This window comes from Apiospora phragmitis (assembly GCF_038363925.1).
Source record: "Apiospora phragmitis strain CBS 135458 chromosome Unknown utg000007l:2111988.0-4706623.0:1.0-2598199.0, whole genome shotgun sequence".
NCBI classification, from domain to species: Eukaryota; Fungi; Ascomycota; class Sordariomycetes; order Amphisphaeriales; family Apiosporaceae; genus Apiospora; species Apiospora phragmitis.
This window is the reverse complement of record NW_027117406.1, coordinates 2,147,066-2,598,149: the sequence shown is the minus strand read 5'-3', so window position 1 is coordinate 2,598,149 and position 451,084 is coordinate 2,147,066. Positions and strand designations below refer to the sequence as shown.

The 451,084-nt window shown below is 50.5% G+C and overlaps 152 protein-coding genes across 152 annotated transcripts; 73 read left to right on the top strand and 79 right to left on the bottom strand.

Annotated features, from left to right (window-relative positions):
- Window positions 1-1,447: 1,447 nt before the first annotated feature.
- Window positions 1,448-1,852, top strand: PG994_008421 (uncharacterized protein; the record flags this gene model as incomplete). The annotated part of the gene is made up of 1 exon (XM_066859830.1): window positions 1,448-1,852. One exon carries the CDS (start codon window positions 1,448-1,450, stop codon window positions 1,850-1,852), a length of 405 nt encoding a protein of 134 aa, XP_066715317.1.
- Window positions 1,853-7,399: 5,547 nt separating this feature from the next.
- PG994_008420 (uncharacterized protein) lies at window positions 7,400-7,807 on the bottom strand (the record flags this gene model as incomplete). The annotated part of the gene is made up of 1 exon (XM_066859829.1): window positions 7,400-7,807. The coding sequence occupies one exon, from the start codon at window positions 7,805-7,807 to the stop codon at window positions 7,400-7,402; it is 408 nt and encodes a 135-aa protein (XP_066715316.1).
- A 1,566-nt stretch (window positions 7,808-9,373) lies between these two features.
- On the bottom strand, window positions 9,374-10,061 carry PG994_008419 (uncharacterized protein; the record flags this gene model as incomplete). The annotated part of the gene is made up of 3 exons (XM_066859828.1): window positions 9,374-9,553; window positions 9,607-9,866; window positions 9,944-10,061. 3 exons carry the CDS (start codon window positions 10,059-10,061, stop codon window positions 9,374-9,376), a joined length of 558 nt encoding a protein of 185 aa, XP_066715315.1.
- A 672-nt stretch (window positions 10,062-10,733) lies between these two features.
- Window positions 10,734-12,206, top strand: PG994_008418 (uncharacterized protein; the record flags this gene model as incomplete). Its single annotated transcript, XM_066859827.1, has 3 exons — window positions 10,734-10,799; window positions 11,071-11,973; window positions 12,039-12,206. 3 exons carry the CDS (start codon window positions 10,734-10,736, stop codon window positions 12,204-12,206), a joined length of 1,137 nt encoding a protein of 378 aa, XP_066715314.1.
- An 859-nt stretch (window positions 12,207-13,065) lies between these two features.
- On the bottom strand, window positions 13,066-14,196 carry PG994_008417 (nipsnap family protein; the record flags this gene model as incomplete). The annotated part of the gene is given in 3 exon segments (XM_066859826.1): window positions 13,066-13,116; window positions 13,131-13,861; window positions 14,004-14,196. The coding sequence occupies 3 exon segments, from the start codon at window positions 14,194-14,196 to the stop codon at window positions 13,066-13,068; spliced, it is 975 nt and encodes a 324-aa protein (XP_066715313.1).
- A 1,028-nt stretch (window positions 14,197-15,224) lies between these two features.
- On the top strand, window positions 15,225-15,722 carry PG994_008416 (ATP synthase subunit J; the record flags this gene model as incomplete). The annotated part of the gene is made up of 4 exons (XM_066859825.1): window positions 15,225-15,273; window positions 15,396-15,476; window positions 15,519-15,569; window positions 15,667-15,722. 4 exons carry the CDS (start codon window positions 15,225-15,227, stop codon window positions 15,720-15,722), a joined length of 237 nt encoding a protein of 78 aa, XP_066715312.1.
- A 797-nt stretch (window positions 15,723-16,519) lies between these two features.
- PG994_008415 (serine hydrolase) lies at window positions 16,520-17,613 on the bottom strand (the record flags this gene model as incomplete). Its single annotated transcript, XM_066859824.1, has 2 exons — window positions 16,520-17,307; window positions 17,499-17,613. The coding sequence occupies 2 exons, from the start codon at window positions 17,611-17,613 to the stop codon at window positions 16,520-16,522; spliced, it is 903 nt and encodes a 300-aa protein (XP_066715311.1).
- A 733-nt stretch (window positions 17,614-18,346) lies between these two features.
- PG994_008414 (26S proteasome non-ATPase regulatory subunit 12) lies at window positions 18,347-20,029 on the bottom strand (the record flags this gene model as incomplete). Its single annotated transcript, XM_066859823.1, has 4 exons — window positions 18,347-18,976; window positions 19,036-19,755; window positions 19,821-19,877; window positions 19,946-20,029. 4 exons carry the CDS (start codon window positions 20,027-20,029, stop codon window positions 18,347-18,349), a joined length of 1,491 nt encoding a protein of 496 aa, XP_066715310.1.
- A 574-nt stretch (window positions 20,030-20,603) lies between these two features.
- On the bottom strand, window positions 20,604-22,655 carry PG994_008413 (uncharacterized protein; the record flags this gene model as incomplete). Its single annotated transcript, XM_066859822.1, has 5 exons — window positions 20,604-20,677; window positions 20,734-20,829; window positions 20,870-21,338; window positions 21,460-22,422; window positions 22,494-22,655. 5 exons carry the CDS (start codon window positions 22,653-22,655, stop codon window positions 20,604-20,606), a joined length of 1,764 nt encoding a protein of 587 aa, XP_066715309.1.
- A 3,733-nt stretch (window positions 22,656-26,388) lies between these two features.
- Window positions 26,389-28,059, top strand: PG994_008412 (uncharacterized protein; the record flags this gene model as incomplete). Its single annotated transcript, XM_066859821.1, has 5 exons — window positions 26,389-26,580; window positions 26,675-27,032; window positions 27,100-27,191; window positions 27,256-27,369; window positions 27,463-28,059. The coding sequence occupies 5 exons, from the start codon at window positions 26,389-26,391 to the stop codon at window positions 28,057-28,059; spliced, it is 1,353 nt and encodes a 450-aa protein (XP_066715308.1).
- A 304-nt stretch (window positions 28,060-28,363) lies between these two features.
- PG994_008411 (Dienelactone hydrolase) lies at window positions 28,364-29,335 on the bottom strand (the record flags this gene model as incomplete). Its single annotated transcript, XM_066859820.1, has 3 exons — window positions 28,364-28,678; window positions 28,790-29,180; window positions 29,286-29,335. 3 exons carry the CDS (start codon window positions 29,333-29,335, stop codon window positions 28,364-28,366), a joined length of 756 nt encoding a protein of 251 aa, XP_066715307.1.
- A 2,587-nt stretch (window positions 29,336-31,922) lies between these two features.
- On the top strand, window positions 31,923-33,935 carry PG994_008410 (uncharacterized protein; the record flags this gene model as incomplete). Its single annotated transcript, XM_066859819.1, has 1 exon — window positions 31,923-33,935. The coding sequence occupies one exon, from the start codon at window positions 31,923-31,925 to the stop codon at window positions 33,933-33,935; it is 2,013 nt and encodes a 670-aa protein (XP_066715306.1).
- Window positions 33,936-35,029: 1,094 nt separating this feature from the next.
- Window positions 35,030-36,872, bottom strand: PG994_008409 (sphingosine n-acyltransferase lac1; the record flags this gene model as incomplete). Its single annotated transcript, XM_066859818.1, has 4 exons — window positions 35,030-35,629; window positions 35,697-35,984; window positions 36,046-36,359; window positions 36,581-36,872. 4 exons carry the CDS (start codon window positions 36,870-36,872, stop codon window positions 35,030-35,032), a joined length of 1,494 nt encoding a protein of 497 aa, XP_066715305.1.
- Window positions 36,873-39,517: 2,645 nt separating this feature from the next.
- On the bottom strand, window positions 39,518-40,079 carry PG994_008408 (hypersensitive response-inducing protein; the record flags this gene model as incomplete). The annotated part of the gene is made up of 2 exons (XM_066859817.1): window positions 39,518-39,836; window positions 39,946-40,079. The coding sequence occupies 2 exons, from the start codon at window positions 40,077-40,079 to the stop codon at window positions 39,518-39,520; spliced, it is 453 nt and encodes a 150-aa protein (XP_066715304.1).
- Window positions 40,080-41,169: 1,090 nt separating this feature from the next.
- On the bottom strand, window positions 41,170-45,401 carry PG994_008407 (uncharacterized protein; the record flags this gene model as incomplete). The annotated part of the gene is made up of 9 exons (XM_066859816.1): window positions 41,170-41,839; window positions 42,176-42,496; window positions 42,676-42,766; window positions 43,080-43,108; window positions 43,162-43,580; window positions 43,628-44,236; window positions 44,321-44,400; window positions 44,479-44,722; window positions 45,189-45,401. The coding sequence occupies 9 exons, from the start codon at window positions 45,399-45,401 to the stop codon at window positions 41,170-41,172; spliced, it is 2,676 nt and encodes an 891-aa protein (XP_066715303.1).
- A 1,504-nt stretch (window positions 45,402-46,905) lies between these two features.
- On the bottom strand, window positions 46,906-47,836 carry PG994_008406 (Bax inhibitor family protein; the record flags this gene model as incomplete). Its single annotated transcript, XM_066859815.1, has 2 exons — window positions 46,906-47,397; window positions 47,483-47,836. 2 exons carry the CDS (start codon window positions 47,834-47,836, stop codon window positions 46,906-46,908), a joined length of 846 nt encoding a protein of 281 aa, XP_066715302.1.
- Window positions 47,837-49,102: 1,266 nt separating this feature from the next.
- On the bottom strand, window positions 49,103-50,662 carry PG994_008405 (septin; the record flags this gene model as incomplete). The annotated part of the gene is made up of 6 exons (XM_066859814.1): window positions 49,103-49,358; window positions 49,414-49,881; window positions 49,944-50,081; window positions 50,155-50,242; window positions 50,313-50,429; window positions 50,572-50,662. 6 exons carry the CDS (start codon window positions 50,660-50,662, stop codon window positions 49,103-49,105), a joined length of 1,158 nt encoding a protein of 385 aa, XP_066715301.1.
- Window positions 50,663-53,116: 2,454 nt separating this feature from the next.
- PG994_008404 (WD40-repeat-containing domain protein) lies at window positions 53,117-54,368 on the top strand (the record flags this gene model as incomplete). Its single annotated transcript, XM_066859813.1, has 4 exons — window positions 53,117-53,225; window positions 53,290-53,696; window positions 53,759-54,142; window positions 54,222-54,368. 4 exons carry the CDS (start codon window positions 53,117-53,119, stop codon window positions 54,366-54,368), a joined length of 1,047 nt encoding a protein of 348 aa, XP_066715300.1.
- Window positions 54,369-54,775: 407 nt separating this feature from the next.
- PG994_008403 (uncharacterized protein) lies at window positions 54,776-55,858 on the bottom strand (the record flags this gene model as incomplete). Its single annotated transcript, XM_066859812.1, has 1 exon — window positions 54,776-55,858. The coding sequence occupies one exon, from the start codon at window positions 55,856-55,858 to the stop codon at window positions 54,776-54,778; it is 1,083 nt and encodes a 360-aa protein (XP_066715299.1).
- A 1,237-nt stretch (window positions 55,859-57,095) lies between these two features.
- PG994_008402 (uncharacterized protein) lies at window positions 57,096-59,013 on the top strand (the record flags this gene model as incomplete). The annotated part of the gene is made up of 6 exons (XM_066859811.1): window positions 57,096-57,255; window positions 57,326-57,481; window positions 57,550-57,932; window positions 58,005-58,086; window positions 58,136-58,782; window positions 58,864-59,013. The coding sequence occupies 6 exons, from the start codon at window positions 57,096-57,098 to the stop codon at window positions 59,011-59,013; spliced, it is 1,578 nt and encodes a 525-aa protein (XP_066715298.1).
- Window positions 59,014-60,188: 1,175 nt separating this feature from the next.
- On the top strand, window positions 60,189-60,934 carry PG994_008401 (uncharacterized protein; the record flags this gene model as incomplete). Its single annotated transcript, XM_066859810.1, has 2 exons — window positions 60,189-60,237; window positions 60,306-60,934. The coding sequence occupies 2 exons, from the start codon at window positions 60,189-60,191 to the stop codon at window positions 60,932-60,934; spliced, it is 678 nt and encodes a 225-aa protein (XP_066715297.1).
- A 754-nt stretch (window positions 60,935-61,688) lies between these two features.
- Window positions 61,689-62,051, bottom strand: PG994_008400 (uncharacterized protein; the record flags this gene model as incomplete). Its single annotated transcript, XM_066859809.1, has 1 exon — window positions 61,689-62,051. One exon carries the CDS (start codon window positions 62,049-62,051, stop codon window positions 61,689-61,691), a length of 363 nt encoding a protein of 120 aa, XP_066715296.1.
- Window positions 62,052-62,106: 55 nt separating this feature from the next.
- PG994_008399 (uncharacterized protein) lies at window positions 62,107-62,382 on the bottom strand (the record flags this gene model as incomplete). The annotated part of the gene is made up of 1 exon (XM_066859808.1): window positions 62,107-62,382. The coding sequence occupies one exon, from the start codon at window positions 62,380-62,382 to the stop codon at window positions 62,107-62,109; it is 276 nt and encodes a 91-aa protein (XP_066715295.1).
- An 8,659-nt stretch (window positions 62,383-71,041) lies between these two features.
- PG994_008398 (uncharacterized protein) lies at window positions 71,042-71,407 on the bottom strand (the record flags this gene model as incomplete). The annotated part of the gene is made up of 1 exon (XM_066859807.1): window positions 71,042-71,407. The coding sequence occupies one exon, from the start codon at window positions 71,405-71,407 to the stop codon at window positions 71,042-71,044; it is 366 nt and encodes a 121-aa protein (XP_066715294.1).
- A 1,064-nt stretch (window positions 71,408-72,471) lies between these two features.
- On the top strand, window positions 72,472-73,485 carry PG994_008397 (uncharacterized protein; the record flags this gene model as incomplete). Its single annotated transcript, XM_066859806.1, has 1 exon — window positions 72,472-73,485. One exon carries the CDS (start codon window positions 72,472-72,474, stop codon window positions 73,483-73,485), a length of 1,014 nt encoding a protein of 337 aa, XP_066715293.1.
- Window positions 73,486-73,963: 478 nt separating this feature from the next.
- PG994_008396 (glycoside hydrolase) lies at window positions 73,964-75,105 on the bottom strand (the record flags this gene model as incomplete). Its single annotated transcript, XM_066859805.1, has 3 exons — window positions 73,964-74,565; window positions 74,660-74,785; window positions 74,871-75,105. The coding sequence occupies 3 exons, from the start codon at window positions 75,103-75,105 to the stop codon at window positions 73,964-73,966; spliced, it is 963 nt and encodes a 320-aa protein (XP_066715292.1).
- A 1,997-nt stretch (window positions 75,106-77,102) lies between these two features.
- On the top strand, window positions 77,103-79,193 carry PG994_008395 (uncharacterized protein; the record flags this gene model as incomplete). Its single annotated transcript, XM_066859804.1, has 6 exons — window positions 77,103-77,306; window positions 77,377-77,501; window positions 77,732-77,911; window positions 77,975-78,041; window positions 78,186-78,469; window positions 78,512-79,193. The coding sequence occupies 6 exons, from the start codon at window positions 77,103-77,105 to the stop codon at window positions 79,191-79,193; spliced, it is 1,542 nt and encodes a 513-aa protein (XP_066715291.1).
- A 420-nt stretch (window positions 79,194-79,613) lies between these two features.
- PG994_008394 (uncharacterized protein) lies at window positions 79,614-80,686 on the bottom strand (the record flags this gene model as incomplete). The annotated part of the gene is made up of 3 exons (XM_066859803.1): window positions 79,614-79,832; window positions 79,904-80,073; window positions 80,644-80,686. The coding sequence occupies 3 exons, from the start codon at window positions 80,684-80,686 to the stop codon at window positions 79,614-79,616; spliced, it is 432 nt and encodes a 143-aa protein (XP_066715290.1).
- A 354-nt stretch (window positions 80,687-81,040) lies between these two features.
- PG994_008393 (Chloroperoxidase) lies at window positions 81,041-81,347 on the top strand (the record flags this gene model as incomplete). The annotated part of the gene is made up of 2 exons (XM_066859802.1): window positions 81,041-81,146; window positions 81,244-81,347. 2 exons carry the CDS (start codon window positions 81,041-81,043, stop codon window positions 81,345-81,347), a joined length of 210 nt encoding a protein of 69 aa, XP_066715289.1.
- A 30-nt stretch (window positions 81,348-81,377) lies between these two features.
- On the top strand, window positions 81,378-82,062 carry PG994_008392 (uncharacterized protein; the record flags this gene model as incomplete). Its single annotated transcript, XM_066859801.1, has 3 exons — window positions 81,378-81,473; window positions 81,553-81,847; window positions 81,953-82,062. The coding sequence occupies 3 exons, from the start codon at window positions 81,378-81,380 to the stop codon at window positions 82,060-82,062; spliced, it is 501 nt and encodes a 166-aa protein (XP_066715288.1).
- A 1,007-nt stretch (window positions 82,063-83,069) lies between these two features.
- Window positions 83,070-84,552, top strand: PG994_008391 (uncharacterized protein; the record flags this gene model as incomplete). The annotated part of the gene is made up of 2 exons (XM_066859800.1): window positions 83,070-83,384; window positions 83,434-84,552. The coding sequence occupies 2 exons, from the start codon at window positions 83,070-83,072 to the stop codon at window positions 84,550-84,552; spliced, it is 1,434 nt and encodes a 477-aa protein (XP_066715287.1).
- Window positions 84,553-85,016: 464 nt separating this feature from the next.
- Window positions 85,017-86,215, top strand: PG994_008390 (Alcohol dehydrogenase 4; the record flags this gene model as incomplete). The annotated part of the gene is made up of 2 exons (XM_066859799.1): window positions 85,017-85,739; window positions 85,793-86,215. The coding sequence occupies 2 exons, from the start codon at window positions 85,017-85,019 to the stop codon at window positions 86,213-86,215; spliced, it is 1,146 nt and encodes a 381-aa protein (XP_066715286.1).
- Window positions 86,216-86,485: 270 nt separating this feature from the next.
- PG994_008389 (uncharacterized protein) lies at window positions 86,486-87,203 on the bottom strand (the record flags this gene model as incomplete). Its single annotated transcript, XM_066859798.1, has 2 exons — window positions 86,486-86,936; window positions 86,986-87,203. 2 exons carry the CDS (start codon window positions 87,201-87,203, stop codon window positions 86,486-86,488), a joined length of 669 nt encoding a protein of 222 aa, XP_066715285.1.
- A 398-nt stretch (window positions 87,204-87,601) lies between these two features.
- Window positions 87,602-87,976, bottom strand: PG994_008388 (uncharacterized protein; the record flags this gene model as incomplete). The annotated part of the gene is made up of 1 exon (XM_066859797.1): window positions 87,602-87,976. The coding sequence occupies one exon, from the start codon at window positions 87,974-87,976 to the stop codon at window positions 87,602-87,604; it is 375 nt and encodes a 124-aa protein (XP_066715284.1).
- An 849-nt stretch (window positions 87,977-88,825) lies between these two features.
- On the bottom strand, window positions 88,826-89,586 carry PG994_008387 (uncharacterized protein; the record flags this gene model as incomplete). The annotated part of the gene is made up of 3 exons (XM_066859796.1): window positions 88,826-89,158; window positions 89,244-89,408; window positions 89,476-89,586. 3 exons carry the CDS (start codon window positions 89,584-89,586, stop codon window positions 88,826-88,828), a joined length of 609 nt encoding a protein of 202 aa, XP_066715283.1.
- A 3,294-nt stretch (window positions 89,587-92,880) lies between these two features.
- Window positions 92,881-93,875, top strand: PG994_008386 (beta xylanase; the record flags this gene model as incomplete). The annotated part of the gene is made up of 3 exons (XM_066859795.1): window positions 92,881-92,985; window positions 93,065-93,532; window positions 93,633-93,875. 3 exons carry the CDS (start codon window positions 92,881-92,883, stop codon window positions 93,873-93,875), a joined length of 816 nt encoding a protein of 271 aa, XP_066715282.1.
- Window positions 93,876-94,498: 623 nt separating this feature from the next.
- Window positions 94,499-97,754, top strand: PG994_008385 (uncharacterized protein; the record flags this gene model as incomplete). Its single annotated transcript, XM_066859794.1, has 4 exons — window positions 94,499-94,690; window positions 94,761-96,617; window positions 96,664-97,487; window positions 97,676-97,754. 4 exons carry the CDS (start codon window positions 94,499-94,501, stop codon window positions 97,752-97,754), a joined length of 2,952 nt encoding a protein of 983 aa, XP_066715281.1.
- A 1,005-nt stretch (window positions 97,755-98,759) lies between these two features.
- PG994_008384 (uncharacterized protein) lies at window positions 98,760-100,174 on the top strand (the record flags this gene model as incomplete). Its single annotated transcript, XM_066859793.1, has 5 exons — window positions 98,760-99,067; window positions 99,154-99,176; window positions 99,218-99,639; window positions 99,701-99,741; window positions 99,835-100,174. 5 exons carry the CDS (start codon window positions 98,760-98,762, stop codon window positions 100,172-100,174), a joined length of 1,134 nt encoding a protein of 377 aa, XP_066715280.1.
- A 626-nt stretch (window positions 100,175-100,800) lies between these two features.
- Window positions 100,801-102,189, top strand: PG994_008383 (uncharacterized protein; the record flags this gene model as incomplete). The annotated part of the gene is made up of 6 exons (XM_066859792.1): window positions 100,801-100,956; window positions 101,025-101,129; window positions 101,179-101,286; window positions 101,350-101,522; window positions 101,628-101,846; window positions 101,958-102,189. The coding sequence occupies 6 exons, from the start codon at window positions 100,801-100,803 to the stop codon at window positions 102,187-102,189; spliced, it is 993 nt and encodes a 330-aa protein (XP_066715279.1).
- Window positions 102,190-103,174: 985 nt separating this feature from the next.
- PG994_008382 (uncharacterized protein) lies at window positions 103,175-103,759 on the bottom strand (the record flags this gene model as incomplete). The annotated part of the gene is made up of 3 exons (XM_066859791.1): window positions 103,175-103,280; window positions 103,441-103,504; window positions 103,594-103,759. The coding sequence occupies 3 exons, from the start codon at window positions 103,757-103,759 to the stop codon at window positions 103,175-103,177; spliced, it is 336 nt and encodes a 111-aa protein (XP_066715278.1).
- A 5,587-nt stretch (window positions 103,760-109,346) lies between these two features.
- Window positions 109,347-110,638, bottom strand: PG994_008381 (uncharacterized protein; the record flags this gene model as incomplete). The annotated part of the gene is made up of 4 exons (XM_066859790.1): window positions 109,347-109,404; window positions 109,608-109,855; window positions 109,977-110,245; window positions 110,341-110,638. The coding sequence occupies 4 exons, from the start codon at window positions 110,636-110,638 to the stop codon at window positions 109,347-109,349; spliced, it is 873 nt and encodes a 290-aa protein (XP_066715277.1).
- A 698-nt stretch (window positions 110,639-111,336) lies between these two features.
- Window positions 111,337-112,013, top strand: PG994_008380 (uncharacterized protein; the record flags this gene model as incomplete). The annotated part of the gene is made up of 2 exons (XM_066859789.1): window positions 111,337-111,801; window positions 111,858-112,013. The coding sequence occupies 2 exons, from the start codon at window positions 111,337-111,339 to the stop codon at window positions 112,011-112,013; spliced, it is 621 nt and encodes a 206-aa protein (XP_066715276.1).
- Window positions 112,014-112,931: 918 nt separating this feature from the next.
- On the top strand, window positions 112,932-113,336 carry PG994_008379 (uncharacterized protein; the record flags this gene model as incomplete). The annotated part of the gene is made up of 1 exon (XM_066859788.1): window positions 112,932-113,336. One exon carries the CDS (start codon window positions 112,932-112,934, stop codon window positions 113,334-113,336), a length of 405 nt encoding a protein of 134 aa, XP_066715275.1.
- A 4,832-nt stretch (window positions 113,337-118,168) lies between these two features.
- PG994_008378 (uncharacterized protein) lies at window positions 118,169-119,281 on the bottom strand (the record flags this gene model as incomplete). Its single annotated transcript, XM_066859787.1, has 3 exons — window positions 118,169-118,568; window positions 118,629-118,959; window positions 119,104-119,281. The coding sequence occupies 3 exons, from the start codon at window positions 119,279-119,281 to the stop codon at window positions 118,169-118,171; spliced, it is 909 nt and encodes a 302-aa protein (XP_066715274.1).
- Window positions 119,282-130,329: 11,048 nt separating this feature from the next.
- Window positions 130,330-131,218, bottom strand: PG994_008377 (uncharacterized protein; the record flags this gene model as incomplete). Its single annotated transcript, XM_066859786.1, has 4 exons — window positions 130,330-130,482; window positions 130,556-130,688; window positions 130,838-131,065; window positions 131,199-131,218. The coding sequence occupies 4 exons, from the start codon at window positions 131,216-131,218 to the stop codon at window positions 130,330-130,332; spliced, it is 534 nt and encodes a 177-aa protein (XP_066715273.1).
- Window positions 131,219-131,841: 623 nt separating this feature from the next.
- PG994_008376 (nucleoporin complex subunit 54-domain-containing protein) lies at window positions 131,842-133,153 on the top strand (the record flags this gene model as incomplete). The annotated part of the gene is made up of 4 exons (XM_066859785.1): window positions 131,842-132,123; window positions 132,190-132,280; window positions 132,340-132,983; window positions 133,040-133,153. 4 exons carry the CDS (start codon window positions 131,842-131,844, stop codon window positions 133,151-133,153), a joined length of 1,131 nt encoding a protein of 376 aa, XP_066715272.1.
- Window positions 133,154-135,274: 2,121 nt separating this feature from the next.
- PG994_008375 (glycine dehydrogenase (decarboxylating)) lies at window positions 135,275-138,573 on the top strand (the record flags this gene model as incomplete). The annotated part of the gene is given in 4 exon segments (XM_066859784.1): window positions 135,275-136,012; window positions 136,030-137,473; window positions 137,491-137,913; window positions 137,990-138,573. 4 exon segments carry the CDS (start codon window positions 135,275-135,277, stop codon window positions 138,571-138,573), a joined length of 3,189 nt encoding a protein of 1,062 aa, XP_066715271.1.
- A 1,729-nt stretch (window positions 138,574-140,302) lies between these two features.
- PG994_008374 (metallophosphoesterase-like protein) lies at window positions 140,303-141,446 on the top strand (the record flags this gene model as incomplete). Its single annotated transcript, XM_066859783.1, has 2 exons — window positions 140,303-141,278; window positions 141,427-141,446. The coding sequence occupies 2 exons, from the start codon at window positions 140,303-140,305 to the stop codon at window positions 141,444-141,446; spliced, it is 996 nt and encodes a 331-aa protein (XP_066715270.1).
- Window positions 141,447-142,591: 1,145 nt separating this feature from the next.
- Window positions 142,592-144,255, top strand: PG994_008373 (Alcohol oxidase; the record flags this gene model as incomplete). Its single annotated transcript, XM_066859782.1, has 6 exons — window positions 142,592-142,652; window positions 142,720-142,826; window positions 142,872-143,063; window positions 143,131-143,541; window positions 143,604-143,923; window positions 144,024-144,255. 6 exons carry the CDS (start codon window positions 142,592-142,594, stop codon window positions 144,253-144,255), a joined length of 1,323 nt encoding a protein of 440 aa, XP_066715269.1.
- Window positions 144,256-144,771: 516 nt separating this feature from the next.
- On the top strand, window positions 144,772-145,918 carry PG994_008372 (uncharacterized protein; the record flags this gene model as incomplete). Its single annotated transcript, XM_066859781.1, has 3 exons — window positions 144,772-145,331; window positions 145,384-145,566; window positions 145,615-145,918. 3 exons carry the CDS (start codon window positions 144,772-144,774, stop codon window positions 145,916-145,918), a joined length of 1,047 nt encoding a protein of 348 aa, XP_066715268.1.
- Window positions 145,919-146,510: 592 nt separating this feature from the next.
- Window positions 146,511-146,870, top strand: PG994_008371 (uncharacterized protein; the record flags this gene model as incomplete). The annotated part of the gene is made up of 1 exon (XM_066859780.1): window positions 146,511-146,870. The coding sequence occupies one exon, from the start codon at window positions 146,511-146,513 to the stop codon at window positions 146,868-146,870; it is 360 nt and encodes a 119-aa protein (XP_066715267.1).
- A 1,261-nt stretch (window positions 146,871-148,131) lies between these two features.
- PG994_008370 (uncharacterized protein) lies at window positions 148,132-149,082 on the bottom strand (the record flags this gene model as incomplete). The annotated part of the gene is made up of 2 exons (XM_066859779.1): window positions 148,132-148,465; window positions 148,673-149,082. 2 exons carry the CDS (start codon window positions 149,080-149,082, stop codon window positions 148,132-148,134), a joined length of 744 nt encoding a protein of 247 aa, XP_066715266.1.
- A 6,646-nt stretch (window positions 149,083-155,728) lies between these two features.
- On the top strand, window positions 155,729-156,794 carry PG994_008369 (uncharacterized protein; the record flags this gene model as incomplete). The annotated part of the gene is made up of 2 exons (XM_066859778.1): window positions 155,729-155,811; window positions 155,891-156,794. The coding sequence occupies 2 exons, from the start codon at window positions 155,729-155,731 to the stop codon at window positions 156,792-156,794; spliced, it is 987 nt and encodes a 328-aa protein (XP_066715265.1).
- Window positions 156,795-157,277: 483 nt separating this feature from the next.
- Window positions 157,278-157,592, top strand: PG994_008368 (uncharacterized protein; the record flags this gene model as incomplete). Its single annotated transcript, XM_066859777.1, has 1 exon — window positions 157,278-157,592. One exon carries the CDS (start codon window positions 157,278-157,280, stop codon window positions 157,590-157,592), a length of 315 nt encoding a protein of 104 aa, XP_066715264.1.
- Window positions 157,593-157,641: 49 nt separating this feature from the next.
- Window positions 157,642-158,779, top strand: PG994_008367 (uncharacterized protein; the record flags this gene model as incomplete). Its single annotated transcript, XM_066859776.1, has 4 exons — window positions 157,642-157,706; window positions 157,771-158,038; window positions 158,172-158,354; window positions 158,483-158,779. 4 exons carry the CDS (start codon window positions 157,642-157,644, stop codon window positions 158,777-158,779), a joined length of 813 nt encoding a protein of 270 aa, XP_066715263.1.
- A 5,044-nt stretch (window positions 158,780-163,823) lies between these two features.
- PG994_008366 (uncharacterized protein) lies at window positions 163,824-164,528 on the bottom strand (the record flags this gene model as incomplete). The annotated part of the gene is made up of 1 exon (XM_066859775.1): window positions 163,824-164,528. The coding sequence occupies one exon, from the start codon at window positions 164,526-164,528 to the stop codon at window positions 163,824-163,826; it is 705 nt and encodes a 234-aa protein (XP_066715262.1).
- A 166-nt stretch (window positions 164,529-164,694) lies between these two features.
- On the top strand, window positions 164,695-165,655 carry PG994_008365 (uncharacterized protein; the record flags this gene model as incomplete). Its single annotated transcript, XM_066859774.1, has 3 exons — window positions 164,695-164,774; window positions 164,892-165,556; window positions 165,585-165,655. The coding sequence occupies 3 exons, from the start codon at window positions 164,695-164,697 to the stop codon at window positions 165,653-165,655; spliced, it is 816 nt and encodes a 271-aa protein (XP_066715261.1).
- A 402-nt stretch (window positions 165,656-166,057) lies between these two features.
- Window positions 166,058-166,651, bottom strand: PG994_008364 (uncharacterized protein; the record flags this gene model as incomplete). Its single annotated transcript, XM_066859773.1, has 2 exons — window positions 166,058-166,443; window positions 166,582-166,651. 2 exons carry the CDS (start codon window positions 166,649-166,651, stop codon window positions 166,058-166,060), a joined length of 456 nt encoding a protein of 151 aa, XP_066715260.1.
- Window positions 166,652-168,460: 1,809 nt separating this feature from the next.
- PG994_008363 (serine/threonine kinase family protein) lies at window positions 168,461-169,589 on the bottom strand (the record flags this gene model as incomplete). Its single annotated transcript, XM_066859772.1, is given in 3 exon segments — window positions 168,461-169,127; window positions 169,172-169,271; window positions 169,289-169,589. 3 exon segments carry the CDS (start codon window positions 169,587-169,589, stop codon window positions 168,461-168,463), a joined length of 1,068 nt encoding a protein of 355 aa, XP_066715259.1.
- Window positions 169,590-170,002: 413 nt separating this feature from the next.
- PG994_008362 (Major facilitator superfamily domain- general substrate transporter) lies at window positions 170,003-171,463 on the bottom strand (the record flags this gene model as incomplete). The annotated part of the gene is made up of 1 exon (XM_066859771.1): window positions 170,003-171,463. The coding sequence occupies one exon, from the start codon at window positions 171,461-171,463 to the stop codon at window positions 170,003-170,005; it is 1,461 nt and encodes a 486-aa protein (XP_066715258.1).
- A 667-nt stretch (window positions 171,464-172,130) lies between these two features.
- On the bottom strand, window positions 172,131-173,680 carry PG994_008361 (uncharacterized protein; the record flags this gene model as incomplete). The annotated part of the gene is made up of 4 exons (XM_066859770.1): window positions 172,131-172,728; window positions 172,790-172,920; window positions 172,994-173,253; window positions 173,314-173,680. 4 exons carry the CDS (start codon window positions 173,678-173,680, stop codon window positions 172,131-172,133), a joined length of 1,356 nt encoding a protein of 451 aa, XP_066715257.1.
- A 671-nt stretch (window positions 173,681-174,351) lies between these two features.
- On the bottom strand, window positions 174,352-175,913 carry PG994_008360 (glutamine synthetase; the record flags this gene model as incomplete). Its single annotated transcript, XM_066859769.1, has 3 exons — window positions 174,352-174,408; window positions 174,464-175,416; window positions 175,487-175,913. The coding sequence occupies 3 exons, from the start codon at window positions 175,911-175,913 to the stop codon at window positions 174,352-174,354; spliced, it is 1,437 nt and encodes a 478-aa protein (XP_066715256.1).
- Window positions 175,914-177,256: 1,343 nt separating this feature from the next.
- PG994_008359 (NAD(P)-binding protein) lies at window positions 177,257-178,381 on the top strand (the record flags this gene model as incomplete). The annotated part of the gene is given in 4 exon segments (XM_066859768.1): window positions 177,257-177,312; window positions 177,488-177,628; window positions 177,699-177,717; window positions 177,731-178,381. The coding sequence occupies 4 exon segments, from the start codon at window positions 177,257-177,259 to the stop codon at window positions 178,379-178,381; spliced, it is 867 nt and encodes a 288-aa protein (XP_066715255.1).
- Window positions 178,382-178,973: 592 nt separating this feature from the next.
- PG994_008358 (isocitrate lyase) lies at window positions 178,974-180,722 on the bottom strand (the record flags this gene model as incomplete). Its single annotated transcript, XM_066859767.1, has 1 exon — window positions 178,974-180,722. The coding sequence occupies one exon, from the start codon at window positions 180,720-180,722 to the stop codon at window positions 178,974-178,976; it is 1,749 nt and encodes a 582-aa protein (XP_066715254.1).
- A 1,096-nt stretch (window positions 180,723-181,818) lies between these two features.
- PG994_008357 (Bccit3) lies at window positions 181,819-183,493 on the top strand (the record flags this gene model as incomplete). Its single annotated transcript, XM_066859766.1, has 4 exons — window positions 181,819-181,866; window positions 181,982-182,163; window positions 182,243-182,941; window positions 183,040-183,493. 4 exons carry the CDS (start codon window positions 181,819-181,821, stop codon window positions 183,491-183,493), a joined length of 1,383 nt encoding a protein of 460 aa, XP_066715253.1.
- A 2,502-nt stretch (window positions 183,494-185,995) lies between these two features.
- Window positions 185,996-186,986, top strand: PG994_008356 (uncharacterized protein; the record flags this gene model as incomplete). Its single annotated transcript, XM_066859765.1, has 3 exons — window positions 185,996-186,169; window positions 186,312-186,533; window positions 186,738-186,986. 3 exons carry the CDS (start codon window positions 185,996-185,998, stop codon window positions 186,984-186,986), a joined length of 645 nt encoding a protein of 214 aa, XP_066715252.1.
- Window positions 186,987-187,702: 716 nt separating this feature from the next.
- PG994_008355 (uncharacterized protein) lies at window positions 187,703-188,517 on the top strand (the record flags this gene model as incomplete). The annotated part of the gene is made up of 3 exons (XM_066859764.1): window positions 187,703-188,074; window positions 188,153-188,349; window positions 188,397-188,517. The coding sequence occupies 3 exons, from the start codon at window positions 187,703-187,705 to the stop codon at window positions 188,515-188,517; spliced, it is 690 nt and encodes a 229-aa protein (XP_066715251.1).
- A 1,893-nt stretch (window positions 188,518-190,410) lies between these two features.
- Window positions 190,411-191,925, bottom strand: PG994_008354 (uncharacterized protein; the record flags this gene model as incomplete). The annotated part of the gene is made up of 2 exons (XM_066859763.1): window positions 190,411-191,050; window positions 191,111-191,925. 2 exons carry the CDS (start codon window positions 191,923-191,925, stop codon window positions 190,411-190,413), a joined length of 1,455 nt encoding a protein of 484 aa, XP_066715250.1.
- Window positions 191,926-193,934: 2,009 nt separating this feature from the next.
- Window positions 193,935-194,674, bottom strand: PG994_008353 (uncharacterized protein; the record flags this gene model as incomplete). The annotated part of the gene is made up of 2 exons (XM_066859762.1): window positions 193,935-194,276; window positions 194,309-194,674. 2 exons carry the CDS (start codon window positions 194,672-194,674, stop codon window positions 193,935-193,937), a joined length of 708 nt encoding a protein of 235 aa, XP_066715249.1.
- A 702-nt stretch (window positions 194,675-195,376) lies between these two features.
- PG994_008352 (oligomycin resistance ATP-dependent permease yor1) lies at window positions 195,377-198,442 on the bottom strand (the record flags this gene model as incomplete). Its single annotated transcript, XM_066859761.1, is given in 8 exon segments — window positions 195,377-195,909; window positions 196,108-196,396; window positions 196,454-196,562; window positions 196,574-196,722; window positions 196,754-197,440; window positions 197,484-197,804; window positions 197,856-198,082; window positions 198,139-198,442. The coding sequence occupies 8 exon segments, from the start codon at window positions 198,440-198,442 to the stop codon at window positions 195,377-195,379; spliced, it is 2,619 nt and encodes an 872-aa protein (XP_066715248.1).
- Window positions 198,443-199,471: 1,029 nt separating this feature from the next.
- Window positions 199,472-199,660, bottom strand: PG994_008351 (uncharacterized protein; the record flags this gene model as incomplete). Its single annotated transcript, XM_066859760.1, has 1 exon — window positions 199,472-199,660. One exon carries the CDS (start codon window positions 199,658-199,660, stop codon window positions 199,472-199,474), a length of 189 nt encoding a protein of 62 aa, XP_066715247.1.
- Window positions 199,661-199,731: 71 nt separating this feature from the next.
- On the top strand, window positions 199,732-200,842 carry PG994_008350 (uncharacterized protein; the record flags this gene model as incomplete). The annotated part of the gene is made up of 3 exons (XM_066859759.1): window positions 199,732-199,988; window positions 200,329-200,372; window positions 200,550-200,842. The coding sequence occupies 3 exons, from the start codon at window positions 199,732-199,734 to the stop codon at window positions 200,840-200,842; spliced, it is 594 nt and encodes a 197-aa protein (XP_066715246.1).
- A 1,914-nt stretch (window positions 200,843-202,756) lies between these two features.
- On the top strand, window positions 202,757-203,322 carry PG994_008349 (uncharacterized protein; the record flags this gene model as incomplete). Its single annotated transcript, XM_066859758.1, has 2 exons — window positions 202,757-203,037; window positions 203,130-203,322. 2 exons carry the CDS (start codon window positions 202,757-202,759, stop codon window positions 203,320-203,322), a joined length of 474 nt encoding a protein of 157 aa, XP_066715245.1.
- A 785-nt stretch (window positions 203,323-204,107) lies between these two features.
- PG994_008348 (uncharacterized protein) lies at window positions 204,108-205,180 on the top strand (the record flags this gene model as incomplete). The annotated part of the gene is made up of 3 exons (XM_066859757.1): window positions 204,108-204,198; window positions 204,294-204,676; window positions 204,743-205,180. The coding sequence occupies 3 exons, from the start codon at window positions 204,108-204,110 to the stop codon at window positions 205,178-205,180; spliced, it is 912 nt and encodes a 303-aa protein (XP_066715244.1).
- A 982-nt stretch (window positions 205,181-206,162) lies between these two features.
- Window positions 206,163-207,020, top strand: PG994_008347 (phosphoglycolate phosphatase; the record flags this gene model as incomplete). The annotated part of the gene is given in 5 exon segments (XM_066859756.1): window positions 206,163-206,171; window positions 206,286-206,459; window positions 206,506-206,537; window positions 206,562-206,814; window positions 206,826-207,020. 5 exon segments carry the CDS (start codon window positions 206,163-206,165, stop codon window positions 207,018-207,020), a joined length of 663 nt encoding a protein of 220 aa, XP_066715243.1.
- Window positions 207,021-207,696: 676 nt separating this feature from the next.
- On the bottom strand, window positions 207,697-209,447 carry PG994_008346 (MFS general substrate transporter; the record flags this gene model as incomplete). The annotated part of the gene is made up of 4 exons (XM_066859755.1): window positions 207,697-207,896; window positions 207,993-208,578; window positions 208,601-209,010; window positions 209,105-209,447. 4 exons carry the CDS (start codon window positions 209,445-209,447, stop codon window positions 207,697-207,699), a joined length of 1,539 nt encoding a protein of 512 aa, XP_066715242.1.
- A 1,691-nt stretch (window positions 209,448-211,138) lies between these two features.
- PG994_008345 (Carboxymethylenebutenolidase) lies at window positions 211,139-212,826 on the top strand (the record flags this gene model as incomplete). Its single annotated transcript, XM_066859754.1, has 5 exons — window positions 211,139-211,370; window positions 211,432-211,488; window positions 211,590-212,030; window positions 212,140-212,326; window positions 212,439-212,826. The coding sequence occupies 5 exons, from the start codon at window positions 211,139-211,141 to the stop codon at window positions 212,824-212,826; spliced, it is 1,305 nt and encodes a 434-aa protein (XP_066715241.1).
- A 658-nt stretch (window positions 212,827-213,484) lies between these two features.
- PG994_008344 (uncharacterized protein) lies at window positions 213,485-213,718 on the top strand (the record flags this gene model as incomplete). Its single annotated transcript, XM_066859753.1, has 1 exon — window positions 213,485-213,718. One exon carries the CDS (start codon window positions 213,485-213,487, stop codon window positions 213,716-213,718), a length of 234 nt encoding a protein of 77 aa, XP_066715240.1.
- A 1,642-nt stretch (window positions 213,719-215,360) lies between these two features.
- On the top strand, window positions 215,361-218,903 carry PG994_008343 (uncharacterized protein; the record flags this gene model as incomplete). The annotated part of the gene is made up of 4 exons (XM_066859752.1): window positions 215,361-215,672; window positions 215,950-216,017; window positions 216,103-216,269; window positions 216,325-218,903. The coding sequence occupies 4 exons, from the start codon at window positions 215,361-215,363 to the stop codon at window positions 218,901-218,903; spliced, it is 3,126 nt and encodes a 1,041-aa protein (XP_066715239.1).
- A 281-nt stretch (window positions 218,904-219,184) lies between these two features.
- Window positions 219,185-220,075, bottom strand: PG994_008342 (Cloroperoxidase; the record flags this gene model as incomplete). Its single annotated transcript, XM_066859751.1, has 3 exons — window positions 219,185-219,504; window positions 219,594-219,826; window positions 219,906-220,075. The coding sequence occupies 3 exons, from the start codon at window positions 220,073-220,075 to the stop codon at window positions 219,185-219,187; spliced, it is 723 nt and encodes a 240-aa protein (XP_066715238.1).
- Window positions 220,076-220,854: 779 nt separating this feature from the next.
- Window positions 220,855-223,017, top strand: PG994_008341 (heme peroxidase; the record flags this gene model as incomplete). Its single annotated transcript, XM_066859750.1, has 5 exons — window positions 220,855-221,140; window positions 221,211-221,377; window positions 221,434-221,831; window positions 221,932-222,221; window positions 222,305-223,017. 5 exons carry the CDS (start codon window positions 220,855-220,857, stop codon window positions 223,015-223,017), a joined length of 1,854 nt encoding a protein of 617 aa, XP_066715237.1.
- A 385-nt stretch (window positions 223,018-223,402) lies between these two features.
- Window positions 223,403-223,648, top strand: PG994_008340 (uncharacterized protein; the record flags this gene model as incomplete). The annotated part of the gene is made up of 1 exon (XM_066859749.1): window positions 223,403-223,648. One exon carries the CDS (start codon window positions 223,403-223,405, stop codon window positions 223,646-223,648), a length of 246 nt encoding a protein of 81 aa, XP_066715236.1.
- Window positions 223,649-233,089: 9,441 nt separating this feature from the next.
- On the bottom strand, window positions 233,090-233,605 carry PG994_008339 (uncharacterized protein; the record flags this gene model as incomplete). Its single annotated transcript, XM_066859748.1, has 3 exons — window positions 233,090-233,282; window positions 233,337-233,413; window positions 233,465-233,605. 3 exons carry the CDS (start codon window positions 233,603-233,605, stop codon window positions 233,090-233,092), a joined length of 411 nt encoding a protein of 136 aa, XP_066715235.1.
- A 276-nt stretch (window positions 233,606-233,881) lies between these two features.
- Window positions 233,882-235,019, top strand: PG994_008338 (ubiquitin-activating enzyme E1 1; the record flags this gene model as incomplete). Its single annotated transcript, XM_066859747.1, has 5 exons — window positions 233,882-233,947; window positions 234,124-234,210; window positions 234,383-234,446; window positions 234,587-234,598; window positions 234,652-235,019. The coding sequence occupies 5 exons, from the start codon at window positions 233,882-233,884 to the stop codon at window positions 235,017-235,019; spliced, it is 597 nt and encodes a 198-aa protein (XP_066715234.1).
- A 23-nt stretch (window positions 235,020-235,042) lies between these two features.
- On the top strand, window positions 235,043-235,852 carry PG994_008337 (Ubiquitin thioesterase OTUB1; the record flags this gene model as incomplete). The annotated part of the gene is made up of 1 exon (XM_066859746.1): window positions 235,043-235,852. The coding sequence occupies one exon, from the start codon at window positions 235,043-235,045 to the stop codon at window positions 235,850-235,852; it is 810 nt and encodes a 269-aa protein (XP_066715233.1).
- A 2,487-nt stretch (window positions 235,853-238,339) lies between these two features.
- Window positions 238,340-239,680, bottom strand: PG994_008336 (uncharacterized protein; the record flags this gene model as incomplete). Its single annotated transcript, XM_066859745.1, has 1 exon — window positions 238,340-239,680. One exon carries the CDS (start codon window positions 239,678-239,680, stop codon window positions 238,340-238,342), a length of 1,341 nt encoding a protein of 446 aa, XP_066715232.1.
- Window positions 239,681-240,434: 754 nt separating this feature from the next.
- Window positions 240,435-241,688, top strand: PG994_008335 (uncharacterized protein; the record flags this gene model as incomplete). The annotated part of the gene is made up of 1 exon (XM_066859744.1): window positions 240,435-241,688. The coding sequence occupies one exon, from the start codon at window positions 240,435-240,437 to the stop codon at window positions 241,686-241,688; it is 1,254 nt and encodes a 417-aa protein (XP_066715231.1).
- Window positions 241,689-242,160: 472 nt separating this feature from the next.
- On the top strand, window positions 242,161-243,585 carry PG994_008334 (efflux pump; the record flags this gene model as incomplete). Its single annotated transcript, XM_066859743.1, has 5 exons — window positions 242,161-242,208; window positions 242,258-242,574; window positions 242,767-242,935; window positions 242,981-243,069; window positions 243,123-243,585. The coding sequence occupies 5 exons, from the start codon at window positions 242,161-242,163 to the stop codon at window positions 243,583-243,585; spliced, it is 1,086 nt and encodes a 361-aa protein (XP_066715230.1).
- Window positions 243,586-245,697: 2,112 nt separating this feature from the next.
- Window positions 245,698-245,994, bottom strand: PG994_008333 (uncharacterized protein; the record flags this gene model as incomplete). Its single annotated transcript, XM_066859742.1, has 1 exon — window positions 245,698-245,994. The coding sequence occupies one exon, from the start codon at window positions 245,992-245,994 to the stop codon at window positions 245,698-245,700; it is 297 nt and encodes a 98-aa protein (XP_066715229.1).
- Window positions 245,995-246,086: 92 nt separating this feature from the next.
- Window positions 246,087-246,608, bottom strand: PG994_008332 (uncharacterized protein; the record flags this gene model as incomplete). The annotated part of the gene is made up of 1 exon (XM_066859741.1): window positions 246,087-246,608. One exon carries the CDS (start codon window positions 246,606-246,608, stop codon window positions 246,087-246,089), a length of 522 nt encoding a protein of 173 aa, XP_066715228.1.
- Window positions 246,609-247,720: 1,112 nt separating this feature from the next.
- PG994_008331 (uncharacterized protein) lies at window positions 247,721-248,095 on the bottom strand (the record flags this gene model as incomplete). Its single annotated transcript, XM_066859740.1, has 1 exon — window positions 247,721-248,095. The coding sequence occupies one exon, from the start codon at window positions 248,093-248,095 to the stop codon at window positions 247,721-247,723; it is 375 nt and encodes a 124-aa protein (XP_066715227.1).
- A 1,575-nt stretch (window positions 248,096-249,670) lies between these two features.
- Window positions 249,671-252,449, bottom strand: PG994_008330 (uncharacterized protein; the record flags this gene model as incomplete). Its single annotated transcript, XM_066859739.1, has 4 exons — window positions 249,671-250,012; window positions 250,132-250,613; window positions 250,964-251,369; window positions 251,787-252,449. The coding sequence occupies 4 exons, from the start codon at window positions 252,447-252,449 to the stop codon at window positions 249,671-249,673; spliced, it is 1,893 nt and encodes a 630-aa protein (XP_066715226.1).
- Window positions 252,450-254,048: 1,599 nt separating this feature from the next.
- PG994_008329 (uncharacterized protein) lies at window positions 254,049-256,330 on the top strand (the record flags this gene model as incomplete). The annotated part of the gene is made up of 6 exons (XM_066859738.1): window positions 254,049-254,192; window positions 254,252-254,356; window positions 254,426-254,814; window positions 254,889-254,956; window positions 255,020-255,465; window positions 255,533-256,330. 6 exons carry the CDS (start codon window positions 254,049-254,051, stop codon window positions 256,328-256,330), a joined length of 1,950 nt encoding a protein of 649 aa, XP_066715225.1.
- A 641-nt stretch (window positions 256,331-256,971) lies between these two features.
- PG994_008328 (uncharacterized protein) lies at window positions 256,972-259,330 on the top strand (the record flags this gene model as incomplete). The annotated part of the gene is made up of 6 exons (XM_066859737.1): window positions 256,972-257,114; window positions 257,178-257,324; window positions 257,389-257,584; window positions 257,614-257,862; window positions 257,900-258,154; window positions 259,127-259,330. 6 exons carry the CDS (start codon window positions 256,972-256,974, stop codon window positions 259,328-259,330), a joined length of 1,194 nt encoding a protein of 397 aa, XP_066715224.1.
- A 3,570-nt stretch (window positions 259,331-262,900) lies between these two features.
- PG994_008327 (dual specificity mitogen-activated protein kinase kinase dSOR1) lies at window positions 262,901-264,868 on the top strand (the record flags this gene model as incomplete). Its single annotated transcript, XM_066859736.1, has 3 exons — window positions 262,901-264,177; window positions 264,231-264,405; window positions 264,461-264,868. 3 exons carry the CDS (start codon window positions 262,901-262,903, stop codon window positions 264,866-264,868), a joined length of 1,860 nt encoding a protein of 619 aa, XP_066715223.1.
- Window positions 264,869-266,551: 1,683 nt separating this feature from the next.
- PG994_008326 (SUR7 protein) lies at window positions 266,552-267,441 on the bottom strand (the record flags this gene model as incomplete). Its single annotated transcript, XM_066859735.1, has 2 exons — window positions 266,552-267,312; window positions 267,429-267,441. 2 exons carry the CDS (start codon window positions 267,439-267,441, stop codon window positions 266,552-266,554), a joined length of 774 nt encoding a protein of 257 aa, XP_066715222.1.
- A 3,423-nt stretch (window positions 267,442-270,864) lies between these two features.
- On the top strand, window positions 270,865-272,109 carry PG994_008325 (uncharacterized protein; the record flags this gene model as incomplete). The annotated part of the gene is made up of 1 exon (XM_066859734.1): window positions 270,865-272,109. The coding sequence occupies one exon, from the start codon at window positions 270,865-270,867 to the stop codon at window positions 272,107-272,109; it is 1,245 nt and encodes a 414-aa protein (XP_066715221.1).
- A 2,956-nt stretch (window positions 272,110-275,065) lies between these two features.
- Window positions 275,066-276,870, top strand: PG994_008324 (Membrane transporter; the record flags this gene model as incomplete). The annotated part of the gene is made up of 2 exons (XM_066859733.1): window positions 275,066-276,744; window positions 276,807-276,870. 2 exons carry the CDS (start codon window positions 275,066-275,068, stop codon window positions 276,868-276,870), a joined length of 1,743 nt encoding a protein of 580 aa, XP_066715220.1.
- Window positions 276,871-278,978: 2,108 nt separating this feature from the next.
- On the top strand, window positions 278,979-280,922 carry PG994_008323 (cytochrome P450; the record flags this gene model as incomplete). Its single annotated transcript, XM_066859732.1, has 4 exons — window positions 278,979-279,145; window positions 279,246-280,585; window positions 280,636-280,680; window positions 280,786-280,922. 4 exons carry the CDS (start codon window positions 278,979-278,981, stop codon window positions 280,920-280,922), a joined length of 1,689 nt encoding a protein of 562 aa, XP_066715219.1.
- Window positions 280,923-284,367: 3,445 nt separating this feature from the next.
- On the bottom strand, window positions 284,368-286,155 carry PG994_008322 (major facilitator superfamily transporter; the record flags this gene model as incomplete). Its single annotated transcript, XM_066859731.1, has 4 exons — window positions 284,368-284,797; window positions 284,970-285,339; window positions 285,374-285,694; window positions 285,828-286,155. 4 exons carry the CDS (start codon window positions 286,153-286,155, stop codon window positions 284,368-284,370), a joined length of 1,449 nt encoding a protein of 482 aa, XP_066715218.1.
- Window positions 286,156-287,567: 1,412 nt separating this feature from the next.
- On the bottom strand, window positions 287,568-288,620 carry PG994_008321 (uncharacterized protein; the record flags this gene model as incomplete). Its single annotated transcript, XM_066859730.1, has 2 exons — window positions 287,568-288,306; window positions 288,454-288,620. The coding sequence occupies 2 exons, from the start codon at window positions 288,618-288,620 to the stop codon at window positions 287,568-287,570; spliced, it is 906 nt and encodes a 301-aa protein (XP_066715217.1).
- Window positions 288,621-289,166: 546 nt separating this feature from the next.
- On the top strand, window positions 289,167-290,888 carry PG994_008320 (uncharacterized protein; the record flags this gene model as incomplete). Its single annotated transcript, XM_066859729.1, has 3 exons — window positions 289,167-289,280; window positions 289,340-289,931; window positions 290,545-290,888. The coding sequence occupies 3 exons, from the start codon at window positions 289,167-289,169 to the stop codon at window positions 290,886-290,888; spliced, it is 1,050 nt and encodes a 349-aa protein (XP_066715216.1).
- PG994_008319 (uncharacterized protein) lies at window positions 290,808-291,905 on the bottom strand (the record flags this gene model as incomplete). Its single annotated transcript, XM_066859728.1, has 2 exons — window positions 290,808-291,600; window positions 291,706-291,905. The coding sequence occupies 2 exons, from the start codon at window positions 291,903-291,905 to the stop codon at window positions 290,808-290,810; spliced, it is 993 nt and encodes a 330-aa protein (XP_066715215.1).
- A 617-nt stretch (window positions 291,906-292,522) lies between these two features.
- Window positions 292,523-292,990, top strand: PG994_008318 (uncharacterized protein; the record flags this gene model as incomplete). The annotated part of the gene is made up of 1 exon (XM_066859727.1): window positions 292,523-292,990. The coding sequence occupies one exon, from the start codon at window positions 292,523-292,525 to the stop codon at window positions 292,988-292,990; it is 468 nt and encodes a 155-aa protein (XP_066715214.1).
- Window positions 292,991-294,112: 1,122 nt separating this feature from the next.
- PG994_008317 (uncharacterized protein) lies at window positions 294,113-294,954 on the bottom strand (the record flags this gene model as incomplete). Its single annotated transcript, XM_066859726.1, has 2 exons — window positions 294,113-294,689; window positions 294,785-294,954. 2 exons carry the CDS (start codon window positions 294,952-294,954, stop codon window positions 294,113-294,115), a joined length of 747 nt encoding a protein of 248 aa, XP_066715213.1.
- Window positions 294,955-295,631: 677 nt separating this feature from the next.
- PG994_008316 (uncharacterized protein) lies at window positions 295,632-296,651 on the bottom strand (the record flags this gene model as incomplete). Its single annotated transcript, XM_066859725.1, has 2 exons — window positions 295,632-296,331; window positions 296,488-296,651. 2 exons carry the CDS (start codon window positions 296,649-296,651, stop codon window positions 295,632-295,634), a joined length of 864 nt encoding a protein of 287 aa, XP_066715212.1.
- Window positions 296,652-299,682: 3,031 nt separating this feature from the next.
- PG994_008315 (uncharacterized protein) lies at window positions 299,683-300,848 on the bottom strand (the record flags this gene model as incomplete). Its single annotated transcript, XM_066859724.1, has 3 exons — window positions 299,683-299,874; window positions 299,926-300,573; window positions 300,678-300,848. 3 exons carry the CDS (start codon window positions 300,846-300,848, stop codon window positions 299,683-299,685), a joined length of 1,011 nt encoding a protein of 336 aa, XP_066715211.1.
- Window positions 300,849-313,897: 13,049 nt separating this feature from the next.
- Window positions 313,898-314,984, bottom strand: PG994_008314 (uncharacterized protein; the record flags this gene model as incomplete). The annotated part of the gene is made up of 2 exons (XM_066859723.1): window positions 313,898-314,541; window positions 314,597-314,984. The coding sequence occupies 2 exons, from the start codon at window positions 314,982-314,984 to the stop codon at window positions 313,898-313,900; spliced, it is 1,032 nt and encodes a 343-aa protein (XP_066715210.1).
- A 613-nt stretch (window positions 314,985-315,597) lies between these two features.
- On the top strand, window positions 315,598-316,990 carry PG994_008313 (uncharacterized protein; the record flags this gene model as incomplete). The annotated part of the gene is made up of 3 exons (XM_066859722.1): window positions 315,598-315,798; window positions 315,842-316,203; window positions 316,675-316,990. 3 exons carry the CDS (start codon window positions 315,598-315,600, stop codon window positions 316,988-316,990), a joined length of 879 nt encoding a protein of 292 aa, XP_066715209.1.
- An 18-nt stretch (window positions 316,991-317,008) lies between these two features.
- On the top strand, window positions 317,009-317,274 carry PG994_008312 (uncharacterized protein; the record flags this gene model as incomplete). Its single annotated transcript, XM_066859721.1, has 2 exons — window positions 317,009-317,043; window positions 317,124-317,274. 2 exons carry the CDS (start codon window positions 317,009-317,011, stop codon window positions 317,272-317,274), a joined length of 186 nt encoding a protein of 61 aa, XP_066715208.1.
- A 763-nt stretch (window positions 317,275-318,037) lies between these two features.
- Window positions 318,038-320,403, top strand: PG994_008311 (uncharacterized protein; the record flags this gene model as incomplete). Its single annotated transcript, XM_066859720.1, has 3 exons — window positions 318,038-318,191; window positions 318,437-319,443; window positions 319,819-320,403. The coding sequence occupies 3 exons, from the start codon at window positions 318,038-318,040 to the stop codon at window positions 320,401-320,403; spliced, it is 1,746 nt and encodes a 581-aa protein (XP_066715207.1).
- A 714-nt stretch (window positions 320,404-321,117) lies between these two features.
- PG994_008310 (Formaldehyde dehydrogenase) lies at window positions 321,118-322,545 on the top strand (the record flags this gene model as incomplete). Its single annotated transcript, XM_066859719.1, has 5 exons — window positions 321,118-321,137; window positions 321,193-321,584; window positions 321,644-322,236; window positions 322,281-322,368; window positions 322,430-322,545. 5 exons carry the CDS (start codon window positions 321,118-321,120, stop codon window positions 322,543-322,545), a joined length of 1,209 nt encoding a protein of 402 aa, XP_066715206.1.
- Window positions 322,546-323,159: 614 nt separating this feature from the next.
- On the bottom strand, window positions 323,160-324,552 carry PG994_008309 (terpenoid synthase; the record flags this gene model as incomplete). Its single annotated transcript, XM_066859718.1, has 4 exons — window positions 323,160-323,540; window positions 323,669-323,939; window positions 324,002-324,170; window positions 324,360-324,552. 4 exons carry the CDS (start codon window positions 324,550-324,552, stop codon window positions 323,160-323,162), a joined length of 1,014 nt encoding a protein of 337 aa, XP_066715205.1.
- Window positions 324,553-324,665: 113 nt separating this feature from the next.
- Window positions 324,666-324,848, bottom strand: PG994_008308 (uncharacterized protein; the record flags this gene model as incomplete). Its single annotated transcript, XM_066859717.1, has 1 exon — window positions 324,666-324,848. The coding sequence occupies one exon, from the start codon at window positions 324,846-324,848 to the stop codon at window positions 324,666-324,668; it is 183 nt and encodes a 60-aa protein (XP_066715204.1).
- A 1,084-nt stretch (window positions 324,849-325,932) lies between these two features.
- PG994_008307 (uncharacterized protein) lies at window positions 325,933-327,660 on the top strand (the record flags this gene model as incomplete). The annotated part of the gene is made up of 4 exons (XM_066859716.1): window positions 325,933-326,302; window positions 326,364-326,927; window positions 327,000-327,143; window positions 327,218-327,660. The coding sequence occupies 4 exons, from the start codon at window positions 325,933-325,935 to the stop codon at window positions 327,658-327,660; spliced, it is 1,521 nt and encodes a 506-aa protein (XP_066715203.1).
- An 895-nt stretch (window positions 327,661-328,555) lies between these two features.
- PG994_008306 (uncharacterized protein) lies at window positions 328,556-329,779 on the bottom strand (the record flags this gene model as incomplete). The annotated part of the gene is made up of 3 exons (XM_066859715.1): window positions 328,556-329,009; window positions 329,069-329,538; window positions 329,576-329,779. The coding sequence occupies 3 exons, from the start codon at window positions 329,777-329,779 to the stop codon at window positions 328,556-328,558; spliced, it is 1,128 nt and encodes a 375-aa protein (XP_066715202.1).
- Window positions 329,780-331,141: 1,362 nt separating this feature from the next.
- PG994_008305 (uncharacterized protein) lies at window positions 331,142-332,858 on the top strand (the record flags this gene model as incomplete). The annotated part of the gene is made up of 2 exons (XM_066859714.1): window positions 331,142-331,881; window positions 331,964-332,858. The coding sequence occupies 2 exons, from the start codon at window positions 331,142-331,144 to the stop codon at window positions 332,856-332,858; spliced, it is 1,635 nt and encodes a 544-aa protein (XP_066715201.1).
- A 615-nt stretch (window positions 332,859-333,473) lies between these two features.
- On the top strand, window positions 333,474-334,319 carry PG994_008304 (uncharacterized protein; the record flags this gene model as incomplete). Its single annotated transcript, XM_066859713.1, has 4 exons — window positions 333,474-333,686; window positions 333,715-333,777; window positions 333,844-334,010; window positions 334,058-334,319. The coding sequence occupies 4 exons, from the start codon at window positions 333,474-333,476 to the stop codon at window positions 334,317-334,319; spliced, it is 705 nt and encodes a 234-aa protein (XP_066715200.1).
- Window positions 334,320-334,637: 318 nt separating this feature from the next.
- PG994_008303 (monooxygenase AgnR1) lies at window positions 334,638-335,435 on the bottom strand (the record flags this gene model as incomplete). The annotated part of the gene is made up of 1 exon (XM_066859712.1): window positions 334,638-335,435. One exon carries the CDS (start codon window positions 335,433-335,435, stop codon window positions 334,638-334,640), a length of 798 nt encoding a protein of 265 aa, XP_066715199.1.
- Window positions 335,436-335,485: 50 nt separating this feature from the next.
- PG994_008302 (uncharacterized protein) lies at window positions 335,486-336,043 on the bottom strand (the record flags this gene model as incomplete). Its single annotated transcript, XM_066859711.1, has 2 exons — window positions 335,486-335,915; window positions 336,006-336,043. 2 exons carry the CDS (start codon window positions 336,041-336,043, stop codon window positions 335,486-335,488), a joined length of 468 nt encoding a protein of 155 aa, XP_066715198.1.
- Window positions 336,044-337,703: 1,660 nt separating this feature from the next.
- On the top strand, window positions 337,704-337,946 carry PG994_008301 (uncharacterized protein; the record flags this gene model as incomplete). Its single annotated transcript, XM_066859710.1, has 1 exon — window positions 337,704-337,946. The coding sequence occupies one exon, from the start codon at window positions 337,704-337,706 to the stop codon at window positions 337,944-337,946; it is 243 nt and encodes an 80-aa protein (XP_066715197.1).
- Window positions 337,947-340,509: 2,563 nt separating this feature from the next.
- PG994_008300 (uncharacterized protein) lies at window positions 340,510-340,870 on the bottom strand (the record flags this gene model as incomplete). Its single annotated transcript, XM_066859709.1, has 2 exons — window positions 340,510-340,599; window positions 340,685-340,870. 2 exons carry the CDS (start codon window positions 340,868-340,870, stop codon window positions 340,510-340,512), a joined length of 276 nt encoding a protein of 91 aa, XP_066715196.1.
- Window positions 340,871-343,453: 2,583 nt separating this feature from the next.
- On the bottom strand, window positions 343,454-344,092 carry PG994_008299 (uncharacterized protein; the record flags this gene model as incomplete). Its single annotated transcript, XM_066859708.1, has 1 exon — window positions 343,454-344,092. The coding sequence occupies one exon, from the start codon at window positions 344,090-344,092 to the stop codon at window positions 343,454-343,456; it is 639 nt and encodes a 212-aa protein (XP_066715195.1).
- A 2,016-nt stretch (window positions 344,093-346,108) lies between these two features.
- Window positions 346,109-347,248, top strand: PG994_008298 (GPI-anchored cell wall beta-1-3-endoglucanase EglC; the record flags this gene model as incomplete). Its single annotated transcript, XM_066859707.1, has 1 exon — window positions 346,109-347,248. One exon carries the CDS (start codon window positions 346,109-346,111, stop codon window positions 347,246-347,248), a length of 1,140 nt encoding a protein of 379 aa, XP_066715194.1.
- A 405-nt stretch (window positions 347,249-347,653) lies between these two features.
- Window positions 347,654-347,983, bottom strand: PG994_008297 (uncharacterized protein; the record flags this gene model as incomplete). The annotated part of the gene is made up of 1 exon (XM_066859706.1): window positions 347,654-347,983. The coding sequence occupies one exon, from the start codon at window positions 347,981-347,983 to the stop codon at window positions 347,654-347,656; it is 330 nt and encodes a 109-aa protein (XP_066715193.1).
- Window positions 347,984-348,159: 176 nt separating this feature from the next.
- On the bottom strand, window positions 348,160-349,520 carry PG994_008296 (uncharacterized protein; the record flags this gene model as incomplete). The annotated part of the gene is made up of 3 exons (XM_066859705.1): window positions 348,160-348,493; window positions 348,585-349,111; window positions 349,281-349,520. The coding sequence occupies 3 exons, from the start codon at window positions 349,518-349,520 to the stop codon at window positions 348,160-348,162; spliced, it is 1,101 nt and encodes a 366-aa protein (XP_066715192.1).
- A 712-nt stretch (window positions 349,521-350,232) lies between these two features.
- On the bottom strand, window positions 350,233-351,009 carry PG994_008295 (uncharacterized protein; the record flags this gene model as incomplete). The annotated part of the gene is made up of 3 exons (XM_066859704.1): window positions 350,233-350,404; window positions 350,546-350,862; window positions 350,953-351,009. 3 exons carry the CDS (start codon window positions 351,007-351,009, stop codon window positions 350,233-350,235), a joined length of 546 nt encoding a protein of 181 aa, XP_066715191.1.
- Window positions 351,010-354,522: 3,513 nt separating this feature from the next.
- PG994_008294 (uncharacterized protein) lies at window positions 354,523-356,373 on the bottom strand (the record flags this gene model as incomplete). Its single annotated transcript, XM_066859703.1, has 1 exon — window positions 354,523-356,373. The coding sequence occupies one exon, from the start codon at window positions 356,371-356,373 to the stop codon at window positions 354,523-354,525; it is 1,851 nt and encodes a 616-aa protein (XP_066715190.1).
- Window positions 356,374-357,661: 1,288 nt separating this feature from the next.
- On the bottom strand, window positions 357,662-360,589 carry PG994_008293 (glycosyl hydrolase family 3 N terminal domain-containing protein; the record flags this gene model as incomplete). Its single annotated transcript, XM_066859702.1, is given in 3 exon segments — window positions 357,662-358,367; window positions 358,385-360,011; window positions 360,040-360,589. The coding sequence occupies 3 exon segments, from the start codon at window positions 360,587-360,589 to the stop codon at window positions 357,662-357,664; spliced, it is 2,883 nt and encodes a 960-aa protein (XP_066715189.1).
- Window positions 360,590-362,786: 2,197 nt separating this feature from the next.
- PG994_008292 (uncharacterized protein) lies at window positions 362,787-364,716 on the top strand (the record flags this gene model as incomplete). The annotated part of the gene is made up of 4 exons (XM_066859701.1): window positions 362,787-363,362; window positions 363,423-363,830; window positions 363,985-364,305; window positions 364,354-364,716. 4 exons carry the CDS (start codon window positions 362,787-362,789, stop codon window positions 364,714-364,716), a joined length of 1,668 nt encoding a protein of 555 aa, XP_066715188.1.
- A 330-nt stretch (window positions 364,717-365,046) lies between these two features.
- Window positions 365,047-366,592, bottom strand: PG994_008291 (uncharacterized protein; the record flags this gene model as incomplete). The annotated part of the gene is made up of 5 exons (XM_066859700.1): window positions 365,047-365,223; window positions 365,300-365,924; window positions 366,018-366,163; window positions 366,233-366,317; window positions 366,381-366,592. 5 exons carry the CDS (start codon window positions 366,590-366,592, stop codon window positions 365,047-365,049), a joined length of 1,245 nt encoding a protein of 414 aa, XP_066715187.1.
- Window positions 366,593-368,949: 2,357 nt separating this feature from the next.
- On the bottom strand, window positions 368,950-370,965 carry PG994_008290 (MFS general substrate transporter; the record flags this gene model as incomplete). Its single annotated transcript, XM_066859699.1, has 3 exons — window positions 368,950-369,316; window positions 369,407-370,676; window positions 370,725-370,965. The coding sequence occupies 3 exons, from the start codon at window positions 370,963-370,965 to the stop codon at window positions 368,950-368,952; spliced, it is 1,878 nt and encodes a 625-aa protein (XP_066715186.1).
- Window positions 370,966-371,884: 919 nt separating this feature from the next.
- On the bottom strand, window positions 371,885-374,096 carry PG994_008289 (Interferon-induced GTP-binding protein Mx; the record flags this gene model as incomplete). Its single annotated transcript, XM_066859698.1, has 2 exons — window positions 371,885-372,109; window positions 372,174-374,096. 2 exons carry the CDS (start codon window positions 374,094-374,096, stop codon window positions 371,885-371,887), a joined length of 2,148 nt encoding a protein of 715 aa, XP_066715185.1.
- Window positions 374,097-376,049: 1,953 nt separating this feature from the next.
- On the top strand, window positions 376,050-376,778 carry PG994_008288 (uncharacterized protein; the record flags this gene model as incomplete). Its single annotated transcript, XM_066859697.1, has 3 exons — window positions 376,050-376,091; window positions 376,193-376,465; window positions 376,536-376,778. 3 exons carry the CDS (start codon window positions 376,050-376,052, stop codon window positions 376,776-376,778), a joined length of 558 nt encoding a protein of 185 aa, XP_066715184.1.
- A 754-nt stretch (window positions 376,779-377,532) lies between these two features.
- Window positions 377,533-378,735, bottom strand: PG994_008287 (uncharacterized protein; the record flags this gene model as incomplete). The annotated part of the gene is made up of 4 exons (XM_066859696.1): window positions 377,533-377,923; window positions 378,001-378,127; window positions 378,154-378,182; window positions 378,266-378,735. The coding sequence occupies 4 exons, from the start codon at window positions 378,733-378,735 to the stop codon at window positions 377,533-377,535; spliced, it is 1,017 nt and encodes a 338-aa protein (XP_066715183.1).
- Window positions 378,736-379,743: 1,008 nt separating this feature from the next.
- Window positions 379,744-381,622, bottom strand: PG994_008286 (glycoside hydrolase family 47; the record flags this gene model as incomplete). Its single annotated transcript, XM_066859695.1, has 3 exons — window positions 379,744-379,860; window positions 379,935-380,835; window positions 380,898-381,622. The coding sequence occupies 3 exons, from the start codon at window positions 381,620-381,622 to the stop codon at window positions 379,744-379,746; spliced, it is 1,743 nt and encodes a 580-aa protein (XP_066715182.1).
- Window positions 381,623-383,544: 1,922 nt separating this feature from the next.
- On the top strand, window positions 383,545-384,597 carry PG994_008285 (trichothecene 3-O-acetyltransferase; the record flags this gene model as incomplete). Its single annotated transcript, XM_066859694.1, has 2 exons — window positions 383,545-383,658; window positions 383,746-384,597. The coding sequence occupies 2 exons, from the start codon at window positions 383,545-383,547 to the stop codon at window positions 384,595-384,597; spliced, it is 966 nt and encodes a 321-aa protein (XP_066715181.1).
- An 831-nt stretch (window positions 384,598-385,428) lies between these two features.
- Window positions 385,429-385,752, top strand: PG994_008284 (uncharacterized protein; the record flags this gene model as incomplete). Its single annotated transcript, XM_066859693.1, has 1 exon — window positions 385,429-385,752. The coding sequence occupies one exon, from the start codon at window positions 385,429-385,431 to the stop codon at window positions 385,750-385,752; it is 324 nt and encodes a 107-aa protein (XP_066715180.1).
- Window positions 385,753-387,712: 1,960 nt separating this feature from the next.
- Window positions 387,713-388,659, top strand: PG994_008283 (interferon-induced GTP-binding protein Mx; the record flags this gene model as incomplete). Its single annotated transcript, XM_066859692.1, has 3 exons — window positions 387,713-388,270; window positions 388,318-388,477; window positions 388,655-388,659. The coding sequence occupies 3 exons, from the start codon at window positions 387,713-387,715 to the stop codon at window positions 388,657-388,659; spliced, it is 723 nt and encodes a 240-aa protein (XP_066715179.1).
- Window positions 388,660-407,573: 18,914 nt separating this feature from the next.
- On the bottom strand, window positions 407,574-408,227 carry PG994_008282 (uncharacterized protein; the record flags this gene model as incomplete). The annotated part of the gene is made up of 2 exons (XM_066859691.1): window positions 407,574-407,990; window positions 408,099-408,227. The coding sequence occupies 2 exons, from the start codon at window positions 408,225-408,227 to the stop codon at window positions 407,574-407,576; spliced, it is 546 nt and encodes a 181-aa protein (XP_066715178.1).
- Window positions 408,228-408,750: 523 nt separating this feature from the next.
- PG994_008281 (uncharacterized protein) lies at window positions 408,751-410,021 on the bottom strand (the record flags this gene model as incomplete). The annotated part of the gene is made up of 3 exons (XM_066859690.1): window positions 408,751-408,970; window positions 409,059-409,552; window positions 409,614-410,021. 3 exons carry the CDS (start codon window positions 410,019-410,021, stop codon window positions 408,751-408,753), a joined length of 1,122 nt encoding a protein of 373 aa, XP_066715177.1.
- Window positions 410,022-410,919: 898 nt separating this feature from the next.
- PG994_008280 (uncharacterized protein) lies at window positions 410,920-411,839 on the top strand (the record flags this gene model as incomplete). The annotated part of the gene is made up of 2 exons (XM_066859689.1): window positions 410,920-411,369; window positions 411,396-411,839. The coding sequence occupies 2 exons, from the start codon at window positions 410,920-410,922 to the stop codon at window positions 411,837-411,839; spliced, it is 894 nt and encodes a 297-aa protein (XP_066715176.1).
- A 5,769-nt stretch (window positions 411,840-417,608) lies between these two features.
- Window positions 417,609-418,031, bottom strand: PG994_008279 (uncharacterized protein; the record flags this gene model as incomplete). Its single annotated transcript, XM_066859688.1, has 1 exon — window positions 417,609-418,031. One exon carries the CDS (start codon window positions 418,029-418,031, stop codon window positions 417,609-417,611), a length of 423 nt encoding a protein of 140 aa, XP_066715175.1.
- Window positions 418,032-418,795: 764 nt separating this feature from the next.
- On the bottom strand, window positions 418,796-419,455 carry PG994_008278 (uncharacterized protein; the record flags this gene model as incomplete). Its single annotated transcript, XM_066859687.1, has 1 exon — window positions 418,796-419,455. The coding sequence occupies one exon, from the start codon at window positions 419,453-419,455 to the stop codon at window positions 418,796-418,798; it is 660 nt and encodes a 219-aa protein (XP_066715174.1).
- A 198-nt stretch (window positions 419,456-419,653) lies between these two features.
- On the top strand, window positions 419,654-421,450 carry PG994_008277 (uncharacterized protein; the record flags this gene model as incomplete). Its single annotated transcript, XM_066859686.1, has 1 exon — window positions 419,654-421,450. The coding sequence occupies one exon, from the start codon at window positions 419,654-419,656 to the stop codon at window positions 421,448-421,450; it is 1,797 nt and encodes a 598-aa protein (XP_066715173.1).
- Window positions 421,451-422,377: 927 nt separating this feature from the next.
- PG994_008276 (ubiquitin 3 binding protein But2 C-terminal domain-containing protein) lies at window positions 422,378-423,584 on the bottom strand (the record flags this gene model as incomplete). The annotated part of the gene is made up of 2 exons (XM_066859685.1): window positions 422,378-423,201; window positions 423,323-423,584. 2 exons carry the CDS (start codon window positions 423,582-423,584, stop codon window positions 422,378-422,380), a joined length of 1,086 nt encoding a protein of 361 aa, XP_066715172.1.
- Window positions 423,585-424,750: 1,166 nt separating this feature from the next.
- PG994_008275 (uncharacterized protein) lies at window positions 424,751-426,976 on the bottom strand (the record flags this gene model as incomplete). The annotated part of the gene is made up of 5 exons (XM_066859684.1): window positions 424,751-425,075; window positions 425,132-425,694; window positions 426,036-426,209; window positions 426,288-426,480; window positions 426,501-426,976. 5 exons carry the CDS (start codon window positions 426,974-426,976, stop codon window positions 424,751-424,753), a joined length of 1,731 nt encoding a protein of 576 aa, XP_066715171.1.
- Window positions 426,977-427,548: 572 nt separating this feature from the next.
- On the top strand, window positions 427,549-428,535 carry PG994_008274 (uncharacterized protein; the record flags this gene model as incomplete). Its single annotated transcript, XM_066859683.1, has 1 exon — window positions 427,549-428,535. One exon carries the CDS (start codon window positions 427,549-427,551, stop codon window positions 428,533-428,535), a length of 987 nt encoding a protein of 328 aa, XP_066715170.1.
- A 671-nt stretch (window positions 428,536-429,206) lies between these two features.
- Window positions 429,207-432,685, bottom strand: PG994_008273 (ABC transporter; the record flags this gene model as incomplete). The annotated part of the gene is made up of 5 exons (XM_066859682.1): window positions 429,207-429,550; window positions 429,573-431,879; window positions 431,944-432,234; window positions 432,307-432,419; window positions 432,522-432,685. The coding sequence occupies 5 exons, from the start codon at window positions 432,683-432,685 to the stop codon at window positions 429,207-429,209; spliced, it is 3,219 nt and encodes a 1,072-aa protein (XP_066715169.1).
- Window positions 432,686-434,106: 1,421 nt separating this feature from the next.
- On the bottom strand, window positions 434,107-434,455 carry PG994_008272 (uncharacterized protein; the record flags this gene model as incomplete). Its single annotated transcript, XM_066859681.1, has 2 exons — window positions 434,107-434,182; window positions 434,262-434,455. 2 exons carry the CDS (start codon window positions 434,453-434,455, stop codon window positions 434,107-434,109), a joined length of 270 nt encoding a protein of 89 aa, XP_066715168.1.
- Window positions 434,456-435,762: 1,307 nt separating this feature from the next.
- PG994_008271 (uncharacterized protein) lies at window positions 435,763-436,685 on the top strand (the record flags this gene model as incomplete). The annotated part of the gene is made up of 2 exons (XM_066859680.1): window positions 435,763-436,218; window positions 436,326-436,685. 2 exons carry the CDS (start codon window positions 435,763-435,765, stop codon window positions 436,683-436,685), a joined length of 816 nt encoding a protein of 271 aa, XP_066715167.1.
- Window positions 436,686-436,895: 210 nt separating this feature from the next.
- Window positions 436,896-438,344, bottom strand: PG994_008270 (uncharacterized protein; the record flags this gene model as incomplete). Its single annotated transcript, XM_066859679.1, has 4 exons — window positions 436,896-437,122; window positions 437,180-437,378; window positions 437,601-438,079; window positions 438,128-438,344. The coding sequence occupies 4 exons, from the start codon at window positions 438,342-438,344 to the stop codon at window positions 436,896-436,898; spliced, it is 1,122 nt and encodes a 373-aa protein (XP_066715166.1).
- Between the last annotated feature and the right edge of the window lie 12,740 nt (window positions 438,345-451,084).

Sequence of the window (451,084 nt, the reverse complement as noted above, 5' to 3'; positions counted from 1 at the left end):
TTGACAGGCCTGCCCTCCTCGGTTTAGCGCCAGACACCCGCTGCATTACTTGTCCACTCTAGCTGCAAGGTACCGCTGCCTTCTGTACTGGGACCTCATTTAGCTGCTGAGACCCAATCAGACGCTGCGCTCTTCGGCGCCCCAGCACTAAAGCGACCAGGCACAGGCCCTGAGATTGTGCAATTTGGTCAGCCGTGCTTTATGAACGATCTCGACCCAAAATGAAGAGAGTCGCACATTTGGATAATGTCAGATTGCCAATAGTCAATCGGGCGGAAGGACGATCTTGCACTGTTCTTGTGCTGGATTGTGTCGGACTTTGATGAGGGTTGGAGAGTCACATCAGATATGCTCCGACATTGGAACCGTACACGGACTCCATTGACTAACAGCAACAGCAAGAACAATCACCCAAGCCAGATCTCGCGATGCAGCAAGTATATCAACCGCCGCCGTTGCGAAGCCTCACCTGCAGCAGCACAGCACAGCACGCATAGGCATAGGCAGGTCTTACTTGTACAACAGTAGGAGAGCAGCAGACAGACAGACCCCCTCCTCCTCCAGTCCAGATCCACCGGCGTTTACTAAGACAAGCGGCATGAATTATAGCAGCCCAGCCTTCCACATCCGGCTAGACCTGGAGGGGCGGCACCTCGACGACCGGTACGTGACCCTCTTTTCCAGCAACTTGCAATTTCCCGCCCTGTACCTGACGGTTTGATTGCCCGGGGTGACAGCCGGGTTTCCAGTACTTTATTAGGAACCAAAGGTTGGTGGCGGTCTAGGTAGACAGTACTCGACAGGCCGTTCCTTTGTCAACAGTCTTCTTTCTTTTCGCATCCTGAACTGTCGCCTTTGTAGCGGGCGCGCAGGGCAGAAGCGCAGAGAGGGAATGGCCAGTCGAGGGTGCACAAGCCACTAACTGGGCCTCCTCCTTCCGTCTCCAGAGTCAACGACCGAAAATCTGCAAGGACCCCCCCGGTCGAATCCACGAGGGAATTGGGTTGACACTTCTGAATACTCCAGAGAGAGGAGGGTCTTTGATTCATTAAATCACCCTCGAGCCGCCCGCTCATTGTTGTGTCTTTAGCCTTTATACCCCCCCAGACACATCGTGGCTTTTCTTCTTCTTCTACCCGGCCCTCACCACCTCTACTCACCTTCACTCTTGCTCTTCCTGCAACCCTTTCGCTCTTCTGCTCCAAGCAACCCTCAATCTCTATTACTACCTCTCATCGGACTTCGTTGGCAGAGTCCATCCCGTGCATACATACGCAACTACCAGACTTCGGTACCGAGTACTCGACAACAACACACTCTTTGGCTAACACGCTTACACCACTTTTCGCGCGTTACGCACATTCGTTGGTCGCATCGACAACTTCAAGAGAGAGAAAAGAGATTCTGGGATATCCATTCTTTCTTCGCGCAACCACCGATTTTCAAGATGCAGCTGTCTTCTGTCCTGAGCGTTGCGCTTCTGCCCCTGCTGGCCGCCGCGGATACCAGCACCGCCACCTCCACCATGACCATGACCAAGACCATTACCATGCAGCGCGTCTCCACCTCGACCGCCTTCAACACCACGACCATGGCCACGCCCACCGCCTCGTCCATCAACTTGCTGGCCGTCTCGAGCAGCAGCAACGGCACCATGACCATGAGCAGCAGCTCCAGCGCCTCTGCCTCCAGCAGCGCCAGCAAGACCAGCAAGAGCAGCAGCGGCGCCTCGGCTACGGGCTCGACCCCCACTCCCAGCCCGACCGACCCGAGCAGCGGATCCGCTGCCCTCAGCGCCGCCAACGTCGTGGTGGCCGGGGCCGCCGGTATCTTCATCGCCGCTCTGATGTAAATCGTGCTATTTCGGCATGACTCTACCCCAGGCGGTTGGAAACTTCGGCGCGGTCGAGATCGGACGAATCCTGTCCTGATCTTGCTAGCCAACCCATGCTCATTCTTTTTCTATGAGTGAGATGAGATCCTCATCCCACTCTTATATCATGCCATCTTTCTTTTGTTCCAAAACCTATCAGCATTGTATCCCGTATTCGATGTTGGCAACGTTTATATATCACATGCGACGAAGACGAAACGACACCTTAAGATACCTCTCCGTTGGGTTTGGTGGTTTGCTCTTTCCACCAACCCCGACAACGAACTTATCTATCACATCCATACCCTCTCATCCGCCCTCTTCTGGATACCCCCCATGGCGCATGCGCCTGAGAAGAAGAAGGCCGGCGAGGGTGACGTTCCCGTCCTCCTTCGAGCAAAAAGCAGCAACAGCTCTACTTCTTACTTATACACATCTTTGGTTGTTGAGCGTTTGGCGTGTTCATTTCTAATGCACATAACATTCTGCTTAATGTTTCAGTGGAACCGGCAACCATACGCGCGCACACACACGTCTGTGACTCCCTGCATGGACTGCACCGATCCGATCCTGTCAAATCGTTGACACAGAAAAAAACAACTGGGCTGTATCGTGTGTGTCGTCGTGTGTCGGTTGCTGGCTGGCCTGTTCCTTATCCCTTTCTACCAACATATCCCACTTGTTTCTACTCGGACCCCTTCCCTTCTTGCGCGGCATCCCAATGTGTCTACACATCGGGGTGCCGCCGGCCGGGACGGGGTTGACCACGGAGGCCCTTTTACCAATCTTATATCTTTTGCTCTCTTGGCGAGACACCCCTTTACACGCGCCCTCGTGTTGTTGAGATACCCACTTCTGCTGTTGTTGTTGTTGCGCATCTGCTCGCGGGCGAGGACGGTTCTTCCGTTGGAGGAGAGAAGAGAGAGAAAGAGAGAGAGAGAGACGCATTGCTATCTGGCGGAGGAGAGAGACGCACTGAGAGAAACGCATCTTGCCTGGTTTTTGGACAAGCATATTCATACATATCTATCTTTCTTGGCGCCCATCCTGGATGCTGCCGCGCATCTGCTTTTTGGCGTATTATTGGTGGTTGATGGGGGTTTTTTTTAGCTTGGTGTTTGGCTAGCGGACGACGTATGTGAGGGGCCGTGGCGATGAAGAAGTAAAGCAGTTTAATTGAAGAAAACCCGTTTGAAGAGCAGTACTTGAGATCATGTCCCTCTCCCGTAATATTATTCAGAACATTTGTGAAACGTACGATGCAACAACTTGGAGGCTTCTGATACCCGCAACCACCTTGCGATCGTAGCTTGATAGACGTTCTCTCCCTTTGATTTCTCTAGATCCTCTTGTACGCCCTCGCGTTCTGGATCCCTAGGTAGCTATTCAGGAAATCGCTTGTCCCGCTCCTCGTCAGCGGCTTGCCTTCCGCGGCGGCGGTCGTTATCGCGAGGATCTGACGACGGCTCCAGCAACAAGCCCCTTTCCCCCCCTCGACACCGGCCCTACCTACCTGCGCCGTCACGCGCTCGCTCGAGGGCCAGGTTCATGCGCGCCGTGATCCGCACGAATCCTGCCACCATCTTTTTGTCGTAGGCGGCTTCGGTCCATTTGAGGTGGTTCTGGCTTGGCGGTTCCAGACACAAAAGAAGGTCAGGGAGAAGTTGAATTAGACAGTATGAGCTGATGAAAGCAGTCGGGTATTATTTCGCGATCTTTGCCTTTGCCTTTCTTTGGTTCACCCTCTTGGCTGTTGGCGGTGATATTGTGGATTTGTGGTCAATGAACTTCTAGATGCTGCAGGGATGATCTCTGATTGCCAGGGTCATAAGGGGCAAGAAGAAGAGGTCGAGAACTCTGTGCCCTTGCACTATTGTGGTCTGCCTCCAGTCACTATTGAAAAAGCATGATCCACAAGCGCCTATCATGATAAGACTGCCTACAAGCGACACACCAATTCTCACCCAATGTCGGGGGATGAGCTACTTCGGCTTGCCTTTGAAGCAAAGCAACGGGGATGTCAAGCTATGGCACGATTCCGAGCGAGCGACCAACATACATGCATACCGCGATGTGTGTCTCTCTCGACTGGATGCGACTCATCGCGAGCCCCCGGCCTCGTTACATCTTCGCGGCTCCTTAATGGGTTTCCTCGACGGCTTTCTTCCGCAACGCCATATCTAAAACCATGCTTGCCGCTGCCTCTAGCTTGCCTTGTTTCCCTCCGCCGTTGAGGTATGTTCTTGGAATCCACATGTGCCGCGGCTTAGGGCATACTCGAACTTCCTCCCGAGGCCCTTATTTGTCTTTCTTGGCAATTGAACAGATCCATCACGTTGTTGCTGCTCTCTATTCATATCACCTAGACAAGAGCAATGCCCTCCGCGCGAGAAACTCCCCCATTTGAAAGCAACATGTCGCAGAAGTCAATCTCGATCCTTTTTCCCGTCTGGCAGCCAGCAGCGCAGCCCCTGGTCCCCGTGGTCGGGTCTTTTGCCAGCCAGCGGTCAAGCCGAGGGTCAAGGGTTCCCCTTTGATGAGGGCTCCAGTTTTCGTGCGGATGCCTTTGGGCCGGTTAGACCGGACAAACATTGAGTAAGTACCCACGGGTTCGTGGCCGGCAGCCGGGCCGGTGGAGGCCCTAGAATTGTCCTCGCCATCCATGTCGTAGTTGTCGAAGCAGCATGGGCCAGCTACTTGGGTGACACCCGCCGCCGCCACCACCAACTGCCTTTCTTCCGAAGAAGCCGTCGGTAGCATCCCAGGGTTCACGTAGACTCTGCCGCCAGCTTCTAGGGAGTCCAACTGCTGTGAAGGTTAACATAGCCCTGCTTCTCGGCGTGCAGGATCTACCCTGCTCCAAGATAAGAACTATGCGCAGCTCAGAACGGGCATCAGCCTTTCGCGCTCCTAGTCAGTAAGGGGGAGTCGCGATCTTTGCTGAGCAAGAGCATGAGGCACCGAACAGTCGACTGGCGAGTCCCCGAAGTGCGCTGCAAGAGGCGAATGTCCGAATGAGCCAGAGACCATGACCGCAAAGATGGCACCCGGGTATATGTTTTGAGCAATGTCCCGCCCGAGAGATGTAAGGGGTCGAGATCTGTCTGGCCTTCTCTTCAATTCACGCAAGATATGCGTCAGCAGATCATTTGTTGAATCCCCAGCGGGCCCAGGGTCGAAACATTCGATGGCCTTGTTCTCGTTCACTCTGAACTCGCCTTGTAACGCCGTGATGGAACCAAACACAAGGCCGTGGACAGCGATACAAGGCTGTGGACAGCGATACAATTACGGTAGCGACCTGCCTCCTCGCCCGCCAAGCAATTGCCCCGCTAGTTTGGAAGAAGTCGGGAATCCAGCTAGGGGATGGCGATGGCTCCCCTCCCCTCTCCTCCTCCCCATCCGCAACTTGCCAAGAAGCCGGCATCCTTGAGCTGGCTTATGTGCTGATCTCAAAACGTCCGAGGTAGACCTGTTGCACACACTCTTGGTACAATCCGGGCGTATGTTCAATCTGCTCGCCCCCGCGCAGTAGGCGAAGAGCCGCGCAGACCCGACCCCCTCGAGTCTTTGCATAAAGTCCTTTCCTGCAATGCTGCTGCTTCAGATTGGATAAGCCGACAGACGTTTTGGCGCGAATAAAGAGCACCTTTCTAAACGGGCCAGACGACGTCTGAGCCCCGCGTGTCCAGAACTTCCTTGCCGCACATTGACCAGCCAATGTTTCTTCAAGCTTGCGCAGAATCACAACCAAGGAATGGATTAAGCCCCTGAGGACGAGAACCATGGACTGACTGGCTGATTGCCCACCAGGCAGGATTTCCCGGCCGATCCAGAGCCTGTCGGACCAAGACCGAGTGGACAAGATGAACAGGGGAAGAAGGAAGGGGAGCGGACCGGGCGGCGAGTGTCAGCTGCATCTTTGCGTTTTCGACGCGGCAACCTCGCCTTAGTCGCTAATCAGAGCCATTGCTCGGTCGTTGCCGTTTCTCTTCGGGGGGCCGATAGCACACCACCATAATACGGGTCGCAAAGCCAGTATATCGTTGCCCATCCGGGGGCCACTTGGGGCGACCCTTCTGGTCTTCGTCGTCGTCGCGATGGTTGTCGCACATGGTGTCGATCCACATGGTACGAAGGGGCGGTGGCGGACCTCAAGTGCCTCAAGGCAACCAACAAGCTTTTGGGTGACAAAGAGTGGAGAGGCAGTAGCAGCTGCATCCTCGACCCATGATGTCCGGTCGGTCTTCCTTCGACCCCAGACATAAAGGAAGAAAGAGCTTGGTATGTGGGCGGCGATGCCTCGACGACGGGGACGGCAGTGATAGGAATGGTATTATTTTGGTCAGAAGTCTGCTGGGTGCGTGGGTGGTGTGACCAGAAGAACCAATTGACCTAGAAAGCGGTTGCTAATATGCCATTGCGAACGCATATGGGATTGGTAAATACGCAGAAGGTGGGCAGACCAACCCGATATCCAGGACAGGCGAAAAGATGACTACTTACTTGAGATGTGCTATACCAATGTGCACAAAACATCGAGGTCAACCGTACGCACAAGTTGATCTTGTCGCACGACGTTTCGCCTACTTTCGGCAGTGAGACGTCATCTCCCATCAAGGTTTCTCGATCCTGGGGTATGAAGTACCTCGAGTTGGTACGCCACATTAGTCAGCAGGTAAGTTCTGGATACCATCACGAACAAAGACGGCACACCACGGAATAAGCAAGTACGGTGTACTAGGGAATCGTTGACTTGAGTGTAGAACATAGAATATATTGATTGATTCATAAACGATTGGTGGGGGGTATATTGCGTCAAGCGTGGTGCGGCTGACACGAACGTCATTCATTGCACACTAGCTGACCGCTGCCCGAACTGACATGATTCATCATATCATGTGGCTCACTGTCTTTGCCAGAAGACTTCCTTCGTAATTCCATTCTCGTGCAATCCGTTATTGCGCGTGGCGCGTGTTGGGGTGCAGCGACGCTGAAAGTGTCCAGACCTCAGAGGGTCTCTCGTCGGAGCACTCACGAGACGCACAGGAAGACTGGTGTCATTTGAGGGCGGACAGCCCTCATATGCGAGAAGTGTTCCAATCCATCGACGCCTGTAGCCAAATTATTGCTTTCCCTGCAACTGTTCAGGGGAAGGGTCGTGGTGGCTGCGCCGGTAAAGAGGATATTCTCGCTGCGACAACATGCCGACTTCTCTTGCGGCGATGGAGAAACATATTATTATCCGTTTCGCTCGTGTAGACGAGTGCCGCAAGTACAGCAGACTCAAGCAGATATTCCAGGACCGTTCGATCAGGCAGTAGGCTAAGTGGATGGATGCCCATCAACGCCATGCCAGCATTGTCGATCGGTTGGTAACGAGGTAAGCGGTAAAAGATGCAGTAGATCGCAAGTTCCCGCCCAGGCAATTACCCCTCGGTGGGATGAAGCATTCAATGGCGCGGGCAGGCGCTTCGGATCACTCAAGGAGGGACCGTCTCGTGCATCGTAACGAGGATCGGGATCTTAGCCTGCATTTGCTATCAGTCCCCTGCCATCGACCGACTTGAAATCCAAATCCAGATCCAGCGTGGACGAGGAGGGAGAAGAACTACTCACGGTCGAGTCCATGCTGCCGTTGCTGCTCAGGCTGCTATGCATCGTCTTGGGGCGGCGGCTCCTGACTGCGGCGGCCGGCGGGGTCTCCGTCATCACCACGGGTCTGGCTGCTGGTGCTAGCCTCAGCCAGGCGTAGATCTCCTGCTCGCGCTCGCTGAAGCCCATGAAGCGGTCCAGCTCTTCCTCAACCTCGATCCGCTTGCTCATGGCAATCATGGGGTTGTCGAGCTTGTTGATGAGGATGGTGCGGTAGTGGGCGGCGAATTCCCGACCATCGGGCCCGCCCAAGGCGCTCTTGGAGTTGAAGCAGCCCATTTTCCCTTATTGGTGTCTTGCGGATTTCGAATTAAGAACCCCAGACTCCACTGTTGCCTGCTATATACCAAATGCAGCGAACATGGGGATGTTTCTCCCTGGTGGCGTAAAGCTGGAGAAAGTAAAACGTCCCGAGTGGCGAAAAGCGAGGGTAGGTGTGTAGGTTTAAAAGTAGTGCGTATTCAATGTTGTTGGGGAACCAAGGAGCTTTGTCCGATTGAATGCTTCGTTCCTGGCAATGGCAGGTATTCAACCCAGTTCGCTTAGATTGGTTCGTAGTAGTGTTCGGCCGGAAACATTCTCAACTGGTATGAACCCGGATGCAGGTGATATACGAGTCAATGTGCAAGTAGGACAACAACGGAAGGCCGAACCAATCACAGTCATCAATCGTACTAGCAAGGCAGGAAAGAGAGAAGAACAACAATAACAACAAACTCTACCAGTGTGGGGATGGCGCTGTATGTGTATATTTATTGACGGGCATCTTTTCTTACCTGGATCCAAGGTCAGCCTCTCGGCTCCCTGGGTTGATCCCTCGATATAGTAGGAGCAAGTTAATGTGGGAAAATGCAAGCCCGTCACCCAGCTTGCCAAGCCAGCTGATGCCTAAGATTACAATATGCGCCCTGGTGTGGCGGCGGTTGACGTTGGAGCCTCGGGACCTGACTGGTCGAGTCTCAGAAACAGCCGGGATGGCGCGAGTTCCGGCAAGGGATCATCATCCTCCAGCCTACCAGCGAGAGCCCAACCCGGAAGGTGACGAAATAGCCAGAGAAAAAAGCGCGTGTGTGGGAGAGCGAGAGCGACACTGCGCCCCCCTCTTGCGCCCGCTGGCGTGGTTTAGGCTCGGGGCTTTTTGGGCTCATGCGACACTGCCCTACCCCGTCTCAGCGGTCGTTTGACTAAGAGAAATGGCTGGGCGCCGGCAGCGAATGCTAGTAAGCGACTGCCTGGCCGGTTAGTGCAGGATCTCATCTCGGTGCTATTTACGAGTCGTATAAAGAGGAAAGAAGAGGGACTGGCACACACACACGACTGGCCGGACGATGAGGGAAAAAAAACTCGAAAGCAGGTTTCCCAATGTTTTGCCCGTGGTTTGGCCCAGGAGTCTTGCGTTTAGATACCACCCTGCCCTGCTTTCGGGCCTGTCGTGAGTAGCATTTTAGGCGGGGATATCAAAATAAAAAGCAAAAGAGCGACAGCCGAGTTGCCGAAACACTTTGAATCCTGATCCCAATCCCAAATCCACACAGCGCACTCGGACAAACAAGTGACAACCTGGACGCATGACGTTGATTGATTGTTTTAGAGCGCGGATACCCTTGGACCGAGCGAGATAGTAAGCACGAGTCGTGACGGTCTCGGAGCCGACGAATGTTGTTTCGACAACGGTAGAATTTTCACGCGATGCGAAAAGACGATCTACATAATTGGGTATAATTGTCATGATATGATGACAAGGGAGGAAAAAATGAACCATCAACCATGTCCGCCTGAGCGCCGTAACCATGCAGATGCTTGCGATGCAAGTTGGCCCTGGAGCAGCCAGAAAAGAAGGACTTATTAGATCAGTCGAATGTGGACTTGAAGACAGCTGACCATCCTGGCCCTCGCTTCCTCCCTCTCGCCCGAGTTGTTATCGTCCCCGCCGACCAGCACCTCGTCGACGGCGGGCACGCTCGTGGTCCGGAGCCTGACCTCGCAGTCCTTCTGGCCCTGGAAGAAGGCGGCGACGGCCAGGACCTTTTCGATGGCGCGCCCGTGCCCAGCACGACGACGTCGCGGCCGCCGCCCACCCCGAGCCCGACGCCGGCGCCGGCGACGTGTCGCTCCAGGGCCTGGATGCGGCGGTCGAGGCCGAAGGAGCGCTTGGCGATCTGGGCCGTCGCGGACTGGTGGGGGTTGGCGGCCGAGGCGGTGCGCAGGATCTTGTCGAGGTGCTTGCGCACGCGCGTGGTGACGGAGCGGAAGGGGGTCTTGGGGGTGATGTAGAGGCGGACGGCCTTGCTGGTTGAGGGCTGGCGGGGGCCGATCAGGTTGCGGTGGACGGTGGCACCTGCGAAGGGGACGCCAGTTAGTTAGATTGATACTACTACTATTACTGTCTGTCTGCCTTGGGAAGCACAGACATACCTTTGGGTATAGGTGGCAGTTTAGTATACGTCGTCGTGGCTGGTGTCGGCAATTTGTCGTCGCCAGGCATCCGAGTAGTTTGAGCTGCGGTAGGCAGCTCTCCGGCATCTTCAGCCATGCTGTCGTCAATTGATGGCGACCAAAAGTTCGAAGTTGCCTAGCAGAGTAGACCGCGACGCTGTTCAGAAATGATGATAAACTTGCAGCAATCAATCATGGGCACGCCTGGCCAAAGAGCTGCCGTCAAATTAATCCTCTATTGGGGTTTGAAATGCCCGCCCGATGCCGATTGAATTGGACTCTGATCTTGGGTATCGCGCACATGCAATCTGAGATGGGTGTGCTTTGAACTTTTTGGGTGGATGGGTGGAGTTTCTGCACTGCACCACCCAAGCAACCCAAGCAACCGAGCCACAAGGGACTCTCCAACAGGGGACCTGACTTGCCCCCCCCCCACAGCGGCTGACCCGCTGAAGCGAAACCTTTTTCAGCCCAAACCCAGGCTCCGACTTTCACTGATTGGGTTCAATCCAGTTGCCTGGTCCCTAAAACCGCCCAGTTGGGGCTCCACTGAGATCCAGCCGCGACAGTGACGTACGCTTTGCTTTTGTTATCCAATGGCCTTATGTTAACATCCATCGTCGAATCGAATCGGCAATAGCTTCAACAACTGATCGACCCCATCAAAGTCGTCGTCGCCTTCGTCGCACTTTGAATTTTGACTGCCTGCCTTGGCTAGTACTACCATGAATACGGAATAGGCACACCACCAAGAGAGGCACGTTGCGAAATGTCCGTCGAGATCTGGCCTCCCATTGCGCCCGACCAGCTTAAAGTCGAGGAGGATGCCGCCCAGGTACGTGATTCCAACGACTGCTCCATAATCTGGTAATGAGATCCGCATGCGTGCACAAGAAAGCAATGGCCCAGTCAATTTATCCTCCCCTGACCCCTCGACGCTGCGAAGATGCCGAGGAAGGGGATGCAGGAAAAGAAGAAGAGGAGGAGGAACACGACGGAGAATGGCTCATCGTCTCACCCTACCTCCCATCCCACCCACGCCAACGTGAATCTACTTCTTCTACTACTACGGATACCCTTATACTAACCCCGCCGCCCTCCCCCAGGCCCGCGAGCTGACCTGGCTCCTCGACGCCCTCCACGAGACGCTCAAGACGCTCAAGAGCTCCCTCGAGGAGACGTACGCGCTGCTGGCGCCTATCGACCCGGGCGCGACCCTGGTCGTGAGCACGCCCAAGCACGAGACGGTCAAGGGCTACGTCACGCGCGTCGGCACCCGCCTCGTCAAGGGCACCATCGCCCTGCGCCTGCGCACCCAGCCGCCAGTCGTCCTCAGCCTCAACCCCGACCGGCCCCTCCACATCCCCGAGCTCACGACGCTCAACACCTTACTTACCCAGTCCGTGGACATCCTGACGTTTATCGTCTCCGAGGCCTTCGCCGCGAAGAAGGGCACCGATAATAAGAACCATGTCGACCCCCGCTTCGTCAGCAGCCAGCTGCGGCTGCTTTCCGAGTACCTCGCCGAAGCCTCGTCGCTGATCAAGGGCCCCGAGCTCCCCATCGCCGACCAAAACACCCCATCCTCCGCGACATCACCCAACCCCCCACAACGCCCGCTATCTTCCTCATCACACGCCTCAACATCAACATCCGCCTCCTCCGCCGCCGCCGGCACAGGAGGGCCGACGATAATCCCGCAACCCCCGGACACGACCTGGACGCACTCGTCGGTCCCGCCGACCTGCTTCGCGCCGGCCCTCGACCCGGCCCACCACAACCTGTCGGTCTACGTGACGATCCAGGACGCCTCGCTGGTGCTGTACGTGCGCGCCCTGGAGCCGGCCGACGCGCCCGTCAACTTCGGCACCAAGCTGGCCCTCGCCATCGGCACGGCGCGGCGCCTCGAGCACGACGAGGCCGACCGCATCTTCGGGTACTGTCCCGAGGGCGCCGACGACCCCATCGCGACCGAGGGGAGCACGATGCAGCACCCGCCGAACCCGCTGGTACGGACAAGGAGTAGCCAGCAGGCCGGCCGAGGGGCGGCATGGGCAAAGGGCGGGGCACCGAGACGCAGGTCTACGTGCGCGAGAAGGTGCGCGTCGTCAGCACCGACCCATGTCTGCTGAGCTTGAGCTCCAAGCTCGGCGCCCTTGGGAACGCGCTCGCGCTGGCGCGGCGGAATTTGACCGTCGTCATGGGCGAGCTGGACGAAGGGGGAGGAGGGGGAGGGGACTAGTGCTGCCCTGATCATTATCATCATGGAGATGCAGGAAGAAGAAAGAAAACTACGCAACACCGTTGCTGATACGAACTCGCTGCGTGGAGAACGAGAAGGTGGTAAAGGAGGCTTAGGTATAGGTCAGGGGCAAAAGCTTCAGAGACCTAGGCTGGTCAGAAGAATGTTCGACGAGACGGCAGTAGTAGGCTCGGTTGACAATGTTGGAAGCATTGGGTCGGATACAGAGAGAAAGATGATTGCGTCAAGGAGTAGCTATGAGGTTTGCTGTGCTTTGTGTCTGGGTTAGTAGTTCACAACCAACCATATCATAGGAGGCATTCTTGCAAATGTCCCAATAGATGGACGCGCAAGGCATGATCGAAACAGTTGCAGTGGCTGTATGAACAATAACTTGAAGCAGCATGTACATATACATGGAACACGTTCGACTTCTTTTGCACCAACATATATACAAGGCAGTCGTTCACGGAAATGCAAGCAAGAGTTATTAACTGGTGAGTGGCAGAACGTTGCCACCCTGCACATTTCAGGCTTGACTACTGAAGACCGCTTCGGCAACTACAATCTCGAAGCAACTTCGCAATTCCCCACCAAAAAGAAGTTTCGGTTTCCCTATCCTGATCCTGGGTCCTGTTCCTGGGCCATGTCAGATACATTGCGTCTGCCCCGAATAGTTCAACAACATTTGAATGCTTCTCCAGATGACGAAGCTTGTAAGCTAGCAGTAAGGCACGTCCGTTTTCATCCACGTGCGGCCATTTCCTTGTAGACGATTCCAAAATTGGGGTTTCTTCTCTCCTTCATAAGTCAATACCTCGTCGACCATGTGTCCGTTAGGTTCAACACAAAAGGCCGCTCAAGCGACGGGAGACCAGGGCATGGGGATGAGGATGCGCGACTTCATGGACTGGATGAGGGGACCGTCTTGTGGACCGTCTCGGCCCAGCCCTCGACGCTCCAGCTCTGCTCGCGGCGAACCTTGCGCTCCTCGAGGTTGGCGAACTGCCAGAGGTGGTGGACCGTGTTGAGGTCTCCTATCTGCACGAACCAGGCGCCGACCCCCTCCATGACCTCGCGGCGGGCCTTGAGGCCGCGGCGCCAGTGCGTCTCCCACTCGAGCAGGTTGCCCGGGTGCAGCGTGTAGGAGCGCAGCTCGAAGACGCCGCCGAGCTGGCGCGGGCTCGTCGTGGGCCAGAAGCTGAACTCCTGCATGATGGACGTCTTCTTGGACTTAATTAAAGTCTTGAGCTTGCGGTCGAACTCGGCGAAGCCCGGGTGGCGCGAGATGGAGTGCAGCGACTGGTGGTAGCCCTGGTAGCGCTGGTACTCCCAGATGTGCACAAAGGTGTCGCAGTCGCCGACCTCGGTGCGCCAGCTGCCGACGAGGTTGACCTTATTCTCCTCGACCGAGGCCATGCGCGGGTACCACTGGCCGACGAGGTCGACGTACTCGTCGACCTTGTCCGGGTGCACCTCGTGGAAGACGATGGAGTGGACGTACTTGCCGCGGGCCAGCACGGCCGAGAAGCTGGCCTCGAGCTGGGCGTCGAGCTCGCGGCCCTCCTTGGTGCCGTAGATGAGGTTCGTCAACAGGCCCTCGGGCCGGTCGGGCTGCTTCTGGGCGGCCTTCTTCTGTGCCTCTTGCCGTTGTCCTGTTTTGATGTCATAGAGAGAGTCAGCTTGGGGTTCAGGCAGCTGGCTGGGGCGGGAAGATGCTGTGTATGTGTAGTAGAAGTCTACGAAAGAAATGCAAAAGAAACCGAGAGATACCAATGCAATGGAGTGTGTGCTTACGCTCTTCCTTGTCCTTCTGCATCTGTACCAAGCGTTCGCGGAACTCCTTCTGCTTGTTGTTGAACTGCTCGACCTGGTCGATGGTTACGTCGGCCATGACAGGAGCGCGCTGCTGGATGGGCGTGGTGCTGATAGCTCGAACGGAGCGGGGAACAGCAGCAGCTGCAGCTGCAGCAACTCGTCGCGTCAACATCTTGGTGTCTTGGTATGGTCGTGGTAGTCGTGTGGTGTTCCAGTCGTTTTGCAACAACGAGGAAAGGGATCAAAACCGTCAAACAAAGGGAGGATTGACGCGATGGCGGCTCGGGGGCGGTAGCCACATAAACGGGCGGAGTTCCTGGGCGGGAGGTGAAACTCGGGCGGAGGTGATGGGGAAGTTGGAGAGGTGGAATGGATATGAATAAGAACCGTTTCTATGATGGAGGTGGTCGATGCCAAAGTGTGTCACGCTGCACCTTGCCAAGCACCTTGTCGATGGGTGTTGGAGATGGCGTACATACAACGTGAACTAGAATGGCAATGGCACGCAAAGGAAGATGGGAATCGGGAGATTGGGAGGAAGAGGTATTTGTTTTCTTCTTCTGTCTTCAGAGCAGAGCTATTGAAATGGGAGGTTACATAAGATATGGATGCTGTAGAATAGGGAGCATAGCAGCTGGGGAACCAATTGGCTGCTGCATTCCCCCGCACTATTAGTAGTCTAGGCCCCCATAGTCAATGGGGAGGCAGTGTAGGGTTCGGGGTCATTCAGTGCAGGTGATAGCTCCCCCTTCTGTGCCACTACAGGCACCAAAGCCCGGGATGAGCTGATGGGGAGCTTAGGTGTTCACGTCCGGTGCTGCGCAACGCACAAGAGGAGGAGGGGTGATGTCATTTCCCCAACTGGTACTCAAGCTCGGCACTAACTAGGACCGTTTTGCCGAGGATCGACTGCTTTAGCTGCATGCATCTCTCTAAGATGATTGGCGCTGGCTAGGTGCATAGGTCACCCACAGTCGCAGCATTACCCTTCTAAAAGACCTTATTCAATTACCTTAGCTCAGCAATTCCGATCCGGCTAGCGGCTGAAGAAGGGAAGGAAGGCTACGAGCTTTGATCGGAACCAAAGCAACTCCATCGAAAAGCGCTCGTCGACTTTCAAGCTTCAATTCAATTCAACCCTCCCTCACTCACCCATCGCAACCAACCACCCTCAACCGACTTCTCTTCAATACCGTCAAAATGGCTTGGTTCGGCATCACCCCCCTCAAGAAGTTCCCGACTCCCGTCCGTAAGTCTTCCCCCAATTGAACCGAGAAGACAAGACAGAGAGACCTCCGACAAGTCCCATCCGCTCGCAACCGAATTCTCCCCAGGACGAATAAGCTACTAACTCGAATTGGTGTCCGACAGTCAAGCCTCTGGCCCCCTTCTTTGCTGCCGGTACGATAATGCGCTCTGCGACGAGAATCACCCCCACCCGCCCAATTGGTCGTATGAAGGAATTGGGTTTTGTCTGACTCGGTACAATAATAGGTGCCATCATTCTCTACGGTGTCAACTCGGCCCAGAACGCCATGATGCGATGTACGTTTCGATCCCCTGAGCATATATGCAACACACATGCTCGTCGCAATCATCTTGAAGTAAGGAACAGATCAATTGACATGCAGCAAAACTATAGCCGACGAGTGGAAGAACGACCCCCGCAACCCCAACGCCAAGTCCGGCGGTCACTAAAATGCTCATATGGACTGGAAGCATAGATGGGAGAGCTAGATGCGCCGAAGTAGGAGGATGTGCGTGTGCCAGGATGGCCACGATGAACGATGCATCATAGACAATTCGGCGGACCCGCGCTGTCCGGAAGCCCAGCAGCATGCGAAGGCGGCGACGGCGAGTGGCGGTTCTTTTGTATCATAGACTTGCGGTTTTCGACGTATTGAATTCAAGCAGTCACAGTTACTTCGGTCTTCCGATTGAGGCCAAGAGCACTTGTGCCAAGACTATATCTGATGTGGTGACTTGACTAGGGAGGATGTTCTCGTTCTTCCCTTATTCATCGCCAGTTCTTCATCTTACCCACTCTCATGATATTCCCATATGAGTTTTGAAGGGGTTACGGTCCCAGTTTCGCCAGTGATGTGCCAATAAGGGGGCATGGAAGACCATGTTGGTTGTAAAGTGGTGTGTGTGTGTGTGTGCGTGTGCGTGTGTGCCACTTGCTCATACGTAGAATATGCCGGTGTAGTTGCCATAGGCTTGTCAAGTGTCACCAGACTACCTGCGAGGAAGATTGATGAAGAATAGAGGGAGTTTGCAGTCTGTAAAGCGGTTGGTCTATTGGTCTATACGCTCTATCTGGGTGTGGTCTTAGTGTATGCATGCCCCTTTTGGAGATGTTCTAGACACTGCAATGTATCGTGACGTAGGCATCTATCTCATCTTCGCCTCCTCCAATTACGAAGGCTTTCTTACCCTCGCAAGTTCTATATATTAGTAGCAAACCCCGTAAGCAGTTGGGCTGAGTCCGTCCTTTACAACTTCTCCTCCGATGATGGCCCCTCCCCCTCCCCCTTCTCCTCCTTCAGCACCTCCATCAACCACCCCGCCACCGGCGTCGTCCACTCCTTCTTGACCGGCACAAAGTGCCCGCCCGGATGCACCATCACCCTCGCCTTGCCGCCCTCCCCCTTCTCCTCAGGTCCGCACGCCTCGACCAGCGCCCGGCTCCGCCCCTCGTCCACGACCGTGTCGAGCCCGCCGATGAAGTGCAGGCTCGGCGTCGCCATGCCGCCCTCGTACAGCCACTGCAGCGCCGGGTCGCGCCCCACGAAGCCGGAGTAGACTAAACAAAACTTTAGGGGCTGGTCGTTGTTCGCGGCCCGCAGCGCGCTCACCCAGTTGTTCTCGCCCTCGGCCTCGAGGGCTGCGGGCAGTTTGGGCCGTCGCTCGCTCTCGAGGGCCGCCGCGACAAGGGCCGCGAGGGCGGCGCCCTGGCTGAAACCCAACGCGCCGTCGACGCCGCCGACCTCGCGGATGGCGTCGGCGATGCGGTGCATGCCGTCGGCAAAACCGCGGTAGGCGCCCGTGCCCTCGTCGTGCTGGAACCAGCCCCAGTTGTCCGTGGGCGCGCCATCGTCCATTCCGTCGTCGCCCTCGGGGGGTTGGTACCCGGGGATGTCCGACGGCCGCAGGTTGTAGGGCCCCGTCGGGCAGACGAGCGAGACGGTGTAGTTGTAGGGGGGCGGGGCGAGCGCCTTGTTCAGCAGCTTGCCCAGCGCGGCCGTCCGGCTCTTGAAGAGGGAGCCGGACTGGGTGTAGCCTATGGGTGCCGGGTGTCAGCAGGTTGCGATTTCTCTTTTCTACGTCCTGATTTACTGAATCTAGGGGATCGCAGGTGACAAGGAGAAAGTCAGGTGATCTAGATGTATGAGAATCCACTCAAGACCCCAAAGCCACACCCCATCAAAAATAACATGTTGGTTTTGTGTCACTCAAAAAAAAAAAACCTACCGTGGAGCATGAGAATCTTCAAATCCCTCTTAACCGGCTCGGGTTTGGCCGCGGGCTTCTTCGTGTTCTTGGCCGGCTTCGAGGAGCTCGGCGGGGCGGCGGTGTTGGCCGACATGACGGCGCTAGTTCTGATGAATGATCTGGGAAGGCGGGGGATGGAAGATGTAGTAGTAAAAGTGGCGGGACGAACAAAGCTGGCTGTACTCAGAGTAGAAACTCGGAATAGCAAATGCATGAGGTTTGAGGGAGTTTTTCCCTTTGCATTTGGGTTGTTGGATGTTGTTCGGGCCGATCTATCAGAGAGCGCCATTCCTTGGTTACGACGGGTTCGCCGTATGGCTCATCGCCGTCGCCTGGCTGGTAAGCGCCGATATTATCTCCACCCTAAACAGCTCACCACCCAATCTACCGTAAACGCCGACAAAGTGATGCGGACATGGCAACCTCCGAGGACTCTTAGAACCACTAGACGCTCTACCTTAGTTTATTCAGGTCTATGCCTTAAACTGATGTAGGTGTCGAGGAAATTATATTGCAGTTAGCTTGTGAAGTGCGAGAGGCAGTCAGTGAAGTGCAAAGACAGTCAACATCAGGAGGCTAAGGCGAGTCAGGACACACGAACATGAGAGCAAATGCAATGTATTCTCTACACAGCAAATCCCGGCCCCTATCTATTCTTATTGTACACTCCGCATCATGCTGAAATGCGGTCCTGTATCATTTTGGGGTCATCAAGTCACCTGGGAACGAACCATGTTCGAACTTCCCGAAACTCCTCGGAGCAGCATCATCATCAAATGCGTCGTCTCCTAACATCAGATCATGTACCTTCACCAAGTGTGTCCCTCTCAAGCCTTGGCCTTCTTGGCCTTCTTCTCCTTGCCGCCCTTACCGCCTTGTGCGCCAGGTTGAATCCTAGCCATCATCTCCTCCTTGGTGATCAGATGGTCGACCCGCTCGAGCAGGCCGAGTAGGCTCTTCATGTTGTGACTCCACTCGTTGAGGACGTCGTCTACGTCTCTCGGCTTGGCAAAGTCGACAACTTGGGCGGGCCGGTCGATGCGGGCGTACACCGTCTTGGTGCAGACCAGCTCCGAGATGTACTTCTCCGTCTCCTCCACCGTCAGGTCCAGCAGCTGCGTCAACCGCTCCATGCCGATGCGCGTGTAGTACTTGGCCACGACCCGGACGTTGTGCTCAATGACACGCTTGCGCAGGTCCTGCCACCTTTGGTGTGCCTTTTCGTCGCCCAACTCGTTGGGCTTGGGTTCAAACACGTCGGTAGAGCACAGATGCGGGCCGAACATCTTAGCTACTTCGGGCCATCGCATCAGCTCGGGGACAGTGAACAGCTTGAGCAGTTGGGCGTCGGTGGGGATTTGGGAGTTTCGCGCATCGCGGAACACGCGCTGCAGCAGGTCGTGCTGCTCGTTGTCGTGAGGGGCCAGAATGACAAAGTAGATGATGCGTTGCAGGACCTGTGAGGGTGTTTAGCTGTGGGCGAATAAATAAAATCTCCCACCAGTAGTAGACTTACGGGTTGAAGTTTGGACGGATCGTTCTCCACTGCCTCCGTGTCCAGAACCTGTCGGTAGTGTTTGCAGACGTCCAGGTACTTGTCATCGTGCTTGGCCAGGATGATCTGTTGCTCGTAGTAGGCGAGCTTGAGATCGGTCGTGTCGTCCTCCTTGATCTCGGGCACATCCTCTCCGCGCTTGATCTTCTCTTCGCGGTCCTTTTTCTCCTTCTCTAGCTGCTCGGGCGTCTTCTTGGGTTTGCGCGACAGGTAGCGGGTGCTGATCTTGCGGCCCAGAATGGAAGCCTGTGTCCAGTCGTTGTTCTCAATGCAGAGGGCCACCTGCGCCAGGATAAACTCGGTCTTTTCCCGTCTCTCCATAGAGCCAAAGGTCTCGACTTGCAGTTCGCAGAGAATGTCCATGGCGGCCTTGAGGTCGCCCTGCTGCTTCTTGATGTCGGAGAGGATCTTGGTCACGCGAGCTCGCTCCACCTCGACGAAGATCTTGCCCTCGGTGACGGTGCGCAGGGTCTCGATGACGGACAGCTTGGTCTCGAGGTTGGGCGTGGAGTCGAGGAAGTCCATGACGGTCTGGACCATGCGGGTGATGGCTTGCTTGAGCTGGCCATGTTTCTTGGAGAGTATGAGGACCTGGTCGTTGAGTAGATTCCAGTTGCCGGCTTCCTTGCAGATGTTGCATATCGTGATCAAGACTCGTGATGTCGAGGCCAAATCTGATGCCTACAGGAGAAGAGGTTAGTGGGCTGCTCTCGGGGCCTTGGGGGAGGTAGGTGGCGGGGACGCACCTGTCGGGTCTGCTTCTCGAATACTGTGAGCTTCTCGATGGCGGAGTTGACATCGTTCTGTGTGTGGTTTCATGTGGTCAGCCAGGTCGCCTCGTAGTTTGTATCTGATTGTGGTTTGTTGGTACCTTGGCCAGCTTCTCAGCCTCGCTGATCTGTTTGTCAGTCTCCTTGCTGAAGTCCTTCTCGGGCTTGAAAGCTGCGTCGGCCATGTTGACTGGATGCGACCACGGGCCGAGGCTTTCTGTGGGAAAGGAAGTCGAAAGAGGGACTTGCAGCGGGCGATGCAGATATGTGAGGAAATGGTCGTCGCAAAGGTCCGAGTTGGCGTGGTGGTTGTTGATGAGGGCGGAGGTGGGATGGGATGGTGGAAGTGGATGGGACTGGCCTCGATTGGATTGGATTATGACGGGCTGGAAGCTGCGCAAGGGCAAGGCGACGAAAGCTCACGCTGCCTGCTGGTCGGCCTGCTGCTCCAAACTGTCCGAGGGACCCACCGCCTTAGGTAAACTAACTGCTGTAGGTGCTAAGCACAAAAGATAAGATAAGCAGCCCAGCTTTGGACCAGCTCAATTCAACGTCACTTCAATCAATCTAACACTCATCACGATACCTTCTGCTGCCAGTGCAGTTGCTAGACATAATCAGGTTCGATTCAGTCCAATTGCTATCGGTTTCTGCTTTGGTTCGACTCGACTCATTTTAATTATCGCACTATCTTGCTAGGTACCTAGGCCATTCTGTATCAAGATCTGCATCATCCTGCTGGATGATGTTTCTCCGTCCTCATCGCTGTTCGCTTCGCATATTCGCATCCAGTGCATTCAGTGCGCCCAGGGGAAAGATGCCATCGCTTCGTGCTATTCATATGTTTTTCTAGTGGAGTGTGTCTCAAAAATGTTTTCGCCTCCTTCACCTGGAGCTGTTGGGTTTCCGGCATGACTGTCGGCCATGGGATAATGGTCGATGATGGGAATAGCTGCCAGTGGCATGGTAGTAGCTACCAATCGCACTGGTGTCGGTGGAGTAACTGGCGCCGGTTTATTTTTCACATGGATCACCGCCGAAAGTCACGTTGACGACCGACCACAGGTACTCTTCGGTACGTGGCAACTCGTCCTTCTTATGCTGAACCTCGTCCATCTTGTGCTGGACCACGTTCATCTTGTGCTGGACCTCGTTCATCTTGTGCCGGACCTCGTCCCACTTGTGCTGGGGTCCATTCAGGACGATATGCCCCCAACGGTCGAAGCTGAGGATCGTCTCCATGTCCTCTTGTATTTCGTCTTTCTCTCTCTGCAATTCTTGTTGCTCTCTGTGCAATTCTTGTTCCTCTCGATTCAGCTCGTGCGTGACTCCGGCGCAGACGGCTTTGTTATCGCTAATCTTCTGCTTGAGGATCGACATCGCATTCTCGGCCTGACAACGGTAGCTGCTGAAGCGCCACACGAGCATACATATTCCTGTTTGCTTCACGTCAGGGTCCACGAAAACGCAGTCATCCTGCCAATCGAATCTACCCTTGAAGACACTATGCCGCAGATCGTGTTCGTTGATGATGCGGCTGTTCCCCCGCAATCACGAGGGCGCGGGACTCAGGTCCTGTCGGCTGTGCTCTCACGAAAGTGCGATTCCTTCTTACTTTCGGAGACGAAGGGCCGACGAGGAACTTGCCCTGCCTCGCTAGCTTTATGAGCCGATCGGCACCCTCGGGTGTCCAGAATACGACTTTGGCCGCCGCCATGGGGTGGTCGGGCAGCTTAGGTGGATTGATATGGGTGGCGAAGACCTTGTCACAATAGGTGATACTCGACAGCAGCATGTTGACTGTACATGCGGGGGGCAGGAACATAATCCAGGTCGAACAGCTCTCTTCTTCGGGGATGGCGTGGGACTGGTTCGCCGGGAGCTTCTTATTGCCTTTGTAGTTATCCGACATGACCGGTGCTGCGCTGGCCGTGGCGCTGGTCGTCGCGCTGGCTGTTGAGCTAACACTTTCACCGCCTCTTCTGCCGCCGGGATTTCCACGTGGCATGCCTTTGGCTACGACCGTCGACGAGCCTGCAGACCCTTGCCCGTTCATAAGCGACGGTGTCGAATGAGCAGACTGCGCATGATGATGCGTCGGGGTCGAGTAAGCAGACTGTCCATGATGTTGACGATGCGGCGGATATGCTCCGGTCTGCTGCGGCGGGTATGCGTGATCAGACTGCACATATGGCTGCTGCGTCTGGTATCCAGCTGCTCCGATCTGCTGCGGCGGGTATGCGTGATTAGACTGCACATATGGCTGCGGCTTCGGGTATCCAGGCGGTGCCCGCTGCGCCCCAAATCCAGGTGGTGGTCTAAACTGTGGTTGATTGATGAAGGAATGCGTTGAGCCCCATGGAGTAGAAGGAGACGCCGCTGATGCAGGGGATACAGAAGATGCAGAGAATGCAGGTACGGAGGACTGCGGACCGAGATATTGAGCATGGTTTCCAGGAAGGTGTTGTTGGTTTGGATTGTAAGGGTGAATCATGTTGCCGATCGGCTGCGCCTTCGGGGTTTCACGATCTTCGGAGATGATGTTGTTGGGAGTTATTGCTGGGCGAGGATTGCGAAACTTGGGGGGAAGCCGACAGTCCGACGATGAGGGAGGGTTATATGCGCCCCCGGAACAAGAGGCCGGCCTACTGTCTCGCTGTTTCGGTTGTTGCCCAAGACAGGCTCTTGTTCAGCTGAGTCGCTGCCATTGTGTTGTTGGGTATGTTGTGGAAGGTTCTGCTCGTGAGAGTCGGCCTTGCCCCAGATAGATGGATCAATGCATAAAGGCGGTGTCTCTTTGGAATCGGCCATGGCGGCGAGAAGAGGAGATATCACTTGAAATAGGTTGTCATTACTGGGCCGTGGTTGCTTGCAATTCGAGGATGATGGAAGCAATAATGAACGATGAAGCGCGTTGCAAATTTGGTTTGAGGATGATGGAAGCAATAATGAGACGATGAAGCGCGTCGCAAATTTGGTTCGAAAACTTCGAGTCGGTTCGAATAACTATCGTTGAGTGAAGGCTGGCTGGCTCCCCAGGAAGAAAACTCCAAGGCCTTTCAAGGTCTCGGTTGCCTGTCGTTGAGGACTGCCCTGGGGTGCGCCAGGCCTTGACCTACAAGACCTGGCAAAGTAGGCACAAGGGGAAATTTTATATGAACTCGGTGAATCCTGGACAATCGAGAAGTTGTGGTGAGCACGGCTGCTCCCCTCGACAATCGGCGTGTTTTCCGGAAAACCAGGGAAACTGCAGGGTTACTGCCGGCAGTATGGGAGAAAACTCACAATGAAATGCGATGTTTGTGCTTGCTAAGAACAAGGGAATTTCGATATCTTGTAGCCAACAGCTCACCAGGCGTACCAGGATCAGGCTGCACGCAACTTCGGCCAGGAAGAAAGGTCAAAAGCTGAATGGGATATCCAAACCCGTGTGATTTTTTCAAATTGGCTTCGCTTTCTTCGAGCTTCTAGTTTTTGAAAAGCAAAATCACCACCCCGAGCAATCAACAAATGCCACCATAAGCCAATATTGAATCTCTCGTACTGGAAAGGTCCCGGTCCACAAGGTCGAAAGTGACAGCCCCGTGAGGTTTGAGTTGCCCTCTGGTGACTGAGAAAGGTAGGCAAGTTTTCCCCGCGACTTTCATGTCTTGACTTCGACTATTTGTTGGCTTTCTTCCAGTCGGTCCACTGGATACTGACAACAAACTTTGGCTGCTCCATGGGAAGGCCCAGGCTGTGCAATTTGTATCAGGTTATGTCTGCCAGCCACCACTTTGGGTTTTCCTTTATCCCAGAGATATGATAGGCTCACTGGGCCATTATTGCATAGTCAATATCCAGCTATAAAGCACGCCATTTTACTATCTCTAATGGCAACCACGAACAAGGTACGCAGTGACTAATCAAGACCCTCTGTAGGAATATCAGACCAGCCTTGAGTATGAATACCTCGATGAGATGCAAGCCACAACTGTCTCATTGCCTGCTACTCCATGCTTTTGGCAGCTGTCCCATGTCGTCGCCAGTAGTCACACCACCCATTACTCCATTGCCAACTGCGAGACTGATGTCTATCAGCTGTCACTGGCATCGAAAGTCCTTGGAATGTGCGCGTTCACTGGGCGTATTCTATTAATATCACGAATAAGGCTCTCCGGTTCAAGGTTTATGATATCAGACCACCCAACCAGACTAACCGAACAGGCAAACTACTTACCAGGCCAGGGGTATCCAGGGTTGCTCCAGACCTGTCGATGTCACGGCACTAACAAACCCATAACGGCATCAGCCATATGGTTGGCATGATCAGCCGGTCTGCCAGACTTGGCCAAAGCCGTGAAAGTAGACCGCCGCAAGAACTCGTTGCTGCTATCATGCCACCTGCCATTCATACATATGCTGTCACCCCTTATGGTGGGCACCTTCCACAATGCTGGCTTGTGGCTCTTGCGCAACCTCATAGCGTACTAAGACAGCTGGCCCCATAGGGCTGCTTACAGTTGACCATGCTTCTCAACATCACTTTCGTACCCCCAAAGTTCTCACAGTATGATAGCATTTCTTGCTCGCCAGTGGACCTCATGCCATGTCCCGTACCAATCGGCAGTACACAATAGACTACACTACGATCTGACCGACATCCATACCTGTCGTAGAAGACAAACGAGAAATCAAGTCGTCGAACTACACTAACCCACCCACTACACGAACTCCTGCCGCCAGGTAGACTAAAGTAGACAAGACCAGTCAATTGGATGCATGCCTCATAAACCTCACAGCGTCTGGAGGGTAGATAAATGACGACAGTGACCGCTTCGTGCGTGTGTGTGTGTGTGTGTGTGTATAAAAAAAAGACAAGGGACGCAGGTGGGTAAGGCACACAAAAAGACGACGAAAGGAAAAATTGAAGGTCCGCCTGGGGCTCGAACCCAGAATCTCCTGATTGACCCACTGTAGAAGTGATCGTAGTCAGACGCCTTACCATTGGGCCAACGGACCTGTGTGCTAATGAAAGTAGTTGTCATTGAAGCTAATCATATTGCGTCAAGAAAGGAGACAGACAGGAAAATGTGACTAAAAGAAAGAAAGTGGGTTAGGGCTCGGGAACGGAAGTGGAGAAGAGAGGAGGGGTTGGAAAAATTGCCAGGATCCCGTTATCTTTAAAATGAATTATTAGGTCAGCATCGGACATTGGGGTTGAGACAGTCAGTTGCCAGTCAGCCAGCGGATCGTGGGCGGGGAGTGTTCCCCATGGCTTTGGCCATGGCTTTGTTTGCCCACTACAGTACGGAGACATGCCCACTGTCCAGCCGCTCTTTGCATCCCTCTCGACTCACGGACTCCCAAGTTCAATTATCCCACGTGGAGCGATCGATTGGCATCGTATGTAACAGAAGCTGCAAGACGATTATCTATCCGTGGCACCGGAGCGGTCATCTCATCGAACCCGAGCTCCCCTAGTGGCTTCCCGTCATAGCGACGCGGGGACGGCATCGGTCGGCTCTCGTTGGCATGCTGCATACCGTAGCGGTCCGGAACTAGCTAAGGAACCGGGCTTGGCTCCAAGTCGATACACTAACGGGCGCGTGCCGATGCGGTGGTACAGTCCCTCGTCGTCGTCTATATATTGCCTTGCTTAACCTACCTATTGATGAGGTCTTTTGATGGTGGCCTGCGACGCGGTAGCTAGGTCAATCTGAGAAGTCATCGGGGGTCTACATAGAATGATTTCCTGCATCACCTACCCTTGCCTAATCCAGCATGGAATTGCCCGACTCGACCTTTTGGTACCCGAGTCATGCACTATCCACCTCGGCAAATTGGCCAATGCAAGCGAGGCCCGGTTGCAGGATCCGACCTCTGCCAAATGAACTCGGTGGGTATTAAGATTTGCAGGGGGGCCGGGGTCTTTATCTGCACCCCCGGCCTGCCTACCGCGGCTGCCCCGATCTAATAGTAGTAAATCGCCGGAAACAGCCATGGATACCACCCAAGCAGCAGAGCAGGTAGCATCTGTCAAACCTTGCTTCAGGCACCACCTCGTACGTTTGACTTAGCAAGGAACCATCAGAACAACCCGTATAGCTCGGCGTCGTACTCTTCAGATCTGCCGCAGATCTGCCGGCGGTTGAACCGATATAGCCATGCAGTAATATGGCCAAAAGCTTCGTGCAAAATTGGCATTTGTGGCATGTTCCTTGGCCTCTCGTAACCAATATGAATTGTATAATGGGACTATACAGACAGGGCTGCGCAGGGCCTCTCAGAGATACGCTTGGGCACCACTGATCATCGCCCCCTGTGAAACCGCATCGTACCCCTGGTGGTGGATCGCTGTCTTGCAGAAAGCGTTACATCTTTCCAGGAAACAAGAATGTTTATTACTTGTATCCGCTGCTACCCACCCCCTCCCCAGGTTCCTCGCCGTTAAGTACTTGAATCATGGGCCAGCCCTTCGTTTCTTTGATACAGGTTCTCGACCGAAGCCAGTATTTCCTACGCCCCGGACAAGGGCAGTTAGTTGTAAGAAAGCACCATCATCATGGACGCGGCAGCTCAGGCCGCGGCAGCCATGCGGGCGGCCATCATGGCTGCCATCCACGCCGCCATCACCGAGATCTGGTGTCTCTACACAGTGGGCACCATTCTCATAGCCTGCCGCCTGTTCGTGCGGATCAAGCTGGTGGGCTTCCGGGGGCTCCAACCAGATGACGTTCTCGTCGTCTTTGCCTGGGTGAGTGAACAGCATCGCTAGATATCTACTTACTCTTGCCACGCCCCTTTTTCCGAATAAGACGGGAGACTTACACACAAGACCCTGTACCTAGATGTGCTACACGTCCGTCTCCGTCGTCGGCCAGGTCTTCATCCTCAACGCCGGCGGCAAGCACACCTCCCAGCTCACCCAGCAGGACCGCCTCGACCTGCCCGTGTCCGAGTACGCCGCCTACGAGTTCGGCACCAAGATGTTCCTGCTGGGCGAGACGCTGTACCTCGGCACCGTCTGGACGCTCAAGCTCTGCATGGCCTTCTTCTACCGCCGCCTCGTGCGCGGGCTGTGGTCCGAGAAGCTGATCCTGCCGCTCATGGCCGGCATCGGCATGACGGGCCTGGCGGGGATCTTGACCATATACACGACGTGCACGCCCGTCTCGAAGCACTGGCAGATCCTGCCGAACCCAGGACGTGCGTTTTCACAAACAAGAACTCTCTCCCCTGGTGTCCATTTCGCTAACACCCAGTGACTATGCAGCCATCTGCGTACCACAGAACCCTTGGGTTTTCATTACCATCATGGGCCTCAACCTGTCGACGGACTTGTGTATCTTGAGCTTGCCCATTCCTGTGAGTTTTGCTCCCAGCCTAGCGGGCTTTCCATCCATCCTATAGAGCTGACATTGGCAACCAGGTCCTGGCCAAGATGCGAACCAACGCTGTCCGTAAAATCGGTCTCGTTTTCCTCTTCAGTCTCGGAGCCTTCACCATGGTGGCCGCCATTGTACGAATCGTCTCCATCTTCGTCGTAAGTGTCTCTCTCTCTCCCTCCCACCCCCATCCAGAAAGGGGCAACGTCAAATAGGCCAATGACTGACACATGTGATTTCAACCAAAACAGCTCAACCAAGAAAGCGCCGGCGCGCTCTGGTCCATCCGCGAAGACTTCATCGCCGTCGTCGTGATCCAAGCCCCCATGGTGTACCCCCTCTTCGGCCGCCAGTTCTGGCGGACGGCCTACGGCACCGGCGACGGCAGCCGGGATGAATCTTCGGCGAAACCCGCAAAGAGCAGCGGCACGGGCGAGAGCCACGAGCTGACCTTCGGCTCGGCGACCATGAACCGCATCAAGCGGCCCAAGGACCCCTACAGCCTGACGCAGCTCGGTATCACCCAGGTCGACGGCTCGGAAAGCCAGGAGGGGATAATCAACTCGCCGACGAACAGCTCGGCCGGGGCGGCTACGGCCGGAAGCGGTGGTAACGGCATGGTTGGCAACGGGGACGTCGCCACTGTCGTTGCTGCTGCTACTGCTGCTGCCGCCGCGGCCACCACCGATATCAGCAACAAGCCGGAGTTCGCCAGGACTCGGTCCTTCTCCCCCGACCCGCATAACGTGGTGGTGGAGCAGACGGTGGAGACGACGGTCAGCGTCTGCCCCGAGGAGCAGAGGCGGCGTGATATCGAAGCCTGGCGCAAGCAGCCCTGGGAGACGTAAAAAAAAAAAAAGTGTGTTAGACTAGTTGGGGGAGTTTGGCTTGTTGACCACGTGGGCGATTGTCGTGGCTTCTTATTTATGGCATGCCCCTGTCTCCCTTGGATAGGAGATGGGTATTACGGATATTCTATGTACAATAACAACATGAACGAGCGTACACGGAAAAGGAGACATGGCATGTACGGATCAAACAGCACGTAGAGTCATCGAAAAGTGCTTTAGCCATTGGTAATACTGAATAAGATCCATGATGACGAGATCATTATCCACCGAAGCACCGCTTGCTTGTCACCCGACCATCAACCTACAGCCAAGCGTTAAACCAAGCGACGGCCTGGAAGAAGGCCTGCTCCTTGGCCCACTTGGCGGCCTTTTGGCTCAGGTCGGCGCGCGTCGCGAAGCCGTGCTGGACGCCGCTGTAGACGCTCATCTGCCAGGGCTGGCCCCGGGTCTTGAGGATCTCCTCGGACTTGTGCCGCAGCTCCGTCGGGAAGATGAAGTCATCCTCGGCCGCCGCGATCGAGAGGGGCGCCTTGAAGGCCTTGAGCTCCTCCTCGCTGACCCACGAGGGGTGGGCCATGTAGCCGCACTGGATGGCGGGGAAGGCGCGGGCGACGTACTATATATAACAAGTGAGTAATAGGGACGGAAGACGGCCAAGGAATGCCGTCGAGAAAAAGAAAGCGGGGTTTTATTTTCTCTTTCTCTTCTTTGGGGACGAGGAACTCACCTTGGCACCGAAGCAGTAGCCGACCGAGCCCAGCTTCTTGACGCCCTTCTCCTCCGTCAGGTACTTGATGCCCGCCTGGACGACCTTGTCGACGGCCTCGGGCGTGTGCGGGTTGTCGCCCTTGGAGCCGCCCGCGAGGAACTTGGGGAAGTCGAAGCCGTCCGGGTTGAAGTCCATGGGCAGGGCGTCGCCGTTCATGACATCCACAATAAGGGTCAGGTAGCCGGCGGCGGCGTACTGGTCCGCGATCAGCTTGGCGTTCGGCGACAAGCTAAAAATGTCGGGCAGATAGAGGATGGCCGCGTTGTCGGACCGGGCCTTGGACGCCTCGGGGACGGCCAGGTAGCCCTCGTAGGAGCCGACCTTGACGGTCTGGCCGGTCGGGGTGCCTCTGGTTGTTTACAATGTCAGGTCAGTACGTTTCGCCTTCTACTTGCTATCCGCTCACAGCGGGGGACAGTCTTAGCGTCGCGGAGATGAAGTCAGTCTAACTTACTCATGCAAGACAATGCGTGCGCAGCATTCTCCGGGGGGAAGCGAAGCCATGATGTTGAATTCCGGGGGATCTCTGTATGGATATGCTCTTGGCTGTCAAGGTGCACGTGGGCATGTCGTCTTAGGGTCGCAGTGAGCACCGTAACGGGTTATATAGGCTGCGGCACGGAAAGCTGTATAGAAATCGATAGCGACACCGCCGCATGACCTCCCCTCCCCCGCCCCCGAATCCCATTTGGATGGATAATGGGTGAGTTGTTCGACTGATCTCTTTCGGGGATCTGCATGCTGCCTAGCTGCGTCTTGAGCTTGCCTCTGATTACACTGGGGGTGCCAGCGGTGCTACTGCAGGAGCTAATGTCATGTAACCCTGGCTATACCGGTTCTCGTAACTGTATGGGGGCCGAATGTGTTTTCGGTCCCGCACTTGCGACGCGTGACTCACGCCAGAAACGGTCACCCGGCAGATCCATGCAAGAAAACGTCCGCAACTGGACTGCTGTCATTTCCATCGCGCCGGGGTCTATTCCGTCTTGAGATGGCAGCCAGGTGCCCGCAGCACTCTCTTCCTTCTTCTTTCTGCACGCAATAAAACGGAGACAGATGTACCAGTACCGGTAAAATAAACGGGCCATTGGTCGCCAGGAGCGGCAAAAGGACAAGTTATGACTCGGCTGGGGCTCGATCCCAGGACCTTCAGTGTGTTAGACTGACGTGATAACCAACTACACCACCAAGCCTGTAACTAACGGAGATGAACTGCGAGGTTACCGTCTGATTGGTGAAAGATTCGGCGCTTATGATAGACTATATTAGTGAAACTCCCTTCCATGAGGACCCGGTATAAGAGGAGATGCCATAAGTCCAGCCTAGTCGACCGATTAAGGGGTAGGGCACGACCCGGGCCTGGTGTCCCCACTATACGCAATGGCTATAGTATAGAATTGTCGCGGCTGTTGTCTTTTATATACTCCGTCTCAGGTCGTTTTATACGGACAATATTTACCCACCTTCAGTGTCGGGGTCCGGCGACGAGATGCTCGGTGCCGAACACGCCGACAGAAATCTATCTGAAATCCACCCAAGACGTTAGGCGGGAAACGGTGTGTGTAGGACAAGAACCCTACATGCAGAAGATGGGTTCGTGGTCGACGCCACGCGTTACACGAATAGATCGGAACAAGCGCAGGTACCCAATCAAATTTGTTCATCATATCTTGCTCTGCCGAAGGATGTGCGCCACACAAGCTCGGCTCCTCCTGGGCCTGTATGGGCAGCTGCTGAAGGTGAGCTGACTCTTTCGGCCCCGAAGACGAGGGAAGAAGACCTTTAGACAGGTACTCAGCAGAGAGCGAGGCCGCAGGGCCAACGTGTATAAGTGGGTGGTCTGGAGGACCAGAAGAAAGGCCAGAGGCAACTCCGACAAGTTGGACGTGTAACAGGCTGATCTAGGCCTTCAAGTCATATATGAACACCAACAGATTACAGAAAGGCCTCCTTACTAATAAGAAATAAAGGGTAGCACGTAGCATAAATCATAGTAATACTGGTGCGGTTTTTAATAACATAGATTAAATAACTAACGATAAGAAAGTTAAACTAAAGCCTTCCTTCAGTCATAACACACTAGCAGTCATAAGAAAATGACATTCGCTAACGCCCGCGTCCGCCCGCTATCCAAATCGCCCGGTGAGAGGTAACGCGCCACACCTCCGTATCAAGAATCGTTCAGCCAGCGATCGCTTAGCTAACGTTCCATAGATTAGGAGGTGACAGGAACGAAACGACTACAGGGTCTCTCGCAGGAGGGCGAGTCATCCACACCACAATAGTGTCTTCCAGCTGCGACACCTTGGTCAAGCAGCTTTCGCCGTCCTCGAGATAGGACCTTCTTATTATTTTTTTTAATGTGCTCTCCTCTGGTTTTTCTGTTTCTTTAATTCATACCAAGTCAGCCTGGTAGAAACAGATAGAACTCACAAAAGAGTAGGATACCCCTCCCCAGGCGGGGATTACGGAGCTCCCAGTCGGGGGTGGCAGCGAAAAAGGACCCCTACTCCTCCCACTCCTCATCGGAAGGGATGGAGCAGACATCATCCTCCGGGTTGCTGACAACGTCGACCTCGTCGTCGTTGTCTTCGTTGTCGTCGCTATCGTTGTTATCATCCTCATCCAGGTCCGCTGCGGCTTTGGCATCGTCCTCCGCCTGCTGAGCTGCACGCGACATCGCGACCATGGCCATTATGTCATCCCGGAGTATATCATTCCGGAGCTGGGCCATAGCATCATCATAGGAGGCACCAACATAATCAGCATATCCTATCGTCCGCCGGCTACTCATATAAGGATGATCGAAGGAGTAGGGCCGCACCAGCGAGGGCATGCTATTGTCGACCCGCCCCAGCGGCGGCATGCTCGCGCCGTTGTCGTAGTCTTCGGGCGCACCTAAAGGGCCGGTGTAAGGCATGGGATACATCTCCCCCTCCAGCGGGGGCATGCTCTCGTTGTCGTCGTCCTGCGCACCTGAACCGCGGGGGAAATAAGTGCAAGACCACTCCCCCTCCAGCGGGGGCAAGCTCTCGTCGTCGCTCTCGCCGTCCTCGTCCTCGTCCTCTTCCTCCACCAACTCGGCATCCTCATGGACGTCGGCAAAAGGATTATTCTCCTTCTCGGCACAGGCGACAAGATACTCAAAATCATCCTCCCACCCGCGGGCAGCAACGGCGTCGAACTCCGCCTGCTCCTGCTTGCCATAAGGCGTGCGCCCGAGCTGCCACTGCAGGTACTCGACGTGCCCCTCGAGCACCTTGACCTCGAACGCCTTGTCGTCCCGCAGCTCCTCGACGGCCCACGCCCACAGCGCCGTGTCGAACTCGGCGCGGCGACGCGCCTGCTGGCCGCGGTCGAACTCGTCCCAGAAGAGCGCATGCGCGTCGTCGCACTCGCGCTCGAGCGCTGCGAGCCGCCGGCGGTGCTGCTCGGCCGCGCCCTCGGCCTGGAACCGCGTCTGGGCGAGCTGCTGCTTCAGCGTGGCGACGATGCCGCGCTCCTGGACGAGCTCGACGTCCCGGAGCTGCGCCAGTGCCTCCGACTGCTTCGCCAACCGCTTCTTGTGCTCCTCGAGCAGGGCCGCCTGCGCCTCCAGCAGGTCGTCGTCGTTCTCGAGCTCAGTCTCCTGCTTCGCGACCCGGGCCTCGCTCGCCGCCAGCTGGGCGCGGCAGTCATGCAGCGCCGCCACGGTCTCGACCATCTGCTTGGCCGTCTCGAGGATCTGCGCCGACTGCTCCGACTGCCGGCTCTTCGACTGCTCCAGCTGGCCCGTGCACCGCTGGAGCTCGGCATCCAGCCGATGCACCACCTGCCGGTGGTCGACTCCCTGCAGCAGACGCTGCTCGTTCGTCATGGCGAGCTCCGACTGAAGGCGCTGCTCCCCGGCCTCGACGGCCTTGACGTGCTGGTTGGCAACGTCGAGCTGGGCCGAGACGTCCTCGAGGCGCCTGTGCGCCGTCGCGAGCGCGGACTCGAGGCGCTGCCGCTCCTGCTGGGCGGCCTCGGCGGCCTGGCGGTGCACGTGCTCCAGGAAGGCCCGGTTCTGCGCCGCGGCCAGGTTGGCCTGCTGCAGCATCTGCGCGTACGAAGCCTGAGTGCCGCACCACCACTCCTGCTCGTGGGCGCGCTCGCGGTCGGCGTCGTCGCGGAACGCGGCGAGCGTGGCGTTCTCCTGGCGAAGGTCGTCGACGGCCTGCTCGAGGCGGCCCTTGAGCGCGGCCCAGTCGTCCTGCGCCTCGACGAAGTTCTCGTTCATCGCGAGGACGTTGTCGTGCTCCTCCTCGAGGCGGCCCTTGTCCTCGCGCAGCTGCCCGAAGTCCTCCATGAGCGTGTCCTGCTTGTCGCTCATCTCGGAGTACAGGCTCTGCCAGTTGGCGAGCTCGTCGGCGAGGGCAGAGTTCTCGAGCTCCAGGGACTCGATGCGCTCCTCGTGGCCGGGCAAGCACAGCTCGAAGACGGTCTTGTATTCGAAGTCGCCGACATCCTCGTCGTCGACCTCGTCTTCATCTTCGTCTTCATCACTGTCCTCATCCTCATCCTCGTCCTCGGCATCTTCATTGTCCTCGTCCTCGTCACTCTCACCGTCTTCGCTATCCTCATCCTCATCATCGCTGTTATCGTCGTCATCCTCATCCTCATCGTCAGCATCAAACTTAGGCCGCGAAAAGTCGATCTCGCGCCGCTCCTGCACCACGACTCCCTCCTTGGCGCAAGCCTCCCGGAGCGCGTCGTGCTTCTGCCGGCTCCGCTCGGCCGCCGCATTGCAGACGAGCCCCATGATGCCGTACTTGTACGGCACCCCCTCGACCTCGACCCGTGGCTCGAGCAGGGGCCCCGTGCCGACGTGGATGTCGTGCTGGGACAGGTGCAGGAGCAGGTCGCCGATGACGCGGTGCTGGTCGGCGTACTCGCGCTGGGTGAGTGTGAGCTCGCGCTTGGTATCAGCGAGCTGGCGCTTGGCCTCCGCGAGCTGCTGGTGGGTTTTGTCCAGCTTCTCCTGGGCGGCGCACACCAGCTGGGCGTCTTTGGCAGCAGCAGCGGCGGCAGCGGCCGCGTTCTCGGCTTCGCGACTGGACTGGCCCAGGAGCCACCCCAGTCGTGACGACGAAGGCGTCTGAGAAGATGTTTCGTCCATGTTGTCGTGTTGGTTGAAACGATTACACCTGCGGTTGGAAGAGTCGCAGGAGTAGAGTCGATTGCAGGAAGGAAGGTGTAGTCCGATCCACAGAGGACTGGCCAGTCCTACAATGTGAAAAATAGGAAAGAGAAAAGGATCTGTCGAGGTAGGGCAAACAGGTATTTATTCAGAGAGAAACAAATACGAAAAATGCGTGGGTTTGAGCTGGTCTTAAAGCGTTTAGACTGGCAACGGAGAAAGGCGCCATTTTTTTGGCTCTCCTGTGAGCTGGTAATGCTAAGGGCGTGCATGGAGAGAGTTTGCGCAAATCCAGGACTGAAAGAATTATCTCAAAGGACTAAATCGGCCGTCGAGGTCCTCAAAACAGAATTGTACACTCTGAACCCTTCTTCGTGCCTCAGTCGTTCTGCAGGGAACGATTTCAGGCTCGTAGGAATACATATAGAACACATTTCAGCTTTCGAACATAAATCCGAATACTGGAGAGTAGTTAGTATATGTAAGCAGAGTAAGTGAGTGTACATACATGTATGCATTCTATTTCGAGGAGCCCCAGATGCTTTCCGAAGACGTGGTTTGAAGGTCCTGCTGATGGGAAAAGGGTTCACGCCGAAGTGGGCTATTTGCAGACCGAGACATCACCAACCAGGTAAGCCAGGGACGGGACCCAGCTTGGGACGAGGTTAACTCAAAAAAGGGGGTATGATACTGAATTCCGAAAATCTATATACCGCAGATTGATGGATGGCCCAACAGTGCTTTTCTTTTTTTGCTGCCGTCGCACGCACACCAGGTGCTAATGCCCAGTTGTACCCAGTCACCTGCTAGACTGACTTTGATATTGCCGCACAAATTTTTTTTCCCCCTACTGCTTGAGAAGCTGAATACTCGAAGCCTCGAGGGTCCCCTGCCTGGGCAGCCATGAACTATGACGGAAAGAGTCGCCGAGGGACAGAGAACTCTCTCCCAACCGATGTGACGAGGCACATCGAGCTGCTGAATCTGTCCCATCAAAAGTGGGTTGGTGGCTTTCGATAGCCTAAGAACGAAGATAAGCCTTATTCCACTTGCTTCTCGCATCCAATGCGGCCGAGCAGCTCTTTCCGGTCGCTGTGCCCGGGTAGGCTGACGCCAGAAGACGACGAGGCCCGCTTGACGCCGGTCCTGCGCTCCCAGTTCTTGAGGTCGATAGCCTCGACACCCACTTCTTCTTCGAGGGGCTGGGCCTCCTCGTACTCATACTCCTCTTCCTCCTCCGCTTCGTCATCGCTTCGGACATCATCCGCAGCACCGCCCTTGAGCACGCGAATCGCGACCTGGATAATGGTGATGAACCAGGCGATGGTGATGACCTGGAGGAACAGGAGGCACCCCAGGAAACCCCACCGGATGTTGTCAGTAAAGCAGACAGTGCCGGAGGGGTTGCGGAAGGGTTCCAGCAGATGCGACCATCCTTCCGGTGCCTGGAACGGCCCAATGAGGTTGTCGTCGGTGCCCTTGAAACAGGGGATGGGGATTTGCTTGGGGATGTCGCTGTAGACACTCCAGCAGGCCATGCCATAGAAGACGTGGCGCGTGAAGAACCATGTTACCATGAAGACGCCGAATAAGACATCCGGTGTCGTAGTGAATCCCAGATACTTGAAGCACTTGGCGAGCTTTTGTCCATGTCGTCAGCAAGTACTTTTTAAAGCAAAACAAACAGCGTAGGGCAATGCAGCTCACCGGCAGGAAAATGTCGACCAAGTCCATTAGGACGAGGATCAGATTGCCGACTCGGGTTTGGTGGTAGTAGTAGGCGCATGAGATTAGGGCGATGGTGACAAAGTGGTGTGTCAGCATCTGCCAGTGGTCCTTTCGGCGCTCTTCAATGTTGATGACCAAGACTTGCTGCAGCCAGAACGCCCACTGAGCCAGGAAGTAGGCCTTGGACACGCCGCTCAGCTCCCGGATGGGCCAGTTGGCGAACAGCTCCTGCATGTTGAGGTAGTAGGGGGAGGTGGAGTAGATGTACTGGTTGTCGCATTAGCAAGTGCCCCGACAGGAGACCCGGGGAACAAAATTTTGGACTCACCCAGCCCAGGGGCCAGAAGACGAAGTAGTAGACTAGCAGCCAAGCCTGTTCGGAGAATCTGGTGATTTCCTTCTTCTTGGATATCCCCCACAGCTTGGCCAAGGGTGCCAGGACGTGCTCCATGACGCCGGCGCGGAGGCCTGTGAACAAAACCATGCAGAAGACGATGAAGTAGTAGTCATTTTCGCCGACTGCGTATCTGCCCGTCGCCTCGTTGTAGTGGGATATGGTGAAGAACTTGGTCGTGAAAGCGCGGGCCTTGGGCATGCAGAAGTGGGTGAGGAAGAGAAGGGCGATGAGGTTGAAGGAGAAGCCTGTGTGGGACAGTTTCAGTTAGCCCAATGTCTCGTTTGCGACGAGTCTGAGGTGAGATCGGAGGGACGAGCTACTGCAGTGCCACACGACACCAAGCCTCTCGATGAGGCTCGAAGCTGAGTCGCAGGGGCTGGATAGCTATCAAATGGGCGGAGGGGTGGGGTAGCTCTGGTTTCCGTCCCTCCCTCTGCCAGAAAAAAAATAAAAATAAAGAACGTACCTGTCTGGTTATCCAGCAGCCAACGGGCAAGATTCTTCATGGGGCCATCGCCTTTCCTCTTGATTCTCCGGATAATGACTTTGTTGTTGGCGGTCTGCATGTAGAGCGGGCCGTTCATGCCGGATTTTCGCGACTGCACATGTGGCCTGGCCGACCCCAGCGCGGGCGAGGCCAGGGCCGGAGAGGGCTTGGGCTTCTCTATGTACTGTGCGGCAGCCAGGGAAGGCACCTCGATCTTCGGGGGCCGGGAGGGTGCATCTTGGGCAGCGACAGGCTCCGTTGGGTCGGTCATGGTGTTTCTGTCAAGCTCGAGGAGTGGTGGACTGGCGGCCGAATGGGCGGTCGGCAGGTCGGGCGGGATCGGATCGAGTACTGATGGGCGGATGGGTGGGTGTGCGTGCGGCGGCGGAGAAATACTCAGTAACGAATGTTCGGTCGTGTCTGCTAGTCGTAAGGGAATAGCGATTGACTAATTGAGAGTGGGCGAGATCATATCATCTGCAGACAGCGCCGGCCAGCAGGATGGGTGGTGGTGGTGTGGTGGTTGGCGATGTCGCAAAGGCAAGCCCGAGAAAAACGAGGGCTCTTCCGGGGCCAGGGTAGGTCAATTAAAGTACAGGTTCACAGGGCAGGGGAGTAGTGGAGGCCACTCGTGGTCGAGTGGTGGACAGGGTTGTTGTAGGGGATTTGTCGCAGCTGCCGGCCGATGGATGCTGTGTTTTTTGTTTGCTGGGCAGAATCTCGAGGGCGGAGGGGGGAAGGGAGATTTAGCCGAATTCGAGTGTGCTTGTACACGACCAAGTCCGAGAAAGTCGGGCGGTAAGAAGATGTATGTAATGTAATGCCTGGTTGTGTGTAAAGTGTGGGATGTTGTTGTTATTCAATTCGAGGCCTACCCGAAGCGAAGCCAAGCAAGCAAAGCAAATCAACCAGAATGCCAATGCTAATGCCAATGCCAATGCCCATGTCCAATTCATTGTTGCCAATTTGAGGGGAACGAACGAGAGAGAGGGGGCCACTTGCGAACTTGGCTATCAATCAATCAAGTCGTCAATCCGGTCTATCCAGTCTGCAGTCTGCCAGCGCCGTCTTGGTCTCGTCCTCTCTTCTTCTTGTGGCCTTCTGCAGCAGCCCATTGCGAATGCAAATCGTTGAATCGCCAAAGTGGGGAACGAACATGGGAATCCAGGCGCCAAGCCCAGACCACCCCACAGGCTCGAGGGTAGAGTAACAGTGGCCGCCAGCAGTGCGAGTGCGACAATTCAAAAATCACTGCGGGCCAGGGGGGAAGAGGGCTGGACACAGGCCATGAGCACTCATTGCACGAGACAAGAGGCTGGAAGCGGCAACTCGCATGCACAAAACCACCCTTTCCCGGCTCCCTGATTCGCTGCAGAGATGCCAAGCCAGCAGCTGTAGTAGAAGTACTGTTACATACATGCTCACACATGGGCAGACGTTCGAAGGCGGTGAACGGGAGGGCTGATCAATTCAATTGACTTCAACAGAGTGGCTGATTGATACCTGTCCAGTGTCCATAGCACACACGTACGTCAAAATGTCTTGTTGAACCCAATGCTCAAAAATCCGATGATCCATTAGATGCCCAATCAAACTACCTCATAACAACCACCCAATAGCCATATCTGACCCATGTCCCATGGACGAGCTATTGCTGGGTCATCGCGCAATTTCCGCCCTGGGCAAGCAGCGAGAGGGAAAAGGAGGGGAATCGACATCAATGCTCGGCGCTTGATGCTAGCTAAATGTACTGCCGACAGGGGTCCTCTCCTTTCCCCTTTCCCTAAAAACTGATAGAGCTAGCGAGAAGGCTAAGCTAAGGTTAGCAGCTTGGGGTACCCGACAGGCCGTTGACTTCTGCCTGTCTGCCCGTACACCTTTGGCCTTTCCATGCAGCGTACATGCAGCCATGACTCCCGTCAACACGGAGGGTCTCATAGTGGTGATCATTGATCACAAGCAAAGGAGGCAGAAGGTCGGCTCTTGTGTGAGCGGGGCCTCGGTTTCTCCAAAGCAAGTTGCCCGTTCGTTGATGGTACATACTGATACTCAGGCCCGGTTGGAGATGAGATAAAGATGGGGGCATAGCACAACTATCATGTTACATTGTCAAGAGTTCTAGAAATGAGAAACAAGTCATAAGGTGCAAGGCTTCCGTCCCATGCAATTCCATTTGGACGAAGACGTAAGAAGGTTTGGGCTAACTGCCAGATCCATCAATCAACTTCGAGAATGTGCTTCTCTGGGACTACACGTGACGGGCAAACATCGGATTCGAAGGTTTCAACCCTGGATAAGGTTTCCCCAGGGTGACTACCCAAGGAACCGTCTGTTTCAGCCGCACGTGCTCTTCCTGATCTTACCTCGACGTCCATCAACTTCCGGTGCAAGAGCTCCGTCGGATATTATCCATTTACACACTACACGCTACACCCATAGAGTAGGTAGACAGGTTCGCAACCGGCAGTCTGCACGTTCCATATCTACGAGCCGGATCTTGGAATCGGCTCCGAGACCAGCTTGTCGTATTGGCGTTCTTTCCTCTTGGAGGCTACGGAACCGAATATGATGCTGTTCGGTATGCAAATCGCATCCATTTCCCAAGTACACATGGACAATGGCGGTGAGACGGTAAAGGGCCATGTAAGGCTGTTTTTAGTCAAAAGCCACATATGTTGTCACCAATGCGACGAGATTCTTTCGGGGGGTTATGTAGCGTTGGGGTAACCGGAAATCAATTGGCATGATCTGTCAAGAACGTCGAAGAACATGGGCTCCTATCCTTCGGCTCCTGATCCCTGTTCTCCTCTTTAATCCCAAGTCCCATACTTTTTCCCTTTCTTCCTCGCTCTCCGATGTTCTAGGAAATCGTGTCCCAAGTGCTGTCCCAGTAAGTCCGGCCCTTCATTGAAGAAATTAGGGAATCGACTGCAGGGGGCTGATGACAAACGACGCCGGGCCGACGTAGCGCTCGGTGACGACGCTGCCGTGGTCCTCGCGCACGACGTCCGCCGGCTGGACGAGGTGGGACCCGGTCTGGTTGAAGCTCGGCGCCGACTCCCAGTTGACGGTGACGGCGTGCGCGCCGCCGTCGCGGGGCTCAAATGACCAGCTGAACCGCGAGTCCTCGCATCCCGTCAGCCCCACCGCGGGCAGAAAGTCCGGCCCCTGCACCGTGATGCTGCAGCTCGTCGCGGACGCCGGCGTCGTCGTCGTGGCTACGTTAAAGCTGAAGCTGGCGATCGAGAGAAAGGGTGTTAGTATAGAAGCTGAACACGGCACGTCTTCTGGATGGGCAAGAAGGTAAAACAGAGAGGTTGATGCGGAAACATGGACTCGCTTACAAACAGAGCACGCTGTGCGGCTGGCAGTTGGCCGAAAAGTTGGTGACATCGAACTCGGGGGTCGGAGTCTGACGTTGTTCGATGACCGCGCCGGAAACGGCGGAGACGAGTGCGAGCGCAGTGGTAGTCTTCATGGTGCTGGCTTGATGCTATAGCTGTTGGGCTGTTGCGGTCTTGCTGTTGCGGAGTAGTAGGTTGTTTCGCTGGAGATGATGTGGTGCTGTCCATCAAAGGTTCCTATCAAACCACCGAGATGCCAGGTCCTTTTATATCACGCCCTTTCGGTTCTTAGCAGCTGTTTCTATCTCCATCGGTCTTAGTCATCCCCCGTTCCGTCGCGCCACTCGTTCCATGACCCCCCTATGTGGTAAGGCCATTGCCACCATGTCGGCATGGACAAACATCGTGGATTGGCAGGTTACATCTCGTATTCGTTCTTCGACGTACGACTTCCCGGAATCTTGATCAAAATCTTGTAATATGTGCACAGCTGACACGCAAGCTGAAGAGAGGGCTCTTTGTCGAATCTGACCTGGCGATTACTCATGGCCATACAGGTATACTGGAGGCGGCCAGCCGCACTAGCGGGGCTGCAGTCGTGCAATACGAATGCCTGTATTTGTCAGGATCAGCTTCATTACGGATGGCTCAGCTAAAAATAATAAGAGCCCATCATCAGGCTCCCATTGGCACGATCTGCTGCTGCTAGTTTAAGGGGCGATCTTTGATGTAACGCAGCATTACGTGTAACAGCATCTTCGGCGATAGTGCACACGAGATCTTAAGTACATCGTGTAACCATCTTACACGTCTCAGTCAAGTCCTGGCACCGCCCACCACTGTCCCGTGGGTCCTGCTTGGACATCGTCCTTTGAATGCTTACTGCTGCTGACTTGCACTCTGGACCACGCGAAAAATAACCAGTATATAAGCTACTGACATCTGCGAATCAACCGAGTGCCAAGCAGCGCCTCGTATTGCAAGCTCCGTGCCTGATATAGTGATGCATATTCAGCTCTATGTCTGACGTTTTTCGGGCTTCATAATAGATGTCAGATGGGAAAGCATCGCGTTGATTCCGCCGCTTTATAGGCTCCTGTAGTGTCTCCCAAGTAATGGAGGAGATAACCTGCTAGTTCTTTGGAATATCCATGTACCGTTATATTTCACAACCCGGACCCAAGACGTTTGTGATAGTCAGCCATTTGGGTACTATCTTGATACTCACTCCATCTCATCAAACCTCCGATATTTCGTCACTTCGGCCTCGTCAACTTGGTCATCCTTCCCTTCGATCTGACGCTTTTTCCCCTTAGGAATAGCTCTTTGGTCTTTGACAATCAGTGCTGGAAAGTGTCTGTCCGGCTCGTCCCGCATATTGTAGAGAGGCCTCGGGTTCTTATTCAGGACGACTTGCAAACGTTCCGTGCTCGTCTCTGGGATTTTGATGCTGGCTCCCAGATATTTCGCGCTTTCCACGGCTGGTAGAGATACGAGTGATTGCGTGGTCGCCTCCCCATCGCCACTCCACTGTGTGACCTCCAGGGTAGTGACAGTGCTTTGGTTAATTTGGAGGCCTTGGACGATCGCCTTCCCCTCGTTGTCGGTGTACTGCTGCATCTGCTGCGAATGCAGAGTACCGCTGCCCAAGCAGATTGATGTGCCATGGCGTAAATCTTGCTCCGTCACTGCTGTTGCGAGTTGCGGATCTCGAGCCTTCCCCTTTTGGAGAGTCTGTCCCAAATTTTTGTATATTTGAAAGTCGGCAATCGAATGGACATACGGATATTCATCGTCGACATTGTCCAGAATGAGGTTTTTCCCACAGCTCGAAAAGCTGAGTCCTCGAAGCTTTCTCCGACCTGGCAATTTGGTCGACTCGGAGTCATCTGTTCTTTGTTAGAACTTTTATTACCATGCGGAAGATTGGAACGGAGAGGCAGGATATTTATTACCGCCGGGAAAGCTCCATAGAGATGTCCTGCAGCTACTAGCCCCGTGTATAGCCAATATGGGAAGCGTCGGATGTGAACTCCAGGCTGCGAAGTAGGCCGAGCCAGCATTGCATAGCAGACTGTTTATGAAACAGACAAGCGGCTTGCTCTCGAAAAACGATAGTTCAAATACCGCGAGAGATTTGGCCACCTTCCCGCCTTTTGGCGTCACATCCAGTGAGGTGGTGTCCCAGTAAAGCAGGTACTGGTCCTAGTATCCAAACTCGAATCCATACTTGTAACCGACGTTAGATGGCATTATATGCCTTGGACCGGAATGTTCGGACGACCATCTTGATGCCAGTTGGTCATTGAAGTCGATAGGGATGACAAAGGAGTCAAACCTGACCTCACCCGGTGAGTCTCCAACCCGAACAAGCTTGTACAGTGTCCGGAGGATCACGAATGTGTTGAAGTCGTGACGCGATACGAGTATTGGAAATGCCAGTTGCAATTTCTCTTCGGCTTCTTCCTCATCATCGAGCCATCCGGACGTGCGCGGCTTCTGCAGAAAGTGTCTTGCCTGCAGCCAGACCTCCTTGTCATCCAACCGAATGCTATATTCGTGGAGAAGCCGCGGGAACTTAGTTGACGTGTCCCTATAGCTGATATCTTGCGGTCCACCCACTGCAGCATTTGCCCATTGCGGCCACCTTCGACCAGGAAAGATCGAACTCTCTGCCAAAAGTTAATGCTTGCCCCTGACTCGTTTTCGGGTGGATGTTTCTACACTCACCTGGAAGGCCAGATGCTTAGTTTGGCTACAAACGACTGCGTCAGATCGGACGTTGAGATGGTAGCCAGAGGCTTGGCACTTTGTGATGAGTCTAACGGATCGTCGAGTCCAATGTGCCTCACAGTCGTCGCTGTCGTCTACTTGGAAAAAAAAACACTGGGGGAAAAGGCTGTGACATCGTTCCAGATCTGATGGGGTTCTTTTCGCAGAGCAACTCCCCATTGTCCTTCGAGTATTTTCAAGTTTTGTGACAGTCTGGTTAGAGACTCAATAAAATCCGATCCGAAGTGGGGGTATCCTTCTTGCCCAGGGGTGTTCGGTATCGACTGTCGGAGGTTCCGGTGTTGGCTATCGTTGGTTGCAGGATCTCCTAGGAGGTACACCAGCTCGATTCAGCTGTTCACCTTGAGCTGTGAGACCAGGAACTGCCGGACTATTTGCATGAAGGTGGCTATGTTGCCCTCAAAACTTGAAAGACCACAGCACCGAAAAACTTTGGCATGTTTGAGGTGAGCTGTCCAAAAAGCGCTAGCATAGGCAGCAAAGCGATACTTCTGGGACACTTCGTCTCGATTTGCGGCCTCTAGGATGTTACCGGATAGGGGTCTCGCCGGCACGAAAGTCAGTAGATACCGCAAGCAGGTGACGCCGAGTTCCATTTCCGTTTCTGACTCGCAAATCTGGAAATACTGCCTCACCGATAGCTGCATGTGGTGTAAGCCCGAGCAGCCCGTAGAATCCAGTCGAAAAAGGAAGAACTCAGACGTGGTGGCATAGATGAAACGGTAATGGTGTTGAGAGCTTATGGTGCTGAGCTCAACAAGACTTGAGCAAGCAAAGAGTATAGTCTCGCTGAAAGCAGTAAACTCGTCAACTATCTCTTGCGATTCATTGCTAACTGACGCCTATGGTCTGGCATCGCCCCAAAAAGGCCGAGTATTCGGCAATAAACCTGGTCAAGCGTTTCTGGATAACGCAGGTTCCTAATTGCTTGTAGTCGTATAGTGACAGCAAGATGCGGAGGGGCCAGTCCCGGAGATCGAAGGTAGGAGAACATAAGACGCACCCAAAGAAACATCCCATCGGCCCCCATAACGAGCGTATTGCAGAGTTCCCTCAAAGATGTAGCGTCCATGGGTGGGAGAAAGCCGTCGCCGCAGAGGTTGTGCAAACCCTTGTGACAGTATCGCTTCAAATTCTCCGAGAGCAATGCTGAAATGATGTGGAGAGATTGAATGAGTGACATGGTAGAGAGGTTCGACAGTCCCCAGACACTGGGACGACTCAGTACAACTAACTTGACGCCGGCGTTGACAATGCCGTCATAGAGTATCTGTAACTCTTCGCGCAATGCCTGTTCGTTTCCCTCATGCTTGTCACCAGGTTCGCATTCATCGATGGCGTCGACGACGACGTAGAAGTTGGGAAAATTCCCGAGAAGAATGAAGAACAGGTCTCGTATGATGAAAGGAGACGCCCGAATCTGGCCCTTTTGACCACTCGAGAGGGCGTACTCAATCGAAGTTTCCGCTTTCTTGGGTTCAAAGCGACTGTCGATTATCTGAGCTAGTAAGGATCTGTACATTTAAACCATGGACTTGAGTCCATGGTTCGAATTATAGAAGAAGTAAAGCGCTTCAAGTACCACTGCACCTCCATTGGTTGATGCACTCAGGTTCTCGACGATGTTGCTGGCCAAGACAGATTTGCCGCAGCCTGGCTTGCCTGGAAAATTCCTAGTAAGCTAAAGCGTCCGGATATACAATTCGTTTAGCTACGCATGAAGTCGTCCATATTACTCACCTTTTATCCAAAGCATTCGCACCTCCGAAGTCCATCTCTGCCAGGTGGAAAACTCGTGAGAGTTGAACAGCCACGCTCCAGATTCCGGATCACACAGTGAATTTGCACGCTCATATTCTTGGCGTGCTAAAGCTTCATTGGTTTTCGTTGTTTTATGAAGTTGAAGAAGCTCCGTCTCCTGGGCCACCATATTCATATGGCACTCGAATCTTTTCTTGATATTCTCGAACTTTACCGAGAACGGCTGCCACATAAGTTGTGCGATCACAACTGGGGTTCGCTTTATAGCTGATAGGAAATCAACAATTCGAAAATCTTTTATGTAATGGAAATATTCGAGAACTCACTTCCATTTTTCTTGGTGAACACCAAAGCGACTGAGCAGAGCAATTGAAAGAGATCCTTGTTACAGTCTATCACAATCGACCGTATCCGATGTGAGACGGGAGCTTTATCCGTAAGTAGACCAACCAAATCCTTGAATCGTGGAAACGTGCGACTGATATCTGCTAACAAGCTGGCTAGCTTCTCGAAGAATGAGGTGAAATTGCCGGCTATCTTTCAACAGACTCATGTCAGCTTCGGCTACTCTCGCAGCTCTTGGAGCTCCATACCTGCAGTACGAGGCGGAATGCGCCCCAAACTATGGCTGTCACTTAAGGATGGGAGGATACAACGATGTTGATGACGTCAAAATAAGGCTTCAGTACTTCAGTGAAGATCTGGATCTTGGAAATCAACTGAGCCCATCGCTTCTTCTCGAAGTGACGAGAGAATGGCGTTATAGAGTCCAGGAGCTGTTCTGGTGAGGTTTGGTCGCAGAGTGCTGAGAACTGGTTCCGTTCGGCCGTAGAAAGGGTGGCAAGGAAGCCTTTTTTGGCAGCCTGGAACTCAGCACTGGGCTGGTCAGGCGGTTGAGCCATTGAATTGCTATAGCATTCGCCAGTATGGTGAGATTCGAAGCTCAGAGTCTCAGCGAAAGCTGTTGGCTTCATTCAGCACTAGATCATGACCATTGCCGATATCTAGTGAAGTCAAGATATTCGACTGAGCGTTCAGGCATGGCAAAGTAAGCCAGCAAGTTCACGTACTGGAGGAACTGGATGGTTTAGACCACAAGAATGCCTAGGCAGCTTCGCATGCCTAATATCAGGCTGTGGCCTCACTGTGAAACAATTCGATGAGGGGTATCAACGAATCACTGTGCCCAATATGCCTACAGATGCATGGGCTATGCTGGACCACGTCAACAAGCTAGGGGGGATGCAGCCCTCACTGAGTAAAGTAGCCTAGCCTTCCCGTCTTCTTCTGGGCTGATTGATCTATTGGTATGTATTTGGTAGCTGCTCATATCTACCGGGCGGCGGCGAAAAACAAAATGGCATACATACCCCATTGCTGGTTCACCATTGCTTGTTTCTAAGTACCCCGTACGCCTCGTTCGTTACCTTTCAACCTTGCACCTTTGCCACACCGACCCCGTGTGCCGCTTGATACTGTTCAAATATCTCGGTATAGGGTCTCGTGGTGCGGTTACTCGAGATAGCCCCGAAAAGTAGGCCGAAGACGACGGAGACAAGGTCGAGAGCTGGGATCACACAGTGGCGACATTGAACTTGAAGTCTATCAACGTCGGAAGCTCAATAAATCCGAAGCTACTACATTAAATGATATAAGCAGCATTGCTTCAACCAAAATGGAATTTTATTATTATTGTATCCAATATTATATCCAAGTCGCCTGCTCCAACGGAAGTAACGGCAGCAACGACAGCAACGGCGGATGCCCTCCCGTTTATGGAATCCCAATAATGGAGATCCTATGGATGATACGAGTACATGATGCGCAGTCGACTGCCCCTTTTCCAGCCTCACATGAATTCCGAAATCGGGACAAAGGGGCGCCGTCGGGTTGTTGAGATATGGCTGATACAATAGGCAACATTGAAAGAAGATGTCTAATTCGGAAAGTAACTCGTGCATCTTGATTATCAAGCTTCCGCAATCTGGTTCGGCATCAAATCACAAGATTGCAAGTCGTATCCTCCGAGGACAGGTCCAGAGCGATGGGTGCAACTTCGATTAGAGTTGAGATGTAAAGCCGGCGAGGGGATAATCTACATACAGGGCCAGTGAGCCAACCAGTAGTGCTAGTCATGGAAACCAGAGCAAGATCTCCTACTCTTTGAATAGGTATGTGTATGTGTACCGAACGCAAGCAAAGCCCAGTCCAACAGCTCGGCATAATGAAACGATCCTCCCAAGAAAAAACGACCTTCCCCTCCCTCAAGGCTCAATTTCCAATCTTATATCGTTAAGGTACCATAATAACCTGGCTGTACGTGCAACTTTTCTTCTTCGCTTCCTGTTGTCTGTCTCTCTCTTCTGTGTCCTCCACTCATCCTTAAGAACATCCAGTCAGCTCATCCTAGTTATTCTGCTGGCTGTTCAGAATGCGCAGGATGGCGAGGAACAGGTTGATGATGTCGAGGTACAAGCTGATAGCAGCCGCGATCTCCTCCTCGACGTGGTGGTGGCGCAGGACGAGCTGGGTGTCGACCAGGATGTAGCCGCTGAAGATGAGGGCCGCGAGCCCGCCATAAATCAACTCGCCCGTGCTGCTGTAGGGGAAGAAGGCGGCCATGAAGCCGAAGAGGATGAGGCCCCAGAGCCCGCCGAACAGGTACGGCATCCACGAGGTGAAGTCGTACTTGGTCTGGCACGCGAACAGCGTCAGGAAGACGAAGATGCCGCCCGTCAGGACCACGGCGTTGAGCACGATCTGCGTCTTGTAGAACGACACGATGACGGAGATGGAGTAGGCTTCGAGGACCGTGAAGCCGGACAGGAACAGCAGGTTTGTGGGGTACGACTTGCGCTTCCAGTAGGTGAGGAACATGAAACCGATGGCACCGAACAGCTAAAAGGAAGGAAGTAGCGTGTTAGCAATCATGTAGAGAGCAGAGCATACATCAAGGACGCCACGCGTATGGAGAAGCACGTACCGACACGAAGACCAGCGCCGGGTGGCTCTGGATCCAAGCCTTGTAGCCCTCGCTGAAGAAGCCCAGCGAGCTCACGATGGCCGTGACGACGAGTTGCGCCGTCAGGATGGTGTAGACCTTGCGGATGAACTGGTTGCGGATGTCGACCGTGGCCTCGGCGACGGAGCCGCCGAACTTGAAGTCGTCGGGGATGTCGTCGTCCTCCACGCCGGCGCCGCGGGGCGCACCGCCGCCGAAGAGGGCGGCATCGTCGCGCGCCGAGTCGGCGGCCTGGTACAAGGGAGGGGCTTGCGACCAGGTACCCTCGTCGGGGTCCTGCGTGGGCGCGGCTTGGTATTTGGCGTTGGCGGCCATCTTGGTGTGCCGAGGTTCGGAGTTGTTATTTGTTAAATATCGTTATCGGAAAGTCAAGAGAGGTGCTGCTCGATTGTCAGTTGATGGAATAAATGGGTACTCGATAAGGGTAAGTGTCCTCGTGGTGGAACAAAGGAAAACAGGATCGATGCAAATGCCAACAGACAGCTTCGATTTGATGGGACGGAGGTTGTACAGAAGGGGAACGTAGGGAAAGCAATTACTCAAGCGCGGGGAGGAAGACAGGCAACCAAGGGAAGCGAAGCGCGATGTGAGGCTGTGTCATGCGCCGTCATACACTCACCTGGGGGCAGTACCATGGGAAACCAGCACCTAACATGATCTATCTAAATCCGGCTTGGTGGCCAACCAGGGGGCCCTGGCGCTTTCTGGAACCACCTGTGGCGTAAAAACTGCCTCACAAGCTCCAACTCTACCGTACGTCTTTAGCTACCAGTGGCGTCAACCCAAAACTGCATGCAGCATGCATCTTGGCCTGGGCTGTTTGGCTGATCTGGAAGAGTCATAGATCCCAAGAGAACAGCATCTATTGCTTCTGGAATCGACGGAGCAAGCGCAACTGCTGATGCTACCATGTCTTTGTGTCGTCTTTTGTGTCGTCTTCTGCTCGCGCATCACACCCTCAAGAAACCATCACACCAGTCTCGACGCAACACCTGGCATCGCCGCATGGACTGTTCTGGGAATATTTGAATATTTGCATTAGAAGGCCACTAGTACTAGGAAAGTTCAAGGCGTGATCTTGAATGAGAAAAGGGGTAGTAAAACGAGAACAAGGTCAACATTTGCGCAAAGGCTACATTAAATAATCGGGGGGACATCCCTCCGCCATGATGACCTTCTCGCGATAGACGGAACTGGCTCAACATCGAGCACTTGGCACATCTTCATAACGTCGGTACCTACGAGAACCAGCATCCATAAACTTGCGGCTCAAAAAACGTCGTATAGGCTATCATCATGTCCCAAGTCTGTCGCGTACATGACAGCGCCAAGGCCGACACGCCAAGTCTACTCTGTTCCTCGTGCGCAAGCCTGACTGCCGAGCCTCGTCGTGTAGAGTCTTCTCCATTCGTGTCTGCTCGGCGTAGGCCGCCCCGTCTTCAACAACAATAAAAACGTGAGAGGTGGGGGATATCACAACATCCAACGCCCGCGGTTCGGTCGATTCTTTTGGTTTGCCTGGCCACCATCGTACCAGCACTAGTAGTAAAGAAAACAGACGTAGGCATAGTAGGTCTGGGCTTAGGCCGCCTCGTGCTCGCCGTTCGCCTCGGGCACCGGCGAGGACTGGGCTTGCGAGGCAGCTTGCTCGCGCTGCATCCGGGCCTCGATCTCGCGCAGTTGGGACTCGCGGGCCAGGAGCTCCTGTCGCTTCTCGTTGATCTCGCGCTGCACCTTGACCTCGATCTCGCGCAGCTTCTCCTCTTCGCGGCGGAGCTGCTCCTCCTTGAGGCGCACCGACTGCGAGGCCAGGTCCTCGGGGTTCATGGAGGAATCGCTGGGAAAATGTTAGCACAGCTGGACTCAGAAACATGGGGAAACAGGCAACATACACTCCAGCACCACCCTCCACGCTCTTGGACAGCTTCTCGGTACGGTAGTTCTCGTACAGGAAGTCGTGGGTGATTTCCTTCAGGTCGGCCAAATGACTGTGCAGCAGGGCCGAGCGGATGGCGAGGAAATCCGAGTGGCGAGGGTTGTCCACCTCGACAACACCCCAGGGGTACTGGCGGGCGCGCACCTTGCGGCCTCCGATCTCGACAATATCCTCGGAGCCGACAATGGCGAACGGCATCAGACCGCGCAGCTCGGCGTTCTCCTCGACGGTGTCCTCGTCATCCTCCTCGATGTCGTAGGGGAAGTTGTATACGGGGATGCGGTAGTGCTCGATGTCCTCCATGACTAGCTTCTTGGACTCGGCCAGCTCGGCGGGGGTCAGCGAGTCGGCCCGGCCGATAACGGGGATAACGTTCGCGCGGGGGGCGAGGCGCTTCATCAGCTCAATGTCGAGCTCACGGAGGCTTTGCGTCTGTCAGTTCTGCATGCTCGGACCACAGGGGAAAAGCACGGTGGGCAAACATACCCATGACCAGTCGGTGTGATGAAGTAAAGCATAGCGTGGACACGGTTGTCCCTGAATCTGGGGTTACGCTTGATACGCGACTCCTCGGCCAGAATATCATCGTATTGTCTCTCGAGATAGCCAACGATCTCTGAGAAGCTGGAGTTGGCATGTTGCGTTAGTGACGAGTCCCCTAGCATGTACGGCGTTGTTAATCCTGGTATCATCATACCTTGCTTCATTATCGATCTGGTCGCCGAAACCAGGAGTATCGACGATGGTCAGGGAGATGCGGGTGCCCTCCTCGTCCAGCTCGAGCTCTGAATCATCCAATGTATTAGCAGGCCGAAGTCATCGCTATGTAAGCTGGCTGCGGGTGATTCGACATACCAACTGTGATGGGCTTGATCTTAACGCCATCCTCGACGTGGGCAGCGCTAGCATCGTCCGAGTCCTTGTGGTTCAGCACGCTCTTGCCGCAGAGGGTGTTGACAAAGGTGGTTCGGCCTGTTCAGTAGCGATATGTCAGTGCCGTGTCTTTTTCTCGCTAAAAGTTGTGATGCATGTGGCGCTTCGTGTTTCGACAAAATCGGTGGCACGAGAGACGGTTGGCGCTGTCAGGCGAGAGAGGGCGGGAAGGGGCAAGTACCTGTTCCTGAGGCACCGCAGACCATCAGGCAGAACTGAATTCCCTTCTTCACATTCTTCTTGCGGCGGATCATCTTCTGTGAGGGAGCCATGATTGCGGGTTAGCGGCGGCGACTAGGTAGGTAGAGACAAGACGCGACACGATAGGTTGGAGGCAGGCGATTGTCAATTGCCAATGGGTGAAGGGATCCGACTTGGGGTTTCAAGTCGGCGGTGAGGGTGACAGCGACGAGGGTTTGGGGAAAGAAGTGTGTATGCGACGTTCCCAAGCGTAAGAGACGAAAATTGGGCTACAGGCTCCTGGGCTATCTTGTTGCAGTCCCAGGCAAGCTCACGTAACGGGTGATTGCTGTGTGAAAGAGGAGAGGAAGAGGGAGAGTCTTGAGAGATACGTACGGCTGGGGACGACATATTGGACTATTCTGTTCCTGGGCGGATCAGAGCTTCGCGGATCGGGCAGCGGACTGTGTGCTGGCTGCGAGTGGATGGATGGGTTCGAAGCAGGACCGTAGGTAGCCCGAGAAGGAGAGCGACGGGTATCAACAACAGAGAACCCGAAATACCGTCAAAAACGAAGGAATGAGAGAATATGGTGGTTGTTGAGCGGTCGTGGTGGTGAAGAGGTGGATGGTTCGGTAGACAACAACTGGAGACGAACCAGAAATTGGTGATGGTCTGCGGTCGGGAGAGAGAGAGAGAGCGGTGGTCTGAATTGACAACACAACACTTGCACGCACTCACTGGCTGGCGCGAAGGGGTATCTTTTGGAAAAAGGGGACTTTTTTTTTGGGCGGGTGGTTGTTGAAGGGACGAGCGAACGGGCCAGGCCAGACAGGGAAGGAAATTGATTGGACTGAACGGGCTTGGACGATTGGCTGCAGCGGGAAAAGTGGGATGGCGGGCGGGCACCTGTGCGTGCAGCGAGTGCAACAGTGCAGAAGGTACTACGGGTGAGTGTACCAGCAAGCCAGCCAACTAGAAGCGAAATGCGCAGAGAGGTACAGAGGGGAGGGCGCTAGAACTGCCCGCCCGCTAGGCAGTTGCACGCCTCCATCCTCTGCTCCTAACACCACATTACAATCAAATGAGAGATATGCACCTACCGCTACTTCTACAGCGGCCAATGATTACAATTATTGGTTTTTGGAATAATTGAACTGTGACTGCATCGAATCCAAAAAGTCAGTACCTAAAAGCTACGTCCTGGCTGAACCCTACAGTCACCAGCTGCATGATGATGAGAAATGCCAAAGCCATTAGCATCACGTACAGGTTGACCTACAGTACCATTAGAAGGAGGGCAGTCATCTCTGTTGGTCGCATAGGGGAAATGGCGATTCGAGGCTTCTCCACAAACAACTTCAGCGAATTCAGGGGCAGCACGGAGCGCTAGAAACGAAACGGGCACATCCCTGGTCGTTGCTATTTCCCGTTCGTCCTCTCTCCTTGTCCTCCCCCCTCCAAAAGTATGCACTCAAACAAACAACACACGAGACACTCCGACCGAAGAGAGAGATTGTCGAGACATGGGATCTTTGCATTAATAGAAGTCTCTCTCTTGGTTAATCAAATGGAACAAACCAAGAAGGATACGCGCCTATTCTCGACCATCCAACGATTCGTTCAGAACGTGTCCGCCGCGTACGAAGCGTCCGTTATCGTCAATGCTGGAGAGAGAGAGGAAACAGGGCGGTGGAGATGGTTAATGTAAAGTTGACTGCTCATGGCATGTGCTTAATATTCAAATGGAGAAACAGCAGGGGTGCTCGTGAGCTTAATCAATTGATTAATCAATAAGAGAGGCTCGGTACGTACCGGTGGTGGTCTCTCCATGCTGGCAGCTGGCAAGACCTCCCCCCATCCTGATGGCTGATCAAGTAAATTGAAATCGCCCGCTTCAAATTTCCGGGGCCCGGGGGTTCATGCAGCACTCCAACTCCCAAGGCAGGCAACGCATGAGCCACAGCTGGGGCCAGCTCCCAAGCTTCCCAGTGCCGTGTGCCAGGTAGACAGCATCACTGGCTCTCAGTACACCTCAGATGTCGTAACCCCATGACCCAGGGTCCGGACTGGACTCGACTCAACACTCGACCGCTCCAGTACGTTCGATGACTGTCTCTATCTTGGTACGACAGTTGATTGTGTAGTATTATTATATTTTGGATTCTCTCTCATTCGCCTAGGAAATTGTCGCTTATGCCGGCATCAAGTGAATGCGATTGTGAGGCCAACAGCTCCCCCCAGGTCTCAGTCAGCTTTGTCGCTCGCTGCTGCCAGGTCCTTCGCTTACAGACGGACGGGGACGACCCTACCTCGAGCAACGCCGGACTACAAGGTAGCCTGTTGTCAGCCTGGAGTGCATATGCAGCAACGCCTGGTTATACGAGTATATCGATATGTTGTTTTGACCAAGCTCATAACCGCATCTCGCCCTATTACTGTCCGACTTACACTAATCCCGTCATTCCCTAATACTATCTCCATTCGCAGCCGGATTTGGACTGCGCCCACCACCACCACCAGAGAGCTTCATACATACTTGCACCATGAATACGCGTCCACCGATAGAGGCGACGCAGGAGCCGTCGGTCCTGTCGGTCTCCTTCAACAACGACGCCTCCCGCTTCAGCGTCGGCCTCAACTCGGGCTTCTGTGGTATGTCGCTGCGTTGACGTCATCGCCTTCACAAAGCAAATCCCACTAACATGCGATATACTAGTATTCAACTCCAATACCTGTCAACTAATGACGACGCGGGACTTCAACGCCGGCCTGGGCCTGGTCCAGATGATGGGCAACGCCAACTACCTCGCCCTCGTCGGCGGCGGCCGCCTGCCCAAGTTCCCCCAGAATAAAGTCATCATCTGGGACGACAGCAAGGACAAAGTGGCGCTCGAGATCACCACGCTGACGGCAGTCCGGGGCGTGCAGATCTCCAAGAGCCGCGTCGTCGTCGTGCTGCAGAACAGCGTGCGCGTGTACGCCTTCGAGAAGCAGCCCAAGCCGCTCGCCAAGTACGAGACGGCCGACAACCTGCAAGGCCTCTGCGCTCTGAGCGACCGCTGGCTCGTCTTCCCCGGCCAGACGGCGGGCCAGGTCCAGGTCGTCGAGCTGGCCACGGACAACGTCAGCATCATCCCGGCCCACACGGGCCGCCTGCAGGCGCTGCAGCTCTCGGCGACGGCGAGCTGCTCGCGACGGCGAGCGAGAAGGGCACGCTCGTGCGCATCTTTGCTACCGCCAGCTGCGCGCGCCTCGCCGAGCGCCGCCGCGGCTCCGAGTTCGCGACCATCTACTCGCTGCGCTTCAGCCCGAGCGGGCGGCGGCTGGCCTGCACGAGCGCCAAGGGCAGCCTGCACATCTTCGACGTGCCGAGTCCGGGGAGTGGCAGAGGAGTGCCGTCGAGCCCGGCCAGGGCGACGTCGCCGCACTCGCCCAGTATAGGGGTAACCGGTGGCGGCAACGGCAGCGGCGGTGGATCGGCCGCGGGAGACGCGACGAACAAATGGGGGATCCTGTCCAGTCTTCCCTTCGGGGCCATTCTCCGATGTCTACTCGTTTGCCTCGGCGCGGTTCGAGGCTGGGGACGAGCCCTCGGGTGGAAGCGGCATACCCGAAGCGGCGGTTTTGGGTACTACAAGACCCCAAAAGGGAGTGATTGGGTGGATCGACGAGGAGAGCCTACTTGTAGTCGGGGCCGGCCGTGATGCCCGCTGGGAGAAGTACATGCTGGCCGAGGGCGAGGAGGGCAAGATGGTCCTCTACCGGGAAGGCTGGAAGCGCTATCTTGGGAACTAGAGCTACCTAGCACGCGGTAACGTACGGGGGGGGGGGAGAAGGACGACGACAAACATCAATAATAACAAGCCATCACATAGAAGAAGAAGAGCTTGCTGTCGACGCAGTCGGACGGGATCAAGTTGCTGTTTAGGAATTTGCTGCATGCATGCGATAGGCGTCAAGGGTCACTAACTGGGGGTTTATCAAGGCGGGACACTTATGGGAAGGGGGGCAAGCAATTGGAGATTACCGGGCTGGCTTTTTACATACTTATTACTGAATTAGCGAACCATCACAGGCACTTGGGGGCGGATTTCAACGGAGAGCGGACACATACACAAACAGCAGCAGCAGCGATTGTCAACGACGAGAAAGTGGTATATCATGATGCGAATCAAGGCTACGTAGCATGGCTAATTATTCATTTATCCTCTCCGCGAACGAGGCGATCTGCTTCTACTCTTGCGTCGTGACTTGTGCTCCTTATCGCGGTCTTCATCTGAATAGTCCCGCCTGCGTTCATAGCGATGTGCGTGAGGCTCGTCCGGATCACGCTCTCCGCGATGCCCATGGCGCTTCTCGTCCACATCCCGGTCCCTCCTCCTTCTGTCGTCTCTGTGGCTACCATGCCTTCTTTCCCGGCGCTCGTCGTCGTCATCACGGGGCTTGCGGTCTCGCTCCCGGTCTCTGTCCCGGTTCCGGTCCCGAGCTTCTGGCGTGTCTGCCCTTTTCCGCTCATCTGCGACAGGCGTCTCGTCTCTCCTAGACCGCTTGCGCCTTTCCCGGTCACGGTCACGGTCGCGGTCTTCGCCTTCACTGTTGTCGTCCCGCTTCGACCGGTGACTTCTGTGGTGGCCGTGGTGATGGTGCCGATGCTTGTGTTTCCTGTCCTTCTTCTCGTATTTCTGCACCGCGAGCTCGACGTCTTTCTTCTTCTCCTCGATCAGGAACGCCTTCATGGGATCGTCGTCGTCGTGCTCCTCGAGCAGCCGCGCCAGTTCGTTCTCTTCCTGCAGCATGGGCCTTTGCACGACTTCCTCTTCCTCCTCCTCGCTCTCGTCCTCATCCGTATCCATGCGGTCCGGATCTCCACCCCGGGCCGCCTTCTCCCGGCGCAGCATGTCCTCCCACCCGACGCGCCCCTCCTCCGGGCCCTCATCGTCGCGCATCTTGTAGCGGGCGTGGTCGACGCGGATCAAGCGCCCGCCCACGTCGGCGCCCGCGAGGTTGTCGACCGCGAGGTCGCAGCTGCGCTGGTCCTCGTACTTGAGCCAGCCGAAGCCGCGCGACTTGCCCGTCTCCGGGTCGCGCGCCAGCTTCAGCCAGACGGGCTCGCCGTACTGCGAGAAGATGGCCAGGACGTCGCCCTCGGACAGGCTGAAGGGCAGGCCGCCGAAGGAGACGAAGGCGGTGTCGCGGTAGTCGGCGTGCCACGAGGCGTTGGGGTTGTGGATGCCGGCCTCGAGCTCGCGCTTGTTGAGCTGCTGGATGCTGCGGATCGAGTTCATGGCGGCGGTGGTGGTATTTGACTAAGCTGGCTCGAGGCTGCGAAGAAGTAGAATATTCGTGGTTGGTGGGAAAAGTATTGGAGGTTAAGTAGACGAAACCATCCTCAAGAACAAGTTGTTTCCGTGGAAGAAAGAAAGAAAGAAAGAAAGAAAAAAAGGAAAAGCAAATCGTTTGGGCGAGTCGGTGTATGGAATTAATCAGCTGCAGAACTTCAGTCGGTCGCAAGTTATTCTTTGAGGCTGTCGCAAGGCTGAAGATTGACAAACAGTTGCAGCAAGGTGACGTCCCATGGAGATTTCCAGGTGCCAATTGTGGCTCATAGCGCAGGGATCAGCAGCCGATGTACTGTACATACGGCTGGGCTGGCCCCGCTAAAGCTTGGAGATTAGGTAGTAGAACCCCAATTCAATCCCATAGCAGGCTAGGCTGGCTTGGATAAACCACTGATTGAACTGTAGTTCAGGACTCTGCTATCGTTCATGGTTCACGTAGGTACGGAATAACGCCTGACAGACCGTCTACTAATACTCCTAAATCGAAATCAACGTTTATATATTCCTCAACTCTTCAGATTCTTGATACAATTCCAAATATTGATTCCCGTACTAAGTGCAAGTTCAAGACGTTGGCAGACGTTTATTCCAGTGTACATGCATGGTTACTTAGTCTTGAGACAGCCTTTGCTCCCAAGGTCACCAATCCAGCAGCTTGTCGGGCCGTCACCTGCCAAATTTCCAAAGGCAGCTTATGTACTCGCTACGCCAGCTACAGAACACATTGAATGCACTAACTCCAGCCGTGGGAAAGCTCCAAAGACAGGAACCAGGGGTCCTGAAAAGGTCGCAGCAGGTCAACCACCCCCTGGCAAATTAATTGAACAAATGAAAGATGTTCGGGGTCGGTCAAGCATTATCACATCACGATCGATAGTGCTAAAAGTTCCTTTGGTTTGGAATGGCATCACATCCTGTACAGCAAAAGCTCTCCTACAACAACTGACAGCACTCTTCTTTGTATACTACGGCACCTTGTTCATCCTCTTTTTGATCGCCTGCCCCACCACTTTCAAGTCCAAGCAAGTCATAGCCGGAAGGGCAACTTTATTCCTCCACCCCGATACGACGCGTTTCTCTGAAGTCTTGACGGCCGCGCTCCGACCAGTCGCAACCCACCACGACAACCTCATAAGGCCGACCAAAATAGTACCCAGATGCAGCCGTCTGGTCCACGGCCATCATGACGGCAAACACCAATCGCTTTTCCACCTACACCTCCACCTCGGTCGGCTCAGGGTCGGACGGCAAGAATGGAGAGCCCAAGAAGGACATGTGGAGCTCCATGCTCGACAATGTCGCCAGCGGCAAGCGCTTACCAGAGAAGAACATGCTCGTCCTCGGTACGGCCGATTGCTGCTCCTCCGACTTACCAAGGTTACAGTCCAGCTAGCTGACACCAGTGATGTACAGGCGGCACGGTAGAATCGCAGCGGGACTTCATCGGGGGGCTCGCCAACAACGACGGCCGCCGCGCTACTGACCGGCAAAGCCACAAGATACCGCCCATCGCCAACAGCTTCGCCCTGGGATACACATACTACGATGTCATGGACGCGGATCAAGATGGTGAGCTCGAGGGACCCTGCCCAGCACACACATTGGCGGGCACCCGTTTGCTAACCCCGGCGCTACAGATGTCCTCGCCCGCGTCTCGATCTATCTGCTTTCCAACCCGTCGCCCTCCTTTACGTCTCTCGTCAAGCCCCTGCTCACGCCGCAAACGATACCCAACACCTTAATAGTAATACTTTTGGACTGGTCACAACCTTGGTTATGGATGCGGCAGCTGCGGGAATGGGTCTGCCTGGTACGCAAGGTCATCGGCTCGCTCAGCCTCGACTGCAAGGACGCCATGGAGGAGGTCATGATCGGCTGGAAGGACCGGGGCCGAGGCGGCACCACGGTCAACCTCGATGGCACCGGCGCTGTCCCGGCCGAAGGCGATATCGCCTTGCCCCTCGGTCCTGGCGAATGGGAGGATGGGCTGGGGCTGCCGCTCTGTGTGGTCTGCCAGGGCGTATGTTGACCTCCCTTCTGCGCAACCGTGACACCTTCGCTAACACCGAGATACCTAGGCCGAAAGGGATAGACTATTTGGAGAAGACCCAGGGTTGGAGAGAAGAGAAAGTTCGACCTGGTGCTCCAATACCTCCGTACTATACTTCTCAAGCGTAAGTGGTCCACCATTACCGAAAGGCTTCAAGTCGCTAACATGACTAGATGGTGCTTCTCTCATCTACACCTCGCCCACCATGGCCTCGCCTCTTCAGACTCTCGTGCATGCCAGCCTGGGGATACACTCCTTGCTGAAGCGACAACCAATCAAGCACAACGTCATCGACCGCGACAAGATTGTCGTGCCGCCCAACTGGGATTCCTGGAGCAAGATCCGCATTCTGCGCGAAGGGTTCGATACCGACGCCGTTAGTCTCGGATGGGCTATCGATCTCGACCACGATCTTTCTCAGCCGCCTGCGACCAACGGGATGAACGGCGCAGCCGACGGCGACGAGGAGGAAACCACGATGATGACCAACGGGCACGCGAACGAGGAAGTGGACGAGCCCGAAGGCTCCGCCGTGGTCCTGTACGAAGAGCAAGTCCAAGACACCAGCCTGGATGCGCTACAGCTCGCCCAAGGGCACCAGGCGACCACCAGGCTCGAGGTGGAACCGGCCGACACCCAGAAGTTCCTGGCCCAGCAGCTGCCCAAGCTCGAAGCTGAGAAGAAGGTGGACGAGCAGAGCGGCAAGGATTATTCGCAGATCGGTGGTGCGGACGAAATTATTAGTGATCACATTGGACCGGTGCAGTTCAACATGGGAGGTATTCAGGTGGACGCTGACGATATGGTGCAGAGGCTTAAGGTATGTTTGCCCCTGTCGATCTACAATGGAGACAACTTGGCAGTTGTATTGGATGAAAGCGTCAACTAACATTCTTTGCAGGACCGACAAGCATATGGCCAGTCTCCCGAGCCAAGCCTCATCGACGAGGTCGAACACGAGCCTGTGGACTCCAAGCCCGACACGGAGCGGCTGGCACAATTCTTTGGCAACCTCATGAACAGGAAACCGGCTGGAGGCGGTGGGAAGTAGTCTCGCATCCCGGTCTACACTGGCAGGCTTCATCTCACGGGTTGATTCGTGGCTAGGGTGGCGAACGAGCATGGTTCTCTTGCGAAACTCGTCCATCCAGCTTGCTGTTGTCATGAATTGGGGTCTGATGATGGATGATGGTATGGAACTCAAGCGCATGTTGTGCGAGGTGACGAAACGGGGCGGCGTGATGGCAGGATACGGCGATTTGGCGAGCTCATTTGTTCGAACCACCGGCGTAACACTTCGCAGATAGTCGAAGTGGTTGTGTATAGCCAAGAGCAGATGTGTAGAATAGATACCCCGGCAATGTCAACTGATTGATTCAATACTGCGGTCTTTGGTGTCCGTGTTAAATGTGCTTTGGCTCTCATGGTGACAGTAGAATTACCAAAATGCGGTGGTACCTGGTGACAATATCATCGACCACCTGCAGAAGGGTTCCTTATCGTGCGAAATCATTTTCGCCCTGACTCCGAAGCCAAAGTAAACTAGGTAGGTAAGAAACCCACCACAGAGGGCAAAAAAAGCAATTGCAGGTTTAAACTACAATCCAGAAACGGATTGACGATAGAAAGCATGACAAAAAGGAAATCGACCATCGGAATGATCTTGGAGCAGCAGGGGATCGAACCCTGGGCTTTACGCAATCACACGTGGTTTGCATAATGCAAAGCGTACACTCTACCACTGAGTTACAGCCCCATGTAGTCAAGTATTTTGATAGAGAACTTGTGCCTATGGTACAATATACACTAGTACTCACTTGCCGTACTACTAACATCCTTGGCCTGACCCCTTTTTCTCTTCCTCAACACCACCCTCAAGTCTAAAAGGTCAGAGATACTGTGAATGTTCTTCCTAGGCTACGGCCTGCCATAGCTATGTAAGCTGACCATCTTGAGAAAACATGTGCGATCATCAATCCGCAAGGGAATTTAGGCTGAAGAGACACAGGCATGTGCATCGAGGTAGCCCAACCACCTACGAGTCCTCCACAGCCTGCTTCAATATTGCAGCCCCCAATAATGCAACAGGGTGCGAATCGGGAATAACATGGGGGCGATGACCCTGATAAAGTGCACTCTTGCCCAATTTGCCATCCGAGGACCGTGTTACACTTCTTGCTTTCACCACCCTCAAATTTCTTTTCTGTACCTTCGCGGAGCATCGCGATGGCGCTTAATCAGACGACAGTTCCCGCCATCTGCTATGTTAACTGCAGTAAGTATAAGAGCAATGGTTATATATGTTCGACTTGTAAGTATAGGAACCCTAACCAAATACACTAGACAATGCCTTGATTGAGGCTCAGAGTACCGAGAAGAGCCAGCTTTGCAGACCTGATTCGACATTCCAAGACTACGTATCAGCATGTAGAGAATGTTTGAAGGCGCACTCCAGATCGACGACTGACGTGGACCGTTCTCTTCAACCATACCTGGATTACTGTAGCGAAACGACGGCCGCGCCGACAGCTATTACTACAACAGAGCGTGCGGCACCGTCGGTCGGATCTGCGTCCAGCCAACTGATCACGACCAACGTGGTGTATTCCACTGAGCTTGGTGGTCACAGCACCATGTTTACCCAGCAGCACATCTATACGTCGTACGCTCCAGTCCCCGCCACTGCCGTCTTTACCGCTGCCGCCACGCTGGCTGACGGACGACTTACCACCTATTCCGACACTATTACATACTCTCTCTTCGGTGGCTCGACTACTACCAGCAGCGGCACCAGCGTTGGAAATACTCCATGTGAGCAAGTTCTACTACTCGAGATATTAAGTTCCAGTCTCGGCTGCTTGGCTAACCCGTTGCATGCCAGCGAGTTCGCCCGACCCAGTCCCAATCTCTCACTCCGCGGCGACGACAACACGGAACATGGCATGGGTGGCAGGTCCAGCCGACGTACATGAGATTGACGGCGGACAGGCTCTTAGACCTGGCATTGCTGAGGACGGTGCGCGGGCCCCCTCATTCCCAAGATTAATGAAATGCATCATGGTTGCTGGGTTGCTTGCAACTCTGTGAAGTATGTGAACCGTACATGCAGATGGCGAATAGCAAGCTCCGGTGAAGATCTGTCTGGATATGATGACCTTATCGTCTTCTAATGACTAACATAGACTCGTGGGATAGAGCTGAATTCCCGTACGGGACGGCATAGTTGCAAAAACCCCCGCAAGTTAAGAGACTATTGTCACAAGAGCTTTTAGCATGATACGTGGCGCTTGGTAAAGAGAGCTGTTCTCGTCAAAAGATGCGATTAGCCAAATGCAAGGGCCACCTTTGTATACCATTTAACAGAATGCTCTAATCCTTTCAAAAAGTTGTCGATATTTTATGCTACCCACATGGCATAGGGAGGGGATTTGTTATGGTCTTATCTTTCCAACGTCTATATATATCGATGCAACCCATAAATGCACAAGTATCCTACTCCCTGTGCCACATGCTTTACGTAAGCCGTGTAGCACCTCGTTTTGTATGCCCCTGAGGACGAAAGGACTACTGTTGGTATATTTCCCGTAAATTACCCCTAATTTTCACAGTACGGTATCATCTGGTGGAAGCAACACGTTTACCCATAAGGGTCTATTACCCAAATACGTCGCCATCGATGTCGGTTCCGTGTTCACATTCTCCGCCGAGTACTTGAGCATGAGAATCTCAAGAAAGGGCACTTTCTTTCACATTGAAAGTAGGCAAAACAGCGTCTGTTTCGCCCTCAGTAGAATTTATCATCGGGAACGTGCTTCCATAGGATAGGGCCCCCCCCCTCTTCTGAAAGCATGGGTAGTAGTCCAGATAGTCAGCCTCCGCCTTCTCGAACTTGGGCCACCGCGAAATTCTCCCGCAGTCGACCAGGTCCTTCAACGAGTCGGCGATACGCGCCATGAGTACCCCATCGAGTTGCGTCTTCGCCCTCTTTTCCGCGTGCCGCCGGTGGTACTCCGAATTGTTGACCACCCAGACCGCGCCGGTAGGACTACCGGCGACCCCCTCCTCCTCGGACTCCTTGATCTCCACCATCAGCTTGAACGGCGTCCGCGAGGCCGCCCAGGGGGAACCTCTTGTCGCTCTCTTCCTAGCGGCGCATCATGACCTCTAGCTGCTGGCCGCACACGCCGCCACCGTTCAAGTCTTGGCAGAGATCCACGGTCTTCAGGGCGGCCACCAGGTTGTGGAGGGTGAGGTAGTCTTCGGGTCTGACCGAGGGCTCTGGGGGTGCCGGGCGTGGCTTGGGCGCCGGCTCGGGCTTGGGCTTGTTCTTGCTTCGCAGCACCAGATTGACCAGCTTTCTGGCTAGGTACTTAGCTATGGTGCCCGAAGGCATGCCTGGTGGCTTGGGGCCATCAAACATGGTGGGCGTGCGGATGGTCCAATGGTCTCAACAAGTAGAGTTGAGGAGTGAGATACGTGGGAGTGTCAGTGCTGGAGCAAGTTTGCCATAATAAATTCCATCATCGACTCGCTTCTCCAAATGGGTGGCCACTTGGTACCCAGTCAAAACCGAACCCCTGATGAAAGTTTGCAATAAACTTGGTATCAACGACTTCAAAAATGGCTGTACCAACCTGATGGCACAGAAGGTTGCTGCAATACCAGGTCGATGCGATGGGCATCCTCATGATAACGCTCCAAGCCATCTCTTGAGAAGAGTCGTGTACACTGTCAATCGCATTTTGACTACTTTTTCGGAAAGCCAAGAGACAAAATAGTTCCGCCAATTGTGATTTGTTATCTCCGTGGCAATTTGCCGTGAATATAAAGTTTTACAGGCCCCTGGGAGGCACCGTGTCTGGGCGCAAATGAGTTTCGGTTTGAAAAATTCCTATAAGCATAAAGTATGTTTCGATTTCTCGAATTATTAGCTCTTTTGTCTTCAAGAGTAAAAACGTGATCCGATAATTTCCCTGGCTGCTGGGAACTGAAGTACAGGCACTTGTCAGAGACGCATTATAGGCGAACGTCAAGGCGAGTAAAAGGCGAAGAGATAGATGCCAATGCAATGGTGCCATAGAAAGGACCCCGACCTCGGCCCCTGAGAGATATAAGGAGGAACAGGCAACATGACTATTTATGACTTAATGTATGGCCATAATGTGAACTGTGGGAATGATGCATATATAACTGGTTGCGAATTCCTCGGACAGCGCGCCTGATATATAGTTAGTTCGTTAGGCGTTGCAAATTGCTATTTACTGTCAACAGCCGCCAGAGCACGTAAATCGTGCCACATTCCATATACATGTGTTGATGTGAGCCGAGCCTTGCCGCCGCAGTCACCTCTCCGACAAGGACTAGGGTGTGAGGTATCAGTTGATAGCAAAGAGGCTTACATGATGCAGGTGACGCGGGCATCAAGGACTTTGTGGCTTGGCTGGGCCTCGCTGGCGCATCGTATCCACTCTCTCGGGTTTGATACGTCAGGTTTCAGACGAGTATAACTCATTACGCCCGGAATACTCGAGCTAGCTCTTGGTATAGAAGGTATCGCTATCTATCTACTCATCCTCACCGAGCCGCAAGTGTGAAGACAATATCCTGCATGAATCTGTCTTTTCCCTGATCCGAGTCTCGAAGTCCCAGGTGGTTCCTTAGACCAGCAGCTAGTCGGTCAACGCCGTCTTCATCGGCTGCAGACAGGGGCTTTTCCCACATGCTTTCCCGTCCGTACCTGCGCGGGAAGGAGGGACAGATGTCGTACTGTTCATTGAGGCATTATCGTCTGATCGAGACACGGTCTGGTGGATACCCGCGATCCCACGATCACGCAGGTAATGCAGAGCGTCGTCAACTACAACATGGGCATTGGCCCATCCAAACCCAAAGCTGTTCACAGAGGCCCGCCTCAGCCTGTCTGGGGGACAGGTTATAGCAGATGTAGGGGAACTAGCATGTCGATCAGAATAATTCAAAATGTAAAGTGGCTATCCGTTATTGACCCAAAGGAGGAAGGGGGGTGTGTTAAAGGGTAAAAGGGTAGTTGTTCTTGTGGCTCACACTAAACTTTCCCGGATCGATATCGATACATGGGTTCAGATGCTTCAGGAGGGCATTCAGGGGAACTTCGCCCTCTTCCAGAATCGTGATGGCCTTAATGAGCCCCGCTATCCCGGCAGCGGCTTCGAGATGCCCTATATTGGCTTTGGCTGAGGATGGCCAGAGAAGGCCTGGGATATTACCGATACCTCTATTGGGTCACCGATGGGGGTGCCTGTCCCATGCGCCTCGAAATATGTAGTTGAGCGCAGATCTAGGCCTGCCACCTTGTAGGCCTGCTCGATGAGTGTGCGCTGCGCCAGCAGGCTGGGCTGGGAAATGGAAGGTGTCCGGCTGTCCTGGTTAGCCGATGTGCCACGAATCACAGCACGGATGGTGTCTCCATTCCCAATTGCTTGGGAAAGCCTCTTAATAACTACGACGCCGACCCCTTCGCCTCGGCTATAGCCGTCTGCTCGGCTGTCAAAGCTGTAGGAATGACTCGACGGGGAAATGAAGTTTAGCCTGGACAGCATCGAGGACGTGCTTGGTGCTGATTGCAACTGAGCGCCGCATACTAGACTATTGATTCAGCCTGTAAATTAGCTTATCTTTGTATCTCGAAACAACTTCCTTCCGTTTCGGTTTGCCATTCCAGACTCCCCACGTAGTAAACTCTGGCAGGCCAGGTGAAGAGTCATGAGGCTGCCTGAGCACGCTGTATCGAGCGTCATGCTTGGACCACGCAAGTCGTAGACCCAACAGAGTCGATTGGATAGCATAGCGGACGAGGTTCCCATTGCTTTGTATTATGGGTTTAGCTCTCCATCATGGTTGTACAAGGTAGAGTAGTCGCACGTTAGCCTCCCCGCGAAGACGGAAGTGTTGCTTTCTAGGACGTCGTCCAAAGATATCCCAGCTAGTATTCTAGGTTAACTCGGAACAACATATAATCTCTGGATTTGAAAGTCGAGGAGTTTACCTGCTTCGAGAGCGTGATAGGTAGTCTCGAGTAAGAGACGTAGCTGAGGGTTCATTGATCTAGCCTCGTTGGCACTCATGGTGAAGAAGGGTGCGTCGAAGGCAGCGATGTCGACTTCTAGGTAATGCCCTCCAGGACCTGCTACCTGAGAACATGGTTTTTTTCCCCCATCAGTATGCAGCGCTCGTGAGAATGCGAGATGGGAAGGGAGAATATACCAAATTATCTCGGAAGCCGTTGTCCTTGTGATGAACATTTAAACTAAAACGGTTTTCGGGCACTTCTGTCATGGTCGAGCGTCCATCACGTATGATGTCCCACAACCCCTCCTTGGACGCAGCATTCTGGAGAAAGCGAAACGAGAACTCGACGACAACTACAGGGTCCTCCAATGCGTGCCAAGTGATAGAAAATGGAACTTGAGTGAGTTATAGCCTCTTGTATTGTATTCACTCGTGTCAGATACTATAAAAGCCTAAACGATCAAGTAACTTTTCACTATCATCCCAAGCACTACAGACACTCTTAAGTAGGTTCACTCCAAGGCCATTTCTATCAAAAGCGACTATCACCCCTCCCTCCTAGAAGCAAGAGACCAGCAAATCTACTTATGCACAGTATCATTGATGATTGGCTTAGCAGCGAGATACTATGATGGAAGTGCCTCTGCGCTCATACAAGATAGCTAAAGGATGCATATCTGTGAGACGAATACCGCAAAACCTCGTCGTCAAGTGCTCATGCACGGATGTGCAGGTCAATCTACCCAGGTGTGCTCTTCACCGGGGGTTGGGGGCCAGCTTACTGCATTGTTATTACAGGCCTCCCCCCCATTCACCCCTCAGTCCCAAATTTAGCCAATTGGTGTGTGTTAATTAATACATAGCCTGGCGGATTCGCCACCCCCAGATTGGAAAGCGCTTTTTTGGATTCAAGGCACTGGGGCAGTCGACACATATTTTAGACATCCGGGCAACGGCTGGCGTGCATATGGCGGTGTGAAATCCAGGCTTGTCCTCCCTCACGCAGCTATTATGACAGCCTTTGGATTTACTAGAAATAGTCTCTCCAAAGTTTGGGATCGTCTGGACGGGAACGGTCTTGGATATATTATCCATGAGCTAGCCATGATTGCAACCGTGGTACGAAGCCTGCTTCGGGATGGATAGATTGTAGCCTGGAGGTGTTGTAACGAGGCGTTCTCTATGTGCTACGTGTTACAGGCGGCAAATATGAAGTAAGTAATAAATATATGCCTCATTCTCGTGCCAAGATGATGGGGATAGCGTTTACATGGAAAGGGGGGCATGAAATGCTGGATCGCGGTATCAATGAAGGACTACCTAGATGACGGGATAGTCTGGTCTCGGGACCGAATGGATATTGTCCCATTGGGCCAGTAAATGTCTAAGTCGACAAGAGCAGTAAGTCAGCAAGTCGGGTTCCCTTTGCAGGACACACGCCAATAGGTCCTTAACGCAACAGATTGATGAGACCTCGAGCGTCCAAGAAGACCAGCCGTATGCATTCGATTGCGATCCGCCCCTATCTCGCTATAATTAATAGTATGCCACCTACCAATATGATGGAATTAATATTTAGCGGGGAGATAGAAAAGCAGTAAAGAAAGACATAGTTTATTATTATTATAATTAATAATCTCTATCTTCGCCTTTAATGTTATAGCACAGCACCATTCCCCTGTCTCCCTGTCTGGTATGCTGAGCCAGTCGACTCCTGGACCCTCCAATATCACCCTCTCAAACGCATGATTTCTTCTAATATCTTGAATTCCCTATACATACCTCAAGATGCCGCTATTGACCTCCAAATATGCAACCATCAACTCGGAGCGCTAAAGAGAACTACGTGGCATGTATCGTCATGGTCACTATGGCGGCGGTGGCCATTATCATGAGAATCCTGGCGCGCCTGGCTCTCCGCCAAAAGCTCATAGGCTCGGACTGGCTGGTTATTTTCGCTTTCTGCGCCTTTGCCGTGTACTGTGGCTTAATCATTGACTGTAGGGTTCCATGGCTCTCCCGCCGCATTCTCCCAGCACCGGGTAATAATGCGCAATAGTTAGCGCTAGTCTAGTCATCCTCAACAAATCTCAGTTTGGAGCGTTTGAAACCGATCCCTCGCTCGGTGTCAAGAGATCTCGAATTTATTGAAGATACAGTATTTCCATCGCCTGAGTCCTCATCACTACTGGACTCGACGCTCGATGTGCTGAATGAATTAATACTGGATATAGGTGGTGTACCTGGTTGAGATATTTCTCGTGATGTTCCAGTGTACACCGGTCTAAGCCCTTTGGGAAAGCTTGACCAAGCTTCCTCGTGTCTGAATACTCCTCGAGGCTTACTCCAATTTGAACTGACCAGCTTCTTCCTCGATATTATCATTCTCAGCATCCCCGTTAATGCCACGCTGAAACTGCAGCTATCACCATTAAAGAAGATATCACTTATCGGGATCTTCCTCCTCGGAGCTTTGTGCGTTATATCTTACATCCAATACTAATGTTTTCCCGGACTTATAGTATGCCATCATAGCGTTTGCGTTGCAAGTATCTTACGTTTGACAGCCATATGGAGACCCCCTAATGTGGGCCAAAACTGTGAGCCAACTACTTCCGATGGTGGTTTGGAGAGTTTCAAGCTAGTTTTCTGACCAAATGTAAAACAACAGATGATCATCCAACTGTCATGTTATGGTTGGCCTTGCAGTTGGGCCTGGCCATTGTTTCTAGCTGCCTACCAACATACGGCCCTCTAGTGACAATAGTCTTCGGGCCGGGGTCCGCTATGAGAAGCTGGTACAGATCGATCCACGCCTTATTCACAGGTTCATCATTATTACCATCATTATTATTACCATCATCATTTCGCGGCCAGCATGGAAACCAAAGCTCGAGTGGAGGTATCGCTGTAGGGAGTAAGGGCGGAGGCGAAGGTAATAACATGTATTCCCAGTCTCGGCCTTTGGGAAAGCCTAGTGGTGAACTAACCTATCCTCTTGAGGTTCTGCCACGTCGGCCTATCCCGGGTACTAGGGATGTAGAGGAAGTCTAACATAACCTTAATTGATGAGGGAGTACCTTCGATTTTAACTCCCGGCCGCATGTATGTGCATATTGCATTTATCCTACTATACCCTTTAATTAGTCATTATGCTATGAAAATTAGTTTCTTTAAGGATAAGTTCATCAGGTAGTTAGTTCGAACGTGGCATTTAATATATAATAATATTTAGAGACCCTTTATATTAAGCTAAGGCACCCTTCCACAGACCACCCCTTTACGGACTACCGCGTTTCGCGTTATAAACGCGTTAGACTTTTAAATAATAATATAAAAATTTTTTATTACTTTTACTTTTTAATTATATATATTATTATTATTTTATTCGGTTTTTTTTAGTTATTTTTTTATATTATCGTTTAATATTTAAAAACGCGCGTAGGCTGCGATACGTGACGTAAAGCTCGGACTAGGTGTTCGCGAGGCCGTCCGTAGATGAGATACCGACCGATCGTACGTTATCCGGCGCCTAGCCGATATACCGACGCGATAAGAGTTAAATAAAGATTAGCAGGTATTATTATTATTTTTAAAGACTTAATTAGCGAATTAAGCTATCGGCTAAGCTAAACTAAGCTTCGCGTTAATGCTCGTTAAGTTTAAATATATAACTTAACGAATATTAAACGTTTTTAAGGCGTTTTATACGCTAAGGTAACGTTAATATATTCGATTTTTAATTAAAAACGAGTTTATTAAAATTATTAAGTTTAAAATAATTAATTATAGCCGCGTTAATAAAGTAACTATTATTAATATTAAGCTAATTAACGGTGCTACGATCACTTTATATAACGGCGACCTTAAAAACTAATAATAATACTATATAATAATAATATAAATAATTTAATTAAAAATTAATATAAAATTCTAAAAATACCGTTTTAGTCTCGAAACGCTTTTATGACACTCTTAATTTTAAATTTAAAGTTAGATTTAATTATAACGGCTTTTAGCGCCGATGATAAAAGAGTAATAGTTTAAGGTTTCAGTATAACGCTATTTAATTCCTTTTTAATTATTATAACATCTCGTATACGCGTAAACTTCTAGTTAGGGTTAGGTATTACTCTTTTCCTCTTTTTATTTCTTTTTTTTTTTAAATTACTTTCTAGAACTGACTTCTCGTGCTCTAATTAGCCGATCTGGCCGTTTAAAGTATTTAGACTTTTTTAGAGCTTCCGGAATAAAACTTAGCGCGTCGCGTTATTGAAAATAATATTATTACTATTAAGCGTATTCGTTAATTCTTTAATTTAGCGGTTAATCGTAGGTGTTAATAACGTTATAAAGGAGAATTATTTATTGAAAACGTTGGGGGGAGGTTTAAATAGTTTTATTTTTATTTAGTTTTTTATTTTCCGGTTCCGGCTATTAAGGGGCTTATTAATATTATAAAAAAGAATATATTAATTACGGCTTAACCGCTAATTATTATATATAATTAAAAGGTAAACTTTTTAATTAGTTTATAATATTAAAGGAAGTTTTTTTTATTTATATTTATATTATTAAACTTTATATAGTATAAGGTTATAATAGGTATAACGAGTATGCCGGAAAGAAGAAAAGCTATATTTTATATTTTAAGCATATTATAATAAAATCTTCGTTTACGTAGCTGGCGTAGTTATTTAGGATAATAAGCCGCTATTAATCCTCGTTTTTAAGTTTTATATAAAGGATAAAGACCTTATTTAGCTATATTAAAGCCAGCTCTTTATTAATTTAACCTTTAGGGGATACCGTAAAGACTTAATTTTTTATAGTATCCATTAGCGAGTCCTCTTTTTCCGGAAACTATTACTACTGGACCTATTAACCTTTAAATATAATAAAAAGAGGCAAGGCTCGGTTTAAAGCGTTATTATATTTAACCGTAAAAGCTTATTTTCGGTTAAAAGAGTTTATAATTAGTATTCTTTTTATTTTAATAAGTTTAATAATTATTATATTCGTTTTATAGCCGAGCTAGTTACCGATCTCGTTGACGTTAAACCGAAACTTTAAAGGGATCGATTTTAAAATAGGATTATTAAGCCGCTTAAAAAACTCTATAATTTTTTTTACGGAAGTTGCGTTAAGCTTTAAGAAATCTATCCTTTTAAAAAGAGTAGTACTAATAAATAGATGGCGAGTAATAAATCTTTTAACCTAATGCTTACCGAGTATTATATTAATCCCGTTAACTTAAAAAATCCGTTAAGCGAATATTCGAAAAATAACGTACGCCGGTAAGCAGCTTAAATTATACTACGTAACGTACTAAGTTATAATCTAAAACTCTTCCGTTATTATTAAAGCTTAGAAGGACTTATTCCGTTATTTTATAGTCTTGCGGCTGTGAATCCGAGCCCTTAGAGTTGTTCTAGAGATATTATACTTCTCGGCGGCTTATTTTATTAACGAGCTATTTATAACATCTTAAATCGCACGTTACAGTACTAACTCGTTAAGTTTACGGCCCATCAGAAAGAGGAAAAGAAAAAGAAGACGATAGTATTATTTAATTAATTATAAATTAAAAGCTAACTGGTTTATATACTAATTTATATGTGGTGCTGTTAGGGGCTATTTAAATTTAGGGGTCGCCGTTGCATGGGGTGACCGTAGCACCGTCAGCTGGCTTACTTGTTGGGCTGACTACAATTCTTCCTGTTTTTATGGAGTTAGTCCATGTGAATGCTTAGGCCGCTTCAATGGTTAAGATGGATATTTCGGGATCATCTTTCACAGGTTTCTGTTGAACGTTCCGATACGCTATCAGAGCCACCAGGGAAGACTCTCTTTGTATTTTTCTCTGCACTGTTGAGAGCCAAACCACAACAAAGTTAGTATCCAAACTACTGTCTAAAATGATTGTCTGTGAACTGCCTAAAATGGCGACTTATGTTCCAACACCGAATGACACCTCAACCCCTATATATCGCCTTCCTCAGATGAGTAGTTCGACGCCCCGTACCCGCCGACTAGTTGCAATAGTCATTATGGCCCAGGCCGCCATCCTTGCACTCACCGGCACCACAGAATTTCTGAAAAGGGACCGTGTCTGGACCTCCGCAGTGAAAGATGGAACAGTTGACATGGTCGGGATCAGTTGGCTGGGTGGCGTTTTGGAGAGCCTGAACGATGTCCTTGTAGTAGTTGCCTAAATTACAGATGGTAACATCAGTCAACAACCCTGGATATCGCCGGGACCAAAGGCTGAATTTCACAGTACCTTTCTGGAGAAGGCCGCTGCCACAGTAGTCGAGACCATTGATACAGTCGTATGCCGCGGTGGAGCCAGAAAGAGCAGCAACGATGGCAGTTGTAAGGAAAGTGATTCGGACCATAGTGAATGCTCGGCTGATTGGTTTCGAAGAAGATGGTGTTCTAGTGAAGGGCAGATTCTAATGTGTTATATTCGCGTTTGATGCTTCTTCGATGATGGAAAACGCTGGAGTGAGAGGTGCCTTATGTATTACCTGGGTATGGCAGAATTGAGTAACGACTCACCAGTCCCGGCTTAACTTCCAAAGATATAACGACGTAAATAGCACCAGAGATCAGTGAGTATCATTCTTACTAATATATAAGCAGAACTTTATAGCCGAAAGTATCTGTATCCATCATATGATCTACATCCTCGACTTACTGAACTAAAGTAGACAGTCTGTTTAAAAGGTATAGGTATACCTTAGCTGAACCTTCACGTTCGAAAGGACAGTGTATCACAGAGATAAGTGAGCTTAACGAGCGGTATGGTATGTCTTAGGGGAATGATAGTTAGCTACTAAACAGAATAAGCAATAGTGGATATCGCATACAATTTCTCGTTACCGTTTTCCTGCCGAACGTGTCAGGCGGGAGGTAAGTGGCTGACCATTCGGGGTTGATCTTGCTTACGTGACACAAAGGATCACTGGTAACACCGAAGTCAAATCGAAGATCCAGCCCGCGCTTTTTATACAGAGCGATTCATGCCGGCATTACAGTGCTACCTCGTGAGCCTTCTGGTCCCAAAGCGAGGCGTTGCTATGATGAGGTAGCTGTCGCTTGTGTCACTGAGAAATTACGGTTCTCGTTTCACTGACTACGCCTCTTGGTTCCGTTGATAGATGGAAACATAAAGGACCTCACCGGAATCAAAGTGTATTGGGTGCGGTGCGATGCCTCACTAGCGTTCGACCTCTGGACCAATTGTAGGCGAAGATACAAGCACTGTGGCTGGACAAATGCAGGTCGCTACACCGATGGGCGCAGCGAGATGGAGGTCTCCTCAATTTAGCCAGACGTAGAATAATGGCCGCCTTGATTGCGTCCATCCTGTGATCGCAGCGTCAGTTCTTCGGGCACGATTTCGGCTAATATTGACGAGTGTGACTTTGAATATGCTGTCGCACGCATCACCAAAACCATGTCAAATTTCGCATACGAACCATTGACAGCCCCCGACGCCTTTCGCCTTCTCGTCCTAGAGCCTGGCGTCGAAGAGGATGCACTGCGATGTCGCCTATTCCACACGACACACTCGAGCCGGCCCGATTACGAAGCTCTGAGTTACACGTGGGGCAGCCCCCATCAGAATGAGGACGAGCCAGCGCCAGCATGCCTCATCAATGGGAACACGGTGCCGATCCGCCGCAACCTGCAAGACGCGCTGCGGCACCTGTGGTGGCGCGACTACGAGCGCGTGCTCTGGATCGACCAGTCGAACGTCCGGGAGCGCAACCACCAGGTCGGCCGCATGCGCGACATCTACCGCAACGCCGAGACGGTGCGCGTGTGGCTCGGACGGGCATCGGAGACGAGCCCCGTCGCCATGCGCTGGATTGACGAGTCGGCGTCGCGCCACCGCAGCCGTTTCGGGGTGCCGGGCTGCCTCGCGGACTACGCTTCGCCCGAGGATGTTCGACGGAGCCAGACGAGGCGGTGGAGGGCCTTGCTGAGCCTCCTGGAGCGCCCCTACTGGCGGCGCGTCTGGATCGTGCAGGAGATCGTGCTGGCGAAGAATTTGCGCCTCCAATGCGGCGGAGACGAGAGCCGGTGGGAGGGCCTCGTCCACCTGCTGGACGGCCAGGGCAGGGATGAGCGCGTCTTTCAGCCACGGGCGGCCAAGGCGACGATTCGTTTGGTCCGCAGTGGTCTACCCGCACAATGGCGGAAACAGCCCATAATAGTTGAGCCGGCTGCCGACCTAACATCCTGCGTTAAGACAAAAACACCAGAGTCGTTTGAAAATGAAGGATTCAGGTCAGAAATCCAAGACTCCTTCGGGTTCTGGACGGGCAAGGCCATAGCGTGGCTTACAGTTCTGAATGTGACCGCCTTCATTGCGAGCAATGGCCAGATGGGCTTGGTCCCGGAAGGGTCGGCGCTGCAGGCGTGCGCGTTGGGGATGAGCTCTGCCAGTTCCGAGACTCCGACGTGACGGCCGTTTTCCGTCGCGTGGCAAGTCGGCCCGACATAGCCAATGCCACTCCCAAAATCAACCACAAGGACCCAAGCGGCAAGCCGGTACTAATAAGCAAAGCTATTCTAGCGAAACGCCTGATAGGCGACGAGGAAGAGGAAGAGGACGAGGACAAAAAGCTTCGACTTCGGTACAGTAGGTTAGACTCCCGGTACGCTCTAGGGGAGGCTGTAACCCATCAAAAAGGCTGGCCGCGAATACTTGGCAATGAGAAAGATACGATGGACGGCACGGTGACATGTTTTGACGTTACGGGTAAGGGGCTCATTTGGTTAACCAGCTGGTAAAAGTGAATTATCAGGGAAAATCTTTCCAGTGTATGTAGCATGAGACGTGTGAAGATACCATCCTTGGAATTAACTAATGCTACGGCCGATGCGGATCGAGACACACAAGATAACAAATTCATGACGCTCCAAACACTCCTTCTCCCTTCTTACATGCACTGGTGGTAGTAATCGTTCTGCGCGTTGCAGGTGGAGCCGCTGGCGCAGACGGTGCAGCCCGAGCACCCCTGTCCGCCGCACTGCTGGTACTTGGCCACGGAGCAGCCACCACCACCATTGCCATTAGTCGGGGCCGGGGCGGCTGTGCTCGTGACGAGGGTCGTGGGCGCGGGTTGGGGCTGGCTGCCACCGCCACCGCCGCCGCCGCCGTTCACGGCGGGGCCAGGGATGGGGTAGCTCGAGAAGGCGCCGTAGAGGCTGAAGAGTATACCCGCGTCGGTCGGGGTGTAGAAGCTGGTGGCGGGCACGCCACTGGAGAGCGCCGAGGAGCCGCCGGAGCCGACCTTGATGTTGAGGCACTGGGGGTAGGCCTGGGCGCCGTTGGGGTTGCCGGCGGCGTGCAGGGCGATGATCTCGTGGCGGAGCACGTAGTTGCCGGCCTTGAGCGAGGTCGGGATCTGCACCTCCGAGGTGAAGTTCTTGCTGATCAGCGTGTCCGTCACCCACGTGCCCGGGTTGCTGCCCGAGATCAGGCCTCCCTGGGAGATCTTGGTGAAGGACAGGCTGTCGGGGGATGCGGAGGTGCACTCGCCTGTTTTTGTTCTTTATGTTAGTATTTATGTTGGTGGATACCGGGAACTGACTAGGTCACACCGATCTAAAGAAAAAGAGAGAGAGAAACGTACCACTGCATGGGGCGAGGTAGTTGATGACCGGGCCCTTGTGGGTGTCGGGCCAGGTGTTCCAGTACACCGTCAGAGTATCTCCGGCATTGGCGTTGATGTAGGTCTCTCCGGCCTTGGCGCTCTTGTCTACAAGTGGATGATCATTGGTCAGTCAACCGTTCCGTCATTGTGACCGGGCTTGTTGGATGGAATGGGAAGGGAAGGTACTCACGGCACGCAATATCACTAGTCTTGAACGCATCGGGCGACACGAAGCCATTGTCCTGGTTCAGTGCCTTCCAGCCGGGGGTGTTGGGCGCAGCGCCCGAGGGCTGGTAGTACCAGTTGGGGTCGCAGCCCTGGACCCAAGCACCGCCGTTCACCTTGACGCCGGCCACGTGGCCGTGGGCAGAAGCGAGTTGGATGAGAGGGGCAGCGAATGCCGCGATCGACAGCGCGGAGTGCATGGTGACAGGTCTAAGCGGCGCTGTGTGTTATGCTATGCCTTGAGAAAGTTCGGTTCGGGTTAGAGGGCACAGAGATAGGAAAGGATCAGAAGCGATCACTGCTGCATTCGACGTCTTCTTATACTCAAAGATCTCCGAGTCATGCATCTGACGGCAATCCCGACCTCAGAGCGAACCTAGCCCAAGTCCACCAACGAGTGCTGCTCTCCAGAGCCCAAGTCTCCATGCCGAGCCACCCAAGGTAATCGGCTGGCTACGGCAACGGGGTAGGCCCTCTCTGTAGGAGGCTGTCGGGTTGCTACGTCAGCAAGCCTGTACAGCCAGGATTTCATGTGCCTCCTGTGACCTTTTCCCCATCCCCTTGGGCGACCATTGACGGAAAATCAAGCGACTCTACGTTGCTTTCCCGCCGACGGCGCCCTGGCATATGCTGCTTGCCCCACAACCGTGTCCACCCTTCCGGAGCCGCGATGGTCCGTATTGCCTAAAACGGACATGTCAGGCCATCGAGTCACATCCCGCATTGTGGGGCGGTTACCGTAAGGGGGACAACGCGGTGGAAAAGCGCCGAAGCTATGCTCCTTGATGCCGTTATCCCAATTGCTTGGTAACGGCTATGGCATGGGCGTCGAAATAAACTCTGGCCGCGAGCCTCCTGCGTTGATGAAAGTGTCAACCTTGATGGGAGGAACGTGCGCCCGTTGATAGGTCGAGATGAGATGATTGGCAACGGTATCAACCGTCCTGTGCGCCATCGGGGCTGGTTACGTAATGCACCTCTAAAGTATGTTCGAAACATGTAGTTAAACCTTCTTTCAACGACCTGGGTGACAGTTAGAGGACCTCGGATCTATTATCTAATGCATTACAAACCTCCTACCACAGTCTCGCCAAGCCATCCCAAAGCCATCCCACCGAGTACGGAAGGCATCGGGGCTGAGAAGGTGTCCAAGTATCATAGCCTGGAAAAGTGGTGGGTGACGCGAGGCCATCTCTGACTATGTAGTGATGTTTGGATCTGACTCACGGAGGAATATACTAGATTTGCAAAAATTGCTTAGCAGTTCAACGCCGCCGAGAAGACGCCGAATAACTACCCAAATACCTCAGAAGTCGTGATGGGAATCGAAATTATGCTTGGTGCAACATCTCGGCACTCGCCAAGGCCAGGAACTTAATTGTGCCCCAGCAAAGACTGAATTTCAAATACTGCAAGTTAGGAGGAGCCTGCACACTTAGGGATAGACTTGCTCTCAGTCCCTCCGGGGCACCTCTTCTCAAACGGGTGGCTTAGATCTCGACCCTACAACAGTATAAATCTTATCGTAATAGGGATCAGGGGTCATAATACCCTAGTAGTTGTGCGCTGCTTAGTTAGATCCTCCTTTGTTTATCAATAGCTCCGTAAGAGAGTTCGTCTTTGTCAGTATTCTTTCCTTTTTTCTTCCCATTCTTGAAAGCGCTTTATTACCTACCACTTGCTTAACATTCTCTTTACACATGCAATATAAGCTCTTAGTGATGCGGCAACTCCCGTACGTATCATTACATACCCGGAAGATATTAATCCAACAGTTTCAACGACCATATCCAGAGAGGTCGGACTAACCTGGTCTTCTAGTAGCCCTTGACATTCACTAAGAGCTGCCAATACAGAAGACAACATCTGTCCAACAATGGTCGGCGAGTATAGTCTACCCTCTCGGGAAATTTCAAAATGAAACTTATCACATGTCCCCATGTGTGTCCCAGCATCAGATATCAGGTCCGATGGGCCTTCATTGGTTCAAAGAGAGCTCGAAATGCGACCCTCCTCGGGGAAAAGAACGAGGCGCGGTTCATAAGATCATACACCTGGCATCTCACGAGTAAATACAAGAAGTTAATTGGCACCGCAGTGCGAATTGTATCAAGCGAGATTTTGACCATGCGCTCTGTGGAAATCTAGTTAGCCCCGCACCTATTGCTGGTAAACTAATTTGTTAATCGGTCCCCTGATGATTCGGCCGATTGGCTGCACGTATAGAAACACCGCCACCGCCCTGTCGGCCGGTTTCACCTTCGGCTCATTTGGTGATATAATCACGACTGCACAGCTGGTATGGCGGCTGGCACGGGCTCTCAGCGACAGCCGTGGCTCGGCCCCGGAGTTCCAGGAGTTGGTGAAGGAACTGAACCACTTCTATGGTGCGCTGAGTGAAGTACTTGGACGATGCTACGCTCTCTAATAAGAAAAATTGAAGGAGATGCTGACTATCAATCTGACGGCAGTTAACCAAGTTCTGGCAGTCCAGAGCGCAGACCGTCGAACTGCAGCGACTAGCTGCCCAACTCCAACACGTCGCCGATGACTGCCGTCGCATGATCGAATCCTTTCTCGAAAATGGTATCAAACGGTATGGCACGAGCTTCCTGAGACCGAGGCTCTTCCACCTCACTTGGCGATCGGCTCAAGCGTATACGATGGGCTACATTGGAGAAAGATGACGTTGCCAAGATGAAGGATCGAATTCGACGCAACAAGGACATTGTCGACGTGTTGCAATCGGTAGCTCGGGGATACGTACACCTCGGCTTTCCAACTTCTATGCTCAAAATCCTGCGCCAGCTGACCCCCTTCCTATAGCTATGCCGAGGAGCAGAATCATGTTATAGTCTCTACAAGGTTGGCGGAAATTGAGAAGACGGAGCGGCTAGTGTTGGCTCGTCTAGAAGAGAATCTCGCCAACCTGGTCGGAGCGCTGAAGGAACAAGAAGCCATACCGTCGCGGATGAATGATAAAACTATCGCAATACAATCTGAGAGGTAAGCCCATCTGCCCATTGCGATTGACTTACTTGCCCTGACGTTCATACATTTATTCAGCAGTTGCGCAGCTATCTACTATAGAGCAAAATACGGCTCTGTTGCCTTGCATACATGTTGGAATAAGCATGTACGCGGAGAATCACGCATTCATTGAAGATGCATTGGGTTACAAGTTTCCTGTCCCCCTACACATCAATCCGTCTTGGGAGGTACGGTATCCAACGCCCTACTACTATCTATATCGCAAGGCAAAGTTGACTCACGTGCTCAGACTTTACACTCGATGATCAAGGATCAGTTCAAGAACCGACCTGGGAACGACATGGTTCTACTACGGGACTATGTTCTGCAAGACCCTGACACAACTAGGGATCTGCAGCCCGCTTTCGAGTTTCACCGCTCAGTACGTCCTGGCCAGAAGCTCATTATGGCCATGGTATTTCGTGGATCCGCACACAATAGGCTTGGAGGGTGCGGTAACAGTTGCCCAAAGTGCGGTCTATCACAGATGTATCCGGGTCCTAATGAGGTGGACAAGCTCTGGGTAGTCAGTCAGTAACTTCATCGTTACGTTATTGTAACTAAACGTTGGACCAGCAAGTTACCCGAATGCGGCCTCTCCTATCGCGAGATCATCGATATGTCTGAGGCTTCTGTCGACGAACTGGAAGATTGGCTACGAAAACATGGCAATACTAAACAACGTGAATATGACGATGCTGATTCATCCCCCGAAACCGAATTGGCCGATGCAGATAACCTTCGCGATATTCTTTCCAAACGCCAAGCAATGGAGGGCCCGGAAATCTTTAAGCGAGTAAGGTTCCTCAGTCGCTGGGAAGACCGAGACGAGTCACGTGGAAGTCTTGCCGCCAGTCTAAATGACATCCACCTTTGGTATCTCAATCAAGGTGAAATAGACTTCCAACTCAAGGCAATGGCTTATACTCGTCTAGTTCCAGAATTCCGGCAATACAAAGGTCATGTATCCTCCTGGGAGGCCGGCAATGTTGTACCGTGCGCTATACTAGTTGGGTTTGTTGGTTACAAGAGGAGCATGTCCATACCAGTGATCACTATACTTTGCGAGAACCCGCTCATCAGCAAAGTAACGGCTACTGTATTGCAAGAGCTTGAAGTTGTCAAGTCCTCGCGGATAAGAATTCCGGTCCTCCATCCTTTGGCCGTATACTCTGAAGAAACTTGGCAGCTGCTACTTCGTACCGCTCGAGCGGATACTGAGTTGTTTTTAGAGCAATTGTGTTCGATAGAAGCTTAAAACCCGGCAATGTGTAGGAAAACTTTACAGTACTTCGATATCAATGGCATTTCAATGCTACATCATTCAAAGACTGTTATTTTGGACGCCACAGGTAATGGTGAATATTAAAAGTTGGACAAAGGGTCCAAGAATCTTTATAAATGATCTTTCGAGGATAACAATGCCGCCTATAGCTTTTGTTTCTATGGCAATGCCTTTGTCTCCCCAGTGGCGCCACAGCGGGATATTGAGTATATAAGTGAGCCTTGACCGCAGTCAGTCCTTTTTGCTTTGGTACAATCAGAAAACCCTTTCCATTCAACTTCAACACGACAGCTGCAGACCACGCACCTAGGATCCAATACCGTTACTAAGATGAGTTCCATCAGCATTCCTCGATGCGCCCTGCATCTGTCCCTCTGGGTTGCCGCCGTGACCCTAGTCGACGCCGGCCTCCGGCCGCTCTTCATGGCCAGAAGCGCCAACACGCAAGCGCGGTACACCACCGTCCTCTTCCTGAGCCTCCTGTTCATCACGATCGTGCAGTGGCTCCGCATCGCCTCGGTCCTGCGCGACCAAGAGCTCTGGGCCCAGGGGTTCGAGGCCGGCTTCTCGTACTGGGCGTTCCTGCTGTACGTCCTGCTCCTCTCGGTCAACCTGTTAAGACTGGGCTGCCCCTGGTTCTTCCCTCTCATCTCCCCCTGCCCGTCACCCCGCTCGCCGAGGACCGCGCACTCGCCCTCAACAAGCCGCGTGAGTTCTGGTCGGCCGCTCGGCCGTGCGTCCGCGTGGGCACGCAGCGGGACGGCGGGCTCCGCTTCGAGGCGACCAACGACCCGCTGGGCGTCGAGATGATGGCGGACCCCGGTCGGGAGCGGGACCCGTCCGAGGAGGCCGACTGGGTCGTTTTAGATTAGCCCGGCTCGCCGTACGCTCTCTCGGAGGCCAGCACGGACGTAGACCCCGAGGGAGTGGTGGACCCGTTGCTGCGACCTTCCTTACGGAAAGGGGTTCCAAAGTTGATTATTTCGCAATGGTCCCGGAGGGTCAGGTTGCATGATAGGGTAAAGAAGAGTTACAGACTTGCTCACGGCTTTGCAAGTGAGAAAGGTAGGTTTTGGCTAGTGAGGCGCAGCGCGTAGTTAAGTTTCTGTTAGTAGTGATTGTTTACTTGGTTTGCCAAGAAATCTATTTGGAATCTTTCTATTTCCCTGGACGCTGTGGTTAATATTTACACTTCCCTTTTAGCGGCGGTATTCAGTAGTTCTGAATTTCAGCCGTGATGGAGTATGCTACGGCTACTATCGTCAGCCCTAGGCAAGTAATAAGAATTCTAAAGCGCCTACCTGTCTATTAAGTGGAACTATTACTGCATGTAACTTGACTAACGGTGTAGTCTCCCTCCTATTTGCACCCGCCCCCCTGCGGTTCTTTGTAGTGGGTTATGCCGGATTAGGCAAACACGTACTTTTCTCCGAGGTTCTGATTGGCGGGCGGCAGGTATTTGTCATGGTGTAAGACGGCGTGGAAATTGGCATCAAGCAGCTCAACGTCACGGCTTACTTGATACCAATAGGCAGAATATCAAATGGCTTTGGAATTACTGCATGGTTGATCGGCCTCTTCGCAGATCATGACTCGTGCGCAGCCCCGTCTCGGCTGACGATCAGATGTGCCTGGTCGATTCAGCATCGACGCGTCGTCATCGGTAGCTGGTCAACTGGATGTCCTGGCCTGGACTTATGGCATATTTAAGTAGCCTCCAATCTCTTAAGTCGGGATAACCTGAAGAACGTTACGATACAATTACTCTTCATCGCGAGCTCTACCTGCATCCTCCCAACTTTTGACCCATCACCAACACAATGAAGCTCAACTTTACCCTGATACTAACAGCCTCCGGCTACGCGGCTGCCCTCCCCGGCCTAAAGGACCCATCGGGCCATGAATGGCAGAGAAGAGCGTCCGACAGTGAGTTTGCTTGATACCAGCCACCCTTGCCATCATCATAAGATTTGGAGGAGAAGAAGAGTAGCTCACACATCCTCTTCCCCCCACCCCGTCGCAGGCCGCTCCCCCTGTCCCGGCCTCAACGTCCTGGCCAACCACGGCTACCACCCGCGCGACGGCCGCAACATCAACAAGACGGTCTTGAGCCAGGCCGCGACCTAGGCCTACGGCTTCCCGGCCGGCTTCAACGACATGGTCGTCGACATCGTGCTCAAGGGGAACCTCCAGACGACCGGCACGAACGACACCTTACACCTGGGCGACCTGAGCCTGCCCGCCAGCCACAACGTGTGCGAGTTCGACGACTCGCTGTCTCGTGGTGATATTGCCACTGGCGACGGCAGCCACTTTGACGTCGGCGTCTAAGTACAAGACGGCTAGCCGGCTCGGGCTCTACGATTTGAACTATGACCATAAACACGTCTTCAACAGCGGCGGCGGCAACGGCACCAACGGTACCAACCCGGGGCCCACAGCGTACGTCAGCGTCGAGACGGCGGCGCGGGCGAGGTCTGCGCACTACGCCAAAGATATGGCGGCCAACACGGATTTCAGCGTCGGCATCGTCAACGGGTCCGTCGGCACCACGGCCTTCTACCTGTTCACACTGTGGGACGATGCTACGCAGTCCGTGCCCAAGTCCTGGGTCAGATCATTCTTTGGTAAGCCTTTTTTTATTCTCCGTTCCGGGCATGAAAAGAAAGAAAACATGTGTTTGTTTATGGGCGTTGCATTTGCTAACAAGAACATCATCGCAACCTGCGTAGAGGAGGAACGTATCCCTTACACTTGGGGCTTCCCATCGCCGGGTGCCCCGAAGAAGGCCGAGCACTTCGGGCAACTCGCCAACCAGGTCTACGCGATTAGGACCGGATGACATTAAGAGATAGGTTCAAGATGGCCGGTTTCGGTTTGTATGTGGAGTCCAGCCCAACGCCCGACGATGTTTCTGAACTGGGAAAGACTTTAAAAGTAAAACGGCGTGCATCGCAGACACAAAATTGGATATATGTTGATCTCAGAGTATCATATAATTAGTTATGAAAACCCATTTGGCTTTTACCGAGGACCCATGTTTTGTTTCGGGGACAACTTGACGCTTCACGCAATCCGCCCCCGGCCGCAGCAGGGAATCTGGCTGTTGTCCAGTCACATGAGGAGGCTAAACAGAAGTGTCACAGGAAAGCTGTACGGTCTCGTTAGAATTAGTGGCCCGTAGTTATCAACCAGACATGTTAGTTACGTGCCTGAACCATGCGAAATGCTAAATTCGCTTCGCATAGACGTCCTTAAGAGAAATGGCTTGACAGTGAGTCGCTTTCCAGGACAATTTTCATGTCGTTCTTGCCCTTGTCAATGCCGATTAATTACGTACATCACGCAGAGGTACCATTCCTCAACCGTCGTCATGCAAAGTCCTGTAATTTTTCCGATAAAATGACTTGAGATTCGGAGCAGTCAAGCCAAGAGAAGGGCACACAGCCATCGAGGACGACATAAAAAAAGGTTGAATCTACCATCATTGATGCTGCTGAGTTCGTAACCTGGCGAGGACTAATACCGAAAAGACCCTGCTGTAGCAATAAACGTCAGTGGTATTCGGTGTCTATCAGATAAGGATAAGCAAGTAAACCCGACGAGCTGGAGGTGGCGGGGTTGTTTCCTACCCCACTGTAAAGTGAGGGCGTCGAAAAAAGTTGCCCATTTTGATTATCAAGCAACGCAACACCACTGCTCGATTTTCCACCGAAATCCATGAGATTGCCTTGTTGTAGAGTCGAAGTGGTGTATCAATACGATATCACACTCTTTGAACTGCAATAGTTCCTTCGTTTGGACCTCTACATTGATCCCCATCCATCACCAAATCAGCGCAAGAACATCATGTCTGCCCCGCCTCCCAGAGACGACGAGATGGACGACTCGCCCGAGCTGCTCGACGCCGACGAGGCGCTCGAAGAGATTGACGATGTGGAAGGCGATGTCGCCATGGAATCCGATGACGGCGAGGAGCCCGAAGAGATCCATATGGTCAACGACAGCATAGCGTATTTCGACGCCCACAAAGATTCCGTCTTCACCATCGCTCAGCACCCCACCCTACCGTCCCTGATTGCGACCGGCGGTTCGGAAGGTGATGCCGACGATGCGCCCGGAATCGGTTACGTCTTCGACACATCCGGCGTCTCCGGTCGCCCTGTCCTCCTCCCCGAGCTATGCGACCGACCCCAGCTCTGCCACGCAAAAGAACACCGAACTGAGCCCCCTCTTCACCCTCGAGGGCCACACAGACTCCATCAACGCCGTCGCCTTCACGTTGCCGCGCGGCGAGTTCCTCGTCTCGGCCGGCCTGGACGGACGACTCCGGGCCTACCAACTGGCGATTGACGGGCACAACAAGGCGAAGCTCAACTTTGTCGGCGAGGCCCAAGAAGTGCCCGAGATCAACTGGGTTGCGCCGTGCCCGTACGCCGCCACCCCTAACACTGTTGCGCTGGGTGGCTCCGATGGCTCGGTCTGGGTCTACACCATCGACGCGTCCGACAAGTCGAACCCGCTGCAGATCGTCCAGACTTACTTCATGCACACGGCCGCCTGCACGGCTGGGGCGTGGTCGCCCGATGGCCTGCTTCTCGCGACCGTCTCCGAAGACAGCTCCTTGTGCGTCTGGGACGTGTGGGGCGAGGCGGCGGCCAAGGGCCTGACCAACGACAACGGCCAGACAGTCGTGTCGCTCAACGGGGAGGACCAGCGGTTCGAGGTCGAGGGCGGTCTCTACTCGGTCGCCATCGACCCCAAGTCGACGCTCGTGGCCGTCGGCGGCGCAGGCGGCGCCATCAAGATCATCGGCCTCCCGCGCCTCAACAACGAGACGGCGCCGCAGGCCCAGCCCCAGTCGAGCCGGCAGAGCAAGGCCAAGGCCAAGGGCGGTGACGCCGGCAGCGCGCAGTCGGGCATGATCCTGGCCAGCCTGCACACGCAGGGCGACGGCATCGAGACGCTCTCCTTCTCGCCCACGCAGAGCCTGCTCGCGGCCGGCAGCGTCGACGGCAGCATCGCGGTGTACGACATGACCAAGAGCTTCGCGGTGCGGCGCCACCTGCGCGAGGCGCACGAGGAGTTCAGCGTGGTCAAGGTCGACTTCGCCCACGGCGACGGCTGGATCCTGACGAGCTGCGGCATGGACGGGGTCGTGCGCCGCTGGGACCTGCGGATAGCCGGGCAGAATACCAGTGGGCTCGTCAAGGAGTGGCGGGGTCACCGGGGCGATGGCGAGGGCGGTGGTGTCCTGGGCTTTGTGCAGGGAACCGGCGACCGGATCGTGACGGCGGGAGATGATGGAATTGTTCTGGTTTTCGAGGCTTAGGGTAGATTAGGTAGATAGAGAGGAACCGGCACGATGCGAGATGATTGACGAATATACCAAAAGTACTTGGCCAAGGTAGAGAAGCCGTAGGCCTTCGGAGTTATGTCAGCGTTTCGACTATTCTAGTGACCCCTTTGAGATGGTTTATTGTGTTGCCAGCCATTTTCTCTCATCTTATCAATTGGCAATACTCGGGCGATCGACGTACCATTGCGGTTCGAGTTGCGCATGACTGATTGATCAATGACGTCAATAATAGCTGCAGCTTGGCGCAGCCATTCGGAATCCCACTCCCAATCAAATTATTCGGGATACCCGGTCTCAGCCAGCTATCTCAATGTGTAAACTTGAGAATCCCTTACGGACTATCCGTACTTAGACCAGAAACACCAATTTCAATCTCCCCATAAGCGCTAGGTTAAATCGGTCTGTCTGATCTAGCTGTTTCTTCATCGCTGCCAATCATGACACAACCCCCACCACCCGTGCCGGACCACATGCAGGCCGTCCAGGTCGTCGAGCACAACGCGCCCTACCAGTTGCGCACCGTGCCCGTACCCACCATCGATGCAGAGGACCTCGGCCCGCACGACCTCCTCGTCAAAGTCGCCGCCGCGTCCTATTGCCACACGGACGGCATGGTCGCGGCGGGCGTCTTCGGCGACCGGCTGCCGGTCACGGCGTCGCACGAGGGGTCCGGGACCGTCGTGCGCGTCGGTGGTGGTGGTGACGCGTCGTCGTCTGGCTTTCGGGTGGGCGATCGCGTCATGTGCGGGTTGCCGTTTCATCCGTGCGGCTCTTGTGGCGATTGCCGTGGTGGACAAGATGGTGAAGGGATTGATGATGAGGGACGACAGCAGTACTGCGCCAGCACCGAAGGTCACGTTGGCGTTCACATCGATGGTTGCTTCGCCGAGTACGTCCGCGTGGGCGCCCGCTTCACCACCAAACTTCCACAGGGCGTCTCGCTGCTCAGAGCGGCGCCCCTCGCGTGCGCGGGCCGGACGGTCTGGCGCGCGGTACTGCAGACGGGCCTCAAGAGAGGCCAGTGGATCGCCATTGTGGGGTCCGGGGGCGGCCTGGGCCATCTGGGCATCCAGTTCGCGAAGAAGGCGCTCGGTCTGCGCGTTATTGGCATTGACGCGCGGGACGAGGCGCTGACGCTCTCGGATAGCATGGGCGCGGACGTAGTGCTGGATGCCGGAAAGAGAAAGCTGAAGTGGTGGCCGCGGCGCAAAAGGCCACAAACGGGCCCGGCGCCGACGCGACTGTCGTCTTGTCGGACGCCCCGGGCGCCGCGGCGCTGGGCTGCGCCGTGACGCGGATGCACGGCACCGTCGTGCAGGTGGCGCAGCCGGACGAGGTCAGCGTGCCGTTCCAGGAGCTCGTGTTCCGCGACATACGCCTAAAGGGTAGTCTGCTGTGCTCGCCCGCGGAGTCGCGGGCCATGCTGGAGGCGGTCGCGGCGCACGGGGTCGAGGTGAGGACGAATCTGTTTCGGGGGCTGGACAGCATCGGGGAGCTGATGGAGAGGGTGAAGGGGGGCAGGGTTCAAGGGAAGGCGGTCATTGTAGTGGATCAGAGGCAGATTGATGTGGAGGAAGTACGAAGCAATCATGCGTTTTCTTGGTGGACATTAGCTGCTGGCTTCCAATCGATGTAAGTAAGAGTTTATTAGAATATTATACATTATTTCTATACTAAAGACCATGTGATGGGGAAGATGTTGTCTTCTTTCCAAATCTTGATTACCGAAAGATCATGTTCATCCAGGCGTACTCATTCGGATACTCGTCCAGTATCCGGCCCACCCAAACATGCCAGTCATCCTTCCACCGGCAACAGAACATCGTCGCGTAGAACTCCCACCAGCCGGGGTACCACCCCGCCGACTCCCAGTCGATCATGACGACTTCCCCGTCGTCTTCCCGAATCATGACGTTCTTGCGCTGCAGATCGCCATGCGTGAACACCGAACTCCCGCTGCGTAGTACCCGGGGCAGCACGTAGCGGTAGTATTCGTGCCTCCGATCGCCCTGGAGCAGGCTGCCCGAGTGGAACTCGTACTGGCCACGAGGGCGTCCAGCAGCTGCTCCTCCGAGTCGAACGGGCCCGAGGTCAGGTTCGGCTGCTGCGCCTCTTCGTCCTCTCTGTGCCAGACGAAGCCGTCGTCGCAGAACGGTCGCTTCCCGAGCGCGCCGAAGTAGCTGGGGGATTCTATATGACGCAGCATCTGGAAGTATTTCCGCAGTTTCTCGGCTAGTGCTGCTTTCGCCGCATCATCCAAGTTGCCCCAGCGCGCATCCAGGGTCTCGCCGCGAATGTATTCCATCACGATGTAGTTGGTCGTCGTCGGGGTGTTTCTCATCACCCCATCCCTCGTGCTTTCCGCACGAGAATATGGCGTACACGGTAGGTACCGCGAGATATGACAGGGTGGATTGCTTGACAAATAGCATGTTCTCGCCTTCGATCATCTGCACGCCCACGCCGTACTTGACGATGTAATGGGTGCCAACCCGGACGACCCGGTGCGACCAGGAGTGTTTGAGGACGTCCTGCGAGGCCTCAATCTCGTCGACGCTAGGGAGAGGTGCAGGGAGGCTCACGGGGGCTGCGAAGTACGGCAGCGCGTAGTAAGGGTGCTCCATCATAACCTAAGCTGCCCTGCTCTGTAAGATATTCCTGCCGGGAAATGCAGCTGCAGCATGGAGAATCTGCATGGACAAAACTTTCATGGAAACGGGTGTGTGTGGAAGGCGAGGCTTGAACCGCGGCTTGTAATTATCGTGTGTATAGAAGCTGCCTACATTACGCGTTCTGCTCGGACTCACATGTACATCTAGGCATCACAGGAAAGGCGGTCAAGATCACGATCAACGGCGACCCAGTTCATCGAAAGCACAGGCCAATCCAGCGGAGTTCGTCATTACATAAAAGGAGTCAATGTTAAGATTGCTAAGTTTGGGTGTAGATCTTCCATTACTATAACTATATTCTCCTCCCACTTCGTATCTCCAACCAGCTTGTGGGGATACGGACCATGCTATTAGTCACCCATCACTCCTGGGACCCTTCTCTCAGTCCCGGCCCATCTCGTGCTGGAAGTGCCGAGCGCCCTGGTCCATTTCCTCCGCAAACTGCTTCCTGTCGGCTCCGGCGGGCCTTCTGCGCATCCTTGTTGCACCAGTACTGCCAGCAGGGGGGTGAGGAGGGGTTCAAACAACTTCTGCCCGGGCCAGAGGTTGGGGCTCTCAACAAGCATCTGCTGGTGGTCCAGCTTTCCGCGGAAGAAATCGACCTCGCGCAAATCGACGGAAAGGTGCTTCTCGCGCAGCTCGCGGCGGCCGACGGGGCGGCCGCGCTTGCGCTTGTGGGTGTCGCGCGTGGCGGAGTAGGTCTTGGTGTATTGGCAGTCACACATGGTGAGGTCTTTTTCGGGATAGACTGGTTGCTGGGTTTGGGGTGTTTAAAAAGGGAGAGATGAGTCTGTTGCTGTGGAAAGAGACGGTGGAGGTGTGTGCCAACTTGACTTCTAGATTAACTGCCATGAGGGCATGCTTTACTTATATGTGTAGACCAGTTGAATCACTTAAGGTTGGATTGCTGTGTGCTGTCACAAGATCATTGTTACGATTCTACAGACAAAGAGAGTGTGTATAGAGTAAGTAAGGCCACGTGCTTCCAATAATACCCTACAAAATGATGAAAGGGAGATAGTGCTGTGTAGTCACTACAAAAAACTCTCTTACCGAACAGACTCACTGAGTGGTGACAAGTGTCAACCACGTATCAAACAGCATGTTACTCACATATAACATGTAACAAAGTCTCAAAAACCGTCTGGTTAGGGTTTGCCAGATTTACCTGCCGAAGACTCAACTGTCCAAAACCCAAATCTCATGAGGAAATCAGATCTTGGACCAGAAATAGATCAAGGATTACTAAAGTGGAGGAGGCAACACTGATCAAGACTGTAACCTGGCTTTGTCATAAAAAAGGTCTATATTTTGCATTACAGTCTATTATCTAAAAAAAAAAAAAAAAAAAAAACTCTCTGTTGTGATAGGCATTCCCGTCTCTAATCCCCACAGCACCCAAGGAAGTCGTACAGTTGGTACTGAATGAGATCGAGCAATGGCGATACCCTCTGGCTTGCTGCGGGCTGACTAAGGAAATCCCCCGTCATCACCACGAAGAACCATCAGCCTCAAGGCGAAACAAAACAAAACAGGCTCTTGAAGAAGAAGCCAAGGCCCAATCACCTAGTCCTTTACAGCTTGGGAGCCTTGGAAGCCTTGGGAGCCTTGGGAGCCTTGGAAGCCTTGGGAGCCTTGGACGCCTTGGCAGCACCAGCGCCCTTGCCGGCCTTGGGCGCCTTGCTGGCCTTCGCAGCCTGAGCACCGCCGGCCTTGCTGGCCTTGGCGCCCTTGCCGGCCTTCGCGGCCTTGCTCGCCTTGGCCTTGCCGTTGCCCTTGGCGGCACCACTGGCCTTAGCGGCGGCACCGTTGCCTGCACCGGCAGCGGCGCCGTCATCGGCACCGCCGGCCTTGGCCTTGGCGCCGTTGGCACCCTTGGCACCCTTGGCAGCAGCACCTTTGGCGTTCTGTGGTTCGTAACAGCATGAGTCAGTCTTTTACTTCTTCTGCGTGGTACGAGGTGTGTTTCTTAGCAAAGCTGCTGTTGAACACGTTACATGCCTTCTTGCCCTTCTTCTTCTTGGGGTCCGGAGAGGGAGAGCGCTTCTCGATATCGGCTGCGTCCTCGTCATCGGCTTCGATGTCGGCCTCGTTGTCAGCCGCGATTTCGGCCGCCGGAGCTGCAGCCGCCGGGATGGCGAACAGAGCCAAGGCACCCTTTCATCAACAGTTAGCGTGATGCTCTTATACTGAATGACTTGAATCAAAAAGGCTGGGGACCTACAGCACCGCGGCGGGACAGAGCACCGTTTCCGTTGTTAAGCTGGAAGCCGGACACGGCGGTCGAGGCGACCAGGCCAGAGGCAATGAGCTGAATGAGAGTTTGTCCGTGCATGGTTGCGGTTTGAGAGAGGAATCTCTATGGGAATGCTGACAACGAAATGCTAGTGTACAGGTTGATCTGGATGCTGTAGAATGAAAATAGAAAAGAAAGACACCGCGCAGCGGATATGCAAACAGAAATTGTAAAAAAGAAGTCGTTGAACGAAGTGAATTGATACTGAACGCAATGAGAATGGTAAAATTCGTTTCGAAATAGGATTTCGGTCATATATATACACTTGGCCCAGCAGGGGGCTATGGGAGGTGTGGATGCCTCTTTCAGCCTCTTCTATCCATCTTGTGGCGCGGCCGCGAATGCAGCCGTCGAGAATACGTGATGCATCTGGCTATATTTGGTGCGCACTGCGGTGAGACCAGGGAGGGTACCATCGAGAACCGGTATTGGTACCCCGGACCAGGTCGATCAGCACCGTCTCATATCGGGCGATCCCTCCTCCGAGCGAAGGGCTTGAGGTGTTCGTCCTGGGGGCGCGTAATGCTGCCCTCGAGTCAAGTCGGCCAAGCTGACAACTGCTGCCCCCCCTTGAGGATGTCGAGACACGTAATGCGGCTCCCAGTGCTGGGCGAGGGTCGTGACAGGCGGAGTTTCAAAGTCTTGGCAATTCCCAGCTTTGGGATGTTTGAAGTTTTGACCACAAAGCTTAGTTCTGTTGGTATGTACTTCGGGCGGCGCACCCTGAAAACGTCAAGTAGGGTCTTCTCGTGTTGCCCGTTTCAGACTTGGCAGGGCCGGCGCCGGCATTTTTGCATACCCATGCTGGTCGGGCGGCCTAGTCTAGACCATTTCTATTAAGCCACCGTTTGAGAGGCTCTGTTAGAGTTTCAACTGCTCTTCAGTTTGATGATGATGATTGGATAACTTCCCGTTGGCGTACATAGATTGGCCAAAGAGTGACAGGTCACGGAACTTTGTCGCTTACCGTAAATGCTCGTCTGCAGCTGCTGCTCTCTGGCAGACTGAATAAGCGACGACCCTCAACGATACTAGTTCAGACCGGAATCGCTGGATGCGGCGAACTTGTAACGCAGACTACGTTAGCTACAGCACGTCACTCGGGAATAATATTATCAAACGAACAAAATATACGCGTCCATCTGACCTCATCTCTCATGCATTCACTGCACAGCGAGATTGATGGCCATTCGGTGTCGGAGCAGAGTAGAAGAAGCGCTTCGAGTCGAGGGGTCCTTCGAGGTCACGACCGCAACCCGGGGACCCCGACCAGGGCCAACAACGCCAAGGCCACGGCATGGTCCGTCCAATCACCATCGCAGATTCCCAATTCACCCTTCTGCTCAATGTTCAATGTCACCTACCCCGGGACGATCAGACGTTTCTGCCTTGGCGTCCGATCTCATCACGCTATTCTCCTTCTCTTGACCACTCCGATAATAGCCCTCCGTATTCTGCTCCGTTCTCCGTACGTTCTCGTTCCACCAGAGGAGCACTCCCAAAAAGGCCGCCATTTGAAACGTCAATTGCGCGGCGCCTCTCTTGTCCCGCGGGTGCGGATTGACCAGCAAAAATGATCGGCGCGCGATGCGAGCTTGGCCAGATCCGATACGCGGCCATCCAAAGGTGATCCAATTCAATCCAATCGTCTATCGTGAAAATCCCCCGTGGGATTGACTACCACTAGTGTCGGGGAGCCAAGATTCCTTTCTACATAGGGACCCAGTCCTAGTCCTGACCCCAAACAGGGTGGTGATGGATGTTTCCGTCCCCGCTTGCATTGGCCAGAAACGGTCCTCGCAAAATGCGCCCCCTTCTTGACCAGGAAACAACTGAGCCGGCTTGAAGAACAACGGATCGAGCCAGTCTTTTCTATCTATATAACCGCCGATCGAATCCCACCAGGCTGTGTCCCATTTTCAATGCCTTTACCGCTTATAATCTCAACGAAGGGCTGAAACGGGACATTGGACCTGCTCGAATCAAGCATCTGCACATCGCGGACGACAACGTGCTGGTATCCAGTGGCTATCAACCCTACACAGCCAGTATGCTATATTTATAATCCATGCATCTTCTCCAGCGTTCGTCAGCGTCCGGCAGAACACCATGGAACTATCCAGAGCCGCAGTAGGACTGGAGATCAGCTCGTGAAGATGTGATGATCGCGACACGCACTGATGGACGGATGCCACTATGCAGCACTTGGTAGTCACATGCCTTTTCTGTGCATACATATTGTCACATCTCAGAGCTGCTCTCCAGAGCACTCTTCTTTTACTCTTCTATCAACCCATTGCTTATATTCCATACGTCCTATGTTGGTACCAACATTTGATAAGATTAAGAGGGCAGTTTGAGCACTAGAACACTACTGAGATAGTATCGTGCGTCTGATAGCATGCTGACATTCTACTTGAATGGGCGAAAATTTCGATACAGATATCAGTCCAGGGCCTCTTGCAGTCTTCCCTCAATTATCCCCAAGGGTGGTGCGCCGACAAGGTAACAGTAGACGTTTCGCGTATCGGTATGGGTCAGAGCATTATAGACAAGAGATGCAGTAGAACGTCGGTAATCGAAGACGGCACATTTGCCCAATTAACATGACGTAGACTCCGGCGGGCCGTTACTACACAGCATGACACCACTAGCACATTTCGATACGTAATTAATAGTAATGCCAACGGGTAGCCACCTGGCACGCACCGGCTGCACTTGGCGGAGGAATCTGGTCCCACGAGTGATGTTCACCAGGGACACAGCGATGCGTTGCAATTCCCCAAGGAAAAGCATAGAGATGCAACCGTAGATCGCGGTCATCAAATCTCCGTTTGGCCCGAATCGCCTTATACCCGTCGCAACTAAGCGGGCCAAGACAAGACAAGACACTAGGGTGGTCACGCCAATCTATACCGTGCACGCTTTGGTTACACATTGGGAATAGTGACGCCTTGGCGCAATTAAGACGGTTGAAAGGGTCGCCGGCGCTCATTGGTGGACATAGCCGTTGGATGCTAGAAATCTGGGGTAATCCATGGAAGATGCGCATGTCGAGCCATCTAACTGCCGATTGCCAAGAGATTTAGGGTTTGGCCAAACCACGATGCGTTCATCTACTGCACCCGCCGGCCCGTCCTCGTAAGCGAGCTCCAGGAGAAGGGGGAAATGCAATATATAACACGGGCGATCGCCGCGATATCGTAGATCTCGTTCGATTAGTGCGAACCATCAACCAGGGTCAACACCATTCTTTATTAACCTTCTTCATTCCACTCGGGACGAACCATCTGATTACTGCTCCTTCTTGCTTCACCCCTTTCTACCTTGACCATGAAGTCCAACGCCATCGTAATCGCTGCCCTCGCAGGTGTGGCTTCGACCTCCCCCGTGGACACGAGACAGAACGGAGGCGGCGATGGCCCCTTCGGCCCCGGTGTATGCATTTTCCCTCCCCCCCTTTGACACTGCAGCAAACTGAGAGCTAACATTGTACCCCCTTCTTCCGCATGCATAGACCTACAAGACCGAGAGCAGCCTGCAGCAGCATACCATCTACATGCCCACCAAGTCCACCGGCGACACCAAGCTGCCCGTCCTGGTCTGGGGCAACGGCGCCTGCAGCGCCGACGGCCGCAGCAACGTCCAGCTGCTGCAGCAGATCGCGTCCTACGGCTACCTGGCCATCTCCTCGGGCGGGCCCGGCCAGCAGGGCAGCACGACGGCCAAGATGATGACCGACTCGATCGACTGGGCCGTCGCCAACGCCGGGAAAGGGGCTTACGCTAATGTGGATGCGACCAAGATCATGGCCGCCGGGTTCAGCTGCGGCGGTACCGAGGCCTATGCCCAGATCTGGGACTCGCGCGTGTCTACGGTGGGCATCTTCAGCTCGGGGCTGCTCGATAACCAGACTGCGGCCAGCCACTTCGACAAGCCGATCCTCTTCGTCCTCGGTGGACAGAGCGATATTGCCTATGCCAACGTACGTGTCATCTCTTTTTACTGTGATTCTTCTTTCATCTTGAGGGAGTCTCTTAGCTATAGTGAGTCCAATCTGACTCTGACATCTCTTGCACACACAGGGCGAGCGAGACTACAAGAACCTCCCCGCCAACACGCCCGCGTGGAAGGGCAACATCAACGTCGGCCACGGCGGCACCCTGGGCGACCAAAACGGCGGCAAGTTCGGCAAGGCCGGCCTGAACTGGCTCCAGTACGTCTTCCGCGGCGACGCGCAGGCCAAGGCCTACCTCGACGGCGGCTACAAGGCCGACGGCTGGGCGGTCGAGACGCACGCCTTCGACCAGCTGAAGCCCAAGGTCTAGAGAGTGACAGTGACAGACTCTATGGAGAGAGTATGGTGCCCTGCTGTGTTGGTTGGATGGTTACTATCGGGCTGGTGGGCATATTCTTATTCATCTTGTATATACCGAGCCGAGAGGTTCTTGTTCATATTAGTGTCGACATTGCACAAATCAAAATCATATCAGGCCTGCACATCATCTGTTTCCAGCACGCCCTCTTTTCGAATTCGCTTCCGTGGACATTTATGAGGGGCGTCATCTCACGAGGGCAGTTTACGTCATATGGCAGGTATTTTCTGAGTGCTGGGTTTAAGAACCACGTAAAAATGTTGTTGGCATTGTAGAAGAGCGATAATTATCCTTTGTCTAGTGGTGACTACCGTTTTAGTCCACAGATGAAAGAGGAAGTAGCCTGCGTGATTGGCTTTGTTCTGCGTTTTGCATGGGTTGAAAGGATAATAACAATAGAGCAATAACCCTTTGGGAAGCCTGGAGCTCGTTCTTTGTCAATCCTGCAACGGTTCGGATATTCCGTTCTCAACCCTGCTTCCGAAGCATGTGGGCACCTGAACTCTGATTACATGTCTGATTTCTAGTTGGCTAATACTTTGGAGTCCCCCCGTCAAGGCTTCCCTACGACCAAGATGCAGGCGGATGATGTGGAAGATATCAGCGGGTACATCTATGATGGCTACGGCTTAGTGTCGATTGGTAACGTGCTAAACCTACGGTATGAGGTGGTCGATAAGCTGGGCCATAGCGACTCCGCCACGACATGGCTATGCTGGGTCGGAGGCACCGCCTTCAGTCAGAAAGTGGCTTGGGTGGCCGTCAAGGTGTTCAAGTCAGGATGCTCTTCGGGACAGTCATTAGGTGTAGCGAAGAGGAAGATACTTGAGTGCAAAGGGGGGGCGGGAGGAAGACTGGGCTGCGGCCCACGTCGGCATGCCCATCGAGGAGTTCAGTTTCGAGGACATGCACGGCACGCACCGGTGCCTTGTCATGCCATTGCTAGGACGCAGGCTCGAGACGCTGGAGTGGATCGATGGGCCACCCTTGAAAAAATACCTGCACGAGACGGCGCTGGCTCTGGAATACCTCCATCGCCATAACGTGGCCCATGGCCAAGTTGCACCACGGAACATACGCTTCCAGCTGGAAATCCAAGATGCCCACGTCCGCAACCCCAAGGAGATGAAACAGGTTCTGGGCACAGAGGAGCGCATACGAAGAACGGCCGTACAAGTGCCGCACCTTCCGCCTTACCGGGTCCGTCCAGCCGACCTTGGGAAGCTCGCCCGCACAGGCCGGATCGTCCTATATCCTCACTCCGGCAAGCCAGCAAAAGCCGTCGGCATACCAGATTGGTATTCCGCTCCCGAAGTCTTACTCCGCCTGACAAGGGACCAACCCGGGGGCGACGTCTGGAGCTTCTGCTGCACCATCCTGGACGTCTACGCCAAGTGCAGCCTAGGGCTCGCGGAGGTGGACTCGGTAGACCACTACTACGACCACGTCAAGATCCTGGAGCGGTTTCTGGGCCCGCTCCGCCCGCCGCTGTGCTACAACATGGACGACGATGGGAACGAGTTGGCGGAAGGTGGTCCGCGCGGCCGCTCGTGCGAGACGGAGGACGAATACGAGATTTGGACACTGGGGCGCATCTTCCCGCCCTGGACGACCCCGCTGAAGGCCCTGTTGGGTTCCGTCCGGTTCCGGGACGAATTGGAGACGCACCGGGCCCTGCCGGAGCCCGAGGCGGAAGCGGTCAGCACGCTACTCGCATCTGCACTCTCCTATGTAGAGTCGGAACGGTCTATCCAAACTGTTTTGGAGTCGGGATGGTTCGCTGACGTAGGCTCGAATAGCTCGGGACACCAGGTAGTGGGGAACGCGGGATCGACAAGTCTAGGAGAGGATGACGCATTCAAGTACGTGAAGAAGAATGCCGAGGAAGTTGACGAGCAAGATCCCGACGTGACATATGATGAAGAGTCCCTGGGGCCGCCGGAGAGCAGCCAGCCACAGATAACGAAATATGCGAACCCTCTGTTGGAACTCATGCCTTTTGAAGAATGTTGCTACGATGATATTCTGGAGCTGTTTCATATCACCCGTCATGTCATGATTCCGGCGTGCGGGGAGTTTATCACGAGAAGACAAGACCCGGAGTGCCCAGATAGACTCCCCGCCTCGATGATCGAACACGAGAAGAAGCGCCTCAAGGAGGCCAGGAAGCGGAGACTGGATACCAAGAGGGGAAGCATCGACCACCTTCTGGATCTTGACCCCGTAAACCACCGCGTCTTGGACCACGACGACATCCTCGCGCTTTGCCAAGCCTACCGAGACCACGGCGAGTGGTCGCTCGTTCGCGTACGACAACACATACTTCGCACCTACACAGAGACCGTCTACTACGACGACAAGTCGGCGCTCGAGATCGCCATGGAGAAGGTGAACAGTGTACTCTTCGAGTACGCGAAGTACAGGGCCGAGAGGGTGGTCTTCTACCGCCGGGAGCTCCCGGACGCCGCGGCGACGCCGCTGGGGCAGGAGATGCTCCGGGAGTTCCCGGATCTGCTAGGCAGCGAGTTGGATCTCGACGAGCTGTTGCCAAGCCCCAAGCCAATGCTAGCGAGCAGCATCCTGACAAACGAGGACGCACGCGTTGCGCGGCCCTCGTATGGCCGAAGCCTTACGGATCGGAGCTTTCCTATCCAGAAGGGACCTCCTTTGGATGAGCTTCCTCCTGTCAAAGATGTCCGAGGGGGGCCCATCTATTGTAGATACTGAAGAGAGCTCTCAGGCATGTGGCTCTGCAGAGGATGACCTTCCCACCGACAGTCCTGATCAGGCAGTTGCATTGAACACTTCATTTTCCCCGAAGTCGTCACCCGGGAAGCTCCAGAAAGCTATTGACATGCTAAAATATCGGCTGCCGCTTGCTGAAACCCAAGCTGAAGCCTACAAGACTCCACTGTCCGCGTCCACGGAAAGTTCACCGACAGATCCGAGTCCAGATATCTTGCGTCTCCTCTTCCCGGAAGCGGGCAACACTAGTCCGGCCAGCGTGGTAGCAACCGAAGAACGTCGCCCAACTGCTCGCGAGATGGAGACCGGCACGGACACGTCGGGACAAGAACAGCTTCTCCCCTCCAGCCACGGTCTCATCGCGCCGCTTCAAGCCGCCTCCGAGACCCCACTGCCTGCGTCCGCAGACATTTCACTGAAGAGTCCGGGTCCAGATATCTCGAAGCTCTTCTTCACGGAAGCGAACTACAAGAAGGTAATGGTGGAGGCGATTCTGGATGATGTCAAGACCTTCCTGTCGACCTTCGAAAGCTGCCTGGGGCGGTATCTGCGGAAGCAGATGGCGAAATTCATAGCAGGCGAATCAACGGTTTTGTATATGGTGGCAGGATTCGCTGCTGTCATCCTCGTCTTTATCGTCGCACTATTTGTCGCTGTACTTCTACGAGTGCGGGGCTCGTCGTTGACGACGGGGGAGTCCGTCGCGAGCGCGGCGGGCGGGTTCGAGACGCTGGAGGGGCGGTTCCGGGCCCGGGTGGTATCGCCCTACTCGGAGCTCTACGAAGGCCTGCGCAAGGCTGGCGGAAATTCCACTGGCCGGTCTTGGAACATGACCGGGACGGAGGGGAGAGCACGATCATGGGCTACTTGGTCACTCACTTTTCGAGGATGCCGTAGTCCTCCGATGGCACGTCATAGTAATGTTCATTGAATCTTCCGGTATTTTATTCCCGCCGCTTGTGGGATCTCTTATCCCATAGTTCCCGTGCGGACTAGTGACCAAATAGGGATATTATCTTCGTTGTTTGCGGTACGACGAGTCGCGGACCCGAAGTTATGGCGCCCGTGGAGCGACGACATGATTGAGAAGGAAAAGCTAGACTCATCCGATATTCATTCATTCATTCTCGCTCCGCAGCGTAGTCCGAGGAGTCTTATTGGTCGGGTGGTAATTAGATTCTAGCGACCCTGATCGAGGGTGCATTAGTGTCACGCAATGATCGAAGCAATAGCAGGACCCTGGACCCTTTGATTCAGTCAACCGTCATGCTATCAGTATCCTTGATTCAATTTTACCCACAATTTGCAAATCAAGCCAGCGGCCAGCATAGATGGAACACTAATAATGAAGTGTTTACCGTCAAACGTGAGGCCAGCTTCCATTCCAGGTAATGACATTGGCATTTCTTCACCTCGCTCTACCGCATGCATTGGTTATTCCTATTACCGAAAATTATATGACCGACCCGGGGATACCCGCAAAAATCCCCGCAAGTGGCGAGGGAAACTCAATTGGCCCTGAGGTTTCAAGGAGTCAATGACAAAGACTTTCTACGTAGTAGCTTTTACTGTACCGCCCGCTTGGCACACCCTTTTCGACGGAGCCGAATATGACCAGGGAGCCCCCTTCCGGTCTTGCTCGTTTCCGATGATGAGCTTTGAATACGGGGTGCTCGATAGGGGACTTTGGTTTTGCGAGACGCATTACAGAGCGGTGCTAACCTTCGAAATGAGACTAGAAGCTTGCAAGCAGCCTTTAGTTTTCATCCGTGCTGGGGGGGATAGTTTAGTACTTCGAACCCCAGCCATATCATTTCTTGCAGCAAGCGAGTCAAGTAGCCACGTTCAGATGAACTTTGGTCCGTGGGTTATGGGGAAGTGCTGACAGGTAGGCCGCTTCCCCTCCCCGAGCTCACTGAAGGGAATATTGCATCGTGCTTTTTTATTACTGAATCACCCCAACCGTCCATCTACATCACTCTGTTTCCCCAACTTCTTCTTACCACTGGCACAGTTTTCGCGTTGGAAAAAACAAACCGATAGGGGCGAAACCACCATGACCCCCGCGGAGCAGCAACCCCTTCCACTGCAATGACCTGTGAGAAGGCGAACGTGTACTTGAATGCGACCGAGTCCCAGGCACGCGGCTTCCTCGTCCCGCCATGGTACCAGAGCGAGCAGCCCAACGAGCTGGGCCTCCGGATCGTCTGGCTCGTCGCCGGCCTCACCATCCCGCTCGCCGGCTTCACCTGCATCAAGGCCACCAAGCACTCGTGGAGCAGCTACAAGTCGAGGCACGTGTGCAACCCCTACATCATCATGGTCTGGGCCGTGTGGATGACGAGCGTGGGCATCAGCATCGCGTCCTTCCTCTTCCTGACGGGGATTGCGCCGCCTAGGTAAGGAAAGACCTTGCAAGGGTGGTCTTCGGAAAACTTATCAGGGGTCGGATGATGTGCTGACATGGCTGTTTTGGTTGTCGCAGCTTTTGGACTTTCTTCGCCATCCGTATGTTGACCCCTCCCCCTGATATATCGCCCTTTTCAAAGTAAACGAACCTCCCGCGATGATGGCCCAAGAACTGACGGTTGGGGTGCGCGCTACAGTGCTCTTCTGGCTCATCCAAATGCAGTGCATCCTCCAGATCGTGGCAAACCGGGTATCGGTGCTCATGGCCTCCCAGAGAGAATCCAGGAACATCAAGCTCGGCATACTCTTGATCATGACCTTCCTGACCTTCTCCGTCGCCTGCACCTGGATGCCGGCCCGGCTGCAGATATCGCCTTACATCATCCACGTCAACGACATCTGGGACCGGGCCAGCAAGGCCCTCTTCCTGTGCACCGACCTGTCCCTCAACGTCTTCTTCCTCAAGACGGTTTCTAAGAAACTCATCTCGGCGGGCCTGACCAAGTACAAAATCCTTTTTCGGTACAACGCCTGCATGATATGCATATCGATGTTGATTGATGTACGTTCATTCCCAGGTCACTCCATTTGCGTTGGGGAATACTGATCATATTTCCATGCAGGCTTCCTACATCGGCGTCATGTCGCTTCAATCGCCCGTGACGTGAGTGTCCTTGTGCCTCAGCCTCTATCTTATGCATTCCCGTCCCGTCTTCTAACCCTCGACTGGCTCTAATCCTGTGTGGTGGCTCATCAGGTACTTCCAATTCAACCCCCTGGTCCTCCTATGGAAGCTTTACATCGAGCTCAACCTGGCCGAGCTCATCGCGAAAGTCGTCCACGCGTCGAAGCCCCGCGAGGTGTCCAGGGCGTTCGAGAACCAATGGGGGAGCAAGATGGAAACCATCGTGTCCGCGAGGCGCATGCCGCTCACGGCGGACTTTGAAGCGGAGAAGGGCAATAGTACTGTGGACTCGGCCAGCGAGAGCCTGCCCCCGGAGAACGGCATCATAAAGACGGTCGAGCTGCAGGTGATAATTGAGAAGCGAACGCACGATATGGTGGGGGATGTGGAAGATGGTCTGGCTTTTATGTGAAGAGACAGGGGGGTCACTGTGTTGAGCCAAAAGTGATATTAATGTGGAAGACTAACGAGAACTGAAATGGAAATGCGAAATGAAAACATGGCTGCACGCTTGAATGCTCGATGGCCCCGGATGCTTCACGGTCGAGAAACCACTGTCGATCTTCACGTGCAGCGGCTTCCTCATCCTAGGACCAACGTGTTCCACGACCACACTGCGGCTATTATCCCCGGTTATATACCAACTGCAGATGGTGGTAGCAATCACCCCCTTGCCGGCTCTTCGATGAACCCCCACCCTAATCGGCGCCTGCTCCGGGGCATATCCATATTAGCCTGGCCACCCCCTCGCGCGCATGGCAGTTGTTTGATAGCAAACATGATAATCTAGGGGTTTAATTTATGTTCTGATGACCCCTCATCGCACGCTTCAATCGGTGGATCTATCTTTTGTTTATCATTTATGTTTCATCATCTTTTCTTACTCCTAGAATAAGTATTTAGGAAAACCCAAGTAGCCATCGCGGTTGGTGGAATACAGCCTTAACCAGCCTCTCTCTAGTATCTGGTCGTCTCGACATCCTTGAGTTGCATTAAACACGACAAGAGAATATTTTCCGTCTTATTCAGCTGCTCACCATGCGACCAACGGCCAGCGCGCTACTCGCGCTTGCCGGGCAGTCCTATGCTGGTCTGATTCGAATGGGTTGCTCACAGCTTAACATCCAGCGAATCGACCCTCTGGTGACACCCGGCGTGGCCCCTTCGCCACACATGCACCAGCTCATCGGAGGCGTACGTATTTTATCCCCGGGCCCCAGACCACTGTGTGTGATAGAAGAGATTGACGTGTTTGTTCGCAGAACTCCCTGAATATCACCATGGACCCTTCCAACCACGACCTCCCCTCCTTGTCTATGTGCACCTCCTGCCAGGCGGTGGATGACTTCTCCAACTACTGGACCGCGGTGCTCTTACTTCCAGGCCCGGAACGGGACCTTCCACCGGGTCTCACAGTTGGCGCCGCTGGGGTTCGAGGGCCAGACGGGAGGCATGACGGTGTACTACATGACGGGCCAGCTCGCCGACCTGAACCAAACGAACAAGGCGACCGCGTTCAAGCCAGTAAGCAATGGTGTGTGTGTGTGTGGCACAGTTTCAGTGACTAATGATTATCTTCATGGTCAGGGGTTTCGCATGTTTGTGGGAGACATTAACGCCAGGACTTTGGAGGAGGCCCTGCCGTATCGCCAACTCACCTTCACCTGTTTGGAGGAGATGTCTACCCGGTGGCCCGAGACCAAGTATCTCCCCACAAAGCCCTGCCCAGCCGGGATCATGGCCAACGTCCGGTTTCCCACGTAAGTCTTGACATCCACTCCCCTTCTCCTCCGCCATGGTGAAAGGATGATGCGGCGCAGGAAGTTCTCGTGGCCACACTATTGATGATACATTCATTTATTCAGTTGCTGGGACGGCGTCAATCTGGATTCCCCAAACCACATGGATCACGTCTCGTACCCCGAAAGCGGCACATTTGAGTCGCAGGGACCGTGCCCCTCGACGCACCCCGTCCGGCTGCCGCAGCTGATGTACGAGGTCGTCTTCGACACGAAGCCGTTCAACGACCCGGCCGACTGGCCCGAAGACGGGTCGCAACCCTTCGTGTGGAGCTTCAGCGACAAGTGAGTCTCCTCTTAACGCTTCTCATGCAGGCTGCAGGCTGCCACCTGGCGAAGGTGAAGTATGGAGGAAGCGCTCAACCCAGAATGTTGACAATGATGGCTCCGGCTTAGGACCGGCTACGGCACCCACGGTGACTACGTCTTCGGCTGGAAGGATGACGCGCTGCAGAAGATCATAGATGAGCGATGCTACGTCGACTGCAAGACGATGAAGACGCAGAGCATCGAGCAGATGAAGGCTTGCACATTGGAACCGCAGGTGGTCGAGGATATCGATGGCTGTAAGTCCAGATCCCAGATTGTCCCGCACCGCGACCCCGTCGTCGTCCCACAGCTCAATTGACATCGCGTGCAGGGGTCAAAGAGATTCCTGGGCAGAATGCGGGTATGCAAAACCCTTGATATCGTAGACTGGATGTGGGTATCTGCTTTTCGGTTCTGAGGGAAGCTCAGTCTATCGTGGCAGGCTAAGTAAGTAAGTAGGCAAGCTGTCTATATGACATGTGTGGTGTTGATCAGTTTGGTGATACGATGCACGGCGGGTGCTACCTCAACTGCAGGCGCGGGACCAGGCACAAGCACTGGCGAAGGTTAACCAATACTCCTAAGCCGTATTTGCCGTAATATCTAAATCATGGTTTACATTGGGTCCCAATCCAATGCGCATTGTGTTTCGGTGCCGTTGCCGTTGCCGCCGCCTCCCCTATGTCGGCCACCAAAGCTGCTTATTTATTAGCAAGCAAAGCTCACTCACCATACCGGATAAGACCCATAAACGATAGCCGCCAGCACCATCGTCGCCCACCAAGTTTTGAACGGGTGGAAAAAAGAAAAAAAGAGAACGACGCGAGCAGGATTCGAACCTGCGCTCCCGAAGGAAATAGATACCTAGAATCAGTGACTCAATTCTAGTCTATCGCATTAGACCACTCTGCCATCGCGCCCTACACCGGTGGCATTTCTTCTTATGAAAAAAATGTCTTGTTATTGTTAGATATGATCATCAAACACTACCACCGAAGAACAAACTGGTAGCAACCTTTTTTTTCATTAACCCTGAGCCCCTGGGCCTCGCCACGCACGCCAATCGTTAGCAAACACAACACAGTGCGCATACTGCGACCAACTAAAATCATCAATTGTCACACTTGAAACGTCATGCAATATGACAGTATTGATTGTAGAGTGTCTTATCTCCTACGCAGGATCGTTCAGGTCGGGAAACATCCCCCCCCCGTCAGTCTACTCTAGCATTGTCGCATGTCTGTCTAAGCTCTTCCTGGTGCTCCCATTGAGATGCACTCGACTGGTATGGCCTCGTTTTCCCTCTAGTAGACCCAGCAGTCGATTGCGCGTGACGCATTCCAAAACCCGTCAATGGTGTTGTAGGTGCCGGCCTTCCAGTTCTTGTGCCCCGAGGGGCTGCATCCGCCGCTCCTGGATACAGTTTGGAGTCAGCAAAGTGATCGTTCATTATAACAGCGACATGCACTGACACTCGTGCCCTGTTTCAGTGGCAGCAGCCGTGATCGTATATCGATTGAAAAGGGGGAGGAAGACAACAGCAGCGGCAGTGGCAGGAGAATGGACTTACAAGTACAAGCTGCACTCGTATCCATCGAAGACCTTGATGGACATGGTGTCATGGGCAGTCAGAACTGGGGAAACGGTCACTGTCAGCGAGAACGCGAAATCATCTTCATAGCTCGATGGTCGTTGCTACTTCTAGTGGTACTCGATCACTTACCACAGTTCTTCACGACGCTATCGTCGAGATAGGTGCAGTTGCCCTCCATGTTGGTGGAAGCGCAGTATTGGATCATCTGGCTGCCAGAAAGGCCAGAGCCAATGCTGGTGGGCAACGCAGTGGCGATAGCCGCGAGAAGGGGGGCGATGAACAATACGGTCTTCATGTTGGCAGATGTGGGCTTTGGTGTCTCGATGGGGATGCTTGGTATGTATGGAAGAAGTGGACCCGGGAGATATTGATGTTGCACTTGTGAAGGGACATTAGGGACAATAGTTGGTATGGACGAGATATATATACCCCTCGAGTTCGATTGAATGTAGCAGGAGTCGATACGATCTTGAATTCACTCCATTGTTTGCTACCTCCAAGTTGACTCATATCTCATAATCAGAGGAAGCAACCTGACATGACAAACGGTAGCTCTTGCTTACTGAAGGTCAGCAATGCACATCAATGCAGCCCGTGGCTAATTTCCATCCACCTTGCACATGTATCCTCTCCAATTATCGTCGATGGTATCATAGGTGCCAGAACTGTAGTTCTTGGAATCCCCGACGCACCCGCCCTCACTGCATACCAATGGAGTCAGCAAATGCGCCCGTAACAACGACAAGCCTCGCTGTAGTTTGGAGTTCCGAGCAGCCATGACCGTGAAGACACCGCAGAGAGCCAGAGAAGGCGGTGGCGGCTAGAGGATGGACTTACGAAACACTGGTGTGCAGACTGCATTGGTATCCATTGAAGACCTGGAGGGACTTGAATTGGCCGTATACATCATCTAGGGACCGGTCTGGTAAGCAATGACGCATTCTTCTTGGAAGATCGGCGGGTTACTTAAGTTTCTGGCAGTGCTCAATTACTTACAACAAGCTCCGGGAAAGTACTTCGTTGACATGTTCTGGCAGTCGCCCTGCATATAACGCGAAGGGCAGTATCTCCCGGGGAAGTCAGGAGTAATAGCGGGGAGGCCGTTGAAGGGAATGGTGACGGCGATCGTCGTGAGAAGAGAAATGCTGATTGACAGGAGCTTCATGTTGAGAGGAGTGAGTCTTGTTGCGTCGGTTGGTGTGCTTGGTGTGCTTGGTATTATTTGGGTTGCAGGGATTGTAGTGGTAGGCAAAACAGTGCATGTTGGTGTTGTACTGGTGAACTTCTATTTGAGTTACAGGTCCGCAGGGACAGGATATTTATGTCCTTGTGGCAATATGTGAATATAAAGGGACTCGGTGTGTTGCCTCTAGCCCTGGCGCACTTAGCGGTCATGGGATAACGCCATGTATTCCTTTATTTCGATAATTCCTAGACGTTTAATTAGAATTCATCACTGGAGTGTATAGATATTATTAAAGCTGACTCGTATAGAAAGAAAAAGAAAGACACTACGGCGAGTCTTTAATAACATAGTGTTGTTAGTCATTAATAGTACACAATACGTTAATAGTGTTAACCACCCGTAAAAATTACACATCTGCAACGAACGCTGACATCAACCATAACCTCATATGTGCGTACGATATATGAAGATGAGTGCATCGAAATTGGATCAGTCTAGATGTGATATCTTCATCCTTCTGATCAAGTTTCCGCCTGAACCATTCACTGAAAATCGAGCTGTCTTCAGATGCATAATTTGCTAGCACGAACACAATGTGCCATGAACTTGAACTTGGAGCCTCTTTTAGAAGCGAGACTGCTGCTCGTATATTGTGGAAGCTTCTGTGTCGCCACCCCCCAGGCAGTGTAATCATCTGCCTTCCGATACATGGTTTCGCGGGCTTCACGGACAAAGTTTGCCTGTGGGAGTGCCTTGGCGAGCTAGTACCCGGACGACGGAGTACTCAACGACAGAAAAGGCGGAGGCGCACCACCATCACGAGCACCGAGGCATCGTACAGCGCTTGCCGATGCATGGTCTAGGACCCGGCTGTGGCCCACGACTTGCCTTTCGGGTGTGGGGTATCTTGGCTGCACCCTTGTTGCCATTCGAGCTCTATGCAAGCACCGATCCGTACACATGAAGGCGGATTCCTGGTATATATTAACATTAAAGATGCCATTGATTTGCTCAGCTTGTATCGAAACCTGTCTCCGATACAACGGCACGCCATCCCCGAAGGACCCCGAAATCCGCTACTGGGACTGCACCTGAGTCCACCATATATGCGTATACAACTGTGAAGATTCATTGCTAAACTCATTACTAGTCATAGGGAATTAATTCGCCAGATGTGTGAGCCTCTGTGTGCGACTGCTTCCATCGCTCGAGGTATCCTTGTCCGAAACTGCGTTGCGCACCCACCAATATGGTTTTCGACTGAGCGGCAGTCCGTTGAGGACAGCGTTGCCACCACGATTTGTCTCCGCCGCAGCAAATGGCGCTCGGTACAGCCGGCTGGGAAGTCTTTGTGTGCAACATTCTGGTGATATTCTACGGCGTCCTGAGAGAGCTCAGATGAGCTGAGGGTATGGCGGGCACGGTGGGTTTGTTGACTGGCTAGAGCCCGTACCCAACATTAACCCGAACCCGAATACTCGTCCCGTGCAGCAAGAAAACCCATGCCCCCCCCCCCAATCAGTTTACATCAACTTGAGGCGGCGCTTGTCGCCTTGGGAAAATACATTCTTGGGGGAGATCGGCGTGCTAAGGTTATACGTATCCTCCACGGCAACGGCGTAGTGCATGACCGAATCCTCATCATACGGTGTGAACCAGGGGCACGGGAATTTGTTGATTTAGTTTTTCTGGATAAAATCGTCGCTGTGTTTATAGCGCCGTTTCAAAGCTTCTCTGTCCCACACGATTCTGGAGCTCGGGTGCTGATGCTGATGGCAATGCTGAAGGCCCAACGCATGGCCAAATTCGTGCAAGATGGTTTGCTGTCACTCGCTGGTTGGTAGTACTGAGGTTCAAGGTCATTGTAGGCTCATGAGCCTTGCGATCCATTGCCCCCAAGCCAACTAGACTCGATGAATAGCCCGAGCCGGCGAATCTGATCCGAATGGTGGAGGACTCGCTGTACCAGTAGGGCATGAAAGTGAACCGGATTGGTAGGTCAAGCGTGTGGACGTGCTCTTCAACAGGGCTTTTCACAAGCTCTTGCTCCTCATTGCTGCCGTTCAGAAAGCGAACTCTGAAGTAAATCCGCATGCGAGGGTCTTGGTGTACATGAGGTGGTTGCTGTATGGCAGGTGCTGTCCACAGACCGTGAAAAATATTTCCTAGAAATAGTATAACCAGTGCTGCTTCTCCTAGCCAATATATTAAAATTAGAAGAGCAGGGCCGTAGGACACGTAGTCTCTCATTTCCTTTCGGCTTAGTATGGTTCCTTTTGATGTGTGTCCCCGAAAAGGACCGTTGAGTTCTTGATCTTTGTGGAGTTGACTGTGATAGCCCACACTGGGATATCAAGACGTGGGCCGTTTGTGTTATTGTGACTCTGTTGTTCAGGTATAATAGAACTTAATTATTATTGCAGTGTAGCTTAGTCTACAGCTATATATAAAATAGTTTCAAACATGAGTAGACTGGCTCTGCGGCCTTCGAAGGCCCCTTGCCGAAACATCTTGGTTTTAATGGATTGCCATAGAATGGGAGAGATGTCTCAGACAATCCAACTATTTTAAGAAGCTACGAGGACTCATTAGCCTGTGGGAACCGGAGCAGCAACTTCCCCTTACAAGACACTCCAAGTCACCAGAAAACAAAGGAAATATTCTCTCGAGGATTCTCGACTTGGTGTGCCGATATTGTCATAAACCTAATTTATGCACCTTATGAACAATGCTACGGTCGTGAGCAGTTTTCCTCTCAGGGGCTCCCTTATATTTGGTGCTCCACACCTATTACGACTTGATAAAAATAAAGAAAAGAAAAGGACAGGAAAGAAAGGATAAAGCATCATTAGCACGCATGTGCTAGTTAGATGGCCAGCATACACCTTTATCTCCCAGTTGCATCAACAAAGTTGGCTGTGAAGCAACTCTAGTGTGGACGTCGCGCCCCCTTTCCCCACGATTTCGCAACACAACACCCCTCCCAAATTCCTCCCCACTGCTTCCATCCGTCACTCCCTCCATGACTGCTGCCAATGCAGTACTCTCCGATTGCCGGGCCTTGTTTTCGACTCTGTCGTACATCTACCCGGCGGGCGAGCGATCATCATTTAGGAAGCAGTCGGCCTGAATCACGGCCCTGCGCCTGACAAGACTTAGCTACCGTGTAAAATTACGAAGCGTAGTAGCAAGCAACGAGACTTACAATACACGAAGCACAGGCGATGCCGTTAACGAATACCATTTCTCCGCAGTCGTAGGTGTACTGGTGTATGCATGAGAACTGGTTCAACACACCTCCTGGCATTTTGGCTCTCTCTTATATTCGAGTTGGTTGACTGGTATTGTGGCGTTCTCTTATGGACGGTCATGTAGATACTGCAACATAGGGCTAATCTTTCCCCAATATGGTTCTTTGGATGGAAAACCACCACATATTTATAACACTGTGAAGACATGCTTGGTTCGAATCAGTCGTTTGTGTGTTTTAACCACCAAGAACCGCCAACTCTCAGGTGATCTGATACACCACCGGATATATATATATATATATATATATACCCATCAGCAATCGCAGGTACGAGAAGGTCTCACGGTTTGTTCCAATACAGACTTAATTCATAAACTCAGTAGCAACAGCACAAAATATATTTGTTTCCCCTGCCTGGTGGGCTGGACCGGAGAAAGCTCCGGACAAACGCATCGTAGTCCAGGGGTCAGAAACGCCCGCAAACGCGTAGGAGTAGGAGAATGACTGGCATGGCATGGCACGCCCAACACAACCTTGATACATTCCACTGCATGCAGTCCTCCTTAGGCCCATGATCCCTACCAATGACCGAGCTGACTTCCCGCCTTCTCATCATGTGGGTGTTGCAAGCTTGTCCACCAAAGGAGCCGGAGCTCGCTGACCTCTCTTCGCCTTCCACCGCCTCAACAAAGAAATATTCGCAATCACGCATATTCCTCCCTATCCAACGAGATTGTTCCGTGAATCTGATCCTATGGGGTCATACCTGCCGTCGTATCAGTGGGTCCCGTTGGCCCTGAGTCCTAGGCTACTTGATAATGGCAGGCATCAGATACAGGGCGCGTAAATCCGAGCACGCAAGGGATAGAACCAAGCAAACTCAGCAAGGGTTTCTTCTAATACAACATGTGGTACGGACTCATTTCTTTCTGAGCAACTCAAGTAAAGATTTATCACGTCTCTCCTCTCCTCTTCCTAGCAATCTCACCGTATGACAAAGACCGCTTATCCATACAAACTGCAGCGTCGTGGCACGACGAATCATTGATACCAATTGCGAAATATACTTCGACGGACCGGAATACTATATGAACCAACTGCATTTCAGTGGTTGAATTCGCAGTTCCAATCCAGACGGAATGCCATTTGGTTTGTTTGTGGTTGAGTACTATCCCTACTGAGCGACATACACGGAAGCATCCACCAAGGGCGAGAACGAGGCCACACACGACAGCTGATCGAGTCCACCGATATTATGTTCGTGCCTACTCTTTCAGTGCAGAAATTTCTAGTGGCTCAAACAAGAGAAGTAGAGTCCTTCCAGAATAGTGCAAAGACCGATTCGCAACCAATGGGGCTCTGGTCTCGGCATTCAGATAACCGCCGTTCCAATGGCAGTACCGAGACACATGAGGTCTCGACCGTTGCTTCGGTCCTAACGGCCACCTAACCTAGTATCTCGACGGCCGTGTTCGTAAGAAATACCACGTTGACGGCAGCATAACTACTCAGATGAGAGATATCAGCAATCTTCTAAAGCCGTAGTTGTTATTATTCACTCCACCGCGAGAAATCCTACACTGATCGGTTTCAGATTAGATACCCTTTCAAGCCTCCCGACATCTCACATTCACCCGAGCAAGAAGGAAGAAAAGGAAGGGTTCAGCGTCAGCAAAATAGAAACTATCAAAGTCAGAATCCACGTACGCGGAAGTAGCCGCAAAGACCTCGACCATGCGCGCGTTGGTCATGACCGCGAGCGCGAGCGCGAAGACGGCCGAGGCGAGCACGACCAGGCCCAGCTTGGCGAGGTCGTCGCGGATGAAGTACTGGAGCACGACGGAGCACGTGGGCAGCAGCGAGGCGATGACGGTGGCGACGACGCGGGCCGCGCCCGCGAGCCAGGCGTCGCTGTACTCGTAGATGCCGTGGCCGATGCCGAGCTCGGTTTGGTCCTGTTCCGAGTGTGGTGTTCCGTCAGTCAACCAGCCAGCACTCTCCATGATCTTAACCCCCCTTTTTTCTTCTGGAAGAAGAGACGAAAGACGAAAAGGGGGTGGGAGTGCTGAAGCTTACCTTGGCGGTCCTCCCGAACCACCCGTGCCACTTGGACACCAGTCCATCGTTGAACCAGCGTGTGAACAGATCTGGGGTAGACCGAGCCTTCACAGCGACGAGATCCCTTTCGTACTGTTCCGTGTACGAGTTGCGATCTGCACCTATGAGTGGGAAGTACCCCATACGCGGACGCTTCCACCACTCGCGCAGGAAGCCGAGGTCCTGAAGAGCAGGAGCGCCCAGTCTGGCGATTTTGGCCTGCTTAAGCAGTGTATCATCTGTTCCCCCTCGAACGTACTTTCGAATTAGTTCTCGGCCTCAGTATGATACACGGCCTCGGAAAGAAATTCTGTGACTGGAGATGGATGCGGAAACTGCTAACTATACTGCTCGAGCTTCTCCCGGATCTCGAGGACCTTTTCCCACTGCTCTGCGGCATCCTCATCCTCTTCATCGTCGTCATTGTGCTGCGACAGCGACCACCAGTCCTTGGCGTGGAAGCGCCGCTCCGGGTCGGCAGCATCTCTCTTCGCGATGCTCTCGAGCTCCTCTTCCAGCTGCGTGAGCTCGGCCTGGAGATACAGCAGGTTCAGGGAGTTGAGCCGCCGGAAGCGTCGGTATATGGCACAGGTGTCCTGGCATCCCATCAATTGGCTGATCTTGGCGTATCCTTCAGTCATGTCGGCTCCTACTGATGCATGCGACAACATAGCATGAGATGAGATGATGCATAGTACAATGTTTTGACGGAAGAACGGCGACGGCATTTTCGGGGGCAAAAGGTTGACTGTCTGCATAGTATCCGAGTGCGTGCATGTATGATTTGACGATGTTGCGTTGGGCCGCAGCAAGGCTTTCTGGCAGGCTCACACGGCTCGGAAGGTTAAGGGTATATCATTGGTAAGATGGGTTATGGCGTGCATTGCGACTTCGTCAGGGTGTTCATGGGCGCAATGGCATTCACCTATGGTAATGCAGGACCACCCCCCCCCCCCACCTCCACCACCATCATGGGCAAAGCGCTGCGGGAGTTGATACGATCTTGGTTTGGGCATCAATCCGTCTCAATCCATACGATCGATCCCCTTCCTCAGGCGTCCAGGCAACTGTCTTCCTTGACACGTCCCAATGAGGCAATCCACTCAAGCTGGCTCCGTATCATAGTCCGCGCCCCAGCGTCAGCCGAAGCCTCACCGGCAGATTTTATAGTGCAGTGTCCCCGGGTTCCTGGGTGGTTAACTCTGTTGAATTGATTTCTTTACGAATATCTAGGGCACCCACTACTCCAGTGTTCCTGCGCATCGTTACTTTGAAGGTCAGATCTTTATCTATAATAGGCGTGTGATACGTGGGGTCCTCCTGATCTTGATCGTCGGCCATGGCTTCGCCACCGAGTAAAACCCGCCCGGCAACAACTCCGAAGGTGGTGGAAACCAAAACCCACCACCAGGCCGACTTGTGGGGCCGCATCCTGTCCAAGGACAACCGGGAACCGCGCGACGCGAGATTCCGAGACGACACGGGCACCCCCGTCAACTGGATCCATCCGAGCCTGGCCAGGCGGTTCAAGTTGGACATTGAGCAGCTGGACAAGAGCGACACCGAAAGCTTCACCGACTTCCAGGGGAAGAAGTACCGGGCGAACCAGGTCGTGTACTTCACCATGGTGGGACGGGATAAGAAGACGTACTGGGACCGATACTACATTGCGCCGGAGAAGTCTGACATCGACGTGATCCTGGGCGAGAAATTCGTCAATGCCAACGGTCGGGCCCGCGATGTGTGTGACGAAGCACCACAAAACGCGACTGCGCGCGTCTTCGTGGTCGAAAGGAAGATGACGGTTCGTAATCTAGTGGCATGTCGTGGTATGCAAATTGGCTAACGTATTATTGACAGAAGAAAGATGAGGATGAGATGGTTGCAGGAGAGGCAAAGAACGAACAGGATGCGCAAGAGATCAAGAGAAAGGTGCGCAAGAGCCAGCGAGATCGGGACGAGAAAGGCAAGACTAAGACGGAAGGATCAAGGTCGCGTAAGAAGGAAAGTCGATAGGTAGTCCGCGCGCTGTAGGCAAAGCAAGGGATAAATCGACTTAGATGCACGTCATAAGTAAAATTGGCGGGGCAAGTCTTGGGGGTTCGTTCGCCTCGGTGGATTTACTTATCGGCTGCTTTCGATCACTACATCAATGTAAGTCAGAAGTATATATACGCCGTACCTTGGGTATAGGAATATAGCAAACATTAGGATGGAATGGCCCAGTTGCCTTGCAGCGGCTTTGGTGCAAAAGATGCAGTGAGTTTGGGCATTCTTCGAACCTCCCTCCGCCTCCCTTGAAGCTGCCCCTCATCCAGCTGATTATCAGGTCTGGTATTAAGGGATGTCAAACCCGTCTGGCCAATCAGACTGTCCTTTACCCCGGACGGGTAGCCTGACAGGGCCATCTGAATCATCGGAGTTCAGTGGTCAGGTGGGATAGCAGCTGAATGTAGTAACCGCCTGGACATTTGAACTATTCCAGCGCAGCACAGTCATTATCCTATCTGCCCCCCCCCCCGCCCGGCCGTCATCTTCCATCGTCTCTCATCGTTCCCTCGCAGTTCGCATCGAATTTCATATCCCACCTACTCCAATTCAATCGAATTCGTCCCCTTTCCCATCTTTTCGCTTTGTTTCTCTTGACATTTCCACCCGCCAAGGCGACGGTCTTTCTCTAGCCATTCGTAGCTGCCGATATCCGATGCAGGTTCATCCTTAATCCTGCCTTGATAGCCCGCGCGCAATCCCTACCCGATTCCCCAGCTACCGGCTATGTCGCATGTCACGACGACGCCCGCCCAACAGCGAAGGCCTCCGTCCTACAAACGCCCATAGTTGCCGTCGGGCATATCCCCCTTTGTCGCTATTAACAAGCAACATAGCCCCTTCCGAGATCCGACCTCTTGCCACTTTCAAGATTGGGTGACGTCGATGCTGCGGTGGTGGACACCCAAGATTGTCGGGGAGGGATGTAAGCCTGGCACGGCGCAGCGCGGGACCGAACTCTTCCTCATCGAACGCGAGATCCGCGAAAGACTCGCTGAGGAGCCCGACTTCGAGGACCTGGAGAAGATGAAGGCCTATGTCGAGGCCATGGACTTTTTGCAAAAAGACGGGACCAAGATCAATGTTTTCTTTGTCGACAGGTGCATGAAACACTGGCGACCTCGTCCTCGGGCGGCGCCCTCCATTGCGTCGGGCGCATCCAGAACCACCGCGAGTGAAATGGGCTCCGTCTCGCCCTCGACCCCACCCACCTCCAGCTCCGTGGCTGATAGTAGCCCTGCTTCCGAGATAGTCAGTCTTCCATTTCACCGTATTGTTCGACGCAAATAGTGTCATCCTCCTCCTTCATTGTCGCATTAATGTTTCCGATCGGCTGACGATTCGCTTGCTGTCTGTTTCAGCAACGGCGTCTCATCCCCTTCAAGATTTGGCTCAAAGAAAGAGCGATCGCGGTACATATTGACATATAAGACGACCCGCGGCACCCGAAATTGCATATCGACCAAGGTCGCAGGACAATGTGGGTTTGCAAATGAGCCGGGTACTCGATTGGAGATCGCATTGGAGCTTCTCGACGAGCAACACGACGCAGTCGTATTCGTCGAGGACATTGAGTACGACATGCATCTGACCGAGACAACTGTACTGCTGTTTGGGACATACAAACCCGACTACCACACGGAAGACTATTTCCACGAGTCAACCGTCAATTCTTGTGAGTCTGATTGATTGGCTTGCCAGCACGGATGTTTCCTCGTTCGAGAGAGCTGACAGTGGAAACCCAGCGACGACCGCGGCGGCTGCGCGCCAGACATCGTCTAGGAGTCAAGCGGCATCGAGTGTGCGAGATCGCGATGATGTCTCTGAAGCAGCGTCAAGCAGGCGGAGCGTTCGTAGTAGCGACGAGGACCTCGACTTGCGCCAACATGGCGTATTGCTCGACATGGCCGAACTTTTCGTCGAAAGGGCAAAGACCAAAAGAAGACCTTTCTAGGGACGCCTTCAGAAACAAGAACCCCTTTCTGGCCGAAACGCGGCCGGTTATATGACCAGCGCACACCCCTGCTCAGGCTTCACAACTCACGAAATGGGAAGGATATCGTCGATGTTCTTGCCGCACCCTTAACCTCGCTATGATTACTACCACCCAAGCCCGGAATTGCATCTGTCGACGAGGTAGCTGGAGACTCCAGGCATTCAACTCGATTTAACGGTATGCAAGCATACCTATCAGCAATACTTTACAGACTCCGCAGGTGGCATGTTGTCGGGATGGTCTGCTTTCTTTCCTGATGTCGGCGTTAAGAAGAACAAGGAGTTCGGGTGTTCAGCGCCGGCGTTCGATGTACATGGGTTCATGGAAAGTATTGCAGCAGGAAACGCCCGTGTTTATATGGATGTTCTCTTTTCTAGAAGGCAGGAGTTTCCAGGGTTCTTTCTTTGATGGCCACGCGATGCTGCCTGGGCCTTCGGGGTTGGACAGCAATGCATTTGGGCATTAGCGACTTGGCTGCTCTGGTGCTGGCGTGCTGTTCCCACATCTTCTTCTACCACTGGTCGGTGCTGGGTTGAAGATTTTGGGTACACCTGGGAAAGCGGATTCACAAGGCATATGATATATGAATGAATGATCAAGGGCACTAGGTGTTGGTATAGATATCTTACTGGCGGCTTGCTGGTGCGGAGTTTGCTTTTATTTGGATTTGGACTGGGGCTACGTCACTTCATGCCACGTCGTGTACGTATTTGTTTTGATGCCGTTGAAAGAAAGGTCAGGCAGGGAGGGCCCTTGCAGATGCGGGGGGGCACGACAGGCCCGCGGCCTACGGCTTGCCGCTGGGTGTACAAACTGCCTACCTTTATTGGGTTGGTTGAAGAAGAGTCATCTGTGACACGAGGATATGCTCGTAAATTACGTTGGTCATGTCCCTACTACTATTACTACAAGCGTATACACTCAACGTGATTTGTGCTGCGCTTCCACGATACCCTACCACGTTGCGTTCCTTGCCAGTCTAGCCCCCAGCATTGACTCCTACAGACATCAGCGCCTGGTTCTCATCTCTATTGGCTTACTTCGCTGGCTCTGGGTTATGGCAACGACCTTTTGATGCTTTAAACCTCCATTGCGGGCGTACGCATGATCAACGGTGGCCCGTCCGTGTCCGTTCCGGGCCGAGCTGCTGGCAGTCTTTTACCGAAACCGTGCCAGGCGCCGGTCCGAAGTATTGCTGTGACTTCGTGCGGGTTTCACGTGCACACGCCATCGATGAGAAAGCCTGCCCGGAAACTGGAGAAATGCGAGGAGGTCGAAGTGTGCTGCCGTCAGCACATCGTTCACTTCCGCCTTCGAGTAGACCCCATCCGCGACACTGGGGTACCTCGTACCACCAACACGACCGACGACCCGAAAGCAGGATTCTGGCCATCTGCCACATCGTATCACGAATCGATTCGATGAGGACTGGTCTTCGATACTCTCGCCAAGACCGAGGCACCGGGGACGCATCTTTCAACACGAGTTGGCAAGAACTCCCTCAAAGCGGCTTTTGCCGGGATGAACTAGGATCGCCTGCATGACAGGTATCCTCAATGAGGAGGCGTGTCTCCTTCCGACGACGAACGATGTATTCCTTCTCTCACTGCCGCCCGAATGAGCGTGGAAGCTTTGTGGAGGGTGTGCATCATGAAGGCACCCGAGAGGAGTCTTGCTCGTATTCAGTACACTGCCCCCCCCTCGCTCGGGTCCGCCCCGCTCTCCAAGGCTCGTGTAAGTGGGTTTCGGAGCGGAGTGGCCATCAGGACCGGATATCGGTATCCAAAAGGAACCCGTCACGTTGCGGCCCTAGTCCCGAGAGATGAAGCTCGCCCAACAAAGATGTCTCTAGCGCATGCCGGACAATAAGGCAAGGCGAGGCGCAGACTGAGCCGGCAGGGTACGACAGTTGAGGGGTTTTGGGGGCCCGCCAGCCAGCCAGCTAACCCGAGGGGCGAAACGATATAACCACCCTGGCCTAAAATGCGAATCGCTAACATAGCCACCACGTGCCGCCGTGTCAAGCAGTTCGGCTTCAGCCCGTCACGAATGACGACGGCGGTCTGATCAACTTTTCCCCATAGCCGACATCCTCTCTATCACTGGCTCGTGGGTTGGGGTAACTGGTTCGGTATCAGATTGCGACATGACTGAAAGCTTACAGCCAGCCACCTAGCCGTACGTATATGAACAACGACCCGGATACACACAAGCCATGACTTGTCCATCCGGCAGTCCCGGCATCATCATCCAGCCCAGCCGGTCCAAGCTAGCCGTCGCAGATAGAGACCAACAGCTGCGCTCCCCAGCTAAGCAGACCCTATACTACAAGCACACCACCTCCTGGTAAAAAGAAAGGCGTTGCAGCGGCCGCATCAAACGTGCACAATAGACATCACGAGTGCCCCGTTGATAGTTTACAGTCGCCACCACCACCACCAGCCAGTCAAACTACCGGTGTTGAGCCTTTTTCCCCCCTGGCTAAGCCCTCCTCCCGGCTTGCCGATAACCATGCGCCTCCACGAAACCGTAGCACGCCCTCGTCCGTCCTCTACCACACAGGGGCGCGAGGCGCGAGGCGCTGCTGCTTATTGAGTGGAAAGAAAGGAGAGAGGAGTGCTTAAGTTAATTGATTGAACTTTATCATCTTGACAGCTCCCTCCCCCTCTCCCGTTGGGGGAGACTACCCAGGCGCCTCAAACGGTTCACCGTCCTTTTTTGCCTTCACATGACAGCCGGCCAGCCGCCACTAGCTGGGCTGCAACAGCTCAAAGAGAGTGTACTCGAAACTGCCGCGTAGACCCTGAACCAAGCATGATGAGCGCCGCTGGCATGGCTGCCTGAGTGGCGGTTAGAGAGAAACTATTGAATCAAGCAATGAAAGAGGAGATCAGTTGAAAGACGGTGCGCATCACTGCCGCTGCCACAATGAATAGCAAAACGTTTTCGCTTCAATAGTGCCCGCACCGATAATAATACACGTACTCGTCAATCTCGTGAAAGCCGGCGAAATACTCTCCATAATACCAATACGAAGGGAGTAGCAAGTTATGCTCACCCTTCTTTTTGAATTGGATGAGGGAGCCACCAGTGACAAAATGAGAGAGAATGAATACGAAGAGACCCTTGGGCCCAGGGTGATTGATGATTGCAGGGACAGTCTCAGGTAGGGCGCATCTTTGTTTGCTACAACGAGGTGATGTAGGATTGGCCACAGGCTAACAAGGGCCAAGGGGCAACAGTGGTCTAGACCTCGCTCCCTGCAACTCGGGTCATTTATGTGACAGATCAGATCTACCCAGGGATGGCCCCAGTTGCTAGATGAGATGCAACGTGGTTGTCTCGGACGGGACCGCTAAAGAAATGCAAACAAACGTACACATTAGACCAACTACAAGCAAGATATCATTTGGGCGCATCACTGTAGTCGCAGATGTTGGAGAAGCAGAAGTGGTTGAAAAATCATGAAGTATTTCCATTGAAACCGTCTAGTAACATAGTGAAAAGACGATTGGAGTCTACATGAAAACATGCGCATGACCACGCTTCGTCATACCTCTCTCCCTGAGGCAAGGCCTCAATCGCCTGATGTCGCACAGCATGGAAAACTCTGCATGGTTGCTTCTTGGCCAATCCAGATTTAAGAGACGCTGTGCGAAAGAAAAAGCCACATCCATCGCCAGGAAAAAAGAATCGAAGAAAAGAATCGTAAAGAAAAACCGAGATCTTGTTGTGCATGGAAATCCTTATTGACCCGAGACCGATGGACAAGGATTGTCCCAAGACTGGTAACGAAAAGAAAGATGATCCGGGTTCCTTTTTTCTGAAATCACCAACCGACCCGCACACGCCGGTATTCTCTATCATTGACTCCCGCGAGTCATCATCGTGATGCAAATGCAAATGTCGCCCGCTATGCACATGTTGTGGTAGTTCGGCCAAACTGTAATGGTGTAGGCGTGCCGCTGAGCTGCGCAGCCAAAATATGGTTGATAAAACAAGGCTGTGTACATGACCCATACACTACAAGAAGGGAAGATAGGGCCGTGTGAATGCCACTGGCCAGCTGCCTCTGCTCCGCAAGGCAATCGTCGATACCTGTCCGTCATGGCTGACGAAAGGCTGCTTAGAGGTTGAGGCTTGCGCTTGCGATGTTGGCCTTGCCGAGGGGCCTCATGACGTTCTTGCCATAGCCGCCACCCATGTTGCCGGCAGGGAAGTAGTTGCAGACCATAAACCAGGTATCCATAGCATCGTTCATGGTTCCCTTGGGGCAGAACTGAGCCTGGCAACCAACACTGGTCGACTCCTTCCAAACGAGCTGGGAGAAGTGGCCCCACTTCTCGAAGTTGCTCATGTCAGGGGAGGCTTCGCCGTAGTACGAGGGGAGGTAGAGGTTCAGCTCGCCGTTATACCACATGTCAGTGATGGCCATGTTGATAGCACCAACGTCTCCCAGCTTCTCGGCACCGCTCGAAAGACCCCACATGGCGATGTTCTGACCGTAGTCAGCGTCACCTTGCTTCCTACAAGAAAACAGTCAGTCCACAAGGTTCGATCATCGCAAAGATTCGGCAAGAACTTACATGTCGTGGGCGTACTTGCAGGTAGCGGCAGTGTTGGCAGCGTATCCAGCGATTCTCTCGTTCCAGCTGGCCTCGGGGGCGGAGTGGTTGGAACGGTGCTGGTTGTGCGAGTTGACGGCCGCGGTCTGCAGGTTGTTGGCTGAAACGGGGCGGTTCGGGGTGGGGTAGTCGCTGGGAGCGGGAGCAACAGAGGCCTGAGTAGAAGGGGAGGGAGCAGGAGCAGGCGCTTGGTATTCAGGCGAAGGCGAAGGCTCGGGCACACCCTCAGAAACCGTGACAATGACAACTTCGGGCTCGGAGGCGGCAGTTGTCGGTGGTGGAGGAGGGGGGCCTGGGCAGTAGGCTGCTGTTCCTCCGCAGTCACGGTGACAATGACGACGTCATCAGAGGGAGCGGGAGCAGGAATGGCAGCCTTCTGCTGAGCAGGGTAGTTCTTCTTGGGCTGGGCTGCGGCCGCGAAGTTCTGCTTGACGACGGCGGGTTGTGTCGTAACGGGGGCAGGGGCCGGAGTCGGGAGTGGCATCACCAGCAGTGACGGTAACGGTATCCCACACTTCAACGACATCGACCTTGGTGACGATATCCCGCTTGTCGACAGGGCTGGCCAGCGCAAAGACGGCAGAGGCGCCGGCGATGAAGATGGAAGACTTCATGTTGATGATTGTAGTTTGGTTCTTGTAAAGAGTGTCTAAAGTTGGGTAGATTAGTATTTGCTATCACGTAGATAGTGACTGAATGGGTATAAAAGAGTGAATGGGCAGTGCAAGGGACAAGAATGAGTTGCTTGTGGGCAACCTCGGAGGTTATATGACCAAGGGACAAGGTTCAGTGGCACAGCAAATTAGAACAATAGAGGCGCGCCCATCGGCAATCTAGAATTGGGATGATGTGCTCCATTGTCCCTTGTTTGCACCGTATCAAGTACCTCCTGTAACTCGGGGTCCTTTATTTGAGTAGGATGAATCGCAAGCAAGACTTCCCGTCTTTGACGATTCGAGAACAAAGCAAGGGACCCGGTCATCATGCAGCCGATGTGGGCATCGGACAAGGAAGAACGGTGTGCAAAGTCTGGGGCAGGGCGGCAGGGCAGGGAAGATATCAGGAAGTGAGCATACCTCGTAAAGTAGATGTGTCTGAAGGTCCGAAATCACGAACGTGTCGAGACGACGAGGGCGATTTATATCCTGAAGCTTGCTGGCGTGGACGCACAGAAAGTTAGAGGACGGTAATATCCAGATGTACTGCTGACTCCGGTATGAGAGAGTGTGGTTGGACAACAGCGAGACCTTGTTCGACTGTGAAGGATTGGAAGACCGGCACAAGGCTAGACTTGTCGGAGGGAACGAATTCGTGAGATGCGAAGTACGTTGTGTTGAGGGAGGGAAGACTTGTGTGAAGCAGATCCTGTGCTTCAAGCGGAACCAGAGTCTTACGGGGGGTTGAAAAAGTTGTCCTGGCGACTGGCGTCCAGTAAGGAATGACTGAGAAGCCGAAAAGAAGGTAAGTGACCGTGTGAGGTGTGGTTGAGGAAAGGCAAGCGTTCAAGACACAGGATATGGGATGGGAATGTGGTGGTTATTTGAATGCGTTCAGGGACACACGCAGCCGATGCCAATGGGCTAGGGTGGGGACAGGGTACGGGACGGGGAACGAGGTCGGGCCTTACTAAAGCAGCCGTGTTTCTTGTTGACGTACGTGCAAGAGTCAAGTAGCCTAGTCGGCAGCGAGTCTCGAACTTCCTTTTGGGAGGCGAACTTAATCAGTCGAATCCGGAGCCGGGGAATGCAGACAGACACGCGCAACGAGTGAGTGTGATATGGAGGGAGCGTGGGATTAGTTTTTTTGGTTTTGCTGGTTTAGCGGGAGTGAGGGTGTGTGGCTTGTAGTGAACGGAAATGTACAGAGAGTACTAAAGGAATGTAATGGTCGAATATCGACCGAGCCTACGAAAAAGGTGGTGAGGTGAGGTGAGGTGGTGAGAGAGGAAGAGGAAGAGAAGGCGAGGCCTGCGATTGTGGTTTATTATTTTTTTACTCAGGCACCTTGGGCACCCCCAGCCTAGTGCAAGCGGAAGTGACGCAGGTACGCAGTTAAGCTAATGTGGGCGTTAGGGGGGGGGGGGTGGCCCATGAATCGCCAGCAGGCAAGCAGGCTAGCCCGGGGGGTTCTGTAGAGGATGGGCCAGCCGGTTCTCGGTAAATGAACGGTGGGGTGTCAATGTAAGCATGCCGACATCCCCATCCTTCTAAAATACGACCATATGATACGATAGAAAGTAGTAGTACAACCGAAAACACGCGGAGATTTGCTGCTCTCCATGTTTTTGCTACATCTCGACCTCAATTTAAGCATGGGGCGTGTGCACTGCTGTTATCCTACTTGCTGAAGGGGTTCTGTTTGCCAAGGAGATCTCTGAGGATCGCCCGCCTATGTACGAGCTACGCAGGGGTGTGAAATTAAGGTCAGCTTTAGTCACCCAGGGTCATCAACGTCGACGAATTGACCACCAACGCTACCTCGAAGAGTCGCAAGGTGGGACGAGTCACGGCAACAAGAGGCGCTCCCTAAAACGCCCTGGGCTCACCGGGGCTTGCAGTAGGTTGCAGTAGGCGCAGTAGGTTGCAACAAGTTCGCAAGACCGGGCGACACTTTGGGGGGAAGAGGATCCTAGATTTTTAGGTCGTCTCATGAGACCTACCCATAGTGCCGTGGCACCACAAGTCTGTCGCAACCACCGCGCCAGATACAGCACATGAGCCTTAAGCATGCCGAAAAAACAAAACCCCCAGAGAAACAGCTGCAAGCAGGCTGCCTAGCTGATACAGAGACGTTACCAGCCATGTCGGTCGCCCGGTCGCTTCAGCCGTAAAACAAAGCTCTCACATGCACATACACATACACGCATATGCAACATGTGTGTGTTGTTTGACGTACATACACATACTCAGCAGGAGGGAAGAGAGGATGGTAGGTAGGAAGGACTCCTATATGTGCTGTAGCAGGCAGTACATAGGGTGTAGGAAGAACCTTGGAAGGGGATCTTCGGGGACGATCGGTGGGTGCATCGACCTGTTAATCCAGTCTGGTTTTCGTTTTCCGGCCAGCGCGCATCGAGAAGCCAAAAAGCTTGCGCTGGAGGTGGGTACTACAGAAAAAGGCCAATCGAAGATGCTTAGAACATGCATGGCAGTCTGGTTACCTGATGATCGGTGTTCTACGGCGACTACACGAACGGAAGTGCGTAATGATGGTGTTTGTGCGCAAGGACGGGCGGGTAACAATGCGCGCCGTAGATCCAAGCAGGAGGTAGGTAGGTAGGCCAACCGGCGGCAGAGCGGCACTGACCTGGGGCTAAGTACATGTATCAAAACAATCATCTATTTTGCACTGCGCTGGAAATAAGGTCATCTCTGCCATTCCAAGATTCGAAATGCTTACCGCCGCTATGGTTATTTTTGATTATGTTTTTTGGAATGTTTAATTCTAGATATGGTTTCCATCAGCAGCATCTTTGCATAGGTAGTGTCCCTCAATTACTGGCAACCCCTTTTCTCCAGTGTCAAAGGGGGGGAGGTTACAATGCAGTCATCTGTCATCCGGAATCATCCCCTGCAAAATGCAAGTGGAGGGATGTCCCTGGTCGTGGTTGATCCCCTTTAATCTGGTACCTTGCATTGCCGTTCGTTTTCACGTTTCGGGCCCAAAAAGCTGAAGAGAGGGGAAAGGGCAAGGGTAGGCGAGTTGAGGCTACGAGCTGTACTGTGGCATTTTTGGGGTCCCGAAGCTTCTGGACGCCCCGATACCACCCCAGCTGCCCGGTCACAATTCAAGAGGGCCAAACAAACGCCATGAAGAGATTCAGCTGCCTCGTCTATCACAGCAAGCAAACAAACATATGCGACATCAGAAGCTGAATGGATGGAATTTGGGGGTTGGACCCCTCCGAGCTGACGACATACACCGTTGTAGAAGCATCTGAGCACGCGGGTGTGGCAACGTAATCGAAATACGGCGCTTCTCTTGCATGTGTTCTAGTCGATTCGTCCCCGCCATCCATGCTCTCTGACTTCAGATACAATCAATGTCTAGGCCCGAAAAACAATCCTGCCCATCGCCATCCAATTGATCTCAACAATCTACGGCTAAACATGACCTGTGCGCGTAGCTGCAGCGGCCCGGTAGGACTGTGGCTGCCCTCCCTGCGAGTGTGTACAGGCCAGCCACGCGCCCGCTGCCGCCGATCGAACAGCTGCCCGAGGAGCAAGTCTGGAGCAAGAAACAAAAAAAAAACGGACGAACATCAGCGTTTCCGTCTCCTTACTGCATGCAGTCTTGGCTGCTTGGCTGCTGCTTGCACCACCTTCTTGGGGGATTGCGTCTGAATTGCGCACGCTCTGAAACGACGCTAATCGGTTAGTGGCGCGTCCATGATCTTGGCCCTGGTTCCCGAGTGGAAGTGGTCTATGGAGGTGCAAGACCTCTGCTGCCCAATCAATCCACCCGCTCGTATTGCGATTCCAGCGCTCCCTCAATCACAAACACCGACAATTTGCATGGCGCCCGTAGCCAATTAGCCCAAGATTTCGTTTCATCTGGAAAGCCCCGGTCGGAGCAACATGGAAAACAAAAACACTCTACATATCACTACACCACCGCAATCACTAATCATCTCGTACACACCGAAGCCCTTTTCCAGCAATCAACGATTGATCAGTTCTCGGCCGGGACAGCGGCTGGGCAAGGGATCCCTGGAGCGAAGAGCTGCCCTTTGATGGCGCTTGCAACGACCATTGCCTCGGTTCACGACACTTGACATCTCGTCTACCCCATGAAAGGGTCATCCCGTTTTAAGCATACTACTAAGCAACACCCCGAGATTCATCCTATCTCCCGTGATGGGCCTTTAGGCATCATCTGTCTATTGGTCTTTTGCCAGGGTGCGGCAGAAAAACGAGATGGATGGCTGACTAAATAATCTACAAACCGGCGCCAAGCAGGCAGTTCGCTTTCGGTAACAAACTCGCTAACCCTTCAATATCAAGGACAGCCTGAGTAACAATAATTGCGCAACACACAGCACCACAGCATTACGGTAGGGATCTCCCGTCAGCAAGCCGCCTGCACACATCCAGCACATAAGATATGTCTCATTCCCAGCGATGACTAGCAGTCGTTGGACCTTCCACTTGAGGTAATGCATTTCCGCTCCAGTCTCGACTTGTTGATTACGCACCCCTCTCGGGCCTTCAAGCTTGGAGAGAAAGCTGCATCCTCGTCGGCGGCTTACTCGGGGCTGGAGGAGTGACTGAATTGATCCATACAACACCCACTTAGTCTGCCCATGATTCAGGAACGCGCCTTGCCTTGGCCCAATTGGAGCGACGGGCTGGCGATGGCTCCTCTCGGCCTCTGGCAGTCTGCTTCCAAGTCAGCAAAGTGAGCATGGAAACTGGCTGGCTGGGCGGCCGAGGTGGCCGTTTTTTCTCTGGCCGTTTAACGGGTCAACTGTTATGTGGGGTGGGCGCGACAGACAGCGTTCGTTCTTTCCCCAGTATTCTGTCCAATTGGTTATTGTGAACGACGACGACAAATCTCTCCGCAAAATGTAACCCTCCTTTGCCGGCCTGATTGGTAGCGTCCTGCCCACTGTCCGCCTGCCTGCAGCCATCCAGCAGCCAGCTTGCCAGCTACTATAGCCTCGAAATCTCTATTCCGACCCAACACATTTATGTTACTAGATCGCCTCAAAAATGACTCGTCACTGGCTGCACAAGTCTAGCAGTAGGCTAGCCCTGCTATCCGATTTCGCCGCCGGGCTTGGGATCACTTCGGATGATCGATCAGCCATCACGAACTTGTATGCAGGCGTGCATTGACAATTCGGCCGGTACTCCGGTGGCTGGAACTCGAAACAATCCCTCGCCATAGCTTGCCAGGTACATACATAAGATATGTATGTATGCTTATGTCTTCCTTCCTTTTTCCAATTGGGCGGTTTTGGCACCCTGTCTGTGTTGCATGTCAAATCAAAAGGCCCCTCCGGCGGTAGACGCGCCGCCTACATAGTGCCAATGCAACACCCCAGGCTTTTAATTTTTCACCCGCTGAAAAAGTCTGGTCCCCGAGCTGCCGGGCGCGCAACCCAAGCGTCACATTATGACAACATGATGGGCTTGTCTTAGCACTGACTACGACCAGAGTTGCGGGTTTAGAGACATAATACTCTTGCCAGCAGAAACGAAATATGCACGGTCGGAGCAGAGCGTCCACGGAGAATGAATGACATCGTCGTTGAGCGGGTTTTCCCCCCGGCGCTGGAATACGCCATTGGTCGACCTCCGGCCTCAAGCTGGGTGAAAGGGCGCTTATCAACCAGATTATTCTAATATCACCCCCATCTCCGCAACCGCCCCGGAAACATCTCCGCCAGCCAGGTAAAGTAACGATTCTTCGCCGGAGGTCTTCTGCCAGTGGATAGGCGGCCGCATGTCTGCTCCCCCAAGCGTCTACTCGGCCGTGTTTCGACGAGTCGAAACACAAGCATACGGCCATTCCAAACCGATCGGGATCCGCCCGGCATTCAGACTTGCGGCTAGCCTAGCCCCTAGTCTACCGCGTCTATAGTAGGTAGTTCATGCCCAAAAGTCATGTTCGTGCTTTTATTCTATATTCTCTTGCCACGCGACGCGATGGCCAGAAAGCGCTACTGTATCCATCGCTGAGGCCGTTGATGCTACTTCCAGAGGCCGGTCCAAGGTTGGTCCCAGTTGAGACCATTCTAGAAGACGACTAATACGGCTATGTGTCAAGGAAGAAACGGGTACGTAACCTCTTGTCCGGCGCCAGATCATGTCATATCTTACGACGCTACGTCTGTCACTGACTGGTGCCAATCGTTGTGTCCTTCTGTCCTTCCATCGAAGAGCTCCGGAGGGACTAATTCACGGGAGATCGACGTTCTATAACGGCCAGGCCTACTCTGATTACGATGTAGAACACCCATCAGTCGCCGGTGCATATGCTTCTAGCTCTCTGCTCTTGCTATCCTCTGAGTCGAAGGATTTGTCCAACGACTCGCAGCACTCTGGTCCATCGGTACCACCTGTGCCCATTCATGGTTGCATAGGAGACCAAGCCTAGCTAACAACTTACTTACTCATGGGTATCCTTTCGCCAGCACAGGGCCAAAAAGTAATTGTGTCTCGTTTCAAACCCCGAACCACAGTAACAGACGTCTCTGCTTGGCCTGCAACCCGCCAATCTTAGGGGGTGCATGCCGGTTAGTGTCAGCTGCTGTGCCCAGAACCTTCCGGCAGCGTCCCGAACTCACGGTAGCTGTCTTGGTCTGTATCCCGAGGTCTCACCTTGCCCAGATATATCGGGTTTAACTCGTTACACCTTGCCAGCCTACTATGCCCGCCCTTGGAAGAGGCATCAAGCCTACAGATGCTCTGCATGTTATCCCTGTGCTGTTAAGCCCGCCGCCACGTTCGTGTTACTACGCCCGAAGGATATCTGAGTAGCCGACCTGTCAGACCTCGGGCGAGGACAGAACCGAACGAACGGGGCTTGCAGTTGCGGGTATTTTACCAGGGTTATCACTGCATAGTATTAGTAGAGTTCCAGGTGTATTGCTTCTTACCACCCCAAAGCACGGACACCAACCTATCATGCTTTGTGGGTGTAAGTCGGGTCGCTAGAATCTGAGCTGTGATACTAGTGCAACCCCACGCATCCACTTGCGGCTCCCTTTCGACAGCCAGCCAGGTCAACCTTGCATCTGGCTGAATGTTCGTACAGGGAGACCGATCACCTGAATACTCCGTGGCCAAATTGGATTACTATGTACACATGAACTGAAGGGGGTGTGTTCATTTCGGGACCTTGTTAAAGGAAGTGGCCTGCTAGCTTGGTTTGGAATATATTGCTCCGGGCGGAGCCCGGAACCACAACACCATATATGGCGCATTACGTACGCCTTCACCCCTCATCTTATCGTATTGCAATATCCGGACGGACATGAGCATGATTATGTGGCAATGTAAACAGCTCTTGGCCGCCTCGGTAAATGCCACTCCTATCAAGTCTCTTGTCAGCGGTCGGTTTGTCTTGTCTTCTTTTATTTCTCGGTATCATCCGCCTTCCGCCCATGCCGACAGAAATGGCATGTAAGATGCCAGGCCGCATGGGAGGAACACAAGACCGTGGGGATGGCGGGTTACACAACAGCTGATTGGACAATAAAGGACTGACTAGAGACCTAACTAGGCGTGGTAACATGTTTTCGTCGAGAGGTCCTTTGCTTCTGGTGCTGAGTCTAGAATTGTTACACTCAAATAGACACTGTTAGGTGTGCAAGACAGTAGCTGGGCCCTTCTGGCTCCATGGCCTAACGAAGGACTGTTTCCAGGCATGTGTGACCCGTCTTGTTTCTGAAGAAACATACGCGAGAGACAGATATCTACATGATACAGACCTGACTAGCCGCTGCTGGAATGTTGATCTCCCGCGGACGGAGAATTTCCGGCCTGGACCCTTCCTTCTTCTGTGTTGAGCTTCAATAATTCGATACTTGCCAACATGGGAATGTCTCATCTACCCACCATCGAGCTACCTAAGATATGGCGGTGCTTACGGGAGCTTTTTGTCGGACTCTCATCCCTTAGCAGTCAGCAGTAAGTTGTCTCGGCACAACCCGTAGATGATTAATGTCGATACGGTAACGCTTGCATATGATAGCTCGGTTTTCTCTAGGTCAGCGTTGCTGCGTTATTCCCCTATATGAAGTCGTGTATATATCATCGTTATACACGCATGGCACCCTAACACATTTTCATCGGATATTGTTGGCGGTTGCAGTCCTGCTCATTATGATATCACTATTTACACTCGCAGACGGGTTCAGGGGTTATGCATAGGTGCCTCACTGCCAACACGGGGCGTAGTGGCGGCATAGTGCTACAGACCTGACATGTCATGGTTACTCGATAGTGATTCACAAGATTCGGGATCAACTAGTTGGGTAAGCCGACTACATACTTCTATAGACTTGTTATTCGGCAACTGGCCTAGGTCGTAGTTTGAACCCTCAAGCTAGCTACACACGTGTGTGTAACACTCAGTTCGGATTGTCCGCCCTGAATACTGCGTACTGCTGCTGTAAGCAAGTTGCCACTCCGCACTGTCTGTCGTACAACCAAAACCCAAAATCCCTATCATGTGATAGGATACAGAAACCACCTTCATGCTGGTCTGATGCTTGTCGGATATCTTATTTCTTGCGTGAACAAGGGGAGCGAGCCGGTATCCGACGATCTGGGGTAAGGGGTCAGATCGACTTGGTGGATTGGTAGGTAATGACGTTAAAGGTAGGATACATATGCACTTGCCCGTGTAGTGTGCTTTTTCTCTTTCTTTTCTTATTCTTCTGTCACTTGCTGTCATTCTCGTCAGACAGAAAACGGGCCACACACAAATGGCCTGTTGTGTAGCCCGGCTAGGTGCTTTCTCATGCATGTGAATGTCCGCAACGCATTTGATGTGGGGAGGGCAGGGGAACCCGAGGGAACTGTACTGAAAATATGGGCTGTTCTTGCCACGGAGCTTGCGATGGTACTACACACAGCAGGAGTGGGATGATAGTAGGAGATTTTCCACTAATGAAGTTCAGATCCACAGGAACATATCACAGGGCAGTACAGTGTGGAAAAGTGTCACTCCTGGAGAGTGGGGTGTTAGTCTCTTTCTCTCTCTCTCTTTCTCTCTTCGGGAGTGCGTTGCATGTGTAACAAACCAATCGATCCATCTGATCTAGATCTGGCTCATGGTATTCGGGTACGACGATAGTAGAAGTTTGCACACGTGGTAAGCTTACATGAACCTCTGATCTGTGTTATGTTAGGCACAAAGAGCAGAGAGCCACTATTTGAACAGCAGAACAGCTAATGATGAATTCGCGATCACACTGACAGGAGACAGATTCGGTCTCGTAACAGTCACCCTCCTCCATCTCTTTGCCGGCTCCCCCGGAACACCAAAACTACGCCAACACCGAACGCCAACACCGTATACCACCCCCTCTGAGAAATATCATACAATGCGGCGTTTCTCCCTCTCGGGCATACTTTACTGGTGGTCGGTTACTAGCGAAGGGTCATCTATTCACGGAAGCTGTGCAATCCAATGGTGAGACATGCATGTGTCGCATTCGACTAATGCAACGTTCCTTGCACTTGCTCGTTGAAGAAACCGAGTACCTGGATATATTTGAAGTAGGGGGGTGATCATTCACAGTATGCCCGGACAAATCAGCTGGATGGATTGCTGCTGCCTATGCATGGCTGGATGTAATTAACCCCAGCATTACGAATGAACAAGTCAGAAACGGCTTCCTGTGATACATGAGCGAATTTTTGACTTGATGCAGTTTCCCGCTGTTTACTTTTGTACGCCATGACAGCGAGCGAAGAGGGGCGGCAAATCGGTGGACATCCATGGACACACCGCAGCACTGGAGAGTGTGGTCTCATATTACCTCCCACGTCGTCGCCCATCGTAACCAAGCTTAGCTGCGCCCGGGTGTGCCGGTGTTGATGGAAAGGGAAGGGGGGGCATCCAGATTTCGGCAGCAAACTTCTGATCCGTTGCCAGTTACACAGACTCGCGTATTTTTCAGCAGAGAATGCTCTCAGGAGTCACGTGTTGTTCCCTGCAATGGTTTCACAGGCCACATTACCGAAAAATAGGGGTAGAGGAGGGGGCTCTACACCTAATGCTAAGTCTGGCTGGATATGACGGAGAAGAGCCAGGCAGAGAGCAATTTACTGTGACGAGATATTTGAGGAGCTCTTGGCATTTGGAACCCGGAGATCTGTAGAGAGAATGGGCTGGGTTGGGATAAGGGTGTCGTCTGAGCTGGCTTCTATCATACTATATATAATGCTTGAAATAGATTTGAGGGCTTCGCAATGGTGACCAAACTTGGTGGAAGCCCTCAATCCTAGAGTAATCACGAAGTTCGTTCTATTTTGGAAGCCTCCGGATCGAGTAGCCGAGCATTGACAGAATGCCGGCTTAATAGCTTTACCGCGAGTGACCATGCACCCTAGATTGTGCTGGGCTGATGATGTACTGCGCTGCCAGCACGATCTTCCTGGATACATCCTTTGCAGTGCTAATGGTTGATGCAAGGGATTAATCGGGGAATCTCCATCTGACACCTATCGTCTTTCACAAAGTAGACGACTAGAACGACCAATATGCATACCTATCCAGAGAGCTACAGCGTCTTCGAATTCTACTTCCACTGAAGACCAACCACACTGCTGATCCCTGAAGATCCCAATGGCTACCGTGATTGCTCATGCGGAACAAATGAACATGCTGGCTAACAGAGTAGTCCTACTGTGGGTTTTTTGACTTGGTGGAAATCAGTAGCAGCCTGAAGACGGCAACTTATGCCAGTAGCTGAAGGCCCAAATTGGCGAGCGTGTGTCGGGACATAATACGCATTAGATGACACTCAACATTCTGTTGCCCAAAATTGCCACTCGGATAGGAGGCACATATTTCGGATCCAGGCGGAAGATTACGTTCACAAAGGAGTCCCATTCCTACAGAGGACAGCTGATATCTCTTGCTCTATGTACACAGACGTTGCCCCGCCTCCCATCATCCTCGTACGATCCCCGCATTCTTCTTTTTATGACGCGGGCGCCTCGACACCAGGAGCATCAACGGCCTTCTTGAACGGTGCTTGGCCGGGGTCTCGCAGGGCGGGGTAGTGGGCGTAGATCTGTTTGGAGCGCAGGTGGACGGGGATGCCCTGGGCATCGGGGATGGTCTTCTCGAGTTTCTGCGCGAGATATAAGTAAGTATGCTCGGGAAATCGCGGGGAATGAACCGCTGCCCTTCTTGAGCGGACGTACCAAGTTGTCGAACACACACTTGTTCAGCTTCCACTCGTCTTTGCGGCACTGCCAGAGCTGGTGGTTGTTGTTGTCGAGGCACTGCCAGTGCTTTCGGAACTCGTCGAGGCAGTGCTTGTTGATATCATCGACACTAATCGGCGGCTCCATGTCAGCGATCACGCACTGTATATACTGTAGCCATGTTGCCCGCGTTGTCTCGTTTCATCATGCTGCGCCCACGACGACTCGGGGAGCACCAGAACTAGGACCAGACCTCCAGCATGAAGGGGGAAGACCTACACGCTGGCAGCGCATCTCGTCACGCGGCGGCCCTCCTTCAGGCATTCGAACTCGCCCTTGCCGGGGTTCTCAGTCTTGCACTGCATGTAGTCATCGTTGTAGGGGCGGCACCGGGCGCCGATGAAGAAGGAGGCCGAGAGGAGGGGCGCGGAGGTGGCGCCGACCTCCTTGACCTTGGGGATGGAGTCAGGGAGGGGGGTGGTGTCCACAAGGACCTGCTGGTTGAAGCTGTGCACCGAGATCATTCATTAGCTTGGGGTTTTCTCCGACCGGGAGCGGCAGTGCAGAGAGCGCAGTTTTCCGGACGCCATTGGCGCCAATTGGCCCTAGTTGACGGGGGTAGAGCAGGGGAGGGACGTACATGGGCTTCCGGGCCGCCATGTCTGCGGTGTTGTCGGCCTCTTCGGGTGGATGTTGGGTCGTCGCTGTGGAGGGAGGTTACAGCTTCCTTTGCGTCGTCTCGTCGTTCGTCGGATCGTTGGCGATGGAAGTGCGGCTCCAAGCCCAGGTTGGAAATTGAGACCACTGATTGGCTCGAGCCACAACGGGGCTTTTCTGACCCGAGCTTGTGTGGCTGTCGAACATCTACATGTATCTGGAGTAACCTAGGCTTTAATCCGCAAAGCAGCTTCCAAGGGAGGAGAAAAGAATGTTTCATTCAGTCAATATTTATCACTTATTTCCCCCATCGACATGATCCCAAAGTGACCTGCACAATGAACAAGCTGATCTTTATCTGCCCGGCTTCCATCCAAGCTTGACAAGGTACTCACTTATCGATAAGAAAGAGCTGGGCCTGGCAGCAGCTTAGCGCCTCCAAAAATCCCAGGCCGCCGAGCAATTGGAGCTGAGGTACCTGCGAGACCAGAGAACGTCAATATTTACGCGACACAGCTCGCGACCTCGAACGACCTTTCTTCCGGCCACACTATTTCCTCCCCACCTCATCGCGATCAATTGTCTCGACCCGTAGTGTCCATACGCGCTGCCAAACCCTCGCCGCCATGTCGTTGTTTGGGGCCAAACCTACCCAGAACACTTCGGGCTTTGGGCAGCCGGCCACCTCCTCCATCTTCGGCCAACCCGCCGCCTCGAGTACGACTCCCGCCGCCGGATCAAGCGTATTTGGCCAAGCACTGGGCCAGCAACAGCAGCAACAACAGCAGCAGCAGCAGTCGACGAACGCATTTGGTACCAGTAGCTTGTTTGGCCAGCCACAACAGCAGCAGCAGCAACAGCAGCAGCAGCAACAGCAGCAGCAGCAACAACAACAACCATCCTTTGGAGTCAGCAGTCCTTTTCAAGCCCTTACCGAACAACACCATCAAGCTTACCATCAATATTTCCAACAGCAACAACAAGCGCAGCAGCAATCTCAGCTTGGGGCCTCAACTCAGCAGAACTTCCGTTCCTCGTTATGGCAACCCGGTCAAGATTCTACCCGTAAGTCACTGAGCCGTCTTCCCTGGACGCACAGAGAGCTCACTCAATTTGGCAAACAGATCAGAAGCCCATAACAGAACAATGTGTGTCCATCTTCCAAAAGTGGAATCCGACTTCGTCCGATACCGTCTTCAAGCACTACTTCTACAACAAAGTCGACGAGGCGCAAGTTCCCTTCTACCAACCCGGCCCAAACGAGGACCCCCGCGAGTGGGAGCAGGCCGTTCGCGATAAGCCTGGCCCTGGCTACGTCCCCGTGCTCGCGACAGGCTTCGTTCATATGGCCGAGCGTCTGAAGAGCCAAAGGTACAACCTTTCCCAACTGAACAATGCGCTCCACCAGATAAACAGCTCCCTGGATGCGATATTGTCCAAGCACGACCTGGAGACGAGTGTGCGGGCCCTGAACGCCAAGCGGAAACATGCGCTCCTGCGCCAGAGATGCATCGCCATCGCCACCAAGGTCCAGGTGCTTCGCAACCGAGGATATGCGCTGGATACGGACGAAGATGAGTTGAAGTCCAAGCTCGAGGCCTTGGATCGTGGTCTGGCCGACCCGTCGTTGAGCGCACGCAACGAAGAGCTGTGGAGCAGACTCATCATGCTACGAAACCATGCCGACACTCTACGGGACGAAATCAACCAACGTGGTGGTCTTAGTGGTGACGGGATCTCGGAGGAGGCCGAGGCCAGGGCCAAGAAGGTAAGCGTTGTCTGGGCACGATGTAGTTATTCGATTTACTAACTGGGACACCCTAGCTTCTCGAGGACTACGACAAGCAGCTGCAGGCCCTGAAGGCCATGGTCGAGAAGGTCAAGGAGGATTATGATGAATGGGAGCAGGAGAGAAACCCTACCGCGGATGCACGATGATACGTTAGAGAAGGGGATGAATCGATGTTGGAATAGGTCGAGATACCATAGAAGCGATGCCGAGGAAAGCTGCAGTGTAACACCAGTGTTCTGACGAGGCGAGGGTCAGACTCAATAATTGCGAATTGGGCAAGGCGATCTACAGCATAAGAGACCAGGGCTCTGGGAGTCGGGCGTAATGGATATGATGAACGTTGCCCGAGCCAGAAACAAAGGCAAAGGGTGAGTCGCAGCCACGCGGCACATCCCCCAGACCAATCGATAGAAGCTATGCAAGAAGTTATGTCCTGTCCATTGCCCTAGTATTTACACGTAGTATACATGACCAATGCGTGCCTGCCTGTCTATTTCCAGCCCAACTCTATGAGGCAAAATCCGTCGATGCCGCGGGATCTGAAGTGGAGAAGTTGCTTCTCCTATGGTACAGTGTAGTGGCACGACGGCACGACGCCATGTTGTTGCGTGTGTCCCCCGTATGCAGCATTATACGTGTGCAAAAACTTGTTTCGCATGGGCGGTGTTCATCATGAAAGTGTGGTTTTCTTTGTCGTCATCTCTCTCTTCTGGTTTTTAGAAGAAGCCCGAGAAGGCATCGATGACGAAAGGAGCTTTCAGGGAGAGAAGAGTCAGTTTTTTTGTCATGCGCGCTGCTGATGTAGCTCTCTATATATACTTACAGATGTACAGAAGCACGGCGGTGCCAACAAACTGCTTCACGGTGAGGTTGGCCTGGGTCTCGAGCTCGCGGATCTCCTCCTTAGAGAACTGGGGCGGTGCGACTGTGCAGAGGCGGAGGTTAGTTCAAGCTGTCTTAGTTTGGGGTCCAGATGAAGATCAAAACGTACATCCTCCGAACATTTTGGGTTATGTATTAATCTCGAGAGTCGGTAGCGAGAGTGTCGTCGTGTATATAGGTACCGAGTTGCTGCAGCTGGGTTGGGTATCTCGAATTGGTGATGATGTCTTCTAGAGCTTGCATGGGCTTGTTATCGAAAAACAGATAACAAATTTTTGGGATGGACCAAGCACTAAACGGGAATGACGGTGCTACGGCTTTTAGCTCCTAAGCCGGATCGGGGGCTAGTGCAATCAACCCCATGTTCTCAAGTTTTGGCCCTACCCAGGCCACTGGGCTAGGTCTGCAACGCCTTTGGCCACTACCAGCCTCCATACTGAGGAGTGTGCATCTGCCACTAACAGCCTCCTACGTGACTGATAAGATGAAGTTTGGAGAGGCCAAGAAAGTGAAGTTCGCAGGTAATAATAACCTAGCTAGCTGGCTACTTTTAGGGAAAAGGCATCCTCAGCTGGCACATCCATTACTAGAGACGGTAGGTGTAGGCGCGACCTTGAGCAGTCTTCCGAAAACAGGTCCTTACTGAGACCAATGAGTCGCTGATTCGACAGTCTGTCGGCTCTCGCCTGGATGGCCGTCCTTCCCCCTGCCCGAGATAAGCTGGCCGCCTATCTCTCTGCACTTTGTCACAGGTACTATCAGCAAAAGCAGCGCAGATTAGAGTTTGGGCCGATGACGGCCGGCATTTTCCTGGCTTCGCCTGCTTCCAGGATAATTCGTGATTCTATGTGTAAGGTGTTTTTTCCCCCTTCTTGTCTCGTCCTGCTGGGCAATCCCTTGCTCCTATGACCCGCCATGTTTGAATAATTATCTCTCCTTTGCATTCAATTCTCACCTCGACCCAACTCAAGTCTTGATTTGTTTGCTGCAATCCAGTAGACTCGGTTACTTCGACACATTCGTGTTCGCATGCTAGCTCTCTTCCGTGCGTCGGCGTTCTTCGGCTTAAGGCCCTCGTCCAGAAACTAGATTTCCATTACGTCTCGTTTCGGCTCATCATCTGTGACCCCTCGATAAGTAATACCAGCCAGCCATTATTAGGAGTCCACTCCTTACAGTTCCGGGGTAAGGGCACGACTACGGGTACGATTCGATAACCAACCTGCTCTCTCCCCGATACCACTTTTCCCTCTTCGACAAACTGATTGGCGGGCAACAGATTTCGTGTCTCTTCATTCTTTTCCATTCTGTTCTATTTTCATTTTTATTTTCTTGCCGTTAGATATACATCCTGTTGCGATCGCATTCGGGAGATTCCTGGAAACATGGCCAGCCCAGCGAGGGCCATCCAGCGGCGCCTGGGCCAATTGGCCACCCAAACCCGGGGTCCATCAGTGTCTCTGCTGTCCGGCACACGTGCCTCATTGGCCAATAACAACGCCTGGATATGTCGCCGGTGCACTGCGCAACTTCCCAAGCTGAGCCGACGTGCCTTCACCCAGAGTGCTGCGCCGGCAGCCGATGTCGATGTCAACCATATCCCGCAATCGAGAAAGGCCATTGTCGCATACGCGGCCCTGGACACTTTCGCCCGTCGCCACATCGGCCCCGATGATGCTGATACCGCCAAGATGCTCAAGGCCCTGTCGCCGGCGCCCGCATCTCTCGACGACTTCATCAAGGAGGTTATCCCCGCCAACATCCTCACTCAGCAGCACATGCAGGTCAAAATTGCTAAGCGACATGACGTTTTTAGCGAGTCGGAGCTGGTGCAGAAGTTTCACACACTCAAGAATTTGAAAGGCTTAAAAACAATAACAAGCTTTATCGGTGCTGGTTACTACGGCACGATTACCCCTGCCGTCATCAAGCGCAACATCTTGGAAAACCCGGCATGGTACACCAGCTACACACCCTACCAGCCCGAGATCAGCCAAGGTCGCTTGGAGTCTCTGGTAAACTTCCAAACCATGGTCTGTGATCTGACAGCCTTGCCTATTTCGAACGCTAGCCTGCTGGACGAGGGCACGGCAGCTGCCGAGGCCATGACCATGTCGATGAACGTTCTGCCGACATCCAGGGCAAAGAGGGAGGGAAGACGTTTGTTGTGTCTGACACTGTCCACGCACACACCGTTCGTGTTCTCCACGGTCGCGCCGAGGGGTTTGGAATCCGCATCTTGAAGGTTCCCAACATCACCAGTGAGGAGGGCATGGCCAAGATCAAGGAACTCGGAGACGACCTGGTTGGAGTTACGGTGCAATACCCCGACACCTTCGGCGACGTGGCAAACTTCAAGGAGCTAGCCGATGTGGTTCACTCTCAAGGCTCTCTGCTGAGCTGTGCTACCGATCTGCTCGCCCTGACTCTGCTGAAGCCACCCGGAGAGTGGGGCGCAGATATCGCCTTCGGCAGCGCCCAGCGATTTGGTGTGCCTATGGGTTTCGGAGGCCCGCATGCTGCCTTCTTCGCCGTGACCGAGAAGAACAAGAGGAAGATCCCGGGAAGACTGGTGGGCCTGTCCAAGGACCGCCTTGGCAACAACGCCTACCGACTTGCCCTGCAGACGCGAGAGCAGCACATCCGAAGAGAAAAGGCGACCAGCAACGTATGCACGTCGCAAGCGTTGCTAGCCAACATGAGTGCACTTTACGCCGTCTACCACGGGCCCGAGGGCCTCAAGGCCATTGCCGAGCGGACTGTTCGTGGTGCACGCGTTATCCAGGAGGCTGCTGAATCATGTGGACTGAAAACAATCAAGAGCGCCGCAAGCAGCAGCGGAGCTGTGCTCTTTGATACTGTCATCATTGACGCGGGATCCGAGGAGAAGCAGCAATCTCTCCACAAATTGGCGGAGAAAAGGGGCTTCCAATTCCGAAATGTTGGAGCTACACAGATTGGTATCAGCATCGACGAAACCACCTCGAGGTCCATGCTCATTTCGCTAGTCGAGATACTCCAGATGGCGCAGGGAGCCAAGGTCAACGGTAGGAGCATTGTTGGCACGGTGCTCACCCAGAGCGGCAACTCAGTGGACATTCCCGAAGCTGTACGCCGAACTTCGAGCTTCCTGACTCACCCGGTCTTCAACACGCATCATTCGGAGACGGAGCTATTGCGTTACATCTACCACTTGCAGTCCAAGGACTTGTCGCTCGTCCACTCCATGATCCCGCTCGGCTCCTGCACCATGAAGCTCAACGGCACGACCGAGATGTCCCTGATCACGGACGAGGCTTTCTCGACGCTGCACCCGCACAGCTCCGCCAACGACTCGAGGCATTATGACAAACTCTTCCAGTTGTTCACGCTCCAGCTGGCCAGCATCACAGGAATGCAAAACGTTTCTCTCCAGCCCAACTCGGGAGCTCAAGGTGAATTTGCTGGTCTGCGAACTATTCGATCCTACCTCAAGAAGCATGGCAAGGGAGACAAGAAGCGAGACATCTGCCTGATCCCGATCTCAGCACACGGCACCAACCCCGCGTCGGCTGCCATGGCGGGCATGCGAGTTGTCCCATCAAGTGTGACACCAAAACAGGCAATCTCGATTTAGAAGATCTCGAGGCCAAATGCCAAGCGCACCAAGATGAACTGGGTGCCATCATGGTTACCTACCCCAGCACGTACGGTGTCTTCGAGCCCGAGATCAAGAGGGTCTGCGAGCTGGTGCATGAGCACGGTGGCCAGGTCTACATGGACGGAGCCAACATGAATGCCCAGATCGGACTGTGCTCACCCGGTGAGATCGGCGCCGATGTCTGCCATCTCAACCTGCACAAGACCTTCTGTATCCCCCACGGTGGAGGTGGTCCCGGTGTCGGCCCTATCTGTGTCAAGAAGCATCTGGCCGAGCACCTTCCGGGTTCGGCACTGGAGGAGAGTGGGCCCTACCCCGTCAGCAGCGCCAACCACGGAAGCGCGAGCATCAACCTCATCAGCTGGGCATACAACACGCTTATGGGTAAGTTACGTCATGATCTTCTCCAAGCACCAATCCACTAGTTCTAGTAATCACGCTTACTGACTGTCCTTGGTAGGCTCTGAGGGTTTAACCCATGCGACCAAGATCGGCTTGCTCAATGCCAACTACCTGCTCTCCCGCCTGAAGCCCCATTACTCCATTTTGTACACTAATAACCATGGTCGCTGCGCCCACGAGTTCATTCTTGACGTCCGTCCTTTCAGTAAGAGCGCCGGAGTGGAGGCCATCGACATCGCCAAGCGTCTGCAGGATTACGGGTTCCATGCACCCACCATGAGTTGGCCGGTCGCCGGTACGCTGATGATCGAGCCCACCGAATCCGAGTCCAAGGAAGAGCTCGACCGCTTCATCGATGCTCTTGTCAGCATTCGCGCGGAGATCAAGGAAGTCGAGGACGGCAAGGTCCCGCGAGAGAACAACGTGCTCAAGAACTCGCCCCATCCCGTACAAGACATTATCGACGGAGATGGCGAGGGCAAGTGGGAACGAAGCTATACCCGAGAGAAGGCGACATATCCTCTACCGTATCTAAGGGAAAAGAAGTTCTGGCCCAGTGTCGGCCGGATCGACGATACGTACGGCGACATGAACCTGTTCTGCACCTGCCCTCCGGTGGAGGATACGACGAGTGAGGACTAAAGAGAGTTGGTCGTCTTTCATGTACAACACGACGAGCCCACCTATGCGATTTTCAGCATTTCTAGACGAAGAAGAAGGGGGCGGAAACACAGCATCCTGATTCGACTAGACCACACCAAGATATACACCAAACACCACGACGCATTTCAACTTACGCGAAGCATACATACCCACCAACCAAAGCGGGCGGGTGAACGGAGTTTCCATCAGTTTCCATCAACTTCCAGGAAAGAAGAAAGAAATACAAGGCGCGGGATGGAGTTCTAAGCAGATATCGGTTTCTCTTTCGTCGTCGTCGTCGTCGTCGTCGTCATTGTTATACGGCGGAAATGTTACATATTCATCTATGTACCACCACATACAGGGGATCGGCTTTAACATGATGAGGAGGGAGGGTTCACATCTACTGCGTCCACTTAACTGGACCGAAGAAGGAAAGCGGCGTTTGGGTTTAGATAAGTAGACCGACAGATAGCAAATTGCTAATGCATGTGCGTTGATATTGCGTTGCTGGTTATGCCCTGTCTTTCCCCGCTATCAGAAGGCCGCCCTGTGTGAGGATATGCATGGAAAGAACGCCTATAAATGGCACTTTACGTGAGCTGGGACGTCAGTAGACTATGTTGATGCACACCATCAATTTGGCATGGGTATTCCCAGACGTTGACATCCCGAGGCTCGTTGGGGGCCGGGCCTAAGCCGGTGTAAGAGGACTCTGTTGCCAGACGAGTTGCGTTTCCGCCCTTTTTCTGAACATGGCGCCCCAGGGGTTGACCCCGAGGCGCAACAGCTTTCATCAAATGCCCCGATCATGACCGTGGCGACGCATGAAGGAAAGGAATGGCGACACCGAACATGCTCCATACTATGCCGATGTGATGGCAGTATATGTCACATTTGGTCAGATGCATCGAAATCACCGAAAGGATAAAGAGCAACAATTACTTATGGTTATCACATCCCCATCATCACACCCATCTCCAGGCGTCAATTGGCATCAGTCGTCGTCTCTCTTCCTGCTATTACCGGTCGCCTTTGGACAATATTTCCGAAGGATTCCAGTCCATGGTTGTCCAATCGCGTCAGGAGATATCCTCGTCACCCTGATAATCTGTTTCCTGGTTATGATAAATAGACTCGGCCAATGCGGGATCATTTAAACTTCGCTGTCAAGTCAGCCCGGCAGAAACGAAAAAGTCGCAATGAGCAGGTTACCCCTGGACATGGAAACTCAAAGACATAACTCTCTCATATGACATTCGCCTAGTCTACATCGTAGCAAAGTACTGGTGTTCCGTGAATGAAGTAGTTCTGGTCTGGCATGGCAATGATTCTGGAATATCACAATAACCTTTATATCACCACTACAGCTGAGACAAACTGTCGAGGAGTGCCCGGAGGAATCCGACCTTGCAAGGATCTCCGGCCCTCCGAGCAGATTACCCAATCAAGGCCAGTATTCTCGACGAGCTCCACCAGCGGCGACCAAGGCTTAGCGCGCCACGGGCGGATTGGGGGCGAAGCCAAGACCTATAAACCCGCTGTCAGCTCCAGCCAAATCGAAAGCCTAATCCAACTCCGAAGCTGACTGAGAGCATTCTCCGACATTCCCGAGCAGAGAAAAAGAAAAAGAAAACATCCGGATAAGATCTATGATTGCTTTTCCAAACCTGGCTGATCAAATACTCTGCATTCCGTCGATCGGCAATTCCATCCGGGTACTGACAGCATGAAGTTATACGCCATCGGGGATCTCCACCTGGGCCACCGGCTGAACAAGGAGGAGCTAGCCAACCTCCGCCCGCACCCCGACGACGGCCTGATCCTGGTGGGGGACATCGGCGAGACCCCGGCCCACCTCGAGCTGGCCTTCGCCGCGGCCACGCGCAACTTCGCCCAGGTCTTCTGGTGCCCCGGCAACCACGAGCTGTACAGCCTGGTGACCCAGACGACGCTGCGCGGGCGCGACAAGTACCAGGAGTGCGTCGACGTGGCGCGGCGGTACGGCGTCAAGACCCCCGAGGACCCCTACACCGTCTGGGAGGCGGGAGACTACGGCGACGGCGACGGCGGGCCCGTGCTGATCGCGCCCGTCTTCGCGCTGTACGACTATAGCTTTCGGCCCGCGCACGTGTCGCGCGAGGGCGCGCTCAAGTGGGCCGAGGAGGCCGACACCGTCGCTTCGGACGAGTTCCTGCTGCACCCGGACCCGTACCCGACGCGCGAGGCGTGGTGCGAGGCCTTGGTGGCCGAGACGGAGCGGCGGCTCGAGGAGGCCATTGCGGCCTACCAGGCCAAGACGACCACAACATCTGAACAACAAGAACAAAAACCGCTGTCCCTGGTCATCGCCAACCACTGGCCCCTGCGCGAAGACCTCATCTACATCCCGCGCGTCCCCCGCTTCACGCTCTGGTGCGGCACGAAGCGGACGGCGAACTGGCACACGCGCTTCCACGCGAAAGTGGTCGTCAGCGGTCACCTGCACGTGCCGCGCACCGACTGGCGCGACGGCACGCGCTTCGAGGAGTGCAGCCTGGGGTACCCGCGCCAGTGGGAGCCCGCGCGCGCGCAGGGGCTCGACATCAACGACTGCCTGCGCGAGATCCTGCCCGGGCCTGCGGGGCCGCCGCCGGCGCCGGTGACGGCGGGGGTGGACTTAGGGGCGGGGGTGGGCTGGCGCCGCCGCAGTGGAGGCGGTATGGGTGAGTGGGAGGGAAGGAGAAGGAAAAGTGTCGTGATGTCGGAGATGTTGATGGAAAAAGGAATGGCTCAATATGATGATGGATGTCAACTGTTGGAATACACATGCTTGGCGTGGGTATTTTCCTATACGTCTGGACTACGGAGCAGGTCTGGATGCATTCACGTAGAACGGACGAGGAACTAGAAGTTTGGAAGGGCTCTTATTAGAGGTGATGAGGTGGATTGTTTTATTCGGGTACATCTGGGAGATCATAACATCCTCCCCTTCAACTTGTCTCTAACTATTGGAACAGCAGGAACACGAACCCCTTTTCTGTTTCATAAAGAGGGGTATACGATGCCCCTCGCAGCTCGTATTGAAGATAGACATGAATAATACGAATACAGCAATATAACCCCGATTGAACCCGGAACCCCCGTACGTACGGACAGCCCATTCAACACTAACCTCAGCACGATAGATTCACCTTGCAGCAGGCATAGGTCTACAATAGATCTGGTAAGAGGGGTACTGAGCCCATGAGGTTCATGAACTGCCGTTCAAGTAGAAGTAGAAAGAATATCTTGTGATGGGGACCTGTAGCCATATAGAACCAAATCTGATTTTCTGTTGGCCAGTTTTGTCTATTCTCTATCCTGGGGCGATCCAACCACCTGATAGAAAGAGGGGAGGCGGGGGAGGAGAACCATGGTCGTTTTCGTCCATGATCTTGCGTTCTTTGTCCAGGCCGTGCTCAATCTGCACTGCAACACGCAAGCATAGCCGTTCTGGGGCCACATGCACCATGTCCCGGTCGACGAGCAAGGACCCGTCCGCCCGCCCGAGACGATAACAAACGATGTTCGGCACTTATGCGAGTTGCCGCGGCAAAGTCACCGGCGGAAGATTCTGCTATTACAAGCAGCTTCAGTGCAACGGCAATATTGAATGAGGGGGTCGTTACACACACCTTTCCCCCTTGCATGGAGTTCAGGTCAGGGGTTAGGGGCGGATACCGAGACAATGGCAATCTCCATAATTCCCAACCGGGGTTTGAGAAAAGGAATCAATGGGAAGCCACGCCGATATAACCGATGAGGAGACTGTCACCCAACATCGGTCCATTCATGCAGTAAGGGGGTGGGGGTAGGTTGTCGATCCGGCCTTAGGCGCATAGACGCTACACGCTGCCTGGCCGGCCCTTCTATTCTGCCCCTCCCCTCAATCATATAAGATTTTCCTCTATAAAAAGCTCATTCCAACTAGTATCTCGGGCGATGGTCGTTCAAACACCTCAGCATCCCCTTGACTATTCGTCCCCCTCCCTCCAAAATGCCACTCTACAGCCAACTACCCGCGGACATCGACGAAGTCGATATTATTATTGCGGGAGGTAAGAATAGGTCTTAATTGTTGTCCATCTTGTCCACCTCGAAATGACTGACCAAAATTTCCCTTAGGTGGTACCGCTGCGTGTATTGTCGCTTCCAGGCTGTCCGATGCGGACCCGTCTCTGTCCATCTTGGTGGTGGAAGCTGGGGCTAACAACTATGGCGATCCCACCATTGTCAAGCCGCTCTTGTTCCTTCTACACTGAATGCCCGGTAGCAAGGCCATGACGCTCCACAAGGGCAACAAATCAGATTTCCTTGCCAACAGGGAAATTGTCGTCCCCGTTGGTCACGTTCTGGGCGGTGGCTCATCTGTCAACTTTCTGATGTACAGCCGGCCACAACGATCCGATTACGATTCTTGGCAAGCACCTGGCTGGAGCGCCGAGGATCTGCTGCCGTATATGAAGAAAGTAAGGCGCCCTTCTCAATTTCGCATCTCACCCTCCCGGGGTCTGTTTGTTTGACCAAGTTCCACAGACGGAAACGTATCACGGGAACGACCCCAAGAATGTTCACGGTCATGACGGGCCCATCGAAATCAGTAGAGGGACGTTTGCTTCGCATCGGGTCGAAGACGCGTTTTTGACAGTCGCAGAGAAGCTCGGCTGGGGCGAGATCGAAGACCTGAGCGATCTCGAATCCAACAACGGGATGCAGCGTGCCAAACGATTCATCTCTCCCGCTGGCAAACGGCAGGACACTGGCCACTGCTATCTACACCCCAGGCTGCAGGATGGCAAGCACTCCAACCTCCACGTGGTCGTCGACTCCCAGGTCATCCGTGTCGTCTTTGAGGGCCAGCGAGCATGCGGCGTCACCTATCAGCCCAGTGGCGAAGGCGCGGCTCCCGCACCGTGCGAGCCAGAAAGAATGTTGTGGTCTCTTGCGGTGCGCTCGGAACTCCGCCCGTTCTGGAGTGGTCCGGGATCGGAAGCCCCGAAGTGCTCCAGCGGGCCGGGATCCCGGTCGTCTCCGACATCCCTGGGGTGGGAGAGGGCTACGAGGATCACCACTCTGTCTCGGTGGCTTTCCGGTCGAACCTGAGGCCGGACGAAACCATTGATGGCATAGCGACGGGAACGATGGACCTGACCAAGATGATACAGGACGGAGACAAGATGGTAGGCTGGAACGTCATGGATGTCAGCTGCAAGCTGCGGCCGAGCCAATCTGACCTGGCTTCTTTTGGTGCCGATTACCAAGAGGTGTGGAACCGGGGTTTCGAATCGGACAAGACCAAGCCTCTGATCATGATGTCCTTTGGCGCCGGGTATGAAACACACCCACCCAAGCACCATCCTTTTCTTCATGAACTGTGCCCAGCTTGTTTCGTTGCTGATAAACTGACCGATCATCTACGAGTCTATTAGCTACCCCAAGGACCCCTCCGAGGTCCCCCGCGGCCAGTACTACATGCTGGCCGGCGTCGGCTGCACCCGCTATCGCGCGGCTCCCTGCACATCACGGGCCCGGCCCCGGGCGACCCGGTCGACTTCGACTCAGGCATCTTCTCGGACCCGGAGGCATTCGACATCCGGACCTGCCGCTGGGGCTACAAGGTCTCGCGCGAGCTGGGCCTGGACTGAGCTTGAGCATGTCTAGAACTATCGAGTTAGGGACACTGCTCTAAGTTGGAAGTGTCGATGACTTAAGAATGTCATTCGTTATTTTTATTTCCCGGCGTATTAGTAGCCCTAATGCCCTACCCCCTATCTTTCTACAATTATCCCTAACTACGCGCTGTCTCCGGGCATCAATAAAGAAATACACCTGTTAGAAGTCCGATATGAATAATAGGCGCGTAACACTTGACAGAAAGAGGAAGAAAACCATTAGCCGTTTCCGTCCATGATCTCGGCTTCTTTGTCCAACTCTCGGCAGACGATATCGGCGCTGCCTGCTCAAAGCGGGATTATAACAAAGCTATATTAAGCGCGCCAAATTAAAATTCTTCATATCTGCTAGAAAAGGTCAAAGACCAGGATCAGATACACTGGTCCTTTACAAACCAACATAACGGTTGCCAATATCTAGCAATAATAATACCGAGCGCTGATTAGGCAGATTGCTGAGTTGTCTTGGCCATGGTATCGGAGAGTCCACTTCGTCGGTTGCTTAATGGCAGGCGGAGGAGTGACACACGTCGCATGCAAACTCAGCGTTACCGTTCTGCTCGGCTGGGCGTGTACGTACACGGTCTTTCAGCAGCACCATGGCATCTGCCACCACAGAAACAGCATAACGGCAGTAGACATCTATCTCGACGCGCAGGCCAACTTTTCTAACATCGCCGTCTATGCTGACGATTATCGGGAGGTATCGTCTATCTTCCGGTTTACGTCATTTAATACAGCGACACTCTCGGGGGCTCTACATGGTGCCGGGCGAAAACGAGACTACATCAAGAAAACGCAAGATTACGCGGAACAGTACGGCGAGGAGCTCACAACAGCGGCGGGCCTGTGGAGCGAACTCAGCTTCGACATAGTGAAAGCGACTACACTACTTGGATTGTTTCTCGGTGAGGTGGACCCTTACTTCCCTCGTGTGACTGGGAAAATGGCCTATATTTGGCAGACCTTGGGATACTTGAACAAGCCCTATCTCCAGAGTTTAGAGACACAGTTCAATCGGACGATTACCGACACTATCAAAGTCCTGGGTGAGATGCAAGAAAGGTCACTTGAAACACAGAAAGCCATCATCAAGCTGAGCAACACCCTCAAACAGTTATGCGGACTGCCAAGGTTGCGGCAGATCTATCCAGCAAGAACAAACAGTAGATGGATATGTTCATGCAGAGGTGACTTGCAAGTGGACCAACTTCTGCGGACTTATCGGGAGGTCCAAGCCCATGGCGGTCCGCGATGTTAAACGTCTCGTGAGCGTCTTGGAAGAAACAAGTAAAAACAGGTTAGATGACCATAAGGTTCAACTAATTATGGGCTCGACTATCCACAGAATCAATCCAGAATATCGTTGGTGCTGTAGTATCGATCCAAAGGACTGTCAACACTTCGAAAGAAGCACTCATAGAGTCCCAAACGACAGCGAATCGGGGGCTTCGGGACTCCGGGAAAGCAGAAAGGAACGTCCTGAGACGACGCCTGAAAGCCTGGAGGAAGAGGTTGAGGAAGCAAATGGCAGTGCTGTCTGGCATCAAAAAGAAGCACAGGGCCTCCGACGACAGACCGTGGACTCCAAATCGATGGCCGACGGTCTTCGTTTCCCACTCCTGAACAAACCGAGAGATTACGGGTTCTAGCGAGACTCCGACTCATATTTATTATAGCAACAACGTGGCGGATACGGTAACCGACAACGGTAATAGTTAATCACTTAAGCGCTCTAAGCTACCGAAGCGTTATCTTCAAAGCTACCTACCTGAGCCATCAAGTCTTATAGAATAAAACGACGCATGCCCTAAACGCCGAGTGAACGTGAGAAGTAATGTGAGTGATCAGTAAAGACCAGCTCAGTAGCATAGAAGAAGATGACCAACCCTTAAGAAATGAGAACTACACTGGAGAGACCTACCATTTTCAAAACAGTACCCAAGCAGTGCACTTACTCCCAAGGGCACTTGCAGGAACCACCCACTCCATACCACTTACCAACTTCACAACAACAGAAAGTTGAGGGAAAATCTCTCAAGACAAAAATCATCCTTGCACCTGAACACCACCAAACAAGCAGCCGCGCTTGGCTACAACTGTACGAACCGCAAAGCCTCCCGCCCACTTTATGGCATCAACCTGTAATCATCAAATTTCAGGCGCCTCTCCATCCAGCCGGGCTTCATCTAATCAACATCGTCCACCCAAGGTAACCACCGACGCTACGCGCCCAAATACAAAATGGGTGACGAGCAACCAGCCAAGAGCGCTGCGCCGCAGATGCCACTTGACCTCTCGGTCTACGACAACGAGAAAGAATACATCAGCGCGGCCAAATGCAACTACTTCCTGCAGCGCGCCTTGAAGAACAAGAACGACGTTGCCCTCAAAGGCAACGGCAACATCCAGAATCTAGTTCTGGACGCGTGTCACCGCATCTTGGAGGACTTGGGCAATATTGGCAAACTGCAGGCCGACGAGATTGCTCAAGCCAAGGCCCCCAAGGCGGCAGCCACTACCGGCAGCACTGCTTTGCCCACCAGTCCCCGCGCGACGTCAATCCGTTTGCGGCACTTTACCCTCCCGCAGATGTTCCTGTAGCAGTTGCTCGCCCCACTCCAGCAACCACAGTCAGCATGAAGAGACCTAGCCCCTCAGAGAAGGCTGACTCTGAGGTGAAGACGGAGAAGAAGCGCCCCCGAACCGAGGTAAGTCCGCGGAAATAGAGCACAGAATTGTGCGTAGAGATATGAGTAAAGATGCAGTGAACTAATCTTGTCTCAGGCAACTCCCAGCAAAACCATCCGTATGACCGACTTGGTCTCCTGAGATTGTCCCACCAAGATCAATGGTATCATCTACGTCTTTCGATGTCCCGATATCTACTTCACGATCGGCAGAAAATGATGAGATCAATCCGATCACGGAATCAAAGAAGATGTGGAAAGATGCTGTTCGCAATGGCAGTGTTTATCTGGGTCGTGTTTAATTTCAACGGAGCCCGGTTCACTCCGAGCACAATGGCCCGATTGACCCTGAGCACAATCATGGAGATTCTGGCCTTCCGAGGTACTTTTCCCCCAAAACTGTTTCGAAAAATTCAACTGACCGATACAAAATAGTCATCGATGAGAACGGAAACAATGTCGATGAAGACCTGATCCGTCACACCAAGTGGGGCCTCTATCGGCCACAAGTGGCTGTTTAGGATTGGAATGAACCCCCTACTTGCGATGCGTCCACTCATGAGCACCCCGTTTACCGAGTACGAGCAAAATTGCAGTGGCATGTCATAATCATGCCTGGATTGAAGGGAAGAGTCTGTACGGATACGAAAGAACATGGGCAGTAGCCATACTCATCAACAAGTTGGAGTATCGATGGTCTTTGTCCATCTCGATTGCCTCTGCAATGGTCCGGATGTGACCACTACAGGCAACGCATGATAGTGGCGGACAGCCAGAGAGTTGGCGACTAGGCACATGGCTACGATAGATAGTAATGGTTAATGAAACACATTGAGTCAATTGGGGCCTTTGCAGACGTGATTCTTTACATCCCACCAACACGCACATCACGAGTACTCGAACACCGGAGCCTCCGTGGTCCCGCATAGATGCGAGTTGCTTCAATAGGTGTTTGCCTCAATAGTATATGAGCTGTGTGTAGTCCCTCATTACCGTTCATGTACACCATCCGTAACCAAAAGAACTGACAGACAGTGGAAGGCGTCAAAGTGACTTGTCCAAGCCGCCCTACCCACGCCAACACGCCAACGCAAACCCGGAAACTCCGAACTCAAACTCCTGTTCTTCATTTCTCTCTTCTTGAACTCTCGTAACCCGACCAACCATTCGCTCTCTCAGTCGGAAGGCTGGGATATCGTAACATTCACGCTCGACAGCACAGCAAACGTCCAGCCCTTGTCGGCGCCGTGGCTCTTGGACAGGTTCGTCTTCATGTAGCACATGTGCGGCTCGTCGACGGCCTCCCCCAAGGTGCCCCACCCAGCGCCCTGGCAGTCGCGCGTCTTGGCGCAGGCGTCCATGCAGTCGGGCATCGACGTCGCGTTCTGCGACTCGAGGTTCTTGGCGCCCTCGTTGTCGCCAAAGTCCATGCCGCAGTACACGGTGAACTTGGTCTCGGACGACGAGGCGTCCGACGTGTACTGCGTGTTGTTGGCCGTGCCGCCGTTGCTGAGGCACGAGTACTTGTCCGCCGGCGCCGGTGGGGTGCGACGAGGTCGACGTCGGCTGGGCGCCCGAGGCGGTGGCGGCGGGCGAGACGGTGACGAAGACGGTGGGGATACGGAGCTGATGAAAATAGCAATACACAGTAAGCATTACTCATTCATTCATTCAATGTTTTCAAGAGTAGAGAGAAGACCGAAGGAGAACACTCACGATTTCGCCGCGGCCAGCTCCGACTCCTTGGCATGGAGGTTGCTCTGGCTGACGCCAAGGCCGGCGCCGAGACCGATGACCAGGCCCAGCAGCAAGAGCAGCAAGAGCAGCAACACCAAGAAGAGGGCGCGCTTCATGCCGCAGATGGTTTTCGACGAAGACCCCTTGGAAAGATGCCCCGCCGCCGGTGCTGCTTGTGTCGCGGCGTAGCCTCCGGAGCCGCCGGGTTGATACTGCTGGTGGCCCGCCGCGTGTGGGTCCCCGCCGGCGTATTGCTGTTGGTGGTGGTACTGCTGCTGCTGCTCATAGCCGCCGTACTGCATCTCGGCGGGCATCTTCTCGGTGGTCGGGCCGTTGCCCATGTGCTGAGGGTGCATCTGGTGATGCTGGTATTGTTGATTAGGGTCCATGGCGGGCGTGTGTGTTCGAATTAATAAGGCTGAATCCCGCGCTGCTGCTGGTGCTGCTGCTGGTGGCTCCTCTCCCCTTCTTATATTTCTTGAGAAATTATACGAAGGCGGCGTCTTAGCGTGTTGGTCCGGCGTGCTCCTTAATTACCTAGCGTCCGCCGCTACGGATCGTGAAAGCCGAAACGGTGAGACAGAGTGACAACTTTGCTGGATGTAGCTGGAACAAGTCGAGGAAACTAAAAACGTGCGAATTTGGTAAGCGAAAGAAGGAACAGAAAGAGAGAACGGCAAATAAGATGAACGACGGCCCCAACTCGATATAATAGCTCATGGTCACAACTCACTTTTCCTTTCTTTTCTTTTTTTGCCTCGACTCGACGAATCTGCCGGCTGCAGGACCCCCCAGTCGCGATAGGGTCAGCATGTTTTCAGCTGGGTGGATAAGTAGCTGCAGTCAGCATTTAGCAGAATGCAGACAAGCTCGCAAGCTTCAATTTCAACAGGCCCCCTTCGTTCCTGAATCAGGGGGGCGGTGCAATTAAACCTAGCCTTCTCGTTGGGGGCATTCGGGCTGTCGATCTCCACTGAGTTTAGTTGGTGTGCGTTAACTACATGTAGAAGAGCCCACAGAGCCTTATGCGCACTGAAGAGCCCGCCCGCAACCAGCAGATCAATTCATTCATTTTTCTGCAAATTACCAACCTCCACCCGCGCGATCGATACAGATTCATCCTCATCAATCGGAGTAGATGCCGCTTCGAGAACAAGCTGCTTACCAATCTGACTGCATGCGACGATTGGTCTTTCCTGCAGCAATCTGGGCGGGCGTTGCTCAGTAATGTCTACCGGGGGCCGCAAGCCTGCGTTGTCTGATTCACTCTGCCACTGGCAGGCCTGGCCATCCACCCTCCCAGCATTTGCGTCGCGATCAGCCACTATACGAAATCTGCGTCGTAGCCGACAGCGTACATCCCATAAATAGCCTACAGTTGCACTTTCATCTGCATACCTACACAGGTGGCGCGCGACGTTCCCCTCGGAGCCAATCGAGAGACTGGTTCGTTTCCTCTGGGGGCCAAGCGATCTCCCAGAATGACAAATGTTCGCCGCATCGATTACCCTTCACAGTGTTGCGCATGCAGATACCTGAGAAGTTCCGCTCCTTTGCATTCCGACCTACCATTCCTAGAAAGTAGGCAAATGCACTTTGTCTGCTTTTTCTCTCATTTTCTTTCTTTGCTTATTGTGCTCCCTGCTTTATTGTGATAGGGCGTACCAGTGGGGACTCCGGATTGTCCACTTTTACCGGCGGAGCAGCCGACCTTAAACGAGTTGTCTACAGACGTAATAGCGACCAAGTATTCGCGTTACCATACAACTATCTAACTCTATAGCTTTTGATATTAGACCTAATTCACCTAGAGGTACTTCTAGGAGTACTAGTACTAAATCACGAAGCACGCGGTTCTCTTCATATAACTTTCATAATACAAGTAAAGCAAGGCCGGAAACACGTGACCTGATTTCGGTGTTATTACGTTAGAGGTGGGATAGCTGACAAGTGTTACTATCGCATTTTGATTTTCAGTTGCCTTACCGCTAGTAGGTGACATCATTATTCGCCGTCTCCTCGAACCGAGACGATGTAAACACATTCTTTAAACTAAACCTTCGCAGTGAAAAAGGACCGACAGGGGAGAGTACATTGACTTTTGGACAGATATCCCCTCTCGTCATTTTCATAGCCTCTGTTTTCATCGTTCTCGACAAATTTGGTGAATACCGGAACAGACCAGGGATCAGTGACAGCCCAAGCCAACGCATAGGTCCCGAGTCAGCCACGAGAGATTCCACCACGTCGGTATACTCGCTAGGTGAATCGGCTTGCGAAACTATGACAGCACCCTGTCAAAAAAAAGGCTGCTCGACGTGGAAAAGCTTTCACGTTAATCGAGCGTACATATGACCATTGACGCCTGCAATAACAGAAACCTATACGGCTGCGATGGTGGAAGTATGGCACTTGCGACAGAAGCAAAGCTGAATTGGGCCTTAAATATACCGATGGAATAGGTGAGTGCTTCATACTTTTAATGTAGGAGTTATATCATACCATGGAACATGAGACTCAACTGAATGCGACGTGGATTAGAAGTTGATCAGTTCCGGGACTGGCACTACACGAAAGGCGAGCTTACCGGTGGCTTTTTATCTTGACCTTTATTCGTCGACACCCCCAAAACCTCAGTTTTGCCGATCGAACATTTTTGCAAGGCAATACACCACAACTGATTACCCTGCGAATAAGATCGCGGCGATTAATGCAAGTGCCTCACTTTGCGCCTCACTTCTCAGAGCCTGGGCTAACTGCTCAAGAGGTCTACAAATGCGAGAGCCTGAAGGCGGGCGGGTGCTTACTCCTACTTAATTAAGTACTATAGGCTTATTCGAGGTATATTTCTTGTTTCGTTCCTTCTTGTTTCTCAGAACTGTCAGCCTTCAAAGCAAGCAAGTTCCAATCGAAGTCGAGCTGCATATGGTCTTCGCAATAACGAATGCAAGTAGCAGCGCAATGTCCTCTCCAAGCTCGTCCCCAATAGCGAGACAAGTCGTCTTGATCTGGCAGCCCGCTCTATCGATCTGATTAGCACTGTTTCAAACGCGTCGTCCAAGTCCAGTCCAATACTTTCGGGCATTCTGGAAATTGGCGAATGGCTTGGGCGAAGAAAACTCAGCCGTTTTGCTCTTCAAGATTGTCTTGAAAAGGCGAAAGGTCTTGCGATAACTAACTCAACTGGAGAGGCTCTCTTTCCGGCTATCCTGAAAAAAAAATAATGAGCTTCCCATTAGCCATCTATTCCTGAGGACTTCTGGCTCGCTTGGCCTGCTCATAGCCAGGGACCCGAATCTTCGATGGATGGTGTCTACTGTCGCCTGCCTATTTCGATTCACCAGTCAAGAAAACTTTGTTTCTGTTGAATGGGCTTTCGTACGTACGTACAAGTGGGGGTTCAAGTGGTGCTGTATTGCTATATTCTGTTGTTCATGTCTATCTTCAGTACGAGCTGCGAGGGGCATCGTATATCCCTCTTTATGAAACAGAAAAGGGGTTCGTGCGCGTAGGCACGAGGCACCCCTTTTGGAGTAGTATGGAAAACCTCAGTTCCTGCTGTTCCAACAGTTTCTGAAGCCATATGTGACTATATCCTGGGCCTTCGAACAGCAAACCAAGTTTCATCTAGGCCTGTCCTGCTGCTGCGCCAGGACCCTAGCGGATCCAGCTGAAGGCAGTTTTGGATAAGATCGTCTCAAGCATATGGCTTAATATTATCAACTCCGGAGGCTAAAACGTCAATCTACCAGACGAGCTCAAGGATGTTTGTTCCCGGGGCATAACCTAGACCCCCATCAATTCCCGGATGTGGCCATTTTTCTCAAGCCTCCACACAATCGCATTGTCATCCGCAGCCAACATCTGCTCCAGAACTTGACCCTTTGGTTACAACATCACTTTCATGGTAGACTGCAAGTCACAGTCGACGAGAAGATTTTATACAATAAGGTCCTGGGCCTGAGGAGCGTGAGATTGACCTCCATGTTGAGACGTCCCGTTCAAAAGGCAGCAGTTGCAAAGGAATAAACTCGAAGGTCGAAGTTCTAGGAGTCATCTCTGGCAGCCTTGAAACACTCATGTCCAGTCAATTTCCGAATAGGGAATGATGAGAGTTGGCACAGTGGATCTGGAGTACGACAACAGTTCTGCATCTTCGCTCAAACCGTGGGTTGGGAGGAAGTGATGCCACAATACAGTTCAGGTTGAGTACGCAGGAGACTGCGTGGTTCATGATCAATTGGATGCTGTCTCAAAGAGTTGTCGGCCTGACCTCGACTCAAGGGATTTGTCTTTTCAAATCCTCCTCGGAGGCGTCAAAGCTTCAAAACGACGAGAGCAAATCTACCTTACTGTTGGCGAGCTACTCTACCACGTTCCAGAATCATCAACTATGGATGGCAATCAGATGAAGGGGGTAAGAAGAGGAGAGAAGAGGAATACAAACTAATTGTGTGGAAGAGAAATCGCAGCATGCCAGAGCATGAACGAAGAGAAAGGCCGAGTCGAGGACCACCGACTAGCAGAAACCGAATAGGGAGCGACCGGAGATACGAACCCATTCTTGAACGTATCAATAAGAATTTCCCCATACTGCAAGATCTCGTTCAAAAGTTTAAAGAGGAAATGTTTTTGCTCGCTTTGTTCGGGATCCAAGAACAGCCACGGCAGCGCAAAGAGCTCCAAGCCTGTGCTGAACGACTCACTCTTCAAATTCAGAGACGGCTGTCTTAGAACTGAAGCGCTGAAGGTGGTGTTCATGCTCATTGACCACTCAATTGCCGATGGATGGGATGCAAAGATGCGTCAGGATCCAAGTCATCTGACGCAATATTTGACGGGGTTTGTTGCCTGCTTGACGAATTTGCCTGCCATCGCCCAAGGATAAGTTGGAAAACCTGTTTTCACTTAGCAGCAACCGTCTCGCTTGGATGCACCTTCAGGCAGCCTGACAACTTGAAGTATGACGAAAGATCAACGACTGTTTCCATACAGTATGGAGCGAGTGCGCTGGTTGCTTCTTGGCTGGACATTTCTAAGGGATTCCGTTTGAAACGATGCTTTGCTTTGACTGAACTTCGCGGTGACAAAATAGGAGTTGAATCAACAAGTGCGGAAGGATCGCCACAGTTCGTGGGAATCCTGAGAAGACTTTGCTATCACACAGCCGAAATCACCCAGGATGTTACTACCTACGACGACACGATGATGGAGAAGGATCCTTTACCGAACGATGACTCGGTTACAATCCCCGACAGATGATTCCACAGCAGAAAGCAGCATGTTCTTGCTATCAGTCACGGATGGGCTCTATAAGGTCTTGCTTCGAGTACAGACCAGTCGATACAGTCGATTTATCAACCCAACAGACGCCGCTATCGGGCATGGGCTTTTCTTGGAACGCGAAGATTGCCAACACGGACAAAGCTCCAGTCCCTCACTTTCAATAGGTCTTCCATGCGGTCCACCATTGTACCTGTATTCATTCGATTAACTTCTAGGACAATGGCTAGGACGTGCTCAAGGAGCGGAGGCTCCCCAGTGCAAGATGACTCTGATTCGTCAATGGCGGAACCATTTGAACTTGAGGAGTTTCCTGAAGGCGGCAAGAACCCACCCAGCAAACCCAAAGTGCTGCATATCACGCAATATCTTGACACCGCACTCAAAATCAACGTAGCGAGAGCTTCACCGTCCGCTGATATGCAGTTTCCCATTCTGCACGGAGTGTTGTAGTGCGATGGGAGCCACACACATTGTCAATGAAGGACAGGCTATGGAGGATTTGCAGAGATCAGGTGGCCATTAGATCATGAGCGATGCTACTACTTTACTAGAAGTAGGCCCTTCAGAAAAGGAGACCGCGAAGAACCCAGTATCAATGGTCAGAATATCCGTCCTTGGCTGTTCCATGAGTGACACGTGAAAGTCTCATAATCCCGATCCGTATGGTTCTCTCTCTCTAATACCTCATTAAACCTGAATTTCGCGCTTACCTTACCACTGAGACAATGCAAGCCCAAATACCTATTCTCATATATATAGTAACTAAGCGACCGATATCGCCAAGACATGAAGGGGGTGAGACTGCGGCGACATCGCTTTTAGACAAGGACAGACGAGAGGTTCTTAGCTGGCTTTAACGCACCAACCCCTTTACCCCTCCAGCACTCATAATTTGTGCTCTTGGTTTACACGAGAATAGCACAGGAGAATGGATACATGACCGTGACATGACCGTGACATTTTCGAAAGATGGGCCAAGCATGATAAAAAGCATAGAGATCTCTGGATACACGGGAGATTTGCTCGCGGAAAGACGAAGGAGGGTTGGAGGGAGATAGGTATGGTCAAGCATGGTGGGGTCAATTTTAGCCTGAGAAGTCCACGTCCCAATTGCCCCGAGCACGCATCCCTTAAGTTACATGTTAGACAGCAATCAGACCACACCAATACGATACAAGCAAACATCATGTCATAGTTAGAACACTCCTGGTACTTAATTGGCAGGTTTGTATGCCAATTTTGACAGTCTGGCCCAAGAGAAATGTGGACAAGGGTTTTTTTTTTGGTCAGTCTGGGGAACCCCTGGAACTTGGTGTCCACCACGATGAAAACCGATGCAGGATTGCGGCACCGAATCCAATTGCCGTCGACTGGTCCTTTCCTATTGGCCAAGCTAGAAGAGCCGACGAGTATTGGCAAGGGTTTGGAGGAAGCAAGGGACGAAAACGTCTGTGCAAACATCAATAGTGTCTCGCAGTGCACAACATCACCGCTATGCACAGGCAGCCAGGCGACCTGGATCTAAAAGCCTGGTTGGTGCAGTGTGTATGGGCTCCGCACCATGCTTTCTCCTTGCTTTATGGCTTTTACTGACGGTGGAATACGACCGATTTCCCAGAGACATGCGATCTTGGATCGTCTAATTTGCTGCCCGGTGTCTCTTAGTGAACGCGCCCATTTGTTCCCTTCGTTCTCGCGTCGCCCATTGATTTCGCCACTAAAGTCTGTCTGGCGGAGTGGGCATTCATTATGGCCCCGAGCGCTCCGGTTGAGCGATATGTGGCTGTGCTACAGGTTCCCGACGCCGGTGCCGATGCTTTCACCAATGAACAGTACGAACTCCCTTACAGAGTGTGATCCCTTCCTCGTCATAAAAATTTGGTTATTAACCCGATATGTGCATCTTCGCAGCCCGTTCACAAGACAGCCCGGTGGGCGGGCCGTTTTTGGCGGGTTGCTGCTTGCACAGTCCATCTCGGCCGCCAGCGCGACCGTACCCACCAACTCGCACGTCTACTCTTCACACGCCACCTTTATCCACCCCGTGACGGCGACCTCCAAGGCAAGACTCGTCTATCGCGTAGATCGCGCTTCGGATGGGCGCTCTTTTGCAACACGCGTAGTTCGCGCCACCCAGGGCGGCGACGGCGACGGCGACCGTCAGGGCCCCTGCGTCTTCATGGCCACCATCTCCTTCCAGAGCGCCGGGGCCGGGGCCAATAAGTCGGCAGCAGCGAACGTACTAGATTACGCGAATCCCCCGCCGACCTCGGACGGGCTCGGGCCCGACGACATCTCCGAGGACCTGAACCGGCAGATCCTGACCGCCTTCTCCGGCTCGGGCGCCCAGCTGCGCCCGCCCCCCAGCTTCTCCGAGGGCGGGGCCTTCGACTGGCGCCCCTTTGATTTCGAACAGGCCACGAACCCGTGGGACTGCCGCGTCCGCGCCTTCGTGCGCTCCCAAGAGCCCCTGGCCGACAGCACTCGTTCCGTGCCATCCCTGAACCTGGCCGCGCTGGCGTACCTGTCCGACGAATCCCTGATCGGCATCGCTATGTACGCCAACCCTAAGCAGATCGGCCAGGGCATGAAGAACATCACCATGGCCGCCACGATGAACCACAAGATTTCGTTCCACGACCCCCTCGTGAGGGCCGACGAGTGGATGGTGCTCGAGCGGAGCACTTCGTGGGGTGGCAACGGGAGGGTGCTCGTGCGCCAGCAGACTTGGGACTTGAAGTCCGGGCGCCTGATCATGACGGTGGAGGCCGAATGTCTGCTCCGGCTCAAAGCCGACGCTGACTCCAAGCTGTGACTTGTGCCTCCATACCAGTGCACGCCTGATTGGGTCGAACCTTTCTGATATATGACGAGCAAATGGAGGTACGATATGATGTTTCCTATGTTCCAGTCTAGTGTAGGTCATTTTCTGATTATCCTTATAACTTGATAATCGGCATTCTGCTGCCACTGTTTTAGGCTATGTACGTGCAATGGAATAATAACAGGATCAATGTTTCCCCAGATGTTAGTCGGTGGTATAACTGATTATGTCACTCGAATGATACAGAGTTTTGGGTTACTTTGTGAACTCGGTAATACTACCATGTAGGAGTGCGGCACAGTCGGGGCAACCGTCCAATGGCCCGCAAGCCAAGAAGAATGTACACAACGCAGATGATGCATGCGATAATGATGCAAATATATTTGGATATTTGATCCATGTTATTCATTCTCTCATATCTTTGAAGTGCTCTTGAGCTAGTCCAATCAACCGAGCCGTTTAGTACTCGCAATTATGGCTTCTTTCACCAGCCTACCCCGCGAGATCCGCGACGATATCCTCCACTGTGTTCTATTGTCAGCGCGCCCTACACCGACGAAGCGAGAGGATGGACCCGACAGAACACCAATCACTGATATCAAGGCGCGATGCCGGCTGCTGCAAGACAGAGTCCTTTACGAACCGCGGACCTTGCAACCCACAGCTACAGCTCTCATGTTGGCCAACCGACAGCTATATGCCGAGACCCAACATGCACTGAAGCAGCTTCCGGACCACGGCAGGCGCTGCAAAGTGGACGTCATGTTTCTGGAGGAGAGGGAGATCTAAGTGACGTTTGCCCACGTCCCGGTCTGTCGCACGACGTTCTCTCAGGTCGATGTCGCGATCCGACCAGTTGGCACGATGCGGGGTTTCGGGGCCGGTTTTTTCTAGCGAGTACACGTAAGTTTCCACCCCTCCTCGCCAAGTAGCAAGCCAAGCTCATCCCCCCCCCCCCGCTCCGCAGTATCTGGGCAGGCAAGGACGGCGGTGGACCTGCCGCCGTTACTTTCCCCTTTTACTACGCGCTAGAGCGGTTCTTGAAAGCCGGGCCGACCGGTCGACCCGCGGCGACCGAGAACCAGCGCACAGAAGTCGACCGCCGCATCGTCGTGGAGCACTTGGTGCTGAACTTCGTCTCGCCCGCGGACGAGAGCCTCCTGGCGGGTCCCGACGAGAAGATGAAATGTCGCCACGCCCGCCAGTACACGGGCCGCGCTGTCGGCCGAGCGCGAGTGCGTCCTCGACGGATACCAGCAGAAACTGGTTCGACCCGAGTGGCTCGCCCGCTACCTCGTGTCCCATCTGCGGATCATGGCCGGCGGTAGTGCGGAGATCACTATTGGGCATGGCGGGCTCTTGTATGAGCGGGTCGGCACCATCTCCGTGTTGGTCGACGGCGAGCTGATAGACAGAATCGACCGAGGGGAGTTGATCGAGGGGATGCCGTGCCGGCACCCGGCAGGGTCCCCGCGCTATGAGCAAGTCAAGACTGCGTTCGAGGCCTGGCATGAGATTGTACTGGAGAATCGGAAGGCTGCCGGGCTGCGGGTAGGCAGCGAGGGATAGAAACACAGAATTACACACATTATTGGGGGGATTAGACAGAATAGTAGTTTGGGACTGTATGTAACCTATATATAAACTCTTGTCGACAGGCCTCTTGCTGATTACTGGAGAGGAACCGTATCTACAAACGAGCCAAATACCGACCCTCGACTGCCACTGACCCCCGCCTCTTCCACCAGCTTTCTCAACTCTCTCTCCTCCTCCTCCGTAATCGGCACCCTGGACGCCCCAAAATTGTCTTCTACGTACGCGATCTTCTTGGTCCCCGGGATGACGAAGAAGTTCCCAGCCTGGGCCGTGAGCCACGCCAGCACCAGCTGGCTCGGGGAGCACCGCTTGCGCCCCGCGACTTCGGCGAACTTATTGGCCAGCGCGAGGCTCTTCGCGAAGTTCTCGCCCTGGAATAATTTTAATTATAACCTCGTTAATATTTCTATTAAAATAATAACGGGTAAGCCAGCTGACGGTGCTACGGTCACCCCATGCAACGGCGACCCCTAAATTTAAATAGCCCCTAATAGTACCACATATAAATTAGTATATAAACTAGTTAGTTTTTAATTTATAGTTAATTAAATAATACTATTGTCTTCTTCTTCTTTTCCTTTTTCTAATAGGCTGTAAACTTAACGAGTTAGCATTATAACGCGCGATTTAAGATATTATAAATAGCTCGTTAATAAAACAAGCCGCCGAGAAGTATAATATCCCTAGAATAACTCTAAGGGCTCGAATTCACGGCCGTAAGACTATAAAATAACGAAATAAATCCTTTTAAGCCTTAATAATAGCGGAAAAGTTTTAAATCGTAACTTAATACCTTACGTAATATAATCTAAGCTATTTACCGGCGTACGTTATTTTTCGAATATTCGCTTAACGAATTTTTTAAATTAACGAGATTAATATAATACTCGGTAAATATTAAGTTAAAAGATTTATTACTTACTATTTATTTATCGGTATTATTTTTTTTAAGAAGATAAATTTCTTAAAGCTTAATATAACTTCCGTAAAAAAAATTATCGAGTTTTTCGAACGGCTTAATAATCTTATTCTAAAATCGATTCTTCTAGAGTTTTAGTTTAACGTTAACGAGATCGGTAATTAGCTCGGTTATAAAATAAATATAATAGTTATTAAACTTATTAAAATAAAAAGAATATTAATTATAAACTCCTTTAATCGAGAATAAGCTTTTACGGTCGAATATAATAACGCTTTAAGCCGAGCTTTACCTCCTCTTATTATATTTAAAAGTTAATAGGTCTAGTAGTAATAGTTTTAAAAAAAGAGGACTCGCTAACGGATACTATAAAAGATTAGGTCTTTACGGCATCCCTTAAAGGCTAGACTAATAAAGAGCTGGCCCTAGTGTAATTAAATAAGGTCTTCATCCTTTATATAAAGCCTAAAAACGAGGACTAGTGGCGGCTTATTATTTTAGATAACTACGCCAGCTACGTAAGCGAGAATTTTATTATAACGTGTGTTACAGTGTATGTGGACTAACCACTGCGCCACAAAGCAAAAGCTTCGGAAATGACTCTTCGGGTCATTTCTGTCCAATTCTACGCCTTAAGTGCTACCCCGCGGGGGACCAACCCGCCGATCGTAACAACGTGCTTAAAGTATAAAATATAGCTTCTTTTCCTTCCGGCATACTCGTTGCACTTATTATAACCCCTGGATCTTAATCCTTTTAATGTATTAAAGAATACTTACTATTAAAAAGTAACCCTATACTATATAGGGCTTAATAATATAAATATAAGTAAAAGGGATTTCTTTTAATATTACGAGCTAGCTAAAAGGTTTACTTTTCGGCCGTATATAATAATTAGCGGCTAAGCTACAACTAATATATTCCCTCGCGATATTAATAAGCCCCTTAATAGCCGGAATCGCAGGATAGAAAACCAGGTAGAGGCAGGACTATTTAAGCCTCCCCTCGACGTTTCCGATAAATAATTCTCCTTTATAATATTATTAATACTTATAACTAGCCGCTAAATTAAAGAGTTAGCGGATACGCTTAGTAATAATAATACTATTTTCGATAGCGCGACGCGCCGGGTTTTATTCCGGAAGCTCTAAAAGAGTCTAGATACTTTAAACGGCTAAATCGGCTAATTAGAGCACGAAAAGTTAGTTCTAAAAAGTAATTTAAAAAAAGAAAGAGGTAAAAAGAGGAAAAAGTAATACTTAACCTTAATTAGAAATTTACGCGTATACGAGATACTATAATAATTAAAAAGGAAATAAATAGCGTTACACCGGAACCCTAGGCTATTACTCTTTTATTATCGGCGCCGGAAGCCGTTGTAATTAAATCTGACTCTAAATTTGAAATTAAAAGTGTTATAAAAGCGTTTCGGGACTAAAACGGTGTTTTTAAGATTTTATATTAATTTTTAATTAAATTATTCGTATTATTATTATGTAGTATTATTATTAGTTTTTAGGGTCGCTGTTATATAGGGTGACCGTAGCACTGTTAGCTAGCTTAACCTTTAAAAGCTTAAAGATAATTTTCTAAGGTTAATTAATTAATACGTTATTAAAGAAATATATAAAACTATATATATTTACTTTATTAATAGCACGTTATTTATCGAAGGTAAAATAAACCTACTTAAACGCGTTGCGTAATACTTAGATAATAGGTTATTAATAATGTTTAAATTTAAAAATAACGCGTGCTCGTATAATACTTCGGCTTATTAAAGCTTAGCGTACTTTAATTTAAAGGTTTAAATATATATAAAAACGTAAAATTCTTTAAGCTCGATTTAATTAAAAAATAAAGAGTTATTAATAATTTATTAAACTAATAATTATTAAAAGTATTATTTATTAAAAGATTAAATTAATTTATAAATTATTATATTCTTATAAAGGTTTTTTTTAATTAAGTTTTATATAAGCGGCTAAATTTTGATAATAATTATTAATATTAATATTATACTTAATTATTTTTCTTAACTTGTTTTTATTAATAAACGCGGTAATATAATACTTTTTAAAAAAATAACCTATTATATTTTATAAGTTATAATTAATAACGGCTTTAAATAACGGCGTTTAATTAATAATATAAATCTTATATATTTAATATCTTTTATTACTAGATTAAAAGTCGAATTTAAACTTTTAAACCTAGGCTTCGCGCGGCTTAATCGTGATCGTCGAGATCTAGCTAAGGTATTTATCGAGGAAGGCTTACGTTTACGATTCGGTAGCGGTCGGAGGTTTAATTTAATCGGCTTAATAATAGCGAGGCATAATATTAATAATAATATTCGTTAAATATAAATAAAATATTATAGCAGGGCTAGGAAATCGCAACCTGAGGCACGGACAGTTAGTTATATAACATAGAGGGGTATAATATTAATTTCGCGATGTTTTTCGATATACGATAAATTAATCAAGAATATGCACTCCTTAATATACACTTAGACGCTCATTTCGTTACTCGCACGATGTTTTCCTCCTAGAAAGAAGGCCGCGTGCAGGCAGCCCAATAAGGGGCTGACCCTGCGAGTGCCGACCGCAGTCTATAGCAGTATAGATTGTGTGTTCTCAATATAAAAGTACGCGCTTATAACGAATAAAGTATTAATATTAATAATAAAAATTATAATATTATATTTTAATAAAGGGCGGCTTTTAGTCCGACTTACTAGTTAGTATAAAATAATAACACTAGAAATTATCACGATACATAACTAAATTTAATAAAAAAAGCCTTACATTAACCTAATACACCTAAACCACCAGGTGGCTTACCAAGGCAATCTCTTAGTTAATTAGTGTGATACACCAAAAGGCTCTTGGTTGGTGGCTCACCAAGGCTGTATGGTTGGTTGGTTGCCAATCATGGTGGTTTCGGTTGGTGCATTGTCAGCCTTGGGGCTAGGCGTGTCTCATTGGAACTGGTACAGATTCGCCAGTTTTCGTTGGCTAGAGCAGATCTTGAAAAGTCACGATGGGACGAGAAAGAAAGAAAAAACACGTACTCGGTGGCTCCATAACCAACGCTGGCTCCCATCAGGCCAAAGCCGGCTGCTGGTATAGATGGACCATCGCGGCCGATCTGACGAGTGAAGACTCTGTCTGCCATCTTAGAGTATTAAGAGGAAGTGGATGTATTTCTTAGAGGAATTTGTTGTTGAGGTGAGTGGTAAGGGCTGACAATGATGGAAACAGATGGGGGTTCGAGACGATATCCGGCAGCCCTTTTGATAGGATGTCATGTAAGTAATTACTAGTGTACTCCGTATAAGTTGTGTAGAGGCGGTCGGTTGAGATCTCCCCCAGCTAAGCGCTTATTAGGCTCTTGCAGATTCTGCAGGAGGCATGGGGATAACGGACTTACTGGAGTTAGGGGTTAGAAAGACAGCTTCGCATCTGGAAATGAGGCTGTATCGGTACCCGGTCGAATGGAAAGTCTAGGCATCCTTTCTACACATACATTGGTTTTGCTTTGTTCAACGACGTGATCACTGATGGCACTGCCATCCAAAACGCCTTGCCAACGAAAACATGTGGGCTCCTAAGCAGTCGGGCCAATAGGTTGCTTCACCTCAAACAAATGGGAATGTCCTAGAAGAGAGTTACCTGACAGCTCGCTGATCAATCAATGGCCGCTGTAACAGGCCGTGCACGTCAAATCAGCGAGCGGGGTATTGTTTTTATTACGGCGAGTACCCTTCTTCGCGCCATTACTCTCTTTTCAAAGCGCCTTTCACCGGAATGTAATCTTTCGACCCCGATATTGAATCGAGAAGACCATGACGACCTCGAAAACTCAAGCTCTGCGCGAATAGTACCACAGCTATATGTCCGACGATGGGAATTCCCCGTCCGAAAAAAGCTCCACCTATCCGAAATGCTGTTGGTGACTCGTGAGGTATTTGCTTGCGCACCCGAGAAGGTCAAAGCAAAGGCAGTGTAGGCAAAAGGTTACACACATCGGAATATTACATATAAGCTAGTAATTATGAGTTCCTTTCTCAATGAAAGCATCATTTACTTAATCGGAGCACCAGTTGCCTGATGGAAGCATCATCGGTCCCTCGAAGAACCAAGTTTAACTGAAACCTAGTTCCCATCTGCTTGTATATCTACTAGACGAGAGCCAGCGATTGACTTCACAGACCCATTCCCAAACAGAATCGCCGGAGCCTGGAAACCTGCTTTGACTTCCCTTCCCAGAACCCGTCTCGCCGCCTCCACCGAAGCCATCGCGGTAAACGTGTACCCGTTCACGGTGTGAAGCACGGCACGTGTGACGCTCCCACCTGCGCCAGTTACAGCCACCGCGGCGTGGTATGGAGCTGCCTCCCCTCTCTTCCGCAGTCGGGGCCGGCAGGGGTCGTCTTGTCCTCCTCGGGAAAGCGAAAGGCCATCGGTTCCGATCCACCTACGCAGGCGAATGTTCGGATGTTAGCCACGCCCGTAGACTTCCAAATGGTGATCAGATCCGGCAGCATGACTGGGAAGCACGAAACAGGGCCCCCCTCCGTCTTCAAAGTCGAACTGCCTGCATGCTTCGTCTGTCGTAAACCATGGAACCAGTCCATTCCCAAGCCGCTGGTGGCACTGAGAGCCCGCCATGGAGCCCTGAGCCGCGCTCACGACAGATCCCCGCGACATGGATCCAGCGACCCGCAGAGCGATGTCGATATGCGTCGGACCTCGGATGCGCTGCGCCGCGTGCCCGGCCAAGCAGCCCAGCATGGCGACGCTGCCGCCGCACCCCGGGAGGAGCATCACCCCCGCCGCCTTCGCGTCGTCAGAACGGTCTGTGGCGAGCTGGTAGCTGCTCAGCTCGGCGGATATGTCCAAGTAGTGCACGCCGGTCTCGATGCACGCGGCGATCAGGGGCGCTGCTGTGCCCAACACGAAGGGGCCGGCGCAGTTGAGCAGGACTTTGATTCGCTCTTCCCTTAAGACCGAGACGATGATGCTGGGGCCTTCGAGGTCGAAGACACGATAGGGGACGTCGAGTAAGATGGCTAGCCCGACGATGCTGGCTCGGGCCCGTCCCACTAGGATGGTGGGAAGGCCGAGGGCTTTGGCGTGTTCGCTTGCGAGGCGGCCGGTATATCCAGCCGCGCCGTATATTATGACACGAGACGTTCCGTCCATGATTTAATATCTGTTGCTGTGTTTGAGCAAGGTGTGTACAGGGAGTTTTGTGTCTTGAGTTAAGAGGTGACACTGGTCATCGAGTCGACGCCGCTACGGCCATTACAATAACAAAACCGTGGGTACAAGCGTATCAAAGCTTTCGGACCTTGCCAGCATCTACACCATGGCTACTCTATTAAGAAGAAGATTCACGAGATGGGATTCGGAAGGGATGGCCCAAGACTCCCAAATCTCACGACGGCCGTCACAGGACCCATGACAAGCGAACAGGTCGAAGCATATACCCCTACTTGTGCGTATCGAAGAGCTCCATCAATTGCTACTAACCGATAATGCCTTGCCTACTGACGCGATCCGCAGGTGCCCGTCGCCGCCCCCACAGTACGACGATTCCGGAGTGCGAACTAACACAAGACACCGCCGCTACCGGGCTGCACTCGAAGACGAATACCACGGCCTGGTTCAGCGAGCATTCCGCACGCTCCCAAACTACCGCCCACCCCAGGGCTACGTTCCTCGCCCTGCGCAGGCCAGCAGCGTCACTGACAAGGTGTACATTTCTACCCGAGAATACCCCTGGGTGAACTTCATCGGTCAGCTCCTAGGCCCCCGCGGGCGCAGCCTGGCCGACATTTGCGCCCAGTCGGGCGCCCACATCGTCATCCGAGGCAAGGGTTCCGTCAAGGAAGGCCGGAGCCGTCGCCCTTTCAGCCGCCGTCACCACGCCGCGGGGGAAACCACGGACGACCCGCACGAGCCTCTCCACTGCCTTATCAACGCGGACACAAGGGACAAGGTGGGCCGAGCCAGAGCGCTCGTGCACGACGTCGTCGAGCGCGCGGCCACCACGCCAGAACACACCAACAAGCGGAAGAGGCAGCAGCTCCGCGACCTCGCCGTGGCGAACGGGACATTCCGAGACGATGAGGCCCGGGGCCACAACGCTGGCCGTCTTCTCACACTGCACACGGATGCTTCTACTGCTGATTCAGCGCCCGCGAGCATTCCCGCCGTGGAGAAGACCTGTCGGTCCAGCCGAATCTCACGGCTCAGGCCAACCCAACGCCTTGGATCTTGCGTACGCGCAATTCGAGGCGGAGATGAAGGGTTGCACAAACTCCTGAGTTCCTTCACGGACCGCGCGGGGCAAGCAAGAAGTGACAAAGCTCCGTCTGCTGAGTCTATGGGATTGCAGAGTTGGTATGAGCATTTAACTGACCTATAAGAATACAGAGCCGCGCGAATCCCAATCGGGAAGAGGGACTAAACCCGAGAGGTGCGACAGGGTGTTCTCCATTACATATCCAGACCATGTGCGGGACATGGTTTACTTTGTGTTGGATACACTAATACAACTGACTTTGTGTAATTAGTTTAGACTGATGAAACTAGCGGTGCGTTGAGCACGCTTGAAATTGAGCAAGCCAGATGAAAGCTTACACACTGAGAGTACTGTAGCGAAGACAAATTCACAGAAACCCGACATGAACAGGTCGAGCCATCTAACTGTGATACTGTCCAACACCCTAGTGAACCCTAGCCCCATAGCGAATCAAGCCTTCTGCGTATTGGCGCTGGCGTCCTTCCTTGTCATGTCCCTCTTTGCCACGACCCATGCAGCTAGTGCCGTGGCCGCCATGAGGATGGGCACCCCCAGTCCTCTTATACTCTTCGTCGTGGCCGAGGTCGTTTTGTGCGCCGAGAAAAATCTTTGTCCACGACGAAGCCACCACAAACTGGTCCGATATGGCGTACGGCATGCCGTCGCGGGTCCAGAGGGAACGCTCCGGGTCGAATACCTCCGGCTGGCTGATTTCGATGGTGTTCATCATGTTGGTGTAGACGCTGTACGCGGTCTCGGCGTGGCTGCTGTTACTGGTGGTGGTGCCGCTGCCACCGCCGGATGGCAGTTCTGGGATGAGGGAGGGCTAATTTTCTGGGGGTTGATTGTGGCCTGTGTCATGGTCGTGTCTATGGTTTGCAAAGCAAATCATCATTAGTTTTAGCCATTGCGAGTGCAAAAGAAGGAGGCGGCCGGGCTGAGGCGGACCCCGCTCTGCGCCAGGGGCGGCAAGGCACCCTGTTGCTTCGAACCACCTCCATCTGGAGGGCCCCGCCATGATCCGTCCCAATAGCAAGCGGAGCGTCCGTATCCCTAGCAAAAGTCTTCACCTGGGGCTGAGTCGAGCGTGGAGGTTAGGGGGTGTTGTCTACATTCATTCAGAGGGCGGTACTATTAGTACACAAATGCCTGAAGTATCATAATGGTTGACAGTAGAGATACTGCAAGCTTTTCTACTTTCACTACTTCTTTTCGAGAAGTTACCTTACGATGTTCTTTCCCAGTGATTTGGGCTGCTAGCGGAGTTCTCATCATGGCCAACCTGAATCGGCCTTACCAGTGAGGCTTCTTAATATGCAGACTGAGCAGATGTAATGCTGCCCATGATGCTTCTCCCCAAAGCGGAATATAGGAAGTTGGTCTCTGTAGCAATACGACTAGCTTGTCTTAGGCTAGCTACGGAGAGGATGACTTGAGCACTGCACCTAGACGCTGTACTGAAAGCTCGACTGTGGCGAATCTAGGAAAATTGATTACCAAGGTCACTCTATACATAATCGCAGAAGGTCTATGGCAAGCAGCTCTAATAAAATGGTAGCATACGATGGCTAAGAATGGGCATATGGAAGAACGCGTTGAGCTAGATTGCTAGAAAATGATCATACGACAGGGTTATATAGGAAAGCTAGGCTACCAAGCAGGACACCCCTGCTGGAATTTGTTATACATGATACCGAGGCGAGATTTTGACTTCATGTGACTCGACTGTCCTTTGATCTTTGCAAGCAAATATTTGCCTGTATTGGACCAAACTCCGAAATGGACCGGTGATCCGTGATCACGCTCCCACAATCCTTTGTTTATGAAACGATTGCTAGCTAAATTAAGGATGCCGTGGAAAACCTCTTTGTAAACAACTAATCATCAATTAAAATTTGAAGATACTCAGTGATTATAAAAGCTTTGAAGCACCCCGTAGAAGCTGAAAATGGATATCGACAGTAACGAATAGCGATTTTCACATTTTTTACAACACACACATCTATCAGGTCCTCAGCTCAACCAACATTAACTCGCTAGCATGGATTCTCCTTCACAGGTCAAGATTATATTCCAACCCGTTTTTAAGACTTGTTGTATGTAGTGAGAGCAATCGTGGTTACGATATGTAGAATGTCTTGGAAGTGCAGATCATGGATATATACCGAATGGTGTAACTTCTCAGTCTTCTACACTCATATTCGGGTAGCCCTGCTGGTTTTATGGGAACTCATAAATACGAGAGACGTTCTATCACTTGGCCATGATGAAAGGTCTTGTTTGCATACTTAGCTAATAATTAGCCAGTCACGCTAGCATGCCCAAAGGCTTAAGCTTCAACCAGGAACTCCAGTTCTGCTAGTCCGAGGAACTCATGGATTGCCCTGTAGTCCCGGGGTGCTGCGATACCAAGGGGCTGATCTGACAGTTCCGGCACGTTGGGGAACTCAGTATGGGATAACGAGATAAGAAAACAACAGTGACTATTGTTCCTCCTCATGGTCATCGGTTTCAGTTAGGGCCATCTGTTTCAAGGCGGATAGCATGTCTCAAGGGCCATAAGTACTTATCACAGATTCAAATGCCGTCCACTCCTGTATTCCTACGGTCCTGGTCTCCTTGACTAGTCCAAAATAGTTGGAGTGAATGCTACGATTAAGGATTTATGATGTCATCAAGGGTTATTTATACAGAGTTGTATTAGTGATTCGTTTCTCTAGTAAAGGGAAGCAAGGATGTTTCCTATCGTGAACACAACAATGGGTTCAGCCTGTTCCAGCTCCTCAGGATATGTGCGTGCTCCGCCGCTCTGGTTGGCAGTCACTGCTCAGTTCTCAGCGTCGTCAGATCGTATAAATGTAGATCGTACAAATATAGACGCTTTCAAGTTGAGCCACTGCTCCAGTAACAGCTCGTCCACCTCCACCCGCGTGTCCATATGTTCGCCCTCCAGCACCGTATTCGGGCCGAGGCGGACCATGTACTCAAAGTCGATCATGACGACCGAGCCATCCTCGCAGCGGAGGAAGTTGCCCGCGTGCACGTCGCCGTGCAGGAAGCCCGCCCGGTGCAGGCGTTTGAGCGCGTCGCGACAGCCCGCGCGGTCCGCCTCGCTCAGGGACCAGTCCGCATCGCCGCGGCGGACCGCGTCGCGGAACAGGTCGAAGAAACTGCGAGAGCCCTCGACGTACTCCGCTAGAAAGCCGACGACGCCGCGGCCCCGCTCTGTCACGACGCCGTAGAAGTCGGGAACCCGTCCCGCCAGCAGTCTCGCATCGGCACCGTGTGCCGCCGTTGCCACTGCGTGGTGCATGACGATCTCGTACGCGATGGCTTCCTCGGCCACGGCGCCGGGGTCGCCCTCCGAGTCGGCGGAGGCGAGGCCGACCGTGGCCGGTGGGCTTGGGGCGCCGGCGGGCCGCAGGCTCGAGGTGACTTGGCTTGGCCACGTGTCGGGGAACTCGGCGAGCTTCATGACCAGGGACGAATTGCCGCTGGGGGCAGGTGGGGACGGGGCGCGCCGAGAGAGGTTAGTAACCGGACGCGGCGTAGGCGGTCCTCGGAGAGGCGGTGGCCGAAGCGAGGGGACGAGATCTTCTGGAACTGGATCAGGTCGTCGTAGTCGAACGTCGGCAGGCCTGCGGGATTCCCACACCCGTCAGCTCGTGAGTCAGCAGTTCGGCTATGGGATAATCCGTGACGTCTTTCGGGTCCATGTTGTCTCGGTGGTCGGGCCGCCGGAGGTGGATGCACTTCAGGTCTGGTGGGTAGTGGCCAGGGGGTATCAAGGGGCCGCTCCCGCCTGCCTTATTCCAGCCTGCCGGGAATCTCGCGGCCGCGTCGTTGGTCACAGAGAAGTACCTAATCAGGCCGTCAAATCTAGCACGGACAATGTAGCCGCCGAGATCACTCACCTCTTTCACGGCCAGGACCTTCATGGTGTTTCTGTTAGCCATCGTGTTTGCGATTTGTTGATTTTGGAAGATGCTGGTTGGCGGTATCAAAAGTCAAGGCTGTACAATGACACAGGATACTAGCCGGTCCCTATCTTTGGTTATATAGGTGAGATCCGCAGATGTCGCATCCAGCATGTTCTACAACAAACATGGACGTATCGTTACACTCTGTCTATCATGCATTATATACATAGAGAAAGTTGGGATATTCTGATTTTGGAATAAAGGCATTCTTTTGATATCCTTGTCGACGTGGCTTGAGACTAAGAACCCCTTTGTTTGACACACAGGGCTTTATTCAACAATGGCCTGCTTTGTTCCAAGAGAAATACACGAATCTCCCAATGAAACAAGTTTTCCACGACGGACCTTTGCGGTCGTTAGAAGTTGGAATACAGGATATCTGATACCCGTCATACATCGACCACAACCCCCAAGTCTCTCTTCCGGTCAATTGTAGCCTCCTTCATGAAAGGGCTACGATCTCTAATCTCCTTACCCCACCTGATGACGACAAAGGGCATCGCGGCAAGCACCGCAGACACCAACCCCAGCAGCGTGCTAGCCCACTGAAAGCCCAGATCGGTGTACAGCACCGACGAAGCCAGCGGGAGAAACGCCACAGCCAGGTTCTCCGCCAGCCCGACGGCGGCAAGCGCGCTCGCCGCGTATTCGCTGTAGGCGTCGATGAGGTAGTTGGCGATGCTGATCAACACGGCCGTCGTCCCGGCGCCCACTAGAGTCAGGCCCACGGTGATCACCATCCAGTGCACCGTGGCCCATGCCGCCCATGCGTAGACCAGCATACCGCCGGTGACGCCGACGAAACCCCCGATGATGGCGGCGTACAGTCTCGCCTCGGGGATCGGGGTGCCCGGCACCTCGGTGTTCCGGGCCGCCGAGGCCTCGTACCAGTGGTTCGTCGCCAGCGAGAGAGCAGTTCCCAAGACTTCGCCCGCGACGATGGCAGTCTGGATGAACCCTGCCTGCACCGGAGTCCACCCATAGAGTTTGCCGTAGACCTGGTCGACCGAGTGCGTGAACAGGTATATCGTGCCGAGGCTAAACGCAGCCCAAATGGCCGAGACGAAGACGACCCACTCCGTGAAGAACATGTCCAATGGCCGGGTCAAGCTGCTGACGAGGCGTTGACGCAACGGCGTGGGGTCGGCCTCGTCAGCCATGTAAGCCAGTGTGCTGCCTTCTCCACTGCGCATCTTCTTGGCCTTAGCTCGTAGGATAGCCCCTCCGCGGCTTTCGGGGAGGCCGACATAGAACAGGGGAAGCAAGGCGCCCGTCACGATCAGTTCGACATGCCCAATCCAGCGCCACGAGAGATGCTGCTGCCGAAGTACGGCGGCGCCCACCACCGGCCCCAGGCTCGTGGCCCCGAGGTAAACCAGAACATACAGCGCGACGGGCACGCTTCGGGCCTTGGCCCCTTGGAAGACGTTCGCGGCCATGCTCGCGACCGCATCGCTCATGAGCGGGACGCAGCCGCCGCTGAAGAAGCGCACCGCGCCGAGCGTGGCGTAGTTGGGGGCGAAGCCGATGGGGACCAGCAGGCAGACGAAGCAGAAGTAGACACCCAGCAGCACGGGCCGGACGCCCCAGTCCTCCAGGGCAGGGAACAGGAGGAGCGGGAACAGGGCGGCGCCCACGCCCCAGGACGTCGTGGTCCAGTAGGAGTGGGGGAACGGCCCGTCGGAGATGCCGAAATCCTCTGCGATGGCTTCGTGGGCGGCGGCGAGGATGCTGCCGTTCATGGAGCAGACGAAGCTGGCCAGGAGGCCGAGTCCGACTGTCCACCACTTCTTCCGGGGCGGCCAGTTGAAGGGGTCTTGCGGATTGTCCGGGCCATCCCATGTTATCATGGTGACCCACGAGGCTGGTTGGCGTGGCGCGCTGGTCGCCGTCGTGACAGATGTAGTCATAGTACAGCTGAAGTTTATCACCGAAGGAGGGGAGATGTGTAAGGATATGATTGAGGCAGTCGCAACCTGACTGTGTTCGTTTGTGTTGACCAATGGGTATTAGAAGTCAGTATCACGGGATACTTGCTGCTCTGAAAGGGTTACAATTGTCATACTCTTATTGCAGTATAAAACAAGGTCTTAACGACAATATATGCCAGCTTTGACCCAGCCTCGTAGTCTTCGAGAGAACATCCCGCTCTCAGTGCCCCATAACATGCCAGTGGGAAAGACCAAAGAGGGAATTGTCCCAATTAGGTAGGAGGCCGAAACCAGTAAGAGACTGGAGCTACGAGGGCCAGATACCTAGATTCATCAAACCAGACACATGAACGAGCTAACTACAGGGCGTATTCATCTCTCGAGAATCACATAATGAGGGTACCTTATCAAGGTTGACGGTGTGAATCCGTGTATTTACTAACCAAAACAGAGCCGCCTCTGCAATGGATAGCCGCCTGACTTATCATTTGCATGCATTCTATCCACGACTTGCCCCCACCACACATTATCAAACCCCATTTGGTCCTGGTTGGCCCAGACCTCCTTCAGCAACGGCACAGTGGTGTTAAACATGTGGTATCTCGTCACATAGTCCCAGCGCGAGCAAAGCCGGAGTATCATCCTGCGCGTGGACTCGTCCCTCAGCTCGCACCCCGCGAAGAAAAGGGGGCAGCAGAGCCTGCTTGGCCACTAGGCTACTGTCCTCGCGACACGCGAAGACGTGGTCGGCCGTGACCCGAGCGCACCGCGCCATGCTCGGCGGGACGCGGTCCCCAGGCTCCCATCGAAACACCCTATGGACGTACAGGAGCAGGCCGTGCCGCCACGCCTCGGCGCAGTGCATGCTGTCCATGTCCTGGTGCACCGAGCTTTCGTCCCGGTCGGCCGTCGGCGGCGACACATGCTGCCAGGAACCGAGTGAGTTCTCGATGTCTGAAATGACGGTGTCGTCGAGCTTGACATACTGCATGGGCGCTGACTTTCTCTTCTCGGCGCTGAGTCTTGCTAGCCGCATCACTATCTCCACGAGAGGGAGCGGGCAGCCACATAGACGAAAGTAGTCCCACTCTTGTTCGCCTTGGTTTGAGGATGCTACAACTTCAAAGTAAGAGTAAGGGAATACGCAGTCCTCTCTGGCGACCAGGCTAGTAATGGCATCCCACCTGGGGAGGTCAGCTTGGTCCGGATGTGATCACCAGGGAGAGGAGGGTAGGTTCCACATACCATACCATCAAGCCCACCTGGACAACTGCTCTGGGCGATTTGATCCACACATGTGTCCCGCCACATGCCTCAAGGAGGGCGAAGACGCCGGTGAGGTGGATGCTCCAATTTCCGAAAGCCGATTGCGTTTCCTATGTAGTGCTCGCTATAAGTTGGAACAGGGATCGGGATCGGCACAAATGGGGCAGAGTGTGGGAAACTCACATCTAGCGAGAATAGAATGGTGATGGTGTCGAGCATGTAAAACGCATCTGCCAAATCACCTGGTGTCCCGAGGCCTTCACGGAGTAGCTGGAGTGCGGTACCCCTATGGTGCTCGGCCGACTGGCTTTCGACATGATGCCCTGCCAAAGCCATCGCCGCATGAACCAGAAAGAGGGGTTCCGAATGGATGCCCTGGCGATACTGAAATGGGTTGATCTGCAAGTCGAATGTCAATGGGATCTTGCAAAACTCTCGATTGTCTGGAGCCGTTAGTTTACATGGTCGATGAGACGGGAAAGGAGATGGCTGGATCACTGTACATTGGTTGAGAATAGGCTCAAAGCGGTGGGCCACACTGTTGTATAATATGCTACATGGTGTCGATATGTTCTGGGTGTTGTTCGCAAGTATCTCGTTGGATGTGGTAAGCTGCCCGAACCTTGGCGAAACAGCCGTGTCGTGGGTGGTAAGGCCTTCTGGATTCGTGACGATGACGCATCTTTCTACGGAACGCCTTGGCCCATGGCCTGATTCCTCCACGAGGTTCTCGCAGACGAACTCATACCGCTGCGGCGCGCCTGTACTCTGTTCCTTCCTCCTCCTCCGCGTTATCGACTTCTTGGCGGGCTTCCGGGCCAGAGAAAACCCCGGTTGCCAATGCAATAGCCGCTGTCTCTTTTCAGGCATTTCTCTGACGGGCGCACCAAGTTGGAAGATTGCCGAATTGGTCAACTGGCACGACAAGTTACATGCAGCAATTGAGGACATCCTATGCTTTCAACCTTCTAGGTCATCATGTTAGACAAGACGACCGGCATGTTAAACGAGACCCACCACATGCGGCATGGTCTGCGGGTAGAGGTAGGTAAGGTTAGCTGCACCCACTGCATCTTGCCCAATTGGGACAGTTACCTCATTGGGACAGTTGCCGTTTCTGGTTGCGATCTCCCTTGAGCGCACGACTACAGCCAACGTGTAAGGGATTACTCTCTCACGTGTGGCCTACGAGCTATATCACTGGAGATGTAGTAACTTGGAGCCTGAGAGACGGAATAGCCTGTGCTCCAAGACTTTACGAGCTACCCTTATTAAGCTTACTTAGCCTAACAACCTCAGAATAGGGGTAGTTCGTGTATCCTAAACACGAGACGCTAGGTATAATGGGGTTTCGCGCAGTCATTCTCGAATGGAAGCCAAAGGTGCAAGTAGAAGTGAGTTGAAGTTTCATTGCTTCAGAAAAATTTCTTGAGATACATCAAATATGATCCGTCCCGCCCGCCCACTGGAACCAATATACCAAATATATATCGATATACGCCTTACTCCTCTTGTGGGGTATCCTAGAAGTACTCCGCCCTTTACACTGTTTCAATGTAGCGCTTGATCTCCCATTCCGTGACAGCCTCATCCCACACCTATGGTCAACAAGTTAGCATTCTGCCGATCCAATGCGACGGAACTGACACTTACCCGAACCTCGTGGCGTCGTGTACCGCCAAAGTGCTCCACAAAGTCGTCCCCGAAGACCTCGCGAGCGATGCTGTCTTTGGACATGAACATGTCCGTCGCCTCCTTCAGGCTGCGCGCAAGTCGGATGCCTTGGTCGGCGCCGCCGCCGACATCTTCGCCCTTGCCCAACGGCGGCGTTGTTAGCTCCAGCTTCTTCTCGATACCCCGCCATCCCAGGCCCATGAGCGCGGCCATGACGAAGTGAGGGTTGGCGTCAGCTCCGGGCACTCGCAACTCAAACCGTGTTGCGCTCGGCTTCGCAGTCGGGGGCGAAATTAACCGGATGGAAGCGGCGCGGTGCTCCAAGCCCCACGAGACTGTCACTGGCGCCCAGAAGTTCTCCACCAGACGCTTGTAGGAGTTGATGGTGGGCGCGAGCATCGGCATGACATAGGGTAAGCCCTCAATCAAGCCGGCCAGGAATTGCCGTCCCATATCACTCAAGTATGCGGCATCGGGATACGGAGCGTTCTCGTCCTTGGTCTCCCGGTAGAAGAGGTTCTTGCCATCCTTGTCCACAATGGAGAAATGGCAGTGGCCACTGTTGCCAGGCAAACCAGATCTCGGCTTGGCCATGAAACACGGCGCAATGTTATACTTGGTCGCCACCGACTTCACGACGTACTTGAACATGCTGACGCGATCCGCCATCTCACTAACCTGGCCAAATTCCAATGCGGCCTCAAACACGCCTGGGCCACTCTCAGTATGCCATCCCTCAATGTCACAGTTGAACTTGGCGCAGGTATCATAGATATCGTAGTAGTAATCTTGGTTGTGTACCGGTCGAGTAATGCTGTATCCAAACATGCCTTCGGTGAGGGAGGGAAGGGCATGAGCAGGGTTATTCTGCAGGAAGGCGGCAGGGCTCGTCTCGTTCGGGGGTAGCTTGAATTGGAAGAACTCGAGTTCGCCTAAGGTGAAGAAGAATAGGTTAGCAAATCCCATAGCATTGGCATACAGCCAAGAGAGGCAGATACGAACCTCCAGCCATGCCATCCAAGCCCTTGGCCTTCAACTTGGCCAATTGGACTTCGAGGAGACCTCTGGGGTCAGCACATATGGGTTCCTGGGTGTCGGGATCCAAGAAGTTGAGCAGGAAGAAGGGCACATTATCCTCCCAAGGGATACGGCGAAAGCTCTGGAGGTCGACTTCGGCGAGGATGTCGTGGTAACCGTTTTCTTTGTTGCTGACCTTGAGCTCCTCGATGTACAGCAGATCATGCATGTCCCAGCCAAAGATGACGGAGCAGAAGCCGAGGCCGGACTTGGCGACGGACAGGAACTTCTTCTTGGAGACGATCTTGCCTCGAAGCTGGCCGTCGACGTCAATGCCAGCCAGTTTCACCTTGTTGTCATCTTTGAGCAGCTCCGACAGCGACTCTAACGTGACTTCTTGTGGGGGAGACATTTCGGCGGTCTTTCGGGGGCGCAGTTCGGAGAGGACGTGCTTGGGGGCGAGGTGAGGTTTCGATCAACTCGAAATTTGGCTGCGATCGAAATAGAAGGACTGTCGCATCAATGCCGAAAGAAGGGAATGCGAAATGGAGTGGCTTTTTTGCGCAGCAAAGCAATCAATAGATCTACGATTCTATAGTTGTATTGGTATTGGTAAGGATGACAAGTGGGAATCAATCGCCAGACAAGGCCAATTACGACGAAATAATGCACAGGACGAAGGTGGGAGACTGGCGGGAATCTGGTTAGTTTGCAGTGTAGCGGTTCAGCCCGCCAGCCTCCAAACCCAGATTGATGACGTGGGGCACCATCGTGATAAGCCAAGCTACCCCGTAAACGGGGATGCGCGCTTTATCGCCAAGGAATCCTGATCATCCTCCCGCGTTTCTTTGTTTTCTCACCGGTCGTTGCTGCTCGAGGGGTCGAGGGGCCGGTTCTGGGGCATGGGCATTGATGGCGGGGTCCTGAGCACAACGTCACTGCCGATTGTCAACTTTGATAGAGTCTTGTCTGGTTCTGTTTCTACTATTCCTTCGTGCTAAGCAGCCCTCAATCCAAGCTGCCATTCCAATCCCTCCATGAGAATATTACTAAGATGTGCCTCTCTATCTCCAAGTCAGAATGACCAAATTGGCTTACACATGTAACTAGACAGCTACAGTCGAGATAGTTGATAGTCTTGGCGATAGCTTATCTATTACCTAAGTGCGGAAAGGAGGTAACGAGTCAAGCTGTCGTTTATCCCTGTACCGCTAGATGCACATTGCCTGCTTCGGGACAGGAAGTTCACGTTGTTGCAAGGTTAAAGTCTGTGTGATGTGATGTTCCAAGACGCCGGGATCGCCGCTACGCAATAAGCTTAGTTGACTGCTTCCTCGCACATGACTGTAAAGAGCTGACGAATCTTGCATAGGTATCCAGGGAGTCAAATTCATACTTGGAGATCACCAACACCAGCCAAACGTGTAACCGGTCAACACGACTCAGCTGGTGCCAATTTCAAGATAAGGACGACCACCAGGCCACGTTATCATGGCCGGTCCAAAAATGTCCCCGCTGTTTCTGGATTTCCGGTAGTCACGGAAAGCAAGCACCCCGCCAAACGAACCTCCTATATCGCAGCGAGGCGAGTCAACGAGCAGCCAAGTGGTCGCATTACCACCCACCACTTAGTTGTGTAGGAACTTAACTTTCCCAACTTATCTTTCCTTCAAACAGCAAGAAGACACTCCTTTTCTCAATCATTTGACGTCGCGTATACCCTCTTTCCCGTTTACCGTGCTCCTCGCAGAAACAATGAGCTCCGCTGGTCGTCTCGCTGGCAAGAATGCCCTGATCACTGGTGCCGCCGGGTAGGTTTCCGTCTCCAATCACAAAAGCCACCAAATCTTTATTTACCTCCGCCTATCGCATGTCCCCAAATACCGATAGCTGTGTCACCTCTGCCGCATGTTGTGTTTCCCTGCAAGAATACGGGAACACATGAAATCATCAGTCAAGCAACAAACATGCTGACGCAACGAGCAGTGGCATTGGTCTCGAGACCTCCATCCTTTTCGCCAAGGAGGGCGCCAGCATCCTGATGACCGATATCTCGGAGCCCGCCCTGGCAAAGGCCAAGGCCAAGGTCACACAGCTTGTGCCCAACGCCCCCCAGTTGAGACAGCGGTAAGTTTACATCCCACAAACCGCATCAGCAGCAGCCCATTGCCTCTTTGCGCCCGCCATGGAATAAAAGTTCTAACGGCTTGCGCAATGTGCTTTCTGCAGGTCTGCGACGTGTCCAAGGAAGCCTCCATCCAAGCCGCCGTCGAGTCGCTCGACACCTGGGGCGGCCTCGACGTCATCTTCAACAACGCGGGCATCATGCACGCCAAGGACGACGACGCGATCGGCACCCCCGAGGCCATCTGGGACCTGACCATGAGCATCAACGTCAAGGGCGTCTGGTTCGGCTGCAAGCACGCCGTGCAGGCCCTGCGCCGCAACAAGAAGACGAAAGGCAGCGTCATCAACACGGCGTCCGTCGTCGCCCTCGCCGGCGCCGCGACCCCGCAGCTCGCCTACACGGCGTCCAAGGGCGCCGTGCTGGCCCTGACGCGCGAGCTCGCCATGGTGCACGCGCGTGAGGGCTTCCGCTTCAACTCGCTCTGTCCCGCGCCCCTCAACACCCCACTGCTGCAGGACTGGCTCGGCGACGACCAGGCCAAGCGCCTGCGCCGCGAGATCCACTTCCCCACGGGCCGCTTCGGCGAGGCCGTCGAGCAGGCCCACGCCGTCGTCTTCCTGGCATCCGACGAGGCCAGCTTCGTCAACGGCCACGACATGGTCGTCGACGGCGGCATGACCAAGGCATACGTCACCCCGGAGGGGCCCCCGGCTCCGGCGCCCGTCAACAACGCCTCCAAGGACTCCCTCTGAAGGTTCGGCCGGTTTAAACCCGCTTTGTAATTAAATGAAGGATCTGTTTAAACCGGCTTTATGATGTCCTGATATCATCTATCCCCTTATATCACGTAGTGGTAAAGGGGGAATAGTGATAGAGGAGGTATCTAATCTGTTTTAGCTCTGCGCGCAATGAATGAAGGACCCTAAGAGGGTATGATGTTTTTCCTTTTACTTGGATGGTCATAGACGCTGGGGATGACGGCGTGGTGGGAACCAGGTGGCTGGTTATCTCTTCGGATGTGGAGCATGGCGTTTGTCGTTTCGATATGGTTCATGTATGAGAGCTTCCTTCAATCTTCCCGATGCGAACGATCTCCGTAGCAAGATGATAGAAAGCCTTAAACACGCACATAGTGCTTGTTCCTAACACTTTTCTGTTGAGTCGTCGCTCGATGTGCCCAGATGAGTTAGAAATGATGGATCATTCATATATAATGATAGTTGACAGATCTATATGCCCTCAGAACGCCGCCCAATGCTGCTATTTCCATTCAAGTAGAATTTTCATGTCTCTGCCACAATATCATTCATAGCCATCATCCGAACCTGACTCTCTATGTTTTTGCTACACCCAATCAGTGAAACTGCCCCCTCCGTATTTCCTTTCGCCCATACTCTTGCTCCCGCTGCTGCCGCTCTGGATGGCGCCGAGGATGCCATCGATGTAGGACGCCCCGCTCCACTTCTGGTGCGTCAGCACCTCGCAGCCAAGCTCCTTCTCGCGCCGCTGCACCAAGTTGACATAGGCCAGCATGCCGTCCTCCTTGTAGGCCTTGGCCAGCTCGTTGGTGATGGTCGCGGTGCTGTGCAAGCCCGCGAGGGAGATGAGCTGTAAGACAAAGCCCTCGCGCGCGATGTCCCAGATAAAGGACTTGAGCGTCTCGCCCGTGAAGTCGTGGCCCATCCAGTTGAACGAGGGCGACAGGTTGTAGACGAGCCCCTTACCCGGCAACACGGCGCGCACGGCGCGGGCGAGGTCCGCCGCGACCTGGACGTTGGGGTCACCCGTCTCGACCCAGAGCAGGTCGGCGTAGGGCCCGAAGGCGATGGCACGCTTCGTGGCGGCCGGCATGCCGGCGCGGAAGTGGTAGAAGCCCTCGCGGGTGCGGGGGATGTCCCAGCCGAAATAGATGGGTTTGTCGTTTCCGCTCAGCAAGGAGTTGGCGAGCTCGCGGCGCTTGTTGATGCCCATGTCGCGCTGGGCCTCGACGACGGCGGTGTAGCTGTTGGCGATCTTGTCCGCCGCGACCCCTTGCTGTCGGAGCTGGGCGACGGCGGCCTCGTCGAAGGACACGAGCTTCGTGCTCTTAACCCACTTGGCCTCGAAGGCGTCGATTTCGGCGCCCGACGCGCCCGCGGCCTCCATCTCCTGCAGGGTCTCGGCGAGCGGCGCGATGCCCTCCTCGGCAACTCCGAGGATGAACTCGTGGTCGCGCACGTCGATGGCGCTGGAGATGAGCCGGCCGCTCTCCGAGTCCGTGCGAGCGAGGACGAGGTTCTCACAGCCCATGACGTCCCACTGGAAGCGGGCGGCGAGCAGCCGGTTGATGTGCTCGCCCGTGGGCACCAACACCTTGCCCGCCAAGTGCCCGCACTTCTTGCCGCCGTGCAGCTGGTCTTCGAAATGCACCGCCGCCGCGCCGTTCTCGGCGAACAGCTTGGCGAGTTTGAGGACCGCGCTCAGTCCGCCGTGGCCCGTGTCGCCGTCCGCGATGATGGGCCGTAGGTAGTCGACGTAGGGCGTGGCGGCGCGCTCCTGCGGCGTCATCTTGCGGCGCAGGTCCCACTGCTTCCGGTCGTGCATCGACTGGGCCTTGGCCATGCGCTGGACCTGGTTGGGCACCGTGTTGTAGGGGTAGTCGCCGAAGTCGGGCGAGACCTCGTTGGTCGAGGTCAGGACAGAGGAGCAGGCCCAGCCCGACAAATACAAAACCTCCTGGTGCGGGGCCTGCTGCGTCATCTGCACGGGGTCGATGGCGCCCATGGTGTGGACGGGCTCGCCCTTGGCCGCGCGTTCTTGGACCAGGTTGAACAGCTTGCGGGCCATGACCGAGCTCGGGTAGGCTTGGGTCTGGGAGCCGCGCTTCGACACGACGTCGGCGGCGGTGTAGGGCCGCCGGATGCCGGCGTAGCGCGGCGACGCCCACCAGGCCTCGACGTCTCGGATCTGCTGCTCGTACAGGGCGTCTTCGGCGGTGCCGGCCTTGGCGGACTCGGGGAGGAGCTGGAAGGCATCGGAGGGGAGGGCCGCGGATAGCGGCGGCTCTACGGGCGGCAGAGACATCTTGCTCGTGGTTATCGAAAAGGCGCGCATGGCGGCCAAGCTTGTCGTGCGTAACGTTGGGGCGACCCGGCGGGGAGCTCTGAAAACTGCTTTTCGAAGCATCGTTGGCGTCTCTAAGTCACGACTTGATCAGGTATGTATGTATGTGGGTGGTAGGATAAAATCAAGACGCTAAAGCAGGACCAAGCAAAAAAGCCAGCATCTGCGGGAATATAGGGACCTGGACTAGGTTGCCACAGAGGTAAAGGAGGAAAGCAGTGACGGTTCGGCCGAGGTTCGGTATTACGACATGGCGGAATGCAAGTTGCTTAACCTTAGGTAAGCTTGAAGAGTAGCATTGCACAGCAGCACGCAGCTGCTCAGTGCCGGCGACAAGCGCTAACCCGAGCCCCCCAAAACCCCCCTACCTTCCCCCATTTGAAGTGGGCAGGCTGGGGTGAAACCCGCTAGATTACCCCGTCTTTCCCACCCAGCTATTGGCCAATTGACTCTGATAAGCCTGGTCTTTCCTCGGCTCACCGCGCACCGCGGGGTAATGCGGGTCTCTCCCGCTCAGGGTTAACGTTGAACTGCTTCAAGTCTGGCCGTGTCACTCTGTCTTCTGAAATGATCCCCCCAGATCAATCAAATGTCAAATGTCCGCTCCCGTTCGCCCTTGAAGCTCCCCCAGACCCGTACAGTACCTCCCTACCCGAATATGGCTGAGCTGGTACTTGGTCTTGACCCCACACCGCTGCATCCAGTACCTACGTCAGGCCAGTCCGGGCCAACCTCGAGGTTCATCCTCCAATTGGATACATGTCCTAATGCAAACAAACCAGCTCGGTAAACTCGATAAATTGCTCTTCCGATGGTTCGATTTGAAATGCAGGTCGATCTTTTTGTTTGTTTGCTGTCTGTCCGAATTTCTGGGCAAGCTGTCCTTCTAAATAATTCTCTCTTCTTAACTCCTACCTGGTCATAGAACTGCTTTCTCGAGACGAGACAGGAGGTTGACAATAAATCCATTTGGTGCTCCTGCCGTCCCGTTCTCCATCAGCCCGTTCCTCGATTGTCTTCGCCCTAGGATAGCCGAGGTCTCCCCAAAAAACCACTTTGACCTGTCGCCGTGTCCCAAGTCAAGAAGATGGCTATGAACATACGAACAACGACGAGAGCTCTGGGCGCTATTCGTGTAAGTTAGACGGGAACATCATTTTTTCCTTTTGTTGTAGAGGGAGACTTTTCATTGCATGGGCCTGCTTGGTGACTGAGTCTGTGTGTTGTAAACTAAAACTGTCTCATTCCAGCCCAGAGCTATCTCTGCTGTCGCGATCCCATCAGCCCGATGCTATTCCACATCCGAACCCGATCTGAAGGCGACGCTCAAGGAGGTCATCCCTGCAAAGCGAGAGCTCCTGAAAAAGGTCAAAGCCAATGGCGATAAGGTTATCGGCCAGGTCAAGATTGAGAACACCATCGGCGGTATGCGGTATGTGCAGACCCGTTCAAAGTCCAAACGCGCCCCGCCTGCCCCAATGTGGCGTCTACTAATGGCGCGTGTCACGCAGAGGCCTGAAGGCTATGGTCTGGGAAGGCTCCGTCCTTGATGCTGACGAAGGCATCCGTTTCCATGGTCGTACCATCAAGGACTGCCAAAAGGAGCTCCCAAAGGGACGCTCGGGCACGGAGATGCTGCCCGAAGCCATGTTTTGGCTGCTCCTGACAGGTCAAGTCCCTTCGGTGAACCAGACCCGACAGTTCTCCAAGGAGCTCGCCGGTCAGGCCGTCCTCCCGGATTTCGTCAATAAGATCCTGGACGGCTTCCCCACGGATCTGCACCCCATGACCCAGTTCGCCATTGCCGTCAGCGCGCTGAACTACACGTCCAAGTTCGCCAAGGCGTACGAGGCGGGCATCAACAAGGCCGACTACTGGGAGCCTACATTCGACGACGTGATAAGTCTATTGGCTAAGCTGCCTACCATTGCCGCCAAGATCTACAACAACTCGTACCGTGGCGGAGGCGCACTGCCCGCCGACGTCGACATTAACGAGGATTGGTCCTACAACTTCGCGGCCATGCTCGGCAAGGGTGGCAAGGAGAACGAGAACTTCCAAGACCTCCTGAGGCTGTACCTCGCTCTCCACGGTGACCATGAGGGCGGAAACGTCTCCGCGCACGCCACTCACCTGGTTGGAAGCGCTCTCAGCGACCCTTTCCTTTCATACAGTGCTGGTCTTCAAGGCCTTGCTGGGCCTCTGCACGGGTAAGTTTATTACTCATAAATCGTTCTTTAGGATATACTGACATGTTTTCGCTAGTCTTGCCGCTCAAGAAGTGCTTCGATGGATCCTCCAGATGAAGGAATCGATACCATCCAGCTATTTGGAAAAGGACGTACACGACTACCTCTGGACCACGCTCAACTCGGGGCCGCGTGGTCCCCGGCTACGGCCACGCCGTGCTGCGCAAGCCCGACCCGCGCTTCGAGGCCCTGATGGACTACGCCTCGTCGCGGCCGGAGATCGCCAAGGACCCGGTCTTCCAGCTCGTCAAGCTGAACAGCGAGGTCGCGCCCGAGGTGCTCAAGAAGCACGGCAAGACCAAGAACCCGTACCCCAACGTCGACTCCAGCTCGGGCGTGCTGTTCCACCACTACGGCTTCCACGAGACCCTGTACTACACCGCGACGTTCGGCGTCAGCCGCGGGCTCGGGCCCCTCGCCCAGCTGATCTGGGACCGCGCCCTGGGGCTGCCCATCGAGCGCCCGAAGAGCATCGACCTGGCGGGCCTGCTCAAGGCGGCGGAGGCTTCTTGAGGGGAGATTACCGGGTGTCGTAATTAGTCATTCTTATAAGATTGTTTGCCGGCGTTTTTGGCCCCTAATGTTGTAATACATTGGATCTCTTAGCTTTAGCCTCTAACAAGACGGTTTCAAATTTCAGCTGTTCAACTTACTTGCTTGTCTCTTCTTCTCCGTTCGTGTCGCAATGGTCTTGGATAATGTTGGACGTTCAAAGCCGCTCAAGCACCTTGCTCTTCATCGAGACCTGAGTACTCATCGAGAGTCCTCATCTGCTCGGCTGCGTAAATGGGGTTGTATCGGCGCGCCCCGCGAGTTTGGTCCATGCGGGGGTGATCCAACATGCCATTCAACGAATCGCATCCTGCAGGGTGCTATCAATTCGGCGCCGTGGACAGAAATGTCACCACCCTTCTCCAGCTGCACTGTTACCATGAAAGGACCCTATGTGCTTCTAATTTTGGACCCGGCCGTCAGCATTGGGTCGCATCGGCTTAATATCTATGGCTCGATGCCAATCTTCGTCTGGTTACATATCCATGGCGCATCGAGCATACCGAATGGGCTAGGGTCTCCGCCTAAGTTGGGAATCATCTATGGTTAGTGGTTCTGGCTCCGAGATGATGTTCTGGGTACGGTTTCATGGCAGGTTACGTTTCGTGCAGTTCGTCAGAACGGTCTGGCCGCATGCACACCATTCAGCCGGGTACTACCGAGGAGCAGCTCTCACGCAGGACTGGGACGCTAGTGGTCCATCATCCTTGCTTATTTCCTGCTCCCTCTGCTTCTTGAAAAGCTGCCGTGGAACACGACGGATGGTTTACCCCAGACCTCCATGCGAGGTGTGATAACTGGCAGCCAGTCATCCATGCAAGCATGTCGTGTAGTTTACCCCTGATCCTCGGCAAAGAGGCTAAAAGGGGCTCTCCGACCAATGATTGGCCAGAGCGGACATTTACCAAATACAGCTTACTTGCTCGCCGTAATATCGCAGGAAACCCAACCATACGCAGGGGCGGTCTAGGCCGAGTTCACCGAGTCTCCGCTACATTTCACTACTTCAACTTTAGGAATGGAGCGTTGGCGTGTCTAGAACTCGATCTCTTTCATGGCTGGGCCGGGCTGTTTTATCGCCGAGGGTGGCCATGACTACAGTAATAATTATCCCTACTAACAATAGTCTTTAGCGAATAACTTCAGCTCGTACGGTTCGTCTGAACTGAGGAGACACGATATTTGACTCAACTCACCTCAGCTCGCTGACAGATCTCCGAGCCGAACCACGTCAGGTGATACGTTGTACGTAGCGAAGGCCGGCCCAGGCCAGACATCCCGAGTATGCCTCACTGCTACCCACCCTTCAGTAGTGACCCTACCGAGTCCAGCTGGGGGTCACATGGCCTATGCAAGAACAATTAAGCTTAATCTATCAGAACCCCTAATTCGAGTCAAAAATAGTGTCAAATACCACCCTCGCACTCACATCTCCGGGCTCGCTCGATGGTCCCCCATGGCTACCTGGGCCCACAGGCCGGACCTAGATCTCGCTCACTCGGGGCGGTGTGATAATACGAACGCATATTACAGTTGTTGTTCTACTGCCCTCTCAGTCAGCGAACGACCAACCACGCACGACCTAACGACATATCTCGCGAGAACCTCTCCCACGTTTAAATGATTCGGTTTGTCAGGCGTTTCCTTGCTTCTATTTAAAGATATAGTTTTCTCCACAGACCAGGTTCGAGCCTGGCTTCGTGGTTCAGCGTCTCTTCTTTTTAATATGTTTTTCATCTAAAAAAGTATCGCTTCCTAATTCAACCGCGAAATCCACGGCAGCTAATGGAACGCCGCTACTGTGCCCGCTGGGTTAGGTTCCTTCAATCAACTTGCCCTTTCTATCCCCTCTTCCTTCCCAGCCGGCCACGAGGAAAAAGCGTTTCCGGTACACGCACTGGCGAGATGCCGAGGTCTGGTGCTATGGCATGGGGAATCAATCTAATCGCTTGCTCTCCTCGGGGTTAGTTGTCCTGGTTCTCCTTCGCGGGCTGGATATGGCGCGCTAGCATCACGACATCTCACCTCGATGATCGCCGAGCAGCCACGCTCTAGACCTTTTCTTCAGGAGCTCTTGTCAGTATCGAACCAAGTGTTTGTCGTACGAGGCAGGGTTCATATGGGTTAGTGCCTTACGAGTGTTGAAGCGAGAAGCGGAAAGGGGTGCGGAGAGACATGAACTTGGCCTTGTAACGTGAATCCACGGATATGGCGGCCTCTTCCGAAGGAAAAGCGAGGAGGGTATAAATACCACTCTGATGTCACCCACGATGGTTGATATTTTCCAATTCAGCAGCTTCAATATCAACATAATCCACGGATCAGCATTGTGACACAGCATCGCCAATTCTTCTGAGACTCCTTTCAGACAAAGACTCACCTCCTTCACAGCAAACTTCCACCCTTAACCTGCTTCCAGTACTGCCACCACCACCGCCGCCTCAGCCCCTTCTTTTCTTCAAAATGAGATCCTACGCCGCTGTCCTTCTCCCCTTCCTCGCGGCCGCCAACCCCATTGGTATCATCGGCGATGGCGACCTGCCCTCGCCCGACAGCATCCAGATCGTCAGCACTTCGTACTCCGGTAACGGCTGCCCCCAAGGATCCGTGACCACCGACATCTCCCCCGATAAAACCGTGAGTCTTTCACCCCCACCCCTATCACCGCCTTTTTCGAATCCTACCAGGCCCCTTTCCGCTCTTCCGTGGGGTGCATCGTCTTGTAGTAGGAATAGTAGTTGCATTGAATACCTGCTCACACAGACACACACACACGCAGGTCATCACGTTCGGCATGGACGCCTTCCAGACCTACATCGGGCCCGACTACAAGCTCGCGGACAAGACCAAGAACTGCCAGCTCCACCTCAACCTCAAGTACCCCGGCGGCTTCCAGTACGCCATGGTCGACTCTACCTACCACGGGTTCGCCCAGCTCGATACGGGCGTGACGGGCATGTTCCTCTCGACCTACTACTTCTCGCAGGATGCCTCTGCCACGGTAAGCTAGAACTTTTTTTTCTCCCTTATTCGCTTTCTCTTCTTTTTATGTATATGAGAATCTCGACCCATGATATTTACTTACTTTCTTCGACCGCCCATCCTCTTATCCCTTCCTCTCATTTTTCTTCCAACTACTACCTCAAGTGCAAAAGCCGAAATATTTTGGAAACATGTACTCATATTCATCATCATCTTATGACAGACCACGACCCGCACGTCCATCTCGGGCGGCGGCGTCTGGAAGGACGGCCAGGTGTACACCAAGGAGGACAAGATCCCGACGACGTCCATCATCTGGTCCCCTTGCGGCCAGACCGGCTTGCTCAACATCAACAACCGCATCGCCCTGACCAGCAACAACGCGACCGCGACCGGCCAGATCTCCGACGACGACGCCACCGTCGCCTTCACGCAGCAGCTGCACGTCAACTGGCAGACTTGCAAGGAGTAACTGAGTCAGCGCGTGGCTGTGCTGTTAGCCCGGAGAAAGGGGGAGGGAGAGAGCTGGGGTAAAGGGGGGCCGGCTCTCCCAGCAGCCACTCCTTCATTTGCCCCCATATTGCATCGTTGCGTAGTGCTTGACAGCGTGTTTGGCTGTGAGCCTACCATCGCTGTTTGGTATGCTATTTCTTGGCCTTGTGCGTTCATCCACTTTGCCCAAAGGGTTTGGGAGTAGTGGAGCGGCAGGCAACTAAGTTGGAGCGCGGTGGAATCAATGATAGGAAGTTTTTTTCTTTTTTTTGGTTTTCATCCCTTCATTCCTATTCAATATCTCTATGATAGGGGTCTTTATAGCATAACTCAATCAAGCCTTTTCCATATATTACACATATGCCAATGAATAGGCAATCTGCGCTGTGCCTCCTCTATATAGCTTCCTTCAGTGGGCAGTATAGAGTAACTATTCCGACGACACATTACTTTATGGGCATAGTAGTACCAATATATGATTAGGAAACTACGACCTAGGTATAATAATAAATACGAATCGGACCATTTCAAAGATACCTTTCATTAGTCGGCTCCGGCGATGATATTACTCAACTCGAGTTAGGTTGCTTTGCCGTAATAAACTCTTGAAACCAACTCACTGACCCGTTAAAGTAAATCCGACTAGACAGCATAGAACTAGGTTAGGTAGTAGATAGGAGTGCTAAACCTTTCTCTATGGACAAAGAATCATTCAAATCTCAGTTACCACCTCCCGAGCCACCTCTCTCGACATCCGGACCCGGCTGCGGGAAGTTACTGGGCTCCGCTACCTCGTCGGTCGACGACTGCACCGTCGGCGACGCGGGCACAGTTATGGTCGTCGTGCGATGTCTCGTGACGGTGATATGTAGTGTTGAACCCGACTCCGCCTGCGTCACCTGCGTCGTCGAAGTCTCCGGCGTCAAAGTCACTTCCGGTAGAGGCGTCTCTTCCGGCGTGGGCTGCGCTCGAGCCGCCTCGGACGACGTTGACGAAGTCTGGGCCGTCGTGGTCGTGGTAGTGGTACTAGGCTGCTGCTCCGAGGATTCTTCAGCGGAGGCCGATGCGGTACTTGGCTCCTCCCCGTGGGTGCTGCTGCTGCCGCACGTGGAGCACTTCTCGGGATGTTCCTTGACGGTACCGTAGACGATCACTGTGGAGGTGGAGGCGGCGGCGGACGAGGACACGAGCGGATACGGATACGGCTCCTGCTCGTACTCGCTGCTTGACGACGAGTATGTCATCTCGAGCTGCTGTGCCGCCGTCGTCATGGTCGTCGTCGTCGTCTTCGAGGGCGTTGGCGCTGGCTTTGGCTTCTTCTTTGACGATGGAGACATCGCCGAGTACGTCTCGGGCTGCTTCGTGGGGGGCTGCTTCTGCGGGTACACAGTGGTGGTAATAGTACTGGCAGTGGGCTGTGCTGCCCCGACGGACGAGGTCTGTTGCTGCTGGTGTTCCTCGTAAGTCTCGCTGCTCTTGGCCTGCGCACTCACCGCGCGCTTCCAGGGTGACCAGGCCCAGCGGCCGCTGGCGCTGGCCGTGGAGGCCAGCAAGGCGAGGTTGAGAAGCTGCGACAGCTGCATTTTTGGGGTAGATTGTCAATGGGCTGTACAGGAAGTTGTTCGCAACTAGATTGGGAGATGTTGTAGGATGTATTTTGTTTTAATAGAGTATTAATGTTAACATGGGTAATACTACATTTGGTTGAAAATGTGTGTGGTAGTACGCGTTCATTTCTATATAGTTTTCGTATTATGAAATACGTGCAGAATATTCCAGTGCCAGTTACAGGAATTAGGTGGTGGATGATGACCTCTTTACCAATTCGTGAAGACCTGATTCCATCATTGTTGTGACAAGACTGCCAAATACGAATCAGTCGCACATATCACCCATCAGTTTCCAAACTAGGCACGCTTCTAGTTTACACACTTGTGAGCATTCTTCCCCAGCTAGCTAGCCGGCTGGCTTCTAAACTAAGAGCTGCCGGCTCGACTAGCCCCAAAGTGACGTATGTCGCTGGCCGGAACCAAAAGCCTCGAATTCAGCCTCAATCAAATATGTACTGATCCCTATGTAGTCCAAAATCTCATGTTGGTTCTGGGGTGGCCCCGGCAGGGTTGCGAGGGATGCCCCCCTACAGTGATGCGACTCCCGATGATGTTGCCGCTTGGGACTGGAACTCAGCTTCACCATCTGGCCCCTTTATACTCCTTTCTTTAACCTGCCTAGATTCCATAGCCAGGCCTTATTGTGCTGAAAGAACTTACATATATGAAATGAGCTGATTGCAATATGCAATATTGGCGCGTCAGGTGAATGGTCAACACCAACGATTTTCATCTCAGGAGCTTAGCAAGTATATCATGTTCTCCACCCACATAGAAACCACTCAACGGACCGGAGGCAGACAAGCGGTGCCGCACCTTTTACCGGATCTCGCACGGCCGTAACAGGGCTGAACATTGCTTGCTGCATGCATGCAGTACGTCAAAATAGACTTCCGCGCCGTGCCTAGTAGTGCCCGTGGGGGCGTCGGGCAGATGCATCAGAGCTCCAGAGCTCCAGCTGGGGCAACTTCCGATCGACACGTAATACACAATGCGGCTGGAGAGAAGGTGGGGGCCGCGCCCGAGTCCCGACTACTTTTTTATCCCATAGTCGGGACGAAGGACCCGTCCGTAGATCAGTCGGCAGCTTCCGTACTTGATCAGTAGACCCTGATATATGTAGATGAGTCATCATGGCATGTCTCGGCCTGATCTGATGACCCAGTTCTCCTACTCAAACATAAGTATATATGTAGGTAGGCACTCTTCACCGAGACGGACGGCCCTGGCGGCCTCTCTTCCACCTTTCTCGTCGACGCGCGCCGAAATTGACAACCATACGCCGATGACGCCAGCGAGGAACAAATACCAGTATGCGAAGAAGATACCTCAAAGAGATGATCCTCGGAAATATATTACAAGGTCACTGATAACTGGACCATCACTTGTAACTTGGCGCGACATCATAGACAAACACTTGGCTGTTTTAAGAAAATCCCAACGCCAAGTCTCAAATCAGGCCGTTCTATATATATAGGGGGCGGGTATATGGCCCAGATTGGTTCGAAATCGTTTTCAAAGAAAAGCTGGGCAAACCCTACCACAGGACATATATATATACAAATACAAGCAATGATGAGCCCGCTCTTCCTCCGGACGCACTGTCTATTACTTGGGAAAAACGGGCGGGACGAGATTTACTCCCCGGGGACAAAGAGAAAACCTTCGTATATCATCGTGACGAGAAAACTTCTTTGCTTTTAATACCAGAAATCAAGCAGCAGAGTATATCCATCACACCGTAGCCTTGGGAAAACCCGCAGGCTCCGCACTGGTCGGTGGGGCCTACGCACCTCAATGGTAGCCACCGTATCCGCCAGGACCGTTGTTGGGCGGCGACGTCATGCTGCGGGGCGGCTGCTCAGCGTTGTACTGGGAAGGGCTCATCGGCGCGTGCCCATCGTACGTGTTGCTACGGGCAGGGCTGTCTTGCGATCCCAGGCTGCCGACACGGTCGTGGGCGAGGAGAGGCACGGCTCCAGTGGGGCCGCCGCTCGCGCTGGTCGGGTCCCAGGAGGCAGTCTGACCCGGTGCGGCGTTAAGACTGCTCAGGGAGTTGCTCCGGTCGTGGTCATTGGGCACAGCGGTGTAGGCCGTGACGGAGGATCCCTTGCCCATGGCACTGGGGTTGTACTCAGTGGCCTCGTACTCCAGCGCATCGGGGTTTCGGCCCTCTTTCCTGAATTGTTCCAGTTCCAGGCGCTCCGCCTCCTGCTGCGCCGCATAGGCAGCGGCCTCCTTCTGTCCCTTGCTTCTCTGGCGGAAGTAGTAAACCAGAAGGGCAATGACTCCCAAAGCGAAAACGCCACCTGCGGCAGCGTAAACGCCGGACTTGGTGCTTTGGGGTAGCTCGTCCCATTTCTCCGAGACTGACTTCTCAGGCTCGGGCGGCGGCTTGTTGATGTTTTCCAAAGCGGTCGAGTTCTTCTCGGGTCTTCGCGACAAGGTTAGTCATGGTAGTCCAGATAGCCAATTGAGTGTGGTGTTTACTTACTCCTCGATCTTGATGCTGTCCCAATGGCCGGTTTTATCGCCGTAGACGTAGTGGGTGCCGCTGGAGAAGTCTTCCACGCGGGCACTCTTGACGTACATGGTGTAGGGACCTTTGTCGTATTGGGTAGGACCGCCGGCCCAATCAATGGTACCCTGAGGCAGGGTAGGATCACCACCTGCCCAGATACCGATACTCAGCATCATGGGGGTTTGGGGATGGTTCTCGGTCTTGTTGGCCTCGTTGGGGTGCAGAGTCCTGATCAGCTTTCCGTCGATGTACCACTCGAGCTGATCCTTTGTCCAAACGGAGGTGTAGTTGTGATAATCGGCCTGCACACCACCTTCGACCGGATGGTAGCCGGCATTGGTGTTATCGCGGCGGTCCTTTCCAAAGTAATTGCTCGACGCTTCTTCAGGCTTGGAACCCAGGAATTCCCAATCGACCTCATCCAACACGTCACTCTTCCAGACGATGGAGCTGATAATACCCTGGCCGGGCGCAGCCTTCATGACGACCTCTGTTCTTCCGAAGAAGAAGTAGAAGTTGGAGGTCAAAGTCGGAGAATCGCCTTGCTTGTTGATACTGAAGGCGGCGCCGGTGTCCTTGTCGTATTTGACTTCACCAGCGGTCGTGTTGAACACACCGGCGGGCGGTGTCGAGTTGAAAATGAAGGTGTGTGCTGTACCCAGAGCTGGGTCCGGAGGGCAGTCCTCATGCATGGGATTGCAATCGGTATGTAGTTGGGCGGAAACGGGGGAGAGAAGAAGCGAAGCCAGCAGCGCAGAGGCTGAGACGATCGAAGAAGGCGACATCATCTTGTCGGTATTCGATCGTAGTAGAAGTGGGATGCGAAGGAGCGGAATGCGAGTACTTCAGTAGACTGTGAAGTCTCGACGGCAGATCTGTAATGAGCGACTGCGCGGGTAGCACCGCAGGTGCTATGGATACGATATTATATTGGTATTTATCTCCAAGACGGCATGTTTCTCGATCGCGGTGTTTGTCGTGGTCGGAAAGAATTGGCGACTCGTATAACCTAGTCGATGACCGAGGAACTACTTCTTCGAGCAAATGAGCGACTGAGGTAAAGGGCGTCTACACAATGGGTGAAGCGAGAGCCCGATAACAAAGGAGTGTGGCGTTGCTGTAGGTCGTCGATCGAAAATGTTGCTTCGCACAGGAGAAAAAAGGAATGGCAGACAGAAGATCCGAGGGAGGCCTGGCTGATGTAATATGACAGGCAGGGGACAGGCGCGACTGACTCGACTGGTCGGGAGTTGGTGTGATGTTTCAGATGGAGAAAACAACACGGCAGGCCAAGGAACGGTTGTGCCTGCTCTGGAGCGGGTGGGGATGTCGCAAATGAGCGGCGATGGAGTTCAATGAGGAGCTCCTAATCAACCGCCTTGGAGCTTGGGGCAATAGAGTAATTTCGGGTACTCAACGACTGGAATGAATTATTACAGTGCAGTGGCAAATGAATGTGTGTATGCAAATTTAGATGCAAATGGATGTGCGTCCTCATCGGTCAATTCAATTATGCAATGACATGGCAATGCATTGCATTGCATCGCGAACCAAGAAGAGAAGTTGAAAAGAAAAGGGGGTTCATCGTCGGCTTCCGCCAGGCCTATCGATCCGTTCCGTGCCTTATCTCAGGGGGGCTTGTACTGCAGTGCAACCTCGCCTGCAGTGGAAGTACCGAAGATAAGGGATTTTCTGCCAGGGGCTGTCTGGTCCAGAAACTGGGGAAAACCAGGGCCAACGCAGTTCTACAGCGGACTTAGAGTGCTTGGCCAGCTTAGCCTCCCCTGTTCCTTGCATGAAAGCGCCGAACCCGCCTGTGTGATTCGCTTTCTTTGCGACGGTCAACGTTTGAACCTGGGGCTTCTACTGGGCCTCTGGGCTAATTTGGCCTAGCGTAATTGCTTGGCCCGCCTGTCCAAAGCCTAATCCACTGGCCGATCTTCCTCCAAAATTTGGTGGCCCTCTACCGCTGGCCGCTGTATCCGTTCCATCTTCAATTGGCCTTCATCAGTTGTGAAGTGAATATTTGATCCATCACCATTCAATCAATCAATAATGTGCGACTTGGCGGGAATTTGTTCAAAATCAGATGCCTGCAGCTATTTTTGACTCTCGGTGTATTACAATACGAGGCGGATATTGTGGACCGTACACCATCCACCTCGGCGGCAATGTTTTCTGGAACCCTTCCAACTGGCAAGCTGGGCACTGATGGCAAATGGATGGATTGATTGAACCACGAGCTCTCAGAACACTCACAAACTGCATGCTCGGTTAATGTTGGCGGCTAACCTACTGCCTCCCGCAACCCATTCCAGTCCCGTGGGTGGTGACACAAAACATCCTCACACAAACGCTGATCGTGTCTTTCCCGCCTTGACAGATGATCGCATACGTTTTAGCAGGGACTCAACAACTTTGCCCGTCCTCGTCATGCGACTCAGGACAAGGTTTCGCCCAGACGTCAACTGGACAAAACTCGCAGGATGGCCCTTGACCATCATAGATGGGGCTGTGTCTCAGTGGTTCCAAACGTTCCGGGACGTCATAGGAAATCAATTGACCAAGTCTGCGCCACGTTTGTTTGCACTGGATACGATGTTGCACGCTTTCGCTTGGATGGTGAGTAGATTCGGTTGTCTAACTAAATCCGTACGTGTGCAGCGCATTTCCATTCACTGCATTCAAGGTGAGGATGCCACCACTCGTGACCGATATTTGATGGCTACAGCCACAGCTTCAATCGACAAGGCCGTAAAAGCCCAGGGCTTGATTGCAGCCCACGCCCGCAGCAAGGTTACGCGATACTCCTTTTCGTTGGACTGGCAAACTCCTCGCCCTCGTTGACCCATGGAAACGGCACGTCCGGGACCTCCTTGCCCAGGAACGCGCAGAGTGGCTCCCACCCGGACCCCATCACGTACTCGAGCCGGCGCTCTGCGGGCACCAGCTCCCGCACCCGCCGAAAGTGGCGCTCGTAGGCGTCCCGGGCCCTCTGCTCGTCGATCTCGCCGACGCTCCGCGCCCCGAAGAAGCCGAGCATCTGCTTCCGCGTCGACGTGACGGGCGGGATCGTCGTCATGAGCATGTCGAGGCTCAGGACCGGCCGAAGATCAGGGCCAGCACCCCGGCGCGGACGCTGGGCCACCAGGTGTCGAAGCTGCGCTGTACGACGACGACCTTGGCATCCGGGTACGCCTGGACGAGCTCCTCGGTGAAGGGCGACGCGAGATCCGTGATCGCGCCGCCCCCGACCTCGTCCCACTGCTCTCGCGTGAGGCGTGCTGTCGATGAGGTTGGCGTCGATGGCGCTGCTGCTGCTGCTGCGGAGCCCGCATTGGGACCGGCGAAGGCCGGCCATGTGACCTCGGTGGCCTTCTCCAGCTGCTCCCATGGGTTGCCCCAGATGTCGTCCATGCCGTGGTGGGTATGGAGACCCAAGATCTTGTACGCCTCGGCCATGGACCTGGTGGCCATCTTGAAGAGCGCAGCGTGGATGACCTGGGGCGGCCCGGAAGTCGGGGCGGTTTCGCTCATGGCCGTGAGTAGCGGTGAATCAACCTCGATTCCTCGGTAAGTTAAACGAGGAGCACTACTGACTTCTGCTTGGCAGAGACTCGGGGGCTTCTGTCGTAAGTAATCCTTTTTGTAGTCGCAGATACGCCCGTGGTATGTTGCACTTGTCGAGCGATAAGGGTAAGGGGAGGAGGCAAGTGAAATGCAATATGAAACAAACAAAAACAAGCAAATACACAGGGGTTGACCAACTCAGCTGAGAGGGGATCGCGCCTGCCAAGTCCATGGCGCCAGTAAGTAAGGGATGAAGAAACGGGCTTAGCAGGTTCCACTTAATAGTTAAAGATTACTACATATATGTCCGGGGGCTTTGGGCGGTAGTTTCCTTACCTGCCTACTTTAGTAAAAAGGATGAGTGTTATACATTCTTACGAATAAAAATAGGCAGCAGCTGTAGGCTGCCGAGGCAGTTAGCTATGGTTTCTCAAGGTATGAAAGGCTTGGACGCAGTGCGACTTACAAAACTGTGGGTCGCTAAGAGGCGGTTGCTTACTCAACTTCTGATTGGTCAGTGGCTAAGGGAGAACCATGGGTAGTGTTGAGGGGGGGGGGGGTAGCTTTCAACTTTCAGTCGCTCCTTTCATAACGGCAGTTGATCGTATAATAGCCCTATCTAAAGTCTAGCTCACTGACAAAAGCCCCGTCCTGAGTATTAGGACCTACTTACACCGAATCAACAGAGGTGAGCTTTCCATTCGCCATCGACACAACCGTATCCCTCCCTCCCCTTGTGTACGCCTGCAGCATCCCCAGCCGGTGCGCCACGATAATGACCGTGTACCCTTTGGCCGTGAGCTCCTCGTCGATGATACGGTAGATGGCGGATTCCGTGGCCGCGTCGAGCGCCGACGTGGCCTCGTCCAGCAGAATGACCGGCCGGACGCCCGAGCGCCGCCGCAACGTGGCGGCCTTGATCAGGGCGCGGCTGAGCGCGAACAGCTGCGTCTGACCCAGGGACAGTTCCGGGAACAGATCAAGCGGGCGGTCGAGGATAGCATGGTGCTCGCCGACGCGGTCAAGAAGAACCGGGGACTTCCGCCTGCTGCCGGCTTTCTCGTCATCGCCGCTAGTGGGGGCGCCCCGAAATATGGGCCACAGCCCCGTCTTGGTCAGTGCGAGGACGATGCTGTCGTCTGGTGCCAAGCCATCGGGGTCGAGGTTGAAACGGATGGTCTCGTTGGATAGGAAAAGGGGTTCTGGGATAGAGTGACGAAGCACCGTCGACGCAACAGATCCAACCTTACTTGTTTGATATCGATTCCGTCGAGTTCACTGCTTCCCGATTGCAGCTCCAGGAGGCGTAGAAGAGTTAACAGCAAGGTGCTTTGCCACTATTCATTAGGTCAAGTCAGTATCTATTCGCGGATGGATTGCGAACAGCCCATCGGACGTACCTGCCCGTGCGCCCGAATACGATGAGTTTCTGCCCCCGCGGATACGCTGAGGCTCAGACTGTCGATGGCCATCGACCCAGGTCTGAGATCCGTTCGTGAGCTTCTGGTCAGTCTCCAGAGTAGGAACGATACGCACCGATAGGATCACAGTAGTCTTGAGTCGCCGGAGGAGGCCTTTGGCGCCGAGAATATTGTCGAAGACGGCCTGTTCCGTGTCACCATCCAGCCCGCTGAGGACATCGTCCAGCAAGAGTATGTGATTTTTCGCGAATAGGGCGCGTGCAAGCGTCTAGAAGCATCAGATGTCAAAACTGCAAATTGGAAGACGCATGGTCAGGGAAGTCACCACGCGTTGTCTCTGTCCGCCGGAGAGGTTGAGGCCCCTGCTACCCATCTGAGTTCGGTCGCCTTCCACAAGGGAACCGAAATCCTGCGTCAGACAACCGCCCTTGTGACTGCGTTATACCAAAGCTCGTGCTCTTGGTGGGTGGCGTTGTAGAGGTCCGTAGCACCGTAGATGGCTTCTTTTATGGAGCCATTGGGCAACCAGAGCCTTTGCGCGCAGTAGACGATTTGGCGTGTGGACACGGTGATGGAGCCCTCGGCCGGGACCACCTCGCCGAGGATGGCACGCATCAGAGTAGACCTTGCCCCCGCCTGTGGGGCCCGATATGATGGTCAGAGCCCCGGCGGGTATGTCGATGTTGATTTGGCTCAGCAAAGGTTGGTCATGGCCCATGGTGACATGGCAAAGCCGGGCCGCCGAGCCGTTTTCCGCCGGCTGCTGAGTGCCGAGCGTATATGGCATTCTGTCTCCTCGTGATTGTTCCGACTGGATCTCGCGATGGGGATGCAAAGAAGGGCGGACCAGAAACTGTTGTATCCTTTGGAAGCCAGAAAGCGCTGCTACCGCGCGCGGGACGATCGTCACGACCATGTTCGCGGGATGCGTGACAATACTGAGAATGGCCATAGTGGTGAAGGCGGTCTCGGTATCTAGATGATTGCCACGCAATGCGGACAACACAACATATAGGGCAAGGGTAATGGCCGGAGAGAAGATTCCCAGTGCATTAGCTAGATCAATAGTCAACCCATGCTGCTCCCAGATGAAAATGTAACGATCTGCGCTAGACATACCCGACGCGTTGTAGTAAACCATGACCCATCGTAGCCTTGAAGCGGCCAAGAGTTCATTTGAACGGATCATTTCGATGCGCTTATGCAGGTTACTCTGCATTCCGAGCATTTTGACGGTCTTGATGGCACTCAACATAGAGTTCGTAGCAGCTATGCGATCTTGCGTTGCGGCATTCCAAGCTTTCTGAGTTGGCTGGAGGTTCTTGGCAATTAAATCAGTAACTCATTTCATTAACAGAAAGGGTGACAGCACAATTGGGGGGGGGAGGGGGCGAACAGTAGATTAGGAACAGCGGAAGAGGCCAGATCCAGCCGACTTGGCCCGCCAGCAGTCCAATGCCAATCAAGACTTCCACAACCTGAGCCCATATCTCGTGGGCCATTTCACTGATACAGTCAAGACTATCTGCATCCGTGCTCATGAGGGTGGTGGCCTCCCCATCGTCGTAAGTCATACTGCGTGACTCCATCATCTTACCATGTATGAGCCCAATAAGGGCACTTCGAGCCACAAGTTTGAGCCTGTTGATACGATGCTGATATGCAGATGTAGATACCTAAGAAAGGTCTCAGTGTCCTGTAGAAAGGGTCTTGGGAGCACTTTTTACCGCAAGGCCAACATAAATCAAGACGGCTGCAACCACAAGCCAAAAGCCATGCCCATCTTCCGCATTAACGGGGAAAGCAGCCACATATCTGATGGTCTTCTTGATTAGAGTTGGTTGGCAATATCGGAGTAGGATTAAGAATGAGCGAGGTATTATAGCCGCAAAGAAGGGCTTTCGCACACAGCGAAGCAAGTCCCACTGTAGAGTGCTCTTGGTTTCCGGCTTGCCTGATTTCGTCAGGATGAAATACCGGGTACCAGGGCTTCAGAGGCTGTCGACTTACTTCTTTGCGCCCATAGACGAGTCATCAACTCCCTGTAGTGTTCCGGCTTCATATCCTGGCTTAGAACCGGCATATCCTGTTTGGACAGGATTCTGGTATACCCCTGGATAAGGACCGGATTGACCCATGCGAAGAGTGCCTTACTCAGAATGCCATAGCGCTCCTCGGGTGACAAGCGCAGACCCTCCTGATCATATGCTGGACTGTTGATTCGAAGTTCCAGTGTCAATAGACAGGTATGGGCAAAGCAGCGAATATCCAAGGACAAGGAGGAACAAGGTGGCGTATGTGGTGGTCGCAGCATGCAGTGTAGGAGCCACTTCCCAAAACATGGCGGCGGTGCCGTATGATTGTGTGACTTCCAAGGGGGAAAGGTTGCGGCAGTCGGAAGGAGGGGTTCGAATGACAGGGCGCGTTCGATGTAATCCCTGTTCGACGCCCTGGACCGGATCATCCTCCCCGGTGCCGGCACACCCGCTCGCGTCGTCAGCGTACATCCATATGGGTGGGTCACACGACCAATTCCCGCCTTGACCAAAGTACATATAATGGAATTGATTGAGTTGGGAGAATCTGATGTTTCGACTGAGACTTTAGAGATACTTTCTCGTAGTCGAGAACACGTTGTCGCACCTCCCGGGTTTAGCCCCCCTTCCCGAACAACGTCCCCTTCTGGACTAGGCAGTACCAGATTCAGTGCGAGCGCGAGATGAGTCATTCCATGGAAGAGTACCTGTGCTATCGTATCATGCTTGAGGGTAGAAATCTCTTCTTTCGACTTCTTCCCGTCTCGGAGTTGTTGCAGCAGCTGGGGCATGACAGGAAATTGGAAGAACGGCTTGGCGAGGTTGATAGCCCACGTATTGGGGTGCGGTTTGTTTGGGCCAGTTGCTTCATGTGTCATTACATATGCTTCTCGTCGTTGGGTTTGGAATGAGTGAAACTACACTTGCCCGTCTCGAAATCACGCGAAGTCAAAGGGACCAAACCATGTAAGACACTACTATATTACACCTCCGGAATGCCGTATAGAGAATTCGGTACACATATATAGTATAATACAAGTATAGCTTACATTTTAAGGAAAGTGTGTAGGAAAATATCCAGCTCGTTGCCCCCTGAGAAACAACCACCCATCTTACCAAGACGAGAACAGCCCTCATCTATAGATACCCACACGCCTACATACCCCGGACGACCATTTGCACAACCTTGCACCCAGCGTATACCCTTAACGACGAAATCGTATTCCCATGTGGTAGAATCTGCACGAGAGAGCGCTCTCACCATGAAAACTGTCTTTGGGTCTTATCAACCCCGTTGATTTTGACGTTCAGCTCTTCGTCAACCGACATCTAGCCTTCCGCTCCGATTCGAAGCCAACGGGGTCGCGTCCGGTCAGCATCTTGATCTTCTCCGGTAAATGCGGCTCGATTTCTCTAGCTGCTTCATCCTCCTTTTCACCCGACCTCTCGTCCGGCGTATCCTCGTCGAGGTTGGGAAAGCTGATGTAACCCCTCATGTTTTCAATCCGTTGGACGCTTTGACAATCTTCACCCAATTCTCGTCGACCCCTGAACTAATGCCGTAGCAATGCGCATGGATCCTGTTGGCCTTGAAGTCGATGCCGGTCTCTCCCGTGATGGCAACGCCGATGCAGGACACAAGTTCGTCGATGAACAGACCCCCGTTTTGGAGCTTGAGCTTCGTCTCGACGTCACCCGTATCCACTGGATCATAGCCGCGTTCTTGCCGTTGCCGGCTCGCTTGCCTTTATCGCCCTTGCAGTGCGAGAGCATATTTTCCGCAGTATTCGTCGTCTATATCGAGGTCCTTGTTGTTTACTATGTGTAGGGGAAGTTTGGGGAGCAGGTTTCCGTAGTATGTGAAATGGATCTGTGATATGAAGAGTGTATTGGAGTGATAAGACTTTTTGGTGATATAGAATTCCAAGCTGAAGAGTATGAAGGTCGATGGTCTCTCTTATAGACGATAGCTTGGCGCGACCGAGCAGTAAAGCCGCGGCACCTTGTCGTGTCGACATCATGATCTTCGGCCTCAGCCTGCGAGAGGATCGACCCTGTGTAACCAACCGCATAACCAAGAGGATTGCATTGGGTTTGAAGGAGCCCGAGCTCCTTAACCAATTGCACACATGATGCGATGCATATCCTAAAAGTGTCTGAATAGGGGGGATGACGATGACGAGGAGTTCTTCATCGCTGCCCACGAAGGTGAGATAGCTGATGTATCCCTCGTTGCCTGCCCCTTGCAAAGCGCTCCAAACCATCCACTAAAGATCAACAGTCCGTGGGGGTGGTTGTTGGCTGTCAGTTTAGCACAGCAATCTCTGTCCTTGTTGATTGGCCGTCACTGATGCCACACACCGGCGCCACTTGTCCTTTTTTTAGATGGCAGCCACTTCGGAACGTCTTCAAGCTTTGGAGTGTCACAACCAACAAGAGCCCTCTACACCAACCCCGAGTTCGACTTTCTTCAGCTTACAGGCGACGTGAGCCCCAACACGGCGCTCTTCTTACACCACTTCAAGACCGTCGTTGGCCCTAGCCGCCGCGGGGTGCTGAATCTGACCCTTCCCATGAACAGTCTCTTAGACCTCTATCGTTACCCCGGCATGGAAGCTCACGATGGCAACGTGGGTCGTTCCATGGCCGAGACATTACGCGACCTCCACGAAGTCTGATTCGTCGACCGCGTAGCAGTACGACGCTTCACCCCAGGCGTCGTGAGAACCCTCAAGTCAGACGATTCGGTCTTCACTCGGTCCTACTCACTATCCACTTATGGTACCGTGTTTGACCGTCTCCCTTGCGACCCACGGCCCATCGAAGCCGACTTGTCTCAGGTCTTCGTCGACCGCGGCCTCGTGGACTCGCCGCGCAAGTGGGCACACATCCTGGATAAATCGGGCGTGGAGGGGGTGAGCTGGCGGCGGGTACCACCAGGTATAGGTATCACCTCTCCTGTAGTGCGGGCAATAGACCAATACTGGACCACGAGAGTGCCGAGGCCACTCTCTAAGAGAAGACGACTACATCAGCGGCCGGCTCGATAAGTCAAAGTATTTGGCCGAGATCCGATCCCCTGCACAGTCCCCAAGTTCCGCGACCAGGACTTGAGCAAGGTGGCGAGGCCTGCGTTCGGGTTCTGGCTGTTTCCTACCGACCAGATACCCGAGGACACGGATTGTCCCGGCGCCATAAACATCAAGGACCTCTCAGGGGGTTGCCTGGAGCTGTACCTGATGGACATCATGTAGATAAATGGCTCAGACAGCCTTGTTTAGGTTTAGTGAGAGTGTACCACTGGCTTGGGTCCCAGATTAGTTGAGTTGATGGTAGAGCTGCAATAGTAAGAGAACAATCCTTGAAACGACTAATACTCGCCGAGTTCGTGTTGGCTTGATGCACCCTATAGGCGTACATGATGTATCTTCCTATGGCCTCGGTGGCGCGATGAACGCGCCTTGTCATTGAATATGTAAGACACGTGCAGTGATAATGCATCCTGTGCACCACCTGTAATCAATCTTTCAAATTGTAATGACGTGGATATGAACTAGCGATAAATCTATAGGATTGAACACACCATCAATGGTTGGCTGTTGGTAGTCACGCATACCGGCATGCTCGCCGCAGCCGCCGCTGTCACTATTGTGAAACAAGCAGTCCTTTCATGCAAGAGAATCCTTGTCCGCATCGTGGCAAATCCAATGGACTGATTGATCGAATAACCCTATTCAGTTGGTGAAACAGTTGGTGGCGTACCATATAATGTATGCAGCTGCCCACCAACAAAGCTGACATAGATGTATTGAAATCCCTCCAAGTGCCACGTTATATTATTGGGCCCTTAAGGCTGGCACATCTTTCTACATAGGGAATGCTCAATAATTGTTTCGTGGACATATTTCTAGAAACGTCCCAAGAAATCTAATAAAAGTGTTAAATGGGCTCTCGTACGTACGGTGGTTCCGGTTTTAATCGGGGTTTAATTGTTCTTATTCTATTATTCATATTTATTTTTAATACGAGCTACTCTTAATAAAACAGGAAAGGGGTTCGTACGCGTAGGCACGTAGCACCCTTTTTAAAGTAATATGGACAGCTTCAGTTCCAGCTGTTCCAACAAAAAGAATGTATTATAGCACTTTGGGGCCCCCAAGCAGCATCGTCTTGAAACATAACGCCATTCACAAATACTAGGCCAGCAATTCTAAAAGAAATAAGCCAAACGGGCCGATGTTACTTCCTTACAGAGCGATATCTTCGGTGATAGCCTCTGTGAGATGGAGGGACTTCTTGGGATTCTAGTATCCTCGAGCGGCATCATCTCACAAGTTTCATGACGCCGTTTACTACCACGAGAACCAACGGCGAGGCTCAGCAGATACTGTGGAATGGCTAGGTACATATGACCGTATGGCTGTCTTGTAACATCAAGGCGATATATGAATATGACGGTCAACCGCTCCTGATACAATTCACATTCTTCACCAGCACAGTTCCTCCTACTCTACAGACCCCTTTATTGTTTTGCAACTTATTTAAATCGAACATAACTCTTGCCAGAAACTGAACGCCATATCCTCAACAAAATGCAACTCATCCTCTATCTAGCAGCTCTTTTCACCGCTGTGAGTGCCCTTCCGGCTTTCAACGCCAATGCCGATGTCTGTGGTCCCACTTCCAACTGTGAGGTGGTCGACACAGACGGCACCGAAGCCTACCGCTTCAAACCCGGCTTCGAGCCAGGCAGCCCCGCCTACGAGAACAGGCTCGTCCTGGCCCCGTCGCGGCCATCTGGGGGCGCGAGCCTGTTCAACGCGCGGGAGGCCAAGACCCACACCACGGTGGTCATGGGCAAAACGCAGATGCAGTGGGGCTGCGACACGAGCATGCAGGACAAGATCCGGGACGCGGCCCAGGAGCTGTGCTCCGCGTCTGGCGGCTGCGACCAGGGGGGCCGAGCAAGAGCTGGGACGTGGACAAGTGGGAGGGCGACCAGAAGGCGCCCTCCGGGGCGCAGCTCCGCCTCAAGCTCGAGGGCAAGTACGCAACCAAAAACTCCCACGATGCCCTGCTCGAGGCCCTCCTGGCCACCGCCACCGACGAGAGCGCCCAGACGGAGAAGAAGACGTGGATGGACCGGGCCACGGAGTAGGGCGGCCACTGGGGCTTGTCGAGCCGGGGCGGCGAGTGCGCCGTCTCGTCGTTCCCCAACTACGTCGCCGTCAACCGCTTCGAGGGCGAGGACCTGGTGCACTTGATGGAGTTCCGCGCCGAGGGCGAAAGTAAGCCTACCCAAGTCCGTTTCATTTTTTTCCTAGAGAGAGAGAGAGCGCTGATCATCCTCACAGCAAACTGCCTGGGGCCGCAGACCTTGCAGGCCATCGCGGGAGCCATCAACCCTATCGCTGGAAAGTTCTTTGGTGGCGTAAGTGCGGTTTGCGAAACCTAATTATAGGTGGAAATAGGGTAATATGCAAACAGCCCACGAAGCTGTCTGGCTTTTATTATGGCTGGTCTTGGTTCTGGTCATTAATGTATTATTAGCTAGCTATATAATATTATCGTTTGCCGACTACATCAGATGCCACAAGTGAGAAGCTGCATGCTTAGCGATACATAGCATCGACTAGTCCCATTAATTCTTCCAAGATAGATGCAAGAAAAAGTTATATGCCCTGCCCTCTTGAAGTCGAGGATTCTGCCGTAATAGCATGTTGGTAGAGAATTTCTTGACCCAGGTGACCCAGAGAGAGCCCTTTGCTCTTTCCAGTGTGAGCCTCTTCCCCGTGTTTCCACCAATCTCTCCCACACATTGGTTCAATTTTCAGGCCCCGTCGATGGTACCAAGCTCCAGGGAGGCTCTGATCATGGCAGCACCTGGCCACCAACCATTCATCATCCACTCCCGCATATTTTAACAGACATACGTATTTGGTCATGGCAGACTTGGAGACGAAGACGATTTTTACTATCCAGCCTGTCCAAGACAAAGGCAAAGGCGTGATTGCTTTATCCAAGATCACCCAAGGTACGAGAATCCTTGCCGAGCCGGCCTTCATCGCTTTACCAAGAGTGGATGAAGCCCCCGACTCCAATACTCTCAATGAGGTTGTCCTCAAACAGCTCCGAAGCGCATCACGAGATCAGCAACGCGCCTTCTTCTCCCTCAGCAACATCTATGGCAAGACCCTTCCGATCCCGCTTGGAATCGATATGGCTCCGGAGGCGAAGGCGGTGTCTTCCTCACGGGATCCCAATTCAACCACGACTGCCTGCCCTCTGCTCGCTCCAAATGGAATATCGAACTCAACAAGATGACGGTTCACACTCTCCGCGACATTGAGCATGATGAAGAGATCACCACCAACTATATCAATCTCGAGACCTGGGACGTACGCCAGAGAATGCTCTGGGATTCGTTCCTATTTACCTGCAACTGTGAGATATGCAAACACCCGCCGGACATTCGCAAGCTGTTGGATACAGACATCATGGAGATCAAGGAAGTCGAAAATTTCCTCCGTTTGAACAGCATGCCGCTCGGGGAAAGCCTTCGTTTCGCCTACCTATAGCGGGTCCTGGTCGAATCCAACGGCCTCGAAAAGGCTCATGTCCCCGCCACCTACGATTTCGCCTCGAAGCTGGCAGCTGTGCACAAGGACTATGTTCGAGCGAAGTTCTTTTCTGAACGTCAGTTGGACATCCTGATGACCGAGGGCGGTCCGGACCACCCCGACACCCGACAGCAACAAGACATGGATACGTATCTTGAAAGTGTCCTTCCGAAGCATCTTGGACCAGCTGTCCCGCATCATTTTCCAATCCCCAAGTTGGAGAATTGGCTTTGGATGAATCACTTGCCCGAGGTTCAGGGAGGAGAGTCCAGCGAAGATGGCGAGCAAGGCGCTGCGGAGGGAAACAGCACCGACTCCTCGAGCGACGGGGGAGCCAGACTTGGGAGTAAAGATGAAGGCGGCAAAATGGTTTTTGGTGTCGAGGCACTCGGCTAATGGTGGAGTAGCTGGATCAAGCGCATGAGCTGATCCATGAACTTCAACTCTTGTACCTTGGTTTCGAGCCTCGACGATCAGTTTTCAGGGTATGACACAAGCACTCAGCAAAGGCAATTTTGACAAGGAAAATCCCCTAAGCTTAGATGGACTAGACGGTAGAACCTTGTGGGGTGCTCTGACTACCTTAGGTATTCCGGCAATCGTTGCAACTGGTCTAGACCGTACATGAGGTAGGAATGGAACAGCGAATGCATGTTATTTTGTCTCAGATCCGATCTTCTTATTGACAACGGTTGAAATCCGATGGCCATGGATTGGGCACTGTTGGCTGGATGTTTGCATGTGGGACTGTCCTGGATAAATGATTGGTTCGGTGGAAGCAAGCAGAAAGCGCAACCTCTTGCTGTTAATGTGGTTTACTGCACTGCTGACACCACTATTGAATTAAAGGGAAGCCACTCAAGCCACTGAAGCTACTACCCCGCCTTCTGCGTTCTGCGTTCTGCCTGCCCGCCTAACCGCCTGTTTCAGTAGCTGACCACCACCCGAATTGCCCGGTCAAACCCCACCTTCCACGTCCTGCTGCACCTTATTCATTCTGGCGAGGGGCAGGTACGACTTACGATGCGCAATTCAATTGGCGATGGCCGGAAAGAGAGGTTGTCTCGCCGGGTGGGCGTTTGCTGAGAGAGTCAACAAACTGAAAACTGGAAGTTGTCAGACACAAAGGCCCTGCCCCTCTCTTCCCTTCTGTTTGATCGATCGTATTTAATCCGACAACAATCCTCATCCTCTTTTCCGTAACTTGACTTGGCTCGACTTGACCCTTTTTGTAAGTAACTCTTGACGATCCTCAGCCGCAAGTTTCGTTTCCCTCCCTCTAACGTCTGCCACAAACAGCAGAAGTCCGTCTTGAAAAACAAAGCAAACACAACAAACCAAAACCCCACACCAGGACTCATTACATCACTCGCCCAAAATGCCTCGTGTAAGCTTCATCACGGATGCCGCGCATACTTACTACTACTGCAGCAATATTGCAATGGCTGCGGTGTTTTTGGGAAAATGTGTACTGATTGATGTGATTTGGTGTTTTTTGTAGGTCAAGTACATCCTCCTCGACTGCGACAACACCCTCTGCTTGTCGGAGCACCTGGCCTTCGAGGCCTGCACTGACCTGACCAATGAGGTGCTCGAGAAGTACGGCAAGTCCGATCGCTACACCGTAAAGCAGCTCCTCGAGGACTTTGTCGGCCACAACTTTCGTGGCATGCTCGTTGGCCTGCAGAAGAAGCATGACTTTAAGATGACCGACGAAGAAGTCGATGCCTACGTCGACCGCGAGCTGGGTGCCGTCACCGCCAAGCTCAGCGAGAAGTGCGACCATGCCTGGCGTCCTCGACCAGCTCGCATGGGCCAAGAAGGAGGGCTACCCCATGTCCGTCGTGAGCACCTCGGCCAAGCCCCGTGTCGTCGCCTCGATCAAGAAGGTCGGCATCGATCACTACTTCCCCGACGAGCACGTCTACAGCGCCGCCACCAGCATGGAGAAGCCTTCCTCCAAGCCTGACCCGGCCATCTACAACTTCGCCTGCGAGAAGCTCGGCGTGTCCCAGAAGGAGTGCTTGACTGTCGAGGACAGCAAGAGTGGTGCCACCGCTGCCATGCGTGCCGGTATCCCCTCATCGGCTACGTCGGCGTGTACGGCATCGAGGAGGGCCCGGAGAAGATGGAGCAGATGGCCAAGATCCTCAAGGAACAGTGCAATGCCGCCGTCATCATGTATGACTGGAAGGAGTTCCCCGACTGCGTCAAGAAGATCGAGGAGTCGTTGTAAGTTGAACACAGCACCGCGGCATACCTGAAGGTCTCGGCATCGCACATCAATGCTCCCTGTACCCGCAAAAACATCCAATCCCGGCATGCCGGATATGCTCTAGAGCCACTAGATCTCTAGAAGCAGACACGATGTGGACTTGAAGGATCCAAACAGACTTGGACCATTCTTCTTTCGGCCAATATGCCTTATTGAGATTACGACCATAGATTCTGCCATTTGAGGCTTAATCGAATTTCATGCCTGGGACCCTCGTGACCATTTTCTCGTGGTGACTCTAGTCGTGCAGGCGTGAAAGAACCATCCATGTCCAATCAGTCATCAAAAGTCCTGTAATGGGAGGATTGGCGTTAATATTGATATGAAAAAGAGATTCGCAATTGAAGACATGCCAGACGATGTTTATTTTCGCGAGCTCTGAGCAGATTGTAACGTCTGAGGTTAAGGTTAGTATTCGTGACGCTGCCTTTACGCCATTCGGTATGACCTAAGGGTCAGGGCCATTCAGCGCACGTCCAACACAGTCCACTGTGGTCGCAACGCCAACCCCTCGTTTCCTCTCTTCGTCACAATTATCATTATACTTTCCGCAGCCACATAACACCAACTGGAGAGGATGGTATAGTTTCAAAATTCGAGACTGAAAAGGAAATCGCATTATGATCTCGCTGCTGCTCTACAAGGTATACCTGAACCCCTTGTTCTCCAGCTCGGTCAGGTCGTGCATACCCGCTTCGATGGCCGCCTTCTCGTCCGTCAGGCCCGCGCGGTCCCGCCGGCGGTTCTCCCTCCACATGTACCCGAGCAGCACGACGATGGAGAACAGCTTGACCGCGTATCCGACGAGCATGGCAATGTACGCGCTCTGGTAATGGGCTAGACCAGGGGAGAATCTCATTAGCGCGGGCTCCGGAATAAAAGACGAAGAAAAACACAAGTGATATCAGGCAGAGGCAGAAATGCAAAACTTACGGGCTTCGCTGTCACGGAAGGTCTGCGGGCCGATGATGTTGCCGACGCAGTAGCCGGTGAAGAGGATGGCGGACGTGAGCTGCTTCTTGGTGGAGCCGGCGATGTTGGACGAGATCATGGTCAGGGCCATGCTGAAGCCGAGGCCCTGAAAGTAGCACAGCCAGAGCGCGACGAGGCGGGCCCACTTGGCGTCGTCGGGCAGGCCGACGAGCATGGCGGCGCCGGTGATGCAGATCAGGTTGGCCACGATCATGGTCAGGCAGCGCGTGTTCTGCGGCCAGCGGCTGCAGATGAAGCCGCCCGCCAGCAGCGCGGCGAACTGGACGGCGCCTCCCGGGATCTGCAGGTACTGCGTGCCGAGGGTGTCGAAGCCGAAGCTGCCGACAATGATGGAGGTGAAGCTAGTGATGGCGGCGTTGGGCACCTGCGCGCCCACGGACATGAAGAAGAGGATCCAGGTCTTGGGGTCCGTGAAGCACTGGATGGCCTGGTCCTTCTTGAAGTGCTTGTTCTTGACGCCCTGGCGGTTCGCGGCGACGCGGGCGACGGCGACGGCGCGCTCGCGCTCGTCGAGGAACTTGCCGCTCTCGGGCGAGTCGGGGCAGGACCCAGAGGCTGACGCAGCCCCAGGCGGTGCTGACGGCGCCGAAGATGACGAAGACGTACATCCAGCGCGGGAGGCCGGTGGTGATGTGGCCGACGGCGTAGCCGATGAGCCCCCCGAACATGGTGGCCAGGCCATTGGTGCAGTAGTAGGCCTCGAGCCGGAGCGGCTGCTCGGCGCTCGTGTACCAGGTCGACATGATGAGCACGAAGGCCGGGTTCACGGTCGCCTCGAAGGCGCCGAGCAGGAAGCGGTTCACGGCGAGGCCGGCGAAGGAGGTGCAGGCCGGGGTCGTGATCAGGATGATGCCCCAGGCGATGGTGGTGAGGGAGACGAGCTTGCCTATGGGGAAGCGCTGCAGGAGGTAGCCGGAGGGGAAGTTGCTGACGAGGTAGCCGAAGTAGAAGATGGAGCCTGTGTGTGTATCGTGTTAGTGGGTGATCCAGTCGGAACGAGGGGGGACGCGCGTTGGGGAGAGAGCTTGATTTTGAGCGAGCTGCCCACTTACCGAGCCATTGGTACTCGTTCGCGGCGAGGTGTGTCCCCTGCTTGAGCCCGAAGGCCGAGGCGAAGTTGATGGAGTTCTTGTCGAGGTACTGCAGCAAGTAGGTGGTGAAGAGGATGGGCACGATGCGGTAGTCGACCTTGCGCAGCACCTTCTTCAGCTCGGCCTCCGAGGCGTCCAGGTCGCCGTGGGCGGCGTAGACGGCGTAGGCCTCGTCCAGCTCCTTGCTGTTGGCGCTGTCCGAGGTGGCGGACGACGAGTACCCTACTTTGGTGGTAGGGGGCGAGGGGGCGCGCGGGGGCACGACGCCGGCCTCGACTTCAGAGGGTTGCTTCATCATCGACATCTTGGTGATGGTGATGATGGTCCGTCTCGACTCGACTAGCTCCTGCTCGACCGACTACTGACTTCTCTCTTGCACTCTGAACCGTTACGATGAACGCTGGAAATCAGAGTCGACAGGGGGGAAGGGGTAGGGAGGGAGGAAGGGAGTGAAACTCGCAAGAAATCTACACATCCTGAGGACTCGAGAGGGATCTGCGGCTACTTTTATTATGGTCTAGATAGATCCCCTACGTAAAGTAAGTATTTGAACCCCCCACCGGCTGGACAGGCATTCCACTTGCAGAGAATGCCCTGCCAGATCCAGGACTACGGGTCTTGGCCCGCTATATAACTGGGTTCTTGAACCTGACGGTGCTAAGGGAAGTGCTAAGGGAGCGTCTACTAGGCTGTATAAGCATTGTTAAGCACCCTTCCTAGTGGGAGGCCGAGTCAAGAAAAACAGGAGCCTCCCGGAGAAATTGGCCGAATTGAGGTGGGCGAGCGTGAGGTGTGCTCGATGACACTATGAGTGGACGCCCCGGGCCATGGCACAGTAGATTGGCGGATGGCATTATTGTCGGGGCCGTTGACGTGATCGACCACCGGCACCTCTTACTCGTCCATTTCCCTTCTGGCGCGGGGGTCTGATTGGTACGGGTAGGTTGGTGATGTTACTCTTCTACGCTGGGGTCATCGCTAGTTACCCGGGCCGTTCAGCTGTTCTGTTAGCATGTTTCCTGATGCTCTTTGCCCTGTTGCAAAAAACAATATCCGTGACGCTATTCGCAGGAGTGGTTGCGGTCGCAGCATACAGAGCGACTCTCAGTCGAGAGAATCGTAGTTCCAAATTTGGAGCTTTGCCATGCAATGCATCCATGCATAAGAAAAGCACCCTAGCTCCGGTGCATCCCCACAGCGGCTTTTTTAGTGGGCTCACCCACCCGCAGTGAAATGTGCCACCGCTAGCCAATGGCCCAATGGCTGGGCAGCGTAGCAGGTCGTGGTGGGCAATCCGCGTGTCCTCGAGGAAATCCATGTGTCACGATTTATGGCCCTCAGAAAGAATCTGCTTGCTTTGCCAGCTTGCTTGCAAGAAATCTCTTCAGCAAAGCTGCAAGATTCCGAGAACTCCTCCAGGACCCTTTTTCGCAAAAGCCGGGAGCCATTGTAAGTATCCATTCTGTCGCCTGCAGGTAGCAGCGGTGGTGGTTTGGCGATCCTGAATGAGGTCCTGATCGTCATGGACATCTTGGGTCGCGACACTTTTCCATCCCAAACAACATGATGGTCATGTCGGTGAGGCAAAAAGCCAAGCTATACACCTTCCCCTTGCCTCCCTTATAATCTCAAAATACATATCGTCCCCTATACTATGCCTCATGTAAGGGTATTTTCGCCGGATTTCTTGAACGGGCCTGCTGGGTGCGTTGCTTACTTGTACCTGTGCTGTGGATGATGCAAACCCCACATCAAGGCCGCACGGCACTGCTCACCACACCTCCATGCCCAGCAGCCCAGATCTCCACTATTAAAGGCCGGTTGAGATCCCCCGCCGTCGCCGTCACGCCTCAACCGAGGTAGTAGAAGTAGAAGTGGTCATATCTATTGTTGCCGTGATTGCCTAGTGTATGTAAGGAGGCAGATCAACTCATTCACTAGGTGCTGTACCAATCTGTATTCCACGATTGATTACGGACGGTGAGCGAGAAAGCCATGTCGTCGACGAATCCCGAGAAGACGCCGGTTCCCACGGCCCAGCGCCCCTCCATCGCTATCACTCCGACCCTAACACTGCAGCCTCCACTGTCACGGCGCGGCCACGGCCCGGGCCTCGTCCTCCTGGTCGACCCCAGCCTTGATTTGTCCAGCTGCCACGACAGGACCCGGACCCTCCGCCGCTGCAGAAGTGGGCGAGGAGGGCTACGCCGTCGCGCAGCTGAAGCTGGTATCGAATGAGGTCGTGGACGCGGGCGGGTTGCTGCTGACCGAAGAGCTCCACTGCGCAGTTCAGGAACTGGGAAAGCTGCCCTCGTGCGAGGGGACCGGGAAGCTCGGGTTCATCGGTATGTGAATTTAGGGCGGCGGCCGGCACTCTTGCTACGTGGTCTAGACTTTTGGAGTCGTGTCTCGTGGTCTCCTTACTTAGTCTGAAACTACTTCCCAGTATATTCGGCAACAACGGCGTGCCCCATCACCGCGACGATCATCGAAGCCAGTTGCAAGGAGGCCGTGGCCGTGGTTTACTATGGAGCTTCGTCAGCCGCCTCCGCCTCCTACACCGCCACCAGCCGGCTTCCCGCCCTGGCCCACTTGCCAGGCACCCAGACGGCGGGCGGCGATGCGGCAGCGGCGCCCGGGCCCGACAACGTGAAGCAGCACTACTACGGTGCCCCGGCCCAGGCGCCGCCCTTCGCCATCCCCGCCCACGAGCACTACCACGCCGGCTCCGCCTCCGTGGCGCACACGCGCACCCTGGCCTTCCTCAAGCCGCTCATGGGCGGGCCCTGGTTCGACCTCGAAAAGATCTGGGACGAGCACACGTACTGGGAGTTCGAGGCGCGCGACGTTGAGCAGACTATGGCCACCATGGTCGAAGAGCCCTATGGTGAGTTCGGCGCTGGGTTTCTTTCTCCTTTTTCATGCCCCACCCCCAAGTGCATGTAGCCGGGATGGTTGCTAGAGGATGAATTTACTGACGGCAATTAACATCAAAGTGAATCATATCCCGACTTTGACGGGCGGGATAGGTAGGGAGAAGCTGACCGAGTTCTACACGAACCACTTCGTCTTCGCAAACCCGCCGGATACGGAGCTGGAGCTTGTCAGCCGGACCGTGGGCATCGATAGAGTTATCGATGAGTTCGTAACCAAGATGACCCACGACCGCGTTGTCGACTGGCTGTAAGTTGTTCCTCTTCTTTTTCTTCTTCCTCTAGCCCACTTCTCTCTCTTTTCCTGTGCCGATTGCTAGCTGGTTCAACGGCTGAGCAAGATGGTAATATTTCGGAACCAGGATCCCAGGTGTCCCGCCCACCGGAAAGTACATTCAAGTGCCATTCACCAGCGTCGTGAACATCCGAGGCGATCGGCTGTACCATGAACACATCAGCTGGGACCAGGGGACGCTTCTGAGGCAGCTGGGGCTCCTGCCCGAGTACTTACCTTTCCCCCTACCAGGTGGCATCTGCGCCGCTAGGAGAGAAGTTCGAGTATCGAGTCCCAGTGGCTGGCGTGGAAAGTGCGTCAAAGCTCAAAGACGAAAGTGCCGTGGGCTCAAATGCAATGTTGGGGTTTGGCCCTCGAAAGGCTGCTGGGCCGTGATGCGAAGAGGGAAGATATCTAACATCTCGTGCTATGGAAAGATCGATGACAAACATGGTGATATGGGAAATGCCATATAGAATCGATATGCCAAAGTAATAAACTACGGCGTTCTGAATATTATATTATTTTTATAAATATTGTCGCCAACGACTTTAGCCTACGAATGCATGCGAATAAAAAATTCATCAGACCCTTCGTTGCTCAGGTAGAATTGAAATAGCCACATTAGCATGACCGAGTTGGTGACAACATTAGTGCGATAACTAATGACTACCGGGACAGTGTTTGCCTGCTGTCTCTACCGACGTGAATGACCCTTGGCCTTATAATAGAAGATAGTGTGATCGCCGAGTATGAAAGCAAGGTACTGATCGACACCCTCGTAGGCTCACTTAGCTTAATGGTAAAGCACATTTCTTACTTGAGTGGTAGGAAAGGGGATACTGGTTCGAGTCCGGTAGTGATCAGTTCAATTTTTGGTGTGCTTCACTACTTTTCCATTACCCTTTTGACTAATCCCTTAATTCTGAATTGATAATTCCAGTACCTACCCCTTAGTGAAGAAAAAGCACACAAAACAAGACCGAGACTCTGTTATATCTGCGTGCAGAAAGATAAGGAAGGCACAGATACACGGAAATCTCAAATGCCTGGCAACCGATACAATCCTCCTCCGGCAAGAGGTGGCGAAATTTTTAATCTCCATCGTCTAGTCTGATGATCAGTAATGGCAACATGGAAGAGGAAGCAGAAGATGGCTTCGACGGCGACCACCCGGACACGGGATCTGGGCACCCTGTGTTCTGGAGGAATAGGAGCCCAGCAGAGCAAGACACGATGTGCTGTGGTGTCGCCTTCGTGCAGGGAACATTTCACCCGGCTAAGCAGTACGAGGCCTCGCTGGTAATGAGGCTTTCAGTAAAGACGTGTTATTTATCGAGATACCTGGTCCAGACTAGTCCCATTTGACACGGGTTAACTTGCCTGGCCTGGTTAGGGGATCGGCTACTACCCAGTCTGCCAAAGACGCCCAGGTAGCGAATAGAATAGTGATGTACAACACCAAAAAGCCTCGCGAGATTGATCCCACAGGTAAAATGACACTATTAGGAAGTAGGTTTATGTTTCTTATCTCTCATAACGTGAAGATATGTTTCACACCAGCGTTCTTTTCTTCTACCTCTTTACTGCCTCGAGCGTTATTGACGCTATCAAAAAACCTCTCAAGTGCACTACCAAGCTGATTCACATACAAAATTTCGAATAACCCAGTTTCAGCGTTAATGGTATCGCTAATGACAGTGTAACTATATTATTCCATGATTCCACCACAAATCCTTTGGCTCATACATTAGTAGTGTCCCAATTTCAGGCATGCCACATCACCAACCCGGATAAGCTATATAGCAACCTGACTCAACAGCAGGAGGTTCACTCTCATCTGGGCCGAGAATAAAAAAGTTCAGCTTAAACTTAGCTGGCGTGTCTTACGCAACAACAGAAGCTTAAGCAAAAGGTGGACAGCGATTGTTCACGATCAACTGATAGAATCAACGCTCTTCGCTCAAACTCCCTAGGACACTGTTGCCGATTCGCAACTTGTAGTAAAGGCTCCCAAGTCTCACCTGTTCTTGGTACTGTATAAACATACCTGAAGCAAATTCCCGCCGCTAGGAAAGAAATACAGAAAGGTGTGAGCAAGTGCAAGATTGGACTAGGCTGTGGCGCGACCCCCGAGGGAATCAAGAACAACAGACCGTATTTGGCGTGTCTCGACAGGTGTAGGGGGTCCTCTGTAATCTAAGTTCCAGATAAAAAGCAACATACATGTGTCAAGCCACCTTTGCCTTTTTTATATACCGTTGCTGGGAGTTTGCAATGATTCCTTAGCCGAAACCCACACTTGTAGATCGCCAAGGGCTGCTTTTGCTGACCCCTAACCAAGCATATCTTGCATCCCGTCTAGTAGCTACACAGGATTGAAGGCGATACATAACAAAGTGGTATCCGGCGGATCTGTATTAGATACACCAAAGAGAAAACAGGCCATGATCACGACCGAAGTAATGGAACCAACGCTAGAGCTTTTCCAGCCAACTGGCTACAAAAGATGGAGCAACCTTGTCAATGCGTATGTTTCAAGCCCTACGATCTGCTGTATTCCAACACTCGTTGCCATACCTCTATGTAGCTATCGTGTATGAGAATGGCTTTGGTGTAGTCTGGCCCTCTGTCCATCTAAGCCAGGATTAGCTGCTGTCAGCTCACTCGCCTGAATCAGATGATAATCTGACCCCGGTGCGGACGGGCCCCACTCCAGAAATCCCTCCGGAATCCAAGGTAGGAAGGAGGCTAAGGATTATGCGAATCCCGGTCATCTTATTTGACGCGAGAAGTTGGTTTAAATCTCACATCAGCCCGTATGAAGTTCAGTCAAAAGCTTAGTCCATCGGACGTGTACAAGTGTGGTGGTGGTGGGAAAACCCCCTCCCAAAGAAAGGAGAAAGTCACGGAAACTCTCAAATGACGTCCAGATAACGAATGAATGAACCGACATGGTCCATGACCCCAAAACACTCTGCTTGCGAACATCGCCAACTGCATAATCGCGATGGCCACCCTTGCCGACCATGGCGTTATTTCCAAACGGCCGCGCACTCTTCTGCCACACATGGTGGACCACATCGCCAGCGTTGATCCGGACGCTGTGTATGGCATGTGGCCCGCCGTCCCGACCTCCTACGAAGCCGGGTTTAGGTCTATCACCTACGAGCAGCTCGCCAACTTAGTGAACGGCCTTGCTTGGCGGCTGGTCGAGAAGCTTGGTGGACCTGGACGGGACAATGAGGCCTTGGCCTATGTCGGGCCCAACGATGCGCGAATCCCGGCTCTGGGGTTCGCCGCGGTTAAGACGGGATACTCTGTGAGCAAGCCTCTTAACTACGCCATTATTTGAGTGAGAGAGAGACCAGTTTGCGTATAGAGCAGAAATGGCTTACCAGAGGGGGGTCGGAAACCCCCCGCGCAGCTCTTTCTCACGTCGCCGCGAAACAGCGCCGAGGCGCATCGGTCGCTCTTTGAATCCCTACATTGCCGGACTCTCATAACACCCAGCAACGATACCGCCGACAGCACATCCTCTATTGGAGACTGTTGCACCCCGCCATCTTCTGATACCAAGTGTTGACGAACTGTTGCAGACAGTAGCTCCTACTTATGAGTACTCGAAGACTCTAGAAGAAGGTCTACAGGACCCTCTTATGACCATGTAGGCGTTCCCCCTTTTTGATTCCGTAGCCACGCGTATGTGCCAAATAAAGTTTATTGATATGTGATTCGAAGACACACTTCAGGCTCGACTGGAATACCAAAGCCGTTAATCTGGACCCAGAAACCCTTTTCAGGCACCAGAACGCGTCCAGCTGCCCGGCTCCCGAAGGTGTCCCGTCACTCGAGAGCGTTTACCTTGGCAAACGGGTGTTGGTGACGCTACCACCATTTCACGTACAAACATTGCTTCGTCCGTCCCCTTTGTGTATGCCAAAATTGCTGACTTGATCCTCCGTTGTTTCCAGGGCGCTGGTCTTGGTCAGACACTTTTTACGCCGTCCCCTTCGGCAACACCGTCATTGCCCCGGCCGCCGCCGCCATCGTGACCGCGCAGGGCTTGGTCGAAGCCCTCGAGCACACGCCGGCGGACATCGCCCTGCTCGTCCCGTCGGTCGTGGCGGAGCTGGCCCAGCGCCCCGACCTGCTGCGCTACTGCGCCCGGCACCTCGAGCTGATCGTCTACATCGGCGGCGACCTCCCGCAGCCGATCGGGGACGTCGTGGCGGCCGCGATGCCGCTACGGTGTCAGTGGGGCGCTTCCGAAGTCGGCATGCCGCAGCAGCTCGTCCCGGCCGCGTTGGATCCCCGCAGGGACTGGAAGTACGTCCGCTTCCACCCGTGCACCGGGGCGGTCTTCGAGAAGGTGTCCGACAAACTCTACGAGCTGGTTATACAGAGGCGAGAGTCCTTATCCGGCACGCAGCCGACGTTTACCATTCGCGGCAAAGAGGGGCTCGACGAGTACCGCACCCGCGACCTCTTCGCGCCGCACCCCACCGTCCCCGACGCGTGGGCGTGGCAGGCCCGGGCGGACGACATCGTCGTCTTCCTTAACGGCGAGAAGACGAACCCCATCACGATGGAGCAGCACATCGTGAGCGAGAACCCGGGCCTCGTCAGCGCCGCCCTCGTGGTCGGAACCCACCGCGTCCAGGCCGCGCTGCTCCTCGAGCCGGTAAGCCCGGTGCACACCACCGCGGCCCAGGCTGCCCTGATCGAGCGCGTCTGGCCGAGCATTGAGGAAGCCAATCGCGCCGCGCCCGCGCACGCGCGGGTTGAGAAGCCGTTGGTCTTCGTTACGGCGCCGGACCGGCCCCTGGTGCGCGCGGGGAAGGGGACGCTTCAGAGAGGGGCTAGCGTTGCACTGTACGAGGCTGAGATCAATGCCATGTATGAGAACGCCGATAAGGTGTCATTGGACGGAGAAGAAGTCGGCGACGAAGACGAAGCCGCGAGCGTTGATGATGTTCTCGGGGACGTGGGCATGGTCACCCGGCGTGTACGCGATGTTGTCCTGAAGGTTACGGAGTGGCCGGCATTAGAAGACTCGGACAGCCTCTTCGAGAGAGGAATGGATTCCCTGCAAGCGCTCCGACTAACCAGAGCTTTGCGGCGGGCCCTTCATCGCCCCCATCTTGGGTTGTCTACCATCTATCAGAACCCAACAGTCTCAGAGCTAGCAACCGCTGTCATGACGGCCAAGGATGGTACCGAAAGGGATGAGAGAAACATCATGGAATCCTTATTGGCGACCTACCGGCAGCTAATTCATGAGATCCCAGTCCCAGATCTGTCATCACCACCTCATACCCAGAAAGACACACCAATTGATGTTATCCTCACCGGCTCCACTGGAACACTGGGCACCATGATCCTGCGCGCCCTCCTCGACCGCGAAGGAGCTGTCGGCCACGTTTTCTGTCTAAACCACGGCCCGGACGGCGGACGCGCGGCGCAGGAAAAGCGATGGGCGGATCTGGACGCCGACGCCAGTCTGATCGAAGAGGGGCAGCAGCGCGTTACTTTCCTCCGCGCCGACCTCGCGCGACCCGCCCTGGGGCTGGACGCCGCCACCTATGAGACGCTGCGGAGCCGTGTCGGACTGGTCATCCACAGCGCGTGGCCCGTTAACTTCAACCTGGCCCTGGCGGCATTCCGGCCGCAGCTGGCGGGCATGGTGAATCTCTTCTCGTTCGCCGCTGCCACGGCTCAGCACGCGCGGGTCCTATTCATATCCTCAATCGGGGCAGTAGCCGCGGCCGCGGCCAGTAGTTACGAGAGGCCCGCTCCCGAGGCCATCATCGACTCGCTTGACGCGGCGCACGCGAACGGGTACGGCCGGAGCAAGCTTCTGGCCGAGCTGCTTTGCGACACGGCGAGTCGTCACCTGGGGATCTCGGCGAGCATCGCGCGCGTGGGCCAGGTTGCGGGACCGGTTGGTGGCAGCGGGAACATGAAGAAGAAGAGGATGGGAATGATGTGGAACCGCTCTGAATGGCTACCGAGCCTCGTCATCAGCTCCTTCCACCTAGGCTGCCTGCCTGCGAACCTCGGGCCGCGCTTCTCCCTGATCGACTGGATGCCGTCGGACCTGGCCGCCGAGGCCGTCGTGGATCTCGCAGTATTAGCCAAAGCTGATGATGGTAGCGGGAGCGGCGCATATGTTTTCAACCTTCGCAACCCCCGCACGACGGAGTGGGCCGCGCTTCTCCCTGCGCTGCAAGACGCCGCGCGCCAGCGCCTCGGGAGAGAGCTCGACGTCGTGCCGCCCACAGCGTGGCTCCGGCGTCTGGAGGAGAAAAGCGGTGAGAAAAACAAGGGCGACGCCACTGAGCGCGTTGCGCGTGATGATGATGATGCCTATGTGGCGAGTAACCCGGCGATCAAGCTGTTCACGTTCTATCGCGATGGCCTGTGGGCGAACGGACCTATCGCGGAGCCTATGGCTGTAGACCGTAGCGTCAAGGCTAGTCCGGCTCTTAAAGATATGCCCGCTGTTCAGGTTGAGTGGATGCGCAGGTGGACTGAAGATTGGTTGGGCTGATATAAGAAGGAAAGGGGGTAATGGGGGGCAGACCTAATGTGCACCAGATGCATCCTCTTGCGCTGAAGCACACACTACGTACGACCGTGGAACTTTGGCAAATAGTATATTCCGGCATTGGTATAAGAAGAGCGTTTCAATCTTTCCATTCCTTTCCCCTTAGAGATCCTATGCTGGACGCAATCAATCACATGCCTACAATTAAACAATTGGAAGCAATCCAAGGGAGGAGGCGCTTCCCAGTCCCATCCTACCCAAACGAATAATCAGAGTAAGCTAAGTTACCAGAAGTGCACATGCCACCACAGCACCGCCGCCTTCCACACGAGCCCCCGCAGCGTCCGCGGCTCCGGGTTGTCGAGCAGGTAGTCCTCGAAGCGCTCGTCGGTCCAGAAGCGGCGGACCTGCTCCGGGGCGGGGTGGCCCGTCGTCTCGGTGTTGATGTAGCCGACCTTGATGAGGAGGTCCTTGAACGTCATGACGGCGCCTAGCGGCTGCCCGCCCGACGCCTTGTGTTCTCGGTTGCGACGAGTATATGTTTTGGCCAGCGTCTTGAGCGTGACGGGGCCGCCCTCGGCGTCGGCGATCATGGCTTCGAGCACTATTCGAGTACGACAAGCAATTGAGCATATTAGCTACTATCAGTAATGGAAACTCGGGGCCGGATGGAACTGAAAGGAGCTTGCTTACTCTTGGGTTGCATGGTGAAATTGTCTCCTTGGCGGAAGTCGAGACGAGTCAGAGAAGTGTCGTGCTCCAAGACGTTGTGCATTCGGCTGTCGCTGAGGTCAAAGGTCCCATCTTCGCGCAATACCGCCTTCATCTGGATCGCTAATGCGTGCGCGACGGTGCCGGTCATGTGCAAGGCCTCCATCAGTGCGGCTTCCAGCATGGGCAACGTGATGTTCTTGCCATCGCGAGGCCTGTTTTAGAGAAGGATATTAGGTCAATTAGAAAGTTGGGCAATGGCGAAATTTGGAATGTGGTAGCAGGTAGACTTACAGGTACCCCTGATTCGCGAGCGCATTCAATCCCGGACACGGCGCCCGGAGGGTGATGTTCAACCTGTCGTATGAGTGATCTTCCTTCGCGATCCTCCGTCGATCTTCGTCTCTCTCCTTGGTGTTGAAGTTGAAGATCGCCTGGATGGCGCTGAAGACGGTGAAGTACATGATTGATGCGTGCGTACTGCCTCGACTTGTTGGAGCTGTGAATGACACGATGAAGCCAAACCTTACCTCGCAGGTAATATGTATTTGACAAACAGGACAGAACCCCCCTCCTGTCTTTGAGCTACAGATCAGATCAGGGAGGGCGAGGGGCGTCTTCACACCATTATCACATTAGGAATGCGGCTGGATCATGGCTGGCTGAAACACGGGTTGACTGGTCGGATCACGAGTCTCGGAGCGTAGTCAGCTTATGACTGAGTCACCCTGGCGGCCTGGGGCCAGTAACGAGACACGGGCGTTGGTGCCGTACGACTGTATGCCGCGAGACCTACATGAACGGCTCCGACCATTGGGCAATCTTCTGTCATTCATGTAGTACCCAGAACTGCCGATCCAAGAAAGCTGACCGCTAGAAGATTGCGTGGCGTTGGGCGGGCAGGGATGGCGAGCCTTATGAGTCCCGCCCTTGTTCAACGCAAAGCTGCCAGCCTGCCGGAAGTCTCACTCAGTCAAAACGGCCTGGGAAGGGTATAAGTTGCAAAGCGCCGCAGCACCGCAGCATGGCAGCTATGCGGTCAGCTTCCGATGCCCGATGCACCATAGGCATCATATGCATCATCCCAGTCAGCCAATACTTCTTGGCGGATCATCCTTACGAGGACTTGCTTTTTTGGCTTGTGACCGATACCATTGCCCTTGCTTATATGATAGCCTGACCTGCGCTGAAGGGCGTTGACACGAACCAGTCAGCTAGTTAGTTCATTGAACAGACAGACGGCATGGACTCGCCGCCGAAGAGCAAGTCGACCACCATGAGCGAGCCCAAGAAGAAGTTCCAGCCCTCGCTGATTGAGCGGGCGGCCGTCTCGTCGTTCGCCTTCCTCAACCGGTTCGTGCCCTGGTACAAGCTCCCGGGCTTCCTCGGCGCCTTCAACCTCGCCTTCCTGCGCATCTCGCTGCGCACATACATCTGCACGACGGCTACGCCGACCCGGCGGCCCAGGGCACCTACGGCGACGCGCTCGAGGACGAGCGCTTCCTCGGCGCGCGCAACTCGGACGGCAAGTACAACTCGCTCGAGATGCCGCTGATGGGCTGCGCGGGCATGCGGTTCGGGCGCAACTTCCCCCGCGAGAACTGCCCGAAGCCGACCGAGAGGAGCTCTGGACCCCGAATCCCCGGGCCATCAGCGAGAAGTTCATGGTGCGGAAGCCCAATGGCTTCAAGCCGGCTACGACGCTCAATCTGTTGGCCGCGGCTTGGATTCAGTTCCAAACCCACGATTGGTTTAATCACGAGAATGTAATGCTCCTTGCAACATTGACAGCCGAAGAGCCACAGACTGACTTCTCACATAGGATGAAGAGAACTGGCACATACCGTTACCCGAAGGCGATAAATGGTCGGGCAAGACCATGCAGCTACCCAAGACGAAGCCGGACGCCACTCTCGACCCCTCCGACCTCAAGTGCCCGGGATACAAGAACGTCAACACCTCCTGGTGGGACGGCTCGCAGATCTACGGCTCCAACGAGAAGGAAACCAAGTCGCTGCGCACCAAGCTGCCCGACGGGAAGCTCACGCTGAACCAGAACGGCACGGGCGCCTTCATCCCGCGCGACAAGGACGGCAACCCGCTCACCGGCTTCCACAACAACTGGTGGGTCGGCATGGAGATGTTGCACACACTGTTCGCGCTCGAGCATAATGCGCTGTGCGACATGTTGGTCCAGCATACCCCAACTGGACTGGGTAAGTCATGTTTCCTTCTTCCTCGTGTCTGCCTGTCTCTGGTTTCATGGCACTCATATCTCGTGGGACTCTTGAGCTAATTGGGACCCATTTCGGTGATGCAGAGACCAGATCTTCGACAAGGCCAGGCTTGTCAATTGCGCCTTGATGGCCAAGATCCACACGGTGGAATGGACGCCGGCCATCCTGGCCCACCCCGCGCTGGAGATCGGCATGAACGCCAACTGGTGGGGCATCGTCGGCGAGAACCTCACCAAGCTGGTCGGCCGCGTCTCCAAAACGAGCGAGATCATTTCCGGCATCCCCGGCTCCGGCGTGGACCATGACGGTGTCCCCTACAGTTTGACCGAGGAATTCGTCTCCGTATACCGCATGCATCTCTCATTCCCGGTGAGTAGTTACCCTTACCTAAACACCTTTTTGCTTACTTACTGCCCGCCCTTTCTTCTCTACTGACCACGGATAACAACGTCCCAGACGACATCGCCTTCTTCGACGCCAAGCAGGGCAAGCACCAGACCACGACCCCGATCGGCGCCCTGACCTTCCAGGGCGCGCAGGCGCCGCTCGACGCCGGCCTCTCGTTCGGCGACCTCTTCTACACCTTCGGCATCAACTACCCGGGAGCCATCACGAACAACAACTACCCGGACTTCCTGCGCGACTTCACGGACCCGGACGGCGTGCGCCGCGACATGGGCACCGTGGACCTGCTGCGCGACCGCGAGCGCGGCGTGCCGCGCTACTGCGAGTTCCGGCGCCTGCTGCGGCTGAGCGTGCCGCGGACCTTCGAGGAGATCACGGGACACCAGAACCCGACCCTGGCGGAGGAGCTGTCGGCGGCCTACGGCGGCGACGTAAGCAAAGTCGACGCGCTCGTGGGGTCGCACAGCGAGCCCGTGATCCCCGGCTTCGGGTTCAGCGAGACGGCGTTCCGCGTGTTTATTCTGATGGCGTCGCGCCGGCTCAAGAGCGACCGCTTCATCGCGGGCCAGTGGAACGCGGCGACCTACACGCCCGAGGGCTTCCGCTGGGTCCAGCACACGACCATGAAGGACATCTTGGTCCGCCACTTCCCCGAGCTCGGGACGACGCTCGGCAAGAGCAAGAACGCCTTCGCGCCCTGGGCGCAGATGGACGAGTCCAAGAAGTACACGGGCAAGGAGACGAACGCGCCGACGGCCAAGTAAGCAGGGGGTAGGTGGGTACATATGATAGGAATCGTCCGGTAGCGTTCGGGATTGAATAGGATGATGAAAAGGGAATACGAATGGAGAGTATATCACAATGGGGTGGGTCGCTGTTGACGGGAGATTGCCTCTTTGGTAGTTTCAGTTCTTCTTCTGGATATCTCTGGCGTATGTGCGCCGAGGCGGCGTGGTTTAATTCAATGTTGTGGCCCAAAGTAAAAGTCTAGCCCACATGTGACTGTCAGGAATTCATAGAAAGCATGTTTTAGCTACGTCAGTTTGTACTGGATAATACCCCTTGCCTCCTATTCTAGGTATGTGCATGAAAAGTAGGACTTTGGCTCGGTATTCTTCCCTCTATAATGTGGCTAGCAGCTATGTCACCATGTCGTTTCTCCAGACCCTCTTCCGTACTGGCATCTCGTCCCCTAAGATCTACGATTCGGCCAGCCAGTCGGAGCTTGGAAAAGAGATCAGGATCGGCTACATCATCGTGATGCACAATATGGAAGGCAAAGGCCCCGAAACGGAAGGCCGCCCACCAGCGACCAACGTGAGGAGGTTCTTAGGCAGTTGGTCAATATCTTCTTGGAGCTTGAGACATCCATTCGCATCCATGGATGGTCATTGATTATGACACCTGGCCGTGGTGGGCATAATCATCGGCTGCGCTCTTTCGCGACACCGGGCACTGTTCGATTGAGGTGCGGGAAAGATGTCCCCCAGGCCCCCTCGAATGTGCCCAACAGGGGGCCACGTCACGATCAATGAATTTATAGCGCCAATGATAGCAACCGGGGAAGATTGACGCCATGGACCCTCTCGACAGTTACCTCATGCACCGCTTTTAGGCTGAGCCCAGAGTGACGCGGCTGCCAGTGGGGGTGGCCTCTTCCTTCTAGCTGAGGTATTAGGGCGACAAGAGCGATCATGTCCTCGCAAACTACGAGTTCGATATCCTGGGCATGATCGACTGCGAAGGGAATTCGTGCCGTGTCAAGGGAAAGAGGCCTTAAGCTCGCCGTGCAATGGCGTGGAAACCCGTTGGCGGCTCCTACGACGGCTCAACCAAGCTCGCCGAGGACGAAGATGTCAAGCTGGCGCGCATGTTGGAGAGTAGAAACTGCCCCGGTCTCTCTCGCTGGGTGTTCCAATGGGATAAGGATCACAGCGGCTGGTGCTCGCGATTGACGATCTGAATCACAGTGAGCGGAACGAATCGATTGGACTATCTAAGGGGCCGAGGTCGGTGTTTGATCGGGGTGATGTTGATGACTTGGCGTGGGAAAGGTGGAAGATCGGGGGCTCTCAAGAAGTACAGAGATGATGACGTCTTTCATCTTGTCGTCGCTGAAGCCTATGGAGTGGCACGCTCTAGAAGAATGCTTGGTCGTGCATACAGTGGGTTGGAGGCCATGGAAGCGGGTGCTATCGCAATGGTTGGGCGATCCGTAATAGGCCTATGTCATCAACCCTTCAAAACGAGGAATCTATTCAGTATCGTGGGTGATCATTAGCTTCTAATTGAGGTTAGAGGTACATACCGCGGATGAGGTGTCTCAAGTTGACCCTGATGGAGCCAGATAGGGGTAAACGTGACCGCTCTTTCGTACTGGGTGTACATATTGATATTGGGACAGTCAAAAGACAACGCAGATGCAGGTTTCTCTCTCCTATTGGGGACCCCAATCACTCCCGTGATAGTTAGTACTGCTTTAACTTAGAATGCTTTTGGTCTCTTAACATGATTTTGACCTCCCATGGCAATGGTGACGATGGTGAACGGAACCAGGGTTTCTCCTCCAGGGGCGATCACTACTATTTTCCACTTTCTGGGTAAGGTGATAGTGGGTGACAATGTCTCACGCCTGCAAACCGGGTTCGATCCGTGGAGCTTTCTACTACTCGCTCTCAAGAAGAGCAATAAAAGCAGATACATCAAGATACCTTACCTCGCCTTACCTCGCCGTCCCTTGGCTCTCCAAAAACCCGGCACAACTGCACGACCGCTATTAACGATGATCGCTTTGACTGCGATGACGACCGACAGGCATAGACACGGGCAATGAACCACCTCGTGTCGGGGCTATTACAAAGTCAATCCACGGGGGTGTCATCGATCGCATTAGCCTTCCTACATACCCTTCTTCAAGAGGCCATATATGTATGTTTCTACCTGGGGTAAGAGAATCTAGCTAGTTAGTCTATGCCCCCGTTACAATTGCGATTGGACCGTCTCACCCATCCCCCGTAAGAGAAGCGCCGGGATGCTACGAGGATATTGACCGAGCTGGAACTCTCGCTCGCGTAGGTGCTCTAGGCCGACATACCCCATCACCCCCATGTGCTAGAAAGTGACTGAAACCCCCAACCCCCTATTCTCACCGGTCAAGGGGCAAGCAAGTTTCAGCTAGCCTCGGCAGCCAGGACCAGCCCAACGTAGTTACTCGTATCAGCCTGGCTGCCTACCTTCCTACCTTGCCTACTTTGCATAACTAAGCTCCCTGCACCTAAGCCGGGAAGAGAGTAGCAGGGCCTATCAAAAAGTCTGCCTCATGAAACAGCCCATCTCGAACCTCATGTGGAGCCATTCCTGAGAGGAAGGAGGTGTTCGTCGCATCGTATCCCGACAACATCGGAGGGAGTTGAGGAGAAAAAGGAGAAAAAATAGAATGAAAAAAAGGGTTTACGAAGGGAAGGGACTCACCGTCCCTCGTAACTTTGCCTCTCAAGCAGAATAAGAAGATGCTTCGGCAAAACGGAAGCACGATCACATGCTTGCCGGCGGCAAAGAGAAGGACGGAGACAGCTATTTTCTTTTTCGGCGAATCCTTTTCCGGCACACACACACACATGCCGCTAAAAATGTGATCTGTCCGTGTTTCTTCTCGGTGTGTGAGATGTGAGAGGAGAGAATGAGAGACGAGAAAAAAAGAAAGAAATGTTCTCTGCGCGAGTGTGTATTCACGAAACCCCTTGGGATACGAGAAGAAATGGCATATGCACGCACAAGCAAGCTATGTGACGACGGGCAGCACACAGCAGCAGCACCTGCTGTGCTTCGATGAGTCAAGTCTGCTGCGTATGTGATACAGCGACCAGCGACCAGTTAGCTGGAAACGGTCCAGGAAACAGCGAAGGCCCGATGATACAGCTTCCGCCATTCAATCGATATAGCCCAGGTAGGACGAAACTAACGACTCTTGGGCTATGGCTGTGCAAATGCGGCAAGTATTACATCACACGGGATTGTCGTTGACGTATCGTGGTTCTGTGGCAGTCCTCGGTAGCACTCGTACCAAGCTGTCAACAGGTCGCAAAACCTCTTCTTGTCTCGTTCTGACCGAAAAAGTGCCAAGAGAATGAGGCGGGAAGGGAGACAAGGGGATTGGGGGTATCACAGGAGGGGGTGGCACGGCAGACGAGAAAGGGGAGAGCGAAGGGTAAAACGGGAGCAAACCTGGGTTTGCTTGCGGCAAAACGTGGCTGTCGAAGCGGACGCAGTCTGGGGCACACCTGCACCCATCCCACGGATCCTGATTGCGGCCTGCCCGTGTATCTGTGTCCAGCTGCATTCCTTGCGAAGTTTCTCCACACAGAGGGTATTTTGGACGTGTGTCTTTTCAGCTGGCTTGGTTCAACGTGCCGAGGGCACATACACAGACCGCAGACGATTGCAGAACTGATCTGCAAAGGCGTCCAGGGGGACGGGCATAAGAAGGGGAAGGGTGGTGAAGGAAGAGAAAAAGAGAAAAAGAAAAAAGCATGGGTGCTATTAATGGTGGCAGGTGGTCAACCCGACCAATGCAAGACGCTGATCATCAACTGCATGTTCTGTAACCTGTTTCCACCACCCTGGCGTCCCATCGCACCCGGGGATGGGCGGCTTCTCTCCGTCAACAGGGAGTGGGGAGGGCGCGATAATCCAAAGACAATCCGCGCGCGCATCGCATCCCTTCCACGTTACTTAGGCTGCTTGTCCACAAATTCCGCATCGATTTTACCTTTCTAGAGCAGCCGAAATGAAAGCATGGATGCTGCCGAGGTCCATGATTTTCCACGGCCCGGAAGCGAGTGCAACCTTATTTGAACCAATAGGCTAAGGGGAGTTCGAGCGGGAGGGTCCTATTGGGGCCCTCTGGATGTGCGCCTGGTGGTATCTTCACTATTGGCGGCTAATAGCCACTGGCAGACTGCTGTTTGTCTGTCGCATGAGCTGCGTCGGTAGTGAACGTTGCGATTGGGTGCTCGGCCTGTTTGCTGCAGCCTGTTTCTGGCGGACGAATCAGAAAATCTTATGGCGTTTCTGTCCTGTAATGGCGGTGGCGAGGCAACACAGAGGTCATTCCGATGAGGTCTTTTTTCTGTGTTTGGTAAACATGACAGGTCGAAAACTGCCATCCTCTGTGCGCAACTCTTCGTCATACATACGCAGCAGTAAGTTGGGGCTCAAGTATGAGGGAATGGCATCTGGCGGATTCCTGCTCGTGTCCAGTTTGGGGAGGTGTTACAATCTAGTCAGCGGGAGTGACTCGCATCACCGTTGGCTGCTGGTACTGGGACTTCCCATGTTGGGAACCGGCTTGTGCAACACGGATCGTGCTTATTGCTGTCATTACCCGTCGTGTCGGGCCGGCCGTTGTCAAATGATCGTCGTGCTCCGGGTCGACATTAGGGAGGGGTGTTTGCGAGCAGCATAGGGTGTTGGGGCTCTTTTTTTTGCACATGCTTTCCTGTCGGAACTGGAGCCGGGTCGCGCGTGTGGGAATATCAACGCCAAATCCCACTTAATCCCACCGTCACCCACAAGAAGTACGACCGACGGACATTGCACGACCTGAGGGTTCGAGCGTGGCTCCAGTGTCAGACCGACATGGGGGTTTCCAAACGGTAGATACTGGCGGGCTGTCCGCGCACCTCTACCCTCTCAATGCATGCCCGAGGCAGAAAAACGCTCTTGCTTCTGTCTGGCACAGCTGCCGGCCAATCGCACAATCAAGGTGATACGTGACAGCTCGCACAGCAGGCTGGCTGTAAAATGGCTTATGCAGGCTGCGGTGACGAGTATGCACGGCAGCGACAAGCAGCGTTGGAGCCCATGTTGATGCTAATAAATTCTCGATGACCGGGCGGGGTTTGAAACATGAGAGGCTTCCGACCAATGGACATGTATGTATATCGTCAATAAAAATGAACCTCCGAGAGACCTATGATGACAGGGATTCTTTTTACTGGGGATCGAATGGACATTGAAGGGGGGGTTGCTTGCAGCGACCAATCTTAGCCACGGATATTCCGATTTGGTGCAGGTCCTCTTGACAAACCTGGGGCGTCCTGATAGTGTCTTATTGGCCAGTCAGAAAGCAGTTGCTAGTGATATGCGCCATGTGCTGTCGGCCTTACGTTGCCGCAGCAGGTATGTAGAGTTGTCGCGTGCAAAGGAGGCTTGCGAAGCATCGCACTTTCTTTCTGCAATGGCCAGGCTGGAACTGACTGACTCATGAATCCTTGGCCTTATGAAAGCGCCGACTCGACAGTGGGTAGGTATGGATCGTGCCAAGGGGACCGCAAACGGTATCTGGCTGTCAAACCGTCGCCATGATACCATTTAGCCGGGGTTATATTGGAGACGAGCGGAGCGGTACATATATGCCCTCTGCGGACTTGTCGGTGCTGTGCCGCAATGCGCACTTGTCGATGGCCTCATGGCAGTCCGATCCCCCCTTCGCATAGAGGCAATCCAGCTACGACTACTGGGGATATAACAACCACAGAAGTCCATTAGTGGCCATGAAAGGGATTGGCTTGCATCCCCTGTTATATCGGCCGGGTTCCTACCTATGGAGGGACTTGTTGCTGCCCCTGCGTAAGTGATGATATGCCATGCTGGTGATAGCAAGGTGTCGCGGTGTAAGTGGCCAATCGAGGCCTTAGCTCCACCTAAAGAAACCCCAGTGTCGACGGCGTACGTACCAGAGTACGCAGCTGGGTGACAAATGTGTACTGCATATGGGCCTGGGGTTCTTAGTAAGTATGTAGATATTGGTTATGATGGGCTTTGTAATACATAAATTGTACGTCCGTGTAAGTAGGCAAACATGATGTTGTAAATGAGAGGGAGTGAGTAATGCTGTACTTTGCCTCGCAGGATTGGGCTGGCAGGTTGGCGGGGTGAGCGCCCTAGTTGAGCGGGCGGGGTTTTACCAGGTAGGTACTTGACGGGCTACCGAAGCCACAGGCTTGGAATTAAACCAGGGCAGATGCTGGTGGTGCCTGCCCCCGCGGGATTTGAAGCTGTCCAGGCCGTGCAGCCGCATTCTCAACGCCTGTCCAAGGCATGTCGAAGTAATCAGTAGGTTACTGTTGTTACTAATGCGGAGATTGAAGTTACCTATACACTTGAGCATAATGCCATTGATATGAAGGGACTTGTATAAAGCCATTGCCCAGAATGCTCACTCACCTTCTGCTATATCGGGATCTGGGTCGGGGGGCGGACATTCGACATATCTAGACGGAACTTACGACAGTCGTTCGTCGGAGCTGCCCAGGCCCAGCAGTTTCCTTGGGTCCAGCGGAACACAGGGTCGATGTTAGCCTGTTAGCTACGCTGTTGTCTGTCCACCCGCCACGTGAGATAGAGCCGGTGCCCGTTGCTGAGGGTCCTATATCTCTTGGCGTCAGCGCACGCGTCCAGCAATCTACATGGGAAGTGTCTCGGAAGGCCGAGCCAGACTGCCGTTTGCCAGAGAGAATCCATCCATGAATAATCCAACCCAGACTAAAGCACGGGTTTCGTTTGGTAGCGATCGGATTGGGGCTTCACTAGCTGCTAGTCCGGCTCGCTAGGTCTTACTTGTTGGTGACCCAGACGTGGACGGGTGCCACTTAAATCCGACAACGTCATGATCCGTCATGAACGACGGGATCCCTCCATAGCCAGAGATTGGAGAGTGCTGTTGTTGTGTATACGTGGTAATCCTCTAGTCCTGTCCAGCCCAACCTTGGTAATCAATCGGCGGTCTGGTAGATCCCAGACGAGACGAAGAAGGAGCTTCGGAGCATGCCCCGGAGCCCTGGGGCATGGTATGCTATTTGGGTAACCCAAGATATGGCGAAGATAGGTAGAAGGATTTAAACCCCGTCGCTCAAGATCATGTCGAACTCGGTTGCGATTGCGTCGGGGTAAAAGCGCTCATGTTCCCAGTTCCAAAGCTGCGCTTGTGGTTTGGTTTGCGGCATTCCCGTGTCGCAAAGCGGCATGCGAAGTTGGGTCGCCGTCTGCTGCAGGCGGTGCGGGTTGCCGACGCCTGTACGACTGGTCAAAAACCGTGGTTACTCGAATTTCAGTGATTGATGTTTGCACCGGGTGGGCCTGTGCTACGGGCTTATGTTCGTATGGCGTCCTTCCGGGCGCAAGTGCTTTCGGGAATGATATTAGTCAAATCAATTGATGGCCATGTACGTTTACCTGTCTGTTTCAGGGAATTGCCTTCAACCACTTCAATATTCAACCAGATCAAATCAAATGTACATGCATGTATCGTGCTGTAGTATTTGAAGTACCGCGCGTAAACCCCCGAGGACCAGTCCCCTCGTCTGCCTCTAGCAGTCGACACTACTGTCTCCCCCATGAAACCCGGCTGGGTATTAGCCCAAGTCTGTGCATTTGTCTTCCCGCAACTTTGTTTTCTTTTTAGAGTTGCTTTTTCGCTTCATGTTGGGATTTACCGCACTGACTTCCCTGTCGATCACAACCAGCCCATCGGGCCAGCAAGAAATCGCATTCCTCGGATGGGTTTTTGAAGATATCGAACCTTTCCTTCAAGTAGGTGTATAGGCGTATGTATGAATTCGCAAGGAACAACGGTAGGTCAGCAATGGTCAAGGTGAGCGAAAGCGATCCTCGGTATAAACTGACGCTGGCAAGTACATACCCTAACCCAGCACTGCATGTGTCGTCTGCGGTCAGCATCAGCGCACAAGGGTATTGCGCCAGGGTAATGCTCAAGTGGATCGAGGTCAATGGTTGTATGTACAGTATGTATGTGTCTGTATCTCTCTGCCTGGTGGCATGGGTGTGCCAAATGTCGAGTTCCACAAGGCCAGGGGTGGAAAAGAGGGCAGTTGATGATAGTACCAGACCAGGCCAGACCGGACCAGAGTAACTGGGCGGCCGCCCCCAAGCCGCATGCTACCCTGATGCTCTGCTGCCCCTCGTCTCACGACAACAACGCCTGAATCTCACGAGCTTTGCTGGGCCGTCACCGGCTTCGTCTTGTGTAACCATGTCGTCCTTCAAGCCCGTTTCAAACCAGCGCCCCCCCCCCCCCCATGCGTACCTCCCAGCCGCTCATGACGATGACTAGCGATGACTTTCCTAACAATGAAGATCTGCAGAAGACCCCTCCTTCCTTCATGAGCCGCCCGTGTGTGTGTGTGTGTGTGTGTGTGTGTGTGTGTGTGTGTGTGTGTGTAATAATACCCGTCTACGTGGGTTGTGTTCGCGATATACCGATATACATATTTATTCTGCTGTACTGTATCGTATGCGGGTTACATGTACCTACTTAACCTACTTCATGTTATCTTGACTACGCCCAACACCCCAGCACGTTTGCCAAGCGAAGTGTCGTGTACATATGCTTTGACAGAAGAACAGGTGTCTTTCCGCTCGGCTGGGGAAGTCGAAGACGTCTAGTCTGAAGGATTGGTTTCTACCTTGCTAGAGGCCTAACTAGTATCACCGATCAGTGAATTACCCTGCGATCGCTTCCCGCCATCCCATCTTTTATTCCGGGCCTGCCCACTATCATACTTACTGAGGGTCTCCCGTCAGCAAAGCGCCTACGCACGACACAGCATGTGCGGCGATATGGCAGTTGCTGAGCGGCTCCTCGCCGACACTAAGTACGAGTAGATTGAATCCGGTCCTATATTGCCAGTCAATTGTAGTCCGTTTCTACTTTCCAAGAGGGACTGATGGAAAATGAACGACCTTTTTTTGCCGTTCTTGTCAATTGGTGACATTGTACGACAGATGAGGCACAGCAGGGCGGGGGTTTGACTTTAGCGTTGCGCTATTGAAGGTGCAGGGCAGGCAGGTGTAGAGTTAGTGTTGCAGTTCGTGAAGTTGACCCCGTCGTCGCTCGTACTGAGCCAGGACTAGACAATCGGTCGACCACAACCAACTAAACCACAAATTGATTAATCAGTCGCCAGGATGATAATCCCGATACTATTCGGCAAGTAGTAGTATATATGGACGTAATGCATGCTATAGTAGCATAACGCCAGCGAGACTGTCTTACTGGATGGCGAAAAGAAACCTGCTTGTGCTCGGAGGTAGGAGGTCAAGCTGCATTACATGCTACAGTACATGGCAAGCATGGCCAGTCTGTGGATTTGCCGATGCTGGAGACGCTCCGGCTCTCATATCAATCCTAACCTAGGTTACATACAGTACTGCAGAGTACATGCGTTTTTGGCCGCGTCCAGGTTTTAACCCAATTGATCAATATCTCTTGTATTTTTATAGATGCCGGGATCTCTGTGGGCTCTCTCCAGTCCAGTCCCTCAGTCCCTGCTCCAGTGCCTGGTCCCAAAAGGCTCCCGTCCTGCCCGTCCTGCCCGTCTTTTTCCATGCACCCAACCTTGTCCATGCAATTACCACTGGCTACCACCGTAATTGCTGCAGCTGCACATCTGCACTCGCCGCTCCTGTCTCGTCGCTCGCTACTTGTACAGTAAGAGGTGAATAATATTATGGTCGAGAGGCGAACGAACAGCTACTAGTGTGTCGTTTTATTCTTCAAATCATCTGTCTTTTATTGTACGGGCACCCCCAGCCTGCTCGACCCCGATCCTCGTCTTACAAAGTTTCGACTCTTTCGCCTTTCTAGAAAACCCCCTTGCTGCCCTCGATATCCCGTCTCTCCCTCGTCCAGCCATCCATCGCCGACACCTGGCCCTGTCCGGGCTGCTCCTGTCCTGTCTATTGTTGACTATTTCCCTGGTGGTTTGATTGCCGTCCGCAGGAAACTCGAAACTATCAGATCATCAAATACACACCTTAGCTTGCTCGAGTCGGGTGGCCCCATGCCCACGACTGACTAGCTCCTTCAGCGGCTGCACCCCCCGACTTGAATCGTTTTTTGGAGCCAAGGTTAGGTCCGACACATCGAGAAGTGGCATTGGCAGAGAGCCGTTCTGGTTGAATCCCATTCCCGCATACCCAACCTAATCGAACCGATCCTACGACGAACCTTAAGGGCCACAGTTAATTACATGACCACGATATCCCGCCACGGGATTCCCACCTGCTCCCTCCTCTAGGCCCAGGCATGTTCCAGCCCATGCTTACGCCGTATGCTGCTCCGTACTCGTCGTTCGGAGCCTACGTGCATGTGGCCAACGCGCATATTCCCGAGTACTCGTTTGCACCCACCCACTGGGCCAGTCGTTCGAGGGCAGCAGCAGCAGCAGCAGCACGCTTAGCAGGTGCGGCAGCAATGGGAACCTGATCCAAAACCACCACCATCCCACTGACGGCGGTAGTGGCGGAGCTGCTCCCAACGCCAATGTGCATGCTAACCACCACCTAAACCACCCGGGCCTTTGTAGTCCAAGTGCCGCCGACTCCGTCACCTCGCCATTATTCCATGATCTACCTCCACTCCCACTCCGACAACACCACGACCAGCACCACCACCACCGCCTCAGCCCCAGCAGCAACAAACCTGCGCCCTCTGCCGCGGCGGCTGCGGCACATCACCATCGCATTCAAAACCCCCGTTCCCGACGCCAAATCGCTCGACCAAGCAAAAACCACCGCCATCATTTGCGCTATAACCACCACATCAAGATGGAACAGCAAAGCGACGTCGCCGATCAGGAACTGGCTGCCAGTAAATACCAGCCCAACCTGGAGGTGAGCAACGACACGACGCGCACACCACCTTTTTTAAACCCTTCCCATTCTGTGCAACCAACCTATCTCGCACTCAACTGCCGTGTCGGAGGCTGAATTGTTTCCCCCTACACCCTGATTCATTTTGACACTTTGTTTGCATTCGTTTGGTAATTTGTTTCTAACGACACGATCAGGGACCTTTCGTCGGCGAGAAAACCCCCAGTCAAGCGATAACAGAAGAATATGCTAAAGCAGATCCCACATTTGTCGCCAAAACGTTGGTAAGTTGTGTGTTTGTGTTTGTGTGTGTGCAGGTGCCAGTGACGACGATGGTGGCCATGCTACTTTCTGCTCCTATCCTCTTCCGCGCCGGAAAAATACCACAAACAACTCCATTCCTCGACATGCAAGCTCTATTTCCTACAAGGCAGCTTTTATTAACCAAATGCACAGGCATTACCCCAGACTTACTCCCACTACCGCCCGATCCAAGGCGACGGTAATTGTGGCTGGCGAGGTGAGTTTGCAACTTTACGCTTCTTGGATTCTGCTGCATATCCCACCCTGTACCCCGCAATTCGCAGGCCAACCCAAACGTCGGGGGTCCTCATGTCATGATCTTGTCTTCTTCTTATTTTTCTATCTTTCATTCTCCAGTCCAGGATATACGTACGTACACAATTGCTGGTAACACTGATACTGATGTATTTACGGACAAACAGCCATCGGCTTCGGCTATCTCGAGTCACTGATAAGATGTGGGGGCGTCAACCAGCTCCAGGCCGAGCTCGCCCGGTTGCGGGCCTTGAACGACTACTTGGAGACGGCAGGAGGTTATGCCCCGTTGGTCACGGAAGACTTTACCGATGTCACCTTCGACCTCATGTCGGACCTCATCCAGGTCATGACCAGTGGCGCAGACCCGATGGCAGTGCTCATGGAAAAGTTCAATGAGGAGATGACTTCGGCCGCCATCATCTACCACCTCCGACTTCTTGCCGCTTCATGGTTGAAGGGCAACTTTGCCGAATACGAAGCCTTCATTCCAGGGATGTTAACAGCTATTGCGAAGAATGGATATTGCCCGTGAATCGCGAGATTGATCATCTGGGCATGGTACTGTTGTTCAAGGTTCTCCTAAAACCCGCCAACATGGTACTCGAGATTGCCTATCTGGATCGCAGCGAAGGGGACCAAGTCAACGTCCACAGGATGCCAGATGAGGCCAATGGCAAAGATGCGGCCTCTGTCGAGCCGATGATTCAGCTACTCTACCGACCGGGACATTACGACATCCTGTACCGCAATGGTGGTGCGGCCATCCAAATACCGCCCATTCCCTCAGGGCCTACGTCAATACAGGTCAACCGCGTGACTTCACTCTCACACCAGCACGACATTCACCAGAGCAGTGTCTCTTCGCTGCAGGACTATGCGACACTTGACATGACGGCGCTTGCGATGATTCCGGCCATGGGCCCACCCAGCATCTCGTCGCTCGGTTCACCACCCTCCGACTGTTCACCGATTGCGGATGCATACACCCCTCCCCCCTATGTCACCTTGGATCGCCTCGCCTTACTCAGATGGACTTCCTCCGGCGCAGCTGGTTTCCCCCCAGCAGTCATCTCCCCCACGCCAGCAGGAAGTCACGCCGCTTATATCGCCGCTCAACTCGTTGCGGTTCAGCAAGTACAATTACCCGCTCCCGGGATGGGCGAATCGCCCAGTAGCGGCTCTCCCACGACGGCGGTCGAGCCCACCTTCACGACGAGCATGTTTAAGAACAGTCACTTCAACACGGCTCACTATAATAACCCCCACTTTCAGCCCGAGGAGTACAAGCCCGAGAACGACGAGGATCTTCAGCCTACGAGCAGTAACAGCAGCCGCCACGGCGGCGGCCGCAAACGGAGTCACTAAATTCTCGCGATGATTCAAGAAGAAAAGGGATTGCCAAGAAAGGGAAATGGTGTTGGCGGCGAGCTTTGATGATTTCTTTTCCAGCCTTTTCTTTTGTTCTCGCTTCATCTACATTCATGGCATGGTGTCAAAAGGCGGAGGCAATAATTCAATTTGATAACCCCACAGGCGTTTTTTTTTTTGCTTCTTACGAATCTCATGTCATCATCACGTCCTTTTTCCGGGGAGTTCTGATACACGGAGACTAATCAGGCGCTGCGTCGTCTTGGTTGGCCCCCTTTATTTTGGGAGTCTGGGATCCTAATAGACCCAGTTCGACCGCTTGGGTGTCCGCAAGATGGGTGCTTTCTCTTCTTTTTCATGCCAGGTGCTTCTGGGTGCATTCGGGATTTCCTACTTCGGTACTTGCCCCTCGTCTCGATTTGTACTGTACGAGTGAGCCGCGCGAGAGGGTGAGCGAAATTGGAAAGCAACATCACCACGTCAACGAAGTGTGGTCAGAAAGAGCAGAGATGGAGACGAGACAGGAGATGTATGTGGTGGAGAATCCCGGCGAGTCAGATTTTAATATCTCACTTCCTCATCTTGTCTCGGCCCCGAAACGGGGAAAAGGAATAGGGTCGTGGGGAGGGAGCACATTGGTATAAGCACCTATCATATAATCTAAGAATGGAAAACAAATCAATCCCGAGTACCTCAATTAGGGCCGTTGAGATGGCCAATGGCCTGCTTCGAAACGCCGATGGAAGGCGAATGGAAGGCAAATAACAGGACGGCCCGAAAATCTCACTTGCATTTTACTTTCCTCAACGGTGATGACACTACAGCAAAGGCGGTGATACACGACGAGATCATGTGGTTTTCGTATTCTCGGCCATCTACAGGTACACATACGTATGTCTCAGTAGCACATATCAAAGGCAAATGCCGAGGTTGCTTTGCCTTTCGTGTCTTGGCCACAGGGAAGTATTACCGAAATTAAAAAATACCTCGTTGAGCATCTCACTTCATCATCCTTTCTCCCCCACTGCCCCCTTCTTCTTCTTCTTCTTCTACAACTCTTCCAGAGAGAGGAAAAACCGGCCGATATGCATGGAGAAGGGAAGAAAAAAAAAAAGCGTAAGAAAGGCGTGGGTCGGGTCAGCAACAATATGTATATGCCCACGAGTTGATCAGCCGGCGGCTGCTGCATGGGCTACATGCAGATCCTGCACTCCAGGGTCGATCCATGCGAAAGTGGTGGTGTGAAGATAAATGTGTGTGCGTGTGTGAGGCTATGACGGAGACACGTCAATCAGTCAATCAATCAATATGCCCCCTTGGGGGCCAGGCATGGAAATGATATGTTCGTTACACCACAGACGGGAATACAACTCTGGGTAAAAATCGGGAGCTTTGTTGGTCTACCAAAGAGTCGCATCTAGTAGCCTTTCTCGATGATCACGATGAATAGCTTATCTAGGGTCGCATTATCACCAGTCTGCTTTCTTCGTAAAGGGGAAAAAGGACCATCTCTCCCGGTCTCTATCTCTCTATCTATACAGCCGGAGGAAAACCTGTTCTGTCCCTAGCAGTGCTAGCTGCAGCTTGAGAAAATGATACAGGTCATATTATGCGACCGCTTGTTGGTCGCAACATTCTGCAGCACCAAAACAGCCACGGCGTCGACTGACCAGCTGCGACCCGCATATGTCGCTTCCTTGCTGGCTTCGCTGGCAACAAGGCGTGGCTTGGGATAGAACAACTAACTAACCTAATGCAATGTCCGGGCCAGGGGTGCGTCGGTCGCCCGCCCCGCCATTCCCCGTCGTCGAAAGAAAGAAGGGACCTCACTCCGATGACCGGCGGGTCCTGCAGCTGCAGGCCAGCCCGGGCATCAACAAAAGTGCGTGGCCCAAATATCCCCCTACCTGCATACCCCTGCGCTGCTCCTCCTATATGCGCATACATATGCCGGGGCAATGATTAATTACTGTGTAGATCCATCTGCGCATAATGGGAAACGGGAAATAACTTGCGGCGGTATGTGTAAGTGCGATGCGCGACCACGCGTACACTTCGCACGTACCTTGGCATCAGCAAGCAGCGCACCTGGAGAGGGAATAGAGCCTGAAAGCTAACCTTTTGTGGGGAGATGGCCTTGCGTATATGCGGTCGTGTAATGCGATGCGACGCTGCGGCTGCCGTCGGGCACATGTGCATTTTCGTATGTGTGTGTATGTATGTATGCCAGAGCACCAGTAGACGGAAGCTACAGCAGCAGGGCAGCGGTAGCAGCAAACAGCGGCCGGCAGCGAAGTCTGGCCGTGAGAGGCGATCGACAGCAGCAGCAACATGGAGAGGATGCCTTCTTCACCTCCCCTTCTTGGTCTCGAGTCGCGCCCCCGGATGTACACACAGAAGAACGAGCGCTGCTCTTTTCTTCTCTCTACCTAAGGTATACTCGAGCGATACGGTATGTATGGGACGCTTCCTCGAGACATTGGTCTACTGCTCCTCTTCAGGAAGGCCGTTGGTGCTCTTCCAGCCCTTGGCAAGGACCCTCTGTTTCGTGGTCCCTGGTGTACTGCTCCTCTTGAGGAAGGCCGATGGTGCTCTTCCAGCCCTGCCAAAGACCATTTCTAGCGTGACGTTCTTCACGAGGCCTGCTTTCTTCAACTGCTTCTCGGTGACGGTAGTGCCCGCATCGCCGTCGTGGTCAGCCGCCGCCGCTTCCGCGGGCGCCAGCAGCCCCAGAGACCGCGCAAAGAGCGCCGGCCAGACCCGGAGCATCTCCGCCTCGAGCAGGGGTGCCTTGGCCCAGGACGGCGTCTTGTGCGTCCTGGACTGGTGATACCCACTCGGCCTCAAGTATGGCAGCAGCAGCCGTGGCCGCGTCGCCCAGGCCCACTGCGCGGGCGCGCCGAAGTCCAGCATCTCGCACGCCAGGCTCGTCACGCGCTTGCCCTCGAGGCCGCACGCGACGATGCGGCGCCAGGGCTCGACCGCCTCGGGGCCCCGGCAGGGCATGCTGCAGTTGACGGCGACGCCGAGCCCCGTGACGTGGCGGCGCAGGTGCACGCCCAGCGCCGCGATCTTGCGCTCCTCCTCGCCCTCCCCCTCGTGGTCGTCGACGTCGACACCGTCGACCCGGTGGCGCCGCACCCAGACCCCCGGATTCTCCGTCGTGAAGCCTTGCACGTCCCTCTGGCGCACCGCCGTGGGATTGAGAGATGGCAGGGACGCGGCGACGGTCGCGGCGATCGAGGCGATGGTCGTCTTCTCGAGCAGGCAGGCGTAGTCGCGCACGCTGAAGTGGCGGTGCAGCGGCGACTTCAGATCGATCACGGGCCAGAAGACGACTTGGCCGGGGCCGTGGTAGGTGGTCAAGCCACCGCGCGGGGTGGTGTGGATGGCAGGGTAGTAGCCGGAGTAGTGGTGCTCACCGTTTTCAACCAACTGTCCATCGACGATTCGAGGTTTGGCGTCTTCTTTCGGGGGTTTCCCCTGCCCTTTCCTGTTCTGCTTATACCAGTGGATGTTCAGCCTTGCCCGGAGGCGCTCTTCCTCGGCCGGGCTGAGGGGTTCGGTCTGGCGGCGGCCGAGGGTATAGGTCGGGGCGGGGGTGAAGGAGATGATGGTAGGAGGCGGTGGCGGCGGTAGAGGTTGGGAAGAGTCGTTGGAGGAGGAGGCGGCGGCGGCGACGGCGGCCTTGTAGTCGAGCAGGCGTTGTTGTAATTTGGACTGGACGGCGACGGCGAGGGCGTAGCTCGGGAGCAAATCCATTTTACCGGGGATGTGGAGGTGCTGGAGGCGCTGAGGAGCCCTGGCGACTCGATGAACCCCCATGATGGAAGTGAAGGCTGGAAGAGTTGAGTTCCGTGTCCCGAACGGCTGCTTTGGGAAGTGCCTACTTGCGATATTTGGGGTGGGCAATATAAGAGAAGTGGTAGAAGTCTAAGTATATTATGGCGAACAACAGCTTCAGTTGGTGTTAACGAGGGCAGGAGAAAAAGGACGAGGCGCTAAGCAGCTACGCGACTAGCCCTGCAAGCCCTGTAATAGCCGCCAAGACTTGAGCTTGGGAAAGCTTGAGCTTGGGTCATAGCTTGTCTAACAGTTGGTGGGGTCAACACCTTCAGGCGGGGTAATTCTTGACCCGACTTTGCAGCTGGTCCCGACTCCCAAATGCCTGATGAACACTACCTCAGCCCTATGGTGTCATGTAATTTAGGTAAATTCTGCGAGAGTTTTCGGCTGGTTTCATCGTGCAGCCAGAGTACAGCTGAGGAGTGGATCATTAGCAACGTACTTCTTACTGAGAAGCAGGTGCGCCCAACTGCAGGGACTCCATCTACCGAATAGCCTGGCTGGTATTATAATAGCTGGATCACAGACTTTACCGGCGATGTTTTAATAGTCGCCTCCTAACGGGTAAAAGTGGGATTGGACAAGTTTGACTTCTCGAGCGTTGTTCCTACTTTCTTATTTACAGCACCTTGATGGCCAGCAGCCACCTAGTATAAAACACATCCTTTATTCAAACCACGATAGCTGCTCCATGCATATACTACTGTCTATTAGTTGTGTGCCCACCTTACTCATGGGCAGGACAGAACCCTCGGTGGGCCAGCCGCCAGCCGCTTTCCGCAAGGATGTTCGCGCAAAGAAGGCCAAGGCTACCTTAAACAAGACCATTCCCGCTCTATTGTCGGCTCATCCGCGCTCGCGGCGTGGGAATGAGGCAGCCGAGTTGATCGCCAACCCAACAGCACTGAAGGCCCAGCATGGGGACTCCAAAACGGTATCGCACAAGGGCACCACTGACGCAACTCATCAGAGTGTTGCGCCGAGGCTCATCTTACAAGCGGCCGATACCCTCACCGTTGCCCGCCGATTGCTTGAGGATCCTCATACAGGAAGACCAGATCTGGGAAACAAGGTGGCGCGGGTAGGTATCCTGAACATGGCATCTCCCTTGTCGCCGGGAGGTGGCTTTCTGAACGGGGCGGGGAGCCAAGAGGAATACCTCTGTATGCGCACAACATTATTACCCTCCTTAAAGGACGAGTTCTACCGATTGCCGGAGCTCGGAGGAGTATATACGCCTGACGTCTTGGTCTTCCGGGACAATGCCGGAGATGACCTGGAGAAGAAGGACAGGTGGTTCGTCGATTGCGTCTCAGCTGGTATGCTCCGGTTTCCCGACATCTCCGTCGACGAAGAGACCGGCCGCGGTTCTTACGTCTTGGGAAAAGACAAGGAGCTCGTGTTGGAAAAGATGCGGTCTGTCATGAGAATCTTCCAGGCCAAGAACGTCAAGAAAGCCGTACTAGGTGCTTGGGGATGTGGCGCCTACGGAAACCCAGTCGGCGAGATTGCCGCGGCGTGGAAGAGGGTGCTACTGGGTAACCCTAGCAACAAGCAGGCGCGGGGGAAGAACAAGCCCAAGGGAGAGGCGTGGCACGGCATCGAGACGGTTATGTTCGCCATCAAGGACCCGGGTATGGCCGAAGCATTCGAAGAGGCCTTTGGGGAAGGGCTTACGAGAGAAGAGCCAGCGCAGGAGTCTGAAGATGCGGTAGACGACGATCCGGACACTGCTAGAGTGCGCGAGATCGAGGAGAAGATCGAGCAACTGGAACTCCAAGTCCAGCAAGCCAAGACCACCCAGCTTCAGGATGGGCTGCGCTCTATCCTGATCAATCTTCAGACCCAACTTGCCAAGGAACCCCAACGACCTAATCGCGACTCTCAAGCTGGTCCCTTAGAGTGTGCCGGTGATCAAGGGGGCTCCGAATCGAATACCGACGGCTCCGAGGACATGGGCTTTAATACTAGCTCGAAGGATGCCTAAAAACGGGACAGTCAGTAGCGTGGTAGCCTCCTGCAGCTCATTCGCTTCTCGCATCTGCCCCCTACGAGATGTCATAGCGTTTGCTTCTATGCATGTCAATACATCATCAATTCCTCCCCGTCCCCCTTTTTCATCCCTTAGCCGAAATGATACCTGTCTCATACCTTCCCCATCAAAGCTAGGGTATTAGTTCAGCCGCATGGATGACTCACACTTCGCAAGCCTTTGCGCTGAGTGGTCGTAGTTAATTCGATATCCCCACTAATCAGATCATCTGATAACTTCTCTTGGCAATAATCCTTCGTGGATCAGATAATTTGTCTTGGCACCGACTCGAAAAGCGAGGCCGGAGCTTGTTCCTAAGTAAAGCGCCCCTATCTATATCCTTATAAAACCACGTTTGCTTCCCTTCAAGTGAGAGCTAAAGTGTTTCCAGCACACCCTACTTCATTACAGCTTGGCCTATCTCAAGATGAAGTCGGACAACGCAACCAGCATGAATCCCAAGCCAATTACAGCTGTAGGTGCTGCCGACCTGGAGATGGCCGTTATTGGACCCCCCCCCCCAGAACAACAGTGATCCGATCGCCGCCTCGACCAAAGATATAACCGACCCGTTCCTCGTGACCTTCGATGGCCCTCTCGGCCCCGAGGACCCCAAGAACTGGCCCAAGGGCAAGAAATGGGCCGTGACTGACGTCCTCTCCGCCACGGGCTTCAACCGCATCCTGATCTCCACCATCATGGCCCCCGCCCTCGGCTACATTGCGGCCGAGCTCCGCATGAGCAGCGCGGCGGGTCGCTCGCCGTGTTACCTGCTCATCCCCATCCTCGGGTCCGCCGTCGGTCCCATCGTCGGCGGCTTCATGGTTGGCCGCACCACCTGGTAGGGTTTATTCCTTCCTGTTCCAGTCTTTATTCCTTCTTTACCCCAGTGCCTCAGCAAGACTGAACGCACGGATTGCTCTAGAGTTTCGTGTGTTCCCTCCTGAGACATACAAGTTATTTCCCAAGAAGAGCAATACTTACGCCGAAAGTCGATAGGCGCTGAATGTTCTGATCCACCTCCATTTTCCAGGCCGTCATGGTCGCCGTCTCCTTCCTCTCCTTCTGGGAGACCTACCGGCCCCACTATCCTCGAGCGCCGCGCCGCGCGGCTCCGGCGCCAGACGGGTGACGACCGCTACTACACCGTCCTCGGCTGCCGCGACGCCCAGAAGCACGTGGGCCGCGTCTTGACCCGCGCCGTGTCGCGGCCTCTGCGCCTGCTGCTTTTCCACCCCATCATCTAGCTGCTGGGTGCTATCTCGGCCTTCCAGTACGGCCTGCTCTACATTGTGCTGTCGACCTTCTCGGAGCTCTGGACGAAGCAGTACGGCCAGTCGGTCAAGCTCAGCGGGCTGCACTACCTCGCTTGCGCGCTCGGCGAGATAGCCGCCTCATGGACTACATGTACCACTACATGCAGCAACGCCTCGGCCGCGCCGAGCACAGCTCCGAGCTGCGCGTGCCCCTGAGCTACCCGGGCACGGTCCTGGGCCCCTTGGCGCTCTTTCTCTGCGGCTGGGCCGCACAGCATCGCCTGTACTGGGCCGTCGTGGACGCGGGCGTGTTCTTCGCCCTGTTCGGCACCCAGCTCCAGGGCCTGCCGCTGCAGGCCTACCTCATGGACGCGTACCCGGAGCACACGACGAGCGCACTCGCGGCGACGCAGTTCCTTCGCAGCTTGACGGCGTTCCTGTTCCCGCTGTTTGCGCTTGCCATGTATGGCGCGCTCGGCTATGCGTGGGGTAATAGCTTGTTGGCTTTCGTGGCCCTGGGTTTCGGGGTCCCGGCTCCGTTGTTGCTGTGGCATTATGGGAAGAGGCTTCGGGAGAAGGCTTCTTCTAGCTATTAGAGGAGGGCAGCTCGTTCGACTCAATGGTGCGAGCTACACGAATCACGTTTTGGCTAAGAATGGCAACTTACTGTAACCTTGAAAAGTTCGATGAATTGTTAGCGTAACGTACCCCACAAGCGAGCTACGCACATAAGCGAGCTACGCATTTTTAATTAACTTTTCTCCTTTAATAAGTATAGAATTAAGATATAAAGAAAAAAGGTTTAATTTAATGCTTTAAGCGCTTTAAAATAACTCGAAATTAAGTATACGAAAAGTTATAGCGATATATTATATCTTAAAGTCGACGTTACGTAGCTAACGACGCGGAATTCGATTACGATCTAAAATTTCTATAAATTTTCGAAAGCTTTTTAATTTTAAAAAAGAATTAATTATTCGATATATTATTAATTTAAATACGCGATCGTTTTTTCCCCGGTTAAGTAATATAAAAGATATAACGAATCGATTATTTAATTTACGCGACGCGAGACGCGTCGACATTAATTAAGCCTTTAATTTTATACGATAATAACTAGACCTCTGAACGCGTTTTAACCGAAGAATCGATTATTAAAAAGTTTTTTATAAAAATTTTAACGCGTATTACGCGTAGTTTACTTTCGTACGAAATATAATTAATAAGTATAAAATATAAAAAGAGGATATATATAACTTTAACGAGACCGGGTTTTTTATAAATTAAATCTCGTTTAAAATAATCGTAACTACTTTTAATTAACGCGGAAGGCTTAAGGTAATATAATAAAAGAACCGAGAATAAGTTATAATTATCTAAGGCGTTAAATTAAACGATTACGCCATCCCTCTATACATTATCTTTACCGGGAAAATACACCTCTCTTTTTAATATAAAAACAGCTTATTATTAAAGGACTAGGTAATCGCAGTTATTAAAAATAACTAAACCACGAATAAAAGAGGCGAGGACTAGATTCGATACTTTAATTAATATACTAGGTCTCGTATAAAAAGTCGTTATCGCCTCTTAATCCTAGACGGCTATGAAAGCCACCACTCGATAGCTTTCGAGCTCTATTACGAAAAGAACTCGATTATTATACTCTGTATACCTTTTTATTTATTATACAAGTTCTAGCCTTTTAATATCGACTGTTTTTATATATTAAAAAAGGCGTATAAGAAAGAAATTAAAGGTTTTATATAGGCGTATATTACTTATACTTCTAAGGAGGACTTCTTACTAACCTTTTTAAAAGCGTTCCAGGCGATTTTTACCGTTTCGAATATATAAAAAAGCCTCCGAAAAATAAGACTTGTTCCGTATAATCCGGAATATATTATTTTATAATTAGATATAAAGCTACGCACTTTAATACCTCTAGGGACGTTTTTTAGCCTACTTATCCCTTAAGAATTAAAAACTTTAAATAACTCGATTAAAACCTAGTCTTAAACCGAATACGTTCGAAACCGTATTATATAATATTAAAATAACTCTCTAATATTTATTTTAACTAGCTTTAATTAAATCGCAAAAGCTATAATATAAATTATATACCGAGTTACTCTTTTAAAAAGTAAGAACGCGACACTTCGAAAAGTAATAAAATATTTAACCGGCGCCGCCGTACGAAAAGAAACGGCTATAAAATAAAGGATCACTTCGTATATAAACTAAAAAAAACCTATAGTTTTAAAAGGACATTAATAAATAGTTATAAAATAAATCGCGTCGGAAGAATAGTTATATAAAAACGTTTAAAACACGCTTATAACGCTATAAAATCTATAAAAAAACCCGGGCATAATACGCGTACTTATTAAAATAATATAAAAACCTCTAAAAATAATAATTATTAATATATTTAATTAGTTTTAAACGTTATAATCGAATTAATTTATAACTTATAAAGCTTAATAATAAAAAGTGCGCAGCTTACTTATATACGCAGCTCGCTTATAAGGTACGTTAGATATTTAATAACTTCTATATCTAGCACAGCTTGACCTTTACAGCAAAACTTTGAATAGATGCAAGATATTTACAAGATAGTTTATTTGGGTGAATAGTTATCAATCAGACGCTCCAAACGTATATCATAATAGCATCGCAGTACCCCTGTCTAACGCCTCACTCTCTTCTTACTCCTGACTGCTCCTCTTGCGCAATCCTTCCTGAGATTCCTCCTGCTGCGAACTACTCTCGGGCAAGCTACTGCTACTCGACGACGAGCTTCTCCCCTTCATGCCGGGAGGCCAATGCACAGCCTTCTTGATCTTGGTCACCAGCTCGTGGCCTTCTAGCACGCGCGGGCTATGCGAAGACGAAGAGGAGGACCTCTGCTCCTCCTCCTCCGCCTCTGGTCTTGGCGAAGGCACCAGGCGGCCCGTCGAGCTGCTATTCGCTGCGGGTGCGTCTGCTGCTGCGACTGCCGCCATCGCCGCCGACACCTCGCCGCTGCCGTTGGTGTCGATATGTTCCAGGTGCTCCCAAGCGAGCTCGTGGTCCGAGAGCTCGACTAAGGTATCGGCTACGCTCGGGTACGGGTACGCTGGTGGTGTCCCGGGAGAATACGGCGGCGACGGGCTGTCCCCGCGCCGTCGACGACGCGGTGGTCGGGGTCGGGTACATGGTTGCCGTAGATCTGTGGCGGGTTAAAGGGCGGATGCGAGTCCGTGGACCCGTACCCGCCGCTGTGTAGGATGACGGTGTGCTCTTCTTCGGTTGTGTCTGTATCTTCATCGTCACCCTCATCCCCGGAGCGTGTGAGGGGGCTCCGCTCTATATCCCGCTCCTGCTCCTCGGGCGGCGGTTGGGATGGCGACTGGATACAAGCGACCCGCCACGCTTCGATGAGCTGTTCCTGGCGGCGTCCATAATCCCTCTCTTCGAGAACCATGAAGAGCGTGAGGGCGATGTACGCGAGCAGGATAACGAGCATGAGGACGCCCCATACGAAGAGCATGTACCGCCCTGGGTGCTCTGGGCCGCTGCTGTAGTAGGCAGAGGGCGGGTTGTTGTTGCAGGTTGGGGATGCTGCGATCGGTTCCATTATGCGGGTTTCGTCGAGGATGACGATGGCTATCGAGGTTTGGTAATGTTCTTTGGCAGGAATTTGTGATGGGCTGCAGAAGTCTTGGTGTTTCTTACTATCTTGTGAGGTCTTGTAATAGAGGACGTAAACTTCGTTCAGTGGAAAAAACATCTATTATACACAACATTTTGGAACTCGAGGCACAGTTATGAATACAAGCAGACGCATAGAAACTGGTCCAAGGCGCGCCATCTTGATACATTGTGAGTTAAAGTATAACATTCCTGTATTTTAGTATGGCTCTCTTCCTTCCTCTCTAGACGATCGACGACGGTAATTACATCTCCCTATATCACTAGGGCTCCCTACTAATCTAAGTACTAGGAATTATTCACGGGTCTAAATGTAGTTGGCATTTGGTTCTACGCCGAATTATTCAGTAAGCTTAGCATATGCCATAAAAGGTGCTCATGGCACTGTGTATAGCAAGTTTATTGCATCCTCCTCGACCGTACTTTGTTTGAAACCTGAATACACAAGGTGTTGGAAACATGACACACAACCTTAAAGCATACCGTGATTTTGCCCCAGCAAGATATCCTATTCCCCCTTTTGCAAGAGATTGCGGCAAATCGCAAATGGGCGCACCTCCTCGAATAAAGCCCGAACGGGTTAAACATCAAGAAGATCAGATATATATAAATCTTTTTCCCCCCTTTTCTTCTAAAAAGCAAGCTGGTCACACAGCAAAAATGGAATGGTTCATTTTAAAGACTAGTCTAATACCACTATTCACTATGTCGAAACGAAACGCTCAACGTAAGAAAGAAAGCAAGTCGTGAAGCCTAAGTGTGCAGCAATAACAGAGTCGATATATCAACTAGGCATAGCGGACGAGTCATGAAAGTAAACCGTTCATAACATCTCTCCCTCCGGGAATCATACAAGAAGTCTTTTGTTGAGCCAATTACCACTAACAGTCTGGCCTAGTTGCTTGACCAAGTCAGTGTCCACAGACTTGAGTAACCTCGTGGCAATCAGCCCGGTATTGTATATTCAATCTACCACTCATCCAGCAGGTAACCCATGTATCGAACCGAAGTGAGAGGAAGCAAAGAAAGCGGTTTCCATCAGTCAATGTCGCTTAGGCTTCGTTCATTAGCAGCTGAGAGCAGATGTGATGATTCCGTCGCGCCAGAATAGTACCAGTCTCCGTATCCTGGTCCATTTCCACCAACGAAACTACGCTCTAGATCTTGCTCCCTTTGCTGCTGATGCTGCTCTTGCCCTGAATGTCGTGCCCGCCTTTCGTCTCGGCGCCGTCTGCGCTCCCAAGCTTGGAAGTAATATTCATCTGCGCAGAGCGCAATGTGGAGCAGCACGAAGCCGATCGGGATCATCATCACCAGCAGGGTCCCGGCCAGGGCAATGTACTGGATCACGGTTTTCCGGGGTTGTGGGTTGTTGTCGGGCGGGCCATGCCAGTTCGAGAAGGTTGTCTCCATGTTGAATGCTTTACTATTTTGTCGAAGCACTGTTGCCGCTACTGTCAATATCTCGACCGACGCAGAGCGGGGGGTTGCGTCTCTGCGGAATGTTTTGAATTCTCTCAGGTGATCGCTCAATGGTGTTCGTTCGTTCTGGTAGTTTGAGTGATTTTGGAATCACCCAAATTTGCATATAGCGAAGTATTAGATCGTTATGATTGTATACTGTGCGAGGGGAATTGCAATTTAGAAACCACGTTGGAAATGGAAATATTTTCAATTAAATAAGAAGTTATTAGCACATCCCCTAACTATGAGTTGTGTGGTACATATGGAGGTCATATTCAAATCAACCCGAACTGTATATTCATCACGTAGGAAATTATCGCCTATTGGCAAGCGACTTATGCCTCTAATCAGATGCTGTGCCATGTCTCACTCTGTTATGTAGTCCAGTCAGGCAAGAGGTGGCAGCGTCCAGCTAACTTAGACAATGTCTTGCCTTGCAAACTCAAACCAATTGACAGTTTCTGAACAGGTGGCTGTTAGAAAGTTGACTACGCACAACATGGAAGACCCTTTGACTCAGCTGTGGTGGTGTAACCCGATGCTGACTATTATTGACATGCACTAAGCGATCACGCGCCACATGCGCTTCAACTCTTCTAGCACGCCTGACTGGCAGGTTGTAAGCATGCTCGGCAAGCAACACCTTGAGACGCAGGGCCATATAAGGCTGACCTTGGACGGCCGTTGAGAGAATATGTGTCTAGCTTAGGCAGTGCAATACAGTCTGACAGACGCCAATTAGCTAGTAATTTGCATGCCAATATCGTAATCCGCAACTTGCATACCAGATAGGAAATCAGCAAGCCCGGACAAAAGACAGCGGTCTAGAAGATAATGAGCATCCCCTTTTCCTTAGTCGTCCAAGGTTTTTTTCTTTTCTAAATTATTAACATCGCGTTTCTTTAGTAGACAAGAGGTGTTAGCGCAATTGGGCCATTGGCCGCATACTACGTGCGTCTACTACTAGCCAGGAACACGACCACGATTCCGACCGATTATATCCCCGTTAGGATGGTGGATCCTGCTCCACCTTAGGCTTGAGCCGCTCGTCGATAGTCAACCCCCAGATTGTCTACTTTAGGCAATGCTAGGGCTAGCGTGGTGATCTAGATGGTGCACGAATTACTTAGCTAATTACCACTTGCAGGGGTGCTTCAGACAAAGCAGAGCCGAAAAGCTGAACGTCCTCAGATGATTCTCACGCTGGTTTTCCGAGAGGGGCTTATCCGGCTTGCTTCTAGACCGTGATGGCCTCAGTCCGAAGGACAACCGGTAATTGAGGAACGTCACAGTGGTCTTCTAGTCAGGGCACCCAACCAACGACAGAGTGCAGCTATATATATGCCAGGAGTTCTGGCTGTGGTTGACTCACCTTCTTTGGTTCCGAGGTCTTTACGGTTCTGATCATATCTCACCCCCAGTCACTCTTTCATCGTTATCATCATGTACAGGACACTCGCTCTCGTTCCTTTCCTGCTGTTGGGCGGCGTTCAGGCCAAGCCCTGCCTGACATGCCCCCCCGACTCATGTTATCTGGTGGCCCTTTAGACCGACCTCGCCGGTCAGAACCCTAGGCAAGACTGCTCGGTTTTCATGCGCACGACGGTCACGCCGTCGACCAGCTATGCCACCGTCACGGCAACCGCGTTCCAGACCGTTGATGTCACGGATGTCCTCACCCAAAGCACCTTTGACACGGCGACCGAGGTGAGCAGGACTGGGGGGAGGAACGCCCTCCCTCACCTGGAAGTTCGAGACAGTTGCTGATTGGTTTGATAGACCGACACGACTAGCACGACTACTACGGAAACCAGCTCCGCTACTGTCACCGACGTTGCTACCGAGGTATGATTCAATACGTTGGGACTAGGAGCGAGGATGTACTAATTCAGGAACAAACAGACCAACACTGTTGACGTCACCGTCACCGAGACCGCAACATTGACGGTACGTGATCATTTACAATCTCGTGGAATGTGCTTGACTTTATTCAATTGCTGACCAAGTAACAGATCACCGCCACGGAAACCGATAGATTCCTTTCCACCAAGACTCTTTTGCCTCAAATCACGGAAAAGCGCAAGCGCGCTGCTACTACTATTGACGTCAACGCCCTCATGCGCCAGCCGCTTTCCGCCGTCGCCCGCAGGAACTTGCCCAACATCAGCGTGTCCGTGAGTGTGGGCGTGTCCGTCCCGGCCTACGCGACCGACGCCTGCCTGGAGATCAAGGCCTACTCGAGCGTCTGCCGGTGCCAGGGCATACGTGCGATCACGATCACGGCCGACGTCCCCAGCGCCACCGTGACCGTGACCGAGGGCACGCAGGTCACCCAGACGGCCCAGACCAACTCGACCGTGAGCCTGACCACGACGGCCACCCAGACGCAGACCGTCACCGTCACCGAGGTTATTTCGGTGACGCTGACCGTCCCTGTCACTTCTACTGTCGACCAGGTAAGTCCGATCTATATATTGCAATATGGTACCGGCATCTTAGTCGTCTTGCAAACATAAAACTCATAATACTCATTGATTTGATGAGATGCGGTCGACTGACCATAGACTGTGTTACAGACGAGCACCGCCACTTCGCTTGAAACAACTACCACCGGAGTTACTGAGACAACAGCTACCACCGCGATTACCACATGTCAGTACAATTTTCCCCTTTTATTGACAGATGGTCCTTCCATTTCGAGGAGAAATACCAGAATCAGAGAAAGATAGAGAGAGAGAGAAAAGAAGAAAAGAAAAGTACGCCCCCTTTGATGACATCCGCTGACATGATACTACTTTTAGTCACCCCAGCACCCACACAAGGCTACCTGAAAGCCAGGGACTCGCAGTTCGACGGGCAGTACGTCAAACTCGCCCCCCAAGGCACGAACCAGTTCATCGTGAGCTTCGGGCTGCGCACGGCCGCGTCCTCTGTCGCCCTCGACTCCGCGAACCACCTGCTCGCCAATGGACTCTCCGCCAACACCAACAACCAGCCGGTCGGTCTCCTGTACTTCAACCCCGTCGCCGACATCGCCAAGTTCCATTACCTCTACCTGACCTGCGCCGTCGACCCCGTCACCGCGGTGCTGAGCTGCACGCGCCCGGCCCCCCAGGGCCCCGTCGTCTTCGAGGTCTGCTCCGGCAAGGTGGTCGTCTCCACGGCCCTGGACTTGGGCTGCACCAAGTTCGATTTGATGATCGAGGCGTCCTAAAGAAGCCCCCTACTGTCGGTTTATTGGCGCAAACTCCCTATTCGTGCTTCGGATAATATCGATGCTCGCATATTATTATTGATGGAGTATAAGAACACAGGATATCTCTCGCGTACCTCCCTTCTTTTGTTATTACTTAATTCTAATATAATATTGTTAATCCAAATAAGGTCTCCTACTTTAAAAGCCTCGCTGGCCACAACTACAAAACCACGGAAATAAGTTCCCACTAAAGCCATCCTCTAAGGCTAAATGAGTGTCGTGCGCTGCACAAGCTCCTAGGAAAGCAGAACGCTTATCATGGGTTTCAAAGCACCAGCTTTGCCTGCGTCCGCCAGGTTCATATCCGTTCCAGACGGAAGAACCATGAGGTCGGCTATCTCACTGTGTTCGTTCTGGAGCAGCAGGCCTTAGGAATAAACCCACTTCCTCAAACACGTTTAACATATTATCCTTAATATCATCTAATAAGTAAGGATTACCCGTCTCCCGCATATCAAGAATATGTTCCATGACTAGGGCCACCGCATCATCGAGCTCGTCGCGGAGTTCTTTCTCACTCACGTGCTTCCAGACGTCCACATCGAGAAAGCTCTCGTGGAGAACACGAATGGTCGCCCTAATAACTTCGGGATCCGGGTTATGGTGGGCCATCACCTCGCTCTGCAGCGCTTTGGCAAAAACAAGCAGCTGGTGCATCTGCCGTTTGTATCTTCTCCGCGGCTCCTTGTGGTTATAATAGGCCTCGTCCTCGACCTCCTTGGCCTGTCCAATATACACCTGTAGCCGAGACAATCCGGGAGGGCATCCGGGGCAACCCGAGTAGGGCCGCGCAATGAAACTACCGACATCTAGTCCTTGGCGTGCGTGTTCCTCTGCGTAGCCGGTAACAGCAATGCAATGACACGGCAAACGCCTCGCACGAGAGCCACTTCGTCCCACGCGGAGAGCGACTCCTATTACGGCAAAGTCGAGCACTTGGCTTCCTAGGCCAAAGCACCACGCTCCCGAGAGCGGCCAGCCGATGATGTCATATCCGAGTAGTGCCCCCCGTCGCAGGATGAAGGACCCAGGCCAGCAAGAAGCCATACCCTAGGAGCCCATAGGTCGTGATCCCGCAAGAGTCGGTGTCGTGCAGCCTCATGTTTTGCGACATGCAGTGTGTGTGTGGATAGGTTCGAGACCGTGGTCGACCACGGTAAGACTCTTCAGTCTCGAAGAGACGCACATCGTTTAGTGCTGAGGCTTGCGTCCGTTGGCTACATCAGATGGGGAGATCGCGATCTCACTAAGGCAGGTACCCCGTGCTGCATCAGCTTTAGCTCTTATTCATATAGAAATGATTCGCAACGGGATACTGACAGCTCCGATAGGAACCAAGCATATTCCCATATATCAACTCTTCAGTTCCAGATGCACTTGGGATCGATGACAGAACTCCTTATGCTTTTTGACACGACAAACCTCGCGGTACCCTGCAAAGATCGTATTGCCAAGCTCCGGTCTGTACACATATCGACGATCGATCCAGACAGTTGGCGAGGAGAAATGAAACGAGCTGACAGTTGGCACAAACCAGATTCGTCGTTGATTCACGTCACGGACAACGACGAGGTGCTAGGCCCTATTCGGGTGTTTGCCGGCTAGTCAGCAGCCTGTTGCGGTGCGTTTCATTCGGGGACTAGTGCCCAAGCACGTCGCCGACCGTCCAAGCGACAAACGCGCGGGGTTGTTTCCAGGTTTCGGCCCAGGGGGGAGGGGCGGGATGCGACCGTGAACCGCCCACTTCGCCCGTCCGCCCGCTAGAGCGAAAAGGCATCTGATTAAGGCAGGGGTGGGCGGCCTGCGCCGTCGCCAAGCTGCGGCAGTGACGAAAGGCATCTGTCAGGGCCACCCCCCATCCCCCCTCGTCATTGACTTTGCTCCTCTTACACCCTACCCCCCAGCCGTGGTACAGGTATTTCATGCGTCTGCAATACCTCTATCTGCTGAAACCTATAACAGCTACCCAGTTGCGGCATATCTTTTACAGTAGTATTCCTTTATGTTTTTTATATTTCAAATAGGCCGTCGATGTATTCCCTATTAAAATATGGCCTGTCGATACTTTATCTGAAGTCCGAAACGGTATCCGTTAATTAATAAACTTTCAGGGATGCTAGTGTACGGCGATTTTTGAGTTCATCCCATCTCGCCGGGTTCTAGCCCCTCCCCTCCGCTGACTCGGAAGCCTCGAACCTTGGAGCATATGGACTGGTGTCCTCGCCGATATGCCCTCATTTCGCCCAATATGGGTTGAATATAGAGTTTTCCAGTGATACACAAGATCTGGCGCTACTGCCAGGCTGTCACTGCGCCGTCGACTCCGTTCTCCAACGGCCTGCCCGCGCGCGTTAGCGTCGAAGGGGAGGGCTCTGTCTTGTTTAAAGTTAAGGTCTACGCCTGCCCCTTACAGATGTTCTGCTTAACATCTTCTCAAAAGTGAACAAACTTTGAATGGTCTGTTGTTCGTCGCAGGAGGAGCAGTAGAGATGACTGAAAGCTGCGTGGCGTTTATATTGATCTGATTTTCCGGGCTTTGAGGAGAAAGCCAACCCAAATCCATACTCATCTTTTTTTTGGTTTCAGTCACGCCTCCTTTGGCTGCCGCGAGCGCCATCGAGCCACTCCTTCTTTGCCGCATGAAACATGCAGGATCGCGGCCATGAGATCCTGGCCGTCGGCGTCTTCTTTCTTACCGCCAGCTGGGCCATCTTCCTGCTTCGCTTCTGCAGTCGGCTCCGGCTGGTGAAGCACTTCAAATTCGATGACTGGTCACTCCTTATTGTCCAGGTACGCAAAGAACAAGCCTCTACCATCTTTATAACATTAGCTAAACTTCTATCCAATAGCTCTCTTTCACTTTGTATCTTGCTTGCCAAATAGGCAGTGCTGTCCACGGCTCAGGGAAGCGTGATTCTGATCTGACGCCAGCCGAAAAAGCCCGAGCTTTGAAGGTAAGCCTGCCTTGCTTGCTTCGGCCAGCATTAATTCTTCCTCTTCTTCAAAGCTCACATTGGGGTTAGTGGTGGTATTTGACCTCCCAGGTCTATGTAGTGGCCACTTGCACGTTGAAAATCTTCATCGGCATCTTTCTGATCCGCATAGCCGTCAACCGGCGACACTTACTGGTCCTATACATCTTGACATGGGGCACACTACTGTTCGGTATCCTGTACAGCATCTTGATGATCATCCAATGTCGGCCGATCGACACGTTCTGGAACGTCTCGCCTCGCGCCCCGGGGAAGTGCTGGGACTACAAGGTCATGCGAACCTTGATCCACGTGGCCTCCGCCCTGAACTGTTTTGCGGATTGGGTCTTCGGCATCATACCCTTTCTGATTGTACGCTCGCTCAATATTACGAGGCCGACCAAGGCCTTGGTCGTCTGGCTTCTTTGCTTTGCAGCAATGTATGTCTGTCTGATTCTGCCTACTTATTCCATTCTACACCAAGGGCCATGTCGTGCTGATACTGTCATTGTAGTGGTAGCGCTGCCACCATTGTTCGCACTTTCTTTCTCCCACGGATGCTCTCAGGTCACGACTTTCTTTGTAAGACCCCTCCCGCCCAGATGCTCGAGTAACCAAGAAACTTACACCTGTTGCGTCGTCAAGATGACACAGTTGACTTGTGCATTTGGAGCACAGTTGAGGTCGGTGTGGGAGTCCTTGCCTGGTCGGCCGCAGTCTGCCGCCCTATCCACCGATACTCTCTCGCAAGGCTCAAGGCCTGGCCATGGATGGGAGGATTCGGGACCTTCCGGCGGCGACTCAGCTCGGGGGACCCTTCCGCGGATTTCCCCGTCCGGGACATGAAGCCGCGGCCGGACGAGTACTTCCACGAGTCCAGGTGTTCCTCTAACGGCGGCGGCTCTGCCAACAGGACAGCCAAGCGCAAAGCCAGTTTTTTCACCAACGTCCAAGAAATTCCTGAGCCGCTCTCGATAGCAGAAGAGGGAGGTATCACAAGGACCTTGGAGTTGACCCAAATCACCAGTCGGCGTGGTGCCTTGATCCCGCCCCGTCCAGGGGCGGCACTCCTGCCGCATCATCTAATGGCTGTACGTCACCTTTTCCGCTGAAGTCCAATCCGATACGCATGACAGCTACTAACTACTTGGCTCCTAGTCAGATGAATACACGAGTGTGTCCTCAGACTCGATAGACAAGCCGAGATCAAGGCTTACATCTCTACCCTTCCACGAAACACACAAGTTATTACATACTTCCCCGCGACGTTGTGCTATTGTTCCCACCAAGTCAATGAGGAACGCGCCCGTATCCTATTGGCCTAAAAACATTTTCAAGTCTCGTTGGGGTACTTCGGATAGATCTCCCACCCAGTCCAACACGCATCGACCATCGCCTCTGCCCCTGATGAGCGGAAGCATAGACAGCGGTCACTGCCCCATGCTAGAACAAACCACGCCGCCCTTTGCTGCTGCACGCCCTCGCGGGTGGAGTATCCCCCATCACGGCAGCGCCACCACCGCCACCACCGTCAACCACCACTCAGCGGCGGGATCGCTGGTGTCGCCCCGCCAATCCGTCGCCAGCCAGAGCCGGACTGAGAACGATGACAACCGCAGCCTGCGCTGGTCCATCGCCAGCGAGGCGACCTACAACAGCAGCCACAACCAGCTCCGCGACACCTTCGAGCCGCTGGGCCTCTCGGCACCGCCGCGGGCCGCCTTCCTCCGGCGCTGCAGCCACAACCTCAACCTAAAGCCCCCTGTGTTCCAGCCCGTCAAGTGGCGGCGGAGCCGGGACCAGCAGCAGCGTTTGGACCTGCTGTCGATCTGCCCGCAGCCGCCCGGCAAGGTGCACTCGATGCGCGAGTTTGGGCAGTGGTCGCCGACTTTTACGATGCGTGGGGCGGAGGGCAGCAGCAACGGATTGGAAAGGGCGGGAGAGGCGAAGACATAGAGCGACTCCGGGTGTAAACTTCTCTGCATTGGTCCTATATAGTGTACAACAGTAGAGAAGAAGACTCATCTGAATAGAACATACAGAAAGCTTTGAGGAACTTCTCTCGGGCGAACGAGCAAACATCGGGCGTCTATTGAATAAAACATCTGACTGCTAAGGGAATAGCAGATCTCTCCCGATTGCCTGTAACTGAATTATGAATTATAAGTCGGTAAACCTACTGGTAGTTTTCTCGTTGGTATCGGATCTCTCTCATATTAGTATGTAAGGTCTTTGGACATGATCTTGCATTGCCGCAACCTGGCTTCGCCTCAGATTTGTAAGCTTGTAGCCGCCGTGGAGCTCCACGGCGCCCAGTAGAACGACGGTGCCGTATCCGATCTAGGCTTAGCCCCAGCACCACACTCTTCTCGGAAATACCGTCCGCTTAAATCAGCCAGCCCCTTTTACGACTTCTCCCCCTCCTCCGCGGCAGTAACGCTGGGGGGTTTGTCATACTTTCCGTCCATACTCTTATATAAGTACTTATATAAACGGGTTAATTCATGTTCACTATGAAACATCACATTGTCAAAAATTAATTTCGCTCCAACACTCATAACTTCCTCTAGTTCACCTGGACCAACAGTATTACCACGATGGAGAACAACCAAGCAGCCTGGATCCTCGCGGCGGACAACAGCCCCTCCAAGTCGGCCCGGGGCCGGATCAGAATAGCCCCGCTGCAGACGAAGTTGTCATCAAGGTTGCTGCTGTGGCAATCAACCCATCCGAATGGAAGGTCAGTCTTGCCCATTATCATCATAATCAAATCAGTACATTGGCGCACGACGAACTGATTGAGTGCCCCATATTTCTCTATCTTGCAGATGAAGGAATTCGGTTACCTTCCCCTGAAGTACCCGCACGTCTTGGGGAGCGACGTGGCAGGGACCGTGGTCAAGGTCGGAGAAGAAGTGAAGCGCTTCAAAGCTGGCGATCGCGTTATTGGGTAAGAGCCTTTTCTTTCCTGGGTCGCTAAACAGAGACGCTGATTTTTCCTACTTGCTCTAAAGACACTGCTTGGGTCTTCTCTACGGTGGCGCCAAGCACGGCGGGTTCCAAAACTTCACCACTCTGCGGGAGGTCGTCACGGCCCCCGTACCCGACAGCGTCCGGTTCGAGGACGCCGTGGTTCTGCCCCTGGCCATCTCGACCGCCTCCGTCGGTCTGTTCGACGACCTGAAGCTCCGGCTCCCGTCCGCCGATCCCGTAGCGGGGACGAGCACCGCCGCGATGAGGCAGTCCTCATCTGGGGCGCCGCGTCGTCCATGGGCAGCATCGCCGTCCAGCTCTCTGTGGCGGCGGGCTACCGCGTCATCACCACCGCGAGCACCAAGAACCACGACTACGTCCGGGCGCTCACTTCTCCTCATGACGAGCAGCAGCACGTCACGGTCTTTGACTACCACCGCCCCAACACCACAAACGACATCATCGACCACATCAAGTCGTCGTCGTCTCTCAAGTTCGCCGGGGCGTACGACTGCGTCGGGCTCAGAGGACAGCACGCGCGCGTGCGCCGAGGTCGTGCACGCGTTCGGCGGCGGCGTGATGCCCTCGGTGCTCTGGCCGCCCGCGGACCTGCCCGCCGACGTCCGGGCGGGGACCGTCAACGCCATCTGGCCGGGTACGCTCGCGGTATGCCCTTCGTCCCGTGTCTGGCGGGACTACGTGCCGAAGGCGTTGGCGAACGGGGCGTTGCGGATGCAGCCTGGGCCGGAGGTTGTTGGTACGGGACTCGACAAAATCGAGGGGGCGCTGAACTGGCATAAGGCAGGGGTGAGTGCGAAGAAACTGGTGGTGCTTTTGTAGATCATCTCTCGGCATGGGTTGCGGTTGCTTCTCTGGTGTGACTATAGATACTAGCAGAGATTGGTCCAGAATGTCAATACATGTGTGATCCAGAGCAGTCTCTTGCATTGGCTGACATGAACTAAGCTGGCGATGGAATAGATAGTAACTAGACTGCTAATAGATTCGGTGGTAACTGTGGTTCCCTAATTTGTGGAAACATAAGGAGAAGAGAGATGGCGCAAAGATGTACACCCGAAGAAGTTTCTGTTAGGTGACTCCAGTATTTTCGGTTTCTTTCATTGCTGGACTCTGGTTCAGTTTCATGTATCTACTTGTTTTGTAATATGATAAAAAATCGGTCTAATACATTTAAACAATAACAACTCCCAGTAGGACACACACTAAGTTAGTGGAAGGCCTCAATGGGGCGTTGCGTGTCACTAGCAGCGTGGTCGTTACCGACCCCTATCTGGAAATAAGTATGTGCCGGGTGATACAATAACGGCGAGACACCCCGGGGATCCTAGAAAGGCCGAATAAGCAACGCGAGAACCCAGGACTGCACGGATGTCGTCGACGGTGACATGTTTGATTCGGCCATTCGACTTACTGAGTAGACGTTGCTCATCGCGCGGGAAGCATAGAAAAATATGACTGCGGTAAGAGGTGTTTACACTTAGTCTAAGGCGCAGATAGTATGCAATCATTATATGAGGTCTGCGGGACGTTGACTTGGGACCAGGAGAGATAGAATGGGCTACTGCAGCTGCAGTTTGGGGCATCAAACATTCCCTCCCCCCCTCCTTTCATTTTGACTTCCCCATAACCCAAGCCGTCCCTTCCACTCTCCTCCCATACTTACGATACCATAAGTCGTGACTCTGGAAAGGACAGGCGGAAGACGAAGCCGGAACATGGTCTAAGCTGATGCATTTTTGGTAATAACACGCAAAACAGGACCACATCAACTCCGGGCCCATTTGGAAAGGCAGAAATCGGGAGGGGACGTTCGATCAGGAATTCGGGGTGACGGTCCATAATCCGATGGCGACCTGGTCGCCCTGCCGCTCCATCCGACGACAAGTGTGCAAGCGGATGATCTTGGACTTCCAGGCGCAGCTGCGCTCCCACGACGACGCTAAAGACCCCTATTTGGAATGAGGTTAGGAATAATGGTTGCACGAGCAGCCGAAGATCACGTTGACGTCACGGGAGATGAATAGGAGGGGTGAGTCTTCCCTGGAGAGAACAGAAAAGGGGTTAAAGGAAGTGGAACATGGTCACCGCCAGGGGCTATGTTGAGGCTATGTTAATTGTCGTTTTCTTTTCTCTTCTCTCTGCTACGCATATCATGAACTTGATGCTCCACCAGTAGCAAAATAAGGATTGTGAAGAATCGGGTTCGCGAGATGGACGCCGATCATTGTTTTCCCCGGATCAACCTGAAACAAAGTGATCATCCAGATTTCGCCGTTAAATGGGTATATATTACCACAACCAATCTCTTGGGAGGCCATTTTCGGGTCATCCTTGCCCGGCCGGTGGATACAACCATGATGACTTGAACTTATCCTATCCGTCCGGGCCGCAATTAGTTAGGAAATGTCCAGGGACTTGACAGGGAAACCAGCTTTCCACTTCCACGAGGCAGACAGGGATTATGGTTATCATTGATGATAGACCCGGCAGTGGCTAGATAGATCTACATATGCCTTAAATTACTTGAACATGGTGCACATCCGATCCGAAGCACTAGACGTGAGCAAAATACCTTCAATGTAATCGTAGGGGAAAACCTGTGTGGATTCACTACCCCTAGCTTTCCCCGAAGTCCTCCTTCGAGCACGGAAATAATCGATTGGGGCTCAATGCGCTCACTCTTTGACACCAGCCTAGCTATCTAATCTGGCAGAGAAGATATGGTTACCATCTCAGCCCTCAATTGTGCAATCAGGAAGATAGTGATATTGGGCAAGCCTCAGGTGTTGGTCAATTCCGGAGGTTGCCTCCGAGGTCATGATTATGTAAGTACAGTAACGATGGTGTCTATGTAGACAAGAATGACGTGAGAGGGGCTCCCAAATAAGCCATTGATGCCGATTTTGCCCCGCCATGCAGTCTGGTTGGCATTAGTGGTTAAAAAAACTGGAATGCGCTAATCACCAGATTTCGACATTGACGTTTGTCAACCAGCCTAATGCTCTCCAGCATGTCCATGTGCAACGTACCTAAAAACAGAAAGACCAGGTACGGATGCGACGGCCGTGTGTCTGTCGACTTGGTATTTTCCCCCGTTCATACAACGATGAAGCTCGGATTCAACACATAGGAAGTGCAACTATATATGCAAACCAGACTGCCAGGGTGATCAAGTCCAGGGTCTGCAGCTTGGCTAACCTAGAGCCTGTAGCTTGGCAGCATTTCGCCGGGATTTATTTCCAAGGAAGAGCCGATAATGAAAAGATGAAAGCGCTTACAGACAGGGTTTTATGGTCTCCTTCAACCGGGGGTCCCGTTCGGAACCCATGTACATAAGTACCTTAGCATCTGGCCAAACACCAGACGCGCACATGGCAGACGGGGAAATGTCGACAATTTCGGCAACGATTTACATTATCTGGTGCTTCAAACCTGAATGATGGAGAAGGGCATGGCTGGCGATTGGATGGGCTGCACCGCCGTCGTGTCCCAAGCCTCACGCAACCCTAGGTGCATGGGGTGCCATGAGGTGCAACGGTCTTGAACCTGCCACCTGTCGAAGAGGCCGACATGAATACATAAGTATTTGGGTGCAGTATCCTGGGTATTCCGCCCATGACCCTGATTTTACGCTCATGCATGTCGGCGGAAAAGGGACGTCTCCATCGTCAGAGTCGCGATTGTGGCGGATTCTGTCGACTCGCACCTGCACCGCCAACGTAAGGCTCGTCGTAATGGGAATCCATGCCGGGTGGGAAGTCCTCGAATTGCTCCAATGGCGCTCTGCGATGAAGGGGCTGAGGGATCTCCCGTGTGGGGAGAGATGGATTTCACTGGATTTCACTGGATTTGGCCTGACGTTGCTTCAATTGCCCATGGGCAAGCCCAGGGAAAAGACTGGGTGCCGATGACGTCGTTCTGCTCCCCTCTATCCCCAAAAATACTTCCAGCCTCCCGTCTCACCATGTAACCTCTCATCCACTTTGATGCTATCTCTGCCCGTTTTGATGTCAATTGCTGTCGGCTGCAAGTGGTGCTCGGGCTTAATTGGAGAGAGGCAGGAATGCGAATGACCAGATGTCATGCGCCTTGACGTGCGCAACTTGGCCACTGTGCGCTCGTAAGCTCTATGTATGGTAAATAACATGATGCATTGCATAAAGGAATACGTACGTTGTGTAAAGTGCCTACCTAACCTGTAGTTTTCTTGATCGTGGCCTGTCTAATACTTATCAAATGGACATGACAAGTCGAAGAGGAAAAGCAACGCAAAAGCAAAGCAAAGCAAGGCAGCCCAATCCGACCCAATCTCATCTAGCCCAAATGATCAAAGTGGCTGAGCTTGAGTGTAATTTTTGTCGGTATTGGAGATTGTCGACTTTCCAGGGACAAGAACCAGGTGCAGGTCAGTTTTCGCGGTTTCTCTTCATACCTTCCATCAAACAGGACCAGTGTGTTTCGTTTCAAACCAATTTGGGGGGAGGGGTAACCTAAGTACCTAATCAAGCCAACAACAGGCCATCCCGCCCAACCCTCCGGCAGCTCCAGCGTCCCTCAAGGCCAGAAACCCGACAACGAGACGAGGGGAATAAGACAGCCTGGCGATAATCATCGACGGACCTGGAGAACCAAGCCGAAGATCGAATTGATCCCACGCCGCCCATTGGCCCGACCAGATTGGGCAGTGACCAGAACGACGCAGATATTATTCATCAAGATCAGCAGCGGGTTTGTTTCAGCAAGGGTCAGGGTCAAGGTCAATTACACCCAAGACCTCAACATCAGAAATACTATCGATCCTCCATATCTGCTCCCGAAAAGCGCTTGCTGCTTTTTTCCCTCCAGCTTGCATATTCGGTCTGTCAATTATATATCTTTAGAACTTACCAATCCGTCCATATTCCATCCCACTTTCTCGACGCCGCGCCCAAGTACCAGACGACAATTGAAAGTCTAAGTGGCGCAACATCAACAGCTAGCCAGAAGAACAAGGATTGCGGTCCTTGCCAAAGCAATACTCGAATCATCGTCTTTTTTTCTTTCCTCGTCGTCGTCTTCCATCCTCGAAGAGACCCAACACCAGAGCAGCAGAAGCGACGAGGCTGGCTACTGCACCCAACCGGGTTCACCTCTCTCTCTGTCTCCCACCCCCCGCTATTGCGGCAGGTCTAGCCTAGCCCAACAATCGAAAACCCGCCGCAAAACGAGAGCAAAGCCCACTTCGCTTCGCCCGTAGTGGTGAAAAAGGTACATCGCTAATTCTTTCACGAGCTACCTCCTCCCCCCCCCCCCCCCCTCTTCCCCCCTTCCTCTCTCCAGTTACTGAGGGGTTCTCATAATGAAGTTGCCGCCCGCGAAGGTCCCGCCTTGAGCTGACAAAAACGACATTCTGCAGACCTAGTTTTTTTTCTCGCCCGCCCTCACTCAATACCACCGTTTGCGCCGAGATTCCTGTAACCTCGTCTACCCCATTCCCACTATATCAAACTGCGCGTCTTGGTCGCCGGCCCTGATTGCTGCGAACTCGCCAGAATGGCGGACACACCGTCGCCGCCCGGGTCGCCGCTCGACACCCCAGACACGCCCGGCCCCGAAGAGTTCGTCTCTAATGACGGCTCCTTACCAAAGAGAATGCCTTCGCTGCGATCCATCTCCGACCCACAGAACCCCGGCCAAAGCATGTCTGCGTCTTCGACCCCGTTGGGCGTCCTGTCTAATGCCCGGCGACCTCCCGTAACTGCGGGCATGTCTAGTGGACGCCTGCCCGAAGACATCAATGCCAAGATGCGAGCTTTCCACCTGTCCCGTCAGGGTAGCAATCCCATGACTCCACCAACACCCAGTTCGGCCCCTCCTCAATCGCCAACAGCAGCCGGTGCCGCAGGCGGGCCGGTCATGGGTGGCCTCCCCGGCGGCCTCCGACCGCCCGGGGGTCTGCAAAGACCCGGAGCCCCCTCGTTCCCAAAATCCGCGCCATCACTGCCTCCGGCAGCGGGTGGAGGTTTGGCCGGCAAGCGACGATTCGGACTGAAGCTAGGTGATATGGGAGGAGGAGGACCCCCCAGTACCGGTCCACCGAGCTTGGGTGGTGCTGGTAATAATACCGCGCCAGCTAATAACGCATCGACGGGAGCACCGTCCCAGATGTCGCAATTCTCCAACTACATTGATACGGAAAAAGGCTACTTGACGTTCAAAGGCAAAGCCATCATCTCGAATAAGGGTGTCGACTTCTCCGATGGAACCGTTTTCCGGATATCCCTGGACGAGGTGGAGAAACTGGATGAGCTGGGGAAAGGTAACTATGGTACAGTGTACAAGGTGAGGCATAGCAAGCCGCGAATGCCGCGCTTTGGACAAGGTCTATCTGGGTTCAAATCTGCATCCCACTCGACGATACCGGCCGCCACGACAGAGGAGGACGATACCCCTCCAGTCGGCGGCGGATCAGTATCCGGAAAGGTCATGGCCATGAAGGAGATGCGACTGGAGCTGGACGAGGCCAAGTTCGGCACCATCTTGAAGGAGTTGCTCATTCTACACGAATGCGTATCGCCTTACATAATAGACTTCTACGGCGCATTCTTCCAGGAGGGCGCCGTCTACATGTGCCTCGAGTACATGGACGGTGGCTCCATCGACAAGCTATATACTGGTGGTATCCCGGAGACGATATTGCAGAAGATCACCTACTCCACCGTGATGGGCCTGAAGGAACTGAAGGAAAGCACAACATCATTCATCGAGACGTCAAGCCCACCAACATCTTGGCCAACTCAAGAGGTCAAATCAAGATCTGCGATTTCGGTGTGAGCGGCAATTTGGTGGCCAGTATGGCCAGGACGAATATTGGTTGCCAAAGTTACATGGCTCCGGAGCGTATCTCGGGTGGCGCGTTCATGTCCTCGGGAGCTAGCGATGGCACTTACAGCGTCCAGAGTGATATCTGGAGTTTAGGTCTGACCGTCATCGAATGCGCCATGGGTAAATACCCTTACCCGCCTGAAGTCTCGTCGACCATCTTCAGCCAACTTAGCGTAAGTCCCACACTCGCTCGAGATGCATACGGCGTTTACTGACACTCATACGTAGGCAATTGTCGAAGGCGACCCACCAGATCTCCCTCCGGAAGGCTACTCTGACACTGCCCGGAAGTTTGTCCATGCCTGTCTTCACAAGGTCCCCAAGATGCGGCCCACGTACGGAGCACTGCTTGCCTCGGACTGGCTGCAAGGCCTGGCGAAGCCCGAGACCATCACCGAAGAAGACGAGGAGGCGGCCGAGAATGATGCCAGCGACCAGGCCATCACTGACGTTGCTGACAAGCTCAAGCTCGGCAAATCTGGATCCACTGAAGACGCCGAAATTGCCGAATGGGTACAAGCCGTGCTGGAGGGCAAGGCGACCGGGAAGTTCGGGTCGAAGTCATCGAAACCTGCGTTACACGCGGCGCCTCTTGATGCTGTTAGTCCCATGGCTAGTCCCCAGGCACCATCATAACGCATCTGAAGGGGCTACACGATTTCTCAACGATACGATACCAACCACGGCAGACATGCGCAAACCACTTTCCTATCCACGACCTATGCATATGGTAATGGAAATTGTTCGAAATACCTCACGATCACATCAAGCATCATAACGGCGTACACTACAGAAGCAGCAGCAGCAACAACAACAGCAGCACATCTCGCTCGAAAATCTCCTTCGGCACGAACTCCACGGGAATATACGCATCTTGGCTGGCATTGAGCAAGTAGTAGTAGCAGCGGCGGTGCGGGGTTGTTTCTTCGTCATCCGCATGGACGAACGACGAGCTTACACTTGCTTGGTGTTGTGTTGCTTCTTCTAGGGTCTTGAAAGGGTTTATTTTTCTGTTTTATTTTTTCTGGGTAGCTTTAGGCTATAAGTCCCGTGTATACACGATTCTGCTGCTGGGACCGGAGGGGCGTTATAGCGCGTCCGAAATAAATCTTTCACATTTACTTTTACTGCTTTCCCCTCTTCAGCCGGGTAATTAGGCTGAAACCGTTCTTGATTGCCTGGTGGTAGCTGAACTGAGTCCATCTGATTGATTAACTGGCTTGATTTGTGTCATGTCTAGAAGGGTTGATTAGTGGAAATGAAGGAGGGCTACATCAATCAAATATGACCGGCCTTGTGGTTCTTAGATGGAGAGCAGCATGAAGACATATTGGGAGGAGACTGGAAGTGTTGCTGTACAGCTTGGAGTGAGGGGATTGGGACATGGTCTCGCGGCACAGAAAGTACTGAAAGCATGGCCTACTCAGATGAAGATGGGATTGGCGAACGAGATACGGCGACACTAGCTAGAGAGATGCTGCCTGAACTGATTCCTTGGCACGAGACTTGCTAGGTAGAGTCCTGGTATTTCTTCGTCGTTGTGTATATACCCGAATCTCCGGGGCAGTGTTGATGATGGCAGCACGAGTTGTAAGAGTGCTTCTGTTGTGTGCATTAGCTATTCGACTTACTGAAAGCAGTGGCATTACCTGTATTGACCAACGTGCGAAAAGTCTCTTAGCTGGAAATTGAAAGGCCGGCGTCTCGGGCGTAGCTACCACGCAAGGAAGTGATCTATCATCCCCAGTGCAAGGAAGTGTGGTAGTTGGCTGTGTGGTGTGGGTTACACACTTTTGCTTGGAAACGGACCACACACAACTTGGGGGCATGGAAGAGTTGAAACCGCTACAGATCCCAATCCATGCGAGTCCAATCCGCAAAGGCCACATCTAGTTGTTGACATGTAAGTATATGAGATTAAACATTCTGTAGATTTCTTCATTTATATCATATCTAGCGAGAGTTTCATGAGTGGGTGGTATCAAACAAACATAACGAGTAAACCAAACCAAGTCATCTGAGATATCACGCCTCATCTCTCATCATCAATCACCCCCGGCATTGCATGCTGCCCTCATCATCCCCTAAAATGTCGTCGTTATAACATGCTTTCGAGCATCATCCAACGGTTCAGTGTAGAACCGTGACACTTTTCGCGCCATCCGTCCACGATTAGTAGAACGCCGAGAATATGCGAAACTATCATTCATCATCCGCTCCATTAGGGGTCAAACCGACCAGGGCATTTTAGACAAATTGCCTATCTTTCCCCGACGTGAAAACCCCCTACTAGCGGAAATGACCAGAAAACCATCTTGTTTAGGAGTAGTCATCCTTGACCCGGCGGCTGCCGAGGTCGTAGCTGCGTCGGCTGCGAACACTTCGCTTGCGGCCGAACTTGCTGCGGCCCCAGCCACCGCCGTTGCTCGTGCCCGAGGGAGGCTTGTCCTTGCCGACGCGGCTGCCCATGAAGAAGAGCAGCATGCTGAGGAACAGGGCAGCCCAGGCGCCCCAGCTGAAGCCGAAGGCGTAGCGGCCGAGGGTGGCGTCGCGGCCGGCGCTGCGGAAGGCGTCGCGCCCCTTGACGAAGGTGGCCGTCATGAGGGAGACGGCGATGGTGTAGAAGAAGAGGGCGACCATGGTGGAGAGCCCCGCGAGCGCGCTGCCGAGGCGGCCGCAGCAGGCCAGGAAGCCGGTGAAGAAGGCCAGGACGCTGAAGAAGAGGGTCATCAGGTAGAAGACCCAGCCGAACCGCCACATGTAGAAGAAGTAGGAGCTCGTGGTGTTGCCGCCGTGGCTACCGACCAGCGAGGCCGGGGCGCCGGTCGGGTTGGCGTCCCAGGCCCAGCCGAAGGGCGGCGCGGGCCAGGCGCCGCCGCAGTTCACGTTGCCCGGGCTGCACATGTAGAAATAGGTCCATTGTGTGCGAGCGCGCGACCCGGTAATGCCGCCCGTGTCGGCGCTGAGGAAGTAGGTCTTGTTGAACGGTGTCACGTCCGTCACGCCCGCCAATATTACGAACCAGAGTAGTAGGATGGAGGTGGCGAGGAAGATGAGGGAGGCCAGACTGAGGCCAGCATCTGTTGGGCGCGAATTGTCAATACCATGTTCATGTTGGTCGTCGACATCGCGACAGCGATTGGAGTGGTGGTGTAGTAGAGTGGGGGCACGGCAATAACTGAGCATATATACGTACGAGAGAGGGCCATTTTCGGCGAGCGGCGTCGCTAAGCGGAGGAAGTCCTTCGAGTTATCGCAATGTAGGCGCGATGCGAATAGGCGATTAGGCCTCTTCTTTTGTTGTGTTGTCGCAAACTGTCAGGCAGTGCAGGAGCCGGGGTTCAACTGAGAAGAGAGATGGACTGTCAGTTTACGCTTTCCATCGACATAAGGCGATGATGATGCTGTCAATGTGGATGTGTAGCGAAAGTGCGTGCATGGTGGTAAAGTAAAATAAGCGCATCTGCAGCAGTAGGGTCGAAGGCAATCCCCAAGTCGTCCGAAGATCCGACAGTGCAGCTGTGGCTGGCTCTGCCATCTCCCCCTCGGCCTCTGCCTCTCTGCGTTCCGTTTGTCGCAAGATTAATGTCTGAGACAAATCACGACAAGGTCGGCCAGGTCGGGTCCTGGGTGTGTTGCGTAGGTAGCGAAGAAAGATTCGTAGGCCTTGGCGCCACATGCAGATCCAGATGCGACAGCGAACGAATGAGAGAGGGGTCTTCTTACCTGGTAGACGAGGGTTTCTTTTCCCACCTATAATTAGCTATTAAGATCCTGTAGAAGGACTATGGTTGGTTGGTTGGAGGGGGAAAAGAGAAAATAGTAATAACAAGAGGTTGGAAAGGAGAGAAGCCCTCGAGCAGGGTGGTCTCGTCATGTTTATGTTCAGACCAGACGAAGAAAGTGGAAGCAGTAGCAGCAGCAGCAAAGCAAGCAGTAGCGCAAAAGTAGCGGTAGCAGGGCCAATTTGCAGGTTTGTTCTAGGCTTGTTAGGCGGTTTAGGTTCACTAGCAACCACGGATGGGTCCAGTCTGGGCAGTGACTGTTCCCGTCGAACCACACAGACCAGAGCAGGCTCATTACCGTGACATTCCAATACTACGGCATCTACATCTTCGGCCACACCATGTCACCACCATCCTCGCTAGTCACCCATAAACCACCATCTGATATGTTTCTATAGCCCAGTAGCGTATATCGATGAAATGAAGCTTCTTCTAGTTTTTGCTTGGCCAGATCTCCTTTTCCCCGTGCCGTTGCAAGATCGCAACAAATCTCGAAGACAGCACACTAACGCTGCAATCCAATGTCCTTTTTTTTTCCTTTTCATTCTCGGGGTGGAGCAGCAATGACGACACTGCTCGACGCTATTGAGGGGAGCTTGTTGCCGTTTCCGGTCTAGTGACTTGGGCCGGCTTGCCATTCATGTTGGTCGGGCTCGAGCTTCGAGGCAGCTGGTTGGCGGGTTGGTCTGCTAGCCCGCTGTGCGCGGCGTGCGGCTTCGATGATCAAAAGTGACCAAACCACAAAAGGAGTTGGGCCTGTTCAGAGAAAAGAGCGCGAGAGGACACAAGGAGAAGCACTTGACGCAATACCGTCCGTATGCCGAACGCCAACGTCTTCACCCTCCTACGTCAGCCCCCATCATTCATCGTCCATCACGTCCATCACCAACAGCTGTCCTGGCATGGTTGATTCCCCCTCCCCCTCCCCGCCCAATATTCCGCGTCATCTGTGCGTAACTGGATCGCGAACCATCACTAATCCTGCAGTGGTCATGAGGTATACGGCGGTGTGCACTAGCTATCCCCATCACCCATCGTGTTGACGATCGAATAGTGAGCGTGGGCAGTTAGCGCATCCCCTCCGCCGCATCCGAGCGATACGCAACCTGATTGTGTACGAGCAGTACTAATCAACAACAGCTACTGCGCGCGCACGTCGCACCCAAGGTCTGCCCAAGGACTTGGCATCTACATATGCACCCAATTTGAAGGACTGCACATGTCATACATGCGCGGTATTGCTTGATTTCAATCCAAGGTGATCTACCAGCATGCTGGATGAAGTACAATCCAGACAGGCAAAGGGTTCGGGTCGGTGATAATTAAGGTTCTGGCTCTGCCGTGCTCCCTTGCTGACACTGCAGACGGGAAGGATACCTGCAGGATCGACCAGGTTGCCAGGTAGCCCCATACCACCCACCATCCTTGTGAATTGTTACGAGGATGCCTTTCGTATTTACTACTGGACCGGCGCCGGACAGCATACAGAGCACCGGAAAGTAGCACAAAGCCCGTAGGGTCAAATAGGGGTTGAGTCCACCTTCGACCTCCGCGATTACGAACATACCCCAGCACCGGATCCGCCCGCCCGCTGCCATGGTCCGAAGCCAAGCGACTTCCGGCCCCTGTCCTGGCCTCCGGTCCACTCTCTCTGATCCTGTAGACCACCGCCTGTATGAGGACGTCCCTGAGGTGACTACATGTACTCTGCCTCGTATGCTCAGCTGTCTCGCCTGCTACGAGGTCTCAAGGATATGAGAATTACACACGAGTTGACCTATATAATCCATCATTAAGGTCATATAATTCTATGATTGAACATATACTTTACGCCCTAATATTCCGTATTATCTATCATATTGCAGTACACTTCAGGAGCTGAGGACGTGGCTGCTACTAACCACTTTGTATTCGTTGGTCCTCCTTAAAAGGATGATCGACCAAGGCAGACTGCATGGTGCTACCTTGTCTGGGGAAGGGAAACATGCTCCTTTTATCTCACTGATTCCTTTCTACGCGGAACACCATCAGTAAAGAAGAGGTTTGGTGGCTTTACACATTTGAGAGTGGCAGCGGCAGTTGCCGTGCGCGGACTCCGTAGATCCGATTAACATGCGTTGCACCGTAGTCAGCAAGGGCTGTAGCAAAATAACTGATGAACACATTGGTATGTAGTTTGATTGAAGAAGATCGAAAAGATAATTGTTCGGGACGTTTTAGCCGTCACTCGCGTAATCGGCAGACTGGCTCTCAAGTGCCGACGGCAACGGATGAAGCCCACGGACAAGGGTAGGAACGGCGTACATATGTATGCAGACAAACATGGCAATGTCAGATAAGGAATTACGAACATCTTATCCGTACAGCGCACATAGTAAATAGTAATCATTATCCGGGCCAAGGCTTCCTATTAGGGCAGTGAAAGTGCCGATGCGAAGCTGGTTTTTCTCTTCAATTAAGACGCTATGTTTCGGATATAGGACTAGCAGTAAATCCACCTATCAACCAGCCGCGGTGAGATCTATCAATGCAAACTCACCAGGATAGGAAGAAAGATTAGGAATTCCGCCCGAATGGCACCTAGACATGCAACCACATCCCTGTAGGATTCGCCGACAGGTGAGAAAGGGGCTGCACTCGGCCCCAAAGCATCCCCCTCTATTTTGCTATATAAGATCCCGACAAGCCCAACATGCCTCGTGATGGTCACTTATTCACTTGCTAATGTAATAACGGCAATCAAGCCTTTCAATGCGCCTTAATAGAAAAGGTGCAGCAGCAAAAGGTGGACGTGTATGCTGCATGAGCTGGCGCATCGACGACAACAGCATAGGCTCGGCGGCAACCATGACCGTCGGAAGAATGGGTGGGAAAGGGTGGAAAGCGCCGCTACTGCTGCTCTCATCATGGCTGCTTAATACCGCCACCGCCGCCGGCGACGTCTCGGCCTGCAAGCTCCCGGCCATGCAATCGGTGTACCTGAGCGCCGGCTTCGGCTACCAGGGCGACTGCGTGCCGAGCAACGGCACGCTGCGCGCCTTCATGTTCTTCGTCGACTTCCCGAACGCGCCCGCCACCGAGGCCAGCCCGCAGGCGCTGCACGACGTCTACCTGCCGGGCGCGGCGGACTGGTACGCAACGGCGTCGCAGGGCGCGCTCACGCTCGACGTGACGGCCGACACGGCGCGCTTCGTCCGCATGCCGGCCGCCAGCACCTCGTACGGCTGGGCCCGCGGCCTCTCGGCCGAGGCGCACTACAAGTACATCCAGGACGCCGTGGAGGCGTACCTCAACACGTCCGCTTCGGCGATCCCGGCGGGGATGGAGGTCCTGTACATCGCGCCCACTAAGAACGCGCGCGAGATCTCGTTCTCGCCGACGTACATGAGCAGCGTGTCGGCGCGCGCGGGGGGCGGGCAGCGGATCGCGAGAAAGGCTGTTACGTTCGGCCTCGACGCCTACGAGACCTGGGGCTTCAAGGTCCTCAACCACGAGACGGGGCACACCATGTGCCTGCCGGACTACTACCCTTTCGAGGCGGGGCGCAGCACGGGTTATTATGTCGGCGGCTGGAGCCTCATGGGCGACATCAACGGGCTCGCGCCCGACTGGTTCGCGTGGGACAAGTGGCGGCTGGGCTGGCTGCCGGACGCGGCCGTCGAGTGCGTGGACATGGGCAACGGCACCAGCACCAGCCCCTCGCCATCGGACATGTCCACTACGCACACGCTGCGGCCGCTCTCGGCGACCGGCGACGGCACCCGGGCCGTCGTGGTCGCCCGCTACGGCCAGGAGGCCTTGGTGGCCGAGATGCGGACCGAGACGGGCCTGGACGACAGCCTGTGCGCCGCCCCCGGCGTTTTGCTCTACACGGTCTCGACGCTGGTGGCGACGGGTGACGGGCCCGTCAAGGTCCTGAACGTCAACCCGGGGTCGGCCCGGTGCGCGGGCGGGCAGCTCAACGATGCGACACTGTCGCTGCGGGGGGTCGCGGGCCGGGCCAGTGCGTACAGCGTGCCGGGGTGGGGGGTCAAGGTGACGGTCACGGCGCAGACGGACGATAGCGCGATGATTCGGATAGATATGTCGTAGTAGATTTACTTACTTACTCGCGGATGCGATGAATGAAACAGAAAAACTAGTTCGTCTCACCTGGTACTGGACATGACGGTGACATGACTACTTCCCGGCCGTTCTGCTTGCTCTAGACCGTCTCGCGATTTATTTATTTATTTTTTTGCGTCTTCTTCTTTCTATTCCTTTCCCCCTCCAGTTGTTACCGTCGTTTGACGATTAATCGTAGGTAAAAAGAAACAACGAGGTCTCCCAACGGCCGGGGCTTTTGCTTGGCTCACCCGTCGCTTCCCGTGGGTGATAGAGCACAGTATTCCCAGATTCAGGGAACAGCGTTGAGCAGAGTCGAGAAAAGCGTTTCGTGAGGATCTGCATCTTTAATCGCGTTTTATTCCCCCCCTATCCAACCCCGCAAGGCCTCCGTCCGATACGAGCGACATTTTCCTTAAAGGGGAAAAAGAGGAGGGAGCCGGACCTCCTCAGTATGCACTGTCAGGAGTCAGGTCGCCACATATGCACATACATAAGCGTACGATTTCCATGTAACGAACGCCATCCCGTGCTCTTCATTCTCCACCGGTTCGCAGCTCGGCGGCAGATGCAATTAAAACTGTAGACGAAATGAGGCAATGAAGAACAATGTCACGCATTTGGGGGTCAGACGATCCGACAACGACTCCGTCCTAGCGTCCTGGCGCGCCGGGGCGGACAGAGCTATGGGGTGGAGAGGATGTAGCATTCTCCGAGGAAATGCTTCTTATTATATACTACATACGGCGGGAAAAACCCGCAGATCTGGGGCGGGTCCGTTACATGCAGGCGGGTTACATCTCGCATTTGCCGGTCGGTGGAGTAGCAGGAAGGAAAATAGCTTGTTCGCAGAAGGATTTGCTAATAATTGGTAATAGCCGCCGTAGCCAAGTCCCTTACTCGAAAGCTTGTGGCAAGTTGTAGCGAGGCGAATCGCATCATCTTCGAAACGGAGCTGTATCGGGCTTGTTGCACTAAGAAAGCCTGTCTAATGGGACGAAACGTAACCAGGGCAGCCTTATTTTGACGTTCGCCAAACCTGACCATGGATAATTTTGGTGTTTGGTGTCGCTTGCGGCACAGCCCGGGCGTGCTGGACCAGTGATTTGGGAGCATCCAACTCTTTTTGTCATTTGTGTAAGGACAGCAAAGCTGTAAAACCTTAAGATAAGTATCGAATTGTCTCTGATTGGGCAGAAGTAAGTAGGTAGTCAGAGGGTAGGCAAGGGCGTGCTGGAGCGGACACGACAGTCCGGATCAGTAGCAGCAGGATAACGAGCCTCGTCACTGGTACGACACGGCAAAGAAGTCTGGACCTTGGCACTGAGTGGTGTAGATTCCTGAACAAGCCCTGAGTGGCCGACTGGCTGTCGTCAATTCTTAGCCTGCCGCCGCGCAAGAATCTGGGGGAGAAATGTGGCTCAGCGATTTGCTGGCGAGGGGAGGGGTTGGGGGCGACAGAATCAGCATGTCGAATGTCAATGATGAAAGCCATGGCTCATTTTCCGGCTTGGCGATGATATTGCAATCTAATAGGCTGCGGTACTTGCTTGTTGTCGCAGTGCATGCTGTATTCTGCCCAGGCTGCTTGAGATGTTTGCGTGCCAAGGGCTGGTATCGCTACCACCAGATCTAATTGTTTTGATGTTTACTTTCGAAAAAACGCAAAGATAGTAATATAAGAAACCCCAGACGACAGAGGTTCATCCCCTTCAGAACTGGAGATCTCAATCACTATCAGACAAAGCATGTCGAAACGTAAAGGCATCGGTAGCCGAGCGGTAGTAGCGATTCGGCGACGAAGGACTGAATGGCCGCCGATCGGTGGGTGATGGCACAGTTGCAACTGTTTTGGCTGCGGCAGCAATTGTTTCCGTCAACCTTGCAGCACCACTAAATCCCACCCACTTGCAGGTGCCAAGCCCGCTACAGGTTGCTGCGTGGACCGCTGGACTGCAAAAAATACTACGCTACACTTGCGCCTCCAACCTAAATCCCCCAGCGCAGAATTGGCTGATGAGTGGGTGGCGCGCCCTGACCTGCCTGACACATTGCAACTTTCATCACCGTTTGCAGGCCCAGAGAGCACCGCCAGCACCCCCAAGCAGCCAAGTCGTCAATCCATGCCTGTTCTGGGCATTCGCGATTCTTTCGGGCTTCGAGATCTCAGGGACACCCTGGCGCTGCACCCATGTCTTGCAGCCGTTCTTGGTGTGGTTTTGGTTGCCTCCTCCATCGTCCGTCTCGTCTCGTCTGGTCTCGTTTGGTCTTTATTTTCTGATCATCCCACATCCCGACCGCTGATTCTTGTTTTCTAAAACTATTTGTATCTCGCTCGTGTTGCTTGTTTTCTTGGCCGGCACCGATTGATAAAAAACTGTTCTTGTTTCTTGCTTTTACTTTTTTCCTTCATCAACCGTACACGGATAGAATCTCTCCTGAGCTGCATTGCGTCAGTCAGCCCCCAGAGCAACGGCACCACCAACAAAGCAGCCATACCATTAAAACTCCCAATCCTCGTCCCGTGTTTCCGTCGCAAAGCACTACTCTGTCAGCCCTCAAGATCCGTGGGCTTGAAGTCTTGGGCAAGGTTGAGACCGAGCCAACTCAATTACATAATCCCAGTCGAATACAAGTTTTCCAGCGCTCCCGCGTCAAGAGCACTTGCAGCCAAGCAGCCTATTTAAGTTGCTACTGCTAGGCCCAAATTACGCGCGCCCCTCCCCATTTTCCCTGATCGCACTCTCGATCTCGCCCAGCCTATCGTCCCTCCGCAATTTCTCTGGGCCTTGGGCTGCATATCTTTATTGCATCATCTTTTTGTCAAAACCCTAACGAACCGACCTACCTGCCTACCTACTTTCCTTTCACGACATCACCCTTTTACTCAACATCCGGGTTCCTGTCGAGTAAACACCTATAAACGCACCATCAATTCGACGTGATGGATTGGTCCCTGTCTCGGCCAACCCCGTTTCGAGTGAACAACAGAGTCGCCAACTTCTCCCCCAATATCCCCCAGTTCGCTGTTTTCGGCCAAGATGGCGGCGCGCACGATTCGCACCCGGCCTTCGGCCATCTGGTCCTTCTCGTTTTCGAGGCTGTCATGGAAGTAGTATGCGTCAGCTTACCGGGCTATGTCATCGCACGTTTAGGCCACTTCGACGCCGAGAAGCAGAAGTTCCTCGCCAACCTCAACGTCATGCTCTTCACGCCATGCCTGATCTTCACCAAGCTCGCCTCCCAGCTGAACGCAGACAAACTCGTCGAACTGGGCGTCATTCCGATCATCTTCATCGTCCAGACCTTCGTCTCCTACATGGTGTCCATCGGTGTCGCCAAGGCTTTCCGTTTGAAGAAGCGACCCGCCAACTTCGTCACGGCCATGGGTGTCTTCGGCAACTCCAACTCTTTGCCCATCTCCCTGGTCATTTCACTGTCGCAAACGCTCAAGGGCTTGCATTGGGATCGGATACCGGGCGATAACGATGACGAGGTCGGTGCTCGCGGTATCTTGTACCTCATGATCTTCCAGCAGCTGGGACAATTGGTGCGGTGGAGCTGGGGATACCATGTGTTGCTGGCACCCAAAGACAAGTACGAAGAGTACCAGACCGAGAGGTTGGAAGAGGGCAACTACACGGATGAGGCTCCGGCCCGCGCCACTGATGTCTTGATACCTGGTCTAGATGGAACCCAGACAGATGGAACCCTGTCAGAGGGAAACCAGTCAGAAGGAAGCCGCCGGGGTTCTCAGAGCTCAGACGGGTCGGATGTCTATGAGCCAGCGGGCCGCACTCCCGTGGCAGGCACTTCGAACGCTTCGCCTGTTGACTCGGATGAAGACGACGCGTCTCCCCGGAAACGCAAGTTCAAGCCGAACACCGCGCTTATTATGCCCCCTCCCCAATCTGAAGCCGACATGATGTCATTCCCTCGGATGCGTGATGTGGACGAGCCAGAGACGCCTGGCGGTATTCGCGGGTACTTCGTGAGGTCAAAGGTTGCTGTCCAGAACCGCATGTCGTCTTTGCAACATGGAGTAGCGCAAAGCTCCCGCCGTACCTTCACCCGCCTTCCGAAGCCCTTCCAGACCTTGTTGACTGGCTTGTGGAACGTATGGGTGCGATTCTACCACTTCCTGTGGGACTTCATGAACCCACCTCTGTGGGCCATGCTGATCGCCGTTGTCGTCGCTTCCGTCCCCGATCTCCAGCGCCTCTTCTTCGAGGAGGGCTCCTTCGTCAAGAATAGTGTCACCAGCGCCGTATCGTCCAGTGCTGGTGTTGCCGTACCTCTGATCTTGGTCGTTCTGGGCGCCAACCTCGCTAGGAACACCCAGAGACAGGATACCAAGGACTCCGAAGAGGAGGAGATTGGTACTCGACTGTTGGTCGCGTCGCTCATCAGCCGTATGTTGTTGCCAACTCTGATTATGGCTCCGATCCTGGCCCTCATTGCGAAATATGTGCCCGTCAGCATTCTCGACGATCCCATCTTCGTCATTGTGTGCTTCTTGCTCACTGGTGCCCCGAGTGCCCTGCAGCTCGCCCAGATCTGCCAGATCAACGAGGTCTACGAGGGAGTCATGGGCAAGATCTTGTTCCAAAGCTACGTCGTGTGGTTAGTATCCCCTTTATATGTTGTCGTTTCTGAGATGCATGTGGCTAACGTGACTTCAATAGGATTCTACCGTCGACTTTGATGCTGGTGATGCTCGCTCTCGAAACCGTCGAATGGGCCAAGTGAGGAATGCCGACATAGTTGTTCGATTTTGTTTATTGCGTGGCGACCCCCAAAAAGAACAAGTGGGGTCAACGGAGTACGGCGGCTATTGCGTAAGATGCTATCGCACATTTCCTACCTAGCCTTCGCTGTGGTGATGGCGTTGACGATCTAGGGCCTCGTTTCGCCGAGACGTGCTGGGCATAGTTGTACTATATATTATTCAGGTGCGCATTTAGCAAAGAGGCATTCGTAAGCGACTCGATGGGCTTGTTTGGGTGTCGTTGCCGTTAATGGCCTCATGGTTCTCAGATGACTACCATCCTTTCCCCGCATGGGGAAAAGTAGAGTGTGGATTGGTCGCGGGGTCTGGAGGCTGTACGCTAGATTGGGTCGCGTGAGCGGCAGCCAGGTTGTTGGCATGAGACGGAGTCCATTGTGATGCGAATTAGACAAGAGTGAGGAATACAAATCTCCTAGTCGGAAGACTTATTAACAACATGCAATAACAGAAGCAGTTCTGCCCGCTGCTACACTTATATAAGTGATTACCTTGTGCGCAGTTCCCTGCATCGGGCTTTTCTTCGTCTTTCCCTTTTGCAACCTCGGTGTCCACGGATCCTTCGATTGCCCAATGGGCCTTGACTACTAACGCTAACCACTCAACCTCCGTTTAGAGAGTTTCACTCGCGGAACCCTGGTCCTTGGTGATTCGTATCCTAGACTCCCGCCTCTAGGATGCGTAAGCATATTGATTTCTGATCGGCAAGTTTATCCTCAAAGCGATTTGGCCACGGTCAAGACCGCTTTGGGTTGAGATGCAGGGGCCCGGGGGCCAGGGGACGAAGGTGGTTAACAACAAACTTGTTCGGTTGTCGCATCGGCTAGGGCTCGGATGCTGCAGGGGTTTCATGCCCTGGCGATTTGAGGTCCACCATTCACCAACAACACAGAAGATCTCAGTATGTTACGTGGGACGCTGCAGCAAGAGCAAGTAAACGATGGAAAGGTACGATGATGTCTACACGATCTCATGCCCGGGGTGGAATATGAGGTTCCTAACTGGGTCCCAGCATATTGTATCGACACTTATTAGGCAAGCAAAGAGGTGGGAACCGCAGATGGTGCGAATGAAGCCTTGTTGTAATTCTGATTATGTCCCTATGAAGCGTTCGAATAAAGTAGATACGACGTTGCGGTTTGTTCCCTTGGGTATCGCTGTTGTGGGAGAGACCAGGTGTTGCGACAAAGTTGGTCAAGTCAGACTCAACAACTGATCACATGAACCTGGGTTTGGTCAGCCTACTTATTTACTAAGTCGGATGCTGTGCGGCTCTGCAAGGTACTCCCGAAATACCCAAGAACAAAAGTCTTTATGCATAGTATTATCCCCCTCAAGTCTGGACCCTGCTTTCCTGTAGCAATAGGTTACCCCCGCCCCGGGCCCAAGGCAGAAGCCCAGAATCGTCATCGCATCTGCGCACTCTTCAGGCGCAGGCGTGTGCGTCAACGTAATCATCGGCGTTGATAGGTAGGGTGTATTCGTGACCCGAGACGGTAACAGGTATGTTGGGTCCTTTCCCCGACAAAAATGTCACAGTATCATCCCGTATCCGTATCTAAGAGCTGAGCCGGAGCAAAAGAAGTGGCCTCGGCAAGTCCATCTTGTATGAGTCGCGTGGCCTGCAAGCCCCCCCCCCGACTCCAGTTGCGGATTCGCAGGAACCGGGCGATCGACGTACTCTAATTCCAACTGGGTAAGGCGACGCTTGCTAGTATGCGGGGGATTGGCAGTCATCCCGAGTTGCCGGTCAATCGACCCCGGATTTGACTTTTGGAGACGTTTGGGGGTTATACCCGAATAGGAGGCCATTCGGCGACGTCCACTTCACGCTCTGACCTATCTAGAAACGAGAGACGCAATAAAGTCCCGTGCTGTTCCTTGTATGCACTCGTCCCAAGGCATTGGTATTGTTTGACGTGTAATTTAAGTTGACGGCCAGAGTCCTAGAGACTGCTGGTCAAAAATACATACATAGACTGACGTCCATCGCCGCGGAGTTTGGCAGTCAGTTCTCTTCCAACTTCACATATCACCGCCAAGTAAAGAGAGGGTTTTCGTTTTGATCAGTATGTTTGCGCAACTTCACTTCGACTCTGCGCATGTACTTGTGCTTATTGCCATTGCCACTGTTCTTTACCTGGGCCTCTTCATCATCCAATATACCAGATATGAGCTGCGTATCCGGAGGTTGGGCGTACGAGCCCCCGTACTGGCTCAGAACCCTTGGACTGGTGAGTCACCCATTCGAAAAGATTAGGTGTCCGCAGATGATGGATATCCCCTGGAGTTTTGACGCTTACATACTACCCTCTCACTTCTACGTGACTACGTACAGGTCTCCGCTGGTTCATCGGCGCCGCGCGCGCCCAGCTGAACCACCGCCTCTTCGAGTACTTCGATTCCATGTTCGCGGCGGCCCGGGGCGCGCCCACGGGCGACGACTGCGTCGAGGTGCAGGTGATGCCGGCGGGCGGCCTGCGCTACATCATCACGCGGGACCCGGAGCACGTGAAAGCCGTGCTGGCGGGCCAGTTCGCCCAATTCGGCAAGGGCAAGGACTTCCACACAATGTGGAGCCCGTTCCTGGCGACAGCATCTTCACGACAGACGGGAGCCTCTGGCACGATAGCCGCGGCATGATCCGGCCCATGTTCGTCAAGGACCGCGTCAGCGACCTCGTCGTCTTCGAGCGGTGGACGGCCGCCCTCGTTCGGCAGATCGAGCTGCAGCGGCGGGGGCTCGTTGCTGGCTTGGGCGAGAAGGAGGACAAAGGTTGTTGCAGTGGTTTTGGCGAGGGCGTGGTGGATATCCAGTCCCTGTTCTACCGCATGACCCTCGACGTCACGACCGACTTCCTGCTGGGCGTCGCCGTCGACTCGCTCAACAACCCGCGCGACGAGTTCGCCGAGGCCTTCAACGAGGTCCAGCGCCTGCAGATGTACCTGACCATCGTGGGCCCGTTCGAGAGCATCATGCCGCGGGGCCGGTACCGCGCCGGCATCCGCGCCATCGACCGCTTCGTCATGCCGTACATCGAGGCGGCCCTGGCGCTGCCCGCGGCCGAGCTCGAGAAGCGGACGTCGTCGACCGACTTCACCTTCCTGCACAGCGTCGCGCGCCACACGCGCGACCCGAAAGTCCTGCGCGACCAGATCGTCGCCGTCCTGCTCGCGGGCCGCGACACCACCGCCGCCACGCTGAGCTGGGCCTTCTACGAGCTGAGCCGGTACCCGGCCAAGGTGGCGCGGCTGCGGGCCGAGATCCTCGAGTGCGTCGGCCCGGCGCCCAACACGCCGTCCTACGACAACCTCAAGAACATGCCCTACCTCCGCCACGTCCTCAACGAGACGCTGCGGCTCTACCCGGCCGTGCCGTACAACCTGCGCGTCGCGCTCGAGGACACGACGATCCCGTGCAAGGAGGGGCAGGGCCCGCCCATCGCCGTGCTCAAGGACGACGTCGTCGTCTACAGCACGCTCAGCATGCAGCGGCGCCGCGACTTGTACCCGAAGTACCAGCAGAAATCTGGCGACGGCCACTTTGCGGACCCGGCCCTCTTCGAGCCCGAGCGCTGGGAGGGCTGGGCCCCCAAGCCGTGGACGTACGTGCCCTTCAACGGCGGGCCGCGCATCTGCGTGGGGCAGAACTTTGCGCTGACGGAGATGGCTTACGTCGGTATGTCATTTTCTTTTCCTTTCTTCTTTATTATTGGCCCACAATTCCAGTCTTCCCGCCTCTCTCTTACCCATCAAATATCCATTTCCTCTTAAGTATGTTAAGGGCGGGTCTTGTCTATTCACCTTTTTTCCTAGCCTGTCCGTTGCTCGACTGCTTGGATCACAGTTGCTGAATAAATTGGCTAATATGGTCTTCAGTTGTGAGGCTGTTGCAGAAGTACGAAAAGATCGAATACGTCGGGGACTGGAACGCGCAGTTCCACGAGCCCGAGGTTGTGGGGAGGCCCGGCCAGGAGGTTCAAGTTCGTTTGTATGAGGCAGCAAGTGCGACATGATCGATGCAGACATACATATATGACATCCTGTAAATGCTGCCCCGACAAGGATCAGTTGCTGTGCAATGACCAAGTTCAGACCAGAAGGGCATCGTGTAATGCGAGGCCGTAATCCGTGTATCTCTGTTGAGGTTATACACACCGGGCTACACGATAACGAGGCCGAGCGTTCGTGGTGAATACTTCATGGTCCATTACCGCACTCGCTCGCATTGATACTATATCTTCCTTTCATTTCCATCTGACTCATACTCCAGCCAATGGTAAAAATGTCTCACTAGCTTACACAGCTTCACTTCGCCCCTTGCCCTCAGGACTTTTACACGCGGCTGACACACGAACGGGGTCGCCTAACAAGGCCACAGGCGTTCTTGCCGCCCATCAGCTTTTTAGCCTGCGCGACGATGACAACATCCAATCCGGTTTGTACGTCCTAGATAGAGCTCTTGTGCGTCTCCGCGAGACTTCTACGGGCAGCGGTGAAAATAGTGACCAACTGGGTTGGCAATTTGTCGAGACAGCGGTACCCAGAGGAATCGTAACACCATTGTGTGTGAAACAGTTGTCTTAGCAAGTACAGCTGTGTGTAATCAGCTTTATCTGAACGGCGACAGCCCTATGTTTGCAGTAAACGCCGAAGAATCCATGGAACCGCTTGCAAGGACATTATGACGAAGTTGAGTGCCTTGAGGAACGCCGGTTGGAGGCCAGATGACTGCAATTTTGAGACACCTGTGCTACTAGTGACCTGTGTAAGCATCTCTAGTCCAGCGGGCTTTCACGTAGAACCTTAACCGGCTATGGACACGTAATGGGGCACATATAAAGTCCAGGAAAGTCTTCCTATGTCGGCCTAGGAATAATATCTTAGATACCCCGATGCCCCTTGTTAAGCAGTTCACTTCTATAATCCCTAGATAACACCATCTTTACCTCGGCTTCTTTACTGAAAAAATCTCTTATCCTCTACTTCAACCCTGTTATTATATGCTTGGAGCTGCCGTCAAGATGCACTGGGTCGCCCCGCTACTTTTCGTCTGCCTTACCGTGGCTTCGCCCTTGGCTGGACGTAACGATTGCCATGAGTGGTGCAATACTACTGAGGGTAATAATCTTGATATGTTGCTATCTGATGCTGTTAAGACCTCTTTGCACAAACCACACAAGCCTCGATCTAACAAGAATTGCAGCAACCAATTGGGGATCAGCCATTCCACCCGACGTAGTAGGCCACCTTGTGGATCATTATGAGGAGGGAACTTGCTATCCTTCTTTCACCGTGGACTCAACCTGTAGGTTCAAGAAAGTCTCCCAGGGATCTCACGGCGTCCCGCTAAGAAGTCATCCTATACAGTCGTTGTCGGCAGTGGGACTGGAGCTCAAAAGCAAGCCGGCCAGGTGATCATTTCTATTTCCGCCCAGTATGAGGTATGGTCGAAGAATGGACTCGCCACTACTAGGCAGGAGTCGTATGGGCAGACCCAGCACGCAGAGAAAAAAACATGGTATACTTCAGGAGAGACCTGCCGCAAGAATGAATGCCCGTGGGAAGGTCAGCTACTGCTTCTGCCCGAAATTTGTTTGGCATGACTACTAAATAACCCTGGACACAGGAAAGGCAGAAATGGATCATTGGTATGGATCTAGGTTAGCAAACCTACAGTTCCGCGACAATAGGGAGACATATTTAATTCATATCGATGTCTTGACTAAATTGTGAGTCTATTAAACCACAAAATAACCTTTGAGAGCTGGCTTCTCTTCGTCACTACTAACCCTACATCTTTTATAACCAGGAATACGCAGGGATGTTCGGGATCTGCGCCCAACTCGCAGGCGTTGGCGGTTCGATTGCTGGAGCTCTCGTAAAGAGTCTTTCGCATTGGCTTCCCTTGTATGCCTCATGTAATTACATACGTACTATAGCAATTAGAAATACTGGTGTTGAAACGCAACCCATTGGGTCGTGCAGGATCCAACAATCGATTTCTTCCCAGCAGAGCACCTTGAACATCCCGTCCGTCCTCTCATCTACCCCGCCACAGACACAGCATCCTTAGGCGCGGCTGAACGTACTCATCCCAACTGCTCTCAACTTCGGTATACACGTCGGACTCCTCATCCCACTTTTGAACCCCCCTTTTCACATCCTTGGGAAGGGCGTAGACCAGCTCGTGCCTCCGTCCTCCGTCAACCTGTCCACATGAGCAGGATGCGGATAAGCGCGTCGTCGAGCCGATCGAGTCCGATCCTGAAGGTGGTCGTGTCACGAACCCAATGGAAGTATGCAAGGTAGTTGAACCCCGCGGGGCCGGGTACACTCTTATGCTTGGGTTACACCCGCATCCCGAAAATGTGCCGGATCTCGAGCTTCGCGGCCGACAAGTGATGGCTTCGGAGTCGGTCTTCGATGTGGTTACCCGTATGCTTATTGTACAGCACAGATTAGGTAGCTGTCGGAAATACTCAAGCAATTAAAACCAAGGGAAACCTAACACTCTATGGCCCAGTCAGGTCCCGGAGAAAGTGAGGGAAAACATCCTGTTGGTTCTCCTTGTCCAATTACGTTGTCTTTGTGTAAGTAGTGATCACAATCTATTTGTTATGTTCCCTGTTGACACCTTCCTACTTACATTGACATTGTGCAACTCTTTGTCTACCTTTGACTTGTAATGCTATGTTAGCTGTTCAGTCTCCTTGTTCACATACATATACTGTGTTTGTTTAGGACATATCCGTGTATAAATACGCCCATTTTCCCGTCAGGACTAATACTACATTCGAGAAGCCCACCCCATCTCAAGTACCATCACCAATACCTCAACCAGCTACGCAAACATATTTTCGACCACACTCCGACATCATGTGCCAAGTTCAACTTTGGGCCTGCCTGATCTGTAACAAGATCCATGGCGTGGAGATCGTCCGATGCGACGGGTGTCCGCCGATACGAACTGATCCCCAAGAAGATGAGAATTCCGATCCATCATCTACGTGAACGAGTTGCTCTTGACACAAGAAGAAGGCTGCGAGGGTTTTCGATTTCTGTTTCCATTCAAGTTCATGCACGAGTGTCCGAATGTGCCGTCCTCCCGTATGACGCAGGAGAACTAGTAATTTTGCACTCGGCACGGTTTCCACAAGGAGGTAGGTACATAAATTAGGATAGCAAATGCGATAGCAACCGTAACATTCTACCCAACTATAGGATCAAACCATTGAGTGACCGCACATCTGATAACATTGATTATATCTAGTCTTTAAGCGTAATCCCCAAACCCTAATCCAGTCTATACTTTTCCTGCCCTGATATTATGCTATTCTTGTCGCGAGGGAACTCATGCCTAAAATTGGTTCCCTCCAAGTTCCCTAACATGCCCTTTGATTCTTTACATAGATGATTATCGTCATAAGCAATCACCTCTCCCCCGCACAGGCAGGCAACCTAGAACGCCACCCAAAGCTTCAGCCCCGTCTTCTGGACCCGCACCGCAAAGGTGACGGCCGTACCGACAAACATCATGACCCCCGAGAAGGCCTTGAGCCCGACCCAGCCGCCGACGGGGCTCTCGAGGATGGCGCCGGCGATGGGCGAGGTGGTGAGCCCGCCGACGGAGCCGGCGAGGAAACACAGGCCGTTGCGGTAGCCGAGCTCCTCGAGCGGCGAGATGGACGAGACCAGCGCGGCCATGAGCGAGATGTAGGCGCCCGACGACAGGCCGAACAGCACGGCGAACGCGACGATGACGGCGTCGGTGCTGCCCGGGATCCACATGGCCAGGATCAGGATGCTCGTGATGAAGCAGGCGCCGCAGAAGACGTTGAAGCGGCCTGCTTTGTCGGAGAGGTAGCCGGAGCTGGCGCGGCCGATGAGGCTAGATTACGGCAGAAGGATGTTAGTTCGGCCAAGTTTCTAGGCGGATGTGAAAGGAAGTTAACTGTGTCTCGGCTTTTTTCTTCTCTTTTTCTCTCTTCCTTTTCTTCTTCTCTTTTCTCTCTTCCTTTTCTTCTTCTTCTTTTTGGGGGGAAGAGGATGGGTCAGCTTACCTTGCGGCGTTATAGAAAGTCACCAGGTACTGCGACAGGCTCTCGCTCATGCCCGCACCCACGGCGGCGCTGGGCAGGTAGGTGATGGGGGCGTAGAGGCCGTAGGGGATGATGAACTGGCCGAGCAGGAGGATCTGGAAGGCGCGCTCGCGGAAGGGGCTCAGCATCTGGGCGCGGGTCATGCGACCACCAGCACCTCCACCACGGGCTTGGTTGGTGTTGCTGTTCTTCTTGGCGGGCGAGGCGCGGACGAAGGCGTTGGCGACGCACAGCAGCGCGAGGATCATGAAGGCGCAGATGCGCAGCGTCCAGCCGTAGCCGACGGTGCGCAGCAGATTCGCGATGATGAGGGGAAGACGACACCCCCAAGCTGGAGCCGGTCGACAGCACGCCGAAGGCGAGACCCCGGCGCTTGGAGAACCAGCCGCTCACGCACGCGAGCGCGGGCAGGAAGACGGCCGAGACGCCGATGGCGGAGCACACGCCCTGCGACAGCAGGATCTGGTAGTACTCGGACGAGAGCGACGCCATCATCAGGCCGAAGACGTGCAGCAAAGAGCCCGCGGCCACCAGCGGGCGGGGGCCGTACGCGTCGTTGAGGCGGCCGATGACGGGGCCCAGGAACTGCAGGAAGAAGATCTGCAGGGACGGGATCCAGGCGATCTGGCTCGGGGTGTAGTCCGAGAGCGGGCCGTTCTCGTAGTACTGCTGAAAGATGCCGACGCCTGGAAGGAAAGAGACACGGGACGGAAATCGTTAGCGGCAGTAGTTGCATATTGTTGGAGTAGGATCGGCCGACCCGCATTCACGGGACGATGGGATGAAATAGCGGGGACGAGAAGACGGATGCAAACTTACTATTGACCCAGCCGTAGCTGCAGAACGAACAGCACCACGCGCCGAGGATCATGAGCCAAGCCTTGGCGCCTCCATCGGGGGCTTCTTCGTCTTCGGAGTCATCTTCGACGTCGGAAGATTCAACGCTGCTGGCGCCTGGACCACTACCATCCGGTGGGCCGCCGCCGCCGGGTCCCTCCTCGGCCTTCTTCTTCTCAGATTCAGTGATCTGACCAGGGATGGTAACGATACTGGATGGTAGGTTATCTTGGTGGTGCGACTTACGGGGTGTCTGCACTTTCTCAAGCTCGGCCATGGCCAGGCTGGTGTCGGCGCCAATCGAAGCCATTACAGGGAATATAAGATATAACAAAGAAGTAAGGAGAACAAGAAGTTATCGCTATAGTTGTTAGTACAACCTAACTTTCCCTGGCAGCACTGTCCGTATAGAGTGCGTCTAGCCTAAATGACCTGGGCTTGAGGAGGAGAAGGAGGTGGTGGTGGTGTCTTCGAATGTTTGCTCAAGATCGCGGGCGAAAGAGCAAAATATTTGAAATTTTATTGGGACCATTGGGCCGGTGGTGCGGATATACGACGGACCCTGGTGAGGTACTGGTGAGCAAGTCGGAAGCCGAAGCGAAACCGGGGAGTGGTCGAAAGCGCCGGAATAAGGGGAGAAGCCTCCACTGTCCCCGCTCTTGCATGGCATCCGCTAACCTCAACAGAGAAAGTCCAATAGTACCGTCTCCACCGCAGGTTGCTTTCTAGACCGTGTTTGGCTGGCGGTAAGTGGCGGACATTCAGGTCCATGCAACGCCTTGGGTGTTTTTTTTCACACCGTCTTACTCACATTTGGCGTCGGCTTCGGCTCGGTTTGGGCTAGGCAAAAAAGTAATGGTGGTAATGCCCCATCTCGGAAATATCACCCCTACAGAACCGATACATGCGAGACGGGACAGAACACCGGGCGCATGCTGTTGCGACGTTTCAGTGGCAGCCGATCAAATGCTGTCAATATAGACTCTTTAGGTTCGCCCGAGGCCCACCACTTTCATGACAGAGTTTGGTTCGCGGGCTCGGCCCGCCGTGGCTTGACCCGACGTAGCATTGGCGAGGCTTATTTCGACAGCCAACTTCGTATGTGCTGGGTGTTGATCACGATGATTGAGTATTGGGTAACGGTTGGTAACCCAAAATGAGGTTTGATCAGGCGATTTCTTTTCGGTTCTTGTGACAGTCTTTCACAGTGCTGATTTAATGCCGAGTCACCTTAACACGATCAGAAACCACCACGGGTAGGCTACCTCATATTCTCTGAAGATCAAGGAAGTTTAGTTCATTTAGGAGAACACTCGATTTTTTGGATTCTGCCAAAAGTAATGCATTTATGTCTCCAAGCTACTTTCAGACGCCCCTAGGCGTCCTATTAGAAGACGAGTTTTTGGTGTATGCTGAGTCTTGATATAAAATCTTACATACAGGGCTGCCCTAGCCTATCAAAACACCATGAAATTGTGCTCAAGTAGGGTTCCCTTCTAATCTTACAACTCCCCCCGAGACTCTCCCATATGCTGCAACTCTGCTGCTTCAGGAACGAGTCTCAATCCCGGTCCTCCTACTCCTCCTCCTCTTGCACCTCCTCTTGCTCTTTCCCCCCCGCTCCTGGGGATCCTCTCCACGGGCACGGCCCCACTGACGCAGGACAGACTGCTCTTCCCGCTCGAACCGCTCGCGCCAGCGAGCACGTTCCAAGCTGGCCTGCTACAGCCTCTCAATCTCCTCCTGCGGCCGAGGAAGCAGGCCAGCGAAGGATGGGCGGGCAGGGTTGAACGATTGGGAAGATGCGGCCGTCTGCGCCTCGGTATTCTGCTTGACCACGTTAGTGGTCTTCTTGGTCCTGGCACTTATCAAAGCCCTTCCGCGCGCTTCGTTGCTCAGGGTGGCCGGGATACCCTCGTCGTCGTCGTCGGAAGAGGAGTCGTCGCTCTTAGGCAAGGGACGCTTGGTGCCCCGCCGGGGCCTAGTGGACGCAGCAGTTACAACGGGAGTAGGGTCGGCTCCCAAGTTCTCGGTTCCGTTCTTAGCAGCTCCCTCCTGTCTGGTAGTACGGGCACGTCGAGTGACCCGTGATCGACGGGTAGAGTGAGGGCGAGTCGGTGTGGGGCGAGGTAGTGCGGCGCTGAGAGCTGCGCTGTTGGCTGATGCCACGTCCTCGCTGTTACCCTCGACGCCTCCCTCCTCAGCCCTGGTGGACCTGGCACGTCGAGTGCCTCGCGTTCGGCGACTGGTGCGAGGGCGAGGAGGCGAGGGGGGAGGGATTGTAGCACCAGGAGCGGTATCCGATGTGGACGGCACATTCTCGCTGCCGCCGGCCTCATCTTCATCATCCTGGGGAGCGGCACGTCGGTTACCACGCTTACGAGGGCGAAAGGTAGCGGCGGGAGGGGCGACGCCCTCGGTGGCTGCCTGGAATCTCTTCTTACTGACGCCAAACCGCTGCCTACAAACAAGGGGGGGTTTTCTGTTAGTCATCTCTGCTTCAGGTCTAGCAAGAAATGGAGGACGGGTGGAAGGAAATGATCTTCAGAGCACGTCGAAGACAGCGCGAAGAGGCGATGAGGAGAGCGGAAGGGTGTTTGTGACTTACTTTGCGGTGGCTACAGTGAGACCAAGTCTCTTAGCGATGCTGTCCCAGCCCTTCACACCAAAGCCTGGGTTCATATCATCAATGATGGACATGAGCATGACCTTCTCATCCTTCTTCGACTTGTCATCCTTCTTGGATCTATCATCCTTGCTTGCTTTGTCGACCATCTTGAATTATTAGCAGTAATGATTGTGTTTACTGCGGTGAAAGCAAGGCGTGTGAAATTGCAAATTGGATGAAGCGTGGCAATAAAGTGAGGGTGTGAGGATGCAGGATGTGGAAAAGAATTTTTCAGAATGGTGCAAGATATCGGTGTCTGTTCTGCAATTTTTTCCTCAAAACAATCAGTGGTTGAAAAATTGAATGTTGACTTATGCACTCCTGTAATCAAGGAAAATTTGCCAGTATCTTACCAAAAGTGATCTCTTAGAATTCTCGAATAAATGAAATCAGGCACAAATAGAAAGTGAATAAATGAATTTATAGCTGAAGAAAGTCTTCAGAAGACATGAGATGCCAGAATTCATGGTATTTTATCTACTCTGCGTATTCTATATCCACCCTTCCAGCTTACACCCAGGCCATGACAATGAAGCATGCCGGGTGAAGCTCAAGTTTTTGGCGCCGACCGTTGGGGGGATGTTCTCGGTGAGGTCCAGTGGGTGGGAGAGGTACAGGATATTCTCGCGGTATAAGATGCTTCTCGCCTCATGATGCACGCGCCTGCTCGTGTGCAGGATCGAGACGCTATAACCCCCGTTCTGCTCGGACGAGTTCTCTCCCCTGAATCGCGAACGGGGCGGGACCAGCCTTCGGCGTCATCTAGGGTGCTCAGCAGCTCTAGGTAGTTACTGTGTGAGAGAAATTAGACCTCAGGAATATTCAGAATTCTCAACCTGGAGCTCAGGATCGTGACTCAATCCCGATACTTCTCCTCGCTCTCATCGTCCTCCTCTGCTGTAGGAAGACCATACTCGCGGCGAATAGCCGCATCCTGCCGCCAGAACTCCTCGCGCCAGCGAACACGGCTCCGGCTGTCCGCCTCCATTTGACGAATCTGGGTAGCGTACGGAGCGGTCGGGTCATGGGTAGTGGTCATCGGCCGCGGGTCGCTCATGTCGTTCGGCAGATTGTTGTTGTCTCCGTCATCTTCAGCCTTGCCCTTGCGCTTCGATGCTTTGCGGGTCAGGGGGCCACTCTTCTTCTTCTCGGGAGCGGAACGGGTGGAAACAGGAGCAGAGGCGGTAGATGGCACATTCTCGCCATCATCTTCGTCGGCCTTTTTCTCGTTCTTGGTGGTTTGCATGCTTCGTGTAACCTGCTTTTGTCGGGTGGTGCGTGGGAGAGCAGGACCGGCGGGTGGGACGTTCTCCCCGTCGTCGTTGGAATTTTCCTTGCCCTTGAGGGCTCTAGCACTTCCAGTGGACCGCATTTTTCATTAGCAGTAACAATAGTGCTTACTGCAAATGAAGCAAAACGTGTGATGATGAAGACAGGCGCGAGAGTGTAAGATGCGGAAGAGTGGGTGAGTAGAGGATGTCGAGTCCCGAGGTGATGCGAAAGGCTGTGTTGAGTAGGCTACATCGTGTTCTTCTCACGATTAAGGAAGCTTCCTTAGCTAACATAGCACAGCACTTGATTCCTTACGAGTGGTAGCAGAGCAGGGAAGCCAGGCTTCAAGGTCCCAATCGGCACCAGAATTCGGTGTAGTCATAGAATGATGAGAAATACAAACTCACTTACACATAGCTATGCATTTGATTGTTGTCACACGATGTGTTTCCGCTCGATAGAAGACCGCCTTCTGATTAGCTGAAGTAGTTGAGTCAGAGAGTGACGATACGTAACACACGCTGATTCCCGCACCGCAACAATCGTACGGTTTGCATGTTTTCAGTTTGACGGTGGTAGAAGGCCAATGGCAGACATGAGATGATATACATTGCTTTTATTCTGTCATTGAACCACTTTTTGGGTGGCTGTGTGTCCAGTCTTGGCACAGACATGACATGATCCTCAAAAGACGTTTCCCTCTAAATCCTACAACCCTGTATTGATATCCCTCCACACACTAGAAGCTTGTACCCTCAGGACCGTTGCTCAGTCCTGGTGCTCCTGCTCCTCCTCCTGGTTATCCTCCTGGTTATTCTCCTCATGAGGGACAGGGATGCCCCACTCACAGCGGACAGACTGTTCTCGGAGGACAGCCTGCTCCTGTTGCCAAAACCGCTCTCGCCAGCGAGCACTCTCCAGGCTCTGAGCCTCCCTTCTCTGCAACTCCTGCTGGAGTGCGTCTCCTTGTAAGGGAGCACGGTCCCGGTTCCTGTTCTCCTCGTCCTGTTGACGCTGCCGAGTCACGGCAACGAAGGACGGGAGACACGGCCCAGGTTCAGTCTCCGGGACGGTCGGGCTTCCGTCTCGGTGCTCTCCTTTGACGGGGTGGTTCCGTCGCCAGTCTTCTGCTTCTTCGCAGGCTCGGCGGCACTGCGGCTCGTGAGGCCCCGCTTTCGCTTGGGGGCGCCGGGCAGGACGGCAGGGATTTCGGAGCCGTCTTCCTCAAACCCGGGAGCGACTTTCTTGGCACGTCGTGAGGGGCGGGGACGTGCTCGGCGAGGAGGGGCAGGTGCGGCGGGTGCGGTGGCGACGGCGGTCCGTGCCGACATGGCTTTCTGGTTGTTATCCTTGACACCGTCCTTAGGCTTAGGCGCCGTGTTCCTTGTTCTTCGCGCACGGGGCGCGCGGCGGGGCGGGGGGCGAGCTGGAGAAGGAGCAGCAGCAGCGGGGGCGGTGACGGCAGCGGTTTGTGCCGACGTGACGTTTTGGTCGTTATCCTTGCCGTCGTCCTCAGGCTCAGGCTCCGTGTACCTGGTGTGACGCGTGCGTCGCGAGCGGCGAAGGGGACCAGGTGCTGGGAGAGGCGGGGATGAGGCGGCGGCAAGTTGAGCTGTGTTGACGGACGGAATGGTTTTGCCGTCGTCAATTTCCTCGTCGTCCTCGAGGACTGGGTTGGCCTGCTTCTTCTTGCCCTTCGAGACCGGGTCGGCGGTGCCCTTATCACCAGGTTTGCCGTGTTTCATCATAGGCTTAGTCTGGGCTTTGCTTTCGCTGCTGGCCTTGAAGCGTTTCTTCATGGCACCGAATCGCTGCCTAGTCACATGGGAAAGTATCTGTTAGTCGTCGTCCTTTCACCTCAAGCGAATAGCCAGAGTAGGAAGTCAATTGAAGTAGGTGACTGAAGAAGTAATGACGTACTTTGCGGTGGCCAGGCTCAGACCTCTCTCGGCTGCGATGTCCACCCAACCCTCGACTTTGAAGTCGGGGTGTACTGATCTATACATGGTGAAGGCCAGCATCATGTCTTCGTACAGATCAGTGGTTGGTTGGGGATTTTTAGGCGTGTTGCCCTTGGCGCCCTTGCCTGGCTTGTCGCCCTTTCCTGACTTATCCGACATGCTGACAAGCGATCGCAGTGGCTTTTACTGAAATGAGATGATGCTGTCGGATGGAAATTGAAGAGTCTCTGGCGTGGGTTAACAGTAGACGAAAGGAAGGATGCGCAAGTGCCGGATGTTCAGATGAACTTTGGGAGATGATGCAGAAAATTTGGGCTGGTTTGGCAAATTTTCCTGGAGACCACTTGCTAAATGGAGTGTGTTGGTGAAAAGGTCAGGGTGGAATTTGTGCTGCTGCTTGGGGCTTTTTAAAAGAAAATTCAGGTGGGTGAAATTGAATGCAAGGAATCAATCAGTAAGTGCCTAAGTTGAAATCAGTATCATTTCAAACACGATACGATTACTGTCGGTACACCTTCCTTACACCAGTGCTTTATAATAAGATGTTTTCGATGATGTCTTGCTTTTATAGATATCCTACTGTCCTAGGCGGTTAGGCTACTCGCCCGACTCGTGAATCAAGTCCGAATTACAAGAAGGCCCAAAGCAGGCGTAGGGACCGAGAAGGAAAAGAAATAAAAGACGTGAGATAACAGAGCTCATTGATTTATATCTAGTATCTGCCCTTTCTTGCTATGTGTTCCACTGTTGCCACATAGTACCAGAGAACTACAAAAATGACTACTCCCTGTTGTACACGATGCCATGACCAAGTGGGTGTTGCGCATGTTTGCCAACCACCCTTCAGAGACCAGTCCAGAACTCAAACGCTGCCCTACTTCTGGTCACAGCAATTGGCGATCAAGGGCACGACGGGCCCGTTCCGCAAGCTTGCGGTTCTTCTTACTCAGGGTAGGGCTGGGAGGCGCAGCCGCAACTTCGCCATCCTCATCCTCCTGGGTGTTGTCATTGCCAGGGCCCTCAACCGGACCCTCAGCAGCGCGAGCTGCCTGCTCATCGTCCTCGGGGTTGAGAGCGGTGTGTTGGCTTCTGGTGCGCCGGGTGGCGTATCGGGACACCTTTCTGGCGGTAGGGACGGACGAGGCATTCTCGCTGTCATCTTGGGCCTCGTTCTGGAGAGAGGCACGGTTCTTGCCCTTGCGACCTTTGGGAGTCGAACCGGCGAGGGCGATGCCCGATGCTGAAGCGGTGCCCTAGACAGCGGGAACGGCAGCGGGAACGGCGGGGTCATCTTCGCCATCGTCGTCTTCTTGGCCTCCCTGGCTGTTGCGCTTCTTTCGTGTCAGGACGACGGGAGGGGTGATTACTTCGTCCTTGATCGCCTCCTCGTATCTCTTCTTGATGACCGCGAAACGCTGCCTAGAAGAATGGAAAGCTTTCTGTTAGTTACCTCATACACAGCTGTAATAGGAATGGGATGACTTACTTAGCGGTGGCGAGGCTGAGACCTCGCTTCTTCGCAGACTCATCCCAGCTATGGACAGAGAACCCGGGATGCATGGTTTCCATCATTCCCATAACAAGCTTAAAGTCCTCGCTCATGGGCTTCCTTCTTGTCGGCCTTACCGGCTTTATCCGACTTTTTGGTGTTATCAGACATGTTGACAGTTTGCTAACGATCTTCCTTCGATCTGATGTATGAAGGAAGGACGGGAAGGGTTGTGAGTGTACAAAATGTACAAAAAGGGAAAGGAACTCTTGATGGAGATCCAAGGTCGGTGTTGTGACAATTTAGTTTTTCCAAGTGTTGTTTGGATACTTAGAAAACGTTGGATATTTATCCCCTTAAGCGCTGAGCACAGCTTTAAAAGTGGGGTACTTTTTTTTAACTAATCGAACAGTGTGCATCCTCCCTCCACGAGGGACTCATCTACTCTTTACATTCACATTCAACCTCCATTTTTTAAGCACTTCCTGCCGACATAGAAACTTGACTCCACTACTCAAAACTGCGTAGCGGGTTTGTTCCGGGAGAGTCCATGCGTGGATAAATATATCGTGGGTGAAGCTCAAGAGGATAGTCGAGTTGGACCTTCAGTTGAGGGGGGAAATGGAAGACGCATATATGAATCAAAAGAGGAAAGAAATTCAAGGCTTGAGATGACAGAAGTCATTATATTCTATCTATGGTGTGTCTATTACTTCAGCTTGCTACCTGTGTGTCCTGTTGTAGCCACACCAGCAAGCTGAATAGTGTTTCCATGCCCTATCGTACACAATGTAGCAACCCAAGTGGTTGTCACCCAACTTTGCTGACCAGCTCTAAACATCCCCCGAGAACTGAATTTACTTTAGTTCTGGCTTCCCTACAGCTGGCGATCGAGTGCACGGCGGGCGCGCTCTGCGAGCCTGGCGTTCAGCTGCTCCAGCGTGAGCGTGGGCAGGGGTGTCCGCTTCTTGGGGGGAGCTGTAGCTTGACCGCCTTCGCCGTTCTCATTGGCGTTGTCGGCAGGGCCCTCGGCCGGACGCTGAGCTGCCTGAGCTGCCGGCTCTTCGTCGTCCTGCTGCACAGCCGAAGCAGCGGGGGCGGGGCGGGCCAGGTTAGGGAGCGACGGGGCCTGGGCGTTGTTCTTTGAGGGGACGTCCTCACCGTCGTCCTCGTCGTCACCCTCCTCGGGGGCGGGAACGGCTCGCTGCCGCCTCGTGGTGCGCTTGCTGCTGTGTTGGGCCCGCTTATTGGCTGCAGGGAGGGTAGCCGAGGCGGTGGGGGCGGCGGGAACGGCGGGAAAGGCGGGAACATCCTCGCCATCGTCATCCTCCTGGTCCTCGTCGTCGTCGCTTGTGCGCTGGCTGCGTCTCTTGCGCTTCAAGACGACTGGTGCGCTAAGGACTTCATCCTTGGTCTCATCCGCGTACTTCTTCTTAATAACGGCAAAACGCTGCCTGAAAAAATAGAAAGCCTTTTGTTAGTTGTCGCATCCGCAGCCGTAATAGGAGGTAGTCGATTGAGGGGAGTGAACTAGAAAGGAACGACTTACTTCGCGGTCGCAATGCTGATGCTTCTCTTGGCGGCGGCATCTTTCCAGCCAAAGACAGAGAAGCCAGGGTGCATTGTCTCCATCATGCACAAGACGAGCTTGAAATCGTCGCTCATGGGCTCGTCTTTGCTGGCCTTGGCCTTGTCCGACTTCGAGGGCTTCTCAGACATGTTGAACGATTGCAGTAGTCTGTCTTTACTGCAATGGGATGGTTGTTTGTGAAGGTTATAGGATGGGGCAAGAGTACAGCAAAGCAAAGGAACTCTAGTAAAAGATCCAAAGGCGGTGGTGTCGTTACAATTATTTTTCCCCAAGTGTTGCTTGGGTATTTAAAAAAGGTTGGATGAAAAAGGGAAAGGTCCTCTCGAAAAAGGCCTAAAACTGTTATTGGTGTCACAATTTTCTTTTCCAAGGGTTATCAGAAAAGGTTGGATGTTTGTGGTCGAGTTGGACCTTGAAGTAAAAGAAGGGAAAGGGCCTCGGGAAGAAGGCCTAAAACTGGTGTTGGTATCACGATTTTTTTCACCCAAGTCTTACTCAGATACTTCAAAAAGGTTGGGTGTTTATGGTCGAGTTAGATCTTGAGTTGAGGGACGAAATGAAAGACCTGTAAATCAAAAGAGAAAAGGAATTAAAGACGTGTGTCTGTTTTATGCCTGTATCTATTACTTCAGCCTGCTATGTGTACTGTTATTGCCACATAGCATGAGCAAGCTGTCAAAATGTCCCTGATCTCTATCGTACATATTATAAAATTCCATGATTAAGTAGTGTTGGGCATGCTTTCCAACTACCTCTAAAGGCGCTTCCTTTCCTTACTCAGAAGTTGCCCTACTTCTCGTCTCGCTCACAACAGCTGACGGTCAAGGGCACGGCGGGCCCGTTCCGCAAGCTTCCGGTTCTTTTCTTCGAGGGTGGGTTCGGGGAGGGGCGTGCGCTTCTTGGGCGCAGTGGCAGCCTCGCCGCCCTCCTCGTTCTCGTTGTTGTTGCCAGGGCCCTGAGCGGGACCCTGCGAGGCGCCAGCAGCCTGCTCAATGTCGTTGCCCTCTTGTCCAACCAAAGCAGCGGAGGATTGGCTGGGGCGTGCCAAGTTGGTGGATGGTAGGGGTTGGGCGGGGTTGGGCTCAGATGCAGCGCCGGCGCCGCGAGATCTTCTCTTCTGCCGCTTGCTGACGTGAGCAGAGGAGGCAGGGGCAGGAAGGGCAGGAAGGGCAGGTGCAGACGGTACGTTCTCGCCATCGTCTTTGACCTCTTCCTCGTCGTCAGGGCTGGCTCGCTTAGAGGCGTAGCGAGAGGCTCGGGTTGCACGGACAGGGACCGGGGGAGCGAGGTGTGCGGTGCTGGTGGAGGGAACATTGTCCTCTTCGCCAGCCTGCTCCTCCTCCTCCTCCTCGGCCTCCTCCTCCTCCTCGGCCTCCTCCTCCTCCTCGGCCTCCTCCTCGTGAGCTTTCTTAGGGCCTCGATCCCGGCGCCTGATGACCGGCTTAGCGGGGGTAACGCCTGCTGTGGCCTCCTTGAATCGCTTCTTCATCGCGCCGAATCTTTGCCTAAGAACATGGTAAAATTATTCATTAGCCCGCCGCGTCTGGTAGTTGTGACAAGTTGTTTCAAAAGCGTGTATGATCATTATCTTCAGAGTATGTTGGAGGCAGTGGAAAGAGACGATGAAAGTAGGTGACTCATGAATCAATGACAAGACTTACTTGGAGGTGGCCAGGCTCAGGCCTCTTTCCTCTGAAATCTCTTTCCACTTCTCGACCTTGAACTCGGGAAGGTTCTTCTCCATGATGGTCATCAGGAGCCAGAAGTCCTCTTCCGTTGGCTCCCACTTGTCCGCCTTCCCGGGCTTGTTGGGCGTACCAGACATCTTGGTGGTTGTTACTGGTGAACTTCCTTTGGTCTAATGTATGAACAATAGGAAGAGGTGGAAAGGTGTCTGATGTATGTGATGGATGAAGGGCTGAAGGGATTTTCGATGAAGAACCAAAGTTGTGGGTGGTGTCACAATTTCCTTTTTCCAAGTGTTACTTGGATACTCAGAAAAGGTTGGATGTTTGAGGTCGAGTTGGTCCTTCAGTTGAGTGAGGAAAAGGTCGTTTATGTAGGCATGGTAGGTGGTACTGGGTGCTCGGGATCAGCCAGGGAGTCCATAAGCTGAATTGAATTTCGATTTCAGTGCAGTAGGATTTTATTTTGAGAAATGTACCGACACTACACCTTGCGTACACAAGTGCTTTACTTTGAGTTATTTCGACTGTGTCCCAGTCTTATAGAGCCGTGGCGTTATAGGCAGTTAGGCTCTTTACTCTCTTTATAGATCGAGCTTATTTAAATATATTTAGGGGCATTGGGCTACTAGAGTCCCTTAAGATTATTATTTCTAACATGACCTATACAGGTATGTATATAAAGAATTATATCCTCTAGATACGGAGAAAGCAGCCTAGTGATCGACATGGCGAACCGTGAGATAAATGTGAAGAGCGGATAGGCATAAGACGGAGACAGTCACCAAAACAGTTGTCATAGGCTGATCGCTGACTTTCCAAGGCTGATTCGCCTTCCCAAAAATGAGTCCTTCGGGGCAAGATCAGTTAGATCACCAACCCATTTTCGTCTTATCAATCTTATCATATCTGTCATCCGGAAGCTGATCCCATCCAAAGCCTGGACCTGGATTTTTTCACCCACAAAACGATTACCAAAATAAGCAATAACACGCCGTAGGACGGGCTTCTATTACATTTCCATCGCTATTAACCATGGCAACCCCTGAACGCATGACTTTGAGCCATAGCAAATAGGATTTACAACGTCAATAGCATCTACCTCAGCCTCTGCAGAAACTCAGAGGTCATGTATGGAAAGGAACTTAAATGAGTCAAGTGGTTCAGAAATCACTTCCCTGATCACCGGTATGACAACAGATCCAGATGGATGAGCACGACTGTTGGATTTTGGCTGTAGAGAGGCCGCTGGCTGACACATTACACTTGGAGCAGATCTCATACTCAGCAAAAGCCTAGATGGACTCATGTACCACTGTAATCATGCTGTCACGACTTCCTCGTCCCAATCACTCTGCTGTCCTATAAGCTGCTGTGTCCGAATGGAATGAGAGGCACAGGAGTACCGAATCTGTCCTGTGCAATTATTGCTTATCAATAAGCTGATCTCCCACAAATGAGCATGGCAGGTAAAGAGCTGTCCAAAATTGAGGAGAACTCTGCAACTCAGCTTACTCTGAGCCATTATGCTGGCAATCGTGCATGTCTCGAGGCAATTAGTACTGGTAAGAACAAGCCGCCCTTCGGCATCGTATTATGTCTCAATTCCGAAGATCAAATATACACATGAAACGCCAAAGAACCTCTGCGACTGCTGAGTTTCCGTGTTGAGTGTGAGGAACCCGCATCATTGATTCTGGAGACAGTTAGCAATAAGGCTTATTGGCAGGGCTGAGAGAGAGAAGCACTCCTACTACTCATCCGTCACCCCAGCCAACAACCTGGCCTTGCAGCAGATGGAGTAGACCGGCTGCAGAATTGTGTTTCATGTAAGGTAACCATCGAACTACCGATCCAGGTCACACTACGCAGAACTCAAGTGTATCTTCGGTAAGTTGGTTAGCTGCTTCATATTCAGAACAGTTTCTTCAACATGCTATTGTCGGCTAATGAATGCACGGCACTGAATCATATCACCAAAGCTCGTTAATAGAATGCGCTGCTCGTAGCTGCAGTGGGATCAGGACTCGGCTTGGTTGCATCGCGGACGATAACATTCTATCCCTCCCTCTCCCTCTCTTCCGTCCCTCGTGAGTTCTACACCGCAACCTGGGCGTACAACAACTACGAGCCCCTTGTACTCCTGTATAACACCACCAAGAGAGCGTGTACAAGATTATATTCCAAGGCACTTGCGCCATGTACCCAGTTTATGCTGTTGGTTATCGTGAACCGGCTAGCTTCTGTTCGGTCTCCCGTATGGCTGGAAGGCATATCATGGTCGACGAATATAAATAAAACAGCTCGTAGTGAAACTCTCATGAAAGAAGATCGGAGTGTAAACGTAATTTTAGGTAGCATGTATCAACGTTGACATATCGCAGCATGCTACTGCCTTTGAGTAACTTAAACAACCCCCCAACTGGAGTATCTGATCTTGAAACCCTATTATATGGAAGTGTAGATATTACTATAGCATACGTATAGCAGGGTTCCACTTTTATATGAGATATATATAAGATATCCGAATCGGTTAATACCTACTGCAACTTCACAGATATCTTGTAAAAATCACTTGAGAGGTATTTGAGCGAAGAAACAACTGCTGGCTGTAAGAACTCGACTGAGCTATATCTACTGCCATCATGCTCCTTGGCAGCGCACATAAAGCGACATATGGACACACACTATTACACCGGAGTGTGGTAAGCTGTGAAAACAATCTCTGTTTATGTGAGCGAAACCGGAGACATAAAAAATTTATTTTCATCCTCTATTTGAGGCGATCCATGCTGAAAGAACTGAATTGGGATTCCTAACTAAATAACTAATGCCATGAATCAAGTGTTCCATTTGCAAATGCAAAGCAAATAAAGATACAACCTCTTCATAGCACTGAACTCATAATACAACACCAGAAAGGTTTCCCATGTTGAAGTGCTGGTTACCGGTAGATCGTCTTGGGAAATGCTTGGATATTTCCAGGGGCGTCTTCTTGTTTCCACGTCATGGGGAAACATATGTTGCAATGGTAAAGGTAGTAGGACAATCTGAGGCGAGAAACAGTTAGATATGGTTTCATCACAGCCCTGAAAGAAGCATAAGCGTTACATACATACCAAAAGGCGTACCAGCTCATCATAAGCTCGGCTCGTGTTGCAGAGGCCAGACTCACTGCTCCAGAACTTGCAAAGGAGTCTGGGGCTCACAGGGGTCTCTTCTGTACACAGCCAAGATGTGATCCGGATCGTACGTATCTCTGACTAGTCTGTATGCGTTCTGGGCCTGGTTGAGATAAGACCCAAAGCTGTACTCAACGAACATGATCTGGGTGGTGAAGTTCGTGACGACGAGCCGGTCCAGCTTGAACGTGAAATCCTGTCCGAACTAGGGAAGCATCGCGAACGGGCTGACCTGCTCGGGACGGCCGATGATGAGAATCACGCGCAACTCGTCCTCAAGAGTCTGAAGTCCCACTCTGTGGCAGTTCCAGTGTGCTCGCAGGCTGTGACCCTCAAATCGGATCTGTTGCGACTCGATGGCGTGGTAGAGTCTGGCAGCGCCGTCTCTTGTCCACATCGTGACCTTGGCCGCAGCTCTCGGGTGGCTCCCAGAGGGAGGGTTGATGTGGATGGCTGCGATCTTGCCAACTTGACAAGTCTGCAGCTGGTGGATGAGCTCGCGGACGGTGATGTTCGCGGGAAGACCAGTCAGAAATAGGCAGCAGTTGTCATCTGCGGCAACATGGGTTATCTCGGCTCTCACAGCGCCGCGGTAGCGTGAGGGTGTTGTTCCACGCTGGGGGTGTTCGTCTTGGAGAGTGCGGTAGAAGGCGATTGTAGGGTCGGAGAAATCAGGCGGCGGAAGCGCTGCTCGTTGGGTTGGCCGCATTTGATGCGTCCGTCCAAGGCAGACTTGACCTTGCTGGAATGAGTCCCCGGGGAGGTTGGAAGGCGAATCCTCGTATCGGTCAGACGTGAAATGGATCACTCCTTGGCCTTCCAGAACAGGAGCGAAACCGCGGCTATGTTCTCTCAGATTCGCGTTTTCGTGCGCAAGAGCCTGTTTCACGCATTAGCAATGACAGATCAACCAACAGAGAATCCAGTTCAATCTTTTGGATTCAGAAGAAACAGTGTTTTTTTCGAGGGCCAAATTACATTTACTTCGGGTCTAACAGCAACCTCATAGCTTGGAGTGTCTGTTGTATTGCCTCTATCAGGCTGGCCACCCGTTGGTCTGCCCCATCCGGGCGTTAGATCAGGGCGACCAGGCTGCGGAGGGGAGGCGGGAACACTCCCCTCGCGAAGCTCTTCCAGTAAAGCGCGTTGATCCATGTCGATTACTGCTGCTCGTGAGTCCGGAAGAAATGTAGATGATTCAATAGCTCAGAAATGTGTCAAGATCTTTGTTGCTATTGGGTTGTATGCTTAGAATGCGACACGCAAGGACTGGACTTGGGTGATGAGTGTTGAAATGGGGTTGTGAACGCGCTGAAAAGGTTTCAGAGAAATTCCAAGGGAAGAATTGAGCGATAGGGCCAGCAAAAGAAAGTGAGAAGATGCCCAGAGTGGGATGATGGATGGAAGTTTGAGGGCTGCAAGTCTCATAAAGCAAGTGTTGACAGTACTCTTGGGCTACTTGGTAAGATGACAGGGCAACCAACGTTGCCCACCCCGAAGACTGATTGGCTGCTGTAACAAGATAGTTAGGCAGGTATGCACTGGCTTGATTGAGTTGCACACAAATACCTGCACTGCAGTAATTTTGGAGTTCAGGTTTCGAGGGGGATGAATTGCTTACTGGCTTCAGGATACCACCGCCCAACGACCAGAGTAAGATAAGATAATGGATTGCAGAGCACTATAGATAACGAATAGCACCAAACTCAGGCTTTCATACCCAACCCTGAGACAGACGGCTGACTATACCTTCTCCTTTATAACTTATTTTGAGTCTGCCTTCTCCTAGAGATCATGGACTCCGACGCTGAGTAAGGCAACGTGGGAGAACATTCAATCACTGCTATATGCTTCAGGTCACGTCATTATAAACACCATCTGATGTATGATGCATTCAGAGATAGAATAGAAAGATTGATCCACTGCTCTCAGAATCCCTGGCAGGAAACACTCCCGAGAGAGTCCTGTCTCATTCACGTGAAGTCCTGCAGGGGGTGGGTAGTGACTAGACGATACCTATTGGAAAGAGAGTAATTGCTTCTGTCAAATTCATGAAGTAGACGCGAGGTGACACTATCTTACACTGTTTCCCAGCAGGGTTCAAGATGACAAGATGGTATGCAAATATACTTTTCTTGCTCAAACGGTCTGACTCAAGATCTTCGCAAACTATGGAAGCCTGGCCCAAATTGCCATGTCCAGGTGTTTCCAGCATAAGTGCTTGACCCAGTCATCCATGGCACACTTCCATTGCCTGAAAAGTCGCATGGCAATGCCATAGCAAACGCAGACTGACAGTCCTGGGGTTGCCCGTCATTGGAGTCTCGGCCAAGTAGCTCGGGGTGTCCCCATAAGCCATGAAGGTAGGGTGCTGGTTAGGTAACGGGATTGTGAGGCACACACAATCTAGGCACCGCCTCCCAGCCAACCCCCCCCAGACAATCAGTTGATAAGCTGCAGCCTATAATAAACAGGCTAGGTACATAATGCCTAACAACGCATTCCATTCTCGATAAATGAAGCCACAGGGTTCCCGCCCCTGTCTGGTCAGTGTGCTGCAGTTGGAAGATCCCTAGACTTCCCCAAAGTTAATAGCTAACTTCACCGGGGTGGGGGGATGTGTGTAGTGATTTAATCCCACGGTACCCCTCATCCTCACATGTTTGTGCCGTCAGTAGTTCCTTTGTCGTATTGGACGTCCTAAGGTAGCGTACTCCGAAGGCAGCCCGACCTGGTTCAACATCGGATGATTAGCTGAGTCCTCAAGTTCAAGCCGAGCGGGTGCAGTTAATTCCTACTCCTATTTTTGCTCTTTTTTGCTTTTTTCTTTTATTCCAGATTTTACTGCATGCCAACCAATCTTTGTCCTTTTTGAACCTCTTCAATACATTCTTCTCCCAAGTGCATGAGGCCACTTCAATCAGCCATATGTACAACCATAGAGATGCATCATCACTGTTCTTTTCACCATGCAAATCCTTGCCACCACACATCATTACCTCTGAGTGTATGTAGAAGTGACATGGTAGCCTTGCTTGCATGCTGAATCCTCATAACACCCAGCATGCTCGCCTATTATTTTTCATATCAGGGGCCATGTTTTGTAAAGTTAAGCCAATGATGATGAGGTGATGGCGACCCTGTGTAAAATCTTATCACATTACGTAGCAAATGGCTATAATGCGAGACTTAGTATTAAGAGAGTCACATGATACCCTTATTATGTCTAGAATAGAGCCGCATTTAAATAATAATACTCCTTTATTAAATAACTTAGCACCACTGTATTTAATTAAGTTTAATCTCGTATTATAAATAAAATAATTAAATATAAACATTTTTTATATATAAAATTTATTAATACGTAAAGCGTTTTATAATTATTAATGTTACTTAAAAGTAATTATATTATATATATTAATAAAACTTTATAATAAAATATAAGTATTATTAATAATATATAAGCTAGTTTTACTTATTATATAATATACTTTATAAATAAGCTATATATATAAATGAACTATACACTTTTAATTAACTTTTTTATAATTAACTTTATATTAACTCTTTTTTTTAATAAGTATAAAACTAGAAAATAAAGAAAAAGGTTTAGTTTAACGCTTTAAACTTTTTAAAATAATTCGAAATTAAGTATACGAAAAGTTATAATAATATATTATATTTTAAAGTCGACGTTATATAGCCGACGACGCGGAATTTAATCACGATCTAAAATCTTTATAAACTTTTAAAAGCTTTTTAATTTTAAAAAGGAATTAATTATTCGATATATTATTAATTTAAATACGCGATCGTTTTTTCCTCGACTAAATAATATAAAAGATATAGCGAATTAATTATTTAATTTACGTAACGCGAGACGCCTCGGCGTTAATTAAGCCTCTAACTTTATACGATAATAACTAGACCTCCGGATACGTTTTAATCGAAAAATCGATTATTAAAAAATCTTTTATAAAGATCTTAACGCGTATCGCGCGTAGTTTATTCTCGTACGAAATATAATTAATAAATATAAGATATAAAAAGAGGATATATATAATTTTAACGAAACCGGGTTTTTTATAAGTTAAATCTCGTTTAAAATAATCGTAATTACCTTTAATTAATACGAAAAGCTTAAGGTAATATAATAAAGGAACCGGGAATAAGTTATAATTATTTAAAACGTTAAATTAAACGGTTACGCCATCCCTCTATATATTATTTTTACCGAGAAAACGTACCTTTTTTTCTTAGTATAAAAATAGCTTATTATTAAAAGACTAGATGATTATAATTATTAAAAATAACTAAATTACGAATAAAAAAAGCGAGGATTAGATTTAATCTTTTAATTAATATATTAAGTTTTATACGAAGGGTCGTTATCGCCTCTTAGTTTTAAACGGCTATAAAAGCTATTAATCGATAGTTTTTAAGCTCTATTATAAAAAAAACTCGATTATTATATTTTATATACCTTCTTATTCGTCGTATAAGCTCTAACCTCTTAATATTAATTATTTTTATATATTAAAAAAGGCGTACGAGAAAGAAATTAAATATTTTATACGGGCGCATATTATTTATATCTTAAAAAAGGACTTCTTACTAGTGTTTTTAAAAGCGTTCTAAGCGATTTTCACCGTTTTAAATATATAAGAAAGCTTTCGAAAAATAGGACTCGTTCCGTATAATCCGGAATATATTATTTCATAATTAAATATAATATAACGAACGTTATCCACGTTTTAAAAGAAACTTAGTAAGATGTATTAAGGTTTATATTAGTAATACGAGAGAGTATTTAAACGTGCGATAAAAGCCCGCTTTTATCGATATTATAAGCAATAGCTTATAAGAACGAAGGTAATTAAAGTACGTAGATTTAAAAGTATTTATAATAAAATTATTAAAGTTATTTATTTTATTAATAAATTAAATTAATATTTAAATTAATTATTAAAATAAAAAATATTTATATAAAATATATAAGGAATATTTCCCGTTATATATTTAATTCCTTTTTTATTAATTTTTTAGATTACTTATAGGCTTATAATGATCTCGTTATTAGCTTACAGTGATCTATCCCTTGTATTACGGTGATCTAACCTTAGTTAGCTTATTTTAAATATCGTGCCTTTTATTGCTCCGGGGTTCGTTACGTGACTTATTATTCCTTATTATTATATCTATTTTTATTTTTTTTATTATTACGTAGGCTAGGGCTGTTTATTTTATTATACGTTATTAAAGTGTGGCTACGTATATGTTAATATAGCCGGTAGTATAATTACTAATTGTAGTATTGTAGCCGGACCGGGTTATCGTATCCCGTGCCGGTAAGTAGGGTCTTTTAGCCGTATGGTTAAGTCGGGTTGTAATATTATTTTCTTTTTTTTAATTATTTTATTTTTAAAGTATTAATTTTATAAGTACCTTAATTATTCGTAACGTTAAGCTATAGTAGGTTTTTTTCGTTATTACTTTTTATTATAATATATATTTATTATAAATAGTCGTATTAAAAAATCTCGGTTAAAAAAAATTATTCCGCGTTTAGCTCTTATTATTAACGTAAAATTTACGGGTAATTTAATTAATATATTTTATATTTATTATTTTTATTAAAACCTAGCTTATTATATAAACGAGAAGTCGTTTCGTTACTCGGAGTGTATTCGGGTTAGTTATTTTTATAATAGTATTTTTATTATATCGGCTTTAATAAAGCTAGCCGCTTAATAGAAAAAACTAGAAGCGGAAAAATTAGACGTAAAGGAGGCCTTATTTTTATTATAAACGTAGTTGTTTACCGCTTTAGGTTATTTAGCTCGTTTTTATTATATAAAAAAGGTCGTGGTGGAAAAGCGTTTAGAAACGTTCCGTCGGGGGGGTTAGGAGCTAGATAAAGAGGATGGTATTTTTTTCGATTATTAATTAAGAGAATTTTGTTTTAAATAATTTACGTTCTTTAGGTATCTCCGGGGACGTTAACTAGTCGTCTTTTAGTCTAGTAAATTTCTTAAAGCTTAGCCCGTGAATTTTTATAAGGGGAGCTTTTTTTTAAACTTCTAGAGTTCCTCCGCGGCGTTCGCTAAGTATTTTTTAGGTTTTTAGGTATTGTTTTTTAATAGGTAGCCTTTTTATTAGACGAAGTATTGAAAGCTCCGTCCTTTTTTTCTTTTGTCGATAATTTCGTCGATTTCGTACTCGTGCTAATCTATTTCGATTTCTAGCCGTGTATCGATTAAGGTTCTTTCGGCCGCTAGTTTAAGTAATAAGATATAAAATATAAAGTGTATCCGTATTGTTTTAAATAATAATAATTAATAATTAGTTTTTAAAATAACTTTTATAATTTTAAATAATCCGATCTTTTTAAAGTCTAGTTTATTACTAAATCGCTTTATTTTAATATTTCGTTATAAGAAATAAACCTTTTTTCCTTTTTTAAAGGTTAATTCTTTTAATTTTATTTAATTGGCGTATTTTTTTATTCGTTATTAAAGGAAGGTAAGGTTTTATTATAGTGTAATTTAGAGTTCTTTTAGTTTTTCGACTTGTATAGTTACGATTAGTGCTAGCTTTCCTTTTAGGGGTTTTTTAATAATTTCTAAATTATACCCGTAATTTATTCGAAATACTAATATACGTATAATTTTATTATTTATATTATTATAAATCAATTAAGTTATAAGTAATAATTATACTTAATTATTTTATTTATAATTAATATAATAGTATAAGTATTATTTTAATATTTAGTTTATTCTTTTTATTTATTTATTTATTTGAGGGTGATAAGCTATGGATAATTTATATTTAATATCGAGTTATGCTATAAATAATTTCTAGAATTTTATTATAAATAATTTATCCCCGTTGGAAATAATCGTTTTTAATAGGAGTAGTTTAATTATAAAATCGAGCGCGATCGTTTTTTACGCCCTATTTAGCGGTAGAATTAATTATAACTCTCTATACGGTTAATATTTTATAAACTTAACTTTATTATATAAATCGTACTTATTAATAACCTTAGTTATAGTTAGTTTAAGGTTTTCGTAATTAAATTATTTAGTAATTCGCTTTTAGGTTTTAAATACTCCTTAATACCCGTATATAGGGTGCTTATAGAATTCTTTAATAAAGTCTTTACGATACCGCTTAGGGATATGGATCTTATTTCGATAGAAGGTGAGGCTATCGCGGTTTTCGAAACGATCCCCGAGGTAATTAATAGAATCGGGGCCTTGACTAAATTGCCGGAACTTAGTAACCTATTCGTCGCTATATTAGACGTGGCTCGTAACGTTTAGTTATTTTAATAGCGTAAGGTTACTATTTTAATTATATATAAAGATAGTTCGTATTTTAGGCGGGACCTCCTCTTAATGGTTTGGTCGTCGGCTTAATGCGTCGGCGCGACCGTTCTCGCTACTTTTCCGGTAGATAATAATAAGGTTAAATTCCGAAAGGAATTTAAATTATTATACTTATTATTTATTTAATTCTTTAATAATAATAAACGTTACAAGGATTTTATAATTAATATAAGTTTTAATTAATTTTATTATTTTATTAAAATAATATCTCTATTTTTCGCAGGTTTTAATAATAGTTATTAATTTTTTATTATAGATTTAATAATTAAACTCTAGTTTATTAATTTTTTTCGAAAAGAATACGATAAGGTACGACTTTTTATTATTATCCCGTTAATTTAGTTATCCTCCGATCGCATAATTCGATATATCGGTTTCGATTTTAAAAGGTTTTAAAAAGTCCGCTACGCGGAGTATTAATTTATTAAGGATTCGCTCTTTATTATTATAAAAGGCTTAGTTTTTTTTTCTTTATTTATTAAAATAGCTTATTTTTTTTATTAAGTTTATTAGAAGTATTATTAACTTATTAAATTTAGGGATAAATATCTAGTAATAATTAACTAGTTTTAAGAAGGATTTAATTTTTATAGCGCTTATAGGCGTAGGTTATTTTTTAATTATTAAGACTTTAAAAGGTTTTATTTAGATTTTTTAAGGGATATTATATATTTTATAAATGTAACGAATTATTAATAAAACTCGCTTTTTTCTAAATTAATTAATAGGTTAATATTTTATCACTTCCGGAGTATTAGTTTTATATATTTTCGGTATTATTTATTATTTTTAGAATAAATAAGGATATTATTAACATATATTATAACGAACTTATTAAAATATTCTCGTAAGATATAATTAACTATAGATTAAAAGCTAGCTGGTACGTTAATTAAATTAAATAATATGGTTTAGTATTCGAAATATTTATATTTAGTTTAAAACGCGGTTTTTTATTCCTTTCCTTTTTTAATCCGGATTAAGTTATATACGTTAGGGAGGTCGAGTATTATAAAGATTTTAACGTTTAATAATTTATTTTATAAGCTATTAATTAAAAGTAAGGGGTATCGGTTTTTAATAATAATTTCGTTAAGTTTTTAATAATCGATATATATATATTATTTAGGTTTCCCGTCCTTGCTCTTTTTCGGGATAAAGAGGATAGGGAAGCTTGTTAGCGACGTGGATAGTTATATAACTCCTTTTTCGAAATTTTCTGTAATGTACTCTTTTAAAGCTTGTTCGTGCTTTTAGTTAAGTTTATATATAGGTATAAATAGGGTTTTTTTCCTATTTTTAAAAGGTCTTTTATGATTTTACTGTGTATAAAACAGTAAGCCTGTTTTTAATTTTTTATTAAAGAGAGCTTCGAATTACCGGTACTTTTTTAATATAATCGTTATAACGTCCGGCTTAGGTTCCCTAATAATAATATATATTTTAAAGACTTTAAATTTATTAGGAGGTTACTTTTTAAACCGCTATTTATTAATTAAACTTTTTTTAATATATTTTATTAAAATTAGCCTATTTTTTAATTAATTTTAAAATTATTTACTTATAATTAAGGTATTTTTAAAATTATATCGTATTTTATAATATTTGTAATATTATATATAATTCGTTTATAACGTTTTTTAATATTAATTAAAAGGTTTATAACTTTTTTTTATACTTTTTTATTATTATAAGTTATAAATCTTTTATTAACAGTTTTAAGTTAGTATAGGGCGTTTTTCTCTTATTATTCGAATTTAAGGCGGTTAATAATTCGTAATAAAATATAGTTTCTTTATATTCCGCTATCGAGTAGCGCTTTAATATGAATTTTTTTTACGCTTATTATTAATATAATATGCTTATAAATAGCTCGATTATCCGTTATTTAATATAAGGACCTGTCTTAGTCCGCTTATTATCGTTTTTTTATAATAAGCGGCGTTTATTTCCCGAACGCTGCTCTTATAGGTAATTAATATTCTTTTACGATCAATCCTCGTATCGTTACTATTATTTCTTTTATTCTTTATAAGGCGCTTTTTAATATACCGGTAAGGGTGTTTCTATACTCCTCCCTATATAAAATACTATTTTTAATACTTAAGATTCAGGTTTTTCGGGTAGTTTAAAAGTTTATTAAGTTCGTAATAATTTATAAACGTTTTATAAGTTTTTTAATATATTAAGGGTTTTTTTTTATTAAATATATATTTATATATTTTAAAACCGTTAAGCGCTTTCTTTTAAATATTTATAAGCTCGCGATTTTTCTTAAGCGTATTTAAGGTATCGATTTTCGAAATACTCCTTTTAATCTCGTCCTCCTAAGTAATATTATCGTAATTATTATAAGTTTTTTTATATTAATAAGTATATATGCCGTTCGTTAAGGATTAACGTTCGGATTTTTTCGATAATATAGTTAAGGTATAATTATATAATAGGTCGTTTACCGATCTTTCGGGGAAACTATTCGTATTCGAGTTTCTCCGCGAGGTGTTTTATATAGGTATCGTATACGTATAAGATTTATAAGAATATAAAATGTTTTTCGTACATAAGGGAGATTCGAGTATCGTTTTTTATTATATAGTTGCTATAAATTCCTTAATTAAACCCAGCCGTGATGAGTATTTAGCGTAAATGTTTTAAATCGAAATAAGGAATATTAGGGATAGCTAATTATTTATTAGTCTTTAGGTCTCTAAACTTTACGATCTTATTTACTAGCTCCTTTATCGGCATACTAATCAGACGTTCATAGTCTGGTGGTTACGTTAGTTAATTTATAGTGTCGTCCGTAGGGTCGCTATCGTTGTTATATAAGAGGGGTTGCTCCCTCCGTATTATCGCAACGCTCCGGTTATGGTTTCTTTTACCCCTAGGGGCTTTTAAAAACTATTTAATACTTTTTTTATTTATTAAGTGTAAAGCGTACCTATTATTATAGTAAACTATTTAAAATAAGTCGCCGTGTTTAATAATAACGTTACTATTTTTAATAACTATTATAAAAGTATTTTCTACCTTAATAATATTAACGTGTCGTTCGTTTAATATTTATCGGAAGTTTTTTTTTAATACTCGATATTTTTAAGCGTAATATCTTTATTTTTAATAATTATAATAAGTAACGCGTTATTTTTTATTTAAGTTATTATATTTAATAGCGTCAAGATTTATAAGTTTATTATAATAATTATACGTTATAATATTCCTAGGCGGTATATTATTATATTAATATAGTTGTCCGGTATTAGTTTAAATCCAATTAATTTATTATAGTAGTCCGCCTTGTTTCTCGCGGCGTTGTTTATATATAAGAGTATTGATTTTAATAATAAATTCTATATATAAAAGGAAATTATTAAGTGTATATAGCCGGCTAAGTTCGTTTTTAACGTTTTTTTTTTAATTCTTAATAATATATTATAATTTTAATAGCCTCGGTATAGTTTAATCGAGTTATGATACGTTAGAATTCGGCTGTGTAGGAGGTGGTTAATTCTTTTTATTTAAGGGTTTCGAGTTCCCTCTCCGCCTGTTATTTTTTATCGGGGTTTTAAAAAAGTGATTTAAAAACCTGCTCGAAATTATCGTAATTTTCGAAAATTCGTTATACCTTTATGCGGTATAGTTTAACTTATTAATTATTTTTTATAAGTTTATTTAAATAGGGTTCGAATTAAGCGAGTATTTTATTTTTAAGAAATAAAGTAACGTGGACGACTCGTTAAGTAGCGTTTTAGAACGTCCTTTTATAAAATCGTTAATAAGCCTTAATTTAAATAAGGAAGTTTTAAAAGTTTTTATTTATCCCGTTAAATAATATTAAAGTATTAATTTTTATACCCTTTTTAAGTGTAATAGGGGTTTAAATAATATTAATAGTTATATAAAAGAGATATACTTTTTCGCGTAGCTTATTAATATTATAAAGTGTTTATTCTAGGGTATCCTTAATTCGGAGCTCGTTATGCTTTTTTTCGAGCCGTACGTAATAGTATTAATAATTAGCGCTTTCCTGTTCGAGCTCTTTAATTCGTTTAGCTAGCGCTTATCGGGTAGGCTCGTTATTATTATCGTCGCTATCGACCTTTATAGCAGGGTTTCGCTAAGAGGTGCTAGGAGTAGCGATAAGGACCTTTCCTTATTAAACGATATTATTAAAGCCAGGTATAGATATAATTCTTATAGTATTATTATTCGAAAGTTTAAATAATAATTCGTAAAAATAAAAATAATTAAAATATAATAAACGCTATTTAAGTTTTAAAAGAAACTTAGTAAGACGTATTAAAGTTTATATTAATAATATAAAAAAGTATTTAAACGTGCGATAAAAGTCCGTTTTTATTAATATTATAAGTAATAGTTTATAAAAACGAAGGTAATTAGAATATATAGATTTAAAAATATTTATAATAAAGTTATTAAAGTTATTTATTTTATTAATAAATTCAATTAATATTTAAATTAATTATTAAAATAAAAAGTATTTATATAAAATATATAAAAAATATTTTTTATTATATATTTAATTCCTTTTTTATTAATCCTTTAAATTACTTATAAGCTTATAATAATTTCGTTACTAGCTTATAGTAATCTATCCTTTAGATTACGGTGATCTAACCTTAGTTAGCTCACTTTAAGCGTCGTGCTTTTTATCGCTCCGGGGTCCGTTACGTGACTTATTATTCTTTATTATTATATTTATTTTTATTCGTTTTTATCGTTACGCGGGCTAGGGCCGCTTATTTTATCACACGCTATTAAAGTATGGCTACGTGTATATTAATATAGCCGGTGGTGCGATTACTAGTTATAGTATCGTAGCCGGACCGGGTTATCGTATCCCCGTGCCGGTAAATGGGGTCTTTTAGCCGCATGATTAGGTCGAGTTATAACATATAAAGCTATATATTTTAATACCTCCGGGGACGTTTTTTGACCTACTTATTCTTTAAAAGTTAAAAACTTTAAATAACTCGATTAAGGCTTAATCTTAAACCGAATATATTCGAAACCGTATCGTATAATATTAAAATAAATTTTTAATATTTATTTTAATAAGTTTTAATTAGTTTTAATTAGTTTTAATTAAATTATAAAAGTTATAATATATATTATATACCGAATTACTCTTTTAAAAAGTAAAAACGCGACACTTTAAATAATAAATAAAATACTTAACCGGCGCCGCCGTATAAAAACAAACGGCTATAAAATAGAGAATTATTTTATATATAAGCTAAAAAAGACTTATAGTTTTAAAAAAACGTTAATAAATAATTATAAAATAAATCGCGTCGAAAAAGTAATTATATAAAGATATTTAAAACACGCTTATAACGCTATAAAATCTGCGGAAAGCTCGGGTATAATACGCGTACTTATTAAAATAATATAGAAATATTTAAAAATAAAGATTCCGATTAATTTTAATATATTAAATACGTTATGATAAAATTAACTTATATTTTATCGAAAAGGGTGTAAAAAAATAAAATATTCGCTTATATAGGATATTCGCTTATAGGATACATTAATTAATATTTTTTTAACCGTTTTTATAATATTAATAAAATAAGTATTAATTAAAGCGTTAATAATAACTATTAAGTAATTATTAAAGCTAATAGCTATTTAACTTTTAAAAAAAAAAGTCGAAAAAAGGGAATAAATTATTACCCTAAAGTATATAAGCTATAATAGGGTAGCCCTCCCGCCGTTAATTATTTTTAAAATAACTAGCGGTTTAAAGCATCGCTTAAAAGATAAACTAATAATCTTATAGTATTAAATTAAATTTAAGATGTTTTTATTCGTTATATTCGATTTTATTATAATAATAAATAAGTTATTTTAATTTATAACGACTATAATTTATATTTAAACGAAGATTTTTTATAAATTTATTTTATTAATAAAATATAGCTTGTTTTTTATAAGCTATATTATATAAGTTTTAAATATAAAAGTTTTTAAGTTATTAAAAAAAAGGTTAAAAATCTTTTTAAAAGTATATCTAAACGTAATCTTTAAACTTAAGCTTATTAAATTAAATATATTAAAAATATACCGCTAGGCTAAAATTAATATTTTAACTCCTTTAACGATTTAAAATATTTAAAAGATAACTAATATTTATTCACGAGATCGATCGAAACCTTTATTATCGAAATATATTATTTTAAAGGATAAAGGTGTCGTTTAACTATATCTAGAGCTACCCTTAATAATTAATAAAGAATCGTCGCTCGATTTCGTCGCTAAATTATCCTTAACACTTATCGAAACACCTTTTAATAGTTAGGTATTAAGAAATAATAATTAAAATCTAGCCGCTATAAACCTTACTTTTAATTTCTCTTTTTAAAAACTCTTTATTATAAAACTAATAAAGCCTTTAATAAATAAATTAATAAAATTACGAGCTTTAAAGCTTAAATTAATTATCTTTAAATTAAAATTAATAAAAAAACCATTAAAATATATTAAAAAGTAAGAATTATACCGGGATAGCGATTTATTCGTATAGCTGATATACGACGAGCTAAGCGGAGGCTAAGGGGTAGGGTCGTATTTAAAAACGAATCCACCGACGTTAAGGTACTAAGCAGGCCGCAGAACGATATAAAGGGAATAGAAAACGATAAAACGAAAACAAAGGACTATATTATTATTAAAAATTCTAAAAAATAGCATGTCTTAACTAATTTTAGCTATAGAAATAACTTGAATTAAAAGGGTATGTTTAGTAGGTTTTCTAGTCCGCGAAGGGGTGGTCCGTGGAGGGGTGCTTTAGCTTAGAGGGAGGATGCTTAATATATTGAATCCTGCTTCGGGCGTTTCACCGATAGTATCAGCCGTATTGTTGGCGGAATACTGGAATAACGATACATCGAGAGAAGAAGCGGGTCTCCTCTTGCCTATTGAGTCTAAAGAGCTGGGTTCAACCACTTCGTCCAGCTTCGCGGTCTCATCCTGATAGCCTGCTCTTTGGGAGGTACGTCGAAGTTTAGTCCCCTCGTATTTCGACAGCCGTAACCAGATGGCCTCGCCAAGACATTGAATCATGTCAATCTCACACTTCGGATACCTTAGAAGGATACGTTTAATGAAATGAACTGAAGGTATCCAGGTATTGTAGTCGCTCGGGTTTGCCGCTGCCTCGCTGACGATAGGATTCTTGATTTGATCCTCGAAACTGTCGCCCAGATCCATCAGGCATTGAGTATCCGTTCGTAGTTCTGCGGCAATTTGTTCCAGGCTCTCAGATGTTTGTGGCAAGTCCGCGGATCTATCATCATCATCATCATCACTCGAGTCATCGCTGCAATGGTCCCCTTGAATTAGTAATACCAGCCTTTCGGCTTCGAGAGAAACCTCCGCCACTTTAAGCGACATGCCGGGCGCGTTTTGAGCCTTAAGTAAGGGGATCAGTCCTGGAAAGGCTAAAGTCAGTATTATTTTCATTTAGCGGGAAGTTGTTCGGCGAACTTCGACTCAGCGTCGTGCAGATATTCTGCAAAAGCCTTATGGAGAGATCCCCGGCTCTATGGGAGTTGCGAATTTCATCTTGGAACTTCCCGCTTTGAACTCCGTAGCCGTCAGCCCAAAGAGAAAAATAGCTGTAAACACTTTGTAGCTTGTTCAATGATGCCTTTCCGCACAAGTCTTGGTTCGACAAAGCTTGCAGTATGGTGCGCCATAGCTCAGAGGCGACGGCGAAAAGCTTTGCGATACTGGTAGTCTTTTCGTGGGAACGGTAAGGTCGTCGGTCATATGGCCGTTGCTGTACTTGAGGTTCCGTACCACGTGAAGCTCCCCCGCCTCGCCCCCCCCCCCCGACGGAAAAGGAAGACGAGGATTCCTTCATAGCACGCATTTCTCAATAGAGAAATGGGCTCAAGAGAATAGGATGGCAGCTGTATGGTGTTGGAGGCGTGAATGTTGAGCTTAGAGAACAGAGTCATCGCTGTAGGTGTCAACCTCGGCTGGCTGCTCGAGAAAGCGGAGTCGCATATCGTATTCAACTCATTGGCTGGCTTAGCTGACGGTTTGCATGAAGATAAGCAGCGACGTCGGCAGCAATCGCAATTACGGCATGGCTCAGTTTCAGTACTTATTACACTGCAACAGCTACCCCGCTCTGTGTTGTCCTTGACTGGCCTGAATAAGACTTGACGAAGAAAAGAAGTGCGTTGCCTCAGCTCCTTCCTGTATTCAACCCTTCCCACAATAATCCTCTGTTGCGTATTGATGTCGCTGCGATAGCATAATGGCCGACCCAATATCCCTAGCCCTTGGGATTGCTCCTTTGTGTTTAACTGCCATCAAAGGATTTACAGTTGCCCAGTCGAAGATTCGCTTATTACGTACGCCACCACAAGCGTGAACTGAAATGCCTCAAAACGGCGTTTGTAACCCAAACTCACATCTTCCTCGATGAATGTCATCTGTTGCTACAGGAGGTCATTGATTCTGACGATGTCGCTTTCATGATTGAAGACCCGGAAAGTGCTCTGTGGGAAACCCCTGGGCTTAATCTCAAACTTAAGGGGTATCTAGGTCGCAAGCACGGCGACGTCAAGGGGGTGATTTCCGAGATCAACGAACAGGTGCTGGAATTGGGTGAAATACTGAACAAAACATCAGACGAGTTCGGGCGGGATGTCAAAGCGAGTTTACTTTACCCACTAGTACGATGCCTTTCTTGCTGCACTGCTAATCGCCGTGATGTAGCTCACTGCGACTGAGCGAGCGAATGAGGCCTTCAGCTTCATGCTGCTAAAGTCTTCCTGGGAAAGCAGGTTGGAGAACATCAAGGACCTCAACCAAGAACTGGAGCGACTACGGAAGATGGCTGCCCAAGTGCATACCCGCCGCACATGCTCTCAAATATGTAGTTCCACCAAGATGCCCAGAACCTACAAGGTGATGAGCGAGTATGCACGATCACTGTCCACCGCCATCAAGTATTGCTGGTCGTGTACAGAAACGATGCATATGCAACATCTCTTGGGCTTTACACTCGAGACGCCAAACGATCAGGACCTTCATATTTCGTTCTATTGCAAAGGAATTCATGGCTTTGAGACTCGAGCGTAAGCGATGACCCCTTCAGGGTTTACAAACAGTAGCACGGAGTCAGTCTAACCAATTGCAGGTCACCCATCAACATGGTTATTCGACCCCAGCGCTTAACGTCAAGGTTGAGGACGACAGTTCGGTTCAACCCTACTGTCTTATTATTGGCAAAACCTGACGGGAAAAGTGATTACCTTGCGCAGCCAAGAAAGTGGGTGAAAGCGAGCACCGAATGCGCCAAAGCAAAGCCCTCACATGATCTACCGTGCAAGGTAGAGGCATGTTCGACAACAACCTCAACAACCACCGAAACAGTAGTCCGGTCGCTATCAGCCTCCTCTCCACGATCCACAGGAACCACTCTTTCGACGGACAGTGGCCCCATAGCTGACCATAGACCTTCGCAAGTGCTTGGACGTATGTGGCACGTTCTACTATATGGCAGCCATATCAAACGCAGCTGAGTGTTACATTGACACGCCAGACAGCCTGCGTCATGTCTTCGTCTCGAGCAAGGTGGCAGTAGTCAAAAAGGGTGCGGAAACCGTCCCGGCCCTGAATATTTTCAGAAGAGCTCTCGATGCCGACCTTCCCATCCCACAGCAGCTTCGACTCGTCCTCCAAATAGCCCAGGCCATGCTAAAGCTCCACGCAACCCCATGGTGGAAGCAGTACTGGTCTCTGTCTGATCTGTCGTATGTGGAGGAGAGCGATCTGGTCGACATATCTGATTGTCTGCGGACCCTCCATGTGGGCACATGTCTCGATTTTCCGCCCGAGTGCGACGAAGATACCCAGATATGATGATAGTGGAGGGACACGATGACCAATAGGCTGACTCCGACTCCACCTTCGAGGTAGCCAGACTTCAGCACGGAATTCGCAACTTGACTATCTATAGTCTCGGGGTTGTACTCCTACAGATCGGCAGATGAAGCGCTCTCATCAGCGTGGACGACGTAGTCGCTGTTCGGAAGCTGGCGAGTAAGCACAACGCCCGTCTAGGCCCGAGGTACCAGGATCTCACGCTGAAGTGCATCGAATGCGACTTTGGTCAGGGGTGCGACCTCAGCAGTCCCCAGCTGTAGGACGCCGTCTATGGCCCGGTTATATGTGAGCTGGAGAGCCTCATCGGCGTGCTCGAAGCGAAGTGAGATGAGGGCCTTGCTACAGCAGTACATGCTGCAGGGATTTAGGTACTTGTACAATTCACAGTCACTTCTGACACTAGATCAATCCATTACACATTATGGTAGTCGGGTCTTTGAAACAGCTAATTGCCAGCGTCGGTCACACTGATCTATTCTCGGCTGGGCTTCTGGCTCTATTATATGTCTACAATGATAGCAAGTCTTCCTATGTAAACAACTAGCGATGTCGAGAATATCTTACAATTGCATTCATACCGGAGTATTATAGCAACATAGTGTTGTGTTGTCAACCACGGGAAGTGATATGTGGTCCTCAAGTCTCGTGATAGGGGCGAGTTGGACGGCTCAGGGGGGGTGGCTTAGCGATAAGATGAAAGCTTCTAGTGCTGGCTCCACCCCCACATCAAACGTCAGAGCGATGTCAGAGGAATCTTTGCCGCAATTCGCGAATTAGGCAGCGACTTCAATTTACTTATTCCATCCCATTTCAAAACCCGGCAGCCTACATCTCTACAGTCGTAGACCGAAATCCTACGAAATCGTCAGGTATTTATCCGATCACTTCAGACGCGCGTGAACTGATCGCATCAATACCTCACGATTTCTCCCAATCGTTGTCATCATAGGTCGCAAACACAAGAACAAGAACCGCCACCCCCAAGAGAAAGGATCGCGTCCTCGATCCAACTGACGGCGCAAGATGGGCAACGAGAACTCGACTCTCATCGACCCGGACACCCCGACAAATACTCTCAGGGATCGCAGTTTGCGCGCTGTCGCTGACCACATCCGAAATGGCGGCGGCAAGCGCATTGTCGTCTTAACTGGCGCGGGTATCTCCACTGCTGCAGGAAGTAAGTTTCTCTCGATGCGCCTCATCTTTGCTGCCCTGCGCTTTTCGAGGCTCAGGTCGCGCGAACCTCGGTCTAGTATCGCCAACAGCTAACCATTGTGCGCCTTCACAGTACCCGACTTCCGCTCGCCCAAGACGGGCCTCTACCACAACCTTGCGCGACTCAATCTGCCCCACGCCGAAGCCGTCTTCGAGATTAGCTACTTCCGCGAGAACCCCTACCCATTCTACATGCTCGCGAAGGAGCTGTACCCGGCAAATTCCACCCCACCATCAGCCATGCCTTCATCGGGCTCCTCGCGAAGCGCAAGCTCCTGCGCATGCTCTTCACCCAGAACATCGACTGCCTCGAGCGGCGCGCCGGCGTGCCCGGCGACCGGATCGTCGAGGCCCACGGCAGCTTCGCCACGCAGCGCTGCATTGACTGCAAGATGCCCTTCCCCGACGACGAGATGCCCGCCTACGTGGAGAAGGGCGAGCCGCCCCGGTGCAAAGACTCTGGGTGTGGCGGCCTGGTCAAGCCCGACATTGTCTTCTTCGGCGAGCAGCTGCCGTCCGCCTTCTTCGACAACCGGGACGTCCCGGCGGACGGCGACCTCGTGCTGATTCTGGGCACCAGCTTGACGGTGCACCCTTTCGCCAGCTTGCCCGACATAGCCCTGAGAATCTACGCCGCGGGTGCTGTTCAACAAGGAGCGAGTGGGTACTCTGGGCCACCGCGCCGACGACGTCATATGCTTGGCGACTGTGACTCCGGTGTCCGGCAATTGGCCGACGAACTGGGATGGCGGGACGAGCTGGAGAAGATGTGGCGGGGCCTGGTCGGGGACGAGGAGGCCGACCGGCAGCTGCAGCAGACCAGCGTGGCGCGCGAGAAGGACGAGGAGATGGAGCGCTTGGTGCAACGCGTGGCGGATAAGTTGGATATATCTGGACCGCCTGCCGACGAGGAACATACCGCTAACGACGACGGACAGGCTGGGATCACAACAGAGGCTCCGACAGTGGCAGCTGCGGAGGCGAAGGCTGGCACAGCAAGCGCTGAGAAAGGCGATGAGGAGGACGGCCAAAAGGAGGTTACACGTCAGGAACCTGGTGAGGGAGATGAGCCGGCAAAGGGCCCATTCAGTAACCGGGGAGATGCTGCAGCAGTGGCTGGTGCAGCGACGGCTTCTGGCGTCTCCTCGAGCATACCGGAAGAGGTAAAGCCGAAGATGGAGGAGAGCCCCAAGCCCATAGCATCAGTAGATACTGTAAGCGAGCAATCGTCAGAGCCGGTGGCTTCGCACGTCATGAAGACATAGAAGAGCAACATCCGAGCGCTAGGCGGTTTGGATACCAACCCGCCTCGCGACCAGATGTTGCTCTAAGCTTACATTGCAACTATACCCCCTTGGAACTCCAGCATGTCAAAAAGCTATAACAGGCATGGTCATTCTCCTCCTTGCGAGCCTACTTTACAGGTCTCTTTTATCGTTAAATTTGTTCCTCTTCGTTAACGCGGATCTAGTATAGTGGCAAATCGACTACTATATAATGGTACCATCGCCCTTGTCGACCATTCTACAGCTTGGGTTACAGGCCCTACGGCGGAAAACAACCGCGAAGGCATAAATGCTATTATTTAGGATGCCCTCGCGTGGGAAAGGAGAGGTGGTGCAACGTTCGAAGCGGACAAGACGGCCATCATTCACTTTGCCCGCAAGCCGCACAAGGCCGGCCCGACACCCTTCACCACTAAAGGACAGGAGGTGCGCCCCAAGGAGCACGTCAAGATCCTTGGGGTCATCATGGACACGAAGCTTAAGTGCAAGGAACACATCGCCGAAGCGGCGGCCAAAGGCCTGGAGAGCCGTCCTGGAGCTGAGACGCTTAAAGGGGCTCTCTCCTGCCTTATTACTGACTCTCCCCTTATAGTTATCATCAAGGATCAGAACTTCATCGATGCCGCCATTAGAAAGGTCAGGGTCTGGCGGTACATAGTGATTATCCGGGGTGAGCCTGGTCCCCTGGGGACCACCACCATATATCACCCATATACGGAGGTAGATAGGAGACAAACAACAGGAAAAGAAGAACCCCACTCCAAATCGAACAGGGGTCGTGGTTCTGATGCGTTTGAAAGTCTTTGGGAGTACTACAGTCGTCTACCGTACCACTATTCGGGCCTTCTCTCCGTCGAACCTCGAACGAATGGTCGAGCTGACTTCTGATTGGTTTGCGGCGTGCGTGTACCTGACGACGTGATTCCTTGGCACCTCTCTGTCCTTGATCCAGACCGTGGGGCGATGTGTCAATGTCCCACTGCAGAACCTCGATATGTGTTGGATGGGGTCTGTCGAAACCAGGGGCAACGCGAGTAGTGATGTCTAACATACGCTTCGAAGGAAGATCAGTCGTCTCGAGCGGGGCGGGCATCAATCTAGTCGAATTACTCAATCCTATATTCTCAGCTCCACTCGAATCGTGATCGTGAATAATGCTGCTGGTGATTGCGCTCGCACCACATTCAGGCCTTCCAGGTCCGGACCGTACTTGGTGCGTCAGTTAGTTAGTACGACGGGTACTCGTGCGGAGTCTCTCTTTAAGGTTTGCATGTCATCAAAATTAGATCAAAGTGGTTTACACAAAGCGAATGGCTGCCGGCTTCCTTTTTAAATGGAAAAACTGTCATCATGATGAATTCACGAAGTCATTAAGATTACCTCGAATTGATTTACACATAGCAAATAGCTGCCGGCTTCCTGAGATGTTGGAGCTGTCATTATGGGGATTTCCCGAAGTCATCAAGCTCGGAGAACATGTTATATATATTGCACGAGTTTTCGCAGTTCACTTGTTGCTTCTAACGGATATCAAGCTCTTGAGAGCAACGTCGATTCAATTCACAAACATATCACAGCCAGGCATTCCATTTCCTCTTTACGATGGGGTCCAAAGTCGCAGCGTCAGCTATTCCATGTATTTTCCATTTCTTGTTCACGATACTGACCACGTTCCAGCCCCGTCCATACGACGCACTACAAGCCGCATCCCACAGAGACGATGAGAGCAACCCAATGGATGGGTTCGAAGTCAATCAAGATCGGCGAGGTCCCCAAGCCAACCATCACTGCCCCGAAAGATGCCATTGTTCGTGTAACACACTGCTGTATCTGTGGCTCGTACTTGCATATGTACGGCGGTGAGATGGACAAGTATATGCAATCAGGAGACATCCTAGGCCATGAAGCGATCGGATACGTCGAGGAAGTCGGACAAAAGGTCGCAGGCTTCAAAGCCGGGGACCGTGTCATCATCCTCCCTGTCATCGCTTGTGGCGAGTGCTTCTATTGCGAGAAGGAGGAATACTCCCTTTCGACAAGACGAACCCGTCCAAGGAGATGGACTCCCTGTATGGCCACCGCTTGTCCGGAATATTCGGCTACTCGCACCTGACTGGCGGCTATCCAGGCAACCAGGCCGAATACTGCCGCGTGCCCAATGCCGATCTGGTGCTCCTGCATTGTCCCGAGGACCTGCCCGCGAAGAAGGCCCTCGGCCTAGCCGACGTCACCGACACGACCTGGCACGGCGTCGAGCTGGCCGAAGTACGCGAAGGCGACGTCGTCGGCGTCTGGGGCTGCGGCCCCATCGGCCTCTCGATCCAGAAGCTGTCCAAGGAGGTCTGCGGCGCCAAGAAGGTGTACGCGGTCGACAAGGACCCCCAGCGGCTGGCGATGGCGGCGTCGTTTGGCCTGATTCCGGTGGACGCTACCAAGTTCAAGCCGGACGAGTATATCCTGTCCGTCGAGCCGCCCGGGCTCGATCGCGGCATCGAAGCGAGCGGCTTCCGCTCCACCGACTCGGCCAAGCACAAGGTCATGCGGGCGACCAGGCTCGAGGGGGACAGCGCTGATACGGTCAGCGAGATCATCAAGGCTACGCGCAAGGGGGGCAACATGGCGTTGATTCGCGACTTCTTCTTCAACACGAACTATTTCCCGATTGGCATGTTGATGGAGAAGACCATCACGCTACGTGGTGGACAACTAATGGCGCAGCAGGTACGCTATTATCGTCAATCTATCCTGGCGCCCGTGATGATCAGCCAGCTAACTCTTCCGAGTACTACCCATATCTTCTGAACTTGGTTAAGGAAGGGAAGTACGATCCCTCTTTCGTTTTCACCTACACCGGTAAGCAGGGCGCCGTTCTCCAAATTGAAAGCCAAGTACTGCTGACGATCATATCATTCAGACGATTTCGAGAATGCTCCCCAGGAATATGAAAAGCAGTTCAACCACGAGGTACCAGGAGGCTTGAAGTCGATCATGGTCACCCCATACGGCCGTAAACTGAATCAGCCGTTGTGAGCTATGCGAGGAACGTGTTCTAAACCTGGCCACCTATGCGTGTGTGGTAAAAGTCTCTCTCTTTGCTTAACTGATTACTTATATGTACTCCTTTTGCTTAACTGATTACTTCTATGCTGGATAACTCGATTTGAAACTGTAAACTTGCGTGGTAACGTGATAAGAGTATATTCCTAAGAGTTGTGCCGGGAAGCCATTGTTCTTAGCCCCTGATGGTCTGGACGACAGGCCGCATATGGTCTCAAAATAACCGAACTTCCTGACTGGTGACTCTAGACCACCACCGCGGCTAAATTAATGCCAAGCTTGCCAGCTTGTCTTTTGTGCCACCCCAAGCTTGGTGTTGGGTATTTCTCTCCGGATACAGGCGGACAGATGCCAAAGGGAAAATACATTAGAAATGTTGGCTGAGGATTCTGCTCGCTTGAGCCATCGTGACAACCCAGTTCGGCCATTGTATTTTTTCTAACTATAATAACCATGGGCGATATACATTGAGATTAATCAGGCAACGCACCACCGCGTAATTTTAGAGGTGAAGTTCAGAATAAGTCCGCGGTTTCTTCTAGAATACTCTTATTTCGATGTGAATGGCAACATATCCGTCCCAAAAATCATAGCCTAGCATCGTCTATCTTGACCGATCCGACAGGCCCGTCCCCGTACACCTTGGGTAGGAGGCCGAACGTACGAGACCCCTTGATGGCCAACCCCCGCTTCCCAAAGTACCGTTCGCTCTCGTAGCTCCAATGCATGACCCCGCTGACGCACTGGGCCATGCCGTCGACGAGCTTCTGCACGTCGAGGCCGACCGGTCCCATCCACCGCGGGAGCCGGCGGTACAAGACGTAGAACCGCTTCATCTTCATCCGGCTCAGCGCCCCGGTGTAGTCGAAGGCTTCCTGCACGCCCAGACCGAACTGCTGCATGATGATGGTGATGAGGTTGTGCTCGTCGTCGCCCACTGCCTGCTCCTTATTGTACGAGAGTACGTCCTGTATGTAACTATTAGTAATTGTGACATGCCGTATTTCAATGACGAAAACTCAGGCAGGGTATATGCAGGGAAGACCAAAAGAGAGAAACAGGAGTTGAGGGGGTGGGAAAGCACATTGGAGATTACGATGAGATCAACAGCAAGAGTCTCCATCTCGACTATAATCTTGTGGCGCCGTACCGCATTGGGGATGTCGAGGTTCAGCTCATACAGCGCTATTGTCGAAGGAGCGCCGGATGTGTGCCGCCGGATAGGAAAGTAGGTTGCCAAATCCACGATGCGCGACTGCGACCTGAGCTCGGCCTGACGCGCGACGGACTCGACGTAATCAAGCCATGTCGCCAGAAAGCGCCTCTTGAACGACGTCGTAGCATCCCGTGGTAGGCGGTTCCAGAACCTGACGGATGACGGATCTTAGCACCCCTCTTCTTCTGTAACTTCTTGGTTTGGCCGACTCACTGTCGCGTGAACTCCCCTCCCACCCACTCTCTGGCTGGTCTTGGGGCATCTGGGTTTGCGAAGGCGTCCATCTGGATCCGCGCCTGGTTCCATACTTCCTCCGGTCCAGACTTGTCCGAGTACTCATCGAACATGAAGAACAAATGCATCAGATCGCACCCAGATCTAACTTGTTCTAAAGATATATCCGCAACTCAGTATTGTAACAAATAAGATGTGAGGGAAAGGGGAAAGTCTCACCTTTTGTCATACGAGCGTAACACATCCCTGCCAGGAGGTCTGGAAGCCATGGATACAAGTCAGTAGAGGATAAATATCACGACATCTACATATTGGGAGGGGGAAAGGGTAGACTTACTCAACTTGCCTTTGTCGTGAACAAGCTTCTGCGTCTCGACGTCAAACGCGTTGAAACTTGCGCTCCACTCGAGACATTCCTCCTCGACCTCGGACAGATGAGGACTGACCTGCCGTGGCCATTTCCAGAGGGCCTCGAGCTCGGGCAAGCGTATTCTCTTTTGACTGATCATTCCGACTTCAGGAAGATACATGGTATGGTGTCTGTAAGGTCGCCTGGGTCGTACGTGTTACAGTTTTTTTTCCCCCAAGAACACGATGGGCGACTCGAAACTGATAAATACATTGGTCGAGGCCGGAGACATTGCTACGCGGCTCGGTGCGGGAGCGGCCGGGCCTGACGCTGCGACTCCGATCTTGATACCCACCCGTTTCCCCGCGGGCTGGTTTGATAACCGGCTTCTGAGGCACGATACGTCACTGGAGGGGAGATACCCACGGCAGTCTGTGATATGTCTCCAACATCCATCTTGTTGACACTCATGTGCATCTTGTGGGGGTACATATCTACCATATCCCGAGACCTCCAGGAACAAGGTATGACGCATCATTATAGAACATGTTATATGTGACAGGAACGAGTGGCACATGCTTTTCCTTTGTTAGAGACACAATGCAGGCTGGGTGCTCAGATGTGATCTGGTTCATACAGCAGGTTGCGGTCATATCAGCGGAGAGGCTTATAAGGGACCAGGCATATCTAGAACCCATTTGTGTACATATTGCAGGGATTCCGGGTATCGTTTCCACACAGAGAGGCTATGTAAGTAGAAAGACAGGGGTCTCCCGAATCTTGGCCGAGAATGCACGTCTCAGATCTGTACAATATGTGCCGGGTGAATATCGAAAAGCAAATCGACATCGTACCCGGGGGCAAGCTAAAACGTCAACTGCATTTGATCATATTCCAAAAGCATACACACATCGGTCCCAGTGGAACGGAGCTGTTACGTGACTCGCGGTCCCCTGGCTGCGCTGAGCATAGCAGAGCTGGCCTAATGCAGAAAGAGCCCCGAGGCTAGCAAGGGGTTTGCTGATCGACGGGGAGTTGGCCCCGGACCTAATTCGTGCGTTGATCACTTATCAGCAACTTCCAACAAGAAATATCCCCGCGGAAAATCCGTTCTTAGGGCAAGCTTCTCTTGCTTTGGAACAGGACCTCCAACAGTGAACGATGCAGCCCCACGACTATCGCAACATAAGCCCGAATTGAACATATGCTTATTGATTGATTAAATGTCAGAGAGGAACTCGTAAGCACTGGATCCTCTAACGAACGCTTGACGTCGCCATACTTGCCAATTCTGGCCGTCCGTGTCTGCTTTTAACGGCGGCATTTGAAATGCGGGCATTCGTTAACGACCGTACGATTGGTTCCTCTGCCATCAACTTCCTCTCGAAACCAAAACTCATCTGAGTCCAAGTGGTTTCTTTTATTGATGTTGCGATGACATAAATACTACGTGCAAAACTTTAACCATGTCTTAAGAGTAGTGATACTTGCCGGCAAAGGCACTTTCAGCAGATCGTTTGACTACAGTAGACTCCTCCTTTCTACTGCACAGTTAAGCAAGATGGAGTTATCGGGCTTGAACCTCGGTGGCCTCGGCCTTGGCAGTATCTGCGTAACTGCAGCCAATCTATTTCTTGTTTACCAACTCGGTAGCATCATCTATGCATTGACTCTGCATCCATTGGCAAACCACCCAGGGCCGATCATGACGGCAACGAGCCGGATCCCCTTCTGGATTGCCTGCGTCACCGGCAAACAGGTGCTATGGATGCACAACTTGCATACCAAGTACGGCCCGGTGGTGCGGTACAGCCCAAACGACCTGAGCTTCATCGACCAGGGTGGCGCGGAGTGGAAGGCCATCCACGGCCACGAGATGGGTGGCCGGGAGCTCCCCAAGGCTCGAGAGTGGTTTGTCGAGCCAGCCAACGGTAAACAGAACCCCTCACATTAGTAAACCAGGCCAAGCGGCTAATGAAACATTGGGGACAGGCATATACGGCATCAACAGTGCACCTGCTCATGAAGATCATCGACGCTTCCGGAAGCTCTTCGCACCTGCCTTCTCGGAACGCGCCCTGAAGAGCAACGAGCCGGTCCTGCGTAAGCATGTGGAGCTACTGGTCGCCAAGCTGGGCGAGGCCGCCAACGAAGGCCGGACCGTCGACATGGTGCAGATGTTCCAGTTCACGACGTTCGACTTCATGGGCGACCTGACGTTCGGCCAGCCGCTCGGCCTGCTCCGCGGCTTGAAGTACTCGCGCTGGGTCGAGGCCGTCTTCGACTCGATCAAGGTCATCCCGGTGGCCCAGATCATCCAGTACTACCCCTGGCTGCACGCGCTGTTCCGGCTGCTCGAGCCGCGGTCCGTCAGGGACATGAAGTACACGCACTTCAAGCACTCGGCCGACCGCGTCGACATGCGGCTCCAGCGGGGCGCCGAGGAGCCGGATATCTGGACCATGGTCATGGCGGCCAAGGGAAGCCAGCAGCTTAGCCTCGAGGAGATGTACTGCCACGCGGATGTTTTCATGTTGGCAGGCAGTGAGACTACAGGTAGGACCGAATGAAACATACTTCTTCTCCTCCCATCATCTGTCTCCCATGCTGACAATCACGACTACTTAGGCACCTCCCTCTCGGGTTTGACCTACTACCTACTTGCCAATCCCGAGAAGTTGGCGATCCTGACAAAGCAAATCCGCTCCCTCTTCAAACACGAAATAGAGGTCACTTTGCAAAGAACGGCCGGCATCGAGTACCTGAATGCTTGTACGTACCCTGATTAATCTTACACTCATATACCAGGTGAGCCCCAACGACTAATAGGTGACAAATGACAACAGGCATCCAGGAAGCCCTCCGACTCTACCCACCCGTCCCGGTGGGCGTCCCGCGCGTCGTGGCCAAAGCGGGAGAACACATCGGCGGCCAGTGGGTTGCGCCCGGTACCCGCGTCTCGGTCCATCACTACGCGACCTACCGCAGTCCGCTGAACTTCAGGGACCCGGACACGTTCGCGCCCGAGCGCTGGCTCCGAGACACCGACAGCGACGCTGACTCCCTGTACAAGGACGACCGACGCGGGAGTTGCCAGCCGTTTGCCTACGGCCCTCGGGACTGCCTGGGCCGCAACCTGGCTATGCACGAGATGCGGTACAACATGGCGCGTGTGTTATTTAACTTCGACTTGAGACTCAGCCCGGAAAGTGAGGGTTGGAATGGGCAGAAGGCTTTCATTCTGTGGGAGAAGAAGCCCTTGATGTGTACTCTACAGGCTGCACCGTAGTTCTAGCATGCGGATATGGCAAAACTTGGAAATGGCTAGCAGGGCGAGATGCATGGGAATGGGGGCAAACGCCATGGTTTCGGTGTGGAGTTTGGAAATATGTCGTGTGAAAACTAGGATCACCTACATGGATTGGTTCCTGCATATTCTCATCATGGTGTTTTATTACGCATGTTGATTTTCATATGATAAGTCCACGTCTTCTTTGTCAGTTCTCAGTAATCCAAGTTCGGAACGGTTTCCTGCACCGTGCTGTGAGCTTGCATATTCACATGACGGGACAGCCCCGAAACGTTTGGCAATTACTAATACCAAGTTTCACACTCGTGTCTTTACATTGTATTAGGCAACTTTGAAAAGCTAGGCAAGCTAGAGTAGGCGGAAAAGGCGGTTTGCTTTCCTCCGAGATGTGGGTAGAAGGAAGAAGCCGTTTCAGGGGTAGGGTCCCACAGAAGCTGACAAGCCCAGTAGGAGGAGCTGCTGATCCTGTTTCCTGATGGGTATAATGGGGTTCCGGGTAAGGATAGTGACTCAGAGATGGCGGCGGCACGAACCTTGGCAGGTCGCCGAGGGGTGGGGGGCACGATCCTCTCAGCCCTGGTAGGATCGATCTTGTCTTGTTGTTGTTCAATGGCCCAGGCTCTTCTGCTTGGAGGAGTCGCCGACAGAGCGGGCTTAGACTAACAACCACACATTGTCACCAAGCACACAGTAAGGAGTTCACCGGGGATGAAACTAGTAGTTATGGGCAGTTGAGATGGGGTACTCTTTGATTTGTAACATGATTATATTGCTGATGTGCTGATAACAAGAAGAGGCTACATCTAGTATTACTATACGAGCCGCAGTAGAAGTAGATGATATCATAATACAGAGTTACATGTTCGGACTTCTCCTAGAACTGGTTATGGTGCTGTTGTCCCCTCGAGTAGTTCGCCTCCTCGTCCGTCAGATAGTTAACCGAGATGTTGGTCTGGCGGATTATGCGAGCGTGGTCCTTTCCGAGGATGGCCTTGTCGCTGTTGTTGTCGTTGTTGGCATCGGACGCACCCTTGTGGTCCACGCCGCTGTCGAGCATGCTGTGGCCATCGCGGACCCGCTTGCGGTTGCCCAGCGCGTAGGACGCCGACGGGGACTTGGGGGTGCCACTGTTGCCGCCGCCGGCGCTGTTACCGCTCGACTTGTTGCGGCGGAAAAAGGGGCGGTAGAAGGGAATCGAGGCGGCGATGATGGTCGCGCTCACTTCGGCCACCAGCCAGATCAGGACAATGGAGGTGCCGTAGGCGAAGTCTGCGCTTCGGGAAACGTAAGGAATAGTCGAGGTCTTGTAGAGACCTACCACACCCGCACTATTGAGGTATTCATTAGCCAATGGGCATTTAAAGAATGCAAAATCGGTAATACTTACACGAGACCCAAGCTCATAGACAGGATGATACCAATCTTGTCTCGAATCTTCATCTGCAGTCCCCAAATGACCACACTTGGGAATGCGGTAAGTACCAAGTCCATGACGGCCGAGTATCCGGCGGCGAAAACACCAAGGCCAACGACAGAGTCACTCGGGACGCAGTCGGGCTGGTCGCGCGTGGCGCACTGGTAGAACTGGACGATGGAGATGCTGGCCATAGACAGAAGAATAGTGACCAGCATGAACCACAGGGCCACCTTTTGCCACGTAACCTCGACCAGTCGGAGCAGGGTGATGATGAAGGAGGACTTGGAGACGGCGACGGCGACCACGGCGAAGAACTGCCCAATCGGGAGCAGGAACAACAGCGTGGGGAGCTTGGTCATGTCGAAGCTTGCGTCCAAGTGTGAGCCCAGCCCGTAGCCGGTCGTGTAGACGGAGAAGACTATGAAGACGATGAAGAGGGCCTTTTTTTTTTAGATGATCGTTATATCATTCACTTACACAACGAGGAAGGTTTATGGTATCATCGTGACGCGATGAAAGAAAGAAAACACATACCCAAGAGAGAGCCAGAACATAGTCATCGATCCCCAGCTTGGCATGCACGAGCGCCTTCGCAGCAAACCGCGCACTCATGAAAAACAAGGTAACCACACCGCAGACGATCATGGTGAAGGTCATGGCCGTAGCCATAGAATCGACCATCTTGACGGAAAGAAGCAGAAGAAAAGCAAGCAAGAGCCTTGGCGAGCAAGGCGGGGTTGGAGATAACGGAAGGTTGAGGAGCGAGGACTCGAGAAGCCAGTCTCTAGGAGTCCGAGGTAAGCGTTGATGTCAAGTCCATGAGAGGGTAGAGAGACTGGCACAGCCGTGACTGTTATCTATAGTCCCTGGGTGGAGTCCAGGAAAGTATGAGACGGCTATGAAGTTCCGAAGGCTGCAGATGAAGCTGGCCTTCGATCGGCACTCCTTTGAATCAAGGAACATGCCGGTTGTAACATTCTAAGTAACATCTCCACTGCTAATAAGGGAATTTTCCCACAGAGACCCGAGCAGCAATATCAGTTCATGCAAGGTATTCGTGAATGGTAACCCGTTTCCCTGGCACCAGCCGCAAGCTCGACATATGCGGCCTACTTTTCAAACCGATGTGACTACATGTAAAGCCGGATGGTATAGCTCCTTGGGGCTTGAGTGTTTGGTGTGCTAGCTTAACTTATATCAGTTTTGCGGGATTTGTAACGAGCAACGAGGAAGTGATTTCGTCCTACATTGCCGTTATTAGATGGCTACAGACTAACTACGGGTCCAGATGTCCACGTTCCGGGCTATCCCCGCCTGTAACGGCGTCTATTTGTGCACATCCAGCGGGGGTGTCTGCAGAGTGATCCGATATGAGACCCTGTGCCCCGGAATCGGAACACTAACGCAATGAGGCCCCCACGGATCCGATTGGGCCGTTGACAATCCCAGAGAAGACCCCTGGCCATCTGCGACCCCCATGGCCCAACACTGTATACAATGCAAGTAATTGATCGATATACGAGTAAGACAAAACAACAATTTCCCTACCTGCATACAGAGCCACCACAACGTATGATTCCGCAGATTGTGTGCAGAATGTAACCTATCACCTGCAGCTTGCTGCGCGTGACCGTTTGGAAACCTTTCGCTGCATGGCCAAGATGCGATTGGAGCTTGGCACTCCTTCCAGGGTCCAATAAACTTGCAGACTTTGTGACTTTACATACTGTATGACAGCGAACCCTAAAAGGGAACAGGCCACGAACTAGAGGAGACGATGGAGGGGGGGGAGGGGGGTAAGGAAGTGTTTCGCACCTTTCTTTTCCAATACCCACCAACTGGATGGTGAGTGCTACACGCCACGAAAACAGAGTAGCAGCCATTTGATTTCAGGTTGATTCCTACTCGACTACGAAACCTCTAGCTAAATCTTCACGTTCGATAATCAGTTCTCACTTTTCATTTTTTCCATTTCTTCGGCTGTTTCTTGGTAATTATTCCTCTGTTACCGGCCGGCAGCGGTTTCGGGATACAACATACGCAATGGGGGCCATATTTTCTTCCACCGGAGGCATGGTACTCCTCAGCGTCATTGCCGTGGCGGCTTACTTGGGGTCGCGCGCGATCCGACCGAAGCCGCTCGTCGGCATCCCGTACAACCGCGACGGCGCCGCGAAGCTGTTCGGCGACATCCCCGAGATGATGGGCTTCGTCATGAAGACGAGACAGGTCTTCGGCTGGCTTACGTCGCTCACCGAGCAGCACCAGAGCCCCATCGTGCAGGCTTTTGTCAAGCCCGGCTCGCTGCCCTGGGTCGTCCTCACGGATCCCCTGGAGTCGCAAGACATCCTCCTGCGGCGCACCAAAGAGTTCGACCGTAGCGGCTTCTTTGGCGAACTTATTGGCGGCATTCTGCCCGAGCAGCACATCCAGTTCCTATCTAGCGATTCCCGCTTCAAGAATAACAGGAACCTCATCAACCACCTCATGGCACCCACATTCATCACTACCGTCAGCGCCCCAGAGATGTATAAAAGTATCTTGACACTCATCAAATTCTGGCAAGCCAAATGCGAGATTGCCCAAGGCCGCCCCTTCTCTGCACATCACGACGTCACCTACGCAGCATTGGATGGCATCTTTGCCTCCTCATTCGGGCTGCCGGAGGCCGACAGCAACACCATCCATCGCCTCGAAGCCGTCGAGCAATGGGCTCCGGAGCTCTCAAGCAACCCGGACGAGCCGGTGCCCTTCCCCGAAGGCAAAGTGCCCGTGCTCTTCTCGTCCGTCCTGACGCTCGCCAACTCCGTCACCGACACCCAGCTCTCCCCCGCGCCCGTCCTGACGTCCTGGGTCCTGCGCAAGCTCCCCCTACATGATCCGAGCAACGGCCGTCAAGGACGGCTACATCCGCGACAAGGTGCGCGAGTCGGAGCAGTTCATCCGCCAGGGCATCATCCAGCCCCAGAGCGCGCTGCACTCGGTGCTGCTGCGCGAGCGGGAGGTCGCCGCCAAGGAAGGGAGGCCCCACGACTACTACAAGCGCGCCATCGCCGACGAGTTCTTCGGCTTCATGATGGCCGGCCACGACACCTCGGCGACGGCCGTGGCCTGGGGGCTGAAGTACCTCACCGAGAACCAGGAGAAGCAGGAGAAGCTCCGCGCGGCGCTGCGTACGGGCTACGCGGCGGCGGCGCGCGAGGGGCGAGCGCCTACTTATGAGGAGCTGGTCAAGACGCAGATCCCCTACCTCGATGCCGCCGTCGAAGAGATCCTCCGGCACGCCAACACTATCGCCTTCGTGGTGCGCGAGGCCCTGCAGGACACCACGGTCCTGGGCCGCCGCATCCCCAAGGGCACCAACGTCTTCATGATGGCTAACGGCCCCGGCTACCTAAAGCCCAACCTGCGGATCGCGGACACCGACCGCAGCGTCGGCGCACGGCGCAGCGAGGGCAAATCGCTCACGGGCGTCTGGGACGACGGCGACGTCTCGGCGTTTCGGCCCGAGCGCTGGCTCCGGGTGGACGACGGGTCGTTCGATCCGCAGGCGGGGCCGCAGCTGGCGTTCGGGCTGGGCCCGCGCGGCTGCTTCGGGCGGAAGCTTGCCATGGTCACGCTCAAGATGCAGTTCGCCCTCATCTTGTGGCACTTTAAGCTGCTGCCCACGCCCGAGGGGTTGTGCGGGACCGAGGCGGTGCAGAGGTTTGCGCTGGAGCCAAAGCAGTGTTACATACGCCTAGAAAAGGCGGATGCTTGAATCCGTCACAGGAACATCACAACTCAATTCTCGTGAAGTCTTGAGTAATGTAGTAATAATCAATTTGTAGAGGCAATCAAATGCGCAAATGTCTCAAGTATGATTCCCATTTTTGACCCTTGTCTCCATACCCTTCCTTTACTCAATACGCGAACATGAATCTAGACCCGTTGCTCTTTCATTAACCTCTGCGCGCTGACATTCGTGGTTGAAGTTGGCTTACGTCTCACGACTTAACCGCCGACCACCGCTGGATGGAGGAATAATCAGCCCGGTTCCTCCTATCCCTGGTCGCTAAGCCGCTCCTTGGGTCGTTCGTGATTGGGCCGCTGGCAAATCGTCGCTTAGTCCATCTTACTAGATGCCCGGACCCGGTCTAGACCCCCTACTTCTTCATTTGACAGCTCATCCTACCGCGCTAGAAGCTGTACCGATGCCATCCCACCATTTTATTATATGAAGCTAGATACATCAGGCGCGGTGGCGCAGCTTGCAGGCAATGACAAGAATGCTTACAGACCACAGTCCAGTCGCTAAACCATACCCCAAGTTAACCTCTCCTTGCCTATGATCTGTTTTATCTCTCAGGTTTGACGCAGCAACTTATCAGGCGCCATGGCAACTGCAGAAAACAACATCATGGTGCTGGGCGGCTCCTACGGAGGCATCTCCGCTGCCCACAGCATCCTCAAACACATGCTTCCCCATTTGCCGAACAAAGAAACCTACCAGGTCGTCATGATCAGTGCCGCGTCGCAAGCCATGTGCCGCGCCGGCTGCCCACGGGCCCTGATATCTGACGATCTGTTGGACCAATCGCGCTTCTTCGTCGACATCCCGCCCCTCCCTCGCCGAGAAGGCGGAGGCCATGCTCGCCAAGCTCGGCGTGACCGTCGTCAAGAACACGCGCGTGAAGAGCGTATAGCCCGAGGGCTCGGGATCGGGATTGGAATCCGAGGCGGCTGCCGCCTTATTGGCGACCAAGACCACGGTGACCCTAGAGAACGGACAGACCCTCGAGGCGGACCTCTACATCCCCGCCTTCGGCGTGACCTACAACACCAGCTTCGTGGCCAAGGAGCTCCTCACCCACCCCGAGGGCCGCGTTGAGACCAACCCCGCGACGCTGCGCATGGACAGGGCCGGCCCTCCGTCCACAACATCCTATCCCAGATCCCCGTGCTGAGCGCGAACCTCAGGCGCGACCTCCTGGCCGACGCCGGCGTCACGGCGGGCGGCTCGGTGGTGGTTCCTGGCGAGGAGCGCGTGTTCAAGGAGGATACCAAGGAGACGCAGCTGGTGCCCATCGGTCAGAGCAAGGGCGTGGGTGCCGGCGGTGGGTTTGCTCTGCCCAGCTTCATGGTCTGGCTGATCAAGGGCGGAACTACTAGCTCTGGACGACGGGGAACCTGTGGAATGGCAAGCAGTGGAGCAAGGAATCTTGAAAGGACGGAGCGGTGAGTTGACCTGTAGGACGGTTTTCGTGTGATGTACCTCTGCAACATAAAAATATCTTGTCGATTGGTAGTACTTTAATAATTATGCAGATATTCAATTTTCACACAAAATCCGTTGGTTATGTGACGTAATGTGTTGTACTAAAAGGTGGGAGATACTCAGCGACTTGCAATGAAGCCACTAACGGTCCCCTTTGCGAGTTGATGTACTTGTGATCTACATGAGTGTCCAGAGCAGCAAATATGTTGTGACCATCGGGCCATCATGGTATTTCTGCCAGTATTGAACCGGCTATCTATAGTCTAACATCTGTATTACAATCTACATACCGCCGTTGGCAGCCTTCTGATCTATTCCCACCCAGCTCGGTACCACACGCTTCAGAAACTTCATGAACTTGAAGAAGCCCACCGCGTACTCCACGTTCCCCGCCTTATCCGTGACTCTCTCCGGGAATGCAATACCAGCCCCAAACAGTCCCGGAACCGGCTCCCCGGTGGCATGGTCCACGAACCCGCCCGTGGTGTTGTCGAACTCGACGTCCGTCTCCATCTCCGGCAAGCCGTTCCGGGCGAACCCGACGGCCTGCACGACGTGGTCGCAGCGGGGCAGCTCGCGCAGGAACTCCGCCCTCTCCTGCTCCGCCCCGCCGGAGCAGTCGACGCGCGTGATGACGTCGCCCGCGCCGCTCCGGGCCAGCTGGTCGCCCTCGAGATACTGGCGGCCGAACTCGGCGGCGAGGCCCTTGAGGCCGGTGTTGTCGTAGAGGATCCAGCCGTCCATGTACTTGGCGTACTTGAGCTCATTGTGCCGTGTGAACCAGCGCACCCGCAGCTGGGGGTGGGAGTCCCGGCTCAGATCGAGCAGATTCCTCAGGACGAGAATGGCACTGTGGGAGGCTCCGATGACGCCGACGCAGATAGGGCGGTCTTTGGGGAGGATGTTCCGGAGGACAGAGGGCTTGAGCACATCGTCCAAACCTAGGGTTTTGGGTGTTTCGGCGGCGGGTGTGGGTAAGCTGACTGTACTCGGATGCGAGCCAGTGCAATAGACGATGAGGGGCGCCACAAGACGCTGTGTGGGCGCGGACTGGGGCTCATCCTTTCCTTGAATCGTCATCACCCATTCCGACGGAGCTTTGCCGCGGGAAGCTTTCACCACAGCCCCTTTCAAACCCGACACCCGCCCATCGCGGCGCAGCCCATCCGAGAGCGTCTCAACATGTCTCCTGCGTGATGAAGGGAGCATGTGGATTTGGCTTCGAGAGCTTCCATCTTGGTCAAGCCATTCGGCTTCGGGATAGCCTGCGCTGCGCGTCTGAACGACTCAAAGCCCTTGCCGTAGTCGAGAAAGGTCTGTGCGATGGTGTTGCTGGGCACCTCGCGGTAGCAGGCATTGATGCGTCCGCCGCGGAAGTCGGGGTCCACCCAGGCTATCCGGCTGCCATGGCCGAGGATGTCCAAGAGACTGCCCGTGGTCGCTATACCCGCAGCTCCGGCACCGACCACGATGGCGGAGAACTGTTGGGTCTCTGTGGGCTGCTGCTTGCTGTCTGTAACCAAGGTACGGGTCACAAAAGGCACCGCGCTGCGGGCCAGCCTTTCTGGGTAGAGTGGTCGTCCAGCACCTAACGTAATGCAACGGAAAGACCTTTGTTGGACCAGAGGCCTCGTCCAGTTTCCAACACACATCCGACCTTTGTTGAAGGCGTCTAGCTTGACCGACATCTTTGCTTTGTGTGTTCTCGAGTAAATAATCGATTCTAAGGGCGGTCAGAGAACACTGTAGTTGATGGGCGTGAACGAGAGCAGCATTCGCATTCAAGCCTCGGAGTTAGACAATTACCCACAGTGGCTGGAGAAAGCGCGGGATTTCTTCTTCGTTATTGGATATTGCCACTAAGGTTCTGTCGGGCCATGAGTCTGATACGTCTTAGACATGCATCATATTTCAGAAAATATGAAGCCTGATATCGATTTGGAGTTCAAGGTACTGTTGTGTGTTTGTTGTCGCATAAAGCTCTCAAGGGAACGATGGTGTCATTGCCGAGATTGTTATCAGCGGATAATCCCCCACGTGATCGTCGGATTTTGCGGAGATAGCTTTCTAGGTGCGTATCTTAGTGGAGACCCACTTTTTCCATATCGAAACCCCTGAGCTGAGACGTTTGGTGGTCGTAGTGACAGACTTTTGGGCCTTCGGGCTATAACTTTTATTTGGATCCGCAACAGAAAGCGCGAAGTAATAATATTCGGGCTCATTACTGGTTATAGTTAAGTCTGAGAATATAATAATACTAGAAGCAATTGGCTTCTCAAAGACTCATACGTTTTCTTTTTTCCGGTGGCTGATTCTAGTCGGAAGTGAAACTAGGGAGTCTGATGAGCAAGCTAAAACCCAGGTACGTCTTTGACCCAGACGAAGGGAGAGCCGCAAATACGACTAATCTGTGGACGACTTTTGTATGTTCTAGATAAGGGCGCGGATGCTCACGCTCCATCTGATTCAGTAGATGCAGCTGAAGCATCATGCTTGGGAAAATTGTTAGTGGATGGATCAATCTCTGTATCGTTTGTTGCGCATGGCTTGCGAAATCAGAGGAGTTAGTACTGGTCTCTAGCCAGGTATCGGTTCAGTGTTTCCAGCTAGCATTTGGGGACGCTTTCTCTTGATACAGATCTCTGCTGATGAGGTCTGACATTGGTCTGAGTCAGACAAGCGGACAGCCGCCTGTGATGTTCTCAGGTTGCTTAGGGGTGTATTGCAATTGTCCAAGTACAGTGTCACAATACACAACATTGAATAACCACGACTTTCAGCTCTGACGTCAGATCTCTTGCTGGATAAATATGGTAACATCTATCATTCTTGAGAAGAGAAGACACCGGGCTCGTTGCTGTTTTTACCCAGGAACTAAGGGGTAGTTTTCCATCCGTGTCAAACACCCAGTGATGGAATATCCCGAAGCGGCGGCGCTCCAATTGACAATGTACTGACGAGGCGGGCGTGCTGATCATTCAAAGTCTTTTAGTGCTTACCACCAGAGACCTGCATGGGACACAGTGATATCATATAGTGTTACAGAATAGTTTCCAGAATATGCGCGAGTGAGATGTATCGTATCACAGATAACATCAGACTCGTCATATGGAACGAGCTGTTGCTTATGCCAATCCTTGAGCTCAGCACCCGATTCGAGCGCAATTGAAGAGCAAGGAAGGATAGGGTGATTTCTATATAAACCAATCCACGCACCTATTGTCCTGGGAACTTTGCATCTCTTCTCGTCATCAATAATTGCACTCTCACCTCTGCTCAAGTTCCCAAGCCCATATCCAAACAGAAGATCAAAACAACAGCCACCAAAGATACCTGATACTCGTCAATATGCACTTCGGCCGCTTCGCTATCATAACCGCCCTCGCCATGCTGCCCAGCATCGGTCTGGCCTGCCAGTGCTTCACCAACGGCAAGCCCGACAATACTCGAACCAAGACCTGCTGCCGCAACCAGGATGGGGTATTCATCAAACCCGGCCAATGTCAAGCCAGCTCCATCTCTGAATACCTCAAGGAGTTTCGGGACTGCTGCGGTGGACATTCCGACTGCGACTTCCCTTCCGAGGAGTGAGGATGATGGGGAGAAGGGCCTTGTGCTGTCTTTTGAAGGGAGGATTGCTAGCAGACGTCCTTGCACGCATTAGGATACCAGGGTTCTCTTCTTGGTCAATAGCACTAAGCTCGCTCTTTTAAAGCAGTTGTGACAACTGGTTTGGACAAGATCAGAAGTAAGCGAACCCGAAAGCAGGCAAAGGGGTTGAATAGGGGTTGCAGGCGGGGGGGGGGGGCGATGCAATAGACACCATTTAGTTCCGCAGCTCACTCAAGTCAATCCTTTCTGCTGTTTTGCTCTCTCTATAACGTATCCCACAAGCGAATGTCCCATTCTTTTATACCCCTTCTAATAAAATATAAGTTAATTTTACCATAACGTATTTAAAATATTAAAATTAATCAGAATCCTCATCTCTAAATACTTCTATATCATTCTAATAAGTGCGTATATTATACCCGGGCTCTCCGTAAATTCTATAGCGTTATGAACGTGTCCTAAACGTCCTCGTATAACTACTCCTCCAACGCGATTCGTTTTATAACTATTTATTAATGTCCTTTTAAAACTATAGGTTTTTTTAATTTATATATAAAGTGATCCTCTATTTTATAGCCGTTTTTTTTTCGTACGGCGGCGCCGGCTAAGTATTTTATTTACTTTTCGAAGTATTATGTTCTTACTTTTTAAAAGAGTAACTCGGTATATAATATACGTTATAACCTTTACGATTTAATTAAGGCTAATTAAAATAAACGTTAAAAAGTTATTTTAATACCGTATAATACGGTTTCGAACGTATTCGGTTTAGGATTAAGCTTTAATTAAATTGTTTAAAGTTTTTAATTTTTAAGGAATAAGTAGGCCGGAAAACGTCCCCGGAAGTGTTAAAATATATAGTTTTATATCTAATTATAAAATAATATATTCCGGATTATACGGAACGAGTCCTATCCTTTAAAAGCCTTCTCGTATATTCGAAACGGTAAAAATCGTTTAGAACGCTTTTAAAAACGTTAGTAAGAAATCCTCCTTTAAAATATAAGTAATATACGCCCGTATAAAATATTTAATTTCTTTTTTGTACGCCCTTTTTAATATATAAAAACAGCCGATATTAAGAGGTTAAAGCTTATACGACGAATAAGAAAGTATATAAAGTATAATAATCGAGTTCTTTTTATAATAGAGCTCGAAAGTTATCGAGTAGTAGCTTTCGTAGCCGTTTAAGACTAAGAGGCGATAACGACTTTTCGTATAAAACCTGGTATATTAATTAAAGTATCGAATTTAATCCTCGCCTTTTTTATTCGTAGTTTAGTTATTTTTAGTAACTACGATCACTTAATCCTTCGGTAATAGGCTGTTTTTATACTAGGAAGAGAGGTACGTTTTCCCGATAAAGATAATATACGGAGGGATGGCGTAACCGTGTAATCCGACGCCCTAAATAATTATAACTTATTCCCGGTTCTTTTATTATATTACCCTAGGCTTTCCGCGTTAATCGGAGGTGGTTACGATTATTTCGGACGAGATTTAGCTTATAAAAAAGCCGGTTTCGTCGAAGTTATAGATATTCTCTTTTTAAATCCCGTATTTATAAATTATATTCTGTACGAGGGTAAACTACGCGCGATACGCGTCGGGATTTTTATAAAGGATTTTTTAATAATCGATTCTTCGGTTAAAACGTATCCGGAGGTCTAGTTATTATCGTACGAAATTAAAGGCCTAATTAACGCCGACGCGTCTCGCGTTACGTAAATTAAATAATTAATTCGTTATATCTTTTATATTACTTAGCCGGGGAAGAAACGATCGCGTATTTAAATTAATAATATATTAAATAATCGTATCTTTTTCGAAATTTAGAAGCTTTCGAGAATTCGTAAATATTTCGCGTCGTGTAGGTTAATTATTTCGTTTACGCTATAAAGTTTTTAATAAAATATAATAAATTAATACAGCCTTTCGTACGTTTAAAGTTAAGTCTTTTTAAAGCGCTTAAAACGCTAGAATTATATTACTCTCTTTTTAAAGTTATAGCATTTTCGGACGTAAAAGAATATAAAAAAAGGTTGAGGCTATGAGGAAATTTGTGAAAGTGGGATATTCGCTTATGTGGGACATTCGCTTGTGGGATACGTTACGTAACCCTTGACTGGTTACGAAACAAACGATCACGTATGATTGCTGAGTTGCACTGTCAGTAGTGGCACAAATGGCCTAGCCACTTTAATGGGAAGTTAGGAAGGAGAATGTAGCCAGCTTCTGAATTTCGTATACAAATATCTAATGAACGACAAGCGAAGATTTAACTCTATGGCTTTGGACCCCAATCTACCCACGTTGGTCGATGTTGGATCTTCCCAACGAGGGAGTCGTCAATACCCAACCGTAGATTCTCTTCCAAACCCCTTTCCTTCGACAATGCCATCCTCACATAAATCTGGAGACTATGAAGACAGAACAGGTAAGTAACAAGCTCAAATGTGATTCACAAGGGTGGTTAAGCGATCCAAACTTACAATTTCATCTCCAACTTGGAAGACCACGTATGTCTAGGTACCTGGACAATCTAGCACACGGCAGCGCCGTCGTTGGTGCCGTGGCAGGTGCCGGAGCCGCAGTCCTGGATCTCGGTCCACTTGCCACCCTTACACTGGACCTGCTCGGGAACAAATAAGGATGACAACGGTCAGCCAACGTAATACACAGCGAATTCTGGTCGGGGTTTTGTTAATAGAACGTACAACTCCGGTCCGGTCGCAGCCGCAGAAGTGGCGGTCTCCGTTGGACGACTGGCAGGGGCTGTTGGTACGGCGCTGGTCACCGCCGTAGCCGGCGCCGCAGGTGTCGCGCGCCTGGATCTCGGGGACGGCCGTGGCGGTGACGGCGACGGCGGCCATGAGGGTAGCGAGGATGGTGGTGAACTGCATTTTGAAAGACTTGAGGGGGTTTGTTATGTTGTTGTTGGTTAATTTGGAAGGAGTTGTTCTGTTGGGATAGTGTATGAGATTTCTGATGAGCAGAGTGAAGATTAGGCTTCTCTAGAGGCGATATCCCCAGGTATTTATATTCCTCGAAACACTGACTGAGTCGCGACTTCTGCCTTGTTGCCTCAGAGAAACATCTCATTAGGTCGCGACATAGGCTGCAGAGCCGACAAGGTACCTTCTCCGAAGATGGCTACGGCCTGCCCAGGAAAGGGCAGTGCTGATCACGATCGGCGCCTGCTTCAGCTGAGCTTCATGTTCATATTCCTGGTCGATGCAGTAGACTTTGAGATTAGTATGACGATTACTTCTCTGCATCGTGGGTGAAGGAATAGGAATGGCTCGGCTGTCGCCAAAGCAGAGATCGGATTACGTCGACATTCAAACCCACCGGAGCATGCAGACACCTACCCATATCGATGCAGGGTGTGTGCTTTTCTCCAAGTCTTCCTATACTGACGATGGCCAATAATAGGAGAGAACTACTCTATGCGATTACGGCTGTTGCAGATCGCCTCGCCTCATGTCAGCTTGGTAGGCAGATGGAGACACAGCGCATGAATATCGGCTTGCTTCCATATACAGTGATCAGCGGCGTTCATGTTGTCATCGGGTCCTGGATTGTTGTGCTTACTGCAGTAGTGCGTGAGACCATACGAAGCTTGCAGAGCATAATTAGCCAGCAGGGTGCATCCAGCACCACGCCAACGGTATTATGCAGATATTAATTCTATACAGTATGCACACAACTAACTATACGCGGGGTTCTTGGAGCCGATCAGCAGATCATGCATTAATCGTTAAGCCCAACCTAGAAAATTGCGCTTGGAGAGGAAAAGGATGCATGGCAGTATGCTACCAAGACGCGCCGACCCGTATGTTTTGTTTGAACGGCTTCATAGCCCTAGGCTGCTATAACAAGTAAAAGAAAGCATGTTCATTGCCGTAGGACTATGCACGGATTCTGTGTGAAAACTGAAGCACAAATCTCTACACTGCTAGACTGGTGCCTTCCGCCGTTCCGCACCTTGACTATACCCAGAAGAATTACCGTTTTAGGAAGCTATATGTTACAGTAACAGGAAAAGAGGGCCTGTATAGTGGCGCTTGGGGGCTGTATCGTATAAAATGCCAATCGCTCCCAGTTGCCAGCATTGCCGAGAGCTATGGCGTCTTCTAGTGCTTACCACCAGATCAACCGGTTACGTAAAAAGCACGAAGACAATAACATCTCGCACTCTGCTGGGTTGAGTCGTCATACATGGCCGGGGAACGTTCTCCGCCTCATGCATGGGCGCGTGGTATATCGCGGCTGGTCCACGATGGTCCCGTACGAAAATAACCATTCGGCCTAGAGGGCCAGCCAACATAAGATTGCCAACGGGGCAGATCACTACCGCCACCATAAGCCCTATCCTACCGCATAGCGTCTACCCATAGACGATTCGGTACCTGAAATTCTGATATGTCGCTTGAGCTCGTTTTCCTCTGATTGGGTTGGACGCCAACTCATTAGATGTGTAACAATATGATGCTGACGTTGACATTAAGTAAATTAGATTAGCTGCTTGTGTCAGCATCGATGCCTAGAACGCCGTGCAGTAGCGCGGTGCAGCTGAGATCCCGAAACGGCGCCTGATCCATAGCATAGGGACTTTCACACAAGTTCTCATCGCTGACTGGATGATGGTATTGCAGATCAATACACCCGTGCATATCACCTTACCTCGTTCAAGAACCGTACGCGACTATGTATAGATCGAATATGTGGTTGCACGTACGAGGCTTTCAATGGTGACGAGTAGATGGTCCCCTTCCCGCTCGCCTTTCTGAGATCACGTAAGCTTCCTTCACCTTAGACAGGTGTAGACCAGACCGGAGTACAGAACGGCAATGCGGTTGTAAACCACCCCACAGTTACGGATCATGCGGAAACCGGTACTTGAATAAGAAGTAGTGTCTTCCAGGCAGGCGCAGCTCCGCTATGGCTGCATGCGGTGTAATTTGGACTGCGGCTTCTTTTGTAGTTTTTGTAGACTTCATTTTTTGGCTATCCACCAAGGTTCCGACGATCCTCCCGATAGCCGAACCTCATTCCTCACGATGCATTATTGTGGCTCGAGCGATAGCCGACCCCGCTTAGATGGGAAACCCGGGAAGTGGTCCATTTTGGATACGCCGTATAATATTATAGACTCTCGGTCTGTCGGTTGCGTTCAGGGGGAAGCGGAGAAGTCTCGAGATGTGGCTAACTGCCCACAAATAAGAAAGGCGGTAACTCATGGCCTCATGTCCATGCTTCCAAAAACTCACTCCAGAGGTTGGGAACGTGGTCCTTCAACATAATCATGACGTTATTTGCGCTTTTTGACCAAGCCCCGGGCTTCCGAGGAAGAAAGAAACTATGTGAGTCGATAGGTCAACTACGGAAGGGTCGGCATGGACATGCACGTACAGAATCAATATCGATGCTGCCTATCTGACGAACAGAGGCCCCATGTGTAACAGAACCATTCTACCTCCATTCTACTCAATCTGCTGACGACCAAACTGGGCCTTCCATTCATGCTGCAGTATCCCAAATGATACGATATCATACCATTCGCCGTTCATGAATACCGCTTCGCGCTGCCTGCCCTCCATGGTAAAGCCCAGCTTCGTATACAACTTGACCGCCCTCTCGTTATACGAGGCCGCGGCGATCTCGACGCGGTGAAGGCCGGCCCACTGGAAGGTCCAGGCCAGCACCCATCGGATGGCCTCGGTGCCATATCCCTTGCCCTGGTATGGCTTCGCGAGCTGGATGGAGATGCGCGTCCGGCGCAGGTGGGCAGTGGTGTCGGAGATGTACTTGTGCAGGAAGAGGAACCCGATGGGCGTCGAGTTCGAGTCGCCATTCTTCTTATCCCCACTTGTGCTTTCTTCTCCGGGCAGACAGATGAGGAGCCCGAGCAGAGAGCCCTTCATGCCCGCTTCGATCTCGGCGTAGCTGACCTCTCTGGTGACGGGCACAAATAGAGACGGATTTCCCATGGCACGGCTCACGGGGTCCGACAGGATGGCCTCGTGGATGAAACCTTTGTCCTCATCGTTATCTTCCACAGGTCGATACAGCAAGCGTTCCGACTGGAAAGCGCCTCTGACTGCATCCTCCATGGCTTCCATGTCGAGTTTCATTATCTTATCAATGTATTCAAATGGCAGAGTGCACTAGTAAACACAGAATAGATGCTGCGAGTTGCTGGACACGAGCAACCTGTTCGTTTAAGGCAGCAAGCACCCTTAAACGGCAACGAAAACCGACAATGTGAGCTTACTCTAGGCATCCCCGCACTCGCATCTTACGTTATCCGCGCATCGAAATGAATGATTGTATATGTCATCTATGCTCGGAAGCGAATTACTGATTTCCCATTGGCTACGGCTGACCAGCGCGAGCGGCACAATCGAATTGACGATGCTGTCCTGCCTGATTTGAGATCGCGTTGCTTGGCAGAAGTAGGCTGCTTGGTGAGACAACCTTATTTGAACAGTGCATCCTCAAGTCATGTACAAAAGGAAGCAGAAGCCTGGCTCGAATACGAAAGCTCTGGTTTCACCACCACACAAATGGTTCTACAAGCCCAGTGTGTAAAGCTGTCTGTTGTGAGAAATGGCCTGGAAGGGGGGCTGCTGGTGAGTGAGTTCGAGAGCACGTGACGATAAGATAACAGGGTTTTGGCGAAGTACCTTCTCCAACTTGCGATCCAAAGAGTGCCAAGAGGGTTCGTAATCGACCATCAATCATTTCCTGCTGGCGCGTCTAGTTCCTTGATGTTGTTGTCCAGCCGTGATGAAATCATGGATTGTCTCAAGTCAATTCCGCTCGAGCCCATCGGAGCGACACGAATTCTTCCTGATTTGTACAAAGCATGCACCACATCACAGCACCATGTGGATGTGATTGCCAGTTAGCTCCCGATGTGGCTCGATTTAGAACTCACTTGGCCGCTTGGCCAGCAGAATGTGTCTTTTCATGACGACAATATCGACTCCATCACAGCACGCATTTCCTACCGGTCGCAAGATCATTTTGGCTGTGAGGAACATTCAAGCCTAGAAGAACCAATTGATGGGTACCAACTAATGATCACTCAGCGGCGTGGTAGCTTGATTAACGGACGCTGAATGCAGCGATATTGGTACACAACAAACAATTGGAGATGAAAACCGACGTGCTGGTTCAGGGCAGACACAAGGTTCTGCATTAAGACCAATTAGCATTGGTACCTGAATTACGCGGCTATATTTACGTGCCAAGTTGCTGAGCGGTAAGCCAAAGTCTGTTCCTGCAGAATTGATTGACTCTTGACTCGCCTCGGCTTCCAGGTGCCAGGAATATTCTGGTTGGCAGCGTGCTCAATGCAACCTCCGACTAACGCCTAATTAGGGGGTATTGCTTGGTATCCCTTTACTGGGCCATCTTGCTATTTACAGGGCAGTACGGAGTACTGGGGACAACCACTGCCAGCAAACAGTTGGCAATGTTGGCTTTCCGCTGGAAAATTGCAGGTCTGCCAGCAGTGCACTGCCTAGGGCTATTGATCCTGTCCAGGGGCCTGTCCACGTCACCCACCCAGGCCTGGCTCAGACCTAATCAAGGCACTGGACGGGGGCCCGTTGAGGCTTAGCCGTCGGCGGCCCGGGAATACGAGAAGAACTAGCGCCGGCAGTCCCACCAATCCAGGAGCCAAAACTGGGGTGGTGTTGACGAATCCCTCCCTCTTCGGCCATTCGTGTCGGTCCACCACTATCCACCTCAGCCTATTCCATTGGCTTCATTTCTTTTAACCCTGCAAGCACCGGACGGGGCTCATGCGGACCACAGGGGCCAAGGGGGCCTGCTCAGGATGGCGACAGGGAATCGTTCGCGTTCCGATCTTGGATCCCGGATTTGAGATTCACTTTCGCTTGGGGCTATTGGCCATTCTAGAACCCGCCGATCCCTTTTCTCTCGCTTTCCAAGCGCTGGCACCTGCGCTGCTCGGCCGGTTCTTCAAATAGCAGCACCATCCCGCCCTCGACAATCGCTACTCTTTCCATCTCACCATCAACCAGGGTTTCTTCATTGACAACTCTAACAGTCACTCGTTATCTCTTTAACTAATACAATCGTTTGTATAATATATCTATATAATCAATATGCGTTTCGCTACCTCCGTCCTCGCCCTGGCAGCTTCGGCCAACGCTGCCTGTGTCGCCAGGCACCCTGCCAGTGGTTCCGGCTCCAACTCCGGCTACCCCGTTGTTGCCGCCCACAACGCCGTGGTCGGCTCCAACTCGACCATCAAGGCCGCGAGCAACAGCAGTGCCGTCGCTGCTGCCGCCGCCAGCAGCGCCCCGGCTACTCTCAGCCAGAGCAAGGCCGCTGCCGTCCCTGTCAAGAGCAAGGCCGTCGCCCCCAACAACATCAAGGGCTTCAACTACGGCGCCTTCTTCATGAACCAGCAAGCCAAGCTCCAGGCCGACTTTGCCTATGAGTTCAACCGCGCCAAGAACCTGCCCGGTACCAGCGGCTGGAACAGCGCCCGTATCTACTCCATGGTCCAGTGGAACACGGCCAACGACGTCATCCAGGCCATTCCCGCCGCCATTGAAACCCAGACCACCCTCCTGCTCGGTCTCTGGATCTCCGGCGGCCCCCAGGCCATCGACAACGAGCTCACTGCTCTGAAGAAGGCCATCAGCCAGTACGGCTCCGCCTTCACCGACCTCGTCGTCGGCCTCTCGGTCGGCTCCGAGGACCTGTACCGCCAGGGCTCCGGCGAGGTCGGCACCACCCCCGAGTACCTGATCGACTGCATCGCCAAGACCCGCGACGCCATCCGCGGCACCCCGCTCGAGGGCACCCCCATCGGCCACGTCGACACGTACGACTCGTTCGTCAACGGCAACAACCGCCAGGTCATCGACCACATCGACTGGCTCGGCTTCGACGGCTACCCCTTCTGGGAGAAGAACAACCCGAACAGCATCGAGAACGCGCACGAGCGCTTCTACGAAGGGTTCAGCAAGACCAAGGCCCTCGCCGGCAACAAGCCCGTCTACGTGACCGAGACGGGCTGGCCCGTGGTGGGTAAGCAGCAGGGCGCCGCCGTCGCCAGCGCCGAGAACGCCCGCACCTACTGGAAGGATATCGCCTGCTCCCTCATCGAGCAGGGCGTTAACCTGTGGTGGTACGACCTCCAGGAGTCCCAGTACGGCCAGGCTGATCCCGACTTTGGTATCTTCCCTGCTGGCGACCTTGGTCAGCTCCAGCCCAGCTACGAGCTCACCTGCTAAAGAAGAGAACAAATAAACATACCTCAAAAAATCACATTTTTTTGTTTTGGTTAGCGATCAAACAACATATAGACCTAGACATATACACGTAATCTAATTATCGCACCAACCAGTACCTGAACATTCTTGATGTGCCATGATTCGTGCCGTGACGGTTGAAGCTTAACTTGCACCCAGCAACATGCTACTCAAGGCATCGCTCGGAGACCATTGAGGTGTGCACTAGTTTCTTATTTTTTAAGTAATCTTCATACGGAGACTACCCTTTTGGTTACTTTTCTGTCTGTTTACTATATCATCGATACTCTCTCGTAGGCCAGCGTAACCCAGACCTGGCAATGGCCACCTCTCCATTCCTCGCGCACAGCAACACGCCCTTTTTGTTCAGTGCCAGCATCTGCAGCGCTAGATGATATACCATCCATGATCAGTGGTAGGCGGTGTTGGTATTGGAACCTTCTCCAACGTGTCTAGGGACTCGAATGTGCCTGCGCTGACGAAGGGACCGTCAGCTTCCAGGCAATGAATGATTATACCGTGCACCATAGTTCCCGAGGTTGCGACACATAAAGCATAGGCGTCTCCCCTGAACATGAAGAGCCAGTCCTGGAGAACGAAGTCCTCCTTGGACTCGGCTTGCGTCCTTGTAGTGTCCCGGGGGTCGTTGCACAAAATCACGCATCTCAGCGGACGGAGCTGGAAGGTCTCCGCCTCCTTCCCATGATTCGATGTCATGATGGGGGCTTTGGGTAAGTAAACGCTACCGTCTTGGAGTATCTCCCAGCTCGACACGGAGAGATGCTCAGGTAGGCCCTTCATTGAGTGGTTTCTCTGTGGAATATAATACACCGGTAAGAACCTATAGACCTAGAACATAGTTTGTCTCCATTCCTCGCAAATAAAAACTATTCTTAGAATCCCAAATCCTCATGGCTTTCATCCTCGCTGGGACTTGTTCCCGTTGGCACGGATGTCAACACCACCGACCAGGCCTTGATATCAGGACAATTGCAGCCGATTAGGTGACTTTTATGGCCCAACACCGAATAGCTCTGGCCCATGAATCGCTCCAGCCAGAGACCTCGGTCCTCAGGTTTCGCCCACTGCAGTAGAAGCACACAGTATCGTTGTTCTCTGGGGTGATCCTCCTTTATTTGTCGTACATTGCTGTCCATCCACAGTGGCCCAAAAGCTTCGAGAGGATCGTAATCGCCAAAGTGGCCACCGTAGGGGTCGTACGTTATGCTGCCCAGTCCTGATCAGCAAAGCGAGAGCTTGCCTTCGCATGAAAAAGAGAATTTAAAATTTCCCGAGAAGCGGCGAGTACACCACCTACCTGATAAATCGATTGACATAGTATTCGAGAAGGAATCGATCCTGGCTGGTGTGCCCCTTTGGAAGGCTGAATCTGATGACTTCGGTCAGACACCCATCGCTGAAAGTCGGGTCATCTCGTAGACAGTTTACGGATAGAACCTCGATTGGCTCGGGACGTACGCCGTCGTAATCTGATCTGAGCCAGCCACTGATTGAGTCTTCTAAGGACTTCCAATCGAGCTTCCTAGACGAAGGCCGGTTAATTATGACCAAGAGTGTTCTGCTGGACCCTTCACTCAAAGAGTCTAACCATCCCCACCGTACTGCTGCGATCCCCGACTCGGCGGCTTTCAGTCGTTTGAAGGCTAGCTCCAGCGAGTCGTTCGTTACCTCGTTGACTTCTACCGGGAAACGGATGATGTATACATCCATTTGTCTCGCCAACCGCCAAAGCATTTCCCGAAATTGTCTAGCCCCTTGTGCTGCCTTCGTAGGTCGTCCTTGCTCGGAACCACCCGGAGGCCAATGTGGGCTACCAAGGACGACCTGCCGTTGTCAAGCGAAGCGCCTCCAACGCCATAGACAAAGAACACCATGGGAGGCATTCGCAAGCAGCGGTTCGCCATGTTTGTTCCCAGACTGCCACTGTGAAAGCTATTGCAGCGTGCCTCATCAGGTCATTCTACCAGTAGAGTTAATGATCCCCGTCCCTAACCTCCGAGAGATCTTTTTTGGTCAAAAGGGTGAGGCATGTATAGATGAACAGGAAAAGGACACCGCTCGAGCCCTGCGACTGGCCCCAAAACACCAACGGTTCCGATGTAGCAGCGATGACAGACACTTGGTCCAAAATGTACTCAAGTGTAGCCTGCCAAAGTCGACCAGCCGCCGTCGTTGTGGTTGTCACGTCCACATTGGAATGTAGCTCCAGTTTGATGATGTCGAGTACAATCATTGCGACATCTGTCTTCTCGTTCAGTTTCACTATGTGCGAGGCAAGCCGTACTTGCGAAGACTGAAAGGTGGCGGCGAGACAATCAGGCGAAGGTGCGCTCGTCGGGGACAGTATCGTGGAATAGGTCAAAAGGTACGGAATGTGTATGGATTGATAGATTGATCATCTACCAGCCCGTTTCAGTAGATTGGGGGGGGGGGCGTATAGCTTACATATCCATATGCGTGTGGATCGGAACTCCGACCGACAGATTGTCGTCTCGAGTTTTGTTTGTTGTGGTTGCTGTTGTAGTAAGCGACGTTCACATTTGATCATGCGACCCACAGATGGTAATCCTGAGAAAAAGAATCATTTTGCTAGGAGATAGAATGTAGTGGCTGAGGAATGCTGCAATTCTAAATAAAACAGAGAGGAAAGTGGTAAGTCTATGGAACATGCAACCTGTAAATGCCACTCTGATCAAGTCCAGTAACCTGCTGATGCAAAAAAAGCAAAGATCTCCGCTGCCCTTTTCGTCATCCGTTCGTTCTTGCCATCGCCCCTAATTGAATCCAAGTAAAGAAAGAAATGGATCGAAGAGAGAGAAGAGAAGAGGAAGAAAGAGAGGGAAGAGAAGAAGAAATAAAAGGAATAACAGAATGCAAATACGCCTCTAGTATGCTCCCGGCAATGCATAACACAATTTGACAACAACCAGATCTTTCATCGTCTCTTAGTACCATGTAGGGGGGTTGGGCCAATGCCGGAGCATGGTGTCGACCGCCTGCGTCCATTCGTACTCGAAGCACTGCGCGAGCTGGTCGGCCTCCTCCTCGGTAGGCGAGCGATCCTGCCACATCTCCTTGCGCCAGGACTCGGACGAGGCGTAGAACCGAATCAGGTCACTGCGTTTCAATCCACCTAGTCAGCACTCTAGCATCATACAGAAACGTTGTTCTTGGGCCGGGGGTAGACAGTAGCAGAGTTATGAGGTAAAAAGAAAAAGGAAAAGGAAAAGGAAAAGGACAAGGAAAAGGAAAGCTTACTCCTCCCGCATCTTCGTCAAGCACAGCCACGCCAGGTTCCAGCTCCGGTTGCTCTCCGGGTCGGCGAGGACGCGGCGGCGGGCCTCGCTCACGAGTTCGGCGCAGAAGGGGTAGTCAGAGCTCAAACCCCTCAGCTCCGTCAGGAACTGCCCGCTCGTGGTGGCGTAGTAGGTCCAGGCCTGCGTCATGGGCGCCTGGAAGGCGCGCGAGTCCTCCTCGTGCTCGCACGCGGCCGCGGCCCGCTCGATCCGGCACAGCTCCGTCAGGGTGTTAACGCGGTGCGTCTCAAGGGACTCGATGTGCTGCTGGATCGAGGACTGCGAAAAGAAAGAAAAAAAAGTCAGTATTTGTTAGTTAGAAAGGAAAAGCTGGTACAAATAAGGCATTCTGATGGAAGCTTTACGTACGTGTGATGGCCGTGACTTCTTGCTGCCGCGGCTGCTGTGGTGGTGACTTGGGGACATATTGACCTTAAGGTTAAGGAAGTATGGCTATGGCGGAAAGAGATAGGGATACAGTCGATAAGTAGAAGCTGTAGTGCATAGTGATTAGTATAAATAGCCATGGGGAATACCTCAAGGGCGCCCATTACCTTTAAGTACGACTTTTTTCGAAACTCGTATGAGAAACGCTCGTGGTTTTCGTTTTTATTTAGCCGATTATATGCTTTCGTTCTCTATCCACTGGCATCAACTGGTCTATATAACTCGCTGTCGTTGATCTGTAACGTTGCGTTGCTTGGCTGTGGTGTGAATGAGGGTCCTTCTATACATGTTCACGGAGGCTCATTATCCTTAAATAACTTTCTCTTTCATGCCGCCGTTACCTGGTATATCCTCTACCCATACTTATCCTCCATCGCCGGTCCACATGGACTCATGACTGACTGAGCATATCCAGATCATGACTGTGTTTCTTTCCTCAGAGGTCTCACAGATTCGCCGTTGCGGCTTCGAGTTGTCCGTTTCCTTGGCCAGATGACGAGTGGTTGCAGGGTAATGTTCTCCGTATAACCCGATGATGTAGGATGGTTACATCTAATGTGCTGGCAGTGTATTGGTGATATAGGGAAATAATGAGCCCGGGAGCCCCGTCAATGGGTTAGATAATCAGATTCGACTCATAATTGGCAGGCGGAGGGAGGATTAGGAGAGAATTATTTCCCACGATGTCCACTATATCGATCGCGTTCTAGGTAAGTATGTAAGCAGTCGATGGGTTCCCAGCAGGGGACCTTTCCCTCACTGGACCCGCGCATCGAGCGAAGTGAGTAATCTGGCAGGGGGTTATGCGGTCAACGGAGAAACCTGGCAATGTCCGGTAGGGCTGCATAGGGCGGCTAGAACATTCTGGCATGGCAGTTGGAGCACGAACGAGCTTTAGTCGTTATTCCATGATTTCGCTGGAGTGGCTTGGGGCTGGGGCTGATGTAGGATGACGAAGATGACAACATTGGCAACGGTGTGATGATACTAGATGCTTAAATAATGACCCAGGATCTGGGAATGAAGAAGCCTGCTTGCATTGAAGCTAGCCAAATTGGATCACGAGAAAGGGAGAGAAAGCGGCATAGCTTCTAGAAGACTGCTGGAATCTCTGACGAGAACCATCTGATTGGTTCTTGGGCAAGCCTGTCTAACGGTTGCTGACAAGACGTGGAGCTTATTTTAGGAAGTCGGTAGTAAGGCTTAAGGTAATGCGGCAGAGCAGGGTAAGCGACCTCGTACAAAGTCGATATAGTGACCGATCCCAGATCTGGGGGGGTTGAAACCCTGGCCGCTCGCTGGCCAATAGGCCCCATTGGTGGGTGTTTTCTCGAATACACACACTGCTGACTGAACACGCCCTGGAAAACAAAAGATGCTTTCCAGTTGCGTAACTATGTATTGATTGAGGAGTGAGACTTTAGGAATCTTTGGTGAACGGAACTATTCCGCTTCAAGAGCGGGTAGTAGATGACCCGGAGAAGACTAGATCAAATAAAGTAATTCGTACAGCAATACGAAAGGAGCAGTGAAATCTGGCCATCTCAATACTTCCAGCTGGCCGATGACTTCGTGACGCACGCTGATCGATGCTAATGAAGTTGGCGAATGATTGTGAGAAAGCAGTCGCGTTGTCCGAGTTGCGCAGAACTGATTCCAAATTATCACAATTTACCAGGAGAGGTGCTACGTAACTGTGCATGCCGAATTCTTCATCAATTGCTTTGTCAATGTCGTACACCAGAAGACGGTGGTTGGCTGTCGACTGCACATATCTTTGGTTTGTCATCCGGAAAGCATTGGTCCTGGGAGCAGACGGCGTTTGCATGTCGTCGGGGTAGAGGTGCCCGCGCCCAAACGGTTCGACCTGCCTGCATATTGAGTCACCGAAACACAGAATTACCGGCCGTACTGCATGCAGGCCAAAGTGCTAAAGGATCTCCAGATCGAAAACCTGCCGTCTCTGGCGACCTTCTAGCCTAATTGCGTACAGGTGCAGGTGGTATGAGGAATCCTTGCGGAAGCACCCGAGCGCACTGGGGGTGATTATTAATTAACCCGCTGCGGGCAAGGCCACAACGATTGCTGATCCAAAGTTCTGCCAAATTCAATCTCATCCCAGCTTCCATTTGCCATGCCATACCCGGATTGATTACAATTCTTGCACTCCTTACCTGAATAGGACTATGATGTGGTCTACTCCTAAAGCTCCCGACAGCTTGTGTAAATATATCTATCTAATTAGCGCGCCCATGCTCGCCGATCAATCTATGTCGTGCGCGGTCCGCCGAGTTCAAGTCGTGCGCGGTTCGCCGAGTTCCTGCCCACGTACACGGAACTCCGGCCCCCGAATCAGGACCTGATCCAGCACATGCACTCAAGTTTGGTTCGTTGCGGTTTATTCGCCAGCGTCAGACTGGATCCATGCAAGTAAGTGCATGAGATCCGGGATGGACCTTCCCAACCAGCAATGCTGGTACGTGTAAGTAACAACTCTCGTGATCCCAAAACGAAAGTAAGCATTGGACCGTAGAAACACCGGAGCCGGAGATAATAGCAATTCTCGGGATGTCACCCCATCAGCTGAACGTGTCTTTGTCTGCTGGACTCAGCTATGACGTTGACAGCCCTGTAAGGCTGTCGCGTACTACTTAGCTATCTACGCTTACTCACCTCCGTCTAGACGAGACACGGGCGAGAGGCGTTTGTCGCTGAAACCTCGTTATTGTCACCTCGTAAACAGCAGCATCGCTTCCGCTGACTGGCTTCTAGTTGTTTCCCAGTACTCAATTGAGATATTCGCTTGCTGATTCTCGTCATCATATTCTTAGAAGCAGTCTGTCCCGATCTTCTACCTAGGTATAACCCATTGATCGATCTTTCATCGTGTTTGCGCTAACGCTAACAGCCAGCCACTCCTCAGTAAGCAACCATCCGCCCGGGTTGAGAAAATATGATCTGGCCACTTGTATATGGGAGAATTGTATGCAGATATTCTCTTCCCTAGGTAATCCTCAACTTCTTCGAGTACTGTAATTATGTAATGCATCCATCTCCCTCTCCCCCGCTGTCCCTCTTTCTGTCTCTCAGTCCTAAATCGGTAGCATAGATGGTGTCAGATTTCCCATGGGGCTGCTGACATGGCCAATAGCGTCGCCAGAAGCGCTTCAGCTCGTCCTTTCAGCTGGCGCCTTACTTTATGTCCCTTGTTGCGTAACTCGACACCTGTATTCATAAACCTCATCCAGGGAGCTGAACTCAGCAATAGCCTGTGTCAGAAGGTCTGCCCGAACACCCATAAGAACTCGCCAATAACGCCGTGGAACCGCCGTGCGCGTCTTCTCTAGCGGGAGTGCGGATGTCATGGCCCGCATCTGCAGCGGACTAGTAGCGTCGCGACTCTATTTTGACAGCTGGTCTCCGTAATAATAATAATAACAAAGATAATAATGATAAGCTCCTTTGCCACACGTGATCTCCTTTACGCCATCATCATCGCGCGGCGGCCTCCTCTTCGTCAGCTCCGTCCTGTTCCTCGTCTTCGAACCCGTCATCTGTACTCTCGAGGCCGTGAGCTCGAATGCCATAGCTAGCGGCCCAACCGACGAGTGCGAATCCGCCGAACAAGCCCCAGGCGAGCAGCTCGCCCTTCCCTTCTACGCGCATAGAGAGGGTGAATAGGCTTCCGCTGACAAACGGACCGAAACTTCTCCCAGCTGCCGAAAGGGTTTGGGCAATGCCGTTCAAAGTGCCGAGGCTCGAGTGCGATGGCGCTGAATTCGTGATCTGGGCGCCAACATTAGCATCATCTAACAGAAGTGATGGAAGGACGCGCAAGCTATCGAGGAAGGTACTTACTAATAACATGACACTCGACAGACCGCCCACGGCGCAAATGTTTTTGATCACCAAGATGAGCCCCATCTCCCCATACAGCCAAAGCTTTCTGCTCGGCGAATCGCGATACCCGATGAAGGGCATCAGCGCCATGCTGATGGCTAGGCCCAGAAGGGATCCGCGGTAGGTGCCCAGGTTTCCCAAGCGGGCCTTCAACGGCGGGAACAAGATCAGCTGGAACAAGATGGTGAAGATGCCGGCAATGGAGAGCGAGACGCCAATGACGTCAGAATGAAGACCTCGACCGGTCGGGGGATCCGCGGCCGCGTAGATGGGATACAGACTGCTGAACGAGATGTTAGACACCTGGAAGATGAGGTAGGTGAGGAGGACCAAGACGGTGGTCCTGTTCATGATCTCTTTCCAGGTCTCGGGGTCGGAGGGGTCCTTGTGGTCGTTCTCGCCTCCATCTTCCTCTATGGTAGGCGCCAGGAGCCCATCTTGTTCGGACGAGTTGGCATCATCTACCGGTTTCTTCGCGCCACCCTTCCCCCTCTTGAAGAAGCTCGTGAACCACTCCAATCTTTCCGACCACTCCATCGAGCCATCCTGGTCTTCTAACGTCTCCTCGTACCATATGGCGAGCACGACCACGCTCAGCGCCAGGAGAGAGGCGCCCAGGATGTTGGGAGCCAGGAAGGGGTATTGATCCTCGGCCACTCTGCCAACCAGCATACCTCCCAACGCCGGACCCGTGATGCTTCCCAGGCTGTAAACCACCGGCAGCCACGTGAAGGCCTTGCTCTGGTTGCTTCGGTCCGTGAGCTCGCCCAGGCAGGTCGGCACCACGGCCGCGTTGCCGTTGAGGAGACCCATGGCCACGTGCACGACCATGACGTGCCAGTACTCGGTGCAGAAGCCGAACAGGGCGAAGCAGATGCAGAGGAACAAGGTGCCGAGCAGCATGACGGGCTTGCGGCCGATGATGTCCGAGAGATAGCCCCAGAAGAGGTTGGTGGTCAGTTGGGCGAGCGCGAAGGCCGAGGCGAGGAGCCCCACGTAGAGGCCGACCTTGGAATCGTCGCCCGCGAGGAAGGCCTTGACCATGGTGGGCAGGTAGGGCGAGATGGAGTTGAGCGCCGTCTGCTCCGACAGCGACAGCAGGGCCAGCAGCGCGAGCTGGCGCCAGGGCAGCGGCGTCGGCGCGTGCTCGTCGCCGGCATCGGAGTTGATCGATAACGAGTCGCCCGACGGTCGGTGGCCCGGGGTTTTCGGCGGCGGTGTCGGGAAGGTCTGGTAGTGGTGGTGCTGCGTCGAGAGTCGTCGCAGGCCGCGGCCCTGGGGGCGGAGGACAGGCGGAGGCGAGCCCGCGCGAAAGGAGCCTGTCGAGCTCAAGCGATTCGGTCGCAATCGAACGGGGCCCTTAGGGGTGCCCGTCGCTTCTGTCGCGACTCTCCGCGATGAACCAGCGGAAGCGGCTGCCGCCACTTGACCTGTATGCACCATCCTCTCGGTATGTCTTTTTTTTCCCTCACCCGCTAGTCACTAGCCGTTTCTCAAAATCGCGACGCGCGAATTGTAGTTTGGGGCGGCCGGTGTATTGGCTTGCGGATGGAAAAATGAAAAATATTGGCACGTCGGGTAGAGTGTCTCAGGGCTCGTGTCGTCGCCGCTCGCTCGCTCGCTCAGTCTCTCTCAATGGCAGGGAGGCACAGGTGTATATATCTGGCTGATAATGACGTAGGCCGTGGATGGAAGGAGCTGGCCCCGACAGGTCGGGAGCCTTTGTGATGCAAAGGCACTAGGGAGTTATCATGGGCGGATCGATACAGTATTGTCACAACATATTCGTCACCGGTAAAAAGGGATCAATCAGTCATGCCATGAAAGACAGTGAGTAGCAAGAAGAAGAGGTTAAAAGAAGGCTCAATTGAGGTTGCAGGTACACGAAGAGAGGCATGTAGGTAGGTAGGGACTTTTAAGTGACGCAAAACTTCGGTAGTGGACTGACTGATCGAATAAGGACATGGGGAAAAGCTGCAGGTGGCATCAAAGATTACCATTCCCTCCAGGCTTTCGGAGTGCGCTAAAGGGCTGATAAGGTTAGGCAGCTCATTAGCCCAATGGACTAAAGAAAACCGTTTGCCGAAGTGGGAAAGCATTGCTCCTTCAGCGTGCCATTCTGCCCCTCACGGGCCACACAGGCTCACTTGCGCGGCTTGCCTCACCTGCAGATAGCGGGGTCGCACCAAGGAAGAGCCTGGAAGAAGTGGCTGGGAGCTTCCAGGAACATGCATTCGGTAGATCTAGGTTACGATCGTGGTAGCACCGGAACCTTTTCTCCTGCATCAACTGCATCCTTCATAGGAGCGTATATCCGCGTATATGCCAGTTGCTTTCTACTGTAATTGAATTGGTAATCTTAGTCGTACATGAAATTTGAATCCATCTTCGAGTCGCAACAACACTTGCTCCGCTAAATGTCTTCGTGTATGATTCAACCACGGCTTGAGAAAAGAGCCAATATCTTGCTGATAGCAGAGGGCCACTTGAAGGCTCGCGCATTCGTATTAGTCTCCCACAATGTCTGAAGCTGGAGTACTTGAGTATTGTGATGTTCAAACTTGAATTATACGCCAAAGCAGCAGCGTTATGTTATTTAATATACCCGAACATTTCGCCAATACGCCAAGCTGCATCCATCCATGAGCCTGTTCCGTTCCTCTACTATTTCATACCTCTCTCTACATATACTCCGTATTCGTAGTCAATCCAATACCCCCCGTGTTTTCTTTTACCACGTAATCTTAACCGGCAGATCCCTCGAGCTGCGCCCGACATGGAACGTATACTGCCCCATCGTGACCATGGCCCAGTTCTGCGCCGTGACGTCCCAGTAGCTCAGGTCCCTCCTGGTCAAGTTGAATGTGACCGTCTGCGTCTGGTTCTGCTGCAGCATCGTCTTCTCGAACCCGCGCAGCACCTTGTAGGGGAACACGACACTATTCAGCACCGCCTGCGGGTACGCCATGTACAGCTGCGTCACCACCTGCCCCGCCCGCGCACCCGTGTTGGTCACGTTGACCGACACCGTCGCGTACGTCTCCCAGAGGTCCGGGTTGCCGCCCTCGTCGCCGCCCGCGCCCGACAGCGGCTGCTTCACGTCGTAGCCGTCCGGGTACGGGTACGCGTGCGTCACGAGGTCCTCGGTGTCCTCGAGGTACGGGTACACGTACTTCTCGAGCTTCCGGAAGCCCTCGGGGAACAGCACCTCGTCCTCCTCCGGGATCTTGGTGTCGTACTCGGGCGGTGTCGCGAAGTCCTTGGGCCGGGCCGCGGGGTACTGGCTCTTGGGTTTGACCTCCTTGAGGTCAAGAGGCGAAAAGTTAAATGATGTGTATGATAGACCGAACCCAAACTCGAATCGGGGCTCGATGCTGTACTTGTCGAAGTGACGGTAGTCCACAAACAATCCCTCCGTAAAGTCTTGCTGGGTACGACTCCGTTGGGGACGTACAGGATCTGGGCACCCGCGCCATAGTCTTCTATAGCCTTGCCAATGGTCCAAGGGAGATGTCCACTGGGGCTGATGTGGCCCAGAATGACATCGGCCAGCGCATTTCCAGACTCTTGCCCAGGCAGGTTGGCCAGGACGACAGCCTTAACATTAGGGTGGTCGATCCACTTCTCCATGATGACGGGGCCGACGGTGTGGATAACAACAAGAACCTCGCCATTGCCGCCGCCACAGTCCTTCGCAACAGCCAGAATCAGATCATCGCCACCCTTCTGCAGGAAGAGATCGGGGCGATCACCCCTAACGCCGTCGCTCGAGATGAAGCCCTCGCCCGAGTCGGCATTGGCGAAGACAATACAGATGTCGCGGCTTGTGAGGTCTTCCGGCTTGGGGGTGTCGTTGGTAAGATGGGTCGTCAGGTCGACTTCGTCTTTGTTCTTCCATTCGTCGGCGAGCTTTTCCACGGGTGTAATGAGGTAAGGGAACTCGACAGCCCCAGATCCCCAGCCCGAGGCCAGAGTACCCTGGTTGCAGCCACGGTCCTTGCACGCGTTGGGCCCCTTGCCTGGCCCGGCATCCTCGCCAAAGATACCGATCTTGGCTTTTCCTGTATGCTTCTTGCCGAGTCTCTTGCGTCGCCTCATGTCGGTGTTACCGTGGTGGTCCATCGGAAGCATGTTCTCATTCTTCAACAAGACGGTTCCCTCGGCGCCAATTCGGCGAGCCAGGACAGAGTGGTTACCCATGACATTGACGTACTCGTTGACTCGGACCTTCTCCTGATCCGACGGACTGCCCGGGGCTTCGACGCCGTATTCGTCGTTGGTCCACGATGAGAAATTGGGGCCTTCGGGATCAAACTTCTCCTTATCATCCTGGCCCATCTGATACCAAGCAGCAACAATTCGCGTAGCCATGTCGTTGATGCGCTCCAGTGGTACGGAACCATTCATGACAGACTTGGTGAGCTCGGAGCCCCACAGACTCTTGCCGTCCGCCCAGAAGAGACCGTCGCCCGGCATGGTCATATCGAGACCCGCGAGGGCAGTCGAGACACCAGCCCTCTGGGCCAGCCAGTCGCTCATGACGAAGCCCTGGAAGCCCATCTCGTCCTTGAGGATACCGTTCAACAGCTTACTGTTGCCGCAAGCGTAGCTGTTGTTGACCTGGTTGTAACTGCACATGACACTCGCAACACCGGCCTTGACCGCGTCGCCAAACGGCCACATGTACAGTTCGTGAAGCGTGCGGTCGTCGATGTTGGAGCTGATGGCGTTGGGCAAACCCCACTCCCAGGGTTGCCGGAAGTGCTCCTGCTCGTTGGCGACCAGGTGCTTGATGGTGGCCATGACGCCCTCGTCCTGGATTCCCTTGATCGACTGGAAGGCCGCGACACCCTGCAGGTACGGATCGGCGCCGAAGCCCTCCCAGTTCCGGCCGCCTGCTGGCATGCGTCCCAAGGGACCGATGCAGGGACCCAGGATCGCGTTGATGCCCTTCTTGCGCGCCTCGACGGCATGAGCGTTGCCCCACTTGTACATGAGGTCCTTGTTCCACGTCGCGCCGACCGTGATGCCGGCCGGGAACGCCGTGGCATTGTCCGCGAATCGGATACCGAGGGGTCCGTCTTGGAGCGCCAACGAGGGGAAGCCCACGTTGGTAGCTGGGCCCGTGTTGCCCAAAGGCCGGGCCCATCGACCAGCCGGTGCCGGTGGTGATGTTGACTTTCTCGGGCAGCGTCATCTTGCTGACCATCTCGCTGGCCTTGCGGTAGCTGTCGGCCCAGCCCCGCGCCGTGCCACCCTTGGGCGTGGGATACCAGGGAGGGGAGAGGCCATCCGGCGGTGCGCCCTTGAACTTCTTGAACGCGAAGAAGCCGCCAGCTCCGAGCGCGATGAAGATCAGGCCGATCACGGCCAAGCAGCTGAAGAAGCAAGGCCTCGAGCGGCCGCAGCAGCAGCTACAGAAGACCCGCGTGCAGCAGTTGCGCCGCCGGGCGCGCAAGGCCAGGTTCTGCTCGCTCTTGGGGCCCGTGAGGGGGTCGGACTGGAGGAACTCGGTCGCGTCAATGTCGGAGTCGAGCGAGGAGCGGGCGTCGAAGGACTTTCGGGCATCGAACGAGCGGCGGCCGTCGAAAGAACCGCGGAGGGGCTCCGAGTCCTCCTTCGGCCGAGGGCTCAAGAGGCCCTCTTTGCTACCGTCCATGATGGGTGGACTCGAGTTTCAAAAGTCGAGTAGATTACAGATTTACTGGGATTCCATCTGAAGCTTCCAAGTCAGCAAATTTGTGGGTTGGCCAACCGCAGACATGGACCAAGTATATCTGCTTACCAATGTTCCAGATTGAAACAACAAGATAACTCGGCTCTAGGCCGAAAACGTTCTTCACGGTCGAAAGGGATGAATAGTGAGTGCACCGTCTAGGCGTAAGAACGAATGGAAGGTGGCTAAATAGGTGTACAGGTTCGTTGGGTGATTGGAAATTCGTCGGAGTCTCAGATCAAGACAAGACTATCGGACTTTAGAGCTGGCACGTCATAGCACAACTGCACATGCTTCAGTTCGCCAGCAAACGATGGATGCAAAGACGAAGCACAAGAACGGGATGGTAAGAAGATGTTGCAAAAGGAGAAGAAGTAGAAGTCAAGTCTTGGACCTGTCAACATTGAAGAGGCAAAAATGCCAATTGGTGCGACGAAGAAACATGTCGGTTGAAACGTTCCAAGCCCGGTCTTGCATCCAGATTGAGACGAGGATGACCGCATCTTGAAACTCCAGATGGCGCTTGGCATCCCGCACTGGTGCCAACTGGAGCCCACTAACGTCAAAGCTACAGTGGCCGCCGGAGCTCTGCCATTGGTTCTCGATCCTGTCGGCCCTGCATCTGCCCCGTTCCTTCAGGGGCTTTAGTGTGTTATCCCTTGCTGGCTAGCACCTCACGACGCTAGAACAACCTTAATAGGCCTAACCGCCCCCGTTCAGGATATCGCTGCGTATCATCGCTTCATCCACCGTCACATGGAAGCTATGTTTCGGCAATTATTGGCTAGACCGAGTGGCATCGAGTGCTGCTTCATAAAAGCTTGAAAACAGATACGAGGCGCAAAGGATTGAAGCAATTGGGAGTGGGATTGAAGGACCATGAGTGAGGTCTGGGCGATTTCAACGGGCACTCAGTTCTTGAACTCTCGAGGAACGAGCTGGCTGTGCCTGGGTTGCGGCCAGGTCGCATAACGGTAACGTTCTACTCAGCAATTGCAGAAAGTCGCATTGACATGAGCTATATTCGCAGTGTGAAAAAGAAAAACGCATTTTCTCATCTATTCACCATTCTTGAATTATATATATGTGGGTCGCAGGTTCAGATCGATCTCTATATTTATACGGCGTTGGCAAACTGCAAAGGGGCTGTCCTAGAACTAGTCAAAGTAGAGCTCAATCTCTCATCTGCCCCGAGGGACAGAAGCTGTGCTTACCCTGTTAAACCCCATACCTTCTCATCCAGTATCAACAGGCCGCGCTTCGTATGTTTCCTTTGACGGTTACTACTTTTCTTGGCCTCTTGCGAGGAGTTGGCAGCTGTGTGACAGAGGGTCGATGGAGCGGTCCATGACTTCATTTATCAAGACCAGCGCTCGTCCGGCGTAGGCCTTCATGATCAACAGCCTATATTATTATCCCGACAGATACCCCAAGGGCAATGATAGCCAAAGGAGTGGCACCTTCGGACCTGATAGCATAAACTGCAGTGCAGCAAAAGCCCGGTGCTCTCAGGGCAGATTCCTCCTCCAGATATGGCACGACGGCGACCAACTGAGCGGTGGCACCGAATTTGGGAAAATGCATACATTATCAAGAACGATATCTCGGCCTTTTCAAATACGACCCGTGGCGAGGCGCAAATGAATAGGAATAGTCGGAGATAGATCTATCGCGCAATGATGTTAGAGCAAGGCTCTGGTCGACATTAAACATATGATTTCTACCCCTGTTGCGTGGTGCTTACTACTTACTTAGCTAACATGTATTTTCGGGACGACTCCTATCTGGTACCCAAAATGAGCCGTTTCCCGTACTTAGCCGGGTAACCCCGCGTTTTGGCACCGTTCCCTTGCACCCCTAGTTCGGATACGGCAGGTGCCCCGTAACACGACTAGGGGATCCGAACATCGGTCACGGCGTTTACGGCCAAGGTGGTTCACGCAGAGTAGATCTCCCAGCCGTCGAAAGTAGCGCCGACATGTACTGTTATCACCAACACGGTAGGGATTCCTACCAGCCCCCCCTCATCAAGATGGGCACAAAACGCCTGGACCGCCCGATTCTGAGGGCTGGTCTTCCCTCATGTCATCATCACACCCGAAGACTGTGAGGAGTCCATTGGCTGCAAGCAAACGAGACGATGCTGCCTATTCTGTTACTATTGGGCGCGGCGGCGCTCCCGACCCTCAGCTCTGCATCCTATGTCTCTTCGATGTCGCGGAACGCCCAAGGGCTCCTGAACGAGTCCATGGCCTGGATGGACACGTACTACGACCGCGACCTGGGCTACCTGTACGACGTCGAAGGCGGCGCGGCCCTGCGCCACGAGACCCGCAGCTCCGCATGGTACGCCCTCGGCCTGCTCGCCCGCAACGAGCAGGATGACGCCCAAGAGGCCGAGCGCATCATCACCAACATCATCGGCGCCCAGTTCAAGGACAAATCGCAGCAGTGGTACGGCGACTACCAGAAGTACCCCGAGGAGCCCGAGGTGGGCACCGCGGAGTACCCTGCAAGTATCTACAATTCATGGGACCCGAACTGGCGCGGCTTCGTCGGGACGACCTTTGTCATCATGTTGGAGGAGTTCCCGGACCTCATTAGCGAGGCGGTGCAGGATCTGATGCTCGCGTCGCTCGCCAACGCGACTGTGGGAGATAGCTACCGCGTAGGCGGCGTGGACGATGACAATCTCTACCCATCTTACAGCAATCCCGTACGTTTTCTCTTTCAGTCAGATAATTGGACAGGTGTTGCTATATGTACTGACCCGTAGGGCAAGGCCCTCATGCGTGCTTTCGTCTCCGGCTGGACAGGCCGGCGCCTAGGTGATAAGAACATGACCGACGCCGGTGAGCTGTACGCGCAGGAGATCATCGACCTCTTCGTCCGGCACAACACCCTGTCCGAGTTCAACTCGGGCACCTATACAGGGGTGTCCATCTTCGGCCTGCTGCTGTGGTGCAAGTACCTGCCCGCCGGCGACTCGGTCATGTCCGAGTATGGTCCCCGGATGCTGCGCGACACCTGGTCCGCCATGGCGCAGCTCTGGCACCCGGGTATGAAGAATATGGCGGGCCCCTGGGACCGCGCTTACGGGTACGACATGAACCGCTACGTGAGCCTCATGGCGCTGTGGATGTGGACTCTGATTGGGAAGGAGCAGTCGTCCCTCATCAAGAAGGTAAGATAAGAAGAACCATTCGCTGTTGTTGCTCATAATGCCCATCTTCAAGGTGAAAAGAAGAAGAAGAAGAAGAAGAAGAAGAAGAAGAAGAAGAAGAAGAAGAAGAAGGAAGATCAAGCTGACTTGAGGCCTGCGTTCTGCTCCATTTTAGCCTCAAGTGATGAGCCACTCGGCCGACTGGGCTTGGTCCCCGCTGATGGCCGTCTTGTCCGACTTCCACGCCACGTTACTTCCCGACGGCATCCTGGAGTCCCTGACCACCTTTAGCGGAGAGCACACGTTCGAGGCGCAGGCGTTCTATCCGCCCTACGACCTCGTCTCACGCAACATCACCACGTGGCTCTCGGAAAACGTGACGATCGGCGCCGAGTCCTACAAGGAGACCGTCGTCGGCGGTCCGTCGACATCCCAAGAGTCGTTCAACCCCGTCATCGTACAATGGACGACAGGCGACGAGATCGCTTTTCTTTCGGTAAGCATGCCCCTCCCTTCAAGACTCTCCCTTAATCTGCTTTTTTAGACCAAGAATGGGGCTGACCATCGAGCAAAGCTGTACCCAACGGAGAAAAGCCTAGATGTCCAAGTCGCACCGTGGCGCCTGGACCTGTCCTATCCGGACGGCAATTCGGCCTCCATCTTCACACTAGTGGTCTCGGCATTCACTCGCGGACGCACAACAGTGCGAAGCTGGGACGATGTGGAAGGTATCAATGTTAAGGTATCTGGAAATGTCAACATGACATATTCCATGTCCTTTGCGGGGGCGATGGGTGGCAGCAGCAAGCCTCTCCGTGACTGTGAGTCTTTTACACACCCTCGATCCCACCCCCCCCCCACCATTCACCCAACATCCGGCTTTTCTCTGCTTTCCGCGGGCCCCTAGGCTAATCAAGAACACATAATAGTTGAGTTTTGGAATTGCACCTACGTCATGCCGGACGAGTTCCAAGGCGTACCCCAACTTAGCTTGGAATTCAGTAGATGATTGCACTGAAAGTGGGTATGAAAAGACGTATCACGCAGGTTTGGAAGAAACACCGATTGATGAAACTGTGACTCGTATCTCTTGATAATCAACAGCGACCTAATAGCAACCTGGACGTCAAGCATAATAGTAGCATACACACATTTGACACATATTCGGTCGTTCTTTTGTTCAAAGCAACAGCAATGTCCAACAATCATATTAATACAGCAACAAGCACTCTACTCCCTACAGGCCAACTGCGGCCCGGATAGCATCGACCAAGATGTTCTTGTAGTCGCCACCCGCCTCGAAGGTAGCGAAGCCGGCAAGACCCGAACTCTTGACGTACTGGCCCTTGGCGGTGAAGGACTGGACGTTGTCGTAGGAGATCCAAGTCTGGCGAGACTCGTCGTAGAGGAAGGGCTGTAAAAAGTAAACAGAAAAGCCCGGGTCAGCAATTATTACGTGATAAGTAAAAGGGGGACAGGTTACAACTTACGGTCTGACTGCAGTTGTCGTACCCAGTGGCCATGCCCTTGGCGGGATTGCCCTGCGCATCCAAGAACTTGCCCTCCTCGATCATGGCCCGGAAGGTCCAGGTACCGCTGTGCGGCTGCGGGTTGCCACAGGGGTCGATGGGCGGGTCCGAGTCCCAGCTGCCGCCCTGGAGGCGGTTGGAGCTGTTCTGGGCCGGGTAAGCGCTGAGCGGGCCGGCCGTGCCATTGGGGAACGCGGCCGCGGGCGTCACCGAGAAGCTGTGGGAATAAGCCGGGACGGCGAGCACGAGCCTGTTCATCGGCAGGCCCGCGGCGGCCCACTTGGCGACCCCCTCCTTGCCGCCGCCCTGGTTGTTGCGCGCGTCGCACCCAAAGGCCAACGGCGCGTTGGGCCCCGCCGTCGCGGCCCAGGCGCCGTAGATGTCGTAGTTCATGATCATGACGTAGTCGAGCACGCTCGCGAAGCCGCCGAGGTCCGTCGACGACGCGCCGTCGGGGCCGTACCAGGGAACAGGGAGCCGGCGGCGGTCAGCCACAGGGACTTGCCCGTGGTGTCTTTGCGCAGCTCCTGGAGGAAGGAGAGGAAGTTGGCGGTGTCGTCCTTGTTGATCACGTTGCAGCCGAGGCCTTGTCGGTTGGGGTATTCCCAGCTGTGCGAGTCGCAATGTCAGTATTGCGTTTATTTACGACTGACGCGGAGAGAAAAACGGGGTTTCTTACTCGAAGTCAAGACCGTCCAGCTTGTACTGGTTGACGAGGTCGAGACAGGTCTTCACGAAGGCGGTCCGGTTCTCGGCCGACCCAAACATGGAAGAGAAGTAGCGGCTTCCGGTCCAACCGCCGATGGAGATCATTGCTTTGACGCCCTGGATAGTTGGATCATACCAAGTCAGTAACTACGTCCTTTATATAGGTTCCACTGACACACGACGAACCTTGGACTTGGCGGCCGAAACGAAGGCCGGGATCTGATCAGGCGCAGATTGGGTGAGGTTGAGGGAGCCATCGGGCTCAGTCTCCCTGTTCTCGATGTTAACTCTCTTTCTTCTTCATCGCCAAGAGGATATAGCAGGTATGTCTTACGCGAAAGCATATTTCACATCGGTATACTTCTCGAACGGCATATCAGCCACGGGGAAGCCCTTGTTGACATGATAGCCGGCGAAGTAAGTCGACGCCACGATGCCGGAGCCGGTGCTGCCGTTAGCGGCCGCGGCGCGAGGAAGGCAGGTAGCCTCAACGCTGAGGAAACCCAGGATGGCCGAAGCCTTGAAGATGGAATTAAGATAGAGCATGCTGGATCTGGTAAGAGCAAAAGAGCGAAAAGATTGAGAAAAGAATGACTGTATCGTATCCTAGAAAAGACCGATAGGGAAGGTGGGTGTCAGAAAGGAAGACCCAGAGGAACGGTACCACACGGAGAATCTATATATACCCGAATATGGCCCCCATGTCGCATCCCCTTTTCTCGAAAATCTAAGTTTGCTACGCCTTGTTCAGAGGACGTAATGCATATCTGCCGACGCGAATCATGAAGGCCGGTATCGAGGCGCAAGGATAGGCAAAGCCCGAGAGTGCCCTCGACCACAGAAACGGCAAAACCAGGAAGGATGTAACATATCCATCCTCGACAGCAATCTGGCATGGCAGATGACGGGACTTTCCAAGAAACTCGTGATCCCTGTTCCCACCCTGGTCGCGGGACCGTCGGGCTGCGGTCGACGACCAAACTTAGAACACCACACCTACTGCGCCGGCTTTCGCCTTTTGGTTTCTTTGGTGACTTGAAGAGAACTGCAAGTTCCTATTCGATTGCGCCTTTGGCCATGAGCGTACCTCGTCTACCGATCCCTACCGAGTCAGACATGTCACTGTGTGGGCTCTTGCAAGGTAGGAGGAGATGGAAGAATACGGTCTTCACTCCAGGGGGCCCTATGGGCGCAGGAACACGCAGCATCAGGTCAGAATAGAGTTTGATTACCAGAGAATCTTCTAACAGCCCCCACCCGGCTATGGGGACCCTGTTCTTGTCTACATAGAGTCTAGACTCTAGCCTCTCTTTCTCTGGGCAGAGCTCTGGGCGTTTCCAGTATAATAAAGCGGGCCATATTCTTGACTCGGGTGCTTGGGGCCAACACCAAGTGACCAAGCGGCTGCTTCATTTGGTTCTTGACGTACTCATCGACAACAGACAACAGACAACTGCCATCTGATCGTTGGATATTCCTGCTTCTTCTGAGAGGCAACCCGATTGAGCACACCACAGTAGTCGTGGCTAAGTTGCCTCGGAGCTTTGTGCCCGAACGATACATACTTCCCATCCTTATGTAATTTGCTTGGAACGGGGTCCTATGTTATGACGTACACTTACCGACTTGTTTCTTCAATTCTTCCCCATCGACAGCAAAGTCTGGGCTCGGCCATTGTTGGTTGGGGGCATCAAAAATGATTAAATGTGTCTGGCATCGGCAAGTAAGCGCATGCTTGTCTGCAAGTGGTGTTGAGTGGTAAATGTGCTAGCGACAGCTGATGTAGTCAGTGGGCGACCGCATAGTGGCAATTGCACGCACACCAGACCTACCACAGCACGCATGAAACACTAAGAATGCCTGAACGAGAAGCAATCAGCGGTCTCATTGAATTGACTAGGTAAATACCTAATCAGCTCATGTCTGTCCCTAATAAGTTGTTGTGCATATTCCGTAGGTCCGGATGCAGACGACAAGAGAGTTGGTCCGTGGTCTTCTAGACTCACGGTCTACCCTCACGCCCGAATCGCGGGATGACCGCCATTTTCGACACGCCTCGACGCATACGCATTGCCAAACACTGTATCAATGATCCCGGCAATTTCGTTACTGCGCCACATAAGTACTTAAACCTACCTACTTTTCGCTGTCTGGTAGCCTGGTGGCCTGGACTCCGGCGAAAACTGGCCTTGCTTTTCCTCTTCATCTTCAGGAAAACCCCGCGCACTCAGTGCACGGGGTGTCGGGGAAAGCGCCAAAGCCTGAAACAGCGCCGAGGTCAGAAACCTGAACCATTCCTACAGTACCAAAGATGAAATCAATCTCATAATCGAGGCGTGAAACAAGAAGAGCGAGTCGCTGTGTTGTTCGATTCGTTTCAAACATCAAAGTAGAGTTTACCTAAAGAACGATGGCTGTGTCGCGATCATGTATGTAGAAGGCAGTACATATGTACGGAGAATGCCCTGTTACGATTTCAAGTCTACAGCACCTATCTACTATCTATTGCGCACGGGGGCGCTTCCATCGTAACCCCTGCTTGTCGCAAGATGACATGCGACGTGCCATCTTGTACACGCATATTTCGTTTACATAGGTTTCTACTTCAAGTGATACCTACCAGTCGTAGATATCGACTTGATGGACGAATTGCGCCAATGTACTTGAAGGCAAGCTCCGATTAGGCGCAGTCGGCAAATTGGTCTAGAGCGTATGTAGACAAGTAAGTAGATAGCTCATAACTGTTTCACATAGCCGAAGCAATCAACACTATCTCAAGTAGCGTTCGGGATATCATGGATGTTCGTATCTAATGAATTGAACACCATGACTTGAACCAAATGTTTCAGATCCTTACGTAAGCTACCAGCCACTCTGTTGACAATGAACTGATTTCATCCTAATTACACGCCATCCTTCCTCCTCTCCCCCGTAACAGCCTCCTTCCGCTTCTCATCGTAGACCTGCTCCACGACCATGGTCTCGTTCCCGGTCGCGGTTGCGGAGCCGCCGCCGTCTTTGCCAATGTACGCGCTCTCTTTCATATTGTTCATGGCGTCCTCCTCGCGGTCGGCCTTGCGGAAGGTGAGGTAGAACCCGATGCCGCCGATCAGGGCAATGACGGCCACGGACCCGTAGTTCCACACCAGGAGCGGGTCGTCCGAGAGCGCGACGAGCGCCTGGCCCAGCGCCGACGAGACGGCCGAGGTGAAGAGCGCGATGGCCTGCACGGTCGATTTCATGTTCTGCGGGGCCTTGGTGTAGGCGTATCTGTTGGACGAGTGGGTGAAGTGGTCAGCGAGTCATATTCTTCAACTTTGGATGGATTGATGGGAGCCCCAGAATAACGCCAAGACTTACTCGAGCTTTGTGATCGAGGCCAGAACCTCCGACATGCCGATCAGGCCGTAGGGGAAGGCCTGGAGCCAGACCGAGAAGGGGGCGGTGCAGTGCTGGCCCTGCTTGGTGAGCTTATTGATCTCGTGGCCGCAGGGTGACAGCTTGTAAATATAGGCCTGGATGACGCAGGCCGAGACCATGGCGAGCGAGGCGAGCCCGAAGCCCGCCGTGATCTTCTTGATGGGCGACAGGCGCACGCCCATCTTGCGCAGCGCCGGGTAGACGCCGAAGTCCATGATGGGGATGACGATGACGATGAAGATGGGGTTCAGCTTGGCCACGATGTCGTTGGGCGTCTTGCCCAGCACCATGGTCCCCGCCTGCGACACCAGGTTGTTCGTCATCTGGTTGTACGCCAGGAAGTACAGCGGGTACCACAGGAACACCTTGCAGGCGACGACGCCGCGCTTCAGCTCGTCGACCCACTGGTCGTCAAACGTCATCCACGCAGGGACGGCCTCGCCGCGCGCGCGCAGCTCGCTCGGCTTGACGCGCTGCCAGAACTCCGGGTCACGGAAGCCGGTGCTCTTCTTATAGGCGAGGCTGATCAGCTTCGTGGCCTTGCCCATGACGGAGCCCGTCGGCGGCGACAGCTTGTAGGTCTTCTTGAAGTAGAGCAGGATGCCGGGGCACAGCAGGTAGCAGATCGTCGGCAGCGTGAAGGAGAGCCAGAAGCCGACGAAGTGCTCCGAGTAGACCATGGCGAGCGAGCCCGTGATGGAGCCCAGGTTGATGAGGAAGTAGAAATAAATATAAATGCGCGCCGTGGTGACGGCCGGGTCGACGATCTCCTTGCGCCCGCTGCGCTTGTGCACGCGCACGTACGCCTTGGAGTCCTTGTACTGCTCCGCGATCAGCGGCGAGATGTTGGACTTGAAGCCGCCCGTGCCGACGCCCATGATGACGAGGCCGATGGCGAAGAGCGCGATCGAGACGTTCGGGTGCACGATGACGGCGGGGATCGCGGACATGACCAGGATGATGTGGCCGACCAGGGCAACGAAGTTGGAGTACTGGATCGTCAGGTAGCGGCCCCAGTACTGGTCGGCTAGGTAGGCGCCGATCAGCGGCGTGAAGTAGGACCAGAAGTTGTTGAACGTCGTCAGCCCCGTCGAGGCGCGCTGGCCCATGCCCAGAGCGCCGGAGCCGGGGGGGTTAAGGAACCCAGCTCCGGTCACGGAATCCTTGGGCAAAGGCTTCTGGATGAAGTTGACGACTGAAGGGGCACAATCTGTGTGTCAGTGAGAGCTTCTGCTAGGCAGCTGCAGTAATTACTTACACACGGCGCTGGTGCCATAGTACGAGAACCGTTCGACGAACTCGACAAAGGCGACGGTCCATGCGGTCCAGGGGATCGAACCTGCCACACGAGGGAGGGTCGCCCACTCCTCCTCGGTGGGAAAGGGTCGGAGGAGGTCGGCAGACTCATCCTTGACGGAATCAGAGCCGCTGGCGTAACCAGGGACAGGCTCGACGAGTGAGCCGCCCTTGGTGATTTCGAGGCTTGCCTTGGTCGCCATCGTAAGAAGTGCGACAGGATGGTCAGATCAACAACAGCTAGAGCGATGCCTTCCCCGGCGCAGGACCGAGGTGTCCAACCCGGGCATCTTATACCAGCAGCCATGGGTGGCTAGCGAGCTGGGATTACACATGGCAACCTGTCAATCCCATTATCGCAACCCTCCACTGTCGTATCCTTCATGGAGCGGAACACCAGCGCGATCCTCATTGCAGCAAGTCCCCGTATAAGTCTTGGCGAGCCAAGCTCTTGGCCAACGTTCTTAGAACCCAGCCTCATGGGCAGATGGCGCGCACAATTTCAGCCAGCCCCGAGTTGTGCCAATTGCACAAGCTCATTCGACCCGAAGCTTGTAGGTGCCAAGCGCGTAGATTGTCCCGTTTAGGAAGGTAGAGAGGTTATCGTGTACTGCGTCCAAGATCGCCAAGCCCTTGGCAGAGAGAGGCGGCTCGTCAGAACTCAGCAAAACAGCCCCATCCTCCTTCTACACCGGCTTTAGCCGGTGGCGGAAAGAATGTCTTATATTGCACAATGCCGTGCTGTAAACAAATATCAATGACAAGAATCCACATGCCAAGTGATAGGCAGCTTCCCCATGACAATTTGTAATATCTAAAAAGCACAAGGAGGAGGAGGATAGGATCCACGTATCCAGGCTGTTGGTACCCAATACCATCGTGCGAGCTCATGGAGTACATGAGTTCCAGCGGCCCGGATCGCGAACTCTCTTGCATACAGCACTCGGCCAGTCTCTGAAAACCTGGTTCAGTATAACGGGGTTTATAAGCGAAAATGAACAGGCGCGTAGTCTGGATAACCCCGTAGGTTCTTCCCATGATATTACGCCAAAGAAACGACATATAACTAAAGTAACGTAGCATATGATGGAGTTGATCAATAAGGTTTGCCTTTAACACATCTCAACTGTGCTGCAAATCAGCCAAGCTAGCTACCAGGATACGCTTCCTAGTGGCTAGTTCATCTCTCTTTCGCTGCTGGCCTTCAGGTTCTGACCCAAGAAGCATTATCCGTTCATCAGTCAACTGTGTAATCATGAAGGGATTGAACATATCCGGAAGTCGGGCCACGAGGTGTCTTTCGATCACTTGGCGACATACATTGTCAACAAATGTTTTCATTGCGACCTGCTGGTTGTCAATACGGATAATCACAAAACGCGATGAGTTTACTAAGAAAGGTAATCCTAACCTTGTAGTATGCATTCAAGCAGACCAAGGCTTCAGAGCAAGCTTGTTCATCCATGTCGACAATGATCTTACCCTTTATGGCTCCGATGAGCTTTTCATAGCCGTTGGTACTCTTCAGCGCATTCGCCTTTGTTTCAACATCGAGCGTGCTCTCCAAAACAGCATGGATTGGCATAAATAGGCCGTTGTATCGAGCTCTCTGGATATTATCGGAATAGTAATGGTTGTACGTGATGGGATGTTGCCGTTCATCTGCCAATAGCTTTCCCAACTCCTCGGTGGCCCGCACCTCAGTATCTTCAATCCAACGAACGCAAATGATACTGATTTCACGTCTGACTCTCTCTTCCGGGACAGTTTTCCCGACAGCATCTCGTACCCACTGAACCACGGCCGCGAAAACACCGCGGATATGAGCCCGGGCTAGCGGCTCCCAAGGACTAGACTGCTCCCGAAAAAGCTCTGCCAGTAACAAATAGTTGTGATTGCCAGGAAGCTCACGTCCCCTGGTATCTAGGTATACCTGTCTGATGTTAGCAGAATCCAACACTGCCAGGCCAATACTTACCCGTTTCACCCATTCTTTCATTCTTTGCTTGCTGATAAGGAGCCGTTCCACTTTGGTCCCATTGTTCTCCAAGTCATCCAATTTGGTATCTTCAGATTCAGGCTTGATCGCATTGCTAGCGTTTCGCTTCTGCCCATCTTCACGTATCCGTGTTGCGAAATCGGTGTTGAGTCTGTGAATCACGGCACGAAGCTTGGTATTTGAGCCATTATGAAAATATTCCTGTTGGTCTCCGTAATAATCGCCACCCAATGCTGCCTGTAGAAGCAGACAGTAGTCCATACTGATCTTGGTAATGAAAAGTCGAACATCCGAAATTCGCGAGCGCTTTGGACCCAGGAAGATTAAGCTAGCCTCCGTTTCCTGCAGATGATGTTTGATTTCCTCGATGACATTTGGCAGCTCCTTCTCGATATGGCTATCGAGAACGTATTGCAAAAACAGTCTGAGATTAGCTACCCCAACACGGTTCATATCCAGTTTCTGGGAGTTCCAGATAGGCGAGGCGAAGAACTCGGTCTCCTGCCGCAAGCGTTGCTCAGTCGTAATACCAGCTTCTAGCTCCGCCGGGGTCGGATTTTTCAACAAGAAGAAGCCAAGTTCCAACTTGATGTTGCCCTGATTCATGGCAAGTTCAGCCAAGCGTCCTTCGGTTCCTTTGTTGATCAAATCCGTTTTCGTGATGATCCCAACCGTGCGCTGTCCTTGTGGATCGTATTTATGTGCCAGCTCAACGATGGACTGGTTGGCGATATCATTACCAGCTTGGACAACTGCCAATATGATAGCGCGGCTTCTGGAAATGTATCTCTTTACCATGGATCTGATGAGTTTGACGTCCGCATTAGTCTGCTCCTCATTGGCCACCGAGATCAGGCCTGGTAAGTCAACCACCGTGAGATTGAGATCCGTATGGCCGGTGACTTCGATTCGCAAAACGTCTGAAGCAAATGCACTCCCTTCGACAACGTTCGGGTGCCCGCGGAGCCCCATCAGTTCCGAGACCTCAAAAGTGACTTGAGGTAGTTCTGACATATCGACCATGGTTCGTCGGAAGCCAGAGAGCCGACCTCGAGTACTGGTTGGTTGAGATGAATGAGGTTGAACAGTAGCCACGATTGACCTCTCTGTCGCATTCCGTCTGAGAATAATCTCTGTGGGAAATCTCGTGCAGATACCATCTTTCCTTGGAAAGGGCATGCCAGTGATCCCTTCCAAAACAGAGCTTTTCCCAGCAGACTGATCCCCGCAGACCACCAGCTGAGGCAATGAAACAATGTCTCCAATACCGTAGGATCTGATTCGGTCTATTTGATTGATTCGCTTCCTTGACCGGGCAGACTGTAGGGCGTCCATTGCAGACAAAGAGCTGCTAGAATGTGGTCTTAGTCCATTGCGGTACTGCTGTACCCGGGACCTTTGGGTCCGGTGATACTTCCAACGATACTCCATCCCCCTCGAACAGGGCGTCGTAAAGGGATGATGACGGTCAACTGTTGACGAAGACTATGAGATAATGGCCGCATTGCTACGCTCTCAATGATCTAACCGTAGTTGAACTAGATACGAAGCTTGATTTATTCTGATCTAACTATGGAAAACGCCTACATGATATAGGTTCTATCTGTGATGCTGCCTAATCTATTGCCTTCGGCTGCCTGCATAACTGCCTAAGCCTCTTTATCCCTTTCCACAAAGAGGAAAATACTAGAAGATTCAGCAGTCAAAAACAACTCTCCCCCTGACTGAATGAATCATCAAGTATGTCGATATCCTGCAGACGCAAGCCTTTAGAAACGGTGTTGATGATGATGAGCTTTGGGATACACCTGGCAGACCACGCCATAAAGTCTCTGATTGGCGCATCAAAGAGCTTTAGTGAAACGTTTAGCCTATGGGATACAACTAGTTTCAAGCCTTACATTGTTTGCTGCACATGTCTTACTCTGGTTTAGGATTAGCCTAATCACTTATTATCCCTTGCAGCAAGACTAGCTGTCATGGTTTAGCGACGAGCTTAAGATGCAGTGAGGCGCCGATACTCTAGAGCAACTATTTCGTAAGCAGCCACAGCCTATTTATATCTCAAATCTTCCACTTCTCCTCCACTGCATACCCAACTTATATAGTGTTTGGCAGATGTAGTATCGGCAGGTCTAGTTCGAGTCAAAAAATACGGGTCACGGGCCTAATTTCGCTGAAAATAGCTCCCTCATATGGAGGTGTATATTACAAGAGTAGATCACGTTCTGTTGATATTAACATTTATCGTATCAAAATATGCTGAGCGAGTATTGCTTGCTTCCAATTATGTTGGGAACAATATGTACCGCTTATTGTGGTGTCACTTCAGCTCTTCTCGTAACTCCATACATACCTTCAAGGCCTGCCTGCCCGCAGCAACGCCCTGCGTCTCCACCGATGATGCCCTCGGCGCACTTATCTGGCAATTCATCTTACGCGACCGGTCGATATCTCTGGACATGTCGGAATCTCAGCCATATATATATCCGGGCTCGAGGCTCAGGCCCCCCCCCCCAAGAGCGGTGCATCGGCTGCGCTCCGGCGCGTTTCAGGGGCACATATCTGCTGCTCAAGCGGTCAGATGACTAGTTCAGGGGTTGCTTTGCTTCAGCGGGGAAGACTTGGAGAGAATGGAAACAAATCGTGTTTTCATAGGTTCGCCAAGATTGGGTTCGTGCAGAGGGACCAATGCAATATCATTCAACCCCAGGGGCTTGCAGGTCATGCATCACCGGATTATGGTTCCTAGAACATGGAACGTTCAACGCATGCTTCTCGAGCGGTAAACGGGTTTCCGGATACTTCAAGTTTGTTTCAGCTTTGGAAAATGAAAATAAAACTTCTAGAGTGCTAAGTAAACTGCCGAAAATGCATATTTGACGGGTTGCATGTGCTTGCATGGTGTAGCAATGAGTCGGGGGCATGTGGAAAGCAAGAACTAACTCAGCTGCTGCAACCGGCCTAGTGCACGCCTCGGCATCCTATTTCAGTCTGCCTACCTGCATGATTAGATGACCCTGTGGTGCACCTGATCCATGGTTTGTGAGCTTGTAAGTAGAAATGATCAATCTGACAGGCTTGGCAGTTGGAGATGCAGCAGCCCCATGAACGAGAGTCGGCATTGCTCAGTCAAGATAGAGTATTCGCATACCTATATCAATGAGCATTGAAATGTCTATTACTCGCTGTCAGCCCGGTACCTTTCTATAACTCAGTCTTCTAGGCTTCAGTGCGAGATACTAAACTTCAGCACTTGATGCCGATACATATCATCTGATTGGAGCAATGTCTAACTTTGCGGGACACGACAACGACCACACGACCTACGTAAGTTCAGACTGATTCATATGTTACCCTGGAATCCGTTTCAGCCGTCCGAGCTGCATTTCTCGAGCGGGAGTAGTCCAAACGCTAATCAACATTGACAGAACTCAATATCGACTCCCCTTTTGGATGGCCACCACCACCTCGGTGGCCCCCTGTCCACTCCATGGCTCTGGTTATGCAACCCGCAGATGGACAAGAGAACGAGTATCCGACTGAGGTTCTGGCACCTGTTTCTTGCCGTCCTATCCTTGGCGATGGTACTAGTACACGGCATATCAGTGAATCCGTTTGGGCAAGCCTACGACCCGGACGACACTGACACAAGCGACGTATTCACCACCTCACTGACCGAGTACATGGTCGACATCAACTTTGTAGGTCTTCCTCTCCGTCGCATGCCTACGGAATGGAATAAGCCCAGCTACTAACTAAGTAAAATAAAAGGCGGCTTTCTCCCTCTTCTGGTTCAGCATCCTATTCGGAGTGTCTTTCATGCCGTTTATGCACTACGCCCACTACACCTCCCGGCCTGCGCATGTGCCTCGGGTTACGACCGCGGCGCTCTGTGTCATTGTTGATGCGTCCATCTTCTTCAACTCTACCAGCATCATCGATATCGACCACGACGACGTGGAGAACAAGCAGACGTTCATAGCGGGGATCGTCCTCACTTGCGTCTTTGCGTAGGTAGTCTTTTTTCTCAGAAGAGCCTCCTTGCCGTACGAATATCACTTCTAACACGCCCCAATTATAGCTTGCTCTTGGTGCTCGACATGGCTGTTAGCCTGGTGTGCACGCTTTCTGGTGTCCACCAGATGGCGTTAGTCGCTACAAATGCAATCTAAAGTTGTGCACGATGCATAGTCCGGAACGGTCAACCACAATCGATTATTAAGTATAGGCAACTTCACGGTATGAGAGAACCAAACTTGGAGCCTAGATATGGAATCGTTTAATCTCGAACAATAACTTGATGTAATAGTACGCATGCTCGAAAATGGTGTCAAACACAAGGTGCTATTCGCCATGTCCCTCGACTCTTTCTCTACGATACGAACGCCCTGCCGCCGGCTTACGTAGGGTGACTTCCAACAACTGTTTCAACTGCAAACTGTTTCACAGATGCATACTAGCCAATCCTGCTGCTGTCAGGACCTACATAAGCCATGATACGGGAACAATCTTGTCGTGATGGGGATGGGGCCTCAGATATGTACCTATGCATGACATACTGGAGATAGATATAAGCCACAGGTACTAACTACTATAACTTCGTTGAAACCGCCACGGCTATGAAAGAAAGATACCAGCTGTAGTAGACAGCGTTAAGGAAAGCGCTGGAGATTCCGTGACAGGCGTTCAAGCTCTTCCAGATGTGCAAAGGAATAGAGGAAACATCAGCCGCCGACTGTTATACCTGCCTAACCCTCGTAATCTGCAATTACATTGTCAAGGCCGTTTCGCCGGGTTTCAGTTGCGTGTACTCAACAGATTCCCTCCAAAGCAGCTTCTGCTTCCCCGAGTCCCTGGCCTCAGCGCACATCTCCGACCTCGCCGACCCATCGAAATACAGCCCCTTGACCGGACCGGGCTTCTCCAAGCCGGCGGCCAGAACGTCCCGAGCCGACTTCTGCGGCGTGCGGAGAGAACCGTTGGGCGATAGCCACACGGCCAAACTGGCGAAAAGCGGCGAGTGCAGCTTGGACGCCACGGCGCGGATGAACCAGGGGCCCCGCCGGCTCAGGTTGCTGGGCATCGTGCCCGGATCGACGCCGCAGACGGAGATCTTGTTCAGGGTGGGATCCGCATCAAGCCGCCGCTGTAACTCGGGGCTGTCGAGAAAGTCAGAATTCAAGAAGAGGCAGAGAGAGAGGGAGGGAGGATGGAGGAGTGCGATTTCAAGGCGTACATCATCATTGCTTCGCACATCTTGGCAGCCCCGTACCGCCGGAACCCTGCACACCACGACGGGTCGTCCTTGGTGGTGCTCCAGGTCCCCTTAGCCACGAGGGCTCGGTGCTGTCTTGGAATATGACCTTCCATTTCGGGTCCGAAAACTGACCTCCCCTGTTATTCTGTTTCGCATGAGGGCTGGAGGCAATTCAGGGGTCAGCATGGATAATACTTAAGTAGATATCAAGGGTACGGTATCTGAGGGCGGAAACCCAGCTTACTCATGAGCCAGACTTCCCACCACGACTATCTTGCCTGACTCGCGGTCCATGCTCTGTAAAAGCAGCAGGATCAAGAGCCAATGCCCCAAGTAGTTGGCCATGAAGGCCATATCGAAGCCATCCGCGGTCCAGGTCTGGGTAGTGAACTCCAACCAACCGGCGTTGAGCACGAGTACGCGAACAGGCGGGATGTCGCCAGCGGCCACGGCCGCGTTGAATTTGGCCGCAAACTCGCGCACACTCGCCAGATCCGAGAGATCGAGCGACATGATGTCGTGCTTGTGCGAGTGTTGGGGGCCATTCTGCGGCTGCAGAATGTCTCTCAATGGCGTGGCGGTGGAGGCGTCCCTCACGGTGTAGATGCCGTGGTATGTGGCGAATTCTGGCGACGAGACGATGCCGGATACAATACCACGACCGAGACTACCATTGGCACCCGTGAGGACAATGCTACCCTTTGAGGCAGCCATCCTGGAAAAAAGATTTGGTGTCTATCTGCTGTCGAGACGCGAAAGAAGACCGGAGAGACGGACGGACGAGAGATAAGAGACAAAAGTGGGAAACTATTGAGCAGGCAGAAGTCGGATTAATGTGCTGGAGCATTTCGGAGCATCTCCTTTGTTGGTTTCTGTTGCCAAGGGATAGGATTTGTACCCCTGTCTGCTTACCTTGCTCGGTATCCCACCCAACTGGAGGAGGTACGTTACATTCGTCATTTTGATTGGAAGATCGCGGGCTCTCTATCCCCGTGATTGTCTGCACTCGAAGTGAGGGCGGGGGACTCGTTCTCTATCCGATCATACGGCGTGCACATCATGTGAATACCGCCAACACGGTTCATGATTTGATTTATACAATCCCACTTCTTCCATCCTCACTGATTCTATTCGTGACCTTCCGCGACTGTCCGTTCAAATACCTTTCAGTTGGCGGGAGCTGATGACTCAAACCTTATGTAAGATGCAGCTTTTGTAAGTCGGATTCCTCCCGTCATTTCGTTCATGGACTTCTGATGTCCCTCTACGTAGCGCTCATGCCTTCGCCGATTCGGGTCTGAAACATGCCCGGATCCAACTAGATGGCCTGCTGCTCTTCGCCCAAAGGGGGCCCCTCAGTACGTTTGAACCAAGAAGGAATTGGCTAATAGTTAGTCTACGCCAGACTCATATTATACAAGCATGGCTTGTCCCTTGTTAACCATTCCAAACTCCGGCGATGATCGTATCTGTTAGCCCCACGGGGCTCGGACTGGTTCCATAGGTGGCATTGCTGAAGGGACCGCATTTTGCTATACAGGGCGGACTTTTATGGTCTCTGGGAAGCGCCGTCGATGCTCGTCTTCCTCTCCTTGAGCATGGAAGCTGCTCAGGGAGCAAGTTTCGAGGAAGCTCATTCAATAGTTGCATCTCTAGATCCTAGAGAGCTTCCGTGGGTCTTGGGAGTCGGCCGTAAAAGGTGGTAAACTTCATGAGCGGCGTTCACGCCCGCTTGAAAGGGTGGGCTTCCGTGTTGAGTACATAATCGTCCAGACTTATGACATCAGGGGGCGAGAAGATCAAGTAGAAGTATTTGAGCGTTTCCGCTAACCAGAAACTCTGCAAAACACTGTTAGCTTATTTCCCATTTTTCATCTTGCAGAAACGCGCGTGCGGCTCGTATGGTGTATTACCTCCATCGAGTCATCCTTCCTCGTCTCACCCTCAACAGTGACGTCCGCGATGGCCGAGTATGCGTGCTCGGTCTTAGTCGACTTCATGATGCCCTGGAACATGTCCCAAGCAATATCTCGCAGCTCCTCGTTGCCGGTCACCCTGTATAGTATGAAGATGCTCTCAATGGCCTCGGGCCGCAGGATGTACCGCGGATCCCGCGCATTGATGAAGCCCGAAGGTAACCTGGAGTCACCGCCGCCCTCATCCCGCCACCGTGTCTCGTTCCACTCGCACTCGTCATCATGGGGCCCGCATTGGACCAAGTTGAAGATCTCCGGCATCACGCCCGTCGGAAACGCCGCGTACGCCCACCCGCACCCCCTGGCAAGCCCCTCCCCGATCTCGAGGTGCTCCTGGATGCCGAAGACCTTGCCGCCGAGCAGGAACATGCCGCCCGCGAAGCAGGACAGGTGCTGGCCCTCGCCGATCAAATGCGGCCCCGCCTCGTCGTGGACGTAGACGGTCCCGGCGAAGAGGAGGGGCGGCTCCGTCGGCTTCCGCTTGAGCATCGGCTTGAAGAGGAGGCGCTCGGAGACGATCTCCATGGCGCGGCGGTACATCTTCTCGTACGGCTTGGCGCCCGCGCGGCCGCCCAGGAGCACGAACATCTTGGGCAGGTACTCGTAGAGGGAGTCGGCGAGCGCACCGATCGTGAAGGTGTTGCCGTTGCGGACGCTCTGGCTCCGGAAGTTGATCTGGGAAGGCCACATGCCCGGCAGGAGCGAGTCCTCCTGGGTACGCTCCAAAAAGGCTCTTATACGGTCGATGGCGTCGTAGTACTTGTCATCTCCAGTCAGTTGTGCTAGGCGTGTGAATTCCAGCGACATGGAAGTAGGCGCAGCGCTGGGGTCATAGGTCCTAATTCGGCGTCAGCATTTGTATTTCACAGTTTTGAAGATAGGTTCATTCTCATGACATACCCGGCCTTCTGAATACCGTTCTTAGCGTTCTCAAAAGTAAGCCAAAACCCGGGCATCCTGTTGGGCGTATCAAAAGCCATGTAAAGCATGTCGCCCAGATCTACAGCCTTCGCCAGCAACGCCGGCTCGCCGCTCAGGTCGTACGCACTCAGCAGTCCCCCGAGATGGCGGATCGTGGTCTCGAACAGGTTGATCCCCGTCTCTTCCGTCTTGCTGAAGTCGATGTCCACCACGGCCTGCGCAGCTTTGAAGAAGTCCTCCTTCAGCCCCATCATCCAGAGCGTGTCGAGCGCGTCGACCATGGTGGCCGCCCAGCCGCCGAACGGGTTCTTGGACTCGGCGCTGACGGGCGTCAGCTCGTCCTGGAGCCAGGCGAACTGCTTGTAGCTCTCCCACGAGCGGACGAAGGCGTCCATGACCGCCAGCCGGCGCTTCTCGGTGACCGCGTCATTGCGTTGTGCATGTTTCCCAAAGTCGTGCTGCACCTTGGGCAGCTGGGTGCGCCGGCCCTTTGGCAGCGGCGTCAAAGATTCGACGGGGTAGTACTGCTCCGCCGCCGACCAATTGAAGCCGGAAGGGGTGAAATGAAGCCTCGGCTTCAGCTTCGGGCTTGATCGATATGAAGATGGAGGCCCGGGCACGGAGTACTCGAGGCCAAACAGCAAGAAGAGAGTGACCACCAATGCCAGCAGAGGCGCGGCACGCGACCGCCTTATGACGGCCATTGCTGAGGAGCCGTCCGGGGAAGTTCTTGAAAAGGACAGAGAAAACGAATGACTGGGCAATGAATGGTATGTACGTAAGCTACATTAAGGAAGAGGCAAGAATTCGCCTAGGATCGTGAAGCCAGATTTCTCTCGCTGCCAACATGAAACCCGACGGCGGAACAAAATTGGGTGAAACAGAACGACGTCAATCGCCGGCAAGCTAGAGCAAGTCTCTTGGAGCCAACGCGCGTTTTGGGGATTGATATTCAGGGCTGTGGGGGTTTCCGGCCAGGGCATCCTTGCAACTAATCAAGGGGCAAATGCGCAACCAACTGGATTAGTTGTGCCCTGGCGTGCCCGCATGGCCCCATGGAAATAAGCATAACCAACGACTTGGCGGATTCTGGGCGCTTACCTCAACTCGCCGAACGATTGGAAGTTTCCTGTTTTAGATCCTCCGACGGGAGAACCAACAACACTCGGATACAACACAACCAGATAGGCGCTCTGGGTCGCCTATGATGAGTTGTTTTAATGAGCTTCGACCTGGCCATCTTGGTGACGATGAGATGAGTATCTTCGGCAGTTGATACCAGGGCCGATAGAAGCCAAGCATCGGAGTTCCATGACTTGTTGCATTCGACATTCGACTTTGGGCATCTCAACGGCAGTCAACTGCTTGTAGGCACCCTTGTCGCACGGGATCGGGTGCAGATTAAATTTAGATTAGATACGTGCCCAAAGCCAGAGACACATCAATCTCGTTATGGTAGGAATGAACTTGCCCATGTTTCTGCCCATGGTACCGGGTGCGCAACACGTGACACTTACGTGCGCCCCCGGGTGCGCACCTATTGGGTCCCTCGCCTACAGGCCTCGTTAGTCAGCACCGCCGCTCTTGCTCAGGCTTTGATCACCCTTGGTCACTGACGCTCACCTTCAATCACCTCAACCTCCCCCTCCCTTAGGCGGGATACCCTTCAACCTATCAACCACGGCTAACAGCGTCTTGAGTTTACACTTTATTGCATTAACTTCATGCGACCTGCGCTATGGCGCAGGACCCTGGTTGTGTGGGGTGGCCGACACAGCCGATCTAGCCCGGACGACTCCCCGATGATACACACTGCAATATCGAGGCACTTCACTCCCTCCCTTATCTCAGCAACCAACGAGAAGGCTGCCGTATCTTATTTATGATGATATGAGGATCTTTGGAGCCAATGGGAAGCCCGACAGAATTGAGGAGACACGGAAAGTAGTCGTGTTGCAGGGTTTGCCTTCGCAGGTTCGGGCGGCTCCTCACACATTGGATGCTACCCCACACGAGGTACCGCATGCCGTCGTGTCGCCGCAGTAGTTTCCGACTCTCCTCTTCGACATCTGCCTAAGATAATTACCCATGCCTAGTTGAGCGATGCAGGGAGTTTTCGTTTTGGCGTCTGTCTGTTCATTGATACCCTTCCCTTGCTCTCTGTTGAATTGAAGGTTCCCATCTGAGCCAAAGGCCAAACACTCTTCAAGGAACAACCATCACAGCCAGTTGAACGACGAACCGAAAACCGAGTCAGGGAAAAATTACCAAAAAGAAGAAGCCCAGAGATACATAACCCAATGTCCCCAAAGCTTCGTTAGCCAGGCATCTTTGGCCAGCTCTGCTGGGACACCTATACTGTGTTGATCCTGGGGTTCCCTAACCAGCCCGGCACCACCCGCGATGATACCCTCGCAACCCTCGACAAGGCAGCCTTGAAAGTTCTGGAGGCTTATCCTTCACTCGCCGGACAGGTCATCAAGACCGGCGTCTCCGACTCCAGCTCCGGCAAATATGAGATCGTCCCTTACCTCCTCATCAGAACAAGTCGCCCGTGCGCCGGAAGGATTGCACCGCCCTATGCCCTTCCTACGCTGAGATTGCTGCTGCGGACGCACCTTTTGCCATGCTCGATCGTGATGTTCTCTGCCCTGTAAAGGGCATGGGATACCAGTATGAGCCCGGTTCTGAGCTCCCAGTCTTCGTTGTCCAGGCCAACTTCATCGAGGGCGGCGTTCTCGTCTGTTTTGCTTCATGCACAACGCCCTCGATATGAACGGCCAGGGCACTGTATTGAAGATGTTTGCCGCGGCTGGGGTGTGGCGAGGAGCTGGATGCAGATCTCGTCGCCGTTGAGCAGCGTGACGCAGACAAAATCGTGCCTCTGCTCAAGGACGGGGAGGCTCCTGCAAGCCACGATAGTATGCGCAGGCCCTCAGCCCTCAAGGCACACGCGACGCCCAGTACAGAGTCCAAGAAGGGACCCAAGCAGGCGGTCTGGATATACTGGCGCTTCTCGGCCCAACAGCTCGAGGACCTTAAGAAGGACGCCTCAAGCGGCCGGGCCTGGGTGTCAACCAACGACGCAATCACAGCTTTACTCGTGCAACGGCTCACAGCCGCTCGCATCGCTGAGGGCCGTGTCAGCAAGGACGAGATTATGCAGCTTCAGCGCGCCGTTGACTCGCGATCAGTGCTGAACCCTCTAATCGGTGAGGATTACCTCGGCCACCTCGTCGCTCTCGCCGACAAGAGCTGGAAGACGGCGCAGGAGGTCGCTGGATCCTCCCTCACCGATGTCGCCGTCGATGTCGCCGTCGATGTGCGCGAGTCACTCAAGGCCGTCGACGACCACTTCATCCGTAGTCTCGTCACCTTGATCAGAAACACAGAGGACAAGACGACCATTTTCTACGGAGCGGGCAACACGGCCGGTTGGGACTTCCTGTGCTCCTCGTGGGCGCAGCTTCACTGGCTGAACAACTGCGATTTCGGCAAAGGCCTCGGCTGCCCGGACTTTGTCAGGCGGGCGAGGATGGCGCCTGTGCCTGATCTCACATACATCATGCCGAACAACAAGAAGGGCGATATGTACGTCGCGACGAGTCTGTTCTACGAGGACTTCGTAGGACTGGCCAATGATGATGTTTGGAGGGCTAGGGCCAAGCTTGTTGGTTAGATGCGGGTGGGAGCTCAGTTGTGCTGGATTTATATACGTATGCGCATGTAGCTTGGTTGTGCACTTTTGACGAGGAACAACTGATTTTGGAATAGGAAGAATGAACCTCCAATTTAGTTTTCTTGGATAGGCGGCTACGGCATCAAAGTATCGCAGTGAAGACTGCTACGTAGTAGAAAGACTTGGAGATAAACCTTGTCGTGCTATCTTATAAGTCGTAATCTACGCTCATCTGCCAATTGATCAGAAAAGCTCTACCGCGGAAAGACTCGGATCGAATTCTCTGTAAGATGTGCCATGGGAGACGACGTGAGCCTGTAATAGACACCCCTCGCGATACCTTCTCTCCTCTATAGGCGACAAACATCCACTGCAAAACGGAAGCCAGCGTGTCAGTTTGGAGAAATCCGCGCGCCGCCTCGCTAGGATACACACGCCTTATCATTGGGTGCGGGGGAAGTTGGAGGAGGGCCCTTGAGTTAACCTTCCCGGCTTTGCCCCGGATGTCGGCGCGCGCATCGGCCTCGGTGGAAGGGCATAGCTGTGATAAGGGCTCAACCCCAATTATGATTCCGAAAGCTGAGATTGGAAGCCACGGCCCAGCCGCATGATTGTTCTCGAGCGGCCTGTTCATTTTCTGAAGTCATTGAGCGTCCAAAAGTATATGTATGGCTGTCTTGAGTTATCCGGTTTTGAAGCTTTGTACACTGTCTCTCTAATACCGCCAAGTCACGATACCCTTACCGTCAACCAGAACACCCCCACCATCTCCATTTCTGCTCCCAAGAGCCTATTATATCTCTTCATCTGTTACTTGACAACAGTAGAACAATGGTCACTGCAGAGTGGCAAACGCTCATCCAGGAGAAGCGGGCAGTCAGGGATGGGGAAATTGCTGACAAGTCGACGGTTTGCCAACAACAGTTGGCCAAGCTAGGGTTGCCACGCACGACGATCCAAGATCAGCGCATTTATCTCGTCCAAATTAGCCAATTTTTCCAAGCCCTGGTCCAGGCTGCTGCAGATGGCACATATGATTCTAACTTCTTTGGAGACTCCATGACGACAGAAGGCTATGAGAAGCGTATCCGTGTTGTTGTCCAAAATCTCAATCGGGACTTCGAGTCTAAGCTAGACGAGCATGGTGAGCGCTAAGCCAGCTGACGGTGCTACGGTCACCCCATGCAACGGCGACCCCTAAATTTAGATAGCCCCTGACAGCACCACATATAAATCAGTATATAAACCAGTCAGCTTTTGATTTATAGTTAATTGAATAATACCATCGTTTTCCTTTTCTTTTCCTCTTTCCGATGGGCCGTAAACTTAACGAGTCAGCACTGCAACGCGCGATTCAGGATGTTATAAATGGCTCGTCAATGAAACAAGCCGCCGAGAAGCACAATGTCCCTGAACAACTCTAAGGGCTCGGATTCACGGCCGCAAGACTATAAAACAACGGAATGAGTCCTTCCAGGCCTTAACAATAGCGGAAGAGTTTCAAATCGTGACTTGGTGCCTTGTATAGTATGATCTAGGCTGCTCACCGGCGCACGTTATTTTCCGGATGTTCGCCTAACGGATCCTTTAAGCTAACGGGATTAATATAATCCTCGGCAAGTATTGGGTTAAAAGATTTATTGCTCGCTATCCATCTATCGGTACTATTCTTTCTAAAAGGATGGATTTCTTAAGGCTTAACGTAACTTCCGCAGAGAAAATTATAGAGTTTTTCGAGCGGCTTAACAATCCTATTCTAGAATAGATCCCTCCAGAGTTTCGGTTTAACGTCGACGAGATCGGTAACCAGCTCGGCTGTGGAACGAATATGATGGTTATTAGGCCTGCTGGAATGAAGAGAATACTAGTTACAGACTCCCCTAACCGAGAATGGGCTTCTGCGGTCGAATACAACAACGCTTTGGGCCGAGCCTTGCCTCCTCTTATCATATTTAAGGGTTAATAGGTCTAGCAGCAATGGTTTCCGGAGGAGGAGGACTCGCTAACGGATGCTATGGAGGATTGGGTCTTTGCGGCATCCCCTAAAGGCTGGACCAACAAGGAGCTGGCCCTGGTGTGGCTAAATGAGGTCTTCATCCCTCATATAAAGCCTGAAAACGAGGACCAGTGGCGGCTCATCATCCTGGATAGTCACGCTAGCCACGCAAGCGAAGACTTCATCATGACGTGCTTAAAGCATAAGATATGGCTTCTCTTCCTTCCGGCATACTCGTCGCACCTATTACAACCCCTGGATCTTGGTCCCTTCAGTATGCTGAAGGACACCTACCACCGGAAGGTGACCCTATACTGTATGGGGCTTAATAACATGAATATAAGTAAGAGGGACTTCCTCCGGTGCTACGAGTTAGCTAGAAGGTTTGCCTTTCGGCCGCATATAATAACTGGCGGCTGGGCCGCAACTGGTATATTCCCTCGCGATATTAACAAGCCCCTCAATAGCCGGAACCGGAGGATGGAAGACCAGGCAGAGGCAGGACCATTTGAGCCTCCCCCCGACGTTTCCGATGAATAATTCTCCTCCATAGCGTTGCTAATACTTACGACTAGCCGCCAGATTAAAGAGTTAGCCGATACGCTTGGTGGTAATAATGCTATTTTCGATGGCGCGACGCGCCGGGTTTTGTTCCGGAAGCTCCAGAAGAGTCTGGATACTTTGAACGGCCAGATCGGCCAACTAGAGCACGAGAAGTCAGTTTTAAAAGGTAATCTAGAAAAAGAAAGAGGTAAAAAGAGGAAAAAAGTAATGCCTAACCCCAACCAGAAGTTTACGCGTATACGAGATGCCATGGCAGTTAAGAGGGAGATGAATGGCGTTACACCGGAACCCCAGGCTGTTACTCCTTCATCGTCGGCGCCGGAAGCCGTTATAATTAAATCTGACTCTAAATCTGAGATTAAGAGTGTCATAGAAGCGTTTCGGGACTGAAATAATGTTTTTAAGATTTTGTATTAATTTTTAATTAAATTATTCGTATTATTATTATGTAGTATTATTGTTAGTTTTTAGGGTCGCCGTTGCATGGGGTGACCGTAGCACCGTCAGCTGGCTTACCCACTACCGCAAGAGCAAGGGGCTTTAAGCAGTAGCGCTATGACTCGAGAACAATACATCAAAAAGATAATAACGCTCTTGGAACGAAATCGCGGTCGAGAATTACCAGGGATCTTCAATCCCATGATTGTGTGCGATTTGCTCAAAGAGCAATCGTCCCCTTGGGTTGAAATCGCTGAGCGGCATGTTCGAAAAGCGTGGCTGGCAGCTCAGAAATTTCTCCGACATTCGATTGATCACATAGCAGATCCAATGGCGGTGGAAGCTATCATGATGAACGTGGTCATGCCCAAATTGGAAGGGATCACGAAAGCTATGGGTGAACGAATGGCCAAGCTGCTAGATCATAGTGGTCATCCCATCACCTACAATCTCTACATGACGGATATAATCCAGAAGATCCGCGAGGAGAGGGAAGAATCCCGGATCAACAGCATCATTGCTGTATTGTTTCATACGACTAACTCAGGGGTGCAACGGCTTCGTGACGGCTGCGATGCGAATCAAGTCCGCCATGCCTTCCTAACCTCAGCCGACCGCGACATGGATCATTTCGCTGCATCAGAAGCGCTCGACTATATGAGAGCGTACTATAAAGTAGATGTTGTACCCCTCTAGCCGTATCATCCTAATATAGTCCTTAGGTAATCAAGAAGCGATTCATTGATGATCTTGCTGTTGAAGCTATCGAGGGCTGTCTTGTTACCAAGCTCAAAGATAACGTTGGAGACCCACCTTCGGGCCCCACCTGCTTTGGGCCCCCTGTTAACCAGCCACCTGATTTTTCACCCCCTTTAAACTTTTGTAACTCATCCATTAATTCCTTATTGTTTTCCTTTAAATTTTTTTATAAAGTATTATTATTTAATTATAAATTAATACTTTAAAAAACTTTAAATTATATTATAAATAATACTTTAATTAAATAAGCTATTTAAAAATATAATATTTTTAAGTTAATGTTTTAAAACTAGCTTAAAGGTTAACACTCTTAATTAGAGGTATAGTAGATCTATAAAGGCTTAGTCTTAACTAGAAGAAGCACTTATCGTTATAAATTATCGCTTAGCAGGCTCTAGGGCTTCCTCTAACGCACGCTCAAGTAAAAGAATTCGCTAAGCGTATCCTCTAAGCTTAAAGGGACCTCGAACCACTTGGTAAAAAGTGGCTGCAAGCCTTTTTATATAGGAATCTTATTATAAAGGCTTAGAGAGCCCGATTTATTAATTTAAAGCGTATTAATAAAGCTTATATTAAAATAATTTAATTATAATTCTAATAGTTAAAATAACCTGAGATCTAAGAAATTAAGCCGGTTAATTATTATAATATAAACGAAGTAAGGGTTTTAAAAAGTATTAAATCGAACGGTTTAATACTCGAAAATATTAAAAACCGGTTTATTTAAAAAAAAATAGCTTAATTTAAAGGCTTAGACCTCTCTTATTAAATACGTATTTATTTAAAAGTATATATTACCTCTATTAATTATTTTTTAAGGTAAAACCGTTTAATAGTAATAATTTCCTCTTAATTTAAGTCTTTTTAAAGGCTAGTAGTTTATCGTAACGAAGAATAAATAAATAACGAATAAGACGGTTATTAAATAGCTCGAAAAGATCTTTATTTTAAATACCGCCTTAGAGGACTCTTTAAAATACCGGCTATTCGTTATAAATAGCTACGGAAGCTATAAAACAACCGATTTTATATATTTATATTTCCGCTATTATATTCGCCTTCTTTTTTTATTTCTTTATATAATTCATATTTTATAGCCTCTCGATTTAACCGTTTTTTACGCTTTTAAATCGATATATTATAAAATACTCGAGAATTTAAATTAATTAATAAACTCGACGGTAATTAATAAGCGATATTTCCTTTAATATTATTAAAAGACACGTTCGGAAATATTCTCGGGCTAAAATATTCGAAGTAATTAAAAGGTAGCCGGTCTTTAGCTAATAAATATAGTAAAACTATTATTAAGCTTATATTTACTCGAAAACACTAGCTATACAACGGCCGATCTTATTAAGACAAGGTTTAACGGGTTTAATAAAGCTTTTTATACGCCTTAAAATACTGCTTATAATTTAGATATTATTTAATTAATTTTAAAAAAATTAAAAAAGTTTAAAGAGTAAGTATAATTTATTAACTTATTAAAAGAGTATATAATTATATAACGCTAACTATTTTAAAAAGTCTAGAAAATTTTTAATAAAAAGGAAGTATAAGTTATTATTTTATAAAAGTAAGTTAAAACACTCTAGGCTTAATTAAAGGCTATAAGGTTAAAGAAACGAAAAAAAGGTAATTTAAGCTTAAATTTAAAGTTTATAAAAATTAAAGATATATAGCACATATAACTAGTATAACGAACGCTATCCAGGTTCTAAAAGAAACCTAGTAAGACGTACTGGGGTTTATATTAATAATACGAGAGAGTATCCGAACGTGCGATAAAAGTCGCTTTTATCGATATAATAAGTAATAACTTATAAGAACGAATAATAATTAAAGTACATAAACTTAGGGGTATTTATAATAGTTTCGTTAAAGTTATTTACCTTATTAATAAATTAAGATTAATATTTAAATTAATTATTAAAATAAAAAATATTTATATAAAATATATAAGAAACGTTTATTATTATATATTTAATCTTTTCTTTATTAATTTATTATTACTTAATAATCTTTTTTAAATATACTCGGTATTATTTAATAATCGTTTTTAATTACGCTCTATACTATTTAATAATCGCTTTTAATTACGCTCTACGCCGCTTAATGATCTCGCTTGAACGTTTACCGTACTACGTAACTTGTTATCGGTTGTCGTTACTTTACGGGCGTATTCGTTTTATTATTAGGCATAGTAGTGGCGCTACTCGTTATTAAGGAAGGTCTGGTTTCGTATTTATATAGCTAGCGGTACGGTCCGTAGCTATAATATCGTAACCCGTTTAGGGTATAATAGTTCCGTACCGGTAAGTGGGGTCTTTTAACCGTATAATTAGGTCGGGTTATAATACTATCCTCTTTTTTTTAATTATTTTATCCTTAAAATATTAACTCTATAAATACTTTAGCCGTCTACTTATTATAATTTATAATAAGTTCTTCCTTCTTTATCGCTTTCGTTATAATATATACTTATTATAAATAATCGCGTCGAAAAATCTCGAACTAAGCTTAATCGTTCTTTTACCGTTCGTCGCGCGGATTTTATCGAAGCCTTTTCTAAATTTAGTTTCGAAGTTATGCCTTATAATCGTTATTTTATAAAAAAGTAATTTTATATAATAATAAAAAGCGTTAATAAGTATAAAAAATATACTCGTACTAGTTATATATATAATAACACCGGGGTCTTACTATCTTCTTTACGGCGTATACAGAACGAGCACGACCGCCTATCTCGAAAAGAGTCCGCCGTAAAGGCTCACTTTCTAAAGCTTTAACGCTAAACCAACAAAGCCGTTACTCGCCTTATTCGTTTTAATAAATAAAAGGAGATAGTTCATACTTAGGGGGTAAAATTAATATAGCGTGGTTTACGTTTTTTAGATAAATTAGAAAAATAAAAGCGTTAAGAGTTTAAAACTATTATAACCGTTTAAGCTTACGGGGGTTTTAATATTATCGATTAGAACGCGACCGACTTTTTTTTTAAACCGATCCCCGAGGTTATTATTTAAACGCCTATAATTTCTTAACAATATTTACTAAATATTTCTTAAATTCTTAAATATTATCCTTTAATAAGTAACCTTTTTATTAAACGAGGTATTAAAAGTTTCATCCTTTCCTTCTTTTATTAATAATCCTATCGATTTCGTACTCGTATTAATTTATTTCAACTTCTAATTACGTATTAATTAAGTTTTCTTTAGCCGCTAGCTCAAGTAATAAAATATAAAATATAAAGTATATCTATATTATTTTAAATAATAATAATCGGTAATTAGTTTTTAAAATAACTTTTATAATTTTAAATAATCCTATCCTTTTAAAATCTAATTTATCGCTTAATCGTTTTATTTTAATATTTCGTTATAAAAAATAAACTTTTTCTCCCTCTTTAAAGGTTGGTCCTTTTAACCTTATCTAGTCGGCGTATCCTTTTATTCGCTATTAAAAGAAGGTAAGGTTTTATTATGATATAATTTAGAGTTCCTTTAATTTTTCGACTTATATAGTCGCGATTAGTACTAGCTCTTTTTTAAAGGTTTTTTAATAACTTTTAAGTCGTACTTATAGTTCGCTCGAAATAATAAAATATGCGTAGCTTTATTATTTATATTATTATAAACGAATTAAGTTATAAATAATAATTATACCTAATTATTTTATTCGTAATTAATATAATAATATAAGTATTATTTTAAGGTTTAATTTATTCGTTCGGTTTATCCGTTCGTTTAAAGGTGATAAGCCGTAAATAGTTTATATTTAATTCTAAATTATATTATAAATAATTTTTAGAATTTAATAGTAAATAGCTTATTTTTATTAGAAATAATTATTTCGGGCAGTTTATATTAATTAACGATAATTCGAAAAAACGTATATATTAAGTCGTTAATATTATTAAATTCTTTATATAATAAGAAGTAGGTATATTTCGTAAGTTTATTCGTAATAACTAAAATACTGTCGTAATTAACCTTGGTTAGGGGTTTCCTTAACGGAGGTAACTTAATAATAAAATTAAGTGTAATAGTTTTCTATACTTTATTTAATAATAGGATTAGCTATAATTTTCCGTATGGTCGGTATCGGGTAGCTTTAATTTTATTATAAAAGTTATATTTACTAATCACTTTAGCCACGATTAGTTTAAGGTTTTTATAATCGAATTACTTAATAATCCTTTTCTAAGTTTTAAATATCCTTTAATATCCGTGTATAAGATGCTTATAAAATTCCTTAATAAAGTCCTTACGATACTACTCGGGGATATAAATCTTGTTTTGGTAAAAGGTAAGACTATCGCGGTTTTTGAAGTGATCCCTAAAGTAATTCGTAAGGTCGAGGTTTTAGCTAAATTATTAAAACTTAATAACTTATTCGTTATTATATTAAACATGGTTTATAACGTTTAGTTATTTTAAAGGTACGAGGTTGCCGTTTTAATTATAGGTAAGAATTATTCGCGTTTCGGGGCAGGATTTTTTCCTAATAATTATTACAACCCGACCTAACCATGCGGCTAAGACCCTACCCGCCGGAACGGAATTACTATGCCCGACTAGGCTACGACGTTACAATTATTAATCGTACTATTAGCTATATTAATATAAACTTTTTTATATTATAGAAACACGTAAATATAATTACGAAGATATTTTAAATAGCGAAAAAATAGACTCGACCCGGGAAAGCGGCTAGGAAAGAAGCTACGGGACGAGAAGCGACTAGATTACCGTTTTAGTAAGTAAGTTAAGAGCGACGGGATTATAACGTTTCTAAGTAAGCTATTAGAATAGATCACCATGATCTAAAGGATGGATTACCGTAAGCTAATAACGGGATTACCGTGAACTAGCGGACGTTTTAACGAATTAATAAGGGAGGAGATTAGATATATAATAATAAACGTTCTTTATATATTTGATATAAATACTTTTTATTTTAGTAATTAATTTAAATATTAATTTTAATTTATTAATAAAATAAACAATTTTAATAAAACTATTATAAATACTTTTAAGCTTATATACCTTAATTATTTTTATTTTTACGAGCTATTATTTATTATATTAATAAAAGCGATTTTTATTATATATTTAAATATTTTTTCGTATTATTAATATAAATCTTAATACGTTTTACTAGGTTTTTTTTAAAACTTAAATAGCGTTCGTTATATTTTAATTATTTTTATTTTTACGAGTTATTACTTAAACTTTTAAATAATAACACCATAGGAATTATATTTACACCTAGCCTTAGTAATACTATCCGATAAGGAAAAGCGCCTATCGCCACCCTTAGCACCTCTTAACGGGACCTTGCTATAGACGTTAATAGTAACGATAATAACGACGAGCTTATACGATAAACGCTGGCTAAACGAATTAAAAAATTTAAATAAAAGAGCGCTAACTATTAATATTATTATATTAAGTTTAAAAAGGAGCGTAACGAGCTCTTAATTAAAGGTATTTTAAAATAAATACCTTATAATATTAATAAGCTATGCGAAGAGGTGCGTCTTTTCCGTATAGCTATTAATATTATTTAAACCCTTATTACGTTAAAAAAAGGCATAAAGATTAATATACTAATCCTTTTTAATAGAATAAGCGGAAACTTACAAAGCTTTTTTATTTAAGTTAAAGCCTATTAACGGTTTTATAAAAGAATGTTCTAAAACGCTACCCAACGAGTTATTTACGCCGCCTCGTTTTTTAAAAATAAAGTACTCGCTTAGTTCGAACTTTATTTAAATAAACTTATAAAAAATAATTAATAAGTTAAGCTATATCGCATAAAAGTATAATATATTTTCGAAAATTATAACGGCTTCGAACAAGCCTTTAAATTACTCTTTTAAAACCCCGATAAAAAATAACAGGCGGAAAAAGAACTTAAAACCTTTAAGTAAAAAAGATTAGCCGCTTTTTATATAACCGAGTTCCGGCGTATTATAACTCGACTAAATTATACCGAAATTATAAAAATTATAATATATTACCGAAAACTAAAAAACAATATTAAAAACGAACTTAGCCGGCTTAACGCCCCTAATAATTTTCTTTCGTATATAGAACTTACTATTAAGATCGATACTCGTATATATAAACGACGCCGTAAGAAATAGGGCGGACCCTAGCGGTAAACTAATCGAACCTAAATTAATACGGGGCGACCACGTTAATATAACCACATACCGCCTAAAAATATTACGATATATAGCTACTATAATAGCCTTATAAACCTCGACGTTATTAAATATAATAAATAGGATAGGAAATTACGCGGCATTTATTATAATTACTAAAAATTAAATATTACGTTCGAAAATATCGAGTATTAAAAAAAAAACTTTTAACAAGTCCTAAAAAAATAACACGTTAATATTATTAAAATAAAAAATACCCCTATAATAACTATTAAAAATAATCACGCTACTATTAAATATAATAGCTTATCCTAAATAGCTTACTATAACAATAAATATACCCTTTACTTAACGGATAAAAAAAACACCGGATAATTCCTTAAAACCCCGGAAAATAAAAAAGGCTATAGCTAAAGCGTTGCGATAATACGAAAGGAACAACCCCTTTCCTTATAACGAAAATAATAATTTAATAAATAATATTATAAACTAATTAAAATAATTAATAAACTATAAATATCTAATAAATATATAAATAAACGAATTAATAAATAAGATCGTTAAATTTAAAAACCTTAAAACCGACGGGTAATTAGCTATCCTTAATATTCTTTACCCCAACTTAAAACACTTACGCTAAATACTTATTATAGCCGGTTTTAATTAAAAAATCCACGGTAATTATATAATAAAGAATAATTTATAAATTTTCCCCACTTACGAAGGATACTTTACACTCTTATAAATCTCGTATATATATAACGCTTATATAAAATACCTCGCGGAGAAGCTCGAATACAAATAATTCCCCCGAAAGATCGGTAAGTAACCTATTATATAACCATATCCGGATTATATTATCAAAAAAATCCGAACGTTAATCCTAAACGGACGACGCGCGTACTTACTAATATAAAAAAACTTACAATAACTATAACAATACTACCTAAAAGGACGAGATTAAAAAAAGTATTTTAAAAACTAATACTTTAAACACGCTTAAAAAAAATTATAAACTTATAAACGTTTAAAAAAAGCACTTAATACTTTTAAGACGTATAAGTATATACCTAATAAAAGAACCCCTTTACTATATTAAAAAACTTATAAAACGCTTATAAATTACCGCGAACTTAATAAACCTTTAAATTATTAAAAAAACCCGAATTTTAAATATTAAAAACAGTATTTTATATAAAAAAGAGTATAAAAACACCTTTACTAACGTATCAAGAAGTACCCTATAAAGAACGAAAGGAATAATAGCAACGATATAAGGATCGAGCATAGGATATCGTTAATAACCTATAAACGCAGCGTTCGAAAAATAAACGCCGCTTACTATAAAAAAACGATAATAGGCGGACTAAAACAGGTCCCTATACTAAATAACGGATAATCGAGCCATCTATAAATACATTATATTAATACTAAGCGTAAAAAAAGTTTATATTAAAGCGTTACTTAATAACGGAGCGTAAAAAAACTATATTTCATTATGAATCGTTAATTACCTTAAACTCGAATAATAATAAAAAAACGCCCCATACCGATTTAAAACCGTTAATAAAGGATTTATAACTTATAATAATAAAGAAATACGGAAAGAAATCGCGAACTTTCTAATCAATATCAAAAAACGCTATAAACGAATTACGTATAATATCACAAACGTCGCAAGATACGATATAATTTTAAAAATACTCTAATTACGGGTAAATAATTTTAAAATTAATTAAAAAATAAGCTAACTTTAATAAAATATATTAAAAAAAGGTTTAATTAATAAATAATAATCTAAAAAACAACCCTTTAATAAACTTAAAATCTTTAAAATATATATTATTATTAAAAAACTTAAATCGAATATTATAATAATTATATTAAAAAAGTATCAACAATTCGAAACATTTTTTAATAAAAAATTAAAAACCGGCTTACCGTTTTATACATAATAAAATTATAAAATACCCTTTAAAAATAAAAAAAACCTTTATTTATACCTATATATAAACTTAACCAGGAGTATAAATAAGCCTTAAAAAAATATATTACGGAAAATCTCGAGAAAAAAGTTATCCGACTATCTATATTACCAATAAGTTTCCTTATCCTCTTCGTCTTAAAAAAGAATAAAGATAAGAAACCTAAATAACGCATATATATCGATTACCGGAAACTTAACGAAATTATTATTAAAAACTAATACCCCCTACCTTTAATTAATAATTTATAAAATAAATTATTACACGTTAAAATCTTTATAATACTCGACCTCCTTAACATATATAACCTAATTTAAATTAAAAAAATAAAAAAATAAAAAACCGCGTTCTAAACTAAGTATAGTTATTTTAAATATTAAATTATACCGTTTAATTTAATTAACATACTAATTAACTTTTAATTTATAATTAACCATATTTTATAAAAATATCTTAATAAGTTTATTATAATATACTTTAATAATATCCTTATTTATTCCGAAAATAACGAGCAATACTAAGAGTACGTAAAGCTAATACTTTAAAAGCTATAAAACACTAACTTATTAATTAACTTAAAAAAGAACGAATTCTACTAACGATCCGTTACTTTTATAAAATACGTAATATCTTTAGGCGAAATCTGAATAAAACCTTCGAAAATTTTAATAATTAAAAAATAGCCTACGCCTATAAACGTTATAAAAATTAAATTTTTTTTAAAACTAACTAATTATTATTAAATTTTCGTCCCCGGATTTAATAAAATCGCGACACTTTTAACGAACCTAATAAAAAAGGACGAATTATTCTAATAAACGGAGAAAAAAAATAAAGCTTTTTACGATATTAAAGAACGAATCTTTAACGAATTAATACTTTGCGTAATAAACCCGTTTAAACTTTTTAAAATCGAAACCGACGTATTAAACTATATGATCAGAGAGTAATTAAATTAACGAGACGATAACGGAAAGTCGCACCTCGTTATATTTTTTTTAAAAAAACTTAACGGACTAGAGCTTAATTATTAAATTTATAATAAAAAATTAATAATTATTATTAAAGTTTATAAAAAATAGAGATATTATTTTAATAAAATAATAAAACTAATTAAGGTTTATACCGATTATAAAAACTTTATAATATTTATTATTATTACAGAGTTAAATAAATAATAAATATAATAATTTAAATTCCTTTTAAGATTTAACCTCACTATTATTTATTAAAAAAGTAACGAGAACGGTCGCGCCAACGCGTTAAGCCGATAACCGGACCATTAAAAAGAGGTTCCGCCCGAAACGCGAACAATTCTTACCTACGACCGAGACGGTAACCTCGCACCCTCGAAATAATTAAACGTTACGAACCACGTTTAATACAATAACGAATAAGTTACTAAATTTCGGCAACTTAACCAGACCCCCGACCCCGCAAACTACCCTAAAAATCACCTCGAAAACCGCAATAGTCTCGCCTTTTACCGAAATAAGATCCATATCCCCGAATAATATTACGAAAACTTTATTAAAAAATTCTACGAACATCCTATATATAAATATTAAAGGATATTTAAAACCTAGAAAAGAATTATTAAACAATTCGATTATAAGAACTTTAAACTAACCGTGGCTAAAATAATTAGTAAATACAACCTCTATAATAAAACTAAAGTTACTCAACACCGATTATATAAAGAATTATAGCCGATTTTACCGCTAAATAAAGTATAAAAAACTATTATACTTAATTTCGTTATTAAATTACCCTTATTAAAAAAACCCCTAACCAAGGTTAATTATAATAATATCTTAATTATTACGGATAAATTTATAAAATATACCTACTTTTTATTAAATAAAGAATTTAACGATATTAATAATTTAATATATACGTTCTTCCGAACTATTATTAATTAGCACGGGCTGTTCGAAATAATTATTTCCGATAGAAATAAACTATTTACCGCTAAATTTTAAAAGTTATTTATAGTATAACTTAAAGTTAAGCATAAACTATCTACGGTTTACTACCTTTAAATAAATAAATTAAGTAAATAAACTAAATTCTAAAATAATATTTACGTTATTATATTAATTATAAATAAAATAATTAAATATAATTATTACTTATAGCTTAGTTCGCTTATAATAACGTAAATAACGAAGCTATACGTATATTACTATTTCGAATAAACTACGGATATGATCTAGAAATTATTAAAAAACTAATAAAAAAAGAGCTAATACTAATCGCGACTATTCAAGTCGAAAAATTAAAAGAACTCCAAATTACGCTATAACAAAACCTTACCTTCCTTTAATAACGAATAAAAAAATACGCCGACTAAATAAAGTTAAAAGGACTAACTTTTAGAAAAGGAAAAAAAGTCTACCTCCTATAACGAAATATTAAAATAAAACGACTAAGTAATAAATTAAACTTTAAAAAAATAAAACTATTTAAAATTATAAAAGCTATTTTAAAAACTAATTATTAATTATTACTATTTAAAATAATACGGATACACCTTATATTTCATATTTTATTACTCGAGTTAACGGCCGAAAGAACTTTAATCAATATATACCTAAAAATCGAAATAAATTAATATAAATATAAAGTCGATAAAATTATTAATAAAAAAAAATAAAACTTTTAATACCCCGTTTAATAAAAGGGTTACCTATTAAAAAATAATACCTAAGAGCTTAAAAAATACCTGGCAAACGCCGCGGAGAAACTTTAAAAGTTTGAAAAGAGCTTCCCCGCGGGGGCTAACGGCCTAGGCTGGGGAAACCTGTTAAACTAAAGGATAACTAGTTAATATCCTTAAAGATACCTAAGGGAACGCAGGTTATTAAGGACGAAGTTCTCTTAATTAATAATCGAAGAGGAAAAATTATCTTTTTTATTTAGCTTCTATATTCTCTAATAAAACGTTTCCGAACGCTTTTCCACTACGACCTTTTTTATATAATAAAAACGGGCTAAACAACCTAAAGCGGTAAATAACTACGTTTATAAAAAGAACAAAATCTTCTTTACGTCCGACTCTTCCGCCTCTAACTTCTTCTATTAAGTAACCAGTTTCGTTAAAGCCGACGTAATAAAAGTACTATTATAAAAGCAATTAACTTAAATATATTCCGAATAGCGAAACGATTTCTTATTTATATAATAAGCTAGGTTCTAGTAAAAATAATAAGTATAAGGTATATTAATTAAGTTACCCGTAGATTTCACGTTAACGGTAAGAACTAAACGCGCGATAGTTTTTTTAACCGAGATTTCTTAATACGACTAATTATAATAAGTAAATATTATAATAAAAAATAATAAAAGAAAGAAACCTATTATAACCTAATAATGCGAGTAATTAAGATACTTATAAAGTCGATATTTTAAAGATAAAGCGGTTAAAAAAAAAGAGGATAGTATTATAACCCGACCTAACTATACGGTTAAAACCCTACCCGCCGGAACGGAACTACCATACCTTAACTAGGTTATAACATTATAATTATTAACCGTACTATTAATTATATTAATATAAACTTTTTTATATTATAAAAACATGTAAATATAATTATAAAAATATCCTAAATAGTGAAAGGATAGACTTAACCTGGGAAAGCGGTTAAAAAGGAAGCTACCGAACAAGAAGCGACTAAATTACCGCTCTAATAAATAAGTTAGGAGTAACGGGATCACGACGCCCCTAAATAAGCTACTAGAATAGATCACTATAATCTAAAGAATGGATCACCGTGAACTAATAACGGGATTACCGTAAGCCAGCGGACGTTCTAACGAATTAATAAAGGAGGAGATTAAATATATAACGATAAATATTCCTTATATATTTTATATAAATACTGTTTATTTTAATAATTAATTTAAATATTAATTTTAACTTATTAATAAAGTAAATAGCTTTAACGAAACTATTATAAATACCCCTAAGCTTACACACCTTAATTACTTTCGTTTCTACGAGTTATTACTTATTATATTAATAAAAGCGATTTCTATCGTACGTTCGGATACTCTCTCGTATTGCTAATATAAACCCTAGTACGTCTTATTAGGTTTCTTTTAGAACCTAGATAGCGTTCGTTACAGTAGTCTGGTTATCGGCTTAGTACGTCGGCGCGACCGTTCTCGTTACTCCTTCGGTAAATAATAATGAGGTTAAATCTTAATAAGAATTCGGACTATTATATTTATTATTTATTTAATTCTTTAATAATAATAAACGTTATAAGGTTTTTATAATCGGTATAAACTTTAATTAGCTTTATTGTTTTATTAAAGTAATATGTTTATTTTTTATAAGTTTTAATAATAATTATTAACTTTTTATTATAAATTTAATAGTTTAATTTTAATTTGTTAAGTTTTTTTAAAAAAAATGCGACGGGGTGCGACTTTTTATTATTGTTTCGTTAGTTTAGTTATTTTCCGATTATATAGTTTAATACGTTGGTTTCGATTTTAAAAGGTTTAAACGGGTTTATTACGCGAAGTATTAATTCGTTAAGGATTCGTTTTTTAATATTATAAAAGGCTTTATTTTTTTTCTCTGTTTATTAGAATAATTCGTCCTTTTTTGTTAGGTTCGTTAAAAGTGTTGCTATTTTATTAAATCCGGGGACGAAAATTTGGTAATAATTAATTAATTTTAAGAAAGATCTGATTTTTATAGCGCTTATAAGCGTGGGTTATTCTTTAATTATTAAGATTTTTGAAGGTTTTATTCGGATTTCGCCTAGGGATATTATATATTTTATAAAAGTAACGGATCGTTGGTAGAATTCGTTCTTTTTTAAGTTAATTAATAGGTTAGCGTTTTATAGTTTTTAAAGTATTAGTTTTATATATTTTTAGTATTATTTATTATTTTCGGAATAAATAAGGATATTATTAAGGTATATTATAACGAATTTATTAAGGTATTTTTATAAAATATGGTTAATTATAGATTAAAAGTTAGTTAATACGTTAGTTAAATTAAACGGTATAGTTTGGTATTCGAAATAACCGTATTTAGTTTAGAACGCGGTTTTCTATTTTTTTCCTTTTTTAATTCGGATTAGGTTATATATGTTAAAGAGGTCGAGTATTATAAAGATTTTAGCGTATAGTAATTTATTTTATAAATCGCCGATTAAAAGTAGGGGGTACCGGTTTTTAATAATAATTTTATTAAGCTTTTAATAATCGATATATATATGTTATTTAGGTTTCCCGTCTTTATTCTTTTTTAGAACGAAGAGGATAGGGAAGCTTATTAGTAATATAAATAGTCGGATAACTCTTTTTTTAAGGTTTTCCGTAATATACTTTTTTAAGGCTTGTTTGTATTCCTAGTTAAGTTTATATATAAGTATAACTAGGGGTTTTTTTTTATTTTTAAGGGGTACTTTATAATCTTACCGTATATAAAACGGTAAGCTTATTTTTAGTTTTTTATTAAGAAATACTTCGAATTATTAATACTTTTTTAATATAGTTATTATAACGTTCGGCTTAAGTTTTTTAATAATAATATATATTTTAAAAACTTTAAGTTTATTAAAAGGTCGCTTTTTAAACCGTTATTTATTAATTAAACCTTTTTTTAATATATTTTATTAAAGTTAGCTTGTTTTTTAATTAATTTTAAAATTATTTACCCGTAATTAAGGTATTTTTAAAATTATATCGTATTTTATAACGTCCGTAATATTATACGTGATACGTTTATAATGTTTTTCGATATTAATTAAAAAGTTCGCGATTTTTTTTTATATTTCTTTATTATTATAAGTTATAAATCCTTTATTAACGGTTTTAAATCGGTATAAGGCGTTTTTTTTCTTATTATTCGAGTTTAAAGTAATTAATAATTCGTAGTGAAATATAATTTCTTTACGTTCCGTTATTAAATAACGCTTTAATATAAACTTTTTTTACGCTTAGTATTAATATAATATACTTATAGATAGCTTGATTATCTGTTATTTAGTATAAGGACCTATCTTGGTCCGCCTATTATTATTTTTTTATAATAAGCGGCGTTTATTTCTTAAACGCTGTGTTTATAGGTTATTAACGATATCTTACGATTAATCATTGTATCGTCGCCGTTATTCTCTCCGTTCTTTATAAGGCGCTTTTTAATATATTAATAAGGGTGTTTTTATGCTCTTCCCCGTGCGAAGTATTATTCTTAATACTTAAAGTTCGGGTTTTTTTAATAATTTAAAGGTTTATTAAGTTCGTAGTAATTTATAAATATTTTATAAGTTTTTTAATATAATAAAAGGGTTTTTTTATCGGGTATATACCTATACGTTTTAAAAATATTAAACGCTTTTTTTTAAACGTTTATAAGCTCGCGATTTTTTTTAAACGTGTTTAAAGTATTAGTTTTTAAAATACTCTTTTTAATCTCGTTTTTTTAAATAATATTATCGTAACTATCGTAGGTTTTTTTATATTAATAAGTACGCGCGTCGTTTATTTAAGATTAACGTTTAAATTTTTTTAATAATATAATCCGGGTGTGGTTATATAATAGGTCGCTTATTAATTTTTTAAAGGAATTATTCGTACTCGAGTTTCTTTATAAGGTATTCCGTATAAGCGTTATATATATACGAGATTTATAAAAGTATAAAATGTTTTTTATAAATAAAAGAGATTTATAAATTATCCTTTATTACGTAATTACCGTGGATTGCTTAATTAAAACCGGCCGTAATAAGTATTTAGCGTAGGTATTTCGAATCGGGGTAAGAAATATTAAGGATAGTTAACCACCCGTTGGTTTTAAGGTTTTTAAATTTAACGATCTCGTTTATTAATTCGTTTATTAATATACTTATTAGATATTTATAGTTTATTAATTATTTTAATTAATTTATAATATTATTTACCGAATCGCTATCTTTATTATAAAGGAGGGGTTACTCCCTTTATATTATTATAACGCTTCGGCTATAGTCCTTCTCGCTTTTCGAGGCTTTAAAGAACTATCCGGTACCTTCTTTATTTATTAAATAAGAGGTATATTTATTATTATAATAAGTTATTTAGAATAAGCTGCCGTATTTAATAATAGCGTTACTATTTTTAATAATTATTATAAGGGTATTTTTTATTTTAATAGCGTTAACGTGTTATCTTTTTAGAACTCGTTAAAAGTCTTTTTTAATATTTAATATTTTCGAGCGTAATATCTTAGTTTTTAATAATTATAATAAATATTACGTAGCTTTTTATTCTATTTATTATATTTAATAACGTTAAGGTTTATAAGCTTATTATAATAGTTATACGCCGTAATATTTTTAAGCGGTATATAGTTATATTAACGTAGTCGCCCCGTATTAATTTAAATTCGACTAGTTTATCGCTAAAGTCCGCCTTATTTTTTATAACGTTACTCGTATATACGGGTATTAATTTTAATAATAAGTTTTATATACGAAAAGAAATTATTAAGGGCGTTAAGCCGGCTAAATTTATTTTTAATATTATTTTTTAATTCTCGGTAATATATTATAATTTTTATAACTTCGATATAATTTAATCGAGCTATAATACGCCGGAACTCGGTTATATAAAAGGCGGTTAATCCTTTTTATTTAAAGGTTTTAAGCTCCCTTTCCGCCTGTCGCTTTTTATCGGGGTTTTAAAAAAGTAATTTAAAAGCTTATTCGAAGCCGTCGTAACTTTTAAAAATACATTATACCTCTGTGCGGCATAACTTAACTTATTAATCGTTTTTTATAAGTTCGTTTAAATAAGGTTCGAACTAAGCGAGTACCTTACTTTTAAAGAACAAAGTAGCGTGGATAACTTATTAGGTAAAGTTTTAGAACGTTTTTTTATAAAATCGTTAATAGGCTTTAATTTAAATAAAAAAGCTTCGAAAGTTTTTACTTATTCCGTTAAAAAGGGTTAGCGTATTAATCTTTATACACTTTTTTAATATAATAGGGGTTTAAATAATATTAACGGCTATACGGAGGAGACGCACCTTTTTACGTAGCTTATTAATATTATAAAGTATCTATTTTAAAATATTTTTAATTAGGAGCTCGTTACGCTCTTTCTTGAGCTTAATATAGTAATATTAATAATTAACGCTCTTTTATTCGAGTTCTTTAATTCGCTTAGCTAATATTTACCGCGTAGGTTCGTCGTCGTTATCGTCGCTATTAACGTTTATAGCAGGGTCTCGTTAGGAAGTGTTAAGGGTGGCGATAGGAGTTTTTTTTATCGGACGGTGTTATTAGGGCTAGGCGTAGATATAGTTCTTATAGTATTATTGCTTAAGGGTCTAGGTAATAATTCGTAAAAATAAGAGTAATTAAAATATAACGAAAGTTATCCGGGTTCTAAAAAAAACCTAATAAGACATATTAGGGTTTATATTAGTAATATAAAAAAGTATTCGAACGTGCGATAGAAGTCGTTTTTATTAATATAATAAGTAATAATTTATAAAAACGAATAGTAATTAAAGTATGTAAATTTAAAAGTATTTATAATAGTTTCGTTAAGGTTATTTATTTTATTAATAAATTAAAATTAATATTTAAATTAATTATTAAAATAAAAAATATTTATATAAAATATATAAAAAATATTTATTATTATATATTTAATCCTTTTTTTATTAATTTATTATTACTTAATAATCTTTTTTAAACGTGCTCGATATTACTTAGTAATCGCTTTTAATTACGCTTTATACTATTTAGTAATCGTTTTTAATCACGCTTTACGCCGTTTAATAATCTCGCCTAAGCGTTTACCGTATTATATAATTTACTATCGGTCGTCGTTACTTTACGAGCGCATTCGTCCTATCGTCGGGCGTAATGGTGGCGCTACTCGTTATTAAAAAAGGTCTGGTTTCGTATTTATATAACTGGCGGTGCGGTCCGTAGCTGTGATATCGTAGCCCGTTCGGGGCATGGTAGTTCCGTACCGGTGAGTGGGGTCTTTTAGCCGCATGGTTAGGTCAGGTTATAACAACTAGCTATTAATAAAGCTAAAAATAATCTTAATAAAGAGAGCGATAATAATAATAATAAGGCTAGTTCTTATATAATTATTATATTAAAAACGAGCTAAAAAGACGGCGTTAAATTAAAGGGGTTAATTTAAGCGAACTAGTTAATAGGGGGCCCGAAGTAGGGGGGGCTTAAAGGTGGGTCTCTAACGTTATCTTTAGCCCTATTAATCTTTTAAGAATGCCTAACGGAGATATAGCGAAAATCGCGGGCGAAACTAATAAATGCCGCTAGACTTAAAAGAACCTAAGAGTCTAGGCTATAAAGTCTTTAATATAGTCTTAAGATTTATAAAAGATTTATAGATTTTAAAATAAAGTATATATATATATATTATAAGAAAAGCACTTTAGTAAAAGTTACGTGCTTTAAAACTTATTTCTTTTAATTATATAATAATTATAAACTTAATTTATTTTATTAAAAAAATTAAATAATAATGTTTTATTATTATTTTATTTAAACTTTATAAATTTAATAATATTTTTAAAAATATTTTTACCGATTTTATAATACTTTAATATTTATGTTTTTACTAAACATTTAATTTTAAATAATAAGAAAAATTCGAGAAATTTATAATTAATATTTACACGCGAGATAATAATATATTAGTTTAAAAGCGTTAAATAATTATATAATAGAAAATAAACTAATTATTTTAATGTATAATAACGTTTAAAAAAGTTATAAAATAAATAAATAATAATATTATAAATATTAATAAAGTAATAATTTTAAAAAAGAGTTAAATTTATATAATTTAATTTCTTTATAACGATTTATTATTAATAAAAATATAAAACTTATTAAATTTATTTAAGTAATTAAATTAAGTTTACTATTTTAAAAATATATGTTATTTTTATTTTAAAAATATATGTTATTTTTATTTTAAAAATATATGTTATTTTTATTTTAAAGCGTTTTTTATTAACTTTAATAAATATTAAAGTTTTTAAAAGTATTACGCTTTATAAATATTAAAAATAAATACGTTAAAGTTTTAAAATAAAAAAAGTTCGAGAATAAAAATCTCGAGTAATAATTCGTAAAATAAAGGGTAGCGTATAGTAGCATTATTATTAAAAGAATCTCGAAAATTATCGAAACTTTCGTAATTATAATATAATTTATCGTTAGTAATAAGCGAATCGCTTTTAAAAAAAACACGCATGCTCTTGTACCAGTTATGTGTGAGGCACATAAGATCATTATATGCATTGGGTATTAGATATTAGACTTCGATGGAGTACCCTATTTTACCTGAACATGTCTTGAGAGTATCGCACCCGGTAGCTTTTGTTGCCGTATCATTGCCATACATTTTCAAACCAAACCATAGCCCACAATCTCCAGCATCAATAACATAGGTTGCTCATAGGTTGCCGCTCTCCCAGGTGTCTGCAAGCTGTTCGAGCTGGGTGGGCTGGAGAGTCTTGCTGTTTTCGACATGACGTACCCAGCAGTGCTGATAGATTCTGGAGTCTTTAATATACCGCGCAGTTTGTCCAAAGCCCAGTTTTCTCCATCCCTATCGTTTGCACGGAGATGTAATGTCGTCATCCTGGCTTGCGTAAATGGCCATCGAGTCAACGTTGAAGGCAGCAGGTCTGACAGGTACCCAGATGGAACCGAGGAGAGCCTGGAGATCTCTGCCCAGAATGCAGTGCAGAAGCTCGGGAGAACAGCATGCGCGATCTTGTAGCCGGGTACGATCAAGTCGGGCGTTGGAAAAGAGCGCAGCCACAATACATCCAAACTAAGTAGACCCCAACGTCCCTGCAACCGACGACCTTTGCAGTATGTCAAGCCGCCGACAGGCAGGAGACTCCTGGCTCTGAAGCCCAAGGGCCCACGGTAGTTTGCATAGATTGCCTGCACGAAGTTGTCTCTCTCAGATATGCGTATTGTTCATGTTCCTCTTCCGCGTCTATCCGTTTTGATCTGTTCGTTCGGTTCCCTTTCGTCGTTTATTTTCATTACGCTTGCTCGATCTGCTTCCGCAGCTCCCACTCCTTCTGCAAGACCTGCAGCTCCAGCCGCTCGACGCTGTATTTCAGCGCCTCCTTCTTCTGCCGCACGACACGCGCCCGCAGCCGGGCCTCCTCGCCGAGCTGCGCCGTGCTGATCTTAGTAGCGCCGCGCTTCTTGTTCTTTCTGCTGCCTCCGCCACCGTATTCACCGAAATTCTCGTCGTCTTCGTAGCCGTACTCGCCGCTGGACGCGAGGCGGCCCTGCTGCAGCTCGGCGCGCGCCTTGAGGGACTCGATGCGCCGCTCGACGCGGTCGATGTGGGAGTCGGCACGGTCGAGCAGGATGGCGATGGCCGGGCCGATCTCGTCGCGCAGGGAGGCCTCGGCGGCGGCGAGGGTGGGTTGCGGGATGAGCTCGTAGTGCTAAATGTTTCGGGAACGTGGACCCAGCGTTAGAACAGTTTTTGTTTTGTGCGATAGTTTGTCTCTCCAGCTGCAAATAGTAATGAGAACACGGAAGCAAACACTTACGCGGACGGTCTTGAGCACGCTCACGAGACGCGGGAAGTCGGCGACGCCGGTGCCCAGGGTCGAGACGGAGCCTTCGAGGTGCGAGAGCGAGCCGCGCAGGGCGCTCACGCAGTCGCCATAGGTGGCCATATTTCGCAAATTTGTATTCGTTGAGGCCAATCGTTTTTGTCAGTTGTCGTTGCCCGTCAACCTGCCTCGCACCGGTTGGGCTGAGTGGTGGGCCGTCTGGGAGTTCGCACTTGCTATGGTGAAATGGGGTTGTTGCATGTTTACATTTGGCACCAGCGGCGGCGTGTTTAGGAAAAGTTGGCGGGGCACACGCATGGCGGGGATTTCGTCACCTTGCCCGACAAGCTACTGTCTCCACCTACAGCTTCACTCCGTTCCAGGCGGTCTTATTCTTACTTACTTGCTTCAGTAACTTGTTGATATCATGCCGTTTTTGTAACCTGAAAGTCAGGAAAACATCAAAAAGATATCAAAATCATATCGATTACCATATCTCGGATCTATGGCCAAGTTTTGCGCGGAGATGTCAAAAATATCTAGAGTATGTATTCTCTGTGCACCTTGTTGGGTAGATTCCTTGGTGTGATATTGTGCCTTCAACTTGCCCAACCAACTCCAAACGTGCCTGCCTCGTCTTCGGCATTCAGTCTAAAGCAAGATGCTTTTCCTCTGCCTCGGCATTATGGCTTGACTTCAGGGCCTGCATCATCTCCAGCCAGTACTGGCATCCGATCAGGTTCTCTCGAAGATGCTCCGTCTCAAGACCAATCAGGCAGATCTCTATATCCAGGGCCTTTTCGGCATACTCGATGGCCTCATCTAGGTCGTCGAGGTTCCAGCAGTATTGGGAACAGACTCGGTATCTGTCAGGCAGTATCTTTATTAGCACAAGCATTTATTATCATGGTAGGGTTGTTTGTAGCAGAGTCGCATCGATGCACAAGTACTTACAACTTGACGAGCTCCATAGTGACAAGTCCTTCCGACTTCATCAACTCAGCGAGCGAGCTCGTTGTCGCCAGTCCCTCTTGGCGCGACTGCAGGGGGGCCAGTTGCATGAACTTGGGGACTTCCTCGTTGCCATTCGCGTAGCTTTCCAGTAGAAGTTGCATTATGTTCATCTTCGCACGTCCCACGTCGCTGTTCGGGTCGCAGCAGGCCTCGCAATAACACTGGAAGCCCCAGCTCTCCTTCAACTCCCCGGCCCGCTTGGCGCGGTTGTCGTAGAGGAGCGGCAGGTACGAAACGAAGATCTGCTCGCCCTCCTCGAAGTCGCGGCTGACGTGGACAGTGAGGCGCTTGATCGTCTCGTTCCTGCCGTAGCGCGCGTTCGGGATGCAGGAGTGGTTGATGCGGCTGAAGATGGGATAGACGCCACGGCCGGCCTTGTTGTCCGAGATGTGTCCCGACGAGTTGGTGATGAAGGTGCCGAACCGCTTCAGCATCTTCTTGCGCGAATCCTGTCTCTTTCTTTCCCTTGAGCTCCTGGCCGTCGGCGTCGGTGACGGAGTTCTTCTTGTACCAGTCCCAGACCGCATCGTGGTCGCTTCCCTTGAATACTCGCTCGTCGCAGTGGAGTCTGCTGAGGGCCTCCACCTTATCCCTCGACAACTGCAATGCCGTGGCACAGAAACGCTCGATGAGTTCCGTTCTGTAGACGGGGTCTTCAATGTGGATGAGCGGTTCCTCTGAGTACGCGCGTGCCTCGGGGGATCTTCTAGGTTGCGAATAGGCCAAAGCCCATCGCGGTAGTTCGGCGTACTTCAACCATCGAATCGTACTTCTCGACCGTCTCGGCCTCGGATTGCGATGTTGCATGCCCTCAGAGCCTGATCCCGCGGATGTCGCATCTGCAGAGGAAGAGCCGTTGTGCTCCTCCAAGTGCAACTTCTCCATGGTGTTGACACATTCCATAGTGACTGACGGTTGAGGCTGGGCTAGAGTTGCGTTCATGGGTGCTGCCTTGATCGTGTTCTCTGTTGTCGCTTCTATTGTATGTAAGGATTGAATGGTGATTTGAGAATGAAGAGATCAGAATGGAATGATTAGAAGGAATGGATCAGAATGAAGGCTACCAGACGGTTCACTTGATAACTGTAAGCTTGAATCAAGTAGGCAACAATAGACAGACCATTTGGCAAGCTTATTGTTGGTATACACTGTCCCGGGGAGCGACCTATCCACAAATAGCTTACAATACCCCAGGCCCTTGAAGTGATAGTCAAAGGACATGATATGAACCCCAGGCTAACATATCAGCTACGCAACTTGCAACTTAAGCTTGACTTAGAATTTCTCAAGGCTTGTTATTATAAATAACCCCAATAGAGCATTCTCACTACATCTATCGTGAAAAGCTAGAGACCAATTCCTCAGGTGGCACCGGGTTCTACTCTAATGTGTTCTTTCTCTTTCCAACTTATCCACCTTTATCATCTTATCCGTGTAGACTATTTAAAAACAAAAGGCAGTAGCTGTCTTATGTTCCTGTCATGTAGGTAATTTTTAAGCATCAAACGAAAATAAAGAAACGATAACGAACCAGTAGCCTGATTTATATTCTACCGGCCCTGTCTTGATAATGTTTAATTCGAGTTCTTTCGTAGCTTTATAGGCTGCAAGATCGAAACGACTTTTCTTTCGCTGGAACTTTCCATATGAGACGCAGGATGTATATAACGAGGCACTCGGCTGCAGGGAGATGTATAAGTGTGGCATATCGGTAGTCGCTTGGTAGCCGTATCCCAACCTTGACATAATCAGCCCCTATCAAGTGTCTCCCCGCAACGCAACACCAACCCAACCCCTCGCCATGAACATCGAGTACACCCACACCGAGGGCGGCCCGACCGACCCCTTCGAGCTAGCCGTCATCGAAGCCGGCTACAAATGGGTCCGCACCAACACCATCGTCGCGACCCGACCCGGCGCGTTCAAGCCCGACCTCCCCGTCGATCGACTCAACCCGCACAAGCACTCGGGCCACAACACCCACCTGATCGTCGCGGGAGACCTCGGCTTCGAGATAGAGCGGGACTACTACGACCCGGCCAAGCTCAAGTTCCAGAGCGAGACACGGCCCCTGCCCATCGTAACAGCCAACCTGGATGCCGCCGACCCGGACGCGAGGAAGGAGTTATACGCCCTGCGCCAGCACCGTTACAACGCCACCTCGCAGTCCGCGTGCAGCTTCGTCGAAGGCCACCAGTTCTTGAGTCCCTCGACCGCCGAGCGGTTCATAGCTCGAGGCACGCTCCGCGCCGTCCCTCTCCCTCCAAATAGCACCAGATAATAAGACGAGGCAAGACGACGGAACGCCCTGGCCTGACCAAGACGAGATCCGCGCCCTGCTTCGCAAAGCAAGATGGTACTCACACGGAGCTACTAGTGTTGGATAATTATGGAAAGCCCGAAATGATCTGGGACGAGGATGCCGACGGGGCTGAAGCAGAGAAACCAAGGACGCTCAGAAATGGCAAGGCTAGACCGGAGATTGACTCGAAGAAAGATAAAATTGGCCCCGAGGGAGAGAAAACTACGATCAGGAGCAGGATGACGGTAGCACGAAATCTGAAGATATCCGTGACGACCATCTGGAACACGAAGGGAGTCCTGATCAGGAAGCCAAGGACGACCCAAAGACTAGTGATGTGGAAGATGACGACATGTTCGAGATGGAGGACGTTTAAGATGCTGATATGCTATGCTGGGGATGATGTGGGCGCTGTCTAGCCCAAGGATGAATGGAAGTATCACTGTGGTAATGGGTGGAAGAACCCAACCAATGTTAGAAACCACCACCTGTACGCTTTTGCTGATGGTGAAATGGCCGATTATACTCAGGAGGCGCATGCATACTACAGGGAATAAGGCTCGGGTAGGGATACTAGATCATAGGAGATATCGCCAAGCATGGACTTTAAGTTTGTCCTGAATCAAAGTACAACTTACCGACAAGCAATGTTAGCGCCTAAGCTAAAGCACCCCCTCACGGGCTACCCCGTTACGGGCCACCGCGTTTTACCCCACGAACGCGTCTTTTCACCGTGCATCCTAACTAGAAAACTCTTTAATTTAATTATTACTTTTTATCTTTTAAAGTTATTATTACCCTTATTTTTTTCGCCTATTTCTACTCTTTATAACGATATTTTCGTTTAATATTTAAAAGCGTATATAAGTTATTATACGTAATATAAAACTCGGAGCAGCTATTCGCGAATCCGCTCGTAAATAATTAACCCCTCGATTATATATCTAACGCCGTCTCGTCGGTATACTTATTAAAAGTAAGTTTAATAAAAATTAGTAAATTTTATTACTACTTTTAAAAAGCGAATTAATATATTAAGCCGTTAATTAAGCTAGGTTAAACTTCGCGCTAATATTAATTAAGTTTAAGTTTATAACCTAGCGGATATTAAACGCCTCCGGGGCCTCTTATACTCTAGGATAACGATAATATACCCGTTTTTTAACTAAAAACGAGTTCGTTAAGACTATAAGGTTAAAAATAATTAATTATAACCGGGTTAATAAAATTATAATAATAAATATTAACGTTTTTTTTAATAAATTTAATACCTCGAAACTAGCTAATATCTTTTTTAAACGCTTTTATAATACTAACGAAATAAGTATCGGCTAAGGCGTTAGCGGTAACCACTAAGTAATTACTAAAGCCACTAGCTATCTAACCTTTAAAAAAGACGTCGAAAAAGGGGAATAAATTATTACCCTAAAGTATATAGGCTATAATAGGGTACCCCTCCCGCCGCTAATTATTTTTAAAGGGGCCGACGTTTAAAGCTAGTGGTTTCTAAATTAAAATGGTCATTTTTAATATAACTGGCGGTTTAAAACGTCGCCTAGAAGGTGGACTAATAATGCTATAACTTTAAATTAGATCTAAAATATCTTTATTCCTTATATACGGTCTCGCTATAATAATAAATAAGTCGTCCTAATTTATAATAATTATAAATTATATACGAATAATAATTTTTTATAGTTTTATTTTTTAAATAAAATATAGCTAGTTTTTTATAAATTATATTATAATTATATAATATAGGTTTTAAATATAAAAGTTTTCGGCTTATTAAAAAAAAGGTTAAGAATTATTTTAAAAAAATAGCCGAATATAGTTTTTAAATTAAAGTTTATAAAAATAAATATATTAAAAATATACCGTTAAATTAAGATTAATATATTAACTCCTTTTATAATTAAAAACGTTTAAAAAACGGTTAAAATTTATCCGCGGAATTACTCGAAGCCGTTATTATTAAAATACGTTATTTTAAAAGATATAAAAATTACCCGGGCACGTTTAAAATTATTAAAAGTAATTAAAAAAGAATTAATACCCGATTTCCTCGCTAAATTAACTTTAACACTTATTAAAATACCCTTTAATAACTAAGAATTACGGAATAATAATTAGAAATTAACTACTACGGACCCTACTTTTAAAATACCTTTTTAACGGCTCTTTATTAAAAAGGCTAATAAAGCCCTAAATTAAAACGTTAATAAAATCGCGTATCTCGAAGCTTAGATTAATTATCTTTAAACTAAACTCGATAAAAAAACTATAAAAGTACGTTAAAAAGTAAAAATCGCACCGAAATAACGATTTATTTATATAGTTAATATACGCCGGGCTAAGCGGAAGCTAAAAAGTAGGGTCGTATATAAGGACGAAGCTAGCGATATCGAAATACTAAGAGGGCCTCGTAATGTTATAAAAGCTATAAAAAATGATGGCACGAAGACGGAGGACTATATTATTATTAAAAACAACGAAAAATAATATATTTACATTAATTCTAACCGTAAAAATAGTTTTAATTACAAGGGTAACGGTAGCTTAGTAAAGTGGCCCGTAAGGGGGTGGCCCGTGAGGGGGTGCTTTAGCTTATACTGTGTTATATGTCATTATATAGCCGTCATTATATAATTGCGTTATCGAAGCACCACTGTAACCCATTTGGCTAGGACGAATTCGGAAAAGGACCTGTTCTGGATCTTGTCATGCCTACATCTGCACCCCTGGTATCTAAAAATAGCATTTCCGGCAGCAGGCACAGCAGTACGGCACAGGCTGACAGCAACACCACTCGACGAAATCTACCCATGGCTTTCCCAGTTTCAGCCCTGGCCCTAGTGCACGCAAACGAGGACCATCCAGCCGCAGCCTCCATAGGCGTGATGGTAATCGGCTGGCAGATCTCCAGACCGGCCTAATCGGCACGCCTACTTCTTTCAAATGATCCGGAAAGGGAAAGCATGGTAAGCCCACGTATAACATACTGAATGCAGTATTCACTCTCAAAATTTGCTATTTTGCATTCACTGTGCTCGGAAATCCTTTTAAGCACCCCCCCCCTCCACCATCTTTTCGCATTCGACTTCACCTCAGCACTCGATTTGTAACATGAAGTACGGCGCAGCTGTATCTTCCAGCTCCCTGTTGGACCGAAACGCATTTCTAGAGGCCTGGAATCCCTCCGCAACCCGCTCAGCCCCTGTCTCCTTTGCGTGTCTTATCCTCCTTGTGCCCCCACATGCCCAAGTGGACCTGCCACATGGCGGAGCCGCCTATGGTTAAGGCTGTTCCCGTTGTGGAAAATCGACGGGAGCAGCAGGTACCAGACGACAGGGGATCTACACATTCATGCGTCTTTTGGAAAAAGCATGAGTTCATATCTGCATACCGGTTTGGAGAAAGTGGCTCTTTCCGGAAGGAGATTCAACCACATCGATACGTTTCCAGCAGCTATCTCGTCCGAGTCATAAGCCCAACATTATGATCAACTGTGCTGCCCATAATCGACAGATCCATAGCATGAACCACAACCCTCGCGGTTACAGTATCTCATCTCAGAGCTTTAGCAATACAGCCACTTGGAACACACCATACTTCCGTTTAAAAATGCCACTTAAGGGACTGCCTTCAGACTACCCACGAACATACAAACGAGATGTCGGTTTGAAATCCGCGTCGAAATGTAATACGGCCAAGAAACGAGTGATCACTATGCTACCCAGATTGCGGAAGGGAACCAGGAACCAGAAAATTGTTCATCAACTTCAGCGTCATTTGGGATCAAGATATAATCGTACACAAATACTTGCATGATTATATTCCATGCCTGATGTTTCACAACTTGCAATCATGGTGTTGGCTTGTCAATAGGGGAATGAATGCCTCTGCTACATTCAGCCTTTCAGGGCTACCATCGCCCACTGACCTGGATCCTGAATAACCGCCAGGTAGAATAAATCTTTACCGTTGTATCACAATAAACTATATTGCCCTTCGGGGCAGCTTCTCATGTTTCAACCAAGCAAAAGAAAGATGAGTCGTTAGTTCAAGGGTGGATGTGGTCATCCAATATCAAGGCAAAGGAAGCAATCAACAAAGTAAACTACACAAGAGTTTTGTAAGGGGGTTAGCAACAATCAAAGGGCAATATATGAAGCCTCCAAAGGGTCCTGTCCATCACTCGGGTGGTAAATCAAATGAAAGGGGCCGACGACAACATCAAAACCAAACGAGGAGCGCCGAGGAGGTCTTGGTTGCGGCTTTGGTAGGACATCGAGCAACATAGGGGGCGACAGGCATGATAAGTAGAACAAATGGGAAGCGATGCAGGGGCTGTATCCAAGGCCTGGACAAGGCATCAGACAGCCCAGCAGCACCGGCAGATTTCCAAGCAATTCAGGATATGTGCTCTGCAGCAGAGACGCCCGACCTCACTGAAGCACTAACAGCAACACCTGGCCAACCCCGTGGCGCGCCCCGAGCTTTCGGACGCCTGTAGATGAACAATCGTGGTGGGCTACAGCGCACTCATGCCTCCTCCAGGGGAATAAGACGAACGGCACTGCTCGATCACGGTTCCTACACTCCCACCAAGAGACAGGTTCTGCCTGAACCCGCGCTAGACCTACCTCTTCGTAACAAATATCTCACTCCCTCCCTCCCTCCATCCCTCCATCCTCACACACCACCACAACCACAACAACAACAACACCACCACCACGACGTCGCCTTTTTTCAAAAGAAATTTCAATTGGTATGTTCTTTTCATTATCGCCTCCATAAAGCATTCTCACACCAGCGTTACTCTCTATTTATACCGAACACGAACGGGCGAAACGCAATCGCGTTCTGCGCCCATATCACTTGAGAATGGGCGAAACGGAACCGCGTTCGGTTCGCGTTGGAGTTTCGCTTTGTGATATATTGATTCTCTTTATACATCAACTAATACCGTTTACAGAAGCAGCAAGAGAGAGAGTGTGTGTGTGTGAGTTCATCGTAATACACCGCAGTGGCTCCAAAGAGTCCACGACAAGATATATATTGACAAAGCTCCTTCAAGCCAACCCCCGGGCATCATGGAGCCCAGAGAGCGTAAGTGTTGTCTTTTGCACTATACTATTTCAAGACGTGCGAAGTATTAACGTCCTATATTACAGATCTCCTTCGGCCTGGCAGGCCCCAGGGGATGACATCACAGCTGACGGTCGCCGCAGCTGTGATGTCTTCCCCTGGACCTTCCACGTCGTCGGAAGAAGGTGAGTCCCGCCAAGGCCCCCCGATAACCACACTACCTATCAGTCCTCTTCCTACATTCACAGCAGTCCTCTTCCTACATTCACGACAATCCTCTTCCTACATTCAAGGCAATACTCTTCCTACATTCACATTCATCATTCTATTATATTACGGCACCTAATTCTGCACAGATGTCGCCGTTTCATTCCCTTCCAACCAACAGCCCATTTCACACTACCCCGTCGCGCAACCTCCTCATCAACTTGGACCATGGAACTAGCTGACATATCTGGCTAGAACTTGAGCCGACGCGGCTCGTCCGGTTTCCCCGGATCTACGCCGAGCTCGCGCAGCAAGAGCCTGCCTCGGATGACGAGGTAGAATCGCTGATGCCCCCGGCTGACGTGGCCTATCCGGAGGACCAGGTAGGTTATCCTTCGTCGCCTTTGAGACGACATGTCGCATTCTTCATCCTCAAAACCGAAAAGACATCTTCCTCTTGGACGACCGGATCACGACCGGTTCTATCTTTTGAACAACCGGGTCATTCTCTTGAAAACCCGGTTTTTTCTCTTAAGCAACCGGCACCGTCGGCCGCATCACGACGAGCAGACGATCAAATAGGCTAACCTCTTATATAGCTTGGCGAGGAACCATCTCCGGGCCCTGGCGACGAGCAAGGCGAAGCCGTGGAGGAAATCGCGGGTACGTTTCCACTCTACAATGGCACATTCGAATCCAAATGTATTAACTCTAGCTTATATCTAGTATGGCCGCAGGAGGCCCATGCCGCACAATGCGACTTGGCCAGGGAGGTGGTCTTGGCCCCTAACCTGTACAACGAGGAATATTTCGCGGCCATTGCTTCCGTCTCGGTAATCGGCCAAGGTTTTTTGCAGTGGCGCGCCTCGGCGCAGATCGTCGCCTACGGGCTATACAATGATATCGCGCTCGTAATTCTCCCCGTCGGCGACATTGGAATCGCGTTTCACTGTTTGCGAGACGTGATGCCGGAGGGCACCTACAACGCGACCGTTGCCGCCGACGTGACCGGATTTTGGTCCGGGCCTACACAGGCACCACCCTACCTCATCGACCAGCGAGTTCAGCGACTTGAGGTAATCGCCGTTCTGGTTCGCGGCTGGAAACGACTCGGCGTTCTGACGCCGAGTAGAGACGATATCAATGCTGCCAATGTGCAGACCTGGCTGCATTTGGTCGCCATCAAAGGCGACGTCTTGGATCATCACAAGAAGCTGCCGGAGACCGAGGGAAAGAATTGGCTGATAAAGAGGTTTATCGTCGCAGCGCAGTCGTGCAACCTGCTTCCGAAGTGCGCTTGGATCCGACCTCATAACTGTCAAAGTTGGCTACACCTCTTTGTCCCGATTCACAACCCCTGGACCACCGTCCCCCCCTGCACAAAAGAGCTGGCATACTGGAGTTGGCTCCAGAACGTCACGGAGCAGTACTGGCGGCGGTGCGGGATTACCGACGAGGAATGCCTGCGGTCCAACCGGCTGTGGGCGGCATACAGAGCGGACAGCACCCCTTACTTGTTCATCGACGGTGCGAACGTTGTCTCGCCGGATAACAAGCCGGATACGGTCCCGGCCTTTGCGTACGAGATGATGCGAACCCGCCGGTCGAGGAGACCCGGCAGTCGAGTCTGGCGGCACCAGCCCCTAACCCAAACCAGCCAAGAGCCGCCCCTAAATTTGGCGAGAATTCGCACCTTGTTTACTCGGACAATAACGATAACCAGAGCATGGAAGATGGTGACTCTGGGAACGCCGGCAGACCATACGAGCCTCAACCAGCCACGACCAGTGTGGAAAGGTACTTGGAGGCCGCACACTCTCTTCACCAGAATCCGCAGAATGCGCAGAGCTCAGGCACACACCAATACAACTATCCGCCGGTGCCTAGCAACAATACTTCTGCCTGGCAACAATCCTCTTCTGACCCCAACACAATTTTGCAATATCCTTACAATTTTGCGAACGCATCAACTCCGCCTTCTGAAAATTGGGCTTTATCTCGCACTCCATCCCAATTTCTTCCTCCGACAACCGTTGCACGGCAATCCAACGCCTTTCAATCGCTCTCTATCCCATCGTCATCCACGGGTTTCCCGCCTCCTTTCGACGTCGCTCCTTTCGACGCCCGCAGTTCCGGCCAGAACGCACCAGCAAGCGAATTGTACACCGGGCTCAACAACCCAAGCTTGCCGCCGCCCCAGGCACCCGAGAGCGAAATGCCTCGCCAAGCCGATGCATCCACGCCCGGCCGAGGCGGAGGAGGTGGACAAGGAAGCCGAGGTGGCCGAGGAGGACATGGAGGACGTGGCGCCAAGCGCCTCACCGCGGGCTTTGCCGACCCCTCGCGCAGCCTCAAGGAACTCGCCATTGCCAACGCCATGCGGGCGCTCCCGTCGCTGCGGCCGGCCGACCAGAACAACCGTCTCCCGCCCGACAAGATGGATCTGACCCAAGGCTTCCGACGGATCGGCAGCGTCGGCCAGGAGGGTCAGCAACCCCTGGAGATGAGCAACTTCGCGCAACCTTAGAACGGTGGCGTCTGCAGTGCTCCCTCTCAGCCTTTGGCCAACAACCTCAGTCCGTGGGGCAACAACAATGCCAATGCGGTGAATCGGCAGCAGTATGCCAACAATGGTCCGGCTCAGCGGCCAGGTTATATCCCGTGGACGAACCCCAACGTTCCCGACCCGAACACTGGTCTTAGCCTCAGACGTCCTCAGCCCAGCACTCCGAGCCATGGATATTTCCTACCATCCGATGGAGCAAGAGGAAACGCCACGCCCGATCCGAATTATGGCTACAATGATCTCAGTATTAGACGTCCGCAGCCCCCCAACACTGCCAGTCGCGGATACATTCTACCATCCAATAATGAAGCCAGACGAAACCCCGCCCCCGCCCCGAACTATGGCTACACCAATCTCGGATTCCAACCGATGACCTCTGCCACACCAATCAACAATTATACGAGTGCCGGCAGTACCCAATCCCCCACGTCGGGCTCGAACCAGTTGTTGGTCCCGCAGGCTCGGAACCTCCCGCAGCGGCCACCGACTACTTGGCCCATGCAGACGGTCGGCCAGGGCAGTAGCATCGCTTCACCCTTTGTGAACCCAAGAAGTCTTGCAGCTCCTGCTGCGCCCACGGGCGGCCTATACGCCCCGAACCCGTTCCCCGACATTGAATTCAACCGTGGCTTTGGTGTTGACTCTGGCCTCGGCAACCGGAACTCGTCGTCAGAGGATCCTAGCTACGTGATGCAGAACAACATGGTGGGTTTGGGCAATAACGGGCCCCCTGGAGCTCAGTCCCAACGAAACAACATCCCGACGTCCCGACCTAGCAACGATGTTCCCAGAACCCATGTGGTCGCCGATCCCTCCACGGGTCGATCCTCCGTTGCGCGCTCTGCTAGACCGCACCAGCTCATGGGCAGTTTCCGTTCGGACCCTCGCAGAAGCTCGTTGGTGGAAGACCTTATACTCGGAAATCTGCGCCTCGTTCATATGCCTGCAAGTGCCACGGGAGTGTTGGGTTCTACGTCTACACCTACAGCAACTACTTCTACCGACCCCGCTGCTACTACATCCCAGGCTATCGCTCCCGTCACCGCAGCCTCGACTGCGCCTGAGACACAGTCCACATCGGGATCGGCTGACCCTAGTGAATGGTCTTGGGATGAGTTTATCAATTGGGGAGACGATGATCTCAACAGAGACCTGCGCAGCCGCGGCTTCGCCCTTGTATCTTCTAGTACTCAGCAAGGCAGTACAGCAGCCCAAGCTCCCGGCGCGGCCACGGCCTCCACTCAAGGCGCGGCGGTTCCTTCCAACGAAGCTACTGGCAATGCTCCCGGCAATGGACCCAATGATGATGTCCCCAACAGCAGCAACAACAATGTCTCCGCCAACAACGCCACCTTCAACCCAAGCATGCCGCCCAACCTCGATCCCTCACTGCTGTCGCATCCCCTCCTCCCCGAACAATCCCAGCGGAAACACCAGCAACGACCCCGTCGTCGGCCCCGTCCAGAACGACGACCCCATGATGCGCGCCCTCCTCGCCGCCCCCGCATACGGCAGCCACTGGGATCCCCGCCCTGGACCCGACTCCCCCATACTTCGATCATGACCCCCCTCGACGCCCATGGCCGCCCCGTCGACGTCGACCGCGACAGCGTCCTGGCGGGAGTCGACCAGATCATGGCCGGCTTCGAGACAGACCCCGAGTATCTCGCCCAACTCCGCCTAGCCACGACCCCCCTCGAGCGGGCTGAGCTAGCGCGCGCCCGCTTCCGGCGCTGCTGGCAGGTGCTCGCCGTCGGCGAGATCGCGCCGGCCGTATTTGCCGGTGCTTCTGCTGCTTCTGCCAACGATGCCAGGCCCATCTACTTCGTCGCCGGCCGCGACAGCCTCCTCGAGACGAACCCCGCCGCTTTCGACCAGGTCCGCCGCAGGGCGCGCTGGGGCTGGTACACGCCCGAGAACCGTTGGGCCTGGATCGAGCGCGAGACCGGCCATGTCTTCTCTGGCCCGCACCCCGTCGAGTACCGCTTTGTCGACATGTGGGCTTTCGCCGAACGTCACCACATTGACGAGATCTACGCACAGCGATTCCCCCTCGTCGAGGAAGGTGAGGAGGCAGAGGCAGCTGGTAACCGTAATGGCAACTCCAACGGTAACGCTAGCGGCAGCGGCAATGTGGATGGAAACGGTGATGTCAATATGAATTAGACCACCGACTTGGCGAGATACGGCAAACATGTGAAGCAGATGGCTTCTTGCCGATGGCGCCGTCAGTCTTCCGTCTATGACCGTTACTGAGAGCGACGATAAAAGAAAATACGAAAACGAGGAAACATGAACAGAAAAGAACACGAAAACAAGAAAAAAGATACGGCTTCGATCCATTCCTGCCCCTCTGGGCCTCGAATGGAACGACGCAAACAGGGCACACATATTCCAGAATCACATTGCAACAACTAAGACGAAAAGAAGGATCACATCTCGCTATCATGTTCTTCTCTGCCTTTGCCACCGGCGATATGGGGATCTCAAGCATGAATGACACGAGCTTGGACGAAGTTGCGCCAATGATGATGCTTCACTCGTTCCTCAAAGCCATATAGGCAAGGACGGGCATTTGGTGACGGAGATGATGATACTCCATTTGGTCACAGAAGAAGGTCGATGACCATTCTGGATCTTCACCAGGATGACAATTGGCTGTTACTTAGGATAGTACACAGAGAAGACAGGAAAGAGGAGCTCCGTTAACCCCGAATCTTTCTGCATAATTAGAACTGCGTTATTTATCGCGACCATGTAATGTTCTGTGATCAACAACAAGCGTTCATCTAGTGTTGCTGTAAGGCGAAACGCTAAGTTAAAGTGAATAGTCATTAACTGCCGACTGCTGAGAGCAGGTAATCTAAGTAAACCAGGTAGACTAAGCATCAATCCTAGACAGTACAAGCCCTTCCAAACAAATGATATGGCAGAAACCGAAGAAGATAATCATATAACAGTCCACCCAGTAATCCCATGAGATAGACAGACAGTTAGCTCATACTCATCACCAATCCTCGGATCAACAAGTCGACATAAACATCCCCAAAGCAACCGGCACGTTTCTGCATGTACACCAAATAGGTATTCTCTTCATCCGGCTCCGTCATGACATATGTGAGCGTCTGCCCGCGGGCACGCGAACCGGTCGACCACGTACGTGAAGCCCGGGGCTATGGTCGTCTGGCCCAGCGCTTGAGCGCCGCCCAGGCTGCCGCTACTGCTATTGGATGAAAACAAGGGTCCGGACTCATCATCACCACCAAAGACGTCCTCCCAGGTTGTACTCAGCGACGCGGGCTTCTCGAGTCTGGAGAACGCGACGCCGCCGCTGCCTGCGAAGTAGTAGCTCTCCGTGCCATTGCTGCCTGCCAGCTGGTCCAGCGTGGGAAACGAGAAGAAGACCTTGCAGCTCTTGCCAGCGTACGAGGTCGGAATATCAACATTGAACACGGTCGAGAAGTTCTGCGAGACCTGGCCAAGGTACGTGGGGCCGTAGGCCTTGGCGGGGTTGGATCGGTCGACCGGGATCATGAGTTGCGGCTTCTCATAGGGGGACCAGATAATGTTGGCGGGGCAGTCCTTGGCCGGCGGCGAGAGGGGAGATGGTTGAGCATCAGCCGCGGAGGAATTGGTGTCTGGGGACGCCTCCTTTGGGATATTGCCCTGTACGCGGGAAGAATCATCAGAGAGGCGAGGCGAGTCGGAGTCGTAGCAGGACGACTGGCAGCCGTCAGCCACGAGAGTGACGGGTTGGCATTGTGCACCATTGGGCTCGAGGTAGATGTTGGCACTATCGTCAGTCTTACAAGCGAAGAAGATGGACTGCCCAGAGAAGGTCACGTTGCCATCGCAGCTGATATCGAAGCCGTGGCTCAGCTGCTGACTAGGATCACACTGAAGCACCGACGTGGGGGCTTGGAGTTCATATTAGTTAGTGACAGTGAACCAGAAGATACCACACAAGGTATTGAGTCGTAACGCTGCGGCACGCGATGGTGGCATGACAGATAGGACAGAGGGGAACGTGATACTTACAAGTCCACCAACAGCCACGACTTTGCTTGTCCACGAAGGCATCTCCGAACCAAGTGAAAGTCGACGCCTCCAAATCGCCTCTAGCCCGGCAGAGGCCATCGCCGATCTGGCCGACAGGGTACATGGCAGGCGGGCTACCACCCGCATCAACGGAAAGGTGAAAGCTGCATCCAGCATTGGAACGGGCATCGATAGGGTTGCATTGGCCCGGCGAAAGAAACAAGAGCCCGCCAGTGACAAGAAAGATGATATGTGCCAGCATCTTGAAGTGAATGGCTGAGCAATGGGGTAGCTGCAAAGGAAAGAGATAGCGTTTGATTCAGAAAGAAGCAAATTCGAACAAGAGAACGGACAGGAAACCCTCAGTGTGTTATCACAGGCTCCAGCAAAGAATGGTGAAATTGATCTCCAATGCTCTGGGATCTAGAATGAATGAACAGATGAAGTGAACGACATTTGGAGAGGAGGCGAAAGATGGCTGCTGAGTTGAAGTGGCAGCAGGCGGGAGTCAATTGTCAGTTGCTTTCAAGGTATGTACTTGGCCATCAATCTGGAAGGAGCTGATCAAGGAGCGAGAAATACCCTGCATGAATGGAAGGAACCATGGGGCAGGTCGGGCGCTACACAGCAGCTGCAATCCACTACACATTCCATTTGATACTCATCTGTGCCATAAGGACGATGGCGAATTGCTATGATGCATTAACAAGATGCCCAAGTTGGCTGGCAGGCGGGCAGCAGGACTGCGGATTGGATGTAGTATCACTGCCACAGCGACATGGATGAGTGACTAGGTAGGTGTGACGACAAGCACAGTTAGTAAGGGCAGGAAACAAATGCAGTCCTAGCAAAGAACGAGACTTAGCAGTGGCATCTGAATCGCTTCATACTTGATATTCAGTGGTAGATTGCTTAGGTTAGCACGACCCAGTTCAGCATGTTGTTCAGAGCAGCAGAGCTGCCTATCGAGTGATTCTCGCATCAAAAGGGCAAATTCAATCAAGGAAAACGAAGTTGCTCATGTGGTTTATATTCATTTGTATTCATTGCCGAGGCGTCTTGCACAGAAAGCGCATGTCTATGACTGGCCTGGGCTTCAAAGCGCCACTGAGCTCACCAAGTCGACCGCGTATGGGTGCATTGATAGCAATGCGTGCCCTATCCGAGGAGGCATAACTGCGGCGGCAGCAACAGAGACTTGGTGCCTTTGATAGGCAAGTCTCTGTTACAGAGCGTTGCGCGCACACAGTTCCCATACTCGGCGCAGCGCATGGGCAGATAGATGGCACAGCATTTCTCATCGGCTCCCATTCATGGGTCGTTGAGGCAGCTACTGCCTAGATAGTCTGTCCAGAGGAAAAAAGCCAGTAGATAGGCTGGCTTCTTCAGTCGTCATCACTCAAATCATCAAGGGGTATCATCTCTTCTTCAAGCCGTACTCTTGCCAACTTTGGCACTGTTCACCGCCGCCTTCTTAGCCTCCTCGATGGCCTCGTTATCGCTGTCACTGTCATCGTCGAAGCCTTCAAAGGACTCAGCATCGTCATCCTTGTCTTCAACGGCAACCTCGTCCTCATCCTCATCGGGGCTGTCACCGTCATCATCCACTGCTGGTGTAGCAGGGACAACTTCAGGGTCATACTTCCTCTTCTTGGGCATCTCGCCTAGTCTTCCTTGACGTCCTTCCTTGATGTCGCCTTCCTCGGCCTCGATAAAAGGCGCTGGTGTGAACCATGGTAGACGACCACGTGTGCTGATGCCTGGTTAGTATTGTAGTGCTAAAGAATAGGAGGACGAGATCAAACTTACAAATCGTTCAAGACCATCTTGGCAACGCTGTCAACATCGGGCTCTCCGCCCTTAAGTAGTCGTCCAGATTTGCGTGCGAGAAGCTCCAGGAACCTCGTGTAGTCGTCGCCCCAGCCTTGGATTTGGTATGTCCTTTCAGCGTGATGCGGCTTGACGCGATCGAGGACAGCGCGGATGTACTGCTCCGGCTGCTCCACCTTCTCCAATCTCACCACACCACGAAGCAGCAGGTCTTCTGGGGTATCGGTAGAGCTGGGGGGCACAATACCGGGACAGTCAATCAGGTAAATCCGCTTCATCAGCGTGATGTACTGCCAGACTTTGGTTTCACCAGGGGTAGGAGAGACCTTGGCCACAGCCTTGGCCCTAAGAGTGTTGATCACGCTGCTCTTGCCCACGGATGGGTATCCGACCAGGCCCACAGAGATTTGCTTGCGGTCGCTGTGGAGAATGCTGAACTGGCGAAGTAGTTGGATCAACGATCCTTTACCAAAGGAATTCGTGATGGAACTTCGGAAGGCAAGTGTAGGGTATTCCTTGCTTAACGCTTTCACCCATTGAGCCTATGCTTGATGTTAGCATTTGTTTATAAGTCGTCAAATGAAAACCATGATCTTGGTTGTAGAGATGTGCGTGCCATGTCTAAGAACACTGCTACAAGCCATCCAAATGAACGGAGCAGGTTCAACTCAATGGCACTGGGCGATCTTCGCGGAGGAACTTCAAGACGAAGCTCAACCAACTTGCTGTCCGAAGACAATAAGCCTGAGTTCGATATTTACTCTCCCAATGACGTAACGGGTCCCTACCACTGAGCAAATAAAATTTGCGGTAGACATCCTGACTTCAACGCATTGGGGTCCGATCACGACGTGCAATAGAAAAGTAAAACAGTGGAACTTACACAAACTTTGGTAGGGACCAAGTCGACCTTGTTCAGAACGAAGATAAGATGTTTGTGAGGGGCCTCATCCTTGATGTATTTCTCTACACTGCGACACCGTGTTCCGAGAGGGTCACGGGCATCCAAGACATGGAGAAGAACATCAGAGGAGTCGATTACCTTGTACAGCTCGTTCTGTAGGGCACATTAGAGTTAGCATCTAAATCAGAAGAAAACATTGGAAGGTGGGGCATGATGGTTGCTTCAACTTACCCAGATACGCTTGCTCTGTCCCTTGTCGAACACGGGCTCGTTATTCATAGACACCTGACCAAGGTCTTCAGGGCGGGCATCCGCGCCGCCATCCTCAATCTCGTTGGAGTTCCCACTGAGCAGCCGAGCCTGTTCCAAGCGCTCTTGGTATGTGTCCATAGCCTTGTCGGCGCCTCCCGCCAGGTCCTCGATGCTGCTCGCGCCGAGCTTGACGCGCTTCCGCGACGCCTTGGGCCCGAAGACCTGGCGAAGGGCGACGTCTCGATGGTCATCTTGGCCTGGTGCTGCTTGAGCCCGTTGAGCTCGAAGCCGGCGCCGGCGCCATCCTTGATGAGGGTCATGGGCAGCTTGTTGGTCTTGAGGAGCACCTGGTAGGGGTCCTTGGCCGAGTTCTCGACGGCGTCGCGGAACGACGCGAGCGAGTCCTGCGAGATGACCCGCGTGTTGGTGAACCACTTGCGGTTCGGCTCGACGCGCGCGGTCGGGACGTCGCGGCTCTGGTGGACGGCGGCCTGCGTGATCTGGCCGCTGGCGTTGCGCTGCGCCAGGCCGTGCGTGCGCATGTTCAGCGTCTTGACCCGCTTGGCCGAGCGGTAGAAGTTCTCGCCCTTGACCTTGAGGTTGCCGAAGCCATCGCCCGTCTTGCCCTGGCGTTCCCGCCGGCTCTGTTCTTTCTTGCCGGTACCCATGATGATTGATGTTCAAGAGTAGCACGTCCTAAAGAAGGGAGGGAGAGAAGAAGAAAAGATTTGCAAGTCAAGGCGAGAAACAAGACCTCGAGACTCTGCAGCTTGTGTAGTGAAGGAGTATGGGAAGATTTTGCGGCTCAAGGTGATTGGGGAAAATGTGAATTGGCAAAGGTTCTGGAGCTGTCGGACCCCACCACTGCCAGAACTTTTTGACCGCCTGGAATTTTATTCTGCCGCCGACATCCAACCACTTCTGCAGCAGACAGAAAATCAATCAGCCACATCTGACCCCAAATGCCAGGGGAAGAGTGGGCCCCTGCTGCGGGCTTCGATTAGGCCAATCAATCGTCCCCAGCAAAACGCACGTAAGCCACATCCAGCTATCGATTTTCGGGTCTTCAACTTTTTGCTGCCAGCTAGGTTTACTGATCAGTGGGAGCCGAAGTCAAGACTCGAATCTCCATCTTTCGACTTGGACCCCGACGTTTAGTCGATAAAGAGGCGACTGCACGAACAGATCAATTCGTCTCGTACATTCTGTGACCATTGCGGTCACACTCCAACAAGTCGCAATGGCTCCCACAATGCAGAGGGCCCTCTGCCGGGCCGCCACCTCCACCGCCAGCAACAACACCACCTCCTCACTCATGCGTCCGTCCACGGCAACAATAACAGCAATGCGCACATTCAGCAGCACGCCCACGAGCCCAGTCCGCCAGCGGATACCCCCCGAGTCGCCCCTGTACATCAACGTGCCGACCCCGCCGCTCTCGCAAGCCGTCGAGGACCAGCGCCGCTCCCCGCTCTCGTACAAGGGTCACCTGCCCGTGCCGCGGCCGATCTTCAAGCAGCGCAAGGGCGAGCTGTCCAAGACCTCGCCGACATGGCTGAAGAAGTCGGCGCCCCAGCCGACCTCGGCCAAGGCCCTCGCCTCGACCTCGTCCGAGGCCGAGGCCTGGCGGCGGCGCATGGCCGCGGGCCGCCGCCGCAACATGGAGGAGAGTATCAAGGCGTTGTGGACGCGCACACAGCGCACGACGGCCGCTCGCAACGAGCGGTCCCGCCGCAACGACATGGCGAACCGTACCGCCATGAACGCGCCGCCGCACGAGTCGGACCGCCTGACCGCCGCCACGGTGCGGGCCTCGGTGCTGGCGACGCACGTGCCGCAGGACCCCCAACGCTTCGAGCAGGCCCGCGAGTCCGCCGAGCGGACGAGGGCCATCGCCGAGGTCAAGTCGCAGGCGCGCCGCGACGCGCTGCAGCAGCTGTACATGAACGCCCGCAGCTTCATCGTGAGCGAGGCCGACCTCGCCAAGGCCGTCGAGGAGGAGTTCCACCCGGACTTCTTCGCCAACAAGACCTCGAAGGGCATGCCCTGCGACAGCATCTGGGACATCGAGAGTGCCCCCAAGACCGTCACCCAGATGATGGGCGAGGTCATGGGCACCAGCAACCGCGTCGTCCAGAGCGACAACATGAGCCGCACCACCAAGCGCCACCACAAGATCGCCGAGGAGCTCACGGGCGGCGCCATGGACGAGCCGACCACCAACTAAACCACGCCTGACAATGGACAAGAAGAATAGCATCTTAAATACAAAAACAACCTGTGCAGTTCGGGTGCGACGGGCAGCGAGTCGTGATTACCCTGGAACCCTTCATTGTGCTATGCTATACGACACGGCTATGTAGAGTATGGGACAGGATGTTTGATGACTTGCTAGCGGGTGTATGAGTGAGGCAAGAGGATATGTATATTGACACGTAAGGGGACTCAATAGAGGGGGTGGGCGGAGCGAATCATGTACTGTATCATCATCGCAATAGTATATGGGCATGGCTGGTTTGTCGTACTAATCGTGCATTATCCCTGTACATACCTAAACACAAAAAGTAAGAATGATTTCGTCCGACATTTCTATGTAAGATACGTTATGTTATGCATTGATAGGTCTATCTTGACTAACAGATCGACCGAGCCTATGAACAAATCAACCCCGTTGAACGCCAGTCCCATGATGAAGAAATACAATCTCAAACCCACATGACAGGCAGTGTGCATCTGCTGCCTTCTTCGTATGCCTGCATCAACATATGGAAACCTCTCCTGCGCTAATCTTCCTCAGTCTTTGTCACCCGAACATGCTAAAGGCGAAAATGCCTCGAAATACAGATCTATCCTACAATACCATCTCACTCTAAGCCAATTTCATCACCTGTGTTGCGATCATCGCTTCTCAACAAGCAAAAAGTGCATGGCGGCATAGGCCAGGACGACGAAGACCCCGGCAAAGATGCCTAGGTTAATTACATCCCACCAGAGGGCGCCGTTGTTGAATCCGAAGCTGCTCAGGATGACGGCGCCGGGGACCCGGATGTCCAGACCGTACTTCTGATCGACGAGGTTAAGCTTGACCACCTCATTGACGATCAAGCCTTCGAAGCCGTAGTGGAAGATTGACAGCGACTGGAGCCAGATAGCCGAGGCAGGGATAGCGTCATGGTTGAGCAGCAGGCCGGCGAATAGCAAAGAGAAAGAGCATAACCAGCGATCCCACCAAGTTAGCAACACTGGCATCCTTGCAAACAATACCGATAAAGAGACAGATTGCCGCCGCAGCCATGTTGAAGAGGACAAGAATCAGGATGAAGGTGAAAAAGTGCTCTACATCTGGGACCAAGCCGGTCATGGGGTAGATGATGATACCCATCAGAATGGGAGGGATGATACGCAGAGGAACAATGTCGAAGAGCACCTTGGCGGCGAAATACGTAATGGGCGAGTAGTATCCATTGGCTCTTTCGCGGACGATCAGGAGGCGTTCCGATGCAAACACATTCAGGGTGGTCAATGTGCTGAAACCGAAGAGGGCGAGGAGGAAGAAGAACAAACCCAGACGGTTCTGGAAACCAGGGATGTCATCAGTAAGGCCATAGAACAGGAAACCTGAGAGGACGGCAAGTAGAATGGCAACTGCGTAATGCATCAGCATCAGGAGTGGGTTCCGGTACAAGTTCTTCCATGTACGTCCTGACAGAATGAAAAACTGTCTCAGGTAGCTGGGACGAGCATAGCCTTTGCCGATAGCACTAGTGAAGATATTAGGGCCCTCAGGCGAATATCCATTCTGGCCATTGGCAGCCTGGGCGTTTTCGATTGCTTGGTGGATTTCATCGTGCGTGTCGGCCGCGATGTCGGATTCGAGATACGCTTGAAACAGGATATCCAAATCGGTGTCAGCTGAGGCAGACGGTGGCAGGTCGTGAGCCTCTTCGACGTGAATTTGAGGCGGGGGTTGTGCCCGGAGCTTATAGGCACCAATTTCCTCCCCTACATCCGATGATGCTGCAGTATCAGCCGTGTTCTTCCTGCGGGTATAGAGGTCGCGGTCTTGTTTCTGTTTGACGGAATCTCTCCGCTTGGCCCTGAGCCGGCTTGAGGACGGATCCGTAGAGATGCTTTCGCCTGCAGTGCTGTTGCCGGAAATACTCGCAATTGACTTCACAGCGGTAGTGCTGCTAGGCCCCACGCTGGCGTTGTCTGCATTGAGCGTACCATCATCGTAGGGTTCGTATGTACCGGCATGCATGGTAAGATCTACAAGATAGTCGGCGATGTTGAAACCGGGAGGGCAGGAGTATCCAATGCTGTCGAAGTATTCCTGGCAATGGGCAAACGATCCGGAGTACACGGCTTTCCCCTTAGCCAGGAGCATCAACCGGTCGAACAGTGCCACAATGTTGGAACGAGGTTGATGAATAGTGAATATGACCGTTCGCTTGTACGTCTTCGCCAGAGTGACGAGGCATTCGACGACATTGTAAGCATTGTAAGCATCCAAGCCACTGGTCGGCTCATCGAGGAAAAGGATCGATGGGCTGGTGACGAGCTCACACGCGATACCGACTCGTCGCTTCTCACCACCTGAGATACCGCGACCCTTACCTTCCTCAGATCCGATCAGTGAGTCGCGAATGTGATAGATGCCGAGTTGCTTCTCCACTTCCCATACCCTTTGCTCTTTGGCAGCTCGGCCCATTCCTGCCGGTAGTCGAAGCAGAGCCGAGATCAAGATAGTTTCGTGCACCGTGAGCGTGGGGAGCATAGTGTCCTCTTGATCAACAAAGCCAATGACGTTTTTGTAGTCGGTGTCTGTAACCTTCTCCCCGTTGACGTAAAAGTCGCCGCTGACCTCGCCGCGCTTGTTCTTGCGAGCTAGTATGTCGAGGAAGGTGGTCTTCCCGGCCCCTGACGCGCCCATGATGGCCATGATCTCTCCAGGATGTGCCACACCCTGAACGTTGTCAAGAATACGCTTGCCATTCAGGTCGTACGCTACGTTTTCGAAGTACAGCGATGCTGGCTTATGGTCTGCCATGAGCTTCATGGCTTCATCGTCGGAGTCGTCCAGAGAGATCTGGCTATACTTGAAGGACCGGCGAGATAGATACCACACCCCGAAAATGACAGCCACTAAGAAGAGTGAGCATCCTGCGATGACGCCGGCAATGAGAGGCGTGTTGATCTTCTTGACGGGACGTTGGTAACCAGGAACCTCGGTTTGATGTAAACATTCACCGGACTGGCAGTTGAGCTCAATACTGGGGTCGCCAAACACGTCTTGGGTAAGCTGGTCCAGTGCCGGCTCCTTGAATTTGCATTTGTTTTCGCCATTCTTCTTCTGGTCGCAGGAGAAGCTGGCTGGTCCATGGATCTCTTCCTTTAACATGTCTGTCAGGTCGATGGAACCCTGCTGACCGCAAAGCATGCGTCCGGGAACGCAAGCACACTGTGCCTTATCACATTTATAGTATGTGCTATTTGTTCCTTCGTCGAGATCGGCGTGGGCCTCGCATTCGGTGAGATGGCAGTAGAAAGATTCGATACGGTCGATCCAGACTATTGAAACAAAAATCAGCAAAAGTATGGCAAAGTTGACGCATGGACGTGATCTTTCACGTACATTGAAAATCGCAAAAGCCGTCTTCCTTCTGACAGGAGAAAGTGGCTTGAGGAATTTTGCCGTCGAGCATGCTAAGAATCTTAGCATTGGTAATGTCGCACATCTGGTAGTTCTGCTTCACGACGTCGCCAGTTTGGTAGCAGACTCCTCCGTCATCGGTTTCCATGAGCGCGTTGCAGGCCTTGTTCTCGGTGCAGATGTTGCAGTTGATGCCGGTCCAGCCCTCGTCGCATTCACAGGTGTCGCCCTGTCGCATCGGTCGGTCTTTGCCTCGGGCCAGCGAGCCGCAAGCTGTAGGTTTCAAGCGTTAGCACTATGTCGTTGCATGCAAAAAGGCAAAAGTATCTTCTCGGTGGTACATACTGGGCTCAATGCAATCGTCGCCTCCAAAGCCCGGAGGGCAATCGCACTTTCCGTTATATTCCTTGCATGGGGCATATTGGCCGCAGGTGTAGGCGGGTAGGAGGCAGTTGAAGCTATAGATTACGAGTCAGCGATCAGCTTGCGCCACTCTGGCTAAGAAGGCGACAGGGGGGAAAGCTTGTGTGAAGAAGCTGCATCAGAGGGAGAGCACTCACCAAGGGGGGCAATCGTCGGATCGAGCGCCCATCAGCGCAAGCTGAGCCCGCATCATATCGACCTGCGTGTAGTTTGTCTGGGCCATGACGAGACCTGGTGCGATAGCGGACGAGAACAGGAAGCCCAGCGCCAGCGCCGTCTTCAGTATGCCCGGCGGCGACATGGTGGCCATCACCGCGACACTTCTTCGATTATACTTGAGAGCTCCAGGATGATAGGGTGGCAGATGCGAGATGCCAAATCGGATGTTGAGAGGGTAAAGGTGTTGTTGTTCAGGAACGAGTGTTGCGGTATTATGGATACCGCTGATTGCGACTAGTGTTGCTGCTACTGTTGCTGTTGCTGTTGCTGCTGCACGACACAATGCAGCTGGCAAGGTGCCTGCAATTCTGATCAGCTGCAGGTTTCAGACTCAATCGACGGGTACAGAAGTGTCATGCATAGGGAAAAGATGTAGTTGAAGGAAGGTTTGGGAGATCTCTTTGGTCTCAAAAGACAAGGGACAGAAATCAGAATAACCTTCCCCACGGGATGCCAGCCGAGATCCAAACAACACTTGAGGCGACTAAACTGGCCGATGACACTGCCTTTGGCTTTCTTTGGTTGCCTCTTGCCCGTCTCGGTTGGCGGGCCACGCTAGGCCGAAGCAGCTTGCGCGGGTACCTTAGCAGCGCAATGGGCAACTGCGACGATAACGTGATAGGCGCTCGCCCACCAAAGATAACCTTAGAGAGCTGACGCCTCCCGTCTGCGAGCAACTTCCACTGTCGAGTCCAGATTTGGGTGAACTTACTCTCAATAGCTTACTTGCTGCGCCTGTTTATCAAACACGTTATGGAATACTACTGACAATCTAACGGGAATGTATTAACGACAGGTCAACAGAATGGTTGCTAGATGTGGGCAGAAGACCAGACATAAATGGGTTGATTGATACTGTAGCCTGGTGGAGGGTCAGGTGGCTGAATTCGATTGCGATGGATGGGTCCAGTGCATGTCCTGTCTGCCAGCGCAGGTGTGGCTGTTGTAACCTCGCACTTGCAGGCAGACACAGTGGGGACGGATTTCAACATGATGCGGGATAAACTGGGGGTGGAGTAAGCTACATGGAAGACGCACAGAACTCGCTTTCGGCTGGCTGTGCCCGCTTCTGGTCCTCCAGGTCTTCACGTGGCGTGTGACGCACGCCAGCGTCTGTCCAATTGGTTTCACGTTGCTGCGGTGAATTTCCCAGGCTGGATGAAGCTATCCCTCTGTTACATAGATCAGTCAAGAAGACTACGCGTACGCGATTCAATCCTAATATCGGAGGGGATCATTCACTCGTGGAAGTTGCTATTGATCTCGAGGTATAGTTGTTGATAATAATCTGAAGGTATGTATGTACAAAAAGAATCATGAGGACTGTATGGTGTCCCGTAACTAATAAATATCATTAGTTGTGTGACCGCTCCCCCAATGCTGATCAGCAGCAGATGAACGCCCGATTGGTACCTGGGTGCATCATCATCATCCATTGAAGGATGGACTGCACCAGACACCTATGCAAGTCTTGTTTCTCTCTATTCCCGCCCATAACTCCTTTTAGTGGATGTGTCCGTCCAGGGCCCATTGGCAAGCCCAGGGCCATCCCAGAATACAGGTCATCCCCGTGGCGTAGCTATTTCCAGCAAGTCAGCAAACTGTGTCGCAGGCATATACAGCCAAGAAGAGTGTGGGAAGAGAGGCTTGGAACTTACATGCCAAAGGTTTGCGCGCGCTTCGCAACCATTTTTCCCCAGTCAGCCTTTTGCGACTTGACGCCCATTGACGGCCGGAAGATTCCCTGCAGCTCTTGCGCCAGACTGCTGTGTGCTTGGCGCAGAGGTCGCTCTGTAGAGAAGAGTCGCTTCGAGGGGACTTGTCGAGCTACGCGAGGGAATGCGGCAGACATTTTGTTGTATGGGTTGGGTGTGTGTGTGTGTGTGTGTGTGTGTGTGTATGTCTATTGGGTATAAGACAGAGTGGAATGATGCTTCTCTGTATCGTACAGAAGAGTGGTGATAAGACGAAATCTGAGATGAGAGTGTATGAAGTATATGCTTTTATGTCTGAGAACTGTGGTCTGTATTCATCACGATATCTACCTGCGTCTCCGGCCTTCTTATATACGACTTCTGCCATACCGGTTTCGTTGGAAGCCGGCTCACATGGGCAATAGCAATTTTGCAGTCTGGGCCCGAACCTGGCTGCAATGCCTGCATGCCCACCGCCGATGACCCAATCCGGGGAAGGAAAAATGAGGCCATGCGATGAAACCTCATGCGATGGCAATCCCAAAAGAGTGGGAGTCCCCGGAAGGAATTCGTAGTCACCAGATCGTGTTGGAGCATGGCTGGCTCAGCCTTGCTGGTCCTGCGCTGGGCTCAGGACGTTGGCAGGTCCCGACGCTGCGGCACTTCACCGGAGATCGAAGGCAACCGTTGACGGGATGGAATGGTGGTGAGGTTCTGACAGTTGGTTTGGTTTGCTTTTGGCAGCAAATGTGGGCCCGCAGTGCTCTTTTCAGCGCCGGTGGGCTGATTGTAAGGTGATTCGGTAGGGCCCGACTGGGGCGCCCGACCTGTCCCGGCCATCAGCACCCCCGGGTCAATGCGGAAAGGGGGGGAATAGTTCTTCGACGATCCAATCCATCGGGAACTCTTCTCGGGGTAGATGTCGTCGCGCGGTCCAACTATGATCCAATCTGCCAATCAGCCACCGTGACTCCCGTCGTCACATTACGAGGGAAAATCACGACGTGGTAATACTGGGGAGGTAATGCTTATGCACTTATGCTTTCGAGATCACAAAGGCTTGACTTGTCGTGTTCTCCATGTCGAGGACGTCAAGCTAGCCAGCCCAGCTCTGTATCATGTGTGCCCGCGACTCGAACAGAGCGATTCCAAGCTATTCCTGCTCCATTGCACGAAACGGCAACTCTCGTGTCAAGCTATACCGGTCAAGATGTCGCAACAAATGACTATTTGTAGTTCGTGACTCAACGATGGGACGGATCTTGCAGCGAGTCTAGACTGATCTGGTACTGGAATAAGGTTCGATGACGGCCACTTTTCGTCACTATGTTGGAGCAACTACTCCAAAGAGTATCGTCACCACGCTGTACAAATAGGTAAGGGTCCCTTTAGTGATTGAGCTGACCACGGTTTCCTTGATCCAGAAGTGCGAACAATCGTGGGAACCAAGATTAATACCGTCAAAATGCTCCGAACGATTGCATCTCCCACCCGCACCGTGATGTCGCGAGTCGCGCGCCGGGCACCTCTAGCACCGCCGACGACGACGTGTGTCAGGCCCTACAGCGGCCGAATTCTGTCGAACGGCTTGTACTCGCCTCGACCGAAGCCGGCGCGAACCGGTGAGCAGCGTGAAGTCGGAAAACACTGGCCGGAAGAGCCCGACGACTTGCTTGACCACCAAGGCCCCTGGAACAAGATCAGCGAGGCCGTCAAGAATGACCACCGACAGCTCGAGGCTTATTACGTCCGCATGACCAAGTCAGACGATCCCGCGTACCAAGAGGAATACCAGAATGCCTTTGTCTGGAAATTGAGCCGCCATTCGATTGCGGAAGAGATTGTGCTCTATCCAAACCTGGAGCGCTGCCTCGACAAGGGAAACTACATGGCATCGCAAGATCGTCATGAGCACTACAAGGTAAGGAACTTGAAAGGAAAAGAGTCGACTTCGAAGACATTTCATCGACGGACTGGTGCTGGACAAAGACGGTACGGAGATGATGCTAACACAGGCGACGGCGACAGGTCAAGCGCGAGCTCAAGAGGTTCCAGAAATTGCGACCCAGCAGCCCGGAGTTCATGCCGACGCTCGAACGCCTCTGGGTAGTGCTGAAGACCCATATGGAGGAGGAGGAAGCCCACGACCTCGTGAAGCTCGAGGAAGCCATCACCGACAGCAGGTCGCGCGCGATCGCCGACAACTTCGAGTTCTGGAAGGACGTCAGCCCCACCCGAAGCCACCCGTGGGTGCCTAACACTCCGCCGTGGGAGACGGTCGTCGGCACCATCGTCGCGCCTTGGGACAAGATGATGGATAAGTGGCGAAAGTGGCCAACCGCCGAGGAGTTTGGTCGAGCTCCAGGCGCCGGGTCACCACCCTTCTGAGAGAGACCATACTGGTCGACAAGTAACAATCATCGAGTAGCAACTATTAGGGAATCATTTCTCAAATCTATGTGTCATTGCTTCCTAACCTCGTATGCAAAGCGACGCATACGGCCCGCCCTTCATATCCACTAACTGAGGGAACGTTCTATTGCAAATTTACTGTCTTAAAGCCAACCAGTACCTGTTGAGTTATCATGCTTCAGTGCCTTACTCGTATATCACACGAGCCTTTTCTAGGACCGTGGTTACGTCGTAGTCCTCCCCCTCCGAATCGCCGAACTTGAGCAAAGCTGGTCTGACTACCAACTGAACAATTTCATCGCTGTCCCCGTTAATGGGGTGTAGATTACGCATCGATGCTGGCTTGACGTTGAACCCGTAGTACTTATCGGTATATAGTCTGTTGCCCAGGCGTACCGTGTAATGAGCCTTGGCTATTGCCATTAAGTAGGCTAGCTCGACAGCTTTGTTGATGATATCTTGGAACTCACTTTCACATTCCTCCATACCATCGGTATAGCTGCTGAGTAGTTCGACCAACTCTCCAACAAAGATATCCTTGTTCTCCCCTAGCTGTGGCTTTGGCTCCAAGGAAGTGCCCGTTTTTGCCGCGGGCTTGCAGGTTAATCTCTGCCAAGTGGACGCGCATAGAGTGGTAGCCCTGCAGCTTAGCAGCAGAGACTTTGTCGTCTATTCGTAATATCAGCATCCTTAATGTTGTCGTCTATTCACATATCAGCATGCTTGGTGTTAAGATAGATCTGTCATGATAAACTTACAATATATCGTTTTGTGGAGGCTCAGCAGAGAATCTCCTGCTGCTTCACACCAGATTTCCAACGGGCAAGAAATAATAACGCCAATGACTTGATGCCATATAACAGCCTCGATAAAGTATCATTTATGACGTACTTTCTTATCTCCCAGGTATCCGCCGGCCCATCTGGGGATGATCTTCTCGAACAATACCCTTTTGTGATCTATGACTTGCGTCCTGAACGGGCCACCCGAGAAACATATTCTTGCTACTTTCATAATGAGGCCGCAGAGTGTCGTGAACTCTGCTTTGACGTGATTATCATCGATATCTTCAGTCATGCCAGATTTGACTGATAGCCGCTGCTGCTTCAATGCCTCCAACTCAGTCTCTGCCTCCTGCCACTTCTCCTGCAAGTCGTGGTTATTAACTTTCAGCTTCTGAGCTTCGTCATCCCGCTCTTTGAGGTGCATCTCCAGCGTTTCAATTCGCTTCGTAGCATCTTGATATTCTTGTGAGGAAGACACAGAGCCATTGTTCTGTGCTCGCAACTGGTCCCCAGAGTTGCGTTGACCAGAGGCAGCATTCGTAGAGTTGCTACCGAGCTTCGACTCAAGATCATGGGCCTCGGCTTCTTTTTCCGCTTAGAATTTGCCCAAATAATCAAGGGCGTCTTGGAAACTTCCTGTCGCTGACCGAGACGGATTGGGCAAAGCCATGCTGCCATCATTATTGGCCACCGTCTCTAGCTCTTGCTTGGTCACAGATTTGGCGTCAGCGTCAGGCATAGTGATATCTGCAGGCATGTCCGATGGCATGGGGGTTGAGGCATCCTCAGGTGTAGGAACGACATAATCAACACCATCGACTTCCATCTTAACAGCCTTGGAGACGGGCATCTGCAATTGCTCGTCCGGAATGGCTGATGCAGGTCTCTTTCGGATAGTTATATTAACTCCTACCTTCGTAGGGTTAACGGCGGGCGAGCTGCTTCCAGGTGCAGGACTTAATAAGCTTGAATAGCTATTCTTGCCACTGGCCGCTTCATAAAAAATGTTAGTATAGTGTCTTAGGAAAAGAGAAGAGAATAATAAGTGTAGAAATTTCCAAGTTTCTAAGGATTTAAGGCAGGACATCTAGAGAAAGGCAAGAGAAGAGGATTATAAACTAGAGAATAGCGAGATAACTCTTCGTTAAAGTTAAAGAACTCACTAATATTTATATCTTTATTAAAATTTATATTAAGCGTTAAGAATAAATAAGTAAATATTAGATAAAGAGTTACTTATAAGATAAAAAACTTATAATATACTTTATAAGCGAGCTATATACTTTTAATTAATTTTTTTTATAATTATAACGAACGCTATCCGGGTTTTAAAAGAAACTTAGTAAGACGTACTAGGGTTTATATTAATAATACGAGAGAGTATTTAAACGTGTAATAAAAGTCCGCTTTTATCGATATAATAAGTAATAGCTTATAAAAATAAAGGTAATTAAGGTGCGTAGATTTAAAAGTATTTATAATAGAGTCGTTAAGGTTATTTACTTTATTAATAAGTTAGATTAATATTTAAATTAATTATTAAAATAAAAAATATTTATATAAAATATATAAAAAGTGTCCGCCGTTATATATTTAATCTCCTTCTTTATTAATTCGTTAAATTACTTAGCTTACCCTTATATTTTAATAATCCTAGTAATCCTCGTTATTAATTAAATTATAAGCTTACCTAGCTATCCCTAGTAATTTTAATAATCTATTACGTAACGTCGTTTTTATTACTTTTTTAAGTTATACCTAGCCTATTACTGTTCGGTACCTTATTATCGTAGTTATCGCGCGCTTTTATAGTATAGGCGAATTTATATTAATATAGTTAGTAGCACGGTCGGTAGCTATAACGTCGTAACCTAAGCGGGGGTATTATAAATCCGGGCCGGTATTTATAAGTTTTAGCCGTATAATCGGGTTAAGTCGTAACACTATCCTCCCTTTGAAATTATTTTATCCCCGAAGCGTTAAATTCTTTAAATACTTTTTACCTACCCGCCGTATTAAAGCTTAATAAGTTCTCTCCTTTTTCGTTATATTTTTATTATAATATTTATTTATTATATTAAATCGAGTTAAAAAACTTATTTCTCGTATAAAATTTAAAAAAATTAAATAACGTTATAATTTAATTACCCTCTTTAACGAATTTAATTTCGAAGCTATGCCGTACTCTTTTTATTCGAAAAAAAAGTAGAAGTATATTATATTAAACAGTATTTCTCGTTATAAGGAATATATCCGCCGCGGTCGTTCCTACGACGGCTCTAATTTATCTATCTCCGCGATGTCCCGGGTTATCGATAAGTCCCGCCGCCTACGCTCCGAGGAACAAACGGCTAGCGACTCCTTACGCGAAGCGAGCGCGGCCCTAGAGAAGGCTCACCGGGAGGCCTAAAAGGCCTTCTAACGCTTAGAGCGGATTCGGCAGTAACGGAACTCCTTAGTAACGCGTAATATAGAGATAGCTAGGCGTGGCCTTCGTTCTCTAAACGAACTAGAGGCGGCCGAGCACGTCGAGTCTAAAGCGGTTATCGGGGCGTAGTTTTTTAAAACGTTCGAAGTAATAGATTAAAACGTAATAGATTTTAGTTTTATTTTTTTTAAACTTTTTTAATTTTTTCGTAATATTTATTAAATATTTTTTAAATTTTTAAATATTATTTTTTAATAAATAATTTTTATATTAAACGAAATATTAAAAGCTTTATTTTTTTATTAATAATTTTATTAATTTTATATTTATATTAATTTTTTCAATTTTTAATTATATATTAATTAAAAACTTTTTAATTATTAATTTAAATAATAAAATATAAAATATAAAATATATTTATATTATTTTTAATAATAATAATTAATAATTAATTTTTAAAATAATTTTTAAAAATTTAAATAATTCGATCTTTTTAAAATCTAATTTATTACTTAATCGCTTTATTTTAATATTTCGTTATAAAAAATAAACCTTTTTTTTTAAAATTAATCCTTTTAATTTTATTTAATCGGCGTATCTTTTTATTTATTATTAAAAAAAATAAGGTTTTATTATAATATAATTTAAAGTTTTTTTAATTTTTTAATTTATATAATTACGATTAATACTAGCTCTTTTTTTAGAAGTTTTTTAATAATTTTTAAATTATACCCGTAATTTATTTAAAATAATAATATATATATTATTAAATAGGCTCTCGTACGTACGGTGGTTCCGGTTTTAATCGGGGTTTAATCGTTCTTATTCTGTTGTTTATATCTATTTTTAGTGCTAGTTACGAGGGGTATCGTATGCCCCTTTTAATAAAATAGGAAAGGGGTTCGTACGAGTAGGTACGTGGCACCTTTTTTAGAGTAATATAGAAAACCTTAGTTCTTGCTGTTTTAATACTGGTAGTTTTTGTTTTAATAATAGATTTGGGCAGCTCCCCTTTTTAAGACGAGTCTTCCTTTTCGTAAGGGTTTCGTACGGATGGGTTATGCTAATCCGGTATTCGGTACCTGTTTGAGCCGTATAGGTGATGCTATACCTTCCTGACGTTAATTTAATTAAGTGGTAAGTCTTTTAATAATAATAGTAATAGGGAAAATTATTATATATTAACGTATATTATTTCCCCGTTATTAATTAGAAATAATAATAATAATAGAAGTAATAATAACAGTAGGGGCGTTATTATATATCGTGATATGTTATACCCCGTTAGGGAAAAAGATATCTCTCTTTTTCTCTTTTTTTTTTATTCGTCGTGTAAGTTTAGTTTCTCGACGTACGTTTTTACGCGTACGGTTAATTTATTAATTAATACTAGCTGTTCGAGGGCTTTATTTAGAGATTTTTTAATAAAGGCGTTTATAGGGTTATTTCGGCCGTCGACCTAGCAGATCTCCGAGATCTCCCTTTTTTCGTACGATTCTCGGAGCGATATAATATCGATTAATAGTTTTTTCTCGTTCGTTATTCCTAGTTTAATTAAATATTTATCGAGTAAATATTTTCGTTAATAAGCTGGTAATAAAACGCGGTGTTTATTAAATAAGTAGTATTTTATTATACGTTTTCCGGATCGAGATAGTCGTACTTCTCTTCGTCGTTTTTTAGCTCCTCCCTTTTCCCTTCTTAATTTCGGACGAAATCCCCGTATTTTTTTTAGGTAAGGAAATCCTATCCTATATTATTATACGTTTAAAGGTATTAAATTATTATACGGGTTCGTTTTTCGACTAGGTAATTTATTAATTAATAGCTTTATTTATAATAAATTCGGCAAGTTCTTCGTTCGAACTGCCGGTTTTTATATAATAGCCTTGGTTAAAAGGTATTAATAGGTCGTTAGCTACCTTTTTATTTTAATAATCGGTTATTATATAATAATTTATTATTATAAATTAGTTAGTTTTTTTATATATAATTATTTATAAACCGTTTATTAATTAAATATATATTTTTAACTAGGTTTTAATATAATTCTTTTATTAAATATTATTTTAATAATATTTAATCCGTTATTATATTTAACAATATATAAAGGTTTAAAAATAATATTTTATATATTAACTTTTAATAAATAAGGGTTAATAAAAGTTCCGGAACTCCTCGATAAGCTCTTATAACGGAGGTATAAAAAACGATCTCTTTTTTAAATCTTTTTTTAAAAGCTCGTTATATAAATTAAAGCTTATTTAATAAGATTTTTAAAACCTTAATAAATTATTTCTCAACGTTTTTATTTTTTATTTATATAAAAAAGTTATTATTTAATCCGTAAAATATTATATATAATTTATTATTATATTAAAATACGAATTTATTAAATAATATATCTTATCCTATTTCTTTTTAAGTCCGATATAATTAAAATAAAATATTTCCGTATAATCGGAAAAAATATTTAAAAAAAACTGTATAATATTAATTTTTTAATATATTTAACCGTCGGTATGTTCCGATAAATATCTATACTTTATCATAAAAAATGTTGTACGGCTTACCGGTATAATTCTTTTCTTTCTTTTACACCTTCGAAAAGATAACGACCTTATTTTGATCAATTTTACCGTTATAAATAGCTCGGCTTAGAGGGATATCGTATTTCGTAATATACGCTAGATTAGATAATCGTGCCGTCTAGTCCGGCGGTATCGGAGTTGGAGAAGGAAAAAGGATAATATCTTGCGACGTTTAGGTACTTAAGAATCTAGGGTTGGACGTCGGGCCTGGAGTATTTGAGACTCCGGGATTGAACGTCGGTCTTAGAGTGCCCTGTAGTGTCGCGGACGATTGCTCCGTACGGAGACCGGGTATCTTTCGTTTAGGCGGCGGTTCTTCGATTGTCTGTTCTCGGGAAGAGTGTAAAACATCCTCCTTTCGGGTTTTCAAAGTCGGTTCTACCGGTCGGTCTTATTAATATATAAGATTAGCTAGTAATATTAGACTTATAAGCTTAGTTTTAAAAGATCTGTCCGTTAATATATTAATTCCGTATTTTTTAAAATAATTAAAAAGTTTTTTTTTTAAAATATACGGTTAATTTAACCGAATTAATATTCGGTTTATTCGTTAAATTTTATAATAAATAATTTTTTAAAAAAAGTTTTTTTTATTTTTAATATATAATATTTTAAAAAATATTATACGAAATACGTTATAAATAATTCGGGTATTATTTTTTTAAAAAGTACGTTTAAAGGTTCGAGTTTTTAAAAAACGAAATTAACGTTTCTTTTTTAAACTATTAAAAAAATTCCGGTATTTTAAGATATTTTTTTATATATAAACGGTTCGGGGTTTAAGGTTATTAATTTATTTAAATTCGGTATATTTAAACTCGATCCTAATTCGCCAACCGCGATTAATTCTATTTAATAAAGGTTATTATTTTATAAATCGTATAATAAAATTATTTAAATATATAATTTAATTAATTTCGTATATAATTTAAAACCTAATTTCCTCTTTATAATATATACTTAAAAAAAAGGGTTCCTTTTTATACGGTTAATTTAATTCAGCTCTTCTCCGAATTTCTAACGGGCGGAAATTCTCGAAGCTCTTTATTACGATCGTTTTTACGTCGGTAAAAGCGTAAAACCGTTTCTTTATTTTTATTAATTTATAATCGCTACGAATAATTATTAATTAATATTAAATAAGCTTTCGTATATATAATAATTCCGGTTTTAATCGGAGTTTAATTATTTTTATTCTATTATTTATATTTATTTCTAATATTAATTACGAGGGGTATCGTATACCCCTCTTAATAAAATAAAAAAAGGGTTCGTGCGAATAAATACGTAGCACCTTTTTTAAAATAATATAAAAAACCTTAGTTCCTGTTATTTTAATATATATAATTTCGTTATTTATATTATTATAAACGAATTAAATTATAAATAATAATTATACTTAATTATTTTATTTATAATTAATATAATAGCGTAAGTATTATTTTAATATTTAATTTATTCGTTTTATTTATTTATTTATTTAAAGGTAATAAGTTATAAATAATTTATACTTAATACCGAGTTATATTATAAATAGCTTATCTTAGTCGGAGATAATCGTTTTTAATAGTGCGTATTAGTTAATAATAGTACGGAAGAAGGTATAGGCTAAATCGTTAGTATTACTAAACTCTTTATATAGTAAAAAGTAGGTATATGTTATAAATTTATCCGTAATTATTAAGATATTATTATAATTAACCTTAATTAAAGGTTCTTTCGACGGGGGTAATTTAATTATAAAATCGAGCGCGATCGTTTTCTACGCCCTATCTAGCGGTAAAATTAGTTATAATTCTTTATATAGTCGATATTTTATAAATTTAGTTTTATTATATAAGTCGTACTTATTAATAATTTTAATTAAGGTTAATTTAAAGTTTTCGTAATTAAATTATTTAATAATTCGTTTTTAAGTTTTAAATATCCTTTAATATCTATATATAAAGTATTCGTAGAACTTTTTAATAAAGTTTTTACGATACCGTTTAGGGATATAAATCTTATTTCGATAAAAAGTGAGGCCGTCGTGATCTTTAAGGTAGTTCTTAGCGTAATTAATAGGGTTTAAAGTCCGGCTCAATTATTAAAACTTAGTAATTTAGTCGTTATTATATTAAACGTGGTTCGTAACGTTTAATTATCGTGATAATACGAGGTTACCGTTTCGGTTATATATTAAAATAGTTCGTATCTCGGGTAGAACTTCTTTTTAATAGTTTAGTCGTTAGTTTAATACGTCGGCGCAACCGTTCTCGTTGTTTTTTTAATAAATAATAAGGTTAAATCTTAAAAAGAATTTAAACTATTATATTTATTATTTATTTAATTTTTTAATAATAATAAACGTTATAAGATTTTTATAATTAATATAAATTTTAATTAGTTTTATTATTTCGTTAAAATAATATCTCTATTTTTCGCAGGTTTTAATAATAGCTATTAATTTTTTATTATAAATTTAATAATTAAGTTCTAGTTTATTTAGTTTTTTTAAAAAAAATACGATAAGGTACGACTTCCCGTTATCGTTCCGTTAATTTAATTATCTTCTGATCGTATAATCCGATATATCGGTTTCGATTTTAAAAGGTTTCGAAGGGTCCGCTACGCGGAGTACTGATTCGTTAAGAATTCGCTCCTTAATATCGTAGAAGGCTTGGTTTTCTTTCTATATTTATCGGAATAATTTGTTCTTTTTCGTTAAGTTCGTTAGAAGTATCGCTAATTTATTAAACCCGGGGATAAATATCCGGTAATAACTAACTAGTCTTAAAAAAGATTTAACTTTTATAACGTTTATAAGCGTAAGTTACTCTTTAATTATTAAAACTTTAAAAGGTTTTATCTAGATTTTTCTAAAAGATATTACGTATTTTATAAATATAACGGATCGTCGGTAAAATTCGCTCTTTTTTAAGTTAATTAATATGTTAATATTTTATAGCTTTTAAAATATTAGCTTTATATATTTTTAATATTATTCGTCGTTTTAGAAATAAATAAAGATATTATCGAGATATATTATAATAAACTTATCGAAGTATTTTTATAAGATATAGTTAATTATAAACTAAAAACTAGTTAATATATTAATTAAATTAAACGGCATGGCCTAGTATTTAAAATATCCGTACTTAATTCGGAACACGGTTTTTTATTCCTCTCCTTTTTTAATTCGGATTAAATTATATATTAAAAAGATCGAGTATTATAAAGATTTTAACGTTTAATAGTCTGTTTCGTAGGTCGCCGATCAGAAGTAAAGGGTACCGGTTTTTAATAATAATTTCGTTAAGCTTCTAATAATCGATACACATACGTCACTTAGGTTTCCCGTCTTTACTCTTTTTCGGGATAAAGAGGATAAAGAAGCTTGCTAATAACGTAAATAGTTATATAACTCTTTTCTCGAGATTTTCCGTAATATACTCTTTTAAAACTTATTTATACTCTTAATTAAGTTTATATATAAATATAAATAAAGGTTCTTTTTTATTTTTAAAAGGTATTTTATAATTTTATTATATATAAAATAGGAAGCTTATTTTTAATTTCTTATTAAAAAAAGCTTCGAATTATTAATACTCTTTTAATATAATCGTTATAACGTTCGGCTTAAATTTTTTAATAATAATATATACTTTAAAAACTTTAAGTTTATTAAAAGGTTACTTTTTAAACCGTTATTTATTAATTAAACCTATTTTTTAATTAATTTTAAAATTATTTACTTATAATTAAGGAATTTTTAAAATTATATCGTATCCTGCAACGTCCGTAATATTACGCGTAATTCGTTTATAACGTCTTTTAATATCGATTAAAAAGTTCGCGATTTCTTTCCGTACTTCTTTATTATTATAAGTTATAAATCCTTTATCGACAGTTTTAAATCAGTATAAGGCGTTTTTCTCTTATTATTCGAATTTAAAGTAATTAATAATTCGTAATAAAATATAGTTTCTTTACGCTCCGCTATCGAGTAGCGCTTTAATATAGGCTTTTTTTATACTTATTACTAATATAATATATTTATAAATAGCTTAATTATCTATTATTTAATATAGGGACCTATTTTAATCTACTTATTATCATCTTTTTATAATAAGCGGCGTTTATTTCTTAAACGCTGCTCTTATAAGTAATTAATATTTTTTTACGATTAATCTTCGTATCGTCGTTATTATTCTTTTCGTTCTTTATAAAGCGCTTTTTAATATATCGATAAGGGTGCTTTTATACTTTTCCCCGTATAAAATATTATTCTTAATATTTAAAACTTAGGTTTTTTAAATAATTCAAAGGTTTATTAAGTTCGTAATAATTTATAAACGTTTTATAAATTTTTTAATAAATTAAAGAGATTTTTTTATCAGGTATATATTTATATATTTTAAAAACGTTAAGCGCTTTTTTTTAAACGTTTATAAGCTCGCGATGTTTTTTAAATATATTTAAAATATTAATCTTTAAAGTATTCCTTTTAATCTCGTCCTTTTAAGTAATATTATTATAATTATTATAGGTTTTTTTATATTAATAAATATACGCGTCGTCCGTTGAGGATTAACGTTTAAATTTTCCCGATAATATAATTAAGGTATAGTTACGTAATCGGTCGCTTATTAATCCTTCGGGAAAACTATTCGTATTCGAATTTCTCCGCGAAATATTTTACATAGGTATCGTATATATATAAAATCTATAAAAACGTAAAGTATTCTTTATATATAAAAGAGATTTAAGTATTGTCCTTTATTATATAATTACTATAAATTTTTTAATTAAACCTAGCCGTAATAAGTATGTAGTGTAAATATTTTAAATCGGGGTAAAGAATATTACGAATAGCTAATTATCCTTTAGTCTTTAAGTCTCTAAACTTTACGATCTTATTTATTAATTCTTTTATCGATATATTAACTAGACGTTTATAATTTAGTAGTTATGCTAATTAATTTATAATATCGTTCGTAAAGTCGCTATTGTTATTATATAAGAGGGGTTGCTCCCTCCGTAGTATCGCGACGCTCCGGTTATGGTTTCCACCCTTGGGGGCTTTTAAAAACTATCCAGTACCTTCCTTATCCGCTAGGTGTAAGGCGTACTTATTATTATAACAGGCTATTTAGGATAAGCTATCGTGTTTAATAGTAACGTTACTACTTTTAATAACTATTATTAAAGTATCTTCTATTTTAATAGCGTTAACGTATCGTCCGTTTAATACTCGTTAAAAGTTTTTTTTTAACGTTTAATATTTTCGAATATAATATTTTTATTTTTAATAATTATAATAAATAACGCGTTATTTTTTATTTAAATTATTATATTTAATAATATCGAAATCTATAGGTTTATTATAATAATTATATGTTATAATATTTTTAAACGTTGTATTATTATATTAACGTGGTCGTCCGATATTAATTTAAATTCAATTGATTTATTGTAATAATTCGCTTTATTTTTTACGGCGTTATTTATATATATAAGTATTAATTTTAATAATAAGTTCTATATATAAAAAGAAGTTATTAAGGGTATTTAGCTGGTTAAATTTATTCTTAACGTTTTTTTTAATTTTTAATTTTTAATAATATATTATAATTTTTATAACTTCGGTATAATTTAATTAAGCTATAATATATTAGAATTCGGTTATATAAAAAGCGGTTAATCCTTTTTATTTAAAGGTTTCGAGTTCCTTCTCCGCCTGTCATTTTTTGTCGGGGTTTTAAAAGAGTAATTTAAGAGGTTACTCGAAGTTATCGTAGTTTTCGAAAATTCGTTATACCTCCGTGCAGTATAGCTCGATTTATTAGTTATTTTTTACGAGTTCGTTTAAATAGGGTTTAAATTAAGCGAGTATTTTATTTTTAAAAAATAAAACAGCGTAGACGACTTATTAAGTAGTATTTTAAAACGTTCTTTTATAAAATTATTAATAAGCTTTAATTTAAATAAAAAAGTTTCGAAAATTCTCGCTTATTTTATTAAATAATATTAAAGTATTAATTTTTATACCTTTTTTAAATATAATAAGGGTTTAAATAATATTTATAATTATATAAAAAAGATGTACTTTTTCGCGTAATTTATTAATATTATAAAGTGTTTATTTTAAAGTATCCTTAATTTAAAACTCGTTATATTTTTTTTTTAAGTCGTGTATAATAGTGTTAGTAATTAGCGCTTTTTTACTCGAGCTCTTTAATTCGTTTAGCTAACGCTTATTAAGTAGGTTCGTTATCGTTATCGTCGCTATCGACCTTTATAGTAAGGTTTCGCTAAGAGGTGCTAGGGTGGCGATAGGGATCTTTCCTTATTAAACGGTATTATTAAGGCTAGGCGTAGATATAGTTCTTATAATATTATTATTCGAAGGTTTAAATAATAACTTATAAAAATAAAAATAATTAAAATATAATAAATATTATTCGGGTTTTAAAAGAAACTTAGTAAAACGTATTAGGGTTTATATTAATAATATAAAAGAATATTTAAACGTGCGATAAAAGTCCGCTTTTACCGATATAATAAGTAATAGCTTATAAAAACGAAGGTAATTAAAGTGCGTAGATTTAAAAATATTTATAATAGAGTCGTTAAGGTTATTTACTTTATTAATAGGTTAAATTAATACTTAAATTAATTATTAAGGTAAAAAGTATCTATATAAAATACGTAGGGAGCGTCCGCCGTTATATATCTAAACTTTTTCTTTATTAATCCGTTAAATTACTTAGCTTTCCTTCGTATTTTAGTAATCCTAGTAATCCTCGTTATTAATTAAATTATAAGCTCACTTAACTGTCTTTAATAATCCTAATAATTTATTACGTGACGTCGTTTTTATTACTCTTTTAGGTCGTACCTAGCCTGCTACTGTTTAATACCTTATTATCGTGGTTATCGCGCGCTTCTGTAATATAGGCGGGTTTATATTAGTATAGCTAGTAGTACGGTCGGTAGCTGTAACGTCGTAGCCTAGGCGGGGTATTATAAATCCAGGCCGGTGCTTGTGAGTCTTGGCCGCATAATCGGGTCAGGTCGTAACAATAATTAACTTTATATTAACTTTTTTTTAATAAGCATAGAATTAAAAAATAAAAAATAAAGAAAAAGGGTTTAATTTAATGTTTTAAGCGTTTTAAAATAACTCGAAATTAAATATACGAAAAGCTATAATAATATATTATATCTTAAAATCGACGTTACGCAGCCGACGACGCGGAATTCGATCACGATTTAAAATCTCTATAAACTCTCGAAAGCTTTTTAATTTTAAAAAGGAATTAATTATTCGATATATTATTAATTTAAATACGCGATCGTTTTTCCCCGGCTAAATAATATAAAAGATATAGCGAATCTATTATTTAATTTACGCAACGCGAGACGCGTCGGCGTTAATTATACCTCTAACTTTATACGACGATAATTAAACCTCTAGACACGTTTTAACTAAAGAATCGATTATTAAAGAGTCTTTTATAAAAATCTTAACACGTATCGCGTATAATTTATTCTTATATAAAATATAATTAATAAATATAAGATATAAAAAGAGGATATATATAACTTTAACGAAACCGGGTTTTTTATAGATTAAATCTTATTTAAAATAATCGTAACCACCTTCGATCGACGCGAAAGGCCTAGGGTAATATAATAAGAGAACCGAGAATAAGTTATAATTATTTAAGGCGTCGAATTAAACGGTTATGTTATCCCTTCGTATATTATTTTTATTAAGAAAACGTACCTCTCTTTTTAATATAAAAATAGCCTATTACCGAAGGACTAGGTGATCGTAATTACTAAAAATAGCTAGACCACGAATAAAAAAGGCGAGGACTAGATTCGACACTTTAATTAATATACCAGGTCTTATACGAAGGTGTTACAGTGCGTTTAAACTAACCACTGCGCTATAAAGCAAAAGCTTCGGAAATGTCTAGACGGTCATTTCTGTCCAATTCTACGCCTTAAGTGTTACCCCGCGGGGGACCAACCCGCCGATCGTAATAGAAGGGTCGTTATCGCCTCTTAGTCTTAAACGGCTACGAGAGCCACCACTTAATAGCTTTTAAGCTCTATTACGAAAAAAAACTCGATTATTATACTTTATATACCTTCTTATTTATCGTATAAGCTCTAGCCTCTTAATATCGGCTGTTTTTATACATTAAAAAGGTGTACGAGAAAAAAATTAAAGGCTTTATACGGGCGCATATTACCCACATTTTAAAGGAGGACTTCTTACCAGCATTTTTAAAAGCGTTCTAGGCGATTTTTATCGTTTCGAATATATAAGGAAGCTTTCGAAAGATAAGACTCGTTTTATATAATTTAGAATATATTATGTTATAATTAAATATAAAGCTACGTATTTTAATACCTCTAGGGACGTTTTCTAGCCTACTTATCCCTTAAAAATTTTAAATAACTCGATTAAAGTTTAGTCTTAAACTTAATACGTTTAAAACCGTATTATATAATATTAAAATAACTTTTCGATATTTATTTTAATTAGTTTTAATTAAATCGTAAAGGTTATAACGT